We start from the raw sequence: 509,756 nt of genomic DNA on the forward strand, positions 1-509,756 counted from the left end.
AAATACTTTCTTAAATATGACATGATTTTTTTACTTTTGAGGCATCTTTTAAATCGAAAATTATAAGTCAATTTATAATTAATGCTCTATTCGGTTCATTTTAAATTAGAGAATTATTATAAATTAGCGAAATACTTTAAATAGTATTTAACTTTCTCTGGACATTTCTGAAAGGGAATAAAATAAGGATTTTTTTAAAGTATTATTTAAAACTTGTAACTGAGTTATTATAAAATGTAAGGGGAATAATTCTTTTAATTATACTTATTAGATTTTTTTTTTTTAACCCTTCATTTCAACAATACATATTCCAAAACTCTTTATTACGTTCTTAAGTGCGCATCTCATAGCATTTGCTTTACAATACCTTTTAACAGATTGCTTTCCAGTACGAACAATTCTTGTTTAAATAGTTTTATAACGTATTTTTCAACAGGATTTCAATTTATTTTTACAATTCAATATTAAGGTTATTATATATTTAGATAACATTTATAATCATTATAAATTAGATACATTTAATAATTAGATTTCTTCACAGTTGTTCGTAAATGAATAAATTCTTCATTTCAAATACATTTAAAAATAATTTAATGAATATTTATGTATTTTGTTAAAGGCAGATACATCCTTTTTGCAAGCGCATGCATAAATACCCATACATATTTCATATTTTTCATTTCCGGCATGTGCAAATCTTTAATTTCTGTGCATTCACTATATTTTATTTTTAATTAACCCAAATAAGTAAAACGTGAAAGCCCAAAGGGAATATTTTTCAGATATATAAAATTAAAATGATGAGTTTAAAATGAGCAACAGTAAAGCCTCTCCTCTAAAAAATTTTAAAAGGTACATGTTACAATAATATATGGATGCGAAAAAAATTTATTTTATTTAAAAAATTTTGGCGTTTGGAACATAAACTAAAAGTAGCGAATACTCTATCAAGGGTATCGAAAGACGTATACAATTTTAAAGGTACCGTAAGGTATTTTTCATTCTTTAAGCATAACATTTTTGTTAAAATTTATATTTTTGTAGTTCAACAGCTTAGAATTTTATAAAACAAATTCATAATCAAAATCGCTGTTGTTACTTATCGAAAAAATAACCAAGATGTGATTTTTGCGTAAATGTCACTAAACTATACAAATTGTTATTATCTATCACACTATGAATGTTTCTTTCATGCGAAAGTGTCCCTTTTTCGATTTGTATGGAACTGTCGTGTGTCGAAATACTATCAGAACACTGTCAAGCGAGCTTCTGAATGTAAACAAAGAACTCCCCATCTTCCTTTCTTACCTCCATGTCCTAATCCTTTAAAAGAAAAAAAAAAAAAAAAAAAAGAGGCCCGTCGCTTTATTTAATAGCCATTAGCTTTGCGCCAGCACTTCACTTCCGGAAGTGGTGGCCCTTTCATTATGAAAGTACCTAATAGGTGGCGACCGTTGCCTCCTATGAAGGGACGGACGGTCTCCCAGGAAGAATAGAAACAAACATTTTAAAAGAATACAAACATTTTAAAAGCCTCCTTTCTTTTTATGATTGTATTCTGCATTTAAGCATATAGAGTTGCATTCTGAAATTTACTGAGATTGCCGAAACGAGTTACCGCTCCGTCTGTGAAATTAACTACATCAGCAGAAGAAGGCTTAAGCAAGCTTTTTATCAGAAGCTTTAAAACTGAGCAAAATGCACTACTTGTGCTTGCAATTTAATTCCTTGTTGCTTGCTGGATATCAGTAACCGAAATTCGAACTGAATATTTTAATTTAACCCGATACTAGAAACTATACATACAAAAAGCATAACTAAGCATTGGCTTAATTTTACTAAGTGCGCGATTTACTTCGGCTAACAAATTGGCTGGAGCCGCATAATTAATGCTGCAGAGCTGGGCGAAATAATAGCATTATATCCTGGTAAAAGATGGAGAATTAATAATAAAGTTCCAAATCATAAGAAATGAGTTAAATAACATAAAATAATAAATAAAGGTATTTTCTCCCTCCTTCCAGCCTGCCTTAGTGGTGTAACGGCAGCACACTTGGCGCGTATTCGAGAGATTTAGATTCGAGTCCAGGCATTACACATTTTTCACCTCTCGTGCTTCAAAATAAAAACCTAATGTCTTTACAATACTTTACGTACATAAATGAGATATTAGGTAAATTCTGTTTTCTGAAGATTCAGCTTCAGAAACATTGCCACCTGAAAGAAAACACATATATAGGAAAACGAATATATATTCGTAGTTAGGGGCGAAACGTTTAATATATTTCATATTAATTTTGAATCTTTTTAAATTTCATTAAAATATTATTTTCCCTTAAGCATAGATTTTTTAGAACGATTTAGCGTTTAATTTGTGGTGTTTCATAGGAAATTTTCTATTTTGTTAACATAATTTTAGCATAGTTTGCGAAAATAAGACAACTTTTTCGGAAAATATACCTTTTTTCTGTCTAAAACATTACTTCTACAGTATCTTTCAAGTGATCATTGAACAATATAATTACTACACATCGCTTTGGTGGGCAAAGCTATATTTTTAACTTTCACTACATATTATGCAAATATATTACGAAAAATTATGTTTTTATTTATTTATTTTTATTATTATTTATTACGTGCTCCGCCATTTCGGGCTGCAATAAAAGCGGAAATTGCCCTCTGGAAGACTTTTTAAGGGAAAGTGGCTCATACCTCTTTTACACAGCGAATATGCCCATGCAGCCAGCCCATTCGCTGGGACACGAACCCCGGACCGAACTAAGTATTCAGCAGCGTTTATACCTTATCCGCTTGCGGACGGAAAAATGTGTTTAACCTCAGCTAGAGTATTTGTATTTTCCCAATAAAGAATCTTTAACGCTTTTTCAGTGAAATCTGAGTTGAATGATTTATTAGTTGTTATAAAAAGTAGCGTTTTATGCCAGATGGCTAACGGAGGAGTGATGTTCACTTTTAGCCGTGGATTTTGAACCAAAAAGGAAAATAGTGGAGGAATAGTTAGCCAACAGGTGAAATTTATGGGCGGAGTATGGAGGCACGGCGTTAAAAATTTTGTAAGTTTTACAAAATGCAAAATAAAAGTAGCATTGCCAAACATTAAACATATTATTATTATTTTATAAGATCAAATTCTGATGTTGAAGAAAGCACGCGATTGCATGTGGCGTCATTGTATGTCGAAAACGTTTCGTTAATATCAGAATTTTAAATAAATAACTGCTGTTGGCGACTCTTTTGTTTCATTTTAGGATAATTGACACGATATGTTATTGCCAAGTTAATTTTTTTATTGATATTGAGAAAAGTTTTTATAATACATTAAATTTAAATCAAGACGTCGTACATATACGTATTAACCTGAAGGGTGAAAAGTTTTTGTTTTCTGATTTGGTAACAAAAAAAAAATTATTTACGAATTGATTGTTGGTTGAAAAGAATGAACTGATTTCGTTTATATTGAAATTAATTTTAGCATTTTCTTGTCGGGTGTACGTAGAACTTGTAAATTTTTCTTTGGCAACAGCCCGCTAGTAGTTTTTAATTTAAGTTTTCAGTATATTTTAATTTTATTGGTAATCAATTTCAAATCTATGTGAATTTTATTTCCCCGTTATCGGGTAATTTCATGCTTGAAAGAGTTGAGCAAAACTTACTTCTTATCTTCCTCTTTAATTTTAAATTATAATTAATTTTAAACATGGTTAAATTCATATAAATTTTATTTCACCTTTGTTCGACTGCTCTATAGAAGCCACGTTTAGCAACTTATCGCCAAATGTGTAGTTGTGCGTATCGTAGAAATGGCTCTACGAATAATTCCTTCAATAAATAAGTGCACATCCTGATATAGGAGAAGTTCTAGAGACTGACTGCACATTTTCAAACATGCTTGCCATGCTAGACCGGGTGATGTAATTATATGAGCACGATCTGTTTCGTACATTTTATGATAAAAATATCTGAAATGTTCAAAGACAGCTGCTTATAGCAGATTTCACATACAAATCATAGTAATGTCTTTAAATGGTGATTTTAAAAGTTCCCCACGCATTTAATGCATAGGTGTAATCTTCATCAGAAATGTGTTCATGGCCCAGAACGCTATAAAAACAGATCTTTATATCGGAAAATATATCTTTTGTTTGCAACAAGTTTCTTTAATTTTTAAGATACACACTTGTAGAGACATACAAGTTAAATTCTTACGCATTAATAATTTGCTTTCTTCATTTTGGAAATGCGATTCCGAAACTTTTTCTCCTTCATATTGTTGCGTGCGTACGGGTTGGTTACAGATTGAATACACACAGGGCCAATGATAGGTTGATAAAAATTGTTTTATCATTATTTTTTCATTTATTTGATTTTTTTTTTAATTTGTTTTATCAAAAGAAACACATCAGATATCTGGAACTTTCTACAAATATAATTGTATTGCTCTTCACAGTATCACAGTAGTTACACCTCAAAATACTATGAACGTTAAACACAACGCAATGCAAAGAGCAGCTAAAGAGAAACCTACCTGGAGAAATCTCAATACTCCAAACTCCCGCTTAGTTAACAGCTAACCAACAACAATTACAACTAATGAGAGCAGATGCTCTCTCCGGCCTTATATAGTTTTCGACCGGCCGCCGATATATTTCTAGTACTTTCTGCTTCTCGAAATTACTGAAAGGCAATATGAGGGTCGAATTACAGTTACAGCTAATATAGTCATCAATTACATTTATTCAATTACAATACGTATTACGGTGATACAGGAACCGGACCAAAATGTCGCCAAATGATCGTCAAGTTTGGCGATGTTTTGCAATTTCTTGCCAGACTTTGCGACAAAATAAGTCACCAAAACCGTTGCCAGCTTGACGATTTCACGCCAAATTATCGAGATACCCATTTACTCAATGTTAAATGGACTTGCCCCTGTATTCTTACTTTTCTGGCATAGTTTATCTCTTTAAATTTTTTTCGCTTTATATTACGTAGAAATTTACAACACTTTCACATATAATTGCATTAAAATCGTCTATTTATGTACAAATTCATAACAATATTATTTACTAATTTTTCTAAGGAAGTATTAAAAAAAAAAGAAGACTCACTTTATTTTGCTTAGTTACAATGAGAAAGAAATATATTTTTTCGTGTTTGCCGTGAATACATTGACCTTGTGATGTTTCACATTTTTTAGTTCTTGAATAATGTGCATCATTTTTCATGTTATGTAGGAATCAGTATAGCAAACTGCACATAGAGCATTTCAGTATTTTTCAGTTATACGGCAATGATCTGTTACTCTGCCCCCCTCCCAGTGCATATTTACAAATATAACACTGCATGCCAAACGAATGTTCCGTTCGTTCCTCTCAAGATTAGATTCCTTATTAGGGGAGAGAATGGAAGCAAATTTCAATTAAATTTAGATTAGATGGAGTTTGCAGAAGATCTTAAGACACTTTATAGCGTATTTTCCCAGCGTGAGGCGCTATCGCCACCGAGGAGAGCTAAGCGAACCTGAGGAATAAGGGCGTATACTGGTGAGTAGAGCACTAAGTGAACGCTGATGAGAAGCAGCTGGGCAGTAAGATGCCGCAAAGTAAACTGTCTGAAAATTTTTTGAAAAAATTTCAAAATTCGCTTAGTTATACAAATATTAAAATCATGCTTCCTTACAAAAATTTACTAAATTATATCAATCAGCCCTTCATATATATTTAACTTTTTATTTCCAAGGGAACTGAACTAAAAATATCCCTTTAGTTTACATGGTATTTCTACCGCAATGAATAAAAATAAAATAAGAAATCAGTTACAAACTCGCTAGATGAAAAGGTATCTTCTGACATGAAAAACTATTCATCAGCGATAGATTTCATTATTTCTTAAAAATAAGTTTATCAACTCTGTTAAAAATAAGGAATAAAAACTTCTAATATTTTTCCTGTGTAAAATATTATATCTATTTATTACTGTATAATATTAAGTAAATGAAACTATCTGTAAGTAAAGAGCATAAGCAAATTAAAATTTAATATTGTTTCGTTTTTTTATTCTTCCTGTTCGTACGGGGTTCGTAGATTTGGAGTGAATAACGACGACATTTGATAGAGTATCGAAACACACTTTATTTAGCCAATATTAATCAGGACAGCTCCAATAACACTTTTTACAGTCTTCGAAGATCTACTATAAACACGCTTGAACTATCAGGGACACAGCCTTCAGGTTATCAGGCTATCACGGTGGAGACAGCTTCCTGCAAAGCATCCGACTCTGCTTTCCGGAGTACAGCTCCCGACTCTGCTTGGTCGTTCTCGGAACTCCACGTACTCTCAAGACTCTCCACGCTACAACTCGCGATGCACTCGACGACACACGAGCACAGCTCCCGACTATTCGGTTCAGTCGGTCCCGGAGCTCAACACGCTCTCTCGACGATGCACTAACCGCGCTACACTCCTTCGGTGTAGCACACTTAACAGACTCCTTCGGTGCACTCGACGACCCACTCGGCACTCGCTGCCGGGCTGTCAACTCGATCGACTCCACAGGTGACTCGCTAGACGAGACACCAACTCGATACTGACTAACTCGCACTCTAGACGAGGCACACACACACTAAGACACTAACTAACTCGTAACCAACTCTCCGCGTACCAGCAGGGTTTATACAGCTTTTGACTGGTGTTCGAGAACATTCTGGGCTAAACCGGTAAGAATTCGTTCCAGAAGGTTCTCCAACCGTCCATGGTATATCTCCAATTTTGTCGCCAATTGTCGCCAAATGGGCGATTTCTCGCCAAATGTGGCAAACCTGCCTTCCCTTGCCATTTGTGGCAATCATAAAACTGATTTGCGGGGAAGCTATCTTACTGCGCCTGTACATTTCGTACTAATATGTTTTTAAAGATCTAATAATTTTTTGTTCTACCAATTTTATGAAATATTTTTGAAGGACGGTCACGTTACTTCAAATTTTTTAGCGGAATTCATTAAAGAAAAAATAAACAAGCACAACAAGAAAGTAACAAAGCTCTCAAATACTTGTAGGCAACAATTATTATTGGTCATAATAACTACAACTACTTCTACTAGATAATAACTACTACTTTCACTTCACCTACAGTTTCAGTTTAGTTTCGAAGTATTGTCATGGCTGAAATCAGCAAGGAGTTAGCGAGCGCTACAAAGAATAATAAAGATGTTATGTATGAAAAAAAATTGATTCTCGCTTTTGTTTTTTGCCTTTTAAATTATTATAAAAAAAAACTTTGGGTACTTTTCCGTTTTGCCGGCGCAACCAATAAAGTCGCTGTCATACATTCGTGTCCTTTGATCAATTCATCTTTGTCGGTTCGTTTCTATCCACTTATGAATGTTATTAGTCAACTCTATTTGCAGGAAATAAACTGAAACACTTATGCAGGTTTAACAATAACATGAGCTGTATTTTAATTTTGTAAATACAGTTTAACTTTTCACAAAGTATTGCTTTTATCCACATTTACATCAAACGCACCAGTAATACATTGCATCTCTCAGCTCTTAACAAAAAAAGAAAGGACTAACTTTACTCTCGGAAAACAGTCAAACTAATTTTTAAATTTTTTTCACACGAGCATGCCGTCCTTCTCGCATCAAGCACGCTTCTTCTTTTCGTTGCCAGATTTTCTCCTCTCTCCTTTCAGCTATAAGTCGTTGGCTTTCAGCTATAAGTCTGTTCTTCCGGCAGGTTTGGTCGGTAGCATAGAGTATGTGCATGACACGCCCCTGCCAAGAATGAAATTTGTCCTTTCTTTGGGACGTATTTCATTAATCAATATCCAAGCAAATTTTCAGTACATTACTTTTACACAATACCATCCTCGTACAGTATTAAATAAAACAAAACAGAACAAGCAATAAATTATTACAATCATACAAATAAACAAAGATAAAGAAAAAACTATCAAATTATATTAATCATATCATATTTGATCCAGACGTGAGAGTGCATCTGCACTTTGGTGCTGGATCCCTGGCCTATGAGGAATCCGTAAGTTCCATTTCTGCAATGCCAGAGCCCACCTCGTCAATTTGGGACTTCGAGGAGTAGTTTCATTCAAATATCTGAGAGGGTTGTGATCCGTTATAATTTCTACCTGAGCCCCATAGATCCATTTATCAAATTTATTCAGGCCAAATAAGACTGCCCAAGCTTCCTTCTCAATGCTTGCCCAATTTTTCTGAGTTTGAGAAAGCTTTTGACTTGCAAATGCAATAGGACAATAGTTACCACTCTCGTCTGTCTGGGTTAAACAGCAACCTACCGCCAAATTGGATGCATCACAATGGATCTGAAATGGCTTTCCTACATTTGGTGTGGCCAGAGATGTCACTTGGCACAAAGTATCCTTTAATTTGTTAAAAGCATTATGTTCCAACTCCCCCCATAGAACAATATTGGCTTGCCTCTTCTTCGTCAACTCTGTCAATGGTGCCGATATTTCTGCGTAACTGGGAATATAAGATCGATAAAATCCCACTAATCCTAAAACCGATCTCACATCTTTTTTTGTGACTGGCCTGACGAGTTTTCTAATTGCTTTGACCCTTTCTTCATCAGGACCATGCTTGCCTCCTCCAATTATATGCCCCAAATATTTGATTTTTTTAGCTGCAAAAGTACATTTGTCCAAACGTACAGAAAATCCTAATTTTTCTAAAGTTTCCAGAACCAGAGAAATGTGTTTCAAGTGTTCCTCAAATGTTTTCGAGAAAATCACCACATCATCTATATATGCCTGAGCATAATCACTATGACTCTGCAAAGCACAATTCATTTTCTTCTGGAATGTCCCTAAGGCTCCTGATAAGCCGAAAGGCATTGTTCTCCACTGGTACACTCCATTACATGTTGCAAATGCAGTCAAAGGTTTGCTCTTTTCATCCATTCGGATTTGCCAATACCCTTTTCGAAGGTCGATGCTTGTCAGCCAGTTTGCTGCACCCGCCACAAAAATCAATTCCTGCATGTCTTTCATGGGAAATGTTGGAGTTTTCGTTACAGCATTCAATGATCTAAAATCTATACACATTCTAACTGTAGCATCTTTTTTCGCCACACAAACTATAGGATGAGCAATTTCTGACTCAGAAGGTTCAATTAATCCTAATTCTAGCAACTCACGTATCTGCTCATCTACTGCTTTGCGGTATGCCATGGGTATACCATAGCAGTGGGGTTTCTTCCTAGTAGCAGTAGGAATAAGTTCGATCTTGTGTGTACCTACTCGTGCTGGTTGCACTGGACGTGTTAATAATGTTTGATATTTCCTCAGTAACCCTAAAAGTTTACTCCTTTGGACTGAATCTAAATTAGACATTTCTAACCCTTCCAGAGATTCAGAGAAACTCTTTTCTCCCTTGTTGACAGGTATAGATTCAATTTCCCCAAACTCTTCTTCCTCCTCCAAGATAACATTTACTGCTTGGGATCTAACTACATAAGGTCTAATCTTATTCTGATGAACATGTCTTTTGGTCCCATCGGGCATTTGTACTACAAATGAGTGAGAACTTCTCTGTTCCAATATATTTGCAGGACCCTGCCACCTAGCATAAAGCTTGTTATTAGAATCCGGAATCAAGATTATCACCTTATCTCCCACCTTAAATGTTTTTATGGTAGACCTTAAATTATGATAGTGTGCTGTCCTCTCTTGTTGAATTTTAGCTGTGAGCTTTGCCTGCTCCGCTGCCTTCTCAAACCTAGCCTTTAGATTTTGTAAATATGTATAAACAGGAGTTGCATCTAATTGTAAATTTTCATGCTTCCCTGTCCATGATGATTTTAATATCGACAGAGGTCCCTGAGGTGTCCTGCCGTACATGAGTTGAAATGGAGCCACCCCAGTTGTTGAGTTGGGTACTTCTCTATAGGCCCACAATATATAAGGAATTTGCAAATGCCACCCTCTACCTTCTTCTCTGATGACATGATGCAACATTCTTTTTAAAGTACCATTAAACCGTTCAACTAATCCATTAGCTTGAGGATATCCAGGGGTCGAAAACTTAGGACTGGCCCCTATTCGTCTTTCAAATTCTTGAGTCAAATCTGCTTTAAAATTTGTTCCATTGTCACATGCAATTACATTTGGAATACCCGTTCTTGAAAAAATATGTAATAACTCCTCACAAGTCGACTTGGCGGAGAGGCTAGTTAGAGGTATTGCTTCTGCCCATCTGGTATGCTGATCAACTAAGCATAATATATACTTATGAACCTTAGAACTGGGAGGATCAATCGGACCTATCACATCAATGTTTACAATTTGGAAGGGCAGATCTGGCCTCGTTACTGGGGTGATTGGTGTCCTATCAACAGTTTTAATTGGTCTAGTCAACTGGCACTCTTTACATGCCTCGCAAAATTTCTGAACGTCTAACCTCAGACATTCCCAATAAAAAGAGTATCTAATTCTCTCCACAGTTTTCTTTACCCCCATGTGGCCACTAAACACCGAGCAATGTGCTAACTGCAAGACTGCCTCCCTTAGACTCTTAGGTACAACTAATTGCCCCACACTTTCTCCAAGAATTTTGTCCTTATGAAAGAGAAAGTTATCCACTGTATAATAATTCCCCTTTCCTTTCTGAGCATTCTCCCATGCTCCTGCCAGAGATTCACAAGTCTCCTGCTCTCTGCTAAATACATCCGCTGTACATAGTCTTCCTGGCTGAGGTTCTTGGCTTTCACTTGATTCCATCTTCCCTTTCTCATTGAGATTCCTTCCCATACTAGCGTTTCCTACTAGTTTCCCTGTGTTTACCTTCACAGACTTTTCCTTTCTGCTAACCTCTGGGATGTTTGTGGTTTCTTCAGGTAAGTTTTCCACCCCTTCACCTGTGTCATATAACCGACCTCCTAACATGGTGAATACTTCCGGAGGAAGCAACACATCCTCTGCCAGCGATTCTGCAATTGCACACAAAATCTCTTGATGTGTAACATTGGCACTTTCTCCTACAGTAATACTCAGTGGAATGCTTACCAAAGGGCATTTAACAGCTGGACCAAATATACCTTTCAAATATATACTAGATCCTTCCTTCAGTTGGAGACTTTTGGTTAACTCTTTCTTAACCACCATAATTTCTGTTCCTGAATCAACGAGGGCCTTTCCTATTGTTCCATTTACACTAATAGGAACCCTTTTCAACTCACACAGCTTATAGTCCTTTACATCCCCTGACTTCCTCAAAGGAACCACACGAGCTACCACAACTTTGTCCTGTAGGATATCATTATCCTGATTTTTCTTTACCCAGTTTACCCTGGCTTTATCCTTTTTCTCATTTCTGTTATACTGCCTAGAACCTTTAATCTGAGGACAGTGCCTTTTAAAATGTGAAGCTGAACCACATACAAAACATGTTAACCTTTAACGTTCCCTGTGGTTTTCCCTATGGTTTCTGACGTATGCCGACTGCCTCGTCTTTCTTCGACCTTAGGTTTCTCCCCTACTGCCTGATTTAAAATCTTAGTTTCACAAGCTTCCCTACGTACGTTGTAGGACTTCCCTTTAGCCGCAAAGAATATGTCACACTCCTTTCCAAGCTCTCTTGGCTTGAACCACGAGTCTCCCTGCCTTATATCTATGTGTACTTCAATTTCCGTATCAAGGGTATGGTAGATTTTGTCCGCTACCACCAACTGGTTAAGACCTTCAAAGTCTGTCACCCCCCTTGATTTCACATAATTTTCCCACATGGCAGTAACTCTAGTAGAAAACTGGCCAAAGGTCTCTTCTGAACTTCGTCTTGCCTTTCTAAAATTCTCCAGGCATACCTGAGGTGAAGGTTTAAATTCTTTCAACATAGTTTCCTTTATTTCCTCATAATTCCCATACTTATCCTCGCTTATCAATGTTAATAAATTTGCCGCTTTATCTCCCAAAAGGTAAATCAGAATTTTGGCCTTATACTCATCAGGGACACTTTCATTGACATAAGCTCTTTCTAAACTGGAAAAGAAATAGTCCCAGCCATCTGCTTTACATGGAACCTTTACTGTTAATAATCTGATTGTCCTCGTTAACTCTTCTACTGATCTTTCCTTCCCATTCTCCCCCCGTTCGGGTGTAGTACTCCTATTCGAGTAACGAGCCTGGCAATCTACCTTATACTTCTCAATGGCAATCCTCTCCTCTTCCTCCCTATCTGTAATGATAACACTCAGAAGATCCTTTGCTACTTGCTCCTCATAGCTTTCACTAGCAAGAATCTTTTCCCTCAAGTCCAAAATCCTAAATGTAGGCAACACTTCAACACCAAACTCTTGTGCAAGGGCGACTAGATCAGCCTTTCTAGATTTGGCGAAAAATGACATTATGCGACTTTATGTTCAACTTAATTAAAATACAGAAAATTAAAACTAAATCTCCTTACATAAATTATACATTAAGTTAAATCCTTAACTGCTGTTGAATCATAAACACATGGTATCTGCATTAAATATGCACAACATCCAAATCCTCAATAAATAAAAAAAACATGTATGTTTATGTATAAGCATTTGAAAATTAATGCAATCATATCTCATAAATAAAACACAAGCATTACTTAAATTAATGATCATTCACTCATATAATAAAAGATAAATGCACTTGCAAGGTAATTCAAGTCTCATATGATAATAACACTGATAATTTTTGTCTTATAAAATACTTGTTCAAGTGTACCTTTACATTAACAGCAAATTTTTCATAAACACAAAAACATAAATAAATCACTTAACGAGAGAACATGGTAGAAGATAACTATTCCATTTAATACGCTTCGCAGCATTCGTAAGGAATTCACTTGAGCTTTTCCGAGTCGACAAATATACATCCGACCAGCTGCCACCACTGTCATACATTCGTGTCCTTTGATCAATTCATCTTTGTCGGTTCGTTTCTATCCACTTATGAATGTTATTAGTCAACTCTATTTGCAGGAAATAAACTGTGACACTTATGCAGGTTTAACAATAACATGAGCTATATTTTAATTTTGTAAATACAGTTTAACTTTTCACAAAGTATTGCTTTTATTCACATTTACATCAAACGCACCAGTAATACATTGCATCTCTCAGCTCTTAACAAAAAAAGAAAGGACTAATTTTACTCTCGGAATACAGTCAAACTAATTTTTAAATTTTTTTCACACGAGCATGCCGTCCTTCTCGCATCAAGCACGCTTCTTGACAGCACCAATTACCATCAGCAAAACTCTTATATTGCAATACCTCTACTTCTAATATCAGTCCATTCATACCTAAAGCTTTTCCGATGAAAATATTTAATGCAATTCATGGTTTAACTCACCCTGGAATCCGGAGTACTGTAAAAGAGATCACTAAAAGATTCATTTGGCCGGATATAAAAAAAGATGTTAAACAGTGGGCCCAAACTTGTATCGAATGTCAGAAAAATAAAGTAACTAAACATACGAAATCAGAATATTCTCAATATCAAGCACCAGACGAAAGATTTAGTGTCGTGCACATTGATTTAATTGGGCCTTATTCATCTTCTAATGGATACACTTATTGTTTGACGTATATTGATCGGTTTACCTCTTGGATAGAAGTGGTACCGGTATCAAATATCACAGCAGAAAGTATAGCATATAACGTTGCGCGCCTCTAACTAGCACGCAACCAAGAGGTGACTGTGAAAGCTTGTATAAACCACAGAGTCTTATAAAGGGTTTAAGTCCCTTTTTATTCAACGTACTAATTTACAATTGCGTTCTCTTGACGCTTACAAACGGTGCCAACTCGGCAGTCAAAATAAAAATAAAAACCTGAAAAGAAATTAAAGACAATATTCTAACTACGAGGCTCTCTCAAATAACTAACTCACCGCGTTTTACAATACGGCTGCTAATTCAGCAGACTTGAAGCTCACTGGAACAATTGCAACTACTTCCCGCCAAGCACATAGGCCGCAACGCGGGGTTTTTCAAATCTCTATAACTACCTCCGCGCTCGCTAAGTAAGAATAACTGTCTCTCACCGAACTTGTTTCCTTCTATTTAAATCATACTACTTCCGCTGATAATTTGAATGCTTGCGCGTTCTACTCAAATTTACATATTCTGGCATTGGCAGTTCCAGGGGAAAGTAAGGAATGACAGGAAAGATAGTTTAAACTTAAAATAAATGTTAGTTAAAATAAATATAAACCCTACATTTGCCGCTGCCAGAATTTGGAAAACTTGGAAGCAGGTCCTACAAACGACCTGTTGTAAGTTTATCTAATTCTGAACTAACTGGCGAAAGCCTCGTTTACACAAAAATAATCTTATGTAACAATTAAATTCTGTTACTCTTTACAAAGGTTTCTTCTTACAGCAACTTTTCCTGGACTTCATCAATCAATCTTGGTCTTTCCTTCCAGCATCTGGAAGGAATAAGTATCAGTATCTTTCTACATACATTATAATTTACACTTTCTTGACACAATAAATTTTTGTTTTTAACGTTTCGTTTTTCTTAGTTATTGCTTACTTCACATTCATTCAATTTTTCAAGCATTAATTTAACTTTACCCTGGCTCTCCACCGTGTGTGGTGTCAAACGGGAATATTCGTGTTTTAGTCTTACAACACTTCCCCTAACCACCATGATTTGTTAGAATTCAACAACCAAATAGACACACCTTACTCGACATTCTACAACTCAATGAGCTACATTAATATTCTTAAAAATTCAAATGTAGGTGGAGAACCCTACAAAACACATTCATTCTAACTTCCCCCTCATTCATCTTTTAAACATGCAGGCTTTCGCTCTAAAGCATGACTTTACAGTTTAATACTTAAATTTTGACTTCATTGCTTTTAAGCATTCACTTTTAGCATCTACAATTTTATGCTTCTAGACTAAATTCTATTTTTACATAACATGCAAGTATTTACATACATTTACAAAAGTTTAATACATATGCTTTTTACAATTTACCATAAAATGAATAAGAGAAAATAAATTTTTACTTTACTCATCCTTCGCCAAGCTGGCGGCACTGAAACTAAAATTCTTATTAGTACATACAAGAATACGAAGTTATTTTTATCTCCGGCCAAATTTTGGCTTTAACATAACAGAATTAGTCTTTCGACCAACAGAAAATGCTTGTTTTTAGCTTTTACACTTAAAGAAAATAATACTTTTGCCTTAGCTAAATAAAGTAAAACAAAACTAAGTCTCAACCGAGACATATTGACTTTCGTCAAAACATAGAACTTCGTACTTATGCATAACATTTCGGAACAAAAGAGAAAAATATTTATAGAAGGTTTTAACTTATCTTTGAGTTTTCGATGCTTGAAACTCCGTCATCCGTTTTTGACAAAATTGATCCCAAGTTAGAGGTGTCATGGATGTCAATCTTCTCCTTGTTGATCTCCAATTGTCGTCCCCGTTGATCTTTCTTTTGCGTCCTCTACATGCTGGCATCTTGACGGAGTAATCGTCTGGTTGTTGGCTTTTGCGTTTCTGCCTGGGACGGCTGGTCTTGACGTCCTCCGGTCTGGAGTCCTTGAATTTCTTCTGTTCCTCGTACTTCTGTGCTTCCTGTTGGCGTTTCAGTTTCCGGAACGGCGGCCTTGCTGGCACCTGACTCTGTGGCCGTGTGCGCGTTCTTCTTGATGTGTAATTCCTCCTGCCATCCTTTGTAGGTGGTGTTTTTCTTTTTACCACGGTTTCTTTACCCGGTTCATCTGTACTTTTGTTTTTCTTAAACGCCGGAGTTTGATAATCATTTTTTCTTTTTGATACCGACGTCCGGGTTGTAGAAGTGCTAGGTCTCTCTTCAGTTCTCCGTTTCTTGGGTGGTGTAATAGTTGTTGCAGTCTCTGGCCCTTCTATTTCGTTTAGACTTGAGTCCTGCAAGAAACTTTTAAGGATTTCAAAATCATTGGGATTATATTATTTTTTCACCTGGTCGGGACTTGCTTTACAGATTTCCCCTCTCTCGTTTTTAAGATATAAAACTACTCCTTTGATTTCCTGAATTACATAGGGGCCTTCAAACTTTGGAGCTAGCTTTGCCATAAAATTGTCTGGGGCACTTGATAAAGAAAATTTCCGTTTCAATACTTTATCACCAACTTTAAAATCTGCTTCACGGCGTTTTTTATCGTAATAAATTTTCTGCCTATTTCTTGCCGTATCTGAGGTTTTAAGCGCCTGATCAATTAGTTTTTGCACGTCCTTTTGTTTGAATTCCTGCTCTCTTTGTTGCACAAAGAATAATTTATCTAAAGGCGTAATTAACTTTCTGCCTAAAAATAATTCTGCTGGAGTTTTACCCGTAGTATCATGATGTGCCGTTCTTAAAGCATAAGCTAATTCATTTATGTAGCCATCCCAGCGCTTGTGATGTGTGCTAACGTAACTGCGAATTATTTTTACAATGTTTTTATTAACTCTTTCTGCTATGTTAGCCTGTGGTCTATACGGAACCATTTTGATATGGCGTTTATCAAGTCCATTGCATATGTTTTCAAATATTTGACTAATGAATTGTTTTCCGTTATCGCTAATGACTTTTATCGGTGCACCGTATTTTAAAATGTATCTGTGTAAGAATGCATCTGCGACTGTTTTGGCTGACGCGCGTTTAAGTGGAACAATTTCTATCCATTTTGAAAAATGATCTACTATTACTAAAAGAAAACGATTTTTATTTAACTCGCTCTGGGGGAAGGGACCAAGGAGATCTATGCCTAAAATTTCATTCGGAAATGTAGCGCGAATGCTATTTAAGTACCCGGCCGGGCTGTAATTAATATCATTTATTAACTGACATTGATTGCAGGACCTGACATACGCCGTTACTATTTTGTATAATTGCGGGAAATATACCGCCTCGCGTACCCTTTTTAAAGTCTTTCTGACCCCGAGGTGGCCCGCTGTTTTTTTTTCGTGCAACTCCCTCAAAATGCTTAATCGAAGCGAGGCTGGGATGACTGGCTTATACTCAAGATTTTCGTTCGTTGTTTTCGTATAGAATAATAAATTATCTATTATTTCATAGTTTTTTGCTCTATTTCTTATCGCATCGATATCTGTATGCTCAAAGCCTTCGGGGTCTTTCAAATAAGCATAGATATTTCCAAATTCAGGATCAGCTTTCAGTTCAGTAATAACCGTATCTCTAGAATCTAAAATTTTTGAAGTCAACACAGCGCATTTAAGTTCATTACCTTCCTCGTCCAGTTTTATACGAGAAAGTGCGTCAGCTACATTGTTTTCCTTACCCGGTTTATATTTTATTGTGATATTATATTCTTGGAGTTTTAAAGCCCAACCTTTTAACCTGGGCGTTAGGTTTTTTCCCGAGTAAAGTCTACCAACAGCCGCATGATCCGAAAAGACAGTTACTGGCGATTTGCCGAAATAAACTCGAAATTTGTGTACAGCCATTAATACGGCTAATGTTTCTCTTTCTGTAGCTGTATAATTCCTTTGTGTTTGATTCAATGTTTTACTAAAAAATGCCAGCGGATGGTTATTTTGCATAAGAACCGCACCCACCGCATAGTCTGATGCATCTGCCGCAATTTCCAGGTTTTCGTCCCCCTCAGGGAATTTTAAAACAGGGGCATTAATAAGCGCTTCTTTTAATCTTTCAAAAGCCGTGTTAGCTTCCGCTGTCCACGTAAATTTACTCTTTTTTCTTTTGATTACTAAGAGTGGTTCAACAATATTAGCGAAATCTTTTATGAAAGATCGATAGTAAGAACATAGTCCAAGGAAAGACGAAAGTTTCTTGGCGGTGTTGGGCGGTGGGAAATTCTTAATAGCTTTTATTTTTGAATCTTGCGTTTCTATACCCTTTTGCGAAATTTTATAACCGAGATATTTAAGTTCTTTAGTTGCGAACTTGCATTTTGAGGCGTTAATTGTAAGACCGGCCTCTTTTAATAATTTAAAAACTTGTTCGAGATCACTAATGTGTTGTTCCAACGTACTACTCGTTATAATTATATCATCTAGATAAATTAAAGTTGATTTTTCTAGGACAGGCTTTAGAACAATGTCCATAGCTCTCTGGAATGTTGACGGGGCCCCACACAACCCAAAAGGCATGCGTAAAAATGCATAAGTGCCCGATTTTGTTATAAACGCGGTTTTATGTATATCTTCGGGTCTCATAGCTATTTGATAGTAGCCAGACGTTAAGTCCAAAGTAGACATATATCTCGTCGATTTGATCTGTCTAATGATCTCGTCTATAACCGGCAAAGGGTAAACTGGGAATTTAGTTATGCTATTTAGTTTTCTATAATCGATAGGAAACCTCCAAGCCCTTTTATCCGAAGGAGGGAAATCATTCTTTTTCCTACATAGTACGACTGGACTCGCATATTCACTATTTATGGGCGTTATTATTTTATTCTTTAACATCTCCTGAATATGTTCTTCGATGATTACGTCTTTTTGTTTGTCATAGCGGTAAGGTTTAGTCCTACAAGGTTTTTCGGCATTTAATTGAATCTTGTGAGTTACAATCTGACAGTTTCCCGGCTTTTCTGAAAACAAATGAGAAAAATTACTCACCACTTGCTGTATTGCTTTACTTTCCTGGTCATTCAAATGACTAAGGTCCAATTCAGGTGTCTCCACCGGTTCCACCACCCTCTGGTCCATCTCCAGCACCACGGAACTATCTTGAAAATTTAATTTGGCCCTCGCGGCCCTTAAAAAGTCCATACCTAAAATAAGAGAGTGTTGGAGGTGTTTCACCACAAAAATTAATACTTTGAGATTTTCCTCTTTTACCTGTACGTTTAATGCTACTTTCCCGATGCAGTGACATGTTTTTCCTTGCGCCGCTATAATTTCCGTATTTCTGGTTTTAAAGAGTCGTATCCTATAAAAATTCTTTTTGAAGAACTTTTCACTCATGAAATTACCTTCTGCCCCTGTATCGATGAGGGCTTCTACTGGTACATCGCCAACCAGGACTTGTATAATTGGTAGCTGTGAGTTTTTTACGATGACTGTATTTAGATGTCTATTTGAGGGTTTTTCTAAAACTTCCGGGGTCTGGACCCTCCCTTTCACAGGCCCCTCTAGTCGTTTAAAGCTTTCCTTTCAATCTGTGTCTTCTGGGTACGCGGATGCTTATTTTCAAATTTTCTTTTTGGGCCTTGCCCTTCAAGTTTCGATGCGTTAGCTTGATAGTTCTTTCCCCCATATGAGCGATTTCCATTTCTTGTTTCCTCCTTCCTTCTGGTACTTTGAGAATATGTTTCTCCTCTCGCTCTTTCCGCGATTCTGCGATTTTGAAACTTCACCGCCAATTCGAAAAGTTCCTGCAATGTGGTTGGGTTTCTAATTTCAAAGTAGTCTTGGACAGCGGGTAACAATCTTGGTAATATTATTTCAATAATCTCCGCATCGGTTTTTTTCCCATACAACATATCCGTTAGCTTGATTTTTCGTAAAATAAAGTCCGTCAATTATGCTGTATCCCGTTGATAGAAACTATATAGCTCGGCTTCCAGCCGTGCGCGATCTTTCACTATGGGGAAGGCCTTTACTAACGATTTTTTGAAATTTTCAAAAGTATACGTCGGGCTTCCAAATTCACCTAGAAGAAATTTGCCTATATTTTTCCACCATAGCGCGGCCTGTCCTCTTAGTGCTGATGTGGCGATAGCAACTTTTTGTCTTTCGGGCACAGGATAGAGCTGAAAGTGGTTTTCTATACCTTCTAAAAATACGGACACCGAATTTTTTCCGTCGAAATAGACGTTTGGCTTGATTGATGCTCTCAAAGTCTGGACCAGGTATCCAAATCCTTCTAACTGCGTTGTCATTTCTTGGTGTTGTCCAGCGGCTTCCATCCAGTTTTCGGCCATTTCAGTTCGATAAGTGTTCGGGCGCCAATATAACGTTGCGCGCCCCTAACTAGCACGCAACCAAGAGGTGACTGTGAAAGCTTGTATAAACCACAGAGTCTTATAAAGGGTTTAAGTCCCTTTTTATTCAACGTACTAATTTACAATTGCGTTCTCTTGACGCTTACAAACGGTGCCAACTCGGCAGTCAAAATAAAAATAAAAACCTGAAAAGAAATTAAAGACAATATTCTAACTACGAGGCTCTCTCAAATAACTAACTCACCGCGTTTTACAATACGGCTGCTAATTCAGCAGACTTGAAGCTCACTGGAACAATTGCAACTACTTCCCGCCAAGCACATAGGCCGCAACGCGGGGTTTTTCAAATCTCTATAACTACCTCCGCGCTCGCTAAGTAAGAATAACTCTCTCTCACCGAACTTGTTTCCTTCTATTTAAATCATACTACTTCCGCTGATAATTTGAATGCTTGCGCGTTCTACTCAAATTTACATATTCTGGCATTGGCAGTTCCAGGGGAAAGTAAGGATTGACAGGAAAGATAGTTTAAACTTAAAATAAATGTTAGTTAAAATAAATATAAACCCTACAAGCAAGAGCCTTTTATAAACATTGGATAACACGATTTTGTATACCTTCTTGTGTTATTACTGACAGAGGAACTCCATTCATTTCAGAACTGTTTCGAAATTTGGCTTCGCTATGTGGAGTAAAAGTATACCATACAACTTCTTACCATCCTCAGAGTAATGGGAAAATTGAACGTCTACACCGTACTTTAAAAACAGCTATTAGATGTCATAACTCTCTTCATTGAACAAAAACGTTACCAATAGTTCTTATGGATTTGCGAGCTGCTCTACATGAGGACTGTAAGTATACAATAGCTGAAATGGTTTATGGCAAAAAATTACCTGGCGAAATTTTTGAAGGATCAAACATGCCCATATCTAATGATAATTTTGTAAGTAATCTTCGAAATCAGATGGCTCTCTTAAAGCCGTATCAATCCAAATCCAAATCCAAATGTAAACAAAAGATTTTCATTCCAAAATATTTGTACACATGCTCGCATGTGTTTCTGCGGCTTGACAGAGTAAAAAAACCTTTGGCGCCCCCATATGAAGGACCCTTTTTGGTACTGCAAAGAACCCCGAAATATTTTAATCTATCAATTAAAAATAGACAAGTTAGTATCTCTGTGGATAGGTTAAAACCAGCTTATGTGTTACAACCTAATGAACTTTTGCTTCCAACTTCAAAAAGTGATCATACATCTGTGCCAAGTAAGCAAACATCTGTGCCAAGTCAGCAACTAGAACAACCTAAAAAATCAACACGCTGTGGAAGACAAGTAAAACTTCCAGTTCGTTTCAATGACGTTATTGATTCTTCTTGAACTTATAATTCTTTCATATTAATTTTAAACTTAACTATGTTTTTCTTTGTGTACATAATTTCAATTTATGTATTTGTATCAGTGTTATTTGTATAGATATTTGTATCTTCTCTCCCACCATGTTTTCAGAGTAATGTAACTTTGTTACTGGTAGGGGAGTGATGTAGGCAAAATTATAATTGGTCATAATAACTACAACTACTTCTACTAGATAATAACTACTACTCTCACTTCACCCATAGTTTCAGTTTAGTTTTGAAGTGTTGTCATGGCTAAAATCTGCAAGGAGTTAGCGAGTGCTATAAAGAATAATAAAAATGTTATATATGAAAATAATTCATTCTTACTTTTTTTTTCCTTTTATTATAAAAAAGAACTTTGCAAGCAACTACATACTAAAGCTAATTGCCCGATCGCATTTAAGCAAACCGTACCGCACAGCGAACGACACGTTTTAATGGCATCATTCTTCCTCTGCAAGAAAACTCTTTTATCGTCATTTGGGTTCGAGACTACATTTCGAGGAAAATATATTGGTATGATGATAGAACTGCACACTTTTTGGCAAGATTGTGAGAAGATTGAAAAAGCTCAATTAACGAATTTTGCTTGCAAATGGTCCTAGCAGAGACGGAGTAGTTGAAACAGCTGAGTACTGGTAGTTCGACCTGGGTTAGAGCTAAACGAATGGGTTGGCTGCATGGTAGGTTTTCGTGGTTTCCATATGTGTAATGTAAATACGAGTCAGATTCCGCTAGAAAGTCTTTAAAGTATATTCTCCCTCCTTACTACATACCTTTCCCCTGGGGAAGTGGTATTTTAGTTGTGATTTGTGCTTCGATTCAAGCGAATTTGAATAGTTAGGTGGATTGTTCTTTCTATTGAATCTTTTTCTATTTATACATTCCCGCGAGGCCGGTACTTTGTCGTATTCAGAGGGCTCCCTTGAAAGAGGGCTAAAGCTGGACTCAGTTTCATCTCTGGTTGTGAATCCCAAGGTACCAGAGTGGTCAGTACGTACCAGACTTCACTTTTCCAAGTGATTCATTAGTGATATGAAATGCAATACTTCAAACACAGAAGGTACAAGCCTCAAAGGACTTCCTCATGGAAGCAGCATGTAACAAATGACAAACTTCCTCAAAACAGAGAGTATTACAAGAGATTCTAGTGAAGAAATGAGACATATCTTTACTTATATGTTTAACCTTATGATAACCTTATGAGAGAACAGTGCTTAGCTATGGCGGCACTGGAAGAAAACTCAGAACTGGCTGATAATATAAACGAAATAGTGGAAACAATTGCGCAAAGCAAAAAGACCTATGCAGAGAAAGTCTCGAAAACAATAAGACAACGTTCGAAATATCATTCGTTGTCAAGAAGAATGAAACCAGAAGAAGCACCTAATCCTAGTGTATTCCAAAAATGATAATAGAATTTAAACAGAAGTAAAAAAAAACTGGCTCAAAACATAAATCCCACAAAACTAAAGGTGGGAATAAGGAAAGTAAGGAAGATAAATAAGGGTGGCGTCCTTTTATAGAAGTTGCGAATTAAAATGATATAGCCCTCCAGGAGCAAGCAATCCAGGAGAATGAAGCATTAAAGAATGAAATGGATGTAAAACATCCAAATAGGGTGAATTCCAAGCTCATGGTATATAATGCCAATGAAGATATCACAAAAGAAAACCTAGTTCAAAAAATAAAAACCCAAAACACGGGGTAAGAAGATGCAACAACAGAAGGGAAGTATCCATAATAGGAAGCTATGGAAGGAACTGCGTTATTAGTTGTGGATCCAGACTCCTTCAAACTCATAAAGAAATGTCAGAAGCTCAACTTGCACTTGCACGAGTAACACTATGTGCTACTTTATTAGAGCAACACAGTGCTTTAATTGCTTTGTATATAGACACACCAAAGGCAATTGTAAAGAAGAACAAAAATGTTTGAAGTGTGGAGAGACCGGACATTTGAAGGCAGATTGCCATGGGACAGAAGCGAAATGTATCAAAGGTAAATGACAGGTAGAAACTCGACCTAAAAGAGGATCACGATGCTAGGGCTAAGACTTGCCCAACCTATAGAAGGGAGCTTGAAATTTACAAACTAAAAGTGAAGTATGGATAGTTACAAAAATACAGCTCAATCTCCAGCACTCTAACAGTGCATCAAAACAGCTCACTGTGCAGTTGACACAAAATAAGGATAGTCTGACACAAAATAGTCTTAGATTACATCTAAGAATACTCTGTATATAAAAATGAGCTTTTGACATACCTATAAGTATGCGCAAGTATCACAAAGATATCAACCCCAAAACAGCAGTTCTAGCCAACAGTTCCGGATCTTCCATTCTTGAAGTTTTGAACCCAGTAAACGTTGTAGCCATCCTAGTGGGAGGAGCTGCACCATTCCTTCTATGCTTAGTTTATTGTGCTCCTTCGATACCTCTAGAAGTCTGAATGATATTCTCTGTGACTTAGATACTATTACTGAAAAATACGACGATACAGTATATAGCGTCTCGGGTGACTTCAATGCGAAGCACCTCTCATACATAGACACGAGGGATGCACAAATCTGAGACTCCATTGCTTCAACAGGGTTTGTAGTATGCAATGATCCAACAAGTCGGGCAACATGTGTTTCCAACACAGGAGAATCATGGGTGGATCTAAACATAGTCAAACCATTAGGCATCCTAGAAGTGGACAACTGGACGGTAAGCGATGACATGACCCTGAGTGATCACAGCATGATATCTTATGAAATTCCAGAGATCTCTCTTTAGAAAAAGAAACATTAGCGTTGGAATTTAAAAAGGATTAACTGGTTTGGCTTCCGGTCAATGCTGTCGGAGAAGTTCCAGCACACTACCACCCTGATTTCTAAAGCGGACATGGACCATATTACCCATATACCTCGAAGGAGATAAAGACTATTTATAATGCCACCTGTAAAGCTATCAAAACTAGTCACTAGTACCCCAAGTCTAACCCTTAGTGGACTATAGAACTTACTATTCAAAGGAAGAAAGTCCGAATCCTACGAAGAAAGTACTAGGGCGAGCTATGGAATTACGAAGATGGTAGAAACTCCGGGAAGCTAACAAAAGAGAGGAAGCTATGTGCAAAAGTAATATATGAAAGGAAAATCCGAATACCTGGAACAAATTCTGAAAAAATCTCTCCCCTGCCTCTCCTTTTAGCACCTATTATAATGTCGCCAAAGGAAAGAGTCTCTCCCAATTGCAACTGTGTTAAAATAATAAACAGACGGAATATTTACTCCTGATATTCATGAGATGGTGGAGTTTATCATTTATCACCACTTTCCTAAAGACTAAGAAAGTACTGAGGAAAAACAGCAAAAAAAGTATGAGGTTGAAAGCAAATACTGTGTCACAGACTAATTATGATGTCTCGTTCACGGACTAAGAAATAAGAGATGTGATACGGATGACAATGAAAGGCAGAGCACTGGGTTTGGATGAAATAGAACCCTATCTCGCTAATAGCGAACTGTGTTTAGAAATATTGAATAAATGTTTGAAGCTGGGATGCTTCCCTGACGAGTGGAAAGTTGTAAATCTGGTTCTCTTTCCTAAGGAATATAAGGATAGATCTAACCCACGTGCATACTGTCCAATTTGTCTCCTATCATCTTGGAGAAAGATCCTTGATAAACTGCTAGCGCAGAGACTATGTTACCATCTCCTTAAGAACACTCGTCTTCATCCTTTTCAGTTCGGTTTAACGCCAGGCAGAAGCCCTATTGTTGAGCTTAACAATGTGGTGACAATTATCAAAATTAATCACAATAAAAACTAGAATACAAGCATTATCTCGCTTGATGTGATGTCTGCTTTCAATCATTTATAACGGCCAGATTTATTAGCCACACTCCATGTACCTTGACTGCCCTAAGAACATTTACATCCTCCTAAGAGATCATCTCAATAACAAAAGAGTCACGTACACAAGAGATGGTGTTAATATTATACAGAATTACTACAAAGGAGCTCCTTAGGGTCCAGTCTAGTCCCCATCTTATGGAATATTATTGCTAATACAGCGTTAACTCTCGACCTTGCGGAAGATGTCATGATTCAAGCATACGCTGACGACTTTGTAATCATAGTGGGGCGCGGTAATAGAACTGCCATAAAAAAAGGAAGCAAGGAATGCCTTAACTGCTATTGAAAACTGGAGTAAGTTTTCTAAGCTGAACTTCAGTATTGAGCAGACGAAAATTATTACTTTCCCTAAAGATACTAAGCTTTTGTGCGATCCTGCGAGATTGTGCTGAATGGACAAGCCCATCAATATTTAAGAGCCATAGAAAGACTAATCTTGTACGGATGCCCGAACTGGTGGCACTGAAGTGGTACGGTTAGAGTGACCAACAAACTGCTGCAAATTCAAAAGACGGTAGTTCTCCATATTATCGAAGAGTTTAGAACCACTCCCACCTCTTCCCTACAAGTTATGGCGGGCGCTCTACCATTGGATCGTAAAGCGGATGAAGAGTCCAAAATCTACAGGTTTCTGCATTAACAAGATGACGCGAAGATTGAGGATTTTATGATTTCACATCATGGGATAGGAAAGGAACTAATACGAATGAGACGGCATCTGGCAGAGATGTCAAAGTTTAAGTGGACACAAAATAGCTCTAGCAACAAATTTCCCGACGGTTCAAAGAACACGGAACAAGTGGGTGCAGCTTTTATTGCATACAACACACCATGGAGAAGAAGCACCCAGACCCAGAAGATGGTGACATAATTGAAACACGTATGGTAAAATTAGTAAGTCACAGCATAGTCTTCAAACGGAAGCACTGGCTCTAAAAAGTGCAATTTTATGAGGATATCAGATTTCTTAAAAAATACACAGAATAACAGCGTATTATAAGTCTCTATATAGACAGTAAAAGTGTTTTGAAACCGTTGAGCAAGACCAACACACAACGACGTTCCTAATTGGTGCGATTCAAGAAATAATCAACACAGAAAGCGGAGATCGCTCAATATAAATTAATTGGGTGGGAGGACACACAGGTGTCGACGGTACGAAGCTGCTGAGAGGTCAGAGAAAAGAAATACACGGTAGATGTGGATTTGCGACTTTCCAAAAGAGTGTCTAAACGGATGGTTCTCAATAAAGTGATGGAGCAATGGGAGAACAGATGGGAGTAAGCCGATACAGGCAGACTCACTTTCTACTACCCTATAATATCACTTAAGCTTACAAGGTCAGACTCCTCAGTCAATTTCTCACGAACCACGGGAAAATCCTATCGTACATAAAAAGTACATAAAAAGTACATCCATATCGTACATAATTCTGCCGCAACGTCGGGTGTGGATGTGGAATAATAGCAGAAGTGGCTGGTGCAGAACATTATATTTGGAGATGTCCACTACTTTCAGAAGTTAGGAAGAAGTACTTACCATACAACCCTTTTTCTACACCAAAAGCAAAACTGATGTATAATGTTCGGTGTATTATCGGACTCAGGAAGGTTATGGAGACTATTATACAAAAGGAAGACGAGATTATTGTAAAATAAAATCTTTACATATGTATAGCTCAATGTATCTAAGCAACTTTGCATCTGTAAATAATATAAATATCGTATCTTTATTGTCAAGAATGTAAATATTGTATCTGCATCTGTAAATAATATAAATATTGTCTCTACATCTGTAAATAATGTAAATATTGTATATATTTCCTTTTTTATTTTGTTTAGTAAATATGCTTGTTTAAAAAAAGGACCAATGGATCCACATACGATGGTGACGAGGCCGACAAACCTTCCAGTGAAAGTTGCATGGCCGTCATGCCCTTAGACATAACAGGCCGCGAAGTACGTGGTACTAACGTACGACCGTAGTTTGTTTCGGCTCATTCTGGAAAAGTTTTTCCAAATTCCATCCCCCCGCACTGTTCTTAATTGAAGGGGCGGAGAATGAAAATTTATTTAATTAGTTACCGCATACCTTATCCCCTGGGTGTATACACTGACTTGGTATCTTATCATGGCAGTAGCACTCTGGAGGAACAATAATTACGAACCTGGTGGTTCCAGAACCCGAGGGAAGATCGTTTATACGATCGGACAGAGGAAGATTGGCGTAAGATCTAGAGCTGGGGCACTGGTAGCTTGGCTGGTACTGGCGGATGCATTATCGACTACAAGTCAGGCTTCCTGGTTCATAACGGTATCCGTAGTGTGCCTCTCTCTGAAACCCATAGTTTGACGAGCGCCTGGTGCCCAGTTCAGCCCCAGGGGTATAGGAGAAAGTTCGTTTTAAAGTCTGCGCCATGAGATTGAGACCCTCGAGGTGTAGCAAGCTGAGGTTGTTTTATATCTCTTCTTAGAGGGATAACTGTAGAGATGATCGGCCTTCCACCTTAGTACGGAGTTGGATCACGGGTGTCTTCTCAGTTGCATATTTGTTGGGAGAGGTTAAGTAACATTACCGCATACTTTTTGGTGTAACTGGTGCAAATAGAAACACTTCCGGCTAGCCATCGGAAGGTCCGAATTCAGGGGAGAGCACTGCCCATGTTTCACGTCTCTAACTTCAAAAATTCTAAAGTGAATCTATAAATTGCGACTGAACATAAAAAATGGGGGGAGGCGATTATTCGTCACCACCAGGATTTGGCGATTCGGTCCTGCCCCTCAGTCGCCCTTTATGTGGGCTTGGGAGGGAATATTAGATATTTTCTCCCTCCTTACCACGTGCCTTTGTAGTGTAATTGAAAGCACTTCCGTCTACAAGTACTGAGATGCGAAGTTCGAATCCCGCGAGTTTCTGACGTTTCTAATATCAAGAATTCTAAATGACTCCGCGAATCTTCCACAAAGACATTCCTCCTCTTAAGCAGATAGTCTTATCATATTCAAATAACTTACTCTAGCCTTGTTTTCAAACGTTCTTCTTTAAATTTACGCCTAGATGAATTAAAGTAAAATACAGAATGTTAAAAACTTCTTTATTACTAAACTTACAGCTTCTTACATAAGTAAGATTAATGGGAAAGTTGTACAATCATTAGGTTTTTCCAAGCAGGAACCGAAAAATGTGAAATGCTCTCACTGGAACTCGACCCTAGGCCTCTCGAGTATGCTCCGAGTATGCTACCGTTACACCACGGAGAGGGAGGGAGAAAACATCTATACTCCCCCTTTTAAAGGACGACTCAGGACTAGGGGATCCAACTGCTAGTGGTGACGAATTATCGTCCGGGATTGCTCTCGCCGGAACTCGAATCTGGACCTCTCGAATATGCGCCAGGTGTTTTACCATTACACCACAAAGGCATGCTGGGAGGAGAGACAATGTATCTTATACGTAGAGGGATACATGAAAATATATTGTTACGATTTTTCTTTTCTGACACCAGTTGTTACGTTATTTTCTTCTTCACGTTCGTACGGGGTTAGTATGGATTTGGAGTGAATAATGATGACACTACTTGATGAAGTATCGAAACATACTTTATTAGCCAGTATTGTCAAGACAGCTCCAAAACACGTTTTACAGTCGTCGATGAACTACTATAAACACGCTGACACGATCAGCGACACAGCCTTCAGGTTATCAGGCTATCACGGTGGAGACAGCTTCACTGCAAAGCACCAGAGTACAGCTCCCAACTCTGCTCGGTCGTTCTCGGAACACCACGTACTCTCGAGACTCTCCACGCTACAACTCCCGATGTACTCGACGACACACAGAGCACAGCTCCCGACTCTTCGGTTCAGTCGTTCCCGGAGCTCAACACGCCTTCTCGACGATGCACTAACCGCGATACACTAAGAGACTCCTTCGGTGTACTCGACGACCCACTCGGCACTCGCTGCCCGGCTGTCAACTCGATCGACTGCGCGGGGATTGATTCGTTAGATGAGACACCAACTCGATAGTGACTAACTCGCACTCTATGCGAGGCACTCTCATTCGCCCTCACGACGAGGCACACATATTAACTGACTGCGGACCAGCAGGGTTAATATAGTTTTTGGCTTGTGTTCGAGAACATTCTGGGCTAAACCGGTAAGAATTCGTTCCAGAAGTTTCTCCATTCGTCCATGGTATATCGCCAATTTTGTCGTCGAATATAGCCAAATGGGCGATTTCTTACCAAATGTGGCAACCGTAAAACTGCTTTGTGGGAAACCATCTCACCGCGCCTGTGCATTTCGAAAGAATATTATAAGAAAATAGCTTATAAAGTAAATGTTGTTAGTCTTATGTGATTCTGGCGCTTCTATTGATGTCATAACGAATTCCTATGGGCCTTGTGAACTCTAACTGGCAAAACAGTGTGAAGCAGTCAACCGTTGAATCACAAGTGTAAGTGTTTACCCCTTGCTAAAATAAAAATTGAAAGTGATTTCGGATACGCCTTTACGAAGACCATGGTAACTGATCAGTCCCTTGATCGGGAATACTACAGACTAGGAAAGAGAATTTTCGAGTTCATAAAATCCCCACCAAAAATATTAAGTTTTCCAAGAGAGAATAAATACCATTTTGTGATTCCTGACAAGGAAAGAGTTCTCCCAACCCGAGAAGAATCAGAAGAAATGGCAAGTGAAATCAATGAACATCATTATCAGAAGACGGAGTATGAATCTTTTTTTTTTTTTTTTTTTTTTTTTTTTGAATGCAATAGAAGAGAGGTGGTAACCGAAGAAGAGGAAGAAACTGATATTGAATTGGCCACTAATGAAACGATAGGATAAGAGAGAGCTCTGGTTGAGTATTCGTCAGAAGGAGAAAAAACTGCTCAGCGCGCATATGAAACGCTAAATTCCGTCTGAGATAAGATAAAAAAAGAAGATGAGGCTATTACGCGAGAGTATAGAGCTGATAAGAATATTCTATACAGGAGGCAGAAAGATCATAATGGAGAACCCGTAATTTCCTAGTAGTTCCAAACTTTTGTGGGAAGAAAATTCTGAAATGATGTTTGGGTGAGCAATCTCGGCGCGATTAATAGGTTAGCTCATCATTTTTATTGACCAAACTATTATAGAGAAACTGATAACTTTAATAAGATCCTGCGATGAATGTCAGAGGCCAGAGAAGCTTAAGAAAGAAATAAAGGTCCCATTGAAACTTGTACCAATTATTTGAGAGGGTTCTCAAAAACTATTATAGACGTTTGTGGTCCATTACCAGCTAGTGAGAAGGAGAATAGACACGTAATAATTGCAATCTGTTTGGCCTTGAAATACCCACAAGCCATATCCAACAGTAATGTAGGATTCTTAGTGGTAACGGACGCTCTATTAAAAATATTTAGCCTCGTCGATTTTTGGAAGGAAGTGAAGTCGATTCAAATCCAGTATAGAGAGATTTCATACGACTGTCAAAATACTATTATGGGTAATGCACATAGATTCAGGAGCATTAATTGCCAGCTTTGGGAATAGTAACGCATTATTCCACCTTGTTTTCCTTCAGGGAGCGATAGTGGTGGCTAGAAGAAGCTGGAATCTTGTTGTATGAGCGTTGGATGCAACTGCTAGAGGAGGAGAATACTATAACGCCATATGGTCTAGATCTTTATGAAGTATAATTACCTCATGCTGCATAAATTTAATGAGCTTTGACATCATGTGAATATATTCAAAAGGATTCCACTTCATGCACTGTAATAACATGTTCCAATATACTATTTTAAGTAGGTTTTTTTAAAAATTGTGGTGGTTTCTTATCAAAATTATGTTTTGATGTTATTCTCAAACTATTTGACCCCGTGGACACCTCTTTAGTACAGTTTCATTATAACATTGTTATCCCAGCACTTATTATACTTATCTCATTATGTTTAACATTTTTGTTACTTCAAAAACACATGTTTTCAAATTGTATTAAAATTATATTGTAATTTTTATATAAACTCAAAAGAAAATACTTACTCTTTATGTTCTAAATCATTGTTTTAAATAAATACCTGATGTCGGGTGTACAGTTGAATTGCACGATGTACCATTATAGGTAAACTCTAGATCCTTTGGAAACCTTCAGTTGCTCATCTCCTCAACCTTTCTTTGTAAGCTCTTATAAAGCTTGCAATTTTTTTAAAAGGGTACTTAGTATGGGAAACGATTACCACTTGAACGTGCACCCATGTTACACTGCTGGTCGCCCATACTTTTATCTTTTTTATCTTTTATCCAACATATGCAATCTCGCATATGTTGGATATCATAAATCGATTGGGAATCTCTCGAGATTTACTGGTGTTCAAAAGAAATGCAAGGTTATGTATAACTGCAGTGCTGTCAAGCGCGAATTTAAAGAATGTGTTAGAAAGCTAGACTTAGTTCCCACTCGACACGACAAACTTTCAGTGCACTGGAAGGATCCGGATATCATGGAGTCCAAGCGATCAGGGACTAACTTTATCATGAAATAGAAGAGGGACTAGAGCGATCTCAAGTTTATCATAATTAAACTCCTGAAACCTAGCATTAGAGACCCGAGGCTGTAAATCTTCTGATAAGGCAGGATCATAAGGAACAAAAGAAAGATCTCGATTGTGATATACCGTCGTTGAGAAATGAACCAGAAATGTTCGATATTAAGAAAATTGGCTAAAACAGTGCTCAGGAAAAAAGGTCGCCGGAAGTCGAGATAAATCAGCTAAGGGCGTTAATTAAGATGCTACGCAGGTGTATTCTCCAATATGCCTGGAGTTACCCACGTAGTAGAACATGATTTCGAGTTAATGTCGACAAAACCGCATCTAAAAGGCTAAACGAGATCCTAAAAAAAGAAGTAGCAGACTATACTTAAGCTTAAAGTGATCGAGATGATCAAATTACGTTCTTCCTATGACCTTAGTAGAAATTCCTGAAAGAGATTACCGGAAATTAATCTCTGATTCGAACCAGATTTTTCCCTTTGCCTGCCAAATACTGAGGAAATAGCAGAGCAGGCAACCTCCACCAAGTGCATAACTGTACTTAATCTAACGAAAGGATATTGGCAAGTTCCTTTAACCTAAAGAACGTAAAGTGTAGCTGCATTTATTACACGCTTCGGGATTTATCGACAGCTTTGAATGCCCTTTTGGTTGAAAAACACACCTGACTTTTTTAATAAATTGATGGCCTAATTATTGAAGGGGTGTGCAAATTATGCTTTCTCGTATCTGGATGATGTCGCGATTTTTTCATTGAAATGGGAGGAAAATTTGAAGCACTTGACGGAGGTTTTAGAGAGATTTCCACGGGATCAATTAATAATCGAGCCCTTTAAGTGTAAGTTAGCATGCGATATTTCGAACACAAAGTTGGGGAAGGAATTAGAACCTTAGCCGTTGCTAAAAGGAGTTACATCTAGAACTCTCCAACTTTCCACGAAAAATACTCAAATGCGAGTGTACCTAGGCTTCACCGTCTACTACAGTCACTATATGAAAGATTACTTCAAGGTAATCGCTCTCCTAATAAACACCTTGCAGGGAAAGACTTAAAAAGGGAGAGATTTCCTGGGACGAAAACTGTGAGAGAGCATTCCCAAATTTAAAAGGGAAGTTAATGAGTCAACTAGTGCATCATGCGCCTGATTTTGAGAAAGAATTTGTAATGCTGTGTAACGCATCGGACGTGGCTTCAGACTTTGCTCTGTCACAACGAACGGATGGCGAAGAGCACTCCGTGTTAGGCCTTAATATTAAATTCAGTCTTGCTGAAAGAAAGTACAAAACGATTGAGCGAGAGTGTGCAGCCATAATATGTGCTCTAAAAATTGAGATTTTACCTCGATAGCTGGCCTTTTGTAATCCAAACGGATCATCAACCTCTCGCGAGGCTACATTTTTATGCAAATGCAAATCAGAGTTTACATAGGTATCCAATTCTATGCATCCAATTATTAAACTACAAGACTATACACAGACCAGAGACTAAAAATAAAATTGCGAATACCCTTAACCGCATAGAGGAAAATGATTAATAGAATCATTACCAGTGAACAGACTTGATAGTTTTAATAAATTTTTAAACACTGTTAAAATGTTTAATGTGATAAGTAAATTTGTTAGTACAGTGTTGATATCTTAAAGATAGTTGTAATATTGTGAATTTGGTACCTGTTGTAAAATGTGTATAGTCTGAAATGACGAAAATAGGCTATAAAATAGGATAAATTTAGAACTGATTAAAATGAAGCAAATTTCGCAAAATCTTAATTTCTAGGTATGACCACGCAAAATTTTAGTTAAATAGATTTAGAAATGTTTGTTCTTTTATTCTTACCTCAAGGTTGTTAAGCAGAAGGATTCTGGGGCATTGTATTTTTCTATATATATTCTATATATATATAAATGATCTGTTTTCTATATACAGAACTTATCTTGTTGTGGAGCTGGTATAAAAATAGCAAGTTTTAGTGCGTTCTACAGGCGTTTATGCTGTTAAGCCTAAACATTCCATGTGGTTGAAGTCAGACCAGGTTGCAGCCATTTCCCCAGGGAAATCTTCCTCCCAAATCTTCTTCCCAGACGAAGAAGCAACGCGTCTAGTATGATGTGGCAAGGTCAGAACTACAAATTTCCTTGTGTTTCGAGTACAAAAGGGGCGCGTGTACGGATAATGGGAATTTTTCACTTTTTAACAATACTGGTATAATGAAAATGAGTTCCTTACTTCATGAAAACGAGTTCCTGGGAGCTGTGTCAGGCGGAGAATGCATTTCTTAATCCAGTTATTCCACATTTAAAACTCAGATACAAGCATGAAGACTTGGCTAAAGAATGGAAAATCCAAATCAACATCGAAAAAATAGTCGCTATCTTGTTAACGAAAAAGAAGATTAATGAAAATCTCATATTTTATGGAACTACTCTCCTCTGAGCTAAGCAACTCCCTTATCTTGGGGTAATCCTCACGAATTCTCTCCCATAAAGCCTATACATTACATCTATTATCCAAAAGTATTCGAGCGTGTAAAGCTAAACTCTACCCCTTAACTGCTCGAAATAGCATTCTGTCCATTGAAAATACGTTACTTATTTATAAATCCATTATGTGCCCATGCTGCGTTATGCCCAGTCTAGGCTTATTCTTTCAGAATAAGAAGAATAAGAATAAGAAGAATAAGCAATTATTCTTTCAGAATAAACAGAAAACAGCTGCAAACTTCCTAAAATAGTATACTGAGGCCCTGGTATATTTGTAACAAAAAGATACATGAATAACTAAAAATTGTATAGCCAAGGGCTTATTATTACCAACTAGCTAAATGTTTCCTCGAAAGCTAGAGGCAAATCAACAGTTCTGAAATAAAAATCTGAAATTCGCCTCTCATACAGCAAAAATTAACCGACATATTTGACATTAAAATAGGGAAACATATTCAGGGGCCGTATACAAATTGAAGAGCGAAATGTTTGCTTCTGTACATAAATAAAATATCTTTTAGGAAAAAGGTTCTTTCGTTTGTAGAGACATTAAGATTTTTTGGAAGCAGAAGAGATGAAAAATTAGCAACGCCTTCGCTGGGAATCGAACCACGGATCTCTGGAATGCATATTTTATTATTTTAAGCTATTAAAATGCATATATTTTGTGATTTTTTATGAAAGATAGTGGGCTTATATATTGCTGTCATAAGTTCAAGCTATGCATGAAAAAAAAAATGTTTATTTGCCCAAGCAAATCATGTAAAGCCTAAAAATCATAACGCAAATCAAACATCAAAAGCTTCGCTGCACACCAGAGAACTGAGTACTATTTCATAGAGAAGGTATAAACAAGGGATTACACTGTTTACTCTCGCTGATAATGGGAAAGCATAATGGTACATTCGAAGGAAAAATTATTGTTTATTAGGATTAGTTCATGAATTAAATTATTAACGTTGTTAATCAATGCAGAATATTGCTTTTTATCGTAATCAAAAGCATGTTTGCTATTCTTTTAGGTATTTTTCATTTGGTAAAGGAATATTTTGCCGATATTATTTTTAGTCCTCTTATGCATTTATCATCAAGTCACATATTATTAATTAATCTTCTGCGTAATCTTCTTGTAAGATCTTAACCAAATATTAGGTGAAAAAAAGTCCTCCCCTCCAAAAAAGGGGGGGGATTTTATTTTTTCATTAAATACGGTATGCATTTCTTAAAGAAATTTAACTTTCAACAATAAAAATAGAATGCATCCCTCACTTTCGACAGACACATCTAACATACTTTGCTGGGTAAACAAAGAAAGAAAAAAATGTACAAAAAATATATATAAACTATTTTCACAGGTCTCTCCTATGGCACCGATCAAATAAGTTGAGTTATTAAAATCAATGACCCCCAAATCAGTTACCAATCACAGCTGTTAACATACATCAGTAGTTTTATGCTTCATGAGTAGTGTCAATAAGCATGAACGAAAATTGCCACAAAATTTTAATGTAATATATTGACACTTCTGAATGTTATTAGGCCTACTTCTAGAGTTAGTCCGCTGGTTTCCCAGGCATAATTATGTCTCGCATTTCGCTTTTCCAAGATAAGATTTTATGAATTAATTAGAAACAAGGCACCTCCTTCAACGTTATGATACATTAGTGACCGTTACTAAGCACACATATTACCTACGTGTGTGTTGGCAAGTGTTGTCCATTACGCGAAACACTTCACTGCGGCACGATGTTAACTTATAAGTAGCCAGCAACCGACGGCCTTGGTGTTCCTCTTCGGTTTAATTTAATTTTAATAAGTTATCTAATTAATACAGATTCAAATATTCTTAATATATAATATATTTCAGCTGACAGATGTAATTGACATTGGCAGCATTATTGCAATTAAAAAAGTGTTTCTGTTGTTATGTATTAAGTAGCTCTTAAGGGAACCTAAATCCTTTAAATGTCAAGCTTTGGCGTTAATGAAGACAGCCGAGTGACTTATCGCCCAACCTAATCTTTTAGTAAAGTAATAGCAAAACAGAAGAAGGTTTAAGATAAACCGTTTTATTAGTTCGTCAGCCTAGCAATTTACACAGCCTGTGTAATAACAGAAAAGCCTCTACTGCCTGCCGGATTGACGAAAATTAAATTAAAGAAAAACTTCAGTAATTAAAATATCAAAATTAGAAGATAAAGCGTGCCTACATATTTTTTTCAGGCCCTCAGTTCACGTGTTCACGTGAGCAAACGCGGCTAGGTAGGCTAAAGCCTAATTCAATTAAATTCAGAAGTAGGGAGAAAATAGTATCGAAACTTCAGCGAACGCTGCCTAAATAATTTGCATCCTGGTGAGAGTCCACGCCAGGGATAAATAGGATCTCTTCTAAGTCCTAGACAGTAAAGTAATCCTAGACAGTCCTAGAGCGTAGAAGTGACAGTAAAGGCAAAAATAATTAGCTAACTGATTAATAAGCATAAAAACCTACAACGGGTGCTGAATTGCTTAGTTTTCATTACGTAGAATTTTTTTTTTTTTAATCTCTTATTCATCTTTGTCTAAGGTTTATTCAATGTTGATGATTAACTTTTCTCTCAACCTTCCTGACGGCTTGTATTTCTAATTTTAAAAATTAAGCCGTTTAGAGTGCTAATAATGAATTTGAAATCATCTTATCGTTAATACATTCCTGATTTTGGAAATTAATAGTTGCGTTTGTTAACAAAAACTAGTAAAAATGCAGATTGCGATGAGTAGCAATTCTCAGATCAGCTTTATTTTACGCATGCGCCAAAATCCAGCTGAGACAAAAACAGATAAAGGACACGGAGTGACAGGAGCGGAAGATAGACGTGGGAAATATTAGACTTTGCTTTTTCTTGAACAAAGATAGCACTTGTTTGTTCGTTTCTGTTTCATTTTGAGATCTACTTTCCTCTTTTCTTCCCAAATTTCAGCCATCTCTAGAGTAGCTACCACCTAGTGCTTTGCGATAAATGAAATAGATAAGCATAACAAAGCTTTTCGCATTCTTTAAATTTCAGTATTTCTTAGTATTCTTTAAACTATCTGAAGAACAGTCGCTATTTCTGACAGCTAACGTAGCAATACTTTGTCAAACAGCTGCCGAAATGTGAACCTATCTCTTTTAGATCCTGAAAAAATGCTGAAGAATACGAAATACCCTCATATGCCGTCAGATCGTAAATTTAGAACCACTTTTTTCACAGGGGAGGGGGCTGAAAAGGAAGGGATACGCATGGAGGTAGAAAAATACTTACAGTAAGACCCCGCTTAACGCTGTTTCGTTTAGCGCTGTTTCGGTTTAGCGCTCTTTTATTTCAACCCGGGGATTCTCCGAAATTGTGCGCAGGTTTCCAAATAACATATCCGAAACAGTGTAGTTGTGTTTCTTGTTTGGTGCGGTGCTGTACGGACGCATTTTTATCATTTGAAACATTTGTTGACATTATTGTAAGTTTAAATTTGTATAATACTATAACGATTAATACAGTGACAAATATTATGATCTTTGTTTTTATCATGGGTGATAAAACACAAGAAAAGGGAGCAACCAGAAAAAGCATTTCACTGGAAACTAAAATGCAAGTGATTAGAAGATTAGATTCTGCTGAACGTCAATCTCAAATTAGTGCTGCATTGAATTTGGCAACTTCAACAATAAGGACAATTCTTAAGAATAAAGAAAAAATACTGTCATCGGCAACTGCAACTACGTCAAGCTTTGCAACTAGAATTACCCGTTCTAGAAATAACGTTATAGAGGAAATGGAAAAACGACTGTTTATATGGATTGACGACGAAATTGAACGCAATATGCCCTTAAGCCAATCTATTATAATGCCTTCTTGACAAAAGGCAGAAAATTGGAAACACTGAATAGACTGAATGATCTGACTGACTGGGAATTTTATTTGTTTTTATAAGTATATTCCTTTATATTATTTTTATTTTTGTAAGAAATAAATGTTTGGTTTTATTTTTATTAAAAAATTATTAAATTTAATACCTTGTAAGATTTTCACTAGTGCAATTCTCAGTTACTGTAGAAAGTGAAGAATCTTAAGAACTAGTTAGCGAATAATCGCTTAAGTTCGTGTGACAAGAAACAACAAGATGGAAGGGTAACTAACCCTTTATTATTTCAATAAGATTTAACAAAACTCCGTCTTGGAGTGTACAATCAAAGCCGACACTCGGGCTTGAACTTAAGAGACTAACAATTTAACTAAAACTAAGATTAACTAAAGAAATATAGCCGAAGCTATCAAGATTCTAATCGAGTTGGCCCCTTAACTCTATCGACTCTATCTGAGTAAGGCCGAGCGTAACAACAGCTTTGAGAGAGAGAGTAGCCAAAAGGCAGACGCGCGTAAATCAGAAACTCTTATTCTCTCTAACTCTGTAAGTAACTTCGCGGTTTAAATACCTTTCCTTCTCATTAAATATTCAGAAAGATTACGAAACTACATTCTGGCCGGAAGTAGTGACAGGAAAGGAACTTAAAATTTAACTGTTAATGAAATTAACATAATCCTTATAACCTAACCAATTTTCTATCCATCCTTCCCTAACCTCATGTTTTGCATGTTAAGATAGCGTCGTTTAGCGCTGTTTCACATTACGCTCTACTTTGATGGAACCATGGAGGTAGGAAGTAAGAAGGAGTCGCCCTAAACAAGTTTCTCCGTACCCTGCTCTGAAGCACCGGCGATCCCTACGTGGTGACCAAAACATTGGGTCATTTACCATTGAGTTCTATGGGATTTGACGCGTTCGGGTGTAAATATTTTATAATTACGTCGCAAATATACATATAAATGTATATATTTTCTTTTTCTACAACACTTCAGAGTCCTAAGTATGTGAAAACAACATATTTTTAAACAACATTTCATTCTGAACGGAATTAAATGCTATACTTTTCACAGGACAGTTTTCTCAGAATGGTTTAATTTGAATGAAATATTTTCACAAGTTTTCGTTAATTACATTAGAAAAAAAAATTAAGGTAATTCGATTTTATCCGGTTAAGGTACAAAAATTAAGATCAAAGTTTATTGTATTATTAATATTAAAATTATGCATTATTTCTTTTCTATTTATAGAGCTATTTCCTAAAATACTTTCTTAAATATGACATGATTTTTTGGCTTCTTTTAAATCGAAAAATGTAAGTCAATTTATAATTAATGCTCTATTCGGTTCATTTTAAATTAGAGAACTATTAGGAAAATAGTATTTGACTTTCTCTGAACATTTCTGAAAGGAAATAAAATAAGTTTTTTTTTTTTCTTTAAGTATTATTTAAAACTTGTAACTGAGTTATTATAAAATGTAAAGGGAATAATTCTTTTAATTATACTTATCAGATTTTTTTTTTTACCCTTCATTTCAACAATACATATTCCAAAACTCTTTATTACGTTCTTAAGTGCGCATCTCATAGCATTTGCTTTACAATACCTTTTAACAGATTGCTTTCCAATGCGAACAATTCTTGCTTAAATAGTTTTATAACGTATTTGTCAACAGGATTTCAATTTATGTTTACAATTCAATATTAAGGTTATTATATATTTAGATAACATTTATAATCATTATAAATTAGATACATTTAATCATTAGATTTCTTCACAGTACTATCACAGTTGTTTATAAGTGAATAAATTCTTCATTTCAAATACATTTATAAATAATTTAATGAATATTATTCATTAATTTATTTATAAATACATTTATAAATAAATTAATGAATAATAAGTATTTTGTCAAAGGCAGATACATGCTTTTTGCAAGCACATGCATAAATACCCATACATATTTGCTATTTATCATTTCCGGCATGTACAAATCTTTAATTTTTGTGCATTCACTATATTTTTCGTGTAAAGTAATTTACACTAATTTAGCATACACCCAAAAGTTTTACATAAAAAATATATATGAATATAATTTGAATGAAAATTATAAGTATTATTTTTAATACCCACTCAAAGGTCAGTTTTTCTTCAAAATTCCTCCACGATGGCATCTCTCTCTTTAGGCAGATAGCCCTTGCATGCGTACTCTATTTAATAAAAACTTAATCTGACCTATGTGCCTAATTACAAATATTTTAACATACATAATTTTATATTTACATTTAGCCATCAAGTTTCAAACTTTTCAAATCTTCTAGAAAATAAATTTTGGCAGATCTCTTTTTAGCAATTTTCTTAAAATCTATATTTTTGTAGTGCAACAGCTTAGAATTTTATAAAACAAATTCATAATCAAAATCGCTGTTGTTAGTTATCGAAAAATAACCAAGATGTGATTTTTGCGTAAATGTCAGTAAACTATACAAATTGCTATTATCCATCACACTATGAATGTTTCTTTCATGCGAGAGTGTCCCTTTTTTCGATTTCTATGGAACTGTCGTGTGTCGAAATACTATCAGAATTTTGTCAAGCGAGCTTCTGAATGTAAACAAAAAACACCCCGTCTGGTGACCCAAGCTTCAAAGCAATGCTTCACTTCTAGCGCGGAATGGCCCCTCCTCCCTTTCCTACCTCCATGGATGGAACTTATCCCCCGCGTTAAGCGGGGTCTTACTGTACTTTCTACCTCCATGGGGTTACTCTTCCTCCTGGTGTTGAGAAAATGTAGGGGTCGTTTAAACATCTAACTTCTCTACATTCAGTTTTATACAGAGGAAAATACAAATTGAATTCTTCGAATGAATGCAATTTTGTACAATGAAAATGTATTACTTAACGATAAACTGTAAGATAAATAACATCTTTTTTTTTTAAAACCATAGGTGTAGAAAGACAGATATTTGTTACACGAATGAATTTGTAGTAAATATTAAGTTTTACATTTCGAATGCTATGTTCCATGTATGCGAAGTAGCTGAGCATGTGAGATAATAGTCATAACCGAATGGCTTTCAACCTCTTCACGGCTAAGGACTGTTTCTCAATTACATTGTGGTCGCTGCTTTTTGGTTAATTTTCTAATGACATATAAACAATAATTGTTTTTATTTGAGACTAATGAATAAAATAACGCAAACTAGACTGCAGAAAATTCTTAAGAATGAAGTTAAATAATTCTGAAAAATACATTATTGATGCACTTTTGTGTTTTATATGTAGTAGTATTAACTACTACTATAATCTTAAATGGAATCCTTAAATTATATATATCTATGTATAGGTATTTATAAATGGAACCAAATATAGAACAAGGTGTATAATATCTTTATTACACAATGTTCATTACCATACGTATATTTACGTAATATCAATATAAATAGTTAGTTAGGTTTCGTACATATATAATTTATTTTTATATTTTGTATTTTTTGTATTAGATTCAGTATTGTATACGTATCTGAAGTTTAATTTGTTCTCTTTTTGGGTTACGACTTTAAGTGAGAAAGAATTGTTAGGGCCTTCATAGGGATTACATTATATACAATCAGTTGGGATCCGACTTTTCCTTTCTTTTAATCATTATATATATTGAAATACTACTTGATAAGTATACATGAAATATAGCAGTTTTTTAAGCTACTTATTTATATATCTATTGTTTGGTCTGGTTTGTTTGATTATAGCAAAGCATTCGACGGTTATTTGCCTAAGGGTAAGGGTGCCTCGTGGAGAACTTTCTAAGCAAAACTGACTCTTATGCACGTTACACGTGGGGAAAACCTCGAAAACGCCAATACAGCCAACCCCGAACCCCGGATCGAACTGCCAGAGTTCAACGACTTTACAGCTCAGCCGCTAGTAAGCCACACACACACACATCCACACATATACATTAAATAATATTTACATGTCGTTTATAAAGTATAATTGAGTGCAATTTAATCAAAAAGAGTTAGAAAATATTCTATGGAATTACTTCACTTCGTAGACTTTTTGTTAAGCTTCACCATATTTCTTAAAGAGAATCTCAATGCTGGCTCCATTTCCAAGCTGTTTATGTACCTTATTTTTCATGCTTTGAATTATATTTAGAAAATTATTTCACTTGGTTATAGCTGAAAATGCAGTTTTTTTATTGAAGAATTTAAGGGTAAGAAGAGAAGTATGCCCTTTTCTAATTATTCTTGAACCATTTAAATTTTTTTAAAAAAAGCGCACATTAATACGGATCACTGAACTAAAGTGCTCGATACAGGACAGATTAATTAGCTACTAAATCTTGATTTTTGTTGAGTAAAAATGAATTCATCTGCATTCTATAAGAAAGTAAATATTGAAAAAATGTTTTTTTTCCTATTCTCGCAGTCATAATATTTTTCTAAAATATTCAGCTAATTCATATTCAAATATTCCAATCCATTACAATAAGTAATAAATCGATACAGTAAATAAATAATTAAAATCAATTAAAGGGAATTTTAATTGATTTTAATTGCCATTTTCCCTCTGATAAACCCCTATTTAGAGTTCAATAGCAGTCGATCAGCTTTTGTTGGGGGTTCATTTTTCTTTATGGTATGCTTACGTTATATATGTATGTATTATACATTGCTCATACTCGTCAATTGCAACTTTTAATATTTTTTGGAAAAAAAATCAATATGAGAATCCAGAAAATGATTCTTAGCGACGCTAAAACTATTATTACTAGGCACTCTCATGCCACAGTGTTTAAAAAAAAAATCCCATTGTTTAAAGGTAGATTCTATGCTCATATTTTAGTCTAAAATTAAAAGCTGCGAGTCAAAATTAAGGGGGTTGCTCTTAGAAAGCCTCAATTAGAAGTAGTTATAGGAAATGTTAATCAATACTTATAATCTTACGGATTAAACACTTATTCCCTATTTGATCCCGTGCATGGCAAACGGACATTCGTCATTCATAAAGAAAAGAAAGGTGAATCAAAAGGAGTTACATTCTTGTTTTTCCAACTGCAAAAACATCTTAAGATACTATCGGATTTAATCTTTAAATCATTCCAGTAATAATCAGAACAATGTGGGTCATTATTCTTAACTATAATTTACTAATGCAAATCCTATTTTGGTTTCAAATGGCTTTCATTAATTACGTTAATGATATACTGATATACTGATACTGAATGAGACCTAGAAACACTTTTTTTTAAATATATTTTCCCTTATGATCCCTGACACAGCCGTTTACTTTCCCCTTCCGTAATTAACGTCAGTCTCCTGCTCTTGACCGCATTTGCCAAGCCACCGAAGAATACGATGCATGCTGCGAACTGTTGTGACGTTAGATATTGCGAAATGAATGAGCTTTAAGGCATGAATTGTCTACTTTAGTTGTTATTTCTAGTGTTAGTAGTGACATCAGCACCTTGCTTAATATAATTCCGAAACGTTAAGATAAGAAAAAGTGTGACGCACTGAGCTGATCAATGTTTACGTTTACAAGTAATGTTTTCGAAAATGAGAGTAATCAAAAACTATCTGAGAGAGATCATTGAGCGGTAAAAAAATTTTATTCTGTCCATGTGCTCAACGAACTAACATAAATTTTAATACATCCAAAAGAGTTATTCGAGACACATCACTGAGAATTGGAAACAAGGACACAGATATGTTGGTTGGAAATCTAAAGCATTATTAGATTCATTAGGCAATCGGGTGTTTACAAGTTGGTACACGACGTTTTAAAAATTGACACGTAAATTATTTTTAAAGATGTGATAAACTAGGACTTCTAAACTAAACACTAATTTTCACCAGATTTTGTTTTCTGTTTAGTTTCATTTAACAATTCAATAGAGTATTTTCCAAAATACTATTTTAGCTTTTTATTCTAATTACGGTGACAAAACAAGCATGTTTTATTGTACAATGGTTCCTGTTTTTAAATTGGTATTGTGTTTAGTTATTGTTCTCAGTTTTATTTTTTGTTTTCTGGTAAATACATTCTACCCAAAGGACTGTAAGCAGTGGCTGACGAATAATAAAAATTGACGATTAAAAAAAGAGAGACGAATAATCGACCATTTGTTGTAGGGCACTTTTTCTTACTTCATGTCCCGAATTGGTTTAAAAAAAAAATTGGCTGCTTAACGAGCCTGTACTATAAATTATAAAGAGCTTCTCGTTTTAATATTAATTATTATTAAATTACTAAATTATTTCTTCCTGCAAAAAACAAACTCAAGTTTTGTTTGACTACTAACATATTTATGAAGCATTTCTTGAGTATTTACATGGATGTTATAATGAACGCATATTAAAACGTGATTCCATTTAACAGACATTCAAATGTTGCTTTACTTAAATACGACTAAAGGCAGAACTTAAATCAACTAAAGGCAGAAAAAGTTTCTTTCCGCGGTTGTAATATTAATACAAAAAAACTAGTCAAGATTTTCTTAAATACATTCACTGCCAGATCTAAAACAAAATTGTCAAAATAAAAATCTATATTATTATGTAATGAAGAATCTGCGAATATTAAGCAATGAAGAATTAACTAAGCGATTTAAAAGCGATAAATGCAGTTCTCCATCTCTGTTGTTACTAATTACTAGCTGGACCGTGAAATTACACTAGTTGATTCATTAAGATCATTATAATATATATTCTCAATTTTGTAACAGCTGTTCTGCATGGCTTGACACGAAAGAAATTAATATTAAATGTAAAAAGCAATAATAAATTTGTATCTGAAAAGGCATTAGACAAAATGAATATAATTAGCATAATGAATTCGCAGGAGTGAATTTTATGGTACTTGGCCTTTTTATCGGATGGTATGGCTTTTGGCGCTTTTTTATTGCGCCATACTGTCCCGAAACTGCGAAAGATTAGACACCACTGCACCAAATAATAATGCGACAGAAAATTATAATGATGTTAGTTACTTAAATAAAAATGAGAAAATATAATAAATTATCAAAATTCTAATTGTAATCGAATTCGGCAGTTGACTGCTACAAGAATCATCACCGAGACCACGTTTGATTAGAAACAGCGGATACAGCGCGTAGGAAACGCCTCCTTACAATGGTGGTTCGGTGGAAGAAAGTAAGCAAGAAGCATCGTCATTGGCAAGGGATTTTTAAAGAGCACCGACTCAGCATGTGCCGTGGAATGCAGAAGCCAAGTTTTCCCTCAAACGTTCTACTATGCGGATGCTCGGGGAGAACACGGTAGGCGAAGAATTAAAAAAAAAAAAAAAAAAAAGAAAAAAAGAAAATTAATGAAAAGAAAATTCGCCTTTTTTGAGCTTCAGCATCCATCCGAACAACCCAGCATCCCCTGCTCTCTCTCATCGCGAAGGCCACGTGACGGGGCGGTGACGGCAGCGCATGCGCAGAAACTTTCCCTCAGCTAAGATTCCCTTTAACGACCGACCACTTGCTATAGCAACTTTTCCTTCGGTTGTGTGATCGTTTTTTGGTAGTTGAGCATCTTGGCCTTTTATATTTCGTTTCTGCGGTCGTCGATGCAAGTCTTGATCGATTGTCTGCATCTACATCTCTTCTAAGCATTATCAGAAATCAACATAGTCATTCATTTTCCAGGTCAGTCAATTCCGTGAGTAAATATTACTTTTCTTTTCTGCTTTTAAATTGATTCGATGCAGCCCTGTAAATACCCCCACCCTCGTTAAGTGATACAGTATTATTTTCTATAATATTCTCAGTTTTAAATTTTACTTCCTAATTTCGTGATTTAATATTTTCCTATGATGTTATTAGCAAACTGATTTCACATTGTTCTAGGTGAATATATACGTATTTGATAATGTTTAGAGAGATAATGTTATTCAATGATTTGTTTCGCAAACTGATTCAAGATTATTCTAAATTTGATTTGAAAGATTTGATAAGATTATTCTAAATGCTTATAATAATTTCAAATTTCAGTAGTTAACCTCAGTTTATGATTTTGGTTAAACAAATTCAGACTCAGTTTATTGACTATTATTCTAATGCTTCAGAGAGTGATCATCATGTTTCTATCAATTATTTCATGTCAAACTTTAATGTTTTGACGCTAATTATATTATCAAAATGTCATTGCTTTAAATCTTTTCGCTTCGAAATAATTAGTTATATTTTAATAGTTGTTTTTAATCAATCAGTTATTAACTAGTGAAATTCCTGATCATATCATTCAAAATGTAAATATAGAATGAATTTCGATTCCTGATGCGCTAGAATCGCATTAAAAATCGCAGTTTCGAATCGAAAAGTAAAAAATATTACTCTTCCCCCCAGATTTGTGATGTCTAGATTTTATTTTCGCATTCCTTTTTATTTATTTGTAAGTATGCGCGCACACAAATATGATAAAAAAGAGGTCCTGGGATTTTAATTTTTCCTTTTTTTTAACGTGTGTGCGTAAAGAAATACAGGTTTTGTTACTGATTGCTGATAAAGAAGAAGAGATTTGATATCACATTTAATACCCAGTGTTTCTAATGCATGAATTTTCTTAATTCTGACTGTAAGCAGAAGTCTTATAAACTGAAAAATAAGAATAGTTCAGAACACGTGTTTATAAGATTTTGAATTATGTTGTTGAATTTTAAAAAGAGGTTTTGTAAGATTTTTTTCAATGGCGCATGATTTAACGTTAATATTTATGTTTCAATTCGCTACTATAAGATAATGTATTTATTGAAGAAAAAAAATAGTATTTTTATTTTATTTAAAAGCTGTAATGTAATTTAACTTTTACCTCATTATCCTTTATTGTTATTTTCTAATTATTTCATGCAGCTTTTAGTTAAACTGACACTTTTATCAATTTAAATTAGTCTTTTAAAGCTGATACTGGTGAATAAAATTTGAGCAGAATGCTTTTTGGTTTGCTTTTAGGCACCATTTATTACTTTGTTTTTCTGCCCATATGATTTTTTTATTCTAAATTCATGACATTGTTAATTTTAGAAACTGTATAAATTTAAGTAGAAGAAATAGTGTGACGCCAAGCAGTTTGCCAGTAGAAAAATCAGAAGATGCTAAGGCATAATGCTAAAGTTTGTTTCTTGCAAATTTGATGAGCTAAATCATGCTTTTAGCAACACTATGTAAATTCTGAGTCCTATTTTCCCCTTGTAGTTTATTGTGCTTAGCAACACAGGATTTACCAGTACGGGGAGGGAGGAAGAGATGAAAAAGGGGTTTAATGTAGTAAAGTTTCTTTATTTTTCACTATGAATACTTTCTATTTATTCGAAACAAAACGGGAATAATTTTTCAGTACACTGAAATACATTTATAGCTTCGTTTAGTTATTTGTGAGCAAAATAATTTCTTGTATTTATCCGATGGCAGCTAGTGATGAAAGGAAACGTGGACAGATATGACATCCGAAGCGATTAGGATAAGTCAGCTGTTTCTGATGTCATGTTTATGCCCGTATCTTTTAATCATTTGCAGAAATCCTGTATTCAACTACAGTATTCAAAAGAATCAAAAAAGCAATTATTGTGATAAAGAATCAGGGAGATTCGTTGACGGAATAAACAAATAATACAGGAACTTCGTAATGGTGGCGAGAACAACGGTTTTTCAGGGAGGAACTTTCCTCCAATCGTAGGTCGACACTACACGACCGTGTAGGGTTGGATGGAACCTGCAGGATCAAGATGGCGGATGGAGAAGTTTCTTCTTCCATATTAGGAAGAAGAGAGGATGATGGCAGGTGGGGAAGATGAAGATTCACCAAGCAAAATGTCACAAATGGCGATCTATGAAAAGCTGGTTTTTAAATTTGCTTTTTTTTTTTTTTTTTTTTTTTTTGTGGACACACGTTTCTTGTTTGTAGTTCTTGACCAACTACCACGCATTACGAGTTTTCATCTAGTTATGGTTAACTTTAGGAATATAACGTTCGTTACTTTTAAACAAGCTTTTTCATGGATTCGGAAGACATTTGCATACGACTTTTTTAAACTTTATCTATAATACAATGATCAGGAGAGTATAAATTTTCTTTTCGTGATTACGTAGGCTTTCATTAGAATTTTTCACATTTTAATTAATCTTTAAAAACTGTGTATACTTGCATATGCCTGTTCGTATACAAATTCTGTAGCTACTAAATTGTATAGCTATTTTGTGCTTTACTACGAACAGAGTAGAATATGCTGTAAATATCTGATACCTTTTCATGTAGTAATTTTTCAAAATTATCAGTTTAAAAAGTCTCTATAGACTTACAATTTAGAGAAAAATTTATATATAGTAATATACTATTTACTTTTTTTAATTGCATTCTAAACATCATTTTTTCTGATTTTAAGCTGAACTTTAAATTCAGTCAGAAATGATCGTCACGTAGAGACATGTTTAATAGAGGAAAAAGAAACTTCGCTGTATATTATTTTTATCACATTCAGTAATAATAATTTCAATTTTTACGATTATGCTAATTTTTCATCAAAATATTTATAGCAATATATGCACTATAATTTCCATCTATATCTGCGGGTATCCTCCAGTTGTAAAGTGGATAAAACCTCTGTACATAGGTTGTTAGACCTGAGTTAAAATGCCGATGAATGTTTTTCCATTTCATGCTTCCATTCTTCCTTTCCATTTCCATTCTTTCCTTTCCATTACTTTAAAATGTTCTTCGCGAAGTCACTTTTTCTTATGAGCACATAAGCCCTAATGTGTTTTGTCATGATCGTGTAAGTAAGCAGATATGCTTATCTAGCAGAATCTTGGGTGATTTTCAATCACAGTGAGCTGAAAGCTTGATTAACTGACTGATATTACTACGCTGATTATCAGGCCGATTTTTCGTTAGATAACATGGGTGTTCGTGTTGTTGAGCTTTTTGCAAAAGATTGTGACGCGAATTGTGAGAGTATATTTTACATTGGTTAAACCATTATAAAATTTAATAGCCCAGCTTAGTGATCGTGTTTTCTCCGAAGTTTTAATTTTCTCGAGATTCGAGAATTTCGGAATTAGTACTTTGTTTCTGAAGATCAATGATTCCATTTTTCGGAAATTCTAGTAAATCTCCATATTCTATAAAAAAAAACTAAAACTTAAGAACTTTAGATTGCCAATAAGCACCTTTTAAAAAAGTTTACTGTGTAGCATTTTGAGAGAACTAAATAAATAAGTAAAAAGAAAATAAAAATGTAGAACATCATAAAGAATTCAGAGCTTCAATTGCGCCGGAGCCCACCGCAGTCCGGCTTCGGTACTTCTTAGTTTTTGGGATAAATCATAATTCTAGGCGGAGCGCACCGGAGCCCTAAATAAGAAGGCTTCGGCATTTCTTTTATGTAAACAACAATTTCAGTAGAAATTTTGATCTCGAAAAATTTTATTTTTTGCTATAAAATTATATTAAAAATCGCTTATTAAGTTTTAGTTTATCTCTGTACATTTTATTTAATTACCTTAATCTTTAATTATTAAAAAATAATAATTAATTGATTTTTAATTAAATAATAATTACTAATTAAATAATGACTGATACATATTAATTAGGTAATTATGAATTAATTTAATAATTATTAACTATTTAATTTTAAAATTATTAATGATTTTAATAGTCATTTTATTTATTTATTTACTTTTGTTCCTCTTTGCTGACGGTCTTCCATAGGGCTTCGGCACTTCTAATTTTAGAAATTAAGCCCTGTAAGAATTGAAACAAAAACGATTCTGCACCAGTTACGTACAATGTACACAGTTATGTTACAATGAATTTAAAATTGTATCATTTAGATACATTATTTAATAAATATGATTAGGATTTAAATAATTAAGAATTACGCTAACTGCTTCTAAATCGCTCAGTTTGTTAAATACTATGCTTACAGTTTAAAAAGTAAAGATCTGGCGCTCGCGACAAGGAGTGTTCAAGCATTTCTGCCTTCTTTGGTTTCAAATGGAATAAATTTGGCTTTTATTTGCATATACATTTATTTGGTTTAGATACTTTTGTCACGTTCAAACTCTACAAACTAATAATGGACAGTAGCTGATCGATTAAAATTGCTGGATATTGATATTTCTAGTCTAGTCGGAATCGTAAGAAACAAGCTGTCTGCGTGGGGCTTATGTTTATTTATTTAATTATTTACATTTATTTAATGAAGATACAAACCAGTTTCATTTAAAAATGCTATTATTACAGGGGCAGATTATTCTTGAGTGTAAGTGAGTTAACTCTTGAGTTAACATATAATAAATTTTACATATTTGGTTTATAAGTTTTATGAATATTTAGGGCATTATTTTAATTCTACAAAAGAGTTTTCTAATATAACTTACACCGTACAGCTAATACCTTCTTTAACAGGTAAACTGTATAAGAAGGTATTGGTACAGAATTGTTGGTTTTCTTCCATAAAAGTTATAAGAATCAACACCTAATTTTATTCTATTCTGTAAACTGAACATGAAAGAAATAATCTCATCACGGCCATCCGTTCTGTATCGCTTATCTCCTGTGTCAGCAATCACCAAACGTCAAAAATCGGAGTGCAGGTTAGTGATGTAATGCTTGCCTTTACTCATCCAGTTGGAGAAACTCACTACGCATATTCTTTTCTCTTGCTATATCAGGTGATGTTCGGTAGATGCGGAAAAATAATACCTAAAATGGCACTCGCGTAGATTTCGCCACGATGTCACGTCCTGGCACCATTGTGGCGGAAGTGATCGTTGGTTTCTCCGTTCACAGCGTGTTATTGTGAATCGTTTGGAAATAACGGATCACCCGCTTGTCTGATTTTTCGGAATTGGAGTATGATTTTTTTTTTTTTTTTTTTTTTTCTTTTCCAATGTTCATTAAACAGATGCTGATGATCACGTTTTGAATCAGTTACGTGCGTTCTTTAACTTGGATTTGTGAAAGGATTTATGTATTTATGCCAGCAGAGCAAATGAAAGGGTGAAGTAAATATACTCTTGAAAAAAATGATACTTCGCTTTATATCTTGTTACATTTCAGAATGCACTATAGCGCTTTTAAGAATTTTTCCAGGTATCACAGTATTAGGAATTTCTTAAACGGAAAACTTATTAAAATGGAAAGCTTGTTAAAAGCAACAAGATAGTAAGCAAATAACATTAAAAAAACACAGAGAACATCGAAAACAAGAACTTCAATTATCTATAACACATATTTTTTTATTGAGATGTTTATGTTTTTAACTTTTGTCAGCGTGACCAAAATGTTCTGAAGCCATTCTCAAACAAAAGGAATTTGATGACTTAAAAAACGAAAAAAGAAAGGGGGATGGTTTAAATGCATAGCATTTTTATTTACAATAGTTTAATATAATTTTTATTCCATCATGACACAAAATAATAAAACAATCAGATATTGTAAAATCAGTAAATTTAAAAATATTTTTTCCGACATCTGCCGCTGCGAATATTTTCATCAATATTTCTCCTGTCAACTACCTGAAGAACTTTACAGGTACATAAGTAATATTACTTTTTGCGTTTACGAAATGTTTCAGAATACCGATATTTAACTGGATTTTCTTTTTAGCTCCTCACACATTAATTACCGAAATTTCGCGATGCATTCAGACGTTTTTAACTCTTAAGCACACTTTAATTATTGATGTTACAGATTTGAAAGAAAGCACATTTTAATTATTGATGTTACAGATTTGAAAGAAAGCACATTTTAATTATTGATGTTACAGATTTGAAAAGAAAGTATCGTCTGAAAGTAAGGAACATTTGAGAACATTTCGTCTTAATTTCAAGTTTATTATCGAACCATTGTTTAATATTTCCGTTATTACATATCTTTTTAAGTACAATACAGCACAGAATAATTTATTTTCTGATAACTGTCCTTCGTCAAAATATTTCCTGCAGAAATTAATATATACTCCATCGTTTTTCAATTTTACAATATTTTTAAAAGTAATTCATTTAAAGTCTAAGCTGATTTAATTGATTGTGAGTTTTCAAATGCTAAACTTCAAGTCTATTCAAGTCTTGAATTATATTAATTATAATAGCATATCTATTATGAGCCTTGAATTCCGTGAAATGTAATGTCTAGAACGCGTACTGTATACCTTATAACCTCTTTTTAAAAGCAATGTGTTGCCTCTGTTTGAAATGAAATACTTTTACCTTCCACGTGCCAGAATGCTTCCATCCAGTGAAGCCTAAGATATTTAACTTTCAAATTTAATCTGTCTGATATTCAAACCAAGTTATCAGTTTGATTTGTCTGATACTCAAGCGAATCTTTTTTTAAACAAGCGATTTAAAAGCAATAAACACAGTTCTTAAAAATATATATATATATATATATATATATATATATTTTTTTTTTACTTTTTATTCTGATTGATTTAAGTAAAAATGCATTTAAATCGTGAGATGTCTAGTTAGAAACGTTAAATATTTTATGAAAATTACATAAATTGCTCATTTAAATCATTGCATATTTTTTATGATGGCTATTTTAGGAGGCAGGCTGGTAATAAATCTGCTTTCATGATGAAAAACAAATTTAAAGTGCGATTTTTAAAAAGGCACCTTAATTAAGAACATATAAATGAAATTTTGTAAATAAAATTAACGATAAAGATTATTGAATTTTCTTAAAATAATTTAAATAAATTAAGTCAAAATTTTTGCATTTTCCAAAAATCTCTAAAATCAAAGCAAGTGGTAGAAGAAACAGATTTAAGTTAAATTATTTGAATAAGCCAAAGCACACGAGAGCTTCGGAAAATGGATCATATTCCCATTACAACATGGGAAAACCCATGAAAATCAATCATGCAGCTACTCCTTTTGCTGTGATCGAGCCCAGGTCGAACTCTCCGTGTTAAGCCGTTTTACCCACCCGGCCACTGGTGTGACCGAAAAAAGTTTATATCAAGAGTTAACTTAGATAAATATTAAGTATATAATGCTTGATTCCGAGTAAAAATTAAAGACTGTGTCCCACTCAGGTCCGTTACGAAGTGATAATATCTACGATCTATTTGTTCACTAAAAGAGCAACAATCTGTTTTCTTTTTCTTTCCTTTTTTTAGCCCAAAGGGGCACTAGATCCAAAGGGCTATTTTGCATCGCTTCAAACTGTTATCACCAAATATTATCGCCATGTATTATATTTAAAGAAACTAAATAATGAAAAATCTGCATGAATGCGTGAATGTTTCTCGCGTGATTTTGTTGTTGAACTGTATGTGGCGAAAGGGCGAAGAAACAATTTTAATAATGAAAAAAGCTTTAAAAAAAATCTGAAAGGTTTCAGATTTTTTTAAACCTAAACCATAAAATTCAGTTCAAAAGCAATATTGCAAAATAATTTTAATTGAGCATACCTTTAGAATTTCCGATACAGAGCCTCGCGCACTGGAGATAAAAATGTAAAATGTTTTTTCTGTACTACGTTGCCATTGCTCGCTTTGAAGTCCTTGTTAATCAAAAATTCGTTAAAGTTTTACAAAATATGAAATCGATACAATAAAACAAATTCCAAATTTCAAATTTGGGCTTTCACAGGCCCATATTCGTAGTAGGATTACGTCATTCAAAATTCGATGGCTCTGTGTACCGTTGTTTTATTACAATGCGAGAAATATACATACATTTATGCACATTTTTCATTATTTAATTTCTTCAAGTATAATATAATGTAGTACTCTAACGTTTGGTGGCAACAGTTTGAAAAGTGAAATGGACATTTATAGTGAACCAACGCAAAATCGCGAAACGATAACAATAGTCCTTCAGGGACAAAGCCCCTTTGGACTAAAAAAAAAAAAAAAAAAAAAAAAAAAGGAAAAGAAAAGAAAAGAAAAAGTTGGTTAGCAAGCGTGAGTGCAAGAGCAGACTGGTTAACTGCAAGCTTAACGAGATCGTAAAAAAACATTAACAAATCCTTTTTGGGTGACCGTTAAAATTTAAAACCTGTCAGACGTTTATTTTTATTTTAGTATATTTATTTTTTCTAAAACTAATCTTTTCAAAGTTTCCTATTAAAAAACTTTAAGGATTTTTTTAGGTTAGGATAGATTTAACAATATTAAATTTGCAGAGATTCGGTTTTGGTTAACGGAATATAGTAAAGCACAACGGGGTCTATCTGCCTAAGGTAAAACCTTCGTGGATTACTCTCTAAGAGAAACCGGCTTGTACTTCCGTTACCCATGTGGAATACCACGAAAACTAAGTAAGTATCCAGCAGCCCTTTTATTTGGGATGGAACATCCGGTATTCAGCAGTCATAACTACTCGTACTTAGCCACTGGTGGGAAGAAACGCGGTGATTCGGTTTATCGAAATCTGATTTTTTAAAAAAAATTTGTTTATTTATTTATTATCATTTTTAAGATTCATGGATTCGAGAATTTAAATTTCTCCTTTCCAGAAAACTTCATAAAAACTTTTCAGAACTTTCGTCGCCCGTACACATAAATAAAGACTGTTTTATGTTGTTTGCAACTACTTATAAAGAGAAAGCATGTGTCTCTTTTTATATGTAGCAAAGAAGGTGATAGTTTGACACAATAGTTTAATAACCAATTGATAAGAGATTAGATTATCTCGGCTAACTTCCATAGGACTGATACTGCGTAGCGTCAACACGACGTAAAAGAGGCACCAGTATACAACCAGCATGAGAAATAAATTTTAAATGGTTAGAAAAATTTTAGCACATTCAAAGTAATATAATTAAACGTGAAAGCAGCTTCAATTAAAAATTAAATTAATTAAATCGATAAATCTACAATTCCAAAGATCAAGGAAATTTTTTTTTTAAACTTTGAGAAACATGAAAAATTTAGTGAAAATTAAAATAAAAAGAATTTCACAAATTAATTACTTTCTACCTATAAGGAAAACAGCTTGTAATAAATCTTTTTGAAAGTAAGGCTTAGGCCAAAATTGGAAAGAAAATATAGCTAAAATCTAAAAATGTAACGAATTAATATGCCTCGAGGCCGCGTTTTGACAGACGCGAATACTTTAACAAGTCGCATTTATGAACTCTGATGAATATCTCTGTTTTCTGGGAGTGCTCCAAAAAATCTGTTTCTGAATTAATTAATTAAATACTCTTTGTAACACTCATAAAAACCAACTCCTTAATTATATCTATCTATAGATATATGTGTGTATGTGTATAATAATTCTCCAGATAACTGGAAAATGAATAAATTCTGTAGATATCTTGGCATTAGAAAAGCAGATCCATAAGATGACATAGAAACATAATAACAGAGAAAAAAGAAACCTACAGGCGTTGGCGTAGATACCAAGACACATAATTTTATTTTTTAACAGATCATTCTTGCGTTACTTAATCCCACATCATTTTGGGTGCGCGATGCACCCTACAATTTTGTATATCTTACGTATCTTTAAGTAATGAGCGAGGTGGAGTGGCAACGATGCTGGCTAGTGTCAAGCAAAGCCAAGAAGCGGGAAAAAAATGCGCAATAGTAATGGTGGTATTTATAGATATGATTTCTTTGTTTAAATTTTGAGCTCTACGATTAGATGAGAGCCATCAGCAATGCAGGAGGGTTGAATAACAAGGATAAAAGAATTAATTTAGAAAGACGCAAATCAGAACAATTATTATAAACAATTTAGAACAGAAAGGGGTGATTGCTAAATTGAAATGTGGATTAAAAAGGACTTTTGCCAAATGAAAGTTACTAATATTAATTTATATATTTTATATCTTACGTACATGTGGAGATCTGCGAATGACACAGATAGATTTTGAAGCAACCGTATATACAAAGAGCAATGGGCAACATTGCATAAGCTAAATTCCTTCTTTTCATAAGAAGGAAGCGCCACTAATGTTAACCGTATATACAACGTTCTATGACTAATCTTTTTTTTTTTTTTTTTAGTTATGTGAAATATATACGCACGTATGTACGTACGGATGTCACCAAAAATATCTACTCTGAATCCATTTTACAATCCGTTTTGGAATCTGTCCGTATATACAGACGTCACGAGAAAAATAGTCAAAGTGGGTTCGGGAACGGTCAAAATGGATATTTCTTTTGAAATATGATATCCGAAATTTTTCGTGATTTCAGTACTTCCTTTGTTTCGTACAAGAAAGTTAAAATGTCAGTTATATACCTGGGTTAACGGTTGCTGCTTTGTTATTGTTATTACCATTTTTAGAATATAATTGTTGTAAAAATTTTCAGTATTTATTGTTTTCAAAAATTAAAAAACCGGAGGGGAACACCACATGACTTCCTTGTACGGAATATTAAATTATACGCATTTTTTCTTGCATTTAATTTAAAGGTACTATTCGGTTTCCAGGGCCGTAAAAAAATTGCAGCAAAAATGTATGCGCAAAAGCGCCAAATCTAGCAAACGCGCCCGCGCCAAATCTAGCGTACGCTTTGATAGTTCTATATTTTTTAAGACGCCAAATGAAATACTAGTTTAATTTTTAAATCCTTTTTTGTTAACTTATGGATTTAACAATTTGGGAATTGCCCATGACAAAAAGTCGGCAATAGAATTTTGGGTAAAGTGCAGAATCACCCATTGCTTGACGCGTTTTTAAGAATTGCACATACTCGGTATCCATGTGCACATAGACCTATTTTCACTTAAAAAAAAAAAAAAAAAAAAAAAAAAAAAATCCTATAGTTGCAGAAAAAGGGCACTGCGCACACCCTTGACTTTATCTATGTACACATCGACCTATTTTCACTTAAAAAGTGAAAGAAAATTGACAAAAATCCAATTGTTTTTACCCTTGTAAAAAGCGGCAAACAAATAATTGTGCGATTCTGCACTTTACCGAGAATATTTTCAAAGAAAAGGCATCATTCATTTTAGAAAATTACGTTTGAACAACCAACGAGATGAAATTATGCTTTAGCGATAAGTCGGTAGCGAAATAACGATGCAGGCATCCATTCAGTTATGTTTAGCAAATTTTATATAAATTATAATAATGATCTGAAATAGTTATATACTCCTATGCTTCCATTCAGTCATGTTTAGCCTTTTTCATATAAATTATAATAATAAAAAAGTATTATATGAAATTAAAACATAAATCTTAAATAGTTATTTACTATTATACTTATTTTCTTGCCGCAATTATTAGGGTTGCCGCAATTATTTTTGGCAGCATTGGCATCAACAATAGTTTGGGATTTTTTACGTCCCTCGAAACCGAATAGTACCAATTTAAATTTATTGGATTGAATTAAATTTATTTCGTCATTAGCGCATAAACCACAATAGAATAAATACACTTTTTAAAATTCACTATATTTGTTTACTATAGCGACACTCTGGCCCTAGGTTCGCTTACCAGCGTTAAATTTCATTCATTTTTTAACTCAGAATGCACAAAATTTATATCATCTTAAAATTTATATCATCTAATCGTTGCCCCATATTCTATTAAAATACTATAATAAATCTAAAGCGATGTATCAAAAGAAAGTAAGCAAACAACCAAAAAAAAAAAAAAAAAAAAAAAAAAAAAACGTTTTCACAGACGATACAGTATTTCTCATTCAATTAGGCCCACCAGCGGCCGAGCGGTAAAGTCGCTGAATACTGGTAGTTCGGTCCGAGGTTCGAATCCTGCGAACGGGTTGGCTGCATGGGCGTATTCGTAATTTTCCCCATGTGTAACGTGTATACGAGCCAGTTTCCCTTAGAAAGTCCTCCACGAAGGCATCCCTTCCCTTAGGCAGATAGCCCTAGTGTGCTTTGCCATAATTAAATACACCACACCATTCAATTAATTCAATTTTTACTTCGTGAAAAGGCAAAAATAGTACATGAAAACTCAAAATATCTGTATTGAAAATTATGAAGTAAATCTTAATTTCTTATTTCCTCGAATAAATTCCGGAATGGATTAAGCATGATTTAATGCACAATAATAAAAGAAAACGTTATCTTTGTTTTTGCGAAGATTACGTTCTCTAGATTGGCAACAAATCTACTATTCTGCTGTTTCAAATGTAAACAAACATTGCCACCATTGAAAAAGGCTTAGCGGCACTTAAACAACTTTTAAATTGTTGATAAAAAAAATATTGCAGGCAGATTTACTAGAGGCATAAAAACCTTAACCGGAAGATAAGAACAACATAATTCGATCATTTTTTAAAGCAAAAAATGCACAATTTAGAAACATATAAGAATAAAGAAACTGAGATCACTGAGCCGAGTAACAGAGTGGATATATACTTTTGATGCGGCCGATTGCAACCAAAATACGAGGTGCACATCTACATGTTATAGCAGTCCTATATACAAAATTTCAACGTTCTGAGGCTACTCGTTTTTGAGTTATGCGAGATACGTACGTACGTACGCACAGACGCGACGAAAAATTCTCTTTAGAATTCATTTTAAATCAGTTTTATAACTTTTTTTTGGGGAAAAGAGTCCTTTATTCTGTCCTTACGTACGATTGTCAGGCAAAAATATCGTTAAATTGCATTCGATAGCCGTCAAAATGGATATTTTCGTTAAAATATGATGCCCGAGGTTTTTCGCGATTACAATACTTTTTTTTTACTTCGTACAAGGAAGTAAAAGAATCTGATGTGTACACCACATGGCTTCCTTGTACGGAATATTAAATTATACGCATTTTTTTCTTGCATTTCGTTTAAACTTATTAGACTGAATTAAATCTACTTCGCCGACAGCGCATAAACCACAATAGAATAAATGCATTCTTTAAAATTCACTCTATTTGTTTACCTTAGCGACACTCTGGCAATAGGTCACTTAACAGTATTATATTTCGTTCATATTATAACTCAGAATGCACAAAATTTATATCATTTAAAGAATTATCTAATCGTTGCCACATGTTCTATTCAAATACTATAATAAAGCTAGAACGATGTATAAAAGAAATTAAGCAAACAAAACAAAAAAGAAACAGTTTTTCACAGACGAGTGAGTATTGCTCATTTAATTAATTCAGTTCTCACTTCGCGACAAGGCAAAAATACATAAAAACTCAAAATATCTGTATTAAAAATTACGAAGTAAATCTTAAACACTTATTTCCTCGAAAAAATTCCAGAAAGGATTAAGCATGATTTAATTCGCAATAATAAATGAAGGCGTTAGCTTTGTTGTTGCGAAGCAACGTTTCTCTAGATTGACAACAAATCCACTACTCTGCTGTTTCAAATGTAAACAAGCAACGGCCGCCATCAAAAAAATTATTAGGCTTAGTGGCACTTAAACAACTTTAAAATTGTTGATAATTCTAAAAATATTGCATACAGATTTACTAAAGGCATAAAAACCTTAACCGGAAGACAAGAACAACATAATTCAATCATTTTTAAAGCAAAAAATGTACAATTTACAAACATATAAGAGTAAAGAAACCGAGATCACTGAGCCGGGTAACAGAGTAGATATATATATAAATATATTCATATACGTTAGGTGCGGCCGATTGCAACCAAAATACGAGGTGCACATCTACATGTTATAGCAGTCTTATATATAAAATTTCAACGTTCCGAGGCTACTCGTTTTTGAGTTATGCGAAATACGTACGTACAGATGCCACGAAAATTTCTCTTCAGAATTAATTTTAAAGCAGTTTTATAATTTTTTTGGAGGAAAAGAGTCTTTTATTCTGCCCTTACGTACAGATATCACGCAAAAACATCGTTAAATTGCATTCGAAAGCGGTCAAAATGGATATTTTCGTTGAAATATGCTGCCTGAAACTTTTCGCGATTACAATACTTCCTTTTTACTTCGTACAAGGAAGTAAAAAGCGTTTTCATTTTTTTTTAAAATTCTTTTGAAGAGAATTAAGATTTTTTTGTTTGTTTAGTGTTTGTTGAGTATTCACATCCCCTTCTGCTTTTGCGATAATCATTGTAGAAGAATGGAAAATATTTGAAAAGTGATATATTTTGTGAAACTATTTATATAGTGAGGAAATAAATCTGAGGATTGAAGAATTTTAACAACGCATTTAAATTTCGCTAGTTAAGCTTTAAGAACTATGTTTTAAATTCAGTCCCTTTTTTTTTCCTTTTCTTTTTACTTATAGATTAAGGAAGGATTTAAGACTTTTTAGGCGTATTCAGATTCGGCAAAATTTATCATTATTCGATCTATAATTGTTCTCAAGAAAGCAAAGCAGCGAGTTTTGACGAGGTGATCAGGGATGCTACTGGCGGTGGCTGATAAGTATCCGAGGAGGAAGAGAAACGAGAAACAATTAATTGGTCAAGGTCGTTTACTAGAACGCATTTCGTGATCTCACCGCGTGACATCGCGATTTCTCTTTTTCTTAGCAGAAAGCGTCGAGATAGTTTCTCTCTTTTTTTTTTTTTTTTTTATGAGTTCTCTAATTCATTTTAGCCAAGAACTTCTCTTGTAACAAACTTTTGTCTTTCATTCAGTTTTCTTCAATCTTTTTTGATATATTTTAAGAAAGATTATATCAGTTAGAAACGGCTAAACATCATCGGTATTTCTAAATTCGACGTTTAAGTATTTCCTTTTCGTTGCAAAATTTCAGTCGTTCAGGAAGTTATGTGACATTAGAAATGCCTTTACAAAGTTTTCTCAAAAAAATTTGACTTTACATTACATTATCATGAAATTATCATTTGTGCATTTTGCCAATTGTTGCCGTTACGCAAAATTGTTATAAACATTTCAGCCTTGTTGTCAATGGTAAAAGATGTTTCTAACGTCATGTGTTATGTAATTGTACTGAATCTTTGAACTTTTATAAGCGTTTACGTTTTTAATCTCTTACGCCTTTAACAAGTTTCAAAGAAGCGTGAGTGTGCAGATTAATTAATTTAACGCGGTGCTTTCTGTGCTTGGAGTAATTTATGCTCAGACAAGCTAAGACTGAAAATCTCAATTTTTATTAGAAGAAATTTATACGGTTTTTAAATTTTAAATACATTGTCGTTTGTCAGAGTCGAACCGGACGCAGAAAATGTATGCGGTCGAGATTGTCATTTCTGCTTAAAGGCTTTAATTGTTTTCGCATTTTTTTTAAATTAAAAAAAAAAAAAAAAAAAAAAAAAAAAAAATTAGCTGTAAACTGTAGAGTTAAGATTTAAAATTTTCAGACTGCAGTATTCTTCCTTGTAGCGTCATTAGGATTTTTTTTTTTTTTTTTTTTTGAAGCAGGAAACCTGAAAAATGTGCAATGCCCTCGTCGAGACTCGAACCTGGACCTCTCGAATACGCGCCAAGAGTGCTACCGTTACATCACGAAGGCATATTGGAAGGAAGGAAGGAAAAATACCTTATATCCTTCTTATTTTTTATGTTTTATGTATATTTTTTATAATGAATTTACTGATATAATAAAAAAAAAGTGTCGCTGTCCTGACGGTTTCGTTATAAAACGTTCTAAATGTAACTTTTTCTTGTGTTATGGATATAGTAGATTTTCGTTTGGTTGCGAAATCCTTGCTTTTCATTAACATGTGGGTAGTATTATAAAGTTATTTGATTCTCTCGTGTTCCAGAGTGTTGCACTCTGAAAATTAAAGCTTTCAAACAGAAATTCACTTTCAAAGAACGTTTGTGGTGCAGACATTTTGAATGGTATTGTTTGGGACCAAAGCTTCAGACTATGTATTGACCTTGAAATGACTTTCACATATTGATAAGTAGCTTTGTTTTTGGCGAGATAGTTGACCCCATTGAAACGAAGCACGAAAACTTCTTCAGTCCCGTTCGAAAGTTCTGTTCTTTCGAGCGTAGCGCACGGTTTCCTTTCTGCAACCTCCCCAAACATTTTTTTTTTTTTTTTCTCTTTCGCCCTTTCCAGAATTTCTTTCTCTAGACGTCGGTGGAAAACTTTTTTTTGTTTGTTTGTTTCTTTCATTCTCTTTTTCTGTGCTCCTCCACAAGTGGCACGACGGTCGGGCTGTAAGGATGCAGCATCGCAGCTGCTCTCTGTCCAAGCGATCGCGGATGTTTCTTCTTATTCGTTCACAGACAGGGTGGCTTTGGAAGAAGGAACATTCTTAGAATGACAGTTCAAACGTTTCTTTTCAATTGCGGTCTAACGATTTTCGCATTGTCCAAATTTTCTCCATGATTAGTGGTAACAGTTTCTTGACACACATTTTCTAGGATGAAGGCAAGAAGCAGATTTTATTTATTTATTTTATTTAGTGTATAAGGTTATTATTTAAATTAACGACTAATTTATAATTTCAATCTTTAACTTTCCGTTTCCTTACCAGAATGTAAATGAGTTAAAGAGTTTAAATCTGAGTTTTCGTATTGTAAGACAGAGCGTGTTTCTAGCCTACGCTTGCACGCTCTGTTAGTTCTTTGCAGCTCTGGTTAATTGTAATTATTCGGCTTTGCGTTATTACTGCCAACATTTGAATTTGATACGCCGCTTAGAGTTATAGAGCCAGTTTAGATAAAGATTTAATTTCTGTATTTTTGACTACTAATCCAAGTTTAAAATTGAATTCGATTGTTATTTAGTTGCATATTCAAGAGCTGTGATTGATTTTGTTAGCACAAGAAACTGCATTTATGTTTTAAGATCTGTTAACTAGAAAGCTTTATTTAAACCTTTATCTGATTCTGGAGTTATTTTCAGAGATAACGATAATTCGCGTCACGGCTGTTAGGGGTTATGGATTAATTAACTTTCGAAAACACCATACAAGGCCTACCAGCGGCAGAGCGGTGAAGTCTGTGAACACTGGTAGTTCGGTCCGAGGTTCGAATCACTCGAACGGGCAGGTTACATGAGCGTTTTCGGGTTTTCCCCCATGTGTAACTGGTATACGAGCCAGTTTTCCTTAGAAAGTCGTCCACAAAGGCATTCTTCCCCTTAGGCAGATAGCTGTAGCGTGCTTTGCTGTGATCTAAATAAATAAAACCAAAACCCATAACAGATCATAGAAACATTATCATCATTATAGCCATTATCATTAACTTCAGATCATGGAAAACTTTACAAGTGATTTAAGTCTTACTTGTTACAGATGCAGATCAGATATGTGAGTGTGTTTGATTTTTATATTTGAGTTGATGATATGTGAGTGATATGATTCTTAAAAAACATCTCACCGTACCAGTGGCTGAACGTTTAAAGACAAATGAGTACTAGTAGTTTGTTCTGGGTTTGAATCCATGCAAATGGGCTTGTTTGCATAATTGGTTCCATCGTTTTCCTCATGTGTAACGTAAATACCAGTCAGTTCCCTTTAGAACGTCCTCTACGAAGGCATCCTTCCCCGTTAAGCAAATAGCCCTTGTATGCTTTGTCCATTACTGTAACTACGCACGCACATATGTAATTTATTTAGATTTATAATACAGTATTTTACAACAATAATCATTATGCCTTCAGTATCCGTAGTCTTAGCACACTCTTAATACAAGTGTTCAAGTATAGGATGCCCGAAGCGCCACCTAATGGCTTGCGCTATTAGTTCATAATACCTGCCCCCATGAACCGTAAGTTCATCAATTAAATCAAATTAATCTATAATACAAAATTTCTTCTCAATAATCATAATAATGATTAATAATGAATACTGCAATTAATATCAATACCACATAACAAAAATACTACATTAATACTCCAGTCATAACTAAACAATTATATCTTACTATAATAACAAAAATTATTTTGAAAAATTTGAAAGGGTACAGATTTCTAACGATTATCCAAATGGGCTTTATTAAAGTTTAATATATTTTGTCAGTAGAGATTATCCGTAGAGATGGTCCAGGGGGAATAGCAAAACGTTTTATAAGATATTAGATGAATATGAATTTAGACTAACATGCTTATTTAAAAAGAGAAAAAATATGTAATGCAATTCTGTAAAAATACTTAATGTTTTTAATTAGATATATCATGAATTAAATGTATTTTTTGTTGAAGTCGATCAGATTAAAAAGTAAAATAAATAGTATTCTTAGAAACTGCATCTATTTCTTTTAAATAGACAGATTGATAACAGACAGATTAACTATGAAAGAATAATATCTTACGTTTTATTGAATGGCAACAGACTCGAATAAAAAGGTAAAGGGAAATAACGCGCAATTGTGTTTCGAGAGTAATACCCCTTTGGGATAATGACATCAAATTATGAATAAAAACTTACAGTTCAGTTTTCAAACTTTTCTATTATATTAGCATGTACGAGTGTATATATTAGCATATACATCTCTACATTAGCGTATACGTAGTCTATTCAGAAAGTTCCATGGGAACTTTCTGAATATTAGACCAAGTAGTCTCCTTTGACTGGTTGATTATGCATAGTTTGCAGATACTAATTTTACCAAATATTCTTCCTGCCATCTTTTTTCAGTAATGATTTAACAGATTTTGTCGATAGTTGAATGGCTTTTATAAAATTATTTTTATTTGCAATCGTTTTATAAATGATTTTTATAATTCATTTGCTTTTCTTTGAATTCGGTAAATGATTTGGGAGTCCTTCACGTTTATAATTTGCACAAATACCATAAATCTGCCGCTGATAGAAGGGATTAGTTTGAGGAAAATCATGTTCAACAGAAAAAATATTTTTTCCTTCTTAAAATCACTAGGACACTGCTGTTTGGTCTGTGTAAACACAAGTAACACACACATAACAATCAAAATATTTTATCAAGGTAATGAAGGAATAACCTGGTAAACACAAAATGTGCTAATCTCTCGACAGATTATTAGAACTGTATTACATTGCGCTGGAGTCGAGAAGTTTTTCGATATTTTAGTCGTAAACGTCTTGAAATTTAGTACTAAAAAAAAAAAAAGTTTACGATAATTATATTTCATGAAATTGCGTTTTCTGTCTTGAAATAGTTTAAGCCTCAATCTGAAACTATTTTCATAAATTTTCTATCTTGTTTAAAAACCAGATATTTAATTTTAGGTATAACTGGGAGTATATGCCTGGAATAAGTAATTATGCAGATAACTGTCCATATGTTCCAGACACATGAATACAGTGGCTGTTTGCATATTTTTAGACAATTTTCATTGAATTTACAATAATATTTTACCTAAAATTTTTGTGTTTTGAATGTTTTATTTGGTAACCCGCATATTCTTAACTATCTTTCTACACGGTAATTTTGTAGTATTGGAAGAGCAATATATCCCATTCTTCTTGAACAGCTTTCCAAAATCCAAGGAGGTTTTTAGGTCGACGTTTAGACAATCCTCTTTTTAAAAGTCCAAAAACGCATCTGTCAGAAGGCTGAGTAGGGATATGAGTGAAGGTTATGGTCTTGATACCTGTTTCTTGTTCCATTTTTTCCAAGAAATTAACAATGGATTTTGTCCTGTAGCTGCTTTCTTTATCTTGATGCAAGTCTACTGTATGGCTCTGTGGGTAAATAGAAGGTATTCCATATTTGAAAACTGCGAATAAAATATATTTCTAATAATATGTGGAGTTGATCTGAACATTCTCCACTCTTTTTATTCTTAATTTGCCGTTATATGAAAAACGAGCAACAATCGCAAGTCCCTCTGTAAAACTTTAGATTCTTTAAACCGTGTTTTAATTTTTTTTTCTTCTCCTTGATGATACTCTCTTTTATTGCAGTCTTTTAAATACACTCAAGATTCATCTATTATGACATTATTTTTCAATTTTTATCTGGATAAATGTTTCTTATAAAGAATTTTGCGTTCTGAGATATATCGTGGACTATGCGTATCATGTTTTTTCTCCTTTTTAAGATTCTAATCAGCATTAATCACTGAACATTTTAATACAATTTGTTTACAATTGACACTGAGCAATTTGAATGATTTTGAAACTGTCCTTTTCCTTTCACTTGGGGGATTTTTTTTTACAGGAAAGATCTTACCTTTACAAATTGAAACATTCCGTTTTTTTCTTTGGATATGTATTTGGAATAATTTTTTCCAGTTAAAGCTAAACTTTGAAGTTTTTCCCTTTTTTTTTTTTTTTTGTTTTGTTGTTGTTGTTGTTGTTGTTGTTGTTGTTGACAACATTACCTGCTTCAGATATCGAAAAACCATGGCTTTCGCAGCGTTTTTTAATGATTAGGTACAAATAATTTTCTTCGAAAAAAGCTCAAACGTAGCTTTCCATCTGTTGCTTCTTTAAAAGCTCAGTTTCGTACGAAAATAAAAGTGTCAATCAGCAGACGATAATTTATACTTTGAAAAACGTAGCTGCAGTAAAAAAATTCCAAGCAGGCAATTTTTAATTTTTTTTTTTTTATTTTATTTTATTTTTATTTTTATTTTTTTTTTTTACAGTAGACCGTCTGAAGAATGTGCGAACATTGAATTTGCGTTTCTGTACGACGAATAGAAACGTAAATTCAATGCCATTTACCAGTGGCCGAATGGGTAAAAAATCGACGCAATTCGTTGTATCCAGGCAATTTTATTTGTTTTATTTATTATTATTATTATTATTTTATTTCATTTTAATGTTCCAACAGTTTCATTTACCTACGCAATGCTGATGGACGGGAGCTCCAAAGACTTGCTTATTACACCTTCCGCCTTAGAAAAGACATTTATTCTTACATTTATGCTTTTGGATGCATCAGTTGTTGAACTTTTCAAGGACAGTCTTTTCTCAATATGATTTGTGTACACTATTAATACCAGAACTCAGTTATCTCAGAAAGTCTTCTCAAGTGGTTGATGGTAAAAAAAGAGGGGCGGGAGAACCTCGGACAACCCCCCCGGGATGTTCTCCCTCAGAATTGGGGTGGAAAGTTTAACAGTTAGCTAGGTTCAGCAATACCTCAATTACCTGTTACTACGGAGGTGCTGGCCTAGCTTCTACCTGTACCTGTATCCAGGCTCCAAACCTTGCAAAGGGTTTGGATGCATGGACATATTCTTGCTTTTCCTTACTTGTAACATACGAACGAGCACATTTTTCCTCAGAAAGGCCTTTACGAAGAAACTCCTGTTATGTGTGTTAACTAAGCAGTCCGCCTCTAAACTGTACCAGACACTTCAGCGGCGGATCAAAATTAAAAATGGTACACTTCTGTCTCTCTCATTTTTAAGAGCATAAAATTATTTTTAGTACTCAAATAAATTTTATTCATTTTTAAGAACAATTTTAATCATTTCCTATTCCTAAAAGGTAAGATGTGTTTATTAAAGGAAAATAAGAGGGGGAAAATGCATCTGTCGTGTATTTTCATCCGTCGAACTACATTCATTTTCAAAATAGTGTAGCAATGAATTTGGAAATAACTATGCTTTCGAAATGCCATTTTCCACTCTCTCTGGCATACCTGCACCGGAAACCGAAGGAATTTTTGTGCATCTTCTTTCCACAGGTAGAATCCCGGCCGACCCGTAGCCCGAGGCTATTCCACCTCCTCCGTAGAGGTTGCCTGCTTGCTCTCCCGCTTCCCGGTGCCCCCCTCCGAAGCAATTCTCCTTCTCGTTAACTCCTCCCCGCTCCGGCTTCTGAAATCGACGGCCTGGAGCAGCGTCGGAAGGTCAGCGGCGGATTAAAGCGGGGCCCCTCGGAAAGGGTACGGGTGAATTGGGGAATGTCTGAGAGTGGATGCAGAGGAATACAAGCAGGATTTTAGTGTGTGTGTGTGTGTGTTTTCTTTAAGATTTATTGTTGAACAGCATAGGGGAGATGAGAACCGCAGTCCAACTTCGATTAACTGAACGTAAAGGAAGAAATTAAAAATGAGACTTGTCTACGTAAAGGAAGACTTAATGAATTAAAAATGAAACTTGTATACGTATAGCACGTAAAGGAAAAAAATTAAAATAGTATGTTGCCACTTGGCAAAATCACTCTGGAAAATAACTCACTGTTACGAATGTAGAAATTCACGTAAATGCTTTTAACAAAACCTGTCGGATAAGATTGCTTACGTTAATGATGATTTAATGTATAAAAATTCTTTGAAACATAACTAAATCAAATTTGTAACCATAGATTTACATTAGAAAAATGTTGCATATCAGCAAGATAACGTCACATAGTTCTAATAGAAAATTAGACAACATAACCGGAGTTACCAGATAAAATTTTTAAAATGGAGGATCTTTTTTTGGGGGGTGTTAGGGGTTATGGTGGTTGTTAATGTTGTAGTCGTAAATAGTTTAAATCAGACTGAAAGTACAAATGATTTAAACAATTGCAAAATTTTAAATATTTTACAAGTATTAGTCATTTTCATATAAAGTACATCTCAAATAAAGAGCCCGCCAGCGGTCGAGCGGTAAAGTCGCTGAACACTGGTAGATCGGTGCGAGGTTCAAACCCCGCGAACTGGTGGCTGCATGGACGTTTTCGTGGTTTTACTCATGTGTAACACGTATACGAGCCAGTTTCCCTTAAGTCCTTTACGGAGGCATCCTTTCCCTTAGGCAGATAGCCCTCGAGGCTTCTACCCTTCATATTTTTTAGTTGACAACTATTAATTTTTTATTGGGATTCCTATTTTTTACTTTATTTTGTTTTTAACACCACTTACGAAATATACTGTACTACATAAAACGGCTTTTAGAAATATTCTCAAAAGGAGTAAAAAAACATGCTCGACGCGTATTCGATAGGTCCGTAGTTCAAATCCCGGCGATAGCAATGTGGATTTCTTCCGTTTCCTAACTTCGAAAAATTCTAAAAGACTCTACACAGCAATATCCTTAATAGAATTACAGAATTATCATTCCGGGGACAAAAAATCTGATTTAAAGCGCAATAGCCTTGCAGTGTGTTACATATAGCCTTGCAGTATGTTGATCTAATCAGCGTTGTTTCAAACTTGCCTTGTGGATCAGTTTAAAAAGGTTTGGTTTGGTTTATGTGATTACGGCAAAGCCTCGAGGGCGATCTGCCTAAGAGAAGGGATGCCTTCGTGGAGGACTTTCTAAGGGAAACGGGCTTGTATACACGTTACACACGAGAAAAACACGAAAGCGCCCATGCAGACAGCCCGTATGCGGGATTTGAACCTCGGACCGAACAACCAGTGCTCAGGGATATTACCGCTCGATCGCTGTTGGCCAGTTTAAAAGGTCATGAACGATCCTGATCAGTTTAATTGAAAGATAAAAGGGATGGGAGTCATCTATGCGATAGTGATTTCCTATTTCCTTGCATTTACCATCCCCTTACATTCAGGAGATCGGGCATCAGAGTGCAATTATGATGTGCAACTTTATATAAGTTGTTCTAACGCGTCATGTCTTTCTCGGCTATCCTTTATGTAAATAGATTTTCATGTATGGCTGAGAGCTTGCTATCTGAGATAACCGTGAACAAGCAACATCTGACTGCTACTCTCGCTGATGAAACGTATCTCCCCGGGAAAATGCACGTAGGAAGTCCACTATTGGTCAAACAGCATCTAACCATTGATAATATTTTCTGATAATACTTATCTACTTGGACACGTACCGCAGGAAGAGATATACTTGCGGGAAAGGGGGGGACGTGAGATGTGCCTTACAACACAACTGTTTTTGTAACAGTTAAAAGTAATTACTGCTCCTCAGTTTTAGTTGACCAGTGATCGCAGAAAGAGGGTTACTGCCTTGAATGTCTTATAAATAATACAAAATTAGGTGAAATACATGGAACAGGTGTGTACAAAATGTAATTGTAAATCCAGATTGCTATGGTACTGCTGAAGATAAGCGTTGTAATTTAACTAGTTTCAGTATTCAAAATATTCACAGCTGTACGGAAACGAGAAGGAGGGATATAATATTCTGTAGACTTCTTCCTAGATATATAAAACGATTACCAGTTTTTCAGAGATGTTACTGAGACTTTTCAGTTCATTAAAATTCTGATATTTTTGTTGATAAGAATTGCATTTCCAAGCGCATCGTTGATCATAAGAGTAATTTTCATGATCTCGAAAAGGGATATGGGATCGGCAGAGTATCTTTCAGCTGAATTTTCGTAATTCGTACACACCATAGTGTTAATTTATTGCCCATGAGGAATATTAGAGGGAATTTTCCTTCGAATTGCAGGGCTATTGAATCTTCCTTTGGAGAAGCTCGCAGTATTTTCTGCTTGCCTTGGCAGAAATGCTTGTTCTATGCATGTTTCAGACCTAAACTGGGGTCTTTCTGTTTTTAATAAGGTGGCCAAGTCACCCATTTAGAGTTTAAAAGTTGTTCTCAAGTTTCTTAATTCACGCAAATCGGCATTTCCAAGCTGGTTCAACCACTAACTGTATGACACAACATCACTTGCTTTTCGCCTGAAAGGATAGGGATGTATTTTCTTTGTGATGGAAAGCAGGCAGAAACATCGATGGGGGCATATTCAAAACTTGTGTCCCTCTACGACACCGGCCGGATTGTCCTCTGCGAAAAATTATATAACTGTAATTATAAACTAAAATTTTGTAACCTGAAATAGTTGATAACTGTAACTATTAAAGGGTCGCTACTATAAGATGAGTCTGAGTCAGGTAATTTTAACTTCGTTACAGCTGTTACATTTGGTTTACATTTATTCTTCGGCGTGCCGATTCAAGGAAGCGGATGCAGACGACTTGACAAACCTACTCTTTCCTAAAACGTCACGTGGACTCTGGCTTTTCCTTAGTGCAACTGAGAACGTGAGTGCCGAATAAAAAAGTAAAGCTGAAAACCACCTGGTGGCAATGTTTTTGTTTTTATTCGTTCGGCTTGAATCATTTAAATGCGTTTATAGCTTTAGTTTCATGCGAGAATTTCAGTTTTAAGAGATGCGTTCGGAAATTGTTGTAGAATGTGTTTATCGCCCATGAACAAACAGTAAGTGACTAAATAAAAGCGATCAGACACGCTTTGAATTATGAAGAAATTTATTTATTTATGCAAATGTAAAGAGTAATGCCAAAATGCATTAACTCTTTGAGGGGCAGGAAAAAGCAATTGACTTTTTCAGCAAAACTCTTGTTTTATTTACTATATGAGGTGTTACAATTAATTTACTATATGAGGTGTTACAATTAATTTACTATATGAGGTGTTACAATTAATTTACTATATGAGGTGTTACAATTAATTTACTATATGAGGTGTTACAATTAATTTACTATATGAGGTGTTACAATTAATTTATTTGCGACAATTTTCTCCAAGACACGTGAAAAAAATGACCACTTCTGGTGGTTAGTGTGAGTGACCACCGTCCACAGAAACACATCCCTACAAATCAGTCTCTAGAGTAGTCATGGAAACAGTATTTCTTTTTCAAGCAGAGTGCATGTGCATGTGCTGCATTCCCACACTGTTCTTACAGGCATTTTCTTGGTGCTGCACGTCGTCGTGATGTTGTCTTCGATGGCTGATGCTTATTTTCTTGAAGACGATTTGCTGCATCAACTACTGGTTTATGATTCTTGATTGTCATCTAGTAAGCTATAAGCGAACTTCAAAAGCGGTCAGTCTTGAAAACACTCACACGAGTGAGTAAAACGTTCAATAGAAAGGTGGTTACTGTAGGTAACTACTGCCCTTTAAAGAGTTAAACTGAAATTATATAAAGGATTGTTTGTGTACTTTTTTTATGCAAAATATTTTTACTGAAACTAAAATGTTGCGCTTAGAAATTAATATGTTCTCATTTATCAGGAAAAACATGTTAGAAAAATCTTCACGTTTATTACTACTGCCAAAAAAAAAAAAAAAAACTGTAATAAATGTAATTTTGTGACCTTATTTTTCATCGAAGGCAATAGACGACATCTAAAAAAAATTATCTTGAATACTTTTATGTATATATTTTTTAGAATTTCTATTATTATACTTCGAGCGAAGTGAAAGAAGCTTTTATTAAATACTAGGTGAAGTACCCGGCATTGTCCGGGCTTTAAGAAAAGTGAAGAGGCTTCATTTAGGGTATGAGGTACTTTTTGCGAAATCCCATTTTCCGAAACGCTGATACAGAGCGCATTTAAATTCTGCTTTAAATGTTCTACACTGGTCTGAAATGGTAACTAACAAAGCGTCATCTAACGGTTTTAGTAAGTAATGATACTAGTTTCGTTTTCAGTTTTGTCGTTTTTCAGAAAATCACTATCTACTTTGGCCGATTTCCTAACCGTTTTCGAATGTTCGCGAAAAACTGATAGAGGACGCATTTAAATTCTTTTTTGAAAGTTCTACACCCTTCTTAAGGGTAAGCGAACATGGCGTCATTTAGCGGTGTTAGTAAGGACTGATAGCGAGAACACAACAATGGCGGCGTGAACCTATGATGGGTGACGTGATTTCAAAACTGAAACTGCGTAGAAATAATGTTTATTTTTATTAAATAAATTATAGATTCCCTGCTTAGCATATACGGCTTCCTTTGATAGCTGGAACGTAATAACGGTGACGTGAACCTAAGATGAGAAATGTGTACGCAAGATGGGTGTCGTGAGTCCACCGTTCCAATATCTAGGTAATTTTCCCAATTGTTTTTTAATGGCATTTTACGTTTTTCAAAAGTTTTAAAGACATAATCATAATCCTCTTTTAGGTGTTAAACTGTAATATAAATTTTATTTATAAATTGCATTTAAAAAAAATTCATTTTCAACATAGCTGTTTCAAGAAAAAATACATGATTGAAATTCGTAGTTTAGTTCTCAATTTACGACCAGAGAATGAGGAATCTATCGGAAAATTTTATTAAATTGTTGATTTAAAGCTTTAAAAATTTTTAGGATAAAAAATTTATTTAAATCATCAAGGAATTCAAAAAAAAAAAAAAAAAAAAAAAAAAAAGACGCCATAAAAGATTACCAGTATTATTCTCTGGTGTACAACATAGTATCATAATTTACATTAATATAATCGAAAAATCGGATTTTCCTAATTTCTGGAAACATATTGTTTCCAGAAAGGAACAAGGATATTCAGTCTTAAAACTGCGTCACAGGATGCAATTAAAAAATTCCAAAGATCCTATTTTTGCATTGATTGCATTTACTTCAATATTATTCATCCGAAAAGAGAAACTCTTACATCTGCGTTTCAGTTCTTAGACTGTTTATATTATGTTATAGATATATTTACGTTTATATTACGATACGTTTATATTATGTCTTAGACTGTTTATGTTAAAAAATATAAAAATATGATATTTTAACGTTTTAATTTGTCCTCTCTGATTATTATTAATGAATTATTAAATATAAATAGAATTTTTGGGTTTCATTCATGTTTTTTTTATTTATTTTTCAAAAGGCCTAGCAAATAGCTAGTTTCCGAAGTGTTGCCATTCGACGTGTTATAAAATCTTTACCTTTTTTGCAACCAAATAGTGGGTGAAATTCAGATATTTCTTTAGTTATACATTTGAGTTTTTCGTTAAGAATCAGGAAGTATTTTCGGTTTTCCCAAAAATATCCCGCGAAGATAAGAGTACTAAAAATACGTGGTACAGACAAAAGATATTATTGGGAATTAAAACAGTAATCTATTTTTTAACGTAAAAAACATGGAGCGTCGGTAACTTCCTCTTGCGGTTCGCTGGCTGTCCTTTTCCGCCATCTTCTCCTTTCCATCCGTAGAGCCAAAGCCAGCGACCCGATGAGGTCCATCCACAAAAGACAGACGGACAACGCCCCTGTTCAGCGAAGGAGGACGCCAACCAGCATCCTCTCTCTTCTTGCTGCACAGGGTGGGCGGAGGGTGGGATAGCAAGAGGGACGCGTAGGACGAGGAAACTCGGAGCCGTCGCTGGACTGAAACGTCGCCCTTTTGTGGGGCTGCTCAACATGCCTCTCCCCTCCTCCTCATCTCCAGCCACTGGCTTTGGTGGCTCAGTCCCAGGTAAGGATGACGAGGGAGGGTAGGTAGGATCAGGGCTTTCTTTAGCCCTGGGGTAGGTTAGAGAAGGAAGAAAGGAATGAAAAAACGGAAGATGGCTGAGAGGCCTTCAGGTGGGTATCCTCAAGCATCTCGTTTGGCTTGGAAATAGGGGCGTTTCAGCACATCCATCGTCTTTTGTGAGGAGAGGAGATGGAAGATTCATTTTGTGGTGATTTCCAAAGTTAACAGTTTTCTTTCGTTACCCGAGTAACCTCTATGGACTAGCTTTTGTTTTCAAGTATTTACAATTATGTGACATCATTAACTGGAAGTTAAAATAGATTTGACTTTTTTCTATTTACCAGCTCGACAGCCTAGGCCCTTTTGTTTTAGATCTTAACCTACTCAGATAGCTCCAATTGCTTTTCAGAACTATTAATCTTCTTAAACTGACTAAATTTATTTTAAAAAAAAATTAATTAGATCTTTGACAGGTTATTTGCCTTAAAAGATCGAAATGCTACCTTGTCTGACACCCCTGTACTGGAGGAATTTTCTTTCGGGATTTGCTGCCAGTTATTAAATTATTTTGTACAAGATGTCCCGTATGAAACGGAATGGCTCGTGTACCAAGCATAAGACGTGTAACAATTTTCAGTGGCACTTTAAGTGTTTTGAAATTCAGTGATTATGACTTTTTATTCAAATTTTTTAATCATTTCCGCCAATTTTAAGAAGTTTCTTAAGATTTTGCAAATATAAAATTTTTGGGGAATGTTTAATTTTTTTTGTTATTATTCTTTATTTACTGTTATAATTGTTCCGTTATTCTACTTTTTAAATAATATACGTAACTGATATAAATTAAAATACATTTTTAACTATATGCAAGTGATAATTTTTTTGAAAATTTGCAGCTTTGTTTTCGTTATAAATAAGTTTCTTTCTCCCTATATTACATTACTGGTGGAAAAAAAAATATTTTTATGACATCTTATAATTAATTTCTTTTAAATTTGTTAATAAACTCTTTTTGATAAACTGTTAAACCGAAATCGAAAGTTTTTAAAATTCAACTTTCTTTTTCTTAAATAAATTTATACTTTAATATTGGATCTTTTTTGTGGAGTGGTTTAGTAACGTTTGTTTGTAGAGCAAATAATAAATACCATTTTGACGTGTGCCATTCAGCTTACATCGCATATGTAGAAGCATAGTAGAACTTTTCAGAGCCTATTTTATAGATTGGAGACAACACAGAAAGGAACAGGGATATTCAAAATTGCGTCACATGATGCAATTAAAAAATTCCAAATTGCAACATTTAGGGCAATATTATTCCTCGAAAAAGAGAAATTCTTACACCTGCGTTTCAGTTCCTAGGGTGTTTATAAAAAAATATAAAAATATGATATTTTAATTTTTCCCCCTGTCCAAAACCAGTGCCAGGTATTTATTTTGTTAGATATGGTGACTGTTGGCAAGAATACATTCAAGGTGTTTGTCTGAAATTTTAGTTTGCTTTTCTTATGCTTAATATTTGAAAAATTGCTGGTATAGCATACATGCTTAAAAAAGAGTTATTAATAGAATTCATCAGTTTTTCGAATTAACTTAAAATACTGTCATTATTTGAAAAAATACTTTATTATTTGCTTTTGGCCTTAAAAGCTCAAATTATCTCACTTAAGTAAGCAATCATTTTCAATGAAAATCGTCCATTCCTATTAAATTAAATCGTCCTATTAAATTAAATTTATGCGTTCACCTTTTCATTCATTTTTGCATTTGTACAATGGAGCTACATCGGTAAGTTCTGATTACAACATATGTAGATCCACGAGTCGGGCATGCTCTTTCTGTAGCATCTAAAGGCAGTGAAAAACGAAAAGATATAACTTCTATTACTTTTTTTATTATTTCTGAAGATCTGTATCTGCGCTTAAACACATTCAGTGAACACATACCTTCAGATCATTTTTCGTCAGCTATGAAAGCTCTTTGAATCATCAATCGCTACCTGACTAGACTTGCTATTCATTCAATCATGAATTCTGGCAAATACCACATCCCCTCGCATGGACTATTCCCTCTTTTCCCATACTGCGGTTTGGGTAATAGACTGTTCCAGCAATCAAACAGGTAATACGTGGCAGGAAATGACCAAGGGAGGGAAACTTCAGAAGAAACTCGTGGCCCGCGACGAGTTCTCCATTCCAGCTGCTCTTCCTCCTGTGCTCCACTATCCTCACACCGATGAAGAAAGGGTGCAGAGAGGTGGCGAGAGTCATCCTCTAGCGTTCCACCTCGTGCAGATGCCTCCTATGGTAAAGCTACCGGTGGTACAACAAAGCAGAAGTTTCGGTCACTGCCACACCTCGCCTGACGCTCTACAGCTTCCACGGATGGCGAAGTCCGGTGACAATGTAGACCGCAATTATAAAGCTTGGAAAACCTTTCTGTTATTGTTATTCCTTTCCCCCTGGAGTCATGCATGTGGTGATCATAAAGGCAAGGTATATTGTTCTCAGAGGAATGCGTTGTTCTTTATTTTATTATTTTTATTATATATATATATATATATATATATATATATATATATATTTTACTTTTCTCTGTTTGTTAGATTACGGGCATAAATTACATAAATTATGTCAGGAGCGAGACTGTTAATTCAATAAGTATCAGAAGATTCCTTTAAGAGAGATTTTTTTTTCTTTTTCTAAAGGTCATCAAAGTTTTTTCCAAGCTACATGAACGTATTGGTTTCTGAGCGGTCAAGCAACTGGTTTCATTTTCTGTGAACATCCAGCCGCAAAACATCAGTATACAAAACGTTCAGCTTTACTCAACTAATATCTTGCACAACTATAATTTTGTAGCGCTTAGGTATTTAAAAAGAAAACACTTTCGTACGAAAGGACATAAATACACTGCTGGCCAAAATTATTCAGAGTTAAATGACAGTTGTGTAAATGAGGTGAACTCTACAAAGGTTGACTAAAAATCCACTCATTGTAATTTTTTATTCTGATTTTACACTATATTGAAATAATAAAAAAAAAAAAAAACTTACTTCGTTTCAGGTACATTAGCGCACAGGTACAGGTACAGGTAGAAGCTAGGCACTGTTTTCATCTAACAGTTTATTTGTTTGGAGTCCAACCATTAAAAAAAGCAGGAGCGAGCTCCATACCTATTTGGTACCGCTTGTATTTCTCCGTCCGCAAGTAAATTTGTTTAGAATTGCTGAATAGAATTTATTAAAATTCTTGTTTCTTGAACCAATTGATTATGTATAATATCACTTCATTCCATCAGTGTCGATCCTGGAGCAAAGTAAATATCGACTCTTCGCATCAAGTTCGTTGGAATCCCTTAAATCCCATAATTTGACATTTTCCTCTCGAAATCCTTCCGCTCGCTTTATATACACAATGAATTTAAGACATTTTACGACTAAATTCATACAAATCGAAAGTTGTTAATAAGTTCTTACATTTTTAGCCTTCAGTATACAATATATAGTCCTTCAAAGTAAGTCTATATAGTGATCATGCAGCTACTTGATTCCTTTGTAATACTTATCTTCTATAAAAATTTTTTTTAAATCTGCCCATGACGTCTTTTTAGAATATGGAGTTCATTGTGAAACAAATTATTGTGAAGTTTCCCTTTTCCAATTAAAAAAAAAAAAAAAAAGAAGCTGAAGTTTCTGCGTCCTTAGTGGACCTTCTCCTTCCTAAGCAGCTGCTACCGTTTTGTCTCGGAATCATTATCAAAACAGTAAGTGCATTTCCAATCACAATTTCTTTCAAAGAAATCGGGATTGATGTCTGTCTGCCGTTTGGATCAAATCATTTCCTCAGCTTTCGAATCCATGACTGGAGTTGCTCATTAGATCAAAACAAACGACACACACACAAGGACAAAAAAAAAAAAAAAAAAGTGTTGTTTTATCTTTTAAAAGAAAAATCATTAACACTAATTCTTAAAAAAAAATCATATTAATGGTTAACTGAGTACAATTACTAAATTGTTTTTCGTTTTCTTCCAGTTTCACCTCAATAATTTTACATGATAAATTACTTTGCATAAAAGTCATGGCTTAGACCCGTCCCTCCAGTTACATATTTTAGAATCTCAATCTAAAATATATGTTTATAATTTGTACTTTGTCTAGATAATGGCAGATTGCGGCTTCTTTGAATGATAAGCCATAAGCTTTGCATTTCCGTTATAGTCGACTTTTTTATGAGTAGAAATTATCGAGTCTGGATTCATTTATTATGGTACCTATTATAGTTTTGATAAACTGTACTCCGCGCAGATATTGATTTGATTTTATCTATTCTGTACTTTTCGAATAATCCTCACCATACCTTACATAATATGTCTACACCCTCGCCTACAATACTTAGGTCTACACCCTCTACCTACAGTTTTTACGACGAAAGTTTTCCCAGTACAGAGTGAAGAGAGTTAAGTGAAAGAATGTGTGAAGTTTCGCCCTTCTGAAAAATAAGTAATCTGAAGATAATTTCATTAATTAATCTGCTCTATCTAATGTCCAGTAAGAATGCGTTCATTTCCCCGGATGCAAAAATGCATAGCCCTTATAAAGAATAACATAAATCTTGCAAAAGATTTAAAGAATGTAACTTCCTCCCATTCAGAATTCATTTTAAATACTGAAGCAAAACAAACAGATAAGGATAGAAAATTCCCTTTCCTGAAAAAGACGTGTCACCTCCAGGCTAAATAAGAATCTATTCACTACTTCCTCTTTCCCTGAATAGCAAACATTTCAAAATTTCCGTCTTAGCATCAGCCACTCTCTCTGACTGCTCAATCAAAAATTTTGAATAGAATCAGTGAACCTATTCAAACTCTTTGACTCAATGGTCAGAGACACCATATGGTGACATAAGACGAGCTTATTGCGTGTATGTTTTACCAAGAACCAAGTGTTATATCTGCCTCGCATAGCGTTTGTTTAGAATAAAGAGGAAAAAGCGGGTAGATAAAAACAACAGTAACGTAAAGATAAAATAACAATAAATGTATAGGAAATTCTATGGGACCGGAAAAGTTGTTCGTTATGTGCGGCGGTTCGTTGTAAACCAGGTTCGTTATAACGGGATTTGATTGTAATTTCTTTCAAATTCTGGGTTTCTCGAATGCAATGCAAACGAAAAGAGACCTCGAGAATCGAGCTTGTCTCGGAAATCTCGTGTCGAGACGGAATTCTCGAACACAATCGCTAATGAATCATCCGCTGAAACAGCAATTTTCGACCTAAGCAATTACTCCCCACTAGTACACCCCTATTCCTCTATATCACCATATCTTTTTGATTGCAAAATAAAATAAAATCGTCCTAATGTTTGCCAAATTGTTAATTTTACTGTAAAATTGAAAGAATATATCTGGATACTTACAAGAGAAAGACTGTATCGGAAACGTGAATGCGAATATTAAATTAACCACGGCCAGAATCGCAATATCGATTCACTCGGGGCAAAGCGGGGGGAGAAATTGAAGCATTCGAAAATTCGGCCACACCCTTTACTCAAACACGCACTTCCCTTCTTTGGAGGGTACAGAGGAGATGTAGATAGAATGAACAAACGATAGTCAGAAGGGGTAGAGGATCAGAATTGATTTATATTACTTTAACGTTTTAAATTCTGACTCGTGATTCGATATCTATGCTTTAAAGTCGGTCACGTGAATGAGTAATCTTTGTAGTATGTTTGCTTCTCAGTTAAGTATTTCAGTTATTATTATAAATGTCTGTTGCAATAGTATAAACATTTTCCCACTTTTACGTTAATCTGCGTAACATTACCTCAGCATTCATTATCTGCCTATACTTGATTGTCAGTTAATCTGTTGGCATTCATTCCCTATCGCATACAGTTTTTCAAATTATCTCACTGTATAATTTTATCTCCGTAGATTTGAAAATAATTCTCATGCACTTTTTAATAGTTTTTATCTTTATGATTTTTCAAATAATTTCATTTCTTATCAGTATGAAAATGTGAGTTGTTTCTAGAAACTTGTCGTTTCATGGTGCGCAAATGGTTGGTTTATGCAAAAGTGCATAATATTTGGAGTTAGTAAAAATTATCTTTATAGTGGTGCTTCGGTATACGTCATTAATCCGTTCCAGATCTTTCAGCGTATACCATACAATACCAACCGAATTTCTACGATAAGAAATAATGGGAAAATAATTAATCCGTTCTTATAAAATAATCCTATTGTTATTATTACAACATTGTTTAATAATAAAATGCGAATGCAGTGGGTAAAATCTACACTGTATATAAATAAAGCACTGCACATGATACTGTACATAAATGTTTTCCTACTGTCCAGATCAAAAGCAGTTTTCAACATGCTCTAACGTCTCTGACCTTTGTTTGGTAATCGATTTCACTTCTTTCGTAGGCCGACTTAGTAGCGTCTTTGTTTTCCAAAGTCTTAGACACCACCGCACATGGCATACGGTATGCAATAGACAAGTGCCGGATACGCATACTATCTTCGTACTTTTCAACAATCTCTTTTCACCTCCGTAGTGATCCTAACTATTTTCTTTGTTACTTGATTCTTCTCATTAACTTTTTTAAAAGTCATTGTTAATGAATTTACAAGAAATTTACGCGCAGAAAAACCTCAAAATTCACTTGAGTTAAAGCGTGGTTACTTATGATACTCATGAGCAGTCGTAGCTTTGTCTCGAAAGAGGTAAACAAGTACAGTGCGCGCAGTTGTAACTCATCGAACTTAGTCATACTTTCCACAGCGGACCTATATTGAGGTGTCATTGTAATGTAATGTATATCAATTAGATAAATTATTGGAAAAAGTATAACAAAGATACAAGGAGTAGACTGGTTTTTAAATTGCCCAGCTTGTTGAGCCTTTACTGGCAGCTTAAATTTGAAGCATAAATTAAACAGTACTTTTCAACAATCTCTTATTAAAACAGTTATTTTTTTCCGTTTGACAGCTCTAGCTGAATTCAGGAGATTGCATGAAAAATAAGTTAAACCTCTTTAATTTTCACGAAAGGACATTTTTAAGTCGTACTTTTAAGAATAGTATAGCATAACGTAATGTATCGGTTTAAAATAAAGACGTTCGGAACATCTTAGCAATATTTACGCTTCTCAGTAATTAATATCTTTTCATTCGTAATCAAGATTACAATTTTTATTCACTTTTAAACAATGTATGTAACTACATTCATATGTAATTTGCGGTAATCATTCAATTTACGAACATCTCATCTAATTAATTATGATTTTCTACAGCGGAAAGTTGTTTTTACGTCTCGAAGGAGCTGTATAGTTTTCAGTTGCCTTGTGAAATCATATTGTAGCAAAATAAGAGCCGTAGACAGAGTATGCCTCTGAAATTGATGAATGAGTAGAGCGGGAAGGATTTAGAAGTAGCCCTTGAGAAGTGTTGCCATTGCGCGAAGCATAAAACTTGCGCCCTCTTACGTATTTGGTTTTCAGAATGATGCCATTCGGCAAAGTATAAAATTTTTGAAATTTAATTAATCTATGATTAATTAACATATTGAACAATTTAAAAAATAGACACTGTTCAAATAATTTTATTCTTACTTTTTTCTAACAATTAATCAAATGGATGTAAATTAAAGTACTTAAAATTTTATAATAGATCAAACTGATAGTTTTTATGAGTATTGGTATCTCTGTTTCATTTGTTTCCCATTTCAAAGTTTTATAAAGTTTCACATTCTTAATTTTTTTTCAATGTACACATATATATATATTTTTTTAGTTTCTAAAATTTTTTATGATAAGCTCTTCCCCGAAATGTTAGACGGCAGTTTGAAAATTTGAGATTGCAAGGTTACTTTTCTTTTATATATATATATATATATATATATATAAAGATAGACTCCTTTTGCCTCTTAAGTACAAGGCATAGATGAACTAACTATGCTTGGCATGGTCCACTTCATATGTGCCTGCTAGATATAGTTCATCTGTGCTTGGGAGGAATATTTGTAAAAGTGTGAGAGTCGAGATTATAAACAATTATATAAATAATTTTTTATTTAATTTGGAGATCTCCAAGGAAATCAGTACAAAAACACGCCTTTTAGTTCGATTTAAGGGTAGTCTGCTTCTCTGCTGCGGACGCCGTTGTGGACGTGACGAATAAAACCGAATAATAAACGTAACCCGATGCGTGAACGAAGTTCAGGTGTTTGTGGGCTCCTGGGTTAGAAAACCCTCATCCCAATCGAATGCATGGGTCTGTTTCCGAACTTTGCTGAACGTGAATAAAACAAGGATTAGCAATTGAAGTGAGGCATAAGTTCCTTTTCATGTATGTTGTAGAAGATCTTGAGATTCAGTTCGAGTCTGGGAAGCAGGATAAGCAATATGGCAACGGGAACGTCGATTAAGGATGGTTACCATCGGAGAGTGTCGATCGAAGGAGCTCGCAGGCAGCAGTGGTGGCGGCAGAAGGCTGAATGAGTTGAAGTCAGGAAAGCATCGAAGTAGATCAGGAGAAGAACGTTTAATAAACGTAATCTAATACACATACAACAAGGCGGGGGGAGACATCACAAAGCCCATTCCCTCATCTCGTTCTTTCTTTCTTCTTTAGATAATTAATTACACGAACTTCGATAAGCTGAACTGTATGTCCCTTTGCAGTTTCCTAGTTTTTATAATCCCTTCCGTTGTTCTAAATGGTTTACTATTTAAAATGATCATAACTAATTAATGAAAGGTCATCCGTAAATCATTCCTGTTAAAAACCAGATATTGCCTAATGCATAAATGTTTCTTTCAGGCATTTCTTCAACTTTCAGTAAAAATGGATATTCTGAAGCAAATGCCTAAATGAGGTCACGAGACTAAATGCTTGCACTATGGAGTTGAAATTCTTAAATTAATAAATTCAATGAAATTATATATTAACGATAATCTTATGAAGTATTATGTTTATGAAAGAATATGCGGAGAGATTATAAAAAAGTATCAACCATACAAATTGAGGTAGTTTTCTTTGCTAGTCTTTTAGTATTAAAAGGATGCATATAAAGATAAGCTAAGGTAACATCACAAAGTGAAAATTGACAAAAAATAAAATTTTTCAGGTCAGGCTAGAAAAATACGTATTACCATTTATAATGAAGTTTTACTGCATTTAATAAAAGTATTATTTTAATATTAAATTTAAGTCACACGCAGAAAAAAAGAACAGCTGTTTGAAGTTAATCGAATGAATAATGCCATTAGTGAATAAATACTACATGTTGAACGACACCATTATTAAAAGTAATAGGAAGTATCGTATTAGCAAGCACAAAAGCGCTTAAATCTGCAATTTCTTATAGATTTAAATATTTGGGTAAATGAACTTAAATTTATCTGTATAACATTATGGAATATTACGGTTGCATCACAGAAACATCAGAAAATTTTTTAAAAAAATATTTAATATTAATATGTGGAATTAGAAGCATCTCATGCTATCTACAGAACTCATGAAAATTTGTGTAAAAATTTTAATGAATCACATCAGCTAGTTGTATTATAAATTATATGGGTTAGCGATATTATTATGATTCAGAGACTATTTCTCTTTGCCAGTTATTTCATTAAAGCCTGAAAAGCTTACACGTAAATCCGGCACTGCTTATAAGGGGATGCCTTGTTGAAGGCCTTTTTAAGGGTAATTAGATCATAGCCCCGTGACACACGGGAAAAACACTCATGCAGCCAGCCTGTTCTCTTGGAATCGAGCCCATGTCGACCTGCTAGTGTTCTCAGCTACTTTACCGCTCGACCGGTGGTGATGTAAAGTAATTAGATTTATTTTAAACAAGGAGACTTGAAAAATGTGCAGTGCACTCTCCGAGATTCGAACAAAGGACTTCCTGCCTTCCAGTCAGATGTGCTTCCAGTCATACAATGAAGGCACGTGGCAAGGAGAGTGAAGATAACTTACAAGTATTTTTAAGTTCTACTATGCAACAATATATGCAATAAAAAAAAAAGATGCATGAATGGATGAACAGAAAACTAAATATACCGAAATGTATAAATACAAAAAATACATCTATATTATTATATTCTACATTTATAGGATCTTTCGAAATTTATTTATTAAAATTTCATTTTTTGGTCTTTGTGAAAAATTAGGTCTAAATTTCTTTCTTTATGTTTTTACCGAAATACATAATATACAGTCTTAGAAACTTCTTTTTAATTAATTAGAGTAGTGCTGCAAAAGTTTAGAACAATCAATTCTGAAGAATTCTATAAATTAAATGCGTCAATTAGTTCAAATTATATCAGTTAGAGAAGCAGTTGAAAAGCAAATATTTCAACGCTCGTTTATTCCTTTCATACCGTTCAGTTTGTAAGGCAGTAAATGATATATATAAGCCTGGAAACAATTTTCAAAACCATGTCGAAAGTTTTCGACACTGATTTTCTGCTAAATTTCAATTTCACTGATATTCTCGAACATCAGAATCTCGTTGTGGCTTCCATGTCATTTGTGACTGATGTCAAACTGTTTTCATCGCTGAGCTTTATGTCAGAAGAAGCCAAAAGCATCATCAGAAATATACTCAAGAGTTATCTATAGTAGCGAGAGAATAATAGGTAAAGATCTATCATCTAATGAGCTCGAAATCCGGCTTTTGCGTTCCGCAAAGGATGTCACACAAGGGTCGTTTCTAATCGCCATCTTTTTGCAGTCCAGTTGCTAGTTTCCTTCTAAAAGCCTTCACGGTCAGGTTCCTTAGAGAGCGCAATACTCCGCCCTTTCGGTTATCAGAACTTCCTGGATGTCGCATCATCTGTGGAATTGAGGCTACTGTGCGATCTTCGCATACCTTCAATCTAGCACGACCTCATCCAGCTAGGATATTTCTTGCGTCCATGTCGTTGGCAGGCTTTCTTATTTCATCTTAATTGAAAAATAAACCATCGCGAGACCCATAATAGATAAATCGAGATAAATATTTTATTTTATGCATAAATAGCTTATTTCCCATTGAAGTTGTGACCAAAGGATAAAGCTGATGTCGCATTTTTTTTTTTTTTTTTTTTTTCTAGTTTAAAAACTTTAGTTTTTCTATTTGTAAACCTTGAAGTAAAATTTGACCGCTAAAAGCGCAGCATAACTATGTTTAACGAAGGTAGATTAGAACATCTTTCACGAAAGCATCCGACCATTAGTCCTCGCATGCTTTGTCATAAATGAATAACCGAACCAAAGCAAAAAAGATAAGATTTGACCTTATTAGAGTGTAGAGCACTTTAGGGCTATTTCTCTTAGTGGGGGGAAGTCTTCGTGAAGGAGTTGTTAAGGAAAATTGACTCTATTCACGTTGCAGATGACAAAAACTACGACAACGCCCATGTAGTTAGATCGCGAAGATCTAAACCCTCCGATATAATTTACTAGTATTCCGCTGTCTTATCCGTTCTGCCGATGGTGGACTTCAAAATCGGGTAGGAATTAAGTTTGTTGGAATAAGACAAAGCATATGCGAACTATCTGCATATTTAAGTAACAAATCGAGAAAACTTCCAAAGCACCCATTGCCAAAAATGCTAGGAAAAACAAATTAACGCTCTAATATGAAGTAATAGTTGTTCTCTCAAATTTGAATTTTAAAAGCTGTTTTATATCAAAGCTTTTTCTCTTCTATTTGTGAAATTTTTGGTTTTCATTCTGGAAAACCACTTTTTAATGCGATTAATTAATCCATCAAACACGTACTAAGCGAATAAATAAAAGTAAAAAAAAAAAAAATTGTTAATCAAAAATTTGTTAAAGATTTACAAATTATGAAATCGATAATCAAACAAATTCTAAATTTCGGCTTCCACATGCCCATATTCGCAGTAGGATTACATCATTCAAAATTCGATGGCTCTATGTACCGTTGTTTTATCACAGTGCGAGGAATATACATACATTTATGCAGATTTTTCATTATTTAATTTCTTCAAATATAATGCAGGACTCTTAACATTTGTGGCAACAGTTTGAAGAGTGAAACGGAAATTTAGTGTGATTCAACGCAAAATCGCAAAACGAAAACAATAGTCCTTCAAAAAAGACTTACGTCTAAAGGGGCGTTTTTTTAACGCTTTGTGTGTTACCTTTATTTATTAAATATCACGTTCTTTGCACTTAAACCATAAAAATTCAGTTCACTAGCAATGTCGCAAAATAATTTTAAAATGAGCATATCTTTACGATTTCCGATACAGAGTTCCGCGAGCTGGAGATAAAAAGGTTTTTTCCCCCCGTAGAGTGTTGTCATTGCTCGCTTTTAAATCGTTGAGTTTGTTACTCAAAAATTCGTTAAAGTTTTAAAAAATATGAAATCCATCATAAAACAAATTCTAAATTTCAAATTTGATCTTCCACATGGCCATATTTGTTGGAGAATCATACGTCATTCAAAGTTCGATAGCTCTATGTACCGTTGTTTTATCACAATGCGAGAAATATTACATTTATACAGATTTTTCATTATTTAATTTCTTCAAACATAATGCAGGACTCTAACATTTAGTGGCAACAGTTTGAAAAGTGAAACGGACATTTATAGTGATTCAATGCAAAATCGCAAAACGAGAACAATAGTAAAGATTTCTTAAAAAAATGTAAGAATTTTTTTTTTAATTTTTTCTATTGTACATTTAAAATGATTTGCTCTTCGAAAAATGTAAAAGGGGGGAAAAGTTTGTTATAATGTTATTTCATAGCAAATTTACGCAACTAGTAGCTTTGATCTCTCTCTCTCTCTCTCTCTCTTTTTTTTTTTTTTTTTTAAGCCCAAAGGAGCCCGCTTTGGCCTTCTGCGTTGGCTCACTATAAAAGTCTGAATTACTTTTCAAATTGTTGCCACCAAATATTAGAGCCCTGCACTATATTTAAAGAAATTAAATAATGAAGAATCTGCATGAATGTATGTATGTTTCTCACATTGCGAAAAAACAACGGTGCCTAGAGACATAAAATTTTGAATATCGTAGTCCTCCACTCGATAATGGCCTCTGGAAGTCCGAATTTGGGATTTGTTTTATTACCTATGTCATATTTTGCAAAACGAATTTTTTATTAACTAACTCTACGATTTGGAAGCATTTCATTAATATTAACATTGCATGCATCTTCAAGCACGGATATTTTATGCGCGAGGTTTCTTTCTTTGTGATATTGCTGTTATGTTGAATTTTACAGTTTAAGTGCGAAGAACATGATACTTAATAAATAACATACAAAACGTTAATAAGGTAACATACAAAACGTTAGAATAACGCCCCTTTGGGCGTAATATAAAATCTGAAAGCTTTCAGATTTTTTTTTTTTTTAAACATTCTATTTGATCTCTTAATACGCGAGGCTTGCAACAAATATTTAACGCGAATGATGCGGCAATAATTTCCATTTTGCCAGGATAAGAAATTTCTATAATGTAATAATAATAAATTCAAAGCAAAGTAATTAAAACTTTTCTTCGAGATGTTAAAAGAATACCGAAATGTGGATGATAATAATTGATGGACTATTACTGAAAATACGATACAGTCCATGCCATGAAGGAAAAAAAAAGAAAAAAAAAGAATGTCCACTTTTCCCAATGAGGAAATCAACGACTAGCGAGCTATTTTTAACTTCGTTACGCTCGGCTGGATTTTTTTTATCACAGCGTCTTCAATATGGACACAGCCCCCGGGTGTGTTTCATGCGCGCGCGCTCCCTCATAGACACGCGCGCACAAATAGATGACGATATGGTTCCCTTGTGACGTCATACCGCAGTAGCGGAGGAGGAAAAGTGCGATGTACTGGCCAAGCCGACCACCTGTTTCTCCCCGCATCTCAGGCGCTCCTTCGCGAGAATAAACAGACCTTAGTCATCCTCGGCGTACCAGGTACAGCAACCAGAATCTTTGATTTGATCTTAGATGGAAAGCTATGAATTTTTGCTTCCCCTTCTCACATTCTCCCTCACGCACTGTTGCGTTTTTTTCGTCTCGAAAAACATTGGACTTCCCATAGCGCGTAGTGACGCAGAATGGAAACTTCCTTGAAGCTGTAACATTCACTAGAGCTCATTATATGATTTCTTTGTACCAACTGTCTTTCAATATTTAGTTTAGAAATTCATTAGCTTTCTGGGAATAGGGAATGTGAAAACTCGGCTGCGATTTAATAGGCCTTCAAACCACAGATATTCCAGTTGCTAGCCGGTTGTTATACCTCATTATATCACGAGAGTATGCACAGAGAGAGACGATAATTCTTAATACGTATATTTTCTAATTAAAATTTAAAACTAAAACTTTATGTATTTTAAAGAAATTTGAATAGATAATTTATTACACTTAACATTAATTTTGACTGCTGTATACTTACTGAGCTTAAATATTTCTACTTTCATATAGTTTTCAACAAAGATCCATATATTTTTTTATTCGCTTTGCTGTTTCGGCATTTGCGCACCTATTGTGAGATTATTTCTCATTTAATAGTCTTCTTGAGGAAATAAACATCGGTAATCAATTTTTTTTCATGGTCTAATGAGTTAATTTTGTGTCTAATTTCTGTATTCATTTAACAACTTGCTTATGTGAGTTACACATAAGACACCTATTTTGAAATTGAATGTGGGGTGGCTGTTTTAGACAGTAAAATTATTTGTTTAAATTATTTCAGTGTTAATAAGAAAGGGGGGATTATCATAGGCCACTGTCTAGATGTTCTAATAGAACTGTCCTGTTGCCATCTGATCAGCATTTACTTCTTTCAATAAACAGTAATAAAACTTGATTTCTAATCTTTCTAGAGACTTCTTAAGAGTTTCTGTTTTTAACGTAATAAATCACAGCATTTCTTTTTCTTCGGTGTGTGGGAGTCTGTGTATCTTCATGGCAACAAAAAACAAAAGAATTTACTGCCGTATTCTTTTATATATCAAATTCTGTTGGAATTTGTGCGTTTTTTTTAAATATTTTTTCGCGATTTATGCACTATTTAATTTTTTTTTGTCCCCGAGATATCATGTGACAGCTTTTATCTTGTATACCAATCATTTACAACCAATATTTGTTCAGAATTTTATTGTGGTTCCATGAAATGCTCTGCAGTAGCCAATATAAACCGGCTTCGTGAGTTATTCGCCATTCATAAAATCCCATTTCTTACAGGTAAATCACATTATCAGCCAATTAAAGGTCAGTACTTTTATGTAATATTTGGTTAGGCTGGAAAATAGTGAACACTAAACTTCGGAACGATGCAAGGAAAGATGCGAGTATATTACATCCACAAAATGCATACTATTTGTTTCGCCACATTCGTTCGAGGTGGGACCATTGAGACCGGAGGGCTCCTCCGGTGTTTTATCAGTTAATTTGCACCCCTTTGAGAGCAGTATTACTTCAAAGAGCTTTCCCCAAAACAGGAAGTGAGGAGTGATGACGCATTTCAGAGCAAAGAAATGAGCGTCTTAAATTTGAAAAACAGCCTTGAAATGTGCGTAGAGACATTTACTGCTGTATGCATTTTACACGAAACGTTAAAATTGTTAATTATACTTACTCATTAATTTTTAAATAATAGATAAAATCCGATGCGCTTTTAAAACAAGTTTTGTTTTCTTAATAGCAGTTTTTTTCTCCCTCTTGATCTACATATTAATAAGAAGAATTCTGCGACTATTTCTAAGATAACTATAATAACTTTTTTAAGTTAGGGGAAAAAAAAAAAAAAACTATCTTATTGCTTTTCTGTTGATAAAGAAGAGGAACTTATCTTAGATTGCCCTTGAAATTCGTAGTTTGGATCAAAATTTAATCTAATTTAAGGCTGCTAAATATATAAATTTTATATTGTCTTGTGTCTGTTCAGTTCGATATAGTAACAGATATTTTTTAATCAAGATCGTAATCTTAAGTTTAACAAAGCAGCTTTACTCACAGTACTTAAAGATAATTATTTAATTTTTAAAAAGAGGAGCTAAGGAGGCTTTGTTTTTTAAGTTTCGCTATTCAAGTGTGTGTGATTATGGCAAAGCCTCGAGGGCTATCTGCCTAAGAGGAGGGATGCCTTCGTGCAGGACTTTCTAAGGGAAACTTGCTCGTATACACGTTACACATGGGGAAAACCACGAAAACGCCCATGCAGCCAGCCCGTTCGCGGGATTCGAACCTCGGACCGAACTACCAGTGTTCAGCGACTTTACCGCTCGGCCGCTGGTGGGCTTTCGCTATTCAAGATTTTAATTTTTGAATTTCTGATATAAAATTTTTTCTAGAGGTCATTAACACTTATTTTTTTAAGTCTCTGAGCAAACATTCTAAAATTAATTTTTTCATTTTTCAATATTTCAGTGTAATTTTATAAGGATATTGTTTTTCCTTTAAGTTATCACTGCATTCTCTTTGATGTTTACAATTAGGATATTCAGGGATATTTTTATCGTTTTTTATGAGTACAATATTAAAATCAATCGCATTGGATGTGTTTTTGCTATCATAATTTTCGTATTCGGCCTCAAAATGAATTTTCTTTGGACTTAATTCTTGTAGTCTTTCATAAGCACTCTGTATTGTTTTTCTTTTCTCTTCTCTCCGACATCTTTGCGTTATTTATTCTACTGTGCTTGATAAATTTACTTTCGGTACTGCACTGGGTTGTAATAGTTTCTTTTACGGTAATCCAGGCCAGTGATTTTTCATGTCATTTTCACAATTGCCGCACAGAAAATGTTCACTGCATATTCCTGCGTTTTCTGATGCATCCATTCTTTCGTGTAATGCAAATTGTCCTTTAGGAAAATATGAAATACATTATGCCTTCTTTTCTCTTTTCCATGAGTGTTACGGCATTTTATTACAACGTAAGAAGATAAAATAATACACAAATTACATAAATGAAATTTTACAACACAGCATTTAAAAGGAAAATGGTTAAAACTATGGATTCATCACTAGAAAATTCCTTCGGAGGATAATGAAACTGCAGTTTTAAAAGCTCGAAATAAGAACTGATGTAGCCATGGACCTACCATGGATGTAGCATAGTAACGTCAGAGCATTTCCTGTTAACTTTCCCCTAGCAGGATCGTATCGGACTGAGGTCACTGAGAGGTATGAACTTTCGACTTTCTCTGAAAGTTTTCCAGTATTTTACATGTAAATTGGCTTAGTATTCCGTTATTTGCACCTCAAAACAAAAATTTCTGACGTTTATCCGGATACAATTTGTGTATACCTTTAAATTATATTTGAGAAATCTAAAAGTCGGACTTCTTAAATGTCACTAAATCTCTTTTCCTCAAACGTCGAAAAGGCCCTTGTATACGAATTTCTCTTGGAATGCTTAACCTTCTAGCGCTAACAATAACCTTCGTTAGTAAAGTGGAACTTCTTTCTCGAACTCTTTCACAAAGTGTGGAGTTCCCCCTTGGAACGGGATTGCAACTTCGGTTATCAAAAGCTAAACATTGACAGTAAACAAAGGAAAAAGAAAGTGCATTAAAATAACAGAACTACGTTAAGTCGCTTCAAAAGAATTATTGACCTTTAACGACTCTTGAAAGCAATGAGCGATACAGTAACTTGATGGGGGAAAGCACTAGGTAGAAAATTATTCAGGCGTTCGGGCGATGTCTGAATGGTCCGGCGTTTGGGGCGACTTCGATGTGAAAGATTTGAAGGCACTCTTTCCCTTATGCAGATAACCCTAGTGTTCTTTGCCATAATCAGTTAAGCCGAACCAATCTTAAATGTTGAGGCTTCTTTTAAGTATTTTGATACATTTTTGGCGTTCACTGGCACTTCGCTAACTTCCTGATAGGGTCTGAATTTGTACGAGGGAAACGAGGTACTATAGTACGGCTCCATATCCTTTTATAATATTTAAAATGCATAAAATCTTAAGTACTTTTTTAATTCCATATTTTAGGAATTTAAAATTAAATGAAATTAATAGAAAAATTATTTTTTCCCCCTCTTCTCTAAGTCTGATATCATTTAAAAAAAACTTTATTTCTAAGCTAACGATAACTGTAGGAGCCGATCTCTGTTATTGTATAACCACCACATGTGAAACTCACAATGTCACTGTCACATGAATAGGGGGTCTTTTGGTTACCAATATGCGTCACTTGATTATTATTTTGATAAACAATATACTTGCATTATTTTCCCCTTATTTTATTAATCAGTATTTCTTATAAAGTATTCCTTGGGTTCTTTTCTATGTCCTAGAAAAATAAAGGAGACTCAGGTTTAAAGTGTATTAGCTTATATTTTAAACGAGCACCTAATAAACCAAAATCATAAAAGTGAAACATCTAGAAATGGGAAATAATCTCATGCTTAATTATTTTTAAATTAAAAAGTGGAAAGGTTATTTCACAAAATAATTAATGTAATTTCCATCAGTGATATCTATTACATTGAAAGAATCATAAGAGGGTCTTCGTAAGAGGTTTTTTACCGAGCTTCTAGTTTTATAAATCAAGCTCCGTTTCCCGATTGATCACTAATCCTCTCAAAACGCTCTAGCTTATTCTTCAATCCGCTACTAAATTTATTGTAAGAAATGTCGGGCCGACTTCTGTATACAATCAGCTGATGTCGGGGCACTTAAAGTGGATCTCTGTGGGCAGGCATTTGTGTGAGGCAGAAGTCGTGTGGGCAGCACTGGAGCCGGGCGTGTTGTGACAGGCCAGGCGAATAACCTGTACTGGACTTCATGCATCGGTGCGAGTCGGCGAATGCAAGCTTCTTGCGGTTGCCCTGAGGATATCCTTTCCCTTCTCCTCTTCCTTTAGGACCCGTTTGACATCTGCTCTCAAGCAGTGGTTTTATTTTCTTGAGCTCGAGATTCTGAAATTGGGATGGTTCAATGCATTTAAATTTCTATCGCAAAATTTTAACAAAAACGTTTAGTACCTTTAAATAGATCCATGTAATTGAGGAAATTCTTCAGAAAATATACGTTTCCCTCGCCTGATATCTTTGTAAAACTTGTGATACAAATCGCTTTAATAAAAACCGTGAAGCGTATTTTTTAGTTGGTGTTTAAATTTTAAACGAGGCCATGATAGGATAATTTCTATGCCATCTTGATTGAAAGCTGCTTATTTGGCTAATATGTTTACTTCATCATTACTAACACCCCCTTTTTTTTTCTTTTCGTCTAAAATATTTCTTTATTTCTTCGAAATATGCAAAACTTCTCTGTCTCCACGGCAGGAGGAGTATCTGATTTGTATTCACGGATATTATACGGTATTACATATGGAGAAGAAAACGAAAGCACCCTTGAACCTGGTACACCCTATCAATGTTCAGCGGTCTCATCCACTCCGCTATTAGCAACTCCTTTGAAATATGATGCAATGATTATTTTATTTTTACAAAATACACTAAAGCTAACTGCTTAAGTAGAAATATGCTTTCATGAGAAACTTTTTAAAGGAAACTCGCTTGTATTCAGGTTGCACATAGCCACTAAAAGGCCCGTGTAGTCAAACCGATAATCGTGATTTCAAATTTAGTCAGATGATTCGTGTTCAGACGCTGTGTACATTCAGCCACAGATGGACCCTTTCAAAAATGAAACGAGAAATTACTGAGAATTTTATATATTCAGACTTGTAACTAAAGAGCATTATTTTGCATTATTTTTAGTTAATATATTCTGAACATTTCATTAAGCTGTCTTTGGGGATTTCGAACTAGGAGCATTGTTTTGACATTACTTTCTTTTTAAATTTTATTATAGCGATAATTCATTAATTTTACTCAAATTCAAACTCTTTCAAACATTGATTAATGATTATCGAGCAGTCTCAAGGATCTTAAATTATAGTCTATTTCTTATCGCCTATTATGAAGGGTAGAACTCTGCCTTTTTAATTGAAATAGATGATCCGAAGGATGTGGGGATTAAAAATGAAAACTTGGCGATTTATATTTGCCAAGCCGTACTCTAAAAGTGTTAAGTCTCAGTCTCATGCAAAGACAGCACTTGCTGTGCCGCATGGATGATAAACGTAAGGGAATGTAAGCTAACGTAATGGTGTAAGAAGTTTTTGAAAGTTTCTTCATTATTGAACAATTAGCACAGTTAGCTACAATTCGAGTATTTATCGTATCAGGTGTATAGTAATAATAATATTAGTCACTGTAGCCATATAATATAACTGAATCATTACGGACATTAAAATTTTCAAGGCCTCCTTTAAAAGCGTTCATAAAGTATTTTCTTATTCCTATCCTCATGCCTTCTTAGGGTAACGTGCCGCTGAATGGGGGTCTGCATTGAAGATTTCTTCAGTTTCCTGACATAAAAAATTCTAAAAAAATTCCACAAGTGGCACCCGAACTTAAAAACGGTAGACGTTCAATCGTCATTGCTAGGATTTGACGACTGGGTCTTCTCATCCCCAGTCGTCTTCTAGAAGGGATGGTATATAGGGTATTTTCTCTCTCCTCTCCGCGTGCGTTCGTGATGTGACTACATAGCACGTTTGGCTAGCAATCGGGAGGTCCGGTGTTCGAATCCCAGCGAGGGCAGTGCACATTTTTACATCTCTTGCATCGATAAACCTAATGACTCTACACGTTTCTAAAGAGAAAGCATATAAATAAATTAGCAGTGAACCTTAATTTGGCATAACCCTTTGCTTACCGATCGGCGAAATCCAACTCTGCTTTTATTATGCTTGGAAAGTGGGACTTCGCACATGTTTTAGATTTATATGTAGCATTGCTCCAATACTCTTTAACACATGCTCTCCTACAATATGCAAGGCGTTGAACAAAACAATCAGCATGTCATTGCAGAAATTTCGATTTTATTTCAAAACACGTGTTAATTTCTCATAAATATCTTGGTAGCGTGCAATAATGGGAGGGGGTCTATCACAAAGAGAAGGAATGTGTGGAAAAAATTACGACGCTTCCTCTTTCGCAGGTCGAAGAAGAAAGGATGCTGATATCATGCCCCTCTAAAGACGCTGCTAGTCCCGAGCACTTTCTCGAAGCTGATTTCGTCATTACTGTATCGTCCAGTTTTGGCATCTTATCGCTTTTCTGGCGAAAGATTTTGAAGTATAGCGGTTGAATTTTTTCACGTGCTGAGAGCGAGCAGAAAAAGCGATTTAACATTTAGCGGAAATGCATTACTTGACAAATAAAACAAAATAAAATTTTATAAATAAATTTCATAAAAAAAACAAAATCTGAAATGTTTCAGATTTTAAATTACGTCCAAAGGGGCGTTTTTTAACATTTTGTGTGTTACCTTTCTTTATTAAATATCATGTTCCTCACACTTAAACCATAAGATCCAGTGCAACAGCAATATCGCAAAATAGTTTTAAAACGAGCATATCTTTAGAATTTCCGATACAGAGACTCACGCGCTGGTGATAAAAATGTTTTTTCTGCACAACGTTGCCATTGCTCGCTTTGAAATCCTTGAGTTTGTTAATCAAAAATTCGTCAAAGTTTTAAAAAATAGGAATTCGATCATAAAACAAATTTCAAATTTCAAATTTGGTCTTCCACATGCTCATATTCCTTGGAGGATTACGTTATTCAAAATTCGATGACTCTATGTACCGTTGTTTTATCACAATACGAGAAATATACATACATTTATGCAGATTTTTCATTATTTAATTTCTTCAAATATAATGCAGGACTCTAACATTTTGTGGCAACAGTTTGAAAAGTGAACCGACATTTATGAGTCCGACGCAAAATGCCAAAACGAAACTAATAGTCCTTCGGGATTCAAATCCCTTTGGACTAATAAAATAAAAAAGTATATATAAAAAAAGAACAATAAAAAAATCTGAAAGCTTTCAGATTTTATATTACGACCAATTTTTTTTTTTTTTTTAACGTTTTGTGTGTTACCTTTATTTGTTAAATAGCATGTACTTCGCATTTAAACCATAAATTTCAATTCAACAGCAATATCAGAAGTTATTTAAAAGAGCATATCTTTAGCATTTCAGGTACAAAGTCTCGCGCGTTGGAGATAAAATGGTCCCCCCCCCCGTACACAGTTGCCATTGCTCGCTTTGAAATCGCTGATTTTCATAATCAAAAACTCATAAATGCTTTACAAAATATGGAATAGATAATAAAAAAATTCAAAATTTCAAATGCCCATATTCCAGATGCCCATATTCGGGTGGAGACCTGCGTTATTCAAAATTTGATGGCTCTAGGTACCTTTGTTTTATCACAGTGAGAGAAATATACGTACATTTATGGAGATTCTTCATTTTAAATATAATACACGGCTATTGGGTGGCAACAATTTAAAAAGTGATTCGCCGTTTATAGAGAATCAAAGCAAAATGCCAAAACGAAATTAATATGCCTTCTGAGCAAATTGCCCCTTTCGGCTAATAAATAAAGCAAATTTTTTTATAAAATAAGCTATAATTTAAAACTCAAATAATTAATGAACTAAAGGTAGAAAAATAACTTATAACATAATTTAATGGAACCAAGAGATTATGTAATTCTCTTTACAAAATTCATCCGCAATTTTATTTTGCGAATAATAAAAGCGTGCGCGCCTAAATAACGAAATTTAATAATCTAATGCATTGTCTAAAGCAGGGGTTCTCAACCAGTGGTACGCAAGAAAAAAATAGGTGGTACACAAAAAAGCGAAGTATTTTTAACTATTAAATTCAAAAATTAAAACCCCAACATCCTGATTGAGTTTTTCTTTAACATTCGTAAATTTATGCGATCTGAGCTTTGTTCAAGAGAATTGGTGGAAGTAGTACTTTGTGGTGGTGTTAGTAAAGGTCTTCAATTTTTGTTTAGGCGTTAGTCAAAAGGTTGAGAACCGCTGGTCTAAAGCATAGCCATTACCTTTACAAATTTGTCAAGGGCGCTCCATGCATTTATTATTCATAGTTTAAAATTGAAGATGAATTTTAAAAAGCGAATTATTTAATCTTTCGCTCACATTAAATAATATGATAAATTATTTTTCTATTATTAGTTCAGTATTATTTTGTGGGTTTCAAGTAAAAGCTTGATTTATAAAAACCTGATAAAAAAATGTGTATAATCCTTCCGTTCTTTTGCGCAGCAGGTTACACACACACTCATGCAGTCGCTTAAAATCAACTTTTTATTTCAAAATATCATTATCAACATGAGTTTTTTTTAAAGATGCAGATGAAATTGTTTACCAGAAACAGAGTTAATAATTTTATAATTGACCTTTTTATAGGGTAATTAAAAACCTGTTTTGTTTGTCAAACTTAAATGTGAATAATATTGCAAATTATTATTAAGAATCACAAAATCACAGATTTTAAATAATTCATTTTCTTAAGAGGATGAGTTTTGATTATGTAAAATATGTTAATATTCTTTGATTTCGCAAAAATTTGTGATTCTAATTGAATGGAAGATTTTGATCCTTGTGAATTTGATGAACTTTTAATATTTATTTGAGATGCCAAAAATTAGTATGTAAAAGCAATAAAATCTCTTGGAGAATTATTGTTTTACAAATGAGTGTGAAACTACTAGGCTTAACATAGATGGTAAGGATCTATCGTAACAGGTATCTTAATATTTTTACGCTCAAAATAAAATAAAAGAATTTTACTGGGAACTACCACCTCTGAAATTTACCAGCACTTCTCAAACTATACATAATAATTGGAAATAAATATCGCCTTCCCAAGACGACCATTTCCACAGATAAACAAAATTATATAAGACCATATGTGGTCGTTTTATAAAAGCTTCACTGTAGTTTAAATGCCAGTTCTTTCAGAAAGGGATTAAAATAAAATAGCAGTTATTAATGAAACCTTAGAAATAAACAGCTTAAAATAATGCTTTGATGACTGTTTGACGTTTAGAACAAAAGCAAGTTAATTGTTGGTGTGTATGCTCCCGGAATATTAAAGGCATCACTTAAAAAATTCTTGACAATTTGTAAAAAGAGGAGAGCATTTGCTTTGCTATTTCGATTATTTTCTGGCTTTCAGCGAAAAATGTTATCCTCTACAAATGATTATTTGAGATGACCTTGACAGCATGAAAAGTCTAGGAAGGAACACGATTCACCTCGCCTCCGAGATCAAAGAATCGGGAGTCCCTACAGTCCCGAGATAATGTTCTCACATGATGCGCAGTCCTTCTACGCGCAATTTTATCACCAAGTTTTCCCCTCCTCTTTTCACTTGGCGTCGTCGGAGTATCCTCACCTGTGATGATGTTCAGTTGAGACCGCAAGATCGTACGAGTGCACAAGTTATTGCGTCTTGATTGTTCTTTTTGGTCATCCGTTGTAGATGAATGTGGTAAGTGGAAATTAAACAAAAATGTACGTTTTAATCATGTAACTCTTTATTTTTTAAATTAATGTATATAATCGAAGAAATTTAATATATATATATATAATTTATAGCATATACAACTGATAATTTCCCTGTTATCCTTGTTTTCCTTTATGTTGTTATTGATAAACGCTGTTTTTGACGCCATGTGTGATGTTATGGTACATTTTCAAATTTTGATTGCATATGCTGTTCCAGAAGAAAAGAAAGAAAATTCAAGTTAAATTAATATTTAAAGTTTAATTTGAGCAATGCAGTGCATAAAATGAACTATAAATATATTTCTACAATTTGAAATTAAAAAAAAAAAAAAAAAACAGTTGAAAATTTTTAGATAGAAATTTAGCAAACCTATAAAAATAATTTGCCTTCCACTTCAGGTCAAGTCCGTTACCTTAAGATTATTTTACCCAAAATTAGTTTGTAAATCTGTCTAAAAGGAGCAGTACATATTCAGTGACTGGGGGTAAAATAATCTCAAGGTAACGGACTTGACATGAAGTGGAAGAAAAATTATTTTTCTGTTGATTTGTTAAAGAAAAAAACTTCTGTAATTAATTTTTATCATGAATATAATACATTAATAGTTCATAATTAAAATAATTAAACTTCTTTATTTAAAAAAATAAATTAGATTACAAAACAAAGACGTTGAATAACATGAAATTTGAAAGGGACAGGCATTTTTGCCTACGATCACACATTTTAAGATTTATATCTAAAAAATTTAAATTGATTTTTTTATATTTTGAATTGTAGAAATATATTTATAGTCATCTTTATGCAGTACATTGTTCAAATTAAACTTGCATAATTTATCTTGAATTTTCTTTCTTTTCATCTGGGACAGCATATATAAGCAAAATATTTTTATGACTTATATGTTTTCTTATTTTTTTAAATTTATAATGATCAACTTTTTTGGTGGGATTGTAATCTATAAAGTGTTCAGATTGCAGCTGTCTTTTCTTTTTTTTTAAAAAAAATCTCTTCTTCAGGGAATCTGAAATCTCCAGATGGGATTTACTTTTTTATTGCGTTAATTTTATTATCAATTTATTTTATTTCATTTTGTTTATTTATTTTTTTTATGTTTTCGCTGTACATTTATTTTGGCTTTAAACTGCACTTTCATAGAAATCAGCAAACATCGTTACTTCGATCGAAAATGCGTCCGATTGAAAATAATTTTAAAAACATAATTATTCATTTTTAAATCAAATATACGCCTTAGGGGTAGCCAAATGATTAAGACCACTAAACGTGAATACGAACCGTGTGAAAGTGAAAACCATTTTGCCTTAAAAGACTTCTACAAAGGAAACTCTTCCCTGACGCAACTAACTATTCGATCAACCTAACCTAGTAAGGAAAATCAAATTTTTTTTCGTGCTTTTTTTTACGCCGATGCACAGGTATATTTTATTTATAGCTAAATATTCCTATGGTTTTTCACATTTTAAAATTATTCATAAATTTTATGTGTTTATTTATTTTTAAAAATATTAAAAATAAATAAATAGTCCTGTACCAGTTACATAACGGATTACATCTTTCATTAATTGCCACAAAGCTACAAGTGTTCATAAAAATGATCAGTCGATAAATTATTAATTTAATGCATTTCAATTTACAACGATTAATTTACTATAAATATTCAAATTATTTTCAGATGTGCTTATTGTTTTTGAATCTCTCAGTTTTTAATTAATAAAAATTTTAATTTGAAAGACAGTATTTAAGATCTTAATTATGTTTTGTTGAACGGTGTGCTAGAGAATGCCTTATATGCGAGAATATTAAAGTCTAGTTTCTAGCAGTCGCAATATTTGCTGTGGACTTCTAACTTTATTTCTAAATCGTCAGTTTGATTTAATTCGAATTGTTATATAGTAAATGTGGAACTGCATTAACCAATAGGCAAAGCACATGTTTTTAGGGTATCAAGGAAAAATGGCATCCCAAAAAAGCTATTTCGGGACTTAGGAAAGCGGGCACTACCAAAATTTTCCATTGGTGGAGAGAGAAGGAAAAACTGGCGTCAATTTATGTATGGAAGACACCAAAATCTCTTTAGTGCCTAAGCCCTATAATAAAGTTAAATAGAAATGTAAATGGTAAAGCGGAGATTGAACAGAATCCCAGCGTTGCTGTTCCCCGATTAGGGAAACGATGAAACCTATCCGTAACTATATTACATTTCGAATCTTTTTTTTACTATCAGCAGCCGTTTACCCTCCTTCGGCAGGTGGCTTCGCGAGAACTTTCTCAACTTTGATGACGTAGCCCGCATCGGAGTCATGATGAGTCGGCTTTGATATGACGGAGATGAGGCAAGTATCCCATGAGTCAGTGCGGCAGCCCGTCTTGCGGTGTAACAACAGGTCTCTTGCCATAAGTAGATCCCGCGTTTTTTCGATTTCGGAGGGCATTGTTCGCTTTCGGTTTCAGACGACACACATGCTTGCGTTTTGACTTCAGTAGCATCCTTAACGGAATCTTTGGAGATTTTTTTTTGCGGACGTTGCTTTGCGTCCCACTATTATGCGTTTATTATGTTCGTACTTTGGTAAGTGTTGCCATTGAGGAAAAAATAAGGTTTTCAAATAATCTTGCTCATGGCCTCGCAAATAGCCAATTCTCAGATTACTGCCTTTCAACAGAGCGTGAAACATTTCACTTGATTTTTTGAGTTTAATCAGGCAGTGACGCATTAACAAAAAGACGATTGAAAAGCAATGAATACTTTTTTAATAATTTAAAACTGTTATTAAGAATTAACTCTGTTATTTATGTCATAGAAACTCGTCCAATATATGCTGTATCCGAGTTATAATTTTAAAAATGATTTGCAGCTTCGTTGCTGAAATAAAAGTATTTCTAACTCTAATTCCCCTTTTTCTCCGTCCCATTTCTAATGTCATTAATCACGATATACGCTGTATATTAAAAAATTTTTTTTAACATCTTGATTGTTGCAAGGGGATATAGTATTCCCCTTGCAACAATTGCCTCTTAAAAATGGAGAAATCGGACCAAAAACATTTCAAGAGTGCTAGGAAATTAATCGAGAAGATTTATTATAAGGGAAAGTTTATTCATAATAGTAGGTTAGTTAGCGATCAAATTTAAAACGCCCAAAACAGCAGAAATGGCAATTTGCACATTTTTGTTGTGATCTATGATATAAGTAACCGTGTGTTTTCGGTACCTTTTCATTAAAATACGACCTTATATACATGCAAATCTAAGCACCTCAGTTCCGCAGTTTTTTGGGTTGTTGTTAGCGGATGTATGCAGATGAAATATTATTTCAGTATTAAATATCTGTGTATTGGCTGAGCTGTTTAACTAATTAAATGATGCAACCTGCGTATGACTGCCAAGGTCTTACTGACCATATGAACTGAAAAGCTCATGAAACTTTCCAAAGCTTTTCGTGGCTAGCCTGTGTATGTGTTATTAATAAATACTCGTTATATGCCTAAGATTTCTTTTCAGTTTACACACTTTTCTAAAATAACCAGCCAGAGATCTAGATGATTTTGGTTTACTGTACAGCTGGTTATCTTAATGAGCTTGTAGAATCATTTAGAATTTTTGAAGTCAGAGAACGTAATTAGTATTGCCTTTGCCAGAGTTCGAACTCCAGACTTTCCGATTGCGACCCTTACCCTTACGTGCGTTCCACTAAGGCAGTGCTTGAGGAGAGAGAAAAACCTGACAAGCGTATAATCATTACTGTTGTTATGTTTTTTCAAAAATATTGGTTATTTACAGATAGGATTATCGTAAGGCCATTGTTACAAGGTTTCTGTGCGGAATTTTTCAAATTACAGTAATTTTAGAAGTTTTTTCCGATTGTTGAAAGACTTTGGGTTTCACTTATAGATTGGTGAAAGGGTTCAGTAGACCTTTTTTTTTACTGTTGAAGATGCAGTCATCATCATTTATGGCAAACGCTATAAATAGGAAATTGCAGTTCTAAGTAGGAAATTTTGCAAGCGATTATAAGGTTCTTAATTTTCCGATTAAAGTGTATTATTATCGAAGTATATTATTGGCTCTTAACACAGTCTACGTGGAATTGAAGGAAAGTATTTAGCGCCTTAAATGACTGTCAAGGGTTCGCTTTAAATTTCGAGGATTACGTTGCAGTAAGTCTTCACCTCTTGGCTGTAGTGTTTGGAAGTTTACAGTAGGCTATGGGGGGGGGGGAGGTAGACGTAGGATGTCTCAGTTTGGATGCAATCCGGCTAGTACAATAGATGCAAAGGATGGCCGCTTGCAACTAAAGAATAGACAATGAAGTAAGGCAGTTGATAAAAGCACCGAGTATAAAGACTTTATAATATAAAGATTCTCGTCATAGTATAAAGAATCTGTATACTGCTTGGGTAAAAGATTGAAACAGAAGTAATAGCACCTGAGAAAAAGGAAACAAAAAATTAAGATATGTTCAGTTTGTCCCTGAGATAGGAGAGAACTTCCGTTTGCCGAACATAATGTCGAAGCTAGTAGATCCTTTCTGACGTTTAATTCTAAGAGCGTAACCGAGCTTCTTGTCTATACGATACTAGGAGTAAGAGGGCTGTCAAATTAGTCATTGGTCAAGCCATCAATATCGGCTCCCTTCCATCCCTTAAGCTGTGGTTGAATGAAACATTTATTGTCGCGCAAAGTTCATCTGTCCGTCTGTATAGAAGTAATATTAACCTTAAAAAAATGTAATTTAGAATCATGCCAATGATAAGAGTGTTACTCATTTTTTTTCCCATAATTAAGTATCGCATAATTTATTTTTCGTTTTGTTTTAATTGAAAGCAAGAAATGTGTTAAGCAACTGATTGAGCATAATAGGCAACTGAAATGAAGATAATCGTTCTCATTGTTATAGTAAATTGCGTATGGTTTGAATTCGTATGGCTTTGAAAATGAAATGTTTTACCATGTTTTGAAAAAGAGGTTGTATTTTAAATAATCTTGAATAAGGATGAAGAAATTAAATTTGTTTAATAGTAGTAGTATAATTGAAATTTTACGTAAAGTATGGATAGATTGAAATTTTGATTATACGATTTTTATTTAAATCATAGGATTTATTCTTTTAATCAGTCTCTTGAAAAACGTATAAATAGCATTTTATTGTGCTTATCTTGTGTAAAGATTAATACGTTAAACAAAAGTATGTTGCACACAGAATGCTTTTAAATTAGTTTCGCATTTTTTTACAATAGAATACTATATAATGATCAAAAATTAAAACTAATTTAAAATGCATTTAATAATTATATGTTACATTTTTAACTGAAATAAAACAGAATGCGTTATATCATAAATATAGCTGAAAGAAGAATTTCCTATTTAAATATAAGAAAGAAGGAGTGTAAAACTAAGTTTTTTTTTATCTTGTGTATATTTCTTCAAAACTTATTAAGCATTAAATCTTCATAATTAAACACGTACTCTGAGCATGAGGACTTCTTAGGTATGAAAACATAATTACTGAGAATTTCCTACTTGTGGGAAATTTGAATTTTTTTTTATGGAACTTTAAAAATCTGACATCGTAGAATTGAAAAACATTTTATATGGATACTTCTTAATCAATGTTTTACAATCCCTTTTGCATGTAAAAAAACTGAATGGGAAGTAAAATTTTTCTACAGGTTAACAGCGTGTTAACAGATTCTCGAATTCGTTGACTTTTATACTATGCTGAGGCCCTTTACTGCATTGAGTTTCTAAAAATAACAATAAATTTATCAAAATAAGGATCTGTATAATAACGGAGCCTCTGCTTGGTGCCTATACATTAAACCGGCACTATTTGTCTGCGTATAAAAATGTATTGTATTTACAATCAATATTCGAAAATAGTTGGAAAAAAAGTAGTAAAACATTTTAGATATTTTTTGAATGAATCGTATTAAGACCCATTTCAATGTATGGAATACCTCGAATAATCTAAAAATTAAGCTATGTCTTTTTTGGAGTTCATCATGGCTCCTATAAAGAAAGTGAGAGAAGTGCATTTTTTATTTATCCTGCTTTCTCTTTCAAAAAAGAAAAGGAAGAAATATTTTTTATTTCAGTAAAACGAAATACAAAATGTACTTACTTCAACAAAATTGAATGAGGAAATTATTTTTACGTTAGAAATATACTTAAGGAGTCTCTCCGGAGTTTTTGGAGCGTAACCACATTTCAGTTATGTTATGTTATATTTACCATCCACTTCTTTTGCCACTGCAACAGCACTGCGCTGACTGGAGACTGAAAATTCCATACGTCTATGGTAACCAGTTGGTTTAACGATCATCGAAGCTTTTCGATTTAATTCAGTTTAAATTGCCTTCTAAATTTACGGCACTGCCTCATATGGGTTGGCGACCAATATACATAAATTATCAGTGACTAACATTCTTGACAGGTAGTGTTGTCCTTCGATTTAATTTTCATATAAGAGTATACAATTTACTGTACTGCGGACTTTGGCAACCCAGTATCTAACCATCAGTTACCTTTAACTTGTAGGCTGCTGATGACCAACAGCTTTCATAGGCATTCTTTGATATAATATGAATTTACAATTCTATGTAAATGTATCTACTTAAATGTAAAATGCTCCACCCATCCAATCTGTTAATGGAACGGTACATGATGCCGAATACTGAACTCTGCTCATTTCAGACAAATTATGTCCTGTGCCGGCAGAGTCGTAGCTAGGGTTTTCAGCGCCCAGGGACAACTGAAGATTTCGCCCCCCCTACTGCTTGCCAAGGATGGAAAACACTTAATTCTAAAATGTCGTAACATCAGTTTGGCGCCCTTTGGATTCTGAAAAATTTACAAAAATTAAAATTTTTTATATAAAATACTATCATAATTTCCAGTAAATTTAAAATAAAAATATTCTGTTAAAAATTTTATACTGCTTATTTGTTAAGCGCTTATACGAATTTAAGTTATTTGTCTAAAAACTTTTGTAGCGTCATATCAAATTTTCGGGCCCAGTGAAGGCTGAGAGGTTAAGTCGCTGAATCCTACTAGTTAGATCTGGATTCAGTTCCAGGGGAACGGGCTTGCTGTATGGGAGTTTTCGTATTTTCCCCCAAGTGTGACATGGGTACAAGCTAATTTTACCTAGAAAGTCCTCTACGAAGGCATCCTTGCCCTTAGGCAAATAGCCCTATTGTGCTATTAAAATCGAATAAACCAAACCATATCAAATTTTCAATCAGAGTAAAGGGTCATATAAAGTTTTCTGTCTTACTTAAAGAAACTTATGCAGCTTGTTTTCCTCTTAATATAAAAAAAAAAAAAAAAAAAAAAAAAAAAATCGCTGTCTAATGTAAAGTATATTTAGAAATAACCAGAGAAATCTGATCCTTCAATTTTGAGGAACTGTGTAGTTTACCACGAAAAGACTTATTTCATTTTATGGAGAATTTTGTTTAGTTTGGTGTAAGCTGTCGTCAGTAGTGATAATTATATATGTAGTTTAAATATTACGCAATGCAAAAGTAATTTTTGCTGCAAAGAATTCTTTTGTGTTGTGTCTTTTGTTTTCAAGTTATTCAAGAGCTGTTTAAATTACTGTAAGTGCTTCGAGTAATTGCATTTAAAATTTAGAATTTTTCCATTGATGCAGCTTAGAATCGATGATTAATAAACTGTTCCATTCGAATATGAAGTATTTAAGTAATACGCATTCTCATCGATAGATGGCAGTACCGGAATGGTTTCTTTTCTTTTGGGGTTTCTTTATCGATATGTAAGCCTGCGAAAATATAATTTTTTCACCTTCCTTTCTGGGAAATGATGTCCATAGTTCCTTCCTTTTCGATGTATCACACTTAAAAGTGTCGTCTACTAAAAACATGAGTCATTTTTTGAAAGCTCCCGAACAGGTTTTTACTTTCTCTGTTCAGTGATATTTTAATTTAGATTTTTTAGAATCCAATGTCAATGAATATTCAGATGTATGTCATTTCAAGCCAAATCTGATTACTTTTTAGAATCTATCGTTTTAATTTTTGATCGTTTGTCATTTAAAAATGAGTGGATTGATGCAGTTTATTTCGTAGTGTAGTGACGTTTTTAAGTTTTAAAAAGCTCTCAGTTATCCGAGTGCGGATTATCTGTGCATGGCGGTTACCACGCATGCACAGCCAACACTATGCGCGAGAGTGTGTAACCCCCCCCCGCAAGTTTAAGCGCGGAGAAAGATTTTTCTAAATGTAGAAATCGAACTAATTGTGAAGAAATTGAGATAATAATTAAAGTTATAATTATGACATATTTTAAAAAGATTTTGGAGCAAAGAATTTAAAGTAAAATTCATTGAAAATGTCGACTGCGAGTAATCCAGGAATGGTTTGATAGCTGCTCGACTGAGCCGGACTATCAATGTTTGAGTGATGCGGATATCGTTTTAAATGTCAAAAGCAGAGGAGGTAGAAAGTGATACCGAAAATGCAAGCAGAAAAATCATGACAATTCGTTACATCAGTTCCGAGACAGCAATGACTTCTGTTGAAATACTATTGAACTTCGTCGACGAAAGGGGATTCGAATAAAATAATAGGATTTCGAAAAATGCGTAGTGATATCCGACAGTTATTTAAACGTCCTCAAAAACAAAGTAATTAAAGATTTTTTAAGACATAAATGCCTACAATATGCATGAAAATTGATAACTTGGATTATCCGTATTTTTCAGTTATCCGTGATTCGCTTCTCCGGCATCAGCCCGGATAATCGAGAGACCACTATATATCAAAAATCGAATCTAGGTAATAACGGAATTCTGCTGGTATAATAACGAATTATCATTTGATAGTTTCTTTCCCATGCAATTTTACATTCAAAAGGCGGGGGAATGAGTAAACAATCTCTAAAGCTTTTGATATCGAATTTTTTTAATTGAGTTATAGTTTAATTTTATTTATCAACAAAGACTTGGTTCTATTAGTTAACAACGGTAGGTTAATGCTTTTGCTTATCTAATGGTAAATTCTGTCACGAGAATATTTTAAAAATTCCGCTATTTGTTTTATGCCTTTTTGAAACGTAAATTGCCGTAACACAAAAAATTTCAATGAATTTTAACGCATATTGCAATTTTAAGGGGGGGGAATAAGAAGAGAGAGAAAAGAATTTTTAAAGGCTTGAAGTTTATATTTTATTCAAGCTTTATCACAATCATTAAATATTATTCCTATGGCACCAAAAAATAGAGTTAAAATTTATTAGAAACCTATTTCATTAATGACACCCATGGCATGAATGACGCATGATGTTTATGCCTTAAGAAGTCCAGAAATAATTTTCCTAGAAAAAATTTAGATTTTTAACTTTGCATTTTTGATGAACGGTCCACTTTTAAAGCAACGAAAATAATGGAAAATTTACACGTCATTGATTGACAGCAACGTCTGTATATACCATGCCAAGATTATATTGATAAACTTAAAATAGCGCCTCATAGAAGAGTTCCTAAAACCATCTAGTTTGAAATAACACTCTGAAGTTTGGTTTCCGTGTTCAAGTTACTTTTATTTTGTTGTCGAAATAAACTCCAATCTGCGATGCATTTCCTCCTTTCCAGTAGCTATTACTTAGAGGACGGTCTAAGCTATTTTATTAACAGCCGAATTAACCCATTTGGTGTCACTCTAGCAGAACCCGTATCTTAAAGTGGGGGGGGGGAATGGCGGATCTCGTCCTCCCACCGTGCTTTTCCCCCTCCTGTCCCGTGTGACCTTCAGCGGGGAGACAGAATGACGGGTAGCCAGGTGAGTTCGGATACCTGGGTTGCCATGGCAACTCTCGGGAACAAGGAAACACACAAACCGCGAGAACATGAAGAGAGGAAAGCGAGAGAAGGATGAAGAAAACGGGGAAAAAGAAGCGAGTGGTTTTTGTGTGGCTAGAATACCTCGAAATGTTTTGCACCGGATGTTTCGTTTCTCGGGGTCTTTTATTTATTTATTTTCTTTATCTGTGTATATGTAGCTTTTTAACTTTTAAAATGGATTTATTGTAGTTTTTTCATAAATTTTTGACACTTATGTTAGCGTAATTATGCATTTATGACGCGTAGGACTTCGCAAGTGTTACCATTAAGAGAAATATAGGAATTAAATGAATTTAATCTTTCATTCGGGTCTGCGAATACCTAGTGTCTACTGTGTTAGTAGTGCAGCTGGGAGGGTGCCATCTTATAGATACAGCATCTTGGCGGCGCCAAACGGATGTTTTAGAATGAAATATTTTTCCATTCGTGACAAACAGGAGAAGGCGTGAAATCTTCTTTGTACCCGAGCGCTGAAAACCCTAATTACGGTTCTGCACAGTTGACATTTGGCGAGCCGTAAGATTTTTACTTTTTCTTTCATGGTCTAATTGTTATTTTATTCTTTAATGATTTAAATGTGTATTTTATTTTATTTATTTTTCTAATTACTAACAAAGGGATATAATATTAAATAAATAAAAATGAAGTAAAGTATAGTTTATTAATAATGTTTATACATATTTTTACATTTATTGTCATTAATAACAATGCTAACACATTTAACACTACGCTTCGCGGTACACAGTAATGGTCTGCGCATCACTTAACAACGAGTTTTATGGTTTTACTTTTAGTCTTTTATTTCCCTTTACTTTAAATGGAGATGTACTTTTCAAGTGTAAATTGATATCTTTTGATTTGTAACTTTTTTTACTTTAAAAAGGAAATACAAACTAATACGTTAATTTCCATCATCGAAATATGAACTTTTTTAATTAAATTTCAGTTTTACTTAAAGATCGAGATTTGATTTGAACCGTTGGTAACAATCTTATTGTTTTTGTAAATATTTTAGCTAAGTTCTGTTTGTAGAATTTGGAATATACTATTCCTTTAATTTGCATGTAAATATACTTGTCTATAACATTTAAAATAAATAAATAAGTAAAATAGTTCTCCATTATATTTTTTACAAAAAATAAATAATAAGACTGAACGAGATCACATTTTTAACGTTGCATGCCTACGATATCTTTTAAGGTTTTAACTATAACCTAAAGAACCAGGTTATAATTTTTTTAGTAGTTCCACCGCCTTCCTTTTACACCTCGAAAGAAGTGGATTGCTTTCGGCTTCTAATGCAAAATCCTGTTCTATCAAAAGAAAATCCATAGATACAGTAATGTCTCTGAACAGGAAGAATCTTTAAGTATCCCATACCAAGTAGATCTTTAATTTATCTTCGAGACTTAGCGTGTAGCCGATTCCAGAATATTATCATTTGGCAAAAGCCTAAGATCTTTAATTTGTCTTTCAATCCAAATCAATGACTTTAATTTATTTTTCAGTTTTAATTAATCTGTTATTGATTGACAAATGAACGACCTAAAAGCAATAAACATATTTTTCTCAATAACTCCTTATTTTACTTTTTTAATAATGTATTTAATTGATGTAGAAAAATTCATTTCATTTGCAATATATCCAATTAATCATTTTTACAAACATTTTCAGTTTTGATGTGGTTGAGGGTAAGAGGGTTTTTTTTATGGCGTTCCTTAATTGGCGTATGATCTTTCAAAAAAAAAAAAAATTAGAGACTGCAGTCTGAAGTTTTCAAATTGTAACCCCTTTTTAAAGTAAGATTTTGAATAAATTTTAAAAGCAAGTTCATAAAATATTTCTCTTTGTTTCTTTCAGAACCAGATCGTACCTTCAGTAGACTCGTATCTTCAGCAGCGAGTAGTTATTCGAACTTATTATTTTGAAATCGTATCATCAATACAGACTTATATCTTCGGACTCTGTTGTCAATAGAGGCGAGCAACAGTTATTCGGATCTGTACTTTCGTTATACTACACTGGATATCCGGAGGATGTTCAAGAAAAGGACAAAAATCAGAATCTGGTAAGTGTATTTTGAATCATGCATGTGTCATAATTTATGTGTTAGCCTTCGAATGACGCACCCCATAAATTGCCTTCACGTCCACTGGATGGGATTTGAAAATTTAATTAATAGATAGCCATAAGATTAACCTAAACTCGAACTAAATGAATTTGTAGCGAAATACGTGATATATAGCGTCAGAAACTTCTTATATTGATGACGATAATAGCGTGTGTGAATGTTAAAAAAAATGTATTTATAAGTTGGATATATTCTAAAAGAAATGCATTTAAAATGTTATCTATTACATATATTACTAAAATATATGGATTTGGGTTATTGACAAATGAGTTCATTGCTTTTAAATCTGTCTGATAAGCAATGCAGTTATTATTTTAAAATTAAAGATCTTGCGGTCTCTCGGATGGCAAGCATTCTAAAAACTAGCTATGCAAGACACAAGATGGAAGGGAAATGAAAGATACATTTTGCGCAGCGTCAGCACTTAGCAAAACGCAGATCGTAAATGCATGGTGGCGAAACAAAACGGCGCTGAAATATTTGAAAGGCTTCGCTTTGACGTGTGTAATGTCAATATTGTCGGAATCTCTGTCGATAAAATTTAGTTTATGTAAACTTCGCTACCATAAAACATATTGTATTTATGTTATTCGTTTTAAGTCTTTAGTGTTCCAGAACATTTCAGGGATGTCCTGAGGATATTTTCGTTCTGTCTTGTTTGTGGAAATTAAATTATTAAATATCTAGAGGATGTCCATACTGAATTGTCCTGTGGTATTTCGTTATTAAAGTCCCAAAATTAGTATGTTATTTAATGTATTAGAACCTAAGGGATCAGGTTTTGAGAAAACTTGGAAGAACCGATGACTTTCTGCACGATCTTTTAAAAGCAAAATACGCAGAAGAGAGATACTTTCTAGCAGAAACTTCTAATCAAACTAACGCATAATTACCTTGCATGTGAGGAAAATTTCAAAGTACTTTCTTGCTGGGAAGTGAACTTGGGACAAACTACCAGTGCTCAGCAATAATATCTACTTGGCTGTCGATGGGCGAAATATCCCGTTTTGTTTTTAGTTTCACTGTACATTGCTAAAGCAGGGTCATGAAGACTTGTCAGAAGGCCTTGGGGGTTTAGCTAGGTAATAAGAATAATTAATGTGTAAAAATTCTGTACTGGTGATTAATTAAACAGCGTGTGTTACTATTTTTCTTAGAGTTAATGTAACGAACTATAATAATAAGTAATAATATGTAAGTGTGTGTGTGTGTGTGTGATTATGGTAAAGCCTCGAGGGCTATCTGCCTAAGGGGAGGAATGCCTTCGTGGAGGACTTTCTAAGGGAAACTGGCTCGTATACACGTTACACATGGGGAAAACCACGAAAACGCCCATGCAGCCAGCCCGTTCTCGGGATTCGAACCTCTGACCGAACTACCAGTGTTCAGCGACTTTACCGCTCGGCCGCTGGTGGGTAATAAGTAATAATAAAGCGTGCTTACATAGTACATTAAAGAACAGCAGTTATAGTATCAATTTTGAGTTTTACAATTTTAAAAAAAAATTAGAATTTTTGAATAAACATTAAGCTGATTCGTTGGTGCAAAATTTGAACTGTATACCTTTGTATAGCAAATTAATACAATTCTTCACTTCAAAATTTTGCGTTTGGTTAAAAATTTAATTTTAGGTTTTTTTTGGGGGGGGGGGAGAAAAAATTTCAACAACTTGAAAATCTGTAACTTCAAGTAAAAAGACCCGGATTCATCTTTCTCTGCCCTCCCTTTTTTAATGTGTGTGTGTTCTTGCTTGTCAAACACAATTTTTTGTTCCTGCAATAAAAGCAGGAATAATCGATTTAAAATATCTGTCATTTAAACTGCTTTTAAACATTTTGTTGGATATATATTGCTTTAAAACAAACATCAGCAACAACAACAAAAAGAAAATTATTTTGTTAATTATTACGTACGTTATGCACGTTTACGATACAAAAGTTTTTATTTTATTAGAGCTTTCTTGCTTTTCAATCAATTGAAAGTCAAAGATAATTGAATATTTAGAAGGAATCGAATTGTATCAATTTTCACTGTTCTGGAGTAATAGATATTTCTTATGAAACTGATGAGTATTCTGTATGATTGAGATTTGCTTGTGTTTCATAATATTATTTTTGCGATAATCAAGGACCGATAATGCAATATAAGTTATACTGTAATTTGGAAATTAACTTTTATTTCTTTCACATTGAAGTTGCCCCAAACGTCCGGCCCTTCAGACATCGCCCCCCCCGAACGCCTGAATAATTTCCTACCTACTGCTTTCCCCCAATCAAGTTACTGTATCGCTCATTGCTCTCAACAGTCCATAAATGGCATATCAATCATTCTTTTGAAGCGACTAAAAGTAGTTCTGTTATTTTAATGCACCTTCTTTTCCCTTTGTTTACTATCAATGTTTAGCTATTGATGCCTGTAGGAACTTCACACAGGGTGAAAGCGTCCGAGAAAGAAGTTTTACTCAAGTAAGTTATTGTTAGCGCTGTAGTATTCAATTTGTTATGGGGGGGGAAAGCATTCCAAGAGAAATTCGTATACACGGGCGTTTTCGACGTTTGAAGAAAAGAGATTTGTCCTCTCTCGATAAGAACGAGTTAATCGACTCATTCAAGTTGAGTTTAAAGACAATCTTACTTCCTGATGGGAATGGATTTTTTTTTATGCACTCCTGTAGTTTATGGTGTAAACAGGAGATATTAATGATGTAGTACAGCATTACTTCAATATACAGAGAGCGACGACCATCAGTGGAACCTCTGTGTTCATCTAAGTTGTATAGTTTTGACTGATATTTGGCCCACCAGCGGCCGAGCGGTAACGTCGCTGAACACTGGTAGTTTGGTCCGAGGTTCGATTCCCTCTGCATGGGCTGGCTGCATGGGTGTTTTCGTGGTTTTCCCCATGTGTAACGTGTATACGAGCCAGTTTCCCTTAAAAAGTCCTCCACGAAGGCATCCCTCCCTTAAGGCAGATAGCCCTCGAGTGCTTTGCCGTAATCTAATAAACCAAACCAAACTTGACTGATATTTGCTTCAAGTATACTTTATCGAATATTATTCATTTTTATCGGACAGGAAGTAGAACATAGCATAAACACTATATCCACCCTGGGTGAGAAAACGGTTGGCGCCTGAAGCCTTTATTGACTCGAGAAAGATTTTAAGTCTCTTACAGAACTTATAAAATTATTTGTTAAAGATAAGTATTTAAAATTTTCTCTCTAACTCAACAAGAAATATTTTTAAAATTATGAAAAAAAAAATTGCGCGATTTATTAGGTTGCATCCATTAGTTCTAAAATGAGTCTCCAGAAATTCCAAAGTCACAACATAATATAGGTTAAGCGAACAGCTGAAAATGATAATTCCAGGGAGCCGATAAGGAGGGGGGAAAAGACTTACCCTTACTTACGCACATTATAGTTATCACTGGGACAAACATTCTGGTCTAAACAATGCCACTGGGACATATACGTCTCAGAAACGTGTAACGTTCAGACGTTATAAATACGTAAATCTAATCCTAGCAACAGTTCACGAACCTCGCATTTACCTGGCCATATCCTCACTTTAGACGAAATAAATTTTCAAAATATTGTCGAGTATTTTAACAGTTGAGTAGCTGTTAAAATTTTAACACTTTGGGATCAAAAAAAAAAAAAAAAAAAAAATTGTAAGCTATGATGTATGCGCGATTTTGTGTCAAGAAATTGAAATATGCATTTTCAACTATCAATGGAGCAATTAATGTTCTAATAGTGTCCCATTAGAATTTTTTTAATATTTTCTGGGACATACATAATCCACCGGTAATGAAAGGATTAATAAGGAAAAGACCTAATAATTTCAGACACAGCTGTGCATTTTCTTCACTGGCTGATTTGCAATAGATATTTCTCGTAAATATATTTTTTTAAAGAGTATATGATTTGAATATCTGAAAGAATAAGATCTTCGAAGTGTTGAAAAGGGTGACTATTGGGTAGCCTTAAAATAATTTGGTGATAGTAAAAAATTAATATATTTGGATTCAACAGTGTGAAATTTGTAAGAAATACTAAAGAATGTTGCAGCAAGGAGGGGAAAAATTGTAAAAGCAGAACAGGGCTATTGACGTTTCCATAATATACTTGCATATCAAGGGGCGTCAATTTATTTTATCTTCATTGCTTTTCATTAATTCGTTAATAATTAGTGTAAGAAAATTGTCGGCAGAAGATGGGGGTGCTCAAAACTAAGCATTCATGTCTCTTACTTCCACCACCTAAGGGGGTTGTTGGACGACAGATGTGGAGACGCACAAAGACCTAAAAGAGCACAGGTGATTCCTTCGAATTCCACGGGGGAGAAGGGGATCAGCATATGGTGGGCGATGAGTACTCTTTGGCGGCGTCTGCAGGTGTCCCCCAAAGTGCCGTTGTTCTTTGGAGAGGGTCATAAATTTGCGTTTACCACGTCGAATGTCGGGTTTGGGAGGAAAAGGGAAGTAGTCAGTCTCCTCTTTGTGTTTGGCCTGGCGGATGCTTGAGTGACTTGATAGTGATCCTCATCCTGACTTGGTAGGTTTAAGGTGAAGGCGACAGTTTGAAGTCCACCGGATATTGCGGTAGACGTATTTTGTGTTTTGTTTTCCTGATATGCTACGTAAATCCGCATGGAATATCACAGTCTCTAACGCTATTCGGATGCCATAACTTAACTGTAGTCATTTCCATCTAAATATAGCGTTTCTTGAACTATTTTAGTTGAGAAACACTTGTTGTCTACCATCGCCATTTAGGCTTAGTAATTAAACTATCCATTTCACGTCAGTTGAGTGTCTATATACGAAGGAAATAAGGCACCGTGTGTCAAGGAGTTGTTTCTGGAACTTATCTAGATAATACGAAAGCTTAAAGGATTTGTTTTCGTTATCTAAGGCGAGCAAATGTTTCCTGTTTATCTGTCGTGGTTTAAGTCGTCTGAAACACATTCCTTCTGTTTGATGATGTGGTAGACAGGAAATTTGTCTTAATAATTGCGAATCGTCGTTTGAGTTTTGAAGCCGATGAAAGTATTAATTGATCTACTATCCAACACACTGCATACTTCGAAATTATTCCTTTGATAAATTATCGGAATCCTTAAGTATCAAATCCTGATTTCCGAAGTTATTCCTTATTGACATTCCAAATTTTTTTGCGGAGTTCTTTCCAAAATTTCTTGTTCAAATTCCGGAGAACGCACTGCCTGCGTGGGCATTTTCATTGTTTGTTTCCTATGTAACAGCAATAGAAGCAAGTTGCTCTCAGAAAATCCTCCACAAAGACTTTTCTTCCCTTAGTCTAAGGCTGCGTTCAGACGGCAACGTAAATGTCACAGAGGCATAGTCACAAGGAATAAAATGCGGGAGTTCCGTTTACACCTGCGACACAAGGTTTAAAAGCCGCACCCACTTAGAGAAGCTAAATTTACGCATGCGTGGATGTGTCTACTGCTTACCCGCTCTGTTTTCCCATTCAGGTTTAGCGCGTTCGCTGTGATTGGTCGACACTTATCCCAAGTCGGCATAAAGTTGAAACCTTCGAACTTTAAGCCAAGAGCCCTAAACCAGATTTTGTGACGTAACACAGACTGTTTGCCTAGCAATGCAGTTCGGCTTAAACCATTTATGCCCTTTAAACCGTCGTTTGAACGCAGCTTAAAGGCCCGTTCTCACTGGGGTTTATCTGAGCTAACGGAGTCAGTTAGTTCAATGTGTCGACTAGCTCCGCTGTGACTGCAGTTCAGATTCTGCTACTTGCTGCCCTTTGGGAAAAAACTGGTTTTGTAGATGGGTCGGCTACGTCAATTGTGTTCGATAGCTCAGATAAACCCCAGTGGGAACGGCCCTTTTAGAGGACTGCCGTGATTCGCCATAATCACATTAGCCAAATCAAACGAGCTTTCCAGATGCTTTGGGCCGTTGCATTACGCTAGCATGCATATATCATCCCTCGCTTTCATTAGTGTTACTAACACTGAACTAGGGGTTCTCAACCGATTAGGAATTTTTCCCTGGAAAGAGTTTCATACTTTAAGGGGGGGATGAGGTTAGCCTTTTGTTTACCTGTTGAACATTTAATTGTAGTTTTTGAATATAAAAATCTACTTTTATTTAAGTTTCGGGATTTGTGAACATTTTGCTTTTCGAGTTTGGCAAAAGAAGGGAAGGGGAATGATCGTCTAGCGGTACCTGGGGCAAAAAAGGTTGAAAACCAGAGCAGTAAGCAATTTTTTATTATTATTATATTTTAAATTTTATTTTTAATGGCACATTACAAAGACAGCTGTAGGCGGAACACGCAAACACGAAAGAGAGCAGCAAAACTGAAAAAGTGTCCACAATGTAATCTGTAACTCCGTTTTATGGTTTTGTAATCAGCCATTAGAAATGAAGAAAATAAAATCGCTTAGTGCGCTGGTTCTCAATTTTTTTTTTTTTTTTCCTTCTTTTATAACTTCTTTTATTTAATTTACATGCTTTCTCTCACGTAGCTTCTCTCAGAGTGATACCTTTCGGTAAATCCTAAGAATTTTAATACATCCTTCATATTTAATCAGTCTGCCTTTACTTTTTTAAACTGAGTAAATTAAAAGCAGATGTTCCAATCTAATGGATAAGACCGTTAAATTTTGGGAATTCTACTTGGACATGAATCCTTGCGAACGGGCTGAGTATATGAGTGTTTTCGCAAATTTCTCCAGTTGCCTTAGAGAATCAATTCCTTCAAGAATGTTTCCCCCCACTTAAGTAAATACCGTCATGTGTTATATTAAATTAATGAAACAAATAATAATTATAAACATACTTATTAATGACTTAAATCTTTAATAACTGGAATTCCGCATACAGTGAATCTTCTTGTCGCGACCACCTTCTTAAAACGATCATCTCTGAAAGCTATGGTATTAGCAAGTCGATTTACCGTACATCCAGTTTTAAATTTTATGGACGTTTATTTAACAGTTTGCAGCGATATTTTCACTAATAAAATATGTTTCTAAAGCCATATACTAAGTACCAAGGCGCGGTATCATTTGACTTTTGTAATAAATGAAACTTTTTTTGTTTTATTTTCTGAGGGGTAGTTAAATAAATTGGAATCAGTCATTCAATATTTTAGAAGTGTGTACAGCATTGTTTCCTGACCCAGTTGCTGGATGTATACGCTGAAATTTGATTATTAACGCCAGAAGCATCGGAGTAAAGGATTTCTTTTACTTCGAACGAAAACGAAGCATTTGTTTCCATGGTGAGATTCGAAGGCAAACGTGTGACGTCAGCTCCTAGAGACGAACAGGCTGCGATTTGCTCTCCCGATATGCCTCGTTCGGCACGCGGCTTAGAATCGACTTGCTCTGACCTATTCCAACCCATCCCAGACGCGCACCCGCCTTGTGGTAATCTTCGAAGGAGCTGGCCTTTTGCTTTCGATTTCGCTTGCTCTAAGCAATCTTTGAAATACATGAATGCCAAATGTAACTTTAAAATAATCTTCAAAACATTTGAATACGAACTGTAAAAAATAGTTTAATTAAAAGTACAGTTATCTAAGTTTAAAATATCTGGAACTTCAGTTATATGCCCTTGACATATTTGTAATTCTAGTTTCCGGGCGGTAAGTGTCAGGGGCCTAAACGGTCAGATCTCCAGTTATCCGAACTCATAACTTCCGGAATTCAATAGCTTGGATTCAGAACCTGTTATCTAGGCTCCAAATATTTGTACGTGCAGTTATCCGGACCACTTCGTGTTTCGAAATCAGTTGTGGTAAACCACATTTAACGCGAATTCGATAGATGCAATAATCAGCGCGCGTTTAATTAACGCGTTTTTTCATCGCTGTTCCAGAGCCACAAATTCATCTTAAATCAGGCAGTATTGTTAAAATGAGTAAAGAATAATATTTGTTGCACTGAAGAAAATTTTCAATAAAATGTTAACTGCTCATTTTGAGAGATGCTTTAGTCTGAGGCAGTAATATATTTGAATTTTATTAAGTGTCGAGTCAGATTTAAGGAATAAAACGATAAAATTATAATTTTGAGTAAGTGGAATGACAGCAGCCTCAAAATTCTCAGTTTGTCGGTCGGTCACTTTAATAGCTGTTTTTTCTGAAAATTTTAATGATGGAATTTTAATCATAATTTTTATAATTCCTCTCGTATATGTCCTTCCTATCATATTTAAATAATTCGTTACGAATTTTCACAGTTTCGTTTCATATACATTGGAAATGTCAACTGCAATAACTGTTTTCTTTTAATATTATTTTACTTTTCTGTAACATTTAATCCACATTATTTAGCAGCTGGGCAAATAATTGCAATTATAATGTCAGAGTGCTTGTGTTTCACACAGCTACTTCCAAAGAGTATTTTAAACATAAAATTCAAACGTGGAAAAGATGTCCATTGTTTACCTTAATGTACATTAAGTTAATGTTTCATGTGTCATGTTATTTGTTAAGAGTGTTAAGCATTTTCGAAGCGAGGAACTTGAAAAATCAACTGTGCCCTCATCAGTATTAGAAGTACGGATTTTTGGATTGTTAGCTATATATTTAAGCCATATGTTCCATGAGGGAGTATACACGAGGGAATGTAATAGATCCATATAACGTTTAATAACGTTAATTCCCCATTCTATTTTCTGTATCATGTTACTGAAATATTAGTATCTGATTATTTAAACAATCATTTGCAGCAAAATTATATTTAAATTTATTTGGGATAATATTATCAAGAATTTAAATTTTTCTCGGGGAATGAGAGCTTCTTTATTTTTTATTTTTGAGGAGGACTTCTCGAGAAGAAATGTTTCGCATTTTCATTTCTAATGACTCATACATACTTTCAAGAAACACGTCTATAAAATTAAAATATGGTTGTGTGACCACGATGTTAACCACTTTATTTTTGATATTTTTCGAATGTGATGATTCGTTGAAAGAACTTGGGAGGTAATCAAAATTTGCCAGATTCAAAAAGGGGGGATCTCCAAGATACGCGGGAGGGGCGCGTTCGCCATTCCGCGGTCCACCTTCGCGCGCCGGAAGAGGAAATCGATGAGACACGGCTCCTTGGAAGGCAACATTCGGAGTGCGCCCGCGCACGGGATGCGGCTCGGAACGCCCACCCCTGCGGTTGCTGAAGGAGGAGGTCCCGCTTGACCCGGAACACCGAAGTCTCGTTCCAGGCACCTTGTTCCGGCTGTGATGTGCGTTTCAGGATGAAGATGGCGATTTTAAAAATAATCCGAAGATCGAAGTCTGCCTTTTGATACCAAACGAAATGTTCTTTGAAATACGCTGATCTACTTGCCGTTAACAAAACTTACTTAAATAATATTAGGTATGGAACTCTTTTCTTCGCGACATTCTGTGAAGTAACCAGTATTTCTTAGAATATAAATTAATATTCATTACTGAACATAGCTTCTCTAAGGCGACTGCTTGAACAAGAGACCAAAATCATCCAGAATTATAGGTGATAGTCTAAAAACAGATTCTTTTGTGACGTATATAATTTTTCTAACTGCATGCTGGGTAAAAAACACCTTTTTTTGCACGACTCTGTATCATATGAGATACAAAACCGTGGGATTGCTAACAAAGGATTTCAAACCAAAATTGTCAAAGAAAAATTCACTTACTATAATCATTCTTATGTATGTCATTTCTATGTTATCACTTTTGCTATTTCTTAAAATTCTGTGTCCCAGTTTGTAGAGTCATTAGGTTTATTGGAAGCAAGAGAGATGAAAAATAGCAACCGCCTTCGCCGGGAATCGAACCACGGACCTCTGGAATACCGGCCCTGCGTGCTACCGTTACACCACGAAGGCACGCTAAGAAAGTGGGAGAAATACCGTATATACTCCCCTTTTTAAAGGGCGACTAGGGTTTTAGGGGACCTAGTCGCCAAATCCTGGGTGCGGAGAATCATCATCCACAACCCTTTTGGTTCGGGCGCCACTTGTACAGTCATTAGGTTTATTGGAAGCAAGAGAGAGAGATGAAAAATAGCAATCGCCTTCGCCGGGAATCGAACCACGGACCTCTGGAATATCGGCCCAGCGTGCTACCGTTACACCACGAAGGCACGCTAGGAAAGTGGGAGAAATACCTTATGAGTTTATTCTTTATGAGTGCTCAATTTACTTTTGGCTGCATATAAATAAAATTTAAGGGTCTCTCTCTCTATATATATATATATTATATGCGTGTTTATTTAATTTTGATGGGTAATTATTTTGCACATTTTATTTTACTGTTTTCAATTCACAGGAAAGGAAAGGGAAATAATAATAATAATAATAAAATTACCGCGTTTGAATCACGTTTTTCTTTCAAGGTCTTTCGTACTATCCAATAGCTTTAGATTATATTCGTTTCATTTAAATTTCTCTTTTGATTTGATTTAAAAAACTTTCACTTTTAGGACCCAAACGATGACTGTCAGCAATCCATTTATTAATTTTGAGAATAATCACTGTGGAATATTGTCATCATAAGTAGGTATATATGTTCGGTAGAATGCATCAAAAAATCGATTTCAAGTTTAGTTCTGAACTAAAGAGACAGAGAAGCCAGCCTTTAAAACTTCATACTAACTAACTAAAGCCGCATAAAAACGCAGTTTTATTAATAATGTGAAACTAAGAAAACTCTTTACATTCCTTTAAATAACTATAATTTTCCAGTTTCAGAAGTTGGTTTTCCCCATGTGTAACGTGTATACGAGCCAGTTTCCCTTAGAAAGTCCTCCACAAAGGCATCCCTCCCTTTAGGCAGATAACCCTAGCGAGCTTTGCCATAATTAAATACACACATACACACCAGTTTCAGAAGTAGTCCTTTGTAATATTATTAACATCAGTGACAATGCTTTGAAAAATTTCCTCGTAAAGATATACTGCAAAATAATGCTTAGATAAATTATTAGAATTTTTAGTAACTTAGCGAAAGAAATTTTAATAGAAATAATTCATTAATAAACCAGAGAATACCTGAAAGCTTTATCTAAAAAATTAATATTTATATATTTATTTCAAAGGATTAAAAGGGGGGAGAGAAGTAAAATGGTTTTTGCACTTCATAATTTAATATTGTTTTCTGTCGCTATTTTGGTGAGGTTTCACTGTATTGACTACGCGATAAATTAAAATTTTAAATATAACCGTTTTTTAATATCTCAAAAAGGTGTTATTGTTTTCAGCTATCGAAAAAGTCCAAACCGCAAGCGCAAACGCATTTTACTGCCAGTTGACGATACGTAAGATCTTTTTATTTTTCTACGATGTTACAATAGCACGTTGCTCATCTGTGGATGAAAAGTAAATTTATCTTTACTTTTTAATAATACTTTGCATGAAATACTATGGTATAAAACGTTTCTAATACCATATGATGTATCGAACTATATTTCTTCGTACGGCATCGTCGACATCCAAATGTAAAACTGAATGATGATCAGATTTTGTAGACACTTCTAAACTGCAGTATTTCCTTCTATATTTTTTCTTTTGATTTATTAGTTTATTATTATTTTTTCAAAATGGCAATATAAGATTTTAATATTTTGATGTTTTTTGTTATACCATTTTAACGTTAAAATATATGTAGAAACAATCACCGAAGAATTTAATGTTAAATTTTACTCGACGTTTAATTTTAATTTAATTTTAACCCATAGTTGAATTTTGAATTCATGCAAATGCAAACTTAGTTCAGGTTAGGTTATATGGCTAAGCGTACGAATGCTATGTGCCTAAGGGGAAAGAGGCCTTAAACAGTGTTAGAGGATTATCAAAAGTGGTTTGGTTGGATTGTGGCAAAGTACTCGAGGAGTACCTGCCAAAAAAGAGGGATGCTTTCGTAGTAACTTTCTAAGGGCAAACTGGCTTGTATTCACGTTACACACGAGGAAAACCACGAAAAACAGTTAAGCAGTCAGCTTGTTTGCCCGGGATCAAACCCGGGTAGAACTTCCAGTATTCAGCAGTCTTAATCTTTCTGTCATTGTCATGGCCTCAACAATAAGTATTGAATTCTACAAATTGGTTATAATCTTTCTATATTAAATATTTTAAAGAAGAGAAGTGAAATATTTGCAGGTGTCCCTCCTTCTGTTTAGTTTATTTCCCAATTTTTAATTATATAAAATTTTGAGATGTTAAGTTTTTATTTACATATTTATTTTTTAATTCAAGTTTAAACTTTAATTTTTTGTCTCAATATCTCAACTACGTTTTAAAATCATGCAATTAGGAACTGATTTTTTTTTTCGCAGAACTTTAATATAATAACATTTAATTCTGTTAATATTTTTCCAGTCCTTTTGCAACCACATGAAATACATCGTTTCCCAATCCCCCCTTCTGAACCGGCCGTAAAATTTCACTTTTCCAAGTCACTTTATTACCACCTTTTATAGTATTACGGGGGGGGGAGGTTGATACGAGTCACCTTGTTAGTGGACATTTAACACTAATAACACTTTGTGGGAACAGTGGGAGAAAAATCCATCCTTTTTATATTGTGCGAGCATCCTTTTGTGTCATCGAGGGGAGGACGGATGAAAAGGGAGGAGGCCGACTGGAATGACTAAAAGCGATGGATGGTGGTTATGATGAGGGAGCAGACCTATTCCCCCTTCTTACCCCCATAGCTGTCACGCAAAGACGCCTCTTCTCTCTCTCTCTCTTTTTTTTTCTGTCCACATGGGTTCGGATTATCCATCCTTCCACAGATAAGTGACGAGTTCGTTGGTGATGGTTATCGTGGAGTAATCGTTTTATTCTTTAAGTCGGATTGGATTGGATTGGGTTTGTGACTGATGACTTGATGAAGAGAGGATATTTGCATTCCGGATTGGAAGTGGTTATTGATATGATCTCGCCGTTTGCTGTTGTTCCTCTTCTTTTCTTTCTCTATTAATTTAATAAGTTTCTGTTGGTGTTAAGTACCTGCAGAAGGGAGAGGCAGTCAGCTGTACCAACACCGTAGCAATCTAGAAGGTGTTGGCTGTGCTGCCTTTTTTTTTTTTTTTTTTAAGCTAGTGTTACATGAGATATCATGATTATACTTTAGACCCTGTGGGACCCTTTCAAACCCCAATATGATGACATGAACTATCTATAGCTTCTGTCTTTAACATTTATTAATTTTGAGGTAAATTTATAGTAGTTATCAATATAGGATTTATGTTAGAGGTGTTGACGTAAGATTTAAAAATTTGAGATCATTATTATTTATAAGATATTAACGAGAAATTCCATAAAATCTGTTGTTATCCTCCTTATAAGAGTAATATGTTGTTTATCAGTTTTAAACAGATTTAAGAACAATACAAGCTTCTGAATAAAATTTTGGTATTTTTTTATGCTACCTTGTAAGATAGCATAAACAAATGCTACCATGTAAGATAGCATAAAAAAATACTAGGAAAGCTTTATTTTCTTTCCCATGGCTAGGAAAGCTTTATTTTCAAGGATACTATTTTATTGTATCTTTCAGTTTTTACACTTGACTAGATATGAGATGGTCAATTAGTTTCCTTCCTCTCGCGGAGGGGGAGGCTAAGGAATACAATGATTTATATTTTTTTTAATTTATTTTAAACATTAAAGAACGATAACTTAACTCCGTATAAAACTTTTTATCGTTACATTGCTTCCTGGAAGAATATATAAACCAGAGGTTCTGAGCCTTTTTTACTCCATGCAATCCCTTTACCTCTCCTGGAGGATCCTCCTTCCCCCCTCTCCATTCCAGAATGCAGAAAATGCATATATGTTTACTTAAATTTACACTATTTTGTAATATGTTCTATCGCTTAAACAAGAAAAATTATAGAAAATGTTGATGAACAACAAATTTGAATAAAAATGCATTTTTGAATTCATAAAGTAAAACTAAATTCCTGAAACTATGTTGTTCATTCTAAGAGAGAACTCCTCCCTAGTTTAGAATCCCTGATATAGTAGACGAATACTATAATTAGACAATTGTGAATTTGGCAGAATATTAATCTGCACAACTCCCTCATTGTGACGAGCATCGTCCATTAGGTTAGTCCCACAAACCGATTTTCTTTCAACTGCCGTTTGGTTTCCAAAACACAATGCCCTGATGGTTCGATTATTTCTCGTTTCGAACATGTTTCGCTTGTCAAACGACATTACGAGACGAGTTTCTAGAATTTCTCTTTAAATTTTCTTGTAAGGAATCAAATGAGTTGACCGAACTTTTTCGTGATTCGGAGAACAATGGAATGGAAAGGGGGTAGGAAAAGGTAACAGAGAGAATAGTATTTCTACTTTCGGATAGCAGACGATGAAGAAGAGGGGTGAAGCGAGGACATTTATTGGAAATAAGCGAAATCTCATTTCTTCTGATCTCAGTCACATGATTGATGCTTCTGCTGAAAACTACGTTGTTGTGTTGAATGAAATCGTAATCACCTTACCTTTGCACTCGTACCTTGAATTCTATCACAACTACCTTTTCATACATTGCAGACAGAGAAAACGTTTTAGTGTTGTCAAAATGGATATGAGAATTGCAATATGTCTGACATTTGAAAATTCTTTACATTATTTAAAATTTACATAAATTTGAAACGCGGTTTTGTTTTGTTTTTGTTTTTGTAAAAAGTTTATTCAGGCTTGATAAGTTACAATGCTAATTCAATATACGGCAACTATCAGCGAAGGTTTTGGATGCATAGTACTTTCCTCTCTTTCCCTGTTTGTAAGTACGATCAAATTTCCCCTTAGAAAAGTCCTCTACGAAAGCACTATACGCCTGTTGCAGTTATAGCCATAAAGCAGGCATCAGTCGGTCAGGTGGGCTGCGCCCAATTACGACTCCTGCAGCAGTTAGTTTTAATTCTGTTTCTCTTAAAATCTTCTTTAATTACAAGAAAACCATTAACATAAGAGTAACTAGAAATGCGAAATTTTGACAAAATTTAATTGTGCAATCTTTCGTATTTGAGGAATTCGTGTAGAGAATTCCTATTTTAACATTTTTTCTAGAGAAATATGTTTCTCGATTTCTAGCTTTAAATAATACTGTGTTTAAGGTTTTTAAATCACTGTCCCCTTGTTTTTTTTTTTTTTTTTTTTTTTTTTTTTTTTTGTCCACCGTACTTGATTATTCAAGAGTTATCTGCCTAAGGGAAAGTATGCGTCCGTGAAGAACTTTTCCAATGGCAAAAAAATGGATCATATTCAAAATTGATTGCAATTGGGAAAACGCAAAAATGCCCAATCAGCCTCCTCATTTCATTTTGTTTGTATTAATCTTGCAGCACTGCCAGTCTTTTTTTTTTTTTTTTTTGGTATGCATGCTTATATATATGTGTATATAATTTAAGTATTATTTAATTATATTGAATTTATATACAATACATTTAATTAATTAATTCTATACATACATACATATATATATATATATACTGAGATCGGTTTATTCAGTATTTGTTAAATCTGCAAAAAAGTTTCAACAAAATACCTGAAAATTTACATTTGATTTATTTAATCATTCCTCAGTAGAACGGTATCTAAACACCAGTGTACCTGGGCAAAAGCCCTACCCTTTGTAGAACATTTTGAGAATTTCGAATGATAATAAACAATAACCTAAAGATGTACTCAAGAAGGATTTTTATATTATTTTTAAATTAGTTTTTTTAATTAATTGATTAATCATTTTAAAAATAATGAAGTAAAGCTGGGAATAAGAAGTATTACGCTAAAGAATGTCGAATGGGAGAAAGCTCAAAGCCGTCGAACCGGTGATGAAGAGAAGTATGTAGCTATGAGAGAAACATTAGAAGGCAGTGCAAAACAATTTAACACTCTGAATCCATTGACGAATAAAGAATTACAGCAGTAACTTATAAACACATTAAATACATATTCAAGAATTAAATATTTCACTGGCAAGATACATTTAAAATAAGGTTATATACATAATAAGTTCACATAAATATAATCAGTATGGATATAATAGTTAATGTACTTGGTACCAAAGAGGTCCTCAAATATCGAAAATATGATAAATATTTTATCTATGAAGTTGCTAGTGGGATATTCAAGAATTAATTATTTGACGGTACTGACAAAGAGGCATATGCATGCAAAATTCATATAAAAATAATCAGCATCAGTCTATTACTTATTGTGCACAGCACAAAAGATATCCTCATACAGCGAAAATGCAATAAATATTTTGTCTATGGAATTGCTGGTGGATTGATTTTCAGGTATTTTTGCAGTAATTTTACTAAGAATGTCACGGAGGGAAATTCTCATGATTTTGTTTCCCAGTTCTTTGAAGAATTTAATAATGTCAAATAACATACTGAGACCAGTTAGTTGAAAGCTTTTCAAACTTATTACTCGTAGTAATGTGTATTTCTACATTACATTTAACAATTTTACGCGGACGAGCAAGGTTTTTAAGGAGATTATTTTATCATATTAGTAAAGCAAGTGAGTGCTATCAGCTAAAAGGAGAATTGTTTTAGTGAAGGACTTTCGAAGGCAAACTGATTCGTATATATTGCATATGGGGCAAACTGCGAAACGCTCGTGCAATTAGCCTGTTCTCCAGATTCGAACCACGTCGTACTATTTTAGCAATCTTATCTATTCATACAAAGGTGGGCCAAATATCCTGGTGATATAAATAATAAGTAATATAGAAATAATGAGTAACATAGAATCTTAATTATTTTGCAATAAAAATCACATAATGTATACGTTCAGTTATACAATAGAAATAATGGCGCACTATAATCTTATTAATAATTACTATTATTTATTTATTACATCTGGGACAACAATCTGCATTTTGACATTTAGTCGGTAAGATGAGTGAATTTGCGGGAATTTAATAATTTATCGTTAGTAGAATTAAAATTTGAGCAAAAATATATCATTAAATTCAGTAAATGCTAGCGAATTTTTCTTGTCGAAAGTTGATATAAAGTACTTAAACGCCTTTCCCCTAAATATAATTCTAGGAATGATATCTTGGGAATGACATGCGTATAAAATACGCTCATGTTTTATGTGTGGTAGCTTGAAGTTGTTGAGTAAATTTTGTCTAATCATATTATGAAATGAACCTTTTTCACGCGGAAATTAAGCAGCCTACCTTCTATGTAATCCATCTAATCCCTTCTATACATTATGACATGGCTTCCCTGTATTCTTTGCTAAAGATTTGCCAAATTTCATTGCGTAGATAAAGAAACAAAAGGGATGTAGCAGTTGCCGATAATGTTTTTACCTTTTGTGAACGCATTTCCAGGGATGAAGCTTATATATATATCCAGGGATAACTTATGATATGTTTGAGCCAATACCAAAAATGCAAGTATGTATTAAAAGTAAATTTATAGCGTTTCACTGGACCTGTTAATTAGTCCAAAAATCCTAACCGATTTGTAGTAAATTATCGCTATGTCTGAAGCAATGGCAAAGCCTGAGGAATCATTCTTTTCATTCCTGATAACAGAGAGCGAGTGTTAAGACTTCCTGTTATTGATGCAAAATTTTTTAGTTCCGTCCAAATGATTTATTCTCGTCTTCAACTTCCGGCATCAATCACTGATCATAGCTGCTATCGTTCCATAACGCTGGAATAAATAAATAGCTAGAACAATCCCTGGAAAGAAACCCCTCAAACGAACCCGGTGCTGAAAACCAAAGCTGATGCCGGGATGTTGGGCCTCTTCAGGGGTGGGCCGAGAAGAAGCAGATACCTCAGGTAAAGCATGGTGGGGGCGGCGGGGAGGACTGGTGCGGGGAACACAGGTGTGGCCACCATCCATTGATCGCTGATCCGCTGCATCTGGCCGCGCGACTGCAGTGGCCAGTCTCTGTGTACAGGATGGTTGCCAACGGCAACCAACTCGATGCCCGAGTCTTATACTATCATCTCTCTCTCTCTTTGGCGCGGTACATCATCACCCCAAGCGACACTTGCCATTCCTTAAAATTCAATCGAGAAATTCAAAGCCAATGAGAGGAGTAGTACTTAGCTTTGGGTGAATAAATCTTATCGTAACATTTTTTTGATGATTTCCAATGGAAAGGTCCTTTCCTTGAAGATGAAGATCTAGGGTTGAAATATTACAGGTAAGAATTCTTACCTTAATTTGGTCTTTATGTATATTCTCGCAGTAGTTAAAAAAAAAAAAAAAAAAAGTCTCTATATCTGTCTTTCTTTCTTTCTTTTTTTTTTTTTTTTTAAATAATTATAAATATAAAACTTTTAGGTGTCAGAGGACTGACATTCTCTTGCTGTAGTCATTACTTTGTAGAAAATTAGGTGTTTTGGCTTTAGCGCTTTAATTAAGACAATTTCATTTTAAATAAATAACGGCATGTCATTCGCTGATTTTTCTCCGTTATAGAAGTAGTAAAAATTTTCTTACGATTCTAAGATTCTGTTAGTTCTTTAAAGAATTATGGATTTAATAACTTCAGCGATATCACCAATCTTCCCGAAGAAATGCGGTGTACTAAGAATATCAATTAAAAGCAGATAAAGGTACTATACGGTTAGGCATCATTCATTCTTACATGTTCATATTTTTATTTAGGTAACTTAATTGATTTATTTCGGCCTGTGTGGCATGCGGAATTTTTGTCTTTTGAGGATAAGGAATTCTCCCGAAAATCGTAGAATTTACATCGTGAATTTTTCTTATTCATGGAATATTCCGAACTTCTGGTAAATTATGCAGATAATTACTGTCATTTTGAATATTTAAAGTTCCTTAAGTAATTTGTACGGTAAAATTCTGATAAAAAGCCTGCGCATAAGAAGTTTTCTAAGTTCTATACTAAAACTTGTAAAATATCCATTAACTTTCTCGAATAAGAAATTTCCACTTGTTAAGTGCTACTGTTCGCCTAGAAAGTTCTAAATCCACAACACCCAGAGTCCGTACTTTTATGAAATATTAGAAGTTCTGTTTCTTTCGAAGATGAAAAATGGCATATTTGATAGTCTGATCTTCTGCAGCTCGACTATAGAGCTATTAATATATGCAATTATATGAATAGTCTCTAATCACGTGACTGAATGTTGAACGTTCCGAAAATTGTTGCACGGTTTTCAGTTAGCATAGCTATTACAGCGTACACAGTGTTGCGCTGGTCGCACAGTTAATAAGCTAGTAAGCTTAATCAACAGCTACGTGTTAACATGTACTAGAATATAGCTGGACTTGCCAATTATATTCACCACGAGTGCATGCACGAGGAAATGCGATAGTCTTTTCAGTCCGTTTTGTTGGTGGTTTTATGTTGTTTATTAGCTTGTAAATAAGCTCTGAAAGTCTCCCTTTCTAATAAGTTTCTAAACCTCCGGTCAGTGGCGGATTTATGAAGTGAGCGCCCCCGTATCTGATATTTTTTTTGGGGGGAGGGGCTGCACCTCTAATGTTAAAACATATTAAATATGTTTACTAATTCTAAAAAAATTATTGACCTCTTGGAAAGCGATGCTCCTTGTAAGTGCGACTTGCACATCTCCACACAACCGTCTCTACTTCTAACTCTTATAAAGCTTCTTGATAAACTCTTATAATGCAAATGTACTAAGAGCCTAAAAAGGACAATCTGACAGATTTTTACTACCATCTGTAATATATTTATTAAATAAGTCTATATTTTTGGTTTTAGAAGATCTCACTGTAAAAGAAGCCTCATTAACATACTGATCATAATTTACCCATAGGTCCAGTAATTTTCCGGGATGCATAACTCGTCGACTGACTGCTGTATACTGATTTTAGAGAACCTTAACATACATGTATGAGTTCACCTTATTGATTAATTAACGCATATCATAACCACTGACTGTCGAACGCTAATGGCTATATTAAATGAAAACTGTTACAAATTTTCTTCTTTCTATCACTTGAGCAGTATGTACCATGGATATCTCAGTAATCAGATGGCAAGAGATCGGTCATTCGATTTTAACATTAAAAATATTTTATCTCAGAGGGGGGGGGATTGTAAATGAAACTTTCGCAATAACTGTTATTTCATGCGAGTCATCAGTAAAATAGGTTTCTAACATCTTAATAATATATCGATTGCAAAACTTCTAACCGTACTTCTGACGTACACTTTTGCGTCCTATAAAATTTAAATCTAGTGATTATAATTGAAGTTTGTTTAACATATAGATTGCAAGTATACTTTAAAGTTTGTTTAAACGGTTTATATATTCTTAAATGTTTGATATTTTTTGTTGATATCATTTTCCGTTCGACAAAAGAGCTTTTAAAATCGGAATTGTTTGAGATTTGATATTCAATTTGAATCAACAGTAGATTTAGTTGTAGAGTTCGACAGCAGTTGGTATTACTTTTATTTAAAAAGAGAAGGCGAAGTACTTGTATATTTTAATACTGTTAAATTTGCTACTTATTTATTTTTAACTGGAAAATGCTTATCCAAAATTTTATAATCGAAGAGCACGAAATGACACAGGGCACATTTGAATCATGAATTTTGGTAGATTGAGTTAGGAAACTAATAGTCTCTTCTAACGTTCTGACATATATTCTGCTTATCACCACCAAAGAAAAGATTTTACTAAGATACACAAACTGGTGCATATAATTAATTATTTATAGCAAAGATAAGGACAGGTATCGGAACTTCTCTTGCATTTAAAATCTTCAGCACGAACAAAATGTCCCCAATTCGATGCTCGAGTTTCTCAACTGCTTGCATTAAACTGTTCCATCCTTTTTACCATTTATCTACTAACAGCTTTGGCAAGCGACGCCATTTTGCACGTGATAGCGAGAGCCTTTTATTTTTTGAATTTCAACGACTTTGGGGACGAAACGTGATTCAGGTCTCTGTGTGGAGCATTTGTTTTCTTGTCCAGAAGAGGTGATAAATACAGCTTGGTGTTGCAATAACTGAGAAGTCGTCATCAAGAAGTCTTCTCTGACCTGGTTTTTCGATGGTTTTTGTTCTAAGATATTGACATTAGATCTGTCTGCTACACTCTGACTTAACCGTGCTGAAGATTGTTATTTACTCAGAAGGATTACTAAAATTTAATGTTTCTCTGCAAGAATTCTTTTTTAAAAAAATAACAATAAAAATATTAAAAATCAAACTTTTATATATATTTTTATTAAAAAACTGATTTCCTGAATTTCCAGATTTCTTACTTTTCAACGAATCGGAATTTGAGGATTTGTGAAATTGCCGAAAACAATTTTTCTTTTAAAAGTTCGCGAAAATTATATATCGGACATTTGAATTCTCGAATCCCACGAGTGAAATAAATTTGAAACTTGAAATCTAGAATTTTTTTTTTTTTGGGGGGGGGGAGGTGTAGTGAGCCATTCGAATTTTACCTAAACTTTAAAAACTGTTTAACCGAAAAAGTCGTTAAAATTTTTGACTGAAATCTTCGGAAAAGTTGTTTTTACTGAAAGTTCAATAGACTTTCTCCCCCCTTTTTTTCTTACTAAGGCAATGCAATTAATTCAGTTTTAGTGGCCCTATGTTATCGATGTACTTCGTAACTACCTTTTATTTTCTAGAAAGAATTTAGCGTTTATCTGTATTAAATGTTCCCATATTCCTTTTCCATCCACTTTCTTCCTTTGATTTATGGAAATTTTGGAAAAAATAAAAATTTTGAACTGTGAGCTCAAATATATTCAGTCAAATTATGTTGAGAAAATGAACTTCAATGTTCAGTTCCATTTGTATCTTTCAAATAAAAGTAGCTGTATTTTTCAAGACAGTATTCTTAAAATTATTTTCTTTTAAATGTTTATTCTCCTTTAATTTAAAACTGTAACCTTAATTTTTTTTCCCCATATGAATATTTTAGAGAGATTCCAGGTTCAAAAGTTCTGAAAATCTTTCAGGATTAGTGATCGGATTTAAGAAATGTTAGGATTCATTCAGTCTCTTATGAAAATTAATATTACTATTTTCTTTCATAGATATGGTAGCAGTAAAATAAAGATATATCAAGATTGCTACAAGAGTGCGAATAAACTATTATATTGTAATCGAATTTTACAATATAATGTGGAATATATAGCTTATTAATTATATAGTATAAAATGTGATACATAGCTATGTTATTAAAATACAGATGACAATTATTCACTCGTACATAGAATGTTTTTAAATTGCTTAATATGTTAGACATAAACATGTGAATAAATTAACATTTTTATAAGATATGGACTGGCAGAGGCTCTCAGCACTGACAATTAAGGAAGCCAGTAGATAGTTGCTGTTTAAATTCCGATCAGAAAGAATTTTTAAAATAGACATCAAAGTTAGGTATATGTTATCTGACTAGCTTCTTACTTTCATGCTGAGTTATTTCGACAGTTGTGTGTTATCTATTGAGAATGTGGATATAATTCCAACTTTCATAAGATTGTTTTGTTTTTCCTGAATTTTTATGCACTTTATTGTATAATAAATAATTTACTGGTTCCGTAATAAATGCTTTAATGAAACATTTACGGAAATTAAGAAAAAGATATTATCAAGTTTTGGTAGCGTTTAATTAGATTTCTTGACCTTTTAATTTTTCGAGAAAGTTATTTTCCTCCACACATATCTAGAATTCCAAAGACTTTTTTCTTAATAATATTATGTAGCATAATTTTTTTAAGAGAATATGTAAATAATCAGACACATATTTCTTATTCTTTATTACAAGTGAAAAGGAAAAATATGATAGGAAGGGACCAGACGTTGATTTCTGTCATTCAGAAGTTCTTCTAACCTTCTGCTCAAAACCGAGACAACAAACATTCACCTGACCTGCCAAATTGTCAGAGCTGAGAGCCATGGCCATTCCATGTACCGTAAGGATTGTCCATTTATCTTTTATATTTTCCGGTATAACAAATTAATTTCAATGATTCCCCTCCTAACGACCGTATTTTTTAAAATCACTTCTCAAACTGATTAGTATTTCTGAGAACACAGATAAATATCTGTGTTGAATATCAGCTCTCTAAAATGAATATCTCCGAAAAAGACTGAAATTATCTGAAAACAAGGCTGGGTGCCTTAGAGTTAGAGGGTGCCTTAGTTAAGAGGATTGATACCGCCCGCTGGCCACGAAGTGGCCCTTTGACACATGAATGAGTCTATTTCTTAATAATTTCCATCTTTTAATAATCTGTCTTAAGTACCTTTATATTTTAATAATAATACGTATGCACTGGCCGGTTGTTGTAGTTTAATCTACTAAACTTACCTGACAATTTCTGCAAACATCTGTGTTTTAGCATCCTGTTTGACGAAGCAAAAATTTCCTACAATTTTCTCATAGTCTCGTATTAATTAAAGATTTATACTACATTTTACATCGCTTTAATTAATTTGGCTTTTCTGTTAGAGTCAAATTTTGAATGTCATTTTTAATTTGCTTCTTCTACCAAGTTGATTTTCATAACATTTTGCTTACATGAGTTTGTGGTGACAATACAGTGTTCTTAGCGATTTCCTTCATATTCATTATAGAATTGTTTGACATTTGATGTTCAAATTTTCCGCATATCTTACCTGTCAAATTAATCATCCCAAAATTTCGCAGTGTCGAACTGTACAGTATCCGATAAATCAAAAAATAATCTTCCCAAAAAACAGATAAAATTGCGGTTTCATATGCGCAAGCAAAGGTTTTTTTTTTTTTTTTAAATTTTTTTTTTTATTTATTTTTTTTTATGTGAATTTAGTACATAAAACGCTAAAATTTCATACGTTGTTATTCTAATGTTTTAGTTTTGAGATTTTTAATGCTCAAAATGTATATTTTCAAATTCCGAACTCCTCAAGTGTAAATGGTGTTTTAATAAAATTGCACTTGATTTTATTAAAAATGGATGTAAAGAGAATTTTCTTGCTTAGGAATATTTTGAGGCTAAAATTTAGGAGGAGGGGAGGCTCTCAGTTAATTGTATTTCAGCAAAATAAATTATAAAATGAAAACTTTTTTTAAGTCTTATTAAACGAAAATAATGTTTAAAATTTTTTTAATATGCAATTTAACTAATCCATTGCCTCTTTTAGTAAGTTTAAGTACTTTCATTATAACAAATACATCCGAAAACTGTGTACAATATTTATTATTATTCTAACACGAGAAAATGTAATTTACACTATTAATGTAATAAATGCTGCTATTATTCATACCATCAGAATTTATAGTTTTACATAATCCATTCATTTTGTTGAATTAAAATTGATTTGAAATGCTGATATACTATATTATTTATGACGCACATGAATGCGAAGGAAAAATCGCCAATTCAAATGCTTATAGCAGTTTTCTTGTCTTTGAAGAGGTGAATGCTTTTGAGGCAGTAGAACGCCATCTGGTGATTTAGTGGGCGTTTCCTAGGCAATGCTCAAATCATAACGAAATAATCCCCCTCTCCAAAAGAAGGAAATACATCAGGGAGGAATGAATGTACATTATACCAGATTATTTTTCAGTTAGGCTTTGAAATTGTATGTCTTCTAAAATTAATTCGAAGTTAATTATTGATAATTTTGTAGCATAAGATTTCTAATTATATATTCTAGAGCATTATTTCATTATTGACAAGTTTATTAATTGCCTATTGATCTCATTATAAGCGACATAATTTTTAAATATATATTTTTTGTGTATTTCTGTACTTTTTTTTTGCCGTTTTTACTAACCTAAAATAGATATGAAAAGAAAAAAAAAGGGGGGGGCTGGAAATTTTGGACAAATTTCCCTAATGACATTTCTGATATTTAAATAGCTTTATAAATGTACTTTTTCTTAGAAAGTATGGCATCGCTAATAAGATTTAACAAAGACATTCTGTTGAGGATCAAATCCTTTTGAAGACAGAAAAAAATCTGATGTTCCGGATGCTGCGCATTTTAAATAGGCTACAGTTGACAGAAAAGATACTAAAACAATCCGAGATAATCTGAATGAATCATCTGCTTTTGCCAGCCTGGTGACCTTGTTTAGATGGTACACCTTTTCTGCATGTAGCGTTATGCTACTAGGAATCGAAATCATTCGGTTCCTACCCGTTCTCTATTTAAAGTTTTCGCTTTATGTTTTGCGAGCCTTTTTCTTCGATTTTTGTTTTATTTCGTTGCGGATTTCGTATGTTTTTCGCGTTACAATTCTGGAAGAAATGAGGGGAGCTGCACTGTTCACAATTTCCTGAACCTATGCGTATTGATGGTAATTTCATTATGGAGTTAATGACTGGTGTTTTGAAGACATTGCAGCTCCATTCTTCTTCATTAATAATTATATACCATAATTGCTCGCTTATTCTCCCCCACCCCGTTTTTTAAGGGGAAAATACGCGTGGGAGAGAAATGTGCAAATAAGTAAATAAATAAATAATGTGAGTTTTTGTATAAGGAGGGGGACAAAAATAAAACATGAAAGAAAAAAATATTATATTTGCGATAATTTGCGTCTTTTATTTTATGTTTATGTTACCGGCAATGTATCAAACGCCGCCTTTCTATAGAATACCTGTTTCATATATTTTATATATATTTTATTTACATATATTACATGTACTTTATATATATTTTATTTACATATATTACATGTACTTTATATATATTTTATTTACATATATTACATGTACTTTATATATATTTTATTTACATATATTACATGTATTTTATATATGTAATATATATATATTATAAAATACCTTGCAAAGTATGAAACAGAAGAATTATTATATACTTTCTCTCTAGGCATTGTTCATAATACCTGAACATTCTGTTGAATGACGAATGATATTTAGACAAAATAAGGAAAAAAGATCATGGCTAGGCTATTATTTAAAAGACGTGCACTCCTCAAAAATAAAAATGTTATTTTGAAAAATAATGAGAGTGCCATTAAAAAAACTTTTATTCAGAATATATAAAGAAAAATGAAAGTTGTGCAAAACAAAATTTATGTCTTTCGTATTAAAGAAAGAAACGTATGAAAATGTACGAAAAATATGGAATTATTGAGTGAATGTGTTGAATATAGGGATTACGTATTAAATGCATAGATATTCGAAACGAATCGCAGATGTATTTTATCTTTGCCGGCTTGTCATTTGGCATTCTATAGAATGCCTAGAAAATGTATGATAGTTAATCGTTTCATACATTGCCCGTCATTCTGCAAAACGAATAGGTATTCTATAAGGTGCCGGCGCTATCAGTATAATGGAAGCTCATGTTGTTAAATATTTCCTTTTATATCATGAAAGTAAACCTACATCTATATTTGCAAGTGTGATGAAGTTTCGGGTTTACATAGATGATGATAGCTGGATGCTTATAAAGATGACACTATTACGGCCGGTTTAAGAGCCACGCGCATTATTCTGTAATTACAAAGTACATTCACATATTCTCAGCATCACAAGTGGTGGTGGTGGTAAAGTGACAGACTACGTGCTAGCTGGACAGACGCAACCGCGAAAAAAATGTGATTGAATGACCAGATTAATACTGGTAAAATTGTTATATTTCTTAATAGAAGCGCATAACATCGCATCATTACTATTAGTTGATAAAAGTTTCTGTTTAATTATAATTAGGTAAGAGATTTAACTTTCACATTTGTTATTATTCAAGTGCGTGTTTCACACACGTTATATAATAATCCTTTGGCCAGGATAAATTTTTGGGCAGCTCTTTTCATAAATATTTATTATAAGTATTTATATACAGAGAGAGAAAAGGGAATAACCAAACGACACTTGAGGTACCATTTAAAATTAAGTTAGAATTTTATCTCAGTTTTTCTTTATTTTATATGTCATTTTTACATATTTTAATTTACTTATGCTAGTATTTAATAACATGATCTTTCCTCACCTGGAGTCTGTTTGACAGTTATAATAGTTTGAGCTAGTTTTAGTGTACATGATGTTGAATAAATGACAAATTAAGAATCATATAGTACTTATATGCTTAAATACAAATTGAACTCCAACTTAATTTATGGAACTCTTGATTAGAAAGATTTTCTCATATCTATGCTAAACTTTTTCTCTTGTATAATTCAATGTATTTTTCTAATAAGATTATTAATGTTCTGTTAGGTGAAGCGTTTTCCATAACTGTGACCATTTTTACCGCCATTCGGCTTCAAATTGCTTGCTGGGTTGAGAAACTTTCACATCAATATCCATGACTCTCTGTTCACGTAGTAAGCCAGCATCTGAAAAGCAGACGAGAGACAGTCAACCGATTCCAAGTCCAGGTTGGTCCTTTCTCTCGAAAATTCAGTTTAGTATTAAATGATTCGAATGACGTCACTTCAACGATAATGCAAAATTCTTTGATGCTGTTCATATTATTTTTTGTTTTTGATTATTAATGTACCAATGAACATTTTTGAAGTACATAGTGTCCTTTAATTTAAACCGAGCGATTTCACGGCTTGGCCGCTGCTGAGCTTCATTCCGCTTTACTAAAGTGATATATTTTTCTTTCTTTTGCACGAATTTTTTTGTGGCTTAATTGTAGTAGCAAATTTGTTCAAGCCATTCAGTATTGTTAAAACATGTGAAATACAAGCGATTTTGTTCCAGGTAACATAACAAGGGCGTTAAAACCGTCTTTTGATTATAGTAAACGTTTCTCTGCCAGTTTTAAAAATAAGTGCAGTCAATGCACTAGTAAATAAGATTAGAATGAAGCTTTTACCATAAGAATGGGTATTTTAAATGCTCTCAATTTCTTCCTTACGAATTTCTAATATCACATAATATTCTATTACATTCATACACAGACACACGCACGCTATGCACAACCCGAAAAGAGGGGATGTAGATTTAACGAATCGCTGGAGAAACCATTTATAGCTACAGTTTTAAAAAAGATTTTGGCAGAAGTTAATAGGAACCGATTAAAAGTCAGAGAATATTGCAGGTGTACCAGCTATCCGTATTGATGCGGGAAATTCTCTTTCGACATATTTCTGAAGACAGTCTGTTATGTTTGAAATTTCTTACGATAGCTAAGCTTAAAATATTTCGTTATTTGCACCCGGAAATTTCTTACTGAAATTGCTTGGCTTTTTTCTGGATTATTTTTAAAAGCAAAACAAAGCTGTTTCACCATTAGTTCTACGGCACGCTACCGTTGCGCGTGTTTGAAAACGTTGTGCTCTAGTTTTGCAATCAGCATCATCTAGTTTTATTTAGCTAATGAGCACAAATACAAGTTCTTTGCTTTCTATCGTCTCGAAACAAGACGTGCCTCAAATAATAGTCAAAGAATTTGCAATCTCTTGTCTTAGCTATGTCATCGAAGAAAGATACTCATGCATTTTTCAAAATTTTACACAGACGATTTTTCTTGAATTATTTCCTCAAGGAAATGCAATACATTTATGAATATACTTTTTGTTATTGCAGTTTTTCAATTTCGACGTTCAGAAGGACAGATGATCTTAAATATTTATTTAGAAAAAAATTACGTATAATTAAAATTTTTCTTAACAAAAATAGACCAATATTTACAACTGTTTTGCTTTGATCAAAATCACAATGCTTGTTTCTTAGAGAAAACAAAGTCTAGCACTGTTTGCTGTTGTGCATTGATTCAGGTACTACGAGTATTTTTATGTTAAAAGGTACAGATAGTAAAGGTTTTCTCCTCCCTATAAATACTTTTATATTAGTTCCTTTCTGAATATTTTCATTTAAAATTTTTATCCTTGTGATAATTCTCCTGATTTATTAGAAAAAAACTCCACACCTTTGAGTTTAGTAAGCTAGCATTTAGCATGTTTATTGTATTCTTTGCCAAGACGGAAGTGATGTTTAAATATAGTTTGCAATTTTGTATTTTTATTAAGTATTTTGAAACAAATGCATGATGCTATTTGCATCTAGGCTGTTAATTAGATTTTTTTTTTAATCTATAGATCTTCAAGAAAAAATGAAGTTCCATTGTCCTGACAAAACTTTACGAAAGGTTTGTATTTAAAAGTTTTCTAAAATCAACTTCAAACTGAAAATTCTATGTAATATTCTGAATATAGATATGGTTTTCAATGTTATTTGATAAATATATATGAAGATCGTTTTTCATTTCATGTCTTTCAAGCGCATTTTACCACTCTGAGTCATTGTCTTTTTACTAACGTAAAATCATAATACCGAGAGCGTAATGCAGGCTATTAAATTTGAAGTTAAAAATGTATCAGTAAGTTAAAATAAAATAGAACTAGAAAATCACAAGGCTATTAAATTTGAAGTTAAAAATGTATCAGTAAGTTAAAATAAAATAGAACTAGAAAAATCACAAGGCTATTAAATTTGAAGTTAAAAATGTATCAGTAAGTTAAAACAAAATAGAACTAGAAAAATGACAAGCGATTAGAACAGTTGGAGTCCTGCTGAATTTTAAATATCAGTTTCATTTATAGAGGAACTGAAGCGAATGAATTACGTATAAAATATATAAAATAAATAATTTAATGATGTCGCTATAAATGTCGCTCATTGTGAATATTCGTAAGTAAATCAATTGACTTGCTAAGCCAGTTCCAAAAAGGCTGATTTGCAGTAGGAAGCCTGAGAATATCTTCGGTTACAATTTGCGTAAACAGTTTCTAAAAATTAGTTTGCCAGATAAAAAAACAGCAACGAAAGTAACTGATTCATAGTCAAATAATCTTTGCATTAAGTATTTTTTACATTGGAATTACCATTCGGTTAGATTCTGGAAGAGTATCAATCTCGTTATAGAGAACAAGATTTTCGTTTAAGTTGATGGCTTCTTTGTATATTTTATTGTACATATATACCTTTTTCATCCTATAGCGCATTTTAAAATTAAGGATAATGACTAATTCAGAAGTCAAACAACAAAAATCAGCGTTATATTTACCAAATTTTCACAGGACTAGTTTCGATGGTTTTACCGAACCACCATCTTCAGCTGCAAAACTGCAAATGAACCAGATAGGAAATAATGATTAGATAAGATAAGAAAGCCTGGACAAGAATAAGCAAGTGGCGCCATTTGTTGGTTAAACCAACAGATGTTTGGATAACTGTTGGTTTAACCAACAGATGGCGCATTTGCAGAATAAGCAAGTGGCGCCATTTGTTGGTTAAACCAACAGATGTTTGGATAACTGTTGGTTTAACCAACAGATGGCGCCACTTGCTTATTTTTGTCCAGGCTTTCTTATCTTATCTAATCATTATTTCCTATCTGGTTCATTTGCAGTTTTGCAGCTGAAGATGGTGGTTCGGTAAAACCATCGAAACTAGTCCTGTGAAAATTTGGTAAATATAACGCTGATTTTTGTTGTTTGACTTCTGAATTAGTATTAATTCGGCGTGTTATTGTGTCTTAAGGATAATGATTTTGCATTGGAAATTTGTCAATGCTGACAAGTAATGAAAAACAACTTTATGTAACTTGGAAAGAAAAATTTTATCGATTTGAGAAGTCTGAAGATGTACTTTTTTTTTTAATGTTTTTATCATCAGTTATGGTAAAGCATGCAAATGCTTGGAGATGGGTGCATTCGAGAAGGACTTTGTAAAACATACACTCTTGTTTTCAAATCATACATGCACAAAAACACGGAAATAATCATGCAGCTGTATTATTCATTAGAATTTGAACTTGCTGTGTCAAACTCAGTGTTCAGTGATTAGTGTTTTCCACTTGACCTTGAATAAATTGGGGAAAACTTTAAAGTTTTAAGTTTTTATTTTGGAATAGAATTAATCTGTAGAATCACTAAAAGTCTAAAGAAGCCTATTTATGTTATTTGAATATGAAAAATAATTTAACACTAGCAAAACATTAAACAATAATAGGAAGAAATCGAAAATTCGTGGATTTACTCTAATTTGTGAAGGAAAAAATTATTCATGAATTCTAAACAATTAAATTATTACCCTGCTTTAGGAGCAGATGATAAATCATTTGAGAAATAATTAATTATAAAAAATAAAAATAGGAAATGTTGTGTAATAATAATAATAATTCTGTATCTTTCATTATTATTTTAAACTATTCATGCTGCGCCTTTGCTTTTATTATTATGACGGGGAGATAATTTCTTTCTGTTTTTCGTTTCTCAGGAGTACAGGCTTGCAGATGGGGCGAAAACAGCCGACAGTGTTAAGTGCCAGTTCTGTGGTAAGGTGTTTCCTGATAATAACTCCTTCACCATCCATGTCAAGAAACACAGCAGTCGTCATAAATGTAAGGAATGTAACAAAACTTTGAGCTCTGCAAGTTCTTTGGATCGTCACATGTATGTGCATTCAGGCAAACGTCCATTTAAATGCAAACTATGTCCAGTTTCTTTTACTACTAGTGGGAATATGCGTCGCCACATGCGTAATTCCCATGGTGCACAATGTACCCCCAAGAATGACAGTTATGGACCTGTGTCAGAGAATGATAAGCAATCTAAAAAATTTTCGCCAGTTAAAAGAAAGCAGTCAGATTTAGAGACTTATCTTATTCCAGAGAACAGTGAAAATGATGTTGAAAGAACTGCCAAAAGATTTGCTTTTAAAAAGAGAACAGGAGAAGCAAGTGAAGTATTCACATGTCCTGTTTGTTTCGAAATGTGCATGTCTCTAGAATTGTTTCAGCTGCACATGGAAATCCATCCCGATGACGCTATAACGTGTCCTTCTTGTAAAGTTGTATCAACTAATTATAAATCTTACGAAATTCATTCTTGTACTCATTGCGAGTCACAAAGTGAAGAGGAATCTCCTCCAGCTGGCTTTCAAGGCATGTCAAAAGATTATGAGTTTTCTTCCAAGAATTTTCCATTGCTAGCAAGGAATGCTTGTGAAGAGCATCCGAGGTGTCCTAACAACACCTCAATAACTTTTAAATGTTTTTGTGGTTTAGCATTTCCTTGCAAGCGGTCGCTTGGTCTACATGAAGCTGGGCATAAAGCAGACACATTCTGCTATATATGTCGTTGTGATTTTGCCTCTCTTAAAGAGCTTAAGGATCATCAGTGGTTGAAGCACAATTGTATGGATGACTACAAGAATCTGAAACCATCATCCAGCTTAAAAGTTGAAAAAGATACTTTTATGGCAACATTAGGCTTGCTGGCTCATGTTTCAGTAAAATCATCTTCTGAAGGTGTGCCACAACCTGAAGAATCTTGCTCACTATTTTCTGATGATTCTGAAAATGTTGAGGGAGAACTAACTGTTGCTGAAACTAGTAATGATCTAGCTGATATTCCATCCATTATCTCTCTTACTTCATCTGTTCCCTGCATGACAACTTCGCAGACTTCTTCCTCAGAACATTCAGTTGAGCTGACAGTCGACTTGCCTGCTGTTGAAAGTAGTGCATCTAATAACAGTACTGACACATCTACAAGTGTAAATAAGGTGGTTTCTGTCCAGGAAAGCTTAGAGGGTATGAAAATTAATTTTGAGAGTAAGGAGCAGTTAGAGCCTGAACTTAAGTTCAGCTGTAAGCAGTGCCAGTTTAATTTTCCTACTTCACGAGAGCTGAAGCAACATGCCAAATCTCATTCACAGTCCGGTCAGCCGTATCAATGTTCATTCTGCTCTTACCAGAGTTCTGATAGGAGCACTCTTACAAGACATATGTTGACTCACAATGGAGAGCGTCCATTCAAATGCAGTCTGTGCGATTTCGCTTTCACCACAAAAGCCAACAGCATTAGGCATGTTAAAAAGAAGCACGAACTGTCAGAAAGCCAAGCAGCTGATGCTGTAATTTATAATCCGAATATGTCAGAATCTGGAGCTTCAGTTAATGCTACAAATGACAGTAGTAGCACAGAAACTGTTTGTAAATACTGCAACACGGATTTCAAGAATAATAGAGTTTTGCGTCACCATTTAAGGTCGGTCAGTAACAGTTGTCTCTATAAGCCATTTCTTTGCCAAATATGCAGCTTAGGATTTTCAACAAAAAATAATTGTACAAGGCATATCTCTAAGCAACATCCTGAATGCATAATGGTAAAGGAACGAATTGTTGTTAATATGTCATCACATCCAGTACAATATGAAACAGGAGAAGTGAATAACAGTGAAGAATATATGGAAAAGCCGTTTGCTGAAGAATTGCAGAACGTTGGAACTGATAGTTCCAATAGTGGTGAAGTTTCACACTTTGAAGAGGTTGATGTTCAAAACTCTTCTACTGAAGATGATAGAGTATATGCTGCTCAATGTTTGGTGAAATTATCCCAGAGTGTAGTGCATCAAGAATTACCATTGGATCTTTCACTTCGAGCTATGGATTTGAGTTCGAAGAGTTCAATCCCAAGTAGATTTTCAATAGAAGAAAGTTATTTAAGTTCCACAAGCAAACCATTGAGTTCAGTGCCTTCTATTGCTGAAAAATTATTGTCTAATATCCAACCTGCTCATAGTTCACCGTTTCAGTACATGAGTGAAGTCAGTGCTACAAGTAATTCAAACATTTTATCACCGTTTGGAATTAATGATAGTCAATCTGATATTCACCCTGTGCATTGTGCAGTTAATGACACACGGCCTGATATTCAACCTGCACATAGTTCGCCTGTAGTAACGAGATTTTCTGAGTTTACACGTTTTGATCAACTCATTGTTTCCCCAATTAAAACACTACAAAATGAAAGTCAAATTCCTGTCTCTGAGTCCGCACCAGCCAGCTCCCCACTGATGTGTTTAACCCAAAATTTGTCTACTCTTCCGTGTCCAACAGTGGTTGATAACAGCTGTGCTTTTTTACCACATAAAAATATTAGTATTAGTCTTCCCATAGAAAGCAATAATCAAGGTTATGAAAATGTAGAATATTCCATTAAAGATAACATAAAACTTTCGCGAAATCCAAAGACTAAATGTGTTAAATGTGATTATTGCGATGCTTCTTTTACTCTAAAATCAAACAAAGAAAGACACATCAAAAACAAACACCGAGAATATGCCAGGCCAGCCAGAAGTAGAAATTACATTCCATCTCTCTCAAATGACTCTGTAAAGTCAAATTCATCATCAATGGTATCAGATGAAACAAGGGATGCTTTGCGTGGTGTCCTGAATACTAAAGCTAACGGCAGCGGTAGCAATAATGTATTGAATCTCGCTTTAAGAAAAGCAGAATGCATCATGAATGGAAATCCGGGCAAATCCAAAGATTACGAAATGAGAAACATGTATGGTGTAGATGTTGAAAATGGTTCAGAGAATGTTGACCTTGCTAGCGTTTCATCTGTAATAAGCACAGCCAATTCTAAAAAAGTTCAGCAATATTTAAAAGAAGCAGAAAACTGTGATTTGATCAATCGCACTTCAGATACTTCAATGTTATCCAAAAGAAAGTATGACTATGACGAAAAAATCTATTTTTCTTCGCTTGATGAAAATGGGAAAAGGGAAAGTTCTTACAGCAGACATAAGAAAAGCATTCAGTGCAATTTTTGTAATAAGACTTTTCCGTGGGAAAGTTCTTTCCAGCGTCATCTATTGACACACACTGGTGATAAGCCATATAGCTGTAAAAACTGTGACCAAGAGTTCACCACGAAATCGAACTGCAATCGACATGTTTACAGATCGCATATGATGAGTGAAATGATTGCTGAAGCTTAAGTTTAAAAAGCATATTGTATTGGCATTTTTCCATGTAAATATTTTAATGAACTAGATGGCATCATGATTATCATGATTATGAAGAAGACAAATATGCCGATTGTGCCAGAAGGTTTCTCTTAAATAAAGTTGCATGATGCATCTGACAAAACGCAGTTTAGGACTCTAAGAATTTGTGAACAGCAACATTTCAAAATCAGCATTAGAACATTCAATGAATAGGAACATTACGGTTTCATTTTCTGTGGTACAGTAAATATCTAATTAGCGAGGACTTATTTATCACCTGTGTTGACTGTTTTATTGTTACTGGTGAACTAGACTGTGTAATATATAATGTACCTAGTACTGTCTTCACACATCGATAGCATATTTTTTGTTGTTGGAAGTACATTAGTCTTCAAATAACAGGAAATATAAAGTTCATTAATATCAGATTTGTGGTACTTTTGTATAGTGTGTTTTTCATCAATTCTTTTGAATCTAATATTTATTAGTGTTATTAACCCCTTAACTCAGCCGATGCGTTAACTGCCCCAGATGCGCAGCCGATGCGTTAACTTTGCGAATAATTTTAGGTGTAGCAGCGCAAAGCAAATGATAGCAGTTTGGAAGGACGTATATATACGCCTGGGGCAGTTAACGCATCGGCTGAGCAAGGCATATATATACGCCTGGGGCAGTTAACGCATCGGCTGAGCAAGGCATATATATACGCCCGCGGCAGTTAAGGGGTTAATATGTGTTTCAAAACATTCCCAGCCAAGAACTTATTTTTGTATTTCTTTTTATAGAAGCATAATTTGGTGTTTTTTACCAATCATGAAATAACGAAAAATATTTTTCATTTCATAGCATTAATTTATATATATGTTACGGTGAAAGACCGAAATCTGGAGAATGTCGACTTTCACCGGTGAATGTTGAACATATAAGAATATTATATTTCCTTCTCCGTAATTCATTCACGAAAAAACGCACTTGAGACTCAGTATAAGAACTTAAAACACACAGTACATTCAAAATCAGAAAGGAAAATAATAGAAGTTATAAACTTTATTATGTGATTATATTAAACTTTATTATGAAATTATGTGATTCAAATCTTATTTATTGCAACAACTTAAACTATTATGACGCTTTGAATTGCACAAGAGGCCCTTGATTTTACAACTGCATTTATTTGTGGAACACTTCCTTTTGGAATGGCAGCGCGTACATATACTCCTCTCTTTTCGACCTACACCAGATCATATCTGTGATTGTCGACATACACCTGGGAGGGTCCGAATGTACAAGAATGTAAAGAAATATTCGATCTTTCACCGACGTATTTGGTGAATGTTGACATTCTCCGACATTCTCCAATTTCGGTCTTTCACGGTAACATATAAAGAAATGCTTAATATTAAACTTAAAACATGTTAGGGCCAGTTTTTTTTTAAAGTGCACAGAAAAAGAGAAAAAAAAACTTTTTGTTTGGAGTATTTATTTTATGATATGCACAGCTTAGTATAATGTGTAGCTTTATTTGTAATGTGTTTTATAATGTATCAATCTTGATATAATATGCTGTTTCTATATATCTTAAAAATGTCATTGTGTTTGCTATTTATGATATGATTTTTGTGATTTTAGTGTTTGAAGTTGGATTTTTGTGACTAAGTTGATATATTCTTAGAATTAACTTTCATAATAATGAAACTTAAGGTAAAATTTTTGTAAAATCTTCCTAAGATAACTGCCCTTGGTTCTATATGATCTTGATCTTTTTAGAATGTGACTATCAATCATATTCTTCATCGTAGTTTCTAGGAATATAATTTCAGAAGTAGTCGTCTGTGAGAAGAGTTGTAGTTCTGCTTTTGAAAATGTATATTCTGAGAACTAAAATCCTGAAAGAACTGAGTAGCCAAGTTACATTAAAGGTTAAAAAAAAAAAAAATCAAAACTTTATTTTAATTTTCTATCTTAAGTTCATTTAGTAAAACTAATTTAAGTTAATGTTGAATAAGAATAGGCTGTAGAAAGGATTGAGTCAATAAGAAGAATATATTTATGAAAAAATAGGTACAGCGAAATTTGGAATTGCTTTGAAATTAAGTAGCTAAATGTAATTATAAAATACAAGTAAAATGATTTTTTGTAAGTTTATGAAATTAAAAAAGTATTAAATGGTTAAAATCAAATTTAAATTTAAAGATTTTTTTTAAAAACAGTATTTTTAATTCTACATTTTTACACGTATAACCAAGCTTCAATTTTGGAAAACTTTTTTTTACTCGATTTATTTTAACTACTTATCTGCCTTGCAAAAATACAGTTAGGTGTATTTAGCTTTAAAATTTACATTCCTGTTTCTAAAAGCCTTCTGTAAAAAAGATTGATAGAGAATTAGGTGTTTATTTTTTTTTATTTTATTATTATTATTTTTATTTATTTTTTTTTCTTTTTTCTTTTTTCTTATTTATTTTTTTTATTTTTATTTTATTTTTTTTGTGTGTGTGTGTGTGTGAAATTTTACCCACAAGAATAGTATTATTAGGCTTATTTTTTTCCAACTTGTGGAGTAAATATTTTTTAATATTAAATGTAAAAATTATTTTAGCAGTTTGAAATTATGCATACTAACAGGCTAAACTTGAGCTTATTTTTTAGTCCTCATTCATTCCATTTCATGTATTGTGACCCATATTCATCATTTCTGTTATCATTTGGTTTTGCTACAGAATATGTTGTTGAAAATTCAGATATGGTGCAGTTAAAATTGGGAAGCTGGCAAATAAATTAGCTCAAAAAATTTTAATATCAAAATTTGAAATATCTAGAATATCTATGGCCATATTCTATTCGGGTATCCAAAAAATCAATTATGATAATAAATGGATTATTTTATTTCCTCTTTATACAAAATGCTTATTTATTATTCTGCAGAAAAGAAAATGATTTTTGTTTTATTTTGTTCAGTTTAAAAAATATAAAGCACTTTTATTTCTGTAAAACAAGATGTAAAGCATCCATTGGTAAAATTAGTGGAATTATTTTCTTTTTTGCCTAAATACCTCATAACGCATTTCGACTAAAATGAACAATATTCAACTAAACTATTATCTTGCTAAAATAAAACAATATAATTAATTGATTTTTATTGACAGTCCTTTAACTATGAAACCAGTTTTGTAAATTTGTTTATTCTGGCTAATTTTTTACACCTTGTAGGGATTTATATTTATTTTAAATAACCAATTTCATGTAATTTGTTATTCTTTCCTAAACGCCTCCATTCCCCTAATTGTCAGTGCCAGAATATTTAAATTTAGTAGCGCGCGTGAAGGAAGGCAAATTCCACTTTGAAGGAATAGTTTAAAAACCGAGGTTCAGTATAAAAGGGAGAATTAGGCTATTTGGCCTTCACCTCTGCTGCTTAAGCGTCTGCTCCCTGAGTATTGCTGGTTCGCGTGGCTTAATCGCATTTACTTGCTGCCACTAGTTTTCACACAGGAGTTATCCTAGTGAACTCTATAAACTAATTTGAAATACAAAATAATGAAATTAACAATACAATCAAATTAATGGAATGGGAATACTCCTATCAAAAATGCTAATAAAGTAAAAACTAGGAATTACAATTTGAAGTCAACATTAAGTCATTATAGTACCAAATAGTACAAAATAAGAAAATTGAAGTAATTAATAAATAGAAAAAAATTAATTTTTTTTTTAAACAAAAAAGAAAAATTTTGTAAACGAAAAATTAAGTGAAATACAGAACCAAACAGAAAATTTGTCTATCAGCCACTAGCTAATAGTTGTGGAAAAGCAAATTCAATTGAGATGCAGAAATTTAAATGCAACTTAATCGAAAATTTCTACAGTACAGTATCCGAAATCCAGACGTTCAGTATCCGGAATGATCTAAAATCCAGACCTCTGGTTTACCAGCAACACATTTTTTTTATGCTTTACGTTTAAGCACTTCATACGTTTTCATAATAAAACATGTGGAGTACCAGTTTTAAATTTCTCTTCGGCACTGGGGCCAACCTACCGAATCATTATTTATTATTTTTTGCTTTTACCACCGCGTGATCGTCAACACACTGCAGCTTGAGAAATGTTCAAACATTTTTTTTAAATATTAGTAACTGAATGCCAAAGAACATGGCAACCTTTTATGTTGCCATGTACGCTTGAAGATATTTCACCTTTTAAGCTGTTAAGCGTTGAGTGTGATAACGAGGAGAAATTTAGCAGAAGTTGCTTTCTATGGGGGGGGGGGATTCTGTAAGTTATACTCGTAGGCTAAAAGATTATATTTAGTGCTGTTTGAATTGAGAGTACCTGATTTGCTATTCAAATGAGCCCAAGACGGTACCAGATTTGGTGCAGCCGCATCGGGCGGCAGATCTTAGAGGAGGCAAAATTTTTCGAATTTGGAGAAGCATCGAGTAATAAAATTAAGGGATAGCAGAATCTTTAAGGCACTGGGACGCAAAACTTTAGAGTTTGGGGAGGTGCTTGGCAGCAGAATTTTGGACCTGCAGAGAGTACAACGGGCTGCAAAATATCTAGTGCAGGCTCTGGATAAAACTTGAGTATACCCGGGAATTTATTTATTCGGAACTCAGCAAAGTGCATGAGCATGTGAGAGAAATAGGCATAATTATAATAACTAATAAAATGCCGGCTTAACTTCGTCAGCCAGCGATCGAAGCAAGACAAAGTTTAGCAGAACAACACAGAAGTGTTCAACTTTAGTAGGTGTTCAGATGTCGCAAATAAAAAGCGAAATTTTCCAGTTAATTGAATTATTGAAGAAATGTGGGGAAGTAGGATTAGGTTTTTGTAATTACGACAGAGCCTCGAGGGCTATTTGCCTAAGATGAGGGATGCCTTTGTGGAGGACTATCTAAGGGAAACTGGCTCGTACACACGTTACACATGAGGAAAACCACGAACCCATACAGCCAGGCCGTTCGCAGTATTCGAACTTCGAACCGAACTACCAAGTGTTCAGCGACTTTACCGCTGGAGGGCACGTGGGAAAGTAACAAGTGAAGATGATATAACAGAAGTTTTTCATTGGAATGATCGATAAACTAACGAAAGGTGTAGTAAGGTATGGTTCTAAATCAAGAAAATACCGTTAACGAAGAAAGTGACAGACAGGTTGTTGAGAACGAATAAATTCCGATTGAAAATTTAGTGGGAATTCTCAACGCGGGAATTACAGGACTTGACCAATGGGACTTCGTAATTGAACAAGAAATTATGTCTATATATAGAATTAAAGAGAAAGTATTAGCACCTTGAAAGAAATTTTTAAAGTTAACAAATAAAATATAGATTCCCCCCCCAAATATTTATTCCCTTAAGTTCATAGCTGCTCCATTACTTCATACACTACTGTTTCATATTTTTAATTTTATAATTTTTATGTGTCATCTTATTACATTTAAAGTGGTGTTTTAATACCCTGAAAAATCGAGAATCGCCGAAGTCCCGACATCTCCGGATTTCGGACTTTGTACTGTATACTGCATTATCTTTCATATTTTTTTTCGATGACAATGTTAAAAACGTATCAATAAATTAACAGCAAGCTTAATTCTATTTGGCTAGAATGAAGAGCAATCTGGATTAGTAAATTTCAACAAACTAGTGCTTTACAGTGCTGATTTTAAAGATTTGCAGCTTTTTATTTCTGAATTATTTAACCTTAGCACCATATTAATGCTGTTAGCTAATAGAGAGGAAGGCTGTAGTGGAAGATTTTACCGAAAATTGGCCTGTATTCCTTTTAGAAAGGAGTAAAACAGTACCTGGGAATGGAACATGGCCGAAATAGCAATGTTTCAGGCTTTCACATCTCGGCTGCCTGACGAGTTTTCTAGTTTTAGAAAGCAAACGCAATTTAAGGTGGAAAAGATTATGTGCTAGAAAAAATGATGGATAACAGAAAGAAAAAAAGTAGCGATTTTATTCTAGTTCCGCCTCCTCTTAAACTGAATATAGATTTGTCAATCGAATGTTCAGCGGATAAGATCATTGAACGCAAGCAATTCGTCATGGACTTGTTTTTATTGTGCTTGAAAGAAGCTACACGTAGTTTTCATGTTTTTTTCCCATGCTTAACCTGATTATCTTGCCTATTTTCTTTAATTAATCTTCTACGAAATCATTATATCGAAGACAATATGCACTTTTTCATTATAATTCAAACATCTAAAAACCTAAATGTAATATAAATAACTAATATGTGTAAATTCATAGTGAAAAAAAAGTACTGTTTTTACTTGTAAAAGTTTTTGCACTATTTTTCAAAACCTGTAGAATGTAAAATTAATTTTCAGCCATGTGAATAAATATCGAAATGTTCCTTGTTGTATTAAATAAAACAGCTTTTTAGTATTTACATGATTTTACATAACAACTTAATATCTGATGTTTTCTAGAAATATCAAAATGCGCGTTTAAAAAATTGTTTCTCTCCTCCGACGCGTTTCTTGAAAATCAATATTGCAAGGTTTTAAAACGTTCATATATATCTGTTGCCATTAATTTTGGAGACAGATGTATTATACAATACCATATAATGTACCAATACCTTCATTTTGGTCATACTGTGACTAAATTATAGAACTATCTAGTCTTCTTTGTATATGTGTAATAATCTATCTTATAATTGTTAAATTCATAATATGTAGGTAAATTCACTCATTTTGTAAATATCACATTATTTTGTTATAGTGATCAGTGACATATATATTTGTTTTGATGTTAAAATAAATTTCTCGTTTGTCAATGTTTGTTGTAATTTGTTTTCACAAGAGATAACATTTCGAGGACACAGGCTAAAGTGCTCTTTATCAACGTATAATTGGTTACATATTGCTGTTTTACATCTGCACGCATTAGCTGAGAGTAAATGAAAGTCTTTCTAGAATAGAAATTTAAATTGTCCGAAAAAAAATTTTTTTAGTAAAATTTAATGTTTAAAAGGTAAACAAAGTCAGTTTAAACACAAGAGAATTATAAAGTTTAAAAATAGGAAGCTATTTAAGATTTAATTAGCTGGCCCAAAAAGCTATTACGCAAATTAAAAATATAGACCGAGGCACAGATAAGTGTATAAAACAAACAAGATAGGTATTTGAAAGTTAGGTATATGTTCACATATTGCATATTTATCTAAAGCTTTGTAATAAACATTTTATCAGTTTGTACATCAAGGCTTTCTACTTTTAATTTTGATATAGTTAATGGTCAAATTTATATATGAGGTTTCCTCATTTTTGCGAAATAATAAAAGCTTTTCACAAGTCAAATTGACGTAAAGCAAGGAAGAATATCTGAATTGCCACACCGACCTCCAGAATAACCGCTATTTAATTGTACCACATAGCATATAAAATGTGAAATAATATTAAAAGTTAGAATATGATTAATATACAGTCAAAAATAATGTATAAAATTTCACAATTTATGGGCTTTCAATGAGGAAACATTACCTGATTTTTTGCCGATTTTAAAATGATCTTTCCTGTTTTGTTTCATTTATCGAGCATCAGCTACTTTAAATTTTAAGGCTTTTCTTATCCGTTTCTCATCACAGCAATAATTTGCATTTTAAGAACGCGCGCTTTAATAAAGCCTCTGCTAGCATTTGCACAAGTGTTTGCTTAAAAAACGTTCGATATTTTTTAGACAGCTCAAGAAACGACTTGCCGCAACGCAAGATTTATAATTTCATAATTGCTTTTAAGACTCGAATGATATAGAATTTGTTCAGCTGTTTAGCACTTGTAGCCCTATAAGGTCCTCTTCTTTTCTACATCAAAAAAAAAAAAAGGGGGGGGGGGAAATCTCATGACGACATAACAATACACCAAACTAATTGCAATGATTGTTCTCTACAAAATAGTGCTCCAGATTACTCTCATAACTGCTGTTTTACATTAGTTTATTTTTTAAATAAATTAGTAAATTGCTGTGGCGTGAAGGATACTTCACTGTTCCGAACTTCAAGCGAAGATGTCAAGGAAAGCTTCAGTATTTCCTTCATCCTAGGCAATCAATCAGTACAGTTTATGCTCCGAATAAATTTATATATTGATATGTAAAATCGTAATATTCTTATTTGGTTAATTAATAGTAAAACGCTTTTAACATTTACAATCTACTGAAAATACAACCGATTTTTAATCTATATCACTTCCAAAAGACAATATAGATCAGGTCGTCGTACTATTATTCCAGAGTAAAATGTTTTTTTTTTTTTTTTTTTTTTTTTTTTTTTTTGTTACTGACAAAAACAAGAGTATGCAACTATTCGTAATTAAAATATGATTTCAAATAAGTTTTTATCAAAGGCAACTTAGAAAAATTTCTGTCAGCTGCAATTGGTGTAGCGGAATTATCAAAAAAATTCGTAAGTTGACTCAAGCAACTTTTTTGTTATGTTTTTGGCCATTTCGGAAACTAAGATCTCGTAAGTTATTCGTACAGTACTGTATTCATCTCTTCAGAATTCAAGCCAGACTGATAGCTGCTTACTATTAACTAAGTTGGAGCCTGCCAGCCACGTAATGCACCTCTAACGTCTGTCTGTTCTGTTGAGTAGATTATTTTCCATAGATTCAGCTGCACATTTTGCATTCTTTACTTATGACATGCCATGAGATTTCGTGTCGAACTAAAATATTATACGTTAATTCAGCCATAAAACTAGCATTCTTTATATTCGGTTGCAGTGCTTGCTCACTTCGTAAGAAAAGTGACCTCAACCATAGGAAATCCTTCGCGCTGGCTTAGGTTTATTTGATTATGGTAAAGTACTTGAGGGTTAGCTATCTAAGGGAAGGGATGGGATGCCTTCGTGGAACACGTTCTAAGGAAAACTGGCTCGTATACACATTACACATGGGGAAAACCACGAAAATGACCATGTAGTCGGTTCGAAACGCGAAGAGAACTACCAGTGTTCAACGACTTTACCGCTGGGCCGCTTGTATATTTCGCTCTAGCGACGTAACGTCATTTAAACGGTGACATAACTTCTTTCTTTTCCAAATAATTTTTTACAGAGTGCTGCTAATGGATGAGACATATTACTTTTTGGCTTCGAAATTTTAACTATACTACTGAAAAACGATCAATGTATGATTTTCTTAGTAACTTAAATCTTTTTTTTAGATTTAAGAGTACTGAATGCAAAATATACTTAATTTATAATATATGGAACTGATAATTGTAGGGACATTTGTACATTGTTTTAATTAATAAAAGACGTTGTTATATGCCATATACCTGGGAAAAGAATCGTTTGATCTTTAAAGAGCCAAAGATTTAAGAACTTCGAAGCGCGAAGATATTCTAAGAGGAAAAGTTTATTAAAAGAAATAGAATAGTTAGCGAATAATTTAAAAATCACCAAGAATAACAGAGGAAATAACTTCCAAATTTATTCGAGGATTTGTAATACATTTTAATATGTAAGTCTTCGTTCTCCGTTTTAGAGGCGTGTGAGCTTCCTCATGTGTTCTCATCTCAGTATGTATCGGTAGCTCGATAACCAGACAGCAAATCATTGGCCTTTCGATTAAATCTTCCTCCCATCTTCGAAGACAGAAAAGCTTTTAAAATGAAATCTTCGTATACATATCCTGAAACTGCATTAATTCGGTAACATTTCATAAACATATATCCTTTTTGCATCAGTATCGTGGGATTATACTTCTCATATGAGATTACTTAATAAGCGGAAATGAATATTCGAGAAAAATTTGTGTACTCTCTTTAAGTTTTATTTCGGAACTTTAGAAGTTAGAGGATAACTCATCCGTGTGCTGTTGCAATTTACTGCATCTTAAAAATGTGTTAAAAATCTGCGAAAGGGTTAAAAATATATAAATATGTTTAATTAACCAGATAACTGGAATTTCAGGTATCTACATTTCAGATAACTAGAGTTTTAATGCACATTTATCCAAATCTTAGTGTCCCCTACTTGCACTTTTTCTACTTGCATTCTCATACATGAAATTCGCAGATGAAATTCGAAAATTTTTGACGCCATTTAAAAAATGAATGCATTAAAAACGTGCTGATGTATTCTTAGATTTTTCTTTCAAAAGTCATAGCACTCAATACGAACTTTATACTCTAATTAATACAAGAAGTTTTGAAACTCAGCCAAACAGCAAGCACAGTAAAGAAGAAAGTAATTCGATCAATAAAATTGTGTTTTTTCCTCGTGTACAATAATAAATTATAATATTTTTATTAAAATTAATTTTAAAATACATAAATATTTTTATAAATTTCATCCTTTCGCTGTGGATGGACCATATCATAAAGGAAAATACATCAGCAACACCAAACCGAAAAGGTTATATAGACAATTCAGTCAAAACTCTATCAACAGATGGCACCACTATACATATCAATGTATAAGTACTTTTGTTGACTGTGCCGTAAAATTCAACTTACTCGAAAACACTGTTGTGGTTCAATATATTTTTCAAAGTTGGAATACGAAAGCAACTAACAAGACATTCTAGACACAATTTTTAATAACCCAGACACACATACAATTATGTAAATCCGTGCATGTCACTGCAGATCACTTAATATTCAAATCTAAAGAAAATTATATATCCAACATAATTATTTAAATCAAACATTTCTTATCGCACATACGGTTCAAATCGCAAATTCCAAGCTTCGTTGCTACTCCCAAATTAGGAATCACAATACAAAAAAGAATTGTAAGCATCGCAGCGCCCACTTGTGCGGAGAAGAATCTGCTCACACTAATCCAAGTCTCACTTTCAACAACGTTAATTTCCTAGATAATTCAGGGCTTAATTTCTAAGATTAGAAGTGCCGGAGCCCTATGGAAGACCGTCAGCAAAGAGGAACAACAGTAAATAAATAAAAAAAAATGACTATAAAACTCATTAATAATTTTAAAATTAAATATTTAATTATTATCAAATTAATTAATAGCTATTTAATTAATGTTTATACATTGTTATTCACTCAATAATTATTAAATAATTAATTATAATTTAATTAATAATTATTAGATAATTAATTATTATTTATTGAAATAATTAAAGATTGAAGTAAATAAATAATTAAGATTAAATAAAATGTGAAGAGATAAATTGAAATTTAATAAGCGATTTTTAATATAATTTTACTGTTAAAATACATTTTTGAGATAAAATTTCTACTGAAATTGTTATTCAGTTGCATGAAAGAAGTGCTGCAGCCTTCTTATTCAGGGCTGCGGTGCGTTCCGGCTAGAATTATGATTTATTACAAAAACTAAGAAGCATTGGCCCAATTTAAGCTCTGATCGTAGAGGGGGGGAAGTTCTTTTATCATCAGAAAAATTAAATATACTTAAAGTATAGCTGATGAAAATTCCAGGGCGAAATAGAATGAGGGTATGAATGGATGGAAACAAAAAATGAGGGGAACTTTGGTGAGAGAGATCGTTCTCTTTGACCGCGGCTCTCTGCTGATATAATTATAGCCATCAAGCAAATGTGTGTCAGGGGTAAAATGAGTCCTGAATCTGACTCCTAAAGGATGAATGTAAAGTTGCTGGTTAGGCTTCCCCTCTATTAGTGGATACTGTGGGAAGACGATGTATAGGATGTGCTTGAGCAGTTTATCTCAGTATTTCACTCTTGTTGTACTCGCTGTCACTTAACACACATTTAAGAACACAATTTTTACATCCTGCGAGGATAACTAACTGTAAGCATCGATAACAACACATTAGATACGATGGCAGGGCGAGAAATTTACGCGTTCCTAAACAAACTCCCCCAAATTTATTGCCCTTCTTAAAAGGAAAGGTTTCCGCATGTGAGCGAGGGGACTTTACTTGAACGTCTCATGTTCTCATGAGTTCGTATTTATAAGGAAATTATTATTATTGTTATTGCTTATTGTTAAACTAAAACGTTAGGAATTCTAAATTTTTTTCCCTTTAAATTGTGGTTAAGTTTTATAAAAAGAAGTACCGGAGCTCATATTTAGGGCTCTGGTGCGCTCCGGCTAAAATTGTAATTTATCTTAAAAATTGAGAAGTACTGGAGCCGGGCTCCGTTGAGCTCCGGCGCAATTTAAGCACTGAGATAATTACCAGAATTAAACCATAAAATCCAGCAGTTTTTATGCAGGAAATGTTTACAAGATTTAAAGATAAAAGCCAAATTCAAATAATAAACTAAATTTTAAAATGTTCGTTATTTATCGTACATGCTTTCAACTGCTTTAAAAATCGTGCATACAACATGCCAATTTAAGTACAGATAATTTTTTATTAACATATTCAATATGAATTTACTAAACGTAATATATATCGATAAAAATTAAACATGCTGTAATTTACATAAATAATATGTAGCTTATTAACTCAACTAGTGCATGAAACAAACAAATGATATTTCATTTTCAATTAACTGAAAATTAATATCCTTATTTTTAATGTTTAAGCTTTCGACAGGATATTGCTACAATTTTATTAAGAATAGCTTATAGAAATTTGTTATTCCGGAACATTTTTTAACACCTTTAAATCCATATTTCACATTTAGGATGTTACTGAAAGAATTTGCTTCCATGGCATTTCTTATTTTTCACTTGATTAAATCAATGTGAGCAGAAAATACACTCTACCTTAGCATATGGGGGAAAAAATATGCGAAGCCCAAAATTTCGAATGGATCCTGTTAGTTTATATAAGGAATTTTCATCACATGATTCATTATTTCGCACTACAGTCGAATGATACTATTATTATTCCATTTCATAAATATAAGCGCTTTCATTTTAATTCAATTTCAGTAAGCTCTAAAATGTTCTAATAAAATAATATGGTAAGTTTAATAATAGAAGGCCTTTATTGGTCAGCGCTAAATCCCCAAACGCGCAGAAAGGTCACGTGACATCCGAACTAAGTGTAAGATGATGTCGCGTCAAAGATACGCCCCTTTCGCTCCGTAAATTTCTGCGCATAAATCGAAACACGCTTGTGCAATATGAGTTTCAGAAGTAGAGAAAATTTTTCTGAAAATACTACAGATGCTAACTAAATACATACTAAATATTAACATTTTAGCATGTATAGCTTTTCAATATACTCTTGTGTTTATTTTAAATCACTGAGAAATATATGAGATTTCAGTTTTAAAATAATTGTGTTAATATTTGCAATACATTTCATCTAATAATTAATGTTTTGTGTTTTAATTTCATTATTGTATTAGAAAAAAAATCAATATTTGTTTCTCTATATATTATTCAAATGAATAATTAATTAATTTAAAATTACGAACATTTTGTAATAAATGTGACAACTTATATTATTTTATTGTATATCTGAAAGGAATCTGGTTTAAATATAAATTATTTACATAATCTTTGGATGGAAAAATTATCATAAGTACTATATTTAAACAAAAGACCTACTGGAAGATTTTTTTATAGGTTTTCCATGTTCAGAATTTTTAATGTGTATATAAGTTTGTTCTGAATAGTTTTGAAAAATATATTGTACCCACACTAAATTTAAATAACAAACTTTTATCCTGCGAAATACATTCGTTTTAATACGAATGAGCCCTTGTAAAGCTGCCAAGGTAGACAAGAAAGAAAATATCATAGAAATAGCAGGATAACTCCCGACCACATTATTATATTATCATAGTTATCATAGAAAGCTAATATCAGTTTAAGACTTAAAAATGACTTCAAAAATGGATTCCAGGCTTTTCTAGTGTAGATACGAGCCAGCTTTCCCCAGAAAGTCCTTCACAAAGACATCCATCGAAAGACGAAGACATTATTTGATTCCATCGACAAAGATTTTATTTGATTCCATCGACAAAGACTTTATTTGATTATAGCACGTAAGGGCTATCAACGTAAGGGTTGATAGCCCTTACGTGCTATAATCAAATAAATTAAACCAAGCTTGGGTTAGGATGTGATATTGTTTCTTCCTTATTGTGGATCTTGTTTTTTAAAGGTGTCAAGATATTTGATAAATCGCCAATGTAAACTATTCTGAAATATCGAGCAGCCCCAACAATGATACAGTTTGCTTCTAATGAGAAGAGCTTCGAGGAAACCATGTTATATTTCTTACCATGCAAATGCTAATAATTCATAATCACTCAGAATTTTCTCATCACAAGAAGAGCTCTCAGTATTCTACATGTTAATGAATTTTATTTATATTTTAATCTTAAAGTTCTTAATTTATTGAGAAGTAAGGAAGATGCTTGTTATATCTTTCTTTCAAGAAATGCACACATTTTACATCAAATTCGAATATGCAAAAATGGACATTAAATAAAATTTCACATCAGTAAAAGCATATAAAGGTGCAGCTTGAAAATTTGGAAATGAAAGAAAAGTATATGTTTTAACAACTGCTTTAGTGGTTTCAGAATACTATTTATAAGAAACACTACAAAAATGTGACTATTCACTGAAACATTTTTGCTAGAGAGAGGTATTCTCTGCATATGACCTGCCAACCAAATGTGTGAATGGGTGGCCCTAAAAAAATTTTGAACACAGCGAAAAATCTGTTCATACAGCAACAAAACCAAAACTGGCATGATTCCACAATAATGTATATACACTGCTCGACATTGAAAATGCAACACCAAGAAGGAGTATTCAGAAAGTGATGAAATTTGGAAAAAAGACAGAGACAGAAAGCAGCAATAATCTTTATTTCAAAATGATAGTCAAAATACAGAGTGAGAACGGCGTCGGCTCAGTAGGATGTAGAACTACCGTGAACAGCGATGCACGAAGAAACACGTCTAGGCATAGAGTCAATAAGAGTGCGGATGGTGTCCTGAGGAATGGCTCTCCATTCCCTTTCAACCATTTGCCACAGTTAGTTCGTCTTCTGAACGAAGCAGGGGCAGAGTCTGCAAACGGTGTCCAATCTCATCCCACTCATGTTCGATTGATGACAGGTCAGGAGAGTACGGTGGCCAGGGAAGCATCTGCATACCTTGCAGATCATGTTGGCAGATGCGAGCACTGTGTTGTTGGGCGTTATCCTGCTGCATCAACACTCATACCAAAAGTTGTCACCCGTCTACAAGAGAAAGTGACAATTTATTCAAATTTCTGGTGAGAATATAAAAGACAGGAACTGGTAAATACCAGCTTAAACAGAGATTTTTCCGTGGACCATAAATTTCATTTTCTTGATCTAACAACAGCTGCTCATATATAAAATATAGAAAGAATGTAGAGCTCCGCTAAGTGGTGGAATAAAAATTGAAGAGGCACGTTTCACTATCATCATGAATCTTATTTTGCAGAGTTAATATAGCAAAATTCTTTGAGATCTTGAAATGCTTCTTATGCCATGTTAAAAGCAATTGAGGAAGCAGGGCAGCAACAAAGTGTACATGAGACATGAACTTGGCAATAATTATGATGCCAGCTTGATGTTTAAAAAATGGAAGCTGCAATGCTAAAGAAGTATCATAACATTTTTAAAACTAAGGTTCTGTGTATATTTGAGTTCATTTTGTTGCCATATCAATATGTTTTGATTTTGATGTCCCTCCAGTTATGAATGTCTTTTAATTTCTTTTTAAAATATAGAAATGTGTCATTACTCTGTATTACGTATGTTTTAGTTAATTTCACAAACCTCTACATTATGTAGCAAGGACTTGAAAATTTACTGATGTCTTCTCACAGGAAATTTCTAAATCTATAAATGTCTGAGCAGAAAAAGGCTGTTTTGAAGTAGGTAAAGGGTTTTTAACTGGTTGGTGAGGGCGTTATTTTAATAGCCACTGTATTGTCTACTAAACACATAATTTATCTATTTCTGTATAATATTTGGCACTGGCTTTTATCAGGACCTCATTCAAAAATGTAGATACGTATGCATGTATATATGAATATATGTGTTCATATATGTAAGTAGGAATGTATGTGTATATACATACACATATATGTATATACGGGCCTACATGCATACATTTGTTAATCCGGTCGCGATAATAGAACAGTACCTAATATTTTGCCAGTTTATTTATTTTTTTTTTTTTGGTACACTTCAACCAATAAGGCGTGAGAATATATTGATGAAGCAATGTACCATGTCGCCAAAAAGCATTTACGTGGCAACCCATGTTGTCACCAAAAATATTTATTGTTCAACCTAGACATATTTATAGCATTCTCCCAGATGGTTTTTCAATAGCATGACTGCAGATTATGATCTCTCCAACGGGAATATTAATGCTTTAGCCTAGTGGGTGGACAGCTTAGTGCAGTTTTGATTGTTTTCATCAAAATCTCACATTTAGCCTTCTGCACGCATAAACTATAATGTGTGTCACATTCTTGCCACTAGGTGGCGGGCATCTCTTCCTTTACTTTTGCTGTAATTAAGTTTCGAGAACCAGTCGAGATTGGAACCGCTTTGAGGAGCGTAAAGACTCAGAGTTAAAAATGTACTGTTTTAAAATAATTATCACCTACCTTGTAAATAGTGTATATTAGCTTTTTATTCCAATAAATAATTAAAAGACAAGATGGCCTGCTAATTGTAATAGAAACTCTTACTGGAAAACGTGATTATTAGAAGCCTGGCGTCGAGAACACTGAAGATGCAGCAGGTAAGGAATTTTACATTAATTTTATTGTAAATAGAAGAACCTGATGCAACATTTTTATGGCGCCCGAACAGGGACCCCAGGTTTTTTGAAAAGTTCTAATAAAGTGAATTCAAAAGCTGAATATTAAAATTGAAGATTTTAATACTTGTTCTTGAAGTATTCAGCAGAAGAATAATTTTGTTTTCTAAGTAAGAGTTAAATATTTGTTTTTCATGAGACGTATATTTTTTGTGTAAGTGTTTGAATCTAAGAAAGATAATGGCTGAAGTAGATAAATTAAAAAAGAAAAGAAGTATCTTAAGAACTGCCGTTACAAAACTATTTAAGAAAATCGAAAGTGAATTAAATAAATCTGAATGTAGTATTAATGAGCTCGAAGAATTGTTAGAACAGCTTAATGCTAAAACCGAAACGCTATCTAATGCCGATGTGGAAGTTGAACCAATTCTGAGTGTAGATGAATTCGAAAATGAATTCGAAATTACAGAACAATATCGCGAGAAGATAACGTTATGGAAATTCAGGCTTAAGAAACGGATTAAGGAACTTAATCATGACTTAAATGCACCGAACACACAGCAAAATATAAAAGATACACCTAATGTTAAATTACCAAAACTTTCGATTCCCGTATTTTATGGGAACAGTAGTCAATGGCTTACTTTTTGGAATAGTTTTGAGTCCTCAATACATAATAACGAATCATTGAACAAAGTAGACAAATTTAATTACCTGAAAGCATATTTAGGAGGAACAGCTGCTAGCTGCGTTCAAGGATTTCCGTTATCGCCAAAACATTATGATTCAGCAATTCAAATCTTACACGACCGTTTTGGAAGGAGAGACACTCTTATTAATGCGCACATGAATAATTTGCTGAATATTGAATCATTAAAAAATGCGAATGACATAAAAACATTTCGTAACCTGTATGATAAAGTACAAACACAGATTAGATGTCTCGAAACGTTAGATGTTGTATCGGAATCTTACAGCGCTTTGCTGTGTCCGATGATTTTGAAGTTATTGCCTTCAGAATTAATGCTTGAATTTCATAGAACACAAAATGTTGGCACAGATTATAACATAAAAGATTTAATGTCATTTTTACACGCAGAACTTTCATCCCGCGAACGCACAAGGTCAACGGTTTCGCAACAGCAAAAAGTATCCGATCGGCGACAGTCTTCTTTCCCCCCTGCAACGAAAAGCGCATATGGTTTCTCAAATAGACTAATAAACCAAAGATTCCGACCGCTACAGATTTGTTTACAAAATCTGAATGCAGGGAGGAAGATATGAACTGCGTATTCTGTAATCAATTCCACAAGATTCATGACTGTAGTTTCGTTTCCGGCTTATCATTACAAGAAAAAAGGGACATTTTAAAAAGAAAATGTGCTTGCTATAAATGCCTAAAATTACACCATTTGGCTCAAAACTGCAGAACAAAAATAACTTGTTCTATTTGTAAAAAACAACATGCAACTATTATGTGTAATAAACAAAATCCTTCTGTCGAAGTTTCGGAAATTAAAAAAGACGAACAGATAAAAATAAAGTACTTTCAAATCAAGCAGGATGTTCAGAAGTATATTTGCAAACTTTAATTGTTCGCATATATGGAAGAGGGAATAACCAATTTGTTCGAGCGATAATAGACACCGGAAGTCAAAACTCATACATAAGCAGGTATGCAGCAGAAAGGTTACAATTAAGAAGCTTAGGTGAACAAAGTGTAACCCACGGACTTTTCGGTGGCATAGAAGTTTCGGAAAAACATAAACGTTATAGAATAAAATTGGGTAGCGTAGATAAACGGTATAATTGCGAAATCAATGTATTGGATGAAAGAAAAATATGTTCTTCGGTCCCTAAAATCAAAAATATACACTGGATTAGGGAACTTAGAAGAAGAGGAATTTACGTCAGTGATGTTTTTGAAAATTCCAGACTATTTCAGGAGAACCCCCAAGAGATTCATTTGTTGTTAGGGGCAGATGTTGCTGCAAATTTATTTACAGGTAAAATCGAAGTTCTCCCTTGGGGAAGATTAGTTGCTGTAAGTACAAGACTTGGGTGGACAGTCATGGGGAAAGCGAACACTGACAATTTTGTAATAGAAAATTCCTTTTCCACGCATCTTTACATATTTCTGATGCCCGGTTTGTCAGAACTGTGGAGGCTTGATGTTATCGGAATAACAGATCCAGTTACAAAAAAGGCTAGAGAGGAAAGGGATTTGCAAGCAAAATTGCAATTCGAAAATTCTGTATCTCTAAACGAAGAGGGGCGTTATGAAGTCGCACTTCCGTGGGCGGAGAATCATGTACCACTTTCCACCCACAAGGATTTAGCGTTGAAACGTCTACAATCTACCACCCAGAAACTTTTATCTCAAAATTTATTTTCTTCATACAATGCAGTTTTTAATGACTGGTGTAACTTAGGAGTGATCGAAGAAGTTAAAGAAAATATTGCGGTTGACTATGGACATTATTTACCGCATAGACCGGTGATCAAAGAAAATAGCTCAACACCATTTCGACCAGTGTTTGATGCGTCTGCGAGGAAACAATCGTCTCCTTCTCTAAATCAGTGTTTGGAGTGTGGACCAAATTTGATAGAACTAATTCCATCTCTTTTGTTGAGATTTCGGGAAGGCAAGTTTGCTGCTATAGCAGACATTGAAAAGGCTTTCTTACAGATCAGTGTAAGGCCTCAAGATAGAGACTGGCTTCGGTTTTTCTGGTGGAATGATGTGGAAGAAAGCAAAACGAAAATATTTCGTCATACTAGGGTAGTATTTGGGGTTAAGAGTAGTCCTTTCCTTTTGGCAGCTGTTATAGAATTCCATCTACAAAAGTACATGAAAAATTCTTCATATGATACGGAGATAATAGCTAAACTCTTGCGTAGCTTCTACGTAGATAACGTTGTTGCCAGTTTTGACAAAGAATCCGAGATGATTCAGTTCATCGAAAAATCTCGAGAAATAATGAATGAAGGAAAGTTTAATCTTCGAGGTTGGTTACATAATGGAGATAACCTGAAACAGGAAACTATTTCACCCGTATTGGGTCTGTTATGGAACTGTCAGAAAGATAATTTAACTTTGAATCTGAATTGGCTAGAAGATTTTGAAATGGGTATAATAACGAAGAGAACAATTCTCGCTGTAACACACAAAATATTTGATCCTATTGGTATTGTGAGTCCTGTTCTCTTGTATCCTAAAATATTGTTGCAGAACCTATGGAAAACAGGAATTTCTTGGGATACTGAAGTTGACGAGAGTACAAAACAAAATTTTGTGAATTGGTATAAAAGCCTTTTTCTCTTAAAAGAAATATCCCTCCTACGTTGGATACATTCCAGCAAGGACAATAGGAAGTTCTGCAGCATTCACACATTCTGTGATGCCAGTAGTAATGCGTATGCTGCTGCAGTTTTCTTGAGAACTGTGACGAATTCTGGAGTTGAAGTTCATCTGTTGGCATCGAAGTCTACAGTAGCTCCCGTAAAATCTATTACGATCCCTCGTCTGGAATTGATAGCTGCCACGATAGGTGCCAGACTATGCTCTTCTGTTTTAAATGGTTTGCAATGGCAAAATATGGAAACGCATTTTTGGACGGATTCTACAACAGTTTTGACATGGATTCAAAGGGAAGAGATTGTCTGGGCTGTCTTTGTGGAAAACAGAGTCAGGGAGATTAGGAAACTGACGGATCCAAAAACGTGGAAACATATTGCTGGAACAAAAAATCCAGCTGACCTCCCATCAAGAGGTTGCACCGCTAAACAACTTTTAGTAGTTAGATGGTGGGAGGGCCCCGACTGGCTGAAGAAAAATCAGGAAGAATGGCCTAGACAAAGGGAAATACCGGATATGGAGATAGTAAATTCAGAAAAAAGGAAATCAGTCATTTCTGCACTAAATACGCAAAGGGTAGAACATTTTTTTGAGAAATATTCATCTTACCATAAAATGTTAAGAATAACTGCTTGGATATGCAGATTTATCAACAACTGCAGAAGACCAGATTCTAAACAATCAGGAGAACTCACGGTCCCTGAAATAGAAACTGTAGAAAAGAAAATATGCAAGATAATACAAATAGAAGCATTTGGCAAAGAACTTAAAGTTAGCAACCTTTGTACCTTTCTTGACTCAGATGGCCTTATTCGGTGAAAGACCAAGATTACTAGAAGAGAGGAAGAAGAAAATTTTCTCTGTCCAATTGTATTGCCCTCAAATCATGACTTAGTTCATAGGTTAATTTTAGATTACCATTTGCGACTATCCCACGCTGGTGTGCAGTTCGTACTAGCCAATATTCGACAGAAATTCTGGGTCCTGAGAGGAAGAAAAACAGTACGTAAAGTTCTTATGAAGTGTGTTCGCTGTAGAAGATATAGCGCAAAGAATATAGAGACTGTTCCAGCACCTCTTCCTGAAGATCGAGTTCGAGATGCTCTGGTGTTTGAAGTGACCGGAGTCGATGTAGCCGGTCCTCTTTATTTAAGAAAAGGAAAAAAGGCATGGATCTTGCTCTTTACTTGCGCGGTCTATCGCGCGTTACATCTTGAACTGATAGAAAGTTTATCAACAAATGCGTTCATCTTGGGATTAAGGAGATTTATTGCCAGAAGAGGTCGTCCAAGTATTATTTACAGCGACAATGGCACTAATTTCGTTGGAACTGAAAATCTTTTAAGATCGATAGATTGGAAAGAAATAGAATGTAATTCAACTAGTATGAGAATACAGTGGAAGTTTAATCCCCCAACTGCTTCATGGTGGGGCAGTTGGTGGGAGAGGTTGGTACAAACAGTGAAGAAGATGTTGAGAAATGTTCTCGGAAAGTCCTGTGTCTCTTACGAGGAAATGTTGACTATACTTTGTGATATCGAATCAGTGATTAACTCAAGACCCCTTACGTACCTTTCAGAAGATCCAAATGATCTTACGGCACTAACTCCTTCAATGTTTCTACAAGATGTGCACGACGTCGAAGTACCAGACTTAGACTACCTGGATACCATCAATCTGACAAAAAGATACAAGTTCTTGCAGAACTTAAGAGAACATTTTCGCAAAAGATTTCGTGATGAATATTTAGCTATCCTAGTGCAAAAACCATGTAAACGATCTACTCGGACTATCAACAAAAATGACTTGGTGTTTGTCGGCAGCGACAACAAGAAGAGAATAGATTGGCCAATAGGTCGTGTTGTAGAACTATATCCTGGGAAAGACAACGAAGTACGTGTTGTCAAAGTGAAAACTGCAACGGGTGAACTCCTAAGACCTGTGAAACGTATTTATCCTCTCGAACTTGATAGACCTAACTTGTTTAGTGACTTCACCATGAACAGAAAAAACTCTGCCGATAAGTGTGACAGTGATATGAACTATCAAACTAGATATGGACGTAAAACTGTAAACCCTGTTACATATTTTTAAATTGCTATACTAATTTTTGTTTCTTTTCAGTATTTTAGAAATTTAATTGTCCTAACAGTAGTCAATTGGAACATGTTATCTGGATATGGTATGAATGTAATGCAGAAAATGTTTAGATGTGTAATCCTTCTTTGTAAGTATTAATTTTAGAGCATTAGTTACTTTTCATATTTGTGAAAGTTGTACTTGAATTTTTGTTTGATTATTGATAAATTTTGTTTTGATTTTCCCATTTTATCGAGGTAAAATCAAAAGGTGGGAGGATGTCACATTCTTGCCACTAGATGGCGGGCATCTCTTCCTTTACTTTTGCTGTAATTAAGTTTCGAGAACCAGTCGAGATTGGAACCGCTTTGAGGAGCGTAAAGACTCAGAGTTAAAAATGTACTGTTTTAAAATAATTATCACCTACCTTGTAAATAGTGTATATTAGCTTTTTATTCCAATAAATAATTAAAAGACAAGATGGCCTGCTAATTGTAATAGAAACTCTTACTGGAAAACGTGATTATTAGAAGCCTGGCGTCGAGAACACTGAAGATGCAGCAGGTAAGGAATTTTACATTAATTTTATTGTAAATAGAAGAACCTGATGCAACAATGTGGCTTGCTTTAAAGACATCATGCGCCTCTTTCTTCTTTCTGATTTTGGAATTTTAATACCAAGTTTATAATATTCTCAGATGTTTCCTTACCTGAAAACAGATTACTGTGTATATGGTGAGAGCAAAAGCACAAAAACTTAGATGTATATGTGTGTTATATAGAAAAAGGAGAACATAGTAGTAGTAGTAGTAGTAACGGAGGACGTAGGTACCATCCCTCTACCATTACGGTTAATCGGTTCTGCTCACGTCCGCTCTTGTCTAGTATTTATTAAAAAGTCTAAAATTTTTACATTGCCATATATCGTGGCTGATTTACAAATAAAGTTTATACAATAATTGTATTCACATTATTAACATAACTTATTACATAAATTCTGATTGGAGAATTTTTCCTAATGAATTTCTTTCTTTTGTAATTTCTCTTTATTTTAAACAGTCTATATATTATTTCGTTATCATGAAGTTTCTCTTTTGTTATTTGTATCATTTCAACTAGAATGCTGTCTAAGTCCTCTTGCAAAATTTCTTTCATTTTGCTGCAGTTCTTTCATGAGTTTCTCAGTATCAAGTTTTCTATTGTATTCCTCATACTATACCTTATATATTGTGCTAATGACTTCCAGAATAGTACGTTTCATTTCGAAAGTTTTTAATCTCTTCCTTTTGCATGTCACTGAATCCTATCTGTCTTTGATCACACCGAATCAACATGGGTATGCTCTCTTGATTTTTAAGTTTATAATATCTGTATGACAGCTATTGTTCAGTATGAATCCCTCTTCAGTTGTATAGTGTTCAGCGATGAATCCCGCTTCACTCTTGAAGTAGATGACCGCCGTGTTCGTGTCTGGAGAGGACGGGGCCAGCGGTACCAATCAGCCTTTGTTTTACAAAGGCATACAGCCATAACCCCAAGTGTGATGGTGTGGGGCGCTATTTCTTATGACAGCAGGTCATCTTTAGTCATCCTCCGTACATATTAACAGCTAAACGATATGTTGATACCATCCTGCGGCCGGTTGCATTACCCTTCATGGCATGTCATCCTGGGACCATTTTCCAACAAGATAATGCCAGACCACATACCGCTCGCACATCTCTTGGATTGTTTCCATGCGGTTGATACTCTTCCTTGGCCAGCAAGGTCACCAGACCTTTCATCAATCGAGCATGTCTGGGGCATCACAAAATAGCGCAGATCTGGAGCGATAACTGATGAATGTGTGGCAGAATGTGTCGCAGGAGACATTTAGAACCTCTACTACTCCTTCCCTCGATGAATTCAAGCATGGAATGCCGCCAGGGGCGGTTCGAATAACTACAAATTTGAACACTCAATGAATGATTGTGAGCCGTGAACAGGTATTGTCGCCGTGATTTTTTATTCATTTTATTATCTATGTTTGAGTTACACATATTCAATTTCATCAAAAACACCCAATTCCTTCATGGTGATTCTATTTTTTTTTTTTTTTTTTTTTTTCCCAAAAGATTGTATTTTGATTCAGTGAAAGAAAGAAATTTGACTGTTGTGGAAGCATGGAGAAAGTTAGAGATTATGGATTGTATTACACATGCTTCTTTTGCAATCAAACTGTTACGCCAATCGACCTTAAATTCTTGATGGCAAAACATTTTGCCAGTATGACTCAAAAGTGGAAATTTCGTAGTACAAAAATCAGCTGTGCGTTTTGAAATTATCAAATGCAATTGGTGGCGAAGGTTTCAACAGCAAGCAAACGGCTGACATCGAAGAATGGGCGCGAGAGAGCCCTTTGGATGAGGACAATTTAATCAAATTTATGAAAGTTTATGATAATAAAGAAGTCGATAATGACGAAGTTTAAGTTCAGCTATTAATTCGCGAGGGCTTCAAATTTGCTACAAGTATGGAATAACATTTTTTTACTCATGATCCTGCATTAAAATTTCAACGCAATCTTAAGTTTTGTGTAGCTGGACTACAAGAATTATACAAGCAACTTGAGAAAGCTTTAAAAAAAATTCATTAAAAAAAAGTGTCGCTAATAACAGACTTTGTAGCAAAAAACCAACATAGGTTGTTAATAACAAACGAAACTCTTCATTTGAATCAAACCCAACAGTTGTGCTAGACATATCTGACATATTTACTGATGATAGCATATTTTAATAAAGTTCGTAATAAACGTGCATGCTTGTTATGAAGTAGAGATGAATAGTTGCGAAATTTATGTTTATTCCTAATTTCAATTTCAATTTTTATATGTACTTATGGACTGAATTTTAATTGTACACTAGTTTGAATTTTTTTTATAATAAAAATTAATTATTTTGTTTTGTAAATATGTAATATGGATTTCATTATTACTTTTTGGCACGGTTTTTTGGGAAAATATTTATAGTTTTTTCCTCTTACACGATTTTTAAAGTTGTGGAACATATCCCTAAATTTACCATATGTCGCATGTATTTTTTTACACGATTTGTTTTCTACGGTTTTCTATGGAACGTATCCACCGTGTAAAAAAAAAAAAAAAAAAAAAAAAAAAAAAAAAAAAAAGAGTTGGGTGTTTAAGCTTATGGTGGCGTGGTGGTTATGTGCTTGGTGTATATCCTTGAATTGACATGACTCCGTTTCCTTAAACATAACCTTTATTTACACACACCATAACTTTAAACACAACTGAAATAACAGAACGAATAACAAAAGCAACTAAACTAAAATTCAAACATCCTATGCTGCAGCTAAGGGCGAAGTGAGTGAGTTCACTACCGCGCTAGCAATTTTTACATAAGCCACATGACGTGGATTGGCTGCGCACGCAGTTGAACATTAGATTGCCACAGAGTATCCCCCCAGTGACACAGTCACGACACAAAAGGGTTGGTTGTAAATTTCCAATTTAAGATATGCACATTCAAATAACAGTTATACTTTAAAATTGTACGTACAAAAAGAAATACAAATATATGAATAGTAATAATACATTTACAATTCTGTTTGGAATATATACCCATACAATGCATAACTTAGTTAAACAGAAATAATGAAGAGTTAATAAGCATTTTATATAACTCTCAATACGTATGGAAAAAAAAATTAATCAAATAATCTATACACTGTAACATTTGCAGAAAACCATAAGAAAAAACTTTAATCCTATTAGAGTAATTAGTTTTTTAGGAAAATGAACACAACGTCCACTGCGAGTAACTACTTGTTTTGGAACAATTTTTGAGTCTTTGCAGACTTCCTGTGGAAACTGAGGAATTACAGGTGAATTTATACATTCTGATAACATATATGCTGGTTTCAAACGATCGATTGTAACTGTAATCTTTTTGCTAGTTACCTCAATAATAAAATTTTTATCCATTCGTTTAACCACGGTATGAGAACCAGTATAAGGTGGAGTTAGAAGTGGTTTAACAGAATAGATGCGCAGAATTACATGAGAACATGTTTGAAGTGCTGGATGTACATAAATTGTTGATTGAATATGCCTAGAGGTTGGAATAGGTCTAACTAAATGCATGACTGATCGAAGTTGTGACACATAAGATTCAGTAGGCGATACAATATTTGTAGCATTCAGCATATCTGACGGTAATCTAAGTGTAGTACCGTAGGCAAATTCAGCATTTATATCTTTCTTAATGGCAGATCTAATACCCAACAGAACAATAGGCAGAATTTCAGTCCATTTTGGGTTGTTATGAGCCATTATTGAACTTTTAAGTTGCCTGTGAAATCTCTCAATCAGTCCATTGGACTGAGGATGATAAGCAGTAGTTCTAATGCGATGTGTACCCAAAAATTTCATTAAATCCTTAAATAAGTGAGATTCAAAATTTCGGCCTTAATCAGTTGTTATTGATACCGGGCAGCCAAATCTTGCTATCCAGTTATGCACTAGCACTTTACAAGTCGTCTGAGCTGACATGTCGACAATAGGTATGACTTCTGGCCATCTGGTAAACCTGTCAATAATTGTCATGCAATAACGGTTACCTTCAGACTGTGGAAAAGGACCTATGAAATCAATATGGATATGTGCAAATCTTGCATCAGGCAAGGAAAAGGTACCCAACGGTGATTTCGTATGCCTATGAATTTTAGAACGTTGGCACTGTAGACATGATTGAACTGCAGTTTTAATAAATTTCTTCATATTAGGCCAAAAATAGCGCTTAGTAATTAATTTTGTTGAAGTTGAAATACCAGCATGAGAAAGACAGTGAATCTTCTGAAATATTTTGGAGCGAAGAGATTCAGGTATGAACGGTCGAGGTATACCTGTGTCCATATTACAGTAAAGAGTAACATATTCTAAAGAAAAGTAATGTTTCTCAAGTTTAAAACCTGGTGAAGATTGAGATAAGGAATTTTGAATTTCAGAGTCCTGAATTAGTGCTTCGGATAACTTTTTATAATCACTGTCTTGATTATCAGATACTGCATCTATTTCTACCCTAGATAAGGCATCAGCAACGATATTGTCACGACCTTTGATGTATCGTATATCAGTGGAAAATTGGCCAATAAAATCAAGATAACGAAGTTGTCGTGGAGAACACTTTTCGGGCTTCTGCTTAAAAGCATATATTAAGGGCTTTTGGTCAGTGTAGATTGCAAAGACCCTGCCTTCAAGCATGTGCCGAAACTTCCTAATAGACAAATAAATTGCCAATAGTTCTCGATCATAAGTTGACCATTTCCTTTGACTTTAGCTGAGTTTTACAGATAGAAACGCAATGGGTTCCCAAACTGAATTATGCAGTTACATTAATGAGCTACCAACCGCAACGTCCGATGCATCAGTACAAAGTTTCAAAGTTGCACCAGAAATTGGGTGTTTGAGAAGGGTTGCCTCAGCAATTGCCTTTTTTGCATTTTCGAATGCTTTCTCGGCTTCGTCGTCCCATTCGAGAGGATATTCTTTTGTTTTGCTTGGCCGTGAAGGTTTCCTTTTATTAATGCGGCCTTCCAGTAACCTATTCAAGGGAGCTAAAACATGTGAAGCTCTTGGGACAAAACGTCTGTAAAAATTAAATAAGGGCGAAGTGACTGAGTTCACTACCGCGCTAGCAGTTTTTACATAAACCACATGACGTGGATTGGCTGCGCACGCAGTCGAACATTAGATTGCCACAAGTTCAAGCTTCGCGTTGATAATTCGAGTGTAGATAAAAACTGTCCTTTTCAGAACGACAAATGGACCTGTTGAGTAGTCGAAAGAACTATGGCTAGTACAAGTCAAGAAGTTATAATAATTATTCAAATAAACTTATATCACGCTAAAGCTGCAGCAACTCCTTTATACCTTGAAGTTACTGAAAGAGGTTCTAAAATAGCCTGCTAGAGGAACCTTATGTTGTTGATAATAATGTTCGAAGAATCTCAATGACATGTCGCATTTTCTGCGATGATAAAAATTTCTTTCAAGTGGCAGTCATTCTGTTCGATAAAACTCCAGCAATGTTTTTGTCCGCATCTCCAAATATTGTAGCAATTATAGCAATTAAAATGATAATAATAAAAACACCGTTCTTATTTCGGTGTATCGTTCTCCAAGTGATGATTTAAATGATTATCTGTTTAGTACTAATAGTGTTATTGATTCAAATAATGATCCTGAAATAGTTATTTGTGGAAATTTTAATCTTAAGAAATCTTTGTGAGGACCTTATGAGCTCTCTGCGAATCCAAGAGGTGAACCTCTCATTGAATTTTGTTCTATGAATAATCTGCATGAGCTCAACAGCCCTGATAATCCAGCTACGTTTTATGGTGCTAAGAGGCGAAAACTGGATAGGTCTGACTTATTGTGAAATCATCATTTGTTCTGAATTGGTCTGTTTCCACTGATATCTCATGTAGCGATCATCGCTATATTCAGATTGATCTTTCATATGATTCTTTAAGATAGAAGACGTGTGATCGTTATTACATGGGGAATTTGAACTGGTTACATTTCCGTACAGAAATATATAGTTTTACTGAGCAAGTCTCTGAACAGAACTGGAAAATATACCTGATTTAATTCTTTATGGTAAAGAACTTAACAAATTCAATAGTGAATATTTTCAGGGGGACAAGTGCATTGGTGGTCTTAAAAATTAGCTGTATTACGGAGTTAAGCTCAACTCTACAGAAGAAAACTAGAGAGATGTACTCATAATGAAATTGAAAGGAATGTGCTAAAGATTCAATATAAAAAGAAACTAGTTGAATTTAACCGAGAGATTAACATGAGCAAAAAACGCTTATGGGATCATTTATGTGATAAACTGAATATTAATCAAACTTTTTGACATACCTTATCATATAGCTGCTAATAAGTACAAACCATCTTTACAGATCGCTTCTTTGAAATTCCAAGATTGACCTTATAAAAAACTTAGAAGAGATTGTAAGTTACCTTCGACAATATTGCTTTCTCTGTGATAATACTCAGGGTGATTTATCAAATCATCATCAGATAATACTAGATTGTAGGACGTTTCCAGAAAAAATGAAGGATTATGATTTTACTCTGGATGAAATAGAGTTTACCCTTAAGATACTGAATAACGATAAAGTCCCCAGAAAGACGGCCTTTCAATAGGTATCATTTTAGAAATTTGTGAATGTTTTATATTGAATAAAAAGTTTTTCGTAGCTATCTTGAATGAGTGCTTTCAAAGGAAGATCTTTCCCGAATGTTGGAAAGAAGTTGTTTTAGTTTTATATAATAAAGAAAAAAAGGATAAATAGGACCCTTCTTCCTTTCTTACCATTTGCTTACTGCTTTCTTGGGGCAGGACGCTGGATAAACTTATGACACAAAGATTAAAATATTACTTATGCATGCATGCAGTTGTATTAATGCCACTACATGCATAAATCCTTAATGTATGTAGTTGCTATTTGGCAACATACTCATATTTAGTCATCTAAATCAAATCAAAAAAATAATTATAGCTCATTGTACAGTGTAACCAATTGGATATATACTGTTTATATTGTAAAATCATTAGGTTATTTGGAAGCAGGAGAGATAAAAAATGAGAAATGCTCTCGCCGGGACTCGAACCACAGACCTCTCGAATTCGCGTCGAGCGTGCTGACCACTACACTACGAAGGCAGGCTAAGAAGGCGGGAGAAATACCTTATATACTCCCCCTTTTAAAGGGCGACTGGGAATTGAGGACCCAATCGCCAAATGCTGGTGGTGGAGAATCATCATCCACCATCGTTTATAGTTTGGGCGCCACTGTAGAGACATTAGGCTATTTCGAAGCTGGAGACGTGAAAAATGAACAATACTCTCGCCGGGACTTGGACCATGGACCTCACGAATATGCTTCGAGCGTACTGACCACTACACCAAGAAGGCGGGAGAAATACCTTATAACGTATATAGCAGGGGTGGCCAACCTTCGGCTCTTTGAAGGATTATTTGTAGCTCTCGATAAATGTACCCGAGTTCCCTTTTCATTTCAAAAATTATCGTTCCGTTTGTGTTTCAAAATGTCTTTTAAATTACTGACAACAAATATGAAAGACTAACAACAACAACGTTGTAACAAATTTCTTTTCCGTCTAAGTTAAGAATAGTATGACTCATCGAAAACTGCGGGAACGAACATAAACAGTGGCGTAACAGTTCCCGTTCGTCGGATTTTCTTCCCCTTTGACTGCCTTGCGAATTATATGAAACATATATGAGCCAAGGCCTTGTCCAAGGACCAAGGACCAAGGAAGGGTTCTATTACGGGGCTCTTTTAGGCATGTAGCCTTTATCCCCACATCGCAAAGAATTATCTTTATCGATAAAAAAAGGGTTCCGCAAGGAGGTAAATTTAGTGCCAAAATGTTAATTTAACAAAAAGAGTAACTGCCTTCCACAGTGAAAAAAGGTAAAAACACTGAAGGACTTAATTTAGTAATTTTGGTGTCGAATAAGGGCCAAAATCAATATGGAGGGGTTACATCATGAATTTTGAAAAGCATCTATGTTTCCTTGATCAATGGTCATGTGGTGTTAACAACACGAGAGCGGAAATACTCGCGAAAAGCTTCATGTCGCAAGTGCTTCGGGTCTGGGGGAGGGGAAAAAGGGGAACTCGTTAGGCGAGTTTGAATTAAAGAGACACGGCCAGCAATGCCTCTGAGGAGAAACTTTTATAAATATAATAAGATTGCATTAACTTTAAGTGTTATGATAAGTAATGAAAAAGCATTAAGTTCTCTTACAGAAATTAAATTTAAATTAAGTAATCCTTGCACTAGAGCCCTTTTAAGATGGGAACAAAGATGTGCTTAGAGCCTGATAACAACCGCTTACGGTTGAAAGAAGTAAGAATGCTCGATTACGGGACAAAGAGAGAATGATCCTGAGAGACGCTGAAAGATCAGCGAATTCACTCAGGCGGGGGGGGGGAGAAGCGAACGAGCGTATTGAAACCTTCGAGGCGCCTCGTCTCCATAGCAACGCCTCTTGGGAAAAGGAAGCGCATTATATGCATTCTCCAGAACAGCTCTGGGTCTCTTTTTTGCCGATGCAATTCCCGGATGATAAAAAGGGAGGCTGTGGAGTACGGGGTTTCCGATCGAAGGAATCTTTTGGAAAAAATTACTGAAAGTCGCTGTATAAAGCGATTTATGGGAAGAATTTTGGCTGCATCATGAATGTCCTCGTTCGTAACAAACCAAGGAGCTTTATAAATTTGCCGCAGCATAATGTTCTGAAAAATTTGGATATGTTTCCTGTTAGTAATTGCTGCTGCGCCCCAAACTGGGCTAGCATATGTCAGAATTGGCCTTATCATTGATTTATAGAGCAAAATCCTGTTTTTTGTGGACAGGTCGCTATTTCTAGCGAAAAAAGGCAGTAATTGGGTTTTGACAACCTTCGCATTGGAAATTGTGTTTTGAAAGTGAGGTTGCCAAGTTAATTTTGAATCAAGTATCACTCCTAGATACTTATAGGTAGGAACCCAGGGAATTGGTTCTCCGAAAAACTGCAAGTTAGGTAAATTTGGGAAAGTACTTCGGATAAATAAAGTGGCAGTACATTTAGCGACACTAATTTTGATCTTCACAGTTCCAGCCAGAGCTCTAGGCTTGAAAGATAATTCTGCAGTGCAGAAATTACCGTGGAGGTGTTGGAATGTTGGTTCATGATGGCTGTATCGTCCGCATGCAAAGCTAAATCGACATTAGGTGACTTAGGTATGTCATTTACGTAGATGTTGAACATTTGAGGTCCGAGCAAACTTCCTTGTGGATCCCAGCACAGATCGGGCGGGGAGTTGAGTATTCATGGCGAACTCGCACCTGAAAGGATCTACCCGTCAGGTACGAGTTGATAGTTTTAATGAGTTGTGCCGAAAAACTAAGCCGCATGAACTTGTAAATAAGCCCATCATGCCAAGTCCTGTCAAAGCCCTTGGAAATGTCAAGATAGACAATTCCAGTTTTCTCTCGTTTACGAAAGCCCTCGTGAATGAATTCCACTACACGGAGTAACTGGTGTACCGTGGAGTGTTCAGGCCGGAAGCCAAATTGTTCCGGGATTATTAAATTTCGATCACGGCAGAATTCATTCAGGCGTTTAAGTTAAACAAATTCATATAGTTTTGAGAGAGATGATAAGAGACTAATAGGACTGCAGTTGACGGGGAGATTTAAATTTTGAACCGGTTTTGGAATAGGAATGATTGCGGCAATTTTCCGACAGTCAGGGAAGTAACTCCTTTTAAGCATAAGGTTAATCAAGACCGTTATCCATACAATATACATAATGGGGAAGTTTTTAATCATGCGATTCGAAATTTGATCTATACCAGAGGCCTTCTTCAGCTTCATTTTATCGATGAACTCCAGCACAGTTGGATCAGTCGGCCTGAGATCAGGCGTGATGGGTTGTGTTAAGAAATGTTCTACACGTGAGTGTATGCGCCCCTGTGTAACCGGACGGTTACAGTAGGCGTCGTTATTTGGACTGAATTGTGTAGCAAGGCTGTCAGCAATAACTTCAGCCTTTTCTGTGTCTGTAAAAGCCATCTGGTTAGCATTGGCCGTTTCAAGGGGCGGAATGTGTTTATATTGTTTGCGTATTCAGGCGGCAGCGCGCCAAACCGACCCGTCGTCAGTCGTTAGGGACTCGATGTAGTGTTTCCACTCCGCTTGTTTTTGCAGGCGGGTTTCAGACCTAATCTCGTTCTGTAGTCTGCGAAATTGAGCACGGATACCGGGATCACGTATTCTCTGCAAAAGTTTTCGCAGGTAGTTGCGCCGCTTAATTTTGGATTTAGTATCCGGCGGGAGACTAGCGCCCGGATGTGTGATAGGTTTCGAAGCCGCGGCTCTCGCTTCTTTCAGTAAAGACTCCATGTTTTTGATACACCTGTCAAAGTCCACATTGCTGGAAATTTTGGTAGGGCGGTAGCTGTACGTTCCAAAATAAACCGAAAATCGTCCCAATTTGTTGAGACTTGCTCCTCTAATTTTGAGTATCGATTTTGAATATATAGGGTAATCAAAACAGGGTAGTGATCAGAATCTAACTCTTGAATTACTTTAATTTCATGCCGAAAGTAAACATTATAAAAAGCAGCCAGATCAAGAACTGCGGGGGACCCTCTTGCAGGGTAGTAAGTCGGGGCAGTAGGAGCTATGATCTGTACACGAGAGCTCTGAACCCATGAATTTAGAGTAATGCCAAATCTGTTCTTATTAGGACAGAACCAAGCGGTATGGCGTGAATTTAGATCACCAGCAATAATTTTAATAGGTGATTTGAGATTGTGAGAAGTTTATCAAAATCACTGACAGGAAAAACACCCCCCCCCACGAGCAGCTCCTTTTGGGGGAAAGGTATGCCGAAACAATTGTAAGGGAGGGAGAATTTTGTATAAAAATTTTGATAATAGTCACTTCCATATGTTCCAGATTTGGAGGGGGTATCATTGATGTTTAATCGAATATTTCACATAGATACAGGTGCCACCACTTGCATGTCTGCCATATGACACCCTGTCAGTCGAGTATATGTCGTATTTCCCAATTTTGGGAATTCGCCCTGGGATGAAATGGGTGTCTTGGGCCAACAGTACATCAAGATCTTGCTCTGCAATGAAATCTCTCACTTCATGGATCTTATTATAGATACCCTTTGCATTCCAAGGGCAAATGGAGAGTGAGCTTTTTGTGACAGGTCTTATACAGGTTGGGAGTTGAATTTTAGGCCGTAAATTGTAGATTCTGCAAATATAACAGGAGACATAGGCCGAAAGTTTAGCCGAATCAGTCTGAAAGTGCAATATAACTTTCATATATATAGAATGCTCTCACTAAGGCGTCAGCCTGCCTAAGCTTTGGCATAGCCTTTTTGAAAGCAAGAAGCAGAATATGCTTGTCTACCGCTGGGTCGCGGGACATGTCAATCAAGCATTTTAGAGTGGAGGCGAAAATATCGTCCGAGTCGGCACTCTCTGCTGAAGTGACTGCTGGAGTTACAGCTTTAGTTTTTGCAGTAACTGGCAGTATTGGATGTCTGGAATCACATCCTGGCTCTATGGTAGCATTCCCTATTCCCGCTGCATAACTCAGCGGGTTAACACTACTGGGGCGAGCATGTGCGGGAAGTCTTGGTGGTTCGACGTTTGCCGTGGTGGTTGTAGTGCCCTGAGATGGAGCTGCCGAGGCAGCGGTCCTATTCCTATGCGTGGATTTGTTACAACGAGTCCATTGATTGCCTGAGAAACGAGCACAAGATCAAAAATTGGCCGGGTGATCTCCTCCGCAGTTGCAGCAAGTAGCAGGAATATCAATGGGTCTGGTACACTCAGAAGCCCAGTGTGGCCCAGAACATCTCACACAACGGAATTGTAAGGTGCAGACTTCGGAGGAGTGGAAGAAACCCTGACAACGAAAGCACTGAGTAGGGCCCTTGCGGCCGCGATAACGCTCAATGCTGACCTCTGTGCCCCACATGTCATGGACAGCAACATGGAGGTAGGAAAGGAAGGAGGGGCCAGTCGGCACTAGAAATAAAGCACTACTTTGAAGTTTGGGTCACCAGATGGGGTGTTCTTTCTTTACATTCAGAAGCTCGCTTGACACGGTTCTGATAGTATTTCGACACACGACAGTTCCATACAAATCGATAAAGGGACACTATCGCATGAAAGAAACATTCATAGTGGGATGGATCATAGCAATTTGTATAGTTTAGTGACATTTACGCAAAAATCACATCTTGGTTATTTTTCGATAACTAACAACAGCGATTTTGATTATGAATTGATTTTATAAAATTCTAAGCTGTTGCACTACAGAAATATAGATTTTAAGAAAATTGCTAAAAGAGATTTGCCAAAATTTTTTTTCTAGAAGATTTGAAAAGTTTGAAACTTGATGGCTAAATGTAAATACAAAATTATGTATGTTAAAATATTTGTAATTAGGCACATAGGTCAGATTAAGTTTTTATTAAATAGAGTAACGCATGCAAGGACTATCTGCCTAAAGAGAGAGATGCCATCGTGGAGGAATTTTGAAGAAAAACTGACCTTTGAGTGGGTATTAAAAATAATACTTATAATTTTCATTCAAATTATATTCATATATATTTTTTAAGTAAAACTTTCGGGTGTATGCTAAATTAGTGTAAATTACTTTACACGAAAAATATAGTGAATGCACAGGAATTAAAGATTTGCACATGCCGGAAATGATAAATAGGAAATATGTATGGGTATTTATGCATGTGCTTGCAAAAAGCATGTATCAGCCTTTGACAAAATACTTAAATATTCATTAAATTATTTATAAATGTATTTGAAATGAAGAATTTATTCACTTATAAACAACTGTGAAAGTTCTGTGAAGAAATCTAATGATTAAATGTATCTAATTTATAATGATTATAAATGTTATCTAAATATATAATAACCTTAATATTGAATTGTAAACATAAATTGAAATCCTGTTGACAAATACGTTATAAAACTATTTAAGCAAGAATTGTTCGTATTGGAAAGCAATCTGTTAAAAGGTATTGTAAAGCAAATGCTATGAGATGCGCACTTAAGAACGTAATAAAGAGTTTTGGAATATGTATTGTTGAAATGAAGGGTAAAAAAAAAAAAAAACTGATAAGTATAATTAAAAGAATTATTCCCTTTACATTTTATAATAACTCAGTTACAAGTTTTAAATAATACTTAAAGAAAAAAAAAAAACTTATTTTATTTCCTTTCAGAAATGTTCAGAGAAAGTCAAATACTATTTTCCTAATAGTTCTCTAATTTAAAATGAACCGAATAGAGCATTAATTATAAATTGACTTACATTTTTCGATTTAAAAGAAGCCAAAAAATCATGTCATATTTAAGAAAGTATTTTAGGAAATAGCTCTATAAATAGAAAAGAAATAATGCATAATTTTAATATTAATAATACAATAAACTTTGATCTTAATTTTTGTACCTTAACCGAATAAAATCGAATTACCTTAATTTTTTTTTCTAATGTAATTAACGAAAACTTGTGAAAATATATCATTCAATTTAAACCACTCTGAGAAAACTGTCCTGTGAAAAGTATAGCATTTAATTCCGTTCAGAATGAAATGTTGTTTAAAAATATGTTGTTTTCATATACTTAGTACTCTGAAGTGTTGTAGAAAAAGAAAATATATACATTTATATGTATATTTACGACATAATTACAAAATATTTACATCCGAACACGTCAAATCCCGTTGAACTCAATGGTAAATGACCCAATATTTTGGTCACCACGTAGGGATCGCCGGTGCTTCAGAGCAGGGTACGGGAGAAACTTGTTTAGGGCTACTCCATCTTACTTCCTACCTCCATGCCTGTGTAAGCATTCAAGGAACATTTTTTTTCTTCCCCTTACTTCCTACCTCCATGGACAGCAAACAGATGGTCGATGAAGGGGTGTGGGAGTACTTGTAAATAAACAAGTGGCATTGGATGTTTGGAACCATGCAGGTAGGAAAGGGAGAAGGGGCCATTCCGCGCTAGAAGTGAAGCACTGCTTTGAAGCTTGGGTCACCAGACGGGGTGTTCTTTGTTTAGAAGCTCGCTTGACAAGATTCTGTTAGTATTTCGACACACGACAATTCCATAGAAATCAAAAAAAGGACACTGTCGCATGAAAGAAACATTCATAGTGTAATGGATAATAGCAATTTGTATAGTTTAGTGACATTTACGCAAAAATCACATCTTGGTTATTTTTCGATAACTAACAACAGCGATTTTGATTATGAATTGATTTTATAAAATTCTAAGCTGTTGCACTACAGAAATATAGATTTTAAGAAAATTGCTAAAAGAGATTTGCCAAAATTTTTTTTTCTAGAAGATTTGAAAAGTTTGAAACTTGATGGCTAAATGTAAATATAAAATTATGTATGTTAAAATATTTGTAATTAGGCACATAGGTCAGATTAAGTTTTTATTAAATAGAGTAACGCATGCAAGGGCTATCTGCCTAAAGAGAGAGATGCCATCGTGGAGGAATTTTGAAGAAAAACTGACCTTTGAGTGGGTATTAAAAATAATACTTATAATTTTCATTCAAATTATATTGATATATATTTTTTATGTAAAACTTTCGGGTGTATGCTAAATTAGTGTAAATTACTTTACACGAAAAATATAGTGAATGCACAGAAATTAAAGATTTGCACATGCCGGAAATCATAAATAGGAAATATGTGTGGGTATTTATGCATGTGCTTGCAAAAAGCATGTATCTGCCTTTGACAAAATACTTAAATATTCATTAAATTATTTATAAATGTATTTGAAATGAAGAATTTATTCACTTATAAACAACTGTGAAAGTACTGTGAAGAAATCTAATGATTAAATGTATCTAATTTATAATGATTATAAATGTTATCTAAATATATAATAACCTTAATATTGAATTGTAAACATAAATTGAAATCCTGTTGACAAATACGTTATAAAACTATTTAAGCAAGAATTGTTCGTATTGGAAAGCAATCTGTTAAAAGGTATTGTAAAGCAAATGCTATGAGATGCGCACTTAAGAACGTAATAAAGAGTTTTGGAATATGTATTGTTGAAATGAAGGGTAAAAAAAAAAATAAAATAAATAATAATAATGATAAGTATACTTAAAAGAATTATTCCCTTTACATTTTATAATAACTCAGTTACAAGTTTTAAATAATACTTAAAAAAAAAAACTTATTTTATTCCCTTTCAGAAATGTTCAGAGTCAAATACTATTTAATACCTATTTAATTATTAGGAATTAGCGAAATACTTATTTAAAGTATTTCGCTAATACCTAATAATTATCTAATTTAAAATGAACCGAAAAGAGCATTAATTATAAATTGACTTACATTTTTCGATTTAAAAGATGCCAAAAAATCATGTCATATTTAAGAAAGTATTTTAGGAAGAAGCTCTATAAATAGAAAAGAAATAATGCATAATTTTAATATTAATAATACAATAAACTTTGATCTTAATTTTTGTACCTTAACCGAATAAAATCGAATTACCTTAATTTTTTTTTTCTAATGTAATTAACGAAAACTTGTGAAAATATTTCATTCAAATTAAACCATTCTGAGAAAACTGTCCTGTGAAAAGTATAGCATTTAATTCCGTTCAGAATGAAATGTTGTTTAAAAATATGTTGTTTTCACATACATAGGACTGTGAAGTGTTGTGGAAAAAGAAAATATATACATTTATATGTATATTTGCGACGTAATTACAAAATATTTACACCCGAACGCGTCAAATCCCATAGAACTCAATGGTAAATGACCCAATGTTTTGGTCACCACGTAGGGATCGCCGGTGCTTCAGAGGAGGGTACGGAGAAACTTGTTTAGGGCTACTCCATCTTACTTCCTACCTCCATGTTTGGAACGTGGCTGAGTAAGCCGAACGCACCGATGCACTTTAAAGCCCATCGCCTCGACTTCATCTTTCACATCTTCAATTTTTTTCGGTTTCAACCGGGAGGCTTCTAATAACAATTTTGATCGGCCGGCCCTGCTGCAGGTCTAAAGTCTTATACTGGATGCCAGCCTTTTTCATCCAGCGGGTAACCTCCCGGAACTCAAGTTCGGTTTGAACGAACAATTTTAGATAAGGTCCAGTGAGCTTGCTCTGATTATTGGGGGCAATCTCACGCAGAAAGTTTAATTGCGTCTTCCACTGCTTGCTCGATTTAACGTGAATCGCCGGAATTGAAAGTTGCTGCGGAGGGGGAGGGGGGCGCTCCTCACGTGCTCTTAGAACTTGTTTCTCCGCTTTCTACCTCCTGGCTGCCAGGAGTGGTAGAAACAGGGGGATGGAGTACGCTGCTCTTTCTTCGAGCCTAGCAAAGACTCTTTTATAGCTTCATACTTGTTTTTTGTAAGGTTCACCTTTGACATTTTCTTGGTGACCATCGTAATCTCTGACCTTTCGGTCGAAATGTTGCTACTGCAAAGAATATGTATTGTTTTCTTTGGCTACTGCGCGCCATTTTGGCGGCCATATTGAATTTTGAATCATTATCAGAATTACTTTCATTGCTATTTTCTTTTAATATTACATTTTCACTAGCATTTGCACTTGATTCACTACTCTTATTGACTTTAACATTAGACTTCACATTAGATTCAATACATACAATTTCAACATCAGAATAGTCACTTTCAGAATTTACGACGAGTTTACCTTGCTTACGAGAAGCGGGGATAATGAATCCGTCCTCATCAATACTTTGCCCTTTACGCTTACGCGCTAATTTGGGCTTGCCAACGCTAATAGCTTTATTTCATTTCTCCTTACGGAGAGCTTCTTTGTCTTTAGCTTCGTTGATTTTATCTAGCTTCTTCTGCTTGATCATTTTCATAAAGTCATCCCTGGTCGGGGAGAGGTGGGAAATTTGTACGTCAAGGCTATTAGCAATTTCATTAATTTTGAAAAATAATGTTTTACTCGATCGGTCAAGTTGCTCGTATCCATTAGAGTCCAGCGGCGTTCAAGATCGCTTCATGAATCTCTTTTGCCGTTGAATTTCTTCATATTGCTGCTTCAGCTCGTAGAAAGTCACAATCAGCTTTGTATTATTATCCAATTGCACAGGTGAAGTCTCCGCACAAGTATCCATACTGTTCACATTCACATTACTCTCAATATTCGATATATCCATGATATTATTCTCATTATTATCGCTAAAATCCCCAGAAATCGGCTGCGTTGGCGGGAGCGCGTCAGACTCACAGGCCTTGTCTGGCCGATTGCTTCTCGACGAATGACGATCTACGCAATCGACCGACTCCAGACCGATTTTGAACTTGTAAACTTCCATTGCAAAGGACAGTTGACATTGTGCTCTGGAGAAAACAGTTTGTATCACTCTTGCTACGGATAGAATTTGTAATCTGGAATTTTTGGTAAGTTAACTATAATTTGTTTCGTAGTATGTAACACGTGTTGTTATTGTTTTAATAACTCAAAACTTGTATTTTTTAAATTTCTTCATTTATTTCCAGTTCTTTTAAAAATATGACGACAGAGAACGAAAATAAAAAAAAAAAAAAAAAAGAAATTACGAGCAAGGAAATAGAAGTTTTAATAATGAGTCGGAGGAGAATTTCTTTATTATTGACAATAACGGAAAAGCATTATGTGTTATTTATAGTTCTGCGATCAAAAATTATAAAGCTAGCAATTTAAGTCGACATTATGAAACCAATCATTCTCAGTTTTATAATCAGTATCCACCAAATTCCAAATTAAGATCAGATAAACTTGCTTCTTTAAAATGAAATTTAAATAAACAACAGTCAATTTAAAGGACCTTTAGCAATCAAGCTAATAATGAGGCTGAAGCCAGTTTTGTTACTGCTTGGAATATTGCTCGTGCAAAACGCCCGTATGGAGAAGGATAGTTTATTAAAAAAAAAAAAAAAAACTTGGAAGATGTAAAAAGTTTTAGATCCAAATAATGCAGCATTGCACAAAGTTGTTTCGCAAATTCCCATCTCGAGACACACAACCGAACGACGCATAGCTACAATTAATACATCTCTTGAATATAATTTAAAAAATCTGATGTGTACACCACATGACTTCATTGTACGGAATACTAAATTATACGCATTTTTTCTTGCATTTCATTTAAACTTATTGGATTGAATTAAATCTACTTTGCCGACAGCGCATAAACCACAATAGAATATATGTATTCTTTAAAATTCACTCTAGTATTTGTTTACCATAGCGACACTTGGGCGCTAGATTCACTTAACAGTATTATATTTCGTTCATATTATAACTCATAATGCACAGAATTTATATCATTTAAAGAACAGAATTATCTAATCGTTGCCACATGTTCTATTCAAATAATATAATAAAGCTAGAATGATGTATAAAAGAAATTAAGAAAACAAAACAAAAAAGAAACAGTTTTTCACAGACGATTGAGTAATTCTCCTTCAATTAATTCAGTTCTCACTTCGCGAGAAGGCAAAAATACATAAAAACTCAAAATATCTACATTAAAAATTACGAAGTAAATCTAAAACACTTATTTCCTCGAAAAAATTACAGAAAGGATTAAGCATGATTTAATTGGCAATAATAAATGAAGGCGTTATCTTTGTTGTTGCCAAGCTAAGTTTCTCTAGATTGGCAACAAATTCACTAGTCTGCTGTTTCAAACGTAAACAATCAATGGCCGCCATAAAAAAAAAAGGCTTAGCGGCACTTAAGTAACTTTAAAATTGTTGATAATTCTAAAAATATTGCATACAGATTTACTAAAGGCATAAAAACCTTAACCGGAGGATAAAAACAACATAATTAAATCATTTTTAAAGCAAAAAATGTATAATTTACAAACATATAAGAGTAAAGAAACTAAGATCACTGAGCCGAATTTACAAACATATAAGAGTAAAGAAACTAAGATCACTGAGCCGGGTAACAGAGTGGATATATATTTTTGATGCGGCCGATTGCAACCAAAATACGAGGTGCACATCTACATGTTATAGCAGTCCTATATACAAAATTTCAACGTTCTGAGGCTACTCGTTTTTGAGTTATGCGAGAAACGTACGTACGTACTTACAGACGACACGAAAAATTCTCTTCAGAATTAATTTTAAAGAAGTTTTATATTTTTTTTGGAGGAAACGAGTCTTTTATTCTGTCCTTACGTACAGATATCACGCAAAAACATTGTTAAATTGCATTCGATAGCGGTCAAAATGGATATTTTCGTTGAAATATGCTACCTGAAACTTTTCGCGGTTACAATACTTCCTTTTTACTTCGTACAAGGAAGTGAAAAGGAGTGGGGCTTTCTGGCAGGCAAGGTGGGATGATCCTGATTCTAAAGGAAAGTTCACTTATAACCTAATTTCAACAGTAAGTTACAAAATATGTATCAACAACAAACATATTAATCAAGCTTTGACGCATCACGGACATTTTCCCTCTTATTATGAAAGATACTCGATTAAAAACTGTGCTTGTCCTTGCGGTACAAAAAACGCCAATTTAGAGCACCTGTTATTTTCTTGTTCCTCTATGAAAAGCGTTGTACAGAGATTTATTACTAATATTGTTAAATTCGATACTTTAAGTGATTTATGTAAAAATGTTGGGACTAGATCAAGTTTGTCAAATTTCGTAAAATATGTATCTGTAAACGAAATGGAACTGTATGCTGAATGAATACATGTTTTTGTCTGTTTCCTTTATAGTTAAAATGCTTATATTTTTATTGTTATTTTATTTTTCTGTAAATATAAGCAACATGTGTTTTGTTATGCGTTACAAAATTTGTGAAAAAAGTATTATTTGTTATCGCTGCCGGTAAATATCTCCAGTCTTTAGCAAAGAAGATTAAATTTTCTAGTAAGTTAACATTATTGAGTTATTTCAAAAGCAATAAGGCGCCTGTTCTGCTTTTTGTGGGCCTGGATGGTCCTGTTTTGGAATTTTGATGGGCTTGTCCCGTTTACAGCTCTACTAAGTCCTGTTAAGCCACTAACGGTTGCTTAGGTGAATTCAGTCTTACCTTCGGCAAGATAAAAAGAAATTGATAAAATTCATATCTCTAACACAAGACTGGAGCACAAAAAATTTAAAAAAGGAGAAGTCTTAACTAAGGTTTCAAAAAATGACCTGATGATAATTGAAATTGCAATAAGCCAAAATAAAAATTTGAAAGAACAGTTGAAGGTCGAAAGACCGAAGAAATCAACCCAAATATTATGATATATAAAGTCGACACCCCTCTAATGTGCAACGAGATTAAAGATCTTATGAAATCAGAAAATATGCGTATGTAATATGCAAATATTGAACCAAGACTCAATATTCAAACAAATATAGCAATACAGTGAGTGGGTTGTGTCTTTAAACCCAACTACGTATAAAGGAGCTATGAAAGAAAAAAGGATATATTTAAAACAGGATAGATAGGAAATCAGAGAGTGTAAAAGAGTCACGAGGTACTTTCAATGTTATGTTTTGGCCATACTAAAAGATTTTGCTCGGGTGCGTCTATATTTAGCAAATGTAATTTTGAGAGACATACACAGGCAGAATGTCCAGCGAGTGAACCTAAACTTAATAATTGCACTACAGAAAACTCAAAATTTGGCTTTGGATTTAATACAAGACATAAAAATACATATACAGACTGTTCTTGTTTAATAGGACAGCTGATTAAAGTCGTATGGCTCATTAGAGTCATACGAAAATGGGAATAGCCGAAATGGCTTCCCACGAATTTTTGGAATCGTGAATAATGTATTTAATGTTTGGCAATGTTATTTTTATTTCGTCGTAAAACTTCGAAATTTTTTATTTGAAAGACAGCAGTGGCAACAACTTTCGAAATAAAGCAGATTTTCATCTCCAGCTTGCAAGACTTATGCCTCTCAGAAAAATGAGGGCGAAAATTATCGTTTTTCCGAGTTTTTAACATATTTTATTAACATCTCCGATTTTAGCTACTTTTTTTTTCGTAAAAAAGTGAGAGTCGACCTTTTCCAGAACCCAGAAAAGAATCGTAGAAAGTTTCGCGATGAAAGCTATAGTAGTGACTGAGTTATTAGGGAACAAACAAACAGACTTTCTTCTTTATATATATAAATAGATAGTTATTTAAGTAATTATAATAACTTTAATATGATAAATAATTATTATATTTCTTTGATTTTTGCTTTAAAAGCTACGTACAATATTATACGTGGGGGGGGGATTAAAATGAAATTTCTTACCTGATACAAAATAATGTATCAGAGTCACTATACATGTCCAAGTTGTCATTCTTTTCAACTGAAGAAATAATTAAGGACTCACATAAATCTTCCATCAAACCCTCTTTTCTTCCCCAACAATCATTTTCTGTTTCTTACATGGGTGCAATACTTTTTCCAGTTTTTTTTGTCACTTCACTTTCAAGAACTTTTGCAAACTTTATTAATTTATCCATTGCCATGTCTGCAACAGTGTTGCAGTTCTCTGCAGATCGCTTTATTTCAAGCCAAATGATTTCACTTGCATTAATATGGTAGTGGTACGGAAGCAGATGTAGAGCCGTAAAACCATGTTCCTCGAGCACTGAATCAAATTGATGAGACTTTTCTTTAGGAGCAATTTGTTTCACAAACTCCATCACATTTGCTTTGCATACTAAAATGTGCTAAGTATGAGGTAAAAATCCCATATCGCCTTCACATAAAGCAGTAAGTCTTTCAGACGTACTTCCGCTTTTCGGGACACCAAAAACTGTTTCCGATACTATCACTTTTAAGAATGTCAGTATTGCTGTCCATCAGGTTTCGTCAAGTAAATGAGAGGACCTTTCCTCACGACGAAATTTTCTCCCTTTTCTGGATACGGAGTTCCTCTTATCACAATATCACTTTTTTTCAATTAAAACTTTTCTCTTATTTTCGCTTTTTCTCCGCACAAATCCAATATTATGCAATACACTTCTTAACATTTCTCGTTTCCATTTAAAATCAATCTTTGCTTGCAACACAGAATAATTTTGAAAAAGGTGGAAATTTTTTCTTCTTAATATAAAATTACTGGAAAGTTCTTCGTATTACATCACATTCAAAACCATCTAAATCAATCCTAATACTTTTATTACATCATATTCAAAACCATCTAAATCAATCCTAATACTTTTTTTGGGGACGGTTTTTTTCAGGGAGTGGAAAACTGGCTCTTCCTCCCTTTCTGCCTGTTCACCTTCGCAGACGAATTTTCTTTGTTGCTGTCAGCGATGCTCCTGCAATATGGCTATTTTCGTAGGCTGCGAGATGGGAATGCTAAGTTCTCCATTCTCAGTTTCCATATCACAAACTGCAATGACATTATGTAGCAATTCCTTAGCACCACTTGTAGAGACATTAGGATTTTTGGAAGCAGGCAAGATGAAAAATGAGCAATCGCCTTCGCCAGGAATCGAACCACGGCCCTCTGTAATACCAGCCCCGCGTGCAGAACCACTACAACACGAAGGCATGCGAAGAAGGCGGGAGAAATACCTTATATACTCCCATTTTAAAGGGCAACTGCGTTTTTTTTTAGGGGACCCAATCGCCAGATCCCGGGTGTGGAGAATCCTTATCCAACACTCTTTTAGTTCGGGCGCCACTGTAGAGACATTAGGATTTTTGGAAGCAAGCAAGATGAAAAATGAGCAATCGCCTTCGCCGGGAATCGAACCACGGCCCTCTGGAATACCGGCCCAGCGTGCAGAAATAACACCACAAAGGCATGCGAAGAAGGCGGAAGAAATACTTTATACACTGAGAAACGCCTTCTTTTTACCAATTAAACTCATTTTGAAAATAAAAACAAGCTACTCCTAATACTTACACAAAAGACTACTTTATTTGCAAATGCCACATGAAAATCCATTACGATATAGGCAAATCCCACACAAATGGAGTAGAAACCCATTGACCAGCTTCCGCTAAGAATATAGTTCCATGATTTTTAGTGACCGTATCCTTAAAACTAAGCGATAACATATAAAGCACAATGTTCACATAAAAGTCCTTAATTCTGAAAGAAAAAGAAAAATTCAACTTTCTTCTTTTCCGACCAATGCTAATTTTAGTATTACGAATGCTAATTTTAGTATTTATTAATGCGAATTTGAACGAAAGGTGCGAAAAACAACTGACGACAGGATCATCCGATGACACGGGGGCTTGCCCTCCTTCGGTCATATCACTTCCCTCTTTCCACAGACCTGACCTCTCACTTAGCGTAATTAACACTCTTTTTGAACGATTCTATCGGTTTTGGAGGAATGCTAGCCAAGGTTGAGTTTGAGGTAGTCGATGTATAGTACATGAAAAGTCCCAATTAAATCTTGATTTATTAGTCCAATTAATTTTGATAGAGAGTACCTAGAAGGACGGATCCGACGGTCTCCTATCCTATTTCCCCCACTACCAAACCAAAGGAAATGACTTTGGGCTTGCTAGTATTTAAAGTGTCCGTTTGTCGCACAATTACAATATATTTACAAACATTCATGCCTTATCTGGGATTTGAACCTGCATCCAACGATACTGTTGTCAATATCACTAACCACTGTATAAATCAGAGTTGGCAGCAAGCAAAGGCAGGAGCTCTGTAGTGTGTATGTATATATATAGTTTAGAAACAATAATGGGTAAAAATATTAGTGCAAAAAATGCGGCGAATATGAAATAGAACAAATAAATATTTGATCTAAAAATTATAGCTAACATGAAGAAAAATTGCAGCATAATGAAAATACTAATTGTAAGTAAATGCAAATTTAGAGACAGTTAGTTCATAGTAAAAATAAAAATAAAATAAGCTGATGATTCTATGGTCTTGTACAGCAATTAGGTCCTATCGATGCAGAAATGTGAAAAATGTCCTCGCCGGGAATCGAATTCTGGGCCTCCTGAATACGCGTCGAGTATGCTTACCGCGAAGGTATGTGGAAATGAGGGCAAAAATACCTTATAATCTTTTTCAAGGAGGTAATTTTTTTAAAATGTGGAATAGTAAATCGAAAGTAATCTTCAAATGGCTGCCAGTCTTGATAAATCCACTTGAGAGTGAATAAGAACACATGATAATAATATTTGGCTTTTTTTGGTTAGTGGGACGCTAGAATGAGCATTAGTGGCACTCTCAGTTGATGAGAAAAAATAAACATCGATCCATTAATTTTTTCAGTAACATTTTCAACTTTTTTGTTGAATCGGTGCACAGAGATTGCTCAATTTGCAAGTACATTAATGTGTAGCAACAGCTACTGTCCATTCTTATGCAACTCATTTGAAAATTCCATATTGTAGTAATAAAAATAAAAATTATAATTTTTAGGTTATATTTTTAATATATACATAAACAAAATCCCTATATTGTAATTTTATCCATTCTACCACAATTTTACAAATACAGTTATGTAACATAAAAAACATAAATTGCAAAATATTTTGAATCGGAGCAGTTTCGGAATATATTTTAAATATTTATATTCATATCAAACAAAATTTACCTTTAACTTAGTGTTTTACTATTCTTCGCTTCAGTCACTTGAATCCAAATTTGAAATTTATTAAAAGCACATACAATTTCCTCATGTATAAAGGTTGATCCTAATTAAAGTTAGCCACTCAGATCACCTTGTAGCTTCAATTAATAAGTGAATTATTGATGCCAAGATTTATGCATACACTCTTCAAAGGACAAAGTAGTCACAAATTATCTGCTAAGAAGTACTTTACAATAAAATGAGCCTATTAAATAAATGAAACAAATCAGAATCATTTTTATTTATTTACTATGCAATTTCGTAACATTAGAATTAAAACAAAAGAAAACATAGTCTTATTAGTTGCATGGATTACAGCGGATCATGCAAACGACTCACACAACCTGTTATATTTGTACAGAAATGATCTAAAAATCCAAATTTAAATAAATCACTGAACAAAGGGTTCAGTAACTGAGTGCAAATGATGCTTCATATATATAGTAATACACAAACTTCAATTCTACCAAACATGCAATTACTTCTAGAGTAAACCGGATTATTCAACTGATGTCACAGAGCTACTTAAAGCATAGTAATTGACAACCAGCAAACATGGTGGGGGTGGTAATGGAGTTCTGGGGGGGGGCGCAAAGCTCTGAAGGCCATATGCGCCAAACACAGGATTCGTTCTTCATCAAACAAAACTACAGTACAAATTTTAGATACAGAAAAAAGTCTAAAGATAGCAGCGCACTTATAAAATTGAGGCAAGTAAAAACATATTGAAATGGTGGGATGAAAATGCTGATTATGATTCAGACAATGAGATACGCAGTATAGATATAAAATCCTAAAACATCTGATTCATTAAAATTATAACGTAAAATCTCAAGACCAAATGAAATTAAATAATAGAGATCTGTTTCTTTCAGGTAGTGAAACAATTGGTATTGACCTCTCTTCCGATTAAACGGTCGAGAGGCAGGTCTCAGCTATTAAAATACTTCTCACGAAGACATTAAAATATGAACACTCAATTAAAATGAAATGGACTGAGAGACAAACATAACAATTTGAAAGAACAGGCTCGTTTTCAGCTTTCAGAAGATAGTTATGTGTCACTCTAGTGTGACCAATTCTAAGCCGAATCAAAATAACGTCCACTTTACGATTTCTAGTAGTATCCCAATGCTCTATTTTTAGCTTCACCCTTCTCAACTTGTTATAAAGCCTGAATGTCCCAAAGTTGCTGCCATTTTTTTCTGATCTTCTCTTTGATGACACAACAGATATCTCTAAAAGGGATGAGGCGGCCGGACATTTCAACAAATTTTGCTGTGATGTCTGCCAGCTCATTACCTTTTATTCCTGTATGTTCGGAAATCCAGCAGTACAGAATTTCATATCCACGACTCGTTAAGTTTATACTCAACTTGCATACATCCACTAACACAGGATTCTCAGTGCTGGAAAAAGATTCTAAAGCTTTCAAGTCTGTATATATAATGAATTTTCTATGGCGTAGCGTTGAGATGTACAAAAGCGCATAATACATAGCAGTCAGTTCAATGTTTAAGAGACTGAGGAGGTGTCGTGTAAACGTCTGCCCTCCAAGTGGTTAACTATTATAAATGACATCCCAGCATGACAAGTTGACTTGGATCCATCCGTATATATGGAAAGATCACTGCTATAACTATGCCTGTGCTCAGCAAAAATTTGTCTGTACATGGTCTCATTAGTTTTTTTTTTTTTTTTTTTTTTTTTTTTTTTACATAACTGTGGAAAATATCAAGAAGCTGGATTTGTGCATTTTCCAAAGGTGGGGTTTCAAAATGATGTACTGCTTGTGGGGACAAATCAGAAAGGGGGAATTCTTAAATGAGAGGACGAACTCTGACGGGAAAAGGAGCACAGGATGGACGTGCTTCAAATACAAGGTCACAGATATTATCAAGTAAACACAGTTTATAAGGATGGTCAGGTTGAGACAATATATTAAAATACCGTAAAAGAGATAACTCCACACGCCTTAAACGGAGTGATGGTTCGTAATAGTCAACATAAAGGCTCTGGACAGGAGATGTCGTGAAAGCACCAGAACAAATTCGCAGAGCTTGATGATGAACAGGATCTAGTTTTAACAACAGTTAAGACCGAGAAGATCCACAACTGAGCCGTAGTCCAGTCTAGAGAGAACAAGAGCTCTCTAAATGCGAAGCATGGAGCAACGCTCTGCACCCCAAAAGGTGTTCGCCAACTACTTTTAAAATATTTTGTGTTTTTAAACACTTCTTTCAAGACATGAGAAAGAAAAGTCAATTTTCAGTCGAACAAAATCACTCCTAAAAATTTTAATTCAGGTGCAACTGGAATCATTGATCCATTGAGATATAATTCGGGTTCAGGATGAAAACCTCGCTTTCTACAAAAATGCACGCACACAGTTTTCTGCTTCGAAAACGTAAATCCTTGTCTGATTGCCCATTCCTGTACCCTGTTTAAAGAGATCTGGAGCTGCCTCTCTACATGTCTCATATCTGCTCCTCGACAGCTAATTTGAAGGTCATCAACATATAAAAAACCTGAAATGGTGGGAGGAAGTTGTTTTAATACAGGGTTTATTTTTAGGCTGAACAGGATTACACTAAGCACACAGCCTTGAAGCACACTCTCTTCCTGTTTGAAAACTTCTGACAAAACAAAGAAAAGTCCTTACTTAAAAAGTTCTAGATTCCAAAAAATTCTGAATGAAGAATGGTAGGTTGCCACGCAAGGTACTATCATGAAGATCACGAAGTATACCGTATCTCCATGCCTTATCATGAGCTTTCTCTATATCAAAGAAAATTGAGACAAGGCGATTTCTTCTTACAAAAGGTCTCCAAAAGGAACATGTTATCTGTTGTTGTTCTTCACTTTCGAAAACCGCTTTGATAAGGCGAAATTATATTACTCTTCTCCAAGAAATAGACTAAACGGCTGTTTACCATTTTTTAAACAGTTTGCATACGCAACTTGTAAGGGCAATTGGCAATAGTTCGAGGGATTCCTCGGGTCTTTTCCTGGCTTAGCAATAGGAATCACAACAGCTCTCCTCCATGCATTGGGAAAAGTTCGCTCCTTCCACACCCTATTGTAAAGAGTGAGAAGGGCTGTCAGTGACTTATAGGACAGATGCTTCAGCATTTCATAATACACGCCATCCAGACCCGGAGGAGACCTATAAGTCTGTAACAAAACTCTTTTTAACTCTAGCACAGTAAAATCTCTATTATAAGGCTCAAAATTGGAAGAGTTGAAAGCGATGGGATTTCTCTCAGAGCTCAACTTGATAGAAAGAAATGCAGGTGAGTAATTTCTACTGGAAGAAACGGCAGCAAATGTCTCACCAATAGTATTCGCAATTTCTTCTATAGAGCTAATCACTCGGCCATCTTTTTCCAAAAAAGAAAGTGAGTGGTCTTTATATATTCCGCATGCTTTTCTAACTCTTTGCCAAACCTGCTTACTACGCGTAGAGGATGTTATTGATGACATATATGTAATCCAGGAATCCCTCTGACTCTTCCTTCTTACTTTTCGCGCACTTGCTTTGGCTCTTTTAAATGCTATAAGGTTTCGCAAAGTAGGGTATCTGCGAAACAATCCCCATGCTTTTTTCCGTTTTTTTAGTGCTTCATGACACTCACGATTCCACCATGGTTTCGAATGCTTCAGCATTTTTCCTGATGTCCTAGGGATGGAGAGCATAGCTGCCTGAATAATAGTTTTACTAATTGCTTCAACTACATCATCGATATGCACATCTTCTATCATGTTCTCTGTGAGCTCTGCAGTGGAAGATAAGAGTTCCCAGTCTGCCCTATCAAGTATAAACTGAGGGGATCTCGTCATGGGGTTTGCTCCTCTTCGTGCAAGAGACACAAAAAATGGGATAATGATCGCTGTTGTAAAGATCATTTCCAACACTAAAAGTGCAAAATGGCAACAGATATGGTGAACAGATGGCAAGGTCGAGAGCGTGGAATGTCCTTGAAGGCTCATGGAAGTATGTAGCCTGCCCATTATTCAGGAGACAAAGGCTATGAAATCTTCAATCATCTGCTCAATTTGTCTTCACTTCCCCAGAGCGGACTATGCCCATTAAAATCCCCCATTATGATAAAGGAGTGAGGCAGCTGCTATATGAGACCATTTAAATCTTGATGATCAATGTGCTCATTTGGAGGCAAATACAGAGAAACGACTGAGACAACAGTATAAAACTTTGCTCGAGTAGCGACAACTTGGAGAGATGTTGTCAAAGAAAGTGCATTCTATGGATAGTGCAGTGAGGTCAGGAGGCCTATACCCCCACTGGAACGCTCAACTGCAAAATTATCCTTCCTAACGAAGGAAAACCTCCGAAGTTTTGCTTGTTGTTCTGTTTTCAGATTTGTTTCCTGTATTGATAAGCACACAGGACGGTAAGCATTGATTATAGCTTTGATATCCAGCAAATTTCGGTGGAAACCGCCCAGCAAACATGGAGGCTAGATGATAGGCAACTAGTAATTAATGATGTGTTCTGTTTTGAAATATGTAAGCAAATATTGTTGTAAACTCTTGAAGCAACTTTTCTTCTGATCTTATCTGCAGTACTTGTCCTGGTATGTTAAATGTTTGAAACATGACAATATATTTATTTAAAATAGTTTTTTATTTTTTCAAATGTATTTTATCATACAGTGCTTTTTAGCTGAAATTGTAAACTCTTGAAGCAACTTTTCTTCTGATCTTATCTGCAGTACTTGTCGTGGTATGTTAAATGTTTGAAACACGACAATATATTTATTTAAAATAGTTTTTTATTTTTTCAAATGTATTTTATCATACAGTGCTTTTTAGCTGAAATTTTTATGCTTTTCGTGGAATTTCTTTGTGCATTGTTTGAAAAGTATATATAAGGTCTGATGTTAATTCTGCTGCTGATTATATACAATGCTGCCATCACCTTGTACTTTGCATCTATTATTATTATTAACTTTTGTTTTAAACATATTTGATAAAGTCTTAAAAATGATATTTTAAAGAAATTTCAGGTTTTTATTGAGAATTAAAACTTTAACTGTAGTATAATGTCAGGACACAATACCTAACCACTCCCTCCAACAAAAGTAAAATATAGAGCTATTCAAAATGGCTAATATCTCTAGGTTGGCAAGAAAGTAAATTTGCATAAATAAATAGCATTATGTTTGTTTTGTTATTCTTCTGTCAATCTGCTTAGAGTTTTTTTTTTTTTTTTTTTTTTTTTTTTTTTTTTTTTTTTTTTTAGATTTGGCAGCTGACTCTTTTAGATTGCTATAGAAACAAATTCTGTGTATTTTTACGCACGACTGTTAGTTTGTGGTCAATTTTAGCAAGATAAAACAAATAAAGAATTTCAATAAGATAAGTATTTTTGACATATTTTACTTTTTTCATAAAGGCAAGAAAGTGGCTCAGGTTCACATAGAGATACATGAAGTCTATGGTGTTGATTGCCTAACAGAATGCATGTGTCAGAAATGATTTAAAAAATTCTGTTCTGAAGATTTTTCACTTATGGATGACCAACATTCTGGCAGATTTTCTGAAGTTGATGATGACAAAGCCATAACTGAATCGAATCATCATATAACTGTGCAAGAGACTGTAAAAAGGTTAAATGTATCATATACAACTGAAAATCATGTGATGTCTTGGACTCGTTAAGATGCTCGCTGTTTGGGTTCTACATAAGTTAAAAGAAAATAAACACACATATCAATATTTGCAATATGCATTTCAACTGACCCTTTTTTTAAATGGATTGTCACTGGTAATGAAAAATGAATTGTTTACAATAATATCAATAAAATAAAATCATGGTTCAAGCATGAATGAATCGGCACAAATCATACTGAAAGCTTAACTGCATCAGAAAAAGATCATGCTGTCAATTGGGTGGGATTACAAAGATGCTGTATATTTTGAGCTGCTTCCAAACATCAAATGATCAACTCAAATGTTTACTGCCTACAACATATGAAACTGGAAAAAGCAATCAAAGAGAAAAGGCCAGAATTGGCAAATCGCAAAGAAATCAATCATATTCCCCCACAATAATGCAAAGCCTCACACATCTTTAGCAACGTGTATGAAATCAGCAGAGCTTGATTGGGAAGTGCTGTTGTATTTCCCACATAACTCAGATGTTGTATGAAAGGATTATCATTTACTTCAAAAATTACAAAACTTCTTAAATGGTAAAAATTTCAGCAATAATGCTGACTTCAAATCACACTTGGTTGAAATTTTTGCTGATAAAGGCCGGAAATTCTGCGAGCATGGATTCATGAAGTTACCAGAAAAATGGCTAAAGATAATCGAAAAGAATGAAATATATTTGACTGAAGTTAATTTTTTATAGAGAAAAAATTGAGTTTCATTTCATTCTAAAAAAACAAAATTTTTTTCTTGCCACACGATATTTCAAATAAGTTTCATTCGATATTTCTTAATACAACACATATCAAATGAACAAGAAAATCTTACCAATGTTTTAAAATACCATAAAAACGTTGATCATGTTTTTTTTAACTATAATTAATATCTGCTAGTACAGTAGAAACGATAAAGGATATGAGAGAATAAGTATGGCAACGAAATATCCTTTTTATTGTTATGTAACTAAAAGAAATCACATATAACACCTATAAATGAAATTAGGGAGTTTTCCCTTCATTTCATGAATTACTTCTCTACCTGCATTTGTAAATTTCAGAAATAAAAAGTCTGTTGAAATAGACTACATCATTTTAAATCTTCCTATAGCTGAATTATAAATAATATTATTTGATTTCAGTCAATAATGATCAACTATAATGTAGAAATGTTACATTTTTTTTTTTTTTTTGGTGCAAGAAATGTGAAAATTAATTATGCTCTGACTGAGATTCTAACCATAGATTTTCTAACTGTGAGCACTTACACTTTGAGAGAAAGCCAGGCAAAGGCAAACAATTCCTTACATTCTTTCCCACTTAAAGGAAGAGTGGACATTGGAATGAGATCCAGACAGCTAATTTCAGGTGGTCATAAATTCTCAACTAGCACATTTTAGTCAAATACCATTGGACAGTCTTTTAGGGTTTTTCAGCAGGAGAGGTTAGGAATCAATTATGCTATCGCTAGGACTCAAACCACTGATCTTCCAGTGCTGGCTGGATATATTTAATGCATTTACACCATCACGGTATGCATGAGGAATGCAATAATTCCTTTTAATGACTATACCGGATATTTGCAAATGGTAGCTATAGTCTTATTTTCTTAACTACGGAGCCTAGGCATGTACTTACAATAGCAGAGTTTTCTAAATAATTTTGCTCAGATAAAATTCTAAGAATAGAAATGTTACTTCAATTTCCTCAATGCTAAACTATATTCTGAATTTTTTATAGTATTTAAAGAATCTCTAAAAAATAGAAAATATGAACAGGATCAATAAGTATAGGAAATAAAACAGTAGACCCCATTCCTGAATATTCTGCATACATACAGCAATAAAATGATATATATATATATATATATATGAAGTGTTTCTCAGACTTTTATTCACACAACCCATACGCATATAGTTGTGGTTTAAAACCCTTTGCGGCATGGTGGGTCAATATATGTCCCACCTAATTAATATTTATTTTCTCAGTTAGCAATTTCCGTTAGAAATTTTCTAATCTTTTAAAAATAATCTATTTTAGTTATTATTTTTCTCAGTAGATGTTACTACTATACCAGGGCTTAAGTTTATGAGCAAAAAATATTCAAAATAGGATCACAAGAGTGATATCCATGTATCTCGCATTTTTCAATATTTTAAAAATTTTGGTATACAATTTATGATATGTATGATTCTTTTTAATATTCAAAGGTATTTTATTTTCAAAAATCTTAATTGAATTCAATATTTTATAACATTAATTTTGCAGTTGAAATAAGTGGGTTAAAAATTGTCCCACCACACACTTGAATTTCCGCTTAATAGATGGCAGCACTCACGATTATTTTTTCTTTTCTTTTTTGCATCTACTTTTTTCGTGATTGCGCGTGCTTTTACATCCGTTGTATGCTCTGATGTGCTAAAATGTCTAGAAAAAAGTTAACAACTCAGGAAGCTTTGGATCTTTTTGCTGAATTGCCATCCGATTGCTACTCAAATGCTTCAGATGTCAGTTCTGATTCATGTGAAATTGAAATCCAAGAGAGAATAACTGAGGTTGAAGTTATTGCTGAAGAAGAAAGGGAAGTAATAATTTGTTTCGCTATTTAAAGACACAGACCCATCTATGCATGTGGCACTGTAAATATAAATCGGAAGTATCTACCCAAAAATTTAAAAGACAAATTTATGTCAAGAGAATATATAGACTTTTCAGTTAGCAATGATTCAATTTATTGCATAAAATGAAAGGATAAAAGATCCATTTCTATCCTGTCTTGCTTGGAAAAGGCAACTGAAATGAAAGAAATTAATAGAAAAGAACGAGGTGGAAAGACAAAAAAAGTACTGTGCCCAAACAGCATTATTTCATACAATAAGAATATGGGATATGTCGACTGATTGATCAACTGAAAGGACTATATGAAATAGACCGCAAAAGCAAGAAATGGTGGCACATGATTTTTTTTTTTTACTTCTTAGAAGCGAGTATAGTAAACGCATTTATTCTATTTAAGTTTGTTCGCGAACCCGATCATGATGTAGAAACAATGAAAGATTTTCTTCTCTCAGTTATAAAGTCTAATGGCACTTGCAGGCAAGAAAGAGCTGAAAAGAAAACTGAAATCCCTAGTTCAAATAAAAACTAAAAACCTGTTCGTACAACCAGAAAAAGAGACTAAAAAATGTAAGTCATACTCCAAAGAGAACTAGCAGAAGAAGATGTGCATATTGCAGCACATCGAAAGAAGAACGATGAATATTTTGGATGTGTGGAACATGTGAAGTGCCTCTATGCTTACAAAAGAATGAAACAACATGTTTTTTAAAGTTTCATGAAAAAATGACTTTTTTTCAATTTTAATCATATATAAATGTTTTTGAATCAAGTGCCAATTTTAATATTTTATTTAGTATCATATGTACGAGTATCAAATTTTAATCTTAAAATAATATTCAAGAAAATATTTTCTTTTGTTCCTAAAATTTAAAAATATTAAATATATATATACAAAATGTGCAGATGCAAAATTTTACAAGTCATGCATATATGCAATAAGTACAAAATGCATTTTAGTGTGTTTATTACGAATATTTTAGAATGCACGCTTTATTTTGTTTATTCATTCCACATATGATTTTTTTTTCCTGCTATACACCAATATGCTATAAGACATGTGCTAGTTGCATGGTGGGACAAATGGTATCCCACCTTACCCCATAAAAAATAAAAGCGCAGAATTTTTTTCAAGCTTTAAAGGCACTTAAGTAAGTCCATCTGACTTAGTCTAAGGCATTTTTTTAAAGATTAAAATATATTTTAAATATGCGTGTCGCAAACGGTTAAGGAAATGCAATAAAGTTGTTCTGAAACAAAACTGGGAAGGGGAAAGAGATTTCTAGAAAATAATGTAATAATTTCAGAGTAATAAATAAACTTATACATTTATGAACAATTAATTGGTAACTATAAACAGATCACAAATAATTATATATAATTACACAGTTAGTGAATGAGTATACTTCAAAATTTTTTGTTATCGACCAAAAATCATCTCTGACTCGTTGATGGATTACAACTCTCACTTTGAGAACTACTGACATGAATAATGGCAATATAAATTCTCCATAATTATTTTGCTTACCAAACTTAAAAATTAATATATTATATTATATGACACTTAAATATAATTCAAAGTTTATAAATATAAACTGTCTGGGAGAAAAGTAGTAGTTTTTTCCTTTTTTAATAATTCCTGAATATGCATAAATGAAAAGCAAAATTTTACCTTATTTAAATGAGTTCAAAGTTTACAAACAGAATATAATATTACTTATTTAAATAAAATGAGTTCAAAGGTTACAAACAGAATAGCTATTTAATTTATTACAAGAATGAATAATTTTGAATTTGTTGAGATCCATGTTAAAGATAAAATTTTTGATAAATTTGCTAGTGTACAATGGAATAATAATTTGTTTTGCAGATTTTAAAAATAAATAAAAAATCAGTGCATAATTGATTTAAAACAAACAACTGTGCAATGCTTATTAACCTAAACAATTATGAGCTTCAGTTCAATGATACCTTTTACAATATTTAAAAAAAAAAATTGTTTCATATAACTAAAGTGAACTCCTTCTAAGATGACAAATGGTGGTTTCAGATAATTTCGCTTTTCTATATAAATGACATCAGTACTAACATTTATTAATGTTCTCTGAAATATTGGTCACTTCAAACAGTTTTTACCGTATCACCTATATTGCTTGTAAGCATTCAAAGAATATTTCATTTCTGCCAGCACATGATAATTAAATACATAATTACCCAATTTTACCACATATCATTAATTGCAAGTTTTCAATGATATTGCCCTCACAAATAAAATTCTGAATCAGTAGATACCTAAATACAACGTCAGCATCCTCATGATAAAATAATTAAGTGTATGATGAAGCACAAGGTTAGATCTAAAATGATTAGATTGCAACTTTCACTTTTTTACAATAATATGGGCCATTTTCACTAAATGCTTCCATTTCATGTTTCTTTCAAAGTGTATAATTTCCTTTAAAAAGAAAGTTATAGGGTACATGTTTAAGGTAAATGAAAAACATTGTATGTATTGTATGTATGTATACAATGTGGAAGTAATTACATAATAAATTGCCATAAAAAGAAAATGGTTGTTTTAAATGCAAGTTAACTGTGGCTTCTGTATGTATGACTAACAAGTACAAGGAATATATATATATATATATATATGTTTTGGTTTGGTTATTTAATGACAAAGCCTTGAGGACTATCTGTCTAAGGAAAAGGATTCCTTTGTGGAGGACTTTTTAAGGAAAACAGGCTCGTATACACATCAGGAAAAACATGAAAATGTCCACGCAGACAGCCCGTTGGCAGGATTCAAACGTTGAACATAGAGTATACAAATGAAAGTCCTCTATCTACTCATACTGTAACTACTCTAATGTGTTTTTTCATGCAGATTACTCAGATACTATCTCTAATCAATGAATTTATCTGCTTAATGCATTTAGAGATCTACACTAATTAAGAATTACTTTGAAAAACATTGTTTCCAGATTTTAAAATTGGTACATTATGTCTCACCTTTAAGATCTCTCAACTTATAGATACCTACTCTAAAATACATTTACCCAAAAATATATTTGAGGTGATTAAACAGCAAAATTATACCATTCCTCTGCCTTCCAGCACAGCTAAACTTACAAATACATACTCATTTTGTGATTCTGTTGGTACACTAAAATCGACTACTATTAGCATTCATGATTCATTCAAAATATACTAGTTCGAGTAATAGCAATATATTTTAAATGCATCATGGATGTAGTAGTTCATGATGCATGAAAAATTGTCATGAATGGCTATTTATGGTATATTTTATTTCATATGATTTTTAACAGTGGAAACATATTTTAAATTCAATTAAAACCACAGTACCCTATGTGTTAAAACAGATTTATTTTAACAAAATAACAATGTTACAGAAAAATAGTTTAATGCTTTTCAAATTTTTATATACCATAAGAAAACACACAGCATTTAGAGAAAGTAAATTTGAAAGAAAAAGAAAAAATACAAATCTAAAGCTCAATGAAATAAAAATATTGATTGATTTTAACCTGAACCAATGAAACACAGGTACATATATACTTTTTTTATCATGGTAATTTTACCAAGGAGGCTGATGTATTGTCAAAAACTATTATGGAATGAAAACAGAATTACAAATGCATTTGAGCAACATGTAGATAAATCTACTTAATGGAATTATATGTAAATTTTGGTATATTACATGATTTAATATTTGCATTTTTTTTAGTAACTATCAAACAATTTTAGATATTATCGCATTAACATTTTAAGGGCAGAGAAATATATATATGTATTTACCACATATAAATAACGCAAGTACATTAACCTGTTTCACACTTGCAGCTTAATGTAATTAATGCATATATTTAACACTTATGAAAGAAATTGCATAAAAAGTAAACTTACATAGTCATAAAGCCTTTATTACAATAAAGAAATACTTTTTAACCTAATATCCTATTCAAAAGAATGAATGCAACTAGATATTATATCAATATTATTATCTGAGATATGTAACTACAGAAAATTAGGAAAAAGTTCAAATTCTAGTATTATCTACTTCAGTAATTATCATACAACTGATTCTATACACATACTGTTTAAAGAGAATATAACACATTTAAGATAAAGAAAATCTCAACATTATCTTTTATCAGAAAGAGAAACAACATAACTTTGGTCTCACCAACTTAATTTATTTTCAATAGTATTGCTTTATGATGAAATAAATCTATTAACAACTTATAATAAAAAAGCACATTCTGTGCTTAGTACCCGAAACTTTAAAACTCTAAGAAAAAGATATAAGTTGCGAAATATTGTAAGTATTAAGTAAAATACATATTGCTTTAACTTTTAGAATACATGAAAATAAATTATTTATCAGTTCTTTCACTTCATCAATGGTAAAGTAATGAATGAAGTAAAATTTATTCTACTTTTTAGCATATATCATGGTCCACTCTCTTGCTATCTCGATCGCATCTTGCTCGTTAAATTTCCACTGTTCCGCCACATCATTGGCAAGAGGGTCATCTGGATTAGGTGCGCTAAGTAATGCTTGAACAGAAAGGAGTACTGTTCTAATCTGCAAAGCCGGGCTCCAGTTATCTTTTAAAATATCCAAACATATGCGACCAAGCTTATCAATATTAGGATGATATATTTTTGTAATAAAGCGTACTTTGGGTGGAGTCATGGGATACTCTTCTGGCAAAAATAGTTCCAATTTGAAGATACCTCCTTCGAATGGGGAACCTTCAGGGCCAGCTACAAGCACATGAAAATATCTTGGATTACTGTCATCAGGAACTGCACTGATGCCTGGCACTGGATCTGACAAGAGTCGTTGAGTTTCCTTCATAATACGACGGGTAATGCTCGACATTTTGAGTTATAAATTTTCCGTATTTTGCTGAAAAGATTAAATTACTTAAACATTACGTAATTCCCATACAATTTAGGTTCTTTGGTTGAAAAAAATCACTATAGCGATATTATACATTCATTCCCTTAAGCTAGTTATGTTGCCAGATTCAGATGTAGTACATTGAATTTAGTTATTTCTGTAATAATAATTAAATAAGAAAGAAAGAAATTTTTATTCATACAAAATTATTTGAATATTATGAGATAGTTTTAAGTAACTATGTATATGAAAAATTAAAGAAAAAATTTTATTTAAGAATTCAGAAGCTTACATATCTTAAACATTACCAATCGGTTTCCATGGTAACACGCGACGGCTTTGAGCAGAGCGTAATTGAAAAAAATGCATTAAAGAACTTCGTTGAAAACATAAAAATTGCTCTATTTGAAAAACTATAAGTAAAGAAATTGTTTCCGCCTGAAACATTTTCGGTATTTTTAATGCGTAAAATACTTCACACTTGATTCTATATTTGAGTTATGGATATTCCTGACTTCGATATAAGTGAGTGTTTTTTTTTTTTTTTTCCTCAGAATAGAATTCTAAGCATTTACTGTGAAACATAATCCTAATCAAAATGAAGTATTTAAAATATTTTTTTTTTCTACTAAATGTATATCAAATTATATTTTTACAGCTTTAAATTATTATAAATTGAGTTCAAATAAAGATTATTACGGGAAAAATATTTTAAGGAATATGGGCTTAAGGTTCCTTATAATAACAGTGGCTCACATTTGTTTTTGGACGCTTTTTTTTTTCAAGTTTATTTGGCAATATTATTTACTAAATATTAGCGATTTATTTTTCTTTCACTTGTACAACTGATCATCGTTTTTAAAAACTGCTTGTTCTGAAAAATTTATTCAAAACGTTTTTGTTAAACAGAATTATTTATTCAAAAAGTTCTGAAAATGAACTCACATATGTACTTGGAAACTTTAAACAAGTAGTTAGTATTTAATAAAAGCATGAAATAATGGGATATTTAATCTTAATGGGAATTTGATATCCTTTAGCTAAAGTTTAACGTTTCTTGCACTTTAGCACAATTTAATTAACTTGGGGCGGGGGGGGGAGAAAGCTAAACTTTGTAACATTCCTCTATTCAAGAATTGCTTTTAGTACAGCTATCGAAGAAATATCATGCTTCTTATTTTTTTCTGCAATTCACTTTATACATGTTCGATAGAATTTAAGTTTGGATAATATGGAGAAATGTTTTGATAACTTCAGGACAGTTGCATAATAACCATAAGCAAAAAATTACGGCTGCATATTTAAGGATCCTTATCTAGAATCTGAATGTATTTTCAATTCTAAGTTTTCTTCTAGATGTTTAATTTTTATTAAGAATATTTATGTATTTTTACTGATCCATTTTATTTCCTAGAATCACAAAATTTCCCATTCTAGAGGCAGCTAAACATCTCCAAAACATTATGCCTCTACCCTCAGGCTTAAAAGCAGGCATTAGGTTTTTCAGATTCAGGTCTTCATTCGACTTTCACCACATGCTAATTCATCCATTTGATCCAAAATATGTCAAATTTTCGACAAATATAACATTGTTTCAATAAGATAAATATTCGCTTACTCAGAAACTCAGAAGTATTTTCTGTGTTTTTTTATTGACAAAGAAATCTCTGATTATCCATTGTATTCATGTATCAAAATTAATTTTAATATTAAAATCAAAATGAAGAATAGCAGATATTTAAATGTAAACATCAAATTTGACTTTCTCTGTTATATTTTGTATTTATTGCATTCAAAATTGTATGCGCTGTTTTCACAGTTAATTTTCAGTTGATGACAATTGTAAAACTGATAAATAATCAGTGAAATATAGTAGCCTGTATCAATATTAAGATAGGAAAGCTTTTAAATGCCCAAGTATTAGCAACATTTACTAAATGTAACTTTATATTCCCAACTGAAAATTAATTATTTTCTTATTTTTTAAACTGCTGAATTTAAATTAATCATGAAAGTCTTTGTAGTTGTACTTTTATAATAGTTTGTTTATTTAGGTTTTGTACGACGGTATTCACTTGCAGATTTGGATACTATTGATTTTTCAACATCTGATGACTATGCTATTGTTGTAAGATATATTTTCTGCATACATCTTTAGTTAAAAAGTTTTTTAACAAAAATTAGTTTTAGAACCAGTATTTAGTTACTTATAAAATTATCCTATTTCTTGAATTTTATATGTTTTTCATCTCTTTTAAACAAGCTAAGTCATGATTATTTTATATATATATTGTAAAGTTTTTTTTTAAAATCATTCATTTTATTCTGAAAATATTAAATCATGTAGTACAGTTTTTAAATATAATTTCAGGTAGAAAATTTGAAAAGCATGATAACCTTGGGACAAAATGTGGAAACATTTTGGAATGAGGAACATGAGCAACTTTTGTGGCAGTATGTCATTGATCCTGAATCAAATCTCCTTGTATGTTATTTTTTTGAGGCATGTTTAGTTGTAAAATGCTCTATTCCAGACGTTCCTGTTTTAGAATTATTTTACTTCATCAAAATTTCCACTGAAAAACTCACCTCAGAAAATTATAGCATTAAAATAATATGTGGAAGAGCTGAATCACCTTATTTTGAAAGTCTTTATGAGTTACTTTGCATCATGTATCTACCAATAATTTCAAAACACTTAGAGCTGCCAAAATGTATCCTTTAAGGTTGGCATACATGAATGTAGTTTTCAGCCAGTACATAAACTATCATTCATTAACTCAGTTTTTTACTCTGTATTAGAAAATGTTTTCTTTTATTGCCCCTACTTTTTCTTAAGAGTTCAAAACTAAATTGACAAGTTCGTATTAAAGCAGTCAGAATTGTGAGTTGCCAAAACTAGCCAGTTGAATTATCAAACTCGTAACATGCAACTTTTAAATGTTGCCAGGTGCCTATGGCTGCTTTAATAAGGAAGTACCAAATGAAGCCATCTGTGGATACTATTCCGTTTTGAGGACGGTAAAAAAATTGCATTGAAAATGTATGCGCAAAAGCACCAAATCTAGCAAATGCGCCCATTTAACAGCACGCCAAATATAGCGTACGCACTGATTTCAGATTGCATAAGTTTACATAGTTCTATATTTCTTAAGACGCCATTGAAATACCAGTTTAATGATTTCAGATTGCGTAAGTTTATATACAGTCAAAAGTCGTTAATTCGAACACCCATAATTCGGAATGATCTATAATCCGGACCTCAAAGCTAAAATGTTCTGCGCATGCGGCGCGTTGACACATGCGCATAGGCGTTTATGCGTGCGCGTTAAGACCTCTTACGACTGCGCATTTGCGTGTGCGCAAGTGCAGAATACGTTTTCGCGTGCGCGTTTTATGTATAACGGACGGTGTAAGCTAAAATTATCTAATTATCTATTTCAGTTAATGTTGATGATTGCGTTGTCCCTTAATTTTGAAATTGGATCCGGCTTATTATTTTTTGCAGCTTGTAAGAGCAATACTATAAAAGTAAACTTGAACTTTTGATTATGTCAAATAGAATTTTTGATTCTGGAGCTCCCAAAGGATCGTACAAAACGAAAGTATGTTTCAATGTCCATCAAACAAAAAGTGGAATTGCTGCAAAAAATGGATAAAGACATGAAGAATGTGACAGAGAGGTTAGTGAAAACGAAAAAATTTCGATTGGCAAGTTAGTCGGTATTCTCGGCACAGCAATTAACGGGACTTGAACAGCGGAACTTTGTAAGTGAACAAAAAATTATGTCTGTTTATAGAATTAAAGAGAAAGTATTATCACATAAAACGAAGCAACTTAAACAACTTACATTGAAAGAAATGTTTAATAAAGTAAACAAATAAATATTAAGCTTTTTTTTTGTAAATTTTGATACCCTTTACATCATAATTGTTCTTTATTTCATAAATTACGGTTTCATATTTTTAATTTTAGAATTTCTGCATGCCATCTTACGCGATTTAAACTGATGATCTATAATCCGGAAAAATCGATAATTCGGAATCGCCGAAGTCCCGACGAGTCCGGATTAACGACTTTTGACTGTAGTTCTATATTTCTTAAGACGGCATTGAAATACTACTTTAATTTTTAAATCCTTTTTTGATATCCTATGGATTTAACAATTTGGGAATTGCCCATGAAGAAAAGTCTGCAATAGAATTTTGGGTAAAGTGCAGAATCACCCGCTGCTTGACACGTTTTTAAGAATTGTACATACTCGGTATCCATGTACACATCAACCTATTTTCACTTAAAAAAATTCCCTGAATTGCACAAAAATGGCACTGCGCACACCCTTGACTTTATCTATGTACACATCAACATATATTTAAAAATATATTCCACTTAAAAAGTAAAAGAAAATTGACAAAAATCCAATTGTTTTTATCCTTGTAAAAAGAGGCAAACAAATAAGTGGGCGATTCTGCCGAGAATTTTTTCAAACCGAGAATATTTTCAAAGGAAAAGCATCATTCATTATAGAAAATTATGTTTGACCAATCAACGAGATGAAATTATGCTTTAGCAATAACTCGGTAGCGAAATAGCAATGCGGGCATCTATTCAGTTATGTTTAGCAATTTCTATATAAATTATAATAATGATCTGAAGTAGTTATTTACTCTTATGCTTACATTCAGTCATGTTTAGCCTTTTTTATATAACTACTACTAATAAAATATTATATGAAATTAACCTTTCATCTAAATTAAAACATCAATCTTAGATAGTTATTTACTATTATACTTCCTTTCTTGCATTAGGGTTGTCGCAATTATTTTTGGCAGCACTGGCATCAACAATAGTTTGGCGATTTTTTACGGCCCTCAAAACCGGATAGTACCCATCTGTGTTTATCAGATATAATGTATATATGCACGATCTGCTATATTTGATTATACTTGTCAAAGATGGAAAATCATATTAATTAAATCAACTTGCTTTAAAACATGCAAGGACAAATATTCCAAATCTGAACTCTTAGCTCTTCTCAGAAAAATATATTCCAATTTACTCATTTAGAAATTCATAACAGTAAAAAAAAAAAAAAATAACTGCTAATATTCTATAGACAATCAAAAAATTGATTATCTGACACCAATGATAAATTTTCTGATAAAATTTGCCAGAATTTTAAGATTTTGTAAGATCTAAAAAATTGTACTGCGTTGCTAAATGTAAAAAGATTTGTACATTTTAAGTTTTCTATTTACATCAATTTAGCAGTTACTTTGTTTAAAATTATTTATTTCTAAATGAGCAAAAGCTTTTACAGTTTTTGTGTATTCCTTTATTTCTAATAATTTTAGTATTTTATTAAAAATGCCTCTTTAACTTTTTCAGCAATACTGCAATCTACACTAACTTGAACTTTAAACCTGATTTGGAACAGGATATTGTTCACTCTACACACTCGAAAGAAAGCTATTAAGTTAAAAGGATCTACTTAAGTCTTACAGATAAAAAATAAGCAAACTGTAAAGCAGTTTTCAGTCACCAGAGCAAACTTAATTTCAGGATAAATTATGCTTTAAAATTTTTTTTGTTTTGTTTTGATCATCTTAGGTCAAGTAAATTTTCACACTGTTTCACCTTACAAAACACTGTATGTCATATCATCATAAAATGCTCATTATGCTTACTATTTTCAGTCTGCCATTAATGGAAAAAAAAGTATCATTGATATTCAAGGCATTGTTATCAGTAACTGCCAAACTGTGTTCACCAGAAAAAGTCCATAAAAAATGAATTTTCTGGTATGTTTTTGTATATTTTTTCAAATAAAAGCATATGAAATAAATTAAAAACAAAGTATTTTGGTATTTTTATGTGCACATATTACTTTAAATAAACTGCTTACAAAATTCTGTAAATACAATAATTAATGTATGTATCGAATTTTGTTGAATTATATTATTATAAATAAATTGCAGACAATACTGCATTAAACACTATAATAATACAAATTGATATTAAATTCTTTCTTCCTCTCTGTTATATATAGATATTAAATAACTTGTGCTGGAGAGATGTTGAATGAATTTTCAATTTATGGTTTACTGTAGTTAATTTTGATTTTGTAGATGTTTTGGTACTTACGTATTATCGCAACCAGGCCAAAATTCGCATAAATTGCCAAATTTGGTGACCCTACTTACGGCAACCCTACGTGTTATACGTAGTTTTGTAAAAAGAGCATGTGGAGATTCACAAAATTTTCCTGCATTTTTGTGCAAATTTTTGTAATTTATGAGAAAATAGCAGTGTACATGGATACAGTTAAGAGTGTGCGCAATGCCATTTTTGTGCAATTCTGGGATGTTTTCTTAAGTAAAAATAAGTTGACGTGTACATGGTTATGGCGAATACGGTTTTCAATTAGTGCTAAAGCAATAGCCAAAAGATTTCCGCCGAAAAAATAATTCTGCAACTTATTCAAATTCGAAACCGGAAGGGTTTAATTGCTATTTTATATTTTAAAACAAAATAATATAAAAAACTGTATTAAAAATTATCTGTAATTAATAAATGTACATTTTCTTTCTATTCATACTTTTTTACTCAAACTTACAAATAGCTCCAACCTGGTTGCGATAATACGTAAGTACCGATGTTTTTAACTTTTAGGAACAAATTGTATTTTCTTAAGCCCTAATTACACAAGTGCTTTAGCTCACAAAGGCTGGTGCAGTAGACAGGTACCAATGCTTTTTTATTATCAATTTAAAATGTTTTTAAGTAAATTATCTTAGTTGGCATTTTCTGATTTAATCTTCTTAAATTCTTTTTATTAGGACTTAACATAATTCTTCATCTACATCTTCTTGACTATAGTAGTAAATAGATACTTTTATTCACAATATATACTTTTTCGGAATTTGAGATAAAAATAGGCAATAGTTCCATGAAATTTAGGGTACTTACGTATTAACGCCACCACAGCATAAGTTGCGCTGATGTGCCAATAAAAAGCAATCTTGTTGTTCGCATGCAGTTATCTTTTGTATTCCTTTTTGCCTTGTTGTTTGCTGGTTTTTGACGTCATTTTTTAGTGCTACGAAAAGGCATCTTTGGGATTTGCCAAACACAGAAGATGCAATTTTATTTTTTCAGGAGCGAAATATTTTACCAAAACAATGAAAATGTACCAATTCGCATGCTATGAAACTTTTTTTTTTGGTAAACGTCCGTTTTGGAAATGTAATTTAAGACAGTGGGATCAGCAAGTGGGACTTAGAAAAGACAACTGGTTTGAAGGAAGTAGAATTCAATTTTGTTCAGCTTTGAGATTCATATACTGCTGGTGTAAGGAGTTGATGTTGATTAAATTTTCTGAAAAGCAACTTGATTTATTGGATAAAACTGTTATAGATTGGAACAATTACATGTGGACATGGAGAATAAACCAAACAAGAATGTGGTAGACCAGATTGCATTGTGGAAATTGATGAAAGTTTGATTACTAAGCATAAAAATAATTGTGGTCGAGTATTACCCGAACAGTGGGTGTTTGGTGGTATATGTAAAGAAACAAAAGATTCATTTGTTGTCACTGTTCCTAATAGAACTGGCTGGACCCTTCTTAATAAAATTATTGAAAACATTGCAGATAGTAGCACAATTTTTTCTGACAGTTGGAAAGGTTACCAAACAAATAGAATAGAAAAGAAAAAGAAGGATTCCTATGTGCTAAAGTTAATCAATACAATTTTATTGATCCTGATACAGAAATTCATACACAAACAGTTGAGAGAATGTGGGGCAGTGCTAAATGGAGGAACAAGAGACATAAGGGGACAGCGAGACATAATTTAGAATCTTATTTAGCAGATTTTGTATGGCGGCAGCATCAGGTTAAAAAAAAAAAAAAAAAAAATAGAGACCATTTTGAATCTATGTTAAACTCTATATCAGCCCATTTTCCACCGAAATCCAATTGATTACTTTGATTTTAAATAAAGCATTGCCGCAAAAATTTTAGGTGTAGGTTGGCGGCACTTAAAAACCGCCAAATCTGCAGCTGCGTTAATACTTAAGTACCTAAATTAGTTTATCTAAGTGTCCATTTAAATGTATAATTTTTACATCCAAAAAACTTATTTTATAGTGTTCATAAACTACAACTGATAACACTGTTTTAAAAGTTGCAGGTTTTATGGACGGACTAAATCTGTCTTCATAATCTATTCCTTTTCTTAGGTTAAACTCATTTGCTACTAGTCCTATGTGTAAGTTGTTTCTAAATTATCCTTTATCTGCTTGTTAGTGACTATCTATACTAACTTTTTATCCATAGGTCATTTAGTTAACTCCAAACTTCATTAGCCTTCACTGAACTCAATTCTTTATCATTATGTATACACAAAACTTTCAGCAAATTTCACAGTTTCATTTTAAGTCTTAATTAATTCTTCATATGTATTATATACTACATCTAGCTAATATATAATGTTTTTTTTTCTGGTGAATTTATGGCTCTTACTTTTCTTTGCTGTGGGGATGTTTTACCAGCGAAAGTGTTATTTGAAGGGACTCAGTTATTGGTATTTCAAATGATGAGTTTCTGCCATTTTCATCATCTGTGTTTAGCAATAGCATTTTTCAGATTATTGATATGTTATATGATTATATTCTAAAGAGTAATCTTATTTTCTCTGATTCTTATTCTTTATTCTTGAATTTTTTTCATTATCATGTTTTGTTCCTTGTAAAAAATAATTAGTTTTTTTAATATTTGATTTTTATTGAATTTCCAGTTTGTTTCTCTTCAGTAAAATTATTTTGATATTCTGCTGATTAAATTTTACACCTCTCAATCCCTGAATTTCCCTTAGTTCAGAATTATAAATTTTGTTTGCTTTTCTCTTCATTACTGTATCTAGCCATAATTCTCTTTTGTGCTTTTAGATCCATCTTTCGACATTTTTCTTCTCTTATATGAATATATGCTTCACGTCCAAATCTTTTATGATAAATAATGGACTTACATCCTCTGTATGTTTCATATTCTGTATCCTCTGTATATTTCATTTTAGTTTTTTATGTGGCTCCTGTTATTCACATGAACAACTGCTTTAACATTTTCACTCCCAAAAATTTATCAATAATTTTCAATCATCCTACATAGTTCTAACAGTTTCAATGATAGTACAATTAAAATATTCAGCATTCTGATTATTCTTTGGAGTGTAAGGCATTGTAAATTCAATAAATTCCTATTTTTTTCAAGAAATTCTTTTATGCTCTTAGCTAAGCATTTGCTGCTATTATCACTACAAATTATTTACCTTTTCTTTCATGGTTCTTAAATGATATGTTTTACCAAGGGTTCTGAAGTTTCACTCTTTTTTTTTCAATTGCAATCACAAACCTGAAGTTACTGTAATCATCTCTCACTGTTAGATGATAACTTCCAAGTATTGATTTATCAATCAGTCCATCTAAAATTTTATGTTGTAATTTTAAAATACCATCAGATTGTTTGAATTTCACACTTTTATAAGAATTTTTTTCATTTTTCCTAATGCATGAGCTTTACAATTGTTTTTGGAAAATTTTATGTATTCTAATCCAGTTACCAATAAGTTTTTCTTCATTTCTATCACCTCATATGCCATAGTATACCATTAAATTACTAATTTTAGCTTTATTACATTTCCTTCCAATTCACATTTATTTCTACTTCTGTTAGATAAAGTCTGCTAGCTATTAGCATGTATTCTATTAGCTTTAATTATAGTAATATTGCTTTTAATTTGTGATTAAGTATTTTTAGTACTGACAGTAAATTTTCAGTTAAATTAAGGTACTTCCAGAACATTAAAAATTATTGTATTTCTATCAGTTTGCTTTTTAATATCACCAGTTCTAGCTGACTTGATCATAGCTTCTCTTTCAGCTGTTATTATTTGTTCTGCATCTTTAAAAAACTGGTAAATATTTCCTTATTTCTTGCCATGTGATATGTGGCTCCTGAATATAAATACAATTTTTCTTAATTGGCTAATTCTTCTCTTTCATTTATTTGCTTCATTTTTGTCTTGGTTAAAAGAGAATTTCTTCTATTTTTATAGATATTTCATGTAAACATGTAGCAGAATCATATTCCTTTCCTTTGTTTTCCAATCTAACAACCTTATTTGTTAAACTTTTTGGCTTTGTGAGTTTCTCTGTAGTTTTCTTTTTGCATTTTAACTTTTCTAATTTTTATAACTACAACATTTTGTATTATTATAATTAAAATTTAATTTGTTTTGAACTTTTTAAATTGTACTATAGTGAATCCAGACTGATTGAAGATGAAATATGCGAGGTATTGCTGTGTTTGGTTTTCTAAATTAGCATTAAGATTTCTTAATTAAATTTAGTTATAATTTAATATTTTTGTGTAATATTTCATAAATTCTGAAATATCATTTTTTATGTCAGCACTACATAAAATGTATTTTATTTTGGTTAAATGAAACAAACAAATTAAGTAAATTCTGTAAATTTAAATATGAGAAGGATTAAAAATTTAAGTTACACTTGATTAAATTCACAGGTCTAGAAAATGTTATTTAGAGATGCACAGCAATACAATTTATAACAAAAACACTGCATTAAAGATAATCACATAGCAAATAATTTGTAAAAAAAATATCTGAATGTGCAACCTAACATTCCTTGATGACTGAAATCTGCTTATTGGCTGTGGGATCATAATGGAATTTCTGTTTTTACTTGTTTATCATAGACACATTATCTGAAACTTTTAGGCAAAGCTTGTGTTATGTTGTGTAATCTTGCATTATTATGAAGGAGAGCTGAGCCTTTTTAAAACTTTTTGTGTCTTATTTTTCATGGCTTCCTGCAGAGGCCTCATTGATTGGCAGTAAAAATCAGCAGACCCGCACCAACAATAGGTGCAAGGTCGTGTGGCACACGATGGCGCCGAATCAAAAGGGTGCCGTTCAATCATTAAAACAAGCAGTTCGTCTCGCTGCCAGCCTAAACAGGAAAATTCTTGTCATATTTGAACTCTTCTCCGGGGGTCGACTCAGGTAAAACCTGGGAAGCTGCTGATTAGGATCTGTACCTAGGCAGTCTTGGCCACGAGTGTTTCAAAACAGTCTGCACAGGACGGAAGTCATTGCTGGCGTTGTTTTTTTCAGGTTCGTCAGAGAACGCATGGTACTGTCTTGTCCATTCCGTTGGTTGTGGTGTAGCTATATAGTCAGATATTCATGGTTGTTCAGGACGAAACAGTCCCCGTCGATGGAATTGGCGAATTCAGCTAGCCTTTAAACTGCTTGAGGTTTCCAGTGGATGCCTGGAGCCCCAAAACTGCATATTCATTTCCTTCCTTGGTTTTCACTGGGGTCACCTAAAGCCGAGATCTGTATAGCATGAGGTAGTGGTAGCAGGCTAGATTAGTGGCCCGATCTTTTTGACAGTATTTAAATGACTTCGTTCTGCTGTCCGGGGTTCAGGCCCTTGTTTATGGCAGATGTTTTTACCATCCCTCCAGAACAGGCACGTGGAATGGGAGTTTCTGAGTATTGCTGTCCACTCAGCTTAGTCTTAGCTCGTCGGCTCGACCGATAGGTTAGCGACTTCTTGGATCACCTCTAGGGGTTGGAGCATTTAACTGTGTTAAGGTAGCCTCAACATTGCCAGATCTGAGTGTCCCTTCTTCCTAGCACACTGTTTTATTTGATCGAAAGTTATAGCCAAGACAGGAGTTCGTCTTTGGTGTTCTCTTCTGTCTTATTTGAACGTGGAAATACTTGATGCCGATGCGTATGTAAGGGTAGACGTATTCGACAAATTGCTTAATCATTATTTTGTGTCTACTGTTGCAATAGTAGTAATTTGTGCAACATTGATCTTTTTTGTGATTACCTGTTGTTATTGTTTTTCTACATAAAAAAAGGTAAGTGCAGTTACATATTATGTTAAACTTAGTTTAACTTTTTAATTCGGAAAAGCAACGATTTGAGCATAATTACTTGAAAACTGTTTACTTCTCATGTTTGAACCATTGTCATATTCTTGGCCGCATAAATTACTAATATCTAAACCATTTTTCTCTAAGGTTTTTAATAAAATGTAGTTCATCCTTCAATGGTCGTATCTGTTGTAATACAAAATACTAAAAACCTTTCTTCAATACTCATGTCTGTATTTTCTAAATTAAGATACTTCATACAAATTGATCTCTGCTCTTGATGGCTAGCATTAGGGGTGCAATCAAGTTAAATAGAAAAATTACTTGTCTGTTTGACTTTATATAAAATAATTTGCTTTATATTATATTTATTTATATTTTAAATAATTTGCTTTTATATTATCCCCTAATAAGCTTATTGTTTTATTTTGAATTTTATTTCCAAGGTAATGAAACATATTTTTTTAGTTTTAATTTTATTAATATATACAGACATTGATAGTGTCAAATTTTGTGATCATTTCTAGATATCTTTTGAATACTTTTTTACTGGAACCACAGATTGCTAATTTTTATTTCGCTAAAAACTGAATGGCATAGATTATTCTTTCAATAACATCGTCCCAATGCTTAGTCTCTTTTTTAATTAAATTTGAAATTCCGAATTAACAGGTTTATTCTTTCGTAATCGTTCTAAGAAATCGGATTAACTCTTTTGTTGCTTGGCATGATTAGACTAAATTACATCTAAAAGAAATTATGTCTATTTTTGTCTTTTGGGAAACTGAAACTCGAAACCAGGTTCTGGTAACATCCAGAACAATTTTCTATTAAGGCTTGAACTTGAGATTGCAATAAGGGACTTGGGCATAATCCGGAATCATCAGGCACAGGAAAATGCGTATTTACTGCAGAAATTGTAGATTTCAATAGTATTTTCTCTGTTTCTTTCGGCAGACTCGCATTGAAGATAATTCCCAGGTGAAAACATTTTCTAACTCTTTCTGATTATTAGGTCCTTTTGGTAATTTCAGTTTTAGCTGAGACATTAATGGACAACTAGAACGAGTAGCGTCAGGTTGGGTATTCTTTGGGTTTTGGAAAAACTGAGTAGTTTTAAAGTTCTGATTTATTACGTCTTCCTCTCACCTTCCTGCTTTTCATTACATTCTAACACTCAGACAGTTTTTTTTTTCTATTTTTCTTCCGACATCTGAGGAAAAATGAAAAAAGTAGAAGTAAACATAAAAGTAGAAAATAACTATTATAAGAACTATTGCATAAAATGCTTCTTCAAAACACTCGGAAAGGTCACTGAAATATTTTACCTTACTTCTGAAAAAATGAGTATATCTTAAATCATGGAAAATATATGAACTATTAGATCGATACTAAATAATTCAAGAAGGTTGTGGTTCTCGTTTGTTTATTAAAGTAAATAAATCAAATAAATAAAATTTAAAGTATGTATTAAAGACATAATGAAATAACTAAGCATTTTCCTTTGGTTTCCCGTATAGCTAAAAATCGGAAAATGGGCAATTTTGATTTCAGAATACCTTGTATATTTTTATTTCACTTCAAATCTCAAATAGGTATATTTTAAATTCAGTGGTACTCCGTAAGTATGTCAATCCTTTGTTCTCGGAAGATAATAATTTTTAGTTTAATAAACAAATGGTTCATGCAAAAAAAAATTACGAATAATTATGCTCAAATTGTCACTTTTCTGAATTAAAAAACTAACCCAAGTTTAACATAATATGTAACTGCCCTTACCTTTCTTATGTAGAATAAATATAACATCAAGCAATCACAAAAAAAAAAAAAAAAAAAAAAAAAAAAAAAATTACAGAAAAGATAAATGTTGCACAAATTACTATGATTGCAACAGTAGACACTAAATAAGGACTAAGCAATTTGTTGAACACGTCTACGGTTCTCCCTGTACCCTTGCATACGCATCGGCATCACGTATTTTTGTTCACATATATTTAGAAGATCAGCCCAACTTATGTCAAAAACTGCAAAAGCATTAATTGATAAAAATCAAAGCAATATACTTAGTACATTACATAGTACTTATGCATGAACTGCAGTTTTGCAAACTTTTAGAGGAAATATAGCATCGCCGCTTGAAACTCTATGCTATATCATTGTCAACAACATAGCGGTGTTCAGAAAACAATTTTGGATATATCCCTAGATATCAGCCCTGGAGCATTTTTGTAATCACAATTTGAACCTTGTCGTAAACTACGCTGAGAACAACAATTTATTCAGTGCAAACTTATTAGATATGTATATTACTTCATTTTGAATTTTAAAATAATAAGTAGCGTTCAGCAATGTATTTGGTATCCAGTGCATTTAGTATATTATTTCACTTCACTTGCAGTGATACTTTTTTATAACATGTTGCTGTTGACTAATGCTCACTTGTCTGACCTATAGTCAGCCCAAGCCCACTGTGGCATAAAGGTTCTTTGTCTAGGATGAAGGATTTCAGAGTTCAATAATTTTCATTAGTGGTGAAATCCTGTGCCTTTGTTAATGATTCCGGTTGCAGCCTCGTGGATCACTCCCGTGGACAAAGGGGTAAAAGAAGTCTTTTCAGCAGGGTCAGGAGATAGACACTTTGTTACATATGAGTGAAAGAATCATTCTCCCCCCTCTGGGAGTTCAGCACAAGTAAACACAGGGAGATATATAATGTGGTTTTCTGAGAAGAGAAATGACTTTTTCCTGTTTAGAGCTATAGGCATGTTGGCCTGCTAAGAATGATCATTCCTCTTGTATAATGCGATAGAAAATTTTTTCTGTAACAAAAATCTGAAATTACAGTGCTAAGTATATCAAAGTCCCATACTGTCAAGCTGTTAAGCAACTGTTAAGCTTTTCATCTTATTAAAATTCATGTTATTGTTAAAGCTTGTGTTTGAAGCTCATTTAACCCTGTGCCACAACCCAGGGTTTGCATAGCTGTTTCGGCCACTACACCACACTATGAAATTCCTCGTGGCAAGGAGTGCAAGTTACGCCTGTCGTCGGCAACATCCTTCATCACTTTACCTTGATTTAGCTCAGTTTCGCCCCCAATTTTGATGGAGAATGCTCTGGAGGGGGACGGGTCCAAGCGTCTCCCACCCCTCTTCTTCTACCACTAATCTTTCGAGAAGACTTTCACCTCGCATATTTAGAGTGTCCACATGCTGCAAGGACATTATACATTTACAAACATCCATGTTTTCTTCCGAAGTCGAACCCTAGCTTTTTGGCGTGGCAGTCAGAAGCGCTAATCATTATACTGGTTCGGCAGCTTTTAATAACATAAATGTTATAAATGTTCAATAAATATGTTTAAGTGTGGGTTTTAAACAAAGCACAAAATGTTTGCATATTTAGACAAAAGCTAATCTTTATTTTTTTTATTTTTGGTTTTGGTTTTTTAATTAATTTTTTTTTTTAATATCGTTACTACATAAAGGCGCTTCCTAGACATTTGCATGATGGCGCCGATTAGGTTTGGTGCAGGCCTGAAAATTAGTACTAATGGATGTACCCTTTTGCATTAAACTTGATGTGAACAGTTCCTTCACAGTTCAAGAAGATGGTGCTTATAACCTTTTTGCTGTTGTAGCAACTTCAAGTTTTTTTACAGATGCTGATATTGTCTCCATTTCATAGTATTCCTTTCATTTATAAGCATTACCTTTTCTAATACTCAATTCCTCATTGCATTTGTTATATATTTTATTATTTAAGCATTTTTTATGATGTGATTATTATTTATAAGTTGTAGAATAACAAGTTTGTAAGGTTTTATTATTGTTCATTGCACAAGTTATTAGGTGATAATCACATAACAAATAGTTTGTAAAAAAATTATCTGAATATTATACAACTGAACATTTGATTCCTTGATGATTGAAATCTTTTCATTGGCCATGGCATCATATTGAAATTTCTGTTTTTACCTGTTTATCACAGACAAATTATCTGAAATTTTAAGGCAAAGCTCGTGTTATGTTGTGTAATGTTGCACTGTTATGAAGGTGAGCTTTGTTAAACTTTTTGTGTCTTTTAATTTTCATGGCTTCCTGCAGAGGCCTCATTGATTGGTAGTAAAAGTAAGTACTAATGGATGTGCCCTTTTGCATTAAACTTGATGTGAACAGTTCCTTCACAATTCAAGAAGATGGTGTTTATAACCATTTTTGCTGTTGTTGCTACTTCAAATATTTTTACAGATGCTGATAGTGTCTCCATTTCATAGATGCTCCTTTCATTTATAAGCACTTCCTTTTGTAATATCCAATTATTCATTGAATTTGTTGTATATTTTATTATTTAAACATTTTTTATGATGTGATTATTATTTATAAGAGATTGTAGAATAACAGGTTTGTAAGGTTTTATTATTGTTCATTGCACATTTTATTAGACGATAACGCAGTGATTATTGCAAAGCATTTTAAGAGTCTGTTGCATAATGTCTTTTGCATTAATGGTGATGACTTTCCTTGCTAATCAGCATCAGGAAAATGCATGCAACTGTTTGACACCATATGATGACTGAATGTGGCATTATATTTTCCTCATGCATTGCCCTAAGTTCACAAAGAATTTTAATATAATTAAAATAGTTTACCCTAAAAAATTCTACTGTTCATCATATTATAACCTTAAAATAAATTTCTGACTGGCTCACCATTTTGTTGTAGTAGAAGTAGTACCTTGTAACAATATCTCCTCTTACTGCTACTAAAACAGTATCATTTTCATTCGAAAATTTGGACATGAATTCCGTTCTGTGTTATGCAGTATTCTTGTTCTATAGTTCTTCCAGTTATTGTGATAGTGATTTGTTTTTTAATGTAATTAGCAGTAATTTACTTTTTGAATACTCTGTTTATTAATTTGTTACAGTTCCTTTTAAAATAAATCTTATTACTTAGTATTAATAAGTAACATATTTGTTAATATATGTATAACTGTATAAGAACATTACCAATGCTAGAAATGGAGAAAACACTTTTAAAATTATTTCTGATAATTATTTGTTCTTAAACTTAACTTTTGAAGATATTAAGTCAGAGTACTTACCTCAGATATCAAAATATATAAGGGAACTTTCGAATTTAAGAAGTAAACTCCAAGGTGAACTGGTACTATATGTGCCCAGAGAGATTGAAAATCAAGATACTGAAACCATAATTGAACAGAAGCAACTTTTAGATGATGTTGAAAGTAATTATTAAATTTTTGTGTCCTTATATTTTTACAGAAATTTTGATGTTTCTTATGATACATTTTTCTTATTTAAGCAGAAAACCTCATGTATGTGTAATCATACATTCGCTTTTCATTAACACACTTTTTTGGGAGAGGGGATTATATGGTATTATTTGTGAGAGCTTTAGGACATGAGCTGTATAATGTTTTATTATTGTTTATTACTATTTAATCACACAGGTTAAGATTTTGAAGGTATAATTTTGATACTATTGTTAAGAGCTAAGAAATAGTATAAAATTATTTATAATGCCAATTTGGTTTCTAAATTGTTTTATTTAAAAAATATGCAGAATCAACATGCAGAGTTATTTTATAAGCAATAGACAGCAACCTTACTTTGAAATTAATTAATTAAAATGTGTTCAATCTAACTGAATATTTATTCTAAGACTAAATATAAAGTAATTCACTTCAAACAAGGTAAGCAAGAATTAAAATAATATCTTACAGACTTTTAGAACTCAAGCTATTTAGAGTAATGCTTTAATATACAAATTGTCATCTCATATATTGTTACAAATTGTATAAATGAATTTTTCAATCATAAATCGGTTTTCTTTAATATTGCTTATTCACCAGGAGCATGCTGTGAATTGTTTAAATAATTTAATTAATATTTTTTATATTAATTAACTTCTTTATATAACAAAGATTGCCTCTAATTGGATGGTATTGAAAATACTTAAAAATGATAAAGTAGATTTTTCAATGGATTTGCAGATACATTGCATAAAAAATTGTTATTAAAAGTTGGGAACTGAAATAAGTAGCAAGAGTAAGATTCTCATGAATCAAGAAAGAACCTCATAGTTATGTCCCCTAAATCCTTTTTTTTTCTGCTGTAATAGTGTTAGTGTTAACTGCATTGGCAGTCCAGGGGAAAAAATGGTTAAAGTTATCCAAATCTGTTACATACCGCCAGGGCCATAACAATATTGCATCATTAGCTAATCTTTACACATGTCAACCAGCATTAATCAAAGTAAACACCTTCATAGTCACTGGTACCCCAGCATAAAAGTACTGACATCTTTATAAAACTTGGAAAAAAGCAGCCTTCATAAAGATACCAGTTTCTTCTTTTGAGTAATCATTTCCAATGTTTAATTTTTTACAAATAGATTTGAATTAAAATGCATAAACACTAGGGTGTCGGGGGACAATTACTCAAGTAATTTATCAATTTTACTGCATAAATTTCTTTTCACTCAAAATTGTATTAGCGAAAATGCTTAATCAGAATGAGTTCTTTGGTGCTCTGCATTGGTTCTGGATCCCTTCACTTCACGGAAATATTTGGCCTAACTTAATTTGCCAGTTTGGCATCACCTTATTACTTGAGTAAAGGACGAAACACCTTCGTGTTTATTTATTAATTATTGTTCATTGAACGGGAGTTAGTTTGTTTCCCTTGAAAAGTCAACTAATTTCCGATCAATGGCAATGATTACTTGCTTTTAATTTAATTCCTTTTTCCAATTGAAATTTTGTTATTCATGATTTAATTCAAGTCCCCATAAAACATTTTTAACAATTTACATTCAAGTTACTTTAAAACAATTTTCGGAATTAAACTTACTACCTATGGGTTCACTCTTTTTAGATGCTTCTACTAAAATTAATATTAGGAGATAATATAATCAATATTTCTTTAGTAAATAAATTATTATTTTCTTACTTTGCAGCTATTGTGCAAGTATTAGAATAACTTGATTTCGAACTAAGTGAATTTAAAATCATACAACATTATATATATACGTATATATATGATTATACCAAGATTGGACCTTTTATTTATTTATTTGTATGACCAGAATGTGTACTTACTGTTACATGAGTAAAATGGTTTTGTTTTTTAATTTACATCCTATATTTGATGAAAATTATACAGTTTAAAAAATATCATATTTTAGAATGAGAGGAAAAAATTGCAGCCTCAAAAAGTTTCATAGTGCACATACAACACACCTGCATGCAGGCACACACATACACATAAAGCAGTATTCTGTTAAAGCCCAAAAAAGTACTCACTGTATTTAATAGGGGTACAGTTAGATGGTTAAACAAATATTCCTTGCATGTTGGCAAAACACCAACGTGATCATGTAACCAGTTTACATAAAAACAGCACATATTATGAGTTAGCTGTAATTTGTGAAGTAAACAAAGAAAAACAGACCTGCATATAATATTTAATTGTTTTTCTGCAAGTATTTGCAAGCTACATATTTATTGAATATGCCATTTCATATTAATAAATTGACAAATTTGTTGACTTTATAATGAAACTAAATATTAACCTAAAAGCATGTTGTGTTTTATAATGAAACTAAATATTGACCTAAAAGCATGTTATGAAAAGAATGTTATGTTGTATTTTTTAAATCTAATTGTGTAATTAAATTATTTCATTATTTTGCATTATTGATTAAATCAATAGAAAAGTAAAAACGCATATTAAATTAACAGCTTAATTTTAGATGCTTCAAAAGAAAACAAGCAATCCAAATAACTGGTGTTCTTCTTTAATGAATGAAATAGTTAAATCAAAAGATTGAATCTACTAACTGAAAACTAGTGAATTAAACTACTAAATGTGTTCCTGATGTTTGATTTATGACAGATATTGATAAAACTAATAAATACATAAATTTCATTAATTGATAAAAGATAATTTTATACAGAAATGTGTTATTTTTGTGGAGTAGCGATGAAGTACAAAATGAAAGAAAATCTTTCATGCTACTATATTTTATTAATTTAAAATTAAATAAGAAATTTATCAAATAATATTAAATATTAGACTTATAGTAGACGGAATAAAACTATTATTTTGTGCTTTATTCTTTGTACACTAGCTACTTGGTTTTAGTCTAGTTTAGAAGTAGATTTTATCAAGTAGTAGTAGTAGTAGTAGTAGTAGCGGAGGACGTGGGCACCATCCCTCTACCATTACGGTTAATCGGTTCTGCCCACGTCCGCCCTTATCTAGAATTTATTAATAAATCAAAGGTTTTTACATTGCCATATAGTGTGCCATATAGTGCCATATAAAATAAATAAATAAAAATAAAAATTTTAAAGTAGTACTTTATAGTCCTTCATGAAGTGTATCTTTTTAAGTAATTCTCTATAAAATGTTGAAATTTGTCCTTAGTAAAAAACTTCGAAACTTATTCCCTCGTTCTTCTTCAAGAAGTTCTCTTTTGTTCTTCTTCTTTTCTTCGTTCTTCTCTTTCCTTTAATCTTCCTTTCATTTAATCTTCGTTAAATCTTCCTTTCGTCTATCTTAATTTCTTTCCTCCATTTTACATTTATTTTCTTCCTATATATATCCTTTTTCTTTTTACTTGATATAGTGAATAAGAAATCCATCTTTATGAATTACTTGTTAACATATTCATTCCATCTTCTAACAGAAAAATTTCCTTTTTCATTTTAAAACCTTTATATGTAATTTTATACCTTTTCCATTTAAATCTTCTTCCTTTGGAGCCGCCTTCTTCTTTTCATTTCCTCTGAAACCTTTATTTGTAATTTTATAGCTTTTCCCTTTAAAATCTTTTCCCTTTGAAGCCTCCTTCTTCTGCCTTTCCATAAACGATTAAGTAGTCCTTCATTAGCTATATCATCTTGAATACTACTCCTTAGATCCTAAATCTTAAGTTATCCTTACGCTAAGGAGTATCTTCATTTATATCTCAATTCCTTAAACTCCTTCTACTCAGCAGCTTCTTCTTCTCTTCCTGTAACTTCCATTATGTTCCCTTCAGTCTTCATATAAAGGACAAATATGAAATCCATCATTATGAATTATTTCTTCTTAAATTCTTACTTCCCTTTTCATTAATTTCATCTTCTTTTCGTGCTCTTGGTTTCTTCATAAAAAACTTGATATCTTAATCTCTATTTTTTAATAAAACATCTTCCTGTAAAATTTTCCCCTTCTTCTTTTAATGAATTATTCTTATTTAATGAAAAATGTCTCAACTAGTAAATAGACAGTAGATTTTACTGGTTAGCAAATACAAAGGTACATTTATTCTAATTGTAATGTGACATTAGTTCCTTTTCTTTTTCCTTTCTATGGCTGAATCATGTAGAGCCGTCCCCTTCTTCCTTTATTGGACAGTTTAGAAAAACATTTTTGTTAGTCCTTGTTTCTTAAGAAAAACATTCCTTCTTCATAAATTACTTGTCCTTTTACCTTTTAACTTCTTTTAAAGTAAAATAAATTTCTCTTTCTTCTTTGTAGAATCTCCCTGTAAGAATTAAATGCTTCATTTTCATAGGTAGCCTCCATATTCTTTAAGGGAACAGTTGAAAGATCTGCGCTTTAGATTTACTTTTACCCTTAAATCGTATTGCTTCTTTATAAATTTCTTCTTGTGCATAGTAAATGCATATTTTAAAATTCAATGCCATTATGAATGTATGGTATTTCCCTGAATAAATAAATTTATTTATTATTATTATTTTTATTTGACATATCTTAATATCACGATTTATTACATACGTTCCATATATATATCTAGAGGTAATTTTGAAAGTAGCATCCTTTAAATGATATCTATTTTTTAGTATTTGAATAAATTAAATGACTTGACATAGGTCTGTTCCTAGTCTTTCTAGTATTTGCATTGTTTTCGTGAATTTTTGTACTATATATTTTTGTTTAACTAAGAATTTTTTAAACGCTTCAATATTTGTAGAAGGCATGTTTATATGAAAATCTTTGGTTAATGGACAGTTCGTGATATAGTGTTCAGGTGTTCCTGTTTGGGGGCAACTGCATGTATTGGTGTGTGAAATACCAAATCTTTCGAAATAGGTTGGAAATGGTCCGTGGCCTGAGACATAACGGACTAATTGAGGGTTTGTGATGAGCCGTTGTACATCAATATTTGTAAAATGTAGGAAAGTTCTTGTACCAGTATCACTATTGTTCCACTCATTCTGCCATTTTAAAATTGCTGTTGATTTGAGAACATTTTTCAAGTGTGATATAGGCCATGGAATATCTACAGTAATTGCATTTCGATCTATAGCAGCCTCTTTAGCCAATTGATCTGCAGTTTCGTTTTCATGTATACCAGAATGACCTTTTATCCATGTAAGGGTTGTGTTAAGTGAAGCATTATTTTGTAAATCACTTTGTATTGCTGCAATAATTGGAGACGTAGTTTTCGGATCTTTGAGTGCATAAAGTGTGGAGAGGCTGTCAGAATGGATTATAGTATTATATAAATGATGTTCTTGAATATAAATAATTGCATATTTTATTGCTGTTTCTTCGGCTTGGAATACGCTATTGTTTCTATGAAGCTATCTCTTCCATTGGTGAATTAAAGATTCGTTGGAAAATATTGCAAACGGAGAACCAACATTGTCCTCTATTTTAGATCCGTCTGTATAGATTTCGAAATCAGTATGTGAGAGTGCATGTTTGTTATTGATTACAACTTTGATACATTGTCCTTTTTTAGATGGATGAATTTCAAGATAGTTTAGTTTTTCTTCATAATATAGAGGTGAAAATTGTTGTTGATTAAAAATGGCTGGTTTTCTTAGAAGTTTAACTTGTTGCATAGTAGCTTCTAATTCTGTGCTAATATGAAGTGGTAATAAGCCTGCCAAGATATTTATGGCATTGGATGATGTTGTGCGGTAGGCTTTAGTTATGTTCAGTGCAAATGGCCTTTGTATACTTAAAAGATGTTTTACTTTGCGTCCCTACATAGGATTTGCCCAAATGGCTGTACAGTATGTGACAATTTTTTCTACGACTGTAGAGTAGAGAATTTTTTGAATATGGGGATTTAATCCCCACTGATGTCTTTGCATTTGACGTAGCTTTGTTGCTATGATATTGGTGCGTTTTTTGAGTTCTATTGTAGCGTTGCGCGCCTCCAACTTGCACGCAACCAAGAGGTGACTGTGAAAACTGGATAAAAGACAGAGTCTTGTTAAGGGTTTAAGTCCCTTTTTATTCAACGTAATAAATTACAAGTGCGTGCTCTTGACGCTCACAAACTGCGCCAACTCGGTGGTCAAATAAAAATAATAACCTGAAAAGAAACTAAAGACAAGACTCTAACTACGAGGCTCTCTAAAAGTAACTAACTCACCGCGTTTTACAATACCGCTGCTAATTCAGCAAACTTGAAGATCACTTGAACGATTAACACTACTTCCAGGCAAGCACACAGGCCGAAACGCGGGGTTCTTCAATTTCTGGCCAACTACCTCCGCGCTCGTGAAGTAAGAATATCACACCTCGAACTCGTTTCCTTTCTATTTAAATCAGAATACTTCCGCTGATAATTTGAATCCTTGCGCGTTCTACTAAAATTTAGTTCTGGCATTGGCAGTTCCAGGGGAAAGTAAGGCTTGACAGGAAAGATAGTTTAAACTTAAAATAAATGTTAGTTAAAATAGATATAAACCCTACATTTGCCGCTGCCAGAATTGGGAAAACTTGGAAGCAGGTCCTACAAACGACCTGTTGTAAGTTTCTCTAATTCTGAACTAACTGTCGAGAACCTCGTTTACACAAAAAAATCTTATGTAACAAATTGTATACTAAAATTCTGTTGATAGTTATAACTCTCTCTTCTTACAGCAACTTTTCCTGGACTTCATCAATCAATCTTGGTCTTTCCTTCCAGCATCTGGAAGGAATAAGTATCAGTATCTTTCTAAGTACATTATAATTTACACTTTCTTGACACAATAAATTTTTGTTTTTACAGGATTCGTTTTTCTTAGTTATTGCTTACTTCACATTCATTCAATTTTTCAAGCATTAATTTAACTTTACCCTGGCTCTCCACCATGTGTGGTGTCAAACGGGAATATTCGTGTTTTAGTCTTACAACACTTCCCCTAACCACCATGATTTGTTAGAATTCAACAACCAAATAGACACACCTTACTCGACATTCTACAACTCAATGAGCTACTTTAATATTCTTAAAAATTCAAGTGTAGGTGGAGAACCCTACAAAACACGTTCATTCTAACTTCCCCCTCATTCATCTTTAAACATGCAGGCTTTCGCTCTAAAGCATGACTTTATCTACAATTTAATACTTAAATTTTGAATTCATTGCTTTTGAGCATTTACTTTTAGCATCTGAAATTTTATGCTTCTAAATTCTACTTTTACATAACATTCAAGTATTTACGTACATTTACAAAATTTTAATACATATAATTTTTACAATTTACCATACAAGGAATAAGAGAAAATAAATTTTTACTTTACTCATTCTTCGCCAAGCTGGCGGCACTGAAACTAAAATTCTTATTAATACAAGAATACGAAGTTATTTTTATCTTCGGCCAAATTTTGGCTTTAACATAACAGAATTAGTCTTTCGACCAACAGAAAATGCTTGTTCTTAGCTTTTATACTTAAAGAAAATAATACTTTTGCCTTAGCTAAATAAAGTAAAACAAAACTAAGTCTCAACCGAGACATATTGACTTTCGTCAAAACATAGAACTTCGTACTTATGCATAACATTTCGGAACAAAAGAGAAAAAAAAATTATAGAAGGTTTTAACTTATCTTTGAGTTTTCGATGCTTGAAACTCCGTCATTCTTTTTTGGCAATATTGGTCCCAAGTTAGAGGTTTCATGGACGTCAATCTTCTCCTTACTGACCTCCGAGTGTCGTCCACATGAGTTTTTCTTTTGCGTCCTCTGCATGCTGGCCTTTTGGCGGAGTAATCGTCTGGTTGTTGGCATTTCCGTTTTTCCCTGGGACGGCTGGTCTTGACGTCCTCCGGTCTGGAGTCCTCCTTGAATTTCTTCTGTTCCTGATATTTTTGTTCCTCCTGTTGCCGTTTCAGTTTCCGGAACGGCGGCCTTGCTGGCACCTGACTCTGTGGCCGTGTGCGCGTTCTCCTTGATGTATAATTTCTCCTGCGATCCGTTGTAGGTGGTGTTTTGCTCTTTACCACGGTTTCTTTACCCGGTGCATCTGTATTCTTGTTTTTCTTAAACGCTGGAGTTTGAAAGTTATTTTTTCTTTTTGATACCGACGTCCGGGTTGTAGAAGGGCTAGGTCTCTCTTCAGTTCTCTGCTTCTTGGGTGGTGGAATAGTTGTTGTTATTTCTGGACTTTTTACTTCGTTTAGACTTGAGTCCTGCAAGAAACTTTTAAGGATTTCAAAATCATTTGGATTATAGTATTTTTTCACCTGGTCGGGACTTGCTTTACAGATTTCCCCTCTCTCGTTCTTAAGATATAATACTACTCCTTTTATTTCCTGAATTACATAGGGACCTTCAAATTTTGGAGCTAGCTTTGCCGTAAAATTGTCTGGGGCACTTGATAAAGAAAATTTCCGCTTCAATACTTTATCCCCAACTTTAAAATCTGCTTCACGGCGTTTTCTATCATAATATACTTTCTGCCTATTTCTTGCCGTATCCGAGCTTTTAAGCGCCTGATCAATCAGTTTTTGCACATCTTTGTGTTTAAACTCTTGCTCTCTTTGTTGCACAAAGAATAATTTATCTAAAGGCGTAATTAACTTTCTGCCTAAAAATAATTCTGCTGGGGTTTTTCCCGTAGTATCGTGATTTGCTGTTCTTAAAGCATAAGCTAATTCATTTATGTAGCCATCCCAGCGCTTGTGATGTGTGCTCACGTAACTGCGAATTATTTTTACTATGTTTTTATTCACTCTTTCTGCTATGTTTGCCTGTGGTCTATACGGAACCATTTTGATATGGCGTATGCGAAGTCCATTGTATATGTTTTCAAATATTTGACTAATGAATTGTTTTCCGTTATCGCTAATGACTTTTATCGGTGCACCGTATTTTAAAATGTATCTGTGTAAGAATGCATCTGCGACTGTTTTGGCTGACGCGCGTTTAAGTGGAACAATTTCTGTCCATTTTGAAAAATGATCTACTATTACTAAAAGAAAACGATTTTTATTTAACTCGCTCTGGGGGAAGGGACCAAGAAGATCTATGCCTAAAATTTCATTCGGAAATGTAGCGCGAATGCTATTTAAGTACCCGGCCGGGCTGTAATTAATATCATTTATTAACTGACATTGATTGCAGGACCTGACATACGCCGTTACTATTTTGTATAATTGCGGGAAATATACCGCCTCGCGTACCCTTTTTAAAGTCTTTCTGACCCCTAAATGGACCGCTGTTTTCGCGTCGTGTAATTCCTTCAAAATCCTTAATCGAAGCGAGGCTGGGATGACTGGTTTGTACTCAAGATTTTCGTTTGTTGTTTTCGTATAAAATAATAAATTATCTATTATTTCATAGTTTTCTGCTCTATTTCTTATCGCATCGATGTCTGTATGCTCAAAGCTTTCGGGGTCTTTCAAATATGCATAGATATTTCCAAATTCAGGATCAGCGTTCAGTTCAGTAATAATCGTATCTCTAGAATCTAAAATTTTTGAAGTCAACACAGCGCATTTAAGTTCATTTCCTTCATCGTCCAGTTTTATACGAGAAAGTGCGTCAGCTACATTGTTTTCCTTACCCGGTTTATATTTTATGCTGATATTATATTCTTGGAGTTTTAAAGCCCATCTTATTAACCTGGGCGTTAGGTTTTTCCCCGAGTAAAGTCTACCAACAGCCGCATGATCCGAAAAGACTGTTACTGGCGCTTTGCCGAAATAAACTCGAAATTTGTGTACAGCCATTAATACGGTTAATGTTTCTCTTTCTGTAGCTGTATAATTCCTTTGTGTCTGATTCAATGTTTTACTAAAAAATGCCACAGGATGGTTATTTTGCATAAGAACCGCACCCACCGCATAGTCTGACGCATCTGCTGCAATTTCCAGGTTTTCGTCCCCCTCCGGGAATTTTAAAACAGGGGCATTAATGAGCGCTTCTTTTAATCTTTCAAATGCTGTGTTTGCTTCCGCTGTCCACGTAAATTTACCCCTTTTTCTTTTGATTACTAAGAGTGGTTCAACAATATTAGCGAAATCTTTTATGAAAGACCGATAGTAAGAACATAACCCAAGGAAAGAAGAAAGTTTCTTGGCGGTGTTGGGTGGTGGAAAATTCTTGATGGCTTTTATTTTTGAATCTTGCGTTTCTATACCCTTTTGCGAAATTTTATAACCGAGATATTTAAGTTCTTTAGTTGCGAACTTGCATTTTGAGGCGTTATATGTAAGACCGGCCTCTTTTAATAATTTAAAAACTTGTTCTAGATCATTAATGTGTTGTTCCAACGTACTACTCGTTATAATTATATCATCTAGATAAATTAAAGTTGATTTTCCTAGGACAGGCTTTAGAACAATGTCCATAGCTCTCTGGAATGTTGATGGGGCCCCACACGACCCAAAGGGCATGCGTAAAAATGCATAAGTGCCCGATTTTGTTATAAACGCGGTTTTATGTATGTCTTCGGGTCTCATAGCTATTTAATAGTAGCCAGACGTTAAGTCCAAAGTAGACATGTATCTTGTCGATTTGATCTGTCTAATGATCTCGTCTATAACCGGCAAAGGGTAAACTGAAAATTTAGTAATACTATTTAGTTTTCTGTAATCAATAGCAAACCTCCAAGCCCTTTTATCCGAAGGAGGAAACTCGTTCTTTTTCCTACATAGTACGACTGGACTCGCGTACTCACTATTTATGGGCGTTATTATTTTATTCTTTAACATCTCCTGAATATGTTCTTCGATGATTACGTCTTTTTGTTTGTCGTACCGATAAGGTTTAGTCCTACAAGGTTTTTCGGCATTTAATTGAATCTTATGCGTGACTATTTGACAATTTCCTGGTTTTTCTGAAAACAAGTTAGAAAAATTACTCACCACTTGCTGTATTGCTTGCCTTTCATGGTCATTCAGATGGCTAAGGTCCACTTGCGGTGTCTCCACAGGTTCCATCACCCTCTGGTCCATCTCCAGCACCACGGAACTATCTTGAAAATTCAATTTGGCCCTCGCGGCCCTTAAAAACTCCATACCTAAAATAAGAGAATTTTGCAGATTTTTCACTACAAAAATTAATACTTTGAGGCTTTCCTCTTTTACTTGTAAGTTTAATGATAATTTCCCGATGCAGTGACATGTTTTTCCTTGCGCCGCTATAATTTCCGTATTTTTGGTTTTAAATAATCGTACCCTATAAAAATTCTTTTTGAAGAAATTTTCACTCATAAAATTTCCTTCTGCTCCTGTATCGATGAGGGCTTCTACTGGTACATCGCCAACCAGGACTTGTATAATTGGTAGCTGTGAGTTTTTTACGATGACCGTATTGAAATGTATATTTGAGGGTTTTTTTTAAAGTTCCGGGGTCTGGACCCTCCCTTTCACAGGCCCCTCTACTCGTTTAAAGCTTTGCTTTCAATCTGTGCCTTCTGGGTACGCGGATGTTTATTTTCGAATTTTATTTTTGGGCCTTGACCTTCGAGTTTCGATGAGTTAGCTTGATAGCTCTTTCCCCCATAAGAGCGATTTCCATTTCTGGTTTCCTCATTTGAAGATTTCCTTCGGGTACTTTGAGAATACGTTGCCCCTCTAGTTTTTTCCGCTATTCTGCGATTTTGAAACTTCACCGCCAATTCGAAGAGCTCCTGCAATGTGCTTGGGTTTCTAATTTCAAAGTAGTCTTGAACAGCGGGTAACAATCTTGGTAAGATTATTTCAATAATCTCCGCATCGGGTTTCTTCCCATACAGCATATCCGTCAGCTTAATTTTTCGTAGAATAAAGTCCGTCAATTCTGCTATATCCCGTTGATAGAAACTATATAGTTCGGCTTCCAGCCTTGCTCGATCTTTCACTATGGGGAAGGCCTTTACTAACGATTTTTTGAAATTTTGGAATGTATATGTCTGGCTTCCAAATTCCCCTAATAAAAATTTGCCTATATTTTCCACCATAGCGCGGCCTGTCCTCTTAGTGCGGATGTGGCGATGGCAACTTTTTGTCTTTCAGGAACAGGGTAGAGCTGAAAGTGGTTTTCTAGACCTTCTAGAAATACCGCCACCGAATTTTTTCCGTCGAAATGGACGTTTGGCTTGATTGACGCTCTCAAAGTCTGGACCAGGTATCCAAATGCTTCCAATTGGCTTGTCATTTCTTGGTGTTGTCCAGCGGCTTCCATCCAATTTTCGGCCATTTCAGTTCGATAAGTGTTCGGGCGCCAATGTAGCGTTGCGCGCCTCCAACTTGCACGCAACCAAGAGGTGACTGTGAAAACTGGATAAAAGACAGAGTCTTGTTAAGGGTTTAAGTCCCTTTATATTTAACGTAATAAATTACAAGTGCGTGCTCTTGGCGCTCACAAACTGCGCCAACTCGGCGGTCAAATAAAAATAATAACCTAAAAAGAAACTAAAGACAAGACTCTAACTGCGAGGCTCTCTAAAAGTAACCAACTCACCGCGTTTTACAATACCGCTGCTAATTCAGCAAACTTGAAGATCACTTGAACGATTAACACTACTTCCAGGCAAGCACACAGGCCGAAACGCGGGGTTCTTCAATTTCTGGCCGACTACCTCCGCGCTCGTGAAGTAAGAATACCACACCTCGAACTCGTTTCCTTTCTATTTAAATCAGAATACTTCCGCTGATAATTTGAATCCTTGCGCGTTCTACTAAAATTTACATACTCTGGCATTGGCAGTTCCAGGGGAAAGTAAGGCTTGACAGGAAAGATAGTTTAAACTTAAAATAAATGTTAGTTAAAATAAATATAAACCCTACACTATAATATGGGGGATCCAATTCAATTTTTGGTCAAATGTGATCCCTAGATATTTAAGTTGATTTACTATTTTAAGACGAATATCTTGTAGACGGATGGTAGGACGACGTGATAAAGATCCATTTTTTTTAGGTATAAGAAGAACCTGAGATTTATTTTCTGCTATTTTCAGTTTAAGATCTTGGCAGAGGTTACTAAAAATATTGCAAGTTTCATTGGAATTATTTTGTAAATCTCTTCTTGTGCGTCCTTTAACAATAAATGCGGCATCATCGGCATAAGCGTATACCTTAGTGTGGCATAGCCAATTAGTTTTTAGTATTTTGTCAAATGTTAAATTCCACATATCAGGGCCCGCACATGAGCCCTGCGGGCAACCTCTAGTTTGACGTTTTGTTATAATCCCATTATTTTTTATGATTATCAGGTGACGATCCGAGAGATAGTTATTAAATATTTTGAATAAATTAACAGGGCATTTAGCCTCTCGTAGTGCTTGATGGATGGCCGGCCACCACAAAGTATCAAAAGCATTTTTTAAGTCTATGCTAATAAAAGCTGTATGAAGGCCATTAGTGCGGTTAGTAAGAATATCATCTGTAATATTTGTAAGAGCATGTACCGAAGATTTACCTGGTCGAAAACCATATTGTTGTTCACTAAGATACTTTATCTTGAAAAGATGATGTTTAAGTCTATTTATTAAAAGTTTTTCAAATACTTTACCTAGTGCCGACAGTAGACAGATTGGACGATAAGAGCTGGCTAGTTGTGGGTCTTTGTTTTTCTTTAGAAATAATATTACTTGTCCAATTTTGAAGGCTTTGGGAAATAGACCTGCATTTAAAAGCTTATTGAAGTAAATTTTGAAAAAATGCAGCTTTGAATTTATTAGAACCCTAATAATGTTATAGTCAATTCCATCGGGGTCGGGTGCTCGTTTTTTAGGTAGAAAGTTGATGATATTTTTAATCTCTGTGGTGGTAATTTCAACGTCTTCATTAGATGAAGGTAAAGTCGTTGTATTTCTGACTATAGTATGTACAGGTGTGTCTTGAGTTATGTCGTCTTCTGGAAAAACCGTTTCTAAAATATGGTTAATAGTAGCATCTGGAAGATTAAATCCTTGAGAATTTGTCGGTGAAAGATATAATTTGATTGGTTTGAAGAGTTTATCTGTGGCTATTTTATGGTGAAACCCATATATTTCTTTATTTTCGGTGCAGTACTTATGCCAAGAGTTAATTTTGGCTTGCAATATCATCCTTTTATAAGTAGCTTTTTCTCGCTGATAAATTTGTAATACATTTGATTGTATCATTTGGCGCCTTTCGGATTTTAGTTTTCTACGTAAGGCTCTGCACTTCTTTTGCTGAATTCTTAACTCTTTTGTCCACCATTTTAATGATTGCAATTTTTTAGATTGGCGCTTTGGGAGGATTTCATTGCATATATGTTGTAAATTATTTAGCAGAAGTTCGCTAAGATTTTCAAGTTCTTCAGGTGACTCTATGTTTTGTAGTTGTTGCTCGCGAATTGAAAGGATATTTTTTATTTTATTAGAGAGTATTGGAATTTTATTTTTTGGCAGAGTGTATCGTTTTGTTACTGGTTGAAATGAAACTTCAAGTTGAAATGTAATAAATTTATGATCAGATAAGCCCAATAGAATTTGTGTTCTTCTTCTACTGCCCAGTTTTGGATGAGAGGGGCCATTTGTGGTGTAGTGAGAGTGAGGTCCGGCCATCCTATTGCATAACTACTATCAAAGGTAGGTGGAGCATCTATTGTATTGTGTATGAATAGATTTTTAGATGAGATAAAATCTTCTAAATTTCGACCTTTTGAATTTGTTGATGCATATCCCCAGGTAATATTATGTGCATTAAAATCTGCGCATATAATTTGATGATGAGTATTTGTTGAATTGAAAATCTTTTCTAGAAAAGCAAATGTTGCTGTGAGGTCGTCTGTAGGGCTTGAATAAATAGAAATGAAAATTATTGAAATATTTTATATTTCGAGAAGAATTGCCACTTGATCTCGTTCTGCAGCTATTATGTACGTTGTCTAATTTTGATTACAGCATATTATTGCAGCTCGGGGTGTTTGTATTACGTCTTCTTTTTTTGTGTGTAATATTCCATGTACGTGAAAAACCAGATAATTTTCCGTTTTTGGTGTATGGTTCTTGTAATAGTACCATGTCGGCTGTGTAATTGAGTGCAAATTCAACACTTTGTGCTGATGCTGATTGTGCCTTTTGTAGATTGATTTGCAGACATCGTATTTGCTTATTTTGTTGTTGGTGAGCTATGTTTATAGTCTTGAAGTTCTGTATATTCTGTTCAATATTTTGTGGCATACATGCTGATAAACTACACATTTTTTTCTTGGTGGTAATTTAAGGATCGAGCAGTATAAACAGTTGTTTCTTCGTATTCAGTTCTCCTTTTGATTTTGTTAACTTGGTGCAAATAAGAGGGACAATTTGGAGAAGCAGCTGTGTGGTTGATATCAAATTTAGTGTAATTTGTTTTGTTGTTAAGTTTACAGTTAATGCAAGTTGGCGTTTCTGCTAAACAATCTTTTGCGTAGTGGTTTTGACCACAAAAGAAACAGTAGGGTCTTACTTTACAGTCTCTGTTTGTATGACCGAAGTCCTGACAATTGTAACAACGTTTTATGCCGTAAAATTCTCTTATTTTACAACTTATCCATCCCAATAGAATTTGTGAATGCTTCAGGCAAGATTTGAAGGCGTTTGGGGTGCAACTGACAACCCATCTCACTAGATCCCTGGATTTGTCAGAAAGTTTAAATAGTGGTTTGAGATCTTGACTGTCACAACCTGTTGTCATTGAAAGTTGGCTAATTAAGATATCAGTGGAGGTATTGCTGGGAATATTGTCGATAACTATATTTGGAGTCCTTTTTTGAGCTATTCGGTAGTCCACTAAATTAGATGCCTCTTCATTATTAGCAATGGCGTTTGAAATCTTTAAAATGTCATCCTGTGAATGACAGGAAACAGCTATGCCACCTGTCCTTCTTCGGGTAATTCTTTTCACTGCAACATTAATTTGGCGTAGGGGAAGAATCTCGTCTAGTTGTCCCGTTAAGTTATTGCAGTTTTTATTTTTTGGAGAGATCAAGATTGTTGGAGAGTCTTGTTTTCTTGGCGAATGGGAATGCAAACGAGTATTTAAGTTGTCAACGTTTTGCAGAAATCCATGTGTTTGGTTGTGCCCTAGGAAGACTCCATTATGACAGCAAGCATGATGACCTAAATTGCCATGCATTTGTGATGTTACATTACAACTATTTACTTCATATGTAGGTGCATTTAGAATATCTTGGTTAATTTTGCATTGATTAATTGCAATATCTTTGAGTAGTTGCATTTGTTCCGAAACTACCGTGAGCTCTTCTTTCGGGAGAAGTTTTGTATTTCATCTTTTATTTCATCTTTTAGTTTTACATCTTTCAGACATAAAGAGTTCCATTAAGTTTTCATATATCAAGTTTATTTGAGTAACTGAATGTTTATTATCGATGGTAGATGATTTTATTTTGTCCAAAATTGAGTCAAAAGTCAGAGGAATTGAAGATTCCGGCAATAAAGAATCAGGATCTTTTGTGATATCCTGATCTAACATAAGAGTTCTGATTGAGCATGTGCTCGTATCTGTAGGTATTGTCATAGCCATATTAACAATACTGACTTCTCAGATAAGTTATTTTGCAAAACAGTATCTCTTATATCAATCTCAGGTAAAAGCGCAGAATAGGCTGCATCAACAAAGTTCAGTAGGAGGAGCTGCGTGACGTCATTAAATGGGTGGGACTAAGCTTATGACGTCACAATGTAGTCTCGCATTTGCACTAGGTGTACTTTCTATTTTCTCTTAAAAATAACAATAATAAATTGTTTATTATTGTCAATTAATATCAAATTCTTTACTTTTAATTTACATTTATAACATTTAAGCTTAGGCGTCACTGATAATAAGTATAATAAATTGTTTATATTTAAAATTACCATGATACAGTGAGCGAATTCTACCAATTATTAAAATGATAAACAACGTCGCAGTCTCTAATAGTTGTAGAGCTTCAATGTTTTCAAATATTTTTATTAAATTATTATTATTTTTTTTATTAATTTTTTTATTTATACAAATAAACTATTTTTTTTTAAATTTAAATTCATATTGTGGAACATTTCAATTTTGTCATTTTGACAAATTACCTTCTTGCTACGTAACGACGTAATTCCTTACATACCAATAATTAGACAATTTTCATTATTTCTAAAAATTTTAAACTTAAATAATTAATAAAAAAAGAAGAATATTTTTTATTGCATATGAACATCATTACACAGCTTTCATATCAGTTTCTAAAATTCCTAAATCACTTCATATTCTGTATAGGCATGCTAGAATTCTACGCATTAATAAATAAAAAATTCTAATTTCTCAGAATGAAAGAAAATAATATAATAAAATAAATACTACAAACTTGGAACACTAAGCAATGCTTCACATACGCACACACACACATATTATCAATGAACTCATATTATCAAGTGCAATTACGATACCAAATACTACGTATTAAAATATAAGGTAAACGTTACTTCAAGGGTTAAAGTTTACAGTTTTGCTACTGTTGAGTCGATCTTCGGACTATCCATATATATTGTAAGTCGTAAAGCGTTATAAACATATCAAAAAACAAAAAATTAAAAATACAATTTAAATGAAAAATTATGTCTTAAATATAATTCACAATTAAAACAACAATACAAATTTAAAATACACAAACGATATGTTAAACATTGCACATAAATAAAGTTACATTACTCTTCGACATCACGCACAACCTCGTTTTCCCTTTTACACGACGATCAGTATTCGCTCGAAAAACATCAAAGAATTCCACAAACTCGGTGTTCATGTGCTCATTTATCTATTTTCACTTAAAGAAAAATCAGAGAATTGCTCAAACTCGGCATTGCGCACCACATTGGCTTCGCCCATGTGCACATCGATCTATTTTCACTTAAAAAAACATCCCAGAATTGCACAAACTCGGCATCGCGCACAAACTCGGCACTGCGTACCACATTGGCTTTGCCCATGTGCACATCGATCTATTTTCACTTAAAAAAATATCACATAATTGCACAAACTCGGCATCGCGTGCAAAGTCGGCATTGCGCACCACATTGGCCTTTGCCCATGTGCACATCGATCTATTTTCACTTAAAAAACATCCTAGAGTTGCACAAACTCGGCATTGAGCACCACATTGGCTTTCCTGATTTGCACATCGACCTATTTTCACTTAAAAAAAAACATCTCAGAATTGCACAAACTCGGCATCGCGCACAAACTCGGCATTGCGCACCACATTGGCTTTGCCCATGTGCACATCGATCTATTTGCACTTAAAAAAACATCCCAGAGTTGCACAAACTCGGCATTGCGCACCACATTGGCTTTGCCCATGTGCACATCGATCTATTTTCACTTAAAAAAACATCCCAGAATTGCACAAACTCGGCATTGCGCACCACATTCGGTTTGCCTATGTGCACATCGATCTATTTTCACTTAAGAAAACATCCCATAATTGCACAAACTCGGCATCGCGCACAAACTCGGCATTGCGCACCACATTGGCTTTGCTGATTTGCACATCGACCTATTTTCACTTAAAAAAAATCCCAGAATTGCACAAACTCGGCATCGCGTACAAACTCGGCATTGCGCACCACATTGGCTTTGCCCATGTGCACATCGATCTATTTTCACTTAAAAAAACATCCCAGAATTGCGCACCACATTGGCTTTGCCCATGTGCACATCAATCTATTTTCACTTAAAAAAACATGCCAGAATTGCACAAACTCGGCATCGCGCACAACCTCGGCATTGCGCACCACATTGGCTTTGCCCATGTGAACATCGATCTATTTTACTTAAAAAAATCAGACATTAAACAAATTTTCCATTGCTCATATAGTCAGAAATTTGCTTTCACTTAAAGAAATCAGAGAATTGCAGAAACACGCTCGGAACCAACTCCATTGATTCGAGTTGAAAAAAATATGTCCAGAAAAATGATACAAAACAAAAATAAAGCTGCCAGAATAAAGCAACTACCAAACATCCAAACTGCCATATTAAGAAAAGGACCCAATATTTTACTTAAGCCAATAATAATAAATGAAACTTACCTTCAGTCCTCTCCTTTTGCAGAATATATGGCTGTGATCTCACTGAGAAATGTACGCATCAGTTGGCTGGCGTCGGATTTCTTGTGTTTCCTTCTCCAAATATATTCCGCAAGATAGGAATCAAATTGTCCTTTTGCCTTACTAGAGCCACGGAAACTTCTTTTGATTGCCGCCCAAGTTCCTTCAATACTATTGGTATGCGCACCTGTTTCTGGATCTTTAAAACTCAAGCTATGATTGACTTTCAAGTGCGCATACCCTTCGAACTCGAGACAGTCGTACGCTTTCCAACAATCGGATGTAATAATCGATCCTGGTAGAACATTCTCTTTAATGATTTCTAGCAATGTTTCGGCACCTCTGTTTTCAACAACTCTAAAGACGCATTTATCTGTTCCTCTCTGAACCAAACCAGAAACCCATTTTCCTTCGACTCTTTTCCCTCTATGATACTTTTGCTTGCCAAACTTGCTTTCGTCGATTTCGACAATGACACCTTCCCCACCCAACTTAACATTCTCCTTCAAACATAACTCCATGCATACTTCTCTACAAAAACTTTTCCAATCTGTCACCGTATTTTTAGCAATACGTAATTCCGTTCGTATAAAATCATTCCCGCACTTACCCAACCACATATAGGTAACTCGCAAAACATCACACATGCTCAATTTACTCTTCGCAAACCAGGAGTTCTTTCGAACTGACCTTGAAATTCGATGCCTACATTCGCCTCTAGTAACTCTGCACATCCACTCAAAACCGTCTATCCGTTTTTTTGGCTCTACTAGTTTCATATTTGTTCCACAAATCGGGCACTTATACGATATTGCAATCAAACCTCTCTCCATACACCACTCAATAACGCGTTTTTTATCTCTTCGCTCCAACTGATAAAAGAAATCCAGATTCAGATACTCTTCCGTTTTGCAGTAAGCACCGAATTAGACACACTCATGAATAATCAAAACATTCTTTAGAATTCTTTTCTGTATTTTCAGAAGTTACGGTTATAATTTTTAATTCATGCATTCAATATTTTCAATCGTTTGCTAATGATCGTTTTCAATCGTTTGGTATCTTAATAATACATTTCTGAGAGATAATTCGTTGCGTTAAATGCTAACAATACCACACAACACACAAAAGTAGATTTATAATTTAAAAAATCTCGCGCAGGACATTATAAACCTACCATTTCAACTCAGTTAAAATATAATTTAAGTTTTCTTTAAATACGAAGCTATAGCATACTTATAACTTGTTTTGAAGAAGAGGTGTAACCACTATTACGTCATAAAAAGGCGTGTCCAAGCATAAGAGAAGTAAACACAGCATCGACTGATGCAGCCTATTCTGCGATTTAGCCTCAATCTCAATATCAATCCTATGTCAATATATCTTATATCATTATCTCTTATATGAATATTCTCTTATATCACTCAATATTAATCATTATATTAATCATATAATAAAGTACAGTTGCTAAATATATTATTTTAATATTTTTAATTTAGTAATTCGTGCTTAACAGTACTCAGACTAGAGTTAATAAAACATCTGATTATTTATTATTATAATATATTATTACAGATGAACTGTTAAAAGTTGAGGTGTTTGAATCTTTTTAAATATTATTATTTTAAAATAAATATCAGTATTAAAAATGATAAAAAAATTAACAAAACTATGATAAAATCCTTCATGTGCTAACTATGATAAAATCCTTCCTGCATGTGCTATATGAAATCGGACTGAAGTTTGAAATTTGAACAACAATGGCTTTTCTATTATAATTTATAAATACATATTGATTAAAATTTGATATCTTACATAATATAAAATATTTTATGACAAAACTTATATAAAATGAAAGATAAAAATTCAAGCTTTTCAGCTATATAAAAATCAATATATAATATTGCAATTTTGAATTATAAATATCTATTATACTATTTCAAAAGAAGCGTTAAAATGTTATCTTAATGATAATACAAAGTACTATTGAGGTTGTTTAAACGATAATCCTACAATTTTGAAGAACTTAAAAATCAGACATCCTGAGAACGACGCATCCGATCATTTTGAAATATGTTTCTATCGATTCCTAAAGCGAAGCGCTTTTCAGGGATATAAAATTCTTGTAAAAAACAGCCCGTACGCAAAACAGATAAACCAAACCAAGAGCTCACATAAACGCAGCATTCAGAGAACAGCATCATACACTACATTTAGATTTTATCAAGTATAAAAACTGCATTATATCAAAAGTAGATGCAATGAAATCTGAATTATGAGGTATGTTGACTCAGCTATCTCTAAAAAAACAGATGGCCATATATATTTAAATGAATTTAATATGATATAATAAAAACTAAAACAAAGAACACAAATCTGTGTTAATTTTTATTAAGATGATCTGTTATCTTGTAATATCTATTTGTTGAGCTTTTAGTAAAGCAGCTGAAGTAAATGCAGGAACCAGACAGGAGAAGGGTTAAAAGAACCCTTTATTAAGATTCTATAAAAATTCACAGCGCGTCAACTTGACGCTACCAAACTACGCCTGGCTCGAGCGATAACTCAACTAACAAGAATTAAACTTAAAATTAAACCCCCAGTAAAGCCCCAGTATCTTTCCTTTTAACTGTTGTCATATTAATGTTAATTACTAGCATATGGATAGGTATTGTGTAATTTATTGTATTTCTGAATGCATATTTAAATATATCCCAAATTTTGAGGAAAGTATATTGTATTATCATAAGCAAGTGTGTTTTACGCAACTGAATTTAAAGCTTTTCAGAGGATAATATTATTTGTAGTTTCATACATCCTCAAGTAGACAATTTTTGTTTTTAATTTTGAATGCATAATGTGCATATTATAGTGTAAACTGTCTTGTTTTTGTCTAACATCTGTAAAATAGGTTGTGAAAAAAAATTATAAAAGTTTAATTTTTACTCTCTCTTGTGAAAATGATATCTGTTTAAATCAATTGTATGTATCTGTAGTGTGAGGGAGCTAAAATTGTTAGGATCATAATTTTGGTTATATCATGGCATTCTTAGCAAAAGTTAGGAAAGAGGATCTTAAATCCTTGGCTGAAGAGTTAGGGGAAAAAGGTAGCCCTGAACTTAGGATATTGGATTTAAGGCAGCTGATTATGGGAAATGAATCCTATGAGGAGGAACTAGTGAAAGGCCTGTTAGAAAATATCACTTCAACGAGGCTTGAGAGAGAAAAAAAGGAGCAGGAGAGAATTAGGAAGGAAGAAGAAGAGAGGCAGGATAGAATTAGAAGAGAAGAAATGGAATTTGAATTATCCAAGTTACGTTTACTAGCCGCTAACGGAAATGACTCTGGAAATGGTGTGAATGAAGAAAATGGACTAAAAAAAAAGCCGATACGATCTAAAAAAAATGATGCCAAAATTTGATCCTGAAGAGAACGATATCAGTTTGTATCTAGTCATGTTTGAGCGCCAAGCAAAGCGTGCGAATCTTCACCAATCAGAATGGGTTTCGGTTTTATTGACAATTTTGCCAACTGACATAGTTCAGCTGATTATGCGAGAACCAGAACCGCAGGCTTATGATTACGCTTATATAAAAGGGATACTGCTTAAAAGGTTCAAACTTAGTCCAGAAAAATTTCGCATCACATTTGTGCAATCTCAGAAACACCCCCAAACCACTTGGAGAGATTTTGCCTTTGAATTAAGGAATTACTTTGAAGAATGGATTGCAGGTTTGGAAGTTACGGATTTTGAACTTTTAAAGGAGCTCATGATAACGGACCAAATGAAGCGTCGTGTAAATGCCGAAGTGCGGCAACATGTTATTGACGAATGGTCGAAGATAACGACTCCAGAGAAATTAGCGGAAATACTGAAGAATATGAAAATGTGCGTGAACCCCGGAAGAAGATCTCTCCTGTTCATAGTTCGGAGTCACAAAGGAGAAATACAAATAATTTAAATTAGAGGGATCCGAAAAAGTATCACCAGTCTGGAGGGGAAGATAGATATGCCTCTGACAGAAAGGAACATCTCCGGAATCAGGATGAGCGTAAATTTGATATGAGAAGACCAATTAAGTGTTATTCTTGTGGTTCAACCCAACACTTAAGGCCTCAATGTCCGGAAATTAAAAAGGATCTCAAAACTCCGTTTATTGTAAATAGAGTCCAGGAGATTGAAGAAGATTGTTTATCCCGGTATCTAACGATGGCTAAAGTGAACGGTTTTGATCTTCCAGTTTTGAGAGATACCGGGTCATGCATTGACGTAATTTGCAATAAATATCTCACTCCTTCGATGCTGACGGGCGAGACTGTTTGGGTAAAACACCCGTTTGATGAGGCCCCGATTTGTGTACCCTTAGCAAACGTTACAATAGAAGGAACTTTTGGCCAAGTAACAACAAAAGCAGCGGTCACTCGAAATGAATTGGAACATTATCTGTTAAGAAACAGAACCGCCGAAAAATTAGCCGTTGATCAACACGATAAACTTTTCTTTCAGGTGAAAACAGGTATTCGAGCTCCGAGTCAATCAAAGAATGAAATGGGGAAAAGTTGTCCACTGGAGTCTGAACGAGGGGAACTCGAACCCTCAAGCGAAGTTTCTCCCCTCATTATAGAAAGGGGTAAAGTCTTGTCTCAAACACAAAGGATAGAGAAAACAAATTTCTTTCTGCCTGAAACGAAAGTGAATGAACTATCACTGCCTACAATAAAATATTCTTTTATAGCGGACCTACAAAAGAAAAGTGACGTTGTAAAGCCATCTTGTGACTTAGTCGCGTTAAACGATCACAGTAATTCTTTGGGAAAGGTGTACAAGTTAAGAATTACCTTTTCGGTTCGGCACGAACAAGAAACTGTAGATAAGCTAAATGACGTTTCGTACCAACCAGACTCGGGAGGTTTGCGAATGCCTAGAAATTCCGTAGGAGAATTGCCCAAGACACCTAATAGTGTAAATTTACAAAGGAAAGTAGAAGAATCCCCAGTTTATCATTTATCTATACTAGTGCCTGATACTGAACGGTAAAAGGGGATTAAATATAGCTACTTCATGAATGATGTAAATCCAACTTGTAATGAAGTGGTTTTTTCTGATGTTAAAGCCCAATTAAATGTACATGTTTATTTTGAGGTCAAATGTAGTAGTTCTCATCCAGGTGTTGGGTTACCATTGAGAGTTTATCACAAACGGAAAATTAAAAATCTGCAAGGTTCCCCTTTTCAGCCTGGCTAGATACTCGTATATAATTAATATTAAACTTAGGACTGTATATTGTATGTTCCATTTTTCAGAAAATTATACGTTCTTTATTTGTATGTGTATAATTAAGTTTATTTCTCAGTATTATGTTAATTATATGTTTGTTTTTTTACTGGCCTCAATATAGTTCTTGTTATGTTTATCCTTGGTACTTAGCCCAGTGTTGTTGTAAAATGTATTAATCCTAATAACTGCTAATTAGTTTACTTTGAAAACTTGCTGTGGTAGCTACCAGGAATTGGAGTTCTGAAAACCCCCGCCCCCCGGGGAGAAAAGAGGTTGTGACGATACAGATACTAGCACCCCCGCGGACACAGGTGCTGAATTATAACTTCCTGTTTGTTCGCGAACGAAATGGACCATACCTGCAAAAAGCAGGACTGCATAAAAAACCGCCTGGGAGTTTCCGGACACAAGGAACTAATTATGTTTCTCTTCGCAGATAACAAAACGAGTGAAATCTTTGTGTAAGAGATCTTCATGTGATTTTGAGGTGACAGGACGCATCTTTTACGTTCTGAACCACGCCAGTGGTTTCCGTGGAACAATAGTTTTTTTTTTTTATGCTGTAACTGCAGTAAAAAAGGACGCTTTTTTGCGTCCAATCTGCGTTAGCGGATATTGTATGATTTAGAGCTGTAATGATCAGTTTATTTTTATGTTTTAATCAAGAAATCTATTTTAGTTTATCAAATAAATAATTTAAAAGACAACCTCTCTTTCTTTCACCCGACACGGGTGTACTGACGTTACAGGAGCTCCACCTATTCTAGCTGTAACAGGAACGTGATCTGATGAAAGATCAGCAAGCACCTCAACGATAATAGGTATGTTATCCGTTGAGAGGAAAAAGTATAGAATATCGTGACGCCGGCCTGGGATGCTCGGGCAGTAGGTGGCTTCTTCAGGGATGAATAAATAAACTGGGTGATTATACACATAACTATGAATTATCTTGCCATTCCTGTTTGTACAGTGACAGCTCCAATCCACGTGTTTTGAGTTCCAATCACCCCCAATTATACAGGGTTCTTCGCTGAGAAGCAATTCATTAAGGAATCCGTCAATTGATTGTCTGGAGGGTTATATATTGCACAAAAGTTAATTTTTCCAAGCCTGGGAAACTTTACTTGAACCTTAAACGCCTTAGAGTTGTCTGTTTTAATCAAACAAACCTCATACGATCTTTTCACGTAAATGATAACGCCACCGGCCTGGTGGCGCCATCTATCGCATCTAAAGGAAAAGTTTGCCCATACGAAGATTTTTTTACTCTGAGTAGCATGAGTTTCCGTGATTAAACATATATCCACATCCTCTCTTCTGACAAAGTCCTGGAATTCATGAAGTTTCATAGTTAAATTTTGTGCATCCCACAGCATGATTTTGACCGGTGTATTCGAGTTGCGAGAAAAATTATTCATTTTGGCTGGATTGAGGCCTGACTACATTTTCAACCAATTTAGTTGGTTGTAAGTCCTTAAGCATATTTAGAGCAGCAGTGAGCTTAGCAATCCCCTCTTTGGCTTCTGTGAGTTTTTTATTAAGTTTTGAAATATCCGCGGAATTTCTGGCACTTTGCATCTGGGAGCTGTTAGTTATAACCCGCTCTGAGAAAAGTCTCTTATTTTGCAGTCCACAATTTGTGCAAGTGGGGGATGCGTCTCTGGGTTTTGTGCATTCCCTGGATTCATGATCGGCACCGCATTTCACACAGCGAGGCGGGAGTTTGCATGTACTTTGTGCATGATAAAAACCCTGGCAGCGATAGGGCCTCTTCTTCCTTTATATGTCTCAACACTCACTCTGAGACGCATTAAATATTCAAGCTGATGAATTGTCCTGCTTTTGTCGTTACGAGGGAGAAAGACCAAGTACAAGGGCATTTTAACTATGTCCGGGCCTCTGCGTCGTGTGAGTTGCATCACGTTCTCAACTTGATATCTAAGTTCAATAAGAGCTTCTCTTACATCAACCGGCAGAGAGGAAGGTATGCTTCTTACTACCACTTTAATCTTTTTCTCGTCTGGTAAGACATGCGTGTAGTATTTTATTCCTTTCCTGTTGAAGAGAGCAGTAATTTGCCTGTGGGAATCAGTCGTCGAGACTTTTATGTCAAACTGATAATTCCCCTTCATGCTTGCATTATAATCCTGGCATTTATGGTAGTCTAACAGCTTAATTAGCTGCTTCCATGTAATATCAGCATCTTTCACCGTAATCGGCGGGATTTTAGCTTTACGTTGCGATTATTGGAATCCATCTGTAACATCATCCTGTGAAGCTTCTGTATTGGTCGGTTGAACGGTGACTTCGCTGGGGCTCTCCTGACTGGCTGGCGCGGTCGTGGCGTTCTCCGTCGTTACGGGCTTGGGAGCAGGGATGCTTTCCTGTAAATTACACTTGGCTTGCCCTCCAAATGAAATTACCTCTTTAGCCGATTCCGAAAGTTTATGCTTAATTTGTTTTTTCTTCTTCTGCTTTTTATTAGGTTGAGGAATCACTGAAGAGGATTCATCTTCCAGTTCGTGATTATCGTCGCTTTCGTCGTGGAGGACAGAATATCTGCTGTTCTGAAATTCGGCTTTAGATTCCGTATCGCCGTTGATGGGGCTGCGCGGCCTTTTGTTTCTGACTTCTTGAAACTCCATATCTTCCTGTCCTTGTTCCTCTGAATGCAGCTTCGGGAAATCCTGAGGATTGAAGCCTGAACACATGGATTGAAAGTCGGTCCCCTCATCCCTCAGGAAGAACATAATCTTGGCCAGGAACTTTAGCGTAAGCGCTTCATCAGGGTTTAGGGTAGAAGTTTTCTTGAGTTCTCCGAGCCTGGCGAATTCTTTAAACATTTGCAGCAGAAAAGCCATCTTGGTTCACACTTGTAAATTATCGAAGTCGCGAAAAATAAAATTAAATCAGTACAAAGGTACTAAGGCCTTTTTTTACAACACGTCGGTCACTGAAGACATATGTGAAAACTTTCTATGTGATAACACTGGTACTGAACAGAAATGCAATCAGAACGTAGCAGAGAGCGAGGGGAACTACGCACCGTCACGCTCCGAGTCTCAGGCCCGACTGTATGAATAGATTGTAACCCGTTCTTTCCCATTAATAAAACTGGAAGCATATAAGCAAAATGTACACTGCTAGGACAACGGCTTGAATTTGGCCCATGACAGTCCAGATGAGGGTCACCATTAACTCCGCCCACATGAGCGATGTCACATTTCTGACGTTTGTTTACATTCCGCTGTTCGGAGTTACGAAGTGCGTTCTTTGAATGTACATTTAGTTTTTCGAAATGAAAGTGTTTATATATATGCGTATATATCTGTATATAATGATTTAATGTTTGTTTCGGAATATTAAGGATTACTCTACTGTTCCAAATACAAAATTAGATCTAATCGGATGGAAGTTATTGATGACTGGAAGATGCATGTAAAGTGTGGTTTACAAATTATTCTGCATATTGATAATCAGAAACTTTTAAGTGATAATGACTTAAATCATCTACTATATAAAATGTACCTGCGAGAATTAAACCAAGTGAAATTAATGTTAAGTTAGTGAAACCAAGTGCTAATTTGTGTCAGTAATTAATGCAGTAAATATTTTGAATCAAAATGCCACCAGTTACCATTGCAATGAATTAACATAGTGTGTGTCAAGAAATCCTTAAAATACATTTCATATATTGTAAGGATCTTAAGTTTTACTAACGTTTATTTTATTTTAAATCTTTACTATCACTTCTTATTTTCTACTTCCGGCCAGAATTATAGGCGTTAAAGTATTTATGCAAAGTTTGTCTGGCGAACGCCAAGTATTTAAGTTGTGGCTTTTTGCCAAGCGAGAGAGAGGAAGCAATTAGTCGAAGCAGGCCGCTTACCTTAGAAGTTTACTCAGTTGCTGGTTGCCTTCCAGGCTAGAGGTTTTAATCCTCTTTATAATTTTTAAACGTATTGTAGTGTTCACAGTTCTCTGTACTACATACGGCTTCCTGTTAATATAAGGCCAATCTTCCACGTTTATTATTTTAAAGTTAAATTAGAGTTTAGTTTTATTTTTATACTTTTACGTTTTGACCCCAAGTAGCGGGTCTGTGTATTTCCGAAGTACGGAAGTTATTGTAAATAGAGAAAAATAAAGGGTTTTGTATACCCTTCTTGTGTATCCTGTCTACTTCCCACAATTGTTGAACATAGCTTTAGTAAGCTCTCTGTTCCGAGTCAGGTCCTTGCATGTTCCCGAAGAAGGTTAGACGGAACATTGAACCTGATAATATATCTATTTGAATATTTACAGAATTATTAACTGTGTTTTGATTTCTTTACTGCATTCAATATCCTTTCTTAGAAATAAACTTCATTTTATTATTAGAACGTAAAGAGTATAAAGATGAAGAAGTGGGTTCAGTCTAATGAACATATTGAAGTGTAATTTAGCTGTGAAACTACTCAAGTTAAATGAAGAACACGTTATTTAATAAGGACTGAATATATTTAAGATATGCTACCAGCTCTGATATTTCAAGACTATTGTATATGCTTATCTATGAAGATTAAATCACTATTAACTGACGGTTATGGTTCTGGTAAAGCATATATCATATTTGGAATTTTCATTGCTCAGTATGCATTCTTAGAAAGGAAGTTCATTATTTTTCTAAAATGCAAAGAAAATAATACTGAATAACTGTAAGTGCTTAGTGTAATAGACCTACTGAAATCTAATTTAGCTATAAAACTGCAAATGCTAAATGATGCTGAACGTAATTTAGCAGAACTGAATTTAGTAAGATATGTTACCAGTTATGATATTTCAAGACTATCGAAAATGCCTAACAATGAGGTATCATTACCTGTTCTAAGGTGTAACGCTGAATTGAATCCAATAAGTATACTTTTATTTCCAGGAAACATACCTTGAATGTGTGTTTATTGTTCTTTACATCTAGTTAAATACAGTAAAACTTACATAAGCCAAAACTGAATGGATTAAAAAAAATTTAGCTTAAAGTAACATTTTAAATTTTACATTTTGACATATTAAGTACGTATAATAATACGTAAGAATCTAAACAGTATTAAAATTAATACAGTGCATTTATGTGGATGGCAATGGCCTCGTATTTAGCACGCATTTCTAATTAGCATCTATATTCTCCAAAGCCCCAAAGCCGATTATAATTTGAGCAAAGGATCTTTTGTCAAACTTGAGACTATCATACATTTTTCTAGTGGATTTGAAATTCTGTAACTTCATGTTCCCTTAAGTCAGGAAGGAATATTCCATAATATGTGAAGAAAACATATATTTATTTTCTCGTATGTCTAACATTTTTCACTCAAATATAAGATTTCATGCTGTATTTAAAATTTATATATATATATATATCAATATACCAGAGCATTAAAAAGATCACATCGCACGGAACTATATTTGAGATTCACATTACATGCATGACATTCAAATTTATATAATTTTAATTTCAGCTTCAACATTATTCATTTCCTAGATCAAATCTTAACATGGACTATTTAGACTAATATGTTATGTCTTACACTTAGGAAACACTTCCTTCCGTGCAAAAAAAATGCCCACCAGCGACGAGCAGTAAAGTCGCTGAACACTGGTAGTTCGGTCTGAGGATTAAATCCCGCGAACAGGCTGGCTGCATGGACGTTTTCATGGTTTTCCCCATGTGTAATGTGTATACAAACAAGATTGCCCCATGTGTAATGTGTATTACACAAAATTAAAATCATGTAGAACTGCTGGTGGTCATTTTAGAGAGGTTTCACTCTATTTATTAAACGTAAGAAATTTATTTAACTATTTCTAAAAATGCAAATTAATCAACAAAATATCTGGTATTAAGTACTTTGTTCCTGTAAGCATAATTAATAAGAACTTCCGAGTTTGATATAGTGTGTATGATGACAATATATTACATTAGTGAATGTCATTTGCTTGACAGATATGAAGAATTTCTATTGAGGAGCTGTTTTGCTTGGAGGGATGGTTTGGTTTATTTGATTATGGTAAGCATGCCAGGTCTATGTGGGAGGGATGTCCTTGTGGAAAATAGTGTTTTCTAAGCAAAAAAAAAAAAAAAAAAAAAAAAAAAAAAAACCTCATATCCATGTTTACCAGGGTTCGTACGATCCTTAAGAGTCCTTAAAAGTCCTTAAGATTTTCGGAATTGATTTTTGTTCCTTAAAAGTCCTTAATTTTGGCCAAAATTGACAGAAGGTCCTTAATTTTAATCATCTGAAATTTCTGTCTGTTTTTACGACTGCAGTTTTGGGTGTGAATTAGCATTTTGCAGGAATATTTTTGGCCATTCACTGACAAATATGGCTAATTTTTGAATGGGTTCATGAATTATAATTTGTTTCTATTTGTAATATAAATAATGGTGGGATACTCAATCAATTATCAATAATGAAATTGAAAGCTGACAATTCAAAAGATTCTCGAGTTTCTGAGCAAGAAGTGAAACATAAGAATTTCAAAATTATTTCATTTTTTGTAATGAAGAGCTCTCAAACAACTTGCCGCTTTTGGGGATGTGAATTCTTTTATTTTTCTTTTATTCTATTATTCTAAATTTTGCGATTATGAACATTTTGGCGATTTTAAAATTGGTTTCTATAGAAAATTTTTAATTCCGAAATCTGGGAATTTTTCGACGATTTTTTAAAACATTCTAAGGTTGATAAATTTCATTAAAATAATGGTAAATATTGGAATTATACTTAAGAAATAACATTAAAATAAAGCATTTTTATTTTTCACTGTCATAGTATAAAGTTTCATTTTGGCCACATATTATACAATTTTTTGAATATGAAAAATAAGCAAGGAATAATGCTATTCAGCACAGTTTACAAAACATTTTTTAGCAAAAGCAAAATAGCTATGTAATTAATTAAAAATGTCTTTTTAATTTTTTTCATGTTAAGAATTTTTCCCATTTCTCAGAATGATCAGAATTCTCAGAAAACGCATCAGTTTTCTCTATAAAATTAATTTCACACTTTTTTCCTCCGATTTTTTAAAAAAACATTTCTGGCTTTTTGCTGTTACAGAATTGGCAGGGGTAATTTTTCTGTAGGATTTTAGAAATTGAAGCTTGGAAAGTTTAAAAAGATTTTAAGGCATATTTATAGACCAACGATTTTAAAAGATTCCAGAAAATGTGACAAAATGAAAAATGTCTCCATGGTAATAACACGTAGTTTCTTACATTTTGAAGAACATCTGGAAGAACACTGAAAACATAATAAATAGTTGAATGTTTTACTTCTGATTCTAGAATCGCTTTCTTAGCATTTTTATCTTCCCTTTATTTTCTCTACTTTTCACTAGATACAAGCATTATAAAAATAATTTTTTTTTATCAATAATGAAATTGAAAGCTGACAATTCAAAAGATTCATCTAATATGTCTTAATGCATCATACGCAGAGCTGGCGCTAGGCATTTTGTCACCTGACGCAATCTCTGTGGATCCTAAATTCTGCTGCCTGGTGCCTTTCTAAATTCTGCTTCCAATGCGTGCTCTAAATTCTAAAAGTTTTGCCATTTCTAGATTTTGTTGCTCAGTGTGTCCCTAAATTCTAAAAATTATGCCACACCAGCTCTGTGACCAGACTTTACCATATGTATTTCATATTTCTTCTGAATGTTCGTATTACTAAAAGTTATAGGAAAGGGAAACGTATTGGAAAAAAAAAAAAAAAAAAACTCAATATGTAAAGAGAAAGAAAATTATTCTTCAAAGATATGTACAGTTATTATTATGTAAATTACGTGTTAAACCTTTACCGTGGTCACAAGGTAAAACACAAAAATATAAAAATTCATGTGAAACTTATTCTTTGCATCTCGTGAGACTTAATGCAAAACAACTTATCACCGCTAATGATTTAGTGGCTTAATAGAACCTTAAAGTATATTAACTGAGTTACAACCTCTGGTGTGTATTTGGTGTATTTAATTATGGCAAAGCACACGAGGGCTATCTGCCTAAGGGGAGGGATGCCTTCGTGGAGGACTTTCTAAGGGAAACTGACTCGTATACACGTTACACATGGGGAAAACCACGAAAACGCCCATGCAGCCAGCCCGTTTGCGGGATTCGAACCTCGGACCGAACTACCAGTGTTCAGCGACTTTACCGCTCGGCCGCTGGTGAGCCATACAACCTATGGAACTCTACACAAAGCTACAACACTAACAGCGTCAGACAGAGGTCAGCTAACTTTCAAAACTTGCTAACTGTGCCTACATCAGGCCTTTCAGGTTTGTTCTAATCAGCAGGTCTCTCTATAGGCGAGCAGGAGCGGTGACAACAGCCAGTCTTTTGTTATGAATTATGCTGATTCTGATTTTAATGCTCATTTTAACCTATGCTGCTTGACATTAAAATCTATTTATTATTTACTAAACCTCTAGACTGAGCAAGTATGTGACAAAATGAGACATTAAAAAAAAAAAAAAAAAAAGCTAACTGTTAGTAAAACGTAACTAAAATGTCACTTATCTTCTTTCAGATATGTCCAGTTATTATGAGTGTAAAATATTTAATGCTACTTGATAAATTTCATAAAATTAATTTTATTCTCAAAATATTAATGATTATGTTAATTAAGTTATGTTTAATAATAATGCATCCTACTCACGTTCAGGCATAGATATAATATTTTTAGTTCAATTTATTCAGTTCCCATTTCCTCATAGGTCCTTAATTTTTTTCATTAATGGTCCTTAAAAGTACTTAATTTCCTTGTGCAGAAATGTGTACGAACCCTGTTTACACATGTGGAAAACCAGGTAAGTGCTCATGCAGCCAGCCTATCCACCTGGAATCAAACTCAAATCGAACTATCAGCGTTCCAGTCAGCCGCTTTTGGGCTGTGCGTGGAGGGCCATGAAGGAGAATAATTACATGCACTGAAAACTGAATTCTAAACTAAATGTATAAGGAAAGCAATAGAAATTCATTTATCAATACTAGTTCTTATTAAATTAAAATACTGCATAAAATAAATTTATAAAGCTATTGAATGAAAATTTCCATTAACATATTTAAGACATGTGTAAGGAGTAATAGATTAATTATTTCTAATATTATTAAGTAATTTTCTTTTAAAGGAATTAAAAAGTAAAAACAAACAAAAGCTTCTTTAGGGAAATTATTCTACTATTAAAAATAATATACTGCTGGAATTCACATCCCACCTTATCCAAAATTAAATAAATGCATTTTTAAGTGTTAAATCAAGTTGTGCAGAAATATTAAATATGAATACAGAATACATTCACCTTAATTATTTAAAAAAATTGAATGTGATGATGTGAAAAATTCAGAGAAAGCTTTCTAGATTATTCACTAGAAATCTGACATCCTGAAAAATGAATACACACACTCACTCATATTTATATGCATATACACACATATATTGATACATATACTTCACATATGTTTATATATTGAAAATATATGCATGTGTGTGTATACACATGAAAGCCAAAATTAAAAAAGCAAATTTAAAGAAAAAAAAATATTAAAAAAAAAAATTGTAAACATATAAAAGATTTAAAAGATTTAATTCTCGAACTAATCTACAATATCATTTAAATTCAGAAGCATAAGCAATTCAAGTGCAAAACCAATCCATGAAAATAAATTCACTAATTTAGAAAATTAAAATTAATCCAAACAATTTTTTTAAAGATGCATAAGTGAATGACTGTTGAGCAGGCAGTTCATAATCACCAAAATTGACAAAGCCAATAATAATTTTAGCATAATATGAAAATTTTTTTATGTCTCATTAATTAATACTGAACTAAATAATGCCATTACTTACAAACTCACCAATGTACAAGAAAATGTTATTGCAGAAAAACTAAAAGCATTTCATAAGAAACTGCAAATTTCACAACCATCTAGCTACAATAGATTAGCAAATCTATATGCTCTCCCAAAATTTGAGGGGGCTGATATCTACATGCATTATTATGAATCAAAATTATTTGAAACTTTAAACTTCCCGGCATGGTTCCGCTACGTAGACGATACTTTTACCCTGTTTGAAGGTAATAAAGATGATTTAAATAGAGTTCTTTCAACAATGAATTCTATTGATCCTGCTATTCAGTTCACTTTTGAACTTGAGACTTGCAATTCTCTTCCGTTTCTCGACATTCTGGTCACACGTAACACATCCAACTTCAGTACTACAGTTTACCGTAAACCTTCATCGGTTTGCCTTCCACCACACTTTAAATCATGTCATCCGACTAAACAAAAGTTAGTTTCATTTTATTCCTATGTTTTCCGTGCTCTTCAAGTTTGCTCCTCCAAACTAGCCCTTGATGAAGAACTAAATTATTTAAAAGCAATAGCTATTGACAGGGGCTTTTCACCCAACATTATTAAACAAGCAGTTAAAAAATTCTCATCTCAACACACTAAAAGCCACACTCTTATTTTAGGAGATTATAAAAATTCTGTTGTCATTCCCTTCTTTCCATCAATTAGCTATAAAGTTGCACATATTTTGCAGAAATTTCACTTTCGGGTTGTTTACTCTCCCATCAATAAAATTCCAACTTCTATACTCAAGGACCCCATTCCGGATATGAATTCCTGGGGTATTTATAGGATTCCTTGCCAGTGCGGTTTAATTTACATTGGCCAAACTAAGAGAGCCTTAAAATTTCGCGTCAAAGAACATGAGGCATATGTTAGAAAAAAGGAAACACAGAAGTCTTCTGTTGCTCAACATTGTTGGTCCGAAAATCACACTTTCAATTTTTCTGCTGCCAAAATTATTCAAAAAACATCTTCCATTGGAGAACTGGATTTTCTAGAGGCATTTCACATTCATAAAAATCTTTCTGTTCTAGTTAACGATCCTAATTCCAATCCAAATTTGCCTTCGGCTTTTAGAGAAATTATGTTTTAGTTCTGGTTTCGCCAACAGATGGCGCCACTTGCTTATTCTTGTCCAGGCTTTCTTATCTTATCTAAACATTATTTCCTATCTTGTTCATTTGCGGTTTTGCAGCTGAAGATGATGGTTCGGTAAAACCATCGAAACTAGTTCTGTGAAAATTTTGTAAATTAACGCTGATTTTTGTTGTTTGACTTCTGAATTAGTATCTATATAATTAATATGAAGAACACACTTACTTCTCTTTTAAAACACTTTTGCAGACCCCAACGCTCATTTAGTAGGTAAGTTAGAATTAAAACTTACTATTTACTTGCTTTAAGTATTTTTTAAAATTTTTTATGTAGTATTTAAGTATTTTCTAGATATGAAATTTTATTTTTAAGTATATATTTCTTTCTTAAAAATTGTGAATTAGTTCTTTATGTTTCTTATTGGTTTATATGGATTATGCCTAGTTCTTTTTTAATTCCTTTTATTGATATGCATATTCGTGTCGGGGAGGTTTCTGTAGACAAGGGTTTTTAAAATATATTAGTTTCTAGATTATTTTTTATAAAAAATCATTTTTTTAATTTAATTTTTTTAAAAAGTTTAATTTAATACTTGACTTTACTTGTTTCTCAAAAGACTACATTAGTATTTTCCTTTTAAAACTTTAATTCTTAAATGCTAATTTCTAAGGGTACCACTTTATTGGTATTTCTTTTTGGACATTCTTCACTTTTTACTTTTGGTTTTGACTTTTACTCTTGCCTGCATGAATGACGAAACACGAATTGAATGATTGAAGAGTTAGGTTTGGAGGCAATTTCCCCTTGATAAGTCTGTCTCCTGCCTGCTCAACAGTCATTCACTTATGCATTTTTAAAAAAATTGTTTGGATTAATTTTAATTTGCTTAATTAGTGAATTTATTTTCATGGATTGGTTTTGCACTTGAATTGCTTATGCTTCTGAATTTAAATGATATTGTAGATTAGTTCGAGAATTAAATCTTTTATATGTTTACACATTAAATTTTTTTTTTTTTTTGCTTTAAATTTGCTTTTTTACTTTTATACGTGTTTGTTAAAATTTAAATTTAATTTGTTTAAATTTAAATTTCATTCCTTGCAGCAATGGCGCGAAGAATTATTTAATTAAATTTATATTTAAATTTAATTAATTTATTTAAATTAAATTTAATTTTTCTTATGAAACATATATATATATATATATATATATATATATATATATATATATACACACGCATACAGAAAGAAATTTTGTAAAGTTTGAGACATAAATTTATATTCCTTCTGGAACAGTAAGGAAATAATACTCTAAAGAAAAATTTTAAAAATAGCATCACTACAGCAAATTTACATTGCAGATTAAAAATGTTTTTCATTCAAAGAACGCACTTCGTAACGCCGAACAGTAGAATGTAAACAAACGTCAGAAATGTGACATCACTCATGTGGGCGGAGTTAATGGTGACCCTTATCTGGATTGTCATTGGCCAAACTCGAGCCGTTGTCCTAGCAGTGTACATTTTGCTTCTGAACTGCCATTAACACGGCTAACGTTTCTCGTTCATTAGTTGTATAGTTTCGTTGCGTATAAAAAATGCCACGGGATGCCCTTTTTGCGTTGAAACTGCATCCACGGCGGAATCTGAAGCATTAGCCGCGATTGCTAAGTTCGTCTCCCCTTCCGGGAATTTCAAAACTTGGGCATTAATTATAGCTGTTTTCAATTGTTCAAAAGCCGTGTTTTGCTTTACAAATGTTCAACGATATTGGTGAAATTTTTAATGAACGAATGGTAATACGAGCTCATTCCAAGAAAAGATGAAAGTTTCTTCCCCGTGTTTTGGCGGAGGGTAATTTTTTATTGCTTTTATTTTAGAATCCTCAGGCTCGATATCTTTAGCTGAAATTTTATAACCAAGATATCTCATTTCTTTAGTTGCGAATTGACATTTTGATGCATTAACAAATAAGCCCGCTTCCTTTAATAATGAAAAAACTTCGTGGAGATCTTTTACGTGATCTTCAATGGTGTCCCTCGCGACGATTATATCATCTAAGCGGTTCTCAACGTTTTGACTAACGCGTACCATCTAACTAAAATTCAAAAACTTTAGTACAACTATTACATTTTACAATTACGAATTATGATTATTTTTCAATTTCTCAGTAGAAATATATATATATATATATATATATATATAATTAAAAAGCTAGGTAGTAAGTACTATATAAAAAGACCAATTTGGTCTAAATATTTTTTGCGCAATATGCTGCAAAATTAAGGAAATGAGAAGAAGATTAATTGTAGTTAGCTCGCCAAAAAGTTACCATGAGCTGTGGCTCCAAGAAAAAGTTCAACACAGTTTTAAAATTACTAAAATTTAAATTAAAGTACTTTAATTCTAAAATTTAGTGCGAAATTTGAGCGTGTTTAAGTGAGATCAGTGTCTTTATATCTGGTCCTGTTTCACTTAGTTTAAACCGTACACTAGGATTCACTTTCAGTTTTGTTCTGTATTTATTTTTCAAATATATCATGGAAGAAAAATCCTAGTTCACACAAATAAGTTGTGCAACAGGCCATAGCTTTACTTGAATTGACTTTACTTTTTTTTTTTTTTTTTTAAATTTCTTTAAAGCCCAATGGGGCAATTTGCCCTGAAGGACTATTAATTTCGTTTTGGCATTTTGCGTCGAAAACTTTAAAAGGCTGTATCTGTTTTCAAATCGTTGCCACCATATATTATTGCTGTGTCTTATATTTAAAGAAATTAAATAATGAAGAATCTGCATAAATGCTGTATGTATGCTTCTCGCATTGTGATAAAACAACGGTACCTAGAGCCATAAAATTTGAATAACGTAATCATCCATATAATTTGAATTTGAAATTTCTTTTATTATCGACTAGCAGCTTCGCTGCCAGCCCTCGTCTGGCTTTTAAATGTACCGGGAAAATGGCTGAAGGGAACACCAAACGTTAAATTTAAAAACTGCGTAGAATTTTACTCTGCAGAACAACTTCATAAAAAAAAGTTATTACGTATAACAAAATTACAATGAAATAAGCAATATGCCTTAATACAAATATTAATTATCCTAATAAATAAATTAACCAACTTTCCTTTGCAAAATCGTAAGAACTCAAATGGTATAAAGGAGGTTAAGAAATTTGTTTCCTAAAAAAATCACTCAAAACTTTTCAGTATCTTAAAAAAGTGAAATGAGAAATAAATAATATAAAAGAATACAAAAAACAAAAAATTCTGAAAAGCAAAGTATGATGTTTTATCTTATACTTTCAAGAGAAAAAAATTACAATGAAATAAGCTATATCCCTTAATACAAATATTAATTATCCTAATAAAAAAATTAACCAACTTTCCATGGAAGAAAAAAAATCTTGCAGAACTTTTCAATATCTTATAAACAGTGAAATAAGCAAAATATAACATGAAAGCAACCCAAAAATTCCGCGCAGAATTTTACTCTGCAGGACAACTTTATCAAAAAAATAAATAAAAATGTATTATATATATATATATATATATATAAATGACAATGAAATATGTCAATCTCTTAAAAACAGTGACATAAGAAATACGATGAAAAATTGTTGCCAAACCCATATGTCTAAAAGAATGAAACTATTCAAAATGATGCGATTTCATCAAAAATCTGTCAACAACAATAAGACGGGAAAATTGTTGCCAAAATCACATTTTTAAAGATGTGAGAAGTGTACTCGGAAGTGTACTCATTTAAAAAATCTTTTAAAAATACAAAATATTATCATTTTTCCAAAATTCTTTTTGTAAAAGCAGTCGCAAGGATGAAAGTTTAACGTGTCCAAAAATCAAAGAAAAATAAAATGTACATTTTTTAAAATAAACAATTTTAGAAAAAGTCCCGTTGAAAAGGTATTAAGCTCCCTTTGTTAAATAAATTCGTATTTAATCGATTTATTGAAACTCGAAATTTATTTTAAGTTCATAAAATAGCTAAGTGCCTACGTTTCATGACGATGAGAAAATGGAGTGTGTAGAGTAAAATCTCGCTTTCCTATAGCCCATTATGTCTCAAAATGACGCGATTTCGTCACAAAACATAAAATAAAAAAAAATTCTAATAAGAATTTCGAAAAAATCGCTTCGAGGTGCACTGGCTCTTGTCTAGATGTACCTATGTACCAAATTTCGTAGCCGTGGGTCTATTAGCTTACGCGCAACGCGAACGAAAGACACACACACATACACAGACAGACTCTTTATTTTATTATATGTAGAGATTTCATATTTTGTAAAACTTTTTTGATTAATAAACTCAAGAATTTCAAAGTGAGCGATGGCAACGTTGTACAGAAAAAACATATTTATCTCCAGTGCGTGAGACTGTGTAACGGAAATTCTAAAGATATGCTCAGCTTAAAATTATTTTGCGATATTGCTCTTGAACTAAATTTTATAGTTTGAATACATAGAACATGATATTTAATAAATAAAGGTAATACACAAAACGCCCCTTTGGACTTAATTTAAAATCTGAAACTTTTCAGATTTTTTTTTTTTTTTTTTTTTTGGTTCAGACAAAGTTAACATATTGGAAATCTTCAATTAGAGTTAATTACAGGAAGTTTCTATCTCTACTTTTTTTTTTTTTTTTTACTTCACGAGATAAAATTTTAGGTGCATTTGAACAAAATGGATTTCTAATTCAATTTTATTTTGCATAAGACTCGGGAAAATACATATTGAAATTATTTATTATTGAGAAACAAAGATTTTTAATGTCGAATGCTGATTCTCCTTTTATTTTCAAATTATTTTTGGCTAGAAAACTTTCTAAAAGTGGTAAAAAGCTTAAAATATTATTATCCAATTCTTTGATGATAAGCTGGAATTTTTTTATCACTGCATTTATTTTCTCTCTAATGGCAAGCAAATTTATACTTTGTCCTTGTACTCGTAAATTTAACTCATTTAACTATCCAAAAGTATCAGCTAAACTTGCTAAAAGCGCCAACCATAATTCACTAAATAAACATTTTTGCGATTGTTGCGTTATTTTCTTCCTTCACGTTCGTACGGCGTTCGTAGATTTGGAGTGAATAACGACGGCACTTGAGAGAATATCGAAACACACTTTATTTAGCCAATATTAATCAGGACAGCTCCAATAAAACGTCTACACGATGGCTTTGCAAATGCGGTCAAGAGCAAGAGACTGACGCTAATTACGGAAGGGGAAAGTAAACGGCTGTGTCAGGGATCATAAGGGGAGATATATTTAAAAAAAAGTGTTTTTAGGTCTCGTTTAGTATCAGTATATCAGGAATATATATCGCGCGCTAGAGATAATTTTTTTTTTTTTCGTGCAGTGTTGCCATTGCTCGCTTTGAAATCGCTGAGTTTGTTAATCAAAAATTCGTTGAAGTGTTATAAAATATGAAATCGATAATAAAACAAATTTTAAATTCAAATTAGGGCTTCCACACGCCGATATTCTATGGAAGATTACGTTATTCAAATTTTGAGTTCTCTAAATACCGTCGTTTTATCATAAGCGAGAAACATACATATACATTCATGCAGACTCTTCATTATTTAATTTTTTTAAATATAATACAAAGCGATAATATTTGGTGGCAACAATTTGAAAAGTGATTCGCCGTTTAATGTTTTCAACGCAAAATGCCAAAATGAAATTAATAATCCTTCTGAGCAAATTGCGCCTTTGGACTAATAATGTATTCTACGAGCGATGGGCTGATGCCTAGCAGTAAGGGTTTGGAATCAAGACAGAACCATTATATTACTTGCAAATATTTCATTAACTGATATCGTTAAATTTTGAAATATCATATAAACTGGAAAAGGGATATAAAAATTAGGAAATATTTTATTTTTAAATAAACATTCAATTTATGTGTAGATAGCTGCAAATATTTCACTCAGTTGTTGTCGCAGAGCTTTAATTTTATTGGGAGGGGAGTAGGAAATTCCACTGGTTAAGTAATGGAATATCGAGAAATTTTTGGGATCGAGGAGAAAAACGCTATACCAGAAACGAAGCAATAACACAGATAACTAGCATGTAACTAAATAAAATATTAATTTTTTTTAATTACAAATTTACATTTATTAATCAATTCAAGAAATGCATACAAAAGCATTGAAGTAAAGATTACTGTTTATTTTGACGGTATTTTTAGACATTATGCTGTACATAAAACGGCTTTTCTTCGTTAAGAAGTTCGTTTTTAAAAAGGTACCCTTTTTTCATCGAAATCGTCGGCACTGATACGAAATGAAGGGCGATTTATACTATACCTCAATTTCCTGGCCTTTAAGACGCGCAGTGATTTATCAGGTTAAAACTTGGGAAAAATACTTAGACAGAAAAGGATTAAGTACTTATTTTAATGATAACACTTTATACAACGAAAACGGAACTGTTGCATTAAAAAATTAGCAAATACATCAGTGTTTCTTAGAATCCCAGAAACTCGTCATCACTGTTGCTAAAATCATAGTTATTTTCACCTAAGTGAAAGTAACTATATGATTTAAAAATAAAGACTCTTTTAAAAAAAGATTTATTGTAGGATAAAATTGGATAATAGGATAAATGTATTTTTCAGTATTAACTTCATTCTGAGGAATTTTCTGCAGTCTAGTTTGCGTTATTTTATTCATAAGTCTCAAATTAAAAACAATTAATGTTTATATGTCATTAGAAAATTAACCAAAAAGCAGCGACCACAATGTAATTGAAAAACAGTCCTTAGACGTGAAAAGGTTGAAGGCCATTGGCATGGAACATAGCATTCAAAATGAAAAATTCAATATTTACTATAAATTCATTGATGTAACAAATACTCCTATGGCTTTAAAAAAAGATGTTATTTGCCTTACAGTTTATCGTTCAATAATACATTTTCATTGTACAAAATTGCATTCATTCGAAGAATTCAATTTGTATTTTTCTCCGTATAAAAACTGAACGTAGAAGAAGTTAGATGTTTAAACGACCCCCCACATTTTCTCAAGACCCGAGCAAGATTATCCCCTCCTTTTCAGCCCCCCCCCGTGAAAAAGGGGTTCTAAATTTACGACCTGACCGCATATAGGGTGATTTCGTTTACACAGTCGTCGAAGAACTACAATAAACACGCTGGAACAATCAGCGACACAGCCTTCAGGTTATCAAGCTATAACGGTGGAGACAGCTTCACTGCAAAGCACCAGAGTACAGATTCCGACTCTTCGGTGCAGTCGTTCCCGGAGCTCAACACACTCTCTCGACGATGCACTAACCGCGATACACGAAGAGACTCTTTGGATGTACTCGGCGACCCACTCGGCACTCGCTGCCCGGCTGTCAACTCGACGTACCAGCAGGGTTTATATAGCTTTCGTCCTGTGTTCGAGAACATTCTGGGCTAAACCGGTAAGAATTCGTTCCAGAAGGTTCTCCCTATTGAATTAGAATAGTCATCTTTAACAAAAGTAATTTTATAGCATATTTTATTACTTCAATTTTCTTAAAAGTATTTTTTAGGATATTTTTGTTCTATTTTGCTCCTTTTCCTAATGCTTGTTTGATTTAAATTTCAAAATATTGATAAATACATAATTTTTCTGCAATTCAGTATATGAAAGTTCATTTTTGCTGACATCTGTATGAACATATGTATGAGAAATTCTTCATGAATTTTCTGTTTATTTAACATATTGTTCTTTGTAATTTAAGAAATAACTGTAATTCCAATTTGATGTCACCTCTGGTAAACATCAAGACTCAGATCATTGCGATTCTTCTTTAATAATAATAATAGTATCACATTTAAACAGTTTAAATAAATATTTATTAAGGCAACTGATATTATAATTTTATAAATTACGATATGAGATGGAAATATGGAACCAAAACAGAAGCCACATTAAGAACAATACTAAAGAAAATAATAATGCATTCTCTTCTGTAGACATATCCATTAGTTTTAGATGAAGCAAAAATCTAAGAAGTAACAAAAGCTTCGAAATTAAAATTGTATCTTTGTTAGTTCGTCTTTAATTCGTTGATCCCTTAACTCTGATTTGAAAAGTTACTCCTGTAATTGCTTTTCAGGAGCAGTAATGACTTGGCTAGTTTTGCTGGTAGATGTTGTAACTCATAAGGCAGATTTAGAATCCAAGGAGTACGCTGGCCCCTATGAAGAAATAACCTTTTGGGAACAAAGGGCTTGTGATCTTGATAGAGCTCTATTGCAGTTGAAGAGAAAAGATGTGCAGAAATGTATTGACGCCTTGAAACTTGCAAAATTAGGATCTGTGTATAAAATTGATGAAATAAGTCAACAGTTGCAAGTAATCTTTTGATGTTACTGTTTTTAGAAGTCATATATTATGCATTTGTTATGTAAAAGAGTATATATTATGTAAAAGAGTAAAATTTTGTTTCCTAAATTTGGAAGAATTTTTGCTTTAATAATGATATTAATTACATTCTAACTGTGCAGCATTAGCAAAAGTAAATTTGCGTAAATAAAATAAATATGCTTAATATTTTTTCAGATGTTTGCAGTTAACCATCATCCCTTATTTAAATTTCAGTATCTTAAATTTCTTTCAAAGTCTTTTTGTAATTAAATCATAAAATCGATTAATCTTTAATAATCTTTTCCTTGAAACACTTAATTGTAATTGCTAATTGCGCAGAGTTATGTGCAAAGTTAGTTGATTGACGAAATAAAAGAGCTTTCAGTAACATGTTTCCAGGAATAAAACGGGAGCGGAGTTTCATTTAGAAATGATGTCTATTTAGCTTTATTTTGAACTTAGAGAAACTGAGGTCTCCATTGATGGCCAAGGTTGTCGATGACATTCATTAGCAGATTACAAATAGCCTCTGAAGATCAATTTGGGGACTGTATCAGCATGGTGTATCACTGTGTGTCAGCCTGTGCAGATATCTCTGCACCCCTAATAATAATAAATAATGCGTGCAAGAATAAAAAGAGCTCAATTAAATCTAAATGCGTTATTACTGTACATGATTCCTGAATATGACTGTTGATGGTCGTTTAGACCCATTGCCATATTTCATGATGGAAGAAGTTTGGCTTCATTTATTAGAATATATGAATTCCCTCAGTAAAAAGTATTGATTTACAAAATCCCAATTTGACTTGCAATATACCACTTCACAACCATACATTTTATATATGATGTGCATTATCAGGAACATGATTAGTGAGCCGATAGTTCTTTGAATCAAGTGTTAATACTGTGGTTTAATGAAATATCAGTGAACCAATTGCAACCATTTAACAGAAGAAGAAAAAAATGCAATGCTTTTTTAACAAGATGGGGTGATATGCCACATATCATGTGACTTACTGGTGCAGAGTGATGAAATGTTTATAAAAGCTATGGAAAAGGGATTATGATTACCATTTTCCTACATTTGTTCATTTGGAAATCTTATCTGTGGGGAAGTTCAAAGCAAAATGTCTGCTTGAGCAATTCATAAACCCTGGATGAACTCAAGGAAAGTATTCCAAACACTATCTACAGCATCACTATTCAAGAGTTGTAAGCAATATCAGCCAAGTACTGACATGCATGTTCATAAATGTGAATGCAGCATTGATAAGAAATACAGTGGTTCTTCCATATATGTAGTTACTTGTAATGTTTAATTTTTTTATCATTCTTACCCCCTCCTCTACATCTATATTCCGTATTCATCTTCATCTTCTATCATAGTTCCCTAAATAGGATCTAAGTAATTAAAATGCAAGAGTCACGAAGTTGACAATCATAACATTCAGAATATGACATATATCAGTTTTATAAGTATTTAGTTTTATTTATTTATCTTTGATTTGGTAGCAAAGCCTTTCTTAAAATTTTTATATTGTTACATCCATTTTTACTGCATTATATTGTCATGCATTCATCATCCATGTGATCCTACATTGTTATTTCAGACCAATGTAAGGCCTTAATTTATCTGTCCTATGCCCACAGCCATTTTTCAGAGTGCTGTCATTCAGCAAAGCATACGATTTTAAATTTCTTTCAACTTTAATCTGTTTGTAATTTCTTAACAAAAATGAGTGATTTAAAAGCAAAAAATATTCTCAATAATTTTAATCTTTATTTTGTAAATCATATGTATATAGTAGGTATAGTTTAAAATACACTACAAAGTCCAATATCAGGACTCCACATACAGGCAGGGTTTATATAGCTCTTGGCCTGCCTTTGAGATTATTCTGGGCCAAACCGGTGAGATTTCATTCCAGAATGTTCTCCATCTGTCTATGGCATATCATCAATTTTGTCGCCGAACGGACGATTTTGAGCCAAATATGGCAACGCTGTCTTCCCATGCTGTTTTATGGCAACCCTAAACCTGCTTTGTGGGGAAGCTATGTTACCGCAGCTGGACATTTCGTAACAATATTTAGGTTGCTTGCCATTTTTATATATATCTTTTACCTTATTTTTACATACATGTATACACACAAAAATGTCTATACAGTAAAAAAACAGTGACAACATATTATTATTATTATTTTCTAAAACAATTAAAAACAGAAGTTGTTTTAAAAAACTATCTTTGATCAACTAAAAGGTAAGTAAAATAAATGAGTAATTATGCAAAATAGGAAAGATAAATAATCAAAGCGGTTTTTTTTACCCTTTTCTTTCTTCTCTTTCTTTTAAATAAACATTTGCAGTTGGGGATATTGGTAGGTAAACGTTAACTGATTTTTTTTTTTATCCTCAGTTTTAGACTTTGGATAACTGTCTAAGAGACGCAAACTGTCTAAGAGAAGGGATGCAACCATAGAGGTCTTTCTAAGAGAAACTGAATCATACTTATGTAAAACATAAGGGCAATCATGAAAGAACTTATGCCTTAAAACTTATATAATTACATATTATTGTGTTATAAAATGAATACTAAGCATGTTTCAAAATAATAATTCAAACTAATTTTTACATGCAGTGAAATTTTAAGATTATGTTATGATGATGATTTACTATTTTGTACATATGAAATTGTGTTACATTTCATTATATGAATAAAATATATAAAAATATTCTTTTTCTTTTTTAAGAGTAAATGGGATATAGCAAGAAATAATGTTACATTTCTTTCAATTTTAAAAAAGTCTTGTCAAATATTAGAAGAATCATCACTTGCTGACATACCTCTTCACTTGAATAAATTGTTGGATTTAGTAAGAATAATTTGGAAAAACTCATCATATTTTAATAGAAATGATCAAATTGCCAGTTTATTAGGAAAGGTAAGAAATTTTTTTCTCTGAACCAAATGTATAGTTTTTATTTAAGATGAAAATTAAATTGTAACTGAAATTTGATTAAAAATTCTTGAATTATTCACTTAATTTAGCTCCGCCATTTTGCCTGTTCCCTAATAGTTTCACATAATTTCTGATTTTGCTAGTCAGTGAAAATTTTGAAATGATAACTGTACAATATATACAATATTCTTAAATTAAAAAGCAGTACAAAAATAATAAAAGATTTGATTCTGATTTTAACAAATTGAACATTTACTTCCCTGTATGAAGTAAAGAAAGAACTGTAATCGCAAACAATTTTGGACATCATAAATTTCAATGGAAATATCCATTTTGATGGTTCCCGAATCCACTTTCTCTGTATTTTTTGTGTGGCATAGGTACGTAGGGACAGAATAAAGGAGAATTTTCCAAAATAAATTCTAAAATAAATTTGAAATGTATTAAAAATGGATTTTTTGTGATGCCTGTCCATATGTATGTATCTTGCATAACTCAAAAGTGATTAGCCGTAGAATGTTGAAAGGTGGAATTCTGTATATAAGACTGCTATAACATCTAGTTATGCACCTCTGTTTTTTATTGCAATCAGCAGTATCAAAAGTGTATATAGTATATATCTATACTTTTGGTACTGCTGATTACAGTAAATCAGCCAGTACAGATAGATATATATATATATGCACCTACCCCCCCTTACCTAGCTTTTATTTTCGCAAACGTTCATCATAGACATATATTTCCATTTACAGAGTTGTTTTAAATGATAAAAATGTTCGTGTTCGTGTTTTAAATGATAAAAATGCTCGTGTTCTTGATAAAAATCTAACTTTTAATATAGTCTACTGGTTCCTGTGCTTGTATTTGGGAAAATTTTATACTCGTGAAAAAATAAAAACAAAAGAAGTTTGACTTAAAAATAAAAATACAAGAAAGACAAAAATTGACAGGGATATTTAATTTCAAAATTTGCTATTTTTCAAGTCATTTTCAACTTGTCTTGAGGGATCATTTAATTAAGTTAGAATGATTTGAGGAAATAAGTTTAAATGAAGTGCAGAAAAAAAATGTGTATTATTTAATAGGCCATACAAAGAAATCAGGTGGTGTCCACATCAAATTTTTTAAATATTATTCTTAATTCTACATTGTAAGTTACACAGAGAAGCATAAGACACAAAACCTTAAATTTTAAGAATTATGAAATTAGTAGTTTTAGAATGCAATTAGCATTTAAAATATTACCTAAACATAATCGTGTCAAAAATTGGGATTTATGCGTGTTGAACCTAACTGAAATTAAATTATAATGATTATTATAGTTTGAATTAAAATTTACAAAACTAACAGGAAAGTGAGAATCTTAATTTGTGTTTAATTCCTTAGATTAGAAAGTACTGTGAAAAAATCTGTAACTTACATAATATTATCTTGGTAACATATTATTATCTCATTAGCAGTGAAATTGTTGGCAAGTAGCACAAAATACTTCCAGTAATAGATAAGCAGTACGTTACAACAGACTTATAACATCTGTGCTTTCCTTTGATGTAACCAATTCGATTCTTGATAAGCCGTCTTTTGTTTTTATGAAACTAGGATATAAGTTGGTTGTTATTGCTGTATTTTTCTTGCACTTGGAAAACATTTATTAAAATTTAGGACCTGCTTCCTACAGAACAGAAAGCAGTTGATTATTTTTAAAGTTCTGGAATCTTACCATCAAAAACAGATAGTAATGGACATGAGATGGCCAACTGAATATGGATAACAAAACAGTAAGAGATTGGGACTATTACCTGCGTGAGGTCTGTACTTATAGCATTTTAAACAGAGCTTTTAGTAAAATTGGGCCTAACAAAATAGTAGAAACCAGCAAAAGCCTTTTAATGAAGCACAAAAAAGAAGTGGGTCAAATACTGATTATTTATCATATAAAGAAGCATTAATTCCTTCAGAATTCCACTGAAATGATTAACGCATCTTTGGCAGGATTTGGGCCACTTTTCATGGTTCAGAGGTAGCCAACTTTTGTGGGTTGACAGGATAATGCACAAGTACTGAGAAATAATATTTACCTTAATTCTGTTTTATATTTTGTATTAAGTTGTAATGTTGCGCGGCCCCAACCTACACGCAACAATAGTGGTGACTGCTATGAACTGGAAAGTACACAAAGTCTTGAGAAGGGTTTAAATCCCTTTTTATTCAACTTTAGAAATTACAGATGCGTGCTCTTGACGCTCACAAACTACGCTGACCCGGCGGTAAAACAAAAATAAGAAACTAAAAATGAATAATAACAAGTTACTACCTACGAGGCTCTCTAAACGTAACTAACCTAACCGCGTTCTAAGATACCGCTGATATTTCGGCAAACTTCTGAATATTAAGTTGAAAGATTCAGCTATCTGCCGAGGCAAGCATACAGGCCGAAACGCGTGGTTCTTCAATTTCTACCTAGCCACCTCCACGCTCGTGAAGCAAGAAAGCACACTATCGAACTCGTTTCCCTTCTATTTAATTCAGATTACTTCCGCTGACAATTTGAATACTTTGCGCGTTCTTCTAAAATTTACATACTCTGGCATTGGCAATTCCAGGGGAAAGTAAGGCTTGACAGGAAAGATAGTTTAAACTTAAAATAAATGTTAGTTAAAATAAACCCTACAAAGTAATCATATAAACACATTTAAAATATTTTTTTTTTGGCTTTTTTCATTTTATATTTTATATTTTTTATTGTTATTTATTCATTTATTTTTGTAATGAAACTGTATAGTTTGTTTCTATTCATGAGGCAGTTTATGATATGAAGGTATAATATTCATAATGTAAGGTCTTGCTTTCAACATTTCTGTTAGTATTGGTGTTTTTTGCTTTAAATTCATTTATTGTTTCTGTAATTATGGCCACATGTTAAGTTTGGGGCAAAAAAGTTTGTTTTTATATTTAATTAGAGAAGAAACATACTAATTTAAAATTTAAATTAGCCCCCCCCCTCAAAATACTTAAATTGGCATAAATTTTGAATAAAATTCTGTTGATTTCAAGATATGTTACAACCGAAATAATTTAACACCTCTTTTAGAATGTTTGCTCTTGAAAAAGAGCGACATATATCAGATTGCTTGCTCTCAAATCCAGCAGGCATTTTAAGGTTGCTTTTTTGTCTAATTTTAGATAGTTGAGCTTATAATTGCTGATAATATTATTTTCCCCTTAGTTTCTAAAACTAGATAACTTTGGCATTTGCTCATTTCTGATCATTTGATTACCTTATTTTTGTATGTAATGAAATGCTTTTAAATATCATTTTACAATATATTAATTGTTGAAATCATTTGATACAGGTGACTAGACAATTACTATATCTCTTCATTATCAAAATTTTAATTGGCACGGAATATAATACATAATAATCATTGATTTCAGAGTTTTGAAATTTTAGTTAAGATTCTAAAATTAGTAAATTCTGATTTTATTAACCTAGTTATCCGAGGGTAAGTTGAAAAATAAGTTTCCCCTGTCGACTGTGGTCAGAGTTGTGTATGAAAGTCAAAAAATAGAATGAGACATTAAAGATATGACATACCTTTATTTTATTATTCTCGTACGAGTACGTTGAGACATTTGTCATATTGCTTGATAAGCTTCAAAAAGTCCTCCAAGAAAAATTCACACTTTGCATATGGAAGAAGCGTTGAACGGCTATGAGCGAAAGGCGACACAGCAAGAAAACGCGCAAGTCACCGATACACCATTGGGTAGAGGTCGCTGCAAATCAAGCAGATGGCGCTGTTGCAGTGACTGCGCAAAGCGGAGACCAGCCTCTCATTTGAGCCCCGGTAGGTATGGAGAGAAGGTGCGTTTTGAATTCGTGGTCAAAGGAGGAAGTGAGAGCGGGTTATCCGCTATGAATGGGCAAGTGGAGTATCAGGAACAGAAATTCATAACCGCCTCGTGGAAGTCTATGGGCCAGGTGTGATGTCGAAGCAAATAGTGTCGCACATTCAGTGATGGACGTCAGCAAGTGGAGGACATACCGAGAGCTGGACGGACGCGCACGTCCACTACAGATGCAAATGTCAGGAAGGTGGATGACATGATTAGAGCGAACTGGCGTATCACCATCGATGAAGTAACGGAAGAACTTGGAATCTCACATGAGCGAGCTCAAAACATCATCCACGACATTCTTCGATACAGAAAAGTGTCAGCACGATGGGTACCCCGACAATTGACCTCGACACACAAGGAACAACGCATGAGGGTCAGCCTGGAACATCTCGTGCGTTACCATGAAGATGGCAATGACTTTCTGTTTCGGATTGTGACGGAGGATGAAACGTGGGTCCACCATTTCACACCAGAATCGAAGGCCGCATCTATGGAGTGGAAACATCCGTCATCACCTGTCCGAAAGAAGTTCAAGACAACTCCCTCTGCAAGGTAAAGTGCTCCTCACGGTTTTCTGGGACGCCCAAGGAGTTTTGTTGCTGGACGTTTTGGAGGTTGGAACCATCAATGCTACGCGCTACTGTGACACCCTGTCGAAATTGAAAGAGGCGACTCGGAAAAAGCGGCCTGGCCTTCTCACATTTGGCGTTCTGCTGTTGGATGACAATGCCAGACCACATTCGGCGACGGCAACGCAAAACCATATTCCAACTCTTGGTTGGGAGCGCCTACACCATCCGCCATACAGTCCTGATCTCGCACCAAGCGACTTCCATCTGTTTCCGGCTTTGAAGAAAAATCTCGGGGGAAGGCGCTTTGGAAACAATACTGAAGTGAAACAAGCCGTTCAACGCTTCTTCCATATGCAAAGCCCTGATTTTTTCCTGGAGGGCTTTTTGAAGCTTATCAAGCGATATGACAAATGTCTCAATGTACTTGGTACCTATGTGGAAAAATAAAGGTATGTCATATCTTTAATGTCTCATTCTATTTTTTGACTTTCATACACAACTCTGACCACAGTCGACAGGGGAAACTTATTTTTCAACTTACCCTCGTAGATTAATTCGGAAATGATGATTTATCAAATAGGGCTGTGATGAATTGGTTTTATGTGCAGTGTTATAATCAAGGACATTTTGTTGATTATTTTCATGATTTATTATCTATTTAAGTGATTGAAGTTATGGTTCTTTATAAGATATAGGATATTTGGTAAAGTAAGAATACTTTTTTTTAGAATGGAAGTGTTAAAGATAAGATTGTTATTATGAGTGTTCATTTTAAATTTTATTTTTTTTGGTACTTCTTTATTATAGTGGTCTCCAACCATATTTAGACATTTTAAATTTACACCGAGATCACAACTATAATTTCACCAAGCTCATGAAGCATGAATGGAAAAGTAAACAACACAATATATAATAATAATAATCATACTCACATGTTATGAATATTTTCAAGAACTCTTAACCTTATTATTATTATTTAATTGCATTTAATTGCTGCAGATGATTTGTCTGCAAGCATGTAATTGTTCAATTACATGCTTGCAGACAAATCATCTGCAGCACCTTCACACATATTAAGCTGTTTGTTACACCATTTCATGGACCTCAACTCCTCTGCCCCAGAATACATAAATCTAATAGAGCAGTGATGAATGATATTCTGGTACTACTGAACCAATTTCCAACATCGAGACCTTTCTTCTTTTTGCAGTTTTTAACACTGCAGCTCCAAATGGTTTTGTTGTTAACATAAAGTTTCATGTTGTGGCCATTTTCACGTACTATTTTGTCAGGTAAAGACCTCTTTCTTGGGGGGGGGGGAAACATTATACGAAATTTCCCTCATTACTTGGTAAATTATTAAGGTTGTCTTAGTAAAGATTGTTAACATCATATTCACACAAAATGCAATGAATATATTTTTAAATAAACAAATCAAATAAAAAAAACTCATCAAAAATGGATAGTACAAGAACATGCATTGAGGGCAAAAATGCAATATGGTGCTAATATGTAATAATGTGCCATGATATAAGAACACGTAACTACGATCACTTAGTTAATATACGATCACTTAGTGAGGTATAAGAATATGCAGCCAGATTTTGGCGAGGTATCTCAGTTGATTGGTAAATCAATTTCAGCAGCCGGCAATAATGGAGAAGTACTTTAAAGATTTTTTTTTTTTTTTTTTTTTTAATTTGTGACTATATATCTTCTGAGACATTTGTTTACTCATTTATTTTCAGGTCAACAACTTTGTTTTAAATTTGTGTTCAAAGTTTATGCCTCTGAATGACATATTTAGCTCTGAAAATATAGCAGTAAAAACAACAATTATTGATGTAATTCAGTGCTGTCGGTCATGGATTAAGATATTTGAATTTGTAAGTCATTCTAAAGTTTTTGCTATATTTATTATCAATATACTTAACATATATACAACAAGAATTTTCCTATTTAATTAACATCATGTGTATACTTTCCAGTTAGAAACATATAAGTATAGCTATAAAAATATTGTTTTAAATAATATTTAAACATTTGTAAATTTCTTTCCCTTATTTTAACTTTTTATGGCATTATTGTTTTTCTAATTTCAAAATATAATTATCTTTGTCATGATAAGTTTAAATATAAATTGGAAAAAAAAAAGGGCACTTAATAGCCAAACTTCGGAAGTAACTAAATTAAAAGAATTTTATTATGAATTTTGATGATTTAAACTTTGATTTATCATGAAAGTTTAAACATAATTTTATTAGCAATTGCAAATGTTATAAATTTGTTGAAAAAAGTTCCGAAATCTATCACCTTTCTTCTACAAGTAAAAGGCAGATATATTGAACTGTTTTAAAATACTAAAATGTCTAATATAACACAATTTAGCCTTAGACAGGCCATAATATGCCTTATATAATCTTAGATTGGTCTTCTGTGAACTGAAGTTATCGAGTTTTAAAGATTTAGTTTTGATATTTAATAGCAAAAATAATTTTTGTATTTAAATTTAGCAAAAAGCAACCTTAGTTTGGCATAGATTTTGAATAAAATTATATCAGTTTTGAGGACACAGGCACTACTTCTTCGAGAGTAAAAATGCCTTTAATTTTTTTTTTCTGAAAAAGAGCGATCTATGGCTGATCACCTTCAAAACTGATAGAGATTTATTAAAGAGATTTATTAAAAAGTGTAAAAAGATAGTTGCAATTTAATACTAACAATAGTGAAAAAGAAAGGGAGAGGGAAATTCTGCTGCAGGTTTAATGAGTATGGAATGAAAGGTTAATGCTTTACAATGAACTCATTTTATTTATTTAATAAAAAGATTTAAAAAATACTTTTATATTACTTCAAGTAAATCTGTGGTATCCTTATTCTAAAAATTATAAAAGTTAAGGGAAAAAAAAGGCATACAAAGCCCTATTGTATTACAAAATTATTCAGGTTCATTAATATTCATCCTAATACCATATTGTGTATTTATTTTTTTATTCTATTTATACATGACTTGGAATTTTAATAATATTTATTGAGAAGATGCCATACAATGAAGCTAAACAAAGCTTCTTATAATGCACGTTAATTAGATACCTAATTTCAAACAGAGCAAATGTACTTTTGCTTCCAATTTTATAGATTTCCATAGTAATGAAGTTCACATTTTCTGGCAGCTTGATTTTGTAGAGTCATGACCTTTTCAAAACAGGAATAACAGAAATGGATAAATTTTGAATGTGTCAGATGCTATATATCATAAAAGCAACATCAAAGTCTTCAAGAAGATTGTAGTGAATCTGCATTACTTTACAAAACATCAGCAAAACAAATAAAAGCTTCAATAAAGGACACTAAAATATGGCATATATACTGCAACTAAATTGTTATGTAAATGTAGACTGTTCTAGTACAACCACGAAACAAATTAAAGCTTGAACAAAGGAGACTAAAATTTGAGATATATGCAACATATAGGCTGTTTTAATATAAATAAAGAAATGTGGCCTGTGTGTGAGCTGGAAGTTGGAAACAGTTCAATGGCATTTAATTTATCAGTTAAACCTACAGCATGCATGTTTTTGCTTCACATTCTGAATGAACACCTGAGCACATAAAAATTGCATCATTATGGTTTTTACATTATTTAGCAAAAGTGAAAGTGAATCAGTGTATAATGCAAGTGAGTCTGTTGCTTGTATCCGATTGGATTAGATATAATTTTACTTATAAGTGAAAGACCCATTTGCACTTAAAACTTAAATGGATTTGTATATAGTTTAAACAGGTTGTTATTTAATTAAAAGTGATCTTAAATTTATAATATGTGTATACTTTTCATGTTTAATTTAGTTATGTTCTAAGCATTTTATTTAATTACATTATATTTATTATGTTTTAAGTATATTGCATTTATATATATATATATGTTATGTACTTTGTACACTGTATGTACGTCTTATTGTTATATGTATACTATTGGATATTACTTACTTTGTAAATATAAAAACTATTGTATTGAGCAGAGTTTGTGCCAGTTTCATTTTTATATATGAATCTGTTGTTAATATACTTCCGATACAGTGTCCTTAGGGTCCTCACAGGAGGTGTTAGTATCTCCAGATAGTGGAAGACGTGGAATAAATACTTGCTTACTGCTGTTAGACATCAGATATCCCCATCTTCCATCACCTATCACCTGTATCCGATTGAAGTATTCCGAGCACAATAGAGAAGCTTTTATATGCTTTGTTATTGAATTAGATGAGGTATGAGGCCAAATTGTATGAAACAAACCTGAAATCTCAACCCAATGAGTAACATCATAAGTTGCTATAAAAATCACAAGTATGTTTAAGCCTTATAAAACTTACATTCTTGAACATGCTGTATCTTGAGTGAAGACAATCAGTGCTCATTCAATTTGCGGCGATTCCGGATTAAGGGTTTTTCCGGATTATAGATTATCAATTTAAATCTGGTAAGATGGCATGTAGAAATTATGCAATTAAAATAGGAAACCGTAATTTATAAAATAAAGCGCAATTATGATTTAAAGGGTATCAAAATAAATTAAAAAAAAAGCTTAATATTTATTTGTTTACTGTATTAAACATTTCTTTCAATGTAAGTTGTTTAAGTTGCTTCGTTTTTTGTGCCAAGACTTTCTCTTTAATTCTATAAGCAGACATAATTTCTTGTTCAGTTACAAAGTTCCACTATTCAAATCCTGTAATTGCTGTGTCGAGAATACCGACTAACTTGTCATTTGAAATTCTTTCGTTTTCAATAACCTCTCTGTCACTTTCGTCACTATCGGGAGCGGTATTTTCTGGATCTAGAACCATACAGAAGATTTCGCCATCCGTTAATTGATTCATGATTGGGGCATTGTCGTCGCAATGAAAAACTGTTATATCATCTTCATTTATTACCGCTTCTCCACATTTCTTTACAAAATTGAATAACTGGAAAATTTCACTTTTAGTTTGCGATGTTCGCAAACCTTCAAATTCGCGGCTATCATCTTCACCGTCCTCACCATGAAATATGGTAACAGGCCATAAATTATGCCAAGCATTTTTAACGTATCTGGAGACACATCCTCCCACGATCTTGCGATGCTCCACACAACACATTTTATGCTAAAAAATTTCAAAAAGTCCTGAATAGTCTTGCCATTGTTCAAGAAATTTAAAACATATTTTAAAAATGCTACTTTATATTTGCATTTCACCTCGTGCACTATTCCCATATCCATAGGCTGAATGATAGACGTACAATTTGGAGGGAAGAATAATACGGATACATTATCCTTCACTAAAACTTTAAGTGAAGTATGCGCCGAACAGTTGTCAACAATCAGGACTATTTTTGAGTCATCGGGTAAACTAACCGAATTCAAATGTCGCCGAGCCTCGGGTATAAAATGATTTTCAAATCAATCATTCATCAACGCTTGTGTCATCCATGCTCTTTTTATTTGCGCGATATATAACGGGAAAAATCGTTACTCCTTTAAATGCTCGAGGTCGTGCATGTTTTCCGATTACGAAAAGTTTGCACTTGTGCGTTCCTGCAGCATTTGCGCGCGCTACAATTGTTAGTCTCGCTTTGGAATCTTTGACACCAGTTGGAGCCTTTTCTGTAGAGGTTGCCAAGGTATTTCGCGGTACATATTGCCAGAAAAAGACCAGTTTCATCAGCGTTGTAAATTTGTTCTGGAGATAATTGTTCACTAGTAATGAGTTCAATGAATTCATCTGCAAATTGTTCAGCATCAGCTGAAGCTTTTTCACCTGAAATTTTTAATTGTCTTATACATGCCGATTTTTAAATTTGGTTAATCAACCTGTCGAATATGTGCACTTAGTGTTTAAGTTCATTTCTTCATGAAATAGTTCGGCTTGAGCCATTAGCATTGGACCCGTCAATGGTACGCCGCTGCGACGCTGTCTAAACCCATTCGATCATCACTTTGTCATGATCGTCACTTTTAGCATAACGAACCCTTTTTCTGTTATTCATTGCAATTGGGGTGTCGGAACCCACAAAAAATTCAAAAAGTTCCTTTTTCTTTTTGCTTATGTCACATACAGTTGACTTTCCAGTGTCATATTCCTCGCATAATTTTGAGACGGATATGCCTTTATCCAATTTTTGCAGCAATTCCACTTTTTGTTTGATGGACATCGAAACATGCTTTCACTTTGTGGATCCTTTGGAAGCTCCAGAATTGGAAACTCTTTTTGACATAATCGAAAGTTCAAGCTTAATTTTTATAAAATTGCTCTAACAGTCTGCAAAAAATAATAAGCCGGATCCAATCATTAACTGAAATGCTTTAGAATCAGTAAAGATAATTTTAGTTTAGCTTATACCTTCCGTTATACATTAAACGCATGTGTAAAGCATACAAAAAAAAGTTTGTGGCTTTGAGGTCCGGATTATAGATCATTCCGGATAATGGACGTCCGGATTACGAAATTTGTACTGTAATAGCTTTTAGTGTACATTACTATTTTCATTTGCTCTTTAACAAGTTCTACATTATTTCACTTTTCAAATATATATATATATATATATGTAATAAAAACAAATTTAAAAGTACTGGTGGAGGAGCACTTAGATGTAGAAACGCAGAAATACTGATTGCGAAGCACCTAGGTATCTTAGTACGTAGATCCACTTTGAAGAGAAAGAATTCTGACTGTATAGAATGCTAAAATGTTGAATCCGTAATGACTAGTAACTTGGCAGCCGAGTAAGATTAAATATTCATTTTTATTTCAATTGACTTCTGTGGCCACAATTTGCTTGGCATTTTGGTTGTACTTATTCAAGAACATTTACATTTTTGATTGTGTTATGATAAGAAGAGAGCAGATCAGAATAGCGTCATTGCAGAAAGAGAAGCAGAAGCTAAAGTAGACATTGATCCAGTATGGAAGCTAACCAGAAGAAGGTATCAGTTCTCGAAATTTTGAGTTCAGATTGCAAATTAGCTACATCGTCAGCATTATGCAATCCATACGAGATGGATTGATCTAAAAATGACGTAGTCCAGAAACGTTATTACGATTTTTAATACACACACACACACACACACACACACACATATATATATACATACATAGCACACACACAAAAGAATTAATATGCACTTGGACGATAGAAATATTATAATACCACATCAGTTTGGCCTCAGGAAACAGCTATCTACGACTAATCAACTCTATAGAGTGATTGAGACCATCTCGGAAGGTATTGCTACTAAGAAGATTACAGGAGGACTCTTTATTGATATAGCTAAGGCTTTTGATAGAGTCTGGCTGGATGCTCTCACATATAAATTACACGTTCTGGGATTCCCGGAGTACATCATAAACATTACTAATTCCTACCTCACTGGTAGACACTTTGTTGTTCACGTATCAGGAACAAGCTCTACTCTACACCCAATCCTTGCAGGGGTCCTTGCTGGGACCTACTTATTTTAATATTTACGTAAACGACATCCCCACCAAGCACAACACAACACTTGCTACATGGAGGTAGGAAGTAAGATGGAGTCGCCCTAAACAAGTTTCTCCCGTACCCTGCTCTGAAGCACCGGCGATCCCTACGTGGTGACCAAAACATTGGTTCATTTACCATTGAGTTCTATGGGATTTGACGCGTTCGGATGTAAATATTTTGTAATTACGTCTTAAATATACATATAAATGTATATATTTTCTTTTTCTACAACACTTCAGAGTCCTAAGTATGTGAAAACAACATATTTTTAAACAACATTTCATTCTGAACGGAATTAAATGCTATACTTTTCACAGGACAGTTTTCTCAGAATGGTTTAACTTGAATGAAATATTTTCACAAGTTTTCGTTAATTACGTTAGAAAAAAAAAATAAGGTAATTCGATTTTATTCGGTTAAAGTACAAAAATTAAGATCAAAGTTTATTGTATTATTAATATTAAAATTATGCATTATTTCTTTTCTATTTATAGAGCTTCTTCCTAAAATACTTTCTTAAATATGACATGATTTTTTGGCTTCTGAGGCATCTTTTAAATCGAAAAATGTAATTTAATTTTGTAATTAATGCTCTATTCGGTTCATTTTAAATTAGAGAATTATTAGGAATTAGCGAAATACTTTAAATAAGTATTTCGCTAATTCCTAATAATTAAATAGGTATTAAATAGTACTTGACTTTCTCTGAACATTTCTGAAAGGGAATAAAATAAGTTTTTTTTTTAAAGTATTATTTAAAACTTGTAACTGAGTTATAAAATGTAAAGGGAATAATTCTGTTAATTATACTTATCAGATTTTTTTTACTCTTCATTTCAACAATACATATTCCAAAACTCTTTATTATGTTCTTAAGTGCGCATCTCGTAGAATTTGCTTTACAATACCTTTTAACAGATTGCTTTCCAATACGAACAATTCTTCCTTAAATAGTTTTATAACGTATTTGTCAACAGGATTTCAATTTATGTTTACAATTCAATATTAAGGTTATTATATATTTAGATAACATTTATAATCATTATAAATTAGATATATTTAATAATTAGATTTCTTCAGAGTACTTTCACAGTTGTTTATAAGTGAATAAATTCTTCATTTCAAATACATTTATAAATAATTTAAGGAATATTTAAGTATTTTGTCAAAGGCAGATACATGCTTTTGGCAAGCACATTTTTTGCACAAGCTTTTGCATCCTATTTTTCATTTTCGGCATGTGCAAATCTTTAATTTCTGTGCATTCACTATATTTTTCGTGTAAAGTAATTTACACTAATTTAGCATACACCCGAAAGTTTTACATAAAAAATATATATGAATATGATTTGAATGAAAATTATAAGTATTATTTTTAATACCCACTCAAAGGTCAGTTTTTCTTCAAAATTCCTCCACGATGGCATCTCTCTCTCTTTAGGCAGATAGCCCTTGCATGCGTTACTCTATTTAATAAAAACTTAATCTGACCCATGTGCCTAATTACAAATATTTTAACATACATAATTTTGTATTTATAAAACGTGTAAGCCCAAAGTGATTATTTTTCAGATATATAAAATTAAAACGATGGGTTTAAAATGAGCAGCAGTAAAGTCTCTCTTCTAAAAAATTTTAAAAGGTACATGTTACAATAATATATATATGTGAAAAAAAATTGTTTTATTTAAAACATTTTGACGTTTGGAAAATAAAATAAAAGTAGCGAATACTCTATCAAGGTTATCGAAAGACATATACAATTTTAAATGTACCGTAAGGTATTTTTCATTCTTTAAGCATAACATTTTTCTTAAAATCTATATTTTTGTAATGCAACAGCTTATAATTTTATAAAACAAATTCATAATCAAAATCGCTGTTGTCAGTTATCGAAAAATAACCAAGATGTGATTTTTGCGTAAATGTCACTAAACTATACAAATTGCTATTATCCATCACACTATGAATGTTTCTTTCATGCAAAAGTGTCCCTTTTCCGATTTTTATGGAACTGTCATGTGTCGAAATACTATCAGAATCTTGTAAAGCGAGCTTCTGAATGTAAACAAACAACACCCCATCTGGTGACCCAAGCTTCAAAGCAGTGCTTCACTTTTAGCGCGGGTTGGCCCCTCCTCCCTTTCCTACCTCCATGACTTGCTATGTATGCTGACGACTCAGCGATCTTGGCATAAAGTGAATTTATTAGTCCAGTCATCCAACGATTACAAAACTACATACACGCACTAGAGGTTTGGCTTACCAAATAGAAAATTGAGGTCAATGTTGACAAAACAAAGGCTGTATTATTCACGAAGAAGACTAAAATTAAGGGCACTCTGAAATTCTACAATACTAGTATTCCATGGGCCAAGCAAGTCATTTATCTTGGGGTGATCCTCAATAATACTGTTACATGATCCCCACACATCGTTTCCATTATCAGTAAGTTCCGAGTTCATAAGTCTCAACTCTATCCCTTAATTGCTCAAAACAGTGTATTATCTATAGACAATAAGTTACTTATTTACAAGTCCATTCTCAGACCATTGTTATGTTACGCAAGCCCAGTTTGGGCACATACTCGCAAAACCAACAGGAAAAAACTGCAAACTTGTCCAAATTCTGTACTCAAACAGATAACTAATGCCACCTGGTATATTAGAAATAATAAGATCCAGGAAGAACTGGGCATGGAACAATTGAGATCCCATTATTATAGCAAAAAGTTTTCATGAAAAACAGAATCTTATCTATAATAGTAGTATAAAAATCTGTAGTTACAATTATAATGACCTTAATAATATGGATAGGCTCCTTGCCCAGCTTAACATAACTATTATGTGACATCTGCTGTTTTGTAACCTCATCCTTCATCTTTATCTGGTATCATGTGTCTGTACATTTACATTTTATTTTAGTTTATTTGTAGTGTTGTATGTGTATATTCTTACTTTGTATATCTTTTACTGCATTACGGATTCAGGTTATTAAAAATTGTACACTTACCATGTATCCATATGTGTTATCAGTTCGACAGCTTCTGTGACTGATCCTGCTAAACAGCTTACTTTTTAATAATTAATAATAATATTTATATTAATAGTAAAAAAATTACATACTTAATTTCATGGTTAGTTTCCATCATATTTCGTAGCAATCAAAATATTCTACAAGGGGTAAGGCCTTTGGCCTAGGCACCCTGGTGTCTCAAACACCGCTCTACCGGAGATGAACACACACACACACATATATAAAGAAATATATAAATAGGCTAAAAATTCGAGTAAATTTTTTTTAAACCCGTCCTGTGCTATAGCTGCAGAATTGAAGTAGAATAAACTTAAAGCATCTAAATTATTAGTAAATTGGAATAAAAGCAAGGCAATTCCTCTATAATATAATAATTGCAACTCTTATACACAGTTGCAATTATTATATTATAGAAGAATTGCCTTGCTTTTATTTCAATTTACTAATTAATTTAGATACTTTAAGTTTATATATATGTATATATAAGATTATTTTTAAAAGTATTCCTGCGATTCAAACATATGCAATGTACGTTACTTATTTTTTATTTCTAATCATAAATTGTCAAAAATATATTTTGAGTGGAAAGTGATCAATAATAATTTCACATTGCATTTAGTCAAGAAATCAGCATATTTTCCTGTTACTTTTTATTTTCATTTGCAGTCTGAAAAAGTACATAAGAAATATGCTTCCAAGATGTGGTCTGTAGATTCTGTATCTTCTTCTGTGAATCTTTTTATAAATCGTTGTGAAGAACTGCTTCAGGTACTTAAAATTTATTTATAAATTGATGATTTGTTTCCTTTCTAATAAAGTTTGGAAATTTATTTTTCAAGTTTGTATAAAGTTGAATGATATATATATGCACTACTTTTTTCTGAAACATTGTTTAGAGGTACTCTCAGTCTGACTGAATGAAATCTCCTTTTATAATTCATATAAAAAAATCTGATGTGTACACCACATGACTTCCTTGTACGGAATATTAAATTATACGCATTTTTTCTTGCATTTCATTTAAACTTATTAGATTGAGTTAAACCTACTTCGCCGAACACCGCATAAACCACAATAGAATAAATGCATTCTTTAAAATTCACTTTGTTTACCATAGCGACACTCTGGCGCTAGGTTCACTTAACAGTATTATATTTCGTTCATATTATAACTCAGAATGCACAAAATTTATATCATTTAAAGAATTATCTAATCGTTGCCACATGTTCTATTCAAATACTATAATAAAGCTAGAACTATGTATAAAAGAAATTAAGCAAACAAAACAAAAAAGGAACAGTTTTCACAGACGATTGAGTATTTCTCATTCAGTTAATTCATTTTTCACTTCGCGACAAGGCAAAAATACATAAAAACTCAAAATATCAGTATTAAAAATTACGAAGTAAATCTTAAACGCTTATTTCCTCGAAAAAATTCCAGAAAGGATTAAGCATGATTTAAATAATAAATGAAGGCGTTATCTTTGTTATTTCGAAGCTAAGTTTCTCTAGATTGGCAACAAATCCACTATCCTGCTGTTTCAAATGTAAACAAGAGCAATGGCCGCCATCAAAAACATTATTAGGCTTAGCGGCACTTAAACAATTTTAAAATTGTTGATAATTCTAAAAATATCGCATACAGATTTACTAAAGGCATAAAAACCTTAACCGGAAGATAAGAACAACATAATTTAATCATTTTTAAAACAAAAAATGTACAATTTACAAACATATAAGAGTAAAGAAACTGAGATTACTGAGTCGGGCAACAGAGTGGATATATATATATAAATATATTATCTTTATTACACCTTAATGTGTTAATTCAAGCGGATGCGTCGGTAAATTGGAACAGAGAATTGAGACTAAAGTTTTTAACATAGTTTATTTAATTAATTGAAAAATGTGTCGCGCACAGTTTCAATTGTCTGTTTCAGCGAAGCGCGTGATGGAGTTAGCTCAGTTCGAGGTTCATTAAAAAATATTTCCTCTGACGTGCCATAGTGAACTTCGAATTGGGCTAATCGACCATTTACCGCTTCTTAATTTTATTTTTAACTCTATTAATTAGTTAATACTTTTACTATGTTTTAAATATACTTAATTAGTTTAGCATATAGCTTACTATTATTGTTGATTTTTACTAGTAAATATCAAATGTTGTATTTTTCTCTTTTAACACATCTCACTGCAACTAATTTTGCCTATGTTAAAGTTTTCACGGAACCACAGTATTTAATCAGCTTTTTAGTGTGCGTATTAGAATTTTTCTTTTAATTTCCTTAATTTTGCAGCACAATGCGCAAAAATTTTTGAGCTCATAGGTCTTTAATCGTTCGTTCTTTCTACTTTACTTTAAATTATATAAATATATTTATATACGTTTGGTGCGGCCGATTGCAACCAAAATACGAGGTGCACATCTACATGTTATAGCAGTCTTATACACAAAATTTCAACGTTCTGAGGCTACTCGTTTTTGAGTTTTGCGAGATACGTACGTACATACGTTCGTACAGACGCCACGAAAAATTCTCTTCAGAATTCATTTTAAAGCAGTTTTATAATTTTTTTTCAGGAAAAAAGAGTGTTTTATTCTGTCCTTACGTACAGATATCACGGAAATACATCGTTAAATAGCATTTGAAAGAGGTCAAAATGGGATATTTTTGTTGAAATATGCTGCCTGAAACTTTTCGCGATTACAATACTTCCTTTTTACTTCGTACAAGGAAGTAATAAATTCAGTGTTAAGAAAACTTTTTACCAAGAACATGCATTATCCCTCATATTACACAACTCATAATAATATCTGGATGGCATAAGTTTGTTCGCTGATATTTTCACAATTCCTTTCCTTACTTCTGGTGTTCTAACCGAATGTTGTCTTTTAAAAACCTGAATTTACATGTACTACTAACTAAAAGCTTGAGTAAATAGTATAAATTCGAAGGACGGCTTTCCATTTTGCACTCAAGCACTTTTCAATTTATGCTTAAATGTAATGAAGCAGTTCTTAGATGCTGAAACTACAATATTTTTGATTGCATTTAAAAGATATGTAATTGATATCGGAATCCTCTCTCTCTCTCTCTATTTTTTTTTTTTTTTTTTTTTTTTTCTCAAAGATTTGCAAAAAATTCCCCAGGGTTTGCCTAGTGGAAAGTCCAAGTCTTTCACTGTAATTCATTATTTCTGTTTCACCAAATGTCAAATAAAATTATTTGGCTAAGTTTTACAATCCAACAGCATGGCCCATTATGAAATTCAGCATTGTTTCTTGATAAAAGTTGGCTCTTCATCTTTTTTTTTTTTTTTTTTAATTCTAAGAAATTAAACAACTGCTGTGTTTTCAGCAACAATGCATTTCATTTCTGCTGCATTATGGTTCACAACATAAATGCATGCATTAATCAAATGTAATATATGGCCTATATCAATTCTATTCAGCTATTGCGTATCAATTTCTGCCTCGGAATCATGAAACAATTTATTCTTTTTGACTAGTGTATATGCTTTTCTTAATATATTTGCAGCTACTTCATATGTTAAAACTTTGGTACATACAGTTTCCAAAGATTAGTTTTTGCATTTGCTAATGTTGAAAGCCTTCCCAAGTAGCACGGCAACGTCGTAACGACGTCGCAAACTGGTCGCGGATGTCGTTGCAATATGTCGTCTTTAAGATGCCCAGATGTCCGCGAAACTCCACTGTTTTGCAACCGCTGCAAAGACGTGTTTATTACGTCTTTGAAGATAAGGTTTATATTGAATAGACGTCGTTATTTCGTCTTTCTCAGGCTATATTTTAGTTGTGAAAGCATCGTATCACGACGTCTTAACGACGCCTAAATGTTCGCAGAATTCAACCTTTTTGCAACAGTTGTGAAAACTTCGTTATGACGTCCTTCTGGTTTTACATATTGATTTATGCAGAAAAAGAAGCTTAATAATTAATGTTTATTTTTATTTATTTATTTATTTATTTATTTATTGTATTCCTTGTATTTTCTAAAATATTTTATCATTACCTGAAAACCAGAAGATAATACAATTTTTTCTCTTTAGACTAAATATGCATAATTAATAATAGCTTTAATTATTTTCAGTACTTTAAACTATATTTTTTAAATAACTTAAATTCTAAGTTATGATTAGTTTAGATGTCATCATTTTTTTTCCTTAATCCTTTAATAAATTCCTTAATCCTTTAATAATGTAAGTGAAAGTGGTTATTATAAATATATAGCAATAATAGTTGGTTTTAAGTAAATAAAACTCAATCAGACATAAATAAAAGTAAAGCTATATATGTGGGTAAAGAAAAGAGTGTTTCTGATTATAACAGCATTATCACATTTACTTCTTCTAAATCTCAGAGACAATAAAAATTGCCCTTGTCATGATAAATTAGGAAGCGTAAGGTAACATAATCAGTATTTTTCCTGAAAATAACTCAAGTATAAATTTTTTCGCGTATTTATTATGAACTCAAGTATAAATTTGTTCGCGTTCCATAGTAAAAAATATAGCCATTAACTTCTATATCTCCGAGATATGCAAATGAAAGACTGTATAAAGTAGTTAATAAATGTGATCAAAAATATTTCATATAAAAATATACCTAAATCTAATAACTAAAACATTTCCCATATTCATATCTAAAATGAAATAATAATCTAACAAACAACATATATGACAGCACTTTTTAAGGAAAAACATGAATTAGCAGTGTTTGAAAGTATAAATAGCAGAAGGAAGGTAACAGAACTAAAATTTCCAATTAGTAAAAAAATATTTGCGCTTTTTAAATAGAAAGCAGCTAAAAGTGCAATAATTATGGATTGCAGTATTTGGTAAAACTATATTTGACGGTGCCCCCTTGGCGAACTTTGCGATTTTTGGCGGTACATGGACACAGAGTTTATACAATTCTTTGATCTGTTATTTTACCTTTCTTTACCTACCTTACCTACCTTATTTAGAAATTTCTCTGTCTTCAGTCTGTGGCACACAAAATTCCTAAACAGCATCCAAAAGCTTTCCTCAAACCATGTTCCCTTTCTAATGGAACGCTTTATGTGGTGACCATTTGAACCTTTCTTGCGACAAACCCATTCAAAGCCATCTGAACGATCTTTACGTTCGACCATATGCATTTCCTTTGTACAAACAGGACACTTATAATTGCTACTAAGTATTTACACACCAGTCAATTAATGCTCCTCCCCCCTTCGTTCCAAATCCTATAGAAATTTAAAACTAATCTTAGCACATTCAGCCGTTTTATAGTGTAAACCACAAAATAAGCAACTTCCTAACCAACATGCAAAACACAAACAAGCCCTTACAAATCTTTTCCCGTCAGTTAAAGGGCCCACCAGCGGCCGAGCGGTAAAGTCGCTGAACACTGGTAGTTCGGTGCGAGGTTCGAATCCCGCGAACGGGCTGGCTGCATGGGCGTTTTCGTGGTTTTCCCCATGTGTAACGTGTATATGAGCCAGTTTCCCTTGGAAAGTCCTCCACGAAGGCATCCCTCTCCTTAGGCAGATAGCCCTCGCGGGTTTGCTGTAATTACACACACACCCATCAGTCAAATTCACGCAACCAATTACGTCATAATAGGGTTTTCATAACATTCTAATACTCAGGTTACAATAAATGAAACAACAACTTGGCGATAATCCAATGGACACCCTTTACTCAGGTTCCCATAAATGAAACAACAACTTGGCGAGGGCACCGTCAAATGTAGGCTAGCCAAGTATTTACTAGTAATGCTGATGTTTCTTAACACCATTTCTTTCGATCATATGTAAATGTATTTACTTACTATTAATTTCTAGAATAGTGGTAGATTACAATGATCATTTCATGCACTTTTTATAATTAAAAACTTTTCTATTGATACTGTACAGAAATAATTTAAATAATACAGTATACGATAGTAAGCTAAGTACGTTAAAGTAAGCTCTTCGTTAAATAGCACACGATGAAACTTTTTGTTTTATTATGAACTTCTTTGTTATCACATGCACATAAAATGCAAGCGAAGAAAATAGAATATACTGAAATTTAATAAAGAATAAAACCTAATTTCCAACATTTATTTATTGAGATAGTCTAATAGACATACATAATAGTAATATTTAAAAAACAACGCGAATTACACAATGTTTGGAAGAATAGCTACCAAACGACAAGTAATAAAACTGCAATTTGAAATCAATAAAAAAATATTTAGTGTTTTTTAATATTACATACTTAAATATCGCATAATTATAGATTACAATATTTCATCCTAATGTTTCCTTAACACTATTTTTTCGATCATATGCGGAAAGTCTGAGTACAAATCTGTTCGTTTAATATGAGTGATATACGATATAGCACTTAGGATGTTATAACTGAATCCGTGTATCCAAATATTGTACCGCTAGATCACTGAAGATTGGAAAACACCACCATGTAAGTTTAATCACCAGAAACGTGAAACACCAAAGCAGAATACTATTTCACTGGATGGACGATTTTAGCACGTTGCATCGTAGAGCAAATATTCACAAACAAAATAAGCAGAAATTCGGCATTGCCACCATGATTTCTCCTCAATTAAAAAAAAAAACTGCCATCATTATATTCTTTTCCATCGTTCTCTTGCTGTATTGAAACTCTCCAGTATTTAATTCCGACGGTGAATTATAAAACCGTGAAGAAAATATTTCTGAAAATAAGATGAAGTCTGAAATTATTGCGCCATTAACTAACTTGTTCGAATTTGGCAGCTAGCCAAAGTGCGCAAGCCTCGAGTTCAGATGTTCGTTTATATAATCATCCAGTAAATAATATACATGGAATGCCAATCTCTCTAACAGCAGTTCAGTCTAAACTTTTCAGCGGTTTATACTACAATGGCATTAAACCTTTCGACGGTTCTTCTGATAATTTAATAGAATTTTTTTTTAAATGGCATAAAAGAATTATTTCAACTGAAAGGAATTACGAACAATGTTCACAAAATTATATTTACAAAAATATATTTATCGGGCTCGCTGAAACATTTGTAATGTCAATATCGCCAAATCCCGAGTGTACCGTATACTAGGATTAAACCAAGCATTTTTAAATGCGTAGAGATGGACAAAAATGTCACAAACAGTTCATCAGAACTTTTATAGGTATTTTTGTTCACAGTTTCTGTTTGAGGTCAACATTTATTAGTAGTTTATCAAAGCCATTAATTTTGTCGTTTTCCGTTAAAAGTTTTAATATTTCTTTCTCCTTTTCCATTAATTTTTCCGTTCTGCTTCTCCTGACTGTCGGTTTCAGTCATATATATTGGACAGACGTTAAATAGGCATGGATATGCAACGTCTTTTAATATTGGACGTTTTCTCGGAATTCTTAAAATCGCCCCATTTATAATCGTGAATACATCTTCACGCACAATCATATCTTCGCGAAAGTTGTACTTTTTGCTCTGTATACGGTAAAAATGTATCATATTATGTCAGCGTATTAATTCAAATAAATTCGTCCTTACTTCAAAAATAATAAGTAAAGTAATATTTCAGCAGTAAAATAATTGCTAACATGTGATTTGCATTGATTTCGGAAATATGATTTTTTAAAATATATAAAATGCATAACTTAATAACTTGCTTTATTGATTAGTTTCATTTTAAAATATTTTGCTATAATATTTATAAAAAAATATTTTAAGCATTAGTTATTTTAACAGAATTTTAACAATAATTTAGCACGTATTTTTAGTACTAATTTAATTTAATAATTCAAGTATTTATATTAAATTTATATTTCATTAGATGAATCTACCTTAGATTAATATATTTATATGAAATAAAGTAATGAAACATTGCAAAATAAATCTTATGCGGACTTCAGATTCTTGAAAGGGCAGATTTAGTCTCTCTTCATTTTAAAAGTAACGCTGATGAACTGAAAAAGATGCTAAAACGACCACGTCTAAAAGCGGTCATATCATGACGTTTCAGAGACGTCGACAAATTGCCAAGATGCAACAGCAAATATTTTGCGTCCTCGCAACGCTGTAAAGACGTTTGAAAAAGGTCATGCCTTCCCGAGTTATGAAATCAGACCTTTTATTTTTAACCATAGATCAGTTGTATCTATTGCAGAATTAATTTTCTTATTAAAATACCAACATCGGGATGGGCACTCAAAAGATAGGGCTGTATGCTCTTTCTTCCAAGTGTATGTATTTATTGCTGATGCAGTATCACACAACATCTTGTCACACCTTTGATTTAACAAAGTCATTGTATTCTTACCTGTTTAAATTTGTAGTTAATTAGATGAATCCTTCTTTTAATCAAACAAATTTATTCAAAAATATGGAACATCAACTCTCACATGGCTGACTTTTGCTAGTGAGGTTGAAAGCAGAAAGGAAACATGCCAAGTGAAATAAAATTAATAACGCAACAACCTTAAGCCTGACGTAGATTTAGTCAAGATCTCAATCAATTTCGAGGGCAAACAGGTACAGCTTCCTCTTCAACAGGAGCAAAGAAATCTGCAAGACCTGAAAGCAACTTTGATACTTTTGGCTTTGCCGGCATTAGCTAGAAATGTTTCTTGCTTTTTCCGGCAGCTCAGATAATCCCGTGAACCTCAGGAAATTTACAGTTGGTAAAACCTATATATGAACTTACATAGGTCTTACCAACTGACAAAATAGACACCCTAGTCTCAGCAACGTAAAGATTGCAGCAGAAGCAAGTTCAAAGTGTAATCAGTCACACATGTCTAGAAAAGACAAATCAGGAGTAATGCATAATCACGAGGTGTAGAATGGCCAATCAGATGTTAATGTCCGAATATGCAAGTAAGTATTTCGCAGCTGGGAGAGATGCTACGCTATGTTACAGTTTATGTAGCTGGCCACGAGAGGGCGCAGAGTTTTTTTACTTTTAGCTTGTTATATTTTTCTTACCGCATTGCGGATTTTTTAGATAGATGTAGTGGCAACCAGAAAAACATGATGAATCTTCTAAATGTAAGCATACAATTCTTGTACATAGTTGTAAATAAAACTTCTGTGTGATAAAAATGAAAAGGAATTCCAAGCGTTCCTGTGGATATTCATTAAGAAAGGTAAGCAAAATTTCACTTATCGATGTTGTTAAATGTAAATAATAAGAATAAGAAAAAAGATCATAAGTAGCAACATGGTGCCGAAATTGAGATAACAGTGATCTTTAGATATATTGTGATTTAAGTATTTATTATTGTTCGATTAGTGATTGAATATTGATTATTAAGATGGATAAGTTAAAAGCACTAAAAAAGAAGCGAGGAATGTTAAGAGCATCAGTAACAAGACTGATAGCTAAAATGGAAAAGGAAATAGAATCGGATAATATTAAATTTGATTTATTAGAAGATGATTTATCCATCTTAAATGAAAATGAAAACGATATACTAATATTGAACACTGAAATCGAATCTATCCTAACAGATGAAAAAGAGTATGAAACTGAAATACAGGATAGCTTGGAATATAAAAATAAAATTACCTTGTGTAAATCGAAGATCAGTAGAATTTTTAGAAATAGAAAATGTGTTAAATTAAATGAGTTGCCATCTAATTCTGCTACTATAGATACAGTAGAGAACACAAATACAAATGGCGCTAAACTTCCGAAACTAACCATAAGTAAATTTAAAGGCGAAATATGTGAATTTCAAAGTTTTTGGGCTCAATACGAATCTGCTATACATAATAACTCTGCTTTAAAGGATGTAGACAAATTTAATTACCTCACATCTTTACTAACGGACACAGCTTTAATGTCAATAAAGGGATTACCGTTAGTTGCCGAAAATTATGCTAAGGCAATAAATATTCTGAAAGAAAGGTTTGGTGGAAAGGACATTTTAATAAATGCACATATGAATCGTCTGCTGAATTTAAAGCCAGTTAAAAAAATGGATGATATTAAAACATTACGTAACTTATATGATAGCTTTAGAAATTGAAATTAGAAGCCTTGATTCCCTTAACGTTACTTCAAATTCTTACAGCTATTTGTTATGCCCACTGTTAATGAGGATACTTCCTAGCGAATTGGTTTTAGAGTTTAATCGATCTTTAACCCCTGACACAGAAACCACAGTGACTAACATTTTGGAATTTCTGAAGAAGGAAGTTGAAAGCAGAGAGCGTACGTTTTTCCAAACATCGCCAAACTATTCCAAGTTTAACATTAGAACCGAACAACATAAACATCAATCGCGAGACCTTATTAAAAGTGAGAAATATCATACTGCCTTCAAAAACAAACATTTTGTTCCAGCAGTTGCGTCGTTGAATACGAATACATCAACAGCCGATTGTATATTTTGTGGGAAGATAGAAAATGAATCTTTGAAACATTCTACTTCAAATTGCGCAATTCCAATTGAGGAAAAAAGAAAAAAAATAAAATTGGCTAACAGATGCTATTTATGCTTTCGTAAGTCTCATACATCTGCCCGTTGCAGCTCGGATATACGCTGTGATTTATGTTCATTAAGGCATAATACTATTTTACATGATAATAAATTTGAAAATAAACGGGAAAATAAAGGTGAGCTTAAAACAGACACAGTGGTGGCGTCAATTTCGGAAAGAGATAACAAAAATAGGGTTTATTTGTAAGGATCTTAAGTTTTACTAACGTTTATTTTAATTTAAATCTTTACTATCACTTCTTATTTTCTACTTCCGGCCAGAATTATAAGCGTTAACGTAATTATGCAAAGTTTGTCTCGCGAACGCCAAGTATTTAAGTTGTGGCTTTTTGCCAAGCGAGAGAGAGGAAGCAGTTAGTCGAAGCAGGCCGCTTACCTTAGAAGTTTTACTCAGTTGCTGGTTGCCTTCCAGGCCAGAGGTTTAATCCTCTTGATAACTTTAAACGTATTGTAGTGTTCACAGTTCTCTGTACTACATACGGCTTCCTGTTAATATAAGGCCAATCTTCCACGTTTATTATTTTAAAGTTAAATTAGAGTTTAGTTTTATTTTTTATATTTTTACGTTTAGACCACAAGTAGTGGGTCTTTGTATTCCGAAGTACGGAAGTTATTGTAAATAGAGAATAATAAAGGGTTTTGTATACCCTTCTTGTGTATCCTGTCTACTTCCCACAGTTATTGAACATAGCTTTAGTAAGCTCTTTGTTCCGAGTCAGGTCCTTGCATGTTCCCGAAGAAAGTAAGACGGAACATTGAACCTGATAGTGGCGCCCAACGAAGAAGAATAACCATGGCCGAGTTTCAAGAAGAACCTGTGCTGCCTGCAGAAGCGGTTCAGAATCCAGAAATGCCAGCTGCCGCCCTGGAAGGATTTGGTTACATCGTCCAGACCATGCGCGCTTCGATGAAACCAGAAGCAACATTTAATGGAAACTCACCGGTAACCAGTTTCTTGGAAAAATTGGATGACCACTTCATGCTCTACCCCGCGCACGAATTTCAAAATGTTACCTTAGCTACCAGCGCTTTGAGGGGCCAAGCGCTTAATTGGTTCAAATGTATAGGCAGAAGTCTCTTGGGTCAAGCAGGAAGTCCCACCTATACTTACGAAAATTTCAAGACTGCCCTACTAAAAGCCTTCCCTGTTGTAAGGGATCGTGCGAAATTAGAAACGGAACTTTTTAGTATATATCAGCAAACAATCGAAAATCTCTCAAGCTTTATTTTAAGAAAAATTCACGTCTTCAAACTCTTGTATGGAAACCGTCCGGATCCTGAGATAATTCAAGTGATTTTGCCGAGGTTACTGCCCCAAGTGCAAGACTTTATTGAATTAAGAAATCCGACTACACTGGAAAAGTTATTTGAGCTAGCAATCCAGTTTGAAAGTAGAAGAACGGCGGACGTCGAAAGAAGACGCCAATATCAACAGCGAAACCAATTTGGTGCGCCAAGACTACAGCAAACTCAAGCACACGGCTACGGAAGCAAAGCGAATCAGTGGGCAAGGAAACCCGAGCATTCAAAAACAGCCGGCGAACGTCGACAGTTCAATAGCAATCCAGGAAAAAAGTCTCAAGGCCAGGGGAAAAAGAAGGAAAGCACGGAAATGAAAAATAATTTAAACTAAAACGGATTTCTGCTGACGGGAGGGTGCGGAAATCCGAAGGCCAAGAAAACCCCTCTTCCTTCAAGTTAAATACAGTAATGGTGAAAAATTTGACTCTTCCGAAGATTGAAGTGTTGGTGAATAATATTCCAGCAACCGCACTCCTGTATACAGGCGCGCAGTGTTCCTGTGTGGCAGAAGATTTTTTTAGGAAGTATTTTGGGAAATACCGCATATATAATTCGGATAATACGACAGTGTTAGCGGCGCAAGGAGAACTATGTAAGTGTATAGGTAAAGTACCGCTGTATGTCCGTATCAAGGACGAACAAGTAAAGGTGATGTTTTTTATAGTAAAGAATCTGCAAGCACATATAATCTTAGAAATAGATTTTCTTTCAGAGGCACAAGCAACGCTGGATTTTAATGAAGCGTCCCTTAAGCTGACAATGAAACCAGTTCGTGCAGAAAAGGCTGAACCGCCGATGTTAAATCTTGACCACCTGCCTAATGACGAGCAAGGAAGAATCCGACAAGTGGTAAGTGAATTTGCTTCGTTATTTAGTGATATTCCAGGATTTACTCAGGTTACTAACCATAGTATTGACACCGGAGATTCAATGCTAGTTCGCCACAAAGCATACCGGTATGATAAGAATAAGGAAAAAATTATAGAATGGCATATCACCGATATGCTACGTAAAAAGATCATAACGCTCATCTCAAGTAGTTATGCTAGCCCGGTGGTTTTATGTAAGAAAAATAATGACTATCCTTTGACACATCCAAAAAGGTGGAGATTCGCAATTGATTACCGTAAATTAAACTCCATAACTAAATATCCGGTATATCCGTTACCTATAATTGAAGAAATTCTAAGGAACATAACATCCACCAAATATATGATGAATTTAGACTTAACGACTGGTTATTTTCAAAAAGGGGTTAGGCATGAGGACGTGCCTAAGACTGCTTTTATAACCATCTTATGCATTTTTGCGTATGCCGTTTGGCCTTTGAGGGGCGCCGGCAACATTTCAGCGATGTATGGACATTGTGTTAAGACCTGTTCTTGGAAAGTCCACATTTATCTATTTAGACGATATCATTATTACTAGTGATAATCTCGACCAACATGTACAGGATTTAAAACAGGTGTTTTCTTTATTAAATGAGGCCGGTCTAAAAGTTAATGTCGAAAAGTGCAAATTTGCAGCCCCTGAATTAAAATATTTAGGTTACAAAATATCTCAGAAAGGAATAGAGACAGACGAATCAAAAATAATCGCTGTACAAAAATTTCCGACTCCAAACACGGCGAAGAAGCTCTCTTCTTTTCTAGGACTTTGTTCATATCATAGGTCCTTTATAAAAAATTTTGCAGCTATTCCTGAACCATTGTTAAAATTAAAAAGGAAAAAGGCAAGATTCTCGTGGACGGCCGAAGCCAATAGTGCTTTCGAAAAATTAAAACAAGCATTAACGCAAGCCCCTGTGTTGAAATTTCCTGAAAAGGATGAGAATTTAGAAATTTCAGCGGATGCTTCGGATTATGCGGTAGGAGCGGTACTTTCGCAAAATCAGCAGCCCGTGGCATTTTTTAGCCGAACTTTAAATCAAACACAAAGAAACTATTTCGCGACCGAGAGAGAGGCACTTGCAGTTCTGTTAGCAGTGCAAAAGTTCCGGTCTATTTTGGAAAGGCGCCAATAACAGTGTACTCTGATCATGCGGCGGTAACTAGATTGTACTCAGGGAAAAACTTATCCCCAAGGTTAATAAGATGGGCACTCAAGCTACAAGAATATAATCTGGTAATCAAGCATACCCCCGGAAAGGAAAATATCGTAGCAGATGCCCTATCCAGAATTAAACTAAATGAAGAAGGTAATACTGTAAAGGTGGCAATGCTCACAGCATGTACAATAAATTCCCGAGAAATTGTAATAACCGAACTGGGTAAGGATCCTGAGTTTGGAAGCATTTATGAGTATTTAAAGGATCCTGAAAATTTTAGCCACCAAGATATTGTGGCGATAAGAAATAGGGCGGCCCATTACGAACTAATAGATGGTCTATTATTCTATACAAAAACTACGAAGTCCAACAACGAATTTCGACATGTTATCCCAGCTAGTCTTAGATTAAATATCCTGCAGGAGCTCCATGACAGCCCTTTAGCTTCTCATGCTGGTATTCGAAAAACTATCCAACGCGTACGCGAGGCAGTTTATTTTCCTGAACTGCAAAAGTTAACAAGGGCGTATGTCGAGTCCTGCCCAACATGTCAAGCAGTTAATTATATTAATTTCCGCCCGGCCGGGTTTCTAAATAGTATTAAATCCGAATTTCTAAATGAAATAATTCGCATCGATTTATTGGGCCCTTTCCCAAAAAGTCAGTTAAATAAAAGTCGCTATCTCCTTGTTATGGATGATCATTTTAGTAAGTGGACCGAAATTGTTCCCTTAAAACGAGCCTCCGCGAAATTAGTTACTGACTCTATTTTAAATAAATATATTTTAAAATACGGGGCGCCCCTAAAAGTTATATCGGATAATGGTCCTCAATTTGTAAGTAATGTATTTGAAGACATGTGCCAAAAACTGGGCATACGTCATTTAAAAATGGTCCCGTATCGGCCGCAATCAAATATAGCGGAACGGGTCAATAGAAATATAGTGAAAATTATCCGTAGTTATGTTAAAAATTTTCATAAAAGCTGGGATAACTATGTCAATGAATTTGCTTTCGCCCTTAGGACCGCAAAACATGATACAACGGGCAAAACTCCTGCTGAGTTATTTTTAGGCAGAAAGATTATAACGCCGTTAGATAAATTATTTTATGTGCAACAAAGAGCCCTAGAATTTAAAATGGGTGATATAGAAAAACTAATTAAGGAAGCAAAGAAAAATACTGAAGTAGCACAGAGAAAACAAAAACTGTATTATGACTTGAAACGACGGGGAGTAACTTATAAAGTAGGGGATGAAGTTTTAAAAATTAAGCATTCACTTTCTTCAGCACCAGAAGATAAAACTGCCAAATTTTTTCCACGATTTGAAGGACCATATGTCATAGAAAAAATAACTCACGCTGTAGTAGTGTTAAAAGCCAGAAATGGTGAAACCTGCTCCGCAAACATTGATCAAATCAAACCCTACTATGATCGTAATAAAATGCAAATATTTTCAGATCTTTTGCAGGATCCGGCACGGCAGACACCGCAGGCACAAACTCCAGAGGTGGAACAACTACAAGTACAAGGGCAAGCCATTAAGAGGCAGGAGCAATTGAAAAGAAAGTTTCCCCGCGGGAAAATTAAAGGTAACAAGAAAAAGAAGCCGTTCCACCGTCCAGAAAAGAGAGCTCACGAACACCCCCAGAATGAAGAAGGGAGAAGGACGACGTATGCAAAGAGAACCAGGAGAAATGACGGCAACTATAACCGCAGCAAATGTCGCCGAACTGCGGAAGGGCCACCAGCGGCGGAGGAAAAGTTACAAGGAAAATTTGAACGGCCAGCAACGAGGTCCAAGCAGGAACACGAAAGAAATTTCCCGGTTCCGCCAAGACCAGCTGCCATCAAACGGCCAAGACCACAGGCAGAGGCGAAAAAGAAGGTATTCAAGGGTGACCGAACTGGAGAAAAAAGAAAGCATCTAGAGGAAGGCACTGAAGGGCGAGCCCGTACAAGAAGGAGGATAAATCAAACAACAATCCGCACTACCTTTCAGGACTGGGCCCAGAAAAGAATGTCCGAATATCACAAAGATAAGTAAAATTTTATGTTACTTTGCAAACTTAAGTTAATCTTTCATTCTTACTGCAAGTGGCAGATTTCAAGAAGTTTTACCTCATGCGAGGTCTACCTTTATCGCCAAAAGGGCGAGAAATGAGTTGTTAATGATTTTGGTATTATGTTTTTCAATTACTCGCGTGTAAAACTAAAGTTGATGTATAATAGCGATAAGTTGTATAAATTTTATTTAAAACTTTCTGGCAAGAAAGAAGTTTTAGTCTGAAAGACTTTTTGAAATGTAGTATTTCAATGTAGAAAGAATTGGCACTTGCTTTGAAAAGAATAGAAGTTAACAATGTACTACTAATGTATGTTGTCAAATGCGTAAAATTAACGGCATGTTAATATGTTCTTATATACAATGTGAACTGTTATTTCAAATGTTAAGAAATACCGTGATATGGTAAAAGTGAAAGTAATGTTAAAAATTTGTTATTCGTGTGACTGTAAAAAGACTAAATCATGGTGAATATGTGTTAAAGGTTGAATGAATGTAGTTAGGCTCTCTGACGCTACACTTCAGAGTTAGCCACTTTCAGAATAGTACCTCAGGCTTTAGAGTTGAAGTTAGGGTGTGTTACGAGGTCTTGGTATGTTGAATTTTTAACACGTTAGTGCTTTGATTGTAGGAGGAAATGTTGAACACATAGACATAAACACATTCGTGTTTGGTGTTCTTTTACAACACATGTCAGAGAGCACGGGGAGAGATAATTAAAATAGTCATGAATGAAATAAGAATGTTAAGAGAAATATAATTATACATGTTATTTGCCATTTCATTGTGTAACATTTCATTAAACTAGAGGAACCAGATTTGAATAAAAGCTCCTGTTTAGATGCAGTACAGATGAAAAAATTGCGTATCCTGGGAGCTGCTATTGTAAAAACAAATTTCTTTCTTTTAAATTTCTAGTTTCTAGCGAAAAATGTTTGTAAAAGATTGGCCTCGCGTTAGATTCTAGAGCTAAAAGTTTTCAACAAGGTCGTTTTAGACCTCAGTTTCAAACTAATTAACTCTGGCGGGAAGTATGTAAGGATCTTAAGTTTTACTAACGTTTATTTTATTTTAAATCTTTACTATCACTTCTTTTTTTCTACTTCCGGCCAGAATTATAAGCGTTAACGTAATTATGCAAAGTATGTCTGGCGAACGCCAAGTATTTAAGTTGTGGCTTTTTGCCAAGCGAGAGAGAGGAAGCAGTTAGTCGAAGCAGGCCGCTTACCTTAGAAGTTTTACTCAGTTGCTGGTTGCCTTCCAGGCCAGAGGTTTAATCCTCTTGATAACTTTAAACGTATTGTAGTGTTCACAGTTCTCTGTACTACATACGGCTTCCTGTTAATATAAGGCCAATCTTCCACGTTTATTATTTTAAAGTTAAATTAGAGTTTAGTTTTATTTTTTATATTTTTACGTTTAGACCACAAGTAGTGGGTCTTTGTATTCCGAAGTACGGAAGTTATTGTAAATAGAGAATAATAAAGGGTTTTGTATACCCTTCTTGTGTATCCTGTCTACTTCCCACAGTTATTGAACATAGCTTTAGTAAGCTCTTTGTTCCGAGTCAGGTCCTTGCATGTTCCCGAAGAAAGTAAGACGGAACATTGAACCTGATATATTTACAAACTGCAAATGCAATAGCTTTAGGTCAGAATAGAAGAAAAAATGTAAGACTCATTTTCGATTCTGCCTCTCATAAATCTTTCATCCTGACAGAAGTATCAAAACAATTAAAATTAAGTGTTGTGGGGGAAGAAGAACTTCAGATTTACACCTTCGGCTCTACTGAGCCTACAGTTAAAAGGCTAAAAAGGGTTAAGGTTATTCTTAAAGATATATGTGGACCTGGGGAAATAATAATTGAAGCTCTTGAAACTCCAGAAATTAATCAAGATGTTATTGGTATGCCAGGAAAGTAAATACTTAATTATTGTAAGGGAAATTCGATAAGACTTGCTGATGCTGCAGATATAGGTCCATAACTCTCAAATATCAGTATTAATTGGTAATGATTATTACTGGAAAATAGTCACTGGGAAAGTTAAAAGATTATCAAAGGGTCTTGTTGCCTCTGAAACCTTATTTGGTTACACTATAAGCGGAACTGAAGCATTAAGTGATGTTTCTACCCTTCATTCCGGAATTACGGTAATGAATGTTGTTGAGAATACTTCACATGCACATGATTTGGAAATTAGTGCAGCTCTAAAAAGGATATGGGATTTAGATGCAATTGGAATACATGACTATTCAGCAAATGAAAATGACACTGAAGTTATGCGTAGATTTGAAGAAACTATTGAATATAAAACCAATCGTTATGAAGCTTCATTACCTTGGAAGGACAATATGAACAAAATGGGTAGTAATTATAACATCGCCTTAAACAGATGGAACAGTTTACTTAGAAGGTTTAAGAAAAATCCTAAAATTTATGACAAGTTTCAAGGGTAATTGAAGATTATCTAAATAAAGGAATAGCTGAAAAGGCTCCGAAGAATTCTGAAGAAAACATCTATTATTTGCCATACCATTGTGTAATCAGAGAAGATCACGATTCTACGAAATTAAGGGTCGTATTTGATGCTTCCTCGAATACTCATGACAGTCTATCTTTAAATGATTGCTTACATTCAGGACCAAATTTAAACCCTGAATTATTAGATTTGCTAATTAAATTTTGTCAACACAAAATAGCATTTGCTGCAGATATCGAAGCTGCTTTTCTACAAATTCTGTTGAAGCCTGAGGACAGAAATGCAGTAAGATTTCTTTGGACTTCAAAGGAAAAGGAGCAACCGACGATTTTAAGAATGACGCGTGTAATATTCGGAGCTACCTGTAGCCCTTTTTTACTAGCAGCAACTATAAAGAAAGAAAGTTGAAAGCACAATATTCGAAGATCTGTCAGCTTCTTGAAGAAAATTTTTACGTAGATGATTTGATTCATGGTACAGATAATAAGGAAGAAGCTGCGGACATTTATGAAGATGTGAAAAGAATTATGATGCTTGCTAGTTTCAATATGAGAAAATGGAGGAGCAATAACGCCCAATTACATGCGATTTCGAATGCAGCTGAAAATATGAAGTTTAATGGAGACGGAATGAATAGCACTTTGTTAGGATAAAATTTGGAATCATGAAGCAGATAAACTGAAATTTCGAATCAAAGATGAATTACTCAAAGATCCGGCTGAGAAAATAACAAAGCGGAAGATTCTTCAAGTTGGCGGGCGAACTATACGATCCTATCGGTTTCATATCTCCCTTTGTCGTTGCAGCTAAAATGATGATGCAAGAATGTTGGCAAAGAGGTTACCAATGGGATGCACCACCTGATCAAGAATTGCAGAATCGATTTAAAACTTGGTATAATGAAATTCTAAATTAAAAAATGTTGAAATTCCAGGACATTATTTCAACAATTTGTCAAAAGGAAATCTGTCGAATATTCAATTGCACTGTTTTACAGAGAGTAGCCAAAAGGGATATGGTGCCGTTGTATACAATGAAAATGAGTTAACAAAAACATCATTTGTTATGTCCAAAGCAAGAGTTGCTCCCATAAAAAGGGTTACGTTACATCGATTGGAGCTTTTAGGAGCAGTCATAGGAGCTCGACTCATTACATACATCCGACATTCGTTGAAAAACATAGAAATGAAGATTTATATGTGGACAGATTCAGAAATTGTATTACATTGGGTCAAGGCTGATCCGACAAAATGGAAACAATTTGTACGAAATAGGTGTCTAGAAATCCAAGAGAAAACTGATCCAGATTGGTGGAATTATTGTCCCAGCCATGAGAATCCTTCGGACTTATTGACGAGAGGACAGAAGGTAGAAAACCTTTCAAAAAATGAGCTGTGGTGGTATGGCCCACCTTGGCTTGTCAAAGATAACAACGTTTGGACCAGATCTTCGAGAAATTTTAAGGAAGATGATAAAATAACAAATTCTGAGAAACGAAAAGGAAAGAAGCAAGAAATTTTAACAGCAAACTGTATTGCTGAAAATATCATTCCTATCGAGAACTTTAGTGACATAAAAAAGGTATATAGAATAACATCTTATGTTTTCAGATTTATCAATAATTTGAAAAACCCAAAACTAAGAAGAATTGGACCTGTTAAGGCTGAAGAGATGAATGAAGCAGAGAATTTCTGGATCAAGAAAACTCAGGAAGAAACTTTTAGAGAAGAAATAAGGAAATTAAAGATGAAACAAAGCATACATAGTTCGAAAATATTTACATTAAATCCATTTGTAGACTCAAATGGAATACTCAGAGTAGGAGAAGGCTTCAAAATGCTGGGTTAAGCTATAATCAAACATACCCAGCAATACTACCTGAGAAGTCTCATTTCACAGATCATATCATTAAAGATTGTCACGAAATGCAAGCACACGCTGGTGTAGCTGAAACTTTAACTCAAATTAGGGAAAAATTTTGGATACTTAAGGGTCGACAGCGTGTAAAGAGTAATATTAACAAGTGTGTGATTTGCTACAGATTTAAAGCTAAGCCACTAAGTCAGGATATCGCTCCTTTACCAATCGAAAGAATAACAGAGGCAAATCCCTTCGAAGTTGTAGGACTTGATTTTGCTGGTCCTATGAGTACAAAGGATGAAACTGGGAAAGCTTATATTGCTCTGTATACATGCGCTGTAACCAGAGCAGTGCATCTGGAACTTGTGTCTAGCCAAACAGCAAACAATTTTCTTCTGTCTTTTAGAAGATTTATTTCAAGAAGAGGAGTATGTCGAATAATATATTCAGACAATGCAAAAACCTTCAAAAGAGCAGACAAGGATTTACAAAGACTATGGAATACCATCAAGGACACAGAAGTTCAAAATTATTTTGGTAATAAAGGTATTGAGTGGAAATTCAATGTGGAGAAGGCGGCTTGGTGGGGCGGTTTTTGGGAAAGGCTTATTAGATCTATCAAGTCATGTTTGAAGAAAATACTCATGAAGGCTTCACTTAAATTTGAAGAGCTGGAAACAGTTTTAATTGAAATTGAGGCGATATTGAATTCGCGTCCACTGATGTATGTTTATAGTGAAGTTGGAGAACCAGAACCGCTGACGCCAGCTCATTTTCTAGTTGGACGAAGACTGACATCCTTACCATCTGGCAAAATTCTTGAACCTGATTCAACTAAAGAAAATTTAACAAGGCGATATAAATACCGGCTAAGGTTATTAGAAGAGTTTTGGAAATGATTGAAAAGAGAATACTTACTTGAAATTAGAAACGTAAAACAAATTCAGAGAGGTAATGCCGTAACATATCTTTTGAAAGGCTCTGTAGTTCTAGTACATGAAGAAAAATTACCAAGATTATTATGGAAGATGGGAGTTGTACAGGAGTGTCATCCAGGATGAGATGGGAAAATAAGGGCTTGCACTGTCCGTTTAGCTAATGGAACTCATCTTCGTCGTCCTGTGCAGTTATTGTACCCATTAGAAATGACTTGAACTCTTTGAACTGAATACAATGAACTTAAATTGCGAACACTGCATCTATGAACATTTAAACTTGTAGAACATTAAAAACATTTAGTGTTTAAGATAACTTCAGAATCCAATCCTTTGATGAACCAAGAGTTCATCGAGGGGGAGGATGTTACAGTTTATGTAGCTGGCCACGAGAGGGTTTTTTACTTTTACCACGAGAGGGTTTTTTACACACGCAGTGTTTTTTACTTTTAGCTTGTTATATTTTTCTTACCGCATTGCGGATTTTTGAGATAGATGTAGTGGCAACCAGAAAAACATGATGAATCTTCTAATGTAAGCATACCATTCTTGTACATAGCTGTAAATAAAGCTTCTGTGTGATAAAAATGAAAAGGAATTCCAAGCGTTCCTGTGGATATTCATTAAGAAAGGTAAGCAAAATTTCACTTATCGATGTTGTTAAATGTAAATAATAAGAATAAGAAAAAAGATCATAAAGTTGCAACACGCTACGCTGTGCACATCAACAACTCTAGTCAAGGTGAATACAAAGCAGGGTAATTAAATTGTAATTTAATAAGAATACCTGTATATGAAGAAAATATAAAATATAACTTGAATGAGATGAATGTAAGCTGAGAAGGATCAGCTGTTCAGGGTGGCCACACAGGCCAAATGAATTTACAATTTACATAAGCCAAATGAAGTCTTGAATCTTCTGTTCTGTTATGATTTTTTTTTATGTTAAATTACTGTTTACTAATGTTTCAGTCGAAGGACCACTAAATTGTGTTGAAATTAGGCTTTGAGAATTCCATTTTTCACATATTGAAGAGTTAATTCCTTTTACTAAAATCTCTTTGAGTCAAACAAATTTTGTTTTCCAAAATTAATATTATCGACAAATTGAGGCATTAACTATAAGTAATCCTCTTATGCTTGTGCTTGCTAACATTTACATGCATTATTTTAAGGTCAAATTATTTGAGAAAATATCTTTCCATTTCTATATTCTGTACCTAGACGACACTTTTACACTTTTGATAGTAATCAGGAAGATTTTCCTAGATTTTATCTGTTATGAATTTGATTGATCCAACTAGCCATTTCATTTTGGAGACTGAATCTGACAATTCTCTTCCTTGATGTTCTTATAATTCGCAATGAATCTGTTTTCAGCACTACTGTTTACCGTAAACCCTTTCTGTTTGTTTACTGCCCAATGCTAAGTCATGTCACCTGGCTAAGCAAAAAATGGTTTCTTTTTACTGTTATGTTTTTCATGCTTTCAAAGTTTGTTCCCCAGGACCTTTGCTTGCTAATGAACTCAATTATTTGAGATCAGTTGTCATTGACTGAGGATTTTCTCCCGTGGTCATTGATAAAGCCATTAAAAATTTTTCAGCTTATTATCAAAGAAGACATTTTGCTATTTGAAATAACATTAATAAACTTTCTTTCCATTTCATCCTTTTGTCAGTTATAAAATTCCGCGGATTCTCCAGAATTTTCAAGTCGTTTTCTTGCCTATCAATAAAATCCATGGTTCGATTCTTAAAGATTCCATTTTTGGCTTTACTTGGGGTGTCAGTGTGGTTTGAGATACATTGGCCAAACTAAAAGAGCATTAAATTTTCATATCAAGGAACCCAAATCTTATGCCCAAGGAGGCGAAATTAATAAGTCTTCGATAGCTAATCATTGTTGGAAGTTGAATCATAATTTTGACGTTGGGTGTGCAAAAATTATTCAAGAAGCTTGTTGGCATTTATTTAATGAAGATTGGTTGCCTGAGCCTCAAGAAGACTGGACGTCTACTTCCTCCCCAATTTTGAGGAAGAGCACCTGGGGGAGGTCCAGGATCTTTCCTGCTACTAAACCTCACGAGAGAACTTTCGGATTGCTATATATTTAGAGTGGCCGCATGCCGCAAAGACACTGTACATTTACAAACATCCGTGCTTTCTCCGGGATTCAAACCCGGGGCCCTTCGGTACTGCAGTAGGTTTCCCTAACCATTATATGTCTGGGCGGCAAAAAGCTTCTTCAATTGGTGAATTGGATTTTCTTGAAGCTTTTCACATTCAATATCTTGTTAATAGCTTTAAATCCAATCTAGTCCTTCCTAACGCTTTTAAAATTCTATAAACTTAATTTTTCAATTTTGTTAACTATTTTTGCTGATAGATGGTACTACCTTCTTGCTTGCTTTACTGTGGAGTATAAATACGACAATTGCACCTGCTGCTTTTCAGTCTTACAGATTTCTTTTCTTCTGACGAAGAGGGAGCTGTACCTGTTTGCCTTTGAAATTGATTTAGATCTTGACTAAATCTACACCAAACTCAAGGTTGTTGCGTATCGAATTTTATGTAAGCAATGAGGCTGCTATACATAAAAAGGAAGCTAATGAGGTGGAGTGTCATGTGAATGTAATAAAGCTTCATTCGCAAGTACACTCTACACACACACACAAAAAAAAAAGTTCTATATCTTTCGTTCTACTGGGTCGATTGATAAAATTCAAATTGTGGTTTTCATGTCTCGAAAGCGCGACTTAGGATATATATTAGATTTATATATAGCACTATTTTAACATAAGTATTTTGACACAAAATTGGACTTTTTCTTAAATAACATACCAATTTTTTTTGCATATTTCGATTCTACGACTCAAATTATGCCTAAATATTAAATTTTGTGAAATTAAGTGCGAAATTTACGGAGAAATTCAAAAATTTATATTGGTTTTTTTTTTTTTTTTTTCAGTTTGCGCCAAGAATAGTTCACTTGGCGAACTTCTTAATATATGGCAACCTATTTTCCTTTCCTGTGAGAGGAAAAAAAATCGCAACATTCTTTCTTTTAAATAATGTTCTTTTATATTTTTATGTTATTATTTTAAATACTTTTTCTTTTTCAAATTTCGTTTTAATTGTTTAAGTTGCATGGTTTCTTTCAAATAACTGTTTTAAAAATTTCTATTTACTCATTTGAACTGCATAGTTTAAATAAAAGGTGCATCGTTTATTATTATTTTTTTTTTTCAAATAGTTTTCTTTATACTATATTTTTTAGTCGTTGTTATTTTAGGTAATTTTTGAATTTTTAGACTTTTATTTAACTTTTTTGTGTTGCATTGCCTCTTCAAATAATTGTTTTAAAATTTTCTATTCAAACATTCGAACTGAGCATTTTAAATATATTTATTAATATAAATTTTCCAAAATTTGAATTTATGTGCATCGCGTTTCTTTCGGAAGAATAATTTGTGACCCAGATTACGATGCATTTAAATTACTTAAAAAAAGCTTAAATTCCAAAGAAATGCTACCAGAAAAGAAAAGTATTCAAAATTCACCAATTAGGGTGAGACGACGTGGAAGGAGGAAACAAACGTATTGAAGCAGTAGCCAATGGAACGTAACGGCCAGTGGGGAAAAAACTTGCCAGTGGGGAATCTTTTATTTTAGATTATTTGGATTGGATAAATGAAATCTTTTACCCAAATCCCAAGGGAAGGTAGATAATGGATGTCTAATTCAAATGATCTAATGTAAAAATGTAACAGTTTCCTAATACTGCATCAATTTTTTCTCTTTTAAATTGGCACAGAACTTCAGTTAATTTATTAAAATTATTATTTAATATTAGTGTTTTCTGGCCATACCTATCCTTTCATTAATTTTAAGGGCGAATTTCGTTTCGAACTCGCTTGTCAGCCCTCTAGCGCGAAGAAGTACAACTTTTTACTAACAAATTGCTGATTTTTTCCATATTCAACTTGTTTTGGGCCAGATTTGCACTTTCTAAGATTTTCGCCATTTTATTATCGTCTTCACTTTTTAAACGACTTAGTTTTGAACAAGACGCCATTTTGTAAGAATTGCATCCGTCTAACACCTTCGAAACCCCCCCCCCTTTTTGGACCCAAAGTTTTTTCCCCACTGGCCGTTACGTTCCATTGGCTACTGCTTCAATACGTTTGTTTCCTCCTTCCACGTCGTCTCACCCTAATTGGTGAATTTTGAATACTTTTCTTTTCTGGTAGCATTTCTTTGGAATTCCTCTAATTCCGGCAACCTTTTTCAGCGATTTTTGCTCATTTTGATCGAGCCAGTGCAATGGACTCAGTTATGTTTGTCGTATTCTTCTATCTTTCTTTGCCTTTAGTCTTAGCAGGACTCATTTTGAGACGTTATTTTTATGCTTATTCTAATCTTCTTTTTGACAAAATTTTTATTCTTCGAGTTTATTGGGATTTCCCTAAAAAGTGCGTAATTTTTTGACTAATAGCTTTTAAGCTATTTATTTTAAATTGTATATTCGCTAACCTAGGCTACCTTCTATAGATTTTTCTTGCATTAGTAGCGAGTTTTAAATATTTTTTTTTTTTTTTAATTGCAGGCGCGTCGGGAAAAGAAGAGAAACCATTGAGAGTTAACTCTATTAAGATAATTTAGTTTGATAATTCTATTAATGAAATGCCGCTTTCTGTCTCAATTGTTTTCGTTTGACGAAAAGCGCTAATGCTATTAGTTGGATTCGAGTTTTTATCACGCTTGATAAGTCCGAGTTAAACCTCGAGTTGAGCTAACTTACCATTTATTGCAATTATTTGTATATATTTTCTTTGTCTTTGAAATGTTATTGATTGTTTGCGTGGATCAAATAAAATTTTTAGTTTTTTCTAATCCCTTTTTGTTTTTGAAGTACATATCGTTTTGTAGTATTTACAGTAAGTTTTTACGCAATAACTTTTACTGTTTTAGTATTATATTATTATTTATAGTAGAAGGTGTAACTTTTTACTATGAAACTGCAGTGTCAAATGTAAAATTAAGCAATAGCTTTTTTGAACTTTCCTCTTCTGCGTTAATCTTTAAAAAATTTGCAGCTCAATGCATATAATTTTCTTGACCACATAGGTCTCTCTTTTTTGTGTACTACTTTCTACTTTTGTAAATAAGACAGATATATATCCGACATTTTAATTTAGGATGACTTGCTTACATTGCTTTAAACAGTTTTATCATTGTGCCCATTGCTTTACACAATTTTATCATCCTATATTTATTTTTTTTAAATGTTATTCATATTTTAGTCAAATATTTTATTTTTGAAATCGCAAGAATCAAATATCATAAATATTAAAAAAATTAAATTAAAAAAATACTTAATTTTATGCAAAAATTTACTTTTTCTTCTTAATGGCTTGCTTTTTTTTCAGTCATTCTGCAAGTATATTAAAAAGCGTCCCACTTTTCGAAACATCTTGGTATTTTTGACATTAATTTTAAATAAATTTATCGCCTTCCATTTCAAAAGGGCCCACAAACGGCCGAGCGGTAAAGTCACTGAATACTGGTAGTTCGCTCCGGGGTTCGAATCCCGCCGAACGGGCTGGTTGCATGGGCATTTTCGTGATTTTTCTTTTGTGTAACGTGTATACGAGCTGGTTTCGCTTAGAAAGTTCTTCACGAAGGCATCTCTTTTAAGGCAGATAGCCCGGCGTTGCCGTAACTTAATAATCCAAATCAATTCATTTCATCCGATTTGGTCAGAACCTTTATCAGTCTTTACAGGCTAAGCATTTTGAAGGTGTGAGATGAAAGGAAAGACTGGTTTCATCAAGAGGGAAAACGTCTTTAGCTGGTAGCCTATATACACCACTGGATAAATTCCGGAATTTTTAAGTAATTCGACTGAGAAATCGTGGGGTGCTCCGTTTATGATACGATATGATGTTCTATGAAGTAAATTAAATTTATACGACCCTATATAGTCGAAACCCAGTCGCTCTTCACTGTAATCTGCAATGATATCGTTTTTGTCTTTTCCGTTAGCACAAACTCAATCGTTGCTATTTGCTGGTGTACACGTCCAAGTGTTCTCTCTTTGAACACCCAACTTCCTTGAAATAGAATCCCATTTAAATTCTTGCTTCCGCTCCCAATTTTCTTCTTTCGTTCTACATTTGTTTTCAATGCTGACACAAGAAAATTAAGATTTCTAGATTGTTACATTTCGATAAATTTTGCATTCGTGTCAATTTTTGTAAAATATCAGTTGCATTAAATGCGTTTCAGCTGAAGATAGCTTCTAGACATTTTAACTATAAATAAAGTTTAAAGCAAAGTCCAAAGGATAAATATTTGAGTTAAAAGATTTTTGTTAAATGAGAAAGAAATAAAACCGCTACAGCTGCGCTTATCCTGTACCAAGAGTGACCCAATTCTTAAATCGGGTGCAAAAAATCTAAATCCTATTATCTGAAGTTTTTAAGCCTAAAAATTTCTATATTAAAGAAGATTTTTTTATATAATCTACAAACGAGAGAAAATTACTACTTAAAACATTCTATCTACGAGGATTAATGTAAAAATTTATGTTTATACTCGTATATATGTTCTTTAAAACTGAGACATAACATAAAGTGTCGACGCCCTGTTTGCTTAAAAACATTGTGAAAATAAATATGAAACGAACTTTTCTCAGTTTTAGACAATTACATTTAAATGAAGTTAAAGTAAAGTAGCAGACGATAACACGGCGAAGGTAAAAATTTACTCTTACAAATATTTAAAAAAAAAAAAAAAAAAAAAAAAAAAAAAAATTCTGATTTGTAACACCACATGACTTCCTTGTACGGAATATTAAATTATACGCATTTTTTCTTGCATTTCATTTAAACTTATTGGATTGAATTAAATCTATTTCGTCGATGGCTCATAAACCACAATAGAATAAATGCACTCTTTAAAATTCACTCTATTTGTTTACCATAGCGACACTCTGCGCCAGGTTCACTTAACAGTGTTATATTTCGTTCATATTATAGCCTTTACCTTTACCTTCACTCGCATTTGGTACCAACTACTGTGAGTTATCACCAATAGATCAAGTATGCCTTAGGCCTTTCACGTTTGTATCAAAAAGAAGATGTACTTTTGGTACATCTAAATCATCCAGAGGCGTAGAATGCATTCAAAAACTTTAAGGTTTGGAGTAATCTGGTCGTGGGGATGCAAAAGTTTCCACAGATCTTAAGTTGTAAAGCAATCTTTTACAAATGGTCGCATTCAGTCTCTGCTAGATATTAATTCAGAGCTATTTAAGGAGAAGCATTCTGAATTGAGAGCACTTTGTCACCAATAGATATCATGGTAGGAAAACAGTTTAAGTCTGTTTTCCTCACAAGATAGGAAAACAATTTAAGTTTGCGTTCAATTAATCAGCAATGCCCTTAACTTGCACCGAAACGTAAAAGTTCAATCAGACTTTGGTCAAAAACACAAAGTTCATAAAATTTGGTAGAATGCAGTCACATTACATGAAACCACGTTAAAATTTATTTGCAGATACGCCCATGTGGGCGTGTTAACGAAAAAGTAGCACAATTTGCACTTCAAATCTTGGAATTAAACATAAAGTTTACAGTCATGAATACAAAATACTTGATTAAATACGAAGAAAAATGAACTATTTACATATTTACAGTTACCAAGATGCGTTATGGTGTATTGTGCGGGGTCTTTTCAATTGTAGGATCGTAGTCACACAATCTTCGGAGGGAGGCGTATCCTGAGTTACTTAAACTTTCGAAGAAATTATGACACGAGATTAATATCTGTTCGTGCATGGCTTTTACGTTAAGGTCGTGGTGAATATCCGCGTTTCTCACATACCAGGAAGCTTTCACTTTGGAACATAGAATTTTATTCTGGAAAATGTCAAGTTTAGCACGCTCTGTTTTATGGGCGATTGCCCAAGCCGGCACGGCATAAAGCATGATAGGCGTTATTAATGTGATTCAGAGAGTACTTTGATTTTGAGTGATATTTAGAGTTCTTGTCTGTTAGGCTGTAAAGTGCACAAAAAGCCGCATTTGCATTATCTGCCACTGCTTTCACACGATAGGCGAAGGTGAGCCGGTTATCAATAATAATTCCTAAATATTTGTAAATCCTTTCACACGGAACAACTTCATTCTCAATTTTTATCTCATTATTGATAATTACATTTTTTTCTGTATCGTCTAAAAAGAACAACACAACATTTGCTTGAGTTTAAATTTATCTTCCAATCCTCACACCATTTATTAACGATGTTAACTTTTAACTGCAATTTTTCCATGGCGAGTAATGGGCTAAGTGAATCCGTGAGGACGACCGTGTCGTCTGCATATTTCAAAATTTTACAGTCAAGAGGGCTTGGCAAGTCGTTAATATAGATGTTGAAACGTCAGGAGGCGAGAACCGCTCCCTGTGAGACTCCACTATAAATTATTTTCTTGCGAGAAATAGCATCTCCACACTTGACCTGAAAAGTCCTGCGTTTAAGATATGAAATAAGGAGTTGGATGAAATTGACTGGAAGCAGAAAGTTGCTAAGTTTGTGGATTAGTCCTGCGTGCCACACTCGATCGAAAGCTTTTTCACATATTATAACTCAGAATGCACAAAATTTATATCATTTGAAGAATTATCTAATCGTTGCCACATGTTCTATTCAATTATTATAATAAATCTAGAACAATGTATAAAAGAAATTAAGCAAACAAAACAAAAAAGAAAGTTTTTCACTGACGATTCAGTATTTCTCATTCAATTAATTCAGTTCTCACTTCGCAACAAGGCAAAAAGACATAAAACTCAAAATATGTTAAAAATTACGAAATAAATCTTAAACACTTACTTCCTCGAAAACATTCCAGACAGGATTAAGCATGATTTAATTCGCAATAATAAATGAAGGCGTTATCTTTGTTGTTGCGAAGCTTAGTCTCTCTAGATTGGCAACAAATCTACTATTCTGCTGTTTCAAATGTAAACAAACATATCCGCTATCTCATTTAAAAATTAGGCTTAACGGCACTTAAACAGCTTTTAAATTGTTGATAATTCTACAAATATTGCTTGCAAATTTCCTAAAGGCATGAAAACCTTAACCGGAAGATAAGAACAACATAATTCAATCATTTTCAAAGCAAAAAATGCACAATTTACAAACATATGACAGTAAAGAAACTGAGATCACTGAGCCGGGTATCAGTGATCTCAGTTTCTTTACTGTTATATAAAAGGTGTAAAGTGGATGGCTGATTCTGAAGATTTAATGTATAAATGTACAAATAATTCCTGTCACAACGTCTATTAAAGTTTGTCAAACTATTAAGACAAGACGTCATTTTGAACCTTTTTCGCTTTTTTCAACACATTCCCCCCCCCTTTGCAATGGGTCAGGTTTTTTGCCAACGGTCAGTCACTTGACATTGGCTCTTTCCCAGTGACGTTATTCCCCCCTATCTACATCATTCTGCGAATTGGAAAGCAATAAGCACGATCGCGGTTTACCCACCCTTTTCGAAATTCATCGTTAACCGAAGATGACGGCACTGATACAGGTCAGTTTTTAATAATTTTTTCGCGAAAATTTTTTTTCTAGGTCTTGGCAAGATCCTTGCTTCAATTCGTCTATTTTATTATCATTACCGTTTTGAATTAAACATAATTTTCGGTACTTTTAAAAAGTATTAACTCTTTAAGCTTGCAGGTCCACCCGTATGATCTTGTATATTTTGACTAATAGCATATCGCTATTTATTTTTTTCTGTGCATCGGCATTTTCATTCCATTATTTACTTATTATCTTTATTACACCTTAATGTGTTAATTCAAGCGGACGCGTCGGTAAATTGGAACACAGAATTGAGACTAAAGTTTTTAACATAGTTTATTTAATTAATTGAAAAATGTGTCGCGTACAGTTTCAATTGTCTGTTTCAGCGAAACGCGTGATGGAGTTAGCTTAGTTCGAGGTTCATTAAAAAATATTTCCCCTGACGTGCCATAGTGAACTTCGAATTGGGCTAATCGACCATTTAACGCTTCTTAATTTTATTTTTAACTCTATTAATTAGTTAATACTTTTACTATGTTTTAAATATACTTAATTAGTTTAGCATATAGCTTACTATTATTGTTGATTTTTACTAGTAAATATCAAATGTTGTATTTTTCTCTTTTAACACATTTCACTGCAACTAATTTTGCTTAAAGTTTTCACGGAACCACAGTATTTAATCAGCTTTTTAGCGTGCGTATTAGAATTTTTCTTTCAATTTCCTTAATTTTGCAGCACAATGCGCAAAAATTTTTGTGCTCATAGGTCTTTAATCGTTTGTTCTTTCTACTTTACTTTAAATTATATAAATATATTTATATACGTTTGGTGCGGCCGACTACAACCAAAATACGAGGTGCACATCTACATGTTATAGCAGTCCTACATGTTATAGTTATACAAAGTTTCAACGTTCTGAGGCTACTCGTTTTTGAGTTATGCGAAATACGTACGTACAGTCGCCACGAAAAATTCTCTTCAGAATTCATTTTAAAGCAGTTTTATAATTTTTTTGGAGGAAAAGAGTCTTTTATTCTGTCCTTACGTACAGATGTTAGGCAAAAAGGTCGTTAAATTGCATTCAATAGTGGTAAAAATGGATATTTTCGTTGAAATATGCTGCCTGAAACTTTTCGCGATTACAATACTTCCTTTTTACTTCGTATAAGGAAGTAAAAAGAGGAAAAAAGAAAGAAATTTAAAAAAAAAGTTAAAAATTTGAATAATATCATCTATAAAAAATAGTTTTAATGTAGTATTAATAAATATTTATTATGCATTATTGAGAGAAATTTTTTCATATAACTCATATAATTAATTCTCCGTAAAAATTTATTTGAAATTTAAGGTTAAATACCTGTGGCAATTCACTGTAACGAAATCCATACACCACATTTGGCGTTAGTATCGCTGAAAAACAGATGCCAAATTTAAAACCGGGCAAATATGTAAATTCGTGCATATCTTAGAAAATTTTGAATAAAAAAAGTCTAATATTTTGCAGATATGCTTACAAATACACCTAATTTAAGGTGATGGTAAAAATTTTATAGGTTATAATTAAAAAATTTTTTCGAAACATTAATAAAAATTATTTAAAAATACGAATTAAAAAATAAATCATAAAAAATGGGTCAATTTTATTTGAAATGAACCTAAATTTCGAAATGTGAAAAGAAGCATGAAAAAAGTTTAATAAAAAATGAGCTATTAATAAATATATACCAAATTCAATTAACATTGAGGAGCTAAAATTTTGAGAGCTAATTTTTTAAAAACTATTTGTGCCATTTTTACAAAACTTGACAGTTTGGCATAATTTGAGTCGTAGAATCGAAAAATATAAAAAAAAGTTCGATTTTGTGTCAAAATACCTATATTAGAACAACGCTAAATATAAATTCAATACATATTCTAAGTCGCGCTTTCGAGACATGAAAAACGCAATTTGAATTTTATGAATCGGCCCAGTAGAACGGCAGATATAGAACTGTCCCTCCTTTTTTTTTTAGTTCCTGAAGGACTATTGTTTTCGTTTTGCGATTTTGCGTTGAATCACTGTAAATGTCCGTTTCACTTTTAAAACTGTTGCCAACAAATGTTAGAGTCCTGCATTATATTTAAAGAGATTAAATAATGAAAAATATGCATAAATGCATGTATATTTCTCGCATTGTGATAAAACAACGGAACATAGAGCTATCGAATTTTGAATGACGTAATCCTTCTACGAATATGGGCATGTGGAAGACCAAATTTGAAATTTGGAATTTGTTTTATTATCAATTTCATGTTTTGTAAAACTTTAACGAATTTTGATTATAAAACTCAAGGATTTCAAAGCGAGCAATGGCAACACTCTACGGGAGGAAAAAAAAAAACCTTTTTATCTCCAGCGCGTGGAACTGTGTATTGGAAATTCTAAAGATATGCTCATTTTAAAATTATTTTGCGACATTACTGTTCAACTGAATTTTATGGTTTAAGTGCAAAGGACATACTTAATAAATAAAGGTAACACAGAAAACGTTAAAAAAAAAAAATGTGCCCCTTTGGACGTAATTTAAAATTTGAAACCTTTCAGTTTTTTTTTCCCCCGTAGTGTATATTACTTTCACCTTTTGATTGAGAGGCATTAAAGTCAAAACTCTTATTCAACATAAGTATAAACTTATATAAAAAACAATTGCTCTTGGCATACCAAAGAAATATATCATGTTACGCAAGTATAATATTGTTAAAGTTCAAATAAACCAGTGTTCACATTCAGTTCTGTTAAAATCTCACAAGGTAATCTAACAGTTCTACCAGTTCTAGTCGTTAATACACATCTTGTAGCCATTTGAATATTTAGAACCAAGGCATTTTCTGACTTAACAACATCAACAGCCAATAGATTTGGATCTGAATCAGAAACAGTTGGAACCTGTTGCATGGTCAGCAGTTCTGGATCTGAACTAATAGCAGTGTCAGTATGAGAAGAAAGGGAACCACATACTATCTCTAATGGATATACTATATTATGAAGTGGTTAAATTATCTCTCCTATTGAAGTTTTCGGACTGCCATCTTTCCCTGGATAAAGCTCTAGTAAGTTTGCCAACAGAAGTGGCTTTCGAAATCACTCAATAAGGAATATATGACCAACGTGGATTTGGATATATTTTTAACACGTTTTCGCGTTGTAGAAGTTGTCTGAGATACTCTACATGAAATCGCTTTCTGAGATTTTCTTTCAATATTTGAAAGCATCGTAATCCTTCCTTTAAATCCTGTTTGTTGTAGCAGTTGTCTGAGATACTCTAGATGAAACCACTTTGAGATTTTCTTTCAATATCTGAAGGTATCTTAATCCTTTCTTTAAATCCTTAATCCTTTCTTTAAATCCTGTTTGTCAATTAGATCTAGTTCTGCTACACCAGCTGTCTGGGGCAGTGAGGTATTCCCCTCACCTCTACCAAGTGGCCCCTGAGGGATGACTGAACTTCCACTGTATTCTTCTAAGCATCGCCTCTTGTTTTACAACAAACCATGGATGTATTGAAATAAATTTGCTGTGCCAGCAGAATCTAGGATTATTAAGGAGATGATTTCTGGATGACCATATTGAGCAATATTATTCTAAAATTGAGAAAAATAGCTTTGATTGATAAAGGTATAATTAACTCTTGATGCAAAGGGTGATAAACAGTGTAAGTATGTAACAAAATCCAGGCTTTTTCTTCTCCTTTCAGTATCGAAAGTCTAGCGAGATCAACTCCTGTAACTTCAAAAATTGAAGCATTCTTAATTTATCCTCTGTCAAAGGAGCTGGTGGAGTTTCTAGAGGTTTAGAATTGCGTTTTTTACTTCAAACACTTTTGAACTGCAGGGTGCGGCTGCGTTCATAGCGTAATTTGAATTGCGTAGCACAATGACGTACTGCATGAATGCGCGCCAGCTCGTGCCGCATTCGGGTACTAATGAGCTGCCATTTCGAGTGTGACAGTGATATGGATCGTTGGAGTGCACACCATCGTGCCTGTGCTGTTGAAAGTTATTTCAAGAATAACTACTCTGTTTTTGCTACCCAGCGTCTATTTCGGCAACATTTCAACTTGGGACGTTATGGGAAAGTTCCAGATGGACGGACTATTGCGACAGACATTTCCAGGTAGAGTAATTTCCTGTTTTGGTGACATTTCCTGGCCGCCTTGCTCACCTGATCTTTCATGTGCCGTTTTTGGGGGCGCCTGAAGCAAGCAGTTTTCCGAACACGTTGTGCCACCATTCCTGAGTTCAAGGATCGCATCCGAACTTCCGTCGGCAGTGTCCCAGGGAATACGTTACTTCAAGCTTCCAAGTTATGGCAAGCTTCCAACTTCAAGCTTCCAAGTTATGGCAAGCTTCCAACGCCGCCTAGACGAATGTGTTGTGCAGAGAAGGCATCATATTCAAAAAGTAATCCACGCAATGGACAATGACTTACACATTAGTAAATGGCATAACTTATGTTTGATTAATTGACATAAGAGGTAATAAATAAATTACAATTACTGCCCTATGGTGTGCTTTTAATATCCTACTATGAAGGCTGCCGCACCCTTTACTTAGTGAACATACTTTTTTCCATTAATAATTTAAAATTTCTCTCATAAACAGATAATAAAATACGTATTGCTGTGTGCATCAGTTTCAAATGCAGCTCCCTGATAAGAAGCTTTACCATTCGAGGCTTTCCAGAAAAAATAATAGGAAATCTGAAGTCTTATATAACATTTATCTCCATTATTTTTGTCATGATTCTATAAATCCTTTCTTCATCCTTGAAGATATTTAATAACTTCAAACCTGTAACCTTAAGACACTATTTTGAATAGTTTTGACTGTCCTCTTCTCTGTTTCATTTAATTAATTTACAATTAGATCATCCCTTCTCAGATCATTTCAAGTATTTCTGTTGAAGAGAAATCTTAAAATGCAGCCTAACATTCTGATGATTTTCATATAACTTGCAAAGTAGATTAAAAGTTGTCACTTCCATTAGATTCAGTTACCACCAAAGTAATGCATTTCATCTTTTATGACTTCCCTTTCATGAAAATTTGTCTCTGATTTTGGCCAATCCTTTTCATCAAGTCGTAACCAAGTGACCAAGTCGTAACCTCCCACCATCTCAAAGACAGGAATTTTGCTCTTGATGGTAAATCAGCCATATTAAAGGAATATGTTTCCAGTCTTGCATCCGTGTAAACCTATGAATTTCATTGACTTTATTTTGTACAAATACTTCCCAGGTATCATCTTTCATTATCCACTAAAGCTGTGGTTGAATCTGTCAAGAATATTCAATGATGTTTTGAAGTTTGAGGCTTGATTTCACAAACTCAGCTATTGCACCCATAATCATGTGTGAATCATTGTGTCTCCAGGATCGCTTTATCCAATAATAAAATTATGTTGAATTCGGACATGTCTGGCTGCAAATTTATTATTCCATCTGTGCAGTGAAAATGCCCACATTATGTCTATGCTACCATTGCCAGTCCATTATGGCTATCACCTGCCAGGTTATCTAAGCTGTGATTAAAAAGTGTAGTGGTATCTTCTTCACTAAATTCAATCATTGTAGCAATAAATTAATGCATATATATATATATAGCATAATAAAAATATTTAAATCAAAATTTTACCTAAATTTACTATAGCCATTTAACTCTTTAATTTTCGGTATTTGACCTTTCTGCTCTGAACGTAGTGACTGCTTATTCTACATTTCTCTGCTCTGCGTCATTTCCAGATCAATATGTGTTGTATGATTTTTTACATAATGTTGATTATGTAGAGGGTTTCGTGAACTCAACCAGCCAATAATAATTTTAAACTTACTCAATATTAGCCAATAATAATTTTAGACTGCTTCTTCATGACTCCACTATGTATCATCATGACTTCAAGTATATCTCTAGTATGCTTCAACATTTGCACCATCAATAGCATTTCTCAAATCATTATATATAAACCACCAGCGGTCAAGCGGTAAAATCGCTGAACTCTGGTAGTTCGGTCCGAGGTTTGAATTCTGCGACATATGCGAGGTGCCACATAATTAATACTCGAGGCCTTCTGTAAAAATCATTTTCCATTTCTTGACTCTCATGAACAAAGCCTGACAGCAGGTGACTTACAATACCATGGTTTTGGAAGACATTATGGCCAGATTGGGTTTCAGGCAGAAAATCTGAACACTGACTTTTTTTACTACCTGTAATATGGTGTTTATAGACGAAAACCATTGGCTAGGAAGTTAACAATGAAGACGTGGAGGAGTTACTAAAAGACCATAAAAGTGAGCTCAATAAGAAAGAATTACAACAGCATCAGAAGAGGAAGAAAGAAAAATAATCCTAGTTCTGTGATGCATGGAATTTGTGCAAAATTGGATAAAAAGTAACTTTTTCAGGTAACAATATGACTGATAAAGCAGTAGCAAGCTACAGCATAGACATTTCAATGATAATGCCTTGGCTTACTATAGACAACACAAAATTCACATTGGACAAATTTTGAATGAAACAGAGGTCCAGTGAATCTAAAGCAAAGTGGCACTTAAAGATAAATAAAAGATGCCCCCTAAAAAGAGTTATATGATGTTCTGGGGAAGGAAATTTTGCATCAAAACAATAGCATCTTCATCGTCATTCTCTCTCTACATATGCCATCTTCTACATACGATATATTCTGGTTATGCATACCTTTACTGTTATGCATATTCTTGTATAGTCTCTGTGTACATAATAGTAAAATTAAGTGTTCTTCTATTTTATCTGCTTTTCCATCAGTTTTGGATTATGAACTTGGGCACTAGTAATTGTATAAATTGTTAAGTTGTCGCCAAGCTAGAATTTACTTAATAATTTATTACAATTGCTGCAACGTTTTCGCTTATACTTAGCATGCTTTTTCATTAAACAATCTAAATTCTTATTTTTCTTTACATTTAAGTATAAAATCAATCTTCCAATTCTAACTTCCTAACTAATTAACATTTTTAGCAAAGGTATTATTTCAAAGTTTTAAACGAGCAGTCATGTGTTGTCCTGAAACAAATTAATCCATTTTATATTAATTCTTATGGGTAAATTTATTTTGGTTTGTGGACATTTCAGTTGGTCAACTACCTGTGAGACTGAATTAAACCGAGATTTCACTATACAGGGCTAGCATAAATATTTCATTCATTTTGAAAAGGCTATATTTTCAAAAGTATTATGCGTACGCACATGAAAAATATATGAAAAGCGCCACAAACTTACCAAGTTTTTTTTCACTATTTCACCGGATAAGTGGAACGTTGCTTCATCGCTGAATATCATCTTTGGTGGTGAAATTTTCGTCCTCTAATACTTCCTGCATGTTGACTCAAAAATTGAGTCGACGGGCGTAATCCTCCGGTTTTAATTATTGCAGGAGCTACGCATGGTAAGGTTTGAAATGCAACCTTTGATGCACAGTCTTCCACACAGTTTTTTGCGTGGTATTTCAAATATCTGGATCAGGGCTTTATTTCTTAAAACTAGAAGTGCCGGAAGACTGTCAGGAAACAGGAACAAGAATAAATAGTAAATAAATAAAATGACTAATAATATAACTAATAATTAAAAGTAAGCAACTAATTAAGAAAACAATTAAATAATTAATTAGAATAATTAAATAATTAAAATTAAAATTTAATAAAATGCTAAGAGATAAATAAAAATTTAATAAGTTATTAAATAAGTAGTTAAACAATCAAATAAAGTACTGGACCTTGACTTATTTGGCGTTGGGGCTGGAATTTAAATTTCACACAAAAACTGAGAAATAGCTCAACCGCTCTCCTTTTGAATTTAAGCTCTGAATATAATGTACTATTCTGCTTCTACTGTCTCTCAGTATGATTGTATATTACCTCTATCTGATCTCCCTCATCCTTCAGAAAGAAATGCTGTTAATTTTATTCAGTTTAGCAATAAAATCGTAGATGATTCGCCTGTAACTTGCTATACTGATGGCAGCAAAATTGATGGCAAGGTTGGTCTCGCATTTGTTGTCTTCAAAAATGGTCTTGAATTTGAGCACTTTCAATTTAGAATCAGAGATGAATGTACCGTTTTCATAGCTGAACTTTTGTGCTTAAACTTCGCCGTCAAATGGGTTTCTAAACAAAACAGTGCTGTTTCAGACTATCTCATTTGTACTGATTCCCTTTCATCCTTGGAGATCTTAAAATGTATTTCTTCTTCTAATGATATCGTTATCGAGATTCAAAAAGAACTGAAAAATCTAAAGGATAAAAATATTTCGGTTTCATTTTCATTTATTCGTCGTCATACAGGTGTTGTTGGGAACGAACGAGCCGATTTCCTTGCTAAGACTGCGACTAAGCGGGAAATTGACACTTTTGTCAATATCCCTAATTCCTTCTATAAGAAGGTCATGTATGAAAGCATTGTGGAGTCGTGGAATCACGAATTCATTAATTCAAATAAAGGGAGTTTAACTAGAAGATTTTCCCCTTCTATTAAAATGAGATTGTCGTGTCATCATTTCTTCACAAATTATAAATTAACCCAGTTTCTTACTGGACATGGGAATTTTAAAAGTTATTTGAACAGATTTAAGTTGAGTCCTGAGTCTGTCTGTGACTGTGTCCTCGGCGGCGAGGAGAATGTAGAACATGTGCTTCTTCTATGTCCTAAATATGAGAACGAAAGAAAAGTCTTGAAACTGGGACTGAAAAATTTTAATATTAACTGGCCTCCAGAGTTTTACCAATTTATTTCCGAGAGAAGTGCTTTTAACACTTTTTGTCAATTCATTGTAAAACTGTGTAATCATCCTTAATTTTATTTCAATTTTCTCTTCTGTTTAGTTTGTATTGTGTTTCTTACTTACTTCTGTAAGCCCCATGTGATACTATGGGGTACATGGGGAACTTGTTGTGTTTCTTTTAATAATAATAATAATAATAATATATATATATATATATATATGTAATGTACTACTTCAAGGGATGACAGGAATAAAGACCATTCCTTTTTTCAGCACATCAATGAAAAACGTTAAAATGCTTAAAGTGTCCCTAATGAGACTAGAGAGAATGCCATAAACAGCAACAGAATATAGAGGACATTTTAACGGATGATGTGCAAATACAAAAACAAAAAGACAAGTGTCGAGCATTTTGAGAAGAGTCAAACATTCCATCTGACAATGATCTTCTGTCAATTTGATTCTAACTATCAAGCAGAATGTGATAAGGGAACAAATTTTCCCCAAATCTCAGGGTTAGCTGATTAAAAAGCAACAAATGACAGTTTTCATCCTCGTCTTTGGTTACATCTTCCCGAAAAGTTTGCACGTCTCTTTTCCGCAAGAAGACATTCACGTTGGAACGAAAAATGTACCCGCTGTCATAAATTCATTGCGCTTTCAGGAAAATGAGCCTTTAACATGAGGCTGGAGGCTTTTCTTTCCTTATAAGTCTCGACCTCCGTCTAAGGGTTTATTTTCCAAGGAAAGGGAGGCATGCATTCAGAAGTTACAATCGGTTTTTAATATATTTTATTATTGAAAATAAAATTTTCGAGATCAAACTTCTGCTGAATTTGTTGTTCAGTTATATAAAAGAAGTACCGGAGTTTTCTTATTTAGGGCTCCGGCACAATTTAAGCTCTACAGTGCTATACAACGTATGGAATAGGCTTGTTATGGAAAAATTGGGGTAAACCATATAATTAAAGAGTTGTATCAAATGAGAGACAGAGACTTTTGCAAGTCTTGGACTTGAATGATGAATGATATATTAAGAAATACCTTTTGAGCATCAATTTCTTAGGCTTATTATGAATCCCTTTTCTGTTTTATTCAATTAAAATCTCTTTGTATAAATATTCTGTTCCATTGTATTAAATATCTGTATTTGTTGCTTTTTATTGTTTAAGGTGTTACTTTATTTAAATTCACATCCTCTGTAATAATTATAATTTCACAGCAGATTTTAGTTGTTTCGGCTTTTAATTATATTTCTTTGAAATAAATAGTTTTTTTAGTTGTCTTCAAATTTTTCTCAGTGGCCAGTGGTTACACTTTGAATCATTAAAAATTAGACTTATGTATTTTCTTTTTTATTCTTTTTTGTGCTTGAATTATGGACTATGTATGTTTTTTTTTTTTTTTTTTTTTTTTTGCATTTCTATAATTATCTTGTTCTTTTTATTTTAAATGTACTTAGTTTGAAACTGCCTGCTTATAGAATGTTAAAGATTTCATTTTAAATTTCTTTTTAACTTGTAACAGATTTAAAGAGATAAAAGTTTAGACCTTCACGTTGACGAGTCAGCTCTTTTTTAATTGTAAGTTTGACTACTTAGAAGTTTCATAATTCATATGAATAACGTTTTCGAAAGTAGTGTGCAGTTTTTCTAGCTTTTCTTTCGGTATACTAGACAGTGTGTAGCTTTTCTAGCTTTTCTTTCAGTATGCTTTCTATGGTTTTTGTAATTTTGCATTTTTACAATTTAATTTAAGTTGTTTTAAATTTATTATTATTTTCTGTGTTTGTAATTCATAGAGGAGTGACATTTAACGATAGTTCTTTGGCATTATAAGACTGTTAAAAATAATTCTGCAAACAAGAAAATTAATTTACAATAGTTTGAGTCCTATTAATGTCGAAAGGAAAGAAACATGTTTGGCACACATTAATCGTCCTTCTTTAATGTTTTAAATACTGCCCCTTTAAAAACTTTCTTTGAAACATAGTGATTAATAGTTTATTAGTATTATCTGTATTTTTTTATCATTCTTTAATTTAATTCTTTATGCCACTTCTTACATTTTTTCTCGCTTTCATAACAAAGTCTGGTTTACATCTCTGGCTTAAAAAAATTTCCGTTCTAGTTTACAGGCACAGTTTTTGGACCTAAACATTTTTACTCAGATAGGATAATTTATTGAAAAATATATATAGAGAGAGAGAGAAAGAGAGAGAGAGCTTAATAATTGACATTAATAAAACAAATCTTATGAAGAATATGAGTAATAAAATTTCTTATTTAATACTTTCTTTACTTCAAGAATGTTTCATCATAATCAATTATGTTATTTCGTTGCTATATCTCTTATTCTCCTTAGAATCACCATGACACTGCAGAGATTTATACTTTTTTATAGCATTTTATGTAAACTCTAACATAATTTTTGCATTCTGAATCAACTTATACTGTAGACTATCAAAGCTTCCAAAATAATGAAAGATCATCTTAATATTTTAGTATACCTTTTCATTTGCATATGTAAAGAAAATGATTTAACTTAGTTTAAGATATTATAGTTATTTAAGTAAAATGGTTGATTTGAAGCTCGGATTTTTATATTAATATAAATTTTATATTAATTTAACAGGTATGTAACTTCAAAGAAGAATTTCAGTATAATAGAGAAAATGATAATTTCAGACATAATCATAAATGTTTTGAGGTAGCTGAGCAACTTCAAGCAACTGAAGCTTATTTTAAAAAATTAGTACAAGAACTTGCTAAAAGCAAAGAAACAGTTTTGGATATCAAAATAGCTGTTTGGTACGATTATTTTAAAAAGTAAGTTTCTTGTCAAAATTATTTAATTTATCAAATATAAATTTTTAGCACATTATTTTTTTTCTAAAATTAATTTTAAGGTTTATTTATAAAGAAAAATGACCATTTAAACAAAATAAAACTCATATCTTAATTTATTAACTAATACTGAAGAAAAATTTGAAGTTTTATTCAGAGTGTAAATTTTAATTCAATAAATAATTTTTCATTAAGCCATATATGTTGATCGTAGGTTAGTTAAAGAATGTAAATGCTTTTTCAGCTCCCAACTTTTCCAATCAGTGATACAAAGGAAGTCTTAAATATTATAAATGCCTGATCAAATGCAGTTTTTTTCTGCATCATGATACTCCAGAAATTGGATTAAGTCTTATGGATGATACATGCTACTTATCAGCACCTACCTAAATTCAGGGGTATAAAATCCTTCAACGCAGGGATTTTAGTTTGCGTGTCTGGAAGAATGTTATGCATTTAGGCCAAAATATTAGCACCCTTCAGTGTTGTGTACTTCAGTGGTTGCAGAATAATCGTAAATTCAAGCAATGGCAACCAGTGGCGATAGGAGGATGAATGCTGATGGATCGTCAGATTAGAAGAATGACATATAATGATCCTTACACTTTCTGTAAATGAATTTGGATGTCATATACTATGCTCTGCACAGCCGTACCTTTGGGCCAAGGTGCGAATCCCGGAGAAGGACTGATGTTTGTAAATGTATAGTAGCTGTATAGGCACTCAAAATACATGGCGAGCCAAAAATCCTTTCAAGAGATTGTTAGTTGAGGGAAAGGTGTGGGAGATTCCCGGACTGCCTCCGGAGTGTTCTTCCTGAAAATTGCAGTGCCGGCTTGATTAGCTCGATTCAGGAATACCTCAATCACAGGGGTGCTGGCCTAGCTTCTGCTTGTGCCTCTCATATGCTAAGCTTAGAAAGTGCAACAGTGTTTATTCGAGCTACCAGAGGATACTTACATGGTATTAGCTACAAGCCAGATAGAATACCAGTGACACTTGTTCTATTGACTCCAAGCTACCATTCCACAAGCCTTTGGTGGAGAATAATGCTTTAACGGTTTAACAGAGGCTGCAATCCAAAACAGTAATGGTCAGAGACTGGTTTGAGGTCATGTGGCTAAAGCCATTTGTTGTCAGAGAATGTCTTCAAAAGAGAACATCAAATTATCCTTTCTCCTGGAATAATGGAGTAGAACCATATAATCTTGAGTAGATGGAACTCTGTAAGTCTTCTTTTCTGGTACACTGGCAGTTCAACATTATATTGATTTAGTCTTGCGGGCAGTGGTGTCGTCGTTATTCCTACAAAATATCCCAGAAGCTGTTTTTTAGTTTGAACTATGCTAGGCTGCATATTGTTCATGTTCCTCTGAATAGCTTGCATAACCTGAACAGGATACCTTACCATGTTGCATCTCTGGATTTGTCTCGTATTGTGTAGATCTGAGTTACTTAACCACTGCAAAAGAACCAGCTACCAGTATTTAATCTTTTAAACTCACAATGTGACAAAGCATTCCTCAGGGAATAAATAATTAAAGACCTCATTCATAGTATGGCAGAGTATATAAGTTCACGTATTTCTGTGCTTCGTAATTATATTCCATGTTGAATAAATCTAGGTGATTTAACTATTTTGTTTATAATTTTTTATCATTTGCAATGAATATTTGCATATGATATGTGTATTCATCTTATTAATTTTGAATTTCTGTGACCTTGCTTCCTCAAAGTTGCAGTTTTCAGTGTTGAGTAATAAAGATACGTAGTATACTTTGTTTCCATTTAAAGAATTCCACATCATCTATTGAGCTGTAGCCAGCATTTTTATTTGAAATTTGGGTAAAATATTACTGCTTATGAAGAGAAACTCATATTAAAATGTGTATTGAGAAACGTAGCCTTTTCTTTTTCCTTTTTCGTGCCATTTAAATGAACTGGCAAGATACTTCATCTAAAGACAAACACATATCAGATCCCTTTCTCAAGTATAGTACCTATTTTTTGAAATGAAGATGAATCTATAATTGCTTTTTGCTGAGTTTTAAAACTGGCATATTTTTGTCTGTAAGCTTATCTCTCCATTCTTATTGTTTATTATTATGCAATAAAATTATTGGGAATTTGGATCATCTGTATAACTTTGAAGATTTCGTGTTTTCAGATATGCTGCCATTCCACACGGTTTATAGTCTTTCCCTTTTTAATTATAATGACACATTTATCATAATAGATTTGTAGTTTCATTAGGATTTTTCAGTCTCAGGAAACTGAAGAAATCTGCAATGCCCTCCGTGGGATTCGAACTCCGAACCTTCTGAATAAGCTTCGAGCATGCATCCAATTATACCTTGAAAACATGAAGAAAAGAAGGAAGAAACTACCTTATATACTCCCCTTTTTAAAGGGCGACTAGGGATGAGGGGGCTCAGTCGGCATATTCTTGTGGTGGCGAATTATAGTCCACCACCATTTAGCCACTTGTAGAGTTGTTAGAATTTTTTTGGTGTTAAGAAACTTAGAAATATACGATGACTTTTTCAGGATTTGAACTTCGGACCTCCCAATATGTGTCGAGCGTTCCTGCAGTTACACCATGAAGACATACAGGACGGACAGAGAAAATAGATTAACAAACTTAGTAATAAACACTCGTTACAAACACTGTACAGTGCACTTACTGAAAGATGCTTCTAATTCCTAAAAAATACTGTATACTAACAAAAAACAGTATAATGTATAGCAATGGTCTCAAATTCATATTACATGTGGGCTGACTGGCCAGATCTTTTTTTTTGGGGGAAGGGGGTCACACATACACACAAGAAAAATTATTTTAAATACATTTTAAATTTTCCTTACCAAATGTTAATCAAAACATACATAAAAAATAATAATATGAAAAGGAAAAAAATTGAAACCTGTAAGTTATTTTTATTATTTATACTTACCATATCAAATTTCCTGTTCAAATATATTGACAGCTAAACAGATTACATTGACATTTCTTTCAAATAACTTTAAAATGTTTAATTTATCATTCAATAATTTACTTTAATTTAAATTAAAAATTAACAAATTCTGAAAACTTAAAATTTTGCAACTGGGACAAAACTTAAAAACAAACAATAACAATTTAGTCTCTTTATCCTTATTTACTAAATTTTTCTTTGATGCATAAATAAAAATACGTATGTTTGTATAGAAATAATTATAGACTTACTTTAGCTTCACACTCGATAACACTTTGTTTCTGATAATGTTTATAGCCTTATAATGTTTATAGAAATTACCGTCGTCATGGATTATAGGTACTAATTGATCAAACGGGTTCTTTTCTCATTAATTTTCAACTGTGAAAAAAGGGCTGTTTACGTATAAATGTATTTTAAAATAAAGTGATTATTCTTAGTGTAAAAATTTGTAACTGGGCTCATTTATTTTTTTTGGATAGTATGAATAAAAGTTAATGAAATCTGTATCTTCAAATCTTTGAGTAAGATTTATAGCGCATTGTAAATTAATTTGCTCTGGTGCGTTATTCAAGTTCGTCTTTTAATGGAAGGAAAATAATATGAATCCAGACTTCAGATAACTAAAATCTTGAAATCTGCATGCAACCTTACCGGCTACCTGTTTGAGACTACTGATCTGTAGCATTAGAAATGTTCATTAATTTAATTAATAAAAGATATTTCTAATATAATGTATTATGCATTGTGTTGGGAAAATGTGAAAGACAAGTCAATACTTACCGAGGAAATGGGCTCAATTTATAAAAATATGCATAATTGTTAATCCTAAGCATGCACTTCCAGCTGCAGAATTTCTTTAAATAAGGTGGAGAATTTTGCAATAAGTTCCAGCTTTATGAATAGAATTGTTTTGAATATAAAAAAGTAACGTTTGATATGATTTACTGCTGTTTTATCTAGTGTGAAATCATTTTAATCATCAAGTGAGTGACTTTTCTTTAGCAGTTGATCCATAAAGTTTAAGGAAAATTTTTGATGAATATTTATTTTTATTTGAAGATATGTACTGAAAAATGGTCTAAGCCAGTAAATAGATTTTTAATATTTTTATGAATTATATGATATCATTTATTCAAGTAATTTACATCAAAATTACCAAAGCATAGTTTATTAAAGCTTTACTGTATTTTTAACCTTGTAGAATGTAAGAAAATTTTGTCTTCTTTTTTATTGTATTATATAAGGACTATATAAAAAGGGAAATTCTGCATTTTTAGAACTGTTTCTCATGCCAAGTGTAGAAACTGTTCATATAAAATTCTGTATTTTATTTAGAGAAACTCTGTGAACAGAAATACTTACATAGAATCAATAGCTGAGGAAATAAGGTTAGGTTACTTGTGTATGGCAAAATATACCAGTGTTACCTTGGAGAGAGAGAGTTGAGTAGAGACTTGCTTAAGACTTTCAAAGGGAATCGTCTTGTGTTCATGTTACAGATGAGGAAAAACATGAAAACCAACTATGTAGCCACTCTGTTTACCTGGGATCGAACCAGGCCTAATTTTTAGTGTTTAGGGCCAAAACGAAAGCTTATAGCTATTTTTCATGAATATCCTATGTGCTTATGGTCTATAATTTAATGATTAAGGTAATTTGATTCAGTTTTTTATATTTGTCACAATGCAAAATTTCAGAGAATTTATACATGAATTAAGTTAAATTTCATTTATATGATCATTATAAATGTTTTATATATTAATTGCTTAACACTTTCAGATGGATTATAGAGACTAATGTTTTATGTATTAATGCCATATTATCAATTACTCAATGAACAAGAAACAGGAAAACAAATCAAAATGGTCTGCCATTTTCTGCACCATATTAATAGCAAATTTTAAATCTCCATAGTGAAGTAAATATTTCTGAGATTAGCAAATGCGTAGGCCATATATATGTTCCAGCCTCCAGGGAAGTTTAATGTACAGATCTTTCAAACTTCCTTATACATTCTTGATTATTGTTTATTTAAAATGATTTAAAGTTTCAAAGCTTACTTAAGATGAATTTGGTCTGATTAATAATTATATGATATTAATCAGCCAATTTATTTAAGTATTGTTCTTGTAAATATTGAAAGTGTCAAAGTACTTTTTCCCTCTTACAGAAGCCAAATCCGTAATTTTTCTCGTTTATTAATAATTGTTAATTTATAATTTTTTTCTAAAGGTTTAAAATAGAAGTTTATAATCTTGAAGTTGCAGTTTCAAAACTGATGTTGAATGCTTTTGAAAATTTGAATACTATTGAAGAAGGCATTCAGATTTTGGAATTGTTCAAAAATTATTTTGAAAAAGAGGTAATTATTAAATAAATATTTTGGTTTGCTATTTATCTTTTAGTTCTGTATTTTATACTAAAGTACATGTTTATTTGTCTTCCGATATACGATGTCTCGTAATTAATTATGCTTTGTATATCTGATGAAATTTTTATGAAATACCTTGATACTGAAAAAATTGCAATATTTAATATTTATTTATTTCAACAATTATAATAAGTACAATTATTTCAGGTTATAAAGCGAGATTTACAAAGATGCATAGAGACATTATATGATATATTTTTTAAAGAAGCAAATATTGTAAAGCAAAAACTTGTTGAAATTAAAGCAGTAGAACTCCCATTGCTTCCAATGTATGGGGGTACTGCATTTCATGTTTCTATTTTACCTTCACGTATGAAGCAAGTGTATAAAGTAAGTTGTCTTTAACAAATCATTGCCTTTAAAATGTTATTTGTGCACATGTGAATTACTATTAAAAGGGAAATCAAGTGAAAATCAGATAAAAGTGTTTGTTTCAGATTTTGTAACAGAACAAAATAATTGCGATTCGTTAAGTTTTGAAAATCAAACAGTTATTTCATTTCCTATTTTTAATTACTGTTCATATAAGTTAATTGTGCCCAAATATTTCTTTATCCTTTTTTTTTATCTAACTAAATGTAATTTTATTATTTTGTAGTAACCTAGAAACAATTTTTTCCTCTTTGGTTTGCTATTTAATTACTTAATGAGCTAACGATTTGCATTAAAAATGATTCTTTAACCAGTCTTTCATATTCCACCCAGAGATTGCAAAACACAAAATTGGGGGTGGGGAGAATAATCTGTTTTGTAATACATTAGCATCAATTAAAAATAAACTTTGTAGTAATTTTTTTTATTTAGTACTGATATTACATATTTAACTGCACTTTTTGGAGGTTTTATATATATATATAAAATAGACCTTCATTTTGAAAAAGTAATTATAAAAATTGAGGCATATCATTTCTTAAAATACACTGCCCTCCAAAAGTTAAGGAAGAGCATATTTTTTAAAGCTCATCATTACAAAAATGCCAGTAACGTTTAAATTAACAATTTATATGCATAAAAATAACAAAGTTTAAGAAAATATATTCAAAAACAAAGATAGCACTTTTATTTTATTGAAATAAACACTTATGTAAGAGTTGGTGAAAATATGCAAAAATCGTAAGTTTTGTTCACGAGTGTTGATATTTAATTGTTATTAACAATTTCGTTGACATCCAGAAGAGTCTATCAATGTCCAGGAGAAGTCGTTTTCCATATTTGTTGAGGTAGCGGGCGATCGGATGGATAGAAATGGGGATGTCACAAGCTCATGCTTCTAGATGTTTCAGTGTCTCTCGCAGTGTAGTCTAGCGACTAGGAATCTATTAGGAATCAGTTTGAATCCGAGGATTCTGTGTCTAGAAGACATGTTCCAAGCAGACCAAGAGTTACAACACCTGCGGAAGATCGTTATTTAGCTCTTTTGGACCGTAGGAAGAGAGGGATTACTGTGCTTGAGCTCATGGCAGGTCATTTAGTGGTCACAGGAACAAGAATCTCAGCTACTGCAGTGCGCAGACGCGTGCACAATACAGGCCTGTATGTTAGACGACCAGTTATTTGTGCCCCCTTGCCCGTTTATGTTGGGCAGGAGAATACGTCTCCTGGACCACTCAGCAATGGGCTTCTGTTCTGTTACCGAAGAGTCCAACTTCACATGGAAGAGCAATTCAGGTCGTCAGCTGATCTGGAGGGAACAACGCACCAGATACAAACAATCCCACATTGTGAAAGGACACAGTTACATAGGTGGTGAAATAATGGTTTGAGCTGGGAATGTATACATCTGCCGCCAATGTATTGCAGCTAGGGGTGAACACATTCCTTATTAGAACCCATTTTTGTAATGTTACCATCACATTTTTCCTCGAACAACTGTGATATGCTGTTTCTCCAAGACTAGATTTCTCTGCCAGGAGTGCACATATTTGGTGTAATTCATGTTTGTGTTGGTCTTAAGAAGCATTCTATGTCACATTCATTAAAGAACTGTTTAATGAACATGTCTGCTAAATTTCTTGTTTCTGTGTTGCTTCAATCTGAAATTAGACAACAGAAACATTTTGTTCTTTAACGTTTGGAGGGCAGTGTAGTATTTTAGATGTACTGGATATGACTACATATTAAGTATGTTTTTTCTCTTGATTCACTGAGCATATATCAGAAAAAATAACTTTCTTGCATAAGCATTATGAACATAAATAGAAAAATAAAGTTCATACATTTTGAATAGCTACAGGAAATAGTGCATGAGAAGCAAGAAAAATGGAAAAAGTTAAAAGATTAAGAGAAATTTGAATTAAATGGAGGATATTATATTTCAGAAGGGATGGGGAATTAGATTTCTTCTATTTCAACCATATATGATAATCCTGTACGCATCATAAAATAAGGGTGTCTGCCGAAAACATTGCAGTAAAAAACATTGCGGACAAAAACGTTCGGGCGAAAACGTCGTGTTGCAAAATATCGTGGGAAAAAAAGAAGTGATATTTTATATTGTATTGTGCCTTGAAAACTATAAAAAGAAGATATGTTGTACCTTGTAAACTATGAAAAAAAAGAAAACTTATCCTAATTTATATGAAAGAAGCTATATTTTCTATTGTACCTTGTAAAATATGAAAAAAGTATAATCCTAATTTATAGCAAATTTTTGATATAGTATTAAATAATATATTCAAATCTGTATAACTTGTCACTCTTGGAATTAGTTAAAAAGGACTTAATAAGCAGAGTGATTTCTAAAAGCGACTTTAAATGATTTAAATCAACCTCTCATTGTATACAGATTTAGTTTAGAGAAATAAATAAATAATTTGAACCTAAGACAATCACCCATGATTCGCATAATTCTGATCTTCTCTAAAAGTGGTGGTCATAAAAAGGGATAATATCAGTGCTTATATGTATTTATGATCTCAGGGATAGTGAACACTTTCAAAGGTGATGATCTTAATAAAATGATTGCTATGAGAAGGTTCATTGTAATTTTTACTCATATGATTTTGTTTTCCATTTTAAAATTACTGTCAATTCAAATTTCGTTCTATAAATTATTTTTATGAGAATTCTAGATATCAGAATATTCTTGATTTCTTTGCATCTTTTTCTTCGCATTGTATCTTTAGTAAAAATATTTTAAATGGTCTTTGCAGTAGGTAAGGAGCTAGTTGTTAGTGATGGTTTTTGCTTAGCATTAGTGATCGTGCTTTTCCTTTAATGTCATGCTTTTGTATATTTTTATATATTTTTAGCCATAAGTTTTATATGTTTTGTAATATGGAAAAAAATCTGTTCAGGACTATGTAAAAACATAAAAAAACCTGAGAAACATAATGAATTTATTTTCCCTTAGTAGAAGGCACATAATATAACGAAGGAGAAAAATCATTAAAATTCTTGAAACTTTGCAAATTATATCCTTTTAAACTGTAACAATTAAATAAAAGACTAAAAATAATACTTTTTTTTTTGGGGGGGGAGAGGTATTTAAATGATGTTAGAGGAAAAAATAAGAAAGGAAAGTCTATGCTTTTAATAAATCCAAAGTCAATGATTGCCAATAAATATAACACAGCATAATAATTGCATATTATGCAAAGAAGTTAAAACTGTTAAATTTTGTTTGCTTTTCTGAAGTGCTAAGTGTTTGCTCTATTTTCTTTAAATATATATATATATATATATAACTTTCATTTCTGAAAAGCATAATGATATCAGAGGAGATAATGTAAATACTCACCATCATTATCCAGGCATAATCAAACAGGACACTTCAAAGGTCTATTTTCGCAACATGCATTATCTATACCTACACACGAGGTGGAGTACTCATAACACTGATGTCATCATAAATTCCACCTCCCTCCTTTCCCAATGAATGCCCTTTGTTACTTAGCACAAATTTCATATATCAGGGTTCGTACGGTTCTTGAAAGTACTTAAAAAGTCTTTAGGTTTTTTGAAAGTAATTTTTGGTCCTTAAAAGTTCTTAATTTCGTCCCAAACCGGCAAAAGATTCTTAATTTTACTCATCTGATATTTCTGTCAGTTTTTTTTCGACTCCCGTATTGAGAGTGAATTAACATTTTGGAGGAATACTTTTTGGCGATGCATTGATAAATATGTATTTCATGGCTTAAGCTGGAATTCCCTCCTAATATTACTTCTGAACATAAATATTTAATACTCGAATTTAAGAATTGCGAATGAAGAGTTCATTAATGTTACATGAAAAACAACTTTTCCCTTTTTTGGTTCTTTTATTAAACAGCGCTAAATTTGCCAACTTATCAACATTTTGGCGATTTCAAAATCAGTTTGCGTATAAAATTTTTTATTCGGACATTTTCGAAATTTTAATGATTTTTTTTACAAACATAATAACATTGATAAATATGCTAAAATTAATGATACAAACAAAAATGCTACTGTAATTATTTAAAAATTAATTAATTTGCCTTTTTTAATACATTTTCACGTTAAGATTTTTTCCCATATAATTGTTTCAGAATATTTAATTGTGTATAAGTTTTCTTTTGAAAATTCAATTTACTCTTCTCTTTTCGAAATTGTTTTTCAAAAATCCTCTGATTTTTTTTCTCTTACAGAGTTGGTAGGGATGATTTTTCTTTCGAATTTTAGACTTTGCAGCTCGTAAGGTCTAAAGGCAATATTTATAGATCTACAGTTTCCAGAAAAATGTGACGAAATGAAAAGCGTCTTCATGGTTTTAACACGTAATGGATGTGTTTTATAGGAAATTTGTGACGAATTACTTATCTTTTCGAGAATATTTTTAAGAACAATGAAAATAAAATTATTTGAATTTTTTCCTTTTTCTCCCAAGTCCCTTTTGCTTCCAAGTCTATGTTTATCTTCTCTTTATTATATTATCTTTTCACAAGTCCCGGATCTAGCGGGGGCAAGCCGAGGTTCTTGTCCCGAGCGGCAACTTTCGTAGGCGGCAAATTCAAATACACTGCTGGCCATTAAAATTGCAACACCATGAAGTAAAGCAAATACAAAAAAGATATTTATTGCACGTAAACAATATGGCATGAAGACAAAATGATTAAATTTGTAAGCATTTTGAAGGTTTACAGGGGTGCGAAATTAGTAGAAACAGCTGCCAACCCTGGTAGTTAAAAGGGCCCTTCCCCCATTAGACATAAAATCAAACTGGGATTGGATGACAGAAATGGGCAACTCATTCCATGTTGCTTCAAGTCTATGCCACACTTCATCAACCCTATTAGCTGGAGAGGGGTGGCGGGCTAGTCTCTCAGCGACCCATGACCAGATATTTTCAATGGGTGACAGATCTGGAGCCAGGGCAGCGATCGAGCTTGCTAGGTTTTCAAACTGACCCTGGGTATCTAGGAAGGTCAGAACACGACGTGCAACATTTGGTGTCGCATTATTTTGTTTGGACATGGCGTTTGGGAGCGTTGAAGATAAGGCACAACCATTGGACGTAACATGTCAGAAAGGTACTCATCTGCGTTCAAATTACCGTCGATCCGAACTAGAGACGTGCATGTCATGTACCCAATGGCTGCCCAAATCATCACACCAGGTGCAGGGCCCCTATGCCGATATCGAATGCAAGCAGGCGACGTGCTGTCTCCTCGGACACTCCACACACGTATACGGACATCAAAATGTGCACGTGACTCGTTTGAAAAGGCGACATTGTGCCACTCCTGTACCCAGCTTTATTGTCTGGCGCATCAGAGTTGCCGTCTCTCTCTATGCTGCATTGTCAAGGGAAGCCGAAGTAATGGTCACCCTGCTGATAGTCCACGATGCTGCAAACGTCGACGCACCTTGTGAGCTGATACTGGGCGTGCTGCAAGCATGCCCATTTCCTGACTAATACTCCGTGATGTGGTTGTACGGTTTTGCAGGGCTGGCCTCACAATATGTCTGTCCTCTCTGTTGTCAGTCATGGGAGGGCGTTGAAATCCTGCATGCCGTTCAGTATGACTCTCAGCAATCCATTGATTCCATATTGGCATGACAGTGGTTGGATGTGGACCAGTGCGACCGGCGATATCACGGAACGATAATCTACACTTTCGATTGGCAAGGATCCTGCCTCTATTGAATTTCGGAACTTCCTGGTAAGCATTTCCTCTTTTATTCGAGGCATAACACGATATTATGAGCAAACACTTTCCAAAACACCTTACAAAGCACTTTCCAAATGAGAAATCCACTACGCAATTTTTCTTTTATGCAATGCTACAGATGTTCCTCCCTCCTGTGTCGTCTAAATGCTCTCAAATACTAATTATTTGCATATGCCGACCGAAAAATTTAATTGATTTCAAGTTGTGGAAAGATAGAAGAATGTATTTATCAGTGCATTGTAGAAAATTAGTGTGTTAATTGACACTTGATGGTTTAGATATTGGACAATGTCGGTGTCAGTCTTACGACAACGGGTCTAATATGGCTGGCATTTCTAAGACAGTATAAGATAGGATTACAGAAATGAATAAGCCTTAGGAATTTGTGCCATGTTTGGATCATTCCTCGTATCTTATCGGTTTGCATTCTGCTTCTTCGTGCCCGGAAGCAGTTAATCTGTTTGGAATTACTCAGAAAATACTTCACTTTTTGTCGGATGCACTACTCGATGGTATATTATGAAAAAATTTACAAAATGCAACGTAAAAGGAAGCATCCAGACAAGATGGTCGGCAAAATATGTGGCTGTGCAAGTCCTTCTAATGAATTTAATGGAAATATTAAAATATTTAAAAGAAATTAAAGGTACTTCTCTTGACGCGGAATCAAAGCACGAGGTGGAAAATCTGGTACATGCTGTGAAAAATTTTGAATTTACTATCAACCTGAAAATTTGAGCTAATATTTTTCCAGAATTCAATCGAGTAACTATAGAAATTCAAAAGGAATTCCTCTTCTGCTTTCTGTGTAGTTAACGAAAGAACTGACTAAAACTGAGGAATTATAAAAAATAAGAGAAAAATCCTATGGAATATTGGATACAAGAGTCTAAAACAGTAGCCGAAAAAATTGCAGTTGAGTCTATTCTAACGAAGAAAAAATTCCACAGCACAAAAAGCAATCTGATGAGCTATTTGAGGACGAATCACGAACACTTCAAATTGTTCAGATCGAAGTTTCAGCAAATTAAAACATATTAAAAAATATCTAGGATCATCGTCGGGGTCTCGCGATCCTGGGAACCGAAAATCAAACCGCAGATCAAATTGTGACGATTCCATGCACTTATTTGCAGAACAAAAAGCTTACAGAGTAAAATTTTAATTTTGGTTACTAATTCTGAAATATTTTAATAGCGTTAATGTAGGCAAGAACTTAAAATTACTTATGAAATAGGAAGTATGAAAAACAAGACAGGAAGCACGAATACTCTGAGTGATAGCCCATTTTCTGTATAATCTTTTCAGAATTTTTCCTTTCCGCAATAGCAGATTTATGCATCGTACTTCACTAACATTTCAGAAGGCATTTCGCCAGCACCCTGCGCGTTTGCTTCACTGCATGCTGACTTCGATTCGAAAGTCGCTTGAGGCTAGTCAGGCTGGTTTACATTATGCAATATTCTTTGCATTATGTCCACGGGAGCTTGCCTTCTTCTGCCCTTCATATTCTTTTGTTCAAGCCTGCAGGAACTCTGCAGTGAGAGGTAACGAGCGCTGGACGTGCATGACCAAGATAATCACTTTTAGTACTTTTGGAAGCAAAATATTTTACCTACTCTCAATACATTGCACTACCTAGAGAATAAGCCTCTGACATGTGGATCAAAGAATATGAAGGAGAGAAGAAGAGTGCTGGCGAAATTCCTTCTACTTAAAATGTTAGTGAAGTACAAAGCATAAATCTGCTATTTGAAAATTAGCCTTTGCTGTTATTTATACTTAAAATCTTTATCCTGCAATGTACTTTGCGTACAGTTTTTTTTTTTTTTTAAATTTTACAGAAAAAGTGTTATTTATGTTAATGGTTATTGTTATATTAATATTTCTAATGTGATACAATATTAAATTGTACTTTCATTTTAAATGTCTATGATAATATATTTCCTCAAATAAACTCATAGATGTAACATTTACTATTATTTAAATAATTAAAAAAAAAAAAAAACGCGCAACGTAGCGTTTAAGTAACCCTTTGCATGGGTTACCCTTCCCAATACTGACCGCGTTCTTGAATGCTTGGTTTTTAGATGAAGGGAAAAGAGCTGATTCTTACCTCTCAGTTGATGGAAAGTTAGAAATACAAGCAAATTAAGGCATAGGTAGAATTACAGCAAGTCGTTAATGAGAAATGTTAATTAGGATAATTTAGTGCTTCCGAAGATGTTTCCGAGCTCGTTCATTGTGCAAAAGAATTCGAAAATATTTTTATTGGGGTTAGTGTTTTAATTGTTTCGGAGTAAGATTTAGGTTTTAAGACAAGAGTTAATTTGGAGTTGCTTCTTTTAGATGTTATTTTGTTCTTTTGAGAGGAGGTTTTTAGGATTGTCCATTTTGTGATTAGCGTCATTATTATGTTAAAATTTCAGAGATTTGATGAAGTTCGGTTTTTGGAAATTTTGGGCATCCATTGGTTCTTAAAAGTAAGGCAGATAATCTGCACTGCATAAGAAAACTTTATACTGAGGCAATGAGAGTTTCCAATTCAATTGCTTATTACATACGATTTTTTATTACCTTTTCTCATGTCATGATATGAATTTTTAACGAAATTAAAGCTGGCAAATTAAACAGATTAAAGAAATTATAGTTTTAGGTAAAGAATTCACTTTTTTAAACCATTCATTATAGTGCTCTGACAGGCTCTCAGATATTACCGGCGGTTTTGGATCGCGGTCGTGGATGAATTTTAAAGTCTGTCTTTACGCCTGTAAAGTTTGTCGACGCCTTTTACACATTTTAGACGCCTTTTAGACATTTTTCTCTAGGGCGTTGCTGTAGCGTTGAAGCCTTACTTCTTCTCGGAATTAAAATTCTTTGATGTGGACTGAGGCATTTCTTTCCTTAGAAGTTAATTAACCTCTGTCAAAATGTTTGTTCTGCAGAGAAAGGCATGCATTCAAAAGTTATAATCGATTTTTAAGGCATATTTATTTTAAAAACAAAATTTATCTGCTAAACTGTGTTTCACTTACATAAAAGAAATAACGCTGGCTCCGGTGCGAATCTCAACCGGCGCAAATTAAACTGTGATTTCATATTTATTTTCAATACTCGTATTGTTAAAGAAATAAGTTAGCAGTTTCTTCTATACATTCTCAGCACAAGCAGTTAAATCCGAAAATTCTAAAATGAAGAGAAATTCATTGAAAAAGAAATTGATTTTATAAAGAGAGAGAAAATTATTCTTCAAAGGTACTTTGTTGAAACATTTACAAATTAGGAGATGAAGCGGAGACTAGTGGGAACATTGGTATGTTTATTGAAACAAATAAACTTAGTACGGTTGCTAAAGAGAAGGAAATCGATACAAAATATCTGGAAAATTTTCAAGTTAAAAAAGATGTATAAAAATTTTATTTTTATTGTTTCTGCAAAACATTTTTTTGTAGTTTTTAATGTATGGTTAGAATAATATCATTTTAGAATCATCATCATAAATTATAACTGCTGTAAAATGTTCTTAGTACTTGTTAAATGGATATTTTTTAGAAATAAAAAAAAATGTAATTCTAACCATGTTAATCTGTTTAAGAGTATCTAACTATGTAATTTAATTATTTGTGACTAACTGCTCGGCCTTAGAAGTTATCTCTACTTGTTAAGATGAGTTATCTTCTTTCCTTCATCCTTATTGCGCATGCAAGATCCAGCACAAAAATGTAAAAATTAACATAAAAAGTTATTCCTTATAGGTAATGAGACTTACAATAATACAAAGTAACCTGTCATCTGTGGTATTTCAGTAGCTTATTGGAAATATTGTATATTAGCTGGCTTGCAACTTCTGCAAGTTTACATGAAGCTATGACACTAACGGGGTCACACAAAGTGCAACTAACTTTCAACATTTACCAACGTCAGTTGTTCACGTCTCCGTTGACCAGCGGCTCTCTGTCTGCTTTTCGTCACCAGTATGACTTATTCAATATCCAGTGTGAACGCAGTCTTTTTGCCCAAAATATGTATGTTTCATATGTATATGTTTTCGATGCAAAGATTCAAAAAATTTTATTAAGAATATCTTAGACTTGCAAAAGATCTAAATAATGCAAAACCCCCATTCGGATGGATGAACTAAAAGAACATTTGTACTTAAAAAAAAAAAAAAAAGCCCGATAATGATCAAAATTTTATTTCCTAAAAAACTAATCAATTATACATCTCCAAGTTCATAAAATTCACAACTTTTTCTTTTCCTGAATAGAGAAAATTTCAAAATTTTCATAATAGCATCAGGCTTGAGTGGAGTGTAACGATCTTCAGGTGTGATGGAACGTCAGGTTTAAATTAGAGGACTTCCAGTTCTCTTGAGAAAGAACCACGGGGTTCGCTAAATGACCGGATAGAAATCAACAAATAAAACTGGTTAAGGACTTTCCTCGTCCTTGTGCATTTTCCTTGCGACGAAAACGTAAAAGGAAATTAAAAGGCTTTTGTTTGAAAAATGCCCTAAGTAGAATTGCACCAAGCGATTTTCTGATCCGTTGATCACTTAGAACTTAGTCTGTTCATTCTGTAGCTGTACTGATGTTTACTTTTATTTAACCAATAAATCTTTCTTTAAAGTTTTAAATTCTTTTAAGTTTTAAATTAAATATTTAAAAGACCACTGGTCAGATTATTCCTCCATATCGGAAGTTCGCTTACGGTACAAGAGTTCTGTATGACAGCTCTCGATCAAAAAGTTTTAATAGAATCAAAGAAATCATTCACAGTTTAGTTTCAGTGGTCATAGACACCACGGTGTCATAAGATACGTTTATTGCGGCCTGATTTTTCTAGAACTGGGTTCAGTCCTGTTTTACTTACCTTTTGTTCAGAACGCAGAGAAAGTGGGGATAATGATAAAAGAAAAAAGCGTATAGGTGATATCTTAAACGTAGATTATTTTAAGGCTAGTAATGTTTTTATTAAAATTTGTAGTAATGATTTTTGTAAAACTTTTGTTACTTTTTATATATTTGAGTATTAATCATGTAATATACAAATTATGTTTTTTGTATGCTCAGAGAATAATGAGTTCTGCTTTTAGATTTTTTTATTTTTATTTTTTGAAATGAGTAAATAATTTCTTGAAATTATATTGTTCTTTCAAGGTTTTGAAAACAGCAAGTCATATGTGGTCTAGAAAATATGATGTTAAGATTGAAGGATATTATCAAGAAGTGTTAGATGTTGTCCGTGAATTAATACATACTTTGTTTCTGCAGTGGACAAAAACTATTCCAAAAGTAAGTTTTAAGTTATATTTAATATTTTATATTAAAGGTTCATACAAATGAATCTATTAAGTTAACTTAAATTTTAATTATATTTAAAATTATGTTTTAGTAGCTAAATTGTGTGTTTAATGTATTTTTTACTTAACCCTGAATTCTTTCAGTTTTATTTTGATGCTAAACTGATATTTCATGATTTCTAGTCACTTCTATAATCCTAGAAAGTCTGAAAAAAATATAAATATTTTCAGAAAGACTAAATTAAAAAAAAAAAAAAAAAAAAATCAGAAAAGTTAAAAAAAAAAAAAGAAGTACGCATTAATCCTCTCAAAATAATAAAATTTTCATGTTTTAAACAGTATGCAATAAACAAAAATTGTCTTGAAAATAGATTTTGTAAATCATACTTAAGGTCAAAAGATTACATTTGAATAGAGAATAGCCGATTAGTTATTCAATAAAGTCCCCAATCGGCGCCATAGCTGGTGTGGTAGCACAAGCGGCAGAATTCAGAAGATGCAAAATTTTTAGAATTTAGAGAAGCACCGAGCAACAAAATAATCTTTGTTTTTCTTAGAAACATAGAATTTATTATTACAGCAATTGGCTGTATATGTGGCGATAAATAACTAATTACGCATTCTTTTAAATATCAATGGAATAATTGTAACGAATTTTGCACTGTAATTAATTTCTTTTGCACACTTCACTGCTTTTGCAGAGATTGAAATTTTTATAAAACTCTATCTACTTATTTGAATGATTTAGACGCACATTTCCTATATAATTCCTTTCATTTGTTTTTCAGCAGTAATATAACTTAAATTTTTATAAAGTTCTGAATTATTACTTTGCATTTTGTAGTAAGCATATAGAATCCTTCATTTCTTTACACTTACTTTGATAACTAGTTTATTGTGTTTGGCCAAGAAAATTGCTCCATTTGGCCATGAGAAACCAGGGAAATTAAAAGTTGAATTTAAGTGGGAAACCTGTGTTTTCTTTTAATATTTTTAAGAACAGTTCTAAAGTTCTGGACATAATTAAGGATATAAGATCAGAGAAATCACTGCGTATGCAACCAAATGAAGATCTTCATTACTTCATAAGATTCATTACTCTTTTTTTGATCAAAAATATTTAATAGAAGGTGGGAAAATTATTATATTTTAATCGTTTTGCATAAAGTGAAGCATAGTTTACATGTTTGCTAAATGTATCTTATAAGTAGTATTAGAATTCTGAGTGAACTGCTGTTGGAGAAAGTACTTCACTGAGATTGAAATGGATTGCCGACCCTGGTACATTATATTCTTTTTTTTTACACAGTGGATACGTTCAGTGCTGTACCATGTAAAAGAAGTATACTAGAATAAAGAATAATGGTGAATAGGTTTCCTTATATTAAAATCATTTAGGATATCAAAAAAATAAAATTCGTTATTATATCTCAATTTTTTAAAAAAATAAAATTATAAAGAATGCTTTTAAAAATCATAACAAAAATTGTTCACTATCAGATATAGGAAAGGAGGGTAAGAATACGCACTTAGTGAAATTTTCATTGTAAAAGTAAGACATATAATGACAGACCTTGGGAAAAGATAAGAGTCATAATTTATTAACTGTGAAAGAATGATGTAAAAAGTGGAAATCGTCACTTTAAGAAAACATGTATCAAAACAAGTTCGAAACAAGAAGGCCAAATGCGTAACCTTACCCGATGTGGCGGGTAAGAGTAGGCACGCAAAAAGGCTAACATTAGTCACATACATGTGCTCCGGTGACTTCGTAATTGGAACATTTTTCATACACCCATTGCTTGCGTATGTCACTCTGAATCCAGTCTTCGTCTTATGATTGTTCGCAAGCTGGACGGATTGCATCCTCATTGGTTGCCGAACTTGAAGGAACTGCGTTTTAGGAGTATTCAAAACGCCTATTGTCTTTGCTTTTAGGCTTTTCCTTTCTTCGAGTTTGTCCCTATTTTCATTTTTCTTATGAGCCCGATTATCGTTTGCTTTATTTGATTCTAGCTTTTCCTCTAACACTTTTTGATTGGAGATCAGGTCACGATCTCTGATTTTTTAGCTACTTGTTTCCTTTTTTCTCTTCTTTTATGTTCTTGAGGAAGGGGCCCAATTGATTGTATACTGGCATTTATCTCTGAAGTTGATTTCAATTCCTTCAGGGGCGGAGCAATCATAGTCCAAAGGCATAGTAGTAAACAGTGAAGGAGAGTAGCGGTCCTCACCGATATGTCAGGATTATATCTATAACTCAGAACACTTTTGCCTGCGAGTTTAATCCTGGCCATGATACAATAGGCTTTTTGAAAAATCCTTGTTATTTTCTTCACTGTTATTACTTTTTCTGTATTTTATACGAGCCACTTTTCAACTTTACATGAGTAGGCAGCTTTCAGAGGGGCGAAGAAACATTTGTTCAATGGTTGACTTGCATGTGGGAGAAGAGTAAGGAAAGTTACATTATTCTCTCGACAAAAGTTGACTACAGGTAGTGAGCAGTGTGATGAATGATTACCTGTTATTATCGTTTGCTTTATTTGATTCTAGCACAGTTAACACGCCTTTCAATGTTCCGTTCAGAAAAGATATATAGAAATAACAGAGACATTTAACTTAGGATTGCGACATTTTAACTTAGGAGGACTTGCATACACTGCTTTAAACAGTTTTATCATTGTGCCCATTGCTTTACACAATTTTATCCTACATTTGGCTTCTTAAATGTTATTCATATTTTAGTCAAATATTTTATTTTTGAAATCGTAAGAATCAAATATCATAAGATTAAAAAGTTTTAAATTTAAAAAAAATACAAATACTAAATCTTACCGTAAAATTAATTTTTTCTTCTCTTTTTCTTCAGGCATTCGACTTTATTCTTGCTCTTTTTCTTTAAGCATTCCGCAAATATATTAAAAAGCATCCAAATTTTCGAAATATCTTGATATTTCTGACAATCATTTTAAATAAGGTTATCGCCTTCCATTTCATAAAGGCCCACAAACGGCCGAGCGGTAAAGTCGCTGAACACTGATAGTTCACTCCGGGGTTCGAATCCCGGTAAACGGGCTGGTTGCATGGGCGTTTCGTGGATTTTCTCATGTGTACCGTGTATGCCAGCTGATTTTCCTTAGAAAGTTCTTCACAAAGGCATCCTTCCTTTTAGGCAGATAGCCCTGCTTTGACGTAACTTAATAATTCAATTCAATCCATTTCATCAATATTTGGTCAGAGCCTTTATCAGTCTTTAGAGACTAAACATTTTGAAGGTATGAGATGAAAGGAAAGACTGGTTTCATCAAGAGGTTTTGGTTTATTTAATTATGACAAAGCACACTAGGGCTATCTGTCTAAGGGGAGAGATGCCTTCGTGGAGGACTTTCTAAGGGAAACTGGCTCGCATACACGTTACACATGGGGAAAACCACGAAAACGCCCATGCAGCCAGCCCGTTTGCGGGATTCGGACCTCGGACAGAACTACCAGCGTTCAGCGACTTTATCGCTCGGCCGCTGTTTTATCAGGAGGAAAAAAAAAACATCTTTAGGTGACATCCACATACATCACTGGATAAACTCCTGAATCTTCAAATAATTCGAATGAGAAAATCATGGGATTCTCCATTTATGATATGATATGATGTTCTATAACGTAATTTAAATTTATGCAACCGTATAGTCTAAAACCAGTCGCTTTTCACTTTAATCTGCAATGATATCGTTTTTGTCTTTTCTGTTAACCACAAGCTCAATTGATGGTATTTGCTGGTGTACACGTCCAAATGTTTTTTCTTTGAACACCTAAATTCTTTGAAGTATCCTGAAAGTATATTCCAAAGCGTCCAACTTTTTGAAACATCTTGGTATGTCTGACAGCCATATTTCCCTGCAAATTTTTGCTTACATTTCTCCCTAATTTTCTTCTTTCCTTCTACAGGTATTTTCAGAGCACACACAAGAAAATTAAGATTTTTCGATTGCTAGACTTCCATAAATTTTGCATTCTTGTCAATTTTTTAAAATATCAATTACATGAATTGCGTTTCAGCTGAAGACAGCTTTTCATTTTCTAGTCATTTTAACTATAAATAAAGTTTAAAGCGAAGTCCAAAGGATAAATATTTTAATTAAAAGTTAAATGACAAAGAAATAAAACAGTCCAGCAGGGTTTATTCTGTACCACCGAGTAACCCGATTCTTATATCGGCTGAAACAATCTAAATCATATTAAAGATCATGTTTTTTTATACAATCTATAACGCGAGAGAAAAATTAGCTTTTTAAAACATTCTTTGTTTTAAAGCCCATTTTATTAACCTGGGCGTTAGGTTTTTCCCCGAGTAAAGTCTACCAACAGCCGCATGATCCGAAAAGACTGTTACTGGCGCTTTGCCGAAATAAACTCGAAATTTGTGTACAGCCATTAATACGGCTAATGTTTCACTCTCTGTAGCTGTATAATTCTTTTGCATAGGGTTCAAAGTTTTACTAAAAAATGCCAAAGGATGGCCATTTTGCATGAGAACAGCACCTACAGCATAGTCCGACGCATCTGCTGCAATTTCCAAATTTTCGTCCCCCTCCGGGAATTTCAAAACAGGGGCATTGATGAGCGCTTCTTTTTACCTTTCAAATGCAGTATTTGCTTCTGCTGTTCACGTGAATTTAATTTTCTTTCTTTTAATTACTAACAAGGGTTCAACAATATTAGCAAAATCTTTTATGAACGACCGATAATAAGAACATAACCCAAGGAAAGAAGAAAGTTTCTTGGCGGTGTTTTGGAGGTGGGAAATTCTTGATGGCTTTTATTTTTGAATCCTGAGTTTCTATACCGTATTGCGAAATTTTATAACCCAGATATTTAAGTTCTTTAGTTGCGAACTTGCATTTTGATGCATTAATTGTAAGACCAGCCTCTTTTAATAATTTAAAAACTTCTTCTAAGTCTTTAATATGTTGTTCCAACGTATTATTCGTTATAATTATATCATCTAGATAGATTAAAGTCGATTTCCTAGGACAGGCTTTAGAACAATGTCCATAGCTCTCTGGAATGTTGATGGGGCCCCACACAACCCAAAGGGCATGCGTAAAAATGCATAAGTGCCCGATTTTGTTATAAACGCGGTTTTATGTATGTCTTCGGGTCTCATAGCTATTTGATAGTAGCCAGACGTTAAGTCCCACGTAGTCATGTATCTCGTAGACTTAATCTTTCTAATAATTTCCTCTATAACCGGCAAAGAGTAAACTGGGAATTTAGTAACACTATTAAGCTTTCTGTAATCGATAGCAAACCTCCAAGCCCTTTTATCCGAAGGAGGAAACTCATTCTTTTTCCTACATAGTACGACTGGACTCGCGTACTCACTATTTATGGGTGTTATTATTTGGTTCTTTAACATTTCCTGAATGTGTTCTTCGATGATTTGTTCTTTCTGTTTATCATAGCGGTAAGGTTTAGTCCTACAGGGTTTGTCGGCAGTTAACTGTATATCATGCGTAACAATTTGACAGTTACCAGGCCGTTCTGAAAACAAATTCGAAAAAGTACTCACCACTTGCTGGATGGCTTGACTTTCAAGGTTATTCAAATTGCTAAGGTCGACTTGCGGTTGTTCCACTGGGTCCACACCCTCCGATCCATCTCCAGCACAATAGAAGTGTCCTGAAAATTCAGTTTGGCCCTCGCGGCCCTTAAAAACTCCATACCTAAAATAAGTGGACTTTGAAAATTTTTTACTACAAAAATTAATACTTTAAGGCTTTCTTTTTTAATCTGTATTTGTAATGATAATTTGCCAATACATTGACAAGTTTGTCCTTGCGCTGCTATGATTTCTGTGTTTTTATTTTTAAATAATCGTAACGTATTAAAATTCTTCTTAAAAAAAGTATCACTCATAAAATTACCTTCTGCTCCTGTATCGATGAGGGCTTCTACTGGTACATCGCCAACCAAGACTTGTATAATCGGTAATTGTGAGTTTTTTACGATGACCGTATTTAAGTATCTTGAGGGTTTTTTCGAAACTTCCGGGGTCTGGACCCTCGCTTTTACAGGCCACTCTACTCGTTTAAAGCTTTCCTTTCAACTTCTGCCTTCTGGGTACGCGGACGGTTGTTTTCAAATTTCCTTTTTGGGCCTTGACCTTCGAGCTTCGATGAGTTAGCTTGATAGCTCTTTCCCCTATAAGAGCGATTTGCGTTTCTGGTCTGCTCATTTGAAGATTGCCTTCGGAGACCTTGAGAACACGATGCCCCTCTAGCTTTTCCCGCTATTCTGCGATTTTGGAACTTGACCGCCAACTCGAAGAGTTCCTGCAATGTGCTTGGGTTTCTGATTTCGAAGTAATCTTGAACAGCAGGTAGCAGTCTTGGTAAGATTATTTCAATAATTTCCGCGTCTTGTTTCTTCCCATACAGCATATCCGTCAGTTTAATTTTTCGCAGAATAAAGTCCGTCAACTCTTCCATATTCCGTTGATAAAAACTATATAGTTCGGCTTCTAGCTTTGCTCGGTCTTTCACTATGGGGAAGGCCTTTAATAATGATTTTTTGAAATTTTCAAAGGTATATGTTTGGCCTCCGAATTCCCCTAATAAAAATTTACCTATATTCTTCCACCATAGCGAGGCCTGTCCTCTTAGCGCAGATGTGGCAATGGCAACGTTGTGTCTTTCAGGCACAGGGTAGAGCTGGAAATGGTTTTCGAGGCCTTCTAAGAATATCGCCACCGAATTTTTTCCGTCGAAATTGACGTTTGGCTTGATTGATGCTCTCATCGTCTGGACCAGGTATCCAAATCCTTCCAATTGGCTTGCCATTTCTTGTTGTTGGACTTGTCCAGAAGCTTCCATCCAGTTTTCGGCCATTTCAGTTCGACAAGTGTTCGGGCGCCAATGTGGTGTTGCGCGGCCCCAACCTACACGCAACAATAATAGTGACTGCTATGAACTGGAAAGTACACAAAACTCTTAAGAAGGGTTTAACTCCCTTTTTATCCTACTTTAGAAGTTACAGATGCGTGCACTTGACGCTCACAAACTACGCCGTCCCGGCGGTAAAATAAAAATAAGAAACTAAAAATTAATAATAACAAGTTACTACCTACGAGGCTCTCTAAACGTAACTAACCTAATCGCGTTCTAAGATACAGCTGATATTTCAGCTAACTTTCTGAATATTAAGTTGAAAGATTCAACTATCTGCCGAGGCAAGCACACAAGCCGAAACGCGCGGTTCTTCAATTTCTACCTAGCCACCTTCACGCTCGTGAAGCAAGAAAGCAAACTTACGAACTCGTTTCCCTTCTATTTAACTCAAATTACTTCTGCTTAAAATTTGAATACTTTGCGCGTTCTACTAAAATTTACATACTCTGGCATTGGCAATTCCAGGGGAAAGTAAGGCTTGACAGGAAAGATAGTTTAAAATAAATGTTAGTGAAAATAAATATAAACCCTACAATATTCACTGTATGTTAATAAAGTAATCAGAGTGTAATAAAAATAGATTATAGAATTTACGCTGATGCAACTTTTTGTCTGACTGCACAACATGTAATGCAAGAGAAGGCTTGTAGAGATCTGTTTTTGTGGTGGTGTTGTGGTGGTGTATTTAATTATGGCAAAGCACACTAGGGCTATCTGCCTAAGGGGAGGGATGCCTTTCGTGGAGGACTTTCTAAGGGAAACTGGCTCGTATACACGTTACACATGGGGAAAACCACGAAAACACCCGTGCAGCCAGCCCGTTCGCGGGATTCGAACCCCGGACCAATCACCGGAACTACCAGTGTTCAGCGACATTACCGCTCGGCCGCTGGTGGGCCCGATCTGTTTTTGACATGCCTCTAAAAGTAGATGTCATACTCCTTTTGTCTCTTCAATATCAAAAAAAAAAAAAAAAAAAAAAAAAAAAAAAAAAATTCCTTTGAGAGGTAACTTTAGTTTTTGGGAAAGGAAAAAAAACCACAATAATAACCCACACAAAGAAAAAAACCACACATACTTATTTTCGGAACACAAGCGGTTCTCCGACTGATTATTGAATAATGAAAAAATGCATTATCATGCAATACAAAACATTTGGAATACGTTGTCTGACTGAAAACGTAAGTTTAAAAGTCATCTGCTTAATTCACAGCCATTTACAAGTCAACTACTGGGGCAATAGCAGAATCGTTTTGATCCTGAGCTTGTAAGACAAACATTATATCACTGGATTTAAACACTTCTTTAATCTTCCGAGAACGTTCCTTCTTTAGTTCATATACCAAGAATATTAAGTGAATACAATTATTGCAAAAGAAATTGAATATTCATTTGCATTACGGCTTGGTAGTTCACTAACGAGTTAACAAAACTTAAATTCTGCTTTTTGTGTCTAAGTATACAACAATATTTTTAAATATTTACAAATAAAATATTAAATTAGAGATTTAATTGGAGCCTCACCAGTTGCCGAGCATTTGAAGATTGTTAAATACTAATTGTTTGTTGCGAAGTCTAACCCAGGCTTGCATGGTTGGTTTTTCGTAGTTTTTTTAGGTTCTCTGTACAAAGGTTCCCTATGAAAGCATCTTAACCAAATAGCTCCCATGTTCTTTCTATGTTCAAATAACCAACTAACCTAGTTTAAGCGCGATTTCCAAATGAAGTTACTAGCAAAAACCCGACTACTCATTAAAAATAATGTAGCTTGCCAGTCGGGAGTAACATGAAAGATACGGCGCCAATAATTAAATTGCTGTTACGGTACGCTGTTTCTAAATTTAGATGGTCATTTCTTAATTAAATGGCCCACTAGCGGCCGAACGGTAAAGACGCTGAACACTGGTAGTTCGGTCCGAGGTTCGAATCCCGCGAACGGGCTGGCTGCATGGGTGTTTTCGTGGTTTTCCCCATGTGTAACGTGTATACTAGCCAGTTTCCGTTAGAAAGTCCTCCACGAAGGCATCCCTCCCCTTAGGCAGATAGCCCTAGTGTGCTTTGCCGTAATTAAATACACCACCATACACCACACCACCTTAATTAAATAGCCCACCAGCGACCGAGCGGTAAAGACGCTGAGCACTGGTAGTTCGGTCTGAGATTCGAATCCCGCGAACGGGCTGGCTGCATGGGCGTTTTCGTGGGTTTCCCCATGTGTAACGTGTATACGAGCCAGTTTACCTTAGAAAGTCCTCCACGAAGGCGTCCCTCCCTTTAGGCAGATAGCACTCGTGTGCTTTGCCATAATTAAATAATCCAATCTAATCCAATCCTTAATTAAATATAATTGATTTGTAACTTCTACTAGAACTGACGGTAAGAATTGAAGTGCAAATAAATAATATCATGCGCAATCTTGATTAATATAAAATTAAAAATATTTGCACAGAAAAATATTTGCATTCAGACAAAGTTTTTTGAAATATTTGCAATTACTTTATAAGAAGGATTTATTAATAACCGTAATAATTACTTATTATATTACTGATGATTAGGATTCAGTTCTTGACAATTACAATCTAAATTAGAATTTTAAGGATATAATGAAAATACGCTACGCACAAAAATACATTTTAGGATAAAAAATGAGTTGATTTTTTATGTTTTAAAACTTCCTAAATTCATTTAATAAACATCGTATTCTCGTAGTTAATTGAATCCAGAATGTTGTGTGTCGTTTATATAATTCTTCTTACTTGTCCACAGAAGCTGCTCACTTATCCAGCCATTAAGTAGCTGCAGATCATTTCTACATAACCATTGAACTTCCACTAATTCAGTCTCTAGTGGGTTGTATGTTTATATCATAATTTGACTTATATAAATGATTATTCTAAATCTTATGTTTCTATAAAATATACTGTGCTTTAAAAATATGGATGATAGTATCTGCCGCTCTTTCAGCCACTTCAAAAGCAATAGCTTGTTTAGAAATAAATTATGCCGTTAATGTCATAAAATATTTTCATAAAATTCAAATAAACATTAAACGAAAATTCTCAGTTTTAGACAATTCGATTTAAACGAAGTAAAGTAGCAGACGATAAAACGCCGAAAGTAAAAATTTACTCTTAGAAAAATGTACTCTTATTTTTTTAGAAAAAGGAAGAAAGAAATTAAAAAACATTGTTAAAATTTGAATAATATCATCTATAATTTAAAAAAATAGCTTTTCATATAGTATTAATAAATATTTATTACGCCTTATTGAGGGAAAAATTTGATATAATTAATTCTCCGTAAAATTTTACTTGAAATTTAAGGTTAAAAATAGCTGTGGCAATTTAGTGTAACAAAAATCCATAGACCACATTTGGCGTTATTATCGCTCAAAAAAAAAAAGATGCCAAATTTCAAAACGCGAAAATATGTAAATTCGTGTATATCTTAGAAAATTTTGAATAAAAATGTCTAATTTTTTTCAGATATGTTTAAAAATACACCTTCTTTATGATGATGGTAAAAATTGTATAGGTTATAATTCAAAATGTTTTTCGAAAAATTTATAAAAATTATTTAAAAATAGAAATTTAAAAAATAAAACACAAAAAATGGGTAAATTTTATTTGGTATGAACCTAAATTTCGATATGTGAGAGAAAAAATCAAAAAAGTTTAATAAAAAAATAGATATTAATAAATATTTGCCAAATTCAATTAACAGGAGCTAAAATTTTGAGAGCTAATATTTTAAAAACTAGTCGTACGATTTTTACAAAACTTGGTATTCTGGCATAATTTGAGTCGTAGAATCGAAATATGGAAAAAAAATTGGTATGTTATTTCAGAAAAAGTTCGATTTTGTGTCAAAATACCTATGTTAGAAGAATAGTGCTATATATAAATCTAATATATATCCTAAGTCGCGCTTTCGAGACATGAAAAACGCAGTTTGAATTTTGTCAATCGGCCCAGTAGAACGGGAGATATAGCACTGTCCTTTTTTTTTTTTTTTTTTTTTTTTCTTTTCTTTTTTTGAGCAGTGTACAAGTAAAAAGTAAGTGAAAATTGTCTATTAAGGTCTGAAATAAAAAAAAATCTACATTATGAGTACACATATCATAAATCAAAACAAAAAATTACTTACAGCCTTAAGTCTTTTCTTAAAGTGCATTCGTTTATTCCCAAATCACTCGTCACCTTTCTTTTGCTCTCACCAGCCTTCAATCTTCGTTTAGCTTCTGCTATCAATTTCACATGTAAATGCTATCCTATCAGACTTCCACTTGTAATGCGCCGTTTAATATAACACTGGAAGGTTTACAATGCAAAGTTTAGGTAATGGAAGTACAAGCCAAAAAAATTTAGTTTATTAAATTATTTACTAAATTGTTAATGTTATTTCCTAAGTTATCATAATTAGTAATTAGTAAAAAATATAAAATTTAGATTTACAGTTCTAAAACATTTCTCCTAGTGTCAAGACTTATGTTAAATTATATAGCGCTAAGAGTACGCGCATGTTGTCTGCGGCTATTCTTAGCCGCCAAGCTATTGATTTGTTAAATCGATTATAGAAAGTAACACCGTGCACGACAATTTAATTCTAACATGGCTGCGTTGTTTGAGAGGGAACAGCCATCATAATACCAATAACTTTTAAAGTTAGAATTAAGTCTTCATTTAAAAAACATGATGATTTCTTAGCTGAAAAATTATATGCGAATCATACAATAGCGAAATCATGTTTTACCTTATAAATCAAAGACAACGCGGAAAGAAATGCTAATGGCAGTTTCTTGAGGGACTGTAAACACATGTGTTTGTATGACTAAACTCGTTCTTGCTTGAGCTGTTGCCAACATAGAAAAAACTTCATGCATACTCTTACCCACCCTCACCCTAATAAACATACCCTTATACTCACGTTCGGTATGACATCCTTTTTATCATTTGAGATATCCAAAGCCTTTGTTATATTTCTTTCCTTATTTTTGAGTTTACTGGATTTAAACAAAAAATCAATTATCAATTTCTGTGACTATTTCCCTCCCTTGTGTTCCTTGCATAACTCTTGAAGCTGTGAAATCATGCTGAAATTGTACAACTTTTCATACGTTGTGATCTTGTATTATAAAATTATTTCCAAGCTTATTAACCAGTTGCAGGCTTTCAAGGATCAAATGCACTGCTATTGGACCTTCCTTGCCATTGTCACAAATTCCTTGGCTGTGGTGTGACCCCATAAGCAGTTTCATGCATTACTTCATTGTTGAAAACTTCGTCAGAATTCATTCAGCTACCTGTTCAGTCTTTAAATTCTTCAAAGCCTTCTAGAACAATTGCATGTGCCACATTTATGATGCAATAATACGGTTAGGTTTAGCATATTCTGGCCAAACTAGTAATACGGTTAGGTTTAGCACATTCTGGCCAAACTGGTCTCCAACATGCATTCAAATTTGATGTCTTTAATTCTGATAACGCCATATCAACACACTGTACGCATAGTTCATAAGTGAATTTTTTCTCATGCGTCCATGATTGTACGTATTTTGTGCTTATCAAGTGTGTACGGAATGTATTGGAAAGTTTTTAATACACTGTGATTTAAATGTCGCAATAGTCCTCATATCTTGCAACTGAATGAAGATTGTTGTATTACACAGTAGGAGTAAAGCTTTTATATTTGGGTGTTCCAATGTAGGATGCCCAGGTGCATTGTCTACAAATAAGATAATTTTGAACAGCCTATCTTCATCCGCCATATGTTTTCGTGCCATAATTTTCGTGGAGAAAAAATTTGCTGAACCAATTGGTAAACATTCTAGCTATTGTCCATGCGTTTTCTTTCCAAAGTACTTTTTTTTTACTTTTACACTGCTAAGGAGGACTAATGACCGGGAACAAGCCCTTGCAGTATAATGTCCGCTCTGCAGACATTTATTAAGTCTAAATTAAAAAAAAAGATTACAGAGTCACATCTAGATAGGGAATAAAAAGGACTACCTTGAATACATATGACATTCCTGATAGCATAGATTAAAAAAAAAAATTACTTAGAAGTACAAAGCTGCATTGATACAAAACTGGTAAAGGTAAAACAAAAACAGTAAAATTTAAGACTAACAATGGAATTTCAAGCCTGCAGTTATACATCACACTAACTTAATATTATACACTTACTATAATTCCGCACATTATTAATGAAAAAAAAACATATTATGCAATATATTACTATAATACTGAACAACACACTAACATAGTAAAACTGATACTACAAATAAAACACACCATATACACTGCTCGTATCAGAAAAATACACACTGACATAGTAAAGCTGATACAGTAGAAGTCCATTAGTCCGGCATCCAACAGTCCGGAATGAATGCCCGATAGTCCGGCATCGCTCCGGAAAATTGTAAAAATTTTGGTTTTCTCCAAAAGTGTGTCTTTAAAGCAAATAAAACCGCTCGAGAGCTATTCGGAAGTTTTCGGGGTAGTTCGAGATCATCCGGAAGTGCTCGGTATTGTTCGGAAACAATTAGCGGCCGGCTAGTCTCAGCTGTCACAACAAATTCAGGTGCAGTGCAGCTCCGTTAATCAATCACGAAGCGTCTTCGCCATTTTTTTGTGCGTTGTTGTTTTGTGTCCCTTCACATCGCAGTAAACGTAACTTTTGAAACTGTTTATAAAAAAAGTGATTTTCGTTCTAACTGTACAGTGACCATGTTTTCAAAACCTAAGCCTTCGAGTTCAAAAGGAGAGAAACGAAAACACGTAATACTGACTCTCAATCAGAAACTAGAAATCATCAAACGGCTAGAAAAAGGCGAGAATAGAAATGTTTTAATGAATGAGTTTAATATTGGCTCATCAACTATTTATGACATTAAAAAACAAAAAGATGAACTAATGAAGTTTGCTTCTCAATCGGTAACAACTGAAAAATTGGCTTCATTAGACAATAGACTAGACAAACATTAAAAAAACCAAAACTGGAACAGCTAGATAGTGTATTGTTCAAATGGTTTAGTGCAGTACGTTCTGAAGGAAAGCCGGTAACAGGGCCAATGATTGTTGAAAAGGCAAAGAAATTCGGCCAAGATTTAGGAGTTGCTGAAAGTGAATGTAATTATTCTGATGGTTGGCTCAGAAACTTTAAGTTTCGGCATGGAATTCGAAGACTTGATGTAACTGGAGAAACCCTTTCAGCAAACCAAAACTCTGCAGAAAAATACAAAGACGAGTTTGAGAAAATCGTGGCTGATAATGATTTAACACCTGAACAGATTTACAATGCTGATGAAACAGGGCTATCCTTCAAAAGCCTTGGTCTACCAGAAGATACTAAAGCCATCCTTCTTTTGGACAATTGCAAAGCCCATCCGCCAGTAGATGAGTTAGTTTCTGGAAATAATTCTGCTCCCACCTAACGTAACATCTTTGATTCAACCCATGGACCAAGGGGTTATTCAAAATTTTAAATGCTTTTATAGAAGGTCTTTTATTCAAGGCCTGTTAAATGCCGACTGTGACGTGACTGATTTTCAAAAAAGGTTTACAGTAAAAGATGCCGTCCATGCTATTGCACAGTCTTGGAACCAGGTAAAAAATACAACACTCCAAAAATGCTGGAGAAAACTTTGGCCAGCTGCAAACCCTGCATCTGACCTAACTCTACAGACTGATGAAGAAGAAAACCATCAAGACGCTCTGACCAAAGTTTTGGATGTCGTTAGAAGTACTGACAATCCCTTGAAGAACCTGCCTGAAGATGAGGTAGAGGAGTGGCTTTTAATCGACGAGAATGAGCCTGTTGAACAAGAACTAACCGATGAGGACATTATCAACATTGTAGTAAACCCTCAGCCTACTCAAAATCTTGAAGAAAATGACTCAGATGCCGAAACGGAAGAAAAGGAAAAATCAGCTGGGCAGAAGCTGCAGAATCACTAAATAAGTTTATCTCTTTTGCCGAGGCTAGTACTAGCTACAGTGCTTCAGAATTTATTGATTTCCATATCATTAGAAATAAATTTTATACTAAACGCCAAAAGTCAAGAAAACAAAAAGACATTCGTGACTTTTTTAAATCTAAGTGAAATATGTTTTACAGTACGTGTACATACATTATATGAAATGTAAAGTAAACTTTGTTGTATGTATTTGCATACTGTATTTTTAGTTTAATTATTAACCTAATTGTTCTTATAATTACCGCCCGATAGACCGGAATTTTCGGTAGTCCGGCACCGAGCCGGTCCCGAACGTGCCGGATTATCAGACTTCTACTGTACTACAAATAAAACACAACATATACACTGCTCGTATCAGAAAAGTAGACAATTCTGTACATGATGCTGTACTGTAACGCTAAAACTAATCAAAAGAACACTAGACAATAACCTTTGGAAACAGTCACAGTGAAATTAGGAATATAATATATTGTAGCAGAGTTAGAATACAAGTCATTTCAAAACATTAAATCCAGCAAAACATTTCAATACATATTTACAAAGTTCTACAACCAAGAAAGTCTGGTTCAATACTACTATTATACATCACACTTACTTATCGTTATACGACAACTATTACACTCCAAATTAATAGGAAAAAAAATTATACAAGATACTTAATGGAATACTGTACACACACTGAAATAAAATGGCGAATACTACAAAATAACAATCAGTATACAATGTGCTTATCAGAAAGTTGGTTCTGTGGCCATGAATATTTGTTAGAAACTGTTGCATTTTGCACAATACTAGAAACTGTTACAAAATATTTGCACACAATATTTCATGGTACTAGCCGAGAGCTCTATATATGTATTTACTATTATACCGCAAACTTAATTTGAAAACATAATACAACGCATTTACTACCTAACAGGTCAATACACTAAGACAATATGCAAATTGAAATACACATAATACAATACAAAAATTAAGTAAACACAATAAAATTTAAAGATTAATAATGAATAGAAGCGACACTGAAGTACAAATAGACAGACATTGATTGTGGTAATCTGCATCTAGGAGGTAACATGTTCCAGCAAAGTTATTCATGTACTGCACTAAACATGGCTGTCATGCATATACGTAACATAGGTACAATGGCATGCCATTAGTCTCTGAAATTGTCCTAATTTCAGTAGTTGAATATTATCGTATATAGTAAGATACCAAATTTGTAAGGTAAGAATTATGAAAGCTACTGATCTTCTATAGTTGTTGGTATAGAAATGCCTGTAGCTGCTGTTGACACCGCTTCTGTTCAACAGAATTCACGAGCACAAATGTCCATTACTCGATGAATCTGATTAAATGCGAGCTTACTTCTCTTGAGGGTGTCTGACCACCCGGACCAGTGTACTTCAGAGGGTTTTTTTAAATGAAATGGTATCGTGAGAGAGCATTCGAAAGCAAAGTGATCCGGATCACCTAGTGTTCCACATCTACAACTGTCTGAAGTAGCTAATCTGAAGCGCCGTAAATAGCTTGGAAATGGTCCGTGTCCAGTAAAGAAATGTGTAAGATGAGCACTTCTAGTGACCACATTCAGACCATCTTTGGGGAAGAAACGAAAGGTTCTGCGGCCTGTGGTGGAGTTGCTCCATCTCTGTTGCCAAATTTCTAACTCGGTAATCATTTTTAAATAGGAAACTGGTGCTTTTAGGGGTGTTACAGGCATATTCAAGTCGTTAGCTGCTAGCTTAGCAAGCCTATCGGCCTCTTCGTTTCCAGCAATGCCTACATGCGCGGGAACCCAGCTCAAGTACGGTCGTTGGGACTCGGGAATCTGAAGTAGAGCATCCCTAATAATGTGGACAGAATCCGCTTTGCTGTTGAGTTCTTTAATGGCCAGTAGGCTCGAAACTGAATCACTCAGTATTCTGACTGGTCCTGTTAGAGTTTGCTTAATATAATCTAATGCTGCTTTAATTGCTACAAGTTCCGCCTGAAATACACTATTGTAATCTGACAGCCTCTGTGATCAAATGTAGCAGATAGTATTGCCTCGCATGACGCAGAAGCCGCTACCTGTGCCAAACTCCGTTTTGGAACCATTCGTATAAAGAAATTTCGTGCCTAGCCGGAATTAAGGGCTCTGTGGTGACTTTGTCATCATAATTTATGTCCACCCAGCCTTTCATCGCACGTGGACAATTTACTTGATTAATAAGTAAAGGTAATGATCTCCTGAAGCATTGCGTACCTTAAAAATTTCCTGTTACATTTTTAAAAGCCGAAAAAAGCTTTTAAAAATGTAACAGGACTTTTCAGCATTTATCTCCAAAATAGATCTGTTTCATCTCCACTGAAAACTTGGCCTCTAGTGTATTATCCATCTTCAGTTATTTTAGATAATTTAGAAAAAAGATTCTTCAGTTGTTGTTTCATCAGCGGATATATAGCCTCATTCTTTTATTTCAATGTCAGGCTTCGCATGTCTTCAAAGAAATTTGAACAGCCATCTCGTGCTTGCAGAAAATTCATCCGCTTTATTTCGAACAGACGGAGTTTCCATAACATCACCCGATTCCCGTTTTTTAATCTGCATGTTAAATCTTAAAGCCATCTTCTTAATAATTTTGCATTTGTTGGAATTCTTTTTTGCATATTATTTTCTATCCATATTGGATAGAGTTTTTTCCATTTTTCTATAATAACATTTCTTGTATATGATGTTGATTTTTTTTCTAACTTTTGATTCAAAAGACACCGATTACCTTATTTACTTTACTTTTTTAATGGTTCTCAGTGTGACTTCATTCAAACCGGTTCCCCGCTGAAACTTGTCGTTTTTAAGACAGTCTAAAACTTTTATTTAAACCTCCAAAGAAATTGACTTTTTTTTTTATATTTCGTAATTTTGACATCACCCAACATTTCACGCTGAATATCAAGAAAACACGTCAGACACACAGATCACGCTAGCCGTCTACAATGGAATCCACGCCTCTGACTGAACTGTACTCTGCAGTTTCTAGCAATTTTTTCCCCTCCTAAGGCTGTTATCACACGTCGTTCTGTTTCGGAAGAACAACGTTTGGAACAATTCTTCTGCTTTGTCACAACAGCCAATCACCATAGGATCAAGGAAGTTCGTGTTACGGAGTTCTTAGGCATAAACGCCTTTACCTCCACATCATCTGAAGAATAAAATGTTATCATCAAAAGAGGGAATTTTCTAATGCGGTAAAAAATTTTTTAAGCCGAAAAAAGCTTTTAAGAATAAGTGCCTTCACACTGAAAACAAATATAAAAACTCAGAAGGTCTAATTTTGCGCCCAAATAAGAGCCAGAATAAATTAGATAGGGGCAGCCATCTTAAACAAAATTTTTGCTAAAGACTAGGAAATAAAAGCAGGTGTCTCCTTGATATTTACAGTCGCAGGCGACTGAACCTAATTTTTAAATCTAAAGTCAATTGTCTATTTCTCTACTTCAAAATAGCTCTTTCAGCCCTTCTAAAAGGACCTTTTACTTGCTTTTAGCACCCGCTTAAGAGGTGTCAATCATTTGGCCTTAAAGACCGCACTGAATAGCGGGCGGAAACGAAACTGCTCCCTCCGTCAGCTGACCAACTGACACAGCAACTTTTTCGACGCGTAAGAGCGTTCCCCCCCGTCCGTTCGCAAAGAAAGATCAAAGCATTCAAGACTCGAGAGGCGGGAAGGGGAAGGAATGAGAAGTAATTATTCACATGCATGTCAATGTGAGCATACCTTGCCCGTTTAAATGGGTTTGCAGCGTAATCCGGGTTGAGAACCGATCTCGGTCTCTTCCTAGATGAGGCGACTGCAGGATCATATACAGGTAGCATATGCAGCACAGGATTTGCAACATGTTGAATATTTTTGAAAAAGTTTTCCGAAAGTCGCTGTATAAAGCGATTAATGGGCATAATTTTGAGATCATAATGAATTTCTTCGTTCCTTATATACCACGGAGCTTTGAGTATTTGCCGAAGCAATTTAGATTGAAAAGTTTGGACATGTTTTCTGTTAGTCAGTGCTGATGGGCCCCAAATGGGGCATGCATAAGTCAGAACAGGTCTTGATAGACTTGTAGAGCAAAATCTTGTAGTCAATTGACAGGTCGCTATTTAAAGCGAAGAAGGGGCGCAGATTGGATTTGACAGCCGTCGCATTCGCAATGATTTTTTGAATGTGAGGTTGCCAAGTTAATTTTGAATCAAGTAATACACCAAGATATTTATATGAAGAAACCGAGGGAATAGGTTCACCGAAGAGAATTAAGTTATCTAAACGGGGGATATTTCTTCGGATGAACAGAGTAGCAGCACATTTTGCGACATTGATTTTGATTTTATACAAACCGAGCCAGAGTTCTAAGGCTGAAAGGTAACTCTGTAATGTAGAGATTACCGTGAAGGTGTTGTTGGAATGTTGTGCGATGATGGCTGTATCGTCCGCATATAAAGCAAGATGGATACTAGGGGGCCTTAGGAATGTCATTTACGTAGAGGTTGAAAACTGAAGGCCCGACGAGACTGCCCTGTGGACAGCCGGCATATAGATTGGGCGGGGAGTGGAGAATTCGTGGTTAACTCGCACACGGAAACTTCGTCCGGTCAAGTACGAGTTAATAATTTTAATGAAATGAGTCGAGAAACCAAGCCGCATGAGCTTGTAGATAAGTCCGTCATGCCAAACCCTATCAAAGGCTTTGGCTACGTCAAAATAGACGATACCAGTTTTCTCTCGCTTGCGAAAGCCTTCATGAATGAATTTCACTACACGTAATAACTGGTGTACAGTGGAGTGTTTAGGTCGGAAGCCGAATTGTTCCTGGATGATCAAATTTGCTCTCGACAGAATTCATTCAGGCGATTAAGCAAGACATACTCGTAGATTTTTGAGAGAGACGAGAGCAGACTAATTGGTCTGCAATTGACGGGTAAGTTTAAATTTTGTCCCGGTTTTGGAATGAGCACGACTGCTGCAGTTTTCCAACAATCGGGAAAATAGCTTCTCCTGAGCATTATTTAATTTTTCCACTCCGCTTGTTTTAATAAGCGGGTTTTAGTCCTTATCTCGTTTTGTATCTTGCGAAATCGGACGCGGATACTGGGATTGCGCGACCTTTGCCAGATTCTTCGTAAGAAGTTCCGCTGCTTAATTTTGAATTTAGTCTCAGGTGGGAGTCTAGCACCAGGGTGCTGAATAGGTTTTGAAGCCGCAGCTCTCGCTTCTTTAAGTAAAGACTCCAGATTTTTAATCTGCCTGTCAAAGTCCGCATTGCTGAAAATTTGTATGGGAGGGAGTGTTGTGTTTTCCAAAATAAATCGAAAATCGTCCCAATTTGTTGAGACTCGCTCCTGTAATTTTGAGTAACGATTTTGAACGTCTAAGGTTAACAAAATAGGATAGTGATCAGAGTCTAAATCTTGTATCACTTCAATTTCATGCCTAAAGAAGATATTATAGGAAGCAGCCAGATCGAGTACTGCAGGGGACCCTCTTACAGGGTAGTAAGTCGGGAGGGTAGGAGCTATGATCTGTACATGGTTACTCTGGCACCGTGAATTTAGACTAATGCCATACCTGTTCCTGTTAGGACAAAACCATGCGGTATGACGTGAATTTAGATCGCCAGCAATGATCAAGTGATTTGAAATATTCAAAAGTTTGTCAAAATCACTGACAGGGAAAGAAGGCCTTCCACGTGCAGTTGATTGTGGAGGTAAGTAAGCTGAAACAATTGTGAGTGGGGGAGAATTTTGAAGGAAAATTTGGATTATAGTCGCTTCCAAAATATTTAAATCATGGGACGGTATTATGTGATGTTTGATCGAATGTTTCACATAAATACAAGTGCCACCACTCGGATTTCTACCTTGTGACACCCTGTCCGTCGAGTAAATGTCATAATTCCCAATTTTGGGAGTATTCCCTGAGTTTATATGAGTCTCTTGGACTAAAAACACGTCAAGATCGTGTTCTACCACAAAATATCTTACTTCATGGATCTTGTTTTGAAGTCCATTGGCATTCCAGGAGCCAATGGTTAGTTCAAAGTTGGTAAATGAACGTTTTCTGACACAATTGAATGTTAGGCCGTTTAAAAAGATTCTTGGCTGAAAAACAGAAGAAATGGCTCTAATGAAGGTCGAAATTAATTTGAAAGCTCGATATAGCTTTCATATAAGTAAAAGGCCCTCATCAGAGCGTCTGCCTGCCTAAGCTTTGGCATAGCTCTTTTGAAGGCTTGGAGCAGAATATGCTTGTCTACCGTAGGGTCACGGAAGATTTCAATCAAGCATTTTAGTGTGGATGCGAAGATATCTTCGGAATCATTTGCACACTCTGCAGAGGTTAATACTGCTGGGGCTACAGGGTTTTCTGCGGCCGGCAGTCTTGGATTCTGAGCTCTGAATCCGTGCTCGGTGGCGTTCTTTACCGCCGTTGCATACGACGGTGAGTTGACGTCGTTAGGGGGAGCAGGCATGGGACGTACTTTAGTATCTTGTGCTTGGGGCTTAGAAGAACCCTGAGGGGGGGCTGTCTGAGCAGCTGCCCTATTTTTAAGCGTGGTTTTCTTTCCACGAGACCGCTTATTTGCTGGGTGTCGAGGACAAGATTTATATGAGGCTGGATGACTTCCATCACAGTTGCAGCAAGTTGCAGGTACATCAAGACCCTTGTTGCACTCATGTGCCCAGTGTGGTCCAGAGCATCTCACACAACGGATTGGCAAAGTGCAGAGTTCCGAAAAATGGAAAAATCCCAGGCACCTAAAGCATTGAGTAGGGCCCTTTCGGCCGCGATAACGCTCAATGCTGACCTCTGTGCCCCACATGTCAGTGACGGCAAACAGTTGGTCGAGGAAAGGGTGTGGGATGACTTGTACATAAACAAGTGGCATAGGATGTCTGGAGCCGGGCTGGTAAAGCCGAACGCTGCGATGCACTTTAAATCCCAGTAAATCCTCTTTGACGTCCTCGACATCAGTTTCCACAGGGAGGCCTCTGACTATAATTTTGACTGGCCGGTCCTGTTTAAGATCAAAAGTTTTGAATTGGATGCCGGCTTGCTTCATCCAACGTGTGACCTCCCTGAACTCCAGTTCAGTCTGTACAAAAATTTTTAAATATGGTCCTGTTCCGGTTTGACTAGAAACTTTCACTATACCGAAGTTCCGGTTTGATTAGAAACAAACTTTTCTCTGCCTCGAAATGGCAACAGTGAGAACTTGACTTTCGATTTGTTATGACGCAGCTAGAACGCTGCTCCTGAGATATAACATTAGATTCGACTCTAGATTCTAGATTAGATTAATTTTAGTATTTTAATAAATCCTTTTTAAACTAGATTGAGTATTTGATCATAGAATTATAGCTGAACCACCGCTTGCAGAAATTTAGATTCACAGTTAGATGCGTAGGCAGCGACATTCGTGATTCGAATAGTGTACGTTAGTGCGTACATAAACATTTTTTGGTGCTATATGCCGGGAAGTCGGCTAATATTCGAAAATATGGATTCGTAAGTATGGATAGCACGGTGTGAAGTGTGCGAAGCCTGCAAAAAACAGGTAGGATAAGTTTTCTATTTTAAAGTAATTATGGAAGATCCTGTCGCTAAGCTTGTCGCTAATCGAAACGCAAAGTATTAAGGACCGCAGTGTCCAAGGTACTAAAGAAAATTGAGACAGAATTAAGCAAAGATGACGTTAGTATAAATGTAATAAAAGAAACTTTAGAAATATTAAATGAAAAGGCAAAAACTCTGAGTGATTTAAACACTCAAATAGAACAGGATTTGAAGGTCCCAGAGGATGAATTTGAACTTGAAGTTTCATCCGCTCTAGAATATGAAGAAAAAATCCAACTGTGGCAATTTAGAGCAAGAAAAATTTGAGGGAATTACACAAAGTCGAAAATTCGGATCCTAATGAAACCGCTATAGATTCCAAACTTGAAAATAATAAAATTATTCGCCTTCCAAAATTGACTATCGCTAAATGTTTTGGTGATTCTAGCAATTGGCAGGAATTTTGGAGTCAATTCGAGGCAGCTATCCATAACAATGACTCATTATCGAAAGTAAATAAGTTCAGTTACTTAAAGTCATTACTAGGTGGGGTAGCTTATAATGCCATTTCCGGACTCTCGCTTACAAATGAGAACTACGATTCAGCTATAGAATGGTTGATTAACAGGTTTGGGAGAAAAGATTTGGTAATAAATGCTCACATGAATAAACTGTTAAATCTTTCCCCCGTTAGAAATGTAAGGGATATAGAAAATCTTAGGAATTTATATGATCAGTGTGAAACTCAAATTAGATGCTTAAAGTCAATGAACGTCGTATCAGAAACTTACGGTAGTTTACTTTGCCCAATATTGTTAAAATTAATTCCATCAGAGATAACATTAGAATACAGTCGCAGTAGAAACATTGACCAAACATGAAACGTTAACGAATTAATGGAATTTATTCGTAAAGAAATAGAAAGCCGCGAAAGAGCTGCGCAGTTAAATGAGTGTAGAGAAACAAAAACAAAACACCGAGCGGGAATGATTCATAACTGGAGACATAAATCAAACGATCGTCTCCACTCCGCTCACGATAATGTAAACAACAAGCGCAGTAAACAGTTTGAAAAAGTTCGCCGTATGAATATGTTGCTCCAGTCTCTAGCAGAAAATGCATATATTGTGACGAACTACACGATTCGGAGCGCTGTGAAATTAAAACCGTGTAGGAGAAAAGAAATATTTTAAAATCTGAAGCCCGATGTTTTTTGTGCCGAAAATCTCAACATAAAATTAAGCAGTGTAAGGAAAGAAAAATGTGCGAAATATGTAATAAAAAACACAATAGGTCTATTTGTTTCCAACTCGAAACCAAATCGGAGAAAAACAAGGTCGTGTCGACGATTCCATCCAGTAAAAAAGATGTTCAGATTAGTCAATTAAAAACCGAAACCTTCCGCAGTGCATTGCTACAAACGTGTACTGTGATGATACGTCCATTTTCTGAGAAGGATAATTTAGAACCAGTTCGTATTCTATTAGACAATGGATCGATGATAAGTTTTATAATTCGGGACATTTCAGAGAAGTGTAAATTACCTGTTATTCGAAAGGAGACTTTGCCCGTATTTGCCTTTGGGGTTAACCAGGCAACAGAACAAACTTACAATGTTGTTAAAGTCAAACTAGAAAACAGAAGTAAACCATCCCTAAATATAGAAACTGAAGCTTTAGAAACTAACCAAATATGTGCAACTAATTTGCCTTTCCCTGATATCCCAGTTTCCAAAATTAATAAAGAGATAATATGACTACAATTAGCTGATTCTTGTCAATTCAGTGACAAAAATATTGCTGTTTTGATCGGAGCAGATTACTATCATGAAGTAATAACTGGTAGACTTAAACGTTTTAAAAATAAACTTATAACTTCCGAAACAATATTTGGATGGTGCCTTCAAGGCCGGACTGATTGTAACGGTGAATTGTTAAACATGGACATTATTGTTGACGACAAATTGGTCTCAACACAGTTAAAGCAGTTTTGGGAATTAGAAACATTGGGAATTGAACAAGGGAAGGAAATTAGTAAAATAGATAATGACATTTTAGAGAATTTTAACAGAACTATCAAATTTAAAGAAAAGCGATATGAGGTTAAACTCCCTTGGAATGAACATTCGTCTGAATTAAAAACGAATTACGTAAATGCAGAAGTTCGCTTTAATAAACTGATTCAAAGGTTAAGAAATGATCCACTGCTTCATCAGCAGTATCACTCAGTTATAGAATAGCATTTAAAAATGGGTATAGCTGAGGAAATTGATCCAAGTTCTGAAGAAACAGGAAGAATTTATTACATGCCTCACCAGTCAGTTATTCGACCTGACAAACCTGTGAGAGTTGTATTTGATGCATCCAGCCATTCGAAAAATGAATACTCTTTAAACGATTTTCTCTCTTCCGGTCCTAATTAAAATCCACCATTGTTAGAGATATTAATACAATTTCGTATACATAGCATAGCATTTACTGCCGACATTGAACAAGCCTTTCTCCAGATTTCTCTGTCACCTGAAGATAGGGATGCTGTAAGATTTTTGTGGGCAAATAACCTTACAGATAAGGATGGGAAACCTAACACGAAAATACTTAGGATGACTCGCGTTTTGTTTGGAGCTACATCCAGCCCATTTTTGCTTGCCGCTACTATCAAACATCACATAAATACCTGTAAAGAAACAAATCAAAAAGCAGTTAAACTATTGAACGAATGTTTATACGTAGACGACTTAATAGGTGGGGATGAAGAGGAAAACGAAGCTAAACACATGTATGAAGATATTAGATATAATTTGAAGGCGGCTGGTTTCAACATGCGAAAATGGAAAACAAATTGTGGGAATCTGCAGGAAGTTTTTGACGAATACGAAAATGGTGAAATCCAGAAAGTTCTGGAACAGATGGTATTGGGATATAAATGGAATTACAAGGAAGACCTTCTGAAGATAGAATCGCAAACTCTAACTAATTAAGGGAAAACAAAGTTAATGACAAAAAGAGAAGTTCTGAAAACCATTGGAAAGCTTTACGATCCCATTGGATTTATAAGTCCATTCACCATTAGGGCAAAAATACTAATGCAGGAAATTTGGCAATTTGGGGTAGATTGGGATGATCCGTTACCATTGGACTTTGAAAACAGAATGAAAAAATGGATTAATGAACTGTCAGCGATTCAGGATGTAAACATTCCGCGACATTACTTCCGAAAGACTAACAAGTCTGAATTGAGAGATATTCAAATGCATTGCTTTACCGACGCAAGTCAGAAGGCATATGGAGATGTGATATACCTGCGAATACGTCACGACGGACAGTGAAATAGGAAGTAGTTTTGTCATTTCCAAAACTAGAGTAGCTCCACTGAAGAAGCTGTCCTTTCCAAGATTAGAGCTGATGGGGGCGCTCATCGGACCAAGATTAGCCTCAAATGTGAAAGAGCAGTTAGAGAAAAGACTCCAGATGAATGTATATTTTTTGTCAGACTCTTCTGTTACGTTACATTGGATAAAGGGCGGTTTAAATAAATGGAAGCCATTCATCCAACATCGAGTAATGGAAATACGTGAGAAAACATCACCTGAGTCCTGGAAGTATTGCCCTGGAGATGAAAATCCGGCTGATATGCTGACCAGAGGAACAAAGACAAATTCCACGAAAGGAAAAACTTTATCTGAACTACGAAACAGTGACATGTGGTGGCATGGACCTAAGTGGTTATTACAGAGTATCGATTCGTGGCCAAAACTTCCAGAATCAGTAAAAGATTTCAAAGATAATGAAGAGCTTGAACTTCGAAGGGGAGCTGTAGTGAACTCAACAGTCACAGGTGAAAATTCCATTGAGAACGAATTCATTAAAAGGTATTCGTCATTCAGCAAATTGATTAGAACTACTGCGTGGTGTTTAAGGTTTGCGAACAACTGTAGAACCAATCCACCATTAAGAAAAAGTTTTTTGAGTGCTTCTGAACTACAGAATGCAACAAAGGTGCTAGTCAAATGTGTACAACATTCTGAATTTCAACCTGAAATTAAGTGCGTGCAGTCGAAACGATCAGTTCCAAGTAATAGTAAGGTTTATTCCTTAAATGTATTTCTGGATGAAGATGAACTTTTACGAGTTGGTGGGAGACTACGTTTCTCCAATATTTCAGAAGACCAGAAGCATCAACTTCTTTTATCCAAAAGACATCATTTCACTGAATTACTCATAGATTATTATCATAAAAAATCTCTTCATTCGGGCGTTTAAACAACACTTTCTCTTATTAGACAATTATACTGGATACCTTCCGGAAAAGATAGAGTTAGACGCGTTATAAGTAACTGCATAACGTGCTTTCGAACAAGGAACCAAACCATAAACCAAATGATGGGAGACTTGTCTAGAGATAGAGTTATAATAACTAGACCATTCGAAAAAATAGGACTAGACTTTACAGGTCCAGTTATCACCGAGCCTAATTTGAAAAGATCTAGAGTTACGTTTAAATCATACATCGCGATATTTATTTGCTTTAGTACAAAGGCTATTTATCTAGAAGTAGTATCGGATTTTTCTACTGAAGCCTTTCTAGCATGCCTTAGAAGGTTTATTGCCAGACGATCTAAACCATCCATTGTTTGGAGTGATAAAGCTACGAACTTCATAGGAACGAAGAATGTTCTCGATAAACTCTTTAGAATTTGTACATCGGATCCTATCCAGCGCTTTAGTTCCGAAGAAGGTATAACATGGAGATTTATTCCTCCTTCCTCCCCGTATTTTGGCGGGTTATGGGAGGCTAATATAAAATCAATGAAGAGAATTTTGACAAAGGTCGCGAAAACGACAATTTTAAACTTTGAAGAGCTGTATACATTAATTACACAAATAGAAGCCTGCTTGAACTCTCGACCTCTATCATCTATTTCGGCTGATCCAATAGATCTTCAGCCTTTGACTCCAGGTCATTTCCTAATAGGAGCTCCACTTTGTCGATACCAGAACCGAATGATTCTGTAGATTCTTTGACCTTCTCTTCTAGATGGACTTTAATTCAAAAACTTAGAGCTAATTTCTGGAACCGTTGGAGCGTGGAATATCTTTGCAGAACCGCTCAAAATGGAATGAAGTGAGATGCAACCTCAAGGCAGGACAACTAGTCTTGTTAAAGGATAAAAACAAGACACCCATGAAGTGGACAGTAGCTCGCATCGAGGAGACCTTTCCTGATCCAGATGGACTAGTACGAGTCGTAGACGTCAGAACTTCAGATGGAATCTTTCGCCGAGCCGTCTCCAATATCAGTCCACTCCCATTTCCAAATGTTGTTGGACAATTGTCTAACGGGGGCCGGGATGTTCCGGTTTGACTAGAAACTTTCACTATGCCGAAGTTCCGGTTTGATTAGAAACAAACTTTTCTCTGCCTCGAAATGGCAACAGTGAGAACTTGACTTTCGATTTGTTATGACGCAGCTAGAACGCTGCTCCTGAGATGTAACATTAGATTCGATTCTAGATTCTAGATTAGATTAATTTTAGTATTTTAATAAATCCTTTAATTTTAGTATTTTAATAAATCCTTTTTAAACTAGATTGAGTATTTGATCATAGAATTATAGCTGAACCACCGCTTGCAGAAATTTAGATGTGGCATTTAGATTCACAGTTAGATGCGTAGGCAGCGACATTCATGATTCGAATAGTGTACATTAGTGCGTACATAAACAGGTCCAGTGAGAGTACTCTTAAGGTTTGGACCAATATCTCTTAAGAAAGACACCTGGGTCTTCCAGTTCTTGCTACTCCTCCTATGAATAGCCGGGATTTGATTTTGAGGCTGTGGTGGAGGGGGGGAACGCTCCGTGCCTGCTCGGAACTGGTTTCTCCCTCGGAAGTTTGCTCCTTGACGGGGTCTCCGCCGTTGATGAGCCATTCTTTAATAGTTTCATACTTGTTTTTACTGTTCTTTCTAGCAATATTAGTACTAGCTAAGTGAGAATTTGAAATAGAAGTATTTGAATTTTGAATAGTAGTTTGGTTACTGTTATTATCCACAGTTAAATCAATTATGGGAGGTTTTCCCATTTTTCTAGTGGCGGGAGTAATAAACCCCTCAGATTCCACTGTTTGCGTCTTGCGCTTACGGGCAGAAACAGTTTTTCTTCGGATCTCGTGGGTCGTTTTCGCCTCCGTTTGGGGAGGGAAAGGATTTTCAACGGCTGTAGCGGCCATTTTAGCGAACCACTCAGTCTCGATGATTTTTAGAAATTCATCTCTGGTCGGAGGCAAGTGAAAGATAGGAACTTCTAACACGTTCGCTATCTCGTTGATCTCATGAAAAAGTACTTTACCGGCATTGGCAAGCTGATTATAGCTGGCAGTATCCAAGGAGTCGGTGTTCGTCTCATGAAGTTTTTCTGCTTCCTGAATTGATTCGAACTGATGTTTGAGTTCGTAAAACTGGTTGACAAGTCTTTCCCGTTCATCATCCGGTGCAGGGGTGATTTGCTCTGGTTGCGAATTGCTCACTGTAGTACACAATTGCACAGGCGAAGTATCCAATTTGGTATTTTGCACATTTTGCTGTGAAGAATCAGAAAATTCCATAGTTGAAAGCTGTGTCGGCGGGAGCTCGCAAAGCGAGCGACCGTCCTCGTCCGCGTCCATACTCGGAATCCCCAATCACCATAGATCGCTTTGGGGTTAACACAGGAGGAAACTGGTTCGTCATTACAAACCATGGACCTTATAAGAAATAGACTAACCCAAACAGGTTTTCTCCCTCGTTTGAGGCGTTGCCGGCTGTCACCTTGATCACATCAGGAGGAGTAGGGACAACTTGCAGAAATTTAACATTGGTTGCCTATTGCAGCGTGTATAATTGTCAAGAAAAAGCTGGTTGTAGCGCCTCATTTCACAAATCAGAATTTCTACATATTTTTATTTTTGAAATTGAGATTGATTTTTAAAAATTTAGCATCAAGCATAATTAGCGTTCCAAATAATTATAAAGCTATTGCATGCTTTCAGGGCTGGATATTTTTTGGCTTTTCCTATACTGTAAGGAAATTTGTAACCACTTCTTTTAGAAAATAATATTTTAAATCAGAACTAATAGAAAATTTCAAAAAAGCAATTTTCTCTTACAATTTTTATGCTTTTTATTGGTGTAAGTAAGTAAAAAGTACTATAATATTTAAAAACGAATTTTTGAAAGTTTTGCTTAAAATTCTAAATTGTGCTGCTTTTTTAAAATTAGAGATGAGTATTACAGCACAATTTCTGTAAAGGAATTTTATTTTAATTATATTTCATAATACATCATAGTGATAAACACTTTTGATTCCTAAAAATTTTTTATACATTTAATTCTAATATTAAAATTGTATTTAACCGTGATAATTAATTTTGCTTGTATTTTATAGTGATTATTTTTTTTTTAATTTATTTTTAGTTCTCCATAAGATTTTTTTATTTACTGTTAATTTAATTTATTAACCCAAAGCGGCGGTAGCCTAGAAAGGCTGTTAGTTTCGAAGCGGCATTACTATAGTGTTTTACTATAAGTGTCCGTGTCTCCTTGCAAATTGTTGTTATCAAATATTATCGCCCTGTATTATATGTAAAGAAATTAAATAATGAAGAATCTGCATGAATACATGCATGTTTCTCGCATTGTGACAAAGACAACGGTATCTAGACACATCAAATTTTGAATAATGTAACCCTCCACCCGAACATGGGCATCTGGACGGCCGAATTTCGAATTTGTTTTAATCTATTTCATATTTTGTAAACCTTTAACGAATTTTTGATTAACAAATTCAACGAGTTCAGAGCGAGCACTGTACGGAAAATAACAGTTTTATCTCCAGTGAGGAAATTCTAAAGATATGCTGTTTTCAAATGTATGTGGTTTACGGCCGAAGAACATGATATTCAATAAATATAGGTAACACACAAAACTTTAAAGAAAAAGTTCCTTTTGGGCGTAATATAAAATCTGAGTGCTTCTAGATTTTATTTTCTCTCTCTCTCTCTCTTTTTTTTTTTTTTTTCCCTTCCCGTCATTACGCTCAGAAAATTTTATGCTCCGAATTTTATGAATTATTAAAATAACTAATCCACTTTAATGTTAATAATTTAATTATCATATAATCAAATAAATATGATCGTTTTGTAATGTTATTATAGTTTGGAAAATCACTGCCTGAAAATGTTGATTAAATTAAAAATTTTTTTTTATCAGATCTTGTTTAATTTTACCTTATTTATTTCAAAGCATCACTTACTATCAATCTTATTTAATTTTACTTTATTTTTACGCAAAATTAAGTTCATAAATTTTGTGCTTAGAGTTTTCACCGTTTTACCAAAGTAAAGATGTTTGTACGAGAATTACGCGTGAAAAAAATGCGCGAAATGCAGTGAAAAGTTCTTTAATGAGATATATTAAATCCTATTTGGAAAAAACTGTGGCTTTCATAATCCCATCACTATACAACGTATCACATTTAATAATTAAAAAGAGTTATGTGATACAAACGCCATAGGTTTCAGTGTTAAAGTAAACCAGATCGTCCCTACTCTTTCTCGCCGACATTTCGGTGACGCGCGCCCCGCCCACTGGTTTAGTCTATCTCTTATAAGGTCCATGTTACAAACAAGCTGATAGCTGATTGGTTGAAAACGAACAACTTGCAATTTTTTTGGAAAGGCAGGAAAAAGTCGTACGTCTTTCTTTCAATAGTAAACCAGGCAGAAAAATTGTCCGAAACAAACGGCGTGTGAAACAAACGCTGTGTGATATGGGCCTTATTACTCTCCGCACATACCAAGTAATAAGTACACTGCGGAAAAAAAAAAAAAAAAAAAAAGAAAGTTCTGTATTTGCTGTTCTACTGGGCCGATTGACGAAATTCAAATTGCGTTTTTCACGTCTCGAAAGCGCGACTTAGGATAAGTATTAGATTTATATATAGCAGTGTCCTAATATAGGTATTTTAACACAAAATCGGACTTTTTTAAAAATAACATACCAATTGTTTTCCATATTTCGGTTCTATGACTTAAATTATGCCAAGTTTTGCAAAAATTGCACGAGTACTTTTTAAGAAATTAGCTCTCAAATTTTTAGCTGCTCAGTGTTAATTAAATTTGGTATATATTTATTAATAGCTCTTTTTTATTAAACGTTTTTCATTCTTCCTTTCACATTTCGAAATTTAGGTTCATTCCAAATAAAATTCGCCCATTTTTTACTATTTATTTTTGAAATTTGTATTTTTAAATAATTTTTTATAAATTTTTCGAAAAAATTTTTGATTTATAATTTATAAAATTTTTACCATCATCTTAAAGTGGATGTTTTTTAAGCATACCTGCAAAAAATTAAGTTTTTTTATTATAAATTTCCTAAGATATAAGTGAATTTACATTTAGGCGCGTTTTGAAATTTGGCATATTTGTTTAAAACGATAATGATATCAAATGTGGTTTAGGCACTTCGTTAAAATTATTTGAAAGTAGGAACGATGTCACTTTTTTTTCCGCTCATGCACAAAGTAAAAAAGGTAGGTTGCATATATTAAGAAGTTCGCCAAGTGAATTATTCTTGGCGCAAACCGAAAAAAATTGCGCCAAGATAAATTTTTGAATTTCTCAGCAAATTGCGCACCAAATTTTACAAAATTTAACATTTAGGCATAATTTGAGTCGTAAAATCGAAATATGGAAAAAAAAAAAAAAAAAAAAAAAAAAAAAAAAAAAAAAGGTATGTTATTTCAGAAAAAGTCCGATTTTGTATCAAAATATCTATGTTAGAATAGTGCTATATATAAATCTATTATATATCCTAAGTCGCGCTTTCGAAACATAAAGAACGCAATTTGAATTTCGTCAATTGGCCCAGTGGAACGGGAGATATAGAACTGTCCTTCCCTTTTTTTTTGCGTAGTGTACATATATGCCTAAATCTAACTGTTAGATATCACTGAGTAATTATGGAATAATTCTTTGAAATATAATTCTTTTTTAATTTCTACAAGTTATCGAGAAATATATGCTTATTTATTTATTACAAATATCCAGAAAATTGGCTATCACGCCATTAGATCTCTAGCCTTCCAATATTTGTGAACTTTACAGTTTATAAAAATTAAAAAATTTCAAAAATGAATAGTGTTACATTTACTTATCGTTAAAATAATGTTCGAATTACTTTCTTATACGAAGTAAAAGAATAAATACTGTATCATACTTAAACGGAAATAGACATTTGACCGTTCCCAAATCCATTTGGACGATTTTATTGCATGACATCTATACGTACGAAGTAAAGGAAGTACTGTAATCGCGAAAAACATCGGGTATCATATTTCGACGGAAATAGCCATTTTGACCCCTTTTGAATCCATTTGAACGATTTTTTTGCATGAAGTCTGTACGTACCAACAGTTTTTGTTCTTCCCCCTCTTTTTTAGCCATGACGGCTCTCCCCATCTTAGACCAGTTTTCAGTTTTTTGCTTCTTCCCTTTGTTTAGCCGAAAGGCACCCCTCCTCTGTTAGCCATTTGGCTTTTCTTTGAGGCCCTCTTTCTGAGCTGATGTGCTCTGCCTTGTTTTTGCCCACCTTTGTATTTAGCACCTGTCTCCTTCTGCCTATTACGGAGTAAGATAATGGAGTGTCTTGAAGCATGGTATTCAAGATATTCAAACCCACTTACTGGCAGCAATCATTACAAAAGGTTTTGTTGTTGTTGTACGTACAGATAGAATAAATGCTCTTTTTTTTTTCTTCTCCAAAACAGATTGTAAAATGGATTCTTTGGTGGCGTCTGTACGCATGTATGTACATATTTCGCATGACTCAAAAACGATTAGCAGTAGAACGTTGAAATTTTGCATATGGGACTATTATAACATGTTTTTTATTGCAATCGACCAAACGTGTATATACAGGGTGTTTCATATTGAATAGGACAAAAAGAATGGCATAGTACAAAGTCTATATAATTAATTTGTCAACTTCAGTGTCTTTTTACCGAGTGGAACCAAAAGTAAACTTTAAATTTTGTGCATGGAAAAATTTGTCTTCTCACCTGTTTGTCGAATTGCTTGTTTTGGCTTAGAAACTCTAATTTTAATTGTAAAAAAAAAAAATTTTTTTAAATCTGTTTTTAACTGTATTTGGGGCTTTATATTTTTCTGTATTTTACAATTTTTAATGATGCTTTGAGTTTTTATGTATTTTTGCCTTGCTGCGAAATGAGAAATGTATTTGAATGTGAAATATATTTGTAATGAAATTCGATGAAATAATTTTTTTTGAAATGTAGCAAAGAATATATAAAATTTAATAGGCCGTAAGGAAGTCATATGGTATCCACGTCAGATATTTTTGTGTGCAGAATATACCTTAATTTCTATTAATTGGCTAGCAATGAGCTGTTAATCTTTCCTTGTTGTTCATTAGCAAGCACTTTAGTAAATGAACAAAAAACTTGTTCCAAGTGCAGGTAAATGAGGTGCATCTGTTCTGCAAGAGAACAAGATTCCTCCTCTACTAAGGAGGTAATTAAGGGATTATTGAATGAAGACACATTCATGGGGGGGGGAATTTAAAATCTGAAAAGTTTCAAATTTTAAATTACGTCCAGAGAGCGGTTTTTTTTTAGCATTTTGTGCGTTACTTTTATTTATTAAATATCATGTTTTTCGCACTGAAACCATAAAATTCAGTTCATGAGCAATATCGCAAAATAATTTTAAATTGAACATATCTTTAGAATTTCCGATACACAGTCTCACGCGCTGGAGGTAAAAATGTTTTTCTGTACAACGTTGCCATGGCTCGCTTTGAAATCCTTGAGTTTGTTAATAAAAAATTCGTTAACGTTTTACAAAATATTAAATCGATCATAAAACAAATTCCAAATTTCAAATTTGGGCTTCCAGATGCCCATATTCGCAGTAGGATTACGTCATTCAAAATTCGATGGCTCTAGGTTCCGTGGTTTTACCACAATGCGAGAAACATATATACATTTATACACATTCTTCATTATTTAATTTCTTCAAATATAATACAGGGCGATAATATTTGGTGGCAACAGTTTGAAAAGTGAAACGGTCATTCAGAATGATTCCACGCAAAATCGTAAAACGAAAACAATAGTCCCTCAGGGACAAAGCTCCTTTGGACTAATAAGTAAAAATATAAATAATATTTAAATAAAAATAAAATAAATAAAATCTGAAAGGTTTCAGATTTTAAATTGTGTCCAAAGGGGCGTTTTTTAACGTTTTGTGTGTTACCTTTATTTATTAGATATCATGTTCTTTTCACTTAAACCATAAAATTCAGTTCAGTAGCAATGTTGCAAAATAATTTTAAAATGAGCATATCTTTAGAATTTACGATATCGCGCCCGCTGGAGATAAAAAAGTTTTTTTTTTTTTTCCTCGGCGTAGAGTGTTGCCATTGCTCGCTTTTAAATTGTTGAGTTTGTTATTAAAAAATTCGTTAAAGTTTTACAAAATATGAAATCGATAATAAAATAAATTCCAAATTTCAAATTTGGTCTTCCACATGCCCATATTCGTAGGAGGATTACGTCATTCAAAATTCGATGGCTCTATGTACCGTTATTTTATCACAATGCGAGACATATACATACATTTAATGCAGATTTTTCATTATTTAATTTCTTCAAATATAATGCAAGACTCTAACATTTGGTGGCAGTTTGAAAAGTGAAACGGACATTTATAATGATTCAACGCAAAATCTCAAAACGAAAACAATAGGCCTTTAGGGACAAAGCTCCTTTGGACTAAAAAATAAATATGTAAAAATTAAAATTAAAAATAAATAAATAAAATGTAACTTATCCAATAAGCATACAAGATATAAAAATAAAAAATTAAATGATATATTCTAAATTAGCACTATTTAATGATATTGAGATTTCCCAATTATTCACTGCCCCCACCTTTTCAAATGAAGGAAATATTTTTAATAAATACTGATAATGACATGTAAAATTTAAAAAAAAAATTAAAATGATGAGGACAAATTCTGTATTAATAAACAATAAACAATTACATGAGGACAAGTTATAAAAAGTTTGATTTTTTAATAAAAGTGACGATCGCAAATTATACATTAAAAAATCTGATATGACTTTCTTGTACGGCTTATTAAATTATACGCATTGTTTGGATTTCATTTAAACTTATTTCTCAAATTATTCTAACATGATTAATCAATTCGTCAAAACAGGTTGAAAAACTGCAAATGTTGAAATTAAATATCCCGGTTAATTTTTGTCATACGTAAGTTAAACTCCTTAAAATTTTATTTTTTCATGACAAGTATAAAATTTTCTCAAATACAAGTATAGAAACCAGGAGATCGTATTAAGAGTTGATTTCGTTATCTGCCGAAATCTAATATTTTTTTTAAAATTTGACTTCTCCCAAACATGAATATTTTTGTCATTTAGAACTTTTCTATAATTGGAAGTATATGGTTATGACCAACGAGTGCGAAAATAAGGATTTTTAAGGCGGGTAAGAGGTGGCTGGGTCTGTGTGTGTGTATATATTGTTACGAATTTGGTATTTAAAAAGCGAATGTTAGTTCAATTATAAATTAAATGGTTTTATTTCTTGCGCAGTGCAGCGCGTGACGAATATTAAAAGAAAGCTAAGCCGGAAAATTGAAAATACAAGAGCTCGTGCATTAAATAAATAAATATCTCTTTTTGATTTCGAGAAAGTACTGGAAAATTCTAGCGCGTGATTTTAAAATCTTATAAAAGGAGGAAAACATCTCAGTTTGTAGTTTAATTATTCCAATCTAGATAATCTGTTTCAAAACTTGATAATTATTAATATCTCCAATATTTCTCATTGTACGCATAAGCTGGTGACCACCCACGTGACAGGCTCCTGCCAATCATCTCCCTTACTCCCTACATTTCACAAAATTTGACAAGTTTCGCCTAGTTGGCGCGGCGTAAATCGCCTTAATTAAAAACTTAAGTACCAACGCCTTAGGACAATTTACCAACAGAGACGGTTAAAGTAGTGGTTGGCTACTAATTGCCGCCTAGCCATTGACTCGATTTCGATTTCGATTTCAGTTTGTAGTAGTTGCTTAGTTTGTTTTTGTTTAGAAAATTGCTCTTGTTGATTGTAGCGAATTCGCGGATTAGCGTTCTTTAGCTGTTTTGAATTACGTTCTATTGGACATTTGAGTAGTTAAAAGATAACTACTGTGAGGTATTGTAATACTGCATGATAATTTGAGAAGATTTAAGCATTTTTGTTGTGATAATAATAAATTTTTGTTCATTTTGCATCGGACTTGTGCATTCATTTCATAACGAACCCGTAAGCACGCAACAATTTTTGGTGGCAGCGGTGGGATTTGAATGCCAATTACAAGAGCGATGGAGGAGCAATTGAAACAGCTCATCAGTGCTTTTGCTGCATTTAAAGAAATGAAAGAAAAGATGGATGCTGGTCAGGAAAAGATGGAAGATTCCCTTAAAGGAGAGATGAGATCTGTTAGGGAAGAAATGAAATTGGGCCAGGAATCCGTTAAGACGAAATGAAAGCCGTTCAAGCTGGTCAAGAAGAAATGAAAAGATAAATTACCTGCATAATAGAAAATAAATTTGAAGCTATGGAAGGCAGAATTGACACAGTTGAAAATAAAGTTGGACAAATTGAAGAAAAAGTTTCTTCCGTAAAAGATCAAATTGAAGAAAGAGTTTCTTCGGTGAAAGAAGAAATAGAAGAAAGAGTTTCTTCTGTAAAAGAACATATAGAAGGAAGAGTTTGTGCCGTCCAACACCAAATCGAACAACAAATTGATGATAGGGTTTCTGCAGTAGCCAAAGAAGTGGATATTTTAAAGAAATTCGTAGCCGCAGGGAACAATAGTGATGGTTTTAAATTTTTACCCATGCCTGCTCGTCCCTCTCTGAAGTTATCCACTTATGATGGGAAGACCTCCTGGCAAGTGTACAAAACACAATTTTCTATAGTGGCGGATGCGAATGGATGGGATTCCCAAACTAAGGCCTGTCATCTCGCCGCTTCGCTGAGAGCAGACGCAGCGTATATCCTGCAGACGCTTCCCGAAAACCAAAGACTTGATTTCGAAGCTCTATCCGGTGCATTGGAGCTGCGCTTTGGCGAGAAATGTTTAAAAGACTACAGCAGGCTTCAATTAAAATCCCGTCAACAGAAGTCCACCGAATCACTCCAGGAACTCGCCACGGATGTTGAAAGGCTGTCCCACCTCGCCTTTATGGAGTGCCCGAGAGAAACGAGGGAAATCCTGTCGCTGCAGTACTTTATCGATGGCATCCGGTATCCCGAAATACAGAAGGCTCTACGAATGGCGGATGTTAAAGACTTGAAAAGCGCTTTAGTGTACGCCATGAAATTCGAGGCAGCCCAGCAAGCCACCCGTCGAGATTGCTACCTAGTCAGAGCTGTCCACGAGCCAGGGGATCAACTGATGGCTCGTTTAGATGAATTAGCCAGACAAGTCGACGATTTGATAGGGAGTAGGAGCGAGAACAAAGTGGCTCTAAGGTGTTGGAAATGTGGTAGTGAAGGTCACATACGACGGAATTGCAGAACACCCCGAGGTACGGAAAATAAAACAGATGATTTTACCAGACAAGTCAGTGGCTTGAGACGGAACAGAAGTGAAAAGAAACCAGTTCTAAAGTGCTGGAACTGCGGTGTTGGAGGCCACGTGCGAAGGAACTGCAGAACTCCCCAGAGCACGGAAAATAAGACAGACGAGTTGAACAGACAATTAAACGCTCTCGGACGAAAAAGGAGTGACAAGAAACCAAAATGCTGGAACTGTGGAACTGAAGGCCACGTACGAAGGAATTGCAGAACACCCCAGGGGACGAAAATTGAGACCATTTCTCAGCAACGATGCAGGAAACAAATGAATGACCATATCGAGGAACGGAGGGTACCAGAGAATGAGAAACCTTGTTTTAAAGCGCTTAAAATTTATACAGTGAGTGGCAACAGTAACGGACTGTCCATTAATGGAAATATCGATGGAGTTCCTTGCAATATGATCATTGACACAGGAGCTAATGTTACCATCATTAGGAAAGATTTAGCTGAACAGTTTAAAGATAAACTTATTTGGACGCCATCCTGTGTTACCCTACAGACTGCGTCTGGTGATAAGATCGACATAACTGGGAAGTTAAACGTAAGCATCACGTTTGGAAGTGCCGCCTACCATCACACGGCTTATGTGGCGGATATCACAGATCCATGCATACTCGGATTGGACTTTTTAAGGAAATACAATTTTTCCTTAGACTTGAAAAACAACAAACTGCTTTCAGCATCTGATGGCATGACTATCCATCCTCAAAAGGGATCCTCGCCTGGAAATGTCGACGCCTTGTACGAAAGATCCAGCTCGGGAAGCTGCCGAAATCATACCAGGGTCGAAAAGAAACGCAAGACTACCAGCTATTCTCCATCTCAGAAGCTCTTCGGTCGAGACCTTCGTCTGCCTTGTGACCGCCTGTTTAGTCGCCCTACGGATGTGCCTTCATCGCCTGAGGAACACATCCAAGACGCCCAGGCCCGGTTTGAGGGGATGCACCGTTCTGCACGAAAGCGAGTCAACTTGGCGACGGAGAAAATGAAGACCAGATGCGACACAAGAGCTACTAGACATAGATCCAACAAAGGAGACAAGGTGTGGTTGTGGAACCTGATTCAACGAAAAGGATTGAGTCCTAAATTACAGTCACCTTCGGATGGTCCATATACAGTGCTGAACACGAATGACGTCGTGGTTCGGATCCGTGAGTCTTCGAACACTTACGACAGGTTAGCTCATTACTATGGCCATAGTACATAATGTAAATAATTGTAAATAGTATCAGACCATGGTCCTTTTTTGTTTTTAAATGTGTATTTGATTTGATTTGTATTTAGTATTTGATTTGCATTTAGTATTTGATTTGTATTTAGTATTTGTTTTGTATTTAATATTTGATAGCATTTGATTTGTTTAAGTCAGTTATTGCATTTATTGTTCATGTTGTTTGATATTGTAATGTAATGTTTATGCCACAGTTGTAAGTTTAGCCTCCTGTCCAGGGATTGTACTGCCCGGGACGTGCAGTCCTTGGGAAGGGGGCAGTGTTACGAATTTGGTATTTAAAAAGCTAATGTTAGTTCAATTATAAATTAAATGGTTTTATTTCTCGCGCAGTGCAGCGCGTGACGAATATTAAAAGAAAGCTAAGCCGGAAAATTGAAAATACAAGAGCGCGTGCATTAAATAAATAAATATCTCTTTTTGATTTCGAGAAAGTACTGGAAAATTCTAGCGCGTGATTTTAAAATCTTATAAAAGGAGGAAAACATCTCAGTTTGTAGTAGTTGCTCAGTTTGTTGTTGTTTAGAAAACTGCTCTTGTTGATTGTAGCGAATTCGCGGATTAGTGTTCTTTAGCTGTTTTGAATTACGTTCTATTGGACATTTGAGTAGTTAAAAGATAACTACTGTGAGGTATTGTAATACTGCATGATAATTTGAGAAGATTTAAGCATTTTTGTTGTGATAATAATAAATTTTTGTTCATTTTGCATCGGACTTGTGCATTCATTTCATAACGAACCCGTAAGCACGCAACAATTTTTGGTGGCAGCGGTGGGATTTGAATGCCAATAACAAAAGCGATGGAGGAGCAATTAAAACAGCTTATCAGTGCTTTTGCTGCATTTAAAGAAATGAAAGAAAAGATGGATGCTGGTCAGGAAAAGATGGAAGATTCCCTTAAAGGAGAGATGAGATCTGTTAGGGAAGAAATGAAATTGGGCCAGGAATCCGTTAAGACGAAATGAAAGCCGTTCAAGCTGGTCAAGAAGAAATGAAAAGATAAATTACCTGCATAATAGAAAATAAATTTGAAGCTATGGTAGGCAGAATTGACACAGTTGAAAATAAAGTTGGACAAATTGAAGAAAAAGTTTCTTCCGTAAAAGATCAAATTGAAGAAAGAGTTTCTTCGGTGAAAGAAGAAATAGAAGAAAGAGTTTCTTCTGTAAAAGAACATATAGAAGGAAGAGTTTGTGCCGTCCAACACCAAATCGAACAACAAATTGATGATAGGGTTTCTGCAGTAGCCAAAGAAGTGGATATTTTAAAGAAATTCGTAGCGACGGCAGGGAAGAATAGTGATGGTTTTAAATTTTTGCCCATGCCTGCGCGTCCCTCTCTGAAGTTATCCACTTATGATGGGAAGACCTCCTTGCAAGTGTACAAAACACAATTTTCTATAGTGGCGGATGCGAATGGATGGGATTCCCAAACTAAGGCCTGTCATCTCGCCGCTTCGCTGAGAGCAGACGCAGCGTATATCCTGCAGACGCTTCCCGAAAACCAAAGACTTGATTTCGAAGCTCTATCCGGTGCATTGGAGCTGCGCTTTGGCGAGAAATGTTTAAAAGACTACAGCAGGCTTCAATTAAAATCCCGTCAACAGAAGTCCACCGAATCACTCTAGGAACTCGCCACGGATTTGGAATGTAGCATTTAACACTGCATTGGGAATTCAGAACATATGCTGCTTTTAAAATTTCTGTAATTTTGCTGTGGAAACTCTGTATGGCGTAAGTGCGAAGAAAACGATGCTTAATAATAAAGCTAAAGAGAAATCGGTTAGCAGGAGTGATTGCAGCAGTAGACTGGTAATTGTTGCGATCTCAATGAGAACGTAAGAAACCTTAACAAAGCTTTTGGCGATCGTTAAAATGCGAAACCTTTCAGATTAAAAAAAAGAAAGAATTTTTTTTCTTTGTTACCTTTATTTGTATTAAAAGAAACACACTGAGCAAAGTTTTAACCTCTTCATGTGATAATAATATGAGTTTATTTTGAAAATTCGGAAATGTTGTGATCTGATGCATTTTTGAAGAACAGATCACAAAAGTTAATTAAATATAAGAATAAGGCAATTGTATGAGACCTACCCGTATAATAGCAGAAAGAAATAGATCTAGAAAAGCCGTAAGTCCATAATATTTGTAACTAAATTATCATAGATGAATTCCCATAGCAATAAATAAATTATGCCTTGGGGCTATAAATATGCTATCATGTAAACTAGTTATTCATTTAATTATGACCATCAAGTAAACTGTGTAAGGATATTATTTATTTTACTGCAGGATGTGCAGTTATATTAAGTGCAGATTATGGAAAATGAATATGAAAAAGCTACCTTAAGTTTTTTTTAGAATTCCTTAATTTTCTTTGAAATTGATGATATTACAAGGATACCAGAAACGTTCTTGCCGTTTTGGAAAGTCAGAAAGAAAAAGTCATAAAACAAATAATAATCACCGCTAATCCTCAAAGTAATCACTTTCGGCATCCGGTTCTTTTTGCCAACGAGTGGCTAGCTATGTGAAACCATCGCGGTAAAACTCAGGATGCAAAGTCCGTGAGGGTCTTTTCGAGGTCTGGCCGGTTGTTGAAGGATTTCCCACGAAGATGGTTGTCCAGCGAATGGAAAAGGTGGTAGTCCGTTAGCGCGAGGTCTGAGGAGTATGGTGGATGGGGTAGTGCCTCTCAGTCCCGTCGCTGGATGGTGTCCCTGGCCTCCCGAACCACATGCGGCCTCGCTTTGTCATGGAGGAGGAATACACCCATACAATTGACCAATGATGGCATCAGTGCCTGATGCATACGTTGCAAGTACAGGCCTACCGTGATGGTTTGGCCCGATGGCTGGAGCTCATTGTGAACCACTTGGCGAGTAGTCTACCAGATACAGAGCATGATCTTGCGTGGGTGGAGACAGGCCCGGATACAATAAGTGCGGGGCCCGATTGGATTTTTTTGCGGAGTCCTCTATATATTAAATATTTAAATGTAAATTCAATATATATATATATATCAACTGTCATGGATCATAAGATAGGTAAACTTCTACATACATTAAAAAATAAAAATTCACAGAGTACAAAAACAATTACATTTTATTGAATATGAATTTACATCATTGAATATGAATATATGAATTTACATATTTCTAAGTTTTTGTTCTGTAAATTCTTCTAAAATAGTTTGAAAATCCAATTTCCTTGCTTTTTTACTTTCAATTGACATAATTGCTAAACTATTTAATCTATTCTGAGTCATTGTCGATTTCAGATACTTTTAGCCTGGAAAATGGTCTCTCTCCAGAAGCAACGCTCACTGGAATTGTTAAATATATTCGGAGAGCAATAAACAAGTTTGGAAATGCCATTGCTCTGTCACTTTCCGATAAAAATTTGAACGTTTTAAATAGATATTCAAAAAATTCTGATGGAAGGATAGATTTTAAAGCTTCCATTTCTTCTATCTATATCAGCTTCCTTCACTATTAGTGCATCATTTTCTGTGAACCTAGAATCTGTTAGAGGAATTTCGAATTTAGCTGCATGTTTTTGAAGTGCTTTTTCCATATTTTGAAATTTTCCCAGAAACCCAAATAAGTCATTATGATTTTTAAATTGTTCAAAACGATCTTTTAGTGATACTGTAACTTTATCTGAAACAAAATTTAAAAAAGATATCTTGTTTGCGTTTATCAGATCTACAGTAAATTCATCATCGCCTTCATAACTGAAATGTTTCTTTCTTTTCCGAAGCCTTTTATTTTGAAATTCTGTAGATATTTCCAAATCTTTTACAAGAGTTTTTGCTTGAACTAAAACTTGTTTGAGTCTAGTATTTCTGTAATCGCTTAACCATTTTAAAAGTTTTTCAAATGAAGAAAGTGCAATGGATACACCTACAGATTCACTTTGAAGTTCCTTGCTTATATAATCGACTTGGAACAGTAACTCGTACCAAAAAACCAGTGATGATAAAAAGTTAGTCTTCCATTGCATTTCCAAGAGATTCTGCATCACTTTTAATTTGCGTATCTTCGAAAATTTCTGATATTTCGAAAAGAGCATCATAAAGTTCACCTATTTAATATCTCACTGCTTTTAAGCTTTGAATCCGACATTCCCACTGGGTATCGCAAAGAAGCTTCGCAGTAAGTTCTTTTACATATTTGAGAAACACTAACCATGTTTTTGAAGACGCCGAAAACAAAACATATAGGCGTTGGAGAATACCAAAGAAGGTTAAAGTTTCTAGGCAAATTTTTTCTACATCTCCCAATACTAGATTATAATTGCGACAAGCGCAAGGAGTAAAAAATGCTCTTGGATTTTCTTTTAGGAGTCTAGTTTGAACACCGAAGGTTTCATCCTTCATATTCGAACCATTGCCATATCCTTGCGTCGTATGTTGTTGATGTCAAGCCCTAAACTTTGAATTTCTTTCTTTAACACAAAAACTAGATTTTCTCATGTGCTGCTCTCTACATCTATCAATTTGATAAAAATGTTCATATATAGCGATATTCGAGCCTGGTGATGTTCCATCCGAATCACATCTGTGGTAAGAGACATTTGTTCTCGATGACTGACACCTGATGTACAATCCAGAATCACAACAAAATATTTTCCATATTTTAGTCTATCAATAATTTTATTTTTAATTTGTTGCCTATTAAGTTTATTATTTCATTTTGTATTATTTTGCTTAAATAACTTTGGTGTATTTGTTTCGTAGCGATTCTTTGTCGTAGCGATTCTGCATTACCGAGTCAAATTTTCCAAGTTCAAGTATTCCTAGAAAATTTCCATTTCGTGTATCGCCTAGGTTTCGATGGATTCTCTAAACGCGATATTTCGTTCAGCTAAAAACTGAACTACAGAAAATAATCTTTAAAATATCTTATACAAACGAACTTTTTTTGTTTAACAGCTCTGTTGAACATTATCTATTATTTCCTTTTTCGAAGCTCTGTACATTTAACATAGCTACGAAATGATTTTTTGATTTTTCATGTGTGGCTAATATATTATATATATTTGGCCAGTTATTAAATCCTATAGTGGCTAGTGCAGTTGAGGCACCCATACTGAATAGCCAACAAACAAACAAACAAAAACAAAAAAAATTCTGTCTTCTGATTCAGAATATATTATCCAAGGACGGCTTATTATTTCACCATTCGTTAAGCTTTCTTTTCAGATGCACTTTTGAAAAGTGTGTTCCATCCTCTTGGCGCGGAAACTCATTTAAGATAATTTTTGTAGGACCTTTTTTTAAACTAAATAACCTCTTATTTCTTGAGTAATAATCTCGGGCCAAGAAGCGGGATCATCAGTTATATTCAGTTTTTCCATTTTTATTCCAATATTTGCTTCTTCCGGTTCCGATCTGTGTAATTGTGTTTCTTGTTTATTTTTTACCTGCTCTTCTTCATCTTTATCATAATTTTTCCCTTCATTTTTGTTACTTTTTTTCTTCACGTTTGTCAGTACTTTCTTCTTCACCTTTGTCATCATTATCTACTTTTAAAAAATTGCTCAAAGCCACCTCTGAGTGTTTCACTTTCGATTTTTCTTTTTTCGCTTAATTTCCATTTTAGACCTTTTTCCTAATAATTAAAACGATTAGAATAATAGAGAACTGCAAATGCAATAAACAATTGACAATAGCTTTGATAGTAGCTACATCTACTACAATAGCGAGTGCAGCGCAACAATGACTAATGCCAGAAAACGAATGTGAGTGCGCCGAGTAAGACGCATATAAAATAGAATAATTGAGAGAGAAGATAGTGCTATCCGATTAATTAAACGTTAGTCAAAAACGACACTTACGGGTATCCGTTTTCTATGTTATAATGTATATATATTATAATAAATACAATAATAAATCTCGTTCATCAATGAGAACTTAAAATAAATATATTTTTAATTATTTAAATAATTTTTTTTTCGTCAAAAGAAATTTGCTTTAAATTCCGAAAAATAACTTTCTGTTAATTTTGGGGATGATGCGGGGATCAATCGCTCCGATCGCCTTAAATCCGGGCCTGGGTGGAGAGGTTTCGCAGTGTGACGTACAGGGTCCCGTGGTGACAACCAGTGTCTGGAACACTTTGGTGTGCAATACTGGATCCACTTTTCATCGCTGGTGAGTAGTCGATCAAATATGGATGCATTGCGCTGCCGAATAAGTAGTGATAAACAGGCAGCGACTCGCTGTTGCTTGTTTACATCGAACAGTGAGTGGGGTACCCACTTGCTCAGCTTGTACGTGACCTTCGAGAGGGAAAAGGCCATGACACTTTTTAAACATGGCGGAGCTTTCCGACCGATGTTATCGTCGGAAAGTCATCTGGATTTTTAAATTTTCGTCGGAAATATAACTTTATCATGTTGCTTAGTTAATTAAAATAGCTGAAAGAAATGAGGCTTTATATACATTAATTTCTATAGGTTTTTAGGCTTTTTACAGATATTTTAATTAACTTTATGCATAAATATAATTGAGAGAACCGAAAAACAAACGTACATTTTACAAAAATTCAAACGCTGATTGAAAATTGCCACTATCATGATAAATTGGGAAGATGTTCTTAAGATAATAATTAATATTTTACCTAGCCTCAAGTATTAATTTATTCTCTTTTCAGAGCAAAATATATAACCATCAACTTCTATGTCTCCAACGTATGTAAATTAAATACTATATAAATTAGCTAATAAATGTGATAAAAAATATTTCGCACAAAAAACATACCTAAATCTTATAACAAAAAAGCCATTATCCTAAAATTTAGAAACTAAAAATATGTATATACATCTGCATATGATTGAAAGTAATGGTGTTAAGAAACATCAGCATTACTACTAAATATTGTAATTCATAATTCGTAAGATATCTCTTGGTATGAATACGAATGTTGCAAGTTATGTTTTTTCATTATTACATTTGAATACTTTTCATTTTCATTGTCAATTTTTGTACATGCTTGTGACAGCAATAAAATTCATGATAAATGGGAAAAAAACCTTTTGTTGTGTGCTATTTAATGAAGAGCAGATTTAATGTGCAGTTCTTACTATTGTGTATATTATTGAAATCATTTCTGTGCAGTATCCAAAGGGAAGTATCCAAAGGAATGTTATTGATTTGAAAAAATGAATAAAATGACCATGAGAATCTGCCATTGTCTAAAACATATAATCGAAAGAAATGATGTTAAAAATCATCAGCATTGCTACAAATTATTGTAGTTTTAACAGCTTGCTATTTAAAAAACATTAAAGGATTTTTTATTTAATTGGAAATAGTAGTTCTGTTACTTTTTTCTGGTAACTTTAGAACAATGCAAAGTTTATGTGTTTTTTTAAATATTGCCACATACAGTAAATATGCCAACATACACTATTTTAAAATATTTTTTAATTATTTTAAAATTGTGTATGTTGTTTGTTAGGTTATCTCATTTCAAATATGAATGTTGGAAGGCCTTTTTGTTATAAGATTTAGGTACGTTTCTTGTACGAAATATTTTTATCATATTTATTAGCTAATTTATAATAGTATTTCATTTACATACGTTGGAGATATAGAAGTTGATGGTTATATATTTTGCTCTGAAAAGAGAATAAATTAATACTTGAGCCTAGGTGAAATATTAATTATTATCTTAAGAAGCCCTTCCCAATTTATCATGACAGTGGCAATTTTCAATCAGCGTTTAAACTTTTGTAAAATGTTCGTTTGTTCTTCGGTTCTCTCAATTATATTTATGCACAAAGTTAATTAAAATATCTGTAAAAAGTCTAAAAAGCTAAAGAAAATGATGTGTATAAACCCTCCTTTCTTTCAGCTATTTTAATTAACTAAGCAACATGATAAAGTTATATATTCCGCCGAAAATTTAAAAATCCAGATGACTTTTCGACGATAACATCGGACGGAAAGCTCCGCCATGTTTTTAAAGTGTCATGGCCTTCTCCCTCTCCAAGCTCACGGCTTGTATGTCTTTCCGATGCGGTGCAAATGGAGTCTGATCGTTTCATCAGATACTTGGAATTGTGCAGCAAGCTCACCACATGTCTGGCTACTTTCACTCTCTATGGCTGCTCTTAGCGCCTCATCGTCTAGCGCTTATGGCCGACCGCTGGGTGGTGCATCACTAAGAGACATCCCCTGATCTGAACATCTGGAACTATTGCCTAGCGGTTCTTTCGTTAATGGTATCATCCCCCAAAGGCTTGGCAAATTCGGCGACTTGATTCTGTCCACTTTGACGGACCCACTTTAAAATCATACAGCAAACAGCTCCAAACGAGCGCCTTTGACGCGTGCATTTCAATCAGTCGCTGTGTGAGTTATGTTTGAAGAGGGTTCGTAGCGGTCCTTATAAGTGCTTATAAGTCCTTATATTTGAAAATAAAATATAAAGGCGCTTATAGGTGCTTACTTTTTCTTTAAAGCCCTTATTTTTTTGTTTTTAGTGCTTATTTTTTGCTTTCAGTGCTTTTTTTTTTAAATGAAAGCACAGTTTTTCCCCGTACCAAAGCCGAAACTAAATAAACAACTTTTCTTCCTAATATGGAATGTCAGATGGTGAATCATACTCCCGAAAATAGCTTTTCCCCCTTTTTCTGCATTAACATAACCTTTGGTGTGCACGGAGAGTACAGACAGGTGCCCGTCGTTCTGTTGGTCAAAGAATTGCGAAAGCAGTTAAAAATTCCGGTACATTCGGCATTCTTTTCCTCCCACCCAAATACTACACACGTTTGAATTTCTATCAAGATCTTAATAATTTGCATTCTCGTTCCGCTTGGTCAGTTCATATTCGTGTTTATTATGATCGTTATGCTTATATAATGAGCATATGTATGGATGTTTATAATAACATAGTTGCAGTAACTGCTGAAGTATAGTAAACTTCCAAAAATGGATGTGTTTTAACACAGATTAGCTTTCTAAGGAATAATATTCGGAATGGCTTAAATAAAGGAAAAGTAATTTAATAGTCAAAATTATTTCATTTTTTTGGCCAATACATTATACAGTACGAATGTTTGGAGGTTCTCCCCTTTTTCCGCAAAATCTCGAATACTGAAACTGTAAACAGCAACGGATTTTTTTTTTTTTTTTTTTTTTTTTTTTTTTTTTTTTTGTCACTTTCCAATCTGGATTGAATAGGACTAAAAGTTCTGCGGTCTACCAACCCAAGCGAAGAATGATTCTATTCCGGAAATTTAGCGCAGTCTGTTGAAAATCAGAATGAAAAACACCCCAGATTGGTAAGTCTCTTTCTTTTCCTTTATTTAGTTCTTTATTCTCCCAATACCGGCAGCTGTTGAATCCGATTGCGTAATATCATGTAGGGAAGAATTACGGCGCACGTATTGCGCAATAACGTTTGCGATATTTTGCAGAGATAATTAATTTTGATGTTCGGTCCCAGATTTGTTTATGAACACTTAAAAGAGTTTTTCCTGTGCTTGCAGAGCAGAATATTTTTCTGTTCCGTTGAAACAAACCAACGGAACTTGCACATATCGAAATGTCAAAAGCATTTATTTAGCGGAAAATTCTGAAGAACGGCTACAGTCTAACCCCCTTCGCTCCTCTTTTTCAAGTTACGCTCCGCTGTCCGAATATTCGCCAATTTTCAAGTATGCGGGTAGTTAAGCTTTTACTGTTAAAGGTGACTGCATGAAGCAAATTTCTGTCTTCTGATTTCAGAAATGTTCTTCTTTTTTTATTTAAATTACTTTGCTTGCAATATCTGTTAAGGGAAAACTGATATACGATGAAAATTTAGAAAATGTTCAGAATTTAGATTTAAATTAGTTAAATATCAATAAGAGTGGAAAAATAAATTGTATTTATTATTAAGTTCCAAGCGAATAGAATAAATATGCCTTATTATTATTTATTTCCTCTATTTTGAACTGAAATTTCATCATTAAATCTTGTAATATAGTTTAGTTCTGCATAGTTTTTTTTTCTCTCATTGTAAACTAGCTCTGTAAATTGAACTGTTATTTAAAATTTAAAAAAAAGTAATTATTTTCCATGGTTGAGGTAATGCTTATTCTCTCTTAATAAATACTGCATTTCACATATTTTAAATTACGAGTCTAATTTTTAAGGTTATGCAGTTGTGTATAATGTAATTAAACGGGTGCTTATTTTTTTCTTAAAATATGCTTGAAAAGTGCTTATAGGTGCTTATTTTTTTAACTAAAATGTGGCTATGAACCCTGTTGAAGTTGATACTTGGATACTATTGTTATTATTCTGGCATGCAGTTGGGAATTCCTGTCCCAGCTCCTGAGTGAATCCCGAATTGGGCCTGACGTCTGAGGAAGTCCGTAAATAGTATTCTCCATATGAGGTATAAGCTGAGATGGGAAAAACTTTGAAGCCCATTGCTTCCTGCAAGAAAATGCCAAGAGTGGACGGAGCTGTAGAAGGGGCTGTGCTCAGGCACTGTTTAGCTGGTCACGTGGCTTAAAGTAGCGAATCTAATGTCATGAAGGGGCGTGGCTTGCTGACTATAGCACTAAATGAAAAGATATATGCACATAATTCAAAATAGTTACATGAAAAATTCAGAAATTGCTAAGTACACTATTTACATGGTGAAGAAATGCTCTTTTAAGAACAGGAATGAAAAGGCTGTTACTTTTCAGGCTGCTAGACCCGGAGATTGCCTGCCTGAGCGGTGGCATGTAAAGTCCAGTATGCCAAAAATCACAATAAAGGAATAAACAGTCTTAAAATTATTTGCTAGGCAGTTGCGGTGCATTAATTAACGAAAAAAAGTTAATTAAATCCGACGATTATAGGAGGCTATCTGCACACTCATTGGCTGGCCTGACTTGTTTTTAGTAGGTGAGCGGCGAATGGCCATAGAAGCTTGTCTTCGCTCAGGATTTCGTAGGAAAGCACTTCGCGAAGTTCGCTGGGTTGTTTATCAAAACCTCTTGCGAAGAAATATTCATTAATACTATTGATGAAATCTTGAATTGGTTCAAGTTTCAGGTCGAAATGAAGACTTTTATTTCGGAGCTAATATGGGGTACCAGTGATTGGGTGGAGAAATTTAATTGGCACTAGCTGAATTTTTTAATATCCTTATCTGTGGCATTGGGCCAGGTAGGCGAGGCGTTGGTCAGAATCGGTCGCATGACCGACAGATTAAGTCTTTTTTCTAGGTTTAGTGATAGATTATCACCCTTTAAAGGTGGACAAAGGTTGAACACGATCCTATAGGCTTGGTGACTCCCGATGGCCTTCGGGGGGGGGGGAAGGATATTATCACAATTTTCTGCAGGTCAAGGTAGTAACAAGTCCCCAGGAGCGGTGTTGTGAGTTGGGACATCCATTTTCTTTAATAATAAATCTCCAATGCAGGGCAGGCAGCGTAGTACTGGTAAGTAGCAATTAACAGCCACGGAAATAGGGCTGTCCGCCATTATGGTTCAGGAAACTGGGAGTGGTGATCCCACAGGCCTAGTTAAGCGATGAGGCTAAGGAGAAATTTATTAAAGTTTGAAAGCATCCATTTTGGAACCCAGATACTCAGCAAAAGGCTTTCCCACAGGCCTGCCTCACATGATCCTTCCAGGTGAAGTTGTGATTTAGCGTGACACGTAAGTAGCTGGTTTTCTTGACAACCGGGACAGGAGAACCAAATAAAATAACTTTTGATTTGAGAATATCTCATCTTTGGTGTTTCCTGATGACCAAGAGTTTCGATTTAGTCGGCTGATGAAGCAAATGGAGTCGTAAAATGGAGAAGCAAAATAGTTCGAGGTGTGAACCTAATACTGCATGAAGAAAAACATGTGAAAGTAGAGAGAATACACAAAATATAATGCCGAGTAAATGATACAAAATAAGTAAAGAAAACAAAATAAAATAAAATGCTAGTAATGAAGCTATATACACTATCTATACTATATACAGTGTCGATGTACTATGATGATGTACTATATAGTATCGATGCAACGCGCTTTTATACTTTTGGTTTGTGTCCGGACTCCATTCTAACCACTTAATCGCCAGGTTTGGCGACTATTTTTATGTTGGGGTTCCCTCTTACAATGTCATATCGAAAACGACAAGAACGTTTTTGGTTACCTTGCAAAAATACAGATAATACGATCATTATTTTCTCCTTGTTTAGGATGGGGAAGAAAATCTTCCTTTCCTTCTTGTATTAATTGGTTGAATTATATTCATTTAGAAGATGAACCGTTTATTCTTAGGCGCATTTTTGTTTTAATATTTTTAGAAAAGGCAAAATAAATAATAGAAGTATCTCTCTTGATTAGACCTCTGATTATACAATATTTTACATTATATGTTACATAACAGTTTCCAGATATGATTGCAAAGCCTTTTCTATAAATATTGTAGGTATAGTTTTCTTTGAAACTTAAATAAGATATTCAAGGATATTAAGTATATGTCAATAATTAATGTCTGAATATCATGAATGATACTTTGCTTTTAACTTTCTAATAGTTAGAAAAATATTTTCTGTACATTACAAAAAAAAAAAAAGAAAAAGAAAAAGAAAAAGAAAAAGAAGAAAAAAAAAAATGCAGGAATTTGTGTATCCCCCCCATTACAGGGTTCGTACGGTCCTTAAGAGTCCTTAAAAGTCCTTAAGTTTTTTGGAATCGATTTTTGGTCCATAAAAGTCCTTAATTTCGGCCAAAATCGGCAGAAGGTCCTTAATTTTAATGATCTGAAATTTCTGTCTGTTTTTTCTGTTGAAATTTCTGTCTGTTTTTCTGTTCATTTTGAGTGTGAATTAGCATTTTGGAGAAATATTTTTCGCAATTCGCTGACAAATATCGTTATCTTTTGAATGGGTAAATGCGTTTATGGATTATAAATTGTTCCTATTTCTAATATAAATGGTGGGGTAGAGTTTCTGAGCAAGAAGTGCAACACAAGCATTTCGAAATTATTTCATTTTTTCTAGTAAAGAGCTCTTAAACAACTTTTCGCTTTTGGAGATATGAATTCTTTTATTAAATTGCTCTAAATTTGGTGACATAGCAACATTTTGGCGATTTTAAGATAAGTTTCTGTAGAAAAGTTTTAATTCCGAGATCTGGAAATTTTTCGACGATTTTTTTAGAACATTGTAAAATTGATAAATTTCATTAAAATAATGGTAATATATTGTAATTACATTAAGAAATAACATTAGAATAAAACATTTTTATTTTTTGCTGTTGTATTATAAAGTTCCATTTTGGCCACTTATACAATATTTTGAATCTGAAAAATAAGCAAGGTCACTAGACACAAGCATAAAATAGCAGAAATGCTTCTTATCTTATCATATAGATAGGCATTATAAAAAAGAATTTTTTTATTAATAAAGAAATTGAAAACTGACAATTTAAACTATTCCTCTAACATGTCTTAATGCATTATACACAGGGATGGCACTAGACATTTCCTCACCTGATACAATCTCTATGGATCCTAAAATCTGCTGCCTGGTGCCTTTCTAAATTCTGCTTCCAATGCCTGTTCTAAATTATAAAATTTTTACATTTCTAGATTTTTGTTGCTCGATGTGTTATTAAATTCTAAAAATTCTGTCACAATAGCTTTGTAACCGGACCTTACCATATATATTTCATATTTCTTCTGAATAATCACATTACTAAAGAAATAAAATTAGCAGCTTTCTCTATACATTCTAAATGCATTTAGTGTTTTTAGAATAACATAAATCTTTAATTAAATCCAAAAATTCTAAAATGGAAAGGAAACGTGGAAGAAAGAAACTGAATACATTAAGAGAAAGAGAAATTATTCTTCAAAGTTATGTACAGATATTATTAAGTAAATTACCTAGTTGTTAACAATTTCAGCCTTTATTATAATTTTACATTTCTATTTTCTCACCAGAATGCAAATCACTTAGTTTTTAAACTGAGGTTTTTGGAGTTTTAAACTGAGGTTTGGTTTTTTGGTTTAAGACAAGAGTGTATTTCTGACCTCCACTTGCTCCCTGCATTAGTTCCTGCCACCTCTGATAATTTGTAATTATTCGTTTTTACATTACTGTTGCCGACATTTGAATTTGTTATGACGATAAAGTTACTGAGCTTGAAATGTTACAGCTTAAAATGAAATTAAATTGTTATAGTCTTTGATCACTAGTCCATATTTTCAATTTGAATTTGATTATTCTTGTTTAATTGCATCATCACGAGCTGTAATTGATTTATTTAGCATTATAACATGCCCTTATGTTCTGAGTTCTTTTTAAATAAGAAGCTTATTTAAATCTTTGTAGCTACTTTCAGACATAGCGATAATTTGCTTCACATCTGTCCAGAGGGTTTTGGACTATTTAACTTTTACCAGATCAAGTAAACCCTCATATGTACATTTTGGAGAGGTTGACAGGTTAGGAGATACAAAACGTAGAAACTAGTGAGAACACTGTCTTGCGTATTGAGACAAAGTTCTAACTGTTAGAAAAGATGCTTAAAGAGAAGGAAATTGATATAAATTAGCCAAAATGTCTGGGAAGGCTTCAAATTAAAAAGACGCATAAATGTTTTATTGAGTGTTGTTGCTACAAAACATAAATATTTTGTAGCTTTTAATGTATAATTATCCTAATATCGTTTAAGATTCAATGCCATAAATTACATGTATTTAAAACTGAATTTTTTTTTCGATTGTGATTTAATAGGGCTTTTTTTTAAAAATATTGTTAAAAAATAAATAAAATTTTATAGTGCCCATGTAAATCCGTAATGACTGAGGTTATCTAATACGTAATTTAATTATAACCAGTGCTGTGGAGTCGGTAGGGAAAATGACCAACTCCGACTCTGACTCAGACTCCCGGAATTTTAATAACTCCGGCTCCTTCATATATATGTGAACATAAACACATGGTTACAGTTTATTTTTTTATTATAAAAGAAGTAATAGATGCTACAGAAAAAAAATTGATTCATAGCAAATTTTTTATATTAATTAGCATTTATTATGAAATGGAAAAACTGGCATTAGTAATTTCTAAGAAACAGTAAAACTTAAACTATATTACCTGAGTTACAACCCCTGGAACTCTACAAGAAACTATGACAATAACTGCGTCAGATAGAGCCCAGCTAACTTTCAAAACTTGCAAACCGGGCTTATATCAGGTCTTTTAGATTTGTTCTGATCAGCAGGTCTCTCTTTAGGCAAGCAGGAGCGGTGACAACAGCCAGTCTTTTGTTTTGAATTACGCTGATTGTGATTTTACTTCTCACTTTATGCTGCTTGACATAAAATCTACTTACTAAACCCTAGAGTGAGCAAGTATGTGACAAAATGAGACATTAACAAAAATCAACGTAAAGCTAACTGTTAGAAAACCTAAATAAAATGTCACTTTTCTTTTTTCAAATATATCCAATTATTATGAGTGTAAAATATTTAATGCTACTTGATAAATTTCACAAAATTTATTTTATTCTCAAACTTATTAATAATTATGTTTAATAATAATGCATCCGACTTATGGATCTGTTTTATTTTTAGAATGGTATTACAAAAGTGAAGTTCAGCATAGATAATATTTTTAATTGAATTTATTCACTTCCCAATTGCTTATAGGTCCTTAATTTTTTCATTAATGGTCCTTAAAAGTACTTAATTTCCGTGTTCAGAAATGTGTATGAACCCTGTATGTAGCACTATGCTTGTAAAGCGATTCATTGAAAAACTACAGGATGGCGAAAGGGTTTACTTTTTAAGTAATTAAATGCTACTGCATTAAAACTTTTGTATAAATTTTGTGTATTTTCAATAACATATTTGTGTCTTATTTATTTTAAAAATATTTAGGATCCATATTCTTGGATAAAATTTCCTATTTTGAAATATGATTCTGCACCCTATCTGGAATTAAACATCAGCAAGTATGTTGCTCAGTAATTTTTTTCTTTCTGCCAGATTTTTTAAATTTAACAGTGTGATTATACAAGTTGTTAACAGTATTTAACCAACTCTTCAATTAGTGCAGTACTTTCCTTCATTCAGTTAAATATAGAAAAATGTCTTATATACCACTCTGACTGAAAGCTTAACAAGCTCTTTATACCTTTTAGATTTGTATTCTAAAGCTAAAATTTTTTTGTATTACTTTATACTGTAACATTCTTTTTAAATCATGTAACAGTAATATTTATTGGTTGTAAATTTTCAGTGACATTTTGATCTTGATAAAGGAATTATTTTATTGGGAAAAAACATGCGTTGAAATACCTCTCCACTTAGAACAAATTCAGGAAAAAAGTGATGTTTTTTCAAAGCGTATTTTGAAAATGCAAGAGATAGTCAAGAAATATAACAGGTATATGCTTTCAGTGTTCTAGCAAAATAATATAGAAATATGCCTCTGAAATTTATGAATACCACACTCAAATTTAATTTTTTTATCATGGAAAATGTAGTTTTTAAAATTAATTAAAATTTTTACTTTAACTACTAAGCAATTGTAATACTTCTGCTATTGCTTCAGGGTGCTTTACCGTAATTAAGTAATCCAGGTAATGCTGGCTGCAAAACATAGAATGTAAATTCATATTTTTTTTTCCTTTGAGAACATACAAACTCCCCGTGCACCACATATGTATAACACGGGGCTTACAAAAGTAAGTTAACTAGAACATTAAAGGTTACATGTATAAATAAACATTAAAAATTACATGCATAAATAAAGCGAACAAAAGCAGAGAACAGCAGTCTGGACTTCACGAAAACAGATAAGTTCACTGGCCAAGTCACTCCGAACATTTCCAAATCGTTCTGTAAGCATAATCTAGGGCCATCAAATGTAGGGCACGAGAAAATCAAATGTTCTACATCCTGAGGAACTTTTTTTGAACATTCACATAAATTGTTTGATCGTAGATTAAAACGAAACAGATAACTTGCAAATTTACCGTGACCAGATAAAAACTGAGACACTTTAAAATTTAACGAGAGGAAAGACTCGGAACTCAGTCTATGGTAAATAGAAGGAAGGAACTTTTTGGTGACTTCAGCATTACAAGATGAAATGTATTCCTCATTCCACATAGCTAAAAGCTTATTATAATGAAAGGAATTCCAATAACTCTTTGGAATGCTAATGTTGATATCAATGGGTAAATTTAAGGCATCTTTAGCTAAGAAATCAGCTCTTTCATTTCCGTAGAAACCATGATGAGCACGCACATAAGCAAAGCAGATATCAATACCTCTAATTCTAAGTGAACTAACAGTTACTAGGGTTTCGATAACTAATTTATCGCAGCTGGTAATACTGTTCAAAAGTTGAAGAGAAGAAAGAGAATCAGAACAAATAAGGTACTTTGAGGATGTTGTCCCATGATCCTGGATCCATTTGACGGCAAGATAAATGCACAGAAGTTCTGCTTGAAAAACTGTACATTCATTCCGTATACGGTGTCTAAGAAAACAAATCTCGGAATGGCCTTCAAAAAGAACAAATGCAAGGCCAACCTTGTTGTTCATCTTGCTGCCATCTGTAAAGAAAACCATATGAAAACTTGTTTCAGCAGTCTCTTTATAATCGCAGAAATTTATGGGTTCTAAAGAAGCGGGATGAGGATGATCAGTGAAGGGGGCAATTCCATTAATACAGTCTTCCGAAGCATGAGTTGCCAATGACTCAAAAATATTATTCTTATATGCAATTTCAAAATCAATAGGCGGAACTCCTGCAAGAACAAAAGTAGCCTCATAGCTTAAGGTTCTATAACCACTAATAATACGAAGAAGAATTCTCCGTTGAATCTTTCTTAAATTTCTTTTGTTAACCTTCTTGGCAAGAACATGTTCCCAAGCACGACAGCCGTACGAAATGAAAGGTACAATACACTGCTTATACATGAGTTTCTTAACATCGTAGCTTACTCCAAAAGTATTTTTGGCCATTCGGTGAAAGCCATTAATAATTTTTTCACATTTAGCAGAAAGGAATTCAATGTGCTTTTTCCATGTTAATTTTTGGTCAAGAATGACACCAAGATATTTAACATTTTCTACAAATTCCAACGGAGAATTATCGAGCATCAAAGAAGCAATATTTTGTTCATCAAACGTACTGGGAACAAGCATAGCTTTACTTTTTGAAGGATTGAAAGTGAGTTTATGAGAAATCGCCCAACTGGAGACAAAATCTAGAACTTCTTATGCTCTCAAAAGAATGGTATTCAAAATCCTTCCTTGGAAAATTAATAGTAAGTCGTCTGCAAACGCAATTTTTAAATAACCGTCGAGATGACTTAAAAGATCATTTATGATTATGTTACAAAGAGTAGGTTCGGATACAGAGCCTTGAGGACAGCCTTTTTCTAGAGAATAAACCTTAGCTTCGTTCCCAAGCTGAAGCTCAGCAGTCCTCTTGTTCAAGAAGCTTTTAAGAAGGTTATAGATATTATGTGGTATAACAGCATCCTTTAAAATTTTTAAGATAGATGGCCACCAAGCATTATCAAAAGTTCCTTTGAAATCCAGGAAAATAAGAAGTGTAGTATACTTCATTTTCTTTGCACACTGCAAGATATTACAAAGGCGAATAATGGCGTCTTCAGCGGACTTCCGAGGAGTAAATCCGAATTGAGAATCATTATAAAAGCATTTTTGTCTCAAATACCAATTTATTTTGTTAATGAAGAGAATTTCAAGACATTTTTCCAAAGTATGCAAAAGACTAATGCATCTAATATTATCAAGATATGGCGTTCTTGTATCTAAAGTTTTAGGAATCAAAACAGCCCGAGCTCTCTTCCATTGTGCTGGAAGAACTCCTAATTGTAAACAAAGGTTGAAAAGTCTGTGTAGAAATGTGCTATCCACCGCATGAAAGTGCTGTACAATTTCATTAGAAAGAGAGTCAAGCCCAGGTGATTTGTTCTTCTTGAGATTTTTAATAGCACTTAACTTCTGAAGTAGAGAACGGACAGTCCATAAAAGAAATATACGGTCCATCAGACGCAGTGCGCATAGTTCTATGAGAATTTTTATCATCACGCGCATTATCTCTTGGGAAATTCTTTGTCATTATAGCAACAATTGTATCACTCAAACTCGAAGTAACACTGCCATCCGGGAGTTTAATTCCCGAAATCTCAATCTTTTTTGCAAAATTGGTCTTAACCCCATACTTATATATAGATTTCCAAACATTGTGAACAGTAATAGTTGAGAGAAAATTTCTCCACGACTCAAGCTTAGCATTAGCTAATTTAGCCTTGTACTTATGCCGCAATTCGAAATATTTAATTTTATAAATATTTTTAAGAAGACAGTTTCTTTCTCTCTGGAATCTACGCCTAGCAGCATTTACATGCTTTCTAGAACAATCAATTTCCTTAGGTCACCAAGGGACCCCATTCTTCTTACTTTTCTTCATCGGAATTGAAAGTAAAGCACAATTAAAAACAACGGTAGAAAGTCTGTTTACAACATTTTCTAATGAAATACAATCAGAGCAACTGTTAAGAAGGATATTCAAGTTACACAATTCTCTCTTACAAAGTTCAGTAAATAAAAACCAGTTCGCTCTTTTTAAATTAAAAGTACACAAATTAGAAGATATAATCGGACGGCATAAAACAAGTTCAAAGATAATCATTTTATGGTCAGAAAGAGAATCTTCCTCAGAGATATCCCAACCTTGAACGTATGGCAGCAGTCTTAAGCTACAAAGCGTAAGGTCAATATAACTCGAGCATTGCGTGGAACAGAAAGTAGGTCCGCGATTTTCATTAAGTAGAAACAAATGATTCGCACTAATAAAATCACTAAGTTTCGTTCCTCTAGCATCAGTAATAGGACTATGCCAAATCGCTGATTTGCTATTCGAATCCATACCACATAAAAAATTGCATGGTTTCTTCATCGTTAAACTTTGTGAAATTTTTAATAGTTCTATGTTAATATTAGTTTGGGGCTCGAAATAAGCGGAACAAATAGTCAAGTCAGATACATTGATTTTTATATCTAAAACAACAGTATTATAAACTGTATGATTTAAGTCCAAAAAAGGAGAAAGATTCTGGTTGCGAACTGGGACTTGGACTTAGGTCAAGCTACCAGTGTTCAGTGATTTTGTAGTTATTAAAAAATTTTCAAATATGTATCAGTTTTCTCTGCAATATTCACTTGATGCTTTTTCCTAAATTTTTTTCTAAAACGTTTTATACTTTTTTATGAAGAAGTTAGCAGGTTTGAGTCTATTTTTCATATGAAACAGACATTTTGTATGCTCTAATAATGTTTTATCAATTTTCTTTCTTTGAAAGTAATAACTGTAAGATACTGAATTCTGAGCAATAAATCGTAATTAAAATGTGTCTTATAAAATACTTTCCTACTTCAGAAAAAGTACTTTGAAATTTAAATAAAAAATGAAGGAATGTAGTTTTTAATGCATAAGGTGTTCCACAGGACGTAAAATAAAAGGAAAATTTGCAAAGTCTTAATTAAGTCCTAATGAACTAGTAATTTGTCAAGTGAATTAAGACACAAAGTACTGGTATTTCACCTTTGCTAATAGTTCAGTGAGCTAGCTAAATAAAATTTTTGTGGTTTGTTCCATGTATAGATGTAATGAAAGAGAGTTTACTTCAGAAAGTTCTTCAGGAAGGCATTTTTTTTTTTTTTTTTTCTATTGGCAAGTGGACTTATTGTGCATTACCTCTTCTCCAGTTTTAATTCTAATGGTATTTAAATAACTGTTAGTTCTATTTATTTTCTAAAATGCCACAAAAATTGGTTCACTATATTTGAACATGTTACAGAAATAATTTAAGATTGAAGATTTTAAAGAAAAGATATTCCAATTAGTTGAGACATTTGCTATTACTTAACAATGATGTCAGCACATTTTTAAAAGACCGCTGTACCGCAGAATATGCTGGGGAAAAGTATATATTCATTGCATGGCCTTCAAAATTACCAGATTTTTGTCCTATAGAGTCTTCTATGTGTTCTGTATATGTTTTTCTGCTTCAGTGGTTGGCAGGTCCAGCAATCAAATTGGAGGCCCGAGGTTTAATTCTTAGGAAGGTAGTATTTTTTTCCAAGATCTCCTTTTCTTAAAAAAGCTATTGATTCTATAGTAGCTTACTTTCTAGTGAGGATATAACTGATTTTCCAAGAGTCTTGTTAAGAAAAAAAAAAGTCTAATGACTCACAATGATACCTGAATTAAAGTGTGATAAATGAAATTCATCATCACCTTAATTTAGTCTAATGAATATTGTCTTTTATTTTCCTTAGTCGTCCTGTTATGCGAGCATAAGATAGGAATTAATGACATTTTTTGTATTCGTTTTTTGTGGTTTAATGCTCAACATACCCAGCTAGCAAACTGCAAGATATACGAGGTCTGTCTATAAAATAATGGGACTGGTTCAAAAAAATAATATTTATTTACAATTTATGGCAAATATATTGTTTGCCTTCTTTGATGTATTCCCCATTGGTCAGCTTATTCTTATTTTCTACTGGTCAAAGGTGTGTTGCAGTTCATTTTCTAAAAATTGTCTCAATAGCTATGAAGTGTTCTTCTTAACAGACTCGAATGGATCAAAACAGGTTCCTTTTAAGTTTATTTTGGGGAAAAGGAAAAGTCACAGGGTGTTAAATCAGGTGAATAGGGGAGAATCCAAACTGTAAATGGAGCTCGCATTGAAATAAGCATATTGCACATACAAAATCTAAATTTTTATGTTTTGAAGAAAATGTCCCTTGGAAATTGGTTTTAAGTTTAAAATGTACTATGTATCTTTTTTAATATTTAAACAAATTACCATTTGTAATAATTTATATGTTTCTCATGTTAATGTAAAATTTCTTTAATAGTATCTCATTTACTTGTTTTTCAAAACGTAAATCCGTTAGTTATAAGAATCTGTTAATTATAAGATGTGTTTACTATTTAATACGGCGATAAGTTGTTTTATGGTCATGTTAATGTTTGAAGTGGAATAAGTAGAAATTAGTGTGAAATAACAAATGCACTTTTTGTAACATAACCCACTGATAGAGTTTTGAAATTAAAATTAGTTTCTTGTGTTATTGCCTATAAAATTTAAATATTGGTTGATAACACGTATTAGACTTAAACGTCTTTCAATTTTTCTTTAAAGGTCTCACAATTCAAAGATCTGAGCTGTATTATCCTTTAAAGATTTGGTCATTTAATTCGAAATTCCCCCCCCTTTACCATGAAAATGTTATTTCAAAAACTTATTTTTATTACTATAGTTAGCAGTTTAACCTCACAGCTCAGAATTCTTGATATACACAGTGGAGAATTTTTTTTTTTTTTTTTTTTTTTTTTTTTTCATTTTTCAAAGAACTAAAAGGTTTTAACATTATATCTACTGTTATTTGGTGCAGAATTATTGGAGCTCTATCATTGTATGAAAGGGATATGTTTGTTGAAGTGCTGTCATCTATGGAGGAGAGTGTTCGATTTTCATTCAGTAATTTGACTTGGGCTTCACCTCAAAGTACATTAAATACTTCTTTAAAAAGTGCCTTAGAGCAAATTAGATCAGTGAGTATTTTTTACCCCTTCTTTTTTTCTTACAGGCTAATCTTTTTAAAAAATTGAACTGTTATATTTACACTGTTATAAAAAATTTTAAAAATCCTTATTCACCTGCTTCCTTCAATTTTAAAATTACTTTGTTAGACTGGTTCCTGAGAACAATAAAGAATGGGGAACATGCTAAGCTGAATTTAAAATTATGCAAAATTTAGCATAAAATTGACATTTATTTTGGAGAATAGCTGTATGCATTTTTATGACATAGGTCCCTATTTTGTGAAGAGCAAGAACTTTGGTACAATATTGCTCGAAATTTATTGCAGAAAAAAATAAACAATATAAAAGTCAATAAATGAAAAAGGGAGTATAACAGTTAGAAACTGTAATTTTTTTAAACTTGGATCTTTTTCACTATCGACAACTCTGTAAAATTTTTATAAACATGTAAGGTATTTCTCCCACCCTCTTAACATGCCTTCGTGGTGTAATGGTCAGTACGCTCGGCACTTATTCGAGAGGTTCGTGATTCGAGTCCTGACGAGGGCATTCTTTATTTTCCATCTCTCCAGCTTCGAATTAACCTAATGACTCTACAGTGGCATCCGAACTAAAAAAAAGGTGGTGAATCCGAGGTTCGAGTCCCGGCGAGAGCACTGCTCATTTTTCATGTCTCCTGCTTGGAAATAACCTAATGTCTCTATAAATTTGAAAGTATGTTTTTAAGGTTAATAATTTCAATAAAGAAAAAAATAAAATAGAATTACATTTAACTTTTTTATTGCCAATATTTGCTCTGAAATATTGTCTTAATGTAGATAATGCTACTAAGTTTCTCTGAAGAGATAAGAGCAACATATTTAATTTAATGTTTAATGTCAGGCAGTAATGTCAGATAAGGTCTGTTCAAATAGATTTTTGCCTTTATTCTTTCATCTCCATACAAATTCAAAGAAATAAGAATTAATAATGTATAACTACTATATAAAGTACAACTAGTACCTCTTGCCAAAAGTGTCAGTTTGCACGCATGCTTTTACATAGGAAACGTTTCTGACATATGTTTCCCTCAAACAGAAAAGATCCCTCAAATTAGTTAGAAAAGGAAAACTCACACTTGTAAAAGCAGTTAGCATAATTTTTTTATCTTCCCGTTTTCCTCTTATATCACTTTAAAAAGTTGCCAAAAATTCTGCTCTGTGCGGTCTATTTCAAATTTTAATGCTCGCAGAGACAATATTATTTCTTTTCTCTGTCATCTAACATATTGTTACGAATTTTGTGCATAGATAGATGATTTTAGTGTAATAATTATATGTGGAATTGATGCATTTTTCAGTGTAATGTAACATGAAAAAAAAAAAAAAAAAAAGAAAAAAAAAGGAAAAAAAAAAAAATCTAGAGATACAAGCTATGCCGAAAAAGTAAAAATACAGGGGCTAGTCAATTTAACATAGAGTAAATGGGTGTCTCGTAATGGTAATTTGGCGAGATATCGCCAAGCTGGAAGCGCTCGCTAAAAGTCGCCAAATTGCGACATTTTGGTTTGCCTGCTTTATACCCGTAATAGGTATTGTAATTAAATATATGTAATTAATCACTATATTAGCTGTAACCGTAATTCGACCCACTTATGCCTTCCAATAATTTAGAGAAGCAAAAAGTATTAGAAATATCTCGGCGGTCGGGTGAAAACTGTGTAAGGCCGGAGAGGGCAGCTGCTCTCAGTTGTTTGTTGTTCTTTGCTGTATAGTTGTCGTTGTTGTTAACTCAAGTTCCGAGAGCTTCGCTCTTTAGCTGCTCTTTTCTTGCGTTGTGTTTATCATTCATAGTAGTTTGAAGTGCAACTACTGACTTTACTCTGCAATATTGTGAAGAGTTATACGACTTTCTTTGTTGAAAGTTCCAGATCAATGAAGCGTTTTTTCGATAAAATAAATCTTATCAATCTATCATCGGAGCTGTGTGCATTCAGTCTATTAGGAACTCGTGCGCACGCAATACATTTTGGTGTTATAAGTGGGGTTGAATGCTGATGATAAGAGCGATGAAGGATGAAGGTTTTTGCTGCATTTCAAGAAAAGAAGGAAGGGGCCGTCAACTCCGTCAAAGAAGAGAAAAAAAACCTGTTAAAGAAGAGGTAAAAGCGGGCTGATAGCGGACCAAGAATAGATGAAAGCGATCCAAGAGGAGGTGAAGGCGGGTCAAGCAAAGAAAGGGTCTGTCAAATCAAAGATTGAAGCAGGTCAAGAGGAAATGAAAAGAGAAATTACGAGGGCAAATCAAAAAGTAATTTTTCACTTCCAAATTATGATCATTTATTAAATTGTCGATACAAAAGCAACACGGCTATGATAGCATACAATGCAAGTTCACTTTGCCACTAGTTCCCAAGAGACTCTAAACATGTCTCCGAACGGACAACCAACTCTTCGATTCCGGCTGCATAGAAACGTCCTCCAGCGTTATGTAACCACACGGAGGCAGCTGCTTTCACCTCCTCATCATTTCGGAATCTTGTCCACCGAGATCCTTTTTAAGCCTACCGAAAATATGAAAGTCACATGGCGGTAAATCGGGATTGTATGGAGGATGTTGCAATACCTCCCACCTGAATTGCTCCAGCAGGTCGCATGTTTGGCGGGCTGCATGCTTATATTCATATAACTGACGATGAGGGTTAATGATATTAATTTTGGCATACTGCTGTTTTCACATCTGAGTTTAAATCAATTTCACTTAGATAATAGTTATTCCAATATTTTTTCAAGAAAATATGCATTAGCAGCAATTCATTTCATTGCAAAATAATTCTTAATCTGGGCTAAATTATTATTATAACTGAAAGAGAGAAAAATACTGCACAAGAATTTAGTATTGAAGATATTAAGTCTGAAATTATGTACTCTCATTTCAGGGCACTGCAGGCCTTGCCCATTAGGGCTGTTTGCGCCACTGAGTTTTAGTTTTTATGTACTCTCTTTTAATTACTAAAAATACTGCACAAGAATTTAGTATTGAAGATATTAAGTCTGAAATTATGTACTCTCATTTCAGGGCACTGCAGGCCTTGGCCATTAGGGCTGTTTGCACCACTTAATTTTAATTTTTTATGTACTCTCTTTTAATTTATGGAAAGTATGCAATAATTCTTTTTTTTTATTTCCATTTCTTTAGAGGAATGGAAACAATCAAATTTCTGTTTCTTTGTTTTTTGAATTTTATCTTTTCCTTTTTTGCAGAATTTTGCTAAGCATGTTTTTGATGTTTTAGTATTTTTTTAGCCATTAATAAATAAATAAATATACTTTCAAATTTGTTAACACTGACAACTAGTGTTTCAGGGTACACAGAATTTATTAAAATTTTTTATATGCATATTGGAATAGAAGACTGTTTTAATAGGTCTTATATAGTCTTTTAGTTCTTGCATTGTTTTGTATTCAAGTAAAAAAAGAAGTAATTTGAGTTTTTGGTCCCATTATTTTTTTAAGAAATATTTTTTTCTTTAAGCATTAATGTTGGTTTGGTATAATTTGCTTAGTTCGAATGATTTTTTAATTCATATTTTTGACTTCTATAGGCTAAAGAAGTTTTTGATCAGTATGAAAAATGCAATATTCACATAAATAACATATGCAGAGAAATTGCTCAGAAATGTATGCTTATTTCTGACATAGGATCTCCAATGGAATTTTCAGATTTTCTTCAAATGCAGGTATTTTAACCGAAAAATAATGTTCATTTTATATGTTTTAATTTTGAAAGGGATGATATGTGTGTGTGCATGTTTTGAATTTTTATTACATTTTGAAAACCGTTGTTAAACTTGTACTCATTAGAAGAAAGTGAAGTGAAAGAATAAGGAAAACAAGATTATTTGGGGAATCTATAAAGAAATTCAATAAAAAATTTATTTTCGTAAAAAAGCTATTATTGAAACTTTTAGTAAAAGACATTGTGATCGAAATGATTCATCATATTTTAAAACATTTAAAAAAAGTATTACATAGTGAACAATGAATGATACATGAAAATAAACATTAAATGTTTCAAGTTTTGTTCTTAATTATGTTTATATATATGTTCATGTATATACACTTCTATGTGGTATTTGAATTGGGTCCACACCTACACTACTAAATGCACTTGTGATGTGATTCTTGAGCTCATTCAATGTTTCTAGCAGGGAGAGCATGTAAATAGTATTTTTAATATGCCTCCAAAGAAAGAAATCACAAATTATGAGGTCTAGAGGTAACAGAGGCCATGCAAATAGCATTAAATCATCTCGAGCTCCTTGATGGAATCAAGCAAATTTTAAAACATAGATTTTAAATTTCAAGACGAAGATTCAAGCTTGGATATTTAATGTTTGTTTTCATTTATATTCTTTATTCCATTAGTAGAGTTTGGTGCACTTAGCAGTCATCCAAAATGTCTTAACTCTTAGTAAATGTTAAGTGAATTGCCACTAAATCTAAAATAACAACTGAAACTTGGGAAGGGTACAAAAGACTCTTCATTAAAATTAAATAAGAACAGATACTTCACACTTACAACTTAGCCAACCACTTGTGGTGAGATAACTTAGTAATAAATCAAATGTAAAATTTAAATTCAACTAACTAGTGACCAAGGGCTACACAATCAATTCAACATTAAGTTGGCTGAAAACTTTAACCGCCGTGGAAATCATCTATCGGTAGTTATAGTGAAGGTCAAAAATAAGGGTCAAAAACAAGAACTCTTATCTAAGATAGCAACCTAGTAACGTGACAATGAGAGGCAGAATACACTCTTCCTTACAATCTAAAAACCTCACCTTGAATAAATGCGAACTATTTTGCATTCTGGCGGGAAAATGGAAAAGGAGGTTCTACAGATCCAAAACATAAAATAGCTGGCTAACCTAAAGGAACCTCGCATCTTTCCTCGCCAGCATTTGAGTAATAACAGTGGTCTTTAACGACCTTGATAACATCTTAAATTTTAAACTAAACAAAAGCCAACTTTTTACAAGCAAGAAAACTTACAGTTTACAAACTAAAGCTGACAGACGAAGACGTCCTAGGACAATGATTTCGTTATATGGATACTTCATTATCTGGAAAGAAAAATATTTTAGCAACCAGCATGTAATACACTTTAAGTATTCATTTTTTATTCTGCTTCATCAAAAATCTTTCATACTGTTTGCAATTATTCTACAATTAATTTTTACATATGTTCACTATAATCTCGCTAATTACAATTATATCACCTAGATAAATAAAAGTACTCTTAGGACAAGTAATACAGTATCCATGCCCCTCTGAAATCTGGCGAGAGCTCCACGTAAGCCAAACGGCATTTTGACTTTAATGCGGTTTTTAACAAATCGTCTGTTTTAAATGCGGTTTTTAACAAATCGTCTGGTTTTACACATATTCGAAATTATCCCGAAGTAAGATTTAGAGTCTTCATGCAACTCATTATTTAATTTTCCTAATTATTTCTTCGATTATAGGCCAGGGATAAAAGGGATATTTAGTAGTGCTATTAAATTTTCGGTAATCCACTGCAAAATGCCTTATGATCCTTTGGTGGTAGATGGTAGATTTTTTTTTTTTTTTTTTTTTTTACCGCATAGTAATACTGGGATAATATAAGGGCTACTCTTGGAAATTATTATCTCGTTCTTTAACATTTCTTTTTATGCTTTCAAATAATTTTCTCTTTGGTTCTTGTTATAGTGGTAGGTCTTTGTTGTACGTCGGGTGACATTACCTGTGTCGATGCTGTGGGTTATAAATTGTGTGAGATCATAGGTACCATCAAATAAATTAGCAAAGCGACTTGCTGTTCCAGCTTGTATTTCTCTTCAGTCAGCAGGTCATTCATCTCAATAGCTGTATCCCTAGGATGTCCTAAGGGTCTCTAAGATAGCATCCTAAGAATGCAGTTCTTTCTGCTTAAATGCAGTCATGTCTAACTGTATCATGGCTTCCTGAAAATCAATTTTAATCCCCTCCTGCCTTTAAAAAATCTATTCTCCAAATTACTAGAGCTTGCGGATTTTCCACATCGAAGAAGGTTACTTTCTAATGCTCATTTCTTATTTGAATGTGTAATATGACGTTTGCTACTCATGTACACTTTTGCTGAGTGGCAGTAACATTTGCTTCCTCAACCCCAAGCATTCTATATCCCTTAAAATATTTTTTAAAAAATTTCTTCCCTGAATAACTGCTTTGAGCTCTTGTGTCCAATGATATGTGCACCGAGACATTATTTAACAATATTTGTATTACGGGCAGAACCAAATTTCTTATGACTACTGTATTCGTTGAATTCTAGACGGATTTACTGAAAGTAAGAGGATACAGGATAACTGTACCCTCTTACTTTCAGTATTCTTACTTACAAATTTAAACTCTATATCTTTTAAAATATTTTCGAAAATATTTCTCCCCTGAAAAACTGTTTTGAGTAGTTGTGTCCAATGATGTGTCCACTGGCACATTATTTAACAATATTTGTACTACGGGCAGAGCCAAATTTCTTATAACTACCATATTCATTGAATTCAGAGGGATTTTCTTGCTTCCTGGATAACTGTACCCTCTTACTTTTAGTACCTCTTACAAGTTTAAATTCTATAGCTTTTAAAATATTTTCGAAAGAATTTCTCCCTTGGAAAACTGTTTTCAGCCGTTGTTTCCAATAATATGTCCACTGGAACATTATTTAAAAATATACGAGGCGTATTCGAAAACCAAGTACCGTTTTGAAAAAAAAAAAAAAAAAAAAAAAAAAAAATAGTAAAACAATTTTTTCGAATCCAATTTTATTTTAACATGAAAATACATGTCTTAAACTGTTTTTCAACATAGTTTCCGCCAATGATCAAACACTTGTCATAGCAGGTGACCAGTTTTTGTATACCATCGTCAAAGAAACTTCCGCCAGTTTCGATAACCACGACTCCTCAGCATTTTTCGTCATCGTCAGATCCAAAGCGCTTGCCACTAAACTCGCGCTTCATGTGCAGGAACAAGTGATAGTTGGACGGCGCCAATTCCGGGCTGTACGGCGGGTGATCGAACTGCTCCCAATGAAACTGTCGAATTAACGATTGAGTGACACCAGCTGTATGGGGCCGAGCATTGTCATGGAGCAACACAATTCCTTTACTGAGCATTCCTCCTCGTTTGTTTTGAATGGCACGCCTTAATTTTGTTAAAGTCTCACAATATCGTGCCGCATTAATGGTTTCACCTCTGGAAAGAAATTCAGTAAGCGAAACGCCTTTCGTATCCCAGAAGACAGTGCACATGATTTTTTGTGATGACATTGTCACTTTGAACTTTTGTTTTTTCGGAGAATGAGTGTGTCTCCACTCCATCGATTGTTGTTTCGATTCTGGTGTGAAATGACACACCCAAGTTTCATCACCTGTCACAATTTGGTTTAAAAAGTTTTCTCCCTCATCACTGTACCGCGTGAGAAATGTCAGGGCACTACCAAGTCGCTTTGTTTTGTGAACATCAGTGAGCATTTTTGGAACACAGTTTGCGATAATTCAAGCGGTCAGACACAATTTCGAACAAAACAGTACGTGAAATTTGTGGAAATGAGTTGTGTGAAGCGTCTGTTCTCATGAATTGCTTCATGAACTTTCCTTACCAAATCATCGGTGACAACAGAAGGCCGACCACTCCGAGCCTCGGCGTGGACATTTGTTCGACCTGTATTAAACATTCTTACCCACTTTCTCACCATTCCGTCACTTATCGCATATTCACCGTAAACTTCTGTCATTTGACGATAAATTTCGGCCGGTTAACTCGCGTTCAAAAATTTCATCACGGCACGAATCTCACAGTCAGCGTTAGAACTAATTGTCTTAAACATTTTGAATGTGCACAGCAAACTGAAAACACAACATAGAGCAACCAAAATGGCGACAATTGAAAGTCAGTGAACAAGAAAGACTAGTACGAATGCGCGGGACGCCTACCACAGCGCTGCGACGGCGCTAGAATGAAACGATACTTAGTTTCCAAATACGCTACGTATGTATTACGAGCAGAGCCAAAAGTTTTTATAACTACCGTATTCAGTTGAATTCTAAAGGGATTTTCTTGTCTTCGGAATACCTGTACCTTATTACTTTTAGCATCCCTTATAAGTTTAAATTCTTATTGCCTTCTTCCCCCTCTCTCTTTTCTCTTTGTGATTGTCACTCGCGTTTGAAAATTTCTTTCTACTTTCAAAGCACATATAACCATCAAACCGTGGTCTTCCTTGTGCTACAGGCCTATAAAACTATCTGTTTGACCTTTGGCCATATCCTGCATAAAACGTTCTGCAACCCTCCTACTTCACAGCAGGCTCAAACGAACTCTCGGGGTGCTTGGGTTTCTTAACTCGAAGAAATATTGAATTTGTTGTAGCAGCCTAGGCAAAATAATTTGAATAACCTCTGGATTGGGCCTTTTCCTATATAACAAATTAAAAATTTGCATTTTAACATAAACTCGGCCAGTTCTTCGACGTCTACTTTTTAAAATTTATTTTATTATTGGTGGTTGCTGTTTATCTTCAGGTTATGTAAATCTCTAAAAATAATCAGCTGCTGAAGACTTTATATTGTCCTACTTTGCGCGAATTAGAATATTCGTAACTGTATGAAAAGATTCATAAAAAATTTCTTAATGTTTGTCAAATGTTTCATAAATATTATTGTAATATTAATTGAAACGAATTATTTTCTAATATTTTTGTGTTAGAATTTGCATGAACTGTTGTTTATTTTGATATTTGAAGGTTTTATATAAACAAGATGTGCTGCAGCAGATACTAAATCTGCATGAAGGAATTACTGATGAGCTGCAAAAAATGCTCACTGCTTTCAGGAAAAAGAATTCAGAAGTATGTATAAAAAAAATATTAATAAAAAAAATCTGAAAGGTTTCAGATTTTAAATTACGTCCAAAGGGGCGTTTTTTTAATGTTTTGTGTGTTACCTTTATTTATTAAATATATTATTCTTTGCACTTAAACCATAAAATTCAGTTAAATAGCAATGTCGCAAAATAATCTTAAAATGAGCATACCTTTAGAATTTCCGATACACAGTTCCGCGCGCTGGAGATAAAAAGGTCTTTTTTTCCCCGTGGAGTGTTGCATTGCTCGTTTTTAAATCGTTTAGTTTGTTACTCAAAAATTCGTTACATTTTTAGAAAATGTGAAATCGATAATAAAACAAATTCCAAATTTGGTCTTCCACATGCCCATATTCGTAGGAGGATTACGTCATTCAAAATTCGATGGCTCTATGTATCGTTGTTTTATCACAATGCGAGAAATATACATGCATTTATGCACATTTTTCATTATTTAATTTCTTCAAATATAATGCAAGACATTTGGTGGCAACAGTATGAAAAGTGAAACTGACATTTATAGTGATCCAACGCAAAATCGCAAAATGAAAACAATAGTCCTTCAGGGACAAAGCCCCTTTGGACTAAAAATAAATTACTTATGGATCTATAAAGTTGTACTTTTAAATGCAGCTCTGATTTCTTTAATCGTGTGCTTTGCTTCTCAATTTCTCATTTCCTATTATATTTCAAATTTGCTTGAAACTGTATAACATGGCAAAAGGTTTGAATTTATTTCTGAAGTTATAATTGTTGCTAACACAGTATAAATTAAAAAATCCAGATGTCCAATGACCAGAATGCTCTACAATTTGAACCTCTCTTATAAGCTTTTTCTGTCTTTCTTCCCCCCTTTTTTCTTATCCTCTTCTGAGAATTTTTTTTTTCCTCCTAAGATATATGAAATAGGAACAGACACTATGATACTCAACAAAAAACAGATGTTCTATATAGGTTTTCCCCTCTTAGCTGAGATTGACATTGAACCATACTGCATATTGTTTGACTAATGAGCCCATGAAGAAAGGAAAAATTTATTCCTATTTCCGTGAGCAAACCATATTTGCATTTTCTTCCCTGAGTGGTTATAGATAAAGCAGCATTTTTCTATTTTAATGCACAATAGCTGAAACCCGGTGAACATGTTAAATTGGAAAGGAATGTTGTCTATGCTTTTGTTGGCATAGCAGAAAGCAGGAAGAAAGAATTAGTTAATTTATAAACTCATTGCAGCAACAGGGTTGACCAGTGGCTGAGCGGTAAAGTCGCTGAACACTAGTAGTTCGGTCCGAGGTTCGAATCCCGCGAGCAGGCTGGTTGGATGGGCGTTTTCGTGGTTTTCCTCATGTGTAACGTGTATGCGAGCCAGTTTTCCTTAGAAAGTCCTCCACGAAGGCATCCCTCCCCTTAGGCAGATAGCCCTAGTGTGCTTTGCCATAATTAAATAAACCAAACCATTGCAGCAATAGGATTATCCAAGAAGCCATGATTTTGAAGCTTTTTGGATATCTCGAGTAAAAAGCGAAATATTTTTATTAATGGAATATGTGAAGAGCTAACTGAAAATGTAAGGTGACAACATGATGACAGCAATGCTCCCATCATCAATTAATGAATGGATGGTGATGAAATCTATTGCATGGTTTTTTTTTTAACCGGAAATTATTGCTATTTCAGCTTATTTTTTGGAATCACATTTTAATTGCATGCAGATTTTCTTTATGTAGAATACTTCATACTTGAAGGAAGTTATAGGATAGCTGTTTTTATGTCCTTTAAGAAACCTCAAATCGTAAAAATACTGTTTGGTATTAAAAAAAAAAGGTGGTTTGTTGAAAACATGATTGCATTAGGGAAAAAAACCAAACCGAACTGGTCACCTGTGTTGCTGAGGAAATACGCTAAACGGAGATGGAAAAAAGTTCCCCTCAAAAATATGCTAAATGTGGGAAAATGCTGAGGGGTATAGCTTTATTGAACGTAATAAAAAAATCTTTAAGGTTTGTAGAGACATAAGGTATTTTTTTGGAAGCAGGAGAAATGAAAAATTAGCAACACCTTTGCCAGGAATCGAACCGCGGACCTCTGGAATATGCGCCCAGCGTGCAGACCACCACACTACGGAGGCATGCTAAGAAGGCAGGAGAAATACCTTATATACTCTTCCTTTTAAGGACGACTGGGGTTTTAGGGGACCCAATCGGCAAATCCTGGGTGTGGAGAATCATCATCCTACACCTTTTTAGTTCGGGCGCCACTGTAGAGACATTAGGTTTTGGGGGGGGGAAGCAGGAGAAATGAAAAATTTGCAACGCCTTCGCCGGGAATCGAACCGTGGACCTCTGGAATACGCTCCCAGCGTGCAGACTACTACACCACGAAGGCATGCCAAGAAGGCGGGAGAAATACCTTATAGGTTAATGAAATATGTCAAGAAATGCTAAATGAACATGATGTAACTGAAGTCTTCATTGTGATAAAATTTCCCCAATCATTAATCAATTAAAAACGATGAAATTTTGTGGTATGGTTTCAAGTCCAGAAAATACTGTCACCTGGTGAAGAAAATTTAGATAGTTGAATATGAAAAGATTTCAATGGCCATTTAATGAGAATTCTTGCCATGGCAATTACAAGCTGAATAATGGAACTTTTGTAAATGAACAAGAAATTATGTCTCTGCATAAAGCTGAAGAGAGAGCTAACGTAAAAACGAAACTGCTCAGTGCAAAAATAAATAATAAAACAGCATTAATAACAACATTTTCTCCCTTTTTGGGAGGTATTTCTTTTAAAGTCATAACTATTTTATTATATCACAGGCAACCATTTCATGTCTTTAGTTTTATAATTTCTGCGTCTTACCTTTCTAGATTTAAATTAATGATTTAAAATCCAGAATCTCCGACTTCCTGATGAATCCGTATTTTGGACTTTTACTTTTTCTTGATGATTCCCTGTGTAACTATCCACTTAATTTTCATACAAAATAAACAAATGATGTTTAAGAATTTATAACTGAGACAAAACAAGAAAATGATATAATATTCAAGTTACTGTGTAAAATTAGACCTGCTTTTTGGGAAAATTTCTACAGTAAAACTTTGCGGAACGCAGATTTGTGGGACAGAATTTTCATAAATGCATTATCTTAGTTATTTCCTTTTAGTTTATCCAACACTAGAATTTCGTTCTTACATGGTTCAGTGCTCATTTATCGACACTGAATGCTTGCTAGCATTAGCTGCCAGAAATTAGCCAAAATTTTTAATGATTTCCATCGTTTAAAAATGAAACCAAAAAGATTGTGCAAATTGCAAAAGCAGTTGGTAGGAAAGTAATTTTAGACTTTTAAGAGAAGAAGTCAAAGCATTAATCTTGAAATGAGAATCGAGAAATAATGGATGGAAAATTGGATGATTTTGATATACCAGCTGGCAGTGAAAGCAGTAATAAAGAAGGCGATAAACTGCCTTTAACTTTAAAGTTACACGATATGTTAAAAGAAAGCTCAGGAACTATAAAGATTCTGCTTGACCCAAATGAAGAAATGAGAGGACACTTTATGGCAGGGGTTCTCAACCGGGGGAAGGACAACGAGATCAGCCTTTTTACGTAAACTTTTTTTTTACTTTAAGCATTTAGATTTAATTTACGAGGGTCAAAAACCTACTTTTGTTCAAATGTTGGTATTTATCAACATTTCCTATGCTTTTGCCTGTTTAATTTATAATACATATTAAAAAATAATCTACATTAAAATAAATATACATGTATTTTTTAAAATTTTTGGAGAGAAAGAGGAAAATGACGATCTAACAATGGTTAAAGGGATGCATGATGGAAAAAGGTTGAAAACCACTGCTTTATGGGAAGCACTGAAAAACTCTGTGCTCCTTACTGGAAAACTTTTAAAGAGTTACTTCAATCATTGTCCCATGCAAAAAATTATCGCTTTTTAAAAAATAATTGTATCACATATTTATTAAGCAGTAATAAAAGTCCTTTCAATTAACATTTGTTTTGTTTCCACTTTTAATCAGAATTATGCCTAAAATAAGTTTTGAATATGAAGTTAACTTTGCAAAACGTAATTTTGTTATACGCACAAATCATTAATGATCTAACTCTTGCATCTGGCAAGTATTTTCTGCACATCTTTGTTTTTTACTGCCATATGCTGCGTTTCAAAAGACATAGGAGAGATTAAGTTTTTGAGTATTTTAGCCACATAGAAGATATTTGTATGGACTACAAGCACCAGTATTTAAAGTTTTAGAATTTGATAATGCTGCTAGAAATGACAGCTTTATGTGCACACGACACCCCACCCCAAAAATGTCAATTTTCTTGTGAACAATTGACTATCAAAGAGTAATAAGTATATAAGATCCTTTTCATGGCATCATTTTGAAGTTAAACATTTTTTAGTTGCAATTTTTCATGGCTTTCAAAAAGATACACAACAATTGTGTGTTGATGGAAGAAAATCGATTATTGGTGATGAAGCATCATCCAGAGCAACAATTTACAACTGATTTAAAGGATCCTATCATGAATGTAGGAGTTCTGAAGTATGAATTTTGTGAAAGTCATCTAAGAATTACTGTTAACAGGAAAATTTAATGCTGCGCAACAAATGATCATTTTAAATTATATCATGTCACATATAATTAAACTAAGAGATCTTTGAACACTTCAAGGATCTGAATGATTGAACTAAGAGATCTTTGAACATTTCATGAATCTGAGGGCATTCACTTCTATGTCTAAACGGCATAGCGGTTAGGGGAACCTACTGCGGTACCGAAGAGCCGGTGTTTGAATACCGGAGAAAGGATGGATGTTTGTAAATGTGTAGGGTCTGTGCGGCATGGTGCCACTCTAAATATGCAGCGAGCTGAAAATCCTGTCGAGAGGTTGATAGTAGGACAAGACGAATGAAAGATCCTTGCCCCGTTCCCCCTGAGTGCTTTGTATCGAAATTCGGTGCGGATCGGAGTGAAGTCATTCTATCATCTGTATGGTGCTCAAGGCTCTTGCCAGCCACAAGCGCAATGTTGCGCTCTTTGCCATGATGAATTTTGTGAGCTTGTTCTGATGTTGTTATCAGATAAGTGAGATAAGTCACAACACACATTTATGGAATCCCTTAAGTGAAAGAAATAATTTTGAAGTGAAAGAGATATGTGCACACTGAATTCCACATAATCTAGCTAATGCTCTAAAACAGCTGATGTCAAATGTTGCAAGTAAAATTTCAAAAAATTCAATTCTAGTGCCTCAAAAGTTCCTCCTTGTGACCCAAGTATATATTTATTTCTGCAAAACTAAAACAAAACAGTTGTGAAATGAGGTCACAATCAACCCCTGCCATTAGTTATTTAAAGCATAAAAAACTCATTTGTTAAGTTATTGTCCTTATTCACCTGATTCGAAACACAGTGATTTTTTCTTGTTTCCAGCATTCAAACATAAACTGCAGGTTCACCAGCTGAACTGCCAAAAAGGAGCACTTGAAGCTTTATACTATACCTAATTCCTGAATGGTTTAACTTTCTTAATTATTAGTTTACTTAGGTGACAAATGGCATTAATAATAAAGGTGAATATTTAAAAAAAAATAAAAATATTTTGTATATTATTTTTATAACACTTAAGTACTGGCATGCATAGAGCTTACTCCCCCGTCTCTACCATAATTTATTATTTTTTGTATTAAGTATTTTTTTTTAAATTATTTGATGTATGCTTTTGAAAAAATCTAACATTCATTTTGTTCTAATTCCTTGTATATTATAAAAATATTGTGACAACCATTTTTTGCTTCAGTTTTAGTGAGTAATAGTTGCAGATGAATCAAGAGCATGAAGTTAAACATTTATTAAAAAAAAGTCGAATTAGCAGTTTTTCAGTTTATATAAGAAAACCTGTTTTATAAAAGGTATTAAAAACATGTTTTATTTGTAAAATCGTAAATGTAAAATACTGGCAAAAAGTACGGTAATAAAATCTTCGAAAATAAATTTTTAAATGGCATATAAGAAAACAATGCATAGCCCTCTTTTGATGTTAAAAACCTTCTTTGAGGAGTTAAAAAGCTTGATCCTGCAATTTGTTTCCAATTTCTTTTATTAACATGTTATATTTTTTATAAAAGTATTCTGTGAAAGATGTTATGATTCTTTTTGTCTTAATACCACTACCTTGCTTTCAGGCAAATCAGTTCTTTCTTATATTTGTCAAGAAAGTGGCTGACTCAGTTTCCATATTTCTTGCCAAAAGCTTTGAAGAATCTTTAAAAGCATTTAATTCTTTATTTGGAATAAATAGGAAGAATAAAGTTAGAATAATTTTTAACATTTCATTGACACTCAGAGATCACCAGGTAATATTATTTCTTTATATTAAAGTTATGTTGTAAATATTACAAATATATGTGTTAAAAGTGCCTTGCTCTCTCTCTTCATATAGCAAGACAACTATATATAGTTTGTTTTCATATTTTATATATATATGTATAATATGAAAACAAACTTATAACATTAATTTGGCAATAGTCCTTTTTATTCCTTATTTTTATATGGTTACTTCCCTTTCCTGACCTAAAACTACTAATTGTTGCTTCTAAATGCATACTAAGTTTTCTGCTTTACCTTGCTGCTGATAACACGCATTGCTCTTTTTTCTGTCTCATTGACTGTCTAAAGATGTGATAAGCTTTATAAAATTGTGGGGGTGCGTATCTTATTCATGATGATGTGGGAAGAAGAATCTGTGTATCAAAAGTTATTAAGTTGTACTGTAATAAATTATGTATTTTCTTTGACCACATTTGTCTGTAAATGTCATCTTTGTATATGTGCAGAAAAGGGTTCTCCAAGTTATTACTATGCCGTTATTGCAACTATCGCCCAGTCAACAAAATCTTCCAAATTATCTTCTTCTTCTCACACTGTACAGCTGATTTCCATCCAAGGCTATCTCAGTCAGTTTCTACCATCTTAAGCCATCCAATGCCATAGTCCTCCACCTATTAACTCCACCGTTCTTTAAACACTTTTTCAACATTGTCTAGCCACCTCATCCATGGCCTTCATCTCCATCTCTTTCAAGTTTTGGGGGTTTCAATTTCTTTACTGGGTTTTCATCTCCAAATCTGTATATACGGCCTAGCCATCTTATTTGAGAGACTTTAATAACTTTTATAACATTTGATTCTCTAAATTTTTCTTGTAGTTCAAAATTAAATCTTACTCTCCGCACTCCATTTCTTCTCACTACTCCAAAATGTCTTCTCAAAATCTTTCCTTCAAATGTCATTACTCTAGCCTCATCTGCTTTATTCACTGTCTAACACTCACTTCCATATAACACTTTAAGTCTTACTAAGGTCTTTTATAACTGTATTTTAGTTTTACTGCTTAGGTATTTTGATTTGAACTGGTTTAATAATCCATAATAACATCTGTTAGCAATGTTAATTTGCTTCTTGATTTCAGTAGCTATATCATTATTATTATTTACAGTTGTAACCAAACATTTAAATTCTTCAACCTCCTTAAAAATACAGTGATTTATTTTCAGTGGTATCAAATTATGTCTTCTGCTTGTAACTGTCAGGAATGTAGTTTTTTTCTTCAGTGATGGTCAAATCCACGTTTTTGCTGCTGACTCGTGAACAGCAAAAAACCTCAACCATTGCCGCCTTAATTCTTCCCACCATGTCAGTGTCATCAGCAAAAGCCACTGTAGGGATTATTTAAATTTTTTCATAGTTATTTTTAATTTTGAGACCCTTTCCTTTAAATTCATGTTTCCCACCTACAACTCCCTGCCAGAATAAGTTTTCAGTATCGCGTTTTGAGATAGAAACAGTATTTAATAGGAAATGCAGTCACTTCCAAAGAAGAGCTCAGAAGTTCTCAGTAGAGCGTGTTCTGCCTTCGGGTCATGTCGTTGCTTTAAGTTCTCTCACTACGCTCGGCCGTTGTCTTCGCCGGTGAGGTTCAATTACGAGCCAACTCGGTCAGTTATTTGTATACAGCTTCGGCTAAGTTTTAGTTAGTTAGAATTAAGTTAGTTTCTTATTTTTTTATCTTAAGTTAAAGCCCAAATGGAGGCTTTCCTGTAAGCCCAAGAGGGGCCATCTGTTACTATTATTTGAGTGGAATAAAAGGTTATATTAACCCTTCTTTGGACTTTATTTCTGGAGTAGTAAGAAGGAGCAGCGAATAGTCGCTATACTCTTCTCCAAGATTCTAGTTAACAAGGACACGTAATTTAACTAGAACGTTATACTCCTGGTGCCCGAATAAAAGAGTACAGACCATGTCTCTGGAATCTGAAAAGTTCACGTTGGGCGCTTCTAGTCTGCAAATACCACCGGTGGAACCCAATGGAAGGGTTCGCATTCATCATCGAGACCTTGCGGGCTGCGATGAAACCAGCGGCGACCTTCGAGGGAAAGATTCCGTGATGTTCTTCCTGGAGCAGTTGGAACTCTAGTTCACACTGCATTCTGTTCCGGGACTACAGAAAGTCACCTTCGCCACAGCGAATTTAAAAGGACAAGTACTAGGGGATTGGAAAGTTCCTCCTGAGTGATCCAGGTTCCCAAACGTATAACTGGGAGACAAGGCATTCCCAGGAGTGAAAGACCGCGCCAAGCTGCGAGCGGAGCTCTTTAGTAAATATCAGGTGGAAGAATTAACAGACTTTATTTAACTGACTTTATTTTACGTAAAATTTAACTATTCAAATTATTATACGGAAAGAGGCCAGACGTATCTTTAATCAAAGTTATTTTACCGCGTTTGCTTCCCCCTATCCAGGATTACATTCAGGTCACAAACCCAAATACGCTTGGAAGCCTGTTTCAACTAGCCGTGAAATTTGAAAGCCGGTCAGCCTCTAAGAAAGAATGTACGGCAAGTTTTGGTCGTCCCAACAAAAACCGCAGAATCGACAGTATCTGTGTCAGCCTGATACGACCGCGAAAAGCGGTAGCAGAAATATGGGTAACAAAAGAAAAGAATTTGGAGATCGCCAAAAGGGGAAATCATTCGGTAGTTAAACTGAAAACGGTTGTCGTGCAAAATTTGGCTTTGCCTGAAATTCAGATATTACTGAACAACATTCCTACAACTGCATTATTGGATACCGGGGCGCAGCGCAGTTCCTTGTCTCAAGAATGTTTCAGGAAACATTTCAGGTCACAGACTATATTTAAACTTTCGGGGCAGAAAGTAATCACCGCCCAAATGAAGAAATGCGAATGTCTCGGGAAAGTGGACCTACACGTTCAAACTAAAAATGAGTATCAAAATGTTACTTTTCTTGTAAAAGATTTATTAGTGTCAGTAATTTTGGAGGTTGACATTTTGCGCTGGGCAAGCGCGAACGTAAACTTTAAAAATTCTAGTTTACAGGTGCAAATGGACGCTGTGCATGAGGAAGTGGGCTCAAAGCCTCAAATTAAATTAAATAACCTGCCGGAAGAGGAGAAGAAAAAGATTGAAGATGGAGTAAGAAACTTTTATAAATTATTTGATTTTAAGCCTGGCTTCTGCTAGCTTATTTCGCATGCTATTGACATAGGAAATACCGCCCCTGTTAAAAATAAACCATATGGGTATGATCAAGTAAAAGAAAAATGATTTAACAGCACATAAAAAAGATGCTGGAGCAAAACATTATTATCCTAACGACTAGCCCTTATGAAAGTCCGGTAGTCTTATGCCGAAAGAAAAACAACATTCCACCTTCAGAGTCAAAATCATGGCGATTGTGGTTGTCTACCGCAATTTAAATAGTGTAACAAAATATCCAGTGTATACCCTGCGAGTTATAGATAAAATTTTGGAAAAAATAAATCTACAAATTATATGACCACTCTTGACTTGAAGTCAGGCTATTTTTAGATTGCAGTAAAACCCGAAGATTTTGAGAAAACAGCTTTCATTACGAAATCAGGCGTGTATGCCATTTCGAGAATGCCGTTTGGCTTACTTTTACTTATGATCTGTCCTAAATAAAAGTACCTTCATATATTTCGATGATATAATTATAACAAGTAAAACTATTGATGAACATGTTAAAAATCTAGAAGTTTTCTCTGTACTAAATGAAGCTACTTGAACTCTTACTAGTTCTAAAAAGAAGAAAAAAAAAAAAAAAAAAAGATTCAGCGAACATGCTGTTTAAGCAGCTGAAGCAGGCATTATTCAGTGCTTCCATGTTGAAATTCCTAGAAGGGGACCAGAATTCAGAAATCGCTGCTGATGCTTCGGACTATGCAGTTAGCACCGTCCTTTCGCAAAACGGGCAGCCAGTTGCCTATTTTAGTAAAACGTTGAATCCAGCTCAGCGAAATTACGCAACAACTGAGCAGGAAATTCTTGCCGTACTTTTAGCGGTACAAAAAATCCCAGTGTACTTCGGAAGCGCCCCAATGACAGATTATTCAGAACGTATTGCCGCTGGTCGTTTCCGCGACTTAAGTCTGGACTTTAAGGTTACAAGAATCAACCTTATTCTTAAATATAGGTCAGGGAAGGAGAATGTCGTAGCAGTTGCACGTTTTAGGATCAAGATAGATGAAGAGGAGAACACCGTGAAATTTGCCATGTTAACTTAAAAAAAATAATTGAGTTCCAAGACACTATCAGTTACAGAACTGAAAGCTGACCCCGAATTCAAACATGTCTGTGCTTAACTTGAAGATACCGAAAATTTTGAACATACTGACATTAACGCAATCAGACATAGAGCAGCTCATTATGAAATTATTGATAAATTGTTATTTTATACGGAAGTAACTAATGAGAATCACAAGTTTAGACCAGTTATCCCAGCTAGCTTACGTTAAGTATTCTAAAAGAATTACATGATTCGCTTACATCAGGCCGCCTTGAAATCAGAAAAAAATTTCGCCTTGAAATCAGAAAAAAATTTCAGAGTCCGAAAAGGCGTTTATTTTTCGCAATTATAGAAAATCGTTACGCCATATGTCAGGTCGGGCTATTTATGCAAACAGTATTAAAACTACTTTTCCTAATGAATTAATAGGGATCGACTTGTTGGATCCGTATCACCAAGTCCATTAAATAAAAATGGATATCTTTTGGTTATCGTAGATCACTTTTTCTGAATGGGTAAAAATCCTCTGCAAAAATCGTGTCTCACGCATTTTTAAACAAATATGTATTGAAGTACGGTCCGCACTAAAAGTAATTTCCGATAACGGTAGACAATTTGAAAATTTATGCGCAGGGCTTCGTATATGCCATTTAAAAATGGTCAAATATACCACGAAGAGTGAACGAAATTATTGTTAAAATTATTCGAGGGTACGTAAAGAATAATCATGATCGCTGGGATAACTGCGTCAACGAACTAGCTTTTGCACTGAGAACGGCTAAGCATGACACTACGCTAAAGGCCCCCGCAATTTTTAGGGAGGAACATTTTAACTCCCTTAGATAAACTGTTTTTTGTTCAACAAAGAGAAGCGGAGTTCAGAATTAAAGATATGCAGAAAATAATTGATGAGGCAATTAAAAGTTCGGGTTTCGGGACGGGGAAACAAAAGATCTATTACCATAAAAACAGAAGGCAGTAGGGCAGAATGTATTGAAGAAGAAGCATACAGTATCTTTCGCCCCTGAAAATAAGGTGGCGAAGTTCGAGCCGAAATTTGACGGCCCGTTCGTCGTTGAGAAGGTAAAATACGCAACAGTATATTTGTAAGATACTAACGGTCTGTAGCGAATATTGATCAAATAAAACCGTACTACAGGAGAACTAATTTTCCGATTTTAAAAGATCTTTTGAGGGTATCTGGAACAGAGCCAAGAAGCAGCAGTACCGAAATCTCCGAGATATTTGTTGCAGCACAGGGAAGACTGGCAGCGTCCACCCCAGCGGAACGCTAAAAGAGAACAAACGTCGAGAACAAGAAAGAGAAAGTTCCAGTATCGCGTTGTATATGAATGAGGTAGAACCAGCATTTAATGGGAAGTTCTAGTCATTTCCAGAGAAGAGCTTAGAAGTTCTCAGTAGAAGCGTATTCTGCCTTCGGGTCACCTCGTTGCCTTAAGACTATCTTTCTACGTTCGGCCGTAGTCTTACGTACCTGTTAGCATTCACCGTTATGGTTTAATTACGGGCCAACCCGTTAGTTATTTCTGTACAACTTCAACAAAGTTTTAGTTAGTTAGAATTAAGTTAGTTTCTTATTTTCTATTTAAAGCCCAAGTGCTGCCTTTCCTGTAAGCTCGATAGAGGCCGGCTGTTATTATTTTGAATGGAATAAAAGGTTACTTTAATCTTTCTTTGGACTTTACTTCTGGAGTTGTAAGAAGAACAGCAAATAACCACTATATTCTTTTCCAAGGTTCTAGTTGACAAGGACGCGTAATTAGTTACAACTTTATACAACAATTTCAAACATTTTTATGAATATAATCTTTTGTGTTTGTTATGCTCGAGTCTCTTGTTACTTTTTCTAGGGTGATATTAAACAACTGGTAGGAAAGAGAATCTTCTTGTATTAGTCCTTTTTCACTATAAAAGATATCCGAGAATTCGGATCCCAGCTTAGTTCTACATTTTACTCTCCTAAGGGTCATCTTTATGAGATTTACCAATTTTTCAGGCACTCTGAACTCCAGCATCGCCTGAAACAGCTTTTTTTTTTTTTTTTTTTTTTTTTTTTTTTTGTTAATGCTATAGTAAGCAGTCTTAAGATCAATGAAAAGGTGGTATTATGCATCTGTTACTCTAAAAGCCCAAAGTCTGGTAAATCCTAGATTTTACCAATAAAACCTAGCTTTTATCAAAGTGGCTTGGTAAAAGTCCGAAGTATGCTTTAATATGATTCCATTTCGGGCTTTTACCAAGCCTTTGGAGTAAATCCTAGAAGTTACCAACGCCTTCGGGTAAAAGCCCGAAACAAGGGATTTAAATCGACCTTGAATAAGCCTGCGCAAGCAATTTCCGTGGCTTCACTTTTCTGTTCCTGCCCCTCCTTATTGGCCATGGAGGTAGGAAAGGTCTTACTTCCTACCTCCATGTTATTAGCGCTATTTGCAGTCTAGCTTCGGGCGAATTCAAACAAGTGTAAGCGGCTACGATCCAAAATAGAAACAGTTTGTTTCCATTTTAGAATATTTTGCTTTTTTTATTTTGCTGAAAGGAAATGAGTGATATTATGCGGAAAAAGTTTTACGTCATTTTGTCTGAATCTGTAAAAAATAAGCAGAATAACAGCTTTTATTTAACAAATGAGAAATACACTGCGTTAATAAATGAAGTGAAAGAAGCAAAATGTGAGAAAGAAAAGCAAGTAGTTCATTACAGAAGGTTGAAACCCTAAGATATTCTTAATATGGGAGGAGAGGACAAAATTATAGCACCACTGTCTGCAGAAAAAGCAGAAAATCCTGTATTATGTTACAACTGAGGAAGTCATCAACGTCATACATGACGTGTATGATTAAGGAACTAAATGGCAAATACAAGAATGTACAGTAGAACCTATCGTCACGTATTTGAGACTATGTGAAAGAGGCCAGGGAGAAAAAAAAAAAAAAAAACTGTGGAAAAGGGGATTATAATCAAACCAATAGTGCATAGCGAAATGAATTCTCGATACCAAGTCGACAATCCTGATCGTGATATGAAAGTCATTTTATTATATCAAGATCACCTTTAAAATTCCTCCTACTTCGAAGTTTACATACTAAATGAACTGACGAAGTAACATATCACCTTCTGGATATTTTTACAACTTTTGTAGCCCCGAATATTCTCCATTCCAACAATAGGAGGGAATTTTGCAACCAAATCATAAACAGTTTATGTTTATGTGAAATGTGGAGTGATATAAACCTATAAAATACCTATATAACACCTAAAAAAATAGTTCACGGTAAACCGAGACACAGTAAGTCCTTCTGTGGAACGGGCGAACAAGGACGTTGATAACATGTTGGTAGCATGGATGGAAACAAATAAGACAGAAGCCGGAAGAATTAAAAATTTTCAAGCAATGAAAAACAAAGCAAATCACGACGGAATCAAATTTTCACCTTACGAAACTATGTATGGTTGTCTTATGAAGCTGAGAACTTGCTAACTCACTTTTGCTACGCAATTTGATTAAACATGGCTACTGAAAAGAAAAAAATTATAAATATTAATAATGAATGCATGGTTAATATAGAAGATGAAAGCGCTAATCTCGAATCAACGGTTGATTTCGAATCGCAATCGAATTTGGTATTATAATAATAATAATACATGTGAAAAAAAATCATGCATAACGATGGAAACAGATATTGAAGTTCAAATTAAAAAAAAAAAAAAAAAAACTTTTATATATACTCTGGCACAACAGGTGCGATTATCAGTAAAGTTCGACATATGAAAATGTTTCGAGGGACAGCTAAGGAAGGATTTGAGAAGCAGGCAAAGAAGATTGATAGATTGAAAATGGATCCAAAATCAATAATATCCGCTATTACAGATATTAAAAGTGCGAGTTTTATGTTCTTGGTACTAAGTTTGGTAAATTAAAATCGCTGTACACAAGAAACTAGTTTGCCTTTTGCAAAGAAAATTTTTTAAACATCGAAGAAGTTGGCACAGAAGAAATAAGTGTACATGAAAGTAGTAAAAAGACTTTAGTTGGGGGACAAGGAATCAGAAAATGCAACTGTTCAAAGAAGTATACTACGAAGACGTGTTTGTGCAAATCAACTCTGCTTTGTAATTCAAAATACCACAACAGTCAACCATGTTGTAACAGGTAGTAAGAAGTATTCAAAAAATGTGCTCCTTTTTATTATTTTAAAAATTTCATAATTTTTCCCCTAAGCTATCAATTTAATTTTTTTAACTATTGCCAAAATTATTGAAATCTCTTCAGTAGTTATCGAAAGAATTGTGCATTAGTTGAGCTTTTTCACATGGTATCTTATTTGTGAAATGGCATAAATATCGCATTTTTTTTTTTTATTTTTATTTCTTGTAACTCTTTGAAAAACAATTCTAAGTCGGTTCCATCGACATAATTTTAAATCATATATTATTTTGATCAGTTTTACAATTATATTATCAATTAAAAAATTAAAGTGTGTTTTAACCTTTTGGGCATACACTATATACAATATACCTGCGAATGAAAATTCTTATCGTAAGTAATCATTCATTTCGAGCTTTTATCAGAAGGCGTTGATAACTCCTAGGATTTACCGCAAAGGCTTGGTAAAATCCCGAAATGGACTCCTTTAAAGCATACTTTGGACTTTTACCAAATCACATTGGTAGAACCTAGGACATTTGCCGGTAAAACCTAGGACTTACCAGATTTCGAGCTTTTACAGTAATATATCTGTATTATATTCTTTTTTCTTATCAAGTATTTGCCTAATAGTAGATCTACCCTTCTTGAATCCACACTGGTATTCTCCAATTATTATTAGTCCAAAGGGGCTTTGTCCTTGAGGAACTATTGTTTTCGTTTTGCGATTTTGCTTCGAATCATTCTGAATGCACTGTTAAAGAAATTCTGTAACGTTAAAAACTCATGGAAACTAGGATGCCATGGATTATTTGAGTAACAGTAACAGGTGCATTCTTTCTAACTTTACAAGGATTATGCTTGTAATGGTTACTGATCTTTTCTTTGTCATATTACAGCGAATAGTTATGTAAGCAGAACATATTTTTCTCGTTTTTCTCATGTAAAATCCCAACAGATATATTTGTAACAGTTACAGGTTATTTGATTGTATAATTTCAGGAAGTAATTATGTCACTGCAACGTACTTTTCTTATGTAATATCCCAAACTATGTACCTGTGTAGGTTAGGGATTATTTCCTTCTCATATCATATTATGTAATTACATATGTTGAATATATTTATTACAACTGAAATACTAAAGGATATATCTGCAAAGAAAATAGATGTTTTGTCTAAAAGTTTTTGTTTGGGTTTGGTTTAGTTAATTATGGCAAAGCACACTAGAGCTATCTGCACAAGGGAAGGGATGCCTTCGTGAAGGACTTTCTAAGGCAAACTGACTCGTATACACATTACACATGGGGGAAAACCACAAAAACGGCCATGCAGCCAGCCCGTTCGCGGGATTCGAACCTCGGACCGAACTACCAGCGTTCAGCGACTTTACCGCTCGACCGCTGGTGGGCCCTGTTTAAAATGATAGCTTATTATAATAAAGTATGTTTAATTCAGTATACAATATGTTAGAGTAAAAGAATGGTATGTATATATATATATATATAATGGCATGTGTATATATATATATATACACAACACACACCATTCTTCTAGGAAGAATATTTTATTGCAGAGTACTTTTGTTTTAATGAAGAGAAAACTTATATCCGCTATAACTGAAAGGTTTTTATTACTAGTCCAAAGATGAATTTTGATTAATTTAAATGCTTCAAACTGATATGCTTCTCCTTACATTAAATTTATATTACAACAGAAATCTTTTATATTACTAAGTATCCTTTATATTACATAACAGAAGGGGATCTGAAAATTACATTTGCCCTATGAAATAGCTGATAATCAGTATGCGTCATTTTAGTATCATTTCATAAGGTATGTTCTAGAACTTCTTTTCTGTTCAGTTCTAGAAACATTAGGATTTTTTGGAAGCAAGAGAGATGAAAAATTAGCAACCATCTTCGCCGGGAATCGAACCACGGACATGCTTTTCAAGAAAGTGCAAAATTTCACAAACTGAATTTGTCAAGCCTTGCTTCCATTAAAATACTTAATATAACTATGCTTTTAACAAATTTGTGTAAAAAATTAATGCTTCAGTTTAGCTTAAGAGTAATGTATTTTTATTTTCTTATTATTTCATTCCTCCCTTCCCACATATTTACAAACAAAATATGTAATAAATATAAGCTTAGTTTTTAGAATGCACACAAAATTAATCAGTTTGTCATAACTTTCAAACTAAATCAAGTTTCAAAATTAATTCTATGGAATAAAATCTTCCAAATGAATTAATCATTCTTGAAGTGTTTTATATCCGTAAAAACGTTCTCATTTTATTAACTAGTTCAAATTTACTCTTCTCATTATCTATCAGTTAAAACTTCGAAGTTTTTAAAAGTTATACAACGCCCATTTATTTTATCATGAAATAAATATATCATAAAGTTTTGGAATAAAAGTAAATAAATAATTTCAAAGTTCAATAAAGTTATAATTGTTTACATCAAAAATTACATTAATATTTTCAGTATGAAATAATCAGATGAATTTGCATGTCTAAACGAAGCAATTATGGTGCAGCAATCAAGGTTTATATACTGAAGACAAATATTGCTGTTAGATGAATTTTAAGTATAAGGCCTATAAAAATGCCATTCAACTCGTATCTAATTTATTAAATTATATTTAGTGTAAAAATCTGAAGTTAGTATTGTCTGCATCTTTTAATAATGAATTTCACTACACATAATTATTTGATTATATTATTCCTGTTAAATTTTAAAAAATTATTAAATTAAAAAATAATTTAAAAGCAACAAATTATGAAGTTAAGGAAACCATGTTAAGCTAAAAAAATAATGACCTACAAAACTAATCGATAGTAGATAGAAATAAAAGATAGCATTTTAAAAGCATGTACACAGGTTACTCAGTTGGTCTGTACATGTTTACATATGTATTCCATAATTATATACTTTAAAAAAGTCTTTTTTCATGACAGTTTAAGTATTTATTTGTATATGTTGAATTTAAAATGCTTTTCATTTTATAAACCTATCTATTTAGTTTATTAAAGATTCTTCACATTTTCTGCATCTTTGATAATCAATTTACTTGATTTCAAATTGCAAGCATTTCCATTACTGGTTAAATAATCTTCTTTGTTAACAGGTTATAATGGGAAAAACTTGTAAAGTAAAATAAAAAAATTCAGTTTTCATAGATTAAAAAACTTTTAGTTTTGCAACTCATTTTCAGATACTTGTTTGCTATAGAGCAACTAAATTTAAATCCTTTGCGACATCTGAAATTGCAAATAACAGATTGTGAGATTAAGTTTACCAATTCTGACCATTAAATGTAAAGGCCACTTTAGAAAAAAAGAAATATTTTTACAAAACACAAAAACTGATTTTTAATTTTTTCATAATCATCTTTCTTTAAAAGTTGCCTCATATTCTTTCCGTGTTAAAATACGACACTGTCATCTTTTAAACACTAAACTGCTAAAACTTCTCATTTCTTATATTACAAAATTGCATGTTAAGCAAATTTAGAGCACACAATAGGCATCACAAAATTTGCCATACATTTGTAAATGAAAGGTATGAGTTTTCAACACCTACTGCATAATCAATACCATACACTGGTGTGCAAAAATTAAGGACGAAGTCCAAAAATTAGCATATCAGCTGAACGAAGAGGCAGAGCGGACAGAAAGACCAATCAGGAGATTAAGTAAGGTGATGTACGGTAGCACATGCGCAGATATGCAGGTAGACGTAATGGGGGAGTGTCTGAGTAGTGAGTGAGTGAGTGAGTGAGCGCCACCAAGGAAGACCACTGACCTGGCCTTAGCCGCACAGTGTGTTATCTTCCTGGCAGAAACCATCTACTCTCTGCTCCATCCTGCTCCGGGAACGCAGTCGAATAGACGGCTAAGAGCCTTATAAAGTCTACATATAAGCTTGGATGTTGTTGTACGGGGAAAGAGTATCCTGTTACGAACTACTTAAAATTAAGCAAAGAAGCAATCAAAAGACTGTTAAGAATCGCTGTTAGAATAGACAGAAACTTGTGTTAGATAAAGTAAAGATAGGAGGACTTTGCCTGAAAAATTAACTGCCGTGGATTTTCTGGACTTGCTAAATGTCTGCATGCGAGTGCTTATCCTGACACAACTGTCATATCTTTATGGGGCTTCTGTGAAATGGTTGGTCCTGCATGGAGGAAAGTTGTAACCTATTAAATTATTGCACATAGTAAACTTAAAATAAATAAATAAATAAATAAAAATAAATAAAATAAAGAGAGAGATTAAAAGATGATTAAAAAAATCCTAGCGCTCAAACATAATTTAACGCAGTTTACTTTCCATGTGCCTGACTCTTATGTAAGAACATTTAAAAGAATCGGTACCTGTTATCACTAAGATAACAAATTCCTGCATAATTTAGTTCTTTGCGCATACTTAAACTGTAGTTGTTTTACAAATTGAACCATTCACCTACATTTTCTTTCGTAGTACTTGCAGACAGGATAATACATACATAAGTACAAAACTGAATATTAAAGTGAAAAACTAACATGATACTGAGTACAGAAATACAGAAAGCTGATCCCTAATGCCTGCATACATAACACTTAAAAATGCATACATAATACATGAAAACTAAAAATAAAAGTGATAAGCATAATACATAAAACTGATCATTAAGTACTGCTATGTAGTCTAAATCCTAGCCAAGTACGAACTGACCTTCATAGTACATGCAGAGAAGGAATAAATACAGACTTGAGTACTTTAAAGTGAACATAAACAGAAAAGTACAGCACCATACTCAGTAAAACTGATATCTGATCCAAACACTTGAATACATAATGCTGATACATAATTACAAAGAGAAACTTACCTACATTAATTCCATAGTTAGTTTTATCACCTTAGAACAGGCACATAATTTATACAAAACATAATTAAGCACGTAATGCTGATCACTAGGGAAGAGATTCAAACATGCAATTGATCACATAAATACAGATATTTCTTCCCTAAAATTTGCATAAAAAGTTAAATATTGTTACGAATTTGGTATTTAAAAAGCAAATGTTAGTTCAATTATAAATTAAATGGTTTTATTTCTCGCGCAGTGCAGCGCGTGACGAATATTAAAAGAAAGCTAAGCCGGAAAATTGAAAATACAAGAGCGCGTGCATTAAATAAATAAATAACTCTTTTTCATTTCGAGAAAGTACTGGAAAATTCTAGCGCGTGATTTTAAAATGTTATAACAGGAGGAAAACATCTCAGTTCGTAGTAGTTGCTTAGTTTGTTGTTGTTTAGAAAACTACTGTTGTTGATTGTAGCGAATTCGCGGATTAGCGTTCTTTAGCAGTTTTGAATTACGTTCTATTGGACATTTGAGTAGTTAAAAGAAAACTACTGTGAGATATTGTAATACTGCGTGATAATTTGAGAAAATTTAAGCATTTTTGTTGTGATAATAATAAATTTTTGTTCATTTTTCATCGGACTTGTGCATTCATTTAGTAACGAATCCGTACGCACGCAACAATTTTTGGTGTCAGGAGTGGGGTTTGAATGCCAATAACAAGAGCGATGGAAGAGCAGTTAAGGCAATTGATAACAGCCTTTGCCTTGTTTAAAGAAGAAATGAAAGAAGAGATGAAACTAGCCAAGGAAAGATGGAAGGGGCCGTCAACTCTGTTAAGGACGAAATGAAAGCCGTTCAAGCTGGTCAAGAAAAGATTGAAGCAGGTCAAGAAGAAATGAAAAGAGAGATTACCTGCATAATAGAAAATAAATTTGAAGCTATGGAAGGCAGAATTGACACAGTTGAAAATAAAGTTGGACTAATTGAAGAAAGAGTTTCTTCGGTGAAAGAAGAAATAGAAGAAAGAGTTTCTTCTGTAAAAGAACATATAGAAGGGAGAGTTTCTGCTGTGGAGGAACGAATTGAAGGAAGAGTTTGTGCCGTCCAAGACCAAATCGAACAACAAATTGATGAGAGAGTTTCTGAAGTTGCCAAAGAAATGGATACTTTAAAGAAATTCGTAGCGTCGGCAGGGAGCAGGAGTGATGATTTTAAATTCTTACCAATGCCTGCTCGTCCACCTCTGAAGCTATCCACATATGATGGGAAGACCTTCTGGCAGGTGTATAAGACACAATTTTCTATCGTGGCGGATGCGAATGGATGGGATTCCCAAGCTAAGGCCTGTCATCTCGCCGCTTCTCTAAGAGCCGACGCAGCGGATATCCTTCAGACTCTTCCCGAAAACAAAAGGTTAGATTTCGAAGCTCTGTCCGGCGCCTTGGAGTTGCGCTTTGGGGAGAAGTGTTTAAAAGACTACAGCAGGCTCCAATTAAAATCTCGTCAACAGAAGCCTACCGAAACACTTCAGGAGCTCGCCGCGGATGTTGAAAGGCTGTCCCATCTCGCCTTTTCGGAGTGCCCGACAGAAACAAGAGAAATCCTGTCGCTGCAATATTTCATCGACGGCATCCGAGATCCTGAAATACAGAAAGCTCTTCGAATGGCAGATGTAAAGGACATGAAAAGCGCTCTGTTGTACGCCATGAAGTTCGAGGCAGCCCAGCAAGCAACTAGTAGAGATCGCTACCCAGTTAGAGCTGTGCGAGTCCATGAGCCAGTGGATCAACTGATGGCTCGTTTAGATGATTTAGCCAGACAAGTCGACGCTTTGATACGGAGTAGGAGGGAGAAGAAAGTGGCTCTAAGGTGTTGGAGATGTGGTAGTGAAGATCACCTAAGACGGAATTGCAGAGCACCCCAGGGTACGGAATATAAAGCAGATGATTTTACCAGACAAGTCAGTGGCTTGAGACGGAACATATGTGAAAAGAAACTAATTCTAAAATGCTGGAACTGCGGAGTTGAAGGCCACATACGAAGAAATTGCAGAACATCCCGAGGTACGGAAAATAAGACCATTTCCCAGCAACGACGCAGTAAACGAATTAGTGACCATATCGAGGAACGGAGGTTGTCAGATAATGAAAAACCTTGTTTTAAAGCGCTTAAAATTTATACAGTGAGTGGCAACAGTAACGGAATGTCCATTAATGGGAATATCGATGGAGTTCCTTGCGATATGATCATTGACACAGGAGCTAATGTTACCATCATTAGGAAAGATTTAGCTGAACAGTTTAAAGACAAACTTATTTGGACGCCATCCTGTGTTACCCTTCAGACTGCGTCTGGTGACAAGATCGACATAATTGGGAAGTTAAACGTAAACATCACGTTTGGAAATGCCGCCTACCATCACACGGCTTATGTGGCGGATATCACAGATCCATGCATACTCGGATTGGACTTTTTAAGGATTGGATTTTTTTTTTTAATTCCATCGTTATTTGAACTTGTCTGTCTTCAAGGTAGCTCCTTATCAACTTTAAGATCTGAATTGGGCAGTTGATTGAATCTAATTCTTTTGTTACATCAGGCCACCAGACATTATCGAAGGCTCCCTGTATGTCAATAGATATTACTATTGAGTGATTGTCTTCCTCTCTGTTCTTTTTCAGCACTTTCAGGAGATCTGCTACTGCCTGTTCCGTAGATATTCCTTCACGGAAGCCATACTGTTTTTTATTAATTACTGAACTTTTATTCAGGAAATAATTTAGCCTCATTAGAATGATTTTTTCTAGAACTTTGCTAATTGTGGGAAGGAGACTTACCGCGCGGTAGGAGGTCGGATCCGAGGGATCTTTCCCCTTTTTGTGAAACAGAGCGATCTCTGCCAGCTTCATATCTTTCGGAAAGTGTCCTACTTTCCAGCATGCTTTGCAGACTGAGTGGATCAGCTCTGGAAACTCATTATGCAATGCCTTGAGTATTATATTGTCTAGGCCATCCGGCCCCGGTGCCTTTTTCCTTGCCAAACCATTTATGATTAGGTCTACCTCCTCTATTGTTGGTGGGAGATAGTCTCCATTTTTGGAAGACCAGAATTTTTCCTGAAATTGCGTCCTTATTAATGTATGCGTTTCTGAGTCATTGGCGGGATCATCTGAAGGAAAAACCGTTTTCAGTATTACCGAAAGAATATTTCTTGTATTTGGTGCGTCAGGGGCCACATTCGCAGTCAATTGAGTCGGTCTAAAGACCTTACCTGCGGCGATTTTTTGTATTTTCCCAAAAATTTCCGGTATTCTACTACAGTGTTCCTGCCAGGAGTCGGATTTGGCCTTTATTATCTGCAGTTTGTATTGCGCAAGTGCCTTCTTGTACGTCTGCATTTTTTGGTCCCTTTGTATGGAATCTGTTTCTGACCGTGCCAGTCTTTTGAGCGCCCGAACTCTGCTTCTGTTTGCCGTTAGTTTGTCATTCCACCAGGAAAGTTCTTTCTTCTGGCTGGGTGTTTTTTTCTTATACGTTTGTTTTGCTGCACTTGTTAGAGTTCCAATTAAATGCCTGTAGGCATCATCCAGTCCGTCTATGGTGTTGCTTGCTTGGAAGTTGAAAATCAATTGACCTACATAAGGACGAAGCAAATTAAGGAACTTCTGATGTCCTCCGTAAGCTGTCTTGAACCTCTGTTTCAAAGTATAAGTTAACTGAGCGCCCATTAGATAGCTGATTATTCTGTGGTCGCTCAGAGAGGGAATGTCCATAACATGCCATTCCGACATTTGATTTGCTAATTGGGAAGAAACCATGGTTAAATCCGGCCAACCTTTCGCCTTTATAGTGCGAAAGGTGGGCGGTGAGTCTGACGTGTTTATGATGCTTAATCTGTTTGTCATTGCATATTCTAAAACCATTTTGCCTCTTACGTTTTCCACTCGCGCCCCCCCCCATAAGGGACTTGAAGCATTGAAATCACCTGCTAATAAGATTTGGTGATTTGGTTGTTCCCTTTTCTGACGACAGTGCTGATTTCTATTAATAGTGGATCTAATTCCTCACGTGGTGGAAAGTACACATTAGTAATTTGAAGGTGTCCCGTAGTTGTCTCTAGTTTAATGGTAACTGAGTGTTGCGTCTGAGATGTAAAGAGGGGAGATAGCGGACCATTATAAATTATGACAGCCTGTTGAGAGGTTGACTGGAACGTCTTACTTGTCGGTGGAATTCCTGGAAGATGACCATGTGCTAAGTACGGCTCTTGTATGAGGGCGATATCCGCATTTTCCTTTGTCATAATATCCATGAAGTTAAGTGTTGCAGATCTAGCTCTCTGCAGGTTTGCTTGGAGAAACCTGAGTCCTGTGACTTGTTGCCGGAATTGGTTACTGCCTACATCCGTTGTTGCTGTGTTTTGCTGCCTCGTTGCAGTTCCTGTCGGTACACAGGACATTTTGAAGAACTTGCCGGATGACTTGCGTCAAAGTCTGTGCTATTATGCGTATTGGAGTGAACACAATTCGCACAATTTTCCTCTTCTGTCGTACACTCTTGTGTTAAATGACCTTTTCCGCACTTAGTACAGGCTGGTGGGAATCTGCAGTTTTTACTTAGGTGGCCAAAGGTTTGGCGGTTGTAGCAGCGCGTTATTTTTACGTATTCTCTAAACGGACACGAAGTAAATCCAATATAAACCCGCTTGTGGTCGAGAAGCCTGTCTTTGAAATCTGCTGTCACTTCCAGTATCCAATTACAGGTAGTTTCGTCCCTAGGTCTCGGGCCTTTTGGAAAGATAACTGGCGACCGCGTTTCTGGCAAACGATCTTCAAATGCTGCTTTTATTTCGTCTGCCGTTATGTCACAGGGTACCCCAAATACTATAAGAGAGCTCCTAAACGGACGGGGAATCCTTAGTTCTAAGTGCTCTGTCAGCACGCTAGACTCTTCAATTACTTTTTTAAGTTTGTGCAGGTGTGTGGCTTCTTTGCACCTAATCAAGAGTTCTTTAGATCTCGTGGCCCTCACTTGCTGTATGTTGATGCCAAGCTTATGAGGTTTGATGTTGTTTAGAACTTGCGCTTTCACACTATCTGGCGTGCGCTCTGAATCTTTCCCCTTGATAAGTAAAACGTGCTCAGAAGGCTTTTGCTTGGGAATGGCTGTTGCTTGTATGGAAGGGGGCTTCTTTTTCTGAATCTTACCGGCCACAGTTGCGTAACTCCGGCGGTCTTGTTGTCCTGTAGGATGGTTTTCCTGTAGCTCCGGCACCTTAAAACTGTGCTGCTCTCTTGCTTGAGAGAAGAGACTGACATTAAGTTGTCGTTCTAGTTGAAGTATTTGTCCCTCCTGTCGTGCAATTAAGATTTCCTGATTAGAAGCTATAGCCAGTATTTCTGTGATATAATTGGACACCGCTTCGTGGTCTGCGATTTTTAGTTTAGAACTGCCTTTGTACTCTGCTAAAAGTGACTTGATGTGCAGAGTCAAAGTGTTAATCCTATCTAATCTGGAAGATGGATGGTCTAATCTCACTGGGCTCACACACCTCGAGCTGGTAGTCCTAATTGATCTAGTTGGGGAGGTTTCTCTTGATCCCATTTAACATGAAATAGTAATATTAACTTAAGAATAAAATACTAAGTGAGTCTCTCAACCTGTTAAATTTCTAATCCTAGCAAAGAGTGCTCACTCGTTCGAGTTGGATGTGTCTGAGTGTCTGAGTAGTATAAAGCATGTTGTCAGTGTAATATCAGTATTTCTGGCAAAGCGATTGCACGCCGTATAGCAGTTAAAATCACACCGAGTTGCTGCCTCAGCGAGAAATGGCGAATAATCAATCTGTTAGACGACATCTGGATGCTTTTACCCGAGGTCGAATCATTGGGAAGTTGGAGGAAGGCCGCAGTGTGACAAGTGTGGCTGCAGAATTCGGAATTGCTCACAGCATCGTTTCACGACTTTGGAGACAATTTCAAACTACAGGAACAGCTATCCGGGGCTTTAGTAGTGGTCTTCCACGAGGAACCACACCCGCAGATGACCGGTATATTGCCTTACAGGCCAGAAGAAACAGGCTTCAGACAGCGGGAGAAATAGTTAGACACACGACACAGGCGACTGGACGACCGATATCGCGTTTTACCGTGGCCAGAAGACTGCACGGTGGTGGTCTGTTTGCACGACGCCCTGTACGTTGTGTATCTCTAACGCCTGCCCATCGGAGAAGGCGTTCTCTGTGGTGCCGGTAACACCGGAATTGGAGAGACAATGAATGGGGACGAGTACTCTTTACAGATGAGAGCAGTTTCAGTCTGAGTAGCGATTCTCATCGCATACTCATCTGGAGAGAGCGGGGAAGCCGCAATCATCCCTCGAACATCATTGAAAGGGACAGGTATGGAGGTGGCGGTGTTCTCGTTTGGGGAGGCATCATGCTTGTTAGTCGTACAGACCTTCACATCTTCGACGCAGGTTCAGTCAACGGGACCCGTTATTGTAACGAGATTCTTCTTCCATATGTGCGTCTTTTTAGAGGCGCTATGGGTCCACAGTTCCTTTTCATGGACGACTATGCACCATGTCATCGCACAGTAGCTGCCGAACAGCTCTTAGCGAGTGAGGATATTGAACGTATGGATTGGCCGGCTGGATCTCCGGATCTCAATCCCATCGAGCATGTATGGGATTTTCTAGGCAGACGCTTGGCAGCTCGTACCTTACCACCAGTAGCGATTCCGAAGCTTCGATTGGCGCTGCAAGACGAATGGACAGCAATGCCTCAACAACTCATTGACACCCTCATTCTCAGCATGGGCAGACGCTGTGAAACCTGCCTAGCAGTCAGGGGAGATCATATCCCCTATTAAAGACCGGATGTTTCTTGCTGGACACCCATCACAGGGATGTTTCGGCCTTCAGTCGCATTGCGCTCCATGCTACTTTTTCAATAAAGCTTCTTTTTATCTTTCTGATTTCTCTTTTAGTAAGTGTTGCTTACATTACTCATGTCCTGACGTATTGGGGATCTTACGGTATTAAATGTGTTGATTTGGAAAGCTTTTGTACAAAGTTATATTGAAAAAACCGTCTCGTCCTTAATTTTTGCACACCAGTGTATACTAGTTTCAGAAAGTGCTAGAAACTGTGGCTTTCCACTTTGTTCATTATCTGCTTCTGATCTTGTTTTATACAAACACATAAATACTTTTAAATGTTAAGACAAGATAATGATTTATTTTTTATTTTAACTTAGTGTTATTTTCTAATAATATTTCAATTTTTTTGATATTATTATAAAATCTTAGCATAATTACGAATAAATATGATTCAATGAAAAACATAAATGTGACATAGCCCTTTTTATGGCCAAATTATTAAAAAATTCATTTCAATTCAAAAACAATATCACTTAGAAAGTGATCTTATACTTTTTTAATATCACTTAGAAAGTGATATTCCCAGTTATTATAAATTTTGAGATTTGCATACAAAATTGTGAAATATACAGGTGACAACAGAAAACGAACTTTATGCCATATTTATTTAGTACAGCATTTTAATTGAGAAGTTTATTCAATTTATAATTTTATTGCAAAAGTATTTTACTAGTAATACTGAAAAGCTAATAATAGGCTAATAATAAAGATACAGAAATAAAAAAAATTTATTATTTTTATAATGGAAATAAATTAATTTAATAATAAATGATTTATTAAATTCATGATAAATTTATTATTTAATTAAAAATAATATATAATTTAATTCATAAACTTTACCTAAAATCTGTAAAAGAAAAAGAATTAATTTAAAAATAATCTTTTCTCTTGAGCAGATCGAAAAAAGAAAGAATGTTTCTTCTCTCTTTGTGCATATAAAGCATGTATCCTGGGAAAAAAAAATTAAATCATGCTCTTAAAAAGTTTATAAAAATTATTTTAATAGATGTTTTAATAAGTAATCTTAGTTAATTAAGAATAGCTTAAATTATTTAAAAAATTGATTTACAGTGAACTTTCTCATTGCGACTAGCTGCCTCAATCACTTCTTAAAATTAACCTGTATTTCTCACAAAATAATTAAGCATAACTTAGTAGACATAACTGCTCTGGCATGCCCACTTTTATTGAAATCTTCAGGAATCTCGTATCTTAGAGATGGTTCAGTATACAAAAATAGCAAATACGCAAATTCTTTCATAAATGAAGCCATTATTGATGGTAAACATAATATACAGTATACTTATTTTTAGAAAAAAAAATTTCTAGCATTGAAAAAATATTAAATTATCTATTACAATTAAATTTCTAAAACAATATTAGAGATTAGTGCCAAATGAATCACTGAATCTCAAACTTTAAGTACCGTATTTACTCACATGTTTCTTCCTAGCATTCTTTTAGCACAGGGTTCTGAAAATTTTTTAATTATTTACGTAATCTTCGTCTTCCTTCAGCCATTCATACAGTGAGTTTCCTTAAATTTTAAAACATTCATTTATGTCGTTGTGATATCATCCCTTTCTTCATCCACTACCTCATAGAGAAATAACTTCACCCTTTTGTATTTTTAACATTTATTTCACAAACACAAAAACTAATACTAAACTACAATACTAATAACTGAAATGTATAAAGTAATACAAGTTAATTTCGTTTTCATTAATGGCTCCCACGAGCCTTCCCTATGACCTCTCTGTCGATCTCCCTCTTGGAAACTAAACTTTTGGCGCCTCTCCAGACTGAGAGTTAGCGCCCTCTATACATATTGTTGGTTGGCGTCAACCATACATCACATCACACATCCAAGATTGAAATAGGGTGAAAGCCTATTGAAATATGACAAATTATGGTGACGTCAAACAAAAGAGTTACTTACCTACTAAAGTCTACAAATCAATCAATACTGAAGTTGAAAGATATATAACAAAATACTTATACAGGTTAGTTCTACGCCTACTACAAGACTTCTTCTAAAACTGTAATATATAAATGATTAAAAATTTATATTCAAACAATTCTAATGCAATAGAATACTTAAAAGTTTCTATGATATACTTAAAAGTGTCTAGAAGAATGGCTGGAAAAGAAACACACACATAAAAAATAATAATCTTAAGAGTTCATAAATGTCTATGAAAAGTTCTTTCTTTCACAAAAGTCACTCAATAGTCTCTAGTCTGGACAACGCATCAGCATTGCTTAACTTAGCACCTGGGCAATGTGAAATTGTAGTATCATACTTTTGTAATACTAAAGCCCATCTCTGTAACTTAGAAGATTGTGGTGCGTTTTTTGTTATGAAAGTTAACGGATTGTGATCAGTTATCAGTTTCACACAAAAATCAAAGTTTCAAACTTTTTCAAGCTCTAAATAACAGCATAAGCTTCCCTCTCGATAGTTGGCCATGCTTGTTGTGTTTTGGTAAGTTTCTGGCTGGCGTAACTAATCGGGTACAACTTTCCGTTTTTCCGTTGAGACACCTGTTGAAGATGCATCACATTGAATTATAAAAGGTAACCCTTACACAGGGGTATAAAGACTAGGTGCTTCCATTAGGCATTTCTTTAATTTATCGAATGCTTCATCGTGTTTTTCTGTCCAGCACAGCTCTTCAGGACTTCTGCCTTTTGGTGAGCTCGGTTAATGGATAAGCTATTTCGGCGTAATGTGGAATGTAATCTCTGTAATAATTACATAGGCCTAGAATGCTTTTCAATTGTTTTTTTGTTTGAGGTCTAGCTAATTTCTGGATAGCCTCCACTTTCTCTGGATCAGTACGATGACTGCCGGAACCGATGATATGTCCTATATACTTAATATGAATTTTAGCGAAGGAACACTTCTTGAGATTTACGAAAAACTGTAGTTCTAACAGTTTTGAAAAAATGGTGTCAAGATGTACTAAATGTTCATTCCAACTATTTGAATAAACAGCTATGTCATCGACGTAGGCTCGAGCAAAATCTTTGTATTTAGCAAGGGCCTGGTTCATCACTCTCTGAAATGTTGCAGCGGCGTTGCGTAGCCCGAATGGCATGACTTTAAATTGATACTGAGCTCGATGTGTCTTGAAACATGCTAATTCTTGACTTTATTTTTCTAATGGTATGGCCCAATAGCCTTTGAGTAAATCAATGCTGGATATCACTTTAGCTTTTCTAATGTGGAATAACAGGTCTTTAGGATTTTCCATAGGGAAGTCATCTGGTTTCGTTACTGCATTAAGGGATCTAAAGTCAACGCAAAGGCGAAGATTACCGTCTTTTTTCATGTCGCATACAATAGGGTAGGAAATTTCAGCGTTGGTTTCTTCAATCAGTCCCACTGACATTTCTTCGATTTGTTTATCTACTTGCGGCTTCAATGCTTCTGGAATTCAAGAAACATATGGCTTCTTTCTTTCAGTGTCATTTAATCTTATTTTATGTTCTCCTAATTTGGCAATTTGTACCTTATTTATAAATAAGTTTTCATATTTTCTTAACACGTTCATCATGTCATTCATTTTATCATCATCTAAATGGCTTAAGTCTACTTAGATGAAAATGATCGGACTTGTCACTCACACTGGGTGTAGAATGGACTTCTCCTTGTTCTTCTTCGTTCTCAAATATTACACCTACTGCCTGTACTTTTGGATTAAATTCTCTAATTTTATTTACGTGTACTCTTCTTATTGTAACATCTGTCAGTTTGACTCTGTAAGAATCTGGATTACAACGAGATACTATTTCTGCAGGTCCTATCCATCAGGCATATAATTTATTACTGAAATCTGGAATCAGCAGGTACACTTGATCTCCAGGATTGAATTTTTTATATAATAGCCCTTCGATTAGCATATCTTGCATATGCACCTTGTTTCAATTCTGCAGTTATAGATGCTTGCTCTGCTGCTATTTCTAAATTCATTTTTAGCTCCTGTAGATAATCAATAGCACTTTTACCCAATTTTATCGGTAATGGAATTTCTCCTGACCATGACGATTTTAATACTGACAACGGACCTTTGGCTTCTCTTCCATACATTAATTTAAATGGGGATACTCCCGTAGTACAATTTGGAATTTCGCGGTAAGCGAATAACAGGTATGGTATGTGTTTGTCCCAATTTTTAGAGTCGTTTCTAATGATATGATGAAGCATACGTTTTAGAACTTGGTTATACCGTTCAACTAATCCCGAACTTTGTGGATGTCCTGGTGTCGCAAATCTAGGACTTGCTCCTAATCTGGTATGAAATTCTTGCGTTAATTCTGCAACAAAATTGGTACCTTGATCGCTAGCTATTACCCGAGGTATGCCCGTTCTCATAAAGATTTCTAATAATACGTCGCATGTTGATTTTGCTGAAATTGTTCTCAAAGGGACAGCTTCTGGCCACCTAAAATGTTGGTCGACTAAACAAAGTACATATTTTTGTTTACGTGCTGATGGAGGTTCAATTGCACCGATTATATCTACATTTACTGTGTAGAATGGAAATTCAGGCCTCTGAACTGGAACTATGGGTATACGATCGCCAGTTCGTTCTCTACTTTGTAATTGACATTCCTTACAAGTTTTACAATATTCTTCAATATCTCGTAACATGTTCGGCCAATAAAATGAATAACTAATCCTTTCTTTTGTTTTTCTCATCCCTAAATGATTTGCAAAAATAGATTCGTGAGCTAATTTTATCCCTTCTAACTTTAGGTAATACCAATTGACTAACTTGTTCTCCCGAAATTCTTTCGGTATGATAAATCAAGTCATCCATTAAAAAATATTTATTTTTATTTCTTTGCGCGTCTTTATAGATATTTCGTAATGTCTCACATTCCCTTTGCTGTTGTTTAAAAATATTGCCATCTGAATGTTGATTCACGTTTAATTTATCCTCACTTTCGTTTTCGCTCTGACTGCAACTTAGGACTAAATTTTGCTCTCCTCCTCTCATAAATAAATCAGCGCGACTTTCGCCTTCAAATTGTTTTGACTGATGACTCCTCATTTCCGTTATCTGCGATGGAGACACTGTGTCGCAATCACGATTCGCGCTAAGCAGATGTGATTCAGAGGTCAATAAATCATAAACATTTGGAGTAATTACGCAGGGAATATGAAGTTTTTCTGTTAAAGCTACTAATATTTCGACAGGTTTCAATAAATTAGGATTATCAGCAATTCTGACGGATATAGGAATTCTAGTCACTTTAGCTGATATAGTTTCTCCGAATGCAGAAATTAGGTCAATATTACAGTTGTTCTCAATAGGGAAATTTGATATGTGTTTCAGATTTATAACAGATATCTCCGCACCCGAATCAATTATCGCTTGGATTTCGTTACCTGCAACGCAAAATACACTCATGTCCATAAATTAAGGATAATTCAAAATCAGGCAAAGGAAAAGTTAGAAGCAAAACAAAGTTGACTTATTTGTAAAGCTTATTTATTAAACAAAAGGTAAAGAGCAAAAAAAGATGCTATATGTTTGATATTATTAAAAAAATTAGCGATTTTTTCTCCCTGGAGCAAATTACAAAAAACAGCTATTTACAAAAAACCAATATTACATGGTTGGTATGATTGTTAATACATTGTATGTCTCCCAGACGATACAATACAGTCCGTACAACGCCTAGGCATGCTGAGTATCAAATTATCGATCTGATCTTGGGGGATATTACACCACTCAAAAACCAATGCTCTCCGAAGTTCCGGTAGACATGTAGGAGGAGGTTGACGGACTGCAACTCGTCGGCCAAGCATGTCCCATACGTGCTCTACTGGATTCCAGTCCGGTGAGAATGCTGGCCAGTCCATGCGGGTGATATCCTCCGATTGAAGGCATTCGCTTACGATGTTTGCACAGTGAGGACGGGCGTTGTCAGCCATAAACACAAATTGTGCGCCCATGGCGCCCCGAAACAAACGTACATGTTGTTCCAGAATGACGTCCCGATAGATTTGGCTTGTCATGGTTCCAATTTGAACATGCAGGTCAGTTCTGGAACACAGAATAATTCCACTCCAAATGAGCACTCTTGCACCAGCATAACGGTGTCGTTCAGTGGTGTTTTCTTGGTGGTAACGGGTACCTGGAGCTCTCCATATGAAAGTCCAGCGAGAATCAGACTGCAACCTAAACCTCGACTCGTCGGAAAACATCACACAAGCCCACTGTTGCGGTGTCCACAATGCATGCTCTCTACTCCAGGCTAACCGCAGGCGGCAGTGAGTTGCAGTAAGTGGAACGCATCTGACAGGTCTACGAGCATATAGACCAATCTGCCCTAAGCGTCTGTACACGGTCTGCCTTGAAATTGTCGTACCAGTGGCTGAAGAGAGCTGACGAGACAGGTCTGAGGCTGTGCTCCGCCTGTTTCTTGTGGCAATAACTGCCAAATACCGATCCTCATTCGTCGTTGTAACTCTGGGGTGACCTGTGCTGTAACGTCTACTCACATTACCATCATCTTGGAATCGTTGCCAAAGCCTGGAGATAACACTCTGGGCAATTGCAAGTTCGTCTGATACTTCCAGTTGGGTACGCCCACATTCCAGACGGCCGATAATTCTACCACGTAAAAAATCATCCAAATGCGTCCTTTGTGTCATAACTATTCGGTTATTGCACTGAAATGCTTATAAAGCGCCTGCGAACAATTTTACTTCTTTGCCTGTATTTCTTATATATCACTCTCTTACACTCTCGTCATTGTGACGTACCATCGGTGTCATCTGTTTATTTCCTGAAATTTGCATATGATTCTTGAAGATGTGTGTAGTGATTTTACAGGTGATATATTTATTTTAGAGTTCGATTTCCGCGTGACTCCGAATTATCATTAATTTATGGACATGAGTGTATTTACCTTTTGCAATGGCTGCGTAAAAATTTTATTTGACAAGCATGAAGATCCGATTTTTGCTATTGCTTTATCAATAGTATTTTTCTCTGTTGTTTCTTTTTTTAGAAGAGGGTTTTGTGTTACCGATTTGTTTCTTTCTGGACAAGATTTAGCGAGATGCGTTAATTTTCCACATATGTAACAGTCTTTGGGTGGATATTTATTTTTATTTATGTTGCTTCTCATATGAGGCGGAATATATTTCGATTCTCTTGAAGAGTGGGACGATTTAGCTATGTTTTCGTTAGTGTTAAAAGTGGTTTCGTTTAACGATTTGCCTTTGTTTACAAAATATAGGTCAACTTCTTTAGCTAAATCCTTAAGTTTTAACCAATTTTCTCCTGTTTTAATATTAATGTAAGTAGCCGTTTCTTTATCTAACGTTTGGAAAAGTTTGTCGGAAATCATTAGTTGATAAAGTGTATCAAAGTCATTAACTTCACGTAATTGACAGTAATACTGGAAATTTGCAGATAGTCTAGAAGCGAATTGAACATGTGACTCTTTAGCATTGCGTGGTGCTCTTCGGAAATTCATTAAACATTCATAAGCAGTTGGTTGATATGCTTTTAATACTAGAACATGTGACTCTTTAGGATCGCGTCGTGCTCTTCGGAAATTCATTAAACATTCATAAGCAGTTGGTTGATATTCTTTTAATACTAGTTTTTTAATGGTTTCATAACATTTTAATTCTTCATCATTAATGTAAAATAATACATTAGTTGCCTCATCCCCTAAAATGTAAATCAAAATTTCGGATTTGAGCTCCTGTGGTACATTTTTTAGTTATGAATGCTCTCTCTAATGTTTGAAAAAACAAATTAAAGTTTTCCGATCTTCCCGGAACAGGAATAGTTAATGTTTTAACACTCTTTATCAAATTTTCTAAATAATTTCCCGAACCTGTAATTATGTCTTTATCTGCGAGAGATCCATCTTTAGCTGTATTCTGACTTCTAACTTTTTCCAATTCTAATTCTTTCTCTAGCTGCGCTAATTTTAATTTCTCAAGTTCAACTTTTTGAGCTTCTACGGCTACCTGTGTATCCCAAGCTTTTATTTCATTTTCTTCTCTAATTTTTCTTTCCTCAACTATTGAGTTTAATAATCCAATTAAAAATTCTGGTTCATCTTTAAATATTTTACTCTCCTCAATTTTACCTTTTAATTGAACCACTGTTAAACCAACAGTTTGTGTATCTTAAATTTCACCAAAAAGGTTTGCAAAATCTTCTTTCTTAGTATTCTTATACATTTTAATTTATATATATCTTACATACATTTATAGTTTGAGTAAATAAAATCAAAAGCTTCGTACCTGATTCTCTTGAAGTTTCTCTACAGTCATCTAAATCTCTGGTTCGAGTAAGAGAGCGTGTGATACCATCCCTTTCTTCATCCGTCACCTCATAGAGAAATAACTTCACCCTTTTGTATTTTTAACATTTATTTCACAAACACAAAAACTAATACTAAACTACAATACTAATAACTGAAATATATAAAGTAATACAAGTTAATTTCGTTTTCATTAATGGCTCCCACGAGCCTTCCCTATGACCTCTCTGTCGATCACCCTCTTGGAAACTAAACTTTTGGCGCCTCTCCAGACTGAGAGTTAGTGTCCTCTATACATCTTGTTGGTTGGCGTCACCCATACATCACAGTCGTCGTTTCTGTCTTAATAACTAATTTGCTCTTGGATTTTTAGATGCATGGGCCATGATTAATAAGGCAATAATAGTGAACAGCTTCAAGAAAAATGGGGGTATCTAATGCTGTTTATGCTGTATTCTTTCTTTCTTTCTTTTTTTTTACTTATTTTATCGTCTGAAATCGAGAGCGGAAAATTAGGCAAAAATTTTAACTTCCAAAGGACACAATGAAGTAAGAACAGAAATGAAAAGTAATCATGGATAGACTACTAGTAACTATGATAATTTTATTTCTTTAAAAGTAAACTACATTTCAATAAGAATCCACGTAATTACGACATTTAATAAGTTATCTGATTTCTACTTTTCTGTACTCGGATTTCTCCCATTCTTACGGTCATCTTTGCTACTCCTTAGGCCTCAAATTTTACATAAATAATTAGAGAATTTGACTATGGAGCTGACGAGCGAAATTGCAGAGTGAATATCGATTGGTGTTTGCTTGACTATAACAGATCATCATTTGGCATAAAGTCCATCTCTTATATATAGGAAAGGTTCAGCATGGCCTTCGCAGGTAGTAAGCAAAAGTTTGCCTTAGCATAAAACAATCACTATGTGGATGAATCCATTTTAAAAGTTTGGGATATCATTGCATGTGGTAAGACAGACTGAATGGTGATGACTTGCATGCTTCAGAAGATGACACAAACTGCAATTTTAGAAGCACTAAATGCTTTGAGATGTAGGGAGCAGCACTGGACAACAATAGCAGTGGGTGAAATTAAAAGCAGAGGGAAGCAGGAATGAAATTATCTTATTAGATACTCAAATGTTAATATTACAATGCATTCTTATTTAAAAGTAGGTTTTTTTTTTTAATAAATAATATTGTGAGTAGCTACCAATAGTTTATCCTAGAATACGTTTTATTTAGTATATTCTTACTGTAATCACATCCTTCAAAATTAAATTGATGGAATAATTTTCCCCTCTCGATTTTCATACTATAAAATTAATAAAGAGAGAGGAAAAATCTGTGAGTAAACATTGTAATACCTCTTTCTCTCCATATATATAGACATGTATCTCCATGCAAAACAGCTAAGGAAAACAAATGATATTTTTCTTTAAAAAAATTGTATTAATAAATAGGATGAGAATTAAGTTAATTTTTAGACTCTTGGTATGTAAAATATACTCAATTAAAATAAAAGTACAAAAGAAATTTAAGCCGAATTATGTATTTAAGCTGCAGTAATTTAGTTGTAATAATTAATATTAAAAAATAGCATATTTTGTTCAGCAAAGTATAAACATTCTGCAAAATTGCCAGCATTTTGCTTTATCTGATAATTGTCAAATTTATTCCTATTCGTACCCTATTGTATGCGTCATGAAAAAAGACGGTAATCTTCGCCTTTGCGTTGACTTTAGATCCCTTAATGCAGTAACGAAACCAGATGACTTCCCTATGGAAAATCCTAAAGACCTGTTATTCCACATTGGAAAAGCTAAAGTGATATCCAGCATTGATTTACTCAAAGGCTATTGGGCCATACCATTAGAAAAATAAAGTCAAGAATTAGCATGTTTCAAGACACATCGAGCTCAGTATCAATTTAAAGTCATGCCATTCGGGCTACGCAACGCCGCTGCAACATTTCAGAGAGTGATGAACCAGGCCCTTGCTAAATACAAAGATTTTGCTCGAGCCTACGTCGATGACATAGCTGTTTATTCAAATAGTTGGAATGAACACCAAAAGGCAGAAGTCCTGAAGAGCTGTGCTGGACAGAAAAACACGATGAAGCATTCGATAAATTAAAGAAATGCCTAATGGAAGCACCTAGTCTTTATACCCCTGTGTAAGGGTTACCTTTTATAATTCAATGTGATGCATCTTCAACAGGTGTCTCAACGGAAAAACGGAAAGTTGTACCCGATTAGTTACGCCAGCCAGAAACTTACCAAAACACAACAAGCATGGCCAACTATCGAGAGGGAAGCTTATGCTGTTATTTAGAGCTTGAAAAAGTTTGAAACTTTGATTTTTGTGTGAAACTGATAACTGATCACAATCCGTTAACTTTCATAACAAAAAACGCACCACAATCTTCTAAGTTACAGAGATGGGCTTTAGTATTACAAAAGTATGATACTACAATTTCACATTGCCCAGGTGCTAAGTTAAGCAATGCTGATGCGTTGTCCAGACTAGAGACTATTGAGTGACTTTTGTGAAAGAAAGAACTTTTCATAGACATTTATGAACTCTTAAGATTATTATTTTTTATGTGTGTGTTTCTTTTCCAGCCATTCTTCTAGACACTTTTAAGTATATCATAGAAACTTTTAAGTATTCTATTGCATTAGAATTGTTTGAATATAAATTTTTAATCATTTATATATTACAGTTTTAGAAGAAGTCTTGTAGTAGGCGTAGAACTAACCTGTATAAGTATTTTGTTATATATCTTTCAACTTCAGTATTGATTGATTTGTAGACTTTAGTAGGTAAGTAACTCTTTTGTTTGACGTCACCATAATTTGTCATATTTCAATAGGCTTTCACCCTATTTCAATCTTGGATGTGTGATGTGATGTATGGTTGACGCCAACCAACAATATGTATAGAGGGCGCTAACTCTCAGTCTGGAGAGGCGCCAAAAGTTTAGTTTCCAAGAGGGAGATCGACAGAGAGGTCATAGGGAAGGCTCGTGGGAGCCATTAATGAAAACGAAATTAACTTGTATTACTTTATACATTTCAGTTATTAGTATTGTAGTTTAGTATTAGTTTTTGTGTTTGTGAAATAAATGTTAAAAATACAAAAGGGTGAAGTTATTTCTCTATGAGGTAGTGGATGAAGAAAGGGATGATATCACAACGACATAAATGAATGTTTTAAAATTTAAGGAAACTCACTGTATGAATGGCTGAAGGAAGACGAAGATTACGTAAATAATTAAAAAATTTTCAGAACCCTGTGCTAAAAGAATGCTAGGAAGAAACATGTGAGTAAATACGGTACTTAAAGTTTGAGATTCAGTGATTCATTTGGCACTAATCTCTAATATTGTTTTAGAAATTTAATTGTAATAGATAATTTAATATTTTTTCAATGCTAGAAATTTTTTTTTCTAAAAATAAGTATACTGTATATTATGTTTACCATCAATAATGGCTTCATTTATGAAAGAATTTGCGTATTTGCTATTTTTGTATACTGAACCATCTCTAAGATACGAGATTCCTGAAGATTTCAATAAAAGTGGGCATGCCAGAGCAGTTATGTCTACTAAGTTATGCTTAATTATTTTGTGAGAAATACAGGTTAATTTTAAGAAGTGATTGAGGCAGCTAGTCGCAATGAGAAAGTTCACTGTAAATCAATTTTTTAAATAATTTAAGCTATTCTTAATTAACTAAGATTACTTATTAAAACATCTATTAAAATAATTTTTATAAACTTTTTAAGAGCATGATTTAATTTTTTTTTCCCAGGATACATGCTTTATATGCACAAAGAGAGAAGAAACATTCTTTCTTTTTTCGATCTGCTCAAGAGAAAAGATTATTTTTAAATTAATTCTTTTTCTTTTACAGATTTTAGGTAAAGTTTATGAATTAAATTATATATTATTTTTAATTAAATAATAAATTTATCATGAATTTAATAAATCATTTATTATTAAATTAATTTATTTCCATTATAAAAATAATAAATTTTTTTTATTTCTGTATCTTTATTATTAGCCTATTATTAGCTTTTCAGTATTACTAGTAAAATACTTTTGCAATAAAATTATAAATTGAATAAACTTCTCAATTAAAATGCTGTACTAAATAAATATGGCATAAAGTTCGTTTTCTGTTGTCACCTGTATATTTCACAATTTTGTATGCAAATCTCAAAATTTATAATAACTGGGAATATCACTTTCTAAGTGATATTAAAAAAGTATAAGATCACTTTCTAAGTGATATTGTTTTTGAATTGAAATGAATTTTTTAATAATTTGGCCATAAAAAGGGCTATGTCACATTTATGTTTTTCATTGAATCATATTTATTCGTAATTATGCTAAGATTTTATAATAATATCAAAAAAATTGAAATATTATTAGAAAATAACACTAAGTTAAAATAAAAAATAAATCATTATCTTGTCTTAACATTTAAAAGTATTTATGTGTTTGTATAAAACAAGATCAGAAGCAGATAATGAACAAAGTGGAAAGCCACAGTTTCTAGCACTTTCTGAAACTAGTATACACTGGTGTGCAAAAATTAAGGACGAGACGGTTTTTTCAATATAACTTTGTACAAAAGCTTTCCAAATCAACACATTTAATACCGTAAGATCCCCAATACGTCAGGACATGAGTAATGTAAGCAACACTTACTAAAAGAGAAATCAGAAAGATAAAAAGAAGCTTTATTGAAAAAGTAGCATGGAGCGCAATGCGACTGAAGGCCGAAACATCCCTGTGATGGGTGTCCAGCAAGAAACATCCGGTCTTTAATAGGGGATATGATCTCCCCTGACTGCTAGGCAGGTTTCACAGCGTCTGCCCATGCTGAGAATGAGGGTGTCAATGAGTTGTTGAGGCATTGCTGTCCATTCGTCTTGCAGCGCCAATCGAAGCTTCGGAATCGCTACTGGTGGTAAGGTACGAGCTGCCAAGCGTCTGCCTAGAAAATCCCATACATGCTCGATGGGATTGAGATCCGGAGATCCAGCCGGCCAATCCATACGTTCAATATCCTCACTCGCTAAGAGCTGTTCGGCAGCTACTGTGCGATGACATGGTGCATAGTCGTCCATGAAAAGGAACTGTGGACCCATAGCGCCTCTAAAAAGACGCACATATGGAAGAAGAATCTCGTTACAATAACGGGTCCCGTTGACTGAACCTGCGTCGAAGATGTGAAGGTCTGTACGACTAACAAGCATGATGCCTCCCCAAACGAGAACACCGCCACCTCCATACCTGTCCCTTTCAATGATGTTCGAGGGATGATTGCGGCTTCCCCGCTCTCTCCAGATGAGTATGCGATGAGAATCGCTACTCAGACTGAAACTGCTCTCATCTGTAAAGAGTACTCGTCCCCATTCATTGTCTCTCCAATTCCGGTGTTACCGGCACCACAGAGAACGCCTTCTCCGATGGGCAGGCGTTAGAGATACACAACGTACAGGGCGTCGTGCAAACAGACCACCACCGTGCAGTCTTCTGGCCACGGTAAAACGCGATATCGGTCGTCCAGTCGCCTGTGTCGTGTGTCTAACTATTTCTCCCGCTGTCTGAAGCCTGTTTCTTCTGGCCTGTAAGGCAATATACCGGTCATCTGCGGGTGTGGTTCCTCGTGGAAGACCACTACTAAAGCCCCGGATAGCTGTTCCTGTAGTTTGAAATTGTCTCCAAAGTCGTGAAACGATGCTGTGAGCAATTCCGAATTCTGCAGCCACACTTGTCACACTGCGGCCTTCCTCCAACTTCCCAATGATTCGACCTCGGGTAAAAGCATCCAGATGTCGTCTAACAGATTGATTATTCGCCATTTCTCGCTGAGGCAGCAACTCGGTGTGATTTTAACTGCTATACGGCGTGCAATCGCTTTGCCAGAAATACTGATATTACACTGACAACATGCTTTATACTACTCAGACACTCAGACACATCCAACTCGAACGAGTGAGCACTCTTTGCTAGGATTAGAAATTTAACAGGTTGAGAGACTCACTTAGTATTTTATTCTTAAGTTAATATTACTATTTCATGTTAAATGGGATCAAGAGAAACCTCCCCAACTAGATCAATTAGGACTACCAGCTCGAGGTGTGTGAGCCCAGTGAGATTAGACCATCCATCTTCCAGATTAGATAGGATTAACACTTTGACTCTGCACATCAAGTCACTTTTAGCAGAGTACAAAGGCAGTTCTAAACTAAAAATCGCAGACCACGAAGCGGTGTCCAATTATATCACAGAAATACTGGCTATAGCTTCTAATCAGGAAATCTTAATTGCACGACAGGAGGGACAAATACTTCAACTAGAACGACAACTTAATGTCAGTCTCTTCTCTCAAGCAAGAGAGCAGCACAGTTTTAAGGTGCCGGAGCTACAGGAAAACCATCCTACAGGACAACAAGACCGCCGGAGTTACGCAACTGTGGCCGGTAAGATTCAGAAAAAGAAGCCCCCTTCCATACAAGCAACAGCCATTCCCAAGCAAAAGCCTTCTGAGCACGTTTTACTTATCAAGGGGAAAGATTCAGAGCGCACGCCAGATAGTGTGAAAGCGCAAGTTCTAAACAACATCAAACCTCATAAGCTTGGCATCAACATACAGCAAGTGAGGGCCACGAGATCTAAAGAACTCTTGATTAGGTGCAAAGAAGCCACACACCTGCACAAACTTAAAAAAGTAATTGAAGAGTCTAGCGTGCTGACAGAGCACTTAGAACTAAGGATTCCCCGTCCGTTTAGGAGCTCTCTTATAGTATTTGGGGTACCCTGTGACATAACGGCAGACGAAATAAAAGCAGCATTTGAAGATCGTTTGCCAGAAACGCGGTCGCCAGTTATCTTTCCAAAAGGCCCGAGACCTAGGGACGAAACTACCTGTAATTGGATACTGGAAGTGACAGCAGATTTCAAAGACAGGCTTCTCGACCACAAGCGGGTTTATATTGGATTTACTTCGTGTCCGTTTAGAGAATACGTAAAAATAACGCGCTGCTACAACCGCCAAACCTTTGGCCACCTAAGTAAAAACTGCAGATTCCCACCAGCCTGTACTAAGTGCGGAAAAGGTCATTTAACACAAGAGTGTACGACAGAAGAGGAAAATTGTGCGAATTGTGTTCACTCCAATACGCATAATAGCACAGACTTTGACGCAAGTCATCCGGCAAGTTCTTCAAAATGTCCTGTGTACCGACAGGAACTGCAACGAGGCAGCAAAACACAGCAACAACGGATGTAGGCAGTAACCAATTCCGGCAACAAGTCACAGGACTCAGGTTTCTCCAAGCAAACCTGCAGAGAGCTAGATCTGCAACACTTAACTTCATGGATATTATGACAAAGGAAAATGCGGATATCGCCCTCATACAAGAGCCGTACTTAGCACATGGTCATCTTCCAGGAATTCCACCGACAAGTAAGACGTTCCAGTCAACCTCTCAACAGGCTGTCATAATTTATAATGGTCCGCTATCTCCCCTCTTTACATCTCAGACGCAACACTCAGTTACCATTAAACTAGAGACAACTACGGGACACCTTCAAATTACTAATGTGTACTTTCCACCACGTGAGGAATTAGATCCACTATTAATAGAAATCAGCACTGTCGTCAGAAAAGGGAACAACCAAATCACCAAATCTTATTAGCAGGTGATTTCAATGCTTCAAGTCCCTTATGGGGGGGGGCGCGAGTGGAAAACGTAAGAGGCAAAATGGTTTTAGAATATGCAATGACAAACAGATTAAGCATCATAAACACGTCAGACTCACCGCCCACCTTTCGCACTATAAAGGCGAAAGGTTGGCCGGATTTAACCATGGTTTCTTCCCAATTAGCAAATCAAATGTCGGAATGGCATGTTATGGACATTCCCTCTCTGAGCGACCACAGAATAATCAGCTATCTAATGGGCGCTCAGTTAACTTATACTTTGAAACAGAGGTTCAAGACAGCTTACGGAGGACATCAGAAGTTCCTTAATTTGCTTCGTCCTTATGTAGGTCAATTGATTTTCAACTTCCAAGCAAGCAACACCATAGACGGACTGGATGATGCCTACAGGCATTTAATTGGAACTCTAACAAGTGCAGCAAAACAAACGTATAAGAAAAAAACACCCAGCCAGAAGAAAGAACTTTCCTGGTGGAATGACAAACTAACGGCAAACAGAAGCAGAGTTCGGGCGCTCAAAAGACTGGCACGGTCAGAAACAGATTCCATACAAAGGGACCAAAAAATGCAGACGTACAAGAAGGCACTTGCGCAATACAAACTGCAGATAATAAAGGCCAAATCCGACTCCTGGCAGGAACACTGTAGTAGAATACCGGAAATTTTTGGGAAAATACAAAAAATCGCCGCAGGTAAGGTCTTTAGACCGACTCAATTGACTGCGAATGTGGCCCCTGACGCACCAAATACAAGAAATATTCTTTCGGTAATACTGAAAACGGTTTTTCCTTCAGATGATCCCGCCAATGACTCAGAAACGCATACATTAATAAGGACGCAATTTCAGGAAAAATTCTGGTCTTCCAAAAATGGAGACTATCTCCCACCAACAATAGAGGAGGTAGACCTAATCATAAATGGTTTGGCAAGGAAAAAGGCACCGGGGCCGGATGGCCTAGACAATATAATACTCAAGGCATTGCATAATGAGTTTCCAGAGCTGATCCACTCAGTCTGCAAAGCATGCTGGAAAGTAGGACACTTTCCGAAAGATATGAAGCTGGCAGAGATCGCTCTGTTTCACAAAAAGGGGAAAGATCCCTCGGATCCGACCTCCTACCGCGCGGTAAGTCTCCTTCCCACAATTAGCAAAGTTCTAGAAAAAATCATTCTAATGAGGCTAAATTATTTCCTGAATAAAAGTTCAGTAATTAATAAAAAACAGTATGGCTTCCGTGAAGGAATATCTACGGAACAGGCAGTAGCAGATCTCCTGAAAGTGCTGAAAAAGAACAGAGAGGAAGACAATCACTCAATAGTAATATCTATTGACATACAGGGAGCCTTCGATAATGTCTGGTGGCCTGATGTAACAAAAGAATTAGATTCAATCAACTGCCCAATTCAGATCTTAAAGTTGATAAGGAGCTACCTTGAAGACAGACAAGTTCAAATAACGATGGAATTAAAAAAAAAATCCAATCCTTAAAAAGTCCAATCCGAGTATGCATGGATCTGTGATATCCGCCACATAAGCCGTGTGATGGTAGGCGGCATTTCCAAACGTGATGTTTACGTTTAACTTCCCAGTTATGTCGATCTTGTCACCAGACGCAGTCTGAAGGGTAACACAGGATGGCGTCCAAATAAGTTTGTCTTTAAACTGTTCAGCTAAATCTTTCCTAATGATGGTAACATCAGCTCCTGTGTCAATGATCATATCGCAAGGAACTCCATCGATATTCCCATTAATGGACATTCCGTTACTGTTGCCACTCACTGTATAAATTTTAAGCGCTTTAAAACAAGGTTTTTCATTATCTGACAACCTCCGTTCCTCGATATGGTCACTAATTCGTTTACTGCGTCGTTGCTGGGAAATGATCTTATTTTCCGTACCTCGGGATGTTCTGCAATTTCTTCGTATGTGGCCTTCAACTCCGCAGTTCCAGCATTTTAGAATTAGTTTCTTTTCACATATGTTCCGTCTCAAGCCACTGACTTGTCTGGTAAAATCATCTGCTTTATATTCCGTACCCTGGGGTGCTCTGCAATTCCGTCTTAGGTGATCTTCACTACCACATCTCCAACACCTTAGAGCCACTTTCTTCTCCCTCCTACTCCGTATCAAAGCGTCGACTTGTCTGGCTAAATCATCTAAACGAGCCATCAGTTGATCCACTGGCTCATGGACTCGCACAGCTCTAACTGGGTAGCGATCTCTACTAGTTGCTTGCTGGGCTGCCTCGAACTTCATGGCGTACAACAGAGCGCTTTTCATGTCCTTTACATCTGCCATTCGAAGAGCTTTCTGTATTTCAGGATCTCGGATGCCGTCGATGAAATATTGCAGCGACAGGATTTCTCTTGTTTCTGTCGGGCACTCCGAAAAGGCGAGATGGGACAGCCTTTCAACATCCGCGGCGAGCTCCTGAAGTGTTTCGGTAGGCTTCTGTTGACGAGATTTTAATTGGAGCCTGCTGTAGTCTTTTAAACACTTCTCCCCAAAGCGCAACTCCAAGGCGCCGGACAGAGCTTCGAAATCTAACCTTTTGTTTTCGGGAAGAGTCTGAAGGATATCCGCTGCGTCGGCTCTTAGAGAAGCGGCGAGATGACAGGCCTTAGCTTGGGAATCCCATCCATTCGCATCCGCCACGATAGAAAATTGTGTCTTATACACCTGCCAGAAGGTCTTCCCATCATATGTGGATAGCTTCAGAGGTGGACGAGCAGGCATTGGTAAGAATTTAAAATCATCACTCCTGCTCCCTGCCGACGCTACGAATTTCTTTAAAGTATCCATTTCTTTGGCAACTTCAGAAACTCTCTCATCAATTTGTTGTTCGATTTGGTCTTGGACGGCACAAACTCTTCCTTCAATTCGTTCCTCCACAGCAGAAACTCTCCCTTCTATATGTTCTTTTACAGAAGAAACTCTTTCTTCTATTTCTTCTTTCACCGAAGAAACTCTTTCTTCAATTAGTCCAACTTTATTTTCAACTGTGTCAATTCTGCCTTCCATAGCTTCAAATTTATTTTCTATTATGCAGGTAATCTCTCTTTTCATTTCTTCTTGACCTGCTTCAATCTTTTCTTGACCAGCTTGAACGGCTTTCATTTCGTCCTTAACAGAGTTGACGGCCCCTTCCATCTTTCCTTGGCTAGTTTCATCTCTTCTTTCATTTCTTCTTTAAACAAGGCAAAGGCTGTTATCAATTGCCTTAACTGCTCTTCCATCGCTCTTGTTATTGGCATTCAAACCCCACTCCTGACACCAAAAATTGTTGCGTGCGTACGGATTCGTTACTAAATGAATGCACAAGTCCGATGAAAAATGAACAAAAATTTATTATTATCACAACAAAAATGCTTAAATTTTCTCAAATTATCACGCAGTATTACAATATCTCACAGTAGTTTTCTTTTAACTACTCAAATGTCCAATAGAACGTAATTCAAAACTGCTAAAGAACGCTAATCCGCGAATTCGCTACAATCAACAACAGTAGTTTTCTAAACAACAACAAACTAAGCAACTACTACGAACTGAGATGTTTTCCTCCTGTTATAACATTTTAAAATCACGCGCTAGAATTTTCCAGTACTTTCTCGAAATGAAAAAGAGTTATTTATTTATTTAATGCACGCGCTCTTGTATTTTCAATTTTCCGGCTTAGCTTTCTTTTAATATTCGTCACGCGCTGCACTGCGCGAGAAATAAAACCATTTAATTTATAATTGAACTAACATTTGCTTTTTAAATACCAAATTCGTAACAATATTTAACTTTTTATGCAAATTTTAGGGAAGAAATATCTGTATTTATGTGATCAATTGCATGTTTGAATCTCTTCCCTAGTGATCAGCATTACGTGCTTAATTATGTTTTGTATAAATTATGTGCCTGTTCTAAGGTGATAAAACTAACTATGGAATTAATGTAGGTAAGTTTCTCTTTGTAATTATGTATCAGCATTATGTATTCAAGTGTTTGGATCAGATATCAGTTTTACTGAGTATGGTGCTGTACTTTTCTGTTTATGTTCACTTTAAAGTACTCAAGTCTGTATTTATTCCTTCTCTGCATTTACTATGAAGGTCAGTTCGTACTTGGCTAGGATTTAGACTACATAGCAGTACTTAATGATCAGTTTTATGTATTATGCTTATCACTTTTATTTTTAGTTTTCATGTATTATGTATGCATTTTTAAGTGTTATGTATGCAGGCATTAGGGATCAGCTTTCTGTATTTCTGTACTCAGTATCATGTTAGTTTTTCACTTTAATATTCAGTTTTGTACTTATGTATGTATTATCCTGTCTGCAAGTACTACGAAAGAAAATGTAGGTGAATGGTTCAATTTGTAAAACAACTACAGTTTAAGTATGCGCAAAGAACTAAATTATGCAGGAATTTGTTATCTTAGTGATAACAGGTACCGATTCTTTTAAATGTTCTTACATAAGAGTCAGGCACATGGAAAGTAAACTGCGTTAAATTATGTTTGAGCGCTAGGATTTTTTTAATCATCTTTTAATCTCTCTCTTTATTTTATTTATTTTTATTTATTTATTTATTTATTTTAAGTTTACTATGTGCAATAATTTAATAGGTTACAACTTTCCTCCATGCAGGACCAACCATTTCACAGAAGCCCCATAAAGATATGACAGTTGTGTCAGGATAAGCACCCGCATGCAGACATTTAGCAAGTCCAGAAAATCCACGGCAGTTAATTTTTCAGGCAAAGTCCTCCTATCTTTACTTTATCTAACACAAGTTTCTGTCTATTCTAACAGCGATTCTTAACAGTCTTTTGATTGCTTCTTTGCTTAATTTTAAGTAGTTCGTAACAGGATACTCTTTCCCCGTACAACAACATCCAAGCTTATATGTAGACTTTATAAGGCTCTTAGCCGTCTATTCGACTGCGTTCCCGGAGCAGGATGGAGCAGAGAGTAGATGGTTTCTGCCAGGAAGATAACACACTGTGCGGCTAAGGCCAGGTCAGTGGTCTTCCTTGGTGGCGCTCACTCACTCACTCACTCACTACTCAGACACTCCCCCATTACGTCTACCTGCATATCTGCGCATGTGCTACCGTACATCACCTTACTTAATCTCCTGATTGGTCTTTCTGTCCGCTCTGCCTCTTCGTTCAGCTGATATGCTAATTTTTGGACTTCGTCCTTAATTTTTGCACACCAGTGTATGGTATTGATTATGCAGTAGGTGTTGAAAACTCATACCTTTCATTTACAAATGTATGGCAAATTTTGTGATGCCTATTGTGTGCTCTAAATTTGCTTAACATGCAATTTTGTAATATAAGAAATGAGAAGTTTTAGCAGTTTAGTGTTTAAAAGATGACAGTGTCGTATTTTAACACGGAAAGAATATGAGGCAACTTTTAAAGAAAGATGATTATGAAAAAATTAAAAATCAGTTTTTGTGTTTTGTAAAAATATTTCTTTTTTTCTAAAGTGGCCTTTACATTTAATGGTCAGAATTGGTAAACTTAATCTCACAATCTGTTATTTGCAATTTCAGATGTCGCAAAGGATTTAAATTTAGTTGCTCTATAGCAAACAAGTATCTGAAAATGAGTTGCAAAACTAAAAGTTTTTTAATCTATGAAAACTGAATTTTTTTATTTTACTTTACAAGTTTTTCCCATTATAACCTGTTAACAAAGAAGATTATTTAACCAGTAATGGAAATGCTTGCAATTTGAAATCAAGTAAATTGATTATCAAAGATGCAGAAAATGTGAAGAATCTTTAATAAACTAAATAGATAGGTTTATAAAATGAAAAGCATTTTAAATTCAACATATACAAATAAATACTTAAACTGTCATGAAAAAAGACTTTTTTAAAGTATATAATTATGGAATACATATGTAAACATGTACAGACCAACTGAGTAACCTGTGTACATGCTTTTAAAATGCTATCTTTTATTTCTATCTACTATCGATTAGTTTTGTAGGTCATTATTTTTTTAGCTTAACATGGTTTCCTTAACTTCATAATTTGTTGCTTTTAAATTATTTTTTAATTTAATAATTTTTTAAAATTTAACAGGAATAATATAATCAAATAATTATGTGTAGTGAAATTCATTATTAAAAGATGCAGACAATACTAACTTCAGATTTTTACACTAAATATAATTTAATAAATTAGATACGAGTTGAATGGCATTTTTATAGGCCTTATACTTAAAATTCATCTAACAGCAATATTTGTCTTCAGTATATAAACCTTGATTGCTGCACCATAATTGCTTCGTTTAGACATGCAAATTCATCTGATTATTTCATACTGAAAATATTAATGTAATTTTTGATGTAAACAATTATAACTTTATTGAACTTTGAAATTATTTATTTACTTTTATTCCAAAACTTTATGATATATTTATTTCATGATAAAATAAATGGGCGTTGTATAACTTTTAAAAACTTCGAAGTTTTAACTGATAGATAATGAGAAGAGTAAATTTGAACTAGTTAATAAAATGAGAACGTTTTTACGGATATAAAACACTTCAAGAATGATTAATTCATTTGGAAGATTTTATTCCATAGAATTAATTTTGAAACTTGATTTAGTTTGAAAGTTATGACAAACTGATTAATTTTGTGTGCATTCTAAAAACTAAGCTTATATTTATTACATATTTTGTTTGTAAATATGTGGGAAGGGAGGAATGAAATAATAAGAAAATAAAAATACATTACTCTTAAGCTAAACTGAAGCATTAATTTTTTACACAAATTTGTTAAAAGCATAGTTATATTAAGTATTTTAATGGAAGCAAGGCTTGACAAATTCAGTTTGTGAAATTTTGCACTTTCTTGAAAAGCATGTCCGTGGTTCGATTCCCGGCGAAGATGGTTGCTAATTTTTCATCTCTCTTGCTTCCAAAAAATCCTAATGTTTCTAGAACTGAACAGAAAAGAAGTTCTAGAACATACCTTATGAAATGATACTAAAATGACGCATACTGATTATCAGCTATTTCATAGGGCAAATGTAATTTTCAGATCCCCTTCTGTTATGTAATATAAAGGATACTTAGTAATATAAAAGATTTCTGTTGTAATATAAATTTAATGTAAGGAGAAGCATATCAGTTTGAAGCATTTAAATTAATCAAAATTCATCTTTGGACTAGTAATAAAAACCTTTCAGTTATAGCGGATATAAGTTTTCTCTTCATTAAAACAAAAGTACTCTGCAATAAAATATTCTTCCTAGAAGAATGGTGTGTGTTGTGTATATATATATATATATACACATGCCATTATATATATATATATATATACATACCATTCTTTTACTCTAACATATTGTATACTGAATTAAACATACTTTATTATAATAAGCTATCATTTTAAACAGGGCCCACCAGCGGTCGAGCGGTAAAGTCGCTGAACGCTGGTAGTTCGGTCCGAGGTTCGAATCCCGCGAACGGGCTGGCTGCATGGCCGTTTTTGTGGTTTTCCCCCCATGTGTAATGTGTATACGAGTCAGTTTGCCTTAGAAAGTCCTTCACGAAGGCATCCCTTCCCTTGTGCAGATAGCTCTAGTGTGCTTTGCCATAATTAACTAAACCAAACCCAAACAAAAACTTTTAGACAAAACATCTATTTTCTTTGCAGATATATCCTTTAGTATTTCAGTTGTAATAAATATATTCAACATATGTAATTACATAATATGATATGAGAAGGAAATAATCCCTAACCTACACAGGTACATAGTTTGGGATATTACATAAGAAAAGTACGTTGCAGTGACATAATTACTTCCTGAAATTATACAATCAAATAACCTGTAACTGTTACAAATATATCTGTTGGGATTTTACATGAGAAAAACGAGAAAAATATGTTCTGCTTACATAACTATTCGCTGTAATATGACAAAGAAAAGATCAGTAACCATTACAAGCATAATCCTTGTAAAGTTAGAAAGAATGCACCTGTTACTGTTACTCAAATAATCCATGGCATCCTAGTTTCCATGAGTTTTTAACGTTACAGAATTTCTTTAACAGTGCATTCAGAATGATTCGAAGCAAAATCGCAAAACGAAAACAATAGTTCCTCAAGGACAAAGCCCCTTTGGACTAATAATAATTGGAGAATACCAGTGTGGATTCAAGAAGGGTAGATCTACTATTAGGCAAATACTTGATAAGAAAAAAGAATATAATACAGATATATTACTGTAAAAGCTCGAAATCTGGTAAGTCCTAGGTTTTACCGGCAAATGTCCTAGGTTCTACCAATGTGATTTGGTAAAAGTCCAAAGTATGCTTTAAAGGAGTCCATTTCGGGATTTTACCAAGCCTTTGCGGTAAATCCTAGGAGTTATCAACGCCTTCTGATAAAAGCTCGAAATGAATGATTACTTACGATAAGAATTTTCATTCGCAGGTATATTGTATATAGTGTATGCCCAAAAGGTTAAAACACACTTTAATTTTTTAATTGATAATATAATTGTAAAACTGATCAAAATAATATATGATTTAAAATTATGTCGATGGAACCGACTTAGAATTGTTTTTCAAAGAGTTACAAGAAATAAAAATAAAAAAAAAAATGAGATATTTATGCCATTTCACAAATAAGATACCATGTGAAAAAGCTCAACTAATGCACAATTCTTTCGATAACTACTGAAGAGATTTCAATAATTTTGGCAATAGTTAAAAAAATTAAATTGATAGCTTAGGGGAAAAATTATGAAATTTTTAAAATAATAAAAAGGAGCACATTTTTTGAATACTTCTTACTACCTGTTACAACATGGTTGACTGTTGTGGTATTTTGAATTACAAAGCAGAGTTGATTTGCACAAACACGTCTTCGTAGTATACTTCTTTGAACAGTTGCATTTTCTGATTCCTTGTCCCCCAACTAAAGTCTTTTTACTACTTTCATGTACACTTATTTCTTCTGTGCCAACTTCTTCGATGTTTAAAAAATTTTCTTTGCAAAAGGCAAACTAGTTTCTTGTGTACAGCGATTTTAATTTACCAAACTTAGTACCAAGAACATAAAACTCGCACTTTTAATATCTGTAATAGCGGATATTATTGATTTTGGATCCATTTTCAATCTATCAATCTTCTTTGCCTGCTTCTCAAATCCTTCCTTAGCTGTCCCTCGAAACATTTTCATATGTCGAACTTTACTGATAATCGCACCTGTTGTGCCAGAGTATATATAAAAGTTTTTTTTTTTTTTTTTTTTAATTTGAACTTCAATATCTGTTTCCATCGTTATGCATGATTTTTTTTCACATGTATTATTATTATTATAATACCAAATTCGATTGCGATTCGAAATCAACCGTTGATTCGAGATTAGCGCTTTCATCTTCTATATTAACCATGCATTCATTATTAATATTTATAATTTTTTTCTTTTCAGTAGCCATGTTTAATCAAATTGCGTAGCAAAAGTGAGTTAGCAAGTTCTCAGCTTCATAAGACAACCATACATAGTTTCGTAAGGTGAAAATTTGATTCCGTCGTGATTTGCTTTGTTTTTCATTGCTTGAAAATTTTTAATTCTTCCGGCTTCTGTCTTATTTGTTTCCATCCATGCTACCAACATGTTATCAACGTCCTTGTTCGCCCGTTCCACAGAAGGACTTACTGTGTCTCGGTTTACCGTGAACTATTTTTTTAGGTGTTATATAGGTATTTTATAGGTTTATATCACTCCACATTTCACATAAACATAAACTGTTTATGATTTGGTTGCAAAATTCCCTCCTATTGTTGGAATGGAGAATATTCGGGGCTACAAAAGTTGTAAAAATATCCAGAAGGTGATATGTTACTTCGTCAGTTCATTTAGTATGTAAACTTCGAAGTAGGAGGAATTTTAAAGGTGATCTTGATATAATAAAATGACTTTCATATCACGATCAGGATTGTCGACTTGGTATCGAGAATTCATTTCGCTATGCACTATTGGTTTGATTATAATCCCCTTTTCCACAGTTTTTTTTTTTTTTTTTCTCCCTGGCCTCTTTCACATAGTCTCAAATACGTGACGATAGGTTCTACTGTACATTCTTGTATTTGCCATTTAGTTCCTTAATCATACACGTCATGTATGACGTTGATGACTTCCTCAGTTGTAACATAATACAGGATTTTCTGCTTTTTCTGCAGACAGTGGTGCTATAATTTTGTCCTCTCCTCCCATATTAAGAATATCTTAGGGTTTCAACCTTCTGTAATGAACTACTTGCTTTTCTTTCTCACATTTTGCTTCTTTCACTTCATTTATTAACGCAGTGTATTTCTCATTTGTTAAATAAAAGCTGTTATTCTGCTTATTTTTTACAGATTCAGACAAAATGACGTAAAACTTTTTCCGCATAATATCACTCATTTCCTTTCAGCAAAATAAAAAAAGCAAAATATTCTAAAATGGAAACAAACTGTTTCTATTTTGGATCGTAGCCGCTTACACTTGTTTGAATTCGCCCGAAGCTAGACTGCAAATAGCGCTAATAACATGGAGGTAGGAAGTAAGACCTTTCCTACCTCCATGGCCAATAAGGAGGGGCAGGAACAGAAAAGTGAAGCCACGGAAATTGCTTGCGCAGGCTTATTCAAGGTCGATTTAAATCCCTTGTTTCGGGCTTTTACCCGAAGGCGTTGGTAACTTCTAGGATTTACTCCAAAGGCTTGGTAAAAGCCCGAAATGGAATCATATTAAAGCATACTTCGGACTTTTACCAAGCCACTTTGATAAAAGCTAGGTTTTATTGGTAAAATCTAGGATTTACCAGACTTTGGGCTTTTAGAGTAACAGATGCATAATACCACCTTTTCATTGATCTTAAGACTGCTTACTATAGCATTAACAAAAAAAAAAAAAAAAAAAAAAAAAAAAAAAAAGCTGTTTCAGGCGATGCTGGAGTTCAGAGTGCCTGAAAAATTGGTGAATCTCATAAAGATGACCCTTAGGAGAGTAAAATGTAGAACTAAGCTGGGATCCGAATTCTCGGATATCTTTTATAGTGAAAAAGGACTAATACAAGAAGATTCTCTTTCCTACCAGTTGTTTAATATCACCCTAGAAAAAGTAACAAGAGACTCGAGCATAACAAACACAAAAGATTATATTCATAAAAATGTTTGAAATTGTTGTATAAAGTTGTAACTAATTACGCGTCCTTGTCAACTAGAACCTTGGAAAAGAATATAGTGGTTATTTGCTGTTCTTCTTACAACTCCAGAAGTAAAGTCCAAAGAAAGATTAAAGTAACCTTTTATTCCATTCAAAATAATAACAGCCGGCCTCTATCGAGCTTACAGGAAAGGCAGCACTTGGGCTTTAAATAGAAAATAAGAAACTAACTTAATTCTAACTAACTAAAACTTTGTTGAAGTTGTACAGAAATAACTAACGGGTTGGCCCGTAATTAAACCATAACGGTGAATGCTAACAGGTACGTAAGACTACGGCCGAACGTAGAAAGATAGTCTTAAAGCAACGAGGTGACCCGAAGGCAGAATACGCTTCTACTGAGAACTTCTAAGCTCTTCTCTGGAAATGACTAGAACTTCCCATTAAATGCTGGTTCTACCTCATTCATATACAACGCGATACTGGAACTTTCTCTTTCTTGTTCTCGACGTTTGTTCTCTTTTAGCGTTCCGCTGGGGTGGACGCTGCCAGTCTTCCCTGTGCTGCAACAAATATCTCGGAGATTTCGGTACTGCTGCTTCTTGGCTCTGTTCCAGATACCCTCAAAAGATCTTTTAAAATCGGAAAATTAGTTCTCCTGTAGTACGGTTTTATTTGATCAATATTCGCTACAGACCGTTAGTATCTTACAAATATACTGTTGCGTATTTTACCTTCTCAACGACGAACGGGCCGTCAAATTTCGGCTCGAACTTCGCCACCTTATTTTCAGGGGCGAAAGATACTGTATGCTTCTTCTTCAATACATTCTGCCCTACTGCCTTCTGTTTTTATGGTAATAGATCTTTTGTTTCCCCGTCCCGAAACCCGAACTTTTAATTGCCTCATCAATTATTTTCTGCATATCTTTAATTCTGAACTCCGCTTCTCTTTGTTGAACAAAAAACAGTTTATCTAAGGGAGTTAAAATGTTCCTCCCTAAAAATTGCGGGGGCCTTTAGCGTAGTGTCATGCTTAGCCGTTCTCAGTGCAAAAGCTAGTTCGTTGACGCAGTTATCCCAGCGATCATGATTATTCTTTACGTACCCTCGAATAATTTTAACAATAATTTCGTTCACTCTTCGTGGTATATTTGACCATTTTTAAATGGCATATACGAAGCCCTGCGCATAAATTTTCAAATTGTCTACCGTTATCGGAAATTACTTTTAGTGCGGACCGTACTTCAATACATATTTGTTTAAAAATGCGTGAGACACGATTTTTGCAGAGGATTTTTACCCATTCAGAAAAAGTGATCTACGATAACCAAAAGATATCCATTTTTATTTAATGGACTTGGTGATACGGATCCAACAAGTCGATCCCTATTAATTCATTAGGAAAAGTAGTTTTAATACTGTTTGCATAAATAGCCCGACCTGACATATGGCGTAACGATTTTCTATAATTGCGAAAAATAAACGCCTTTTCGGACTCTGAAATTTTTTTCTGATTTCAAGGCGAAATTTTTTTCTGATTTCAAGGCGGCCTGATGTAAGCGAATCATGTAATTCTTTTAGAATACTTAACGTAAGCTAGCTGGGATAACTGGTCTAAACTTGTGATTCTCATTAGTTACTTCCGTATAAAATAACAATTTATCAATAATTTCATAATGAGCTGCTCTATGTCTGATTGCGTTAATGTCAGTATGTTCAAAATTTTCGGTATCTTCAAGTTAAGCACAGACATGTTTGAATTCGGGGTCAGCTTTCAGTTCTGTAACTGATAGTGTCTTGGAACTCAATTATTTTTTTTAAGTTAACATGGCAAATTTCACGGTGTTCTCCTCTTCATCTATCTTGATCCTAAAACGTGCAACTGCTACGACATTCTCCTTCCCTGACCTATATTTAAGAATAAGGTTGATTCTTGTAACCTTAAAGTCCAGACTTAAGTCGCGGAAACGACCAGCGGCAATACGTTCTGAATAATCTGTCATTGGGGCGCTTCCGAAGTACACTGGGATTTTTTGTACCGCTAAAAGTACGGCAAGAATTTCCTGCTCAGTTGTTGCGTAATTTCGCTGAGCTGGATTCAACGTTTTACTAAAATAGGCAACTGGCTGCCCGTTTTGCGAAAGGACGGTGCTAACTGCATAGTCCGAAGCATCAGCAGCGATTTCTGAATTCTGGTCCCCTTCTAGGAATTTCAACATGGAAGCACTGAATAATGCCTGCTTCAGCTGCTTAAACAGCATGTTCGCTGAATCTTTTTTTTTTTTCCTTTTTAGAACTAGTAAGAGTTCAAGTAGCTTCATTTAGTACAGAGAAAACTTCTAGATTTTTAACATGTTCATCAATAGTTTTACTTGTTATAATTATATCATCGAAATATATGAAGGTACTTTTATTTAGGACAGATCATAAGTAAAAGTAAGCCAAACGGCATTCTCGAAATGGCATACACGCCTGATTTCGTAATGAAAGCTGTTTTCTCAAAATCTTCGGGTTTTACTGCAATCTAAAAATAGCCTGACTTCAAGTCAAGAGTGGTCATATAATTTGTAGATTTATTTTTTCCAAAATTTTATCTATAACTCGCAGGGTATACACTGGATATTTTGTTACACTATTTAAATTGCGGTAGACAACCACAATCGCCATGATTTTGACTCTGAAGGTGGAATGTTGTTTTTCTTTCGGCATAAGACTACCTAGAGATAGCGACTTTTATTTAACTGACTTTTTGGGAAAGGGCCCAATAAATCGACGCCAATTATTTCATTTGGAAAATCGGATTTAATACTATTTAGAAACCCGGCCGGGCGGAAATTAATATAATTAACTGCTTGACATGTTGGGCAGGACTGGACATACGCCCTTGTTAACTTTTGCAGTTCAGGAAAATAGACTGCCTCGCGTACGCGTTGGATAGTTTTTCGAATACCAGCATGAGAAGCTAAAGGGCTGTCATGCAACTCCTGCAGGATATTTAATCTAAGACTAGCTGGGATAACAGGTCGAAATTCGTTGGTGCAAGTTGTAGTTTTTGTATAAAATAATAGACCATCTATTAGTTCGTAATGTGCCGCCCTATTTCTTATCGCCACAATATCTTGGTGGCTAAAATTTTCAGGATCCTTTAAATACTCATAAATGCTTCCAAACTCAGGATCCTTACCCAGTTCGGTTATTACAGTTTTTCGGGAATTTATTGTACATGCTGTGAGCATTGCCACCTTTACAGTATTACCTTCTTCGTCTATTTTTATTCTGGATAGGGCATCTGCTACGATATTTTCCTTTCCGTGGGTATGCTTGATTACCAGATTATATTCTTGTAGCTTGAGTGCCCATCTTATTAACCTTGGGGATAAGTTTTTCCCTGAGTACAATCTAGTTACCGCCGCATGATCAGAATACACTGTTATTGGCGCCTTTCCAAAATAGACTCGGAACTTTTGCACTGCTAACAGAACTGCAAGTGCCTCTCTCTCGGTCGCGGAATAATTTCTTTGTGTTTGATTTAAAGTTCGGCTAAAAAATGCCACGGGCTGCTGATTTTGCGAAAGTACCGCTCCTACCGCATAATCCGAAGCATCCGCTGAAATTTCTAAATTCTCATCCTTTTCAGGAAATTTCAACACAGGGGCTTGCGTTAATGCTTGTTTTAATTTTTCGAAAGCACTATTGGCTTCGGCCGTCCACGGGAATCTTGCCTTTTTCCTTTTTAATTTTAACAATGGTTCAGCAATAGCTGCAAAATCTTTTATAAAGGACCTATAATATGAACGAAGTCCTAGAAAAGAAGAGAGCTTCTTCGCCGTGTTTGGCGGCGGATACTTTTGCACAGCGATTATTTTTGATTCGTCTGTCTCGATTCCTTTCTGAGATATTTTGTAACCTAAATATTTTAATTCAGGGGCTGCAAATTTGCACTTTTCGACATTAACTTTTAGACCGGTCTCATTTAATAAAGAAAACACCTGTCTTAAATCCTATACATGTTGGTCCAGATTATCACTATTAATAATGATATCGTCTAAATAGATTAATGTGGACTTTCCAAGAACAGGCCTTAACACAATGTCTATACATCGCTGAAATGTTGCCGGTGCCCCTGAAAGGCCAAACGGCATACGCAGAAATGCATAAGTGCCAGACTTGGTTATAAAAGCAGTCTTGAAATTTTCGTAAGTATAGGTGGGACTTCCTGCTTGACCCAAGAGACTTCTGCCTATACATTTGAACCAGTTAAGCGCTTGGCCCCTCAAAGCGCTGGTAGCTAAGGTAACTTTCTGAAACTCGTGCACGGGGTAGAGCATGAAGTGGTCATCTAGTTTTTCCAAAAAAACTGGTAACCGGTGAGTTTCCATTAAATGTTGCTTCTGGTTTCATCGAAGCGCGCATGGTCTGGACGATGTAACCAAATCCTTCCAGGGCGGCAGCTGGCATTTCTGGATTCGGAGCCGCTTCTGCAGGCAGCACAGGTTCTTCTTGAAACTCGACCATGGTTATTCTTCTTCGTTGGGCGCCACTATCAGGTTCAATGTTCCGCCTTACTTTCTTTGGGAACATGCGAAGACCCTGACTCGGAACAGGAAGCTTACTAAAGCTATGTTCAATAAATGTGGGAAGTAGACAAGATACACAGGAAGGGTATACGAAACCCTTTATTTTTCACTCTTTACAATAATTTCCGTACTTCGGAATACAGAGACCAACTACTTGTGGTCTGAACGTAAGAATATAAAAATATTTAACTAAACTCTAACTTAACTTTGGAATAATAAGCAAGGGCCTACGTGGAAGATTGGCCGTATATTAACAGGAAGCCGTATGTAGTACAGAGAACTGTTAACACTACAATACGTTTAAAATTATCACGAGGATTAAACCTCTGCTCTGGAAGGCAACCAGCAACCGAGTAAAACTGCTAAGGTAAGCGGCCTGCTTCGACTAACTCCTTCCTCTCTCTCGCTTGGCAAAAACCACAACTTAAGTACTTGGTGTTCGCCAGACAAATTTTGCATAAATAAGTTAAAGCTTTTAATTCTGGCCGGAAGTAGAAAATAAGAAGTGATAGTAAAGATTTAAAATAAAAATAAACGTTAGTAAAACTTAAGATCCTTGCAGACATACAACTCCTACTTGCTAATTTTCATGCATAACCAAAACTCCACTGGACAAGAGTTCACAAAGGAACATTTGGAAACGAAATAGCAGATACATTAGCAAGAGAGGCAGCAAACAATACTAATACTATTTCAATATCCTTTCCACTTCCAAATCCTATTTCATTATTAAAATTAAGACTGGAAAAAGATTTAAACACAATGGAATGCAAATTGGTTAAGCGACAATACAGGCAGACGAACATACTTCTTACCAAAACCATCCAGGAATTTAATAGCTTCAAATAATGCAATAACGTACTGCCTTCGCTCACATACACCTTTTATTTCATATCTTCATCGTTTTGGCTTCCATCATACTGACAACTGCATCTGTGGCTCAGTAAGAACAATAGATCATTATATATTCGAAAGCTCAATAACCAAAGATCTCCACTTTCGCCCCTTCACAGCTGTCAATGGACAAATCTGCTTGAAATAACTTCTTAAAAACGTAATTTCTTTCGTAATAAACTGCATAACCTAATCAAATATCTAATAGAAAACTGTGAACATTTAAAAAGAACATAATATCAATTCAAGATTCAAGATATTTCATGTTTCAATACATTTCATATTTCAAGATATATCATCTTATAAGCTGTTACAGAACTTTCATATTATAATATATTAATTTTTATGTATATTTATCAAAATATTTTTATAACTTTATTTAATGTATATATTTATGTATAATGATTTAACGTATATATCCAAATTTCATAGTTATAAAATTTAAATAAACATGGTGCCACTAAGTGAGCAATAAAGCTGAAAGTCTTCTTGGCGGCACAGCTGCTCACCCAGGGGTCTTTTGTATCCTCATGCTAAACTATTTGTGAAGTTTACTATTATTTAAAGAGATATTTATCTATTAGTATGCCTGACGATATTAATCAGAGCCACAAATCACACGCTTAGTGGTGAAGCCACCGCTGTTTTGGAAAAATAATCCCTCATTATGGTTTCCTCAAATCGAAGCACAAATTTCTGTCGCTCGCATTAGTGAATATTCTACAAAATTCAATCATGTAGTTGCAGCAATTGAGTACAATATTCTGAATTGAATGCATGACTTAAAATTTAAACCACCTGATTGTGACCAATATTCCAAATTAAAACAGCGGCTCATAGAAATATATCCGAAAAGTTTGAATCTTAAAAAATAGTAACATATATAACTACAAGGACTTGAACTTCGTGATGAGCGACCCTCATAATTGCTTACACGAATGCGCGATCTGGCAGAAACCATTTCAGCGACGACTTTACTATGGCTTTCACGCTCCCCCCTAATAACATAAAAATAATTCTTGCTGCTTCCAATGAAGATGTAATCCATTTAGCAGCAATGGCTGACAAAATTAATGCATTTGTTACTCCAGCTTATGTCAGTTGCACCTTCAAGTTCATCCCTGGAACAACAAGTGGCCGAATCGATAAAGAAAGTGTCTGAACTCTCGACAAGTCTTCATGCTGCACGACGATACAATCCATCTAGTCAGGCCACACGTAATAAATTTCGCAGCCGAAGCAGAAGTCAATCTCGTCACAATGCTTAGACGCAATAGAAACAGCCTGAAATGGTATATGTTTTTACTGTATGAATTTTGGCGCTCAAAAGGCAAGCAAGTGTGCTCCTCCATGTACTTTTGAGCAACCGGGAAACTAAATGGGCGGTCATCTGCTGTCCAACAGAATGCCCGCCACATTGACAGAATTGTACTGGATGACCTTTCAACTCAGTTATGTTTTCTGGTGGATACTGGAGCAGACATATCAATGCTCCCTAGAACTAAAACAAATGCCCACCAACTTAATAAACTTGTACTGTATGCAGCAAATGGTACCCAAATTAAAACATACTGTACCAAGCTTTTAACAGTTGATTTGAACTTGCGCCGGACTTTCAACTGGCCTTTCATTATTGCAGATGTCACACAAGCAATTATTGATGTTGATTTCTTGAACTATTTTCACCTTCTAGTGGATGCCAAGAATAATTGCTTAATTGATTCTACAACTCAGTTGACATCAAAGGGCCAAGTTTCTCACATATTGAGCTTACCTATGAATATAACTGTTGTGTCACACAGTTTCATCTGTTATTAGCACAGTTCCCCAGCATTTCAAATCCATCTCAACCTGGGCATCATACTCATCATCCAGAGGTGTATCATCGCATTGAAACAGATGGCCCATATGTATTCTCCAAGCCTTTTCGCCTTTCTCCAGAGATTTTAAAGGCTACTCGCAAAGAATTTGAATTCATGCTAGGACAGGGAACCATTCGCCTATCAAAAAGCCCCTAGGCCAGTCCACTTCACATGGTCAAAAAGTCTAACGGTGATTGATGGCCTTGTAGAGACTACCGTCGACTTAATGCCGTCCAAGTCACCGACAGATATCCAATGCTACATATCCAAGACTGTACCCAACTCTTTCATAGAAAACTCATATTTTCTACCCTCGATCTTGCAAAAGCATATCATCAGATCCCAGTGTATGCTGAAGATGTGCCCAAGACTGCAGCGACTACACCATTTGGTCTCCTTGAGTACTTTTACATGTCATGTAGCCTTCGCAACGCTGGCCAAACATTTCAACGATTCATATACCAAGTATTGTATTGTAGGTCTTGATTTCTGCATTCCATATTTTAATGATATCCTGGTTGCATTTACAGATGCGGCAGAACATTGCTAACATATGCGCCAGATTTTTACTCGCTTTAAAGAACATGGAGGAAAACTAAATCCATCCCAAATGTGTACTTGGTCAGGCCTCAATTTCCTTTCTTGGATATCTTATCACTCAGAATGGAGTAAAGCCTTTACCTGAAAGAATCAAAGTAATCAACGACCTGCCTCAACCAAAAACCGTCTTTGAACTGAAGTGCTTCCTAGCAATGTTGAATTTCTACTAACGCTTTCTGCCAAATGCTTCAAAAACACAGGCCTGCCTGCATGAGTTTCTGAAGAATAGAAAAAAAAGGAACATTCTGTTCCTTGGACTAATTCCGCATCTGCAGCATTCGTGCAATGCAAAAACGATCTGGCAAATGCAGCTACAATTTCTTATCACTAGTGATAAGCTCTCCATAATGGTAGATGTAACTGAGACAGCCACAGGAGCTATACTTCAAACCCATACCACTTAAGGACTTTTGCAATGGCATTCTTCTCCAGAAAACTTACCACCGCATAAAGGAAATTCAGCACATATGACGGGGAGTTACTGTGCTGTTAAATACTTCCGGCACAATTTGGAAGGACATGACTTTATCATTTTCACCGATCATCGACCATTAATCTTCGATTTTAGAAAAAAAACTCGGACTCATGGTCTCTCCATCAGCTTCGACAGTTTGGATTTCATTGCCCAGTTCAGTACAGACATCAGACATGTCTCTGGTACTGATAATTGTGTCGCTGATGCTTTTCCTCGGGTAAACAATCACCACTCTAGATTTTTCTGAAATTGCAAAAGCTCAGTTGCATGACGAGGAACTCAAGAACTCAATCCCAAATCCACAGATCTCCCCTCAGTTACAGCCACTGAACATTGATCCAACGCTTAAAGTTTACTCTGACATACGCAACAATAGAATATGCCTTTATATTCCTGTCAATTTTAGACGGGGAGTATTTAATGCTTTACGCAGTTTGGCACATTCTGGAATCCGCGCCACCAAAAGTTGATCACAGACAGATTTGTCTGGCCAGCAATGAACCAAGACATCATTCATGTATTAGATGTCAACGGTGTAAAGTATCTCTTCCACTCACAGTCCCATTCATCAATTTAACCCTCCAGCAAGATGTTTTGGTCATGTGCGCTTAGATTTGGTAGGCCAATTGCCTCCTTCAAATGGTTACATTTACCATCTCACTTATATAGACCGTTCCACAAGATGGCCCGAAGCCATTCCTATCGAAAATATCTCTGATGAAACTGTAGCTCGAGCGTTCATCTCCCAATGGATTTTAAGGTTTGGCATGCCTACTACCATCACTACTGACCAAGGCCGACAATTTCAATCTCACTTGTTCCCATCACTTACCTTTCTTCTTGGCATTCCCCTTATTCGAACAACACCGTACCATCCATCTAGAAATGGGATGGAGGACCGATTTCACCGATCTCTGAAATAAGCGCTGAAGTGTCACAATAGCACTTATTGGACATAAGCCTTACCCCTAGTCTTGCTCAGTCTTCGTGCAGCATTCAAAGAAGACATTGGTAGCACTTGTGCCGAAATGCTGTATGGTGCAATCCTCCGTCTGCCTAATGAATTATTTCATCTAGAATCCACTCCAGTCATCGATCCTTCAACATTCTTTTAACGTTTTCTTGATACTATGAGTAATTTCTCGCAAACTCCAGCATCCACACATAACAAGCCAAGCTATTTTGTATTTCCTGCGCTTGAGATATCTCATGTATTCATACGCAATGATGCCATTATGAAACCTTTGACACCTTCACATGATGGCCCATTCAGAGTTGTCAAACGCTCATCTAAACATTTCACCATCATCTGCAACGGCAAACAATCAGTGATTGGAATCGATCGTCTCAAACCGGCATTTCTGATGCAAGATCCAGCAACTTCGCCATCAACATTGCCCCAGAGAATAAGGCTTAAATCCTATTAAAGAGCAACCTAAAACTACCAGATCTGGAAGAACGGTTAAATGTAACACAAAATATTTAAAACATAGCAATGGTACTTAAAGGGGGGTATTGTGACGTTCTCACAGATGCTTTAATGCTTTAACTTTCACGCAAGAAATGGCGCCACCTATCAAATCCACTTCGTAATCAGAGCAGTCAGTGGTCACACGGACTTCTTGTAGGGAAATCGTACGCAACGGTGGCATGAACTGTGTCCCGAGCTCTACTTCAGTTTTAATGTATTTTTTATTGTAATTCAGTACTTGATATATTCCTTTGTTATAATTGAAATGTATACTTTTGTTTCCTTTAATTCTGTTATGCAACATAAACGAACCATCAAAATACTATAAACTCAATCAAAATTGTACAGATTTTCTTCTTCGTACCAAACGTTATTAAAATGTACAGCAGAAAAAATTATATAAGTATTCTAAATTTACTAAATAAAAATTAAATCCTTCTTGTCATCTTATAAAATCACATCTGTATATTTTAAGTATAATTTAAAAAAATCCGATGTGTATACCACATGACTACCCTGTACGGAATATTAAATTATACGCATTTTTTCTTGCATTTCATTTAAACTTATTGGATTGAAATAAATCTACTTCGTCGCTAGCGCATAAACCACAATACAATAAATGCACTCTTTAAAATTCACTGTATTTGTTTACCATAGCGACACTCTGGCGATAGGTTTACTAACTGCGTTACATCTCATTCATTTTATAACTCAGAACGTACAAAATTTAGATCATTTGAAGAATTATCTAATCTTTGCCACATGTTATATTCAAATACTATAATAAATCTAAAACGATGTATAAAAGAAACTTTAAAAAAAAAAGTTTTTCAGAGACGAATCGATATTTTTCGTTCAATTAATGCAGTGTTCATTTCGCTACAAGGCAAAAATACATAAAAACTCAAAATATCTGTATAAAAAATTACGAAGTAAATTTTAAACGCTTATTTCTTCGAATAAATTACAGAATGAACTAAACATGATTTAATTCGCAATAATAAAAGAAGGCGTTATCTTTATTGTTGCGAAGCTTAGTTTCTCTAGATTGGCTACAAATCTATTATTATTATTTCAAATGCAAACAAACATGGCTGCAATAGTAAAAATAATTAGGCCTAGCCGCACTTAAACAACTTTTAAACTGTTGATAATTCTACAAATATTACATGCAGATTTACTAAAGGCATAAAAACCTTTGTAGAGACATTAGGTATTTTTGGAAGCAGGCAAGATGAAAACTGAGAAACGCCTTCGCCGAAAGCACTGACCTCTGGAATACGCGCCCAGTGCGCAAACCACTACACAACGACGGCATGCTAAGAAGGCGAAAGAAATATCTTATATACTCCCCCTTTAAAAGAGCGACTGGAGTTTTTAGGGTACCCAATCGTTAAATCCAGGGTGTGGAGAATTATCATCCACCAGCCTTTTAGTTCGGGAGCCACTGTAGAGACATTATGTATTTTTGGAAGCAGGAGCGATGAAAAATGAGCAACACCTTTGCCAGGAATCGAACCACGGACCTCTGGAATACGCGCTCAGCGTGCAGACCGCTACACCATGAAAGCATGCTAAGAAGGCGGGAGAAATACCTTGTACCTTAACCGGAAGATAAGAACAACATAATTCAATCATTTTAAAGCAAAAAATGCAAAATTTAAAAACATATAAGAATAAAGAAACTGGGATCACTGAGCGGAGTAACAAAGTGGATATATATATATATATATATATGTCATAATATGAGCAAAACAAGGAAAAGCCGGAGCAGTGTCGATGCGTGCTTAGATCGATATTGAAGAAGAATTTTGATTGCGTAGTATTTAAAGAACTTGGCAGTCGAGGCAGTTTTAATTCCATTTTTATTTCTAATTGATATTTCTGACCACAATCACTTGGCACTCTAGTCGTGCCTTTCCACAGAAGATTTACATTTTTGATATTGTTGAGATAGAAAGCAAGCCAGCGAAATTACATCTTAGCACAGCAGAGAGCAAAAGCTGAAGTGCGTAGTTATGAAAGATGGAAGCACGCGAAGAGAAAAGTTTTGGTTTACAATTCGGTGATTGGTCGTCAAGAGGCATCTGGAATAAATGGTTACGTAAGATCGCATGATTAATTTGAATGACGCAATGCAGAGAAGTTATTACGATTTTAGAATAGAGAGGAAGAATTAATGTTTATAGTTATATTATAATTCTGATTCATATAATTTTATCTTACATATTTCCCCCCTTCAAAAAGAAAAAGGCGTAGCGACAGAGAAGCCTTTTTAAAGAGAAAGAGTTAAAACACTAGCAAATGTAAAAAAAATAAATAAATAAATCATAAAATTTTTGTCCTGTAAAGTATAATTTATAAATATCAATTTTTTTAAAAAAAAATAAATTCTTAATTTTTAGAGTCCTACTGAATTTTTCAGCATTTCAGTCCAAAAGTCTTTTTGTTTGAGAGTTCACATAATCATAATTCTTCAGGGAAGGTTCTTGTTATCACAGAGTATCACAAAATAAACTTTTACATAATCATTACTTATAGTTAAATGTAATGCGCATAAATATTTATGATACTTATATTCATACTGATAAATTATAATTTAACATCATAAATAATAGGATTAAGATTTTCAGAATTTATGGTTTCACCGTTATCATCTTTCATTTACAATTCCTGATTTTACCAAACTGGAAGCCTCGCAATACTTCTAAACAAACATATCCATCAATAGGGCTGCCCTCTTGAGCTAACCAGTGTGTTCTATGCACTGGTGGCCTAGGGTGCCTAGACAGTTACTTGAAAAGGCCTCCGTTCCTTGCATTAAGGTAACTGGCCTTTGAGAACTGCACTAATACATTCCATAATAAAAAAATATAATAATAATAATAATATAAAAAAATTGCACACACTCATAAAATGAGAGCCTCCAACATTATCTTACTTGAAGAGGGTAAAAGGAACAACTGTACAGAGGTAATTACAGGCCTCTGGTTTAGGAACCCAGTACTCCCTCGACATACACTATACTTAACATACAATCACCCATAAATTTAACATGCATTTACCATAATTTCATATTACGTATCTGTAATAATTTCACTTATTTTTTACACCAACTTCATTTTTAGAATAATTATAAAATTCATATTCAAAATTCTCAACAAAATTTCAAAAACATAAAAACTTATCTTAATATCCTTCCCTATGAATAATTTAAATAGCTTAAAACTCGTTACTTAATTTGCTCACACATAATTACGAAAAATTAATGAACAAGAATTTTAGATTTTCTCAAAACAAATTGCAGAAAATTTTAACCAAAGTTGAAATGAAAACTATAGAATCCTCAGCATATTAAATGATTTAGTTCCTGAGTTAGATTCACACGAATGTAACAATTTTTGAGCTGTTGAAAAAGCAGAAGCGCAAATAATTTTCTGTCGCACATACTTGCAAACACTTAACTCAGATCGACCTTGAACCCACTGTAATGCTGACTTCCTAAACGGTAATTCACTGATGATTTAAAGCACTTTTTTTTCTAAATATTGTAGAGATCGGCGAAGCAAATTAAATATTCCTTTTCACTAGGCATTCGAACTTCTCAATTTATCGAGAGATTAATTTCAATCTGTAAACACTACGCGTGATTATTTTTTTAAAGCACTTGCAAAACACCACAGCAGAAGAATGATCTGTTATTTTTTAAAAACTGAAAAAACAAACTTTATGATTCACTTCTTTCACATTATCTTGGATTTATTACAAAACGATGATTTGAAGAGCTGAATTAAATTTTCCATTGAGGTTTCAGGCTGCAGGAAACTATCCTGTCGACTTAATTGTTATAATATGAGCAAAACAAGGAAAAGCCCGAGCAGTGTCGATGCGTGCTTAGATCCATATTGAAGAAGAATTTTGATTGCGTAGTATTTAAAGAACTTGGCAGTCGAGGCAGTTTTAATTCCATTTTTATTTTCAACTCATATTTGTGGCCACAATCACTTGGCACTCTAGTTGTGCCTTTCCACAGAAGATTTACATTTTTGATATTGTTGAGATAGAAAGCAAGCCAGCGAAATTACATCTTAGCACAGCACAGAGCAAAAGCTGAAGTGCATAGTTATGAAAGATGGAAGCACGCGAAGAGAAAAGTTTTGATTTACAATTCGGTGATTGGTCGTCAAGAGGCATCTGGAATAAATGGTTACGTAAGATCGCATGATTAATTTGAATGACGCAATGCAGAGAAGTTATTACGATTTTAGAATAGAGAGGAAGAATTAATGTTTATAATTATATTATAATTCTGATTCATATAATTTTATCTTACATATATATATATATACTTTTGGTGCGGCCGATTGCAACCAAAATAGGAGGCGCACATCTACATGTTATAGCAGTCCTACATACAAAATTTCGACGTTCTGAGGCTACTCGTTTTTGAGTTATGCGACATACATACGTACGTACGCACAGACGCCACGAAAAATTCTCTTCAGAACACATTTTAAATTTTATAATTTTTTGGGGGTAAAATGAGTCCTTACGTACAGATGTCACGCAAAAACATCGTTAAATTGCATTTGATAGCGTTCAAAATGGATATTTTCGATGAAATATGATACCCGAAATTTTTTGCGATTACAATACTTCCTTTTTACTGCGTACAAAGAAGTAAAAAGAAAAACACGTAGGCAGTTGTAATATTTTATCATGATCATTTTTTTTATTTATTACGTGCTCCGCCCTTAAGCACTACACGGAAAGGGAGGGATGCCCTGAGGAAGTCTTTTTAAGGGAAACTGGCTCGTATCCACGTTACACATGGGAAAACCACGAAAACGCCAGTTCGCCGGGACTCGAACCCCGGAACGAACTACCAGTGTTCAGCGGCTTTTACCGCTTATCATGATCATTGGGTTTGAATTTTGATGCTAATATCATTCAATAGGTAAGTGAATAAAAGTATTTATGTAACAAGAGTTCATATTATATGTAGCTACAGGGATGCATTTTATTTAGTAGTGGGAGAATGGCTAAGGACTAATCTTTTTTATTATGGCTCGTTGGCAAATAACAAATTACTATAGTTTGGGGAAGATAAATGAAAAATAAAATGCTGCTCTAGCCAATAACACCTTCATTTTTAATCTCATCCAAACATATTCTTCAAAATAAAAATAATAACACAAGGGAATATTTTTCATTAAAAAAGTGTTGAAGGTACTTGAATGAAAATGTGTAATCATACAATAAAAATCGACTTTCATTAATCTTTTAAATGTATATTTCTGTTAATAAGTACCCTTATAGTTGGTTATGAGGCACCAATATGCAGTTTGTAGTCTCACCCCTCTTTAAATATAAATTTTTCAGTCAATTTGTTAATAATAAATATTAATGATCTTGGCCATTGCTTTGTATTTAATATACTTTTCTTTTATGCAGTTGTATTTTGATCCAAATTTTAAAGAATTATGTTCTGGCATTGATAGTCTTATTGATTCTGTGAAGGATGAACTCTCCAATATAAAGAGCTTGGAAGAAATATTTTTTGAAAATTCTGTAAGAAATAATGTAAGCATTGTGATTTTTCAGTACAAAAGCTTGGTATAAAATATTTTATAAAATGGAATTTAACTTTTGGAAATTTCATTCTTCTCTAGCAGTTCTTAGAGATATTGGAAAATTCTTCAAACATTGAGGAACTGAGAAAAGAAATAGATTGTGGTTTGTATCAGCTTTATCTTGTTGAACAGGAATTTAAATCTGAATGGAGTCCATTTAGTAGTCTTTGGGAGACCAGCAAAAGTGATCTTTTGAAGAAGTACCAAGAAAGTCTTTGGAAGGCATCTGAAGTTGAAAGTGACATAAATGGGTAAATTTTGTATTTTGTTTATAAAAACTGGCAGTTGGTATCATTTTTAAAATTAACAAAACTCGACCTTAGTTTGATGTTAATCTAAAAAATCTCTGTTTTGGGAACTCATTGGCAAAACTTCTCTGTTTTTCAAGGAATAAAAATATTTTATAGCAGAATATTTTCGAAGTTCTCATCTCCTTATTATGCAGAGTACTTTCCTATGAAATCTGCTTTAATTTGTGATTATATTTTGTCTTATAATTTAAGTCTGGTAACCTTTCGTATATATCTAATATCATGTTAAACTGGTATTTAATATTTTAACATACTATATAAGAGTAAAATTTATTGAAATTTAAAGGAAGTTGTTTTACTTTACAAAGCAATTAGTAGCCCATCAAGAAAGAAATACTTGTTTGGTAATAAAAAAAGAACGAAAAAAAAAAAAAAAAAAAAAAGAGAAACGATTAGTAGTGATCGAAAAAATGTTCTTTCTTTTGAAAATGGGCTATTACTTAACATATGCACCAATGGTAATAAAGCAGTTGTAAAGGGCGTATAAGATTTTGTATAAGCTTTGTTATATATTTCTGTTACCAGTTGACTGTATACCACAGTTAACATTTGGAGTTCTTTGTTGTCGATAAAACTGCTTTTCACTCAAATATTCTTTGCTTTTGTGAAATGATTATAATGGTAAAGGTGTTGTATGCATGTGATAATATGTGGTAACTGTTGCGTGCATGTAGTAATGTGGGGGAAGGGATAGGCATGAAATATAATCACATCATCGAACAAGTAAGTCCATGCTTTCTAATTTAAATGACTGTCCTCAGTGTGTTTACTGTTTTGCTGTGAGCATTTAGATTGATGGTTTGATTATAGGGCATAAATTCGGTGAGCAATGCACCAACTGTATCACAGAATACATTTAAACAAAAAGGGTTTGCCTAACTTTCTTCGCTTTCGTGGGCAGAAAACTGATGATGGTGTTTCATGGATTATTATTTGGATTTAGATATGTATTAGACTATACAAATTTTGTCCCTGCTCATGAAATGCGCCAAAAAATCATCACTTATTCTGTTGTATAACATAAAAATTGCCTATGCATCTCCTACTTCTTTTTTTTTTCGGGGGGGGGGAGGAGGAGGGGCGGCATGTGCTTGTGTATTCTTCAGTAGGCACAGATTGAATCCACCTGACACATATGTTTTAGTTGAGATAATCAGCTGCAGTGTCATTCCTAATGGATCATGATGTAAGTGGGAATAGTATATGGATATCATTAATGATTTCACCAGTCACGTTACAGGGCACGATAACATGATACATAGCAATTTATCTACTATAATGATGGATGGATAGCCAGTAATGTTCTTCATCATGGACTTAGCTTTTCCACTCTTCACTGCTGATTCATCCACAAACACTTATTTTCACCAAATATGGTGACATGTTTTCCACTTCATTTCATATGGCCATACAAATGTGTATACAACAAGTTACACAGATGACTCATACCTAGCTACCGTGACTACTGATTGTTGATCCATCTAGGAAACAGTATTCTTCAACGAGAGAAATGTCACCTGAAGTGTATGATAAATGTATACAAAAACTTGTTTTCCCAATGAAGAGTGTTCCATTTCCATACGGTGACAATGCGGAATAATTAATGTCCCAAGGTTTAAAAATTAACTTTTTGTTCAACTAACTTCTTTTACTCTTTCTTATAACCAAACTGGTATGATTTTTTAAAAATATTTTTTATACATTTCTTTCTATAGGTTCATCATATTTTTTATCGTTTGATTGATATTTTTATTATCTCTAAAGATTGTGTGAACTGTTTATTCTTTATAACATTTATGCCTTTGTAGAATATACCCTTTTATTATTCATGCAAAATATTCTAATGTGAAACATTTGCAGGTTCTTGGAAATCGCAGAAAAGATATCATCAGTTCCTAGATACAAAGTTCTAGATTTCTGCATAGTAGATTGCCAGCTTCTTAAAGAAGCTTCCATTTTGTGTTCTGACCAATGGAAAAATGAATTAGGCACTGTCCTTTGTAAAATTTCACATTCCAATTTACAGGCTGCATACGACTTATTTGAGCTTACTTCGTTGAAGTAAGATTTTATTTACATAAAAAAAATTTTAATGTGTATACAACAATGTGTATTAAAAAATTTATAATTTTTTTATATTTTTTTAATAATTCTGTCTGCTGCTGCTTTCTTGTTACAAAGTTATAAAAAATGTAAGCCTTTTGGAACAGTCACATTTAATATGCCGACATGTTGCTGAAAATAAAACTGAAGATTTAATCTGCTTTCGCCTCCAATTTCCTAGTCATCATGGATCACCAAATCATCATAAAAAATTTCTGCTCCTGAATTTATTACATATATATAATTTTGCTTCATATAGATATATCTATATGAAACAAAATTATTAAACTTAATCAGAACCAATTGGCAATAGACCTCTGAATTCATAATTTTTAAGTAAACACATCCCCACTTTAAGGATACACTTTGCAGCATTTTGCGTCACTTGCTGCATGTTACGTGACTGTTTCCCTGCAATTTCTCTGCGCTGCGAAATCTAACCCAATCGCTGGTAAGAATTCAAACAAAGACTTCCCAAGCTATAAATAATACTGCAGTTATTACGTATCACCTTTTTCGCCAGCTTGGTCTGCCAAGGAAGGTCACATCTCTTCGGTAAGCTCCTTTTTTCTATTATTTAAGATGTAAACTGAAATTCCCCTAATGCTGTACCAATTTAAGCAAAAAATATATCGTTGAAGAATTTTTTCTATTCAGAATAAAAATGTTTTAAATATTTTAAATAAGTTGTGATTTTCGCTGCAGTAAGATCTACGCAGCAGTTCTTATTGGCCATGTCTAAAAAATGACTTGCTTTCTGTTATATAAAATAAAATGAATTATAACTTCATTGCAAGGATAATAGCGTTTGTTAGGAGATTGGAAAAGTAAGTATTCATAATACTGCGATCAAGATTACAACGACTAATATAACTGAAGTTCAGAGCCGAAAGTTGGCAGATTGCCCCAAAACATAGATTACGTAATTTAACGCTCTGAGAGGCGAGCAAAACTAATAAAGAAAAAAGAAATGACATTAATCTTTGCATCTCCGGGACATTCGGAGGTATAAAATAACAACAGCCCTCCTCAATGATTAATCCTTAATAAAACAAAATAACTTACCTTAAGATGCATAAAAACAATAAATGAATATATAACATGAAATTAACATCTTTAACATAATCCAAGGTTTTGCCAAAAAGATTTTATTTTGTCTGGTCCTAATGGCTTCGTTAAAATGTCAGCAGTGCGCAGATATCAAAGTTCGTAATTTTTATTTTTAACAAGATCCTTAACAAAATAGTGTTTAGTGTCTACATGTTTAGTGTCTGCATGTTTAGTTCTGCCATTGTCTCGTTCATTATATAACATCTTGATACAACTTTGGTTGTTCTCAAAAAATGTAAATGGTGTCCGTTTCATGGAAATCTTGCAAAAGTCTTTTGAGCCAGACTGCCTCCTTTGCTGCCTCGGAAACTGCTATAAATTATACTTCAGTTGACGACAAAGTCACACACGGTTGTTTTCTGCACCTTGATATTTAAAGAAATATCCAGAGCTATATTTCCTATCGGTAGGGTCATTTCCCCAATCTGCAACCACATAACATAACAACGAACTGTTTTCCTTCTCGTTCATACTTCCCAGACGCAATTTAAGATCTTTGGATAACTTCAAATATCTGAAGAGCATTCTGACTTCGATCCAATCGGCTTCCGTTGGTTTTGACACTTTTCAGGCTAAGATGGTAACAGCAGCTCCTATGTCTGGTCTAGTACTGACTGCTAGGTACAGTAAGGATCCTATTGCCCTTTTATATTCCTCAACTTTACTGTTCGCTTTTGCATTATTCCTAGGCGTATAATATTCTAGGTCAATAGGAAACTTAGATGTTTTACAATCGTTCATGTGATACTGTTTCAGCTTTCTCGAAATGTAGTTTGACTGGTCTAGATACAAGATTACCTCGTCGTCACATTGCAAGCGCATGCCTAAAGAGTAATGAAGATTTCCCAAGTTTTTCACTGAGAAATTTTCAGCAGTTTCGCTTTCAAAATTTCCAAGTGAATCCTCTCTATTTGCTGCAACGACCATATCAACCACATGTACAGTGATGTATACAAACCCTTCTTTATCCTGTCTTGTATATAAACAAGGGTCATTTTGACTTCGTTAATCCTTTGCTTAAGAGAATTTCATTAAGTTTTCTGTTCCATTCATTCGCCCCCTTGCTTAAATCGATATAAATTCTTTACAAGTTTACAAACTTTATCACCTTCTTCAAATCTGTAAGGTTGTTTCATGTATCTACATTTAAGTATGCTGATTGGATATCATAATGTATTACTGCCATTTTTCTTTTTCCTTTCTCAAAGTAGTTGCCTTGGCTACCGGAGCAAATACTTCATCATAGTCATGACCATATTTTTGCTGGTATCCTTGAGCAATCAGTCTAGCTTTATAACGAAATACTTTTCCTTCGCAATCTCGTTTGGATTTGTATACTCATTTGCAGCCTATAATAGTTTTCCCTTCAGGTGCATTTGTCAAAATCCATGTGCCATTCGTCTTTAAAATCTCCTTGTATGGCTTGTTTCAATTTTTCCTTATTGGCACCCGAACAAGCTTCTTCATAATATGATGTTGGATCTGCTGCTTCCTCCGACTGTGCTGAGAATGAACTAATATTATATTTCACAGGCGGTACACCTTTGTTTTGTCTAGGAGATCGCCTCAGTTCTGTATGTTCAGAGATATCCTTTTTTTTTTTTTTTTTTTTTTTCTGAATTAGCTTTAAAATAGTTAGATCTTCTGTATCCTCCTGTTTATCCTTAGGATGGGGATCTTTTTGGTATAAATGTCACATCTCGACTAATTACAATATTGTCGGTATTTGTATCCAGCAAACGATAACCTTTTGTTCCTTCTTCATATCCAGCCATGATTCATTTAACAGACGTGTCGTCAAGTTTTTGTCTCTCCTCTTTCGATATATGCACATATGCTGGAGTACCGAATGCTTGTATATGTGCTAATGATGGTTTCCTTTTATGCCATTTTTCGTAAGGTGTAACTTTAAGTTCTCTCTTTGGCAGCCTATTTTGCAGGTAGTTTGCTGTAATAACACCTTCGCCCCAGTACTTGTTTGGAAAATTAGAGCTTTTTAGGATTGCTCTTGTCATCTCAATTAATGTTCAATTCTTTCTTTCAGCGATTCCATTCTGTTGCAGTGAATAAGGAACAGTTTTCTCATGTATTATTCCATATATTCCCCTCCTCGATCTTATCTCAGTCGTTTTGGTGCTTTCCCAAACTGTGTTAATACTTGTTTGATGAAGTGTGCGATACGCTGTTTAGTTTCTTCTTTATGCTTCAGGAGGTAAACTGTAGTGTATCTACTATAATCACCAATTACTGATAGTATATATCTTACACCACCTGGAGTTGCAGTTTGCATTGGTCCACAAAGATCTGTATACACTAAATCGAGTATCTCGGAGGTTCGCGAAGTAGACTTTTTCAGAAATGCTTATCTGCATGCTTTGGTAGCAATACAATCCTCACATATAAATACAGAAGAACAGGGAGCAATATTCGTACCTTCAGCCATAGACTCATTGCACATCCTAAAAATATCGGCAGGATTTCTATGACCTAATTTTATATGCCAGTCATGAATGCATTCTGTATGGACTTGTTTTGTACGAAAAGCATGCTCACTTTCCTTAAGAACATACAAACCTCCTCTGACGTAGCCGACAGCTATTATATAATTTTTCACAATACAATATAGCATTCTGTATCTTTAAAGTTCACTTCATATCCATTATCAGTCAGTTTCTTCACGGATAATAAATTTCCAGATAGCTGTGGAACAAAAAGCACATCTTTGAGCGTAATCTGTATGTGCTCATTTTGATTATTCTAATATTTTACCAAGCAATTACCTTTTCCCTGACTAAGCACTGTATATCCATTAGCTAAAGTTATTCGCTCAGGAACAGAGTTACTATCAAAACTGCTGAACAGAGTTTTACTGCACATATGAATGGTGGCTCCAGAATCGATACGCCAGTAACCAGGCATATTTATTCCTACTTGTAAAGCAATGGTGATCAGAAACTTGTTTCGCTTCATTAATGTCATTTGAATTCATAGTTGCATTGACTTTTTGCTTTCAATTATGCTTAAGCTTCCATTTCGCATAATTCCTGCAGTCACCCTTTAAATGCCCTAATTTCTTACAAAAGAAACAATTAGGTACTTTATTTTTATTAGCTGAAATGTTACGTTTTAAAGAAGAATATGACTTCAAAGCCTTATTCTCGCTTCCTGCCAAGGTTCTTTATTTTCGTTTTGACGAGTATACTCTTCCAACAATTTATTTTTAACCAGTTCAACAGTTAAATCTGCTTCTGGTCGTGTTTCTAAAGATGTTATTAACGTAGCATAATTTTCAGGTAAGCTACTTAAAATAAATGCAACGAATAAAGGTTTTGAACTTTTCTCACCTAGCGCTACTAGTTGATCCACAATAATTTCCATTTTCATTAGACGATCGCTCATTTGTTCTTTATTGCTGCACTGAAAATTACACAGCTTTTTCAAAAGCCCAACCTTTCGGGACAGTGTTGGTTTTTCATGGTACTATTTGAGAATTTTCCATGCCACTTTCGCAATCGTACACTTTCTAATATGTCCTAATTGGTTATCTTCCAACAAAAGTCCTATAGTTGCTCTAGCTTTTCCGTCTTTCGAAATCCACTTTGCAGTTACTGGAGATGGAAGTTCTGTAATAATAGCATCCCATAAATCCTCCTTAATCAGCAAGAGTTCCAGTTTAAATTTTAAAGTATTTTAATTTTGGTCATTCCGCTTCTCGATGCAGACGCGGTTTAGATCCATAGCCATCATTACGTAACCGTTAAGGACGAAAGAAGAAACGGTAGTAATCACTGTTCATTAATTTTAATTCAAAATGCTGATTCAAAATATTGCTATACGCCTTTATGAAAGTCCTCTCCTAATTCCTAGGCGCATAACCTGTTATATAAAACAAATTGAATTATAATTTCATTGCAGGGATAACAGCATTTATTAGGAGATTGGAAAAGTAAGCATTCATAATACTGCGATCAAGATTACAAAGACTAATATAACTGAAGTTCAGAGCCGAAAGTTGGCAGATTGCCCCAAAACATAGATTTTGTAATTTAACGCTCTGAGGGGCGAACACGAGCAAATAAAGAAAAAAGAAATCGCATTAATCATTGCATCTCTGGACATTCGGAGGTATAAAATAACAACACTTTCATCTTCTCTAGTCAGTTGTCCACTAAATTCTATCAACGTGCCATGACTGTGAACATCTAAATTATGATACAGACATGCAGTAGCGCCTTGTGGTATAAATCTACAGATTTTCTTTATATCGGACAATACGTTTAATTACATTAAAACATATACACATTTTACAATTATAGAATACAATACACTCCGTTCAATTGTTTAAGGTAACACAGTGATATTTCCGGTTTTAAGTCCATAATGGATCTTCTTTGTTTCTTTTTTATAATTTTTGAATGCAATTTGCAATGATATTTTCTACTTTTTGTCTGAGTTTAGGGATAAAATAATACTCTTCGATGCTTCTCTCAGCATATTTGACTCCTGAATGTGTTTTCTCACATTCTTATGATTTCTGTTAGCATACTTTCAGGCACAACCATTAATTCTTTACCATCAACAAATTTAAACAAAATTCCATTTCTGTGGCAATAGTCTTCATAAATAGAAATTTAAAAAAATTTTTTAATCATTTTAATTTTATTATCCTTATCCAGGGCTGATTTCAACTTAAGGTAAGGTATTATCAACTGAAATACAAAAAATATTAGCCGGAGATCTACTTGGTGTCTACATAAACCATCCTAGTACTACAGCGATGGTCAATCATATAATTGAATTTATGTAGTAGTAAAGTCCAACGAGCAGTACGAGTTGATAAATCACATTTTGACATAGTCTTTCGAAATGCGGAACAGTCAGTGACAATTTTAAAAGGAATTCCCAGTAGATACACACGGAATTTTTATTTCTATGATTGCAAAAGCTTCAAGTTCGTGGCTAGAATACTTCTTTTCAGCATCGTTTCACTCATGAAATAGGCAGCGGGGGAGAACTATTATCGTTTGGAGACCTCTGCATTAAAATTCCTCCTTATCCTTCTAAGCTAGCGTCAGTATGCAGTTCAGTCTCATAACTGGGATTATATATTCCTAAGACAGGCTTTTCAGCTAATAATGGCTTTAATCAATTGAAAGAAATTCTTTAAACTTATAGATCTTTTTTCAAGAGATTACTCAGGGGTTTAGCAATAATGGAATATTTTGGAATGAACTTCCTGAAATATCTGGTAAGTCCAAAAAAACTATGAATTTGTTTCATAGTCAGTTCTGAAAAATTAAAATCACTTTCGCTTTTAAAGTGGATAGAAAAATTTTATCTTCTTCGATAACATGACCCAAGAATTCAAGTTGCTTCTTCCCAAAATGAAATTTCTTAAAATTAATCTCGAGTTCATATTCACTAACAAGCTTTAAGACCCATTCAAGCCGTTCGATTCTTTTTTCAAGGGAAGAAGACAAGATTGATATGTCATCCATATACTGCAAAACAATATCATAACTAATTAAAGGTCGAAAAGTGGTATTTATGTACCTCTGAAATACAACAGGAGAACTGCATAGTCCAAAAGGAACCTTTATAAATTGGTATCGTGCTTTGTGCCAAATGAAGTATACTTCTTACTATCGCTGTTTACGTCAAACAATGGAAAACCCGTTTTTAAGATCAATCGTACTAAACACATGCGATCCCTGTCACCGATATACAATGTCTTCAATTAATGGAAGAGCAAATTTGCCCTTTACAGTTATTTAATTCAAATGTGCAAGGGTTGTTATTCTTTTCAATGATTCCAACCGGGCTATAATATTCTGAATAAATAGTTGGGTTCTACTATTTCTTGAGCTAACCATTCAGCTACTTGAGCTTCGACAATTCTTTCTTTCTTTCTTTTTTTTTTTTTTTTTTTTTTTTTTTTTTGTTTGTTTTTGAAAATGACAGCTTGCGAGGCTGATGAAATATAGGTTCATTTTTTGCCGAAATGTTCATCTCTATATTCGTTGTTTTAGTTTTACACCGGTACATAACTCGAAACTAATTGTTGTATTTTATCTCTGAAAATATTTGGGACATCAGGTTCAGTATTTACTTCAGTTTCATCTTAAATTAAATCAATTGGAAGAATAGACAAAGTATTTATTTCTTTTACGCACAGAGATTTATTTTTAATTGCGACTCCATTTTCATTTATTAGAGTTTCACCATGCGTTAACACATTGAGCCGTACGATGACGTCACATCATTTACCACCACACAGATGTTAACATTACGCTTAATTTCATCAATTTGAATACTTTCTTTTAAGCAGTCTAATGATTCCACTCGGCATTATCCAAATCCCATCAAAGTAAAATTCGAACGATGTAATTCCTCAACATTTAATACACTGGTGTGCAAAACTTAAGCAACCACAGGGTTTTTTGCCATAACTCCACGAGAAATCAACTGAGAGACATGAAATGTAGAAATGAAGGAGAGTATTATGTACGTAAAGGATGACGAAAGCATCCGAGCTGAAAAAGGAATACAATGCATACCATATGGAATCAAACAAAAACAAGCTTTATTGAAAGCATAGTATCGCGACTCATGATTGTCTATCCAAGAGGAAGAACAACAAGCAGATGTTCCTTAATATGGGGTATGCCCTCCCCTCACTGCAATGGTTGCTTCGCACAGTCTCCGCATACTCAGAACCATCTGGTGTAACATTTCTTGCGATATAAGTGCCCATTCCTCAATCAGCATCTGTTTGAGTTGTTGGGTGTTCTCCGGAGGATGTAAGCGTGCTGCAATGCATCTCCCCAAAGCATCCCACATATGTTCGATGGGATTTAAATCTGGGGTGTATGCTGGCCAATCCATTCAAGTGATATCTTCACTTTCCAGTAGCTCCTCAACAGCAGGAGTCCGATGTGGCCGTGCATTGCCATCCATAAAAATTAAGTCTGGGCCAATGGCACCTCGGAACAGACGCACATGGGGGAGGAGTACCTCCTCACAATAGCGATCCCCGGTTACAGACCCTCTGTCGAAAACTTGGAGCTCAGTTCGCCCTTTCAGCATAATGTCTCCCCAGACAAGAACTCCAGGACCACCGCTACGTTGTCTTTCCTTGATGTTATTGGGATAAAACCGGGTCCCGACCTCTCTCCAAATCAAAACGCATTGAGAATCGCTTCTGGTACTGAACCGACTCTCATCCGTAAAGAGGACACGACTCGATTGATCAGTTGTCCAATTTTTGTGCTCTCTGCACCACTGTAAACGGTGGCCAACTTTCAACGAAAGGCAGCGTTCAGGACGGCGGGCGAATAGGCTCCCTTTGTGAAGGCGTCTGGCCACAGTAAACCGCGACACTTGTCGCCCCGTTTCTGTACAGAGTTGCTGAGCAATGGCGCTTGCTGACTGCAGTCGGCCTCTTTTCGCCTGCAGGACGATATATCGGTCATCCCCTGCATTTGTCGTCCTCGGGCGGCCACCACCAACCTTTCTAACAGCTGTACCTGTGGTTTGGAACACTTTCCAAGCGCGCGAAATGACACTTTTATTGATTCCGAACTCTGCAGCTACACTGGTGACAGTACGCCTCTCCTCCAGCTTTCCCATCCTTCTTCCACGTGTGAAGTCGTCCAGGTGATTTGTTCTAGCCATATTTCACGAACTGACTCACTGGCACTTGCAGCGAATATATTGAATTCAATCAATCAATCAATAAGATAAATTATTGCTGGGATCGCGCTGTTTCCAGCTCATGAAGAGTTGCGTATAAGCACATGACTTTAAAAATTCTGAAGTTGAAGCTGAGTTATTGAAGTGATGAAAAAGAAGGCCTAAAGCACGGCAGGCGTAGAGGGAGGTGTCAGTCATGAGAAGTAGGCGTGTCTACTAACCAGAGCAGGAACGCAGAGTCCGGATGGCGGTGCTATCCCCTGAGGCCCGATTACACTAGAAGTTAAGCAAAGTTAACATCAAATTCATCATGCAATAAAATAGGAAAAGAATTACAAGTCCATTTTTATCATCTGTTCAACCATTCCCAGGGCAAGTAATACTTTGTCCTGCGGCGAATCAATTTTCTTACATTTTTCAACAAATTCGAGGAATTTGACTGCAATCTTCTGAAGGTTTTTATCCATCGCGAAATCCACTTTAGCTGGAGTACTAGCATCTGAGTGGGAGTCTGATGCCATACTATTTTCTTTCTGTAATTGTTTTTCAGTCAACGGAGACAAATTCATAGACTGCGACTTCTGCGCTGAAATCCTTTTCATCCTGTCAGAGACAACACGAATTTTTGGTTTAAATTAGCATAACTTCGAAGTAGCAATATGATCCTTTTTACAGTTCGCACAAGTAGGTTTCAATTCTTTGGCTAATTTGCATGTGTAGGTCAGGTGTCCCTGCCCACACTTGAGACATCTTGGCGAATTGTTACAAAACATCTGACCGTGTCCATATCGTTGACATCTGAAGCAAATCATGTTGCTTAGATTGCATCTTTATCTTCTAAATTTAACTCTAAGGTCCAGCAAAGTTTTCTTTCTGTAGATGTTTCTGCTCACATCATTCCTCTTGAATGATGCGAAGAAAACAGGTAACTTCATTTCTTGTCCATCAATTTTCTTGGTAAACTGCGTTACGTTTAACACAGGGAATCCATCTTTAACCAACTCAGCCTTGATTTCCTCCACAAACGAGTCGTCAGGCAATCCACGAATAACCACTTTAAGCGGTGTATCCTTCTTTGGACGAAAGGTGCTAAATTGCACTCCATCTTTCATTAGCACAGCTAGTGCTCTATCTCTTTGATCAGTTGTATTAAAAATCAGAGTGATTTTATCGTTAGTCAAAACACCAACGTAATCCTTGACACCAAATTTGTTAAATTGACCTCGCAATTCGCTCCATTTCACATCCGGTCTTGGGCAGAAAATCGGAGGAAGTCGTTCACTTTTATGATCAGTCTTAGCATTAGAAACAAACATAAGATCTTTATCAGCTTTTTCAGAATTATCAGCACAGTCCATAGCCACTGGATCAGGAATTGTAGCGAGAGAATCAAAACTATTCGACATTACTACTTTGGAAACCTATGTTGAATTGCGTCTCCGTCCTTCCTTTTATTCTACTGTTGAGCTGCGCGCGCCGACATCACGCGTTTTGTGTACGCTCACGTCGCCTCTGACGTTTCGTTCCTGATATTTGCATAACGTTTCTACTGACTTACGTGTTCATTGTACTGATCTCCAGACCTCCTTTTCTGCAATTTCATGGCTATCTGCTAAATTTTTACATTGTTAATTTTTGCACACCAGTTTATATCGAAAACACATTTTCTAAGCAATGTTGCTTAACTTCCAGTGCCTATTTATGATTTTACTGTTAAGTTACCATCATTACCATTTTGTTTAATGTCCGAAGCTTTATGACCAGAAGCTTCACATTTAAATGCCTTATCTTTATGAATACAATTTTTGGAAATATTATTTGTCTAACTACAATTAAAACAAATTTTATTCTTACGACATTCAAAACTATTACATTTCATATCAGATTTTCCATCACAATTTACTTTATTTTTATTGAGCCTTTCATTTTTTGAGTTAGCTGTATCTTTAAAATCATGTTTCATTTTCATTATATCGAAAGCACCTTTCCTTTTTTCAAAATCGTCGGTACTGTTCTATTATCGGGACCGGGCCCAGAAATGTATGATTGTAAGCGTGTGCGTATATATGTATGTGTTCATGTATACATGTATATATGTGCAAATATATATATATATATGTGTGTGTGTGTATACAAACACATATACGCACATGTGCATGCATACGTACTCTTCTGAATCCGGTCCTGTTAACAGATGAGTACCAAATCGTCTTTCATTACTTCGCGGTCTTTAAATTCAAATAAGTTTTTGCATCAATATAATATAATTTTATTATTTTATTTTCGTGCCTATCATTTATTCCTTTTATAGCATAATGCAATAAGGCAATAAGCATCATCTATTTCCCAAAATTACATATTTCTTTCATCTTTAAGAAATATTCTTGAGCTGATTTAGTATTCCTAATTTTCCTTTGACAAATGTAAATTAGCAGAATTTATTTCAAAAGACAATTTATCAATTAAGGCTTTTTGCAATTTTAGTCATGAATAAAATTCAAACAAATAAGGCAGCGTTCCCGCCAAGTGATCGTTTGATGAACTTAAATTTTTGTAAATCCAACAAATTAAATAATTTAGAAGAATTCTTAAAATATTCGACCCAACGATCAACATTTTCATTCGATTCTGCGTTAAATTTCGTAATCGTGCTTTCCATATTAGGATAATTAATGTTAGCACTCTATTTATAAAATTTCCATTGATTACATTTTCACTAGCATAATCACTCTGTCTAGAATAATAAAGGTAATTTTTCTTCTCAAAAATATCGCGCTGCATTGAAAAATCGTTTTCACTTCTTTCTGTTTCCAATTCATTAGAGGGGCTCTCCAGTGGACGAGCGGTAAAGTCGCTGAACCCTGGTAGTTCGGTCCGAGGTTCGAATCCCGCGAACGGGCAGGCTGCATGGGAGTTTTCGTGGTTTTCCCCATGTGTAACGTGTATGCGAGCCAGTTTCCCTTACAAAGTCCTCCACGAAGGCATCCCTCCCTTTAGGCAGCTAGACCTCGAGGCTTTGCCATAATCACACACGCACACCGATTCATTAGAGCGAGACGTGTCGGCGTCATTTACATTTCGAGCTAGTGTTTCAACATCACATAATAAAGATAAAATTCTTTTTATTAGCTCTGAATTACTGCCTTCGAATGAAATGCGTAGGATATTAGAAATTGTGACTAGCTCATCAAATGAAAAGCTTCTGTTTGTTTTAGTTTCTGTTGAAATTCGTCGCTATCTGAAGCAAAGTGAAAAGCAAAAATATTCCTAATTCACTTTCGATTTGACCTATCACCGTTAGAATCAAAAATAAATCTATATAAAGTTCTAAGTTATCTGCTTTACAGTTCTTCAATGCAACATAGACTATTTAGATAGATTTCACATAAAATCATTGTCGAATATGAAAACAAAAATCTACATACCTTCTAGGTTCGAAGTTATTCCTTGTTTAATCCAAATAGTTTATTTACCATGCCGGTCTATAATCCCACTTCTGAAGAAAAATGTAGTAGTGTCATGTAGGCGGTATAATTCTACAGAGATGCTTTAATCTCGAACAACGTGTTTAATTACATTAAAACACATACACATTACAATTAATTCATTTCAGGTGTTTAAAATAAAACAGTATTATTTCTGTCTTTAAATCCATCACCGTCGTTTGTTCAATACGTCTCCAGGCCAACTGCAAACGAACACAACAGAGCGAATTTCAAGACTTGCTGCTTTACGCCATTTGGCGTTCAGCGTTGGCACCACATACATATATTATGAAGCATGGAACATTTAAATAGCTTTTCAAATGAAGTTGAACTGATATGCAGATCTAATGCTGAGTTAAATAGTGATGTTACAGAATCACGAAATTTTATTATTGTGGTGTAATAAAATTTCATGATTCTGTAACATGAAATGTGCAAGTGTATTTTTTTCATAATTCAAACCTACTTGAAAAGAGTGCTGCATAAGATTTAATCTATTATTAATGATGCTCCGTATTTTGTAATTGGCCCGCCGTTATGAGTTGTTTTCAAATGAAATGGTTTGATGCCTTTCAAAAAACAACTGATATTGCCTTCCTTCTTTAATAACTACTAATTCTGTGCAAATTTATGAGTGAAATCATCTGAGATGAAAAAGTGCATTAAAAATTTTTCTTTGCTAAAGATACTGTATATATTATTATCATCTCGTAAAAACGTATTTTTACTCTTAAATAAAATAAGAAATCAAACTTAAAAAATTTCATTTTAAGAGTTGAAATATTTATTTCCTTTTTAAAGATAAAATTGTACAAGCATTCACAATATCATCATCCTGTTTTACAGGTCTAATATGTAAATAATGTTTTAGGCTTCAGTTCTTAAAAATTCTTCACAATACTTAAGTTCTTGAGAATTTGTAACATCATTTGCCAAAGTAGTTCAACATACATTTGAACCTGACCAAATTAAGAGAAATTTGAAATTTCGAAACAAAGATTGTGATTGTTGGTCCCAGGAGGATAATTTTATGAATAAATCTCTGTTGGTTCCTCAAATATTTTAAAATTTTTTCTAGTAACACAATTATCCTAAAAGCTTATGTAATAGTTCTGTTAGACTTACCTATTGCCTTCTTCACTGAACAAAAATTAATCAATAATTACGTTCCTTATTTTCTAAAAAAGTTTAAAATTTTATTCTCATAAATAGGATCCTCTCTCTTCCGCTCTTTTTTCAGGTTGATAGTCTTTTTTTAAAACCTGACTTGATCCATTAGGTGTTGCATACTTACTGTTTAAAGTTTGAGAACCAGTGATCCTGAACTGAGGAGAATGCCCTTTTATTTCGTAAAATACATTTAGTCTTTTTAACTGGCATCAAACAAAAAAGCTGCCAGTATTCAAACTGCCATACAATTTTTGCACCTGTTATAATAAAACTGTGTTTTTAGAGAAAAACATTTATAAGCAGTCTTATAAAAAATACATAGAACACATAAACTAGAGAAGATTATAAATTATAGATATTTACTCACAATTAATTAATAGAGCTATAATCTTAACTCACTGTTTTACAGTGAAGCTTGATTGTTTTACCATAGTCAAGTAGAAGTATCCCTTTTTCATTATTGCATTTCATTAGAAATTTTGCATTGTTCATTTTTTCATGATTATTTCATTAATACAATTTTTAGCTATCATGAATTAACATATATATGTTACCGTGAAAGACCGAAATTGGAGAATGTCGATTTTCACCGGAGAATGTCAACATTCACCAAATACGTCGGTGAAAGATCGAATATTTCTTTACATTCTTGTACATTCGGACCCTCACCGGTGTATGTCGACAATCACAGATATGCTCTGGTGTAGGTCGAAAAGAGAGGAGTATATGTACACGCTGCCATTCCAAAAGGAAGTGTTCCACAAATAAATGCAGTTGTAAAACCAAGGGCCTCTTGTGCAATTCAAAGTGTCATAAAAGTTTAAGTTGTTGCAATAAATAAGATTTGAATCGCATAATTTGGTAAGTTTATAACTTCTATTATTTTCCTTTCTCATTTTGAATGTACTGTGTGTTTTAAGTTGTTATTCTGAGTCTCAAGTGCGTTTTTTCGTCAATGAATTACGGAGAAGGAAATATAATATTCTTATATGTTAAACATTCACCATTAGTACATGGTGAATATCGACATTCACCGGTGTAAGTCAGAAATAAGAGTATTTGGAAAATATTTCGGACATACACCAAGCGACTATGCGAATGTTGACATTCACCGTGAAAGACGACACTCTCCAGATTTTGGTGTTTCACCGTGACATATACATAAAAATAATGTTAGAAAAGTAACAAATTTATAAATTTTGTCAATTTAATTACTCTTATATATATTGCAGATTATTTAATATTTTGTAAAGATAATTAAGTTTTTTATGAAACCTATACTTTGTCTTTATCAAAATCATAAATCATGCAATGCATTCTATTCATGTAAATATATCTGATGTCATACCTTTTTCCTGCCTATCTGGAAAATGTCATGAATATAATTGGTAAGTCATTAGATTCTAAGCTAAGAATATGAAGTTTTATATATGCTGAGATTCTTTATTAACTTTTTGTATGTATTTTTAAGTATAGAAATATCATTTGGTAAATTTTTTTTCTCGTTTCTTTTTCTTATTTTCTAATTAGAGAGACAGTTCGATTAGATAATTTTATTTCTCAATCTGTGTAAAGATGTCTCTGCAAAAGCAATAGTTTGTATACAGGTTTTAGACAGCTGGAACTAAGTTTATTTTTTTAAATCTGTCTGGATTTTCTTGTTGTTAAAACAATAAGGTGCTGAAATAAAGTATCTTTTATCATATTCCAGCATTTGAAATTCTTATTTCTTATGTTTTATTTCTTATTTTCTTATTTCTCATTTATTATTTCATTTTTCACTTTCTGTGGTACAATGTTTTTCTATTATATGCTTTCTGAGGTTTTATATTTTCCAACTTTCAAATATCTCTAAGGTATACAATAAAAAGATGTATACGAAATAACTTTATTATAAAACATTTACCCTAGCCAGAATCTCGAAACCAAAACATTCTTTGTTCATGCCAGATCCAAGCAACTCTATTGATCTTCTATAAGCAAATAACATCAATGATGTCAAATATTTTGAAAATTATCTTTTATAAACAAATACAATCAATTGCCCCCTTATTTGAATTAAAAGATTTCAGTCAGTTAAATCTATAATTTAAGAATTCATCCTTCAGTTTTGCAGCTGGTAGATACTTAGTTCAAATATATTTAGTTTAATGTTCGGAGAGCTGCCTGAATATCACGCTTCTCTTTTGAATTCCATCAATCTCTTCCATGATTTTTATCTTTTCACTGTTGTCAAGTTCACTCGTAATTCTGTGTTACAAGATTCAATTCGGTTCCTTCTGAAGTCACAACTACTTCCCCGCCAAGTCAAGTATCTTATCTTTTGATATTAAGAGTTAGTTCTAATGCGTATAGGTATTGTCCAGGTCTCATGATTAATGTACAATTTGGAAGTCTAAGAATAAGGCCTTAATTAGAGACTTAAGGGCCCTTGGGCAACCTGATGATAATAAGACCCTCCCTATATTATTTCTCCCAGTATACTGTTTTTTCTAGTTATAGGTGATCATTTTCTTAATAATTAAAATAACTTTATACAATTTGGTTTTTATTTATTTTTAATTTGATTATTTAATTGAATGAAAATTTCTTTTTTAGAATTCACTTTTAGTTTTTTGTTTATTTGTATAAAGTAATTATCATAAGTTAATTTTCTGTGCAAGTCAAATATATCATATCATATAACAGATCTTATTAATAGTCACAAATTATTATATAAGTAAGATTTATCTTTAAAAAATTAATCGATGTTCTTTACCCCAAATGGCATCAGTGTTCTTTTTCTTGAGTGTTTTGTATGCTGAATGTGTTAAAACTTTCTAAAGTTTTACATTTTCAAAATGTCAACTAGTTCTAAAAGAAATATATAATAAAAAAGATAAAAGTGTGAAAGTTTTCAGATTTTAAATAACGTCCGAAGCGGCGTTTTTTTAACATCTTGTCTGTTACCTTTATTTATTAAATATCATGTTCTTCGCTCTTAAACCATAAAATTCAGTTTAACAGCAATATCGCAAAATAGTTTTAAATTGAGCATATCTTTAGAATTTCCGATACAGAGTCTCGAGCGCTAGAGATAAAAATGTTTTTTCTGTACAATGTTGCCATTGCTCGCTTTGAAATCCTTGAGTTTGTTAATCAAAAATTTGTTAAAGTTTTACAAAATATAAAATAGATCATAAAGCAAATTTCAAATTTCAAATTTGGGCTTCCACATGCCCATATTCGCAGTAGGATTACGTCATTCAAAATTCGATGACTCTATGATGACTTATTCAAATATAATGCAAGACTCTTTGGTGGCAATAGTTTGAAAAGTGAAACGGACATTTATAGTGAACCAACGCAAAATCGCAATACGAAAACAATAGTCCTTCAGAGACAAAGCCCCTTTGGACTAATAATTTTATTGAAAAACATTTACTACAGCCAAAAAATCTCAAAATCTAAACCTGATGTCATATTCAAGAAATTCAATCTTTTATAAGTAAATATCATTAACGTTGCTAAATACTGAAAGCTAAATTATTATTTTATAAATAAATTAGTAAGCTCCCGTTTCTCTAACGAATTGAATAAAGCTTTAAGTGGCCATTTAGTGTACACTGCTCAAAAAAAAAAAAAAAAAAAAAGGACAGTGCTATATCTCCGGTTCTACTGGGCCGATTGACAAAATTCAAACTGCGTTTTTCATGTCTCGAAAGCGCGACTTAGGATATATATTAGATTTATATATAGCACTATTCTAACATAGGTATTTTGACATAAAATCGGACTTTTTCTGAAATAACATACCAATTTTTTTCCATATTTCGATTCTACGATTCAAATTATGTCAGAATGCCAAGCTTTGTAAAAATCGTACGAGTAGTTTTTAAAATATTAGCTCTCAAAATTCTAGCTCCTCAATGTTAATTGAATTTGGCAAATATTTATTAATATCTCTTTTTTTATTAAACTTTTTTGATTTTTCCTTTCACATTTCGAAATTTAGGTTCATTCCAAATGAAATTTACCCATTTTTTGTGTTTTATTTTTTAATTTTCTATTTTTATATAATTTTTATAAATTTTTCGAAAAAGATTTTGAATTATAACCTTTAAAATTTTTACCATCATCTTAAAGTAGGTGTATTTCTAAGCAAACCTGCACAAAATTAGACTTTTTTATTCAACATTTTCTAAGATATACACGAATTTACATATTTTCGCGTTTTGAAACTTGGCAACTTTTTTTTGAGCGAAAACAAAGCCAAATCTGTTTTATGGATTTTTGTTACAGTGAATTGCCACAGCTATTTTTAACCTTAAATTTCAAATAAAATTATACGAAGAATTAATTATATGAATTTTTTCCTTCAATGATGCGTAATAAATATTTATTAATACTATATGAAAAGCTATTTTTTTAAATTATAGATGATATTATTCAACTTTTTTGCTATTTTTTAAAATTTCTTTTTTTTTTTTTTTTTTTTTTTTTTTTTTTTAATATTTGTAAGAGTAAATTTTTATCTTCTGCGTTTTATCGTCTGCTACTTTACTTTAACTTCATTTAAATCGAATTGTTTAAATCTGAGAACTTTCGTTGAATGTTTATTTGAATTTTATGAAAATATTTTATGACATTAACTGCATAATTTATTTCTGAACAAGCTGTTGCTTATGAAGTGGCTGAAAGAGCGGCTGATACTATCCTCCATATTTTTAAAGCACAGTATATTTTTATAGAAACATAAGATTTAGACAAATCATTTTTATAAAATTAGACTTTTTAAGTCAAATTATGATATAAACATACAACCCTCTAGAGACCGAATTAATGGAAGTTCAATGGTTATGTAAAAATGATCTGCAGGTACTTAATGGCTGAATAAGTCAGCAGGTTCTGTGGACAAGTAAGAATAATTATATAAACGACACTCAACATTCTGAATTCAATTAACAACGAGGGTACGATGTTTATTAAATGAATTTAAGAAGTTTTTAAACATAAAAAATCCACTCATTTTTTACCCTAAAATGTACAGTGTCTCAAAAAAGTGATGGGACACTTGTGCTTTACAAAAGGAAACTGCAATAAAATAAATTTAAAAAACATGTAAAATTTTTTGTGGGTGTGTTTCATACTTAAATTTAGTAACAATTATTACATAACATACATTTTCTCAAAATATTAAAATATTAATTTAATAAAAATACAATTGTTTAGAACGGAGCAGAAAATGGCTCACTTAAGTGATGGGTCACTACATACTATGCAACAAAAATCGTCAGAAGTAAGCAATAAAAATATCTTTTGGGGTATTTATTTTTACTCAAAAGCAATTGGCAATAATTTATAAAATCGTCTGCAGTATTTCTCGCCAGTTTGTTTTGGAATTTTTGTGTTTTTTAGCTCTGTGCAGCCATGAATACTAAACGAAATGAAACTTTGCCTGGAATTCGAAAATTAGTTATTAATTTGCATATTGAACGTGGAAAATCTATTAGAGAAACTACTGAAACAGTTAACTTCAGTCATTCAACAGTTTTCAGTATCATTAAACGATATAAAAAGAATCATATGATTCAGGATAAAAGAAGACCTGGCCGACCATCAAAGCTATCCAATGGAATAAAGCGAATTATCGTTCGAAATATTTAAAAAAAATCCAAGAATGAGTGCTCCTAAAGTTGCTGCCTGATTTACAAGCATTATATGGAGTAATTGTTAATTCTGAGACTATTAGAAGAGTAATTCGATCTACTGGATATCACGGTAGAGCAGCCAGGAAAAAATTCTTCGTAAGTGAAAAGAAAAGAAAACTCAGATTGGCTTTCGCAAAATCCAACATAAATAAGAATTCTGATTACTGGAATGAAGTTATATTTGCTGATGAGAGTAAATTTAATATATTTGGTTCTGACGGTAGAATCTTGGTGTGGAGAAAACCCAGGGAAGAATTTCGCAAACAGAACTTGGTGCCAACAGTAAAACATGGTGGAGGAGGAGTTATGGTATGGGGGTGTATGTCGTCCGCTGGAGTTGGTAATCTTGTTTTTATTGACAGTATAATGGATCAGTACAAGTATATTGACATTTTAAATCAAAATTTGAAATCTTCAGCACGAAAATTGAACCTTCATAACGATTTTAAATTCTACCAGGACAATGACCCCAAGCACAGTGCTTTGAACGTTAGACTCTGGCTGCTGTATAACTGTCCTGAAATAATAAAAACACCCCCACAATCTCCACAATTAAATCCCATAGAGAATATTTGGCAAGAATTGGAATCAAGAATTCGCAAACACACCATTTCTTGAAAACAAAAATTAAAATCGGTGCTTCAAGAAGAATGGGGTAAAATCACTCCAGAAATCACAAAAAAGTTAGTCGAATCCATCCCAAGAAGATTAAATCATGTTTTAAAAGTAAAAGGAAATCCAACAAAATATTAAAACCTTTTAAAAAGTAAAATTTTTGGATAAATATTTGATAGAAAAGTAAGTGTCCCATCACTTAAGTGAGCCATTTTCTGCATTCATTTTCCGTTCTAAACAATTGTATTTTTATTAAATTAATATTTTAATATTTTGAGAAAATGTATGTTATGTAATAATTGTTACTAAATTTAAGTATGAAACACACCCACAAAAAATTTTACATGTTTTTTAAATTTATTTTATTGCAGTTTCCTTTTGTAAAGCACAAGTGTCCCATCACTTTTTAGAGACACTGTATTTTTATGCATAGCGTATTTTCATTATATCCTTAAAATTTTAATTTAGAATGTAACTGTCAAGAACTGAATTCTAATCATCAGTAATACAATAATTAATTATTACGGTTATTAATAAATCTTTCTTATAAAGTATTTGCAAATATTTAAAAAAATCTTTCTGTCTGAATGCAAATATTTTTCTATGCAAATATTTCTAATTTTATATTAATCAAGACTGCACACAATATTATTTATTTACACTTCAATTCGTACCGTCGGCTCTAGTAGAAGTTACAAATCAATTATATTTAATTAAGGAATGACCATCTAAGTTTAGAAACAGCGTACCGTAACAGCAATTCAATTATTGGCGCCGTATCTTTCATGTTACTCCCGATAGGCAAGCTACATGATTTTTAATGAGTATTCGTGTTTTGCTAGTAATTTCACTTGGAAATCGCGCTTAAACTAGGTTATTTGGTTATTTGAATATAGAAAGAACATGGGAGCTATTTGGTTAAGATGTTTTCATAGAGAACCTTTATAAAGAGAACCTAGAAAACTACGAAAACCAACCATGCAGCCTGGGTTAGATTTCGCAACAAACAATTAGTATTTAACAATCTTCAAATGCTAGGCAACTGGTGAGGCTCCAATTAAATCTCCAATTTAATATTTTATTTGTAAATATTTAAAATATTGTTGTATTCTTAGACACAAAAAGCAGAATTTAAGTTTTGTTAACTCGTTAGTAAACTACCAAGCCGTAGTGCAAATGAATATTCGATTTCTTGTGCAATATTTGTATTCACTTAATATTCTTCGAATATGAGCTAAAGAAGGAACGTTCTCGGAAGATTAAAGAAGTGCTTAAATCCAGTGATATCAGGTTTGTCTTACAAGCTCAGGATCAAAACGATTCTGCAATTGCCCGAGTAGTTGACTAGTAAATGGCTGTGAATTAAGCAGATGACTTTTAATCTTACGTTTTCAGTCAGAAAACGTATTCCAAATGTTTTGTATTGCATGACAATGCATCTTTTCATTATTCAATAACCAATCGGAGAACCGCTTGTGTTCCGAAAATAAGTATGTGTACTCAATCGTCCTGCATGTTCTACAAATGTGTCTTCTTGTGATTTTTTTTCTTTCCCAAAAACTAAAGTTGCCTCTCAAAGGAAAGTTTTTGACATTGAAGAGACAAAAGGAGTATGACATCTACTTTTAGAGGCATGTCAAAATCAGATCCCTACAAGCCTTCTCTTCCATTACATGTTGTGCATTCAGACAAAAAGATGGATTAGCGTAAATTCTATAATATATTTTTATTATACTCTGATTACTTTTATTAACATCCAGTGAATATATACTAAACCTTTTACTTCAGCTTCAGTAATTCGGAATTTTTGACCGAATTGTTGTCGGAACTAGGACATAGAAGATAAGTCAAATTGAATATTTCGGATAATCCAATAAATTGAAGGTCGAAGTTTCAATATTTTATTTTCGGAGGGAGGGGAAATTTTTTCAGTTTTAGCCCATTGTCCTAAGTATATTTGCTTCGATTCTTTATTTTTTCCATAAAAGCAAAAATCTTACGCATGGTATACATAAAACGCATAGCTTCAAATTAAAATTTAATAATATACGGAGTGGTTTTAATTAAAGTTACACTTTGAAAAGGTCATAAAAGGAAAACTACTGGATCAAATATTATCAAACTTGGTAACCGTGTAAAGGAGGTCATGGGAATTTATTTTCCGCGAAAAAAAGAAAGTTCGAAACCTCACCACCAGGGGGGAAATGGCGCTGTATGCAATAATATTAAACGAAATATTGGTCGAAATCTAACTTAACCTTTTGCTACACGGGTTTAATATGTTGTATACCCTTAAAAAACTCTGAAGTAAGCAAATTACATCTAAAGGCGTTAAATTCGATAAACGTCTAGTGCGCCATCCGTGTAAGGGAGAAATTCCTCCGTGAAAACCACGAATTAGCGATTAGAAAATGTGAGATCACAAATCACTCGCACAAGTGCGTACAATCTGGAAATCGTTTTCTTACAGATCGCTAATTTGTAATTTTTGAAGCCTGAATTCGGCCCTAAAATATGAAGATACTGATTCAAAACGCTTTTAATGGGCCAAAGAAATCCCTCATGTTATCTACCTAGTTTCATTGCATTCTCCTACTGCATTCGATTGCATAGCTGTCATTCCACACCGTTTGGTGTGGAATTACAGCTAGTTTCATAACTGAACCATTTTTCTCTGAAGAGCAGTCGACAGCTGGACCACTGTGATTGCAGCTCGCTTAGAGTCAATGTTAAAATGTTTCGTGATACATGAACTGCACTAACGTGGCATTTTAGATACTACGATTTTTATGCAGGGCCACCTCACATGTGTCGCACAGTTACTTAGGCAACATTTCACGAATGAACGTCTTTTATAGGCCGACACTTCCCCTCTTCCTACCAGACCTCAACCTCTGTGACTTTTGGCTATGGGGTTATCTCAAAAGCACTGTTTATGGTGATAATCTAAACAATTTGGCAGAAATGAAAAATGTGATACACCGACATGTCCGTAACATTCCTCCTGATATGCTAGGAGCTGCTGTTGAGAATGCAGTAACAGGATTTAACTTGCTTTCGGAAAATGCTGGACGCTACATTGAACATGCTTTGTAACACGTTTCGGAAACGATTAAACACATTTTAAACCGATGTTTTCATGTCTTATTTCATTTAACAATATTGCATACAGCGCCATTTTCTCCCTGGTGTTGATTTTTGAACTCATTTTTTCCCGCAGAAAATAAATTCCCCTAACCTCCTTTACACG

At 34.0% G+C, this 509,756-nt stretch overlaps 3 protein-coding genes, 1 non-coding gene and 2 pseudogenes across 5 annotated transcripts; 3 read left to right on the top strand and 3 right to left on the bottom strand.

Annotated features, from left to right (window-relative positions):
• Positions 1-45,091: 45,091 nt before the first annotated feature.
• LOC118186902 (uncharacterized) lies at positions 45,092-151,994 on the top strand. Of its 2 annotated transcripts, none has more exons than XM_085822255.1 (5): positions 45,092-45,821; positions 110,204-110,411; positions 137,660-137,820; positions 139,492-139,541; positions 141,674-151,994. In XM_085822255.1, exons 3-5 carry the CDS (start codon positions 137,748-137,750, stop codon positions 145,187-145,189), a joined length of 3,639 nt encoding a protein of 1,212 aa, XP_085678381.1. In that variant the 5' UTR covers positions 45,092-45,821; positions 110,204-110,411; positions 137,660-137,747; the 3' UTR covers positions 145,190-151,994. The 2 variants fall into 2 exon arrangements, with proteins under 2 accessions (XP_085678381.1, XP_035212962.1); XM_035357071.2 differs by lacking the exon at positions 45,092-45,821 and adding an exon at positions 98,372-98,445.
• TRNAI-GAU (transfer RNA isoleucine (anticodon GAU)) lies at positions 120,527-120,598 on the bottom strand. Its single transcript has one exon. It is a non-coding gene; the product is annotated as a tRNA-Ile (tRNA).
• Positions 151,995-204,224: 52,230 nt separating the features above from the next.
• On the bottom strand, positions 204,225-205,909 carry LOC118187327 (ubiquitin-conjugating enzyme E2 N pseudogene; annotated as a pseudogene).
• A 197-nt stretch (positions 205,910-206,106) lies between these two features.
• On the top strand, positions 206,107-486,882 carry LOC118187326 (dynein axonemal heavy chain 2-like). Its single transcript, XM_085822256.1, has 21 exons — positions 206,107-206,312; positions 207,842-207,915; positions 208,159-208,501; positions 222,848-223,012; positions 266,459-266,697; positions 269,463-269,654; positions 275,893-276,030; positions 285,362-285,463; positions 326,921-327,114; positions 332,343-332,472; positions 332,689-332,871; positions 343,832-343,966; positions 399,328-399,401; positions 399,689-399,835; positions 405,901-406,060; positions 409,635-409,769; positions 414,863-414,967; positions 421,199-421,369; positions 484,152-484,280; positions 484,370-484,581; positions 486,502-486,882. Exons 1-21 carry the CDS (start codon positions 206,288-206,290, stop codon positions 486,704-486,706), a joined length of 3,258 nt encoding a protein of 1,085 aa, XP_085678382.1. The 5' UTR covers positions 206,107-206,287; the 3' UTR covers positions 486,707-486,882.
• LOC146995920 (uncharacterized) lies at positions 241,939-242,843 on the bottom strand. Its single transcript, XM_085822882.1, has one exon. It carries the CDS (start codon positions 242,841-242,843, stop codon positions 242,049-242,051), a length of 795 nt encoding a protein of 264 aa, XP_085679008.1. The 3' UTR covers positions 241,939-242,048.
• LOC146995921 (uncharacterized) lies at positions 369,094-371,980 on the top strand (annotated as a pseudogene).
• Positions 486,883-509,756: the final 22,874 nt, after the last annotated feature.

Source organism: Stegodyphus dumicola, chromosome 8 (genome assembly GCF_044657685.1).
Source record: "Stegodyphus dumicola isolate Sdum_Otavi_A_Nest chromosome 8, ASM4465768v1".
In the NCBI taxonomy this organism is placed as follows: domain Eukaryota; kingdom Metazoa; phylum Arthropoda; class Arachnida; order Araneae; family Eresidae; genus Stegodyphus; species Stegodyphus dumicola.

What these genes read in the sequence shown, in the direction of transcription:
- LOC118186902 (XM_085822255.1), top strand. Translation starts at nt 137,748, where the DNA reads ATGACTCTCTGTTCACGTAGTAAGCCAGCATCTGAAAAGCAGACGAGA. An exon ending in TCAACCGATTCCAAGTCCAG is followed by an intron (nt 137,821 to 139,491) that starts GTTGGTCCTTTC and finishes TTTAATCTATAG; the next exon opens with ATCTTCAAGAAAAAATGAAG. An exon ending in CTGACAAAACTTTACGAAAG is followed by an intron (nt 139,542 to 141,673) that starts GTTTGTATTTAA and finishes TTCGTTTCTCAG; the next exon opens with GAGTACAGGCTTGCAGATGG.
- LOC118187326 (XM_085822256.1), top strand. Translation starts at nt 206,288, where the DNA reads ATGGATATTCCTGACTTCGATATAA. An exon ending in ACTTTTAGATGATGTTGAAA is followed by an intron (nt 223,013 to 266,458) that starts GTAATTATTAAA and finishes ATTGCTTTTCAG; the next exon opens with GAGCAGTAATGACTTGGCTA. An exon ending in CAGATTTTCTTCAAATGCAG is followed by an intron (nt 409,770 to 414,862) that starts GTATTTTAACCG and finishes TGATATTTGAAG; the next exon opens with GTTTTATATAAACAAGATGT.
- LOC146995920 (XM_085822882.1), bottom strand. Translation starts at nt 242,843, where the DNA reads ATGAAACTAGTAGAGCCAAAAAAACGGATAGACGGTTTTGAGTGGATG.